The 512,807-nt window shown below is 30.0% G+C and overlaps 8 protein-coding genes and 2 non-coding genes across 17 annotated transcripts; 5 read left to right on the forward strand and 5 right to left on the reverse strand.

Moving 5' to 3' along the window:
* Window positions 1–6,888: 6,888 nt before the first annotated feature.
* smog lies at window positions 6,889–41,077 on the forward strand. 5 transcript variants are annotated; one of them, XM_065501828.1, is made up of 12 exons: window positions 6,889–8,181; window positions 21,201–21,437; window positions 22,633–22,811; window positions 22,879–22,959; window positions 23,026–23,374; window positions 25,640–25,708; window positions 25,799–26,200; window positions 26,544–26,738; window positions 34,034–34,212; window positions 34,280–34,391; window positions 34,830–34,850; window positions 40,354–41,077. In XM_065501828.1, the coding sequence occupies exons 1-12, from the start codon at window positions 7,012–7,014 to the stop codon at window positions 40,549–40,551; spliced, it is 3,192 nt and encodes a 1,063-aa protein (XP_065357900.1). In that variant the 5' UTR covers window positions 6,889–7,011; the 3' UTR covers window positions 40,552–41,077. The 5 variants fall into 5 exon arrangements, with proteins under 5 accessions (XP_065357900.1, XP_065357902.1, XP_065357901.1 ...); XM_065501830.1 differs by having other exon boundaries at window positions 34,088–34,212; XM_065501829.1 differs by lacking the exon at window positions 34,830–34,850.
* Window positions 41,078–55,373: 14,296 nt separating this feature from the next.
* Cf2 (Chorion factor 2) lies at window positions 55,374–64,157 on the reverse strand. 3 transcript variants are annotated; one of them, XM_065502506.1, is made up of 4 exons: window positions 63,971–64,157; window positions 60,177–61,398; window positions 59,819–59,913; window positions 55,374–57,687 (listed from the first exon to the last, which is right to left on the reverse strand). In XM_065502506.1, exons 2-4 carry the CDS (start codon window positions 61,280–61,282, stop codon window positions 57,512–57,514), a joined length of 1,377 nt encoding a protein of 458 aa, XP_065358578.1. In that variant the 5' UTR covers window positions 61,283–61,398; window positions 63,971–64,157; the 3' UTR covers window positions 55,374–57,511. The 3 variants fall into 3 exon arrangements, with proteins under 3 accessions (XP_065358578.1, XP_065358577.1, XP_065358576.1); XM_065502505.1 differs by having other exon boundaries at window positions 59,735–59,913; window positions 60,177–61,255; window positions 63,971–64,156; XM_065502504.1 differs by having other exon boundaries at window positions 59,735–59,913; window positions 63,971–64,156.
* Window positions 64,158–66,913: 2,756 nt separating this feature from the next.
* Window positions 66,914–68,013, forward strand: LOC135951191 (large ribosomal subunit protein eL34-like). Its single transcript, XM_065500788.1, has 3 exons — window positions 66,914–66,935; window positions 67,242–67,314; window positions 67,425–68,013. The coding sequence occupies exons 2-3, from the start codon at window positions 67,250–67,252 to the stop codon at window positions 67,813–67,815; spliced, it is 456 nt and encodes a 151-aa protein (XP_065356860.1). The 5' UTR covers window positions 66,914–66,935; window positions 67,242–67,249; the 3' UTR covers window positions 67,816–68,013.
* Window positions 68,014–74,092: 6,079 nt separating this feature from the next.
* On the forward strand, window positions 74,093–466,837 carry tkv (thickveins). Of its 2 annotated transcripts, XM_065499506.1 has the most exons (4): window positions 74,093–74,201; window positions 329,068–329,142; window positions 462,289–462,476; window positions 462,544–466,837. In XM_065499506.1, the coding sequence occupies exons 1-4, from the start codon at window positions 74,111–74,113 to the stop codon at window positions 463,846–463,848; spliced, it is 1,659 nt and encodes a 552-aa protein (XP_065355578.1). In that variant the 5' UTR covers window positions 74,093–74,110; the 3' UTR covers window positions 463,849–466,837. The 2 variants fall into 2 exon arrangements, with proteins under 2 accessions (XP_065355578.1, XP_065355579.1); XM_065499507.1 differs by lacking the exons at window positions 74,093–74,201; window positions 329,068–329,142 and adding an exon at window positions 379,842–381,563.
* Window positions 75,409–85,435, reverse strand: LOC135951635 (probable cytochrome P450 4ac1). The gene is made up of 8 exons (XM_065501318.1): window positions 85,161–85,435; window positions 84,893–85,096; window positions 84,749–84,830; window positions 77,186–77,286; window positions 76,857–77,115; window positions 76,581–76,798; window positions 76,204–76,515; window positions 75,409–75,800 (listed from the first exon to the last, which is right to left on the reverse strand). The coding sequence occupies exons 1-8, from the start codon at window positions 85,357–85,359 to the stop codon at window positions 75,637–75,639; spliced, it is 1,539 nt and encodes a 512-aa protein (XP_065357390.1). The 5' UTR covers window positions 85,360–85,435; the 3' UTR covers window positions 75,409–75,636.
* Window positions 146,459–146,529, reverse strand: TRNAG-GCC (transfer RNA glycine (anticodon GCC)). The gene has a single exon. It is a non-coding gene; the product is annotated as a tRNA-Gly (tRNA).
* On the reverse strand, window positions 149,969–150,039 carry TRNAG-GCC (transfer RNA glycine (anticodon GCC)). The gene has a single exon. It is a non-coding gene; the product is annotated as a tRNA-Gly (tRNA).
* LOC135951086 (farnesol dehydrogenase-like) lies at window positions 416,204–417,050 on the forward strand. Its single transcript, XM_065500665.1, has 2 exons — window positions 416,204–416,790; window positions 416,868–417,050. The coding sequence occupies exons 1-2, from the start codon at window positions 416,215–416,217 to the stop codon at window positions 417,042–417,044; spliced, it is 753 nt and encodes a 250-aa protein (XP_065356737.1). The 5' UTR covers window positions 416,204–416,214; the 3' UTR covers window positions 417,045–417,050.
* Window positions 466,838–484,377: 17,540 nt separating the features above from the next.
* Window positions 484,378–496,675, forward strand: LOC135952134 (ethanolaminephosphotransferase 1). Its single transcript, XM_065501938.1, has 9 exons — window positions 484,378–484,539; window positions 491,261–491,329; window positions 491,401–491,584; window positions 491,652–491,908; window positions 491,973–492,130; window positions 492,303–492,483; window positions 492,547–492,756; window positions 492,818–492,859; window positions 496,381–496,675. The coding sequence occupies exons 1-9, from the start codon at window positions 484,483–484,485 to the stop codon at window positions 496,435–496,437; spliced, it is 1,215 nt and encodes a 404-aa protein (XP_065358010.1). The 5' UTR covers window positions 484,378–484,482; the 3' UTR covers window positions 496,438–496,675.
* Window positions 496,676–501,653: 4,978 nt separating this feature from the next.
* On the reverse strand, window positions 501,654–502,500 carry TpnC25D (Troponin C at 25D). Its single transcript, XM_065500551.1, has 3 exons — window positions 502,360–502,500; window positions 501,811–502,228; window positions 501,654–501,741 (listed from the first exon to the last, which is right to left on the reverse strand). Exons 1-3 carry the CDS (start codon window positions 502,360–502,362, stop codon window positions 501,713–501,715), a joined length of 450 nt encoding a protein of 149 aa, XP_065356623.1. The 5' UTR covers window positions 502,363–502,500; the 3' UTR covers window positions 501,654–501,712.
* Between the last annotated feature and the right edge of the window lie 10,307 nt (window positions 502,501–512,807).

The raw sequence follows: 512,807 nt of genomic DNA on the forward strand, positions 1-512,807 counted from the left end.
TCTAGTTCAGATTCTAGTTCAGATTCTAGTTCAGATTCTAGTTCAGATTCTAGTTCAGATTCTAGTTCAGATCTGGTTCAGATTCTAGTTCAGATTCTAGTTCAGATTCTAGTTCAGATTCTAGTTCAGATTCTAGTTCAGTTTCTAGTTCAGATTCTAGTTCAGATTCTAGTTCAGATTCTAGTTCAGATTCTAGTTCAGTTTCTAGTTCAGATTCTAGTTCAGATTCTAGTTCATATTCTAGTTCAGATTCTAGTTCAGATTCTAGTTCAGATTCTAGTACAGATTCTAGTTCAGATTCTAGTTCAGATTCTAGTTCAGATCTGGTTCAGATTCTAGTTCAGATTCTAGTTCAGATTCTAGTTCAGATTCTAGTTCAGATTCTAGTTCAGATTCTAGTTCAGATTCTAGTTCAGATTCTAGTTCAGATTCTAGTTCAGATTCTAGTTCAGATTCTAGTTCAGATTCTAGTTCAGATTCTAGTTCAGATTCTAGTTCAGATTCTAGTTCAGATTCTAGTTCAGATTCTAGTTCAGATTCTAGTTCAGATTCTAGTTCAGATTCTAGTTCAGATTCTAGTTCAGATTCTAGTTCAGATTCTAGTTCAGATTCTAGTTCAGATTCTAGTTCAGATTCTAGTTCAGATTCTAGTTCAGATTCTAATTTAGATTCTAGTTCAGATTCTAGTTCAGATTCTAGTTCAGATTCTAGTTCAGATTCTAATTTAGATTCTAGTTCAGATTCTAGTTCTGATTCTAGTTCAGATTCTAGTTCAGATTCTAGTTCAGATTCTAGTTCAGATTCTGGTTCAGATTCTAGTTCAGATTCTAGTTCAGATTCTAGTTCAGATTCTAGTTCAGATTCTAGTTCAGTTTCTAGTTCAGATTCTAGTTCAGATTCTAGTTCAGATTCTAGTTCAGATTCTAGTTCAGATTCTAGTTCAGATTCTAGTTCAGATTCTAGTTCAGATTCTAGTTCAGATTCTAGTTCAGATTCTAGTTCAGATCTGGTTCAGATTCTAGTTCAGATTCTAGTTCAGATTCTAGTTCAGATTCTAGTTCAGATTCTAGTTCAGTTTCTAGTTCAGATTCTAGTTCAGATTCTAGTTCAGATTCTAGTTCAGATTCTAGTTCAGTTTCTAGTTCAGATTCTAGTTCAGATTCTAGTTCATATTCTAGTTCAGATTCTAGTTCAGATTCTAGTTCAGATTCTAGTTCAGATTCTAGTTCAGATTCTAGTTCAGATTCTAGTTCAGATTCTAGTTCAGATCTGGTTCAGATTCTAGTTCAGATTCTAGTTCAGATTCTAGTTCAGATTCTAGTTCAGATTCTAATTTAGATTCTAGTTCAGATTCTAGTTCAGATTCTAGTTCAGATTCTAGTTCAGATTCTAGTTCAGATTCTAGTTCAGATTCTAGTTCAGATTCTAGTTCAGATTCTAGTTCAGATTCTAGTTCAGATTCTAGTTCAGATTCTAGTTCAGATTCTAGTTCAGATTCTAGTTCAGATTCTAGTTCAGATTCTAGTTCAGATTCTAGTTCAGATTCTAGTTCAGATTCTAGTTCAGATTCTAGTTCAGATTCTAGTTCAGATTCTAGTTCAGATTCTAGTTCAGATCTGGTTCAGATTCTAGTTCAGATTCTAGTTCAGATTCTAGTTCAGATTCTAGTTCAGATTCTAATTTAGATTCTAGTTCAGATTCTAGTTCAGATTCTAGTTCAGATTCTAGTTCAGATTCTAGTTCAGATTCTAGTTCAGATTCTAGTTCAGATTCTAGTTCAGATTCTAGTTCAGATTCTAGTTCAGATTCTAGTTCAGATTCTAGTTCAGATTCTAGTTCAGATTCTAGTTCTCAGATTCGAGTTCAGGTTGTAGTTCAGGTTTTTGTTCAGGTTCTAGTTCAGGTTCTAGTTTGTTTATGTTTCCATATAAAACTTGTCTCTGGGATTTAGAAAACAATGCCCATAGTTTCGAATAAAATGGCTTTTTGAAGAAAAACTATATTTTGAGTTTTGATCTTGTCGCATGTGGCCGATATATAAAAAGGTTATAGAAGTTATTTATTTTCTAAATTTCCATTGAATATTAAAGTTATATACTTTAGACGCCAAACTTACGGTAGCTTCCTTTTTTAATTCTTTATTATTCAAGACAATCTAATAAAAAAAACTCATAAAAATCAAATATACATAAATGCTAAAACTGCCAAAGAAAACATTACATATTTTGGAAAAAGGTTTTCTTTTTGCACAAAATGAGATGAGAGGCAAAGAAATAGAAAACAATTAAATAAATGGTTTTTATGCTCTTTCTGTGCCTTGTCCATTCATTCCAATTTGTAAGAACGAACATTATAGAATATAACAAATGTTATCCTTGATATCAACATCAACCATTCCATTCAATACATAGTGTTTAATTTACACTTGAGTGCATTTTGTTGTGGTTTTATATACTCCAAGATTATACACACATAGATACGTATATACATCTTTAAATATGTATGTGGTGGTGATTTTGGTGTGTATAGGTTTGTGTGTCTACCCAGCAGGTCTGCAAGGACTACAAAGGAAGGAAGCCAATGTATCAATATAGTTTTCCCTAATTTCTAATTCCATGGCTGTGTTTATTTTAAATAATATTGATCACTACACCTAAATATTTGCCCTTTGCAATGCAGAGGTAAGTCAATACGTTACTTAATACATCCCTGGTAATCGAGCGTGTAGTCAATTGTCACTTTAGCTTCTCTAAGTAATCAGGGGTTTAGTCACTTTAAATTTGTTTTGTACAGCACTTTAAGAAATAGTTATTTTAGTCTATTGGAGAGTCAATTGTCTCTTAGTGTACTTTTTGCAATGCGGAGTTTAGTACTTGAAATTTATGTAGAGTCAATTCCTCCTAAAACTGCTGGGTACTTGCTCATAAAGTACTTAATTTATTTGAATTTATGTAAGAGAACATAAAGAAACAGATTTAGATTTGTCTTTTTTTTCTGTTCTTGTATAAATTCTAAAGACAAGACGTTGTTGTTGAAGGAAACGTTAATTTAAAAATAAGAAAATTTACTTACAAAAAAGAAGGGTTGTCCTTTTTTTATACTACTATTTCTTTATTTATGTAAATATTGACCTGAAACATTTTGTTTTCAACCTTTTTTTTTTGTCAAGTTGGGAGGTTAGAGTAAAATCTTTTTTAACACATCGTAAATTCATTGGTGAAAATCTTTATGAAAATAAATATGAAGATGGAATAAGTTTTTATGAAACTTTAAGCTGTACTTGACATATTCTATTGTCTTAAGAGTTTTAATAAAAACAAAGTGCTAATAGCTAGTAGTTGGTAGAAATAAATTAAATGAACATTTATTTTGAGTTTTCGTAAAAGTTTTTTAAATGTTCATTTCAATTGTAAAGAATTGGTGATAATCGATTGTGGTAAAAATGGTAAGTGGAAATGCATTTGAATTGTTTACAATTTCTATATTTCCAAAATGAATTTATGAATTATTTTTTAAAACAAAAATTGGAATTAAATTAATGTTAATTATTTTTCCTAATTAATATGTATGTAAGTAAAATGGTGTTTTAGAAGTAACGGTATTATCGATTATTTTGGTAATGGCATTTCCTATTTAATTTATTTTTTCAAGATCCATTATTTTAAAGAACGCAAAAAGTACTATAATAACTCGGATATTCATTACATTTACATACATACATATCATCACCTAAAATAAATAAAGATATGTGGCTTACGTTTTTTTGAATTGTTATTTTCTAAAACATAAAAACCTATCATCAATATAATTTTTTATGAAAAAATAAAAACTTAAATAAAAATATTTTTTAATTTTAAATAAAAGCAGTTTATATATACTTTTTTAATTTTATTGTTTTTTTTTTATTTTAATTACTAACGACTACTTGTTATACCCTTCACCATGAGTGGTAAGGGTATATATAAGTTTGTCATTCCGTTTGTAATTTCCACATATATATATTCTGGATCGTTATAGATAGCGGAATCGATATAGCCTTGTCCGTCTGTGTGTTGAAATCAACTTTCCGAAGCCCCCAATTAACTTACATACACGATTCATACATCAATATCTCCGAAATTCTTCCGGCTCTGTCGCTATTTAAAATCGAGAAAATCGGTCCACAAATGGCTGAGATATAAGGAAAAAACTAGGACAACCTCGATTTTTGACCTATTTTTGACCTATATCTGGATTACTAAGTCATTAATATAGACAATATGGATAGCTAATGATAGATATTTCAAAGACCTTTGCAACGACGTATATAAGACCATAGTAAGTTGGACATACAATGGGTCAAAATCGGAAAAATTATTTTTTAACCCGAATTTTTTTTTCATCAAAAATTTTTTTTTTGTCATAAATTCTTTTTACAAAAAAATTAATTAAAGAAATTTAAAAAAAACTTTTTTAAAAAAAAATTTAAAAACAATTGGAAAAAAAAATTTTTAAAAAAATTTTAAAACATTAAAAAAAAATTTTTGATTTTGTTTAAATAAAAATATTAAAAAAAAAAATATTTTTAAGTATAATTTGGTGAGGGTATATAAGCTCTCTTACTTGTTTAAACTAAAAAAGTTTCTTCATTAAATTTTCATTAAGACTGCAAAAAATATTCAATTGCAACAAATTTAGGATACTACCTAAAAAAAGTAAAAACTATTTATTAATTAATTACTTTTACGTTATTTTGTTCAAGAAAATCATATACTTGATGATACTTTAGTTTCAATTTTGGTTATAACTTGGTTATTTTTGATAGTAAAAGTTTAAAATTTTTTACACATATGTAATATGATGTAGTGAATCGTAATCAATAATAAAATCAATTTCGAATTTTTTGATGATACGTTGTTTTGCATTTTAGGTGACGATATTTGTTTCAATAATTTTATTAAAACCAATTTTTCTAATATCATAATGTGACAATATTACAAAAGCCGTCTTTCCAAATTCAATTCTAAAATAACAATATTTTTATATAAATTAGAGGTGTCACAAGTAACATTAAAATAAAGAAAAAGTATCATAAACTCCAACTTGTGAATTTCCATACACTCAAGTCCATAGAAAAAGTACCATTCGAATAAAGAAGAGGAAGCAACAGGTACCATAAAGTACCTTGAATTCTCACTCTCTTATGACCATATATGCTTTATTTCATGTTTTTAGGTCAATTATTATAGAAAATTCAAAAAGTACCATTCGAAAGAAAATGTACCACGTACTTAGAACCATATATGTTTAATTTTATGTTTCTAGGTCCATTATTATAGAAAATTTAAAAAGTACTATTAGAAGGAAAAAGTATCCTTTTTGTATTCTTACTCATTCAGGATCATATGTGTATAATTTCATTATTCCAGGTTCGTTATTGTAAATGTATTCAAAAAGTAACATTAGAATAAAAAAAGTACCATAAAATCTCCCCCATTGATTCGTATTAACTCGGAAGCACATATGCTTAATTTCATATTTCTAGGTCTATTATTAAAAAAAATATATAAAAGTACCATTAGAACAACGAAAATGTACCTATATTTCAGTTCTCACATGTTGGTACTTAAATATTATCCCCTATTCCTAACTCTAACTTCACTCAGATACATATGAGAAGCCGCAGAACAAAATTTACTTTTTCGAATTTTTTTACAAATTGATTTTTTGGTATTTTTATAATATTTGGGTTGAAATCTTCTAGAAAAAATCAATTTCCCAAAATTTTTAAATTTTCAAAAAGTACCTTTTGTTCTGCGGCTCCTCATATCAGTTAACTTTAGTGACGATAGGTTAAATAATTTAAAATATTACAAAAAGTACTATTAGGAGAAAAGTACCAATTTCCCTTTTCCTTCTTAAACACCCGTCAAGTTTGAAATTAAAAATACTCCATTTTGCCAAAAATGTCTGTGATACAGACATGTCTCAACTGATTAAAATCTGTGTTAATGTGCTCAAGAAAAATATGTTTTAAAAAAAGTACCAAACTGTTTACCCGGATTTGGCCCAATATACACCTTGGCACTGGAGTTCCAAATAACACTCTGTTAGTTGATTTTTCTATCAAAACTGGCTTAATAATTTCAAATAAAATGTATTTTTACGTTTTTTACCACTTTTTGGTACCTTTTTTTACCCCGTTGCGATGGTAAAATTTTATTCAAATAAATTTCTGTATCATGGTGGGAGCTCATAATAAAATATTCATATATTTACATCAATTTACAAAAAAGAATATTTTATGAAAAAAGTACCAAAAGTAAACACAATTTTTATCCCTTAAGGGTTAGAATTTCAAAAAAGTACCACATTTATATTTGTTGTTTTTTGATAAGTAAAGTATACGAAGTACATAGGATGCCAAAAAAGTACCAAAATACAGTTTTTACTCGTTTTATCCCCTAAAAGGTTCGAATTTCAAAAAAGTACCAAACAACTGTCTGCTTATTCTTTATATGGTAACATTCAATTTTAAGTTTTTTTTTTAGTTTTGAAGATATAAAGTTACCAAATTTACCCGTTTTTACCCTCTTAACGTTCGAATTTTCAAAAATCCCTTCTTAGTGGATCGTTAAAATTTCAAGATTCTAGCTTTAGTCGTTTGGGATATGCGATGATGAATCAGTCGTTACTGACTTTTAAGTGGTAATTTATAACACTTGGATTTGTGCACGAGTAAACTCTAGATGTCATGCTCCAATTACTTGTACTAAAATTGAAAATAAAAATTTGCAAAACTATTAATTGACCTGCTACATATTTTCTTTTTTTACCCTTTTTATGATCATCATCATAATAATTTATATTTCCGTTCCATTTTTTTTTTATTTACAGATGATCAGGACGATAAAAATTAGTACAACTAAAAAAATAGAAAAAATTTACACACAACATAGAATTTATTGAGATTTTCTACTTTTCTTTGGAGTCACAAATATACAAACAAAAAAAAAACACCAATAGAAATCTATGAACGGTGGTGATATGGGAGTGAGAAATAGATATAGCGTGGATTTAGCTTCACAGCAATTACAACAGACCCATCGAAAATGTCATCATAGACAATCGTATAGAAAAGCAAAGGCAGCAGCAACAAAAGCACAACAAACACAAACAGCGATAGCGACAACAAAAACTCTAGAACCACAAATCAAAAATGTACAATATCCACCAAAACAGCAATATTCAATAAATAATAAAAAACAGCAACGAAAACAGCAACAGCAACAACTACAACACAAACTATTTAAAATCCAAAGTGGCCAACAGCAACAACACATAGCACTAACAACAAAACATAAAAGGGAAAAGGCCAAACAAAGGAAATGCTTAAACACTACAATTACAACTGTAGCTGCAGCTGCAACCGCAAACCACAATTCAATAGAGCCATTAACACAGCAACAACAAAAACAAAAACCTACACAATCCACATCATTACAAAGTTTGAGACATTTGGCAAGTAGCAAACGTTTCAGCTTAAAACGTTTCTGGACTCTACTACTACTAAGTCTAACATGTCTTTCCACATGGAGTGGTTCAGCTGTAACAACAATACATCACCCGAATAGGTCACTTTGGTTGCCCTCCGTAGCCTCTATGGCCTCGTTAGCTTTATCACAAACATCTTTGGTTTTAGCAGCTGCAACATATGAGCCCGCCATTCAGTATCATCACAGTGACAGCGATGTGGAGGTGTCCGATGGCATGGCGGTTGAAGATATCGATGTAAATAGTAATGAGCAACAATTGTTGGCCTATTATAAGCAAGCTCAAAAGAAACATGAACAATTGAAAAGACAGCAACAGCAAGAGCAACAGCAGCAACAACAACGTCATCATCATCAAGAACGTGATATCAAAAGGAACACAGTGGTGCTGTCACAACAAATGGATTTTAATGACATTTTACCCACAGCTGATGTCATCTCTACGCTAGACTCATTGGAGGCGACATCGAAGAAAAAAAGTACTGCCACTAAACGTAGCACCACAAAACATGCTCCTCCGCCACCAACGCCTACATCTGGTCCAAAGTCGTTGGCCACAACGGCTTCAACTACTACCACAACAACTACAACTGCCAGCAGTGAGGAGAAGTGTGAGCCAAAGATTCTGGATGAAGTGCCTGCTGAACCGGTAAGTTTAACAGAATTTATTAAAAATTTTAAGTTTTTCAGAAAAAAAAAACTTTTGAAGTGGGTTCTTATACGTTTTTAAACGCTTTTAGAAAGAAGATTATTGAGCTTTCAAGAGGGTATAGAAGCAGTGGCTGCAATCTCTACTTATTACACCCTTCAACTTCGTGAGAAGGGTATATATAAGTTTGTCATTCCGTTTGTAATTTCCACAATATAATTTTCCGACCCTATAAAGTATATATATTCTGGATCCTAATAGATAGCGGAGTCGATTAAGCCATGTCCGTATGTCTGTCTGTCTGTCTTTCTGTCTGTTGAAATCAATTTTCTGGAGACCCCAGATATCTTCGGGATCCAAATCTTCAATAATTCTGTCAGACATGCTTTCGAGAAGTTTATTATTTAAAATCAGCAAAATCGGTCCACAAATGGCTGAGATATGAAGAAAAAACCAGGACAACCTCGATTTCTGACCTATATCTGGATTACTAATTCATTAATATAGACAATATGGATATCTAATGATAGAGATTTCAAAGACCTTTGCAACGACGTATATAATACCATAGTAAGTTGGACATTCAATGGGTGAAAATCAAAAAAAATATTTTTTAATCCGAATTTTTTTTTCACAAAAAAAAAATTAAAAAACCAAAAAAAAAAAATTAAAAATAAAAAATTTTATATTTAAAAAATTTTAAAATAACAATTCGAAAATTAGTTTTTTCCAAAAAATTAAAAAAACAACTTTGGAACAAAAAATTAATTTTGTTTACCTAAAAATATTTAAAATTTGTATTTTGAAGTATAATTTGGTGAAGGGTATAAAAGATTCGGCACAGCTATCTTACTTGTTTTTAGTTTCTGTTTTGTCCAAAGTCATGCACTTTTTATGGGCTCCAAAAGATTTGGGGCCTCGGGTTTATTTTTGCAAAAAAGTTATCATTTTCTCAGGCTCATATCTTGCAAACAGTTCGGAATTTTGATTTACTTTCTGAGGCAAAGTTGTAGCCCTTGTCATTGTGAACATATAAAATCAAAAAAACTTCATCTTCAAGATCAAAATCGCAAAAAACTTTAAACAATTCGAAATAAATTTAGAAATAGATTTTTTAAGCTGCCTAAAGGTATGCTTTAGTTTATAATAATTTAATAGTTTATGGCCCAACACTTAATTCCTTTAGTTTTTTTTTTACTAACTTATATTGATCTACCTAAACGTTGTTAAGAATCATTCCTAGGAAGTTCATATGTTCTAGAAAGTTGTTTATTGAGATCTTAGGTACATTTTTGTAGTTGATTGCTTCCTTGAATTTTGAACGGTTTGCTACCTATGGACCTGAACTGGGGAAAAAAGGTAAAAAAAATCGAATTTTTTAAAGTTTTTTGCGATTTTGATCTTGAAGATGAAGTTTTTTAAAAAAATAAATCAAAATTCCGAACTGTTTGCAAGATATGAGCCTAAGAAAATTATCACTTTTTTAAAAAATGACATCGAGGTTCCAAATCTTTGGGGGCCCATAAAAAAGTCCATGACTTTTGGTAAAACTGGGAGACACGAGTCTTTTTTTGGTCTTTTATCGGGGAAAAAAAATGTTAACCCGAATTTTTTTTTTCATCAACAAAATTTTTTTTGTCATAAATTCTGTTTCCAAAAATTTTTTTTTTTAAAATTAAAAAAAATTTTAAAAAAATTTAAGAAAAAGAATTGGAAACAACTTTTTAAAAAAAATTAGAAAACAATTTTCAAAAGATTTTTTTTTTTTTTAAATTTAAAAACAATTTAATTTTGTTTAAATAATATTAAAAAAAAATATTTTTAAGTATAATAAAAAATATTCGGCACAGCCGAATTAGCTCTCATACTTGTTTTATTTGCTCGTGTTCAATTTCAATAAAAATATACAAAAATAATAATTGTTTTATGTTAAATCTCCATATTGTATTCCAATACATATTTTAAATTAGTTTATTTTTAATAAATTTTTCAATTATATACCCTAAGAACGCCATATTAGGTCGGCCATTTAGAATTTGCTAATTCTGATAACGAATTCGTAATCAGCGATACCAAAAATTTCCATATCTATATCAATTTGTGGATCATTTTCTAAATTTCTCGACTTTTGGCCGCACAAAGGGGCCACACTGTGAATCCGTCAATATCGGGAAAAATATTTTATTAAACATTTTTTCACCAAAATTTGTTTTCCATAATTTTTTTAAGAAAAAATATTTTTTAGTGAAAAAAGGGGCCGCACTGTGAATCTTTCAAAATCGGGAAAAATATTTTTCAATGAAATTTTTTTTTATAAATTTTTTTTTTAGAAAAAATTAATTTTTAAATTTATAAAAGTTTTATAAAACTGAATTTCCATACAAAATTTAGATATTTCCAGTTTTTATATAAAAAATCAATTTTTGGTCAGAAATATGAGTGATCACAGACCGATGTATAAGTGGGCGTATTAGTGAACGGGGACAATTTTTATTTATGTAAAAACTTTTGCGGACTATGTATTGCGAACATTTCCGATTTTAGATAAATCGAAAAAAGTGGGTGTGGTCAATTTTTCATTCCGTAAAAACCTAAGTTGCGCTAAAATCGGTCCAGCCGTTCTCTACTGATGCAATTACCAACGAACGACTTTTGATTTTTATTTATATAGAAGAGATTTATGGATTCGAATGGGGCCAATTATTTTCATATTCTCTCTTGGCGGAGCACAGTTTTCTATGACCAATTAATGAACGAAACCAAGATTCTAATAAATCCAAAATGACTTAGAACTCCAGACCCCAACAATTTGGTAATCATCTCCTTCCTTCTGACAAACTTTTGATGCTAATTTTCCATAATTTTTTTAAGAAAAAATATTTTTTAGTGAAAAAAGGGGCCGCACTGTGAATCTTTCAAAATCGGGAAAAATATTTTTCAATGAAATTTTTTTTTACAAATTTTTTTTTAAGAAAAAATTAATTTTTAAATTTATAAAAGTTTTATAAAACTGAATTTCCATACAAAATTTGTTTTATAAACCATTGTTAAATTTAAAAATTGATTATGAATTCTTTAAATATATGTACTTTGCTGAATATGTCTCTCTTACTGTTTTATATTATTTCTGCTTATTTACTGCAATTGTAATAACATCAATTTAATACACAATTAATCAAAACAATACATCAGTATACCCACTTCATCCATAGAACCATGGCGAAATACTAACAATCCCACCACCCACATCCCTGGCATAATCGCACTACGCTTTTTCATACAATAATTTAAACCAATGACGCCTGAAGCTTAAACAATCTATACACACATAAATACTAGTAGTTGTTATTCTTGTTTTTTTTTTCATCCACTATGTCCGTTTGTTTGTGTTTTATGACAAATAAAACCTGTTATTTGTTATTACGTTTATCTGTATGATTATGACATCATATTGTTGGAATAACGGGGAAAAATACTCAAATGTATTTTTTGGTCTTCCTCATTGCTTCCTCGCTCTCTCTCTCTCTTCTGTGTTGTGTCAACCATAAATAACTGTTTAACAAATAGAACAATAATAAAATATTAGTTTGGTGTTTTTTTCTATACATATTTTCTGTATTAAATATTATTGTGTATTGGCTGGCTGGCTGTCCATTCGTAGTACATATTGTAATGTATAAACATTTACACTTTATGACACTCGTACGTATGATTAATATTTAATTAATTTTCCTGTTGTTGTGTGTATTTTTGTTATTATTATTGTTATTATTGTTACACTCATTCGCCATGTGGTTTAAATGGCAAAACTATTAAGACCCATTTTTATATTGTTGCCAGAAATTTAATGAGATAACTGAAGGGAAAACAGAGGAAGGGAAATTGTTTAAATTTAAATCGCTTAAACATAAAGGATAAATGGCTGTAATACTTGTATGTTTTAAATAGATATTTATTTAAAAGTTTAAAATAAATTAAATAGTTTGTTAAAAAAGAAAGAAATAAATGTAAAAAATATAGCAATAAATGTCCAGATATCGGTCAAACATTTTTGTTTTCTCTAAATTCTTACAAAAACCCGCAAGAGTGCCGCAAGGCATGCATTACAAAACACCAATTATCTCAAAAAGTAATTAATTTTTTTTTTAAAAAATTTAACTGTGACTTGAGTTACACATTTGTTAACTTTTCCCTAGAATGTCGAAATGCATTCTGAGTTTTAGTTTTTGTTCTGTCAGCAGTTTTGTGAGTGATGTCATAATTTAGCACGTGAAAGTTTTTCGTTTTAAATTTGTTTCGAATTTCAACCTGATAACTATATTTGTAAGAAATTTATGAGGATTTTCGGGAGTGGACCTTATATGGGAGCTATGGTTAAATATGGACCGATATTCACAAAATCCAGAAGTATGATTACTGGATACAAATTACTGATATGTGCGTAATTTCATTTTGATATCGATATGTTTAAAATATTTTTTAAGGTTAATATCTTTTTCGGAAATGGGCCTTATAGGGGAGCTATGACCAATTATCGGCCAATCTGCATAAAATTTGGTACAGTAATATCAATGTATATGTGTATTATTTTTGTCGAATTTTAGCGTGATAAAGGTATTTATAAGAGATTTATGAGTACTTAACTGATTTTCGAAAGTTGACCTTATATGGGAGCTATGGTCAAATATGGACCGATATTCACAATATCCTGTAGTATGATTTCTAAATATAAATTACGGATCTGTGTGAAATTTTGTTTTGATATTGATATTTTTTAGATATTTATGTAGGATATTGTGTTTTTCGGAAGTGGTCCTTATATGGGAGCTATAACCAATTATCGGCCGATCTTCATAGAATTAGGTACAGAGATTTTTGTATATATTAAATTCGACATAAATAATTATGTCGAATTTAAACTTAATAGCGATATTTATAAGACATTTATGCTTATTTAAGTGATTTTCGGAAGTGAACTTTATATGGGGGCTATGGTCAAATAGGGGCCGATCCACAAAAAATCATGAACCGATTCCTATAATTTTTACCGGAGTTAGTCCTTTTAACATAAAAATAACGTATGTAATATTTTATGGTAGTATCTGCAATATATTTGCAACAATACCAAAAACAATTTTAAAATTATCATGTTTTTTTTAGGTTGTCTCACATTTTGGTTGATAACTCTGGTTTCACTGAACCGATATTGCTGGTCCAAACTGCTTAGGAGAACAATAAACATTTTTCTTGCAAGTTTACCAATTTTCTTTGTCTATTTTGGACGTGAGCGTGTTTTACACAGACAGACGGACAGACAGAAAAAATCAACTTATTTGGAGTTGTTGTTGATTTGTTTTGGACAAAACAACTTAATTCGCAAAAACTGTTGAATTTATCGATAATTATTTTATTATTTATCCTTTGTATAATTCTTTGAGACAAATAATAAAGTTCTTCAAGGACAAATAATAAAATATTGATTTATAAATTCAACAGTTTTTGCGCTCTCCTGAAAAATTTGAAAATTCCACTTAAGTTGTTTTGTCAAAAGTTCACAGATATGTATGTAGCTTGCAAAAGTAACCTTTTAATTATTAGAATCTCATTTCCATTTTTTTGTATGTTTTTCTCAACAGTATAACTAATTTTTATGAAGCCGAAATATAAAAATTAAGGACATGCATTTCGAGATACATATACTTCATCAAAGGACCCTTTGAGAAATACATTAGAATAAAAAACTTACAAGGATTAATATAAGACTTAGTTTATAAAATTTCGAAATTCTGTAGAACTTTCGATCCTATTAACAAGTATAGTAATTTAATAAAAATTAGTTTGCTAACTTTAACTTAAACTTTTTTATGAAAATTTATTTTCACAATTTTTACTAAATTCCAAAATATATTAAACTATTATTTTGCAAGAGTGTTTTCCACTAACATGTTTCATAATCTCTCACCTCATTTTATTAAAACAATTTGTTGTTGTTGTTTTAATGGAAAATTGTTCACTTTTTTTGTGTTTGTTTATTCTTTGTTGCAGTAAAAACTAAAAGTGTTTTATTGTTGTTGTTGTTGTTTTCATTTTAAAAGAAAAATGTCCTTAAACAAGTTTCAAATGTGTTTATAACAACAATATGAGTAACTGTGTCACATAGTTAAATAATTTTACTCTCCTTTTTCAACACAACAAATGCACACAGAGCGGGTGACATTACAAAAAACATCCAGTCATCCATTCAATCCATTACATGCCATAAAACACCTAAAATCTTAAAAATAAAGTTCAAAAGTACTTGACATTTTTCCCCCTTGTTGTTGTTTTGTTGCAAATGCATTTAGCGTAAAATGGGGAAAAAATATATAGAATAAGAACAGCCATTTAGTTGAGCCTTTGAAAAGATAAATAAACCCACATACATCAAATATAAATAACAGGATAGACACACTTTAGTTATTAAATTACAGTGGGAACTATGGGGAAAAGAAAATGTTAATGATGCGATCAGGGGTCGGTTAATTCTCAGATTCGTAATCGAAAAAAAATTTCGAATGCTGCGGATAAAAACTTGCTCATTATCGAATGCCATAATTACAAAATACATTTTATTCGATATCGAATAAAGGAATCCCAAATAATAAACAAATTCGCTCTAATGCGAATGCCTGTTCCAGCAGAGTAGTTAGTAGAGTAAGCAAGTAGTTAATGTATCCCTTATAGACAGTAATTGTGACTAATGTCTTATCACTAGGCTGAGTCCAATATATATTTTGGGTCATTTGACACGTATGTGCTGTTTGTAGTGCAGAGAGAAGACAATTAGTTACTTTATACATCCCAAGTAATCTAGACTGTAGTCACTTTAAACGTTTTGTGAGTAATTCGTACAAACTGGTTTTATACAATTCGTGTTAATATAATACTCACCCCCATTTTCTAAATCTCTGGTTATTTTTTATCATTACGATAAACTGACAGTTCTCATACAAACAAAAATGTTAATTGGAGGTTTATCGTTACGAAAAACGATAACCTGATATTGAGAAAATGGGGGTCATACAGTTTATTTTTATTTTTGCTTAAGTAAACTGATAATCCACGTAACATAGCATGAAGTCAATAGTCACTTTAGTGTCTCTTAGTAACCTATAGTGAAGTCACTTTAAACGTTTATTTTGTACTGTACTTTAGAAAATTGTTACCAAAAGCAATCTATTAGAGAGTTGTTGGAGGAAGATTTGTTTACAAGCAAACTGTCTGTGATATGTCTTTTTAGATGACTATTTGTGGTCAATTAGCCCCCGTACATGTTAAAATAACTAGTTATGTAGCTGATCAAGTAACCAGTTAGGTAGCTAGTAAAGTAACTGACTCTATCGAACCAGTAGGTGAATACAATGCATTGACTCCTTTGGACTAGCTAACGGACAGTCTCATTGTAATCAAAAAGGGTCAACTAGTCACGTAGCTATTGAAGTAACTAGTTCCCACCCTAAATGATGGGTAAAATGACAAGTTCGGGACTGTCTCCTAGAACTGCTGGGATATTATTAGATGTTTATCTATGTGTTTGTTTTGTGACTAAAATTGGTTTAAAATAAAACAAATTTTGCAAACATGGGCCATTTTTAGCCCTTTCCCATCTTTCTGGCAACATATGAATTCCCCGCCAAAAGACATGCTCATATTTTGATGCCAAGAACGAATGAAGCCAATTTCGGATACTCTGTTCCAAAGTGAAGCGTATCCCAGAGAGCGTTCTGCATCGACCGAAACAAATAGTAGTCGAACGGGGCTAGTGTCGGGACTATAAGGCGGGAGAGGCAAAACTTCTCAACAACTTCATTCCAAATACTTTTTAACTGGTATTTCAACATGTGGCCGAGCGTTGTCATGAGGGAATATTAGGGTTTCATGTCTGGCCGCATATTCTGGGCGTTATTCGGCCAATTCTCGCTTCCAGTTGCGTTTGATACAGGTTAGCTGTGATGTTGTGGCCAAATTTCAGTAGCTCATAATGGATAGAACCCTATTGCTACCAGCAAATACAGAGCATTACATTAATGCCATGGAAATTTGGCTTTGGTGTCGATTCGGCTGGTTGGCCGGACATCACATACGATCTCTTACGCTTCGGGCAATCGTAATGAAACCATTTTTCATCGCAAGTAATGATTCAGAGCAAAAATTATTTTCTACGATCTCTTACGCTTCGGGCTATCGTAATGAAACCATTTTTCATCGCAAGTAATGATTCAGAGCAAAAATTATTTTCTTTTATAGCGTTCAAGCATAATTTCGGACATTCAAAGTCGGCTGTTAAGGTATCTCGGCTTAAATTGGTATCCAATTTACCTGTTTTTAAATGAATACAGCTGCTCGCAAACGTTTTTAAATTGAGTAGCTCCCAATGATTTTGAAAGCTCATGTTGAGTTTAACAACAATCTTATTGTAGGTTATTGTAATGGATCCATTTTTCATCGTAAATTAAGCTTTTGGATGGAATTCCCTGCTTTTGGATGAATCCTGCTTGTCGCAAACGTTTTGTAATTTCTGCTTAAGTAGTTCCCAATGAATTTGCAAGCTCTTGTTGAGTTTTACAATAATCTTCATGGAGTAATGCCTCGTAAAATATTTTAATCCTTAAATGTCCATTTTGAAATGACTTTTCTTTTGATTTTGATTTTTTCGAAAAAAGGGTCAAATTAACCCCTAAAGAGAGGAGCTAGAGGGTTAAGATCTTCCACAAAAATGATCACCATAAAAGTCCACAATATAACTCTGACAATAAGAATTCTCTAAGACATTAAGTTACAACATTTTTATCATTTAGTATAATGCTCCCTTCGATCAAAAATTTAAAACTTTGATCCACTATAAAAAGAACTCGGACCAGCTGGACTATAAGTTAATTCTACAAAAATTATCTACTCAACATGCCCTTTCAATTATAGCGTCGCTATTGCTTTCCAAAAAGTCTGTTCGACAGTGTTATTATTTTCAAAATTATTTTTCCGATTACACTGTGTGCAATTTTTTGAGTCATGGAAATATAACTGTATACGGACACATAAAAGACCAATGTCTCCCAGTTGTCTCCAAGTTATGCACTTTTTATGGGTCTCCAAAGAGATTTGGGGCGTAATTTTTGCAAAATAGAGATAATTTTTATTTACTCTCTGAGGCAAAGTTGTAGGCCCTTGTCTAAAGAACAAAAATTGTGAACATATAAAATCAAAAAAACTTCACATTCAAGATCAAAATCGCAAAAAAACTTTAAAAAATTCGAAATATGTAAATATAGAAATAAATTTGTTTAAAGCTGCCTAAAAGTATGCTTTAGTTTATAATGATTTAATAGTTTGTGGTCCACAACACTTAATTCCTTTAGTTTTTTCTTACTAACTTGTATTGACCTACCTAAACGGTGTTAAGAATCATTCCTAGAAACTTCATATGTTCTAGAAAGTTGTTTATTGATATCTTATGTACATTTTTGCAGTTGCTTGTTTCCTTGAATTTTGAACGGTTTGCTACCTATGGACCTGAACAGGAGAAAAAAGGAAAAAATCGAATTTTTAAAGTTTTTTTTTCGATTTTGATCTTGAAGATGAAAATTTGTTTAGATTTTATATGTTCACAATTTTTTGTTCTTTATGATGAACTTTGCCTCAGAGAGTAAATAACAATTCCGAACTGTTTGAGCCTGATAAAATTATCACTTTTTTGCAAAATTGACACCGAGGTACCAAATCTTTGGGGGCCATAAAAAAGTGTAGTGTTGTCCGTATATGGTTATTTTTTTTCGTATTGCACTGTGTTATTCATTAAAAACATAACCTTCTGTCTATACTAGACAAATATTTATCATGACAATTAATGACGTTTGTTGTCAAAGACAAAGTTCTCTGAGCAAAAGTACTAACAATTTGAAAAAAAATTATTAAGATACCTAACATGGGAACTTTTTATGAGCATTCAAATCCAAATAAATATCTCTTAAACTATAACAGCTAATCCACCTAGTGGATATCTTGCATAGTACGATCTTTTTAATCTGTGCCAAAAAAAGTAATTGACATGCCTCCGAAATGTAGATAAGCCCTGAAAAGCGACATTTTATTAAAATCGGATTTTTCAATTAAGAAATGGCAAATTTATCTACTTCTTTTTTTTGGCAAATTCTCCAGTGTTGTGCCTAGTTACATGCTTATCCATGCATCATGTCAAAATTGAAAGTGTGTATGAACAACAAAAGCAACAACTGTAACAGCAACATCCACAAATACAAATGAAACTCCCACAAAAACTAAAATGTATTTATAGTTTACATCAAAGTTTACCACACACATTAAAGCCCTACAAAGCAATCAGCAACGGCAACAACAAAGAAAGTACAGAACGACAACAACAACTATGAGATATATGAAAACTATTAAGAAAAAAACTACAACTAACAATAACCCAGCAAATACAAACGAAAAGTAAATTTAATAAAATTATAAAGAATTTTGAGATTTAAAAAAATTTCACATAGAATTAAAAGTGGAAAATTAAGAAAACTTTTTAGAATTTGTCTTAAATTTATAAAATTATATTTGCTGGGTTATTTTCTTTGCAAATTTAATTTAAACTTGTTAACTGGTTCGTTTTTTTTTTGGTTGCTTTTCACCAACATTCTTACTTACACCGAAACATTTCATACTCGTGTGTGCATACAGATTTACACATACTAATTCACTTTCATTTATGTATGTGAAAGTAAAACTAAAAATGAGACAAATAAAACAACAAAAATGTCAACAAAAAAAATATATAAAAAAACTAGTAAGTCTGCATGTGACGACACACTATCAAAAATCAATTTTCAACATTTGAAAATTGATAAAGATTATGTTGACACGCTAACTTTTATTTAAGTCCTTTCAAACACACACTCCCACATTCACATTCACATCACACATACTTCAATACGTCACACTTATACACACATACATACAGTTGGAACTACTACAAACAATTTGATTTTATTAAAATGTTAAATGGGAAAATGATGGCATAAAAGCATATGTTAAAGTCCAATGCAACATGTTGGCAAAATAAATTAAAAAATATATATTTTTAAATTTAGGAAATTAAATAAAGGCAGCATGTTTTAAAAGTAGTTTAAGGTTTTTTTTTCTATTTTTGTTAATTAAAGTTGTCGACAATCTAAATGTAATTTGGAATATTGTACTGCAGTTGTAACATTGCTAAGACTTTAATGAAAATTTTAACATGTTGGAAAACGATTTAGGGATTTGGAAAATATAGAAAAATTGTGCAGAAAATGTTTACATAAATTTGGTCCGTTTTCTATACATTTTTTTATTTTTTATAGAAAACTTTTACTGAAATTTGTGCAAACGATATTTACTATTGAACATTTTTGCTCAAGTTTGTGCAAACCATATTTTCTATGGAAAATTTTTGCTCAAGTATGTGCAAACTCTAATTGCTATAAAAAGTATTTGCTTACATTTGTGCAAATTTTATATTTCGTAAAACTTTATTGCACAAATTTGTGAAAATTCTTTTTTATATTGAATATTTGCACAAATTTGGGCAAACCCTATATTCTTAGAACATTTTTGCACAAATTTTGTGCAAACTCTTTTTGCTATTGAATATTTTTGCAGAAGTTTGGACAAATCATATTTTCTAGAGAACATTTTTGCACAAATTTGGACAATTCTTATTTTCCAGAAAAAAGTTTACACAAATTTGTGCAAATCCTAATTTCTGTAAAAAATATTTGCACAAATTTGGGCAAACTTTTTTTCTATAGAAAATTTTTGCACAAAATTGTATAACTCTATATTTCAAAGAAAATGTTTCCACAAATTTGTACATGCCTGACTCTCTATAGAACAGTTTTGCACAAATTTGTTCAGATCCTATTTTCTTAAATTTGTACAAACCACATTTTCTCAGTTTCTATAGAAAATTATTGCTCAAATTTGAGCCAAATCTATTTTCAATAGAACATTTTTTCAAAATTTGAGCAAACTTTATATTCAATAAAGAATAGTTTTGCATACATTTGCCCAAACTATATTTTCTTTACACATTTTGCAAACTATATTTTATTTTTAGAACATTTTTGCACAAATTTTCGCAAACTATATTTTCTTTAGAAAATTTTTGCACAAGTTTGGGCAAACTATATTTTCTTTAGAAAAGTTTTCCACAAATTTGCGCAGACTATATTTTTTTTAGAAAATTTTTGCACAAATTTGCGCAAACTATATTTTCTATATAAAATTTTTGCACAAATTTGCGCAAACTATATTTTCTTTAGACAATTTTTCCACAAATTTGCGCAAACTATATTTTCTTTAGAAAATTCTTTCACAAATTTGCGCAAACTATATTTTCTTTAGAAAATTCTTTCACAAATTTGCGCAAACTATATTTTCTATATAAAATTTTTGCACAAATTATAGAAAATGGAAATACGTGCAACCACATTTTAATTAGAATAGTTTTATTTTCAAACCTTAAGTTTGGCAAAATTCTGCAAAAAATTTATCGAAAATTTACAAAATCCAAACATTTTTCATAAATTCTATTAGAATCTACCAAACAAAGTTCAAATTTGCCAACTCTATTTTCTATAGAAAATTTTTCCACAAATTTGTGCAAACTCTTTTTTATATAAAGACGTTTTGCACAAATTTGTTCAAACTCTATTTCCAAAAACAAATTTGTGCAAACTTGATCAAATTTACACAAACTATGAAAATACTATTAAAAGTTGTTGGTAAAATCTGTGCAACTCTATTTTTTATAGAAATTTTTTGCTCTATAGGAAATTGTTAATAAAGTTTGTGCAAACTCTATTTACTATAGAACTTTTTAATACAAATTTATAGATGTTTGCACAAATTCAGTTTTTTATTGAACATTTTATCACAAACTACATACATACACATATGTACTATGTTCTAATATTGTATTTTCCATTTCCTTACAGTATTATGACTTCTCCGATGTTGCCGAGGATGCAGCTCGACAATTTACCGACTTTTTGGCCAGTAAATTCTCAACAAACCCACCTGCCGTTATATCAGATCAAATACGTGATGAGGTCAGACGTAAGGCAAATGGCATTGCAACATATGCCCTCAATGAAGATGAACATCTGTTGGCATTTGCGTTGGCAGCACCCAGTATACATACAGTAGTGGTGAAATTTCGAGAAAATGTAACGGTAAGTGCAGAAAAAAATCAACAATGTAGTTAAATAATAAATTATTTAAATAACAAAATAATACACAAACACTTAAAAAATTGCTGCTAATCAACTGAGAAAATCTAAGTTGATTGTAAACAATTTCTAGGAAAATTCCTCGTATGAGTGATTCATGATTCATGTTATTTTTTTATTACTCATACGTTAGAGGTGACAAAATCAAATTTGAGTAAAACAACTTGTAGAACATCAACACGTATGAGTAATTAACATCTCTTGAATCAATAGTATTTCTTATTACTCATACGTTTGGGGTGACTAAATGAATGAATGCATACTAGGGATGCCAAACGGGACTGGGTTTTACAAATCCCGGGATTCGGGATTTTAGAAATGTAAATCCCGGGATCCCGGGATTTTTCGGGACCCCGGGATTTTTCGGGATCCCGGGATTTTTCGGGATTTCGGGATTTTTCGGGACTTCGGGATTTTAGTTAAACGTCAAAAACATCAAATTCAACAATAAAAACTATTGATTTCATTAATATATTTAAGTAAAAATATAACAAATCAAAAACTACTAATGCATTAAATTAAAATAAATGGTCCATGATTTCCCCTAGCTCCACACAATTGTCCCCCGGAGTATTGTTTGAGCAGTCATAAATATCTTGATTATGCGGCAATCCTTATAAAATTTTGCACAAAATAAGTTGTAAGTACTCTGAAATAATACTGTAGAGTACTGCGGAAATCGGACTATATTTTCCCCTAGTCCCCTTCAGAAAATAACTTGAACATAAATTTCGTCAATGCAAGGGAGACATGCTGCTCCCTGATTCAAATGAAAAAATCTGGCTGCGTTTGGATTTGAAGTGAGATTAGTATTATACATATGCTGAAATTTAGCTTTCTAAGTATTTTGGGTGCTTCAAAAATCTTCCTAAAATATCAAAAATCTCATAATATTTCGGGATTTGTTAATCCCGAAAAATCCCGGGATTCTTTTTCACAAATCCCGGGATTCGGGAAATCCCGATCCCGAAAAATCCCGGGATTTTCGGGATCGGGATTTCGGGATTGGCATCCCTAATGCATACTTTAAGGCAAATTGAGATATTTAAGGAATTTTTGCAATAATTTAAGACTTCTAATTAATTTCTGTGAATTAAAATCAAATTTTTTATTTAATGAATATTAAATTTCCTAACAGATACCTTTGGATCAAGTTCACAATCGCGGTTTTTTGGGTTCCTATTGGCGTGAGTTGGGCTATGCTTGGAACAGCAGCGATGGCTCTCAAGAATGGGGTGCACCATTTCGAGACTGTAATCTTCTAATAGGTAGATGGTTGTGGCCATTTCGTATATCATTTGCTGAATCAAAATTTAAGTAAGTCTAATCTTTAACTAACACTAAAACATAAAAATACGTTTACTAAATTAAACTTTCAAAATAGAATTGTGGCAGCAGCGTTTATAGCAGCTGACGAAGATGTGTGCAATGATGGCTTGGAACAAATCTTTGGCCGCAAACATGGGTATGTTTTACATATAATCTTATTATTATTGAAAAAATCATTAATTTAATTAATTTTCAATTATAGTTGCGATCGCAATACAACATTTTGTCTGCTGACCGAAAATAAACCCGCTGCTACTCGTGATGTTTATACCTGTATCTGCAAAGAATCTTACTACTTGCCAAATTCCACTTTGCAGGGCTTTCGTGGTGACATTGTGGAAATGTCTGAGGGTTATGACAACTACTCCTGTATACCTTGTCCAGCTGGTTGTTCGAATTGTGATTCAACTGGCGTTTGTTTATATGGTGAACCACAAGAAACCGTGTCTCTGGAAAGTCTACTGAAAGTATCTGTGGGCTCTGTACTGGGTGCCTGTATATTGTGTTGTGTGGTATTAAGTGTTATTGTTTTCCAACAGAGGAAGTGTAAGGTAAGTTTTATGAAAATAATTTTGTATTTTTTTAAATTCTTTATTAGTATCATTAAAAATGTTTCAGTCAGTTTTGGGTGGATTTTATCTTATTATTGGGTGAAAAACTTTTTATAGAAAATGATTTCGTAAACATTTTTGTTTTTCGGTTTCCTCAAATACATTTCGAGAGAACATTTTTGGGTCATTCAATGGTATTCCCTACAATGTTTTCTTTAGAAACATTTTTGGTAAATTTACTGTGGGGAAACGTTCGTTAAGTTTTTTATTGATAATTTTCGGTCAGTATTCTATAAGTAATTTTCGAAAATTTGTCTATGGAGAATTTCCGTCAATTTTCAATGAATAATTTTAGGTCAGTTTGCAATATCAGAATTTTCGGACAGTTTTCTATGGGAAATGTTCAAAGCGTTTTCTGAAATTTCTCGTAAACATTTTTAGTGTCAGTTTTCTATGGAAAATTATACATACAATTTTCGTTTAGTTTTCTATAGAGATTTTTAGGTCAATTTTCAGTCAGTGTTGTGTGGAAAAATTTCGGTCAGTTTTCTATAGAGATATTTTGGTAAATTTTCAGTCAGTTTCGTGTTTAATATTTTCAGTTTTGAATGGAGAATTTTCGGTCAGTTTTCAATAGAAAACTATTCTTCTGTCAGTTTTTAAATTCATTCAGCTATAGAATGTTGTTCACTCAGGTTTCAATTATAAATTTTTTCTTGAACAATTTCTCTCAGTTTTCTATGAAAAATTTTCGGTTAGTTTTCCCCTGAACATTTCTCTATAGAGATTTTTAGGTCAATTTTCAGTCAGTTTTGTGTAGAAAAATGTTGGTCAGTTATGAATGTAAAATTTACGGTCAGTTTTTTAGAAAGATTTTTCTATAAATTTTCAGTCAGTTTTGTGTTGAATATTTTAAATTTTATGTGAAGAGTTTTCGGTCAGTTTTGTATTCCTCGGTCAGTTGTCTGTAGAAAGCTATTATTCGGTCAGTTTTAAAATTTTCATTCAGTTTTCACAAAAAAAAATTCTCTTGAAAAATTTCGGTCAGTTTTCTATGAAAAATGTTCAGTCAGTTTTATATGGATAAATTTCTGTAAATTTTCTTTTTTTCTATAGAAATTCGTAAATTTTCCCATAAAAAATTTCAGTTTTCTACAGAGATTTTTCAGTCAATTTTCTGTAGAAAATTTCCAGTCAGTTTTGAAAGGAGAATTTTTGGTCAGTATTCTATGAGAGATTTTCGGTGACTTTTGTATGGAAAAATTTCGGTAAATTTTCTATTGAAAATTTTCGGTCAGTTTTTCCATATAAAATTTGTCGGTCAGTGTTCTGTAGAAAATTGTTCTTTGGTTAGTTTTTCTACAGAAAATGTTTCGCTCAGTTTTCTGTAAAAAATTGTTAGGTCAGTTTTCTTTAGAAAATTGTTCCGTTAGTTTTCTATAGAACATTGTTCCGTTCAGTTTTCTCTAGAAAATTATTTCGGTAATTTTTCTATTCAAAATTAGTTTAGTCAGTTTTCTATAGAAAATTGTTTCGATCAGTTTTATGTAGATAATTGTTTCGTTCAGTTTTCTACAGATCATTTTTTCGGTCAGTTTTCCATAGAAAATTTGGTTGACAAGTTTTCTATAGAAAATTTATTTCTGTCAGTTTTCAATAGAAAATTTATTTCGGTCAGTTTTCTACAGAAAATTGTTTCGGTCAGTTTTATATAGGTAATTGTTTCGGTTAGTTTTCTACAGATAATATTTTTGGTCAGTTTTCCATAGAAAATTAGGTTTAAGAAGTTTTCTATAGAAAATTTATTTCGGTCAGTTTTCTATACAAAATTTGTTTCGGTCAGTTTCCAATAGAAAATTAGTTTTGGTCAGATTTCTTTACAAAATTTGATTCGGTCAGTATTTCATATACATTTTTTCTGGTCAGTTTTCCATGAACAATTGTTCAGGTCAATTTTTTTATAGAAAATTTGTTTGCTAATTTTTCTATAGAAAATTTGTCTGCTAATTTTTCTATAGAAAATTTGTCTGCTAATTTTTCTATAGAAAATTTAAATACAATTTTTCGGTAAATTTTCATAATTCAAATTATCGATCAGTTTTATTGAAAAATGGTTCAGTATCGGATAAATATTTTCTATGGAAAATTAAAAGATTTTTGTAAATTCTTTACTGCAGAGCATTTCGCTCAGTTTCGCCAAAATAAAAATTTTTAAATTATCTCTCAGTTCAAGAGACTTTATTAATTTGTTGCTTTCTCTTACAGGCCATAGCATCTGGTATGTGGACAGTTTTGGAAACCATATTACTGGGAATAGTTTTACTTTATTCATCGGTAAGTTTTTATTATCTAAATTTGTAAAAACAAAACAAAAACTAAAACATCTATTAATTTTTTAATTTCATGTTCTCCTTTCGCATATAGGTTGCCATCCATTTTTTCCCTGCCTCCACCGAACGTTGTCTTATCGAACCGTGGTTACGTGAACTGGGCTTTATTACTTGTTATGGTGCCATCATACTTAAATTATATCGGCATTTGGTTGATTTTCGTACACGCAAAGCTCATCGTTGGGTGTTACGTGACGTTGATTTGCTAAAATACTTGGGCACCATGGTGTTTGCCGTTGTCTGTTATATGTCTGCCTTCACCGCATCGTCCTTAGATCTATTGGAGACAGCACAGCTGGAGAGTTTGCGTGAAGTAAATACGAATACGTGCCAACCACTTAAATGGGAGTTTGTAACACAGGCCAGCGAAATACTCATACTATGTTTTGGCCTGCATTTAGCGTATGGCAGTCGCAATGCCAATACACAATTTAGGGTGAGTTACAGAAATAATTACAAAATTGGTAACCCATAATGAATGAATTGGAAACAAATGGAAAAATTATGAAAGTCCTAAGGAACAACAATTAAATTGTTTTACTAATATTGTTGTTAATTTGAGACATTAAAAAACCATGTTAATTAAACCAATTTGTTACAACAGGTTTGTGTTTGTGCAAAATAATATAAAATACGAAATTTATAGCAGTTCATGTATTTAATATGATAATGGCAAAACAAAAGTTTATTTTTATACTTATAAGATAATTTCCATTCATTTCTTTCAGGTTTTTTTTTAAATTTAATTATTTAATATAAAATTTTCTGTATTTTTTTAGGAACGACAATTCCTGGTAACCACCTTAATAATAGAGTTCATAGTCTCTTTAACATTTTATATATTACGCTATTTCTATTTGCCTGCCATGAGTCCAAGTGCCATATTTTTGGCACTATTTCTGCGTTCTCAACTCACCAACACCATTGCTTTGGGACTTATATTTGTACCCAAACTGTGGTATCAGCACAAACAGGTATGTTGAAATTTTAAAATTTTCTTTTCTTTTTTTCGTTTGAATTCGAATATTTTTCTTTGTTACGATTTCATTTAAAAAAATAGATTTGTTTGTAAGAAAAAGTAAATTTAAAGAAAAAAAGTTAAAAAAGATTCACAGTCTTATTGCATTAAGTGACGGAGTAGAAAAATCATCATTAACAGCATACTTTTAGGGGTCAGTAATTTCAGACTAGTGAAATCAAATTCATCTATATATATAAAAATGAAATGGTCCATGTATGTAATGTCATCACGTGAGAACTGCTGGAGCAATTTGGCTGATTTTTAGGAGATGGTTTGTAAAGAAAAAATTCAAAAATTCCGGGTAAAACTCGGAAATTCTTTTTTTGTGAATCCAGTCAACTGTAATAAAAAAGATCCCTAAAGTATGCGGTACAAATTTAGATATTTTATTTGCAAATAAATAAGAACAGGCAGGTATGTGTGGGTTGGAGAAACTTGAAGAACTAAAATTAGAAAATGCTACCGGGCGATCAACTAGTTTTTTATAAATGTAAATTTTATTTTTTTTTTCGATACTAAATCGAAACTTCAAAATTGAATTTATTTCCGCTATTGTAAATTTCAGTTCGAAACTGAAATAGTGATAATCTAATCTAATTGTTGCATTTCTATGCGTAACTAAACATTTTTTATTTGAAATTAAAATGTTTGACTATTCGAAATTTAACTTATTTATTCGAATTAGAAAATTAGTATTTCGAAATTGAAGTTTTGTATTTGAAAATTTCATTTTGAAAGTGAAAAGTTCTATTTCAAATTCAAAATGAAATTGAAAATATTCTTTGTATTCGAAAATTTAAAATTTGTATTCGAAGATAAAAATTTATGTTGGAAAGTATGGGAAAATAAAAATATTGAATTTTTTTATTCGAATAAGAAAAATTTTATTTTCGAAATTGAAATATTATATGTTCGCAAATTAAATTTTTATTAGAAAATCTATTTTTGAAAATAAAAATGCAAATTTCTATTCGTAAGTGAAAAATCATATTTGTAATTCTAAATCTATATTCAAAAATAAAAACGTTTTAATTGTATATTCAAAAATAAGAAAGTTTTAATTGAAATTTAAACTTTTAATTCGAATTAAAAAAATAAAATTAAAGTTTCTATATCATTTTTCATTCGAATTAGAAAATTTTAGTTTGAATGTTTTCGAAAGCATTATTTATTTCAAAATATATTTTGTAAATTAAATTAATATATTCGAAAATGAAAATTTCTATTCGATAGTGTAATTTTTTTATTCGAATGAATAAATTTTAGTTTGAACATTATCGAAAGCTTAAGTTATATGATTTCGAAAATGAAAATTTTTATTCAAAATTAAAAATTGTCTGTTTTAAATTAAATTTTTTATACGAATAAGAAAAATTTTATTTGAAAAATATTTTCGAAATTAAAATTTTATATTCGAAAGAGAATATATATTAGAAAAATTAGGTTTGAAAACGTATATTGAATTTGAAATTTAATGTTAGAAAATTAAATGTCATATTTGGATATGTATGTTAGTATCTTATTAAAAAAATATTTTTCGAAACTGAAAATCACCCTCATATTTGAAATTGAAAATATTTTTTTTTGAAACTGAATATTTCGAAGTAATTTATTTTTTCAAAATTAATTTTTATTCGAAACTCAAAATATTATTCTATTTGAAATTTAAAATTTTTATTCCAAAAATTTTTTTTTAACAAGATTTCGAAATAATTTTTTTCGAATTCATGAATTAATATATGAAATTGATAATGTTTATTTGAAAATTAAAATTTGTATTCGAATCTGAAGATTTCGAATTATATTTTTTTTGAAATTAAAAATTTCTATCGAAATTAAACATTTCTATTTGACATTGAAGTTTTCTATTCGTATTCGAAAATGCTTGTTATTACTCTAATAAATCATATTCGAATACAATATTTATACCCTACACCACCATAGTGGGGAGGGTATTATGCGTTTGTGCAGATGTTTGTAACGCCCAAAAATATTAGAATCACTTTCTGAGTCGATTAAAAGATGTCCGTCCGTCCGTCCGTCTGGTTGGCTGGCTGTCCATGTAAATCTTGTGCGCAGAGCACAGGTCGCAATTTTGAAGATATTTCGATAAAATTTGTTACATATTATTTTTTCGGCCCAAGAACCAAGCCTATTGAAAGTGGCTGAAATCGGTCCATTATTTCACCTAGCCCCCATACAAATGTCCTTCCGAAATTGGAATTTATCGGTCATAAATGTTTAATTTATATATGTATCTCCACAAATTGAGCTCCAAATAAGTTTTATATATACAAAATTTATGTCGCCAAATTTTGTTACGATCGGTCCATAATTGGTCATAGCTCCCATATAGACCCGCTTCCGAAAATCACTTTAAAGTGCATAAATCGCTTAAAAATCTTGGTATACTCACAAAATTCAACATAGTAAACTTTCATATAGACATAAATCACATGACCTAATTTGATGGTGATCGGTCCATAATTGGTCATAGCCCCCATATAAGGCCCACTTCCGAAAATCACTCAAAAATATAAATTATTGAAATTTACTTGTTTTTATTTGAAATTAAATATGTATATCTGGAATTGAAAACTTTTTTATTCGAATAAGAAATATTTTTTTTGAAAACATACACATATTCGAAATTAAAATTTTATATTCGAAAATGAAAATTTTTATTCGAGACAAAGTTTTTATTTAAATTAGAAAATTTTGGGTTGAAAATATATTTTGAATTTAAAATTTTATATTCGAATATTAAATTTTTTATTCGAGTTAGAAAATTAGTATTTGGAAAATATATTTCCGAAATTTAAATTTTTTTATTCGAAAGTTAAAACAAAATTTATTTATTTATATTCGAATTTGATAATTTCTATTAACTTTCTTTTACAAATGTAGGATTCTAAAAGTCTAATTGAATTTCTTTTCGAAATTAATACTTTATATCAGAAATATAGAATTTCTATTCGAATTTTAAATTATTCTATTAAAAACTGAAAATTTAACATTTAGATTGAAAAATTTCTAAACGAAATTGATAATTCGAAGTAAATATTTCGAAAATAGATAAGAAATCCTATTCAAACATGAGAGTTTTTATTCCAAATTCGACATAAATTTTCAAAATCGAAGAGTTTCGAACAAATGGAAAATTTTTTACTTGAAACACACATATTTTTAAAACATTAGGAATTTTGAAATTTCGATTTTGTACTTGAAATAAAGATATTTATTTTAAAAATCTAAAAATGTATATTCGAACATGAAGATTTTTCGTTAAAAAAAAACAATTAAAAGAAAAGAATTTCATATTTGAAAATTTCTATTCGAAATTATTTTTACGGTAAAAATCTCAAAATAATATTATTAAATTTTCTAATTAATTTCTATCAGTCCTTTTATAATCTTAAATATAATAATAAAATATAATTTTAGTATGAATTTTACATTAATTTAAATATGTACCATTATTAATTCCTTAAAGTATGCTTCACAAAATTTCTCTACCCAATATTACTGTGAATCTATCATCAAATGTAATAAAAAGTTTAAATTAAATTAAAATTTAAAAATTGTATCATAATATCAAATCAAATAAGGGAAACGGTTTTTGTAAAGATTTGTTTTTTATATACATATATATTTGAAATGAAAACAAAAACAAAATATGCTTTATTAGAAGTTCTTTTTTTATGTTTAAGAAAATAATAATAAAATAAACGAGAAAAGAAAAACAACAAAATTGTATATTTTTAAAACTAACCGAGCTATGAAGTTGCTGCAAGTGTTGTATTGTGTTGAGTTGAATTGTGTTATTTTGGTAATTGTATGTATGTGTTCTTCTGCGTTCTTTCTATTCAAATATGGAAAACTATAAAAAGTTTTACATTTAAAGTTATTATTTTTGTTATAGTTGCATGGCCCTTCATTAAATTATGAGTTTTTTGGGTTTGCTGCTGTTTAGTTTTTAATTAAATTTTGTTTTTGTTAATTTGTTTGTTTTCGTTCTTGTTAATTTAAGTTTAGTTCTACTTAGTTTTAGTTGTTTTCTATTTCTACAATAAAAAAAAATACAAAAAAAAAGTTTCCAGATTATTACAACTTGTTTTCAAAATTTAGTTGTGCATGTTTGTTTATAGATGGTTTATACATACACTGTCTCCGTTGGAAATTAAATTAAATATGAATTTAATTAAATTAAATGAATATTAAATGCCTGGTTAGTATTTTATAAAAACAGGCAATAGTTAATTTCGAAAATAAAAACATTTTCTAAAAAACCACTGCTTAATTCGAATTTGGATACTACTAAATATTCGAAATAGAAAATTCCTATAGCAATTAAAATTGTCTATCAAAAATAAAATAGTTTTTTATTGAAAATTATTATTTGCATTAAAAATGTTTTATTAATATTATATTAAATCGAAGATTTGTATTTGAAACTGAAAATATCAAAGTTAAATTTGTTATCAGAATTAAATATTTCACTTCGAAATTGAACATTTCAATATTAAATTGAAAATATGTTTTCGAAATAAAAATATTCAATTAAATATTTAAAATCTATAGAAGGTGTCTGTCAAAAATTAAAATTTTTATTCGAAATTTAAAACTCTCTTCAAACATTTTTTATAAAAACTGTCTTCGAAATTTAAAATTTCTATGCTTATCTTAAAACTTATATTATTCTATTTTTATCGAAAATTCAAAATCCTCTTCATATATATTTGTATTTTATTAAAAAAATTATTCGCAAATTATGAAGTCTTATTTGAAATTGAAAATATTTTTATTTTTTAATCTGAATATTTCGTAGTAATTTTTGTTCAAGACATTTTTATTTGAAACTCAAAATCCTATTCTATTCGAAATTGAAAATTTCTATTAATTTTTTTTAAACTGAAGATTCCGAAGTATTTTTTTCCAAATCATAAATTTAAAATTGAAATTTTTGAATATTTCGAAAATTGATTTTTTTCGAAACATTTGAAAGTGAAAATTTATTCGAAACTTCTATTTGAAATTAATTTAAACTGAAGATTTCGAAGTTATTTTTACGAATTCATAAATTAAAATTTATATTTTTTTAAAATTGAAAATTTCTACGGAATTCAAAATTTCTATTTCAAATTTAAAATTTCAATTTGTATTCGAAAATTTTTTTTGTTAGTCTATTAAACCTAGAAAGTATATCGAAACGGAAAATTTCGAAGATTTCAAAGTTTTTTATATTTAAATTTTCTCTTTAGTTTTCACAATATCGAATAAATAATTTCCATTTGGAATAAAAATTTAGGTTTCATATAAAAATTTCAATTTAAGATATTTGAAAACCATAAATTTAAAATTTTCCATTTCAGTATAATAACAAACATTTTCGAAAACGAATAAAAATTTTCAATTTGAAAAAAAAAAATTCTTCAAAATAATAACTTTATATTCCAGATAATCGTTTTTAAATGTTGAGTTTGAATAAAAATTTTCTTTGAAATTAAAAATTTTTATTTGAAATGTTATGTTCGTATTCGAAATTTTTTGTTATTAAATCAAAAATTTGAGATTTCAAAGAAAATTTTTATTCGAACTAAACTTTTCTAATTGAAATTGAAATTTTATTTCAAATTGAAAGTTCGTATTCGAAAATTTTTGTTATTATATCGAAACAGAAAATTTTAAATTTATGTTTTTCAAATATTTTAAATTCAAAATGTCCTTAAAAATTCCATTTCGAATATTTATATGAAACTTAATTTTTTATTCCAAATGGATATTTTTTATTATTGAAAACTAAAGATTAAAATTAAATATGTATAAAGGTTCAATTAGACGTATCATAGCCATAATCATATAAAACAGCTGTTCGAACCAAGCTTATGGGCAACACTGTATTTGATTATTGGTGACATACCATAACGCCATAGACATAACCGTAACCGTAGATATCAACTGAATTTTGGTTTTCTGCCATAACCATAAACAGCTGATTGATAAATTAACGTATTTTTTTGTATTTTTATCATTTGACTTTTATTTTTCATAGTTGCTGAATTGTTTGGTGAGTTTTAATTTATATTTTTCATTTGTTTCTTTTCATAATTCAAAATAAACAAATGAAAACATCAAAAACTGCTGTTTATGGTTATGGCACCACAAATCGAGTATTGTAAAAAATGCTTATGTTATGGCTATGTTTACGGCTATGGCGATATGGTATGGCACGACTAATTGAACATTAAAGAATCTGAAAATTTAAACATTTTTATTTGAAATTCAAATTTTGGGAGATAAAATTTTTGTTCACAACATAAATTTTTTTAAAACTGAAAATATTTATTTAAATTTTTTTGAATTTTTTGTTCAAAATTAAAACTTTCTACTTGGAATAAAAAATTTAAATTCGAAATTAATAATTTCCTTAAAATTTTTAAATTTCAAAAAAAATTTTATTCGAAGTGAAAAATGTTTCAAATTTTCAAATATAAATTAAAAGTTTTAAGAATGGAAATGAAAATTTATTTCGAAATCAAAAATGTCTATTATATGCAAATAATATTTTTTTCGAAATTAAAAATTTATTTTCGAAATTAAAAATTTATTTCTGAAACGGAAAATTTATTTAAATCCGGTTTTATGTGACGCTAGCTAGGAAACAGTGTATAAAAAAAACTGAATAGATGTTGTATTGAACTTTCTCTGTTTCCCTTTCATTTTAAAATTTATGCTGCTAAACCTTTAAATTAGACAAAAATCGGTTTCCTATATTTTAAACTTTAAAAAAGTGACACCTATTTAACTACTTACTATTACTTGAGTCCTAAATGTCATCTATTTACTATACTATTAAATAAGTTTGGTTTTTAATTTAAGTTTTTACTATAATTTTAAGTTTTTTTTATATAATTTTTATTAAACTTTATGATTTTATTTATTTTTTAGGGCACTCATCACAGACACAATCACAGTCAATAACTGAAAACAACTTAACAATCTACATTATACTAAAAAAACAAAACTTCATGCTAAATTTTAATTTTTAAAATTGACACGCCCACTTTTTCTCAACACATTCACTTTGTCATTCATATTTACACAGCATTTGTTGGATTTTGGATTTTGATTTTCTTTTTAGTTAGTTTGAGTTTTTTTGTGGTTTTTGGTTTTCTTTTGTTTTGTTTTGGTTCCTATTTCCTATTCTGTGTGGTTTGCGGTGTTTGGTTGCATCTTCATAGCTTGCAGGTCCGTTCTCTTGCCCATGATCTATCAATACGTTTACCTGTGGATGCTTTCAAGGGTTCTCATGATGTTGGCCAACGTTTGGGTGGCGGTTATGCTGGCCTCTGTCTGGGTGATCCCGATATCGGTGAACTGACAATATCCGAAATGAGTCCGGAAGATATAAGAGCTGAACTCAAAAGGTAGGTTCCATTTTTGTTAAAAAAATGCAGATAAATTTTAATTTGTTTTATTTCATTCAAATTTCAGACTGTATACCCAATTAGAGATATTGAAAAACAAAACATTACGTCAGGATAATCCACATATCAGCAAAAGACGTGGCGGACGTAAGGCGGGACACAGGCGTTTTTCACTGCAGGTAGGCTTTTAGAAACCATTTTTCATTTAGTTTTCTTTTAAAGAAAATCTGTATAAAGTTGAAATTAAAAATTAGAACTTAATGGTTATAAAAACTTAGTTAAATAATAATTAATATACTGTTAATTGTATTTAAATCATTATATAATCAATTCCCTAGTATAACAAATTAATGTACAGCCATATAATAATATTTGACAACAAAAAAAAGAAACCCATTTAGAATTTGAGGATTAATAATTTTAATTGAACTAAATCTACATATTTTTTTTCTTACGGTGTATATAAATTTTGTACTTAAAAATACTTAAATATTGTACATTTCCTATATTCTGTCATTAACATCAATCAAACAAACTGTCAAAATACTTTATACAAAAATACATCACCTGTGTTGCCATTGTTATTAAAAATCCAAAACTACGAAAAAATATTAAAGAAAAAGGGAAGCAAGGACAAGGTAAGCTAAAAATAAAAACAACTTGAAATTATAACAAAAACAAAAATATCACAACCACTACTACTGCAAAAAAAAAATAAAAAGAAAACAAACACTCTTTGTATATGTACGTGTCTCTGTGTATGTGTGACAATTTTAAGAAAAACAAAAAACTATTCTAAATTAAATGTCTGTGATGATGTTGTAAAGATTTTTTGATTTTTTTTTTGGAAAAATCCCAGAATTTGTTGTATGGCACCTTAATTTAAATGAAATACAAACAAATAGTACTAAATTTTCTTGTAGTATTTCATTTGAATTTTAACTACTCTTTTTACGAAATGTACACAAACCTTCAAAAACTTTCTTTCCCTACATAGAAAATCACTTAACTAAATGTACAGCTGTTATTTGTGTATCCTTCCTACTCTTTTCATACTACTCCCTACTACTAAGGAGTGAGATCGAAAAATTCTTAACACACGTTTTTCATTACATTTTTTAACCCAAGTATTATTTGAATTTTTTTTTGATCAAGTTACCTTTGAAAAACATGTCAGTTATTATGTGTAATGTCAATTATATTAATTTTTTTGTTAATCTGATTAAAATGAGTGACCAGAAAAAAGTGCGTACTGAAATTATTAAATATTTTCAACAAAACCCAACTTGGTCTTACAAAAAGTTGGCCAAGCATACAAAGGTCTGCCGTCAAACTGTTTCCAATGTTATTAAACAGTACCGGGAGAACTTGTCAGTTGATAGAAAACCTGGTTCAGGTAGAAGGAATGGTCCACATGATGTTTCTAAAGCCAAAAAAATAGAACGCATTTTCAAAAGAGCTCCCAACACATCCGGTAGGAAAGCAGCCCGGTTAGCTCAGTGCTCGGACTATTTGGTACGAAAAGTTAAAGCTAATGCAGGTTTAAAAACATACAAGGCTCAAAAAGTTCCTGACAGGAACGCTACTAAAAATTTAGAGGCCAAAAACAGAGCACGGAAATTGAAGTCAAGTTTTATAAAAAAAATATTCTTGCTGCATAATGGATGACGAAACGTATGTTCTGGCAGATTTTTCGCAACTTCCAGGTCAAAAATTTTATGTTGCTGATGCTCGAGGGAATGTTGAAGAAAAGTTTAGGACCCAAAAGCAGACAAAATTTCCCAGAAAGTTCTTGGTATGGCAAGCAATATGCAGTTGCGGCAAAAGAAGCCACTCATTTGTTACAACGGGCTCTATAAATACCGAAATTTACATCAAGGAATGTTTACAAAAAAGGCTGCTTCCATTCATAAGACTTCATAATGTGTCCACTTATTTTTGGCCTGACTTGGCATCCTGTCACTATGGCAAACAAGCCCTTGAGTGGTACAAGAACAATAATGTGGTATTTGTACCAAGAGAGGCAAATCCTCCAAACTGCCCGGAGCTAAGGCCAGTGGAGAGATATTGGTCTCTTGTTAAAAGAGAATTGAAGAGTACAAAAAAGGTGTCCAAAAGTGTGGTAGATTTTAAACGGAGATGGACTACATGTTCGAGCAAAGTGACAGAAAGCACTATAAAAACGTTAATGGAAGGGTTTCCGAAAAAGGTTCAAAATTTCATCACTAGTGATTAAAACTATAAAAATAATTTTTTTTGTAAATTGTAATAATAATTTCAATCAAATAAAAAAAAAATTAAAGCTGTAAGTTTAGTGGTTTCTTTTTTATAAACATATATGTATGTTAAGAATTTTTCGATCTCACTCCTTACTACGTGATGTCTTTATATCCCCTTGAAAAATTGTATAATTTTCCTCTCCTTTTATATATGCAATTACTATTAGTTTACTAGTTAGAATTTAATTTGTAAGTAGAATAATTATTACAACTCTATAATATTTTTGAGTTTTTATCTTTTAAAAAAGGTTGTTTATTCCCTTTAAATAAACCTAATTCCTTTGATTGCAAATAGAATCTGTTTAGTAGTTTCAAATTGTAACAACTCTTTATTTATTTAAATTTACACAACAGCAGTTTAAATATTCACTCTGTGTTTATATACAAATACACGTTTATAATACACAGGAATACACACACTTTTTAATGTACAAGAATACACTGGTAATGCAGTTGATGTTTATTCTAACAACTCCTATGATAAACTGACAGACTGCAACCGAAGCCACTATTTATATACAGTGCCATCAAGGTGCATTTAATAAGGTGCCATCGGCAGCACAGCTGATTATAGAAATAGCACGCACAAATGTCAAACTACATATATAAAAAATATTCGCCCGTACGCCCGTATGTCAAACTCTATATATAAAAAATAAGTGAATTCGCCTTGTTAAATACGCCTTGAGTGCCATCTTCTAAAAGTTTCATGAATTATCTTAAAGGACAAAATTAGAATGTTCTATTTTTATAGCTTTTAGCAGCTTCAATGTTAATGTTAGCAGCTTTAACATTTAATATTGCCATACTTACAAACAATATTAATAACTGCATGTTATCAACATTGTTGATAAGTAGAAGTTTCTACGGATGGAAATGTTTATAAACATGATGGATCTTGCAAGCAGTCGTTACAGACTGTTAAATTCAAATTGACAGTGCAATTTCGTAACAATATTTTAGAAAATTATGAATGTTCAAGTCATTGTATGGGAATTAGGAACAAACTTTCAGAGTACTTAGAACTAATTTGTGCAAATTCCCGCATGATCAACATATTTTTGGATGCTCAAACCGTATTCCGAGGGCTATGTGAAATCATGGATCTATATTTGTGATAAACTTCAGCCAGATAGCTGCTTTCGTTTGGTCCCTATCGTGTTTTCAAAAGACAGACGTTCGGACATAGCTAGATCCAGAATATATATGCTTTTTTGGTTCTACGACCAATATTTCGATATGTTACAAACGGAATGACAAAATCAATATACCCCCATCTTTTTTGATTGTGGGTATAAAAATAACGCAAAAAAGAAAAAAAAACTTTATTTTGAAGCAATAAGGTCTGATGATGCCACCAGCCTATAAACCGAACCAAACCGGAATCTCTTGTGGATTGGTCTCACTCCAAACAATAACATTTGAAGGTCACCACGGTCACCATTTTTGGGTCACTTTTTCGAGCATTACAATGTTGCTGGTTTATCAGCATAAACCAGTGAATTCAGGTGTCAAATCGCACGACCTTGGAGGCCAATTGACAGGACCATTTCTCGAAATCAAGTTATCGCCAAATTTTGATTTCAATAATTCGACGGTAGCGATCTCTATTGACCGTAACGCTAGCTCCGGCTTCATTTTTGAATATGGTCCATTGTTGGTAAACCGCACCAAACTTTGCATTTTTCTGAATGTAATTAATGGAGTCTTTAGGGTCTGTTTTAGATTGGTTTCACTCCATATACGGCAATTTTGTTTATTAACAAACCCGTTAAGCCAAAAATTAGCCTCTTCTCTGAACACAAATTTGCGATAAAACAGTCGTCTATAAGTTGGGCGAATCGATGATTCAAGTGCCTTTTTTTCCATAGTGGCATGATTCCAAATAGGTCCAGAAATATGAAGGCACTACACGCAGAGAAAAAATATAATTGGGCATGGTTACTGTAACCATTTAAATAGTGTTACAAGATTTTTAACAATATTATAGTCACAGTAACCATTTACATGATTGTGGTAACTATAATATGGTTAATTTACGATTCACATATATGGTTACAGTAAACAAATATATGTTTGTGACAACCATTCATATGATGAAGGACTTATCATATTATGGTGCTCTCGGCTTAAGGCTTATCATAATCTGAGAACAACATATGATAAAATTATTCATCATAAATATGGTTTCCACAAACATATATTTGTTTACTGTAACCATATATATGGTTGATACAATCATGTGAATCGTAAATTAACCATATTATGGTTACCACAATCATGTAAATGGTTACTGTGACTATAATATTGTTAAAAATCTTGTAACACTATTTAAATGGTTACTAACCATGCCCAAGTTTTAAGAAAGGTAAAAGCCGTAATAAATATTTCTGTGTTTATCGTATAAATAATTAGCTTATTTTGCCACAACTGCAATGGCTTGCCACAAATGAAAATTTTTGGGGAATTTTGTTTGTTTTTTTGTCCGGTATTGTTCTCGTCCATCAGCTACATAAAAATCTGAGAAAAGTCTTCATGATCCATCACACAACAGGTGTATTTTTTTTATAAAATTTGATATCAATTTTTTGCTTCTAAGTTCTTTACCGTATTTCGATCTGGAACTTTCTGAACTTTATACAACTTCAACTTAGCATTAGCTTTGGCTCTGCGCAGAATCAAACTTTTCGAGCTGATTTTCTAATAGAACTGTTCAGTGCTCTTCGAAAGAGTTGTTCAATTTCTTTTGCCTTATCAATATCTGTAAGAACTTTTTTTCTTCCTGATCCAGGTTTTCTTTCAATATTCAAGTCTTCCTGAAACAGTGTGACGATGAACCTTCAAATTATTTGCTATTTATTTGAAAGACCATATTGAATTTTTTTGAAAAGTTTTAAACAAATTTTTTTGAGTACTTTTTTTCAGTGTCCATTTTTACCGAAATGACAGTTGTAAATTAATGATTTAGAAAATATAATATCCGATATATTTTAAAAAGCAAACGTTTATAAAAATAATAATTTGTTGGGCCAAGGATAAGTTTTGGATGGAATAATGTGAACAAGTTTTTTTGACTCACTCTTTAACAAGGGGTGGTCAAGTTTGAAATCTTATATCTCACCTTGTATTCAAGCAGGGTGGTAACAAATGTAATTTTCTTAAATCCTATCTTCTGCTCTTCGATTCGTTTATACATTATTTTGCAATCGGACCAGTAGTTTAGACGATGCAGTTCAAATTTTACAATTTTATTGAAAAATATAAAATACAAGTAAGAGAGTTATATTCAGATGATTCGAATCTTATATACCTTTCACCTATAAGATAAATATTGAAATATTTTTGTGAAATTTTTTTTTTCCAATTTTGATTCCTTGTATATCCGAATTACTATAGCGCTATATATAGGTCTTTAGAAAGATCTTTGAAATATCTATAATTAGATATTCATATCGTCTATATTAACGACTTAGTAATCCAGATAGAGATATTGCTTCACTGCTGCATAACTAAATTTTAGCACTTTAAACCACCACATAAGTTAATTTGCACATACAAAACGTAACCGATTACTGCATTTGAAATAGCACCAACCCAATTTAATAAAAAATCTAATAAAATGTATGAACACTAAAGCAATTGCTGTCTTTCGTTTTAGAAAACTGCCACCAATTTACAAAACCCATAATCCAAAGTCCCCTTAAATATTATAGAGTTGTATAACTATTTCTCAGTTCACTTAAATTGCATGTTATTGTTAAATGTAGTACTAATAATATCTAACTACATATAGAAAACTAAAGCCTAATCTCTAATAATTTTCAACTAATTTCTTTATATTATTCCGCTTCGCCCTCTGTAGGCTTTGAGTGCCAAACATCGCAGTAATAAACATCATCAGGATATGGAAATAACAGAAGCGGAACCCTCTCGAACACCTGAGGACTCAGTATGTAGCAATGAAGGACCCACAGATACTTATGCCGAAATATCAGGTATTTCACACTCTATGCTGACGCATTCAGCCGTCTCGCATTCAATAGTCTCACACTCCAAATAATCGCAAAGAAAACTACACTTTAAATAAAAACTAATTAAAAAAAACAACCAATGTGTAAATATTTAATGCCATAAAACATACATACATATATTATTTTATTATAAATAATAAACTAAAATAAATATTAGAAATATTTGTTGAATATATAAAAAATATAAAATATAAAAACCAAAATCTATAAAAAGAAAAGAAAACCATAAGCCAGAATAAATAATTACTTTATTTTAAACCAAAATAATTAAAATAAAAAAACACACAAAATATTTATAAACCAAAAAAAAATTACATAAAATAATTTGTACAAAATTTGATATAAAACTGATATAAAAACAAACCAAAAAAAGAAAACTAAATTTTTGTATTGTAAATTTAAGCATGAATGATATTAACGGCTAAAAGAGAGAAACAAAAAAAAACAACATAAATTGACAACACTAAAAACACCTAAACAAAAAACAGTTAAAAACCCACCTTTGAATTTTGACATAATAACTGAAAATAATTACAATACCAATACGATTACATACAGCAAGTATACAATAGTATATACAGATACGTATTATTTACTATATATCTTCAATACATCAATATATTTGTGTATATACGAACGAAATATGAAAAAGTGAGTGTAAAATTCGGTTATACCGAATATTTGTATAACCTCCAACATTTTAAAGTACATATTTTGAATAGAGAAACATATTTTCTTAATACATATGTAGATTTCATTATTTGTGTCCTCTCAACTGGGACTGAATCGACGAACTGATATGCAAATTATTTCAATAATAACGCAGCTTCAAAAACGTTATTTCTCTTTTTCATTATTGTTATACTTACCCATGACAATAGAAGGAGAGGTCGGCCAAAGACCACATGGAAAAGAAGCTTGCTTAAGGACATAGAAAACAGCGGAAAAAGCTGGAATGAAGTAAAAGTACTTGCGAATGATCGAATATCCTGGAGAAATATCCTGTAGAGGCCCTATGCTCCACAGGGAGTTAAGAGGACAGAAAAAGACCCATGATGATAAAATACATAAGTTTGTCATTCCATTTGTAATTTCAACCTTATTCATTTGCGAACTTGCCGAAGACCCCAAATAACTCACAAACATGATTGATACATCATTCGCTAAACTCCCGGTTCAGTTGCTATTTAAATTCGGGGATATCCGCCCACAAATGGTTGATATATAAAGAAAAGACTACGACAAAATCGATATTTGAGCTATTTTTAATGTATATCTATCTAATAATAAACATTTTAAAGACCTTTCCAACTTTTTCACCAAAAACATTTTTTCATTAACATCTTTATCTTAAGTATACTTTGGTGAAAGGTATCCCAACATACCATATAGCAATTAAACTACAATACAACTTGAGAATAAGCTTATATAAATAGTGGGTTTTAAGCTTTTCTGAATTTCATTTATAATAATATTTATAAAATGTGAATTTACAAGCCGTTTTTAACAATGCTTTAGAAACTCTTATTATACACAACTATTTCTAAAGTATTGAAAACAAAATATTGAAAAAGGCTTGTCTTTTTCAATACATTCTGAAGTCTTGTTGAGTAAAATTGTTGAAAGTATTTTGCATGTAAATTTCATAGCGAGAGGACATGCAAAATAATTGGTAATAATATAATAAATATATAAATAATAAATAAAAAGATAATCAAAATGCCTAATAAATATAAAAAAGTGTTAGAAGACAAACTAAGGAAGTAATTGATCTTCTTTTAAATAATAAAATGTGCAAATAATAAATTATTTGTGAAGCTTATTCTACAATTATATAAAAATATTTGGACGAATAAGCTTTTCTATACAAAAGTTAATACAATATTATTTTCGTAAGCTTATTCTACAATTGCAAGGATAAGCTTATAGTAATCATGCATATATAATATTTTTACGAGTGTTCCGTTTTGATTTTTCTACAATTGTTACGATAGCCTTTTTCAATATATTCTAAAGTCTTTCTCAAGCTTAAGGCTTGTGTTGGTAAGCTTAATATAATATTTTTCTCAAGTCATTTGGTTTGTTGGAATAAGATCCGGCACAGCTCTCTGAGTTGTTGTTCATACTGTAGATACGCTGTATGCAGGGCTATCAGATTTTTCTGATTGGGGTTTATTTGTGTTAGTGTTCCAAATACTTTTATAAATGCATTGTTCAATCTTAGCGTCAACATATGCTTTTCGAGCCAAAAGAACTGCTCATTTCATCAAGAACGAATCCAGCCAATATCATATACTCTGTTCCAAAGTGAAGCGTATTCCAGAAACAGCGTTCTGCATCGATCGAAACAAATAGTAATCGGAGGGGCACGGTCTGGACTATAAAGCGGTTGAGGCAAAATTTTCCAAACACTTCATTCTAAATAGTTTTTAACAGTTATTGCATAATGAGGCCGAGCGTTGTCATAATGACAATGTGCGTTCGGCACAGATTTCCTGTGATGGTCTGGTCAGATTTCAGCAGCTCATAATAGATAGGAACCTTTTTCTCCCACCAAATACAGAGAATTACCTTAGCGCCATGGATAGTTGACTTTGATACCGATTCAGCTTGTTGGACGGGCTTCACATGCGATCACTTACTCTTCGGGTCATCGCAAGTAACGATTCGGTGCAAAAATTATTTTCTTTTATAGCGTTCAAGCAGCATTTCGTCATGCAATATCCTCTTTCAAGGTCTCTCAGCTTCAATTCGTATGATACCTAATTTCCCTGCTCTTTGATGAATCATACTGTTCGTCAACGTTTTGAAATTGTTGTTTGTTGAGTTTTACAACAATCTTCATGGAGTAATGCCTCCAATTCTTGGTCTTAAATTTCTTTTGGGTGGCCTGGGCGATCTTTGTTTTCCATATAAAAATCACCACTTCTGAACCGCACAAAACATCTCCCGCACTTTGAAACCGATGGAACACATTCACCACCATAAGCTTTGGTGAGCAATCGGTGTGCTTCAGCGGTACTTATTTTCAAATTAAAGAAGTAAAGCACAACTTCCCGCATATGATGTTTAGTTGACACAAAATTCGACATTTTCGAATTAAAAAAAAACGCGTTGAAAAGATACGGCTATTAAATCCCGCATTTTTAAGTCATACACCCAATTTATAATATACAAATTTATTTTAAAAATTTTACGTTTATTCAGATTTTATTTTTAAATCACTATATTTCAATGATAATATTGATATTTATTTGCTTTTTCCTGTTATTCTGAAAACATTTAATTGATCGATTAGAATCTTATGAATATTTCGGCTAAGCTGAGTATAATAATCGATTCTCTAGATAACATATTAGTGATGGATTAAAAATCAATGTATTCATGAATTCCTAATAGGACCTTCTTTCTATTGATGGATCCATTGATCCATGGATCAATTTTATTAGAACCTATTAAAAGTTATAAGTTGGAGGTTATATATAAAATACTACTTGAACAAATTGCTTTAATTTATTCAACTTTTAGTTCCTTTTTATGAAACAAATATTAAATAAACAAAATTAATTTTTATTTATTACATAACAACAACAATTACAAAATAATACTTTTCAAAATCATTTAAATAGACATCAGTTAGAAATTTTAAATAAACATACATATATAAACAGAAACATTTCTATAATTACTAAATATAAACAGATGGTATAAATTCAATAATGATAATTAAAAAAAAAAGTTATTCACAATTTCATTTAAGACAAGGTAACAATGGACAATTTATGTAATATTTTCCAAACAATTTTTTTATAACGTAAAACTTTATTACATTTATTTTAATTTTTTTATTTTATGAAATTATTGTAGTAAAACTGTTGGTAACTTTGGGTATTTGCAAAAATGTGTGACATCACTATTTGACGTTTCGTTTGACATAAAGCAGTGATGCCAAATAAGCTTTTCATGTATTCTGGATCGTTATAGATATCGATATATCAATGTCAGTCTGTCTGTTTAAATCATACATGATTGATATAGTATCAATATATCCGCTATTGACAAACCTAGATTTTTTTTACCAAAATTTTTTTCCCGAATTTTTTTTAACAACAATAGTTTTTATTATCTTAAAATGTACTTTGGTGGAGGGCATATACTGCATTTTTTGTTTTATTTCAAGTTTTTAATGAAATTGTGAATATACTAAATGTTGATATTATTAAAAATACACACTAAATAATTATTTAGTTTATAACAATTTTAAGCCTTAATTAATGTTTTTATAAGTTGTATAATTAGAGCTTATTAGGCAAGTACTACAAAATAACCATATAGAGAATTCTTTAAATTGTCTAAACCTCTCATTGTTAATAAACACAAATGAATTGTAGAACTTTGACAAAAAAAATAATAGAAACTGTTATTTAAAAAGATATTTGAAATGTATTACATATTACTAAATTCAATCATTTATGTTCTGTAAATCGGGAGATTTCAAAAACTTGCGATTTTGAAAATCGATTAATTCACAAATTTGAAATAATTTGTTTACTCTATCGTAAAACGAATAAATCGTGTGGATTCGATTAACAAAACACCAAAATATGTGAAAACATTTATGTACTGGGGCCCTATTTTCAGAAGAGAACATATGTATCTCTTCTGAAAAGAGGGACCTATTGTCTTATTTATCATATTATTTGTATTAAAAATCGGACCTGTTGTGTATATCGAGTAATTTCAAAAACGAGTGATTTTTACAAACGAATAATTGACAAATTTATGTTTTTGAAATCGCACGATTTTGTACATTGTAAACCATGTTTTACTCGAAAATACAACTAGTTAATACCAAAATATAGAACAGGGCGGAATACTACTAGTCATACTGAAATTTCCAGAAGTCCAGAATAGTTGAGAAACAAGGGCATATTTGTTTGCTTATTTTATGATCATAAAAGGGGTGGGTAAAATTTTAAGAGGTCGGGATTTACATCTTTAAATTTAATTTACTATTAATTAATGGTTCATTTCAAATATCTTCCAACTAAACCGTTAAAATCAATTCATATTAACTAATTTAGATAGAATTTGTATAAAATAAATCTCCCATCTACATACTATATATATTCATAAAATTGTTGTGAGAAATATTACTAAAATCATTTGAATATTCTTTAAAATTAAGCCAATTTAAAAGTGCAAATAACTGTTAACGACAAAAATAAATAAAAAAATCAACATTTTTGAAAATAAAAAAACTGCAAACAAATTTATTTTTTTTTTTGTACGAAAAACACTTAAAAAATTTAAAATAAATTTTCTGGTCTCTTCTTTTATTTGAAAATTGCTGTTGATAAACAAATACATAATTAAGAAAATAGTATCTAAAGAAACTACAAAACAATAGGCCAATTAAACTATTCAATCAAAATTAATAAAAAAAAAACCTCATCAACAACACAAGGCTGTTTTTTTCTAAAATAATGGCATCCTTGTTAATAACGGGCTCTCTTTAACTCCAATCTCTTCGTACTATGTACTGAGTACTTTTGTTGTTGTCTGACAACAGCAAAAGTACAAAGTAAACAAACACAAGATCAAAACAAATTAAAAAAAAAACAATGTCGTCCTGTTATTTAACGTTAGCAGTTATTTTGGCATATTTTTCGTTTCTATTCATTAGTGATGGTGGCATTTAAACTCGTGCGAACAAAATTAATTTTCAAAATTAAAAAAAAACATTTGAGAGTGTAAAATATATTAAACTAAAAAATAAATTAAAAACTTAAAATAAAATTTAACTGTTGAGTAAAATAAAGTACAATAATACAAACATTGTCTTTGTGAAAATGAAAAAAAGTTTAGGTTGATATTAATAATAATAATAAACACATTTTATAACAAAAGAGAATTTATGAAAAAGGTAAAAGAAAAATATTTGTCATACATAAAATTTATATATAAAATAATTCATATACAGACATAAATGCATACAATATAGCATAAATAAATAGTTATAAATTATATGAAACAAACAACAAAAACTAAAAAAATAATAAATTATTAACGATTGTTTTAATAATAAATATGTATTGTATTAAAAAAAGAAAAAATAAAAAAGATTTTATGTAAAAATAAATAATAAACAAAAATACTACTTCAACGTATTCATATTGTATGTTAAATATACACAAAATAATAAGGATACTCACAGTCTTTACTTGCTGAAATGATTTAGTTCATAACACAAATTAAAATTCCTTTTTTATATAAACAACCTGGTTCAGCCAAGGATCTGGTCCATTTACAATATAACTTTTAAACAACTTAAAATTAAATTTTTTTGATTTTTTATAATGTAGGTAATACTTTGAGTATCCTTTATCCATATTAATAAAAAAAGAAGAGAAAACCCAATTTATTAGTTAAATATATGTAGACTATGTGGAACAAATTTAAAATGATGTATAAAATAATAATTATAAACTAATAATAAACAAAAATATATAAAAAAAACACATTTAAAATGTATAAATAAGTGAAATTATAACGATATATAAAATAATAATAAAATGAAAACAAAACCACAGATTTAAACAAAAATTATAATAAACGAGTATTATTTGAAAATTAGAGTATTATTGAAGAAGGATAAAGGTATGTATGATAAGCATTTTTAAATTAATAGATTTCTAGTCTAGCATAAGTATGTTACTAGTAAATTGAAAAATGTTATAGCATCTTCCGATAGGGTGAACCATATTGGACCATCTTTTCCTAGCATAAAGTTTCATGATGTTTTACGTCTATCTTTACTGGAGACTGGTGTAAAAGAAAAAGTAACTGTAGATCTCAGACGGACACATATAAGCTTCGGAAATATTATAATTATCTTTCCATAGTTCAGATAATTAGGAACGATTAAGGTTCCTAATTTCCCGGACTTTTTCTATTCCCTGGAAATAATAAAAAAATCTGTTCATTCGTGGGAATTTATTAATACTAAATTAAGAGAAAACCCAGTACAGTTTTTCGAATAAACAGTTTTCATAGACTTTTTAATATCTTAAAGAGATTCCATGGATTCTCAATAATGACTATATTATTATTAAAATGATTAAGAGGTCCCCACTAAGTTAAATCTCGAACAAAAATGCGTAATTCGTTTCAAAAGAGAACTTATTCAAATACGAATATATCAGGCCTATCACACATTTCGAAATATTGTGAGAGGGCAGTATATCGTCACCGTTTCCCAAACTAGGATTGTTCTGTTCTCAACTGTTTTAGTTCTGATTAATACCAAACAATTGGTTATTTCATCGTACTTCTTCTATGATTTATGGATATTATCGTATCAATCGATTGACAACAAATCGCAACGTATCTGTGCTGAAATTTAAGGAGAAAACTTATTAAGTAATTTCCGAAAAAAAAAACAATTGTTAAGGGGACCATGCTGTCTCAAATTTTGGTGCATGACTTAAAAATGGGGAATTTATAATAGCGGTTTTTGTTTTTAATAAATTATATGTCATTTTGAAGGGTACATATGTATCTGCCATTATAGTGTAAACAACAAAGTTTTTTTTTTTGCTTCGAAAATGTCGAATTTTGTAGCAACAAGCGTCATATGCGGGAAGTTTTGCTTTACTTCCTTAATTTAAACAAGTAAGAGAGCTATATTCGGCTGTGCCTAATCTTATATACCCTTCACCAAATTATACTTCAAAATAAAGATTTTTTTTTTTTTGAAAAACAAAATTCGGGTTAAAAAATATTTTTTCCGATTTTGACAATTGTAGGTCTTATATAAGTCGTTGCAAAGGTCTTTGAAATATCTATCATTAGATATCCATATTGTCTATATTAATGACTTAGTAATCCAGATATAGGTCAAAAATCGAGGTTGTTCTGGTTGAATTACGGAGATATTGATGTATGAATCGTGTATGTAAGTTATTTAGGGGCTTCGAAAGTTGATTTCAACAGACAGAAATCAACTTCAGAATATAATATATTCTGAAGTATATATTATATACTTTATACGGTCAATTTTCCGACCGTTTGTATTATGGAAATTACAAACGGAATGACAAACTTATATATACCCTTCTCACGAAGGTGAAGGGTATAAAAAAGTGCCGCTGAAGCTCCGAAGCTTATGGTGAATGTGTTTCATAGGTTTCAAAGTGAAAGAGATGGTATGTGCGATTTAGAAGTGGTGATTTTGACACTGAAGACAAAGATGGTCCAGTCCAGCCAAAAAAATTTGAAGACCAAGAATTGGAGGCATTACTCCATGAAGATTGTTGTAAAACTGAATAAGAGCTAGCAAAATCATTGGGAGCTACTCAATCAGCAATTTTGAAACGTTTGCAAGTAGCAGATTTCATCCAAAAGCAAGGAAATTGGGTGATACCATACGTATTGAAGCTGAGAAACATTGAAACTCGATTTTGTATGTCTGAAATGCTGCTTTAACGCGTTATAGAATGGATTCATGTAAAATTAATCCATTTCTATAACCGGAAGCGTAAGAGATCATATTTGAAGCCCGGCCAAAAAGCAGAATCGACACCAAAGCCGCTAATGTAATGCTCTGGATACAGGGAAACTGGCAACTGGTGGGACCAAAGCTATAGCTATTATGAGCTTCTGAAATGGGGCCAGACTATCACAGGGAAACTGTACCGAACGCAACTGATTCGTTTGAAGCGAGCATTGACCGAGAAACGCCCAGAATATGAGGTCAGTCATAAAACCGTAATATTCCAACATGACAACTCTAGTCCGCATGTTACAATACCAGTTAAAAACTATTTAGAAATAAGTGGTTGGGAAGTTTTACCTCACCCGCTTTATAGTCTAGAGTCTAGACCGTGCTAGCAATGGCCAATACATTGAATAAATTTGTTCAAATGTTTCCAAATTAAAGCTAAAAAATTTAAAAAAATTCCTCATTTTGAAGTCCAACTAACTATTTTATCGAATTTTGATTTAACTTTTTTTTTATAAATTTCAGTATTACTTCTAGGACTTAAACAAGAGAGCAATAAAACAATACAATGGGCCATAAAACATTATACATCGAACTAATGATAAATAAGGACATAACAATTTTATATTCAATATTTCTAAAATTTATACCATTTAAGTATGGAATTAAATATAGTTCATATAAGAACTAAGAGCACGTTTTCAGCTAGCGATTCTATGGAGCCATATTTTCACCTGATCTACTTTAACGTTGTTGGCTTGTTGACATAAACCAAGGAGTTACTGTAATCTCATAATAAGAAAGCCAATGGCAGCAATAAAGATGATATTCAACAAAACAATTTCTCGAGATTACACGATTATTGAACAACCTCTTTAATAGATCAGTTATTGTTGAATAGTTATGAAACTGAAATGTTAGTAACGTAAATATTCATATCGCTTAAAATTTGCGTTTTCGAATTGGTTTTTTAAACCATAAGCGATTTGAAACCGCTGCGTTATCTGGAACATGGGCGAAAGTTTGTTTAATTTGCCAACTATTTTGAAAACATAACTTTTTTTTATTAAGAGAGAGAAGAGAGTACGTATTCTTATTATGATTGATCAATATTACTCATACGCCAACATGTTCCATGCGAAAAAAAACTTCAACTGTAACTGAAAATAAGTATTCGTTGAAATATATTTATCTAAATTTTTATAAAAATCTGGCACTTCATAGAATATAAATCTTGACTGAAATTTTTATATTGTCAGATCATTAAAAAAGTTACGCCTTAATTTGAACACCTTTTACAATTGATAGTTTTTGATCTAGAAAGTACATTTATTTAACAATGACTGCTCTAAATTAGTCAAATCAATTTCAAATATGATCAAAAAAGCTCTCTAACATATTTTACTTACACTTGTTGCTCCATGTTGTTCCAGCCAAAGTAAATTGATCGTCAGTTTAAAATCCGATAAATAATAATTTTTTTAATACTTTTTTTTATTTTTTTCATTATTTTGTTTTCATTGCTACTGACATTTTGTTTTTAATTTTATTTGCATTTTGTTCATTTTCTGCTTGGTAGTATTTTGTTGATTTTGTTTTATTTTTTTCTCAATTGCTAATTAAATTTTGTATTAGTTTTAATTGTTAATTTTTTGTTGTTGTGTTGTGTAGACTTAATTAATTAATTAATATATTAATTAGTAATTACAATGCAAAGTTAGTTTATTTTAGTTCTAGGCGTTTTAATTTGTTGTTGATTTCTTTCTCAAATTTTTTGTGTTTGTTTTTTAGTTCGGCATCTACTTTAGATGGAAAAAATATTTAAGTTTTCTATATTTATGTTTTTTTATTTATTTATTTATTTATTTTTATTATTAAATTTATTTATATCGTATTTATATGCAAAAAGATAAGATCCTTATTTTCAAAAAAAAAAAAAAAATGTTGCATTAAATTGCCTATAATAATTGGTGTTGTTTAAGTTTTGAAAAATATAATTATAGAAATAATTTAAAAAAAAAATAAAAATTTTAAAAGAAAAAAGCTAATAAATAGTTATTTAATGTTTAACTACAGTTGTTTTTTATAGTTATTTATTTGTTTAATACTTGCTAAATGTTCTATAGTTACACTAGATTATTTATTTATTTTGTTTTATTTTAAAAATATTTGCACATGTTTGTTTTATTTTAATAAATTGTTTTTTTGTTGTTAAAGAGAATTAGTATTAGTTAAAATAAAAATGTTTGTCCTTAAGTATTTTGTTTAAGAGTTAGTATTTTTTTGGTTTTTCTCGTTATTAAAATATTTTAAAAATATTAAAAAAGTTTACTTTTTGTTTTAAACAGCATCTATTTAATATTAATATGTATAAAAAATTGTCTTGTGCTTTTTTAAATTTTTGTTTTTGAGTTGTTTGCTTTTTTATTTTTTTTGTTCTTAATGATTTTTAGTAAGTTTTTTTTTAAAAAAAATGCTGAATGAACAAATTACGGCATTTCTTTCAAGTTTCTGATTTAATTTTCGGGTTTTTCTATTCAATTCCTAAATTTTATTAAAGTTTATAGAATATGGAAATTTTTAGGAATCAAAATAACAAATATTAAAGATTATCTTGATTATCCATCTAAAAGAATATAAAGCCTGATTCGTTCTCATATAGATAGAGACTGTCCAAAAATATATGAAGTTGTTTAAGATTTGAGAAATTTGAAATTATCTAAATAGTTAAGATGGATTAAAAGTATGAAAAATTTCGACCTAGGTCTCACATACCTCCATATACACTAATAAATGTTTAAAAATAGTTTTTATTATTGTAAAAAATAACAATTCATGGGCATAATGCAAAAAAACAAAAATATTAAAATTAAAAATATGGAATTCTTAGAATAAAATCCAAAGACTATATCGATGTATGTAATTTTCGAAATGGATTATCATTTCAACTGTGGGATTTGTCAATCTTGGTGATTTTGTTATGTACTTGTCTAACTGTAAACATTTTCATATTAACGACGCAAACTGAAATAAAAACGACGTAACTTCGAAGTCACAGAAATTTTAAAAAGACACAACCTCGAATTTGCACTAGACTTAAACGGGAAATCCCCTTTTCTGTTTTAGTTTTGTATAAACATTTTCGTATTAACGACGCAAATCGAAGCACTAACGACGCAACTTCGAAACATGCGACGCAAACTGAAACAAAAACGAAGCAACTTACAAATCACAGAAATTTTAAAAAGTCGCAACGGACGCAGAACGAAGCGACGCAAACCGGGGTATCAAAAGGTGTCATATTTTCCACAGAATTGTACCTACTCCGTCTGAAACTCTATCATAATTAAAATATATGTTATAAATACTTCCTATAATTATTCTAATCCGAGTAAGGATACTTGTACATGCCAAAACCTTCTGCCAAACCATATTATATTTTAAAAGTACTTAATCGTAAATAGTCGTATCAAATTATCTTATTATTCAAAGGGCACTGCTACACGTTGACCGCGATCCAATATCGCGATATTTATTGAACGTGTAGCATGCAGTATTGATGTATCGCGATCCAAATCTCAGAATACCCTAATTTTACATGATCCATTACAATGAATCGGGATCCAAATATCACAATATGTATTGAAAATGTAGCAGTGCCCAAAGAGAATATTATTACGTATACTTGTTATGATTTATTAATATTACTCATACGCTAACATTGTTCATGTGAAAGTTTTGCCTAAAATAAACTAGAATGAAAGGGCGCTAACCTTTAAAAATTATTTTTCTTATGGGCTTTCATCATTGTGCTTAAATAAAAGCTTATTCATAATTAATTTCTGGCCACACGGAATATTTCTTGTTTCCAAACCTGAAGAAATATCTAGCATGAAAGAGATTTGACTCCAACAATGAAATCATCTCACAAAAAAATACATATTTTGATGACCTCGACAAATCTTATTTTTTGAAAGGGGTTAAAAAAATTGGAAAAATATTGGACAAAATACATAGAGCTCAAAGGAAACTATATACAGATAAAATAATTTTTTATCTAAAAACGATTGTTTCATTCAATAATTCGGTATCTCGGGAACTATTGGTGATATTGGTATATGGTTGAAGCTGAGGTGTTTTCGAGTTGATTTTTTTTACGTTTTTTCCAAAAAATAGCCCATATATGTATTTTTTATTTGGTAGAAAAAAATTTTCTTCGGGACTATATACAAGTTTTATATAATCCGGAAAGAGAACTTAATGCAAAAGCGTATAAAGTAAAATTTGGTTCACTTAAGTGAATATAACCTATCCAAATTTGCTCAATTAAAAAAAAAATTCAAAAAGGCAAAGCACCGATCCTCGAAAAAGCTCCATATTTATATAACCTTATGTACTATATATTTCATAAATACTTACAAAGTGTTTTACTATCACACGGTAAATACCGTCAAAGTAGGCACTTTTCCCGGTTTTAGAAATTTAGGTATTTGAAAATAAAAAGTGTAAAAAATTATAATGTCATTGATTTAAGGACATTTGAGTCTATATTAGTTCCAAATTTTGTTATGATATCTTTAATATTTAAAATTCTACATTAATTTCAATTTTATATTTTTCTTCATGGAAAATCAACATACTTTTTAATACTTTTATAAAATTATTTAGTTTTACTAAAACATCAATCTTCAAGTCCTGAGGTTTTCACCAATACCAAATAAAAAGCTTATATTTACTCTTCAGGACAGTTGCAAACTTGTGAAATTTCGAAACACTCGTATAAAAACAACATGGGCGATACCACGAAAACGCTTTAGTCAATTTAGAATCGTGATCAGCATGGCCAAATTACAATGACATATTTCATAAGTCGAAGTTAGACAAAATAATTAAACTAAAAAGTAATTATTCATAAAAATAGAGGATTTTGCAATGGGGGTAAGAAAATTTCTCTAACCTTTTCAAAAATTACGAAATTATCGAAATGGTTCACACACGACAAGTTTACTTGAGCAAGTCTTCAGTTTGTAGATGATAGAGGAGAGGAGATTGGAAATATTTTTCTCTTTTTCTTCTATAAACACAAGACTTGCATTTAAGCAACTTTCATCTGATGTACTCTTCAGTTCTCTACCAGCGATTGTAAATGAAGATCTCAATACAATTTGCCCAAAAAAAGTTTCACTAATTTGCTCAAAATTAGTCTCTGATATTTCATTATTCTGAGCTTTTTAGCGGGAAAGGCAATATGTAATTGGTAAATATGGAAAAATTTAGAATATGATTTTAAAAAAATATGCAGGGGTTCTCGTATAGAATTTTATTTTTGTTTGAGTCCTTAGAGTACGGAAATACTTATAGTTTTTTTTCGATCACTTCTTGCCCCTGAATCTAATTTTAAAATTGTTTATTTTGTTTGAAAAATATGAGTTTTATTTTTGTAAAAATCGGATGGAAAATGGTTGAGTTACGGTAGTTTAAAGTCAGTATGCTACCCAACTTAAGCCAAATACTGTCAGTTATGTTTTTTTTAAGATGAAAATACCGTATGAAAATGCCGAAAAACCTGGGGCCAAATTACCGCATTCGATATCGAGTAAAATTTATCGTAATTTTCTTATTTGAGATTATGGCATTCGATATCGAGCAAGAAATTTAGTACATTTTATCATAATTTCGATATCAAAATTATTTTTCAATTCGATAGCTCATTCGATCACGAATGCGGTAATTTGGCCCCTGTTATCACAAAAGTTAGCATAGCTCATTCATTTTTTAATTGATTTTTATTTACTTACTTGTTTTCGAAAGATACTTTAATATGCATTTTCACTAAAATAAGAAAAAAATATTTTACTTGTTCACGATCAACTTAGAGCGTTGAAATATGTGCGTTTTTTGAAACTTAAGCAGCCATCATATATCTTATTAATAAAAGAAACCATTTAAAACCAATTTCAAAACAACATACTTATGATTTTTTTGAAGTTGTAAATTTAAGAATATCGATATAATTAATAGTATATAAAATAGTATAATAGTATAAAATGTACTTAACGAAGTGATCGAGAAAAAAAATAAGTATGTATTTCCGAATTCTATACACTCCAATAAAACATAATTGCTATATCAGAACCTTTGCATATTTTCAATAATTTTGCACATACTTTGTAAAAGGGATCGATCATAATTACCTTTGTCATTTATTACATGTTTAAAACATGATGATCAGGCATATTTACCAGTTTAAACGATACCATATTTTGTTCTTTCAGCATTTTTTTGGTTTTAAATATTAAATTTATATTTTGTTGTTGTTTTTTTTTGTTAATAAAAGCGAAAAAAATAGTGTGTATTTATTGTTGGTTTTGTTTTTTTTCAAATTGCGTTATAAAGCTGTTAAGTTGTTTTTTTATTTTATTGAATTAAAAAATAAGATTTTTAAAAAATAAATTATAAAACAATTACTTATAATTTAAAAAGATTTATAAAAAAATGCAATTAATTAATCAATTAATATAAATTTTCTGGTTTCAGTTTTGAGACTTAAATAAAATTTATCAACAACTTAAAAGAAAATAAAAATTAAATGTTTTTTTTTTTAAAAAAAAGGTAAATTTTAGACATGCTTTTTTAGTTAATAAATATTTAAAAAGATTTTGTTTAGATAGAAAAAGCAATATAATTTGTTTTTAGTAGTATGGTAAGATTATAAACAAAAAGAAATAATAGTAATAGAAATAAAAAATAAATAATTACAAGAACATTTTAATGATAATAATAATAATTAAAAAAAGCTTTTTTTAAACCAAGAATTATCGTTTCGTTTTTTTAATATATAAATGTAATAATAATAAAATAAGTTGTTGTTGTAAAAAACCAACCGAGATCCTGCTCTGTTGAGACTTAACACTTTTCATATATAGAATAATAAAAAATAAAGCAATTTCTTTTCTTTTTTTTCACTTTTTTTTCGAAAATATACAAAAACATTTTTAGGGTTTTTGCTATTGTTCTTTTTTTCCAAAAATCATTTTTTCGTTTCATTATTATTTTAAAAATTAAATATTTAATTAAGAGAAAAAAAAAACAAAAAAGAATTTTATAAAAATTAAAAAGAAAACAAAAATAAAATTAAAATGTATTAAAATTAAAAGTAGTAAACAACATATTTTTATAAAATAATTAATTTACAGTTACAAAAATAAAACAAAAAGTCATAATAGGTGCTTAATATCTTTAACAATTACTAAATTTAAACAAAAATTATACAAAGAAAAATAAAATAGAAAACAGAAAAAATAAATTACAAAAGAATTTATAAAATGAAAAGTTTCAATTAAAGTGAGCCTTAAACAAATTATATCTGAGAACATTGTGATCAAACAAACATGTAATATAATATCAATATATTATAAAATTTTGAACAATTAAAAACAAACTAAAATTAAATTCAACTAAATTTTTGTATAAATAATCGCAATTAATGTTTTTTCTTTCTTACTTTCATCATATCTTCATTTATAACTAAAATCTAAATAAACATTTTCAACAACTTAAACTCTAATAATCAACACTTTGTATTATTTCTCTAAATATATGATATATTTGCATCACAATGTTGCAAATAAGTGGGGGTGAGCTCAGAATTAGTTTAAGGTAATAAAATAATAAAGTACTTTACATACAATACATAATTATTAATTATAACTTTGAGTTAGAAAAAATATCATAAATTATTTTGTTGTTTTTGTTTTGTTTGTTTTTTTTTAGCTAGATCAAGAGAAAAATATATTGTAATAAACGTTTTTTGTTTGTTTGTTTTTTTCATTAAATAATGCTTATCATATACGAGTGAAGTCTAAATTATTAAGGGAGTCCCTTATTTTATATATAAAAAATTAAAAAGGAAAACCCTTATGATTGTTGTAGTTTTTTTTTGCTTTTTTCTTTTGTTTTGTTTTTCATTGATTTAGAGTTAACGAAGGGGATTTACGATCTTAATTAACTTCGACTAATTAACAAAAAAGCGATTAAAGATATTTAAAACTACTCTCTTTTTGTTTACTTTACTTTTTTTTCTTTCCTCTCAGACTGCTCCCTTCGTCACTGTCAAACTTTAAAAAATATTACACTATATCATCTGTCCAACCAAGACCGAATTCTTACTCTTATATTTTCATTTTTACAATTTGTTCCCATCTTTCTTCTCATTATTTTTTTTTTTAATTTTAGTTTTATAAAGTTGTTTGCGTTTCACTATCCATTGTCTGATTGGCCATTATTAATTGTCGTTCTTGTCGTCTATCGTCATCATTAACATCATCATCATCGTCGTCGTCATCTGCTGTCATTTGCCCACCAATTGCTGCTACTCCAATTATATTACTAACAACGCCTACCACTGACACGCCTCCTCCTACTACTCCACCACTGCCTCCACCGCCACCAGCAGCAGCTCTACGATCTGTGCCATTAGGCCTTTCCTAGAGGGGATGCAGTTTGGTGGTGTGTACGGTTAGAGCACTGCGTTGCGTAAATCGTTTTTCACAGTAGGGACATGTGTAGGGCTTTTCACCGGTGTGTGTGCGTATATGTTTGGTTAAATAATCTTTAACACTAAACGCCTTTTCGCAGTAGGTGCATTGAAAAGGTTTCTCACCTAGAAAATAAAGTGGGTGATAAGAAAAAAAAGGATTATTTTAAAAAAGTTTGTTTCACTATTTGCAGCAAACTTGTCAACCTTTTGAGATGTTGTGTTAACAAGTTTTGTTTTTATGGATGAACATGTGATAAGGATTTAAAAACTGATACAAAGCTTTGGTTTGTTTATAAAGGATATAGTTTAAAGGAACAACAACAACAAACTCTAGATCAGTGATCGTGATTCATAGCCACCAGAGACCGAACATGATCGGTTATGTAATTGGGGGTTTATTGTGTAATTCGATTCGATAGAAAACTTTTTCGAAAAAAAATGTATAAAACATACAAATTCGAATGATTTTCTTCGAAATGAGTTACAAAATAATCCAGCCCATGTAAATATTTTTTTTTAATTTTATCAAAAAAAAAAAATTGAGTAAAAAATTTTGGCTGGAAATTAATTTTTTTGTGGAAAAAGATTAATTGGTTAAAAAAAATTTTTTCAGAAAAATTTTTTTTGAAAAATATTTTTTTGTGGAAACAAATTTATTGTCGAAAAAATAGTTTAAAAATATTTTTTCAGGGGTCAAATTACCGCATTCGATATCGAATGAGCTGTCGTATCGAAAAATTATTTCAATATCGCAATTAAGACAAAATGTACTAAATTTCTTGCTCGATATCGAATGACATAATCTCAAATAAGAAAATTACGATCAATTTTACTCGATACCGAATGCGGTAATCGGCCCCAGATTTAGATCATTGGATATTAGGGTGGGTCAAATTTTGTTACGACATAGGCGCATCGCGATTCTTGTTCTATGGGTCATTCCAAGAAACTTTGCCGAAGAAACTTTAGCTCAACAATGTATTTCGAGAATCCAAAAAAGTTTGAAGAACAGGAATTGGAGGCATTACACCTTGAAGATTGTTGTTAAACTCAACAAGAGCTTACAAAATCATTGGGAGCTACTCAGAAGCCATTTTAAAATGTTTGCGAGCAGTGCGTTTATGGTATAATTCGATTCGAACAGAAAATCATTAATATTTGTATGCTTTTTATGCATGGAAATTCGAAATTTCGAATCGAATTAAACAATAACCCCCAGTTTTCAAACTGTTTAAAATGAATTTAAAAATTATTTCCATTTTCTTAACACACAAAGCTTTATACAATTTTTGTAAATCCTTTTTCCCATGCTGAAAAGATTTTAATGAATGGAATTTGTTTTATAAATTATATATAATAATATTTATATTAAAATTAGACTTGATGTGGTGGTTGTGGTGGTGATTAGGTGAGAGATGCGCATAAATATTCCTTACGTTTTCAAGATCAAAACTTTAAAATTTTGTTGGTTCAAAATACAAACAGTGAAATGTTTAAAAAAAAATTTGTTTGTCTTAGAATATTTATCACATGTTAATTGTAAAATATGAAAAAGAGAATAAGTTTGATGGATTATAGCAAACATTGTGTGTTTGCCAAAGAAACGAAAACAAATTTAGTTTGAATATTAATTAAATACAAAATTAAATACACATACAATTAAAATACATACAAACTACGCCATGAAGAAGAAATGGTAGAGTGTGTAACAGATATGATTTGAATGAATTGATTTCAACTGATAAAATTTGCATTGCCTGGAATTTTTTGTTTAATTAAAATTCGTGATCCTGAATTTGTTGATGTTAATTTGATTGAGATGAAAAAATGTAAACAATTTGCTTCAATTTATTTTCGTGGTGAAAAAAAATTAAGAAACATAATAACAAACAAGAACAATTAGCGAAAAATAATTTAATATCAAATAGTTTGTTGAAAGAAAAAATATTAATTAATTAATCAGTGCTTAGTTTGAAAAAATTGCATTTTGATGATAATTGTTTTTGAATTTTGATTTGAATTAAATTTTTTTGGTTTGTTTTTTTTATTGCATACGATTGATTTGTTGATTGACTGACTGATTTGATTGGTTGAAATTGAAACTGAGTTTGATTTGACTGACTGATTTGATTTATCTGAGTTTTCATTTGAAAAAATTATATTCTCTCACCCGTGTGAGTTGTTAAATGTTTGTTCAAGTAGTCCTTGACTGTGAACGCCCTGCCACAATAGCCACATCTAAAGGGTTTCTCACCTGTGTGTATGCGCGTGTGCTGCTTTAATGTGTTCGATTGTGTAAAAGACTTGCCGCAATATGAGCATGTGTAGGGGCGTTCTTTCGGCGTAAGGCTAGTTATTTTTTTTTTTGGTAAGAAAATAAATAAAAATACAAAAAATAAGAATAAAAAGAACAAAATAAATAAAGATTTATATAAATTGCAGATATAAATATTGCGATTGATCATGTCATCTCATTTGAATACTGGAACTTCATTATAGTTGGTGAAAAATCAATCGAAATATTTATATGTTTAGAATTTCTAAAACATCAATATTTTTTTTTTAAAAACAACAAGTAAACAACAATACTGATAATAAAAATATAACATTACTCTGCTTCTCCGGTATGCACCTTACGGTGCATAGCCAAGGTGCCGGGTGTTTTAAAGGTCTTCGGGCAATCGGGACACTTGTGACGTACTTTATTCACTCCACCCACCAATGCGGTTGTAGTGGTCGAGTTGGTATTGTTAATAACGCCACTGTTTGATAGGACGGCAGCAGCGGCATGGGCTGCACTAACAACTACGCTAGTCGCAGCAGCCGATGTTTGCTGGATGGTGTAGACGGGCACCGAGGTGGGCGAACCTTCGATGCCATCCCCATTGGTCGGTTCTGTTTTGATTATCACATGCGGGTGCATCACAGTTGCAGTACCATTCACACTTTTATTCAGTTTAACTGTTAGAGGCGGTACTTTCAATTCGACATCTTCATGTCTGTCATCCTGATGGTGGGTTTGCTGCTGATGTTGTTGCTGCTGTTGTTGTTGTTGCTGCTGCTGTTGTTGTTGCTGTTGTTGAGCCAGGGCCACCTGCTGTTGATATTGCCGCTGGATCAAGTCGTGATTTGGCAATTTCATATCTTGCGGCGCCATCGATGGCATATTATCGGGTGTTTGAGGCTCATAGCCTGGTTGACTAGCTGCTAAAGCGGAGGCTGTACACACTGAACCACAATGTAGACACTTGTATTCGTTGGCTTCCTGCAAGGCTGCAGCAGAGATGCCATAAAAGCTGCAAGCAGGACAACGGGCCAAAAAAGCTGGCGCCTGATGCACCAGTCGATGGTGATCGTCCAGATCCTGCTCCGAAGAGAATTTGTCATCACAACTGTGGCAGGGAAAATCAATTTTCATTGAATCGGACACGCTGGTAGCAACATGATGTGGCGCCAATAATATGCTACCACCACCCACACCGGCTACCACACTGAGGCCACCATGACAGAGATGCATGTGTTCAGTGGCCTGCTGTGGTCCTTCGAATTGTTGGCCACACATTGGACAGAAGTGGGAGGTGGCTACAATGGCGGGATCCATGCTCAGATTCGGCAAAAATGATGTCTTCAGTGCGTCCATGGTGGCGGGCGACTGGGCTCGACTATGCTCTGGTCGTGGTAAGCGTATTTCCTGGGCATTGGAAGGAGATTTTAGCATGTCGTCTCAACTTACACAAAATAATATTTATTTTTTTTAACTCGTGAGCTTAAACAGAAGCGTATGCTAGGCGCAGCTGTTAGTGCGTTGTTAGTATGGGCCTTGAGTATAGAACCCTTTTTTTTTTGGTTTGTTTAAATAATTCGAGAAAAATGCATGCAAAAAAATATCAAGAGAAAAATACATTTAATTGATTAATTTATGTTTTAAGTGTTAGTTGAAAGTATTTAGCAATTTTAACAAAGGGGTTGTTGAACAGTTAACAAAAGTTGAGGAATGTTAAAAAAGATTCATAGAAAATATTTATTCGTAGGTAATAATAAATCAGACCTAAAAAAAGTTTTTTTTTTTTTTTGAAAATGGCAAATGCTAAGAATTGTACCAAAATGAAAACTTCACTATTCTGCAGTAGAAAAATTGAGTTATTAATATTCCATATTGTTAGCTTAGTGCAAAAGTGCTAAGTACACTTTTTATAAAAAAATTAGATTTAAATAGGCTAGAATTGGAAAAAGTACACTGCGTTAACAAATATTACAATTATTTCGTTGTTATACTTCGTTATGCAAAAGTGCTAAGTACATTTTGTGGTATGCAAACGTGATAAGTCCATTTAAGCTGAGTTAAATGGAATTGAGTATGACTAGGTTATTAAATACATTAAATCATTAAATCATTTCAACCAAACAAAAACGTAAATCATAAATTGTTTAAGGAAATATTGGATCATTTAAAAATGTGTGATCATCAAGACAACTGATAAAAAATATTGCTACATTTTGAGAGTAATTTTAGGGACTATAGACATTGAATGAGTTAAAATGATAAAAAAAAGTCCACTAAAAAACACAAAATTAGTAATAGAAAATATGTTAAGTCCCAAAGAAGGACATATAAGTCACCAAACGACTTCTTCTAAACAAAATCATGAAAATCGGTATAGGTAGTCCGACTTAAATCTTTTTGTTTTATAAATAATACCAAATAAGTAATAAAAATGCATTGACATATTTCAAATATATCTAAAACCTAGGATTTTAGGACGTTTTTTGTCTCTCCTGTAAAATCTGTGGACTTAGCACTTTTGCACACTAAGCTAACGATATGTGAATCTTTCTGATTTAATTAAAAAATTAACACCTGGATAAATAATACTGTCTAAAGTCTATAACCAAAAATATAAATTTAGAAACAAAAAATAAATTAATAAAAAAAACTTTTTTTAAAACAAGATTTTATTTAATTGCTCTAAAAAAAAGAAAATAAATTAAATCAAACACAACATATCCAATATTCGAATTTTGGAGGCCCATATCTCGGAAACTAGGGACAAAATCAAGCTATGCCGTCATGTCACGATCTGGAGTGACGACCATAAACTAGATTTTAGCCAACTAAAATTTAAAGGCTAAAGTTATGTAACAAGAATTCTGTAAAAACATTTTTGCTAAGAATTATTCTAAAATAAAACTTTACTGTTCTGCAATAGTAAAATTTAGTTATGAACTACAACTCACAAAATATTCCATATGTAAATCTTTCTGATTCACCTTTATATTTATCCAGATGGTAGGTTATATTTGCATTTGGATAAATATCCACCAAAAAATGATTTGTTTAAAGAAATTCCCAAATTTTACTTTTTAGAAGCAGTAAAATGGGATAAAGTAAGAAAATAAAAAATGCATTCCTTCACTTTGAGATAAAACTTATAAAACAGCCCTCGCATAAGGCTGTTCTTTTACCAAATTTTAGCTAAAATATAAAACGAATAAATTCCTTGCAATCTCTGGCAAACTACAATCCACAATAATTAATATTTTGTCCAACTCCTCTAAAGAAGTACGTTTTTTTGTTTAAAGTTGCTTCATTATTACTACACACAATACAAACAAAATACTATCAGTTCGTCGTTTATCTATCCATCCATCCGTCGTCCATCTATACACCCATGCAATTCTATCTCCCCTTTAGCCACATCCATACCCACACCTGACAGATGACAATAAACGCGAGTCAACGACAATAAATAAATAATAAAAATAAAACAAAAATAAAAGAAGAAAAGTAAAAAAGAAAACGACCGTAGTAGTAGATTGTGAAGGTGGCCCCCTGCCTCCACCAATTATCATCATCACACCATCATCATCAACATCAACAACAAACAACATCATTCACAGCAGACAGACAGACGAACAGACGGACGGACGAACGAACGAACACAAACATCGATGACACTCTTCTTTCTGCACTCACACTTGGATTGACTGACTGTAACAAACACTCACACACTATCTCTCACACACAAACACACAGCTGCCTACAAACACTTGCTCACTTCTTCTGCTAACAACAACAATATACACAGTATACAATTAAAAACACATTCACGGTTTTCATTCTTTTTTTTAATTTTTTCCTTCTTATCTTCTTTATATTCCCTCTTCATTTTCTTTTTGTTTTTTTTTTAGACCAATTTCGGAATTTTCACTTTTATTTTTTTCCCCAACTTTGTATTAGAAAAAAATTTGCAGCAGCAAACAGCAGCAGTAGCAATAATAGCTGAACAAGAAATGCTTTTTTTCCATGCCCCCTTCACGAAAAAGGGTTCTTTTTACTTTTTTCGTCTTTTTTTATTTTCTTATTTTTTTTTTGGTAGAGGGCTGGCTGACTGTCTAGCTAACTTACCAAAATAATATTTGAGCTATTTACATTTAATTAAAACACTTTACTTCATGTCTTTGGCGCTATTTGGTTAAAATAATAAAAATCACAACGCAAACCAATTGGGATTTTTCACAAAATTCTTATTAAATTCACTTTTCAATAAATATGCAAATAGTACTACAATTCTATTCTATATTCAATAAAAAAATACATGGTTGCATTTGCCAACAGTGCTGCTAACTATTTTACTTTCGGAAATCGTTAAAATTGAAAAACGCTTATTATTCGTAATAAATATTTTTTGTTTTATTTAAAACATAAATAACTTATAAAATTTGTCTTAATTGCTTAATAATTATCATAAATCTAAAAATATATGTAATAATAATTTTTTTTAGTTAAGTAATGGTTCCATGAAATGATTATCATGTTTCTATATTAGCTCTAGTTTTCAAAAATGCTTGAAAAGACTTGTCGATGAATGATTAATATTAGTTATAATTATATTAATTATACGTTGGTATGATAAATGTAAATAATACTTTTTGATAACGTATTTGATAGTGTTTCTCAATGTCTTGTTATTTTTTATCGTGACGATATTCTGACAGTTTTCAAACAAAAATTATATTAATTGGAAGTATATCGTTACGTAAAACGATAACCAATCATTGAGCAATTTGGGCTTAGGGTTATAATCATAAAGAAACATAGAGCGGAAACTAAAAAAAATTACTCAAAATAATCACACATATGAGTGTTGCTTTTATTTTCATATAGTTTTTTTTAATAATATATTCTCACCACTTAGGTTTTTGACAACTGAGTTAGGTCTTTAACAGGAGTTTCCAATCTAAGTGTAATTTATCTAAATATATATTTATAATAGCTAACTTAAAGGTAAACAATTATTTTTGGGAAGTACATAAACGATTGATAAAAAAGATATTTTAAATGATATATTAGAATATTCTAGGCAATAGTAATTTATCATAAATATAAATTATTAATTTTAAGGATAATAATTAGTTTTTAATGTATTAAATTTAGTTTATGATTTAAAAGCACTAAAACAGTTATATAAGTTGATAACACTATTATAATTCTATTCTATATACACGGTTGCTTTCGTTGTTGGGATGTAATAAAAGGGTAACAAATTATGGCGTTGCCTTATCAATAACAACACACATCACAATTTTAATATTGTTGCCAGATATAAATTACTTAATATTTAATGTGGTTGGAAAACTGGCTAATTCATCGGTAATTCATTTAAATCAAGGTGGTCGAATCAACTTTTAATGTAAAATCCGACTTTATCGACTCATTATTGAAGATTGTTTTTAAATTAGATATAAATCTGTTATGTATAATAAAATCTAAATTCTGAAATTAAAAAAAAACCTAAATTTTAGCTGTGTAATTTATGGCAATAGAAAAATTTGGAATTTTGAAATAAAAGTAAGTTTTTAAAATAAAAGTATGTTTTTAAGATAAAAAAAGTTTGTCCGACATAACCCAAATGTTAAGAAATAATTATTATGCAAATCCGTCTTTTGACATACCAAAAATGTATTCAAATATATTTTGACACTAAGAAAGTTTTCGGAAAAAAATTATCTATCGTAATTGCCACTTCAAAACCTTTTAAATTATATGAAAACGTTTGAGATGTTAAATTATTTCAAAAATTTAAATTTAAAATGTTAAGTACAAGAGCAGAACAACTACCGTTACCTAAATAATTAAAAAAATAGTAACCTCTAAAATACTATTACCGTTATTGTATAAATAATTCTTAAATATGAAAATACAATTTTTTTCCGTATTGAGTTTATTGAAATCTATAGAACTTAACCATTTCTGTTAATACCATCTCTGTTAAATTATTTTTAATTTTTGTAAATTTTATGAATAATTAAAGTCAGACCAAAACAAGTTATCATTAAAGTACTGAAATAATTGAAATTAGTGTAACTGTTACATTTTTCCAATTTAGAATCGGTTTCAACGTGAGTATAAAAACACCAATTAAAACAGATTCGATTTTAGTTATAATTTCGGTGTAATCTGAATGTCTGATCATATAATCTTATAAAAAACAACGTTTTTTCAGCTCATTTTTTTTTTGTAAAAATAAAAACATTCAATTGCATATGATTGATTTATAAAAATTTAACAAATTATAATTAACATTTGTAAAAACCAAATATTTGTAAATGAATAATAAACCCAATAAGCACCAAAACCCCAAAAATTCAAGCATTTGAACATTTTGTTGGAATTTGACTTGAATGCAAATGTTATGTCCTAAACTTAAAATATTTTAAAAATTAAATATTTTTCAAACAAAAAACATATGGCTTGAATTTATGTTTCCTTTTTACTGGAGAATGCTATTGAAATAAAGTGTAATACAACTTTAATTCAAGTGCTTGACTATTATTCAAGGATTGAATTACACTTGCTTTCAACTTGAATTCCAGTAAAAATGCATATTGGGTACTAATGTGTTCTAATGACAGTCATCGTATATCTTAATATTAATTAATATTACCAACTATTTTTTATTGCAGTTTTAACAAAGATTTGTCTTTCAATAAAAGAATAAAAATTAGATGTATCTCCTTTTACAATTTATAAATGGAAAGGCAGATATTCTTTTTATTCTCTCTTGAACTAACCTAAACCTGTGTACTACACACTCTTCATCTTAAATCCCATGACAACAAACTTTGTCAGTCTGCCTTTCAAATTTCGCCTTGTAAAAAAGGAACTGATTGTTAATTTAATTTATTTTTTACAATTTCCCAAGCCCTGCTATTACCATAAAACAACTCTGTAGTTCAAATACAACACATAACACTGTATTACCAACCTTAACCGTTGGTTTGACAGTAGTGAGAGCTGTCAGCAAGCGCAGCCAACTTCAGGTCGGTGAACTGCAATACCGACAACTTCCTTTCTAGTTTATTTCTTGAAGGTATGCGTACTAAAAATTTTTTGAATGCCGAAAAAATCATGAAAAATCTAATGAATTTAAACAAAAACAATATAAAAGAAAAGTGAAATGAATTATATACATAATAAATTAAGTGAAACCAATAAACTAATGGAATTTCTTCTCTATTTTCTAACCTTTTTCGATGTTTCAAAACAAACGACAACAATCTACCTCTTTTCCCCCAAAATCTCATCATATGTGTGGACAACTAATGTTTTGATTATGTGCTCATAATGATGACTTGAACTTGGAATGTGTGTTATTGGAACATGGATGTGTAAATAGCCGACAAAATGGTTCAACGTTTGACTTTGAGAAGACGTCTGTCTTACAACACCAAATCCAACAGGAGACGTATGTAAGTAAACAAAGCATACATATTACATGTACTGTAACTCTGAACCAAATGGATTTGGAGATCAGCTAACAAGAAATTGAGACTAATCAAAGTTAATTTTTAAATTTTAGTGTCCGCACCCCTGGTGGTCGTTTGGTATACCAATACGTTAAGAAGAACAAGACTGTCCCAAAGTGCGGTCAATGTAAAGAGAAGTTGAAGGGTATCCGCCCCAGTCGCCCCTGCGAACGTAGCCGTTTGTCCAAGCGTCAAAAGACTGTCGCCCGTACCTACGGTGGTGTTCTCTGCCATGGCTGTTTGCGCGAACGTATCGTTCGTGCTTTCCTCATTGAGGAACAAAAAATCGTCAAAGCTTTGAAGAGTCAACGCGAGATGCTCGTTAAGCCCGTCAAGCCCACCAAGGTTGCCGAAAAGAAACCTACCAAGGCTGGCTCCAAGGCCACCGGCAAATCTGCTGCCAAGAAGCCCGCTCAAAAAGCCACCGGCAAATCCAAGAAGTAAATTAACATCCAAAATTTGCTGCAGTGTTTTTGAGTGTTGAGTTTTTCTTAGGATTTAAGTGAGACGTGTGTGTTTATACAACTAATAACAAACAATTTTATTATACAAAATCTGTGTATAGAATTCAACGTTGATAAAAATGAAGTGAAAACATTTTACATTAAAAAAAAATCTAAAACAAATTGTTTTTTTAAGAAATGAAGTGTTTTTATTTAACCAATGAGTTGTTTGAAAAGGATAAATTGTAAAATCAAAATGTTAGTGATGAAGTTTTCAAAGTGGACACTTGTACAGATTAATCGATTGCTAGTGGTAGCAGTATGAGTTAAAATCGAAATGTGATCAAATTAATGAGTAATTAAGTGTGCATGATAGTAAATCTAATCAGAATATATTTTCGTTTTTAATGTAGTTAGATTAATTCACAAAATGTTTATCAAAACTGATTCCTTTAAAAATATACATAGTTGTATATCGTCCCCTTAATAAAACAATAGTGTATAATTTTTTTTACATGCAAAATGTCTACTCAAAGCACTCGATCGCTATAGAAAAACAGCACATTAGTAGACATCTAGAACAAAAGTAATATTTCAATTGATCTTTTGCATCATAAATATTTCTTACAAACAAAATCTGATCCTAACTAAAATTTATAGTGTTTAGTCAGTTATGAAAAAAACAATCCCCGGGAGTTTTTTCCCTTTTCTCATTTTTCCTATTCAAATTCTATGTTAAAAAAACGAAAAGGGAAAAAACTCCCGGGGAATTTTTTTTCATAATTGGGCTGAAGATTAAATTAAAGATTAAAATAAAAATCATCACAAATATATTTTATGTAGCCGAGAATATTGTTACTAATATGGTCAACTGTTATAGTTGATACTTCCATAAATAAAATACATATTTCCATAACTATGAAATAGCAGGACAAATGCATTCTTGTGTGGAACAAATGCAAATTATTCATAAAATATTGTTTACATACCGATTGTTTATAATAAATACAACAATTTAAAGTTAAATGAAACGTGAAACGAATATTAAATACTTTCTTAGTTATTGTTGTAACAAATACAATTTTCCTGGGTAAAAAATACTTTACGTTCATACAGCTATCGCTGATGGTCCCTAGTCAAATTTGATATTAAATTAAAGTTATTTATAATACCTATCCAATCTCGATTGTGATGAACGATTTTGTTATGACAGAAACTAAAAAAATAGGAGATTGCAGCCTTTGCTTATATTATCTATAACATTATATTTCTGAAGTGTTGGGCTATTTTCCGAAATAAACAGTTAACCTTTGATGACTTACAAATTTTCTGGATTATCAGGCCTGTCACAGAATTCCATTCCGACGAAAGTGGAAAGTTATTCCACTTCCATATTTTACTTCTTCAGAAAAAGTAAAACGAGAAGTTTTTTCGAAATGAAACCACCTTCGGTTTTCAAGGTGGAATTGATATTTGTTTGTAATTATTGTTTTTTTTTTTAATTTTTAATCAATTCCTGTACCAAAAACTTTACTTTTGTTTAAACTACGGAACTGAAACTATTAGGTTACTCCCTAATTCGATTCGAAATAAAATAGTTTCGAATTACAATGTATTTAGCACACAATTTCGAACATTTTCGTTTTCGGATTGAGTTACGCAGTAACCGCCGTGTATATAGAAAGGTTACTACGAATACGGTTACTACGCCTTCGGGTAAAACTCGTTCGTTATCGAGCACAATCATAATTTTCTATACTTTTTATTCGATATCGAATCCCAAAAATAAAAACCTGCACGTCCAAATAAGTATTCGATCGTGTTCGATTGCGGTAATTAGCACCCTGATGAAAAATTCAAACTTTCGTATTTGGAATAATTAAGAGGGTTTCACTTTGCGATAATTTGTCCTGCGACTTCTTCTTCCTATAACAATCATGTATATGGATATTTAAATATGATGGATATCAGTTCCAAAATATTCTTCAAATTTAATAAAATTATCTCTTTGGCTTGAACTATGTACATTAGGGTGTGTCGATTTTTTTCACGAAAAATCGTATAGCAGAAACGCAATCTACGGAAAATTCTAAGAAAGTTTCATCAAGAAACCATAGGTCTAAAATCAAATCCTATCTTGCGCATTTCGTCTTTTATCCAATGATATTTCAGTATTAATTTTTTTAAATAGTTTTTTTATTGGATAAAAGACGAAATGCGCAAGATAGGATTTGATTTTAGACCTATGGTTTCTTGATGAAACTTTCTTAGAATTTTCCGTAGATTGCGTTTCTGCAATACGATTCTTTTCTTTTTTATCGTGCATACAATTCGACCCGGCCTAATGTAAATATAACAAAAATCGTAATTTATGGATCGATTATGCATGGCAACCGAACTTCAGTTGTGCTGTTAGAAGGCAACCACAAATTTTTGGTTATAAATTTTGCAACAGAAAATTATAGCTGTCAGTACCCATCTGTAATAACATTTTGGAAACTGGCAACTATTTCGAAAGTTTGTTTACGTTTTATATTCAAAATGTCAAATTCTTGTAAGATTTGAAGGTAAGACCCCTTTACATTAGGCAATTGTTGCGAGGCAGAGCCATAGAAAAATATACATAGAGCGGAAACTCTCCTATCAAAGACCTAACTCACTTGTCAAAAACCTAAGTGCTGAGAAAGTAGTCATAGAGAAACATAGAGCGGAAACTAGAAAAAAAATTACTCAAATTGATGAGTAAATTTTTTTTCTAGTTTCCGCTCTTGTTGTTTCTCTATAGTCAGAGGTAAGGTAGGTTGAAGGAGAACAATTTCTTCTTTTAAATTTGATTACTGAATTGCTTGTACACGGCAAGTAGGTTTGTTTTTCATTAATAATTTCTTAATATATTAAACGTATTTAATTAATGGTTTATAGAATTAACTAACTATTAAATCATTCAAGTAATTTAAATCCAAAGTTGTCTACCGATTTGAAACGGTTAACACATAACAGTAAAGCTAATTTGTATAATTCAGATAAAGGTATATCAGCGGTAACGGCAATTACAGTTATGTCGGTAACGGTATTTGCTATTATTTCTATAACGGCATTTTATGATATCAGTAATTTCAGCCTGTATTATTAAATAATTAATAAAATTTATAAAAATAAAAACAAGTTGAAAATATTTAAAATTGAGCTGAAAGGGTATTTTAGGGGTAACAGTAGCGAACTTTGTAAATTATTTAACAAGATTGCAAATTCCTTGAATAAATGAAATATTAGAAGATAAATATTCAAATATAATGGACCTGGATATATGGAGTTTAATTATAGGAATTTTTAGGTGGACGATAATAGGAAAACCTATTGTATATAAAAAAGTAGCTTAAAAGTCAATATCTATTTCCACTTATATTTCCTTACTAATATTCTGTTTATAATTAATAGCAATAAATTCATTCAAAAATAGACATCAAATGAAATCTAAAACATAAATGATCAGCAAAATGTTGAGAAATGTTTGAGATGTTTGAGAAATCCTTTTTTTTAACGAATTTAAATTTTACAGCATTCCTTGCTTATGATAATTTATAAATTTTGTTGGAATTTAGTAGTATCTAATAATTAAATTAAAATTTCATTCCGGAAAAAATAATTTTTTCCGAAGAAGAAAATTAAGGAATTAGAAGTTATGGTATTCATAAATTATTACATTCTGTAATAAAATATTCAAACTTTGTCTAAAAATATTTTTTTTTTGTTTAAAAAATTAACTAATCCCACGAGCGATATGATGGTATGGTCGTCTCACGTGGAGGTGATGTGAAGTGGCCACGAAGATCTTGACCACCTATCGATAGGGCTTTCAAATGAATAACAAATTTCAATGATATCACACATACACATTGTTTTATTTAAATTGAAGTACTACCTATAGGACCGCTTAATGATAGAAGTAGAAACTTCCTTCAAATATGGTAGAGGTAAAAAGTGGTATCAGGTCAGTCCTATATTCCGTTTGAAATTGATTCAGTTTCTTAACTTGACAACGTTTTGTGTATCAAACAATAAATCATGTTTTGGTAAAAAATAGGAAAAATGGCAATAATAAACTAAACCATACATAGATACATACCGAATAAAATTTTAGTTATAATTTTACTCAAATCTACATATATTTATGTTCATTAGCCGGGTCGAATTGTATGGACGATAAAAAAGTGAAAAATTGTATAGCAGAAACGCAATCTACGGAAAATTCTAAGGAAGGTCTAAAATGAAATCCTATCTTGTGCATTTCGACTGTTATCCAATGATATTTCAGTATACATATACATATATTATTTTTTAATCTAATATATAAAAATCTTGTGTCACAATGTTAGTGTTTGAACTCCTCCGAAACGGCTCAACCGATTTTTATGAAATTTTGTATGTATGTTTGGTAGGTATGAGAATAGTTCGTAAAGTATATTTCATACCGCTACCATTTTTTGGCCAAAAGCTTTTTTTCGCATTTTATTTATTTGGCATTAAAAAATACCTATAACCAAATTTTCATCAACTATTTTTATGAAATATTGTATATATTTTTGGTAGGTAGGAGAATATTATATATCATACCGCTAGGACATTAGGATGTCCCTATCCACCCATTTTTTAAAATATTTTCCAAAAAATTTTGTTTGTATTTCTCTTCATTTGGCATCAAAAATACCTATACCTATAAATACCTTAGAATACATTCGCTATTTTTTATTTAATAACCAACATATTCACTAGAAATAATGTGTATGGCAGAACGTTTGCCAGATCAGCTAGTAGTTTAATAGTTTTTTAGATGTATGGTTTCTTGAGGAAAATTTCTTAGAATTTTCAAAATAATTTCTTTACATACATACATATGTATATGTATGTATTATCTTTTTTCCATTTTGAATGTAACCAAGAATTCTTCCGATATTCAAATTTCAAATAGAACAAAATATATATATGTAATTGCATATTTACATCGTATTTATTAATCCACTAGAATTTTGAATTATATTTGAAAATGATAAATGGGGTTCTCAAAAGTATTTGTGAAGGCAAAAACGGTGAGAACCCCTGCATTAGAGAGTCCCGCATAACATTGTTTTTGTACTCAGGAAAAAAATGTATGTATGTAATGCCGTCCTAAATTCGTTAATAATGAAGCAATGAATAAAATTAAAAAAAATTAAAAATACCCAGCAAAAAAAAAATGGAAGTAATTCAAGTTTATATAATAGTAAATTTCTCATATAGGTATTTAGAAAATGTTCTGATCATTATGGGTATCATTGAATAGTCCTTCAAAACACCTTTTATGTGATACATATATAATATGGAACTGTTAACATTGTGAACCAAAAATTCCATTTTGAATTCATACGATAGTACTTCAGAAAATTTTAATTTTAATACTGAAAAAGTGATTTCAGCGAAGAGGTGTTCGATACACTCTACAGCAGGGGTGCCCACAAGTTCCTTATGGAAGAGTAAACACCAATACAGTTAAAGAAAAGCTACTTTTTATTCAATATCTGTTGTTGCTAAAACCAATTCATACAAAGAAAAAAGAAAAAAAAAACTCACTTTCAACACACACATTTTTAAAATATCATACGATAAACAAAAACAAAATCTACATGGATGATCGCAATCGTCAATGTTTACCAGCAAGCATACGAAAGTGTTGTTGCTTTCAACATGCGTGTATTCAGTGAAGAACGACAAAAAAAATAATAAGACAAAGTTGTTTGTGTATTTTGTATTGCTAATGCTGAGTGCTCTAGTGAGTATACAAAACACACAGCCTATAGCTAAGAGCAATTACAATAACAAAAGAGTACCAAGAGTATAGGGCTTGGGCATGACTGCTCTACAGTGTTATGAATATTTACAGAAAAGAAGTTATGAAAATATAAACTGTTACTGGGATCTAGATTTGTTCAATCGGTCACAATTTAATATAACTTCCTAAGAGTTTGGGAACAAAACCTGGGATCTTGATTTGTTCCCAATATTGTTTTATAAAAGAGATAACGTAAGAAGATAAACGAATTATCAATGAACTAAATACAACAATTAGTTAATTTTCCACTTACAAGATCCTTTCCACTTGGAACGATTCACTTTTAACACCCACACACCAAAAGGATTTAATAGCAAACGAAAATGCAACCATGTTGCCTACAAACTTTATTAGAGATGACATTCCATGAGAACAATCGCTCAATTAACATAACAATATCTCAGTGCTGCCATCACTAGTCTGTGAAAAAATGGCCGAAAAAATGTTTTGTTACCGCGACGGTCGTAAATGTTTTACGCGTTTTGTGTTAATTCTAACCATCTTTTTGCAATTAAAAACAGGTTGGTGTGTAACTAAACCTTAAAATTTCGTAATAAAAATGAAATTTGTGTAAAAATCCATGAAATTTAAGTGAAAACTTAAAATATTTTATAAGGCTTCTTTGCTGTTTTTGGTTTGTTTTTTTTTTTGATACGCGAATCTCTTTAATTGGCTGCAAAACATATGGTGTACTCTTTTACTCCAATAAGAAATTAAACAGGTGTTGTTGTTATTGTTGTTGGTGAGATTATCAAACAAAAAAAATGCAATAGTGAGAATGGTTTGGCGTTTTTGTTGTTTTTTTCTGTGAAATAATTGTTTATTTGTTTATAAATGAGTTGTTGTGAGAAGAATTTGCATATTATAAACAATAGAATTATTAATAAAAAAGTGTGTAAAGTTGGTTGTGTGTGTATGGTTTTTTTTTAGTTGTACTAATTGTTAGTGCTTTGTTTTGTTGTAATTTTCCAATTAGATTTGTTTTGAAGTTTCTACTAAACACTAGATAGCGCCAAAATGATTTAATACGTGTTGCCACTGTATATATTTTTATATGACCGTTATTTTTGGTATTTTTAAATTAATGTTCAAAACGTTATATTTTGGCATTTTTAATGCTGATTATAGTATTTTTTTGTATAAATAGAGAATTGGTGTTCATAATATATATAGTTCTGTAAAAAAAACATTTGTTTTGTCTATAAATTGTTCATTTAATGATCCAATCCATTTGAGCATCTTTATATTTTAATATATGCCTAGAGGTGTTTATCAAGTTACTAACAGTTAGCTGGCGTTAAGTAATTTACAGTTGTAAATTTTGTATCTCTTTTTAAGTTCTTTTATTTATTAGTTCGTTTTTTTCAATAATGCTGAAGAAAATATTAAAATTTACATCACGTTTAAAGTTTTTTTCATTCATTCGCTTTAAAACTTACAACACTCCAAGGTATTTTATAGAGTTTTTCTTCTTCTAACAACACAAACGTGAAAGAAATTAAAGTTTTGCTTTTAACACAATCAAGCCAATCAAATCAAAATTTTTACTTTGTTTATTTGATGCCAGCAAATTGATTTCTTGTTATAAATCACACCAAAATATTTCACATTCTGTACAGTTGAAGTAACATGGAACATGCCACTAATGGACATGTATGTGATATTTTTGCAATATTTTTCTTCTGCTTCTTCAACTACAATCAAAATGAAATGAAAAAAAAAATCACATAAAAACTAGAAAACCAACCAACGCCAAATGATTAAACATTTATTGAGTAGTTTAAATTGTAAAAAAAAATACACGACATGTATTAAAAATTATGTTCCCACAAATACTGCTACACAGAATTCAGTTTTTTTTTTTCTTTAAAATGTTGAAAAAAAAACAATATTAAATGTGTAGGATCGTTAGATCGTGTAACGGTGTATGCAATTAACTGTAAATATTATTGAATTTCATTTTTCAATTTTCTTTAATTTAACATAGACTTTTTGTTGTGTTCTCAATATGAGGCCATTGTGAAATATTAAATCTTCCAATTTTGTAATGGGTAAAATTTCAAAATTCTTTAAGATGGCAACCAAAATTGCTTTCATTTCGAGTATGGCGAATTTTTGACCTAAAAAAAGAAGAAATAAATTAAGAATTTGTTAGCAATAGTTTTAGTTTAAACAATTTAGTAGAAAAATAAGGATTTTAAATGAAAATTTTTGAAAAAATTTAAATAATTTTACAAAAAGTTTGTCATTGATTTTTTTAAATTAAGGGGTTTATGAGCCAGCTAGCTCCTTCTCTTTGGAAATCATCATGTTTTCAAGAGACAGACACACGGAAGGACATACATAGCTAGATCGCCTTAGAATCTTATAAGGTCTGCGACATATATTTGGATGTGTTACAAACGGAATGACAAAATCAATATTCCCCCTATCTTTTCGATTGATTTTTTTTCCAAATTTAGCGGTTTATGAATTTTGAAAATTGATTTACATTCAACCGGAAATCCAATTTTATATACTTACCAATACAATTCCTCGAACCGGCACTAAACGGTACAAACGCAAACGGATGTCTTCTGACCGAGACATCGGCTAAAAATCTCTCCGGCTTAAAGACATTCGGCTCGGGAAAATGTCGAGGATCACTCATAATATCATAAATATGTACATTAATTTGGGTATTTGCAGGTAAAAACAAACCATTCAAACATGTGTCCACAGTACAATTTCTGGCCACAAACGGCACTGAGGGATACATGCGCAAAGTTTCCTTTAAAACACATTCCAAATATTCCAATTTGTTGAAATCAAACACAGTTAAGGAACTAAATTCAGCTAAAATATGGAAACAATTTAAATAAAATCAAATAGGTATAAAAATTATAATTTCTAAATTATACCCAAATCAAGAATTTCTTGGCGACATTTCTGCTGCACCTCCGGATTTAAAGATAAATTAAAAACGGCAAATATCAAGCAAGTGGAAGTGGTATCATAACCTTCAAAAGTAAAAGTATTCACTTCATCACAAATACCCTGATGATCTATGAAACCTTTGGCCTCCTCGGCCAATAAAGTGTCCAGCATGGCATAACGTTTTTTTACACCAAATTCATTTCTAAATGAAATAATATTTATAAATATTTATATAATCTAGAAATCTCTCTCACTCTTACTCTTTTGGTTCGGCTTGAGTTTCCCTTTGATTTGCCAGATATTCTTGTCGTTTTTTCTTTATGATTTTACTGCTAAAATCATGGGCAATTTTAATACTCTCCGTTTGTTTTTTATAGTCCCCAAACAAATAAAATATTATGTTGTAATACATTAAAGGATTACAAAGTCTTTGAACAATTGTTGTTTCAATATCATGTATAACTTTACGATAATCTGAACTACCGCTTATATTGTCCAATTTAACGCCCATAGCAGTTTCTAGAAATTATAGGTGAAATTTTGTGTGAATTATTTTTGTATTTTAGTGTTTTTTTATTTTAAAACTTACCACATATATTGTTTAGAGTGAACTCTGTTATAATATCAGCCACATCAATTTCTTTATTTTCATAATTTTGTAATTTATTTAAAAGTTTTAAGCTTTCTTCTCTGCAAATTTAAAAAAAATATAAATGTTAAATCTATCTTCTGTATATATAACAAGTAAGAGAGCTATGTATATTCGGCTGTGCCGAATCTTATATACCCTTTGCCAAATTATACTTAAAAATATTTTTTTTTTTAAATATTTTTATTTAAACGAAATCAATATTTTTTTTTTAATGTTTTAAAATTTTTTTTTCCAAATTGTTTTTAAATTTTTTTTTAAAAAAGTTTTTTCAAAATTTTTTTTTTTTTAAATTTCTTTAATTATTTTTTTTGGAAAAAGAATTTATGACAAAAAAAAAAATTTTGATGAAAAAAAATTCGGGTTAAAAAATTTTTTTTTTCCGATTTTGACCCAACTTACTATGGTCTTATATACGTCTTTGCAAAGGTCTTTGAAATATCTATCATTAGATATCCATATTGTCTATATTAATGACTTAGTAATCCAGATATAGGTAAAAAATAGGTCAAAAATCGAGGTTGTCCTAGTTTTTTCCTTATATCTCAGCCATTTGTGGACCGATTTTCTGGATTTTAAATAGCGACCGAGCCGGAAGAATTTTGGAGATATTGATGTATGAATCGTGTATGTAAGTTATTTTAAGAGCTTCGGAAAGTTGATTTCAACACACAGACGGACATGGCTATATCGATTCCGCTATCTATAACGATCCAGAATATATATACTTTATGGGGTCGCAAATGAAAAATGTGGAAATTACAAACGGAATGACAAACTTATATATACCCTTGCCACTCATGATAAAGGGTATAAAAATGAAATGGTCCATGTATGTAATGGCATCACGTGAGAACGCCAGGAGCGATTTGGCTAATTTTTTTTTGGATAGAAATTTTCAGGATATGGTTTGTAAAGAAAAAAATTTAAAAATTGAGGGTAAAACTCGGATCTTTTTTTAGTCCTGTCAACTGTAATAAAAAAGCTCCCTAAAGTATGCAGTACAAATTTAGATAATTTATTTGCAAATAAATAAAAATAGGCAGGTGTATGTGGGTTGGAGAAACTTGAAGAACTAACATTAGTAAATGCTACCGGGCGAAGCCGGGCGGCTCAACTTGTTTATATTATAAAATATAAATCTTATATATAAAAAGAAATGTACATTTTGATGTCACCACTAACTGCGAAAACGGGTCGACCGATTTCAACCAAAATTTCAGGGTACGTTGGGGATGGTCTGTAGATGGTTTATGTGAAGTCGGCATAGTAGTTCCGGAGATATGGCATTCTTCTGTACGAGTGTTAGTAACTGAACTCCTCCGTAACGGCTGAGCCGATTTCGATGAAATTTTTTGTGTGTGTTTGAGTTTGTCCCTGGATGGTTTAGATTCACAATTGACCTATATAGGTACAATGGGCGTGGAACCTCCCATACAAAATAAAAATTTATTATTGCATATCTGGAGTACTATTATAGTGGCAGTCTTCAAACTTTGTATGAGCTATGGCAGAACAACGTTTGCCGGGACAGCTAGTGTTGTATAATTTTTAAGTTAAAAGTAGTTTTAACAAAAATCTTTCTAACACCTAATATAACGAAAGTTTAACAAATTTTATAGCGAATGTTGAGAAAAATAAAACAACGACCAATTTTTTTAAATTGAAAGTTAATAAGTCCGAAACTTTTTGAATTTATCGACTCTTAACTCTATGGGCAATACCGCTCCTGTCAACAGACATAATTTTCACGACAGCCGGAATGACCTGAGTTCACTCGGCCAAGGGTATGGTATGGCGGTATGGTAAATGGTTATCTCAACGAAATCCACAATGTCTTCACTGCACGTAACCTGCAATTATCACTAACGAAGTCATCGGCAACACTCTTCAACACCTGGACGAAGGAGATAAAACTCAACTTAGGCATCATTGTCGACGACGTACAAATTTCAACAGTGAACCACCCGAAAATCTTGGGTGTCAGTTTTGGTAGCATAGACTGCGAAGGTCCTCAAGGAACTAGCTGACAGCACTTGGGGTATGGACAAAAAACCCTTGTTTGCTACATACAAGTCGAATGGTCGGTCAGTGGTCAACTATTACTTCAATGTGGTCGCCTTCGTGGAGAAATATTCAATGCTGTCAAAATGCAGCCTTAAGGACCGTCACGGGCTGCCTTCAAATTATTTCCGAACACCACCTTCACAAGGAAACTAAGGTCAAGGAACAAGGAGGAGTCATCCAAACTTCGACATCACACAATTGGAGTCTACCCTGAGGCATGTCAGACAGGACCTAAGCAAATACGAAGAGACCAGATACTCGGTAGAAGGATATCTTATGAATGTCGTACTTGGAGGTCGCCCACCACCGATATCAGAGGCACAACTAAGATCAGGATGGAGCAATAGGCTTAATGCCTTTTGGTCCCGCATAGACCGTGCCGTCCTCAACTTATGCCCAGCACGTGGTCATGACACCCTCCACATATTCAACTGTCCAGCCAACCCTACTTCATTACATCCTGTGGATTTATGAACAACATGCAGAACCCCTGATTAAATATTGTAAAAATGTTTATGCTGCTACAACAACTGTCAGTTGACTCATGTCAAAATTTGAACAAGTTGCGTCATTTAGTTTGTGTTTGGCAGCCATTGATAGCAGACTTCCTTAAGACTTTAGGAGAAATTGGAAAAAAGTGAATTTCAGCTTCTCATTAAACATTAATTTTTGGTAAAAAAAGTCATCACTCAATTAAAGATTAAGCTTGATAAATGATATGAGAAAATACTGCACCATCAATTTCAATGGTAAAAAAAAGTGGTTTACTGAATTTCGTTGTGGCCGCACGGAAGATACCAAACGTTCTTGACACCCAGTTGAGGTTTCTACACGTGAAACAATTGAAAAAGAATCACGATTGTGGAAGCCATATGCATCTCACATGGCTTAGTGGTTTAAATTTTGAATAATCACTTCGGTATGAGAATGCTTTTCGCAAGATGTTTGCCAGGTTGCTCACAATCGACTACAAAGACAATCGTGTGATAATTTTGCAGAAGTGTTTGGCGTTGTTTAAGCGAAATATGAACGAGTTTTTTCACCGAAACATGGATCCACCACAATACACCAAAGACCATACTGCAGTCAAAATAGTGGATTCCTCGGGGTGAATCGGCACCACTTACTTATTGGGTGGGTTAAATGAGAATTGAAAATGAAACGAACGCATTTGGTCAAGTAAAAAGTTTTTTTTTTCTTCTTGGACCAGTATTCAGGGGATGACCCCTAGTCATGCAAAGCATTGTGTTTGAACTAGGAAAATAAGTTATGGGAGGGAGGAAAGAGGGAGTAGTGTTTGTGGACATTCGATTTGAACTTTCTTATATTAAAAACGACAGGAAACATTTCAGCGGGAAGTTTGATACACATACGGCTAAATAACTGGGCAATCAATCAAAGTATTCTTCATGAAAAACGTGTATTACGTAAAAATCTGCGGGTATCAGGAACAAGTTCTGTAATTTCATAAAAACACATTCCATTTCAGTACCGATAGAACAGTGAAATGTAGCCCACATTGCGACGGTGCTCCAATAGAGTTGGATACTCTACTGTCACCAATAATCACCTTTGCCCTCTCCTGAAGAAATTGCTCGGCGAAAAGAGATTTGACTTCAACGATGAAATCATCTCACAAATAAATATCTATCTTGCTGATCTCGTTAAATCTATTTTTTTTGGAAGGGATTACAAAATTGGAGAAAATTTGGACAAAATGTGTAGAGGTCAAAGGAGTATATGTTGAAAACTAATATGATTTTTATCCAAAAACTTGTGTTTCATGCAAAAAGTCACGGATTTATTGACCCGTCCTAGTATTATGAATTTTTTGCAAAAAAGGCTCTATGGTATCATCAAAAAAGATGTAACACATCAAAATATTTGTCGCATACCCAGATTAGTATACATAATCTTGGTCCTCATAATATTATAAGAAGATCCGTCCGTCTGTCTACCTGTTGAAAACATGGTACGGCCCATGTTCCAGCTGGTTGAAATTTTCCACAAATCTCTCCTTTGATAAGGTTTTTTTCGTATTGAAAATGGTAAATGTTTTCACCTAGTTACCATACAAATGTCACCCCGGAACGCTGTTTGATCGGCAATCCTGATAAAACTTTGCACAAATTAGTTAATAGAGTTACCACCTACTTTACCCCATATTACTGCAGCTGAACCACTTCTCTTTTGAGATTTCAGAGATTGACAAGGCTATTGTTGATTTAAACCAGTGATGTTCAAAAATATAAATGAAGATGTATTGGTGAGAGAGCTACCCAGCAAACATAATGTCAAACACTTAAAATAAGAACAAAATAAAGAATGTTTAGATTTAGAATTTTTGCCAGATATAACCGATTTATTAAATGAATGTAATTTAAATTTTAAGGAAATAAAAGAATACACATTATACGACCGAAATTCTCTAAAATTTTTTATTTATTTCTGACTTTGTTGTTTTGTGTTCATTTGTAATTGAAACGCGTGTGTTTGCTTTGCTTCGTCCAAAAACCAACCAACAACAATGCTTAACGAATTTCTGAAAAAATGAGACATTTGTTACGCTCTTTTAAAGAGAACAAGAATATGTGTGTTGTTACTCAGCGCGAAAGCACAATGAAATGAACATCATTGATTTAAACTACAAAAAATCACCTGGTATTGATAAAATCAGTAACAAGATGCTGCTCGAGCTACCCCAAATTGCATCCTATTTATTTTTAATGCTATATTACGCCTTGAATATTATCCACCAGAATGGAAGGTTTCTTTAGTTACAATGATACCTAAGCCGGGAAAAGATCACAGTAGAATCATATAGACCCATTAGCCTATTGTCAAATATATCAAAGCTATTCGAAAAACTGTTAATGCACAAGTTAAAGCCGATAGTGAATCATTTTGATTATATTCCAACTCATCAATTCGGATTTCGAGAAAAACATAACACCATAGAACAAACTCACAGGCTGGTAGAAATCATATGCAAGACATTTGAAGAAAGAAAATATTGTTCTGCACTCTTCATCGACGTTTCGCAAGCCCTCGACAAAGTATGGAATGAAGGGTTATCGATAAAAATAAAATAATATTTACCAGTGAATACACACAAGCTTCTAGAAAGTTATTTAAGTCATCGAAAGTTCGTTCTTAAAGAGGGATACTTCATAAGTTCACTACAGCCTATTGAAGCAGGCGTACCCCAAGGAAGTATACTATATTTGCTATATACTTGTGATATGCCTACAAACAGTCGAACCCACATATCAACTTTTGCTGATGACACAACTATACTAGCCATTCATAAAAACCCCCCAAGAATCATCTGTACTTTTAAAAGACCATATACTCGACATAGAAAGGTGGTTAAAACAATGGAGAATAAAAGTAAACGAGCAAAAATGTATACATCTTACATTCACATTGCGTAGAGAATCGTGCCCTAAAATCCTAATAAATAATCATATAATACCACAACAAACTGAAGTTAAATATCTAGGTCTGCATCTAGACCGAAGTCTTACCTGGAAAAAGCATATAGATACGAAATTGACTCAAATGAAGTTAAAATTACTACAAATTTACTGGCTAATTGGTAAAAACTCGAGATTGAGTTTAGATTGCAAACTTTTGCTGTACAGCTCAATAATAAAACCCATATGGTGCTATGGAATTCAATTATGGGGCACGGCCTCAGCTTCTAATATTGAAAAAATTCAAAGATTCCAAAATAAAATATTTCGAATGATAACAGCAGCGCCTTGGTAGGTGAAAAATTAAATAAAAAAACAAGCGGAGTCATATTTGAAATAGTTAGAGTTCACCCAAACACACTTGCACGATCATTAATGAGAAGTAATGGCTACAACCGACTAAGAAGACGGAATCCAACAGACCTGCGCTGATGATAGGATCTATAAATTAAACATAATTTTTCGTTCAACTGTGGTGGGACTAGAGTTGTCAAACCGGTTTTCGAATTATTCGAAAAACCGGGTTTTTTCTAATTTTCCGGTTTTTTAAACCGGTTTTTATAAAAGGACGGTTTTCGAGTTATTCGACAAACCGGTTTTTTTATCTCGAATTATTCGACAAAATCGAATATTTTTTAAAATTTATTTTAAGATTTTATGCGATTATTTTTAATAATTTTAATACAACAAGTAAGAGAGCTATATTCGGCTGTGCCGAATCTTATATACCCTTCACCAAATTATACTTAAAAATAGTTTTTTTATTTTTTTTTAAAAAAAGTTTTTTCCAATTTTTTTTTTTAATTTTTTATTTTTAAAAAATCTTTTTTGGTGAAAAATAATTTCTGACAAAAAAATTAAAAAAAAATATTTTTCCGATTTTGACCCCTTGTAGGGTCCAACTTACTATGGCTTTATACATACATGTCGTTGCACAGGTCTTTGACATATTTATCATTAGATATCTATTGTCTATATTAATGATTTAGTAATCAAAAATAGGTCAAAAACGAGGTTGTCCTGGTTTTTTCCTTATAACTCAGCCATTTGTGGGCCGATTTTCTCGATTTTAAATAGCAATCGAGCCGGAAGAATTCCCGATATACCACGGAAAGTTGATTTCAACATAGTGGCGGACAGACGGACATGGCAATATCGACTTCGCTATCTATTACGATCCAGAATATGTATACTTTGTGGAGTCGCAAATGAAAAATGTAGAAATTACAAGCCAATTGACAAAAAAGGCTAAAAACCGGTTATTCGAACCGATTTTTGATAGAAAAAACCAAAAACCGGTTTTTAAAAATTATGCTTTTTCGAATAATTACCAAAAATCTATAAATTAAATAAAAATTAATATTTAGATTTAAGATTTGAACAAAATATTGATAGTTCACATTATTTTGTGAAGATACAATAAATAAAATATGAAAAAAATAAGTAGTTTTAAATACTCTGAAATTATACTGTAAAGTAGGGCGCAAATCGGGCAACATTTGGCTCTAGTCCCTATAAAAGGTTCGCCTCAGAAAATGACTTGAACATAATTGTCTTATAATAGTTAATATCTTGATGAAATTGGATATAAATAAGTTTCATATGAACCTAAATCTATCTACCAACTTTTATGAGGATCGGTACATAATTGAGGATCGGTTGCTTGTTGATGGTGGCTATACGAGTTTCTGCACAGCTTGTTTTTTCTATCTTAGTTAGTAAATAGAATACTCTTTGCAATTAACTCATTTCATTTAGTTGAATTTTTGAAAATTCTTTTTAAATGACTAAACATAATAAAAGTTCAAAGAGCTCAACTCATTAGAAAAGTCATTGTCATTTTAAGGCAATAAACAAATACTAAAGAAATCTTAAAGTTCTTCTCTGAGCATTTTTCTAAAAGTAATAAAAGCAAAAATGCTTATCTCATTAAATAAAAGCAATAAAAATAAGAACTCACTTGAAGACTTCATTAAAACTTTGCAAAACATTAAAATGAAAAGCGGGTGTTAAAATCTTGCGTCTGAAATGCCATTTCTGATCTAAAATAAAAGTAATTATTTTGCAAATTAAAAACAAATTTTCAAACACAAAACCAACCAACCTGTGCTTATCAACAAACCATCGCCCAAAAATGGTTTCAACAGATCATAAATGACACTTTTTGTTATGACCGAAGTACTTTGAAAAACCTCCTCGGCATCTTCAGCATTTGTAATGCTATAAACGGTGGCAAATAAGAAATGCAATAAATAGCTTTTTCCCTTGGCATAAGCATATTTTTCCCGACAAAAAGTAAATAATTTTGCTGCAAAAAAAAATAATACAATTTTGGTTTAAAAATGAATTTATTAAATAAATTTGAAACTAACCTGGTGTCATTGCTAACAAATCAAAATTATTGCCAAATCTTGTCAAGCCCGGTATAATGACCACTTTATCTTCTAAAGGAGAGCCATCTATTGTTTTAATACGTTTGCATAAACTTAAGATGTAATAATCCTTATTTAGTTTAAGCAAATAACTAATTAACACTATTAGTAGCACAGTTAATATTAGGAAAACCCACATAGTTAGTGTTAAAGGTGTAAATATTTATTTAAAAACTAATTTTGTTGAACTTTTAAATTATAATGTTTTCCGTTTGAATTTAGGTATTGTACTAAATATGAAATATTCTTTTTTAATTATATATTTATGTCAATTATAGTTCATTTAGCAGTGAGTGTATATTATACTCGTATATAATCTGGAATTGTAATACGACAAACAAAAAATAAATGGGTTCTGTACGCTCTCTCTTGATAATATTATAGCTTTTTTTATACTTTATCATTGTTATGAAGCTGTGTTGGATTGCGTTTTTCCAACTGAATGAAATTTTTCAACAGCTGGGGTCATTCAAGTAGCATTGTCTAATAGCTAGAGGAGATAATACGATTCAGAGACCAAATTGATATTTTAGGCAGAATTTTTATACAAATATAATAAACTAGCTGACCCGGTGTGCTTCGCCACCCCAATTAGAAGAAAGAAATAGTACTATTAAGTCTAACAATTAATATTTAAAAATTATCACAAAACCGAAAAAAACGAAACCGGTTTTGAAATTCTTCGTTTTTTTGGAAACTCTAGGTCCGTTATTATAGTAAATTCAAAAAAGTACCTATGATAACAAAGAAAAAGTACCAAGCCACTTAGGACCATATACGCCTAATTTCATGTTTCTAGGTCCATTATTATAGAAAATTCAAAAAAGTACCATTGTAATATAGATAAAGTACCAAAAAGCAGCCACTTGTGGATTCCCACCCACTCGGGCCCATGTAAGCTTTATTTCATGTTTCTAAGTTCATTGGTGAATAAATTACAAAAAGTACCATTCGATTAAAGAAAAATTACCAAAAAGTCTCCCCCTAGAATTCTCACTGACATAGGACCATATATGCTTAATTTCATGTTTCTAAGTTCATTGTTATAGAAATTTCAAAAAAGTACCATTATAATAAAAAAAAGTACCATGAAGTATCCGCTTGAATTTTCACTCACATAGGACCATATACGCTTAATTTCATGTTTCAATTATTATAGAAAATTCAAAAAAGTACCATTATAATATAGAAAAAGTACCAAAAAGCAGCCACTTGTGGATTCCCACCCACTCTGGCCCATGTAAGCTTTATTTCAAGTTTCTAGGTTCATTGATGAAGAAATTACAAAAAGTACCATTCGATTAAAGAACAAGTACCAAAAAGTCTACCCCTAAAATTCACACTCACTTAGGACCATATATGCTTAATTTCATGTTTCTAAGTCCATTGTCATATAAAATTCAAAAAGTACCATTAGATGAATAAAAAAGTACCTATAGTTCAGTTCTCACATTTTGGTACCTAAATATTGTACCCTATGCCTAACACAAACTTCACTCAGATACAAGTCAGCTAACTTTAATGTCGATAAGTGAAATAATTTAAAATATTAAAAAAAGTACCATTAGGAGAAAAGTACCAGTTTCCTTTCCTTTTCCTCCTTGAACACCGCTCAAGTATGAAATTTAAAAATATTTCCATTTTGCCAAAATTGTTTATGCTACAGACATGTCTCAAACGATTAAAATCTGTGTTAATGTGCCCAAGAAAAAATATGTTTTAAAAAAAGTACCAAACTGTTTGGCCCAATATAAACCTTGGCACTCGAGTTCGAAATAACAACCTATTAGTTAATTTTTGTATGAATCCAGGAACCAATGTTAAAAAAATTATCAAAAATTGGCTTAATAATTTCAAATAAAATGTATTTTCCCGATTTTATCCCCTTTTTGGTACCTTTTTTATCCCCATTATGGTGGTAAAATTTTATTCAAATAAATTTCTGTATCGTGGTAGGAGCTCATAATAAAATATTCGTATGTCTATGTCAAATTATAGAAAAACTTATTTTATGAAAAAGTACCAAAAATAAACACAATTTTTATCCCCTAAGGGTTCGAATTTCCAAAAAGTACCAAACTTATATTTTTTATTTTTTGATAAGTAAAGAATACGATTTAAATTTTGTTTCTATGTTTATTGGTTTAAAAGATACATAGGTTGCCAAAAAAGTACCAAAATACAGTTTTTACCCGTTTTCTCCCCTAAAAGGTTCGAATATCGAAAAAGTACAAAACACCTGTCAGCTTATTTTTTAAATGGAGTAACATGCAATTTTAAGTTTGTTTATATCTTTATTAGTTTTGAAGATATAAGGTTACCGAATTTACCCGTTTTTACCCTTAGTGGATCTTTTTGGGGAGGGAGGAACCCACAGTTAAAATTTCATGATTCTAGCTTCAGTCGTTTGGGCTGTGCGATGATGAATCAGTCAGTAACGTTACTCTTTTATATATATATATAGATAAAATAGCTGCTGATAAAAGTGTGGTAGTACTTAACAATAAAATAAACCAGGATAGAAAGAAATCTTTCCTTTTATGTCAATATATTCTGGATCGTATCGGATCACAAATGGCGAAGATATGAGGGTGGTTCAAAAAGTCCGTTCCTTTTTTAATGAAACGCAGATTTTTGGATAACAAATTATTTAATTTTTCAACATGGTCTCCTCTGTGATCTATGCACTTTGTCCAACGTTTCTCCAATTTTGTCGTTCCTTCCAAAAAAAAAGTTTTGTTGGTATTTTATGCGAAATGATTTCATCGTTGTAGTCAAATCTCTTTCCGCTGAGACATTTCTTCAGGTTTGGAAATAAGAAATAGTCACTTGCTGCAAAATCCCGAGAATAGGGTGGTAGAGAGAGCATTTCGTTGCCTAATTCATGGATTTTTGCCATCGAAACTGCACATGTGTGTACCCTTTCGTCTACCAAATTGTGAGCAGCCATCTTGCGGAAAGCTCTCTCAAACTCAAGTGATCAATCAAAATTGAAACCACTGAGCCATGTGAGATATTCTGAATTTTTTCAATTGTTTCGGGTGTTGAACCGTCAACTGGGCGTCCAGAACGTTCGGCATCTTTCGTGCTTGTACGGCGACAACGAAATTCAGTAAACCACATTTTACCATTTAAATTGATGGTGCAGAGTACCCATAGTATTTATCAAGCTTTGCCTTTATTTGAGTGATGGTTTTTTCCGCAAAAAAACGAAAAATCTGCTTTTCGATGAAAGTCGGTATTAAAAATTTTATATTTTAGTGAAAAACTTTTTTTATGAAACATTTTTTTATTCTGAAGAATTGTTTATTTTAGTGGGAAGTTGAAAGTTCAATTTTTCAAATATTTTTTTCAAATATTTAGCTTTTATTTGAAAATATTTGTACAATATAAATTTATTTAGCTATGACCTTTTCCCATCTTTCTGACAACATATGGATTCCGAGCCTAAAGAACTGATCATCTTTTCTGGCCAAGAATAAATCAAGCCAATTTAGGATACTCTGTTTCAAAGTGAAGCGTATCCCGAAGAGTGCGTTCTGCTTCGATCGAAACAAATAGTAGTTGGACGGGGCAAGGTCTGGACTATAAAGCGGGTGAAGCAAAAATTCCAAATCACTTCATTCTAGATTCTTTTTAACAGGTATTGCAACATGTGGACGAGAAATGATGAAATATTACGATTTCGAGTCTGGCCGCATATGTTGGCTATTTTTCGGCAAATGTTCTCTTCAAACGAATCAGTTGTTTTCGGTACAGATTCCCTGTGGTGGTCTGGCCAGATTTCAGCAGCTAATAATATTTGGGACCCTTTTGGTCCCACCAAATACAGAGCATTACCTTAGCGCAATGAATATTTGGCTTTGGTGTCGATTCGGCTGGTCGGACGGGTTTCACAAACGATCTCTTACGCTTCGGGTTATCGTAATGGATCCATTTTTCATCGTAAGTAATGATACGGTGCAAAAATGATTTTCTTTTATAGCGTTGAAGCATCATTTCGGACATGCAAAATCATCTGTCAAGGTCTATCGACTTCAATTCGTATGGTACCCAATTTCCCTGCTTTTGGTTGAATTCTGCTGCTCTCAAACATTTTGAAATTGCTGGTTGAGTAGCACCCAATGATTTTGCAAGCTCTTGTTGAGTTTGACAACTATCTTCATGGAGTAATGCTCTTTGTCTTCAAACTGTTTTGGTTGGACTGGGCGATCTATATCTTCCGTGTCCTCTTCTGCACCTCATAAACCATCTCTCTCACGTTGAACGCGATGTTACACATTCACCATAAGCTTCGGTGAGCAATCGGTGTGTTTCACGTTGCGCCACGTTTTTCAAATTAAAGAAGTAAAGCAAAACTTCCCGCATATGACGCTTTGTTGGTACAAAATTCGACATTTTCATTTCTCGTTTGACAAATTTTCTGAATTTAAATTCAAATGTTATTTTTAAATCGTTCTCAAACCTAAATATTTATAAGTTTAAATGCATGAATAATTGCATGCTCTCAATTTGATATTAACTGTAATTGTTAACTATTTCTAAAACCCGAAGACAAGTTTGTATTCAAGAAGAATATCGATAAGAGATATTTGAAAATCAAACTCCGCGTTTGCTAAGTTCTTTAACATAACAATAATGTAATTGGTTGTTGGTGAAACAGTTCCACTTCTGTCGAGAGTTAGGTCGAGTTGAATCTCCGGAGTGAATATCAATTTGTGGTCGAAATAAATTTTATTCCACCACAATAGAAGATTTTACTCTATCAATTGGTCAATTCTTTTATCATGTCATATTGTCATAATGTCCTAATATTTCACAATGGTTTTTATTGTTTTTCAAGCAAAAAATGTCCTAAAATAATACTACTCTGTATGCTATGTTTATTGTGTTATCGTAACCAACCAGCAGAGACCTGCGCCGAATGCCTAAGAGTCGGTTAAGCCGAGTTGCGGAGTCGTGATATATTAGGACATTATGACAATATGACTGATAAGAGACCTTGTGAATTGACCAAATATGTTTCACTGCTATTAAGCTATTAACTAGCAGATAATAATGCAGACAATGTCAATTGACCACCGCCAATGATATCTTGCTTTAATATCGTGTAAAATCTCAGCTACTAAGATTTCTAATCTTTATCACGAATTTTGACATCCAAGTTAACACGATTTCCCGAAGTTCAAATTAAAAAAACAGTATTTTATTTAGACTTAGATTCAGTCGCAGTTTTATCTTCTGTTCTACATAATTCCCCTTAACTGTACATTTGATTATTGTCATATTTCATTTGTCATTTAATCGCTTTCTAATTTCATTACAAAAAAACATTTGCTTATCCATAACTAATACTAAAATATTGGTTTACTTAGAATTCAAATGCGAAACCATGTAATGCAATGTTATCGGTCAATAAATTACGTAGTTTGAAGTGATAATGACCTATCTACACCATTTACAACGTAAATGCACAACACTTTACCAAAGCTAAGGTAATTTTGTAAGAATTTAATGCAATCACCTCTATAGCGAATCAATATTTTATATGAAATATGTTTCCTTTTCCAATTTTGCGTTCATCAACATTGTTCACGTGAAAAAATTCCCCATGTTGTGAAATTTTTAGATGGAATTTTGTAAACAACGAACTAAATTAACTATTGTGAATGAAAAGTTCCTGGGTATATCACGATATCAATTTTCCCTTCGAGGGAAACATAAATTTCGTAACGTAAGTTTACGATTTATCTAGATGTATTTCCTGTATTTCGCTTATAGATTTTCCGAATCACGAAACCAGAAAATAATATTTGTTAGAGTTATTTCATGATCCTAGTTATTTTCTCGTATTGAAGGCACTATTAATAGTAGTGTTAATCAATTACATAGTAAATCATGGTTAATTCTAGGATGTTTTTTTTTCTTTTTTGGAAATGGTGTACCTACCTACACATTACGCTGTCACTTTAATTGAATTTTAACTCTTTTGTTTAGTCATAATTACTTGTATAAACTATACGCGTGCTAATATGTTATTTCAATATAATTCATAACGTTTAAATATAATGACATTACGATTTAAAAAAAACAAGTTAATAAAACATAGTAAATATGCAAATATTATTTAATATCTATTAATAACAGCTGTTCTTTTGGAAAGAAATAGAAGTTGAAACAATTTAATTTTCATTAACTAAATTTTGGTTTTAACAACTATTTAAATCATTTCTGACATATTGAACGATCGTGAACTGACGACTTGAAGACAGCCTTAGGAATATTTTCAATACGGGATCACTAGGGTATTCGTTGAAACATAATGGAAAATATAAAATTAATTAATAACGAGATATCCACATTCGTTGGATATAACTAGCTAATACAATGAACTAGTTTGCACTCTGTTGTTTAAGTATTAATTGAGTGATATTCTAAATGTTTTTCGTCAGGTAATGGATAATAGGTTACTCGGGGATTATACAGCAAGTCTGATAGGTATATTTGCTGGTCATTGCATGACTGAGAATAGTTGATTTGAAGATGGATACAGTCCCACAAATATTTTAAGATGATCTCAGCCTTTCGATGTCTACAGTCTTTCAGCGATCAACAAAGCGTCCTGCGGGAAGTTTCGCTTTACTTCTTTATTTTGAAAAAAAAGTTCCGCTGAAGCACCTAGGCTCGTTGTGCTGAGGTCAACGATTTATTTCGGCATTTTAAAAAAATGTCAATGCCATGGCGAAAATGGTCGATAACATGATTATGATGGGGATGAAAACCTTCATTTCAACAATGAAAATTTGGATTAAATTTATGAAAAAGTCCTGGTTTAATTAGAAGTGCGAAATTTTAATCAGATCCAGAGAGGAAGCATTCAGAATCTGGCATGATAACAAAAATGCCGAAACTGAATCGCTGCGCAAAAAGGCGAGATAGATCTTCGTGTGCCAAAGTGTTGAGGCCTGAAAAATCTCTACACGAGCAACGCCCCTCCGATCCAAAGTTCTTGCTGCTCCCAGGGGCAGCAAAAGCTTTTGGTCATTCGTTGAAAGAATAAAGGATAACGCTAGTTCCTCAATTCCTACTCTAAAGAATGGTCAATCATTCACAGACCCGGTAGATAAAGCTAACCTTTTGGCTGAATTATTTGCAAATAATTCGAACTTACAGGAAAGCAATCAACCACTACACGAGCTTGAAAGAGTATCAGTAACTATGCGGAATATATTCTTTCGCGCAGTTAAAAAGGTTTTCTTAATATAAAATCTCCTGGACCGGATGGTATACCAGCACTGGTCTTGAAGCACTGTTCTTCGACGCTAGCACGTCCGTTAGCAAACCTTTTCAGCATATTATACCATGGCGGTGAATTTCCTATATGTTGGAAGGTTGCTAATGTAATGCCAATAGCAATTTGTTCTGCACTTTCCAAAGTTATGGAGAGTATGATTAAACACCATCTTGTTAAATATCTAGAGTCGAACAATATACTTAGCTACCGGCAGTACGGCTTTCGTGGAGGGGTGTCGTTAAATCCACCGTTTTGGCGAAGCTAAAGTGGCGGCTCTAGATATTTTTAAGGCGTTCGATAGGTTGTTTCATGGTGTGCTCTTATCGAAACTTATTGCTTTTGGTGTCGGTAACGACTACCCTCGATATCTATCGAGCTTTCTCAGATATCGCACTATACGAGTTGTTGTAAATGGGATTTCATCAAAAGGGTTCAAGATTAATTCTGGGCTACCGCAAGACTCCGTTCTTTCTCCTACTCTATTCCTTATTTTTATAACTGACCTTAACTAAGATCTTGTGACAATCTCTGAACATGTGGGAGCGGATAAATACCCCTTATAATAGTAACTGTATACTCTTATCTACAGTAACACAGATATAGGAATCTTTGTATACATTTCTTTCCAAACCTGAACATAGTCTGTAACAGGATGGCGTAACTGAATGATCAAAGTATCGAGTTGGGCTTGCACAAAATCCCTTAGAAAACTTAAAGGGAAAATATGTCGAAAATTGTTAAAGCTTAGCTTATTTATGAATATACATAAATTTAAAGAACATTTCCTTAGAACTGATAGCATGTGTGCGAATTCAAGTTTTCTTCTATATCAGTATTTTCTTAATATAGCAACTCTATGAGCAATGACACTTGCTGTCACTCATTTACTCAATTCTTTATGAAAAAAGTAGAAACCATTTAAAATAATCATCATTCTTCATTTTGTCATTATTCCATCATAACAATTTTAAAATTCCCATCCTAAAGAAGATTATTACTTTGTTTTTTTATTTTTATTTTTATTTTTATTATTATCTTGAATTATGGCCATTTTGACAAATATAGAAGAATGAATTGCAAAAACAAGTGTGTTTTGTAGTGGCAGGCAGCAACAAACCACAAACAAACTCATTGTAATCCTAATGTTGCCATAAAATGTTAATAACTTTAATTATAAAGATTGACATAAAATCTCCTTAAATGTCAAAAAGTTTGTTATGGAAGAATATAACAATAATAAAACAAATACATACATACATATATAGAGAAAATGAAGGAATGCACATCATTTTTATAAGTAGATATAAAGAGAGAGAGAGATCCAAAAAGAAAATCAATAGATTAGAAACAACATGATATAATACCTACCAAAAACAACATCAAACTAATAATGCTCCATCATCGATCATCAAATCTAAAAGCGATGAAATAAATTATTGAGTTAAAGAAAAAAAAATCCAAGAAAAGCACCACTTGCTGCTACAGCTATCAACTCTATACATTTATGGCTGGTAGATCATTTACTGCAACTGTTTACAAACCAACTTGACTATATTTCAAGTTGTTGGCGGTAGTTAAGATAGATCGCTCGATCGATCGATCGATGGAACATTCGATTGATCGTTAATTCATTTGCTAGAGATGACGATAATGATGTTGTATGTTTCCAAATCCACAACTATTATTGATGGATGGAGGATGGCTGTTCCTGCCGCTAACATTGCTGTTAGTAAATACAAACATGAACAAATGACTGCAACTCCATAGTAGCACACATAACTGATCAACCAACCATCTTAATATGTATAACTCCAACTACATACTACTTACTACTATTCCTACTTTACTACTTACTAATAATAATAATGATGACGATCAATAGCAAAAAAAAGGAAAAAGATGTCAATCATACATACATTACATGAAGAGAAAGAGAGATGAAAACAACTACAACTGCTAATAAATGCTGCTGCAAAAGTTGGTCTACGAAACAAAAAACTAATCAATATTAAATAAAAGAAATAAAAAGCAAAAAAAAAAACTCATACTTATTTACACAACTATTTTCCCATCGATTTTAAAATGACCAAACATGTCACCAAGCTTCAATTTAATGCCAAGATGCTATGACCATCATTGGCAACCATCCATCTATAGTCTATGCAGTCATTCGGCTGAATTGTAATCATTCTATGGTTTATTTCCACTCACAGCTCAACACAAAATACCAGCATTGCACTGCACTACACTAGACTCGACTAGAGTTTTCTAAGCAATAAATGCGTATTTGGTTTCATAGTTAAAATGCGTTCACGCACTTTACGCAGAAATGAAAATAAAACAACGCAAACAATTTATTTGTACGTTTAAAAATCTATAAAATGATTAAAAAACATTTTAAGAAATGGCAACAACAAAAGCTGTAGCAGAGCGGCAATTAACCCTTAGAAGATAAATTGAAAATATCAAAGACTTTGTTCACATTAAAAGCTAATTTTATTTAGTTAAGGAAATTAAGTTAGAGAAGCTTAAAACTGAAAGGATTTGAGATGTAGAGCTACCACGAAAGTATCTACCTATGCCTTGAGAAACATTAACTCCAAAAATGCGTGATCGAATAATTTTATCTCACAGTTAGTTTTTGAGAACAGAAGTCTTTGGAGTCCAACTCCAATTAACAGATGATCTCCAATTTGATGAATAAAGTGCACAGACGGTCATTTATTTTGGAGGACTGAAAAGTCTCATTGTTTTGGTGGAGCATGATCTGTATTTGGGGGTTCTAGCAAAGAAAACTTCATGTAACAATAGCAAATAATCTCAACCTAATTGGTAAAATTTATATTTTTTGGCTCATTATGAAATACAATGGGCAATAACCAGTCTCGTCACTAATTACAATCATCCCTATCGCGAATCAATATTTCACATGAAATATGTTCCCTTTTCTCGTTCATCAACTTTGTTCACGTGAAAAAATTCTCCATGTTGTGAAATTTTTCGATGGAATAACAGTAAACAGCTATTATGAACAAAATCAACTATTGTGAATGAAAAGTTCATGGGAGTAACACGATAGCAATTTTCCCTTGAGGGAAATTGATATTTCATGGGAACATAAATATTTTCGATATGGGTGAATATTATAGGCATCTTTTGAAGCTCCAGCTTTTGATATTTTCCAAATTCCTTAAGAGCAATCAAAACGAGTCACTGTTTTAAAGACTAACAAAATAGGAGGTGCCCAACACGGATCATTTTAATCGAATGGAAGACATGCTCAAGCATGTCCTTATTTCTAGATAAGCACATGCCTATCTAGCAATATCAGTTATCCCGATCCGACTGATTTTGGTATTACACAGATTTATACCAAACAGGAACCGCTGGACTAACCAGAGTTGATGGCATGAGGTGGCTGATCACACTGAGGGAAAAACGACGTTGCAAAATCGATACTAAAAAGAGACTGTGTAGATTTATAACCTCTCATCGGACAGGATTTTAGGCTTCATTCGTGAACATTACATTCTATGGTGAACTAAATGTCTGCACAAAGGATCTATTTTTAGTGGATCCTTTCATCTTATCTATTCAATAACAATGATGTTTTCTCATATCAAACAATGGGGATTGGAAGACTACTAAATTACTTCAGGAGCAAACGTTGAATACGATTGAATTCGTAAAGAAAATTCGATGTAAGTTTATCGGCATAATCCGTTGAGAGAAAACCTGGTTCAGGTAGAAGGAATGCTCCACATGATGTTTCTTAAGCCAATAAATATAAAGCATTTCAAAAGAGCTCCCAACACATCCGATAGGAAAGCAGTCCGGTTAGCTCAGTACTCGGACCACAGATTATGAACAGATACGTCACGGTGTTAAAATGTATCAAAGTGGTGTTAAATCAAGAAAAGCTGATACTCTACTTTTGTAAATGTCAGTTTTGACAAATCTACAGTGGTGGCCAGGAATTTAAGACAAAATTTGTTTGCTAAATTCCACGTGATTATCAATTACTTTTTCAAATATTTCCACAAATATGTATGCATAAGGACTGTTTTAACACACAAGTGTGTTTTATTCGACTGTGTCAATTCATACATATTCACTACGAACTCATACAATTTTTCTACAACTTGAACAAAAAAATTTTTTTTTAAATAAACATATTTTCTCACATTTATATCATTATATTTTTATTATTATAAAATATTCGGACCAAATTTCGTATTTTTAGTTCCATTAGTTTCGCTCATATCATGTTATTAACAGCGGATGTTCGCTGAGGTGGGTCAACGTATTTCCACATATCTTTATCCATATATGTTTTACCGATTTTTCCAAACATTTTTCAGAAACTAGAAACATTAATAATAAATTTCATACCCTTAGAGGTCCTTTTATTTTGGCTCCATCGCACTTAAAATTCAGTTGATGAAAAAAATTCAAGTATTTGTCTTAAATTGGTGGCCACCACTGTATATATATCTGTGACTCGGAAAGTTAAAGCCAATGCAGGTTTAAAAACATACAAGGCTAAAAAAGTTCATACTCTGCTAAAAACTTAGAGACCAAAGACAGAGCACGAAAATTGAAGTAACATTTTATAAAAAAATATACCTGCTGGATAATGGATGACAAAAGTTTGTTCAAGAAAATTTTACGCAGCTTCGGGGTCAATATTTTTATGTTGCTAATGCTCGAGGGAATGTTGTAGAAAAGTTTATGACCCAAAAGCAGAAAACTTTCCCAAAAAGTTCTTGGTATGTCAAGCAATATGCAGTTGCGACAAGAGTGGTCAGGGAATTGCCTTAGCTCCATGGATATTTGGCTTTGGTGTAGATTCGGCTGGTTGCCGGGCTTTACATACGATGTTGAACGCTTCGGTTATTGTAATGGATCCATTTTTCATCGCAAGTAATGATTCGCTGCAAAAATGCTTTACTTTTATACCGTTCAAGCATCATTTCGGACATGCAAAATCGTTCCTCAAGGTCAGTCAGCTTCAATTCGTATGGTACCCCATTTCCCTGCTTTTGGATGAATCCTGCTGCTTGCAAACGTTTTGAAATTGCTGATGGAGTAGCTCCCAATAATTTTGCATCTTCGTGGAGATAATGCCTGTAATTCTTGTTCTTCAAACATTTTTGGCTGGCCTGGGCGATCTTTGACTTCCGTGTCAAAATCACCACTTCTGAACGGAACAAACCATCTCTCGTACGTTGAAACCGATGGAACACATTCACCTTAAGCTTTGGTGAGCAAAGCTTAAGGTGAATTTTTGAAGCAAAAAAACGTTCTTGTTTACACTATAATGTTGAATAACTAAGTGAGAATAAATGACAGATATGTACGCTTCAAAATGACATATAAGTTATTAAAAACAAAAACCGCGTTCAAAAGATACGCTATCTACGAAAATACTCAAAGTTTACAATGCTGATAACTGATTCAAATTATTTATAATGATGTTTTTGTCGCAGTTTAAAAACTATATTCCAGTGAATATCCTTGACAACAACCAATCACATAAATCCCATTTTTTATTTTATAATCGTGTGTTCCAATTCTCACCATAATAATGCATTTAGAATAATTTTATCGTCTTTTGTGGTTTAATTTTGAAATTTTAAGAATTAATTTAAACGTGCTACTAATATGGGTTTTGTGGTCAGCTACCAGTGTTGCATTTTATTTATTTTTTATTATAAAATGCAATGCTGCTGCAGCACATGACTATAATGACGATGCTCACCATACAGTTTATGGTCATAAACAGTTCTTTCCTGCAACAAAGATGATAAGAGAAACTAAACTGAACCAAAAAAAAAAAAATAAAACTCATAATTGCATTTTTCGTGCTATCTTTTATTTTATTTAACTTTATTTGTTGAGAAAAGAAAATCGTCATTACCACAATCATCATCTCATCAAAAGTTTAAATCTTGCGTTATAGCTTGAATCTGAAACGTCATCATCATTATCTACAATTTTATTATTTTTATTAGTACAAGATATTTGCTGTTGTTGTTGTTTTTGTTGCTGCTGCTTATCGTCGTCAATGTCGCTGATGTTGTTTTGGTCGCTTGTAGTCAACAGCCCAGTTTGTTGTTGTGTATCCATGTAAAGTGTATTAAAGTGCTGGGAAACAAATAAAACACAAGCTTTTTATTCGCACAATGAGGAAAACTTTAAAAGAATTATAAATAAAATCAAATGATATAAAAAACTAAATAAAAACTCACAGGCATTTGTTTGGTGTTTTTATTATTAAATGCTTGAAAGTCATTACAAAAAGGGGGGGAAGGATGACCAAACATTTAGCTGGAAATTGTTTAAATTTAGGATTTTTCCAAATGTTTAGCTTTTATTTTGAAACATTTGTACAATATAAATTTATTTAAATTATTGGCAATTGTTAAATATGACCTTCTCCCATCTTTGTGGCAACATAAGGATTCCGAACCAAAAGAACTGCTCATCTTTTGAGGCCAAGAACGAATCAAGCCAATATCGGAACTCTGTTCCAAAGAGAAACGTATGCCAGAGAGAGCGTTCTGCATCGATCGTATCAAATAGTATTCGGACGAGGCAAGGTCTGGCCGCATATTCTGCACGTTTTTCGGACAATGCTCGCTTCAAACGAATCAGTTAAGTTCGGTATAGGTTTCCTATGATGGTCTGGCCAGATTTCTGCAGCTCATAATAGATATGACCCCTTTGGTCCCACCAAATACATAGCATTTCCTTAGAGCCATCGATATTTGGCTTTGGTGTCGATACGGCTGCTTGGCCGGGCTTCACGTTCGATCTCTTACGCTTTGGGTTATTGAAATAGATCCATTTTTCATTGCAGTAATGATGATTCAGATGTATTTTTTAAAGTTGTTCTTTTTAATCTGTTATTTAAAGAAGGAGTTTTTACAGAACGGATTTTTACACAAATAGTATTAATTAATAAATATGATACACTGATAAATAACTAATCTATTTTATTTTCATTTTCTTTGCAGGTAATTTACTTTATAAATATTAGGATACACAATCCAAATAGGAGTACTCATGAATTTTTTATTTAATATTTAGCATTGCAAACAGGTAACTTTAAAATATGTTCTACATTTTTCTTTTTTTTAATTTTTATATGAAAACTTTTTGGTTTTGGGGAAGGAAATTCCTATTTCACCCCCTCTGGATCCGCGCCTGCTTTTTTCCATCTTTCTGGCATTAATGACGCATTCCTTTTCTTTTATCTCCTCCTATTTGCAAGATCGTCTTAATAGCGTGTTCATATGACCATGTTTTTCATCATACCTATCTCCTCCTTTCCATTTTCGCTTAATTGGAGCTTTGCAGTTACGCTGGATGTGACCGACTTTACCGCAGTTATAACAACTGATTCTAGCCCTGCTATGCTTATCACCTAATGCCTTCATAACTGCCTCTTTTACGGCATTCACCTTACTTCTCATTTTCTCAGCAATATCTTTAAGATCTGGCATCTCGTACCTTTGCTGTGTAGAGATTATCTTGGCTTGGTTTCTTGTGCCAATGCAAATGACACGGTTTCTGGATTCATTGAGCCACATACCGTTTGTTTTACGTCATGATCATGAATGCCCATCACAAATGCTGCAATCTTGAATTGATCCATCATCGGATGGTTTTCGCCTGGATAATACATGTGTGCCAAAGCTTCAATATTCAACGCGAATAAAGAAGTGGCCACTTAAAATCCGTACGCACTGTAGTAATCATAACAAAGCTCCCAGTTATCAAAATGGAAAAAGATTTACATATGTTTCTAACAACAAATCTACCGCTTTTCTACAATGAATTGCAAGTCATTATGTTTAGTTTTAAAAAGTGTAGACACAATGGAAAAAGAAGCTAGTGATAAAATTGTGCACAAATATCTAGAAAATGCGACTTTGTCGTGTTAAAAGAAACCCAAAATCTGATTTTTGGCAGAGATCAGGTCAGAAATTTTACATCTCGGCAGCTCGAGGTTGTGTGGATTTTAAATATGAATACGTAAAATTGAACAAAAATATTAATTTGGCATGCAATCCGCAGCTGCTGTTAGAAGAGTCAATATTTTCAGAAATGTTTTTAAAGAATTTTCAGAATTATATATAAAAAGATAGTTTGGAAAAGCGATTGTTGTCATTTATAAGACACTAGCTAAAACCCGGTGTGCTTCGCTACCCGTACCGTAAAGATTTACAATATATTTAGTCTATCTAAAATTAGTTTCTGTTCATGTGAAAAACATGGATTTTCTAGATTTAGTCCGCAAATTTGTTGTTCATTAATTGCCTTACTGTAAGTCGAGTGTCATTACAAATACGCAAACAATCATACAAACAAACACACATTGACTTTTATATATATGTATATAAGGGTTTCAAATGTATACATACAAATTTTAACATTTACTTAATATTTTTGGTAGTCCGCGCATTTCTGTACTAAATATTAATATTGATAGCTGCAATAGCTGTCCCTATATATAATTGTTCATCACATCTATGGGAGGTGCCACGCCCACTATTGCTATTTTGCCCATTTTTGGCGTAAATAAGTAGTTAATACACAATTTGAACGCTTTACATACTGCAATTATACAGATAGATATGAATTTTAGTATTTAGATTGTTTGGAAGGTGCCACGCCCACTACTTTAGTCCGCCCATTCTTGTCCTAAATATTAAAATTGATCCGTACAAAATGTATGGATTCTATCTCTTATTGTATCCCCATATATTAGATTTTTTAAATAATCGTCATATGGGAGGTGCCTCGCCCTCTGTGGCTACTACTCCCATTTTTGCCGCAAATATTTAAACAAACAGTGGAATTGCTCATGCAAAATTTGAAACTTATTTTGTTATGAGTTTTCTTTACTCGTTTTTGTTTTAATTTTTTTTTTAAATTTAAAAAATTAAAAAAAAAATTTTTCCAAAAAATTAAAACAACAACTTTCGAAAAAATAAATTTTGTTTACCTAAAAATATTTCAAATTTGTATTTTGAAGTATAATTTGGTGAAGGGTATATAAGATTCGGCACAGCTGAATATAGCTCTCTTTTTTCTTCTTTAACTTTATCAAGAAGTTTCTCGTTGTTGGCTTTAGAAATTTCTTGATCTTCAGCTTTAACTTCAGCAAGATGTTTCTAGTTGTTGGCTTTAGAAGTTTCTTGAACTTCAGCAAATTTATCGTTTGTTTCATTGAATTTTTCCATCATAGCAGCAATCATTGTGCTTAAATCCATACTGCTTGATGCTGCACGGGTACAGACTTCCATTTCTTCTTTATACTCCAATTCGTAAGTTCCGATGTCAATATCACGCCGCTTGAATTCATCAATGAGCTTCTTCTGCAGTTCTGCCTTATTACCTGCTGTTGGTAGCTCCAACTTACCAATCCCACTTCTGACACCAATTGTTAGGTTTTTACCTTTTAAAAATGATGATTTATTTCCTTTAATAAACCGTAAACTTATATTAAAGGGGAATCAGACGGCATGTATTGCTTGTGTATTGGGACATGTATTCGATACATATGGAATTCCATATGTATGTCAAAATTCACGTTATACATACGATTCATAATTTCCACGTTCAAACGTACATATGTAATTGCTTGTGACATAACCTCTATTAGTTTATATGTTTGCTGTTTTTAACAATATATTTATTTAAAATATTTTTAAATCACAATAAATATATTTAATGCAATGAAACTTATTTTGTTATGATTTTTCTTTACTCGTTTTTGTTTTGATTTTTTTTATTTTGCACTCACACAGTGTTGTATTTCAAAATAAAACACTGTTATACACACGAAAATAGAACATGCTCTAATTGCCAAAAATGTCACGAGTAATACACATGTATTTTACATACACAAAGTTTCATATGGATCACACGGTATGTATATGTTTACATGTGGAAAAATGTCCCAATACATGGCACAAAACACAAGCAGTCTGATCCCCCTTTTACACAGTTTATAATGTACATGAATATACGCTTTGTTGGCACAAATTTCGACATTTTCGAAGCAAAAAAACTTTGTTGTTTACACTAAATAACAGATATGTATCCTTCAAAATGACTTATATGTTATTAAAGACAAAAACCGCGTTCAGAAGATAAGCCATATGTTGCAGTTCAAGACCTTTTGTCCGTGGTAAGTGGTTCTCTTGGCTGGTCGGTGAGCACACAGTTCGAATTTAAATTCAAGTGATTTTACAATTTAGTCTGTTTATACATATTTAGATTGGGACTCTTCCCTTCCAAGAACATTAACATCGTGTACTTTCCTGTGCACTTGTTATTTTATTGTGCGAGGGTTTCAATAAAAGTTTATAATTCCTTAAAAAGAACGAAAGAAGTTAATGTCGGGGTATTTAAAAATTAGTAAAAATACGAATTGAAGCCTAGACGATTTTGAAACACAATTTTGCATGTCCGAAATGATGTTTGTACGCTATAAAAAGAAAATAATTTTTGCTCCAAATCATTACTTGCGATCAAAAATGGATTCATTACGATAAACCGAAGCGTAAGAGTTCGTATGTGAAGCTTGGTCAACCTCTCGAATTGACACTAAAGCCAAATATACATGGCGCTAAAGCAATTCTCTGTATTTGGTGGGAGCAAAAGTCTCCTATTTATATACTAGACCATCACAGGGAACTAGTACCGAACGCAGCTGATTTGTTTGAGGCGAGCAGTGGCCGAAAAACGGACAGAAACGTAATATTCCATCATGACAACGCTCGGCCACATGTTGCAATAACTGTTAAAAAGTATTTGGAATGAGTTGGTTGAAAAATTTCGCCTCACCCGCTTTATAGTCCTGACCGTGCCCCGTTCGATTAATATTTGTTTCGAAGGATGCACAAAGCTCTCTAGATATTGGCTAAATTTGTTTTTGGCCTCAAAAGTTGAGCAGTTCATTTGGCTGGGAAGCTCATAGCTAACAATGGCCATAATATTAGCTGTGTGTTAGAAAAATGACACGGACACTGTGACTTTTTCGCACAACCCTCGCTTTGTATGTATTATGTGGTGCTTAACTTGACCAATTGAATTGCATGTAATGTTTAGAGAAACAACAAACAACTCGTATAATCTGCACAAATACGTACTGCATTTGTGGTTTGTTGTCGTCTACAACTTCACTTCACTTAGCTTAACTTTACTGCACATCATTTGTGTTGGATGAATGTGCGTCTCTTTTTGTACTGCTGCTCGCATTATTATGACTTGCCACAAATGTTTATTGCATTAAGTATTTTTGCTGTGCACATTTGCTGGTCACATTCAAAGCGATGCAATGCAGCCTGCTGCACTCACTCTGTATGGATGGATGTGAGTGTGTGTTTCTTTTCTCTTGGCATTTTGTTGTTTTGTGTTGTGTTGGTCTTGAATGTTGCATTTTAAAAATGCAAAACACGTTATTGACCGTTTTTAGAATTACTAATTGAATCGACGCGTATGCTTGTTTTTTAAACGGTTTTTATGTTGTTGTTGTTGCTGATTTTTTTTCGTTGTTATCAGTTTAAACAATATTTTTTTGTTGTTGCTGTTGTTCGAATCGTTGTTTTCTTAGAGATTTGTTGTTTTGTTGCCATTGTCGCGCATACATTAAGTGTGTATTGTGCGTCTCTGTATGTTGTATACAATATTTGTTGCATTGTATTACAAGTAGAGGGTTGAGATTAGTTAAACTCCTGTAAACTTAAAGTTAAAGGTCTATTCATGTATTATTTTAAACTAAATGGCCGCCCCTGCTCCTCGCGGTAACCATTTCCTAATCTTAATTCTTCAAGTTTCTCCAAAAAATTTCTCTTATTAAGAAAAATTAGAAGTGAAAAGGAGGTAATATATTAAAAATGCCGAAAATTTCGAATCAAATAAAAACAACTAAGAGAGCTATATTCGGCTGTGCCGAATCTTATATACCCTTCACCAAATTATACTTCCAAATACAAATTTTAAATATTTTTAGGTAAACAAAATTACATTTTTTTCCAAAGTTGTTTTTTTAATTTTTTGGAAATTTTTTTTTTCGAATTGTTATTTTAAATTATTTTTTTTTTAAATTTTTTTTACGTAGTTGCAAAGGTCTTTGAAATATCTATCATTTGATATCCATATTGTCTATATTAATGACTTAGTAATCTAGATATAGGTCAAAAATCTAGGTTGTCCTGGTTTTTTCCTCATATCTCAGCCATTTGTGTATCGATTTTGCTGATTTTAAATAGCAAACTTCTCGAAAGCATGTCTGACAGAATTATTGAAGATTTGGATCCCGAAAATATCTGGGGTCTTCAGAAAATTGATTTCAACAGACAAACGGACAGACGGACATACGGACATGGCTTAATCGAATCCGCTATCTATAAGGATCCAGAATATATATACTTTATAGGGTCGGAAAATTATATTGTGGAAATTACAAACGGAATGACAAACTTATATATACCCTTCTCACTAAGGTGAATTGTAAAAAAATCACGTGATGCCATTATATACATGGACCATTTCTATATATAGTAAAGATAAAATATCTATGACGCCTACTTTAAAGTGGGCGTGGTTTTAAGTTTGCCTATATTGCAAAGGTTTTCGGGGGGAAATTTCCTATTTCACCCGCTCTGGATCCGCGCCTGCTATTATGAGCTGCTGAAATCTGGCCAGACCAGCACAGGGAATCTGTACCGAACGCAAATGATTCGGTTAAAGCGAACATTGGCCGAAAAACATCCAGAATATGAGGCCAGACATGAAATCGTAATAAGGACTGAAATCGCAAAATTCGTAACACAAATTTTTCATTAAAACTTTTAACCCAAGTATTAACTATTTGATTTTCGTTTTGATGTTAACTATGTTCATTTGTTGTTAATCTGATTAAAATTAGTGACGAGGAAAAACTGCATACTAAAATTATTAAATATTTTCAAAAAAACCCAATTTGGCCCTACATAAAGTTGGCCAAACAATCAAAGATCTGCCGTCAAACTGATTCCAATGTTATTAAACAGTATCGGGAGAACTTGTCCGTTGATAGTAAACCTGGTTCAGGTAAAAGGAATGGTCCACATGATGTTTCTAAAGCCAATAAATAAAAAGCATTTTCAAAAGAGTTCCCAACATATGTGGTAGGAAAGCAGTCCGGGTAGCTCATTACTTGGACTATTTGTTACGAACAGTTAAAGCCAATGCAGGTTTAAAAACATACAAGGTTCAAAAAGTTCCTGACAGGAACTCTGTTAAAAATTTAGAGGCCAAAGACAGAGCACGGAAATTAAAGTCAAATTTTATACAAAAAATATACCTGCTGCATAATGGATGACGAAACGTATGTTCTGGAAAATTTTTCTCAGCTTCCGGATCAATATTTCTATGTTGCTGATGCTCGTGAGAATGTTGTAGGAAAGCTTAGGACCCAAAAGCAGAAAAATTGTTATTTTGATATTTCGGTTGTTTAGTCCGAAAATATTTGATTTCAAAAAAATTTATACCAAATAAAAATTTTGATCATAGTTATTTTTAATGCCAACCGCCACGGTGGTTAGTAAACTAACCACTTCACTGCACAAAAAACATTGGAATGGGGTGGTTTTTTATACCCTACACCACCATAGTGGGCAGGGTATTATGCGTTTGTGCAGATGTGTGTAACGCCCAAAAATATTGGTCTAACACCACCTTAAAGTATACCGATCGACTTAGAATCACTTTCTGAGTCGATTAAACGATGTCCGTCCGTCCGTCGGGCTGGCTGGTTGGCTGTCTATGTAAACCTTGTGCGCAGAGTACAGGTCGCAATTTTGAAGATATTTCGATAAAATTTGGTACATATTATTTTTTCGGCCCAAGGACGAAGCCTATTGAAACTGGCTGAAATCGGTCCATTATTTCACCTAGCGCCCATACATATGTCCTCTCGAAATTGGACTTTATCGGTCATAAATGTTTAATTTATAAATGTATCTACACAAATTTCGCTCCAAATAAGTTTTATATATACAAAATTCATGTCACCAAATTTTGTTACGATCGGTCCATAATTAGTCATAGCTCCCATATAGACCCGTTTCCGAAAATCACTTTAACGTGATTAAATCACTTTTTTGGTATATACACAAAATTCAACATAAATAACTTTCATATAGACATAAATCACACGACCTAATTTTATGGTGATCGGTCCATAATTAGTCATAGCTCCCATATAAGGCCCACTTCCGAAAATCACTCACGAATATAAATTATTGATATTTTAAAAGAGAAATATTTTTACTCATTTACTTGGTGTAGGGTATTATATGGTCGGTCTTGACCGACCATACTTTCTTACTTGTTCATGTTTTGATTAGTTTTTTCTTACTTTTTATAATAAACTAACCCTTGATTAAAGTAAAACTGCAATTGTTTTGATTTTAAACTTATACACAAAAAAGCGTGGCTGAAAGAGTTAAAAGAGAATTGAAGAGCACAAAAAAGGTGTCCAAAAGTGTGGTAGATTTTAATTGGAGATGGACTACCTAATCGAACAAAGTGACAGAAAGCACTATAAAAATCTTTATGGAAGGGTTTTCGGAAAAGGTTCATAAATTCATCACTATTGATTAGAACTACATATAAACATAATGGCCCATAATCATAGTCAAACACTAAAGTCGGTTCTTTTTAAGAACAACTTTAAAATAAAAACCTGCTTTTTATTAATTTGCAATCAAAGTATGTTTTAAATTGAACCGACTTTAACTGGGTGCCACCGCAAATGTAGAAAATGTTTTCATACAATATACAACAAAAAACAGACAAGTGGAAACGCAGAACAGCTGACAAACAAAATTAAAAAAAACCAAAAAAACGTAAACAATAAAAGTTTCCGGTTACTTTCGGAAAGAAAGTTGTTTGTTGTGGAAAAATGGAAAAGATATTTATACGATATTTTGGTACTAATTTTATTGATAACTGTTCAATAATTTCAAAATCTCTACCAATATCTTGTAACTTAAAAATTTTTTACTTTGTGAAGAACTTTTTTACTCGGCGAAGAACAGCTGATGCTGTTGTTAAACGAGTTAAATACATCTTCAGCTAGTTTTATATTTAGAGTCGACTTCAGCGTCAGAAGTATACTTTAACTTGTCTATGATAGACCTAAAGTCCACTCTTAAGTAAAGTCGAGTTTAATTCTCTTAAAATGTACTTTATTGTTGACTATGATTATGGGCCAATATTTTTTGTTAATTGTAATACAGTGCACTCGCGATAATATGAACTAATTAAAACCAGGCCAGTTTACTTTTGCCAGATTGTTCATATTTGCGAATGTCATCTAATTCCCATCTACAGCTAGGGAAATCCCCAAATTATTATGCAGTTGAATTAGAATTTAGCCACTTCCCTGTTGATTTAGATTTCAACTCTGTGTAGATAGCTAAAACACATTAAACAACAAAAATAAGCTGTTCATATTTTAAAGCTTTGGCACACCAAGTTCATATTTTAGAGTAGCCAATGCATGTTAAATGTGTTCATATTTTGGGGTGTTCATATTATCGTGAGTGCACTGTAATAAAATCAAATTAAAATAAATAAAGACTGTAAGCTTAGTAGTTTCTTTTTTCGATTTCACTCCTTATTTTTGAGAATGTTTTTTATTGAATGGTTTAAGTTTTATTTAACTCAAGTTTTTTCTGGTTCACTCTATATATGATTTCGTAAGTTATGACCAGCTTGTCGGAAACTGAAGATTTAAGTTAAATATTTGTAAACCAGTTTGACAGATCGCTTTCCTTACCTTTAGGCCCCTTCCGTCCCTCTGTATGTCTGTTGTTGTTGTTGCTGTTAACGTATTGTTATTGTCAATAGTAATTGTAATTGTGGTTTTTTGTTGTTACAACATGTTGTTAGTTTCTATTTTTTTTCGTTGTTTAGTATTTTTGTTTGTTTAGCAGCAAATAAACATAAAAATCTTTTGATTTTTTAAACAAAAATGCCGGTATTTGTTGTTGTCGCTATTGTTGTAATCATGTTTTGTTATTGATATTTGAAACTAGACATTGTCTCCTTTAATTCCTCTTTCTCTAAATTCAATTCTCATTTCAAGACTCCCCTGCTTCTTTCCTCCTCCTTCTCACAAAACACTTAAACAATTGACATTTCTCGCTGTCACTTCATTGCGTTTCGTTTCGTTTCTTAACAATTTACATTGTTGTATTCCCTTTTTGTTAAATATTCCTTTCCTGGTTTATAGTCCATTTCCTTTGGCTGCTTATTTTGAATTCCAGTGATTTAAGAAGAAACTAAGGCCCTCTTTTGCAATTTTCAATTCCCTTTAAAGGGATTTATGTGTTTTTCTTATTTTGGGTTGCTTTAACAAAAATTCCTTGTTTTAAATCTCCAGAGTGGTTTTGATTTTCTTCTTTTTTATACCCTTCAGCTTCGTGAGAAGGGTATATATAAGTTTGTCATTCCGTTTGTAATTTCTACATTTTTCATTTCCGACCCTATAAAGTATATATATTCTGGATCCTTATAGATAGCGGAGTCGATTAAGCCATGTCCGTCTGTCTGTCTGTCTGTCTGTCTGTCTGTCTGTCTGTCTGTCTGTCTGTCTGTCTGTCTGTCTGTCTGTCTGTCTGTCTGTCTGTCTGTCTGTCTGTCTGTCTGTCTGTCTGTCTGTCTGTCTGTCTGTCTGTCTGTCTGTCTGTCTGTCTGTCTGTCTGTCTGTCTGTCTGTCTGTCTGTCTGTCTGTCTGTCTGTCTGTCTGTCTGTCTGTCTGTCTGTCTGTCTGTCTGTCTGTCTGTCTGTCTGTCTGTCTGTCTGTCTGTCTGTCTGTCTGTCTGTCTGTCTGTCTGTCTGTCTGTCTGTCTGTCTGTCTGTCTGTCTGTCTGTCTGTCTGTCTGTCTGTCTGTCTGTCTGTCTGTCTGTCTGTCTGTCTGTCTGTCTGTCTGTCTGTCTGTCTGTCTGTCTGTCTGTCTGTCTGTCTGTCTGTCTGTCTGTCTGTCTGTCTGTCTGTCTGTCTGTCTGTCTGTCTGTCTGTCTGTCTGTCTGTCTGTCTGTCTGTCTGTCTGTCTGTCTGTCTGTCTGTCTGTCTGTCTGTCTGTCTGTCTGTCTGTCTGTCTGTCTGTCTGTCTGTCTGTCTGTCTGTCTGTCTGTCTGTCTGTCTGTCTGTCTGTCTGTCTGTCTGTCTGTCTGTCTGTCTGTCTGTCTGTCTGTCTGTCTGTCTGTCTGTCTGTCTGTCTGTCTGTCTGTCTGTCTGTCTGTCTGTCTGTCTGTCTGTCTGTCTGTCTGTCTGTCTGTCTGTCTGTCTGTCTGTCTGTCTGTCTGTCTGTCTGTCTGTCTGTCTGTCTGTCTGTCTGTCTGTCTGTCTGTCCGTCTGTCTGTCTGTCTGTTGAAATCAATTTTCTGAAGGCCCCAGATATCTCCGGGATCCAAATCTTCAACAATTCTGTCAGACATACTTTCGAGAATTTTGCTATTTAAAATCAGCAAAATCCGTCCATAAATAACGGAGATATGAGCAAAAATCCGAGACAACCTCTGAAAATTTCATCAAAAAACACAATGTATTGCATGCTTTGACAAAAAAGCAACAAAACATATGGTTGATGTACAATCTTTGCGTATTTTGTTTTTTTTTTGTGTTTTATTTCTTTTGGCGTTGTTGTTGTTTTTTATACAACTAAACGTTTGTTTGGTTGTGTGTTGGTTTTTTTGACAAAAAATCAACAAATCGTATGTTTGAATGTGCATGCTTTGCGTATTTTGTTTTTCTTTTGTGTTTTGTTTCTTTTGGCGTTGTTGTTGTTTTTTATACAATTAAAATTATGTTTGGATGTGTGTTGGTTTCATTGCCTTGCGTATTTTGTTTTTTCTTTTGGTGTTCTGTTTCGTTTGGCGTTGTTGTTGTTTTTTGTGTTCTTGATAAATTTAGGATGCTGTACGCTGAAAGTGGGCAATGTACATACATATATACTAATTATAAAAAATAACAATGCATCCACAACAAAGGTGAAGGGTATATAAGATTCGGCATAGCCGAATATAGCACTCTTACTTGTTTTGTTTGATTTTAATTCAAAGTTGTTGTTGAACATGGTTTTGCAACACCTTGTTTATGTTTTACTTCTTCTTGTTGTGTTTGCCACAATATTTTTTTTCATTCGTTGTTGCTCTTGTAATATTTTTTGTTTTATTTTATTTAATTTAATTTTAAAGTACTTTTTGATGTTTTTGGCACTTGTTAACACTTGTGTGGTGTAGAATTGTTGTTTAACACATAAAAGATTTTAACATTTTTTAATGTTTTTTTAAAAAAAAATATTTGTTCTTCTTTATCGCAGCAGTTTCTGTTTTTTTTTTTTTGTTTTGAATTTGTTGAGGTTTTACATTCTAGTTTACATTTTTGAATTGATTTTTCCATTAAGCATATTCTAGTAAAGTTAATTTATTAAATGCAGGTGGGTATTTTCAGTTTCAATCAGGATATTTGCAAAATGTGTGTAGAATTTTTTATAAACATAATCCTTAATAGATCGAGGCAATCAATTTTTCATATAAAAAACGCAAAAATCTAAAATCCTTAATAACATTGTAAATAAGCGTTGAATCAAGAAAAGGAGCTCGATCGGTGATCACTCATATTTTTCACCTAAAATCGATTTTTTATATGAAGAAACTCAAAAATCTAAAATCCTTAATAACATTGTAAATAAGCGTTTAATCAACAAAAGGAGCTCGATCGGTGATCACTCATATTTTTCACCAAAAATCGATTTTTCGTATGGAAATACTGAAAAATCTAAAATCCTTAATAACATTGTAAATAAGCGTTTAATTGAGAAAAGGAGCTCGATCGGTGATCACTAATATTTTTCACCAAAAATCGATTTTTCATATGGAAAAACTCAAAAATCTAAAATCCTTAATAACTTTGTAAACAAGAGTTTAAACGAAAGAAGCTCGATCTGTGATCACTCATATTTTTCACCAAAAATCGATTTTTCATATGGAAAAACTCAAAAATCCAAAATCCTTAATAACATTGTAAATCTGTGATCACTCATATTTTTCACCAAAAATCGATTTTTCATATGAAAAAACTCAAAAATCTGAAATCCTTAATAACATTATAAATAAGCCTTTAATCAAGAAAAGGAGCTCGATCTGTGATCACTCATATTTCTGACCAAAAATTTATTTTTCATAAGGAAAATCTCAAAAATCTAAACTCCTTAATAACATTGTAAATAAGCGTTTAATCGAGAATAGGAGCTCGATCTGTGATCACTTATATTTTTCACCAAAAATCGATTTTTCATATGAAGAAACTCAAAAATCTGAAATCCTTAATAACATTGTAAATAAGCGTTTAATCAAGAAAAGGAGCTCGATCGGTGATCACTCATATTTTTCACCAAAAATCGATTTTTCATAAGGAAAATCTCAAAAATCTAAAATCCTTAATAACATTGTAAATAAGCGTTTAATCAAGAAAAGGAGCTCGATCGGTGATCACTCATATTTTTCACCAAAAATCGATTTTTCATAAGGAAAATCTCAAAAATCTAAAATCCTTAATAACATTGTAAATAAGCGTTTAATCGAGAATAGGAGCTCGATCTGTGATCACTTATATTTTTCACCAAAAATCGATTTTTCATATGGAAAAACTCAAAAATCCAAAATCCTGAATAACATTGTAAATCTGTGATCACTCATATTTTTCACCAAAAATCGATTTTTCATAAGGAAAATCTCAAAAATCTAAAATCCTTAATAACATTGTAAATAAGCGTTTAATCGAGAAAAGGAGCTCGATCACTCATATTTTTCACCAAAAAAGGATTTTTCATATGAAAAAACTCAAAAATCTAAAATCCTTAATAACTTTGTAAACAAGAGTTTAAACGAAAGAAGCTCGATCTGTGATCACTCATATTTTTCACCAAAAATCGATTTTTCATATGGAAAAACTCAAAAATCCAAAATCCTTAATAACATTGTAAATCTGTGATCACTCATATTTTTCACCAAAAATCGATTTTTCATATGAAGAAACTAAAAAATCTAAAATCCTTAATAACATTATAAATAAGCGTTTAATCAAGAAAAGGAGCTTGATCTGTGATCACTCAATTTTTTCACCAAAAATCGATTTTTCATATGGAAAAACTCAAAAATCTAAAATCCTTAATAACATTATAAATAAGCGTTTAATCAAGAAAAGGAGCTTGATCTGTGATCACTCAATTTTTTCACCAAAAATCGATTTTTCATATGGAAAAACTCAAAAATCTAAAATCCTTAATAACATTGTAAATAAGCGTTTAATCGACAAAAGGAGCTCGATCTGTGATCACTCATATTTTTCACCAAAAATCGATTTTTCATATGGAAAAACTCAAAAATCTAAAATCCTTAATAACATTGTAAATAAGCGTTTAATCGAGAAAAGGAGCTTGATCTGTGATCACTCATATTTTTCACCAAAAACCGATTTTTCATATGGAAAAACTCAAAAATCTAAAATCCTTAATAACATTGTAAATAAGCGTTTAATCAAGAAAACGAGCTCGATCGGTGATCACTCATATATCTGACCAAAAATCGATTTTTCATATGAAAAAACTCAAAAATCTAAAATCCTTAATAACATTGTAAATAAGCGTTTAATCAAGAAAAGGAGCTCGATCTGTGATCACTCATATTTCTGACCAAAAATTTATTTTTCATAGGAAAAACTCAAAAATCTAAAATCCTTAATAACATTGTAAATAAGCGTTTAATCAAGAAAAGGAGCTCGATCTGTGATCACTCATATTTTTCACCAAAAACCGATTTTTCATATGAAAAAACTAAAAAATCTAAAATCCTTAATAACATTGTAAATAAGCGTTGAATCAAGAAAAGGAGCTCGATCTGTGATCACTCATATTTTTCACCAAAAATCGATTTTTCATAAGGAAAAACTCAAAATTCTAAAATCCTTAAAAACATTGTAAATAAGCGTTTAATCAAGAAAAGGAGCTCGATCTGTGATCACTCATATTTCTGACCAAAAATTTATTTTTCATAGGAAAAACTCAAAAATCTAAAATCCTTAATAACATTGTAAATAAGCGTTTAATCGAGAAACGGAGCTCAATCTATGATCACTCATATTTTTGCACCAAAAATCGATTTTTCATAAGGAAAAACTCAAAAATCTAAAATCCTTAATAACATTGTAAATAAGCGTTTAATCAAGAAAAGGAGCTCGATCGGTGATCACTCATATTTTTAAACAAAAATCGATTTTTCATAAGGAAAAATCAAAAATCTAAAATCCTTAATAACATTGTAAATAAGCGTTTAATCAAGAAAAGGAGCTCGATCAGTGCTCACTCATACTTTTCACCAAAAATTTATTTTTCATATGAAAAAACTCAAAAATCTAAAATTCTTAATAACATTGTAAATAAGCGTTTAATCAAGAAAAGGAGCTCGATCGGTGATCACTCATATTTTTAACCAAAAATTTATTTTTCTATGGAAAAACTCAAAAATCTAAAATTCTTAATAACATTGTAAATAAGCGTTTAATCGACAAAAGGAGCTCGATCTGTGATCACTCATATTTTTCACCAAAAATCGATTTTTCATATGGAAAAACTCAAAAATCTAAAATCCTTAATAACATTGTAAATAAGCGTTTAATCAAGAAAAGGAGCTCGATCGGTGATCACTCATATTTTTCACCAAAAATCGATTTTTCATATGGAAAAACTCAAAAATCTAAAATCCTTAATAACATTGTAAATAAGCGTTGAATCAAGAAAAGGAGCTCGATCTGTGATCACTCATATTTTTCACCAAAAATCGATTTTTCATATGGAAAAACTCAAAAATCTAAAATCCTTAATAACATTGTAAATAAGCGTTGAATCAAGAAAAGGAGCTCGATCTGTGATCACTCATATTTTTCACCAAAAATCGATTTTTCATAAGGAAAAACTCAAAATTCTAAAATCCTTAAAAACATTGTAAATAAGCGTTTAATCAAGAAAAGGAGCTCGATCTGTGATCACTCATATTTCTGACCAAAAATTTATTTTTCATAGGAAAAACTCAAAAATCTAAAATCCTTAATAACATTGTAAATAAGCGTTTAATCGAGAAACGGAGCTCAATCTATGATCACTCATATTTTTGCACCAAAAATCGATTTTTCATAAGGAAAAACTCAAAAATCTAAAATCCTTAATAACATTGTAAATAAGCGTTTAATCAAGAAAACGAGCTCGATCGGTGATCACTCATATATCTGACCAAAAATCGATTTTTCATATGAAAAAACTCAAAAATCTAAAATCCTTAATAACATTGTAAATAAGCGTTTAATCAAGAAAAGGAGCTCGATCTGTGATCACTCATATTTCTGACCAAAAATTTATTTTTCATAGGAAAAACTCAAAAATCTAAAATCCTTAATAACATTGTAAATAAGCGTTTAATCAAGAAAAGGAGCTCGATCTGTGATCACTCATATTTTTCACCAAAAACCGATTTTTCATATGAAAAAACTAAAAAATCTAAAATCCTTAATAACATTGTAAATAAGCGTTGAATCAAGAAAAGGAGCTCGATCTGTGATCACTCATATTTTTCACCAAAAATCGATTTTTCATAAGGAAAAACTCAAAATTCTAAAATCCTTAAAAACATTGTAAATAAGCGTTTAATCAAGAAAAGGAGCTCGATCTGTGATCACTCATATTTCTGACCAAAAATTTATTTTTCATAGGAAAAACTCAAAAATCTAAAATCCTTAATAACATTGTAAATAAGCGTTTAATCGAGAAACGGAGCTCAATCTATGATCACTCATATTTTTGCACCAAAAATCGATTTTTCATAAGGAAAAACTCAAAAATCTAAAATCCTTAATAACATTGTAAATAAGCGTTTAATCAAGAAAAGGAGCTCGATCGGTGATCACTCATATTTTTAAACAAAAATCGATTTTTCATAAGGAAAAATCAAAAATCTAAAATCCTTAATAACATTGTAAATAAGCGTTTAATCAAGAAAAGGAGCTCGATCAGTGCTCACTCATACTTTTCACCAAAAATTTATTTTTCATATGAAAAAACTCAAAAATCTAAAATTCTTAATAACATTGTAAATAAGCGTTTAATCAAGAATAGGAGCTCGATCGGTGATCACTCATATTTTTAACCAAAAATTTATTTTTCTATGGAAAAACTCAAAAATCTAAAATTCTTAATAACATTGTAAATAAGCGTTTAATCGACAAAAGGAGCTCGATCTGTGATCACTCATATTTTTCACCAAAAATCGATTTTTCATATGGAAAAACTCAAAAATCTAAAATCCTTAATAACATTGTAAATAAGCGTTTAATCAAGAAAAGGAGCTCGATCGGTGATCACTCATATTTTTCACCAAAAATCGATTTTTCATATGGAAAAACTCAAAAATCTAAAATCCTTAATAACATTGTAAATAAGCGTTGAATCAAGAAAAGGAGCTCGATCTGTGATCACTCATATTTTTCACCAAAAATCGATTTTTCATATGGAAAAACTCAAAAATCTAAAATCCTTAATAACATTGTAAATAAGCGTTGAATCAAGAAAAGGAGCTCGATCTGTGATCACTCATATTTTTCACCAAAAATCGATTTTTCATAAGGAAAAACTCAAAATTCTAAAATCCTTAAAAACATTGTAAATAAGCGTTTAATCAAGAAAAGGAGCTCGATCTGTGATCACTCATATTTCTGACCAAAAATTTATTTTTCATAGGAAAAACTCAAAAATCTAAAATCCTTAATAACATTGTAAATAAGCGTTTAATCGAGAAACGGAGCTCAATCTATGATCACTCATATTTTTGCACCAAAAATCGATTTTTCATAAGGAAAAACTCAAAAATCTAAAATCCTTAATAACATTGTAAATAAGCGTTTAATCAAGAAAAGGAGCTCGATCGGTGATCACTCATATTTTTAAACAAAAATCGATTTTTCATAAGGAAAAATCAAAAATCTAAAATCCTTAATAACATTGTAAATAAGCGTTTAATCAAGAAAAGGAGCTCGATCAGTGCTCACTCATACTTTTCACCAAAAATTTATTTTTCATATGAAAAAACTCAAAAATCTAAAATTCTTAATAACATTGTAAATAAGCGTTTAATCAAGAAAAGGAGCTCGATCGGTGATCACTCATATTTTTAACCAAAAATTTATTTTTCTATGGAAAAACTCAAAAATCTAAAATTCTTAATAACATTGTAAATAAGCGTTTAATCGACAAAAGGAGCTCGATCTGTGATCACTCATATTTTTCACCAAAAATCGATTTTTCATATGGAAAAACTCAAAAATCTAAAATCCTTAATAACATTGTAAATAAGCGTTTAATCAAGAAAAGGAGCTCGATCGGTGATCACTCATATTTTTCACCAAAAATCGATTTTTCATATGGAAAAGCTCAAAAATCTAAAATCCTTAATAACATTGTAAATAAGCTAGCTAGAAAAGGAGCTGATCGGTGATCACTCATATTTTTGCACTAAAAATCGATTTTTTATATGAAGAAACTCAAAAATCTAAAATCCTTAATAACATTGTAGTTAAGCGTTTAATCAAGAAAAGGAGCTCGTTCTGTGATAACTCATATTTTTCACCAAAAATCGATTCTTCATAAGGAAAAACTCAAAAATCTAAAATCCTTAATAACATTGTAAATAATCGTTTAATCAGGAAAAGGAGCTCGATCGGTGATCACTCATATTTCTGACCAAAAATTGATTTTTCATATGAATAAACTCAAAAATCTAAAATCCTTAATAACATTGTAAATAAGCGTTTAATCAAGAAAAGGAGCTCGATCGGAGATCACTCATATTTTTCACCAAAAATTTATTTTTCATAGGAAAAACTCAAAAATCTAAAATCCTTAATAACATTGTAAATAAGCGTGTAATCAAGAAAAGGAGCTCGATCGGTCATCACTCATATTTTTCACCAAAAATCGATTTTGCATATGGAAAAACTCAAAAATCTAAAATCCTTAATAACATTGTAAATAAGCGTTTAATCAAGAAAAGGAGCTCGATCTGTGATCACTCATATTTTTCACCAAAAACCGATTTTTCATATCAAAAAACTCAAAAATCTAAAATCCTTAATAACATTGTAAATAAGCGTTTAATCAAGAAAAGGAGCTCGATCGGTGATCACTCATATTTTTAACCAAAAATCGATTTTTCATATGGAAAAACTCAAAACTCTAAAATCCTTAATAACATTGTAAATAAGCGTTTAATCAAGAAAAGGAGCTCGATCTGTGATCACTCATATTTCTGACCAAAAATTGATTTTTCATATGGAAAAATTCAAGAATCTAAAATCCTTAATAACATTGTAAATAAGCGTTTAATCAAGAAAAGGAGCTCGATCGGTGATCACTCATATTTCTGACCAAAAAACGATTTAAAGAGTTCAAAAACTTGATTCAATAAATTAGATACCACAAAACGGAAATACCATTTTATTATCGGAAACTTAATATTCATTGCTGCTGTTTATTTTAATTACGAAAGTATTTTTCCCATTAATGTTCACTTCCAATATTTTGTAAAACATTTAAGAAAACACCCACAACTAATGTCTTGTTTTGAAATAAATCACTAAAAAAAGATATTAAATAATTTTATTACAACACTAATGTCGGCCATAACTGAATATTTATTTGAAAATTGCTCTTTACAAATGCTAGATTTTCCTTTAAATAATTTCATTAAAGTTCACACCTCATTAAAGTGACACCTGGTCAATCATAAAAAACATTTTTATGACTTTTTCACACAAAACTACAAAATAAATTATAGATTCTCTTTCTTTTCTTTTTTTTTAAAGAAATCTTTCAATTTCTTTCTCTTTAGATTTTGTGGTTGATTGATAAATAAAAAGAAAAAAAGAGCTGAAAATGTTAAAATATATGAATATTTTTTTGTTATATAGAACCCACTTCCTTTTAGATCTGGACACTAGTATAGATATATAAGAAAAAACGAATCACCAGGTAAAGTGTACAGAAAGAAAGAGAAGCAAACGTATCACATGAATGAATAAAATATGAAGAATGATGGCACTTGAGGCGCCAAAAGTCTGCACAAATCTGTCAAAAACTCTTCATGTGAAATCAAAATACAACAACACAACATTTATAAGATACTAAAAAGTACTTCTACTCGATTTGTATGGACTTACGTTGTCAGGCACTGAGCTTTTTCAGTTGGGTTTCTTATTTTTACTTATTTTTTTGTTGATGAATTTACGTCAATAATTTATGATATTTTTCGTTTTTATATGTGAGAATCGAGCAGCAGCAGCAGCAGCAAAAGTTGAAGGTACATACAACTTTGAAGTATAATGGCTTGGACAGGATGCAGTATTATAAAAAGTACAGTGGAAGATTGTAAAAAATATCGATAAAATACAAGCAAAATTATGTTAAAGTTTGCATGTTAAGGCTGAAGTGGTTTCTCTGGGCCATATATCTTTCACTGTAGTTGGTTTATTTTTAGTAAAGCTTGTAGTCACCTTGTGAGCATCATGTCATAAAATTATTACGTTTCTTTCATGCTATACGAGGGTGGTGAGGAGTCAGAATCAAAAAAAAAATGTTCCTTTGGGAACAATCTAACGTTACTGAGTAACTGACTGATTCAACATCGCCCAGCCCAAACATTAAAGGCGATATGAAATTGGCACCACTCTCCCTATTTAGATCCACTAAGACGGGATTTTTGGAAATTCGGAGGTTTTGGGGGTAAAAACTGGTAAATTCGGTAACTTTATATCTTCTAAACTAATACAGATACCAAAAACTTTTTTTAAATTCAAACTTTAGGGGTACTTTTTTGGTACCCAACTATTTTTGGCAACCTATGTTAATAAAAACATTTGAAATGCATCTTTATCTACTTAAAACATTAGCAGACAGGTGTCTGGTACTTTTTTGAAATTCGAACTTTAGGGCAGAAAACGGGTTAAAAACTATGTTTTGGTACCCAACTATTTTTGGCAACCTATAATAATAAAAACATTTGAAATGCATCTTTATCTACTTAAAACATTAGCAGACAGGTGTCTGATACTTTTTTGAAATTCAAACTTTAGGGGAGAAAACGTTTAAAAACTATGTTTTGATACTTTTTTGGTACCCAACTATTTTTGGCAAGCTATAATAATAAAAACATTTGAAATGCATCTTTATCTACTTAAAACATTAACAGACAGGTGTCTGGTACTTTTTTGAAACTCGAACTTTAGGGGAAAAAACGGGTAAAAAACAATCTTTTGGTACTTTTTTGTACCAAAACTATTTTTGGCAACCTATAATAATAAAAACATTTGAAATGCATTTTTATCTACTTAAAACATTAACAGACAGGTTTCTGGTACTTTTTTGAAATTCGAACTTTGTGGGAGAAAACGGGTAAAAACGATGTTTTGGTACTTTTTTGGTACCCAACTATTTTTGACAACCTATAATAATAAAAACATTTAAAATGCATCTTAATCTACTTAAAACATTAGCAGACAGCTGTCTGGTACTTTTTTGAAACTCGAACTTTAGGGGAGAAAACGGGTAAAAACGATGTTTTGGTACTTTTTTGACACCCCATGTATCTTATAAACCAATAAAAATATAAATACTTTTTAAATCGTATTATTTACTTATCAAAAAATACCAAATATAAATTTGGAACTTTTGTTTTCACCATGATTTTGAAAACACATTTTTATTCAAAAATTATTAAATCAAATTTGATAAAATTGGAATCATTTATTCCTATAGTCATACAAAAATGAACTAACATGTTTTTATTTTGAATTCGAGTGGGAAGTTGTAGATTGGGGGCAAATCCGGGTAAACAGTTTGGTACTTTTTTTAAAACATTTTTTTTTCTTGAGCACATGAACCCAGATTTTAGTCGTTTTAGACATATCTTTGTCACAAAAACGTTGCCAAAATGGAGTACTTTAAATATTTTATTTTTATACCGTTCACCATGATTCTTCTGGATCGCTATAGAGAGCAGAGTCGATATAGCCATGTTCGTCTAACTGTCTGTTGAAATAAACTTTCCGAAGGCACTAAATAACTTACTAGTCCAACTTAAATTGCTAAATGGCCAACAAAACACGACTACCTCGATTTTTTCACATATTTTTCAGCCAACTTAGATTACTAATCGACAAAAAAAGCGAACGTCTCGATTTTTTCACCCAATTTTCTTTTCCCAAAAATTATTTTGAAAAATTTTGTTCACCACATTTTTTATTTCACCAAAAATTGTTTTTAATCTTTGTCTTAAAGTATAATTTGGTGAATGGTATATAAGATTCAACACAGCCGAAAATAGCAATTTAATTTGTTACTATATTAAATTTTTTAGTTCATATACTTACCTAGCTAAAACCCGGTGTGCTTCGCTACCCGTATCTTAAAGAAATAAATTCGGACAAAGTTTTAATAATCTCGTAATTATACAAGGTGGCGCAAAAGTAATCCTCCTATAAGAAAATACTATAAATTTTGCGATTGACCCCTAATGTCAGTTCTGTTTTGACATTTGTGTAGTAAACACATGCGAAATACACGTTAATAAACAATGTTACGCTACACTGCTCCAGAACGCGGAATATTGCTGACCAATTTGACCAATAATCGGAAGATAATTTTTCATCAAAAATAATCATGAGTAATGAGACCCATTTCCATCTTAGCGGGGACGTAAATAAGCAAAATTTACGCTTCTGGGGCACTGAAAATCCGCGTGTAACCCACGAAGAGCCATTACACCCGCTCAAAGTCACTGTATGGTGTGCTGTTTTCGCTGGAGGAGTCATCGGACCTTTTTTCTTCGAAGACGTCGCGGGCCAAACGGTTACTGTGAATGGTGAGCGCTACAGAGCAATGATCAACGAGTTCTTTTTGCCGCAACTTGATGAATTGGGATTGGAAAACATGTGGTTCCAACAGGACGGTGCAACGGCACACACTGCACGTGCCACAACCGATATGCTGAAGGATGCATTTCCCGGGCGCCTAATCTCCCGTTTTGGCGATTTGCACTGGCCAGCAAGATCGCCTGATTTGACCGCTCCATACTTCTTTTTGTGGGGCTTTTTGAAGTCGCGGGCTCTTGCAGCTCTTAAAGACAATATCCGTCAAGAATGTGAGGATCTATCGCCGGAAGTTTTGGCCAATGTGATGGAAAATGCCATAAAAAGGGCTCAAATGACAATCAACTGTGGCGGCGGCCATTTACATGACATCATATTCTCGACTTGATGTAAAAAAAATTAAAAGACCAAATGAAAATAATCCACAAGAAGAATCAAAGTTTTTATTTTTTTTTTAATTACAGCCAAAAAACATCGGAAGTTTACTTTTGCGCCACCTTGTAGTTCTCAAGATATTTAGAAATAACTGATTATTTTGTATGGGATTTGACTGGCCGCCTGTACCGATCCCTTCCATTTTTTGGCTAAACTTCATGCAGTGATACGATTGATTCTCACAATTATAGTCTTCGAGATAATGGAAAATTTACTTTGTATGATAGGTGCCACGCCCACTAATAAAATTCCGCCCATTTTCATAATTTGTACAAAGTTTAAATACTTTTACGATTATAGTTCTTCAGATATCCCAAGTTAAGGATTTACATTGTATGTAAGGTGCCACGCCCACTAATACATTTTCAGCTAAACTATGTACAAAAATAAGTGAAATATTCGGGCAAAATTTTAAGATTTCTACAACTATAGTTCTTCAGATATTCGAAAATAACTATTTACTTTGTATGTGACACCCCTTGTTCCGAACCTTCCCATTTTTGGTTAAACTTCATGCACTGATAAGAAATTGATTCGTATAAAGTTTGAAGACTGTCACAATTATTGTTCTGGAGATATTAGTAAATAACTATTTACTTTGTATGGGTGGTGACACGCCTATTTTCCAATTCCGCCTATTTTCAGGCAAGAAGCGTATAATGGTACCGAAGTAAATTCCGCGTTGGCTTATATTCTTCTGTGTAATGAAATAATCAATTATAGGAGACTTAATTTTAATAAGGTACCAAAAAAAGAGAACAAATGGTACTTTATCGTTCTTCAAATGGTACTTTTTTTGAATTTTCTATTATAATGAACCTAGAATCAGTAAATTAAACTGACATGATCTTGATTGAGTTAGAATGTACCATAAAGGGACTTACAGGTAGGTACTTTTTCACCTACTAATAGTACTTTTCTGAATATTTCATAAAATTAAAGAGTGTGCCAAACAAAACTTATACTTGTATTCAGTTAATTAAAACTTAAACCGTTCAATATAAAAATTCTTAAAAATATGCAAATTTATTCAAATATTTTACAAATTCATTAAATTTATTCATTATTCATAAATTTATCCACTTTTTTTCGGAAATCCTCCCATTAAAGATTTTAAAGTTGCTTCCGTTACCTTTTTGAACGAGGTGGGCTACTTATGCTTAAAATGGGATATGTCTGGGATACCTTTCCTGTGTTCTTTAATTCTTTTTTTACATGAGCCCAATTCCTTTCCACAGTCCGAAGTTCTGCACAGTTGTGTGGATTTGCCTCCAGTGGTACAAAATTTACATTATTGTTTCAGTACCACTCAAGGGCCTTTTTCCATAGCGGCATGATGCCAAATCGGGCCAGTAATAACAAGGCACTTTTGCTATTTTTTGAAAGTCCATATTGGATTTTTTTGAAAAGTTTTAATTATTTTTGAAATAACAGTAGAAAATTAATGATTCAGAAAATATATTTTTAAAAGCTAAAGTGATTAAAAAATAATAGTTTGTTGGACCAAGGATAAGTTTTGGCTGGAATAGTGTATCTACGTTTTTTCAAACCTATCTTTACAGATATGGATAAAACCTTTACAGTTTTTGTAAGCATTAATAAATACATTGCTTCCGAAATGGGAATTATATCATTTTTGTTTCACATTTTTGGGACTAATCTATTTATTATTAAAAAACAGCCAATTATTGGGAGTAATTTTATTTTAGTTTTTTTAAGTTATTTCATATTTTAAGATTAGGAATTATTTAACTATTTGTTGGAATTCATTTCATTTGGGAGTCATTTTAGTATATTTTTATAAACAATTTCCTACACATCCCTCGTTCTACTTCTTTTACTTCCTCTATTTCTTCAGCTTCATTTTCATAACTGATTTATGGCTACCGCTTTTAGCATTCATCACATCACATACATACGATTACTAAATATTTTCGTGTTCATGGACTCAAAAAAAACCCATCCATGTCCATCTTTAGTTGCTGTCTGTTGCATTTAAATGCTTAAGGGCATTTTAATAAGATTTTGAATGTTATTTTACACCTTAAAAATCCTGCTCAACAACAATTTGTAAAAATTTAATGAGTCTGCAACCTTTTATGTTTTTTTTTAACGAAAATATTCACCTCATTTTTGGCTATAATTACCAGAAAATAATTGGAGCTATTGAGCAGTAAGTAAGGTAATACTTTTTGCTTATATGTGTTGTGAGTTAGTCAGGTGAAGGTATTGTTTTAATGCAGTTTTAGTGAGTTAATTACAGGGAATTGGAAACTTTTTTTTTGGAAAGGAAAGTTAGCTACATGAATTTTTTAAGGAAAACAACAAAAATGGTAATTTTGCTCTTACACTTTATATAAGAAAGTATTGCTCGATGAATTTATATAATATTCCTTCAGATTAAAGAACAATTTTATGTGTGAATAATAACTATTAGTCTGAACTTCGATTAATCAGGGTTCAAGGAATGACTTTTTCTCAAGCCATATTATGTGTTAGGGACAGTAGCGCTAACTGTTATGCTGCAGAGTGCGAACAGATCCACTAGTCCGTGGCACCATAGAATATATGAGGCTATCAGCGCAAATGTGGTGTAACCCCAAACTATTTACTTACACCACTTTTGCTCTATTACTTTGTTATATTCTGCTCTGTGCAAAAACGTTCCTTTCCATTTGCTTCTGAATACCAGAAGGTGGCTTACTCCTCTTTATATTGATAGTTGGTAATGTACGGAATGTATGTAACACCAGAACAGCAACCAATAAAAATTGTGGGTTACACCACTTTTGCACTGATGGCCACATATAAACTCTGCCTCTTTCTAAACCATGTTCCGCTTTGTTGAAGACAGATAAAGGTTTTATTCCCAAGAATGGCAAAAGAAATTATAAGAATATGAAAACTTCCGCCCAATCTGCCTAATAATCATCTCTTCTGTTGAAAACTTTGGAAATACTCATCGACTCTTATATGTATAAGGTCTCCTACTCCACTTAGGAACCTCCAACATGCCTACCTAAAATGTAAAGTTTAAGTTTCTTCTAAGATATTATCAAACTTGATAATACTAAGCCAATTCAGAAGATTAAAAGGATCTTATGGAATGAATATTCTGGTTAAAGATTACTATAGCATCATAGGAAACGATAAGTCTGATGAATTATGCAGGTTCTTTTCTAGTTAATGTCAAACTTGATGATACTAAGCCATTACAGAACATAATAAAGGATCTTAGGAACGATCATTGAATGCACATTGCGTCGAGAAACCCCAACCGAAGAATACAGTAGGTCATTCGGAATCAAAATAGGCCAACTCTGAGAAGGTTGGCAGCTGTTTATAGCGTGTAAATTAGTTTGGGACTTTCCAACAATAAGGTTTGTAGATCAAGCAGTCATGTAGCTTAGGTTAGGTTGTAAAGGCAGCCCGTTTTACCAGCTCACTTGGGTCCATGAATTGGTCCCTTTGTGATACCCTAAAGGATCATGTTCAGATCCTCAAAAGGTCTTTCACATGTCAGAAAGGAGTTCGATGACGAACCAACCTGATGCAAGAATAAAATAGTTCTGCTAAATCGTGGATATAAGGACTGCCCATTGTCGTAGTCTGGGCAGGGCAAAGACAGAGGAGGTGTTCAACTCCTCGACTTCGTAATAACAACCTCTACAGAAGTCATTATAAGGAGTCTCCTAGCGTGCGCACCAATTAAGCAGTTTCCCTGTAAGGACGGATATCAAAATACGTTGCCAAGCCCGTGATAGCCCCGTAAGGGACATTGATCTATGATGGTCGTAAATGGGCCAGGTAAGCCTTGATACCGAGCAATAAGCGAGCGATATACAACCAAATGATCAATCTCGTCGACCTGCAGAAGTAAGCTTTCTTTGTTTAGTTCATCCGCCATACAATTTTATTAACAGGTACGATACCCCATCTGGAGCATCTAGGGGTATTGATATTCGATCTTTTTTTTAAACAAACAGAAACTGCGAAGACTTTTAGCTTGTCTGCAGATACACTCAGAGTATTTGGCGGTAATTGAACCGGCAATCACCAGATTGATAGTTCACCATCGTCTAGTCTATCTGGATACCACAGAAGGAGATCACAGTGAGCGGTTACATAGAAGATATTGATATTCGATTCTTCTTTTAAACAAAAAGAAACTGCGAAGCCTTTTAGCTTGTCTGCAGATACACCCACAGTATTTGGAGGGATTCGAACCCGCAACCCTCATATTGAAGATTGGTTAGGATTGTTTCGGTTTCGGATTGTCCTGTGTAAGGAACTGTAATAATTACGATCAAGTTTTTGGATTGATTTTCCAATGAGAATGAAGTATTTTTGTGATGAGCTAAAGGTTTATTTAAGTTTACATTACATTTGTAAGACCAAACAACATTAACGAATTACACTGTGATCTTGCCTAAACATTTGTTCAAAGGGAAGTGAACTGATCTTTTAGCTTGTTGCAAGATACACTCAGAGTTTTTGGCAGGAATCGAACCGGCAACCCCCAGATTTATAGTTCACCATAGTCTAGTCTATCGGGATATTCACACAGAAGGAGATCACAGTGAGGGGTTACATAGAAGATATTGATATTCGTTCCTTCTTTTAAACAAACAGAAATTGCGAAGCTAAAAAGATTGTCTGCATATACTCCCAGAGTCATTGGCGGGAATCGAACCGGCAACCCCTAGATTGATAGTCCTCTATCGTCTATTCTATCGGGATATCCACACAGAAGAGTAGTTTGGGTTGTTTTGGTTTTGAATTGTGCTGTGTAAGGAACTGTAATAATTTAGATCAAGTTTATGGATTGGTTTTGCAATGAGATTGAAGTATTTTTGTGATGAGCAAAAAGTTTATTTAAGTTTACCTTAAATTTGTAAGACCAAACAACATCAAAGAATTATTACACTGTGATCTTGCCTAAATATCTATTCAAGGGGAAGTGGAAGGAATATAAATTTGTTTTGTCACGTTCTTTAAAACTGTTTTTAACTAATACTCCCTATTAAATTACCGGCTATTTTCCACTGTTTATTTAAGTTCCTTTTTATTAAGTGATTGTAAAAATACATAAACTTTTTACCTTTTATGGGCCGCTATTTACTGTTACTAGTCATACATTCAGTGACTTCAGTTTAGTCAACCATGAGCGGATTTTGAATTATGTTTTAAAAACGTTTTAAAACCATTTTCCTGTTCGTATAATTCTTATATAATGTAATTTATTTATTTATTTAATTTTATGTATTTTGTTATTGTGTACTCGTACTCGTACTTGCATTGTATTTTATTGCAGCTCGTTAATCATTAACATTGTAAGTAAATGTAGAGAACCTTTAAAAATATATTTAAATAATTAACACTGAAAGAAATCGTTATAAAAGAGTAAATAAAGAAGCAAGTTAAAAATTGTTGAGGAGGGTTATTAGAAAGATGTTTTTCAAATAGGTTTTATTAAGCCTTTATAAATTGTGATAACTACTAAGCTTTATTATTTTTCCAAGAACTATAGCAGTAATTTTGAAATAAAAACAATATATTACTTTGGTTAATCGAATACAATTGATTGTCTTCTAATAAATGGCTTTTTATTTATCATTATAAAATGTCTTAATATAGTTTCGTAATAACAAGGGAACGGTTATCTGGTTAATTTTATAAATAAAAAACTAAAATTTTTAGAAATATAACACTAGTTTACAATGTTTTGTTCATGGTGTGAAACATATAAGGGCCATCTAACTTCGGGAAAAATATTGAAAAATATCCATAGTTTAAAAGATATTTAAGTTATTTACAAAAGATGGCATATCTTTTGATCTCGATTTTTGTTTTTAATAACTTATATCGCACTGGTTCCTCTAAAGAGAGTCAAATCAAAATTTAATCATTTTCAGTTGAGGCAAAAAACTGTTTTTTTTAATACTGTATTTTGTGGCAAAAGAGTAGAGAAAATAATGAACGATTTTTACAGAGGGTAGATGTGTCCACTGTACACCGATTTCTTGCAAAAAGTGAAAATTTAAAAATTTTGAGTTGACTCTCTTTAGAGGAACCAGTGCGATATGTCATTATGAAGAGTACATATCTGTCATTTAATCTCTCTTAGTTATTGAACATTATAGTGTAAACAACAACGTTTTTTTCTCTTCGAAAATATCGAATTTTGCACCAACAAAGCGTCATATGGAGGAAGTTTTGCTTTACTTCTTTAATTTGAAAAAAATGCACACCGATTTTTCACCAAAGCTTAGACCCCTTTTACAATGCAGAAATTGAAAGGCAGACCTTTTTCGTATGCTCTTTTGAACTAACCTAAACCTGTCTACTACACACTCTACCTCTTCAACCCCTCGCCAACAAACTTCGTCTGTCTGCCTTTCAATTTCCGCGTTGTAAAAGGGGACTTATGGTGAATGTGTTCTATCGGTTTTAACGTGCGAGTTATGGTTTGTGCGGTTCAGGAGTGGTGATTTTGACACGGATGGTGAATTTGTTCCATCAGTTTCAACGTGCGAGAGATGGTCTGTTCAGAAGTGGTGATTTCGACACGAAAAACAAAGATCGCCCAGACCAGCCAAGTTTAGACAAAGAATTGAAGGCACTACTCCATGAAGATTGTTGTAAAACTCAACAAGAGCTTCCAAAATCATTGGGAGCTTCTCAAACAGCAATTTCAAAACGTTTGCGAGCAGCAGGATTCATCCAAAAGCAGGGAAATTGGGTACCATACGAATTGAAGCTGATGACCTTGGAAGACGATTTTGCATGCTTGAACGCTATAAAAGAAAATGACTTTTGCACCGAATCATGACTTAAAATTAAAAATGGATCCGGCCAACCAGCCGAATCGAAAACAAAGCCAAATATCCATGGCGCTAAGGCAATTCTCTGTATTTGGTGGGAGCAAAAGGATCGTATCTATTATGAGCTGAGATCATCCCGAACGCAACGGATACGTTTAAGGCGAGCATTGGCCGAAAAACGCCCTGAACATGCGGCCAGACATGAAATCGTAATATTCCATCATGACATCGATCGGCCACATGTTACAATACCTGTTAAAAAGTATTTAGAATGAAGTGTTATAGTCCAGACCTTCCAGCCCCGTCCGAATACTATTTGTTTCGATCGATGCAGAACGATCTCTCTGGGATAAGCTTCACTTTGGAACAAAGTTTCCGATATTGGCTTGATTCGTTCTTGGCCTTCAAAGATCAGCAGTTCTTTTGGTTTGGAATCCATAAGTTGTCAGAAAGATGGAAAAAGGTCATAGCTAGCAATAGCCAATACTTTGAATAAATTTTTACTGTTTAAATGTTTCAAAATAAAAGCAAAAAATTTAAAAAATCTCGCATTTTTAAGTCGTACATCCAATAGTTATAAAAAAAGCAAAAAATAATAACTGTCAATACCTTTTATAAGCTACACTAGGCTTGATAGATAACTCACTCTTTAATGAGAAATTCAGTACGTTTTGATCTTCGTGATCACTGATATTTTTCGTGCATTTCATACAGAATTACAAAATGAAAATTCAATTATTTATTTATCCGTAAAGTATAGAGTTTAGAACGAAAATGATGACAATTTGTGATCACTGATCCTTTGCAACAAAAATTCCAAATAATTTAAATTGACTCAAATTATTTTAAATAAAATTATTGTAAATATGTGATCCATGATAGTTTCCACCACAAAATATCTAAAATAATTTAATGAAAATTATCACTGATCTCGTACAGTGAAGAGAAATTTTGTATTTTTTAAACTTTTTCGATCACTGATCTTTCTGGCATTTTTCATATGAAATAAGAAAATTAAACTTGAATTGTTTATTATTCGAAATTTTGAAATGAGTACAAAAAAATGGGTACATTTTGTAAAAAATTAAAGTGATTTCGTTGGACAAATAATTTTTTTGGTGAAAAAAATATTATTGGGTTAAAAATTAGTTTTCCCGATTTTGACGCATTGTAGGTCCGATTTATCAATAACTTAGTAAGATAGGTTAAAATCAATTGATTTTTTTTTTAGCAAATTCATAAAATCATTATTAAATTCTCAATATTTATACCCTACACCGCCATAGTTTAAACTATGTCTGTCCGTCTGGCTGGCTGGTTGGCTGGCTGTCCATGTAAACCATGTGCGCAGAGTACAGGTCGCAATTTTGAAGATATTTCGATAAAATTTGGTACATATTATTTTCTCGGCTCAAGGACCATGCCTATTGAAACTGGCTGAAATCATTACATTATTTCACCTAGCCCCCATACAAATGTCCTCTCGAAATTGGACTTTATCGGTCATAAATGTTTAATTTGTCTATGTATCTACACAAATTTCGCTCCAAATAAGTTTTATATATACAAAATTCATGTCACCAAATTTTGTTACGATCGGTCCATAATTAGTCATAGCTCCCATATAGACCCGCTTCCGAAAATCACTTTAACGTGCATAAATCTCTTAAAAATGTCGGTATATACACCAAAGTCAACATAAATAACTTTCATACTGACATAAATCACACGACCTAATTTCATGATGATCGGTCCATAATTGGTCATAGCTCCCATATAAGGCACATTTCAAAAATCACTCACGAATATAAATTATTGATATTTTAAAAGAAATTTTTTTTTTGCTTATCGGTCAAGCCCGACCATACTTTCTTACTTGTTTTAGACCATTTATATGATGATACTAAGTATATTTAAAACATTTGACACGACTTCTCGTAGAATTGCTTTCAATTCTTTCATCACTGCCTCTTTTTCACTTCTTTGGAAATTCTTTATTTATTGATTATTGAAGTTTATCCCATTATGGCATTAGATATCAATTCTTCTTGACTTAAAACAATCTGGTATCCTTAGCTTCATTCATTGCGTGTCTATCGATCATTTGCATAACTGTTTCTATTACTAATCATGCTAAAATTATCATGTCAATTGACATGATAATTAATAAATATTAATAAATATTTAATACATATTTAAATCTCATCTACACTTTTCATATTTAGCTAAATTGCAATACTACTTTATCGCTTTTAATTTTAATCTTTAGCTGTAATCATAATTTTTTGTATTCGTTTGCTATTGAATGCAAACAAACAGTTTGTTTTTTATTTTATTACATTTTACAACGTTTTTACAATCATAAATCATCTACAGATAAAGAAATAAAATAAACGTTTATAAGTAAAATCTATAATTTATAGCTAAACGATTGTAAAAGACGCGATCGATATGAAATTGTCTTTGAAAACAGTAGATCACTCTCTAAGTGTTGTAAAGGTGTGATGGTGGAAGAAATGCCAGAGTGAATGGAAGACTAGAGATCTGACATTTACTTCTGCAATATAAGCCACATCTGTCCGATCACAGCTGGACATGGAGTTAAATAATAACACTCTAAAAATTTAAAATCAATTGCAAAATAATTGAGAGGAGTTGCTCATATCCAACTAACATAATGACTAAGTGTTATTCTAATTTGATTCCAAATGTCTTTAGGCAAAATTACAAGCAATTCTTGTATCTGAACCCACCACCTTCAGGCTCTACTAACTGCGATCAACATTGTGTAAGGTGTCAATAGGAACAATGTTTAAATTTCGTTTGGATTTTTTTATATCAAATTGACCAAATACACGTATGTATTGCAAATTATTGCATGTTTATGATCAGTACTGCACATGCTACGTGTTTTTAGTGAAAAAACAACAATGTTTTTGTGTTGCACGAATAGTTATTGGTGTTTTTTAGTTTTTATACCCTACACCACCATAGTGGGGAGGGTATTATGCGTTTGTGCAGATGTTTGTAACGCCCAAAAATATTAGTCTAACACCCACCTTAAAGTATACCGATCGACTTAGAATCACTTTCTGAGTCGATTAAACGATGTCCGTCCGTCCGTCCGTCTGGTTGGCTGGCTGGCTGGCTGGCTGGCTGGCTGTCCATGTAAACCTTGTGCGCAGAGTACAGGTCGCAATTTTGAAGATATTTCGATCAAATTTGGTACATATTACTTTTTCGGCCCAAGGACCAAGCCTATTGAAACTGGCTGAAATCGGTCCATTATTTCACCTAGCCCCCATACGAATGTCCCCTCGAAATTGGACTTTATCGGTCATAAATGTTTAATTTATCTATGTATCTACACAAATTTCGCTCCAAATAAGTTTTATATATACAAAATTCATGTCACCAAATTTTGTTACGATCGGTCCATAATTAGTCATAGCTCCCATATAGACCCGCTTCCGAAAATCACTTTAAAGTGCATAAATCGCTTAAAAATGTTGGTATACATTCAACATAGTTAACTTTAATATAGACATAAATCACATGACCTAATTTTATGGTGATCGGTCCATAATTGGTCATAGCCCCCATATAAGGCCCACTTCCAAAAATTACTCAAAAATATAAATTATTGATATTTTAAAAGAAAAATATTTTTACTCATTTACTTGGTGTAGGGTATTATATGGTCGGGCTTGACCAACCATACTTTCTTACTTGTGTTTTTTTGTTATTTTATGAAATTTGCATTCGTTCAACGTGTGCAAAATGTAATGCACATAAATATTTATGCTTATGGCGGCAAACACAACATTTTATTTATTATTAATGTCCAATTTTGATTGTACTCAAACTTGTACTTGTGCGATCAGCTCAATAGTTTTTTTTTTAGTTTTTATTTTACGTCCAAATACTTATTTGTATCTAATAGATAATTTGATCAATAGCATTTTGATATTTATTACGGTATAGCTAGAATTGTTTAAAAATTATTGAAAATTTTTTTGTATTTTATTGATCATGATTGTGGAAATTAGTAGTAGGGAGATTCACAGTTTTATTTTAAAGGCAAGATCAAGAACTGCTTGCATTATTTCGTAATTATCGAAACAACTGCCAGCATTAACCTTTCCAATATGCATTTTTACTGGAATTCAAGTGTAATTCCAGCCTTAAATTATAGTCAAGCAATTGAATTACATTTGTATTAACACTTTATTTCAATAGCATTCTCCAGTAAAATGGAAACATAAATTCAAAACATATTGTTACGAAATTGTACTTGAATTCAAATATAACGATTTGAAGGGCTGATTTAAAAGTAGCATAATGCTTTCAAATAACAGTGCTGTAATAGCAAACTGTAAAATATCTGTGGGCATTATTAAATAAAAGCTTTCAGTTGACCATTGATCGTAAGTTGGCAACGCTGTTTGAATTCGAATATTCAGTTCAAAAATATTGGTCTAACACCCACCTTAAAGTATAACGATCGACTTAGAATCACTTTCTGAGTCGATTAAACGATGTCCGTCCGTCCGTCTGGCTGGCTGGTCGGCAGGCTGTCCATGTAAACCTTGTGCGCAGAGTACAGGTCGCAATTTTGAAGATATTTCGATCAAATTTGGTACATATTATTTTTTCGGCCCAAGGACTAAGCCTATTGAAACTGGCTGATATCGGTCCATTATTTCACCTAGCCCCCATACAAATGTCCTTCCGAAATAGGACTTTATTGATCATAAATGTTTAATTTATATATGTATCTACACAAATTTCGCTCCAAATAAGTTTTATATATACAAAATTCATGTCACCAAATTTTGTTACGATCGGTCCATAATTAGTCATAGCTCCCATATAGTCCCGCTTCCGAAAATCAGTTTAACGTGCTTAAATCACTTAAAAATGTTGGTATATACACAAAATTCAACATAAATAACTTTCATATAGACATAAATCACTCGACCTAATTTTATGGTGATCGGTCCATAATTGGTCATAGCTCCCATATAAGGCCCACTTCCGAAAATCACTCAAAAATATAAATTATTGAAATTTTAAAAGAAAAATGTTTTTGCTCTTTTACTTAGTGTAGGGTATTATATGGTCGGGCTTGACCAACCATACTTTCTTACTTGTGTTTTTTTTTGTATTTCTTTAGTATGTATTTGCAAAACAGCGATGACTATCAAATCATAATTATTCGTTTCTAAATATGGTCTTTTAGTCTACTACTACTTGTATTATTATATGTATTGACCTACAAATTTTTAAACATAACTTTAAAATTATTTATGATAATGTTAAATAAATACTAATAAATTTATTTTATATTTTATTTTCTTTACAGGTAAATTACTATTTAACAAATTACATACTGTCTTAAAACAAAACCATATGGAAAAATGATTGAAAATTAAGTGAGCCGTAAATATTAGATTATTTTTTATTATTAAACCATAACATTTTATAAAATACTAGCTGACCCGGTGCGCTTCGCCACCCCAATTAAAGAGTGAAGTAGTACTATAAGTCTCCATTTGTGAATCTGATTGTAAATGTCTAATTTCATATTTCTGGGTCCATTATTATAGAAAATGCAAAAGAAAGTTACCACTAAAGTCACCTTTTGTGAATTCAAATTCATTCAGAATCATGTGTGCCTAATTTTAAATTTTTTGGTTTATTATTATAAATTATTCAAAAAGTACCATTGCAATAAACAAATAGTACCATTGATTATCACTTTTGAATTCGCACTCACTAAACTATAACCCGTCAAGTTTGAATTTTAAATTTGTATAGCCTTTCCTATATTATCAACTAATTTTGTTTCTATAACAATTAATATTTAAAAATTATCACAAAAACGAAACCGCGGTTTGAAATTCTTCGGTTTTTTGGAAACTCTAGGGCCGTTATTATAGTAAATTTAAAAAAGTACCTATGAGAACAAAGAAAAAGTACAAAGAAGTATGGCCTTGAATTTACACTCACTTGGGACCATAGACGCCTAATTTCATATTTCTATGTCCATTATTGCAGAAAATTCAAAAAGTACCATTAGAATATATAAAAAGTACCAAAAAGCCCCACTTGTGGTTTCCCACTCACTCCCATATACATAAGCTTAATTTCATGGTTTTAGGTTAATTGGTGAAGAAATTACAAAAAGTCGAATAAAGAAAAAGTATCAAGAAGTCTATCTCTAGAATTCTCACTCACTTAGAACCATATATGCTAAATATCATGTTTCTAAGTTCATTGTTATAGAAAATTCAAAAAAGTACCATTAGAATAAAGAAAAAGTACCAAAAAGTCTCCCCCTAGAATTCTCACTCACTTTAGAACATATACGATTAATTTCATATTTTTATGTCCAGTATTACAGAAAATTCAAAAAAGTACCGCTACAATATATAAAAAGTACCAAAAATCAGGCATTTGTGGATTCCCACTCACTCCGGTCCATAAAAGCTTTATTTCATGTTTCTAGGTTCATTGGTGAAGAAATTACAAAAAGTACCATTCGATTAAAGAAAAAGTACCAAAAAGTCTCCCCCTAGAATTCTAACTGATATAGGACCGTGTATGCTTAATTTCATGTTTCTAAGTCCATTGTCATATAAAATTCAAAAAGTACCATTAGATGAATAAAAAAGTATCTATAGTTCAGTTCTCACATTTTGGTACCTAAATATTGTACCCTATTCCTAACACAAACTTCACTCAGATACATATCAGCTAACTTTAATGTCGATAAGTGAAATAATTTAAAATATTAAAAAAAGCACCATTAGGAGAAAAGTACCAATTTCCCATTTCTTCCTTGAACACCCCCCTCAAGTTCGAACTTTAAAAATATTCCATTTTGCCAAAATTGTTTATGCTACAGTCATGTCTCAAAATATTAAAATCTGTGTTAATGTGCCCAAGAAAAAATATGTTTTCAAAAAAGTACCAAACTGTTTACCCGGATTTGGCCCTGTTAGTTAATTTTTGTACGAATCCAGGAACCAATGTTAAAAACTTATCAAAATTGGCTTAATAATTTCAATAAAATGTATTTTCCCGATTTTATCCCCTTTTTAGTTTTTTAAATGGAGTAAAATGCTATTTTAAGTTTTTTTGTATCTTTATTAGTTTTGAAGATATAAGGTTACCGAATTTACCCGTTTTTACCATTTTTTACCCCCTAAACGTTCGAATTTGCAAAAATCCCTTCTTATCGGATCGTTTTGGGGAGGGAGGAACCCACAGTTAAAATTTCGTGATTCTAGCTTCAGCCGTTTGGGCTGTGCGATGATGAATCAGTCAGTCATTCAGTCAGTCAGTAACGTTACTCTTTTATATAGATACATATATAGATAAGCAACTCAACTTTTATTTTGTATTTTCTTATGAATAATGTCATAGAGATCAGTGATCGCGAATTGTTATTTCATATGAAAAATGACAGAAAGATACTAAATTTCTCTTCATTGTACGAGATCAGTGATAATTTTCATTAAATTATTTTACATATCTTTACAGTCTTTTCTATATGAAATACACGAGAAAGATCAGTGATCATGAAGATCAAAATGTACTCAATTTCTCAAACTTAGTGTAGCGGATAAAAGGTGTTGGTAGTTTATTCATTTAAAATATTTAAAACCAATAAATTTGTTACACATTTTCAGCTATCTATCTGCAATAATTCTTTTAATGTCAAATATATTTCTTATTGAAAATTGTCTAAAATAAAAAAAATACAACATGACATAACAATTGTCCAATTACAATTGTATCTTTATCATGTTTACATTTTCTACACAAATATTTCTACATATTTTACATTCTTTTCACTGAAAAACAAACAAAAAAAAATAAATTGAGAGAAACACGAAATAAAGACACTAAATAATTTGCCACTGTTTTACACCTGTATTTTTTTTAAGTTGGTTTTTCGCAAAATGCTGTTTGTTTTGTGTCTGCCACAGATGTACATGAATATTTACCCCAGTGCACATGTAAAAATACATGATGTTGCCGCAATAAACAAATGTTGTTTGATTTTATTGTCTCTACATGATCACATCGCTGGCCATCGTTACCGCCATCGTTGTTGTCATCATCATAAATAATTCGGTTGAAAACTGAAGAAAAGACGAGTTGAAAAGCTCTAAACTAAATACGTTGCAAACATATGCAGATAAAAAATATTTTGTTTGTTAAATAAAATGCAAGAAAAATTTAATTTCATTTATGTACAATTACAATTATACATATAAATACAGGTGTGTATGTGCAATATGTTGCATACTACATAGAGATTATATGACATTTCGATGGGCAATTAAACACAACATGATTAAACGCAAATTAGTTGCACATTACAGTGAAACGACAACAATATGACTGTTTTTTACGTTGTTGTTGTTGTTCTTGTTGCTGCTGCTGTTTGAGTGTCTCTCTTCGCTTGCGATAAACCAAAAGCAACAGCACAACATGTTGCCAACACTTTAAGTAAGAAATATACAAATTAAAAACATGCTAAAACATTGTTGCCGATAAAGGTCGACTTGTGAAGATCATACACAAAGCTATCGAGGAGAGGTGATCTTTAATTTTATTTTTATCTCTGTTGAGACAACTGAAACTGATTTTGTTTTTGGTTAGACTCAATCAAATGTATGGAACAGCAACCTTAAAGCTTCAAGCTGAATTATATCACAGAATAAAGGGCCCTAAAATTTTGAATTTTTTCCAACTGATCACTGATCGTTTTGAGTTAAAATAAACTCCATCACTTTACTATATTCTGCTCCCATTGTAGGGTATCATCTCGAACTTAATACCGTCAAACAACTCAAACGAACTTGTTGTAATATGTACCAACATAACTAACTTAAACTATGGCCAACTCTGTACGGTCTGTTTACTTCGGCTTTAAAGATAATGATTGCAGTTGCTTGCTGTTAATTTCTTTTTATGGTCCATTCAATGGAGTCATTGAGAAATGTTTTTTTTCTTATTTTTCTTAAGCAAAGCTTTACGACCAAGTCCATGCAGTCAGTCTGTGAGTTAGTTAGTCAGTGTGTATTAGTATAAATTGAGGTGTTAAGTGACCATAACTAAATTGGTATTAAACCGAATTGTTTAAAGTTATTAGCACAAACACCTTTTTGGTTTTCTTTTACATCGTATGTTTTAGTTTACATTTAATATTAATATAGACTAGTGACTGGTTTAGACACGAATGGCTTAGAGTTACTTAATTTTTTTATTTTTTTTTTGGAAAATTACTTGATTTTGACAATAATTCACCTTTAGTGGCAAAGCCACGTAATTAACCTCTGGAACTTATTTGCAACACATGAGAAAAATACTTAAATTTAAAATAAACTGGTAACAAATTGTAAATTAATTTGGTTGTGTGAGCTTTATAAACTAGATTTGAGTTAATTTGAAGCAATTGTTTTAAATAATATGGTGGAATAATTATGTATTTTATTACTATTTTTGATTTTTTAATAAAATTTTCATTAAATCAGTGGTAAGCATAAGGAGAACATGGAATATGGATTAAAGCAACATAAGACCAGCTATTTATTATTATTTGTATTTGAAAATTTGTATGAACTTTGTTTACATTCGTGTTGTTTACAAGTAAATATGTAACCGATCATGATAGGTGTCTACGATCACCGACTACTTGAGAAACTCAATAAAATAATTATAAAAATTTGCATGAGAATTTCAGCCTGTTTTGGGCTGCCAAATTCCACTTTGTTGAGAACTCTTTTATAGTTCACACTAACATTCTTACTTACCTTCCTCTTATAATTGATCACCTATTGGTCGCAATTTCGTAAAATTAGATGAATTGGTTTATTTTTGTACAAAGTTGATTTCGTTATTTCTGCAACATTTAATCGTGTCCCTTACTTGACAACTGGATAGGGCAGGTGGTGTGAGATCTTAAAATAGAGGGTCGAATCGTTGTTGAAATCTTAAATTATTCAATGGAAGATCACTGATCTTACTGAATTTTAGCTATAGTTCATAGATTTCCATTATTATACCCTTCACCTTCGTGAGAAGGGTATATATAAGTTTGTCATTCCGTTTGTAATTTCTACATTTTTCATTTCCGACCCTATAAAGTATATATATTCTGGATCCTTATAGATAGCGGAGTCGGTTAAGCCATGTCCGTCTGTCTGTCTGTTGAAATCAATTTTTTAAAGACCCCAGATATCTTCGGGATCCAAATCTTCAATAATTCTGTCAGACATGCTTCAGCAAAATCGGTCCACAAATGGCTGAGATATGAGGAAAAAACCAGGAAAACCTCGATTTTTGACCTACTTTTTATCTATATCTGGATTACTAAGACATTAAGATAGACAATATGGATATCTAATGATATATATTTGGAAGACATTTGCAACGACGTATATAAGACCATAGTAAGTTGGACCTACAATGGGTCAAAATCGGAAAAAAATTTTGAACCCGAATTTTTTTTTCACCAAAAAAAAAAAAATTGAAAAAACAAAAAAAAATTAAAATAACAATTAGAAAATTTTTTTTTCCAAAAAATTAAAAAAACAACTTTGGAAAAAAAATAAATTTTGTTTACCTAAAAATATTTAAAATTTTTATTTTGAAGTATAATTTGGTGAAGGGTATATAAGATTCGGCACAGCCGAACAGCACTCTTACTTGTTTTTATTCTTAACTTAACATTTACTAATGTTAGTTCTTCAAGTTTCTCCAATCCACATACACTTGCCTGTTCTTATTTATTTGCAAATAAGATATCTAAATTTGTACTGCATACTTTTTCTTTACAAACTGAAAATTTCGAATCGAATCCTGAAAATTTCGAATCGAATAAAAAAAAAATCAGCCAAATCAGCCGTTCTCACGTGATGACATTACATACATGGACCATTTCATTTTTATATATATAGATTCTGTAGTTTATAAGCAATTTTAGATTTTTTTTATTTTGTATGATCACCAGAGAAGGCAAAAAATCCACAAAAATCGGTGCTTTTAGTAAAAAATATAAGGAAAAGCAAAAAAGGAGCAACAAAAGAAACTATTCCAAAAAAAAATTAAAAATGCAAAGGTAAAGGTAAAAATAGCAACAATAAAATTATTTATATCTTTTCGGATGTTCACTGGTCTATCACAGTGTCAAAATTTTGATCTCCCTTTTTTGATAAATTAAAAAGAGTTCAGAGAAAATATTTTATAGGCATTTTAAACTAGAGTATGAAAACAAACAAAACATTTCGCAAACGTTTGCAAAATGTACAAAACAAATCAAAAATTTTAAATTGTATTGTACATGAGCAAAAACAAAAAAAAAACTTTTCAAGTGACAAAGAGAGAAAACGAAACGATTGGCTTTTCACTCATCTGCATTATTTAATTTACCGTTACAATCAGCGTTGCTTGCCACTCATAAAATATTTTTCCTACCAAATTTCTGATTAAAAACTACCAAATTTTGAATATTTGAGAAATGCTTTATGGATTGGTTTAAAATTAATAGTTAACGTAAAATTATAGTATTACTGCTATAAAATTACCAAGAGGAAGAAAATTATTTAATAATACTAAAATCATAAATATGTTAAACATTTTAACGATTTAACGTTGTCCATCCGTCCGTCCATCTGGATGGTTGTTCATATAAACTTGTGCACAAAGTACAGGCCATAATTTTAAAGATATTTTGACCCAATGTCGGAGCCTATTGAAACTGGTAAAAATCTGTCCATTATTTCAAGAGCCCCCTTACAAATGTTCACCCAAAATTTTACTTTATATAAAACTGAAATCTTGAAATAGCTGAAAAAATAATATTAGAAAAGAAACGTTTTGCGAGCCCTTTTGCATTTTTTTGAACTGAACACTACTAAATACTAAATATTTATCTGAATAAACTAAATTTAAGAAGTAACTTCATATTTTACCAAAAATTGTATTATTTTGGCATGACATATTTTTTTCGTTATGTTTTTTATTATTTTATTCTTAAATACTTACATATGTATTCAGAATTATCGTTGCCTACTAGGGTATTCAATCGGTTAACCGTTAATCGGTTAACCGATTAATTTTGGTCGGTTAACTGTTCGAATAATTCAAAATTGCCGATTTTCAAATAACGAATAAACCGATTAATTTGTGTCGGTTAACCGATTAACCGAAATTTCTTTTTTTGCACTTTAACATAATTTTTTTGTTTTTAATTTTCCATTTTAATTCAAATACAAATGTCAAAGTAAAATTACATATTTTTTCGAACATTCAAGAAATATGTTTAGTGAGTATTATAATAACTGATATATTTAATTTACATGTAATTGTCGGATGAGAACATAATAATAGACGAAACTGGAGACACTACTGAAATAAGTTTTTTTTCACAACTTATCGAAATTATTAAAAGTATTTAAAATCTAAATAGTCCAAAAAGGACTCCAATGGTATAATGGAGGATTTTATATGCTTAGAAAAAACTAAAAAAATAACTGACAAATTGGATATTCTTTACCTTGTCTTACTTTCGATTTCTCCAACATCTACAATCAGCGTGAGAGTTTTTTCCAGGTCGAGTTTTATTAAAACTAAAGAAAATTATTTACTGTTTGGTTGAATTGTTATGTTTTGTTTATTTTTTATGTTTTTGTTCTTTTTATTAATAAAATACTTCAATAAGTACACAAAATTCGTGATTTAGTTTCAGTTTAACATTTAAATATAATTTATTCGGTTAATCGAATAATTTAAAATTAACCGATTATTAACCGATTAAATCTAAACCCCGATTAATTATTTGCTCGATTAACCGATTAAACCAGAAACCCGATTAATTGAATACCCTATTGCCTACCAAAATCCGACAAAAATCGGAACAAACCAACCAAACTACCAAAAGTCAATTTGTTGACCAAAGCGGCAACGCTGGTTACAATCGTACATTTGAGTACAAAACAGATGGAGAAACGTATTTTTTATTGGTTTTGTTTTTTTTTTTGTACTGTGTTCTCTATTATAAAGAGTAAATCAATTACCAAACGTTTGTTAAACGTTTTTTATCAATATTGTTCTTACTCTTTTCTTTTCTAGCTGAGTACGTTTATATTAATTTACAGTGCTCACGAGAAAAAAACAAAACAAAATGGCACAATCATTCTCATTGTTTATGTTTGGTTTTAGTTTTACTCACTGAAAAGAACAAAACAAAACGATAGCAAACGTTTCGATTTGTTTATTTCCGTACTCTGTTTTAAACCACTACACAATTTTGATATATTGTGGTTTCAGTAGTACAAATAAGGTCCAAATTTTAAATTTTATGGAGAAGTTTTTTTTTTAATTTTTTTTGTAAAATTGTGAATTTTTTAGATGTTTCTCCACATAATTTATGATAACTCAAAAAGGGTTAGTCCGATATTATAAAATAAACTTGGAAAAGTTTAAATTTACACAACCTTTAATCCGTTTATATATTGTGTTTTAATCGGCTATATATTTTTTACGTGAAAATAGCTAATTTTTGTGTTTTAAAAAACTCATGAAAAATCGAAAACGGCAGAAATTGTTCAGGTTTATTGCTTTATCGCAAACCCACATATATCAGCAACAAATGAGATATCGGTCATAAAAATCGATTGATTATTTTTAAATTTATTCACAATTAAGTGAATTCGCTCATTTTCTCAAAATTTTACTTTTTTGTTTGATATACATAAAATTGAGTAGTTAATGTTCCTTTTTCGATTAATTGAATTTTGAAAAATTTTTCCCATGCTATGTACAAATTTTCCCATATATATTGTGTTTTAATCGGGTCAGTAGTTTCGGAGTTATAATAACAAATTGAAGCAAAAAATATATTTTTTATATAAAAATATCCAATTTTTTTGTTTTAAAAAAAATCATTAAAAATCGAAAACGTCTGAAATTGTTTATATTTATTGCTTTATCGCAAAGCCACATGTAATAGGAACAAAATGGTATATCGATCATAAAAATCGATGGATTATTTTCGAATTTATTCACAATTAAGTGAATTCACTCAATTTCCCAAATTTTTTTTGCTTACAAGCGTGTACTTGAGTGTAAATTGTACATGTGTTTTGTTATTGTAACAAAAATTTTAACAAAAGCAAAACATAGTATATAGGACTAACCATTTTTGAGATTCACAATTTAAAAAAAGAAATTAAAATTTTGTTGCCCTGTGTTATTAGACACTTTTCCTAGAATAATTAAAAATATATCTAGAAATTGTTTTCTTTTATTGAAATTAAATTTTTCAGTAAAAATTGAACTATTAAATTAATGTTTTAATAACGGATTAAATATGGTATTATTGAGAAAGTTCGCTGTAAAGCAATCTTGTAAATGAAATTCTTAAATTTAATTTTAAACAAAGTCATTCCAAATTGTTATCACGTACACATCCCCGCAAGTCTATATACTAATCTGTAAAGTGATGAATGGAGGAAATTCGATAGAAAATGCATGTACAATTTTTCTTTGCTTTTCACATCCGAAAGTATCGAAGAGTCCTTAGATTTTGATCAGCAACTTTCATTTCGATCTGCACATAAATCAGCATCATTATGAAACTCTTGCCTCCAGCACAAAATCCCCACCAAACCGTGACACTTTGTGGATGTATTAGTTTTTTAGTAATCACATGTGGGTTTTGGACAATTTTTCCACTTCTGTGTTCATTATACGTTTTTACCTTACGTTTTTACCTTTTAAAAACGGTGGTTTATATCCTTTCAGTAAACCGTATTATTTTAATTGCATATAAAAGCGATCAGTAGTTTAAAATTTGTAACAACTCTTTATTTATTTAAATTTACACAACAATTTAAGTAGTCACTTTTTTACACACACTTTTAATAGACACACTTATATTACACACACTGGCAATACAGTTGATGTTAAGCCTAACAGCGCTTAGAATACAATAACTCTCTGCAATTTGCTTATCAACATACACAGTTCCATCTTCTAGTAGTTTCATGAATTATCTAACGGTCAAAACTAGAATGTTTTATTGTTCTATCTAGAGCAGCTTGTTCTTTTAGCAACTTTAACAGTTAATGTTGTTATACTTATAAACAATGTTAATAACTGCGTATTATCAACATTGTTGATAACTGGAAGGTTCTACTGATGGAAATGTTTATAAACATGATGAATATTGCAAGCAGTCGTCACAGACCGTTAAATTCAAATTGATAGTGCAATTTCGTAACAATATATTTTTTCACAATCAGGATTCGAAAAGAAAATCGAAAATACACTATAGCGGTATTCACTGTTAAGTGCGAATGGTCTAGCATCATTTCAAATACAAAATTTTACCGTAATCCAATAACAAAATACACACAAAAACATTTACAATTTTGCACTTGCAATGATGCAATACCATTCGCACTTAATACTGAACTCCGCTTATAACTCTTTATGTTTTCATGGCAGATTTGAATGGATTTTTCCCCACTTTGTTCTGATTTCTACTCATCATACAAATCTTTTCGAATGCTTCTTAGTTGCCTTCATGAAAATTTCTATATGAAAAAATGTACAAATTTGTCAAAGCGGGCAAGGTTTGTGGAACTTCTGAGGAGTAAATAAAGGCTTTTTATATAAGTATTTGATACTGTTGAAAACATTATGACCTGAGGATTGATATTTTAGTAAAATTAAATAATTTTATAAAATTTTGGGACTTCATTTACCTTAAAAACTAAAAAAACTTTCATATGGTGATTTTCCACGAATAAAAATATATAATTTGATTTAATGTAAAATTTTAACGGTTAAAGATATCATAACAAAATTGGGAACTAATTTAGATCCAAATGTCCTTAAATTAATGACATTATAATTTTTGACATTTTTTATTTTCAAATACCGAAATTCCTAAAACGGGGAAAATGTGTTCCAAAAACTGAGTTTTTTTAGAAAAGTGTCTACTGTGACGCTATTTACCGTGTGATAGTAAAACAACTTTCTAAGTATTTAAACAACATATAGTGTTATACAAATACGGAACTTTTTCGAGGATCGGTGCTTTGCCTGTTTAGAATTTTTTACTGAAACCTAAATATTTTTTTTAAAATTGTCCAAGTTTGGATAGGTCTGGGGGATTCTGTGTCCGCTTAAGTGAGCCCAATTTTACTTTACATGCTTTTGCATTAAGTTTTCTTTCCGGAACATATAAAAATTGTATATAGTCCCAAAGAAAATTTGTTTCTACAAAAGAAAAAATATAGGGACTTTTTTAGGAAAAATCGTAAAAAATTATTTTACATGTTCCAACTTTGGATGCGTGTAACTTTTTACACGGACGAGATAACTGTTACCAAGTATTTTTTGTAGATCTTCTCAAGGACTATTTATATTTTAAATTTCAGCTCATTCGGATCATAAATGAATTTTTGGGGATTTTTTTAAAAATTTTGAGACCCGAGGTGACCAACTTTGAGGGGGCACTAACTGGCCCGTATTACCCCTAGGAAGCTGAACAAATGTAATTCAACTCAAAAACACCTCTGCTCTAACCATGTGAAATTTTGTAATAATATCTCCAATAGTTCCCGAGATACCGAATTATTTCCAAAAAAAAAAGTTTCTAAACCACTGTGCTTCGTTAAAAATATCTTCATTATTTTCTTTTTCTTAAGTCTCCTACAAATCTCAATATTTATGACATGCTTTCATCTGATTATTTAAGAGATTTTATTATTTTTTGTATTTCTTTGTTTTGATTAAAATTGTCATAAAAAACTAATTTTATATAATTTTTCCAAAAAATATGTGAGAGTTTATAAAGAGAGTTTTGGAGCGGAATTATACAATAACGAGGACTCTATTTGTACGGTAGTCTTTGTTGTAAATTTCAATATTAATTGACCCTAGAAAGATCGGTGTCTTGGAATATCGATCACTCTGTTTAACAGTTAAATTTGAAACCATTTGTTAATTTTCCTCGATTTTTTTCTATTTATAGTCCCACCTAATAAATACATAGACATATAAATTATAAACCATAACGTCGTTATGATATTTTTCTCTATTACAAACGTTTTTTTTTTAATTTCTTTAAAGAAAAAAAAAGGATATAAACGTGATTTTTTTCATGTAATTTTTATGTCTACGCCACACTATTCAAATATGTATCTATAGACGTTGCATGCAACAATGCGTGGTGTGGCAGCTAGCTTATATGAGTTGTACTATATTTCCTAGATCTTGTTTTTAGTCTATTAAAAATTTGTTAAATATGTTTTTTTTCCTTCACATTTACGTTATGGAAAATGATTTATTGACATAATGAAGACTAATTTGTGACCACATTTCATTTTAAAACAACCAAACAACAAATATTGCGGCATACAGCCAACCAACCAACAACTCAGGTTTATTTTAAGATTTTGTAGCACAAAACGATGGTGTAATAATTTTAATTTATGGCCAATAACAAACATCACAATCTTGTTTACAGTTCAATTAAAATAAAAGCAACATCTAACAACAACAAAAAAAATCATATTAAATTAAAAATATTAGAAAAAAGAAAAAGAAAAAAATAAATTGCATCGGCCGGGAATCGAACCCGGGCCGCCCGCGTGGCAGGCGAGCATTCTACCACTGAACCACCGATGCTTGTGTTGGTTTTCCATTTAAATACTGTGTCTTTGCTTAATGGTTGTATTTCGTTTGGTGTTTTTTAAAGAATCGTGACTACCGGCTAACTTAATAATGATATCTGTATGGCTGTGTGTCAGTTTGTCTGTATAAATGTATGGCTATTTATATATTGGATTTAAATTGTCTTTTTTTTTACTCTCAAACCCAGAATAAAATAAATCCCCCTGATAAGACATAAACATTTTAAATATCAATTGATTTAATGTTTTAAGAAAATATTGGGGCGTAGTAAACGATTTGTCTTAATGAAACAAATGTAAATAATTGAATATTGAAATTTTTAGGGGACATGTATGTTGGCAATTTCATTAATAATCATATTTCAATATTTGCAATAAAAGATAGAAATTATAAAGAAATAAATAAATGCACAAGATTTCAATGAATTTTAGGTTGTGTTTTCAAGTAGGAACGAGTGGATTGGATCTGGACAGCTGTTTGAAAGAGGTGCAGTTTTCACTGCTAGGTCCGAGATAAAATCTGGCGCAGTAGCCGTAGTTTATGTAGTTGATGTAACATGCAGGGAAATGATATAGCAGATGAACTGGCCAGACAGCGTTGGGATCTGAACATAATTAATTGGAACTGGGAGGTTAAACCTCCTATATGCCACTACTATAGGTTGTCTACGAACCAGGGCTATTTGGCCAAAGTTGGATGCAAAGGCAACCAAAATACAAATCGGGTTGGATAGGAAAAGTCTCAGGTCTTTAGTAGGAGTGTGATAACCGAACACTGCGCAATTAGGACCTTCATTGGTCGCACAGGACTGGGAGATTAAACCTCCTATATTCCGCTACTATAGGTTGATCTTCAAAAGACTCCGGGATTTTACGAACCAATCCTGGAGTAGCAAGACCGATTGCAGGGTGTCCAGGGCTATTTGGTCAAAGTTGGATGCAAAGGCAACCAGAATACTAATTGGGCTGGAGAGATTCCATGATGAACAAAGCACACTTGAGATGATCTAATTTGACACCATATATCTCACCTGGTATTTAAACAGGATAGTCAGAAGATTTTTGAATATGGTCTTACAAAAAGTTGGCCAAACAATCAATGGTCTGCCGGTAAACTGATTCCAATGTTATTAAACAGTATCAGGAGAACTTGTCCGTTGATAGAAAACCTGTTTCAGGTAGAAGGAATAGTCCACTTGATGTTTCTAAAGGGCAATAAATAGAAAACATTTTCAAAAGAGCTCCCAACACATCTGGTAGGAAAGCAGTCCGGTTAGCTCAGCACTCGGACTATTTGGTACTAAAAGTTAAAGCCTATGCAGGTTTAAAAACATACAATGCTCAAAAAGTTAATGACAGGAACTCTGCTAAAAATTTAGAGGCCAAAGACAGAGCAGGGAAATTGAAGACAAATTTTATAAAAAAAAACAAGTAAGAATGTATGGTCGGTCAAGCCCGACCATATAATACCCTACACTAAGTAAAAGAGCAAAAACATTTTTCTTTTAAAATTTCAATAAATCATATTTTTGAGTGATTTTCGGAAGTGGACCTTATATGGGGGCTATGACCAATTATGGACCGATCACCATGAAATTAGGTCGTGTGATTTGTGTCTATATGAAAGTTTACTATGCTGAATTTTGTGAGTATACCAACATTTTAAGCGGGTCTATATGGGAGCTATGACTAATTATGGACCGATCGTATCAAAATTTGGTGACATGAATTTTGTATTTATAAAACTTATTTGTAGCGGAATTTGTGGATATAAATTTATAAATTAAACATTTATGACCGATAAAGTCCAATTTCGGAAGGACATTTGTATGGAGGCTAGGTGAAATAATGGTCCGATGTCAGCCAGTTTCAATAGGCTTGGTCCTTGGGCCGAAAAAATAATATGTACCAAATTTTATCGAAATATCTTCAAAATTGCGACCTGTACTCTGCGCACAAGGTTTACATGGACAGCCAGCCTGCCAGCCGACCTGACGGACGGACATCGTTTAATCGACTCAGAAAGTGATTCTAAGTCGATCGGTATTCTTTAAGGTGGGTGTCAGACTAATATTTTTGTGCGTTACAAACATCTGCACAAACGCATTATACCCTCCCCACTATGGTGGTGTAGGGTATAAATATACCTGCTGCATAATGAGCAGCTTCCGGGTCAATATTTTTATGTTGTTGATGCTTGAGGGAATGTTGTAAAAGAGTTTAAGGCCCAAAAGCAATAAAAATCCCAAAAAGTTTTTGGTATGGCAAGCAATATGCAGTTGCGGCAAAAGAAGTCCAAACATTTGTTACAAAGAGCTCTATAAATACCGAAATTTACATCCAGGAATATTTACAAATGTGGATGCTACCATTCATAAGACTTCTTAATGTGTCCACTTACTTTTGGACTGATTTGGCATCCTGTCACTATGGTAAGCAAGGTCATGAGTGGTATAAGAACAATAATATGGTATTTGTACCAAGACATACAAATTCTCCAAACTGCGTAGATCTAAGGCCAGTGGAGAGATATTGGGCTCTTGTTAAAAGAGAATTGAAGTGCACAAAAAAGGTATTCAAAAGTGTGGTAGATTTTAAACGGAGATGGACTATGTGTTCGAACAAAGTGACAAAACACTTAATGGAAGGGCTACCGGGAAAGGTTCTATTGATTAGAACTATAAAAATAATATTTTTTGTAAGTTGTAATAACAATTTCAATCAAAACTGTATGTTTAGTGGTTTCTTTTTTATTAACATTTATGTATGTTAAGATTTTTTCGATTTCACTCCTTATGTATGTTTATAGACAACAGTTTGCTCTTCATTTTGGGCGTTTTAAAGTACCTTCGCGAATTGTCATTATTGTCTTAAAAGGGAGCTGGAATTCGTTGCTGTTGATTCACTAAAATAACTTCATTATTATTTTTTTCTTTCTTATTAATTCTTCTACAAATCTTAATATTTATGACATGCTTTCATCTGCTTATTTAAGAGATTTTATTAGTTTTTGTTTCGTATTTCTTTGTTTTGATTAAAATTGTTAATTTATTGACAGAAATTTGAAATCTACTTAAAGTCATAAATACCAAATTTTATATCATATCTACAAAAAAATATATGAGAGCTTATAATAACATAAATTTTAAAATGGTAATCGGTGTGATTAATATTTGGGGGTATTACAGGCTTTATTAAGTATAAAACAGAGGGAGTTTTGAAGCGAAATTACAAAATAATAAGGACTAGTTTTAAAGAGATGCAATAAAAAACATATATAATTAATTTCTTAAAAAGGTCCAACGGCCGTTTTCAATTACTTTTGTTTAGTTTCTTAATTAGCAAATCCACACATCTAATAAATTTTAATAAACATTAATTATTTTTAAATTTAAAAAATAAAACAAAATAAAAAAAAATAAAAAAAATTGTATTGCATCGGCCGGGAATCGAACCCGGGCCGCCCGCGTGGCAGGCGAGCATTCTACCACTGAACCACCGATGCTTGTGTTGGTTTTCCAGCTAAAATTTGTTGGTTGCTTTTGTCAATTGTGTTTCGTTGCTTATCGGGTTTTATCTCTATTAATAGCTAAACAATTAAAAACATGTATGACAGCTGTAGTATGAACTGTTTGACATCTTTTGCAGCAATCTTTCAATAGAGTTGCATGTTTTTTTTTTTTTAATTAATTCACTTGTTTAATGTGTATTTACAATATAAAATTTATTGAATTTATTAAATTTTCTATAACAAATTGTTTTAATTAAAAAGTTTAATGTTGCCCAAAATATTATAAATGGAAAATCTTAATTTTGCACATTTAACTTTGGAGTTGTTTCTTACGAAGTGGAAATATCCTAGTTAATTTCTTTCAGCAATTACTGATATTTAACTCTTCTTAAGATATTTTGATCTGCCTGGCACATGCAGGGGATGTTTCCTACTCGACATATGTATGTGTTGTCCAATTAATGCACACTATGATGATTGATATTCCACTTGTGCAATGTAAGCGGGAGTTATACGGACTTGCTCGGAAGAGATAGGACACTGAACCCATTTATGTTTCAAATACCATATTCATTTATACCACAGATGTAGATATGCCACAGATATTAAATATATTCTAGTAATAGCACCGTATTTGAAATAGGACCGATATGTTTTGTTGAATAAAAACTTAGAGAATTAAAGGGAAAACAGGATGATCTTTAGCTGCAAAGATAGATATCTTATTCAGTCTGTGGCACTTTAAGTTGCACCCTGGCTGCACATTGCAAGGTTGTAAAGAGATTTGTAAACAAAAACTGAGCGAATATAAAATTTAATTTAAATTGAAAGTCGCGCAACTTAATCGTCCATCTGGGCAAGCTTAACGGGTTTGTTAATAATCAAAATTGCCGCATAAGGAGTGAGACCAATCCACAACAGACCCTACAGACTCTATTACGTCCACAAAAATGTACCGTTTGCTGGGTTTTACACACTGGTGGCATGATCGGACCTTATTTCTTCAAAAATGAGGACGGAGCTTTACGGTCAATGTCACACCATGATCAATGATTTTTTGTTTGAAAATATAGATGACATTGATCCGGGCAAGATGGGATTTCAACAGGATGTCCATATGGCGACCTCAGCCATTGAAGTAAAAATTTGGCGATAACTTGATTTCTAGAAATGGACCTGTACATTGGTCTCCAAGGTCGTGCGATTTGACACCACTTGATTATTTCCTGTGGGGCCACCTGAAGTCTCTCTGAAATGCCTTGAAGACCGGGTTATTCGTGACATACCGCCTACAATGCTTGAAAAATTTACCCAAAATTGGACGTCCAGAATGCGCTTCGTCAAGATTAGCTGCGGTGGCCCGCAATCATTTTCAAATGTTAATGTTAATTTTTGAGATTAAAATTTACTTTTTTTGTCTTATTTTTTACAAATTAAAGTTCTATTGGGCTTAAAAAACACCTTTTATGTGCAGTTGCGGCCAAAAAAGCCGCCTGTAGTCAATTTATCCCTTATATACAGCAATTGTCATTAATGTTTGATTATTTGGCTGACTCCAATTTATATATTTTGGGTTATTTGTCCAAGATAGAATTCAATTGGTTACTTTATACATCCCAGGTAATCTAAAGTGGAGTCAATTGTCACTAAAGTGTCTCTAAGTAATCTAGAATGTAGACACTTTAAATATTGATTTTGTACTGCACTTTATTTATGAGTAATACATACAAACTGGTTTTATATTGTACAAATTGTACATTCTTATTAATCAATTGTCACTTTAGTATCTCTAAGTAACCAAGAATGTAGTCACATTAAATGTTTATTTTAGTACCATGCTTTAGAAAGTAGTTATTTTAAACACCAGAAGTTATCTATTGGAGAGTTGTTGGGGGAAGGTAATTTAATAGAGCTTACTTGCTTCTAGATGATATCAATCAATATAGGCTAATCATATCAAAAGTAATGTTTTATAACTGCAAACGATCATGGATTGTCATCCCAAATTGTCGGAAATTAAGGAACAATCCAAGCAATTTTTTGAGTTTACTTCCAGATAAAAAAAGATCAATGGAAAGTATTCTTTAGAGCTGTTGGAAAAACTACTATGTTGAAGTTTTAATTGACATGATGAGGATGACCCTTTTGTGCCTTTTCTCTCAAGGTTTAGGATCGCCACTCTAGGCACTCTAGATAGTCGTATCTGCTGACGACATTGAGTTCCTTATCACAAAAACTATTGCCGTTTAGCTGTAGGAGTTATTTTACCCACCAGAAGTTATCTATTGGAGTGTTGTCGGGTTTGTTTACAAGCAATTGGTTATTGAACTGTCTTGAGGTCAATTAGCTTCCCTATGTTACCGCTATGTGAATCCAAAGCGTTGATTAGCGTGGACTAGCTATCGGACAGTCTCATTGTAATCAAAAAGGGTCCATTAAGCCCCTGCTTAGGACATAACTTGTCTCGTAGTTAGTTGTGTAACCAGTTGTTACCCTAAATGACAGGTAAAATCAGTAGTTCGGGATAGTCTCCTAGAACTGCTGGGAAGTGTTCAAGGTACTAGTTTCCCGCAGCGGTATTAAATCTTTAGTAGGGTATACATATTTCATCTTAGCCAAGACACTTCTGGCATGAATAATCTTGCTCATCTTTGTTTTTTTTTAAATTTTGTGCATAAATAAAAAATATTTCCTTTCAAAGATTTTACTGCCTGCCATAAATATAAAAAACACCAACATACCAAATCACATGTATCTAGATTTAATTTTTAAGAGGATTAAAAAAAGATCTCTGATTCATTAAAAACTTTTCATATGTTATTTCATGTTAAATACGAATATAAGTTGAAAAATATCATCTTGTTGATAATAAATGCAATTTTTATATTCATAAGCTGATTAAGTATTATAATTTAAAGAATTATAATAAAAATATAAATATATTTTTCTAATTGGAAATAAATTAAAATAAAAATATTCAAATAAAAACTAATTTAATTTCATAACGTAGGTGGTGGCAGTTTTTAATCAATACGTTTTATTTGCTCAACTATTTTTTATTTAAATTTAATTTAAACATAAATTAACTTGAAAAGATTTATGCAGGTGTAAATGACGACAACTAAAAAAAACTATTATTACTGTTAGGTAATGTATAAAGAAGTCATGCTTCTCTTAATGAGCTATGCCATCCCTCACATGAATTTTGTGGGCTTTTGTCCAATTTGGTGGCTTTTTGAATGCGTACGTTGCTTATACTTATTCTGTTTATTTATTTGAAGTGTTAATGTTGAAAAACGTACAAGAAAAATAAATTAAAATGGTAACAAAAGTGTAAAACCGTCGTCTTATTTTTTATTCATACTTCTAGTCAACCAACCAGCCAGCCAGTCAGCCAGCCAACCAGACGTTCAGTCAGTCATTTATTCATTTATTTCGTATTCTAGCATAAATAAACCAACAAACAATAACAACATCAAACGTTAATACCGCTTGGCTGGCTGTTTACACACAACTAAACGTTGCCTTTTGCGGCCAGCTTTATTGCGGCATCTAAATGCAGCAGTGGAAACAGAGAGAGAGACAGAGCGAGAACTAAACTAACTGCATAGAACTAAATTGTATGGAATAATGTTGGTCTATAGCGATCGGCGACCATAAACCAACAGACAGACAATAAACTGAATCATTATATGAATCCGAAAATGAAAATAAAATTGTTTTTTTTGTTTAGTTTTTGTTTGTTGTATTTACAGCTCAAACAGACTGATCTACCCCGACCGAAAGACACACCAATGCAAACTTTGAAGTGAATGATTTTGTGGTCGTTAGAAGGAGGTGTATTTAAAGGAGTGTGATCGTTTTAAAGAAATGTTCTGCTCTAAGTTCGTAAACTTTATCACACTGAAATCTAAATTTTCAAACCGATCGCACATTAAGTTAAAAAGTGCTGACTGAAAATTAATGGGTCTAGACAAGAAACACTATATTGGATTCAATACAACATGACTAAGAATAAGGAATAGTTCAAGAGGTGAAAATCTCTAGGGAAATAAAATATTCCAAACATGCATTTTTGATCACAAACTGAAGAATAACTTAACTCTAAATAGGAATATTCCTAGTAGTAAGATTCTCCAAGGGAAATAAAAGCTCCTAATAAGGAATATTTGATGACAAACCATAAGGTCATTGAACAGAGCTTACTTGCTTACAGATGATATCAATCAGTATAGCCTAATCATATCAAAGTAATGTTTCATAACTGCAAACGAACTTGGATTCAACCCAACTCGTCGGAGATTAACAATCAATCCAAGCAATTTCCTCGAGTGTACTTCCAATTAAATAAATATCAATAGATAGTACTCTTTAGAGCTGTTGGAGTTTCAATTAATTTTAATGATTTCTGTTGAAGTTGACATGATAATGACTCTCTCTGGGTTTAGGACCGCAGCTCTAGGCACTCTAGATAGTCGCATATGCAGACGATACTGTTTTCCTTATAACACTGTCGGTTAGCTGCAGACAGGCAAAGTTAAACCATCGATATGGCCGTGAGAATAATTCGAGAATTTAATCTCGGGTCGTCGAAAATTGATGTCTCCGTTAACAGATATGCATGGGTCTAGTAAGGCTCTCAACTCCTACATAATAAGCTCGAAATGTGTTCTCTGCCTTTCACAATTGCATTTATTCCCAGCCCCACTTGGAAAATTCAGGGACATTCATATCGCCTTGGTTACGACATTGAATATTATTGATGAACGGACGTTAAAAGATATGGAACTCATTATTGAATAACCTAAATGCTTTGTCTCTAATTGACACGGTAAATGATAAGGACTCTGTTGGCTTTTTTGATAATAACTCGATTAGACTTCTTATTGGTATACTCACTGGGCATTGTATGTTTGGACATATGTATATCGGAACGAATGGATTGTAACTGATGTGTGAACGAAGACGAACAAGAATGAGTGCAACACCTTTCATATTAGAGACACTATCTGCAGGAGTGCAGATTAAAACTTCAATAATAGATCTAGTGACGGGGACTTATCTTGGTTGGTTAAAGTGACCACTCGAAATTATATTGTTAGGTCAAGGTATTGAGGTTACTGTCGTTAACTTTGCCCCTTTTGGGGCATGGTTGGGCATCTTGGTGAACTTTCCACACCTTGAATTTATGCTGGAGTTTCGGCGTGCACTGACACCATTTCTAGAAAGAGTTTATTTTAAACTCGCAGCTGGCCATAGTCTCTATATGGTGCAGTTTGGATCTAGTGAGCTTCAGGACTTTGTCATGTCTGGATCATAGGTGAGGTCACTTTTTGATATTTGTGCTAGAGGCAAACTTTGGGGAACCAAATGTATCTTCCTAAGTTCTGTTGCTGACTCATCAAAGCAATTAATCAATAGCAAAATGCAATTGGCTTAGTGCTTAGGAAATGTATTGGAGTGGTGGTATTCCTGACATAATGGCTGTTGGGCTTGGCTCTCGGTTGAGGTCAAGGTGAAAACCACACACTATGACATTTATCGGCTGGGAGCTTTTATAGTCAGAGACCATAATATAGGACTGGTTTACCATGCTGGTCGCTGCTGCTTTGATAATTGTCCTAGGCTTTGCTCATTGACTAGCTATGGAAGAATCCATGCAGTCAATGTTCGAAGATTCCCCGATTTGCAATTATCGGTAGGTACACACGATAATCATTGACATATCTATCGTTACCTTTGATCGTCCAAAATCTAGCAAATATAGGACATTTTCAGAAAATACGACACTCTAACTCGTCTATTCCAGGATCCTGGCAACATCTGTAATATTATTTGAAAGAGAATTTGAGTCTGCAATCAGCCTTGTATTGTATCTCTGATTACGATGTATAAGTTCTACAGAACATTTCTGGTTATCTACGGGCCACGTATATTCCTCTACAGTTATCCAATTTACATCATCTATCATCAGTTATATGCAGAGTCGCAGAGTCTGCGTTGAATAGTTTCCCAGACACTTACTGTAGATACCCAATAAACGGCCTGCGCTAGACAGTTTTCCTTAAATTAACGGACAAGAATAGAGGAAGTAGAGTCCAAGTATACCCTAGGGGAACAGGAACTAACACAAAACTTGTCACGTGACTAGTTCCAAAGTGATAGGGACCGGTTCTAGTTCAGACGCTTTATATGAAGGGGACCTGTCACTTTAACATGGCGATGTCCTAAGAGGGGGTAAATTGACACCATTTAAGCATTTTGTGATAGATCACGGAACTAACCAAAAGCATTTGTTCTGTTTTGGATATTTTAATACTGGTCATTAAAATTTATTAAAATATTTTTACCAGATTTGTTTAAAATTCATTAATGAAATAGTTGACAATTTATAAATTGTACAAGTGAAGTAAAATGTCCTATTTTTACATATCACGAGACTAGTTCGTTTAAAACAATTGACACAAATTGCCCTCAGGGTAGTGACAGAATTGCTAATATTTCCATTTTATAGAATCTTTCTCTGCCTCCACGATCTTCAGTATCTCCGCCTGAAAGATCTACTCTATTTGATTTGAAGTCATCAGAAGATCTGGAAATTTCATATTTCTTAAACGTAATTATTTAGATTCCATTCGGAAAGCTGTGAATATTGTAAATGGAGAATCTAATAGATGATTCTACTAGTTTTTGATATGTCAAGAGCAATTGAAGCAGTCGGTTGCGCAATCAGTGGAGACAAAAGTAGGATCGTTAGAGCGTATAAACAAAAGTATCTAAAATATAGACTTAAGGTGGAAATGAGAAGATCTTCCTTGATATTATTAAAGGGTTAATCTTTAATTGAAATACTACAAAACTATAATGACCAGCAAAACGTCAGAATAAGCCCAAGGAATTAGCAAACGATTACATCACGTTAACTCTTCATAATCTAAGGAGTTTTACTTAATTTTCTGAAACATTACTTATTCGCTAAAATGCCAGTAGTCAAACATAACAAAGGTTCTGAGATCTGGTACATTGGACTACTAAACGAAAATGTATTATCGTATAAGATAGAATTTAATAGAAAATATGCATTCTATGAGTGAGTTTTTTCCTTCCTTTGGAAAGCGACCATAATAATTTCTAATTTCTAATTCTAATTAAGACAAATTTCCATTGGCTATTTTGTTGTGATTCAATGGAACTCTCGGACATAGCGATTAAGTTGTAAACGAAGTACGAGGGTGGGTCAATTAGTCTGTGACTTTTTTAATTTCCCGGCTCTTAACTGAATAGCCAACACGGATTCTGTCAACAGGCATCTGTCAGTTGACTCCTGTCAAAATTTCATCAAGCTGAGTAATTTAGATTGTGTTTTATAGACATTGATAGCAGAATACCTCGTGACTAGAGATGCTAATCGGGACTGATTTCTGAAAATCCGGGGTATCGGGATTTGGTAAAGAAACCCGAAATCCCGACCAGAGGTTTCGGGATTTTCGGTAAATCTAAAATCCCGAAAATTATAAGAATGAAACGTACATAATTATGTCTTTTGAAAGTAAATTTTTTATTTAGCAATTAATTTTTATTAGACACTAAAACTATTGCATCCATGGTTTCGTCTGCCATTCTGGAACGAATTTTTTTTCCGACATATGCTGCTGCCGAAAAACAGCTTTCAAATTGGCAAAACCGTTTGCAAATACTGATAACAAATCTGCAAGTATTGTCCTCTTGTTCCTTCAGAAATAAAGTGCTCTATTTCTTTTGCAAGTTGCAAATCTACATTATAACTTGGTTTCTTTATTGTTATTTGGGTTTTTTACATTTATTAATAATATCTTTTAGCCTTTGAGCAATCGAAATATTTTCATTTTGTTCGAGCTCCTCATCTGAGATAAAATCAATTTTGTTTGAAGAGGATTTCAATTGATTTTGTTAGATAACTTACAAAAAAAGATGAAGAATTGATTTTCCTTTATTAACTATGTTGTAGCATGAGTTGCGCTTCACAACTTTGCTGAATATCACTTTGCGATATTCGGGCATGTAGAATGTCAAAATGCATGAAAAAGGCACACTAAAATGACAATTTCCCCTATTTATTTATGAAAAATGGGATTTGGAAAATCACGGGATTTAAAATTAAAAAATGTCGGGCTTCGGAATTTAAGAAATCCCGAAAACCCCGGGATTTTCAGGAACGGGATTCCCCGTTTGGCATCTCTACTCGTGACTTGAGGAGAAATTGGATTAAATGAATTTTATCTCATCATTAAGCATTCTTTTTTCCGGAAAAAAACCATCACTCACACCAAGACTAAGCTTGATAAATACTGTGGGAACTCTGGATCATCAATATCAATTGTAAAGAAGTGGTGTGCTGAATTTCGTTGAGGCTGTACAAGCACGGAAGATACCGAACATTCTGGACCACTAATGAGGAAAAAATTCACGATATGGTATTGGCCGATGGGAGATTGAAAGTGCGAGAGATTGTGGAAGCCATAGGCATTTCACATGGCTCAGTGGTTTCAATTTTGAATGAACACTTGGGTATGAGAAAGCTTTCCGCAAAATGGCTGCACAATCGGGTGCACAAAAGGATACACACATGTGCAGTTTCCATGGCAAAAAACATGAATTAGGCTACGAAATGCTCTCTCTTTCGCCCTATTCTCCGGATTTAGGTCCGAGTGGCTATTTCTTGTTTCCAAACCTGAAGCAATGTTTCGGCGGAAAGAGATTTGACTACAACAAAAAATACCTATTTTTATGACCTCGAAATATATTATTTTTTGGAAGGGATAAAAAAATTGGAGAAACGTGTTGAAAAATTAAATAATTTTTTATCCAAAAAACTGTGTTTCATTCAAAAGGGCATGGACTTTTTGACCCACCTTCGTAATTAACATATCGAGTTTCATGGATTTTATTTCTAAAGTTTTAATTCAGATCTTTCGAGTCCTTAACTTTTTCAGAACTCATTCTTTCAAAAACTGCGCTTGATATAAATACATAAATACTTACGTACCGTACACTTTAAAACCATAAATTCTCCTTTTCAGAACTCTTTGAGTTTTTTTTTTTTTCAATTTTTCAAAAAGTGTGCAAGCTGCCCACATTGCACCTTTTTGTTGTTGTAGTTTTTTTGCTTCTTGTGGCAACGTACGCGTGTTTTTTTTCCAATTTCATTTGCGCTGTTCTTGAAAAGCTGCCTACGTTGTCGCGCATCATCTCTTCAAGAGCTTTTGGTGGTTGCGCGCGCGCACATTAATTGAGTGTGACACAGAAAAAAAATTTTTGCAAACATTATGCGTTCGTTATGTTTGTGGTTAACAGGTAAAAAACAGTCAGTCAGTTGTAGAAATAAAAATAAATTCTTTAAAATTATGGTTAAATCATAAATAACATTTTGTGGAAGAAGAAAAAAAGGGTTTTTGCTTGAAAGAAGGAAATTTGTGATGAGCTATGTATGTTGGAGTCCAGAGCAAACGTGAGATTCAGTTTGGAATTGAAATTCCTTGAATAGTTTTTTATATTTTTATAAAGAAACTATTAGATGGTGGTTAGATTTGAGTCAGACTTTCAAAGGAATAATAAATTATTATGCGAGGGAGTAACTAACAAAGATTGTTAGGAGTGTTTGCATGTTTCTGAATAAATTTCTCACATGAATTATGCATCCTTATTGATAGGAAAGTTGATATAATGAGGTTTAACTGTCCGAAAGTCGGTTGAAACTAACTTTCTGAAGGTCCCAAGATATTTTTCGGAACAATACGTTCCGGAATTTTGATATTGAAAATCGGTCCGCAAATGCATGAGATATGATAAGAAAAAACACTAGGGGAAGGGTATATTAAATTCGTTAGAGCCGAATATAGCTCTCTTACATTATTTTATTAATTTGATCATTAAAATGTTACACTTTTTATTTCCCATTAATTAGGATTTTAATAACTAATAAGTGTTTAAATATTTTTAAATAAAAATATACTTAAAAAGCGAATTTACATAAAACCTTAACAATTGTTTAGATTTCTTTCTTTATTTAATAAAATATTTTCAATATTTAATAATCCCAAACACATACAAAAAAATAAACCACATTCAAGGAAATCCTACATTTTATGTTTAAAATACAAAAAAAAGTAACTACATTTTGTTAAACAGACACAAAAAAACACTTACTGTCAACTTCAAGTTAAAATTGTGATAAAAATATGAAATTTATGAAAATCGTGAATATAAAAATCGATTTTATTACATATTTTTATTACAAGCCATTCAAAAGATAACAAGATGAAAATGAAACTGAGACCAAAACAAAAAATTAAATAAATACAAGACCAAACTGAAAATATAAAAAAAATTAAGTATTTAAGATTAAAACAAAAAAAATCAGTGGCAAGTTGTGTGAATTCATCTATATAGGCCACAGATAAGATGTTGATACCAAATATCTTATAGGGTTGGTTGGTGGTTAGTTGTTTGGATGATGTCAACTTAGAACACGAGTCAATAATGAAACTGATATTCCTTCCCTGTCTGTTGCTAGAGTCTGTTTGTCTTCTTTAATTCTTGTGTGTGTGGACTGTGTACAAAGTATCAAATGTCCCTTTTTGGGGACAATGAAATCAATTTTAGTTGAAAGTTCATTATACTTGTTTAAAAATAAATAAATTTCAAATGTAAATCAATTATTTAGGTCAGATAAGAATGATGAAAGAAATAGGGAAGCAACAAAATGTTGGTAAATTTGAATTTGAAATAAACCAAATGAAATTCTTTTTATTGACTACAAAAAATAAATTATTAAAAAAAAATATTTAAAAAATTTTGCAATGTTTTCTTTAGAAAATATCTATGCGATGTTTTTCAAGAGAAAATATTTATGTGATGTTTTCTATGGAAAATATTATTCTATGCGATATTTTCTAAAGTAAATACCTATGCGATGTTTTCTATTGAAAATATCTATCCGATGTTTTTTATTAAAAATATCTGCGATGTTTTCTATAGAAAATATCTGTGCGATGTTTTCTATAGAAAATATCTGTGCGATGTTTTCTATAGAAAATATCTGTGCGATGTTTTCTATAGAAAATATCCATGCGATATTTTCTATAGAAAATATCTGTGCGATGTTTTCTATAGAAAATATCTGTGCGATGTTTTCTATAGAAAATATCTATGCGATGTTTTCTATAGAAAATATCTATGCGATGTTTTCTATAGAAAATATCTATGCGATATTTTTAATAAAAAATATCTCTGCGATGTTTTTAATTAAAAATATCTATGCGATGTTTTCTATTGAAAATATCTATGCGATGTTTTTAATTAAAAATATCTGTGCGATGTTTTCTATAGAAAATATCTGTGCGATGTTTTCTATAGATATTTTGTACAGAAAACATCGCATATATATTTTATTTGCAAACATCGCACAGATATTTTTTGTAGAAAATATCGCATACATATTTTTTATAAAAAAACATCGCATAGTTATTTTCTATAAAAGACATCGCATAGTTATTTTCTATAAAAGACATCGCATAGTTATTTTCTATAAAAGACATCGCATAGTTATTTTCTAGAGAAAACATCGCATAAATGTTTTCCATAGAAAACATCGCATAAACATTTCCTATAGAAAACATCGCATTGATATTTCCTATAGGAAACATCGCATAGACATTTCCTATAGGAAACATCGCATAGACATTTTCTATAGAAAACATCGCATGGATATTTTCTATAGAAAACATCGCACAGATATTTTCTATAGAAAACATCGCACAGATATTTTCTATAGAAAACATCGCACAGATATTTTCTATAGAAAACATCGCACAGATATTTTCTATAGAAAACATCGCACAGATATTTTCTATAGAAAACATCGCATAGATATTTTCTATAGAAAACATCGCACAGATATTTTCTAAAAGAAAACTTCGCACAGATATTTTCTATAGAAAACATCGCACAGATATTTTCTATAGAAAACATCGCACAGATATTTTCTATAGAAAACATCGCACAGATATTTTCTATAGAAAACATCGTACAGCTATTTTCTATAGAAAACATCGTACAGCTATTTTCTATAGAAAACATCGCACAGATATTTTCTATAGAAAACATCGCACAGATATTTTCTATAGAAAACATCGTACAAATATTTTCTATAGAAAACATCGTACAGATATTTTCTATAGAAAACATCGTACAGATATTTTCTATAGAAAACATCGTACAGATATTTTCTATAGAAAACATCGTACAGATATTTTCTATAGAAAACATCGTACAGATATTTTCTATAGAAAACATCGTACAGATATTTTCTATAGAAAACATCGTACAGATATTTTCTATAGAAAACATCGTACAGATATTTTCTATAGAAAACATCGTACAGATATTTTCTATAGAAAACATCGTACAGATATTTTCTATAGAAAACATCGTACAGATATTTTCTATAGAAAACATCGTACAGATATTTTCTATAGAAAACATCGTACAGATATTTTCTATAGAAAACATCGTACAGATATTTTCTATAGAAAACATCGTACAGATATTTTCTATAGAAAACATCGTACAGATATTTTCTATAGAAAACATCGTACAGATATTTTCTATAGAAAACATCGTACAGATATTTTCTATAGAAAACATCGTACAGATATTTTCTATAGAAAACATCGTACAGATATTTTCTATAGAAAACATCGCACAGATATTCTCTATAGATAACATCGCACAGATATTCTCTATAGATAACATCGCACAGATATTCTCTATAGAAAACATCGCACAGATATTTTCTATAGAAAACATCGCACAGATATTTTCTATAGAAAACATCGCACAAATATTTTCTATAGAAAACATCGTACAGATATTTTCTATAGAAAACATCGTACAGATATTTTCTATAGAAAACATCGTATACATATTTTTTATAGAAAACATCGCATAAATATTTTTCTATAGAAAACATCGTATAGATATTTTCTACAGAAAACATCGCATAGATATTTACCATAGTATACATCGCAAAGATAGATATTTTCTATAGAAAACATATCATATTTTTTATTTTTGTTCCTTTGTTTTGGCTAAAATGATCAGTTAACTAACACGTTTACATAGACAACAGGGGACCCTAATTAAATTCATGGGGAGTCATTTAAGTTATGTCATAGTTAATTTTCATAGGTATGTGTCATTAAAACTGAAGTTTTTGTTTTTTTTTCTGATTTTTAGAAGAAATATCAATTTGGGAAACCCTATTAAAAGTTCCCAGATCAAATTACCATAGTTTTTTATGGTCGCCACATTTTTTTGTCAATTCTTTTTGGGGGAAGTTTCATATTTCATTTACTGACTTACTTTTTAACTGAAGCCTGAAGGTTGTTTTGTGCACTCGTTAAGGTGTTCATGATGTTGGTGTTATTTTAGTGGTCAGTTTTATTGGAAAACACCTAGAACTTATTTTACACAGATTTTAGCGATCTTAAAAGATTTTATAAATAAAAAACTATGTTTTAAGTCTGGTATATAAAACAGAAGGTCAATTCAAGGTCATTCATTGCACGATCGGTAAACATGCAAGCGTAGTTGAACTTTCAACCTTTCAACTATTTTGTCCCAGCAGATAACCTGAAAAACTTCTGGAGAATCTCTGCTAAAGTCTTACTGTTATAATAAGGCATAGATTGTTGGACAAACATATACTGGGCGATCTATCTTATTATTATTGGGAATGCGAAAATTTGGTTCAAGCACTGATCTCTCCAATATTTCAATCTCAGTGTCTGGTCTTGGCGAAAAGGAATCATATAGTTTCTTCTTGATTACTTGCTTTCAGTGAGCGAACTACCTCATGAATCAGCCATATTTAAGCCTTTTTCATTTATAATAATATTCCCCTCGTTTGTTTAGTTCTAGGTGTCTGAATTTAACCCAACCTCACATAACCTCACATTATTAATTTTATTTACATTTACTTTGCCTGTTAATGTTGTAAATTTTATTTGTACAAGATTTTATTTAATTTTTTTTCTGTTCATTAAAAGGAACCACAAATAAATTCTCAATTTTTATGTGCCAAAAGTCACATTTTCTTGTATGAATTGTGTTGGCGGCAAAAGTTCTTTTGTAGTGTTGCTTGGTTTTTTTTATTGTTTTTCAGACTTGTTGGTGGCAACATTGTTTGTTTTTTTATATTTTTTGTTTGCGGTTTTTGCTGCAACACGTAGTCTTGGGCAAACATCATTTTGAACTTAAGAAAATAAACTTTTAGTTTTTTTTTTACATAAAAGGCATAATATTGACTGTAATTAGAATGTATTTTTTGGGGAGATATTGATTATGTTGGAAAATATGCAGCTGTTGTTAATAAAATTCATTATGTTTGTTTAAGTAAAGATCTTTGAAAGGGGAATATTGATCCTTTATAAGAAATGCTAACTCAGTTAGGGTGTAAAGTCAGCTTAATTAACTGAAGAGTTTCGAAATCCATAACTTCTTAGTGAAACGATAGCAATGCTAACTCAGCCAGGGTGTAATGTCAGCTTGCTTAACTGTAGAATTTTAACATTCAGATCTTTTCAAACAAAGCTACCTCTGTCAAGGAGTAAAGCCAGCTTCCTTAACTGAAGAGTTTCAAAATCCATAACATCTCAGTGAATCGATACATTTTTTTAGTAACGAAAAGGTAAGCAATGCTAACCCAGTCAGGGTGTAAAGCCAGCTTCCTTTACTGTAGAATTTTCAAGGTGTAAAGCCAGCTTCCTTAACAGTAGAGTTACAAAATCCATTACTTCGTTTGTTAAAAAAATAAAACTGCGAAATTGAAATTTTAATAACTGATCTTTAGGTTAAATAGAACTTTTAAAAACAAAAACGTTTAGGCTGATCTTAATAAATTTCTCTCAAATGCCAGATGTTTTAACATTTGATTGCTTGTAACCCATTAGCCAGTTCACAGTTCGTTCGTCTTCACTCTCTTTCTGTTTTGAATTTATATTAATGAAGGTGATTATTTTAATTTCATTGCCGTCAAGATTATTTAACAGCCAGACTACGAGCCCTATAATCAAAATTACATAAAAATTGTTGCATTTACTGCCACTGGTTATTAAGGTTTTTTTTTTTATTTTTAAGTATTTTAACACGGCTTAGTCTAAGCCAAAGACTGACTAACTAGTACTGAATGCTGGCTGCACTGAGAAATGAAAAAGAAAAAAAATGTGTGTGACTGACTGGCTAAATGGATGGCCGCAAGTTTAAACCACCAAAAAAAGAATGATTCAAATGATGACCAGAGAAAATAACAGTGTGCGTGCACGTATTGTAAGCGCAGCAGGCATTCCAACACTTAAAACTTTTGCTGGTCTTTACTCTTCTTTAGCTGGTTTTTAGGCTTATATTTCTCTGACATTTTTAAAGTATTGCAGTCGGTTCCTTTTATAGTTTAGCTACCATTGTGTTTGAACTCTTTATATTCTTTACTTGGTTTTCTTATAAAACTTGATTTCTTTCTTCCAGAGGTGTGAAGAAAAGTGTTGAAATAATCAAATGATTATAATCTTTTTAACCAGAAATCATCTTGAAATAAAAACGATTTCTTTTTTCAAAAATACATATATTTTCGTGTTGGAATTCTTATTCGTATTCTAAAACGAATATAAAAATATACAATAAATGATGATCTTCACCGACAATAATAAAACTGTCAATCGTTTGTTGTTTTGGAATGGTGTGAATTTCAGTTTTATATGTTTTGTCTGTTACTGACATTGTCGTAAGATGACAATAAACAAGGGTTTCTTTTTTATTTTTCTCTTCAAAAAAATTTAACATTTTTTGGCATCCTTTTTTTGGGAAGCCTTTTGTTGAAAACTTTGCTCATAAATCTTTTTCATTTGCGGTTTTGAAATGTACAAATAAATAAATAATTATTTGTTTATGGAAAAATTTCAATTTCAATAGGTATCAATTGCTTTTGAATAAAATTCCGAGAATTTAGAAAACAAAAAATAAAAATAATTTAACAAAAACTAATACATAATCATGGCAGATACAGTTTTTGCAAAATTCGAAATAAATGCATCGAATTCGAAATAAAATATCGTCCAGAAATATTCTATAGAAAACAGCATACAGACATTTTCAGTAGAAAATATCACACGGATATTTTCTATAGAAAACTTTTGCAGATATTTTCTATAGAAACATCGCACAGATATCGCACTGATATTTTCTATAGACCATGTTCTTTGGAAAACATCGCTTAGATATTTTCTATAGACATTTTTCTTTGGAAAACATAGCATAGATGTTTTCTATGGAAAACATCGCATAGATATTTTATATACAAAACATCGCATATATATTTTCTATAGAAAACAACGCATAGACAATTTCTATCAAAAACATCGCATAGACAATTTCTATCAAAAACATCGCATAGACAATTTCTATCAAAAACATCGCATAAACAATTTATATCAAAAACATAACATGAATAATTTATATCAAAAAATCGCATAGATAATTTCTATAGAAAACATCGCATAGACAATTTCTATAGAAAACATCGCAAAGACAACTTCTATAGAAAACATCGCATAGATATTTTCTATAGAAAACATCGCATTGATATTTTCAATAGAAATCATTGCATAGCTATTTTCTATAGAAAACATCGCACAGATATTTTCTATAGAAAACATCGCACAGATATTTTTTATAGAAAACATCGCACAGATATTTTTAATTAAAAACATCGCATACATATTTTCTATAGAAAACATCGCATACATATTTTCTATAGAAAACATCGCATAGACATTTTCTCTAGAAAACATCGCATAGACATTTTCTCTAGAAAACATCGCATAGATATTTTCTATAGAAAACATCGCATGGATATTTTCTATAGAAAACATCGCATAGTTATTTTCTATAGAAAACATCGCATAGATATTTTCTATAGAAAACATCGCATATATATTTTCTATAGATAACATCGCATATATATTTTCTCTAGAAAACATCGCATAGATATTTTCTCTAGAAAACATCGCATAGATATTTTCTCTAGAAAACATCGCATAGATATTTTCTCTAGAAAACATCGCATAGATATTTTCTCTAGAAAACATCGCATAGATATTTTCTCTAGAAAACATCGCATAAACATTTTCTCTAGAAAACTTCGCATAGACATTTTCTCTAGAAAACATCGCATAAACATTTTCCATAGTAAACATCGCATATATATTTTCCATACAAAACATCGCATATATATTTTCCATACAAAACATCGCATAGATATTTTCTATAGAAAACATCGCTCAAATATTTTCTTTAAAACATCTGGATGTTTTTTATAGAAAACAGCGCATCAATGTTTTTACATAGAAAACTTCGCACAGATATTTTCTATAGAAAACATCGAAAATATATTTTCGTTGGAAAATTTCCCAGAGAAAATTTTCTACAGAAAATCTGATCGCATTGATAAAGTGCTGTAGAAAATTGTATCGCATTGAGAATTTTCTCCAGGAAATCTCTTTGAAAATCTCATCTTATTTAAAATGATCTATAATTTGTTCATTTATAAATCTTTCAGTTGTCATTGATATAAATTTTTGTCCAACCCAGATGTTTAGTTAAGTAGTCTCCTGGTAATAATAAGTAAAATTGTTTTATTTAATTTCAAAGACATTTTATTCAAGTCACTCTTACAGCCAACACTTTAAATTTCACTTGTTGCCACAAAACTTTTCAACCAGTACAACCTTCAAACAGTTCGTTCGTTTGTTCGTTCGTTCATTCAAAGTCAGCAAGTGTTTCTGAAACAAAAATCCTTAAGATTTTTCAAAATCCAATTCCAAAGAAGTTCGCATAAAATGCAGATTATACATGTGAAATCTTAGTGCTTCGTAAACAATTCTTAAGAAGAATTTAATTAAATAAATGGAAAAGAATTTTCTTATAAAATCTCACATAAAAACAGAAGCTTAAAGAAATTGAAGGCAAAATAAAAAAACTGAAATAATCCTCAGAAAACAGTTAAGAAAATAATTGTTGCATTGGCAAAATCTGAAATTCTGCATTAAATACTTAAAAAATAAAGGAAGCAGAGAGAGAAAAAAAGAAGGAACGAATGCCTGGCATGACAAAAACCGATAGCATTTTAATTAAAAACACACAATTTTTAACACGGCCGGCCGTAGTTGAATGAGTGAGTGAATTGGTTTGGCTGGATGGCTGGCTGGTTGACTGACTGTGTGCGAGTGGATTTTAATTAAGAATGTCGGCCGAATGAACGTATGAACAAATTGAAGATTTGGTTTTAATTTTTGGGTAGGCAGTGTGGTGGAAGATGTAGGTTTTCATTTCTTACGTACCAGTGCAGAGAATAAGGCCAAGTTTATGGTTTATATTGCATAAGAAAATCCCCAAAAAATACAAAAAAAAAAAGAAACTCCATTGAAGAGGAAGCGAAAGCACGAATGAAGGCTGTCCAAAGGCTGTTGTTGTTAAAAATCTGCATTCAGGCGTTTATAATAAAAGGACAGACGAGTAGTACGTCTTGCCAACTATTAGGCAGACAGGTTGGGCCATAAAACGCTTGTTGCTTGGTTGTGTTTTAGGTTAAAAGCTTTTTAGAGAAAAACCTGTACGACGATCGCTTGCAAAGGGTCTGCTGTTGTTGTTATTTTAAAGCCAGCAAGAAAGAACACTTTACCGCAAGGCGTCAAAGTGGCGACACACGTCGTCTGTGTACTCACTCGTTCGTAGTATGTGTCTTGGTCAATTGCTCAGAAATTCGTTACGTTTTAAGTTTTAATGTGTGTGTGTCTGTGTGTTTGGGTATGTGCGGTACAGCATTAAGGCCCTGTTGGTTTAGAACTTGTTCTCTATATAGTAAATGCGTTTTTATGTTTTAAGAATGAAAAATTTTCCTTTACACCATCAGCTATCAAAAATAAAGTACTCGAACATTGGGTAACAAAAGTATTCGGATTGGAGTAAAATGCCTGAATTCATTTTAAATTTCTGACTGAGTGAAGGTTTATTGATTGTGTATTTTGAAGGAGGAAAGGAGGTCAATGTAAGTAACTATATTTCCCATTTTTGAACCCATAAAATGCACAAAGTTTTCAACGACTAGGAGTGTTCTTCCATAGATTCTGGTTTGACTGAGATCAGTTTTGAAAGTTTCTTCCATAGATCCTGGATTAACTGGATATCCTGAGCAGTTTTAAAAGTCCCTTTTTGAACGATAGATTGGTGGCGACATTCTCCATATATCCAGCATTCCATAAAAAGTTTTTAAGTGAAATAGTTGATGTTTGAACTTGGAAGATAGATAACTTCAAGTAGGCTGAGGTATTCTTAAAATTTTTCAAATCTCTCAAAAAGGAGAATTCTTCTAAGATCTTGGAAGTCTCCACGGGAAAACCGATTCAACGAGGAAGAGTCTACAAAAAATCTCAGTTTCCTTGGACTTCTCAAAATGTCAATGTTCTTCCATAAGCCCAGTTTTAACTGAGATCAGTTTAGAAAGTCCTTTTTTGAACGATTGGTGGCGACATTCTCCATTATTCCAGCATTTCAAAAATGCTGCATTTTATTCACTTCTTGTTTAAACTTGGCATATAACTTCAAGTTGTCTGAGATATTCATAACAACTTAACAACAATCTCTTCTTTTTAAACCAACAAAGTACATGTATTCAGCAAAAATAAGAGTTCTTTCAAGATGTTGGAAGTCTCCTCGCTAAACTCGATTTAACAAGGAATAGTTAAGAGAAATAGAATTCAGTTTCCATCGACTTCTTTTACTACTCCAAATGTCAAGAACTATACTTTCGTATTCCGTAAAAAGGAGACTTTCTATCGAAAGTTTATTCTATTGGAGTTAGAAGATATGTCACATTGTGCAAATGAGAGGTTCTTGCACCTCCAACCTCCAACTACCCAGCATTTCATAAAGAGTTTGTAAGTGTAATAGTTGATGTTTGAACTTGGCAGACATCTCCAAGTTGGCTGAGATATTCTTAAAATTGCTCAACTGTCTCTTCTTTTTTTAAACCAAAAAAAGAGCATGTCTTCAGCAAAAAGGAGAGTTCTTCCAAGATCTTGGAAGTATCCACGCTAAACCCGATTTAACGAGGAAGAGTTTCAATAAAAATGAGACTTCTTACTGAAAGTTTCTTATAAAGGAGTTGGAAGATATATCGTTTTTAGGACGCTTTCTTCATTGTACAATTGAGGGGTTATTGCAACTTCAACCTCTCTTTTGCAAAATGAAGGAAGTGTCCTAAAAACGATATAATTTCCAACTCCATTATAAGAAACATTCAATTAGAAGTCTTCCAATTCCTTTAGAATAAACTAAGTCGATGTTAACAGAGAGTTTTTATTTGTCGACTTCATATTCCTCATTCTTAATATTAGTCGGAAACGGTTAATTTCTAAGCTCTATTCTGAACACAGCAATTGGACTGGCATCTTCTTTAGCGTAAATGAAAGTTACTGTCTATTTGACTTGATAAAAGAGAATTTGAAAGTAAAAATTTAAAATCTTCTGGGAACTCAAATATGCCAAGAATACTGGTATTGCTTTTGGATACCTTTACTTATATCCAGGCTTGTGTGGAAACTCTCCTTTTCAAAGAAGAGTTTTCGTTATCGCTTCATATTCCTCATTCTTAATATAACTTGCAAACGGTTAATTTCTAAGCTCTATTCTGAATACAGCAATTGGACTGGCATCTTCTTTAGCGTAAACGAAAGTTACTGTCTATTTGACTTGATAAAAGAGAATTTGAAAGTAAAAATTTCAAATCTTCTGGAAACTATTTCATGACTCAAATATGCCAAGAATACTGGTATTGATTTTGGAAAAATTCTATTTATATCCAGGAATGTGTGGGAATCCTCTTTTTCAAAGAAGAGTTTTCGTTATCGAATTCCATGCAATCCAGGTTGTACGTATTTTCTATGACCTAAAAATGCGGGATTTTTTAAAATGTTTAGCTTTTATTTTGAAACATTTGTATAATATAAATTTATTCAAAGTATTGGCCATTGTTAGCTATGATCTTTTCCCATCATTCTGGCAACATATGGATTCCGCGACAAAAGAACTGTTCATATTTTGAGGCTAAGAACGAATCAAGCCAATACGGATACTCGGATCCAAAGTGAAGCGTATTACAGAGAAAGCGTTCTGCATCGATTGAAACAAATAGTATTCGGATGGGTGAGAGAAAACTTCCCAACCACTTCATTCTAAATAGTTTTAACAGGTATAGCAGCTTGTGGCCGAGTGTTGTCATGATTTAATATTACGTTTTAATGTGTGGCCGATCATTCTGGGCGTTTTTCGGCCAATGCTCGCTTCAAACGAACCAGTTGCGTTCGATACAGTTTCCCTGTGATTGTCTGGTTGGATTTCCCTTTTGGTCCCACCAAATACAGAGCATTTCCTTAGCGCCATGGATATTTGGCTTTGGAGTCGATTCGTCTGGTTGACCGGTCTTCACATACGATCTCTTTCTTACGCCTCGGTGTATTGGATCCATTTTTCATCCCAAGTAATAATTCGATTCAAAAATGATTTTCTTTTATCAAGGTCTCTCGGCTTCGATTTGTATGGTACCCAATTTCCCCGCTTTTTAATGAATTCTGCTGCACAAACCATCTCTTGCAAGTTGAAACCGATGGAACATATTCTCCATAAGCTTTGGTGAGCAATCGATGTTCTTCAGCTTTACCTTTTTCAAATTAAAGTAGTTAAGCAAAACTTCCCGCATATGACGCTTTGTTGGCACAAAATTCGACATTTACGAAGCAAAGAAACACTTAGTAGAATACTAGAGTTCTAGGCGTAATTGAGTCATTAGCAAATATCTAGGCAAACTAGGTATTTACAGAACATTGACTATGGTGCTCTTAGGAGAGTTTGGAAGTACAACAATTAACGCTGCCAAAGAGATTTGCAATGACTACATATTACTGCTTCATAAACTTCATGTTTTGTTAGTTTTAAGTTCAGTATGTTTTGATATTAGTAGCATTTTCCAAAGTATTTTCGAAAGTGAGGGACTTTTTTTTAGAAAAGACCTGGAACTAATTGGAGAGTAGTTTAATTAATATTTTCTCCAGTTTATGTACAAATTTGTTGGAAGTATTTAGCATAGAATCTCCATTAGGGTGTCACAAGCATTAAGACAAGAACAGGGTTGATTGGACCCCACAAATACACTACCGACTAGAGATGCTAATCGGCTGATTTTTAAAAATTCCGGGGTTCGGGATTTGGTAAAGAATCCCGAGCAGGAGTTGAGCTTAACAACTTTGCTGAACATCACTTTGCGATATAGAATGTCAAAATGAATGAAAAAAGCACACAAAAATTACAATTTCCCCTATTTATTTATGAAAAAAGGGATTTAAAATTAAAAATCCCGGGCTTCGGGATTTAGGAAATCCCGAAAACCTCGGGATACCCCGTTTGGCATCTCTACTACCGACCATATAAACAGTCTCGTTGTTATCGTCGATTAATCTGTAGAATGGCGAGCATCACTCTATATGTTCTTTATAGATTTCGAGAAGGCATGGGCAGCAGCTTACTTGGGTCCATTCAAAGCTGATCCCATTGTAATACCCATGGGGTAAACAGCAGAGTATTTATAGTACTTCTGTTCTCTCCGAGTTAAACCAACCAGATTCTCTGGTGAAGGAGTAGTTTCGTCTAAGATTCATTGTTGATAGCTCATACAAGCATGATAGGAATGGGATTCCGTAGTTGCGTTCCCTCAGATTTGTCTAGAAAGCCTTATCTCACTTATTAAGTATCTTTACCGGAACGCTAGCTCCCGCATTAAACACAGTAAAGTGCTAAATAGAACTGTAAAGGTTGAAATCAGTGCTCGGCAAGGCTGTGTCTTAACACCACTTTTGTTTAATAAATTCTATGATACAATTCTACGAAGTGCTCTCCAAAATGGCAAGGGTATTACACGGGGACTGCAGGGTCGTCTGAATGATGTTGATTACGCAGGTGACATTTGCCTTATGGCTCAGAACTTCCCAGACCTTGTATCAAATCTGCGAAACATAACAACAAAAATAGATACGTCTGGCCTTAAAATAAATACTGCTAAAACCAAAACCCTTCAAGTTAATGCGAGGTCTCAAGAGTTATTTAAAATTAGCAATACTCAAATAGAATAAATCATCCATTATTGATACCTTGGGAGCATAATTCCCAAAAACGGCGGATCGGGTGAAGACATTGACATCCGAGTACAGAAAGCGCGTCAAACTTTCGGTCGTTTAAGACCTATTTGGAATTCGTCTTCCCTTTCCCAGCTTACAAAGTTAACCATTTTTAACACGAATGCACAATCCACTCACCCCTCAAGCTATGCAAAAGATACAGGTGTTTGTGAACCCGTGTCTTCGCAGGATCTTGCACATATTCTGGCCGAGGGTGATATCCAATAGTATTCTCTGAGAACAATCCAATCAACAGCCTCATGAATAAAAAGACGTAAATGGCGATGAATTGGCCATACATTGGCCATTGGCCATGGAACGACATCACAAGAAATGCAATTGATTGGAATCCACAAGGCAGCAGAAGAAGGGGAAGCCCAGCTCATAAGAGAAGGCAAATTGACGCAGAAATATCCGGAGCGGATAAGGGCTGGAGCTAAGTCGGAGCATTAGCACAAGACAGGAATATGTTCAACCAGTGCTTCTTATAGGATCAACGGTAAAGGGTCTTTCCAAAAATACAATTTCCTTATCTAATCGTAGAGTATTTCAATATATTGTTGTGTTTTTACCTTTTAAAAACGGTGGTTTATTTCCTTTAAATAAATCGGATTCTTTGTCATTTCGAAGAAAATCGAAAACATGGAAAAGACCACCATCTCTGATGAATGAAGCCAGTTTTCATTATAACCGTTTAAGGAAGCTGCAGACAACTTTTAAATTCCATAACCCTGTTTTCATCGTTCAAAATGTTTTCAAGAATCAGTCTTAGTGTCCATTTACTTTATTAACCGCATGTATTATTAACTTTGCCAAGAGTTTCATTGTAGACGTTTTTATGTATAAGATGACAATTTGAGATGAAACAAAACAAATGTCTCTTAAAAAAAAGTGGCACATTGCCCAGGATATAAATACTCAGATTTCTGTAGGTTTTTGTTTCTTCTGTAAGTCAAAAAAAAAACAGTCTTAAGTTACTTTTGTGTCCTACACTCGGAGCGGTGTGAAATGTTGGTGTCAGTTTCTCAGGTGGCGCTTAAATATAGAAAAATAATGTTGTTTAAGCCACCACCAAACCAATACATTGTTGCAAACAGCCAGATAAAATAAGCCAATATAAAATTTAAGCAAAAAATATAACACATATCTTAAGACCAGATTAAATTGTCTAGTTTCCTGCAGTTCCTTGCTTAACATTTGTTACTTTACTTTTTAAAATTGAATAAATTCTTTTAGACAATACTATAAAGTCTATTACTATTTGTAGTCTAGTTTTTTTTAGTTTTAACTTTAGCTTCGTTTGTTTTAATTTAATTAGTTAGATAATGTCTAAAAAGCATTTTAAATGATTTAATGGCATACAACATACATAATTCTTGCCTGATTATTGTCTCAGTTTATAGAATTGTCTACATTGTTTAAGCTTTTTTTTTATTCTTAAGAATATTTCTTGTGGTTGGTTTGTTTTTTCTAATTTCAAATTGTTTACTTTTTCTTGTGTCTTTTCAGGTATGTTGGCAGTGTTTGAGGAATGAATGGATGGATGGTTGGTTGGTTGGTCTATTAAAATGATTTACAGTAATTTGGAGAGTTTTCTTTAGCTGATAATTTGTAGCTGGAAATTACAGTTTAAAATCTTTGTGAAATTGGTCAATCAGATTTTATATTTGGAATTTAGACTGAGATTTTCTTTAGCTTAAAGGAGAGTAGCTGTTTGTTAACTCGATTTCATGTAGCAGGATATAAATGAGAAGAAGTTTTGTTTCCAGGAAAGTTTTTGATGCCAAGATTTAACCCTGATTTTAACAGGAGACTTTGGAACTTCTCAAAATGTCTAATTCTATATGACGCATTCAATTTCCTCTTTCCATTTCCAACATCGTCTTCAGTAAGCTTCAAGTAAACTAGCTTAATATGTCTAGGGTTAAGTAAGATTTGGAAGCCCTTTTGGGAGATTTAGAATGTTTAATTGTCAGTGCTAAGTTAGGTTACGTGGGTTGTTCGCAAGTTAGCGAGTTCACTCGGAGGCCTTGTGTCCCTGTGGTAGAAACACTATTCCCTTATGCTGAGAATTCATACATAAAGGGAAAATAGTTTCGCTCCCTAATTTCGTAGACTATGTGATTCTTGTGTTCCCCGTGAGAACCAGCCGGTACTTTTAATAATTCTGATCATATTTACTAGTGACACATCTCTAAGACAGTCCAGATCATGCAAAAGAGCTCTACCAAGATACAGTAGTCTATGATCTTGTAAGGCTGCGCATTCACATAGAAGCTGCTGTACCGATTCCTCCTCCTCCTCAACCAAACAACTTCTACAATAGCTATAATGTGGGTAAGCCATACATTCCGACATGTGTCCAATTATACAGTGCCCAGTGATTATCCCCGTAAGAAGCCTAATTTAATTTATAGTAAGAGACAAAATAGTCCTAGTCCTATCCTCTGTCAAATTGGACCAGAACATTCTGGATATTCTACAAGTGATGATATTTGACCACCTGCCCTCATGTCCTGGAACCCATAATCTCGACGTGATGATGTATCAGTTGTGCCAGCGATTTGTGCAGGTATCGGGTGGTCGAACAGACAAAAGAAGGTCCAGTTCATCTGAGAAAATTCCCGAGCCCGTGTCTTTTTCTGTTTTTGAACCATCAGTGTAGATTGAGATCACTTCGTCAGTGCTATCAAGCAGTTCTCTGAAGATGTCATCTTCAATTCTTTCTCTCCTTTTCAAACATCGTATTCAGTAAACTGGCTCAATATATTCAGGATTGGGTTAAATAAGTATCGAAAATAACTTTGGAACTGGAATATTTCCAATCAATTCTCTAAAGATTCCCATCTCTCTGGAAATATATGGATTCCGAGCCAAAAGAACTGATCATCTTTCGAGGCCAATAACGAATCAATCCAATTTCGGATACTCTGTTACAAAGTGAAGGGTATCCCACAGAGAGCATTCTGTATCGATGGAAACAAATAGTAGTCGGACGGGGCACGGTCTGGACTATAAACCGGATGAGGCAAAACTTCCCAACCACTTCCTTTTAAATAGTTTTTAACAGGTATTGCAAGATGTGTCCTAGCGGTGTCATGTTTGAATATTACGGTTCCATGTCTGGCCGCATATTCTCAGCGTTTTGTGACCAATTCTCGCTACACACGATCAGTTGCGTTCGGTATGGGGTTCCTGTGGTGGTCAGGTTAGAATTCAGCAACTCTTGGTGGATAAGATCCTTTTGCTCTCAACAAATACAGAGAATTACCTTAGCGCTATAGATATTTGGCTTTGGTGACGATTTGGCTGGTTGGCCGGGCTTGTAATACATCCATTTTCCATCGCAAGTAATAATTCGTTACAAAAATGATTTTCTTTTTATATCATTTCGGATATGCAAAATCGTCTGTCAAGGTCTCTCGGCTTCAATTGGTATGGTACCCAATTTCCCTGCTTTTGGATGAATACTGCTGCAAATGTTTTGAAATTGGGGCCTGAGTAGACCCCATTGTTTTGCAAGCTCTTGTTGAGTTTGACAGCAATCTTCATGGAGTATTGCCTCTAATTCTTAGCCTTCAAACTTGTTTGGCTGCTCTGAGCGATCTTTGTCTTCTGAACCGCACAAACCAACTCTCACAAGTTGAAACCGATGAAACACACTCGGCAGAAGCCTTGGTTCGCTTCAGCTGCACTTTTTTTTTAAATTAAAGAAGTAAAGCAAAACTTCCCGCATATGACAAAAAAATTCAACATTTTCGAAGCAAAACAAATTGTTATTTACACTATAATATTCAATAACTGAGTGAGAATAAATGACAATTATGTACCCTTCAAAATAACATATAAGTTATTAAAAAAAACCCATTCAAAGGATTGTAAATCCTGCATTTTTAAGTCATACACCCAATAATTTCTCCAGTTTTGGAAATGTATTTATCTTAGGGTTTTTAATGGTGGATGGTCTCCTCAAAACTACCATTTCCGGAACTAATTGAAGATTAGTTAAACTCACTTTTCCCACGGTTTTAAATAAAGAACGGACAAAGCTGATGGAATTCCCATTTTTCTAATATTTAAATATACTTATAACATTTTGAAAATAGAAGCATTTAGCTATGGGTTTTCAAAGGTTAAGGCTTTTCTTGAAACAGTCTAACCCAGATCAAATCGAAGAGTAATTCAACTGATTCTGTTCTCAAGGTTTTCGAAAAGATTAGATAGAGGCATAAAGTTACTATTTTTCAAGCTAAGATATAGATAAGCTAAGGAGGAGATCTATGAAGTTTAATTTTCAATGTTTTCAAGCATTTCTCATTTTTAAACTTAAGCAAAACGTAAGCTAGCTCATTCACATTCAGGATAGAGTTAAATAAGTATCCTGAGTACCTTTAAAAGAAGAGCTATATTCAATATTTCCAACATATTCCCTAAAGATTTCAATTAGACTGACATATCTCCGATTTGACGAAGGATAGTTTAACAAAAATGATTGGGCTCGTTTAGACAAATAAATAGAAAAAAAAACATAGAACTTTTACTTTCTTAAACCGAACGAAACAAAACTGGAAATAGCAATAGAGGAGGAGTTAAGCTTTTAGCAAAACAGTTAACAAAAAATGTCAAATTAAATCATAGGAAGGCGTTACCACTTTTATATTGATGAGAGCAAAATTTTGTTTATTTTTAAAAATATTTCCATGCTATTTAAACGCTGCGCAATCGTTTAAATAAAATAAATATTTAAATATGTCTTTAATCTTTTAATTTATGTATATCTTAATAATATTATTCATAAATAAAGATTATCTTCTCCTCTTTTACGTCTCTTACTGCTTATTTTCAGTTTAATTTAATACTCATCAATTAAGCTTATTTCCTGTCAAATCTTTTAAACTTCCAACCATGGCAATGTAACGCTTTAATTTCTTGCGTTTAAACTTTGGTTCTTCGTAAATATTCACAAAAAAAGTATTAAAGTATTTTTTATATAAAGAAATCTTTCAGTGAACAATTTATAAAGAAACTAAAATGAACAATAATAAAAAACCAATCAAGCGATTTGTTGCGCATGCGCGTAAACCTTTAAAAATAAGCCCAATAATATATATTTTTTCAAAAATAATTTTTAGTTTAACTCAAGCAGAGCTAAAATTAAATCGTAGTTTTATTTAGCTTACTCTACTTATACGAGCTGAAATGTAATGTTTTGTATTTAGTGTAAGGCAGCAACTATTTGTGGCATTAAATGGTTATAGGGTGGCAAGTATTAAGGTGTCCATTGTAGATATTTGAATTACACACTCAAAGGCCTTGTCTGATTACATGTAATTAAGGAACGTTCTTGCAAGATTTCACTTAACTTTAGTTGAGAATTCGACGTAAGAACTTGACTTAACTTCTTAACCAATTAACTAAGTTGACTTGACGTAAGAACTTGACTTAACTTGAGAACTTGACTTCTAACTATCTTGACTTCTAATTAACTTGTCTTCTAACTAACTTGACTAGAGACTATACTAGAGACTAGACTAGAGACTAGACTAGAACTAGAATAGACTACAGACTAGACTAGAGACTAGAATAGACTACAGACTAGACTAGAGACTAGAATAGACTACAGACTACACTAGAGACTAGACTAGAGACTATACTTGAGACTTGACTTGACACTTGACATGAGACTTGACTTGACTTGAGACTTGACTTGAGACTTGACTTGAGACTTGACTTGAGACTTGACTTGAGACTTGACTTGTGACATGACACTTGACTTGAGACTTGACATAACACTTGACTTGAGACTTGACATGACACTTGACTTGAGACTTGACTTGAGACTTGACTGGACTGGAGACTTGACTTGAGATTTGAATTGCCCAGAGACTTGACGTGAGATTTGACTTGAGACTTGACATGAGACTTGACTTGAGACTTGACTGGACTGGAGACTTGACTTGAGATTTGAATTGCCTAGGGACTATACTTGAGACTTGACTTGAGACTTGACATGACACTTGACTTGAGACTTGACTTGAGACTTGACTTGAGACTTGACTTGAGACTTGACTTGAGACTTGACTTGAGACTTGACTTGAACTTGACTTGAGACTTGACTTGTGACATGACACTTGACTTGAGACTTGACATAACATTTGACTTGAGACTTGACATGACACTTGACTTGAGACTTGACTTGAGACTTGACTGGACTGTAGACTTGACTTGAGATTTGAATTGCCAGAGACTTGACTTGAGACTTGACTTGAGACTTGACATGAGACTTGACTTGAGACTTGACTGGACTGGAGACTTGACTTGAGATTTGAATTGCCTAGAGACTATACTTGAGACTTGACTTGAGACTTGACTTGTGACATGACACTTGACTTGAGACTTGACATAACACTTGACTTGAGACTTGACATGACACTTGATTTGAGACTTGACTTGAGACTTGACTGGACTGGAGACTTGACTTGAGATTTGAATTGCCCAGAGACTTGATTTGAGACTTGACTTGAGACTTGACATGAGACTTGACTTGAGACTTGACTGGACTGGAGACTTGACTTGAGATTTGAATTGCCTAGAGACTATACTTGAGACTATACTTGAGACTTGACTTGAGACTTGACTTGAGACTTGACTTGAGACTTGACTTGAGACTTGACTTGAGACTTGACTTGTGTCTTGACATGACACTTAACTTGAGACTTGACATGACACTTGAGATTTGAATTGCCTAGAGACTTGACTTGAGACTTGACTTGCGACTTGACTCGAGACTTGACTTGATACTTGACTTGATACTTGACATGAGACTTGACTTCAGGCTTGAATTGAGACTTGACATTTTTTAGCATTTTGCATCGAATCATTACTAGCGCTGAAAAATTGATCCATTATAATAACCTGAAGCGTTAGAGATCATATGTGAAGCCCGGCAAACCAGCCGAAACAACACCAAACCCAAATATTCATGGCGCTAAGGTAATTCTCTGTATTTGCTGGTAGCAAAAGGCAATGAGCTGCTGAAATCTGGGCAGATTATCACAGGGAACCTGTACCGAACGCAACTGATTCGTTTGAAGTGAGCATTGACGAAGAAGAATATGCGGCCAGACATGAAACCGTAACATTCCATCACGAGTATGTTTGGACATATGTTGCAATACCTGTTAAAAAGTATTTCGAATGAAGTGGTTAGGAAGTTTTGCCTTCACCCCGTGCCCCGACCGACTACTATTTCTTTCGATCGATCCAGAACGCTATCTCTGGGCTACGCTTTACTTCAGAACAGGGTGACCGATATTGGCTTGATTCGTTCTTGGCCTCAAAAGATGAGCAGTTCTTTTGGCGCGGAATCCATATTTTGCCACAATGATGTTTCAGTCATACACCCAATTACTGACTAACTTTTACCTGATTGTTACTTTAAAAATTATTGTACGAATTTTTCCATGTCACTCTGTTTATATTTAAATGATTTTACAATGCTTTTAAGCAACTGATTTTTTTCCATCATATTTTCCTTAAAAAAAACCAAAAAAATATTGAAATAACAAAAGGGCTTTTTTATATTTTTTTTTTGTTTAAAAATCAAGCTTCAAACACGTAACCAATTTGACACGCAATCACGTAGAACCAATCGTTTTAGAAAACAACCAGACTTTTTAACCAAAAAAAAAAAAAAGAACCTATACAAATCTTAACTGCTGATTTTGCTGTTATGTGGAGGCTTTATGATGTACTTGGAATTATTAGTTTTGTTTTTTTAGTTCTTCTTCCCTTTTTGTGGTCACTGTTGGTTGGGCTGGAGTCTTTTATGTAGAATTCTTGTTTTTCTTGAGGTAAACTTATAGATTCTTATGCAAAATCCGTTCGAAGTTATAGTTATAATCCTTTTTAAATATATTGGCCTTTTTAACCATTATGGCATGATTAATAGGTTTAACCATATTGTGCTTAAACATTTAAAGCTTAAAGCTTAGAGATAGATACTTTTATGTAGCTGAGACATACATAAGTTGTTCTATTCTTATAAAGATTATTTCATGGCGATAATGAAGCCGCAGGTTACTCAGTAGAAAGGTAGGCGGCAGTCAGTTAGCCAGACTAGCTGGATGTTTGCCAGAGCATAGAGAAGTTAAAGTTATGGCAAAGGAATATATTTCATATGCAATCTTTAGTTTAAAATCTTAGAGAATTTTTTTTGGGAAATATTATTTTCATTTTGGCATTTTGATATTCTTCATTCAGTTGGGTTAGCTACAAATGGTATTAAATTTAGAATTTTAAATTCTTAGAGTAGTATTCACAAAATTCGTTGTTTCCCTTACCATGTGTACTCCATTATCTTCTTTATGGTATCGATTGCTCTGCCCCGAAACTTCCTCAAAATCTCACCTGCGTTGATTCTTTAGAACTTTTTATGAGATTTCTCTTATATTTATATTTGTGTGTGCCTTTTGGTTTTTCGTTTTATTTATGACTCTGTGTCATAATTTATTTGATCACACCACAAAAAACCACCGAAAACTATACGCATTATTTTCTTAATAGGATGCCCATTTAGTTTTGTTTTCAAATTTATTACGTTCTTCAAAAGAATCACAAAATTTATGAGGGTACTCACTCATCCCCACGTAGGGGAATGGAGAATTTATGGTGAATTCATAAATACACTTAAATGGAAAAAATTCAATTCTATTATTATATTGTAAATATATTCTAATAGTTTATAGATTCTTTAGAATTTATTATTTTGGAATAGATTTGTTATTATTCAGTGGAAAAAGTATTTCAACCGGACATAGCTTTAATTTTTGTTTTTAGAGGGTTTTTGTTAACACTTCTATGTGCAGACTTTAACACGGTCTTTGAGAACAGTGGGTGATATAATTAAGGGTTTAGGTTGTTGACACTAAGCAGCGAACAATTTTATAATGAAACTTTCAAAAAGAGCTTTTATAACAAAAAATATTTTTTTTTAAAGCTTTTTTTGCACTAAAATACACTTAATTTTAGCATAAAAAGCTCTTATTTCATATCTTTTTTATATAAAAAATTCGTAAAAGCTATTTTATCACCAAAAGCTTTTTTAGAAAACAGTTTTTTCAAGTTTTTTTTTATAATAAAGCTCTTTTTATGCAACAATTTTGTTTTATAAAAATGAGTTTTGTTATAAGAAAGTTATTTAAAAAACTGTTTATGTAAAAACTTCACAAATAAAGCTCTAAATAAAAACCAAAAATATTTTTTGCTACCAAAAAAAACAAAAAAAAAAATAAAAAAAAACTAGGGTATTCATTCGACTAATGATCGTTCGATTAATCGAATAATTTCTTTCGAATAATTATTCGAACAATTTAAAAATGGCCATTTTCGAATAACGAATAATTCGAACAATTTTATGTAGAATAATCGAATAAATCGAATAAATGTTCATATATATTTAAATTTATTAAATTGCTTAAAATTTTTCATAATTTCAAATTTAAATAAGTAATAATGACTCACAAAATAACTAAAGACAAAGGGACTTTCGATCATTGTAGATGAGTGTTCCGATAGCTCCTTTTATAAATATATAAATATTACTGCAAGAAGTTACAATTCTAAAAACAAATCTATCAAAATTTTTAACTTAGGACTTGAACCAATGAAAATAAAAGGTACGGAATAAAATATTTGTTATTTAGCTGGCGAAATATTAGAAGAATCGCAATTAATAATCAAAATTTTAACTTAGATTAAAGTGGAGTTGAATGTGACAGAGAATGTGATTTTGAAACGTTCGTCGAAAGTGATATTGAGAATGACATTTATAATGATTACATTGAAATAGATGAAGGCCATGATCTTAAAATATATGCGTATAAGTGATTGATAAACACAAATATTTGCAAACTAACGTTTTGTTGCAAGAAAAGCATGGTTTGTCTTATACATGATTTTGAACATCGTTTAAGATCTTTGTCTATTATGGTAATTAACTTTTTGCGTATTTATAAATGCGTCAATCATGCACTGCCTGACTTAAAATTAGCGACGTTCACTGACATGATATAAAACTTTGGACAAATTCCCTTTATTGTGTAATTCCCCAAGACCACTTTATTAAGGAAAGATTCGGCAACGTTGATAGAGCTTGATGTATAATACAATTTATTATTAATAATTTAGAAATAGTGAATAATTAATTTACTAAAGAATTAGTTACTCAATATAAAACACGAATTATCTATATATATAAAAGAGTAACGTTACTGACTGACTGATTCATCATGCCGCTGCATGGTAATAAAATTTTTGCGTATTTGTAAATGCGTCAATCATGCACTGTCTGACTTCAAATTAGCCACGTTCACTGACAATAATATCAAACTTTGGACAGATTCCCTTTATTGTGTAATTCCCCAAGACCACATTATTAAGCAACGATTCGGACACGTTGATAGATAGAACATGATGTATAATACAATTTGTTATACATAAATAATTTAGAAATAGTGAATAATTAATTTACTAAAGAATTCGATACTCAATTTAAAACCCGAATTAATAAACGACATAAAAAAGTTCTTAATGCGTTTATATTGTGTTTGAATTCAGGATCATGTCCAACTAGCTCTAATTTTTTAAAGCATAGCTCAAAAACGGAAACTAAAGGGGGAGTTAATCTCATCAGAATATTTCTGTTGAAAATTTAATAATGGACTTTGTTTTCGAATGTTATCAGTACTTGAATTGTTAACTTAACGTTATTTTTGTTTTTCTTTAACAATAAAATATTAAAAAACCTACATCAAAACTTCATTATTTACTTTTTTAAAAAATTTAAATTATTCGAATAATTCGATTAATTTTAAACGTGTGATCGAATTATTCGAACAAGTTAAAATCTCCTATTCGAATTATTCGTTTTATTCGAACAAGAGAAAAATCGAATAATTCGAATACCCTAATAGAAACTAAACTAACGGCCATTTTCACAATGTACGATTATTTCATTTTAACCGGAAAATTAACTAACTGTCGGTTTGTTTAACGGGGACCATTTAACCAACGGTTACCGATTTACGTTTCACCATCATTTGATTACTTAACCAAAGCATTCAGTAGAAAGTATGGCAATAATGCATACATTTGTTTACGAAAAATAGTGTAATGAAAGTTGAAATATAAAAAATTGTCTAAAAGACGGCATAAAAAATAATAATTTGTGTTTTCTTAGTGGTATAATAAAAAAACGTATAAAATTCAAAAATATTAAGGTACATAACTGTAAAATTTACAGAACAAACTGAACAACAATTACTGAAAACCAACAAGGAAAAGTGCACATTTGTTGTTTGGTTTGTAAGTGCAATATCCGGGTGGTATATGGATAACCCCGTGCAAAATTTACTTTTCTTCGCTTTACACTTTTAAAAATTATAAATATTACAAAAATATAAATGTTTTTCCATGTTCTTTTATTATATTTCTTACAATTAAGATGCTAACCGGCGAAATTTATTCTGTTATATTTAACAGCAACTTTGTTGTTAAATAGTGTCAGTTAAGAATTAATCGTACATTGTGAAATTCATATTAGCCTAACTTGCGGTTAAAGTTCACGTTAACTTTTAATCGTACATTGTGAAAATGGCCGTAAGTCTATTTTAAATTAAAAATATTTTAGCAAAAAGTTCGTTTTTGCAAAAAATTTATTTTTGAAAAATAATGTTTTACTAAAAGCTCTTTTTAAAAGTACAAAAGCTCTGGTGCAAAGTTTTTTTAAAAAACTTAATTTTTTGCGAAATGTTAATTTTTTAAAAAAAAAGTTTTTTTTTTCTATAAGAAGCTCTTTTCTATGACTTCAAATTGCGGTATTTTTCAAATTTATAGCTTTTATTTTGAAACATTTGTACAATAGAAATATATTCCAAGTATTGGAATCTATATGTTGCCAGAAAGATGCCAAAAGTACTGCTCATCTTTTGAGGCCAAGAACGAATCAAGCCAATTTCGGATACTCTGATCTAAGGTGAAGCGTATCCTAGAGAGAGCGTTCTGCATCGATCGTATCCAATAATAGTAGGACGTGGCACGTTCTGGACTATAAGGAGGGTGAGGCAAAACTTCCCAACCACTTCTTTCTAAATAGCGTTGCCATGATGGAATATAACGGTTTCATATCTGGCCACATATTCTGGGAATTTTTGGGCCAATGCTCGCTTCAAACGAATCATTTGCGTTCGGTACAGGTATCCTGCGATGGTGTAGCCAGATTTCAGTAGCTCAAAATATATGATTTGGTGCAAAAATAATTTTCTTTTTTTTTTTTTTTTTTTAATTTTCCAAAAAAAAAAATACCATTTTAACATTTTACGAAAAATAATTGTAAACAAAAAACTTTTTTTCTTTTAAAAAAAATAACTTTTTTGCGAAAAGTTAATTTTTATATATTTTATTTTTTACCAAAGCTGTTTCTAAAAAAAGTTATTTTTCTACAAAAAGCGCTTTTCTATAAAAAGTTAGTTTTTCATAAAAAGCTATGTTTTAATTTTCTAATGTATAATAAAAAGCTCAATTTAACAAAAAGCAGTTTTTTCTTAAAAGTACTTTTTACAAAAAAATTTTATGTTTACGAAAAAGTTCGTGTTTACCAAAAGCTTCTGTGAAAAAGTAATTGAAAAATGCTAGTAGTTCACAAAAACTAAATTTTTTACAAAAAGCTCTTTTTTTAATAAAAAGCTCTTGTACAAAGTTCGTTTAAATGACTATTTTTTTATTAAAAAATGTTTATTTTTTACCAAAGCTTTTTCTATAAAAAGTTTTTTTCCCATAAGAAGGTTTTTTCAATAAAAAACTCATTTTAACAAAAAGCCGTAATATATAATTTTTTTACACCTAGTTTTTGTAGGAAAAAAGCTTTCTTAATAAAAAAAAAAACAAAAAGCTCTTTTTCTACACAGTTTTGTTTTTCCAAAAGCTGTTATTTCTTACAAGGGCATTTTTTACAACAAAAAAACCAATTTCCCTAAAAAATCTATTTTTAAAACTTTTTTCACAAAAGCTTTTTTTCATACAATTCAAATTTCTTAGCAAATGAACTTTTTCCCTAGAAAAGCTTCCGCAAAAAATCTCGATTTTTTTTCTTTGCTACAGTTTGAGGTCTCCTTATATTTATTATCCGTGCTAGAACAACTTGCCTCAAATGTTTCTTTTGTTTTTTTTTGTTTATGGTAATGATAATGATGGTTAGCGAATCTCGCTGCTGCCCTAACACTTCTTTCTGCTCTTCATTTAGAGTCTTTTGACTGGGGCTGACAAACTTTTTATTTCACTGCAAGCTTTCATTTATGCTCCTTTCAAACATCAAATATTATGATCTCTTTGTTGTTGTTGTGGTTGTTGTGTTTATGGTTATTTTAAAGCTTCCTTATGTATTTATTCCTTGTGGCTGTTTTTTTTTTGTTTGTGAGTTGCATCTTCCACCAGCAACATCATCATCATGATCGTCATCATCCTCATGATTTTACTGCTTCATGCTACTCCTTTAAACTCTGCTTATGATGCTGCTGCGTCGGCTGTTGTTGCTACTGACAACATTGGCGACTTTAAGTCGCGTCTTTTACCTTCATTATTATTTTTATTTCATGTGCCAGATCTTTTTAAGACTTTAATGCTGTTGCCTTTTATTCATACGATCATTTCGTGAAAAGAGAATTCTTTAAAAGATTTTTACTTTTTTCTTTTTTTTGTTTATAAAAAAGAAAAAAATAAATAAAAGTTTATTATATTTATATTTGTTAGTAAATAAAGTTTGAAAAGTCATCGTTTTGTTTTTTTTTTCGTTATAAAAATCGTGTTTGCATAAATATATGAGTTTTGTTAGAGGACCTTTTTTTCTTTCTAAGCTAAATTATTATGATTTCTTTAAACATTTTAGAGATTTTCTTGTTAGTTTTTGTTTATTTTTATTTATAAGGTAATAAAGTCTTAATAATTTTATTAATCATATTTTATTGCAACAATTTTATTCGATTATTGAATAAATATTGATTTAGGCCTTTTTCAAAAGATAAGTTTTAAATAAATATTTCTTTATTTGAACATAAAAATAAAAGAATAATAAAAAAATATTATCGCTGACAATCGATCGCTTTTTTTTCAATTTTTCTTTTTATTAAGTGAAGTGTCTATAAATATTGTTGTGGCCTTATCACAATTACTATCTTCATTGATGAGCCCCCAATTCTATTTGGAGGTTCCAATTAAATATTAGTTTGAATGTTTTCATTATATTTTCTTGAAATTAATAATGTGTTTTTGTTTTCTTTCTTTTCAGGTATGTGAAATGGTTTAAGTATATGAAGTTTAAATTTAGTTTGATAGCACCTGGGAATAAGTTAAATAATGTGAATAAAGAGTGAGCTATAAAAAACTTATATACACTATTCCAGCCAAAACTTGTCCTTCGTCCATAAAATTATTATTTTTGTTAATCAGATACATATTATCTTTTCTAAATCATTAAATTTCAACTTTTATTTCGGTGAAAAAGGACAGCGAAAAAATAGTACTTGAAAAAATAATTAAAACTATTAAAAAGATAGCAAAAGATTTGAAAAGATTGAAAGATTGACAGAAAACCTGGATGAGGAAGTAAAAAAGGTGTAACAGATATTGGTAAGGCAAAATAAGTCGGGACAACTCTTTCGAAGAACACCGAACACTTCTATCATAAAACCAGCTCGTAAAGTTAAATGCTCCGATTCGTTTGTGTGCTGAGCCAAAGCTAATGCTGGGTTGAAGTCGTATAAAGGTCAGAAAGTGGTAGATCTCAATGCGTTAAGAACTTAGAAGCAAAAAACCAGCGAAAAAATTTTTATACCCTGGATCCTTATAGATAGCGGAGTCAATTAAGCCATGTCCGTCCGTCTGTCTGTCCGTCTGTCTGTTGAAATCAATTTTCTGAAGACCCCAGATATCTTCGGGATCCAAATATTCAATAATTCTGTCAGACATGCTTTCGAGAAGTTTGCTATTTAAAATCAGCAAAATCGGTCCACAAATGGCTGAGATATGAGGAAAAAACCAGGACAACCTCGTTTTTTGACCTATTTTTTACCTATATCTGGATTACTAAGATTTTAACATAGACAATATGGATATCTAATGATAGATATTTCGAAGACATTTGCAACGACGTATATAACACCGTAGTAAGTTTGACCTACAATGGGTCAAAATCGGAAAAAAATTTTGAACCCGAATTTTTTTTTTCACCAAAAAAAAATTTAAAAAAAAAAAAATTTAAATTTAAAAAAAAATTTTAAAAAATTTAAATTAACAATTAGAATTTTTTTGTTCAAAAAAATGAAAGAAACAACTTTGGAAAAAAAATAAATTTTGTTTACCTAAAAATATTAAAAATTTTTATTTTGAAGTATAATTTGGTGAAGGGTATATAAGATTCGGCACAGCCGAATATAGCACTCTTACTTATTTTTAAATATTTTTATTTAAACAAAATAATTATTTTTTTTAAATTTTTTAAATTTTTTTTTTTTAATTTTTAAAAATTTTTTTCTTTGGAAAAAGAATTTATGACAAAAAAAAAAATTCCGGTTAAAAATTATTTTTCACGATTTTGACCCATTGTAGGTCCAACATCGTTGCAATGGACTTCAAAAATATCTATGATTGGATATCCATATTGTCTATATTAATGACTTAGTAATCCAGATATAGATAAAAATAGGGCAAAATCCTTATATGGCAAATCCACCCAACTGTCCAAAACTTCTTCCTGTGAATGTATATTGGGCTCTTGTAAAAAAATAATTAAATAACACAGGAAAAGTATCCCAGGATATGTCCGATTTTAAGGACATGTCCGATTTAATAAAGTCTTTAAAGGGCCAATACTTTAGTAGGGCTGGGCAAAGTCTGTACTATAAGGTTGTGAGGCAAAACATCCCAATCATGTCTGGTCTCATATTCTGGGCGTTTTTCGGCCAAAGCTCGCTTCAAACGAATTAGTTGCGTTCGGTACCTGTTCCCGTGATGGTCTGGCCAGATTTCAGCAGCTTGTAATAGATAGGACCGTTTTGGTCCCACCAAATACGTATATTTGGCTTTGGTGTCGCTTCGACTGGTTGGCCGGGCTTCACATACGATCTCTTAGGCTTCGGGTTATCGTAATGGATCCATTTTTCATCGCAAGTAATGATTCAGTGCAAAAATTATTTTCTTTTATAGCGTTAAAGCTTAATATAAATCGTCTTTCAAGATTTCTCGGCTTCGATTCGGATGGTACCCTATTTCCCTGCTTCTGGATGAATCCTTCTGTTTTTAAACGTTTTGAAATTGCTGATTGAATAGTTCCCAATGATTTTGCAAGCCCTTAATGAGTTTGACAACTATCTTCAGGGAGACATGCCTACAATTCTTGGTATTTTTTGGATGGCTTGTGCGATCTATGTCTTCCGTGTTAAAATCACCACTTCTGAACCTCACAAACCATCTCTCGCACATTCAAACCGATGAAACACATTCACGATAAGTTTCGGTGGGCTTCAGCGGTATTTTCTTTTTTCAAATTAAAGAATTAAAGCAAAACATCCCGCATATGACGCTTTGTTGGCACAAAATTCGACATTTTCAAGGCAAAAAAAACTTTGTTGTTTAAATCATAAAGTTCAATAACTAAGTGAGAATAAATGACAGATATGTATCTTTCAAAATGACATAAGTTATTAAAAACTAGTTGATCGGCCCGGCTTCGCCCGGTAGCATTTACTAATGTTAGTCCAGTCTGTTCTTATTTATTTGAAAATAAAATATCTAAATTTGTACTGCATACTTTAGGGAGCTTTTTTATTACAGTTGACTGGACTCACAAAAAAATGAAAAAGTTTTACCCGGAATTTTTGAGTTTTTTTTCTTTACAAACCATCTCCTAAAAATTTCGAATCGAAAAAAAAAATAATCAGCCAAATCGCTCCAGCCGTTCGCACGTGATGACATCACATACATGGACCATTTCATTTTTATATATATAGACAAAAGACATGCCATCTATTGATATGTAACTGGAGTTACTAAAATGGCTCTATCGATATGAATCAATCTCCCGAAACTACTCTCTCGTTGTTCCTCAATATGTTCACAACTTTTATTTTCTCAGATCAACAGTAAACCAGTGGTCGGCATAGAGCAGGGAAAGGCAACCTATACTATTGCATTTTACGATTGTATGAGTTATACACTCTCTCCACGAATCGGTGTTGCCAGTAAACGTTCGTCTCTTTTCCCCAATTAAAAATGTAAAATCTCATATTGTTCATCATACATTTTTAAAAGTTGGGACATTTTTTTTTACACTGGCAACGCTCATTCTTAAATTGTGCGATAAAAAAACGATACACAACCTGCTTGTTTGAGTTCTCAAGCTAGACTGATTAAAAGTTGTTTATTTCTCTACAATGCGTGTGCACACGTACGTAAGAGAAGAGTAAATGAAAAACGCGGCGCCCATGTTTTGCCTTTCTCTGGCATAGAGAGAACATGGAGATTACAACAACACTGTTATGCAGTTTATTTCTCTATTGTAATCTGACCAGCTGTTCATTGTGATTTGTGTGGACTTCGTTGACATTCGTGTTGTTTACAGCTATATAAACGATAATGTTCGGCCGCTGCAGGCTATGATTGGAGACCACTGATTTTAACGGGTATTTCTTAAGTATTTTTCAATAAAGCTGTAAAGCTTTATGCAAAAATCCTCAAATTCATAAAGTTCTTTCTTATTTCCCAAAATATGTTTTCATTATCTCATCTTTATTATCGAAATTAAACAGGTTTTTAATTAGACCTGACTGCCCCGTTTATACTGCATTCTGTTAGGTTTTATTTTCTTTCACCTCAAACCAAAAAAGAATGTACACCACTTGAAAATTATGATTTCAAGTTTTGTGTAAATAACGCATTTCCAATCCAAAACAAAAAACAAAAACAGAACACCAAAACCAACCTGGAATTGTTACAGCTGTTCCTTTCAATAATTTTATTGTTGCAGCCACATAATTATCAGTTTATTTGTTGTCTACCCCAGTGTTTTATTTGTGCTCCCAAAAAAATTTCAAAAAACTTCAAGTTTCATTTAAAAACTAACAGAACTTCTTGTTCAATACCGGCTCTGCTTCATAACAAATGTGGACAGACGGACATCATTTTGGTAGGTTATTTCAAAATGTGTGTAGTTTGTAGAGACCCTTTTTATGTTTGATGTGGTGGCTGTTACTGTTTCAATTCCTTATCAAATCAATTTAATTAAAAATTGTGTTATTTTTTAGATCGTTTTTATAAGATGACATTCTTTTTTTTCTTTTTTCTTTATTTATTCAAAAGGGGTTTCTTTTAATATTTATTTACCAACTGCCTACTAAGTTGTTAAAAATGTTATTGTTATCTTTAGTTTTTATTTTTAAAAGAGATTTTCAAAGATAAGTTTTACTAAATCGTAAATTTTAAATAAAAAATATTTAATAATGGCAAGTTTTTAAGTGGGTTATGCAGACAAGTGCAAAATTTGTGTTTTAAAAGTTTCTATATTGCCAATAATTAATTACATTGCCTTAATAAAATAGCTTACTTTGTTGATGAGAATCTTTTTTTAAATAGGGAAAGATTTTTTTAGTTAATAGCCATCCATATGAATAATCTATTGCCCTATAAATGATAATAACAGGAATAATACTTAGGTTTTGAGATTCTACAGTAGATTTAAATGTGAAGTCTGACTTTCGCTTAAGAAATTAATAACTTGTCCAATTATTCAAATTACCCAAATTAAACTTTTGTAAATTTTAGATTTAGTATGAATATTTTTGGATTTTTGGAAATTGCCGTTTTTTTACATTTTGACGCGGACTTATCTATCATTTATTCTCACTTAGTCATTGAACAGTATATTTTTGCTTCCGAAACATCGAATTTTGTGCCAAAAAAGCATCATATGCGGGAAGTTTTGCTTTAATTCTTTAACTTTAATTTAATTAAAGTTTTAAGACCAAGACTTGGAGGCATTACTCCATGAAGATTGTTATCAAACTCATCAAGAGATTGCAAAATCATTGGAAGCTCCTCAAGCAGTAATTTCAAAAAGTTTGCGAGCAGCAGCATTTATCCAAAGGCATGGGAAATTGGGTACAATACGAATTGAAGCCGAGAGACATTGAAACACGATTTTGCATGTCCCAAATGATGCTTGAACGCTATAAAAGCAAATCATTTTTGCACCGAATTAAAACTTGCGATGAAAAATGGATCCATTATGATAATCCGAAGCGTAAGACACCGTACGTGAAGCTCGGCCAACCAGCCGAATCGACACCAAAGCATGTCACTTTTGATAGCCTTTTTACCTCCTCAATACACGTCTCTGCAATCACGCATTAACTGGAGCAAGGTCCTCAAGGTACTAGCCGGCAGCACTTGGACAATCTACAAGACGATTGGCCGGTCAGTGGTTAACTATGCTGCTCCAGTGTGATCGCCTTCGTTATGTTATACTCTGTGGAGTACGACAATCACAGGCTGCTTTCAAATTACCTCCAAACACTACCTTCACGAGGAAACTAAGGTTCTACCGGTAACGGAAAACAACGTCATGTTGACGGAACAGTTCATTCTAGGATGTCACCGGAGGAGTCATTCAAACTTCAACACCGAGGCATGGCAGACAGGACCTAAGCAAATACGAGGAGAGCATGCAGATGTATGTGCAGGATCCATTTGATCGCAGCTTGTATATGACAGCTTTGAACGACATTCATAGAGACTTTATCAATTCCGCGATAGCAGGATACCGTATGAATGTCGTATTTGGAATTCGCCCACCACCGATAATAGATGTCTAGAAGATTCTGCCGCGTAACACAAGAGTTGTTCTGGCACAACTAAGATCAGGATGGAACAACATCCTTAATGCCTTCTGGTCCTGCTTAGACCGTGCCGTCCTCAACATATGCCCAGCGTGTGGTCAGGGTCCTCATAACACCCTCCACATATTCAACTGTCCTGCCAACCCTACATAACTACGTCCAGTGGATTTATGGACCCACCAAGTCAAAGTAGCACAATTCCTTGAACTTGATCTACACGCAGAACCCCCTGATTAAATACTACTACTACAAGAACCGAAAATCCATGGCGCTAAGGTAATGCTCTGTATATGGTGTGACCAAAAGCGTCCTATCTATTATGAGCTGCTGAAAACTGGGAATCTGTACCGAACGCAACTGTTTCTTTTAATTGAATTGAATTGAAATGTCTTCCAATAGGGACTTCGGAACTTTAACAGTTCCGGTCATATAGTTGATGCTACATCTATCGAATTGGCTATCATTTATTCCGTTTGTTTTGTCACCATCATTTAAACAAACACAAACTGTGAAGCGTTTTGCTTGTCTGCAGATGCATCCAGAATCTCTGGCGGGAATAGAACCCCCAAACCCTTGGATTAATAGTCCAGCAAACTATCGTCTAGTCTATCGGCGCACCCAACAACACTTGCAGATCATAAAATCCACATGAGGTCCAAGAACGTCCAATGCATCCAGAAAAAGTCTGGTGTGGATTTTGAGCTGGAGGCGTCATCTTTGAAAACGACGTTGGCCAGGCAAACACCGCCAACAGCGAGCGCTATGGGTCAATCATTACCAACATCTTTTCAACTGAATTGGATGATATGGACACCAACGTCATGTGGTTTCAACAGGTCGTCCACACAGCTCATGCCAGATTGGACATTCTGCACGGGCGATTTGAGGGCATGGTCGTCTTACATGGGGGTGGTGTAAACTGGCTACCGAGATTATGGGATTTAACCCCGTTAGAGTTTTTCCTGTGGGATTTTCTTAAGTCATAGACCTATGCAAGTAAGACACAAACCTCAGCGTCCCTAAAAGCCAACATAACACATCTTATCGGTCAAATTCAGCCTTATTGGTTTGATTTTGTTTATTGTGAATTTTTTAAAATACTAATTACATGTGAATATCCTTAATGCTAAATAGCTTATCTAATTGCTTTAACAATAATATCTTTCAACACCTCAAAAGTAATAGAACATTATCAACAAGTTTTCTTAGCTTTAAATAATTCCTATTAAGTTTATGTTTAATATTCATAAAGCCATAAAATTTATGATTACTTATATCTACAAAAAAAAAAAAGAATAGTTTGTTGCATTTTATGCTTTTTTTATTTGTGTTAAATATGTGTACATATTGTGTATGGTTATGAGTGCATCATACAGTTCAAATATTATAATTTATAACTTCCCATATCATAAAACTGTCATTTATTGAAAATTTATTATCATTTCTATTTTGTAATTTTCTTTTAAAGTATTTTGTTGAAGTGGCAAATGTATAGTTTTGAGTGCATTTAATGTCATAAAATGTTTGTGCTGTTTTCTAAGCCAATTTAATCTATGTAGGCTGTTTTTTTTGTTTGCTGTTGTGTTGCCTGCTATCATAACAGTTTGTTTTGCAAACTACAAAATGCCTCTTAAAGATTATCCCACTTTTTTTTTAGCAAACAAAAAAAACACGCCTCTTCTTTGACTATGAGCTGTTGAAAAATCAGGTTGCCTTGCTAGCTGGGAATGCTAGAGAAGAAGGTTACGGTGGATGGGGAGGAGGAAAAATTTGAGGGTTTAATTTTTTCTGGACTAGAAATGTTAGCTGGAGTCCTTAAACACTTCTGTACATGTTTGTGTTTATCTCCTCAATCTCTAGGATTATTGATGCACTCCTTTTATATCTGTTTATAAGCCAGTCATTACTGAACTACTTCTTAATAATATATTGGGTAATGGTCAAATAGATGGTGTATCATTTGAACGCGGCTTTTGTTTTTAATAACTTATACGCCATTTTTAAGGTTCCACATCTGTCATTTATTCTCACTTAGTTATTGAACATTATAGTGTAAACAACAAAGATTTTTTTTGCTTCAAAAATGTCGAATTTCATATACGGAATGTTTTTCTTTACTTCTTTAATTTGGAAAAAAAAGTGTCGCTGAAGTACAGCGATTGCTCACCAAAGATTTATGGTGAATGTGTTCCATCGGTTTCAACGTGCGAGATGGTTTGTGCGGTTCCGAAGTTCAGATTTTGACACGGAAGACAAATATTGCCCAGGACAGCCAAAAAAGTTTGAAGTCCAAGAATTGGAGGGATTACTCCATGGAGATTGTTGTCAAACTCAACAAGAGCTTGCAAAATCAATTTCAGCAATTTAAAAACATTTGCGAGCAGCAGGATTAATCCAAAAGGAGGGAAATTGTGTACCATACGAAGCCGAGAGATCCTGAAATACGATGTTGCATGTCCGAAATGATGCTTAAACGCTATAAAAGAAAATCATTTTTGCACCGAATCAATCATTGAAAATCATTTTTGCACGTAATATTCCATCATGACAACAACGCACGACCACATGTTGCAATACCTGTTAAAAAGTATTTAGAATGACGTGGTTGAGAAGTTTCACCTCACCCGTCTTATACTCCAGACCTTTCCCCGTCCGATTACTATTTGTTTCGATCGATACAGAACGCTCTCTCTTCACTTTTGGAACATAGTATCCGAAATTGGCTTGATTTGTTCTTCGAACCAAAAGATGAGCAGTTCTTTTGGATCGGAATCCTTATGTTGTCAGAAAGATAGGAAAATGTCACAGTTAACAATATCCAAGCACACCAAAGCTTATGGTGAATGTGTTCCATCGGTTTCAACGTGCAAAAGATGGTTAGTTCGGTTCAGAAGTAGTGATTTTGACACGGAAGACAAAAATCACCAAGGCCAGCAAAAAAGTTTGAAGACCAAGATTTGGAAGCATTACTCCAGGAACATTGTTGTCAAACTCAACAAGAGCTTGCAAAATCATTGGGAGATACTCAAGCTGCAATTTCAAAACGTTTGCGAAAATCTGGATTAATCCAAAAGCAGGGAATTGGGTACCATACGAATTGAAGCCGAGAGGCCTTGAAAGACGATTTTGAATATCCGAAATGATGTTTGAACGCTATAAAAGTAATGCCTCCAATTCTTGGTCTTCAAACTTTTTTGACTGTACTGGGCGATGTTTATCTTCCGTGTCAAAATCACCACTCCTGAACCATAAATAATTTTTGCACCGAATCATTCCTTGCGATGAAAAATGGATTCATTTCTATAACCCGAAGCGTAAGAGATCGTATGGGAATCCTGACCAATCAGCCGAATCAACACCAAACCCAAATATCCATGGCTTTAAGGTAACGCTCTGTATTTGGTGAGAGCAAAAGGGTTCTATCTATAAGCTGCTGAAATCTGACCAGACCATCAAAGGGAAACTGTACAGAACGCAACTGATTCGTTTGTTGAAGCTAGCATTCGCCAAAAAACAACAAGAATATGCAGCCAGACATGAAATAGTAATATTCCATCATGACAACGATCGGCCACATGTTGGAATACCTGTTTAAAACTATTTAAAAAGAAGTGGTTGGGAAGTTTTGCCTCACCCGCCTTATAGTCCAGAGCTTGCCCCGTTCGACTACTATCTGTATCGATCGAACGCTCTATCTGGGATACGCTTCACTGTGGAACAGAGTATCCGAAATTGGCTTGATTTGTTCTTGGTCTCAAACGATGAGCAGTTCTTTTTGATCGGAATCCATATGTTGTCAGAAAGATGGGAAAAGATCATAGCTAATAATGGCCAATACTTTGAATAAGTTTATATTGTGCAAATGTTTCAAAATAAAAGCTAAACATTTAAAAAAATCCCCCATTTTTAAGTCATACACCCAATATTTGGAGTCCTCGAAAATATCATGATATATTTAGGTCCATATCCTAAATCGTTTGGGTTATTGAAGCACTCCTTTTATATCCGATTATTAGGCAGTTATTACTGAACTACTTCTTAGTAATATAGATGGTATGTGGTAGTCATTACAAGGTACATTAATCAGTAATAACATTTCATTACCAAGTTTTTGCTGCTCTCCTCCCTATTATACACAGAAAATCTTTGGCAAATAGATTCCTTTTCATAGTTCTAAAACTTAACTTATTTTTATGTTTGCCCCACTGTCCCCTTACCTAGACAAATACTTCACATAGATTATGTTGTTTGTTTGGCGTACATTTATTTGAATGTTTCAATGCATTTTATGTTTTCTTTTTTTATTTATGACTTGCCACAATATTTAACAGTCAATAATTGTTATTATTACCATTTTTTTTTTGTTCAGACATTCATTTAATTTCTTCGTTTGTTGGATTTGTCTTCTCTCTCTTTCACTTTCAAATCGATTTTTGAACGCAGTGTGGTGCAGCATTTGGCTGTCTGGCTGTCGGTTTTTGGCTGCACTCATAAAATATAAAGGTGTGATCGCGCATGCATTAGATTCGAAATGTGCGATAATGTCATAAATGTGACAGCAGATAATGATCGAGAGTTTAACGTTATAGAAATATTTACAACTATACACAACAAAATAATATTGAAACAACAACGACAACAACAATTATAATAAAAAATAAATACAATTCAATTCTATTGGGGAGAGAAAGAAGTGTTAGTTATGGTGGTGGGTTGGGTGGTTTTGATTTTTTTCTTTCGTTCTCTATTTAATAAGACATTTTTATGACAATAGAAACGTTTTTCATGTCATTTTCGAAATGAGTTTATTTTACTGTTTTGAAAGTCTTATAGTTAGTAAGAATTTAGAACATTGGTCATTATTTATAGCCATCAAGGGCCAAACATGATCGGTTGTTTACCAGTGATCCACACGATTGTCAACGAAGTTCTTAAAAATTATAAAATATGAAAGTAAAATCACAATCAAATATGATCAGAATACAACAGAAAAAGAGCTATTTTCTCATTATGAAGATCAATGCTGTAAATGTAGTGGGAGAAGAGGAAAGTTATTAGCAATTGTAGTAGCTAGATCATTTTGAATAGCTGCCGATGGATTTCAATTTTGAAATCCAAATTTTTTTGCATCTTTTCTATAACTTTTATATATACTTTTTCTTAATTAATCAACAATAATATTTAAATTTAATGGATTTAAAATTAAGCATTTTAAATGCAAATTAAATAAGCGTAGCAATAATAAAAAAATACAGATAAAAAATTGTCTGCTTTATTAAAAAAAAAACCTAAAGAATCTCTATTAAGACCAAACACAACATCAAAAAGCCGCTTCAGTCAAAAAAAAAACACATTAGAAGACTAGACAGTTGTTAGATTGACAAAAAAAAGAAACAAAATTAAGACGCTTGAGATTTAGTTGTGTGACGAATCTGGCATAAAAAGCTGACAGGGTGCTGAACATGTCAAAACTTCACATTTCAAGGTATTTTAGGAGAAAACAACAAAAAAAAAACTAAAACGCAGACATATAACAATCAATTTAGATTGACAAGAAGACGAAAAATAAGAGAAACAACAAATCGAAAAAAAGTCGAAAATTTGCATACAAGAATTTTAAGTAAATTTAAGATACAATTTTAAAAGCATTCGTAATGTGTTAAAATAAATCATTTGATTTTGTATTATTGGGTGTATGCCTTAAAATTGAGGGATTTTTTTTTTTCAAATTTTTAGCTTTTATTTTGAAACATTTGTACAATATAAATTTAATCAAAGTATTGGCCATTGTTAGCTATGATGTTTTTCCATCTTTCTGGCAACATATGGATTCCGATCCAAAAGAACTGTTTATCTTTTGAAGCCAAGAACGAATGAAGTCAATAACGGGTACTCTGTTCTGAACTGATGCGTCTCCCAGAGAGAGCGTTCTGCATCGATCGTAACAAATAGTAGGAAGGGGCACGGTCTGGACTATAAAGGCTGAAGCAAAATTTCCCAACCACTTCATTCTAAATAGTTTTTAACAGGTATTGCAACATGTGGCTGAGAGTTCCCATGATGGATTATTACGGCTTCATGTCTTTCTGCATATTATGAGCGATTTTTTTTTTAAAAACAAAAACAAACTGCGAAGCCTTTTGCTTGTCTGCAGATATACCCAGTGTCACTGGCGGGAATCGAACCCGCAACCTTCAGATTAATAGTTCAGCACACTATCGACTGGTCTATCGGGGCGAGTTTCAAACGAATCAGTTGCATTCAGTACAGCTTCCCTGTGATGGTCTGGCTAGATTTAAGCTGCTCATAATATATAGGACCCTTTTGCTTCCACCAAATACAGAGAATTACCTTATCCCCATGGATATTTGGCTTTGGTGTCGATTTGACTAGTTGGGCGGAATTCACATACGATCTCTTATGCTTCGGGTTATCGTAATATATCAATTTTTCATCGCAAGTAATGATTAGGTGCAGAAATGATTTACTTTTATAGCGTTCAAGTAGTATTACAGACATGCAAAATCGTCATTCAAGGTCTCTCGGCTTCAATTCGTATGGTACCCAAATTTCCTGCTTCGGATGAATAATGCTGCTTGCAAACATTTTGAAATTGCTAATTGAGTAGCTCCCAAGGATTTTGCAAGCTCTTGTTGAGTTTTACAACAATCTTCATGAAGTAATACCTGCAATTCTTAATCTTCAACATTTTTTGGCTTTCCTGGACGATTTTTGTCTTCCTTGTCAAAATCACCACTTCTGAACCGAACAAACCATCTGTCGTACGTTGAAACCGATGAAACACATTCACCACAAGCTTTGGTGAGCAATCGATGTGCATCAGCGGCACTTTTTATACCCTACACCACCATAGTGGGGAGGGTATTATGCGTTTCTGCAGATGTTTGTAACGCCCAAAAATATTAGTCTAACACCCACCTTAAAGTATACCGATGGACTTAGAATCACTTTCTGAGTCGATTAAACGATGTCCGTCCGTCCGTCTGGTCGGCTGGCTGGCTGTCCATGTAAACCTAGTGCGCAGAGTACAGGTCGCAATTTTGAAGATATTTCGATCAAATTTGGTACATATTCTTTTTTCAACCCAAGGACCAAGCCTATTGAAACTGGCTGAAATCGGTCCATTATTTCGCCTAGCCCCCCTACAAATGTTCTTCCGAAATTGGGCTTTATCGGTCATAAATGTTCAATTTATAAATGTATCTCCACAAATTGCGCTCCAAATAAGTTTTATATATACAAAATTCATGTCACCAAATATTGTTACGATCGGTCCATAATTAGTCATAGCTCCCATATAGACCCGCTTCCGAAAATCACTTTAAAGTGCATAAATCGCTTAAAAATGTTGGTATACTCACAAAATTCAACATAGTAAACTTTCATATAGACACAAATCACACGACCTAATTTCATGGTGATCGGTCGATAATTGGTCATAGCCCCCATATAAGGTCCACTTCCGAAAATTACTCAAAAATATAAATTATTGAAATTTTAAAAGAAAAATGTTTTTGCTCTTTTACTTAGTGTAGGGTCGGCCTTGACCGACCATACTTACTTGTTTTCAAGTTAAAGAAGTTAAGCAAAACTTCCTGCATATGACGCTTTGTTGGTACAAAATTCAACATTTTCGAAGCAAAAACAACTTTGTTAGTTTCACTATAATGTTTGTCGCCTTTGATTTTCTACTGAAACTTATTGGTCGCTCATGATTTTCTATAGAAATTTGTTGTCACCAATGAATTTCTATGAAAAATAATTTGTCGCCAATTATTTACAATACAAATATTTTTTAACGTCCATGAAACTTGATTGCCGACAATGAAGTTTAATCAAAACGTATTTGTTGCCAATAATTTTCTATATAGTAATTTTGTTTTTTTATAACTTTTGTTATATTTGGTTTTTTTTTTAACATCCTTTGACACCACGACATTCTATTGGATTCGACATTGAAGCGTTTCATGCTTTTCATTATCGTTACTTATGTGTTGCCAATCGTTTATAGAAACTTTTTCGCCCATAATTTTCTACAGGTACTTGTTTGTCGACAATGATTTTCGATAGAATATTGTTGTCGCCACTGATTTCTACATAAATTGGTTTTGTGGCCAACATTTTTGTGTATAAACTTTTACATAGTCTTTGATTTTCTTTAGAAACTTTATCGCCAATGATTTTCTATCGAAATTTAATTATCGCCAATGGTTTTCTATATAAACTTGTTTGTCATCCTTGATTTTCTATTGAGACTTGTTCGTCGCCCATGATTTTTTATGGAAACTAGTTTGTCGCTCTTGATTTTCTATAGATTCTTGTTTGTCGCCAATGCTTTTTATATAAATAGTTCATCTTCATTGATTTTCATTATAAACTTATTTGTCGCCATGATTTTCTGTTGTAACTTATTAGTTGCCCATGATTTTCTTGAATTCCCAGCGAAACTTATTTGTCGCCATGGATTTTTTGTTCAAACTTGTTTGTGGCTCATGGATTTAATAGAAACTAGTTTATCGCCCTTGATTTTCAATTGAAACTTATTTTTCGCCCATGGTTTTCTAAAGATTCTTGTTTGCCGCCAATGTTTTTTATATAAATAGTTTATCTTCACTGATTTTCATTATAAACTAATTTATCGCCCAATATTTTCTGCTGTAACTTATTTGTTGCCCATGATTTTCTTTAGAAGCCAATGAATTACTATCAAAACTTATTTGTCGCCATTGATTTTATATTCAAAATTGTTTGTCGCCCATGGTTTTTTGTGGAAACTAGTTTGTCGCCCTTGATTTTCTATTGAAACTTATTTCTCGCCCAAGATTTTCCATAGATACTTGTTTTTCGCCAATGCGATAAATAGTTTATATTCACTGATTTTCATTAGAAACTTATTTGTCGTCCATAATTTTCTTTAGAAACCAATGATATGCTATCAAAACTTATTTGTCGTCATTGATTTTATATTAAAAATTGTTTGTCGCTTATGCTTTTTTATGGAATTTAGTTTGTCGCTTTTGATTTTTTATTGCAACTTGTTTATCGCCAATAATTTTTTTTATTTTCAGTTTATTTGTAAGGCCCTTCCTTTATTAAAATTTTACTAGTTTTCTATATTTTCCTGTTTGTTTCCTTAACAATTTGTCAATAACTAATCTGATTTTGTGTTTCCTGTACAATTTCTTAGATTAAATCTGTTTTTGGTTAATAATTTTCTGTGTGAATTAAAGCGATAATAAAGCTACATTTAAATACACCTATTTTTTGCTTTTGATTGACGGTGATTTTAAAAATATTTCAACCTGAGGCCATTAAGGCAACTATTTAAGCTTCTACATCATCTGTTTAGTTTCTCATCATGTTTATCATAAGAAAATCAATTTGAAATCAATTTTTTTTAGCTTAAACATTAGTGCCACTCATTGCCAGCCAGTACTATGTATAGCAGAAACTGATCTTCATTAAATTACAAAAAGGAAAGAAACAAAGTAAGATCAATGTGTAGGCTGCTACAATTTCTGTTTTTTTTTTGTGTTTTAGTTTAATACCATTTTTTTTTTTTAGATTTTTGATAAGAATTTTGAATGTATTTAATAAGTTGCTGCAGAATGTCTGATGTATGCCTCTTAAGAAGAGGTGTTTTAAATCGATCATCATTGTATCAAGAAATATATATGTAGTTTTGTACAAAATGCATCTAGATAATAATAAATATTATGCCAGAGTTATAATCATTCACTCATTTATTCATTCGTCCATTCTTTTTTGTATTATTTTTACACCTCTGGCATTTTGAACATAATTTTAAAGTATATTTTTGGTTTTTAAGATGATTTGCATTCACACAAAAAAAGGTTCACGTCAAGTTTATGAGATTCATAGTTTAGACAACAACAAAATCCATTATGTTGAAAACAATGTTGCAAAGTTGTTGGCTAAAAAATGTTGCCTAAAGGTTTATTTCTACTAATGATATTAAGGATTTTAATATGGTTACAAAAACAGAGTTTTTCAAGTTCAAAACTTTTTATAGATACTTTTTTGTCGCCTCTCATTTTCAGTAGCAACAATTTTATCGCCCATGATTTTCTATATAAACTGGTTTGCAGTCTTCGATTTTTTATAGAAATGTTTTGTCACTAATATTTTTCTAGAACTGCTTGTTTGTCGCCCACGACTTTCCATAGAAACTAGTTTGTCGCCAATAATTGTCTACAAACGTTTGCTAATCATTCATTATTATCTATAAATTCGTTGCAAAAGAAACCTATTTGTCGCTAATGTGATTTGTCGCTTATCATTTGTTCGTCGGTTATCATTTACTATATAAATTGGTTGGTCGCCAACCATGTTTATCGCCATTGATTTCTTAAGAATCATGTTTGTCGCTAATGGATTTCTATCGAAACTTATTTGTCGCCCATGATTTTTTATAAAAATTGATAAATTGATTATGTAAAAGGTTAATAAATGTAAACAACGAAGCCTTTTGGTTTGTCTGCAGAAAACATTTAGAGCCTTGGGCGGGAATCTATTTTTCCGCTCATTATTTTCTTTCGAAACTTATTTGTCGCTCATAATTTTCTGTTGAAAGTTGTATATTGAAATTTATTTTCTACTAAAGAAACTTGTCTCCAATAATTTTGTATAGAAACTGGTCTGTCGCCCATAATTTTCAATAAATACTTTGTTGTCGGATGTGGCGCACAATTTTTTTTACAGAAACTTGTTGTCGCCAGTTGTTTTCCATGCAAAATTCGTTGTGGCAAATAATTTTGTGGAGAAACATGTTTATCGCCCTCGATTTTCTATAGATATCTGATTGTCGCCTACGATTTTGTATAGAAACATGTTTGTCGCTAATGTTTTCATCTACAAATTTGATTGTCTTTAATAATTTTCTGTATAATTAGGTTTGTCGCCAAACAATTTTTCATGTAAACTCGATGGTCGCCTATAAATTTTTATATAAATATTGGTTTTATATTGACATTTGTTAATCGCCTATGATTTTGTCTAGAAACTTTTTTGTCGCCAACAAATTTCAATCGAAACTTTTCTATATACATTTCTTGTCGCTCTTGATTTTCTATGGAAACCTGTTTGTCGCCCATTATTTTCTATAGGACACTTTTCTATAGATACTTGTCGCCAATGATTTTCTATATAAACTTCTTGTCGTCCTTGATTTTCCATAGAAACCAGTTTGTTTCAATGATTTTCTATAGAAACTAGTTTGTCGCTAATGTTTTTTATCTACAAATTCATTTGTCGCTAATAATTTTCTCCGGAAAAGTTTGTTATCGCCCATGATTTTCTTAAAAATCGCCAACAAATTACAATCGTAACTTATTTGTCGTCCATGATTTTCTATTGAAATTTATTTGTCGTCCATGATTTCTATAGAAAATTGTTAATCGCCCATGATTTTCTATATATAAATTTGTTTGTCGCCCTTCATTTTCTATATAAACTTCTTCTCGCCCTTGATTTTCTATAGAAACCTGGTTGTCGGCCATTATTTTCTATAAGACACTTTTCAATAGATACTTTTCACCTATGATTTTCTATATAAACTTCTTGTCGCCCTTGAGTTTTCACATAAACCTGTTTGTCACCCATATAGAAATTTGTTTATAGCCCATGATTTTCTTAATATTATTGTTTGTCGCCAACAAATTTCAATCGAAACTTATTTGTCGCCCAAGATTTCCGTAGAAACTTGTTTATTGCCCATGGGTTTCTATATATAGACTTTTTTGTCGCCCATTATTTTCTATAAGACATTTTTCAATTGTCGCTAATGTTTTTTCTACAAATTTATTTGTCGTTAATAATTTTCTCCACTGAAACTTGTTTATCGCCCATGATTTTCTTAAGAATCTTGTTTGTCGCCAACAAATTTCAATCGAAATTTATTTGTCGCCTGTGATTTTCTATTGAAATTTATTTGTCGACCATGATTTCTATAGAAACGTGTTTGTCGCCCATGATTTTCTATATATAAATTTGTTTGTCGCCCTTAATTTTCTATATAAACTTCTTCTCGCCCTTGATTTTCGATAGAAACCTGGTTGTCTCCCATTATTTTCTATAAGACACTTTTCAATAGATACTTGTCGCCTATGATTTTCTATATGAACTTCTTGTCGCCCTTGAGTTTCCATATAAACCTGTTTGTCACCCATATAGAAACATGTTTATCGCCCATGATTTTCTTAAAATTCTTGTTTGTCGCCAACAAATTTCAATCGAAACTTATTTGTCGCCTATGATTTTCTATTGAAATTTATTTGTCGCCCCATGACTTCTATAGAAATTTGTTTGTCGCCCATGATTTTCTATATATAGATTTTTTATCGCCCTTGATTTTCTATAGAAACCTTTTTGCCGCCCATAATTTTATTTAGGACTCTTTTCTATAAATACTTGACGCTCTTGATTTTTCATAGAAACCTGTTTGTCGTCCATAATTTTCTGAAGAAACTTGTTTGTTTCAATGATTTTCTATAGAAACTTGTTTGTCGTTAATAATTTTCTCCATAGAAACTTTTTTATCGCCCACTATTTTCTTAAGAATCTTGTTTGTCGTCAACATAATTCAATCGTAACTTATTTGTTGCCTATGATTTTTTATTGAAATTTATTTGTCGCCCATGACTTCTATAGAAGTTTGTTTTTAGCTCATGATTTTCTATATAAACTTCTTGTCGCCATTGATTTTCTATATTAATTTCTCGCTCATGATTTTCTATTGAAATTTATTTGTCGCCCACGATTTGCCTTTGAAACTTATTTGTCGCACTTGGTATTCTATGGAAACTTCCTTATCGCCATTGTTTTTCTTTTATGGAAACTTTATACTGTAAACAAAGCGTCATATGCGGGAAGTTTTGCTTTACTTCTTTAATTTGAAAAAAGTGCTGCTGAAGCGCAAAGATTGTTTAACAAAGCTTATGGTGAATGTGTTCTATCGGTTTCAACGTGCGAGAGATGGCTTGTGTGTTTCAGAAGTAGTGATTTTGAGACGGAAGACAAAGATCGCCCGGGTCAGCCAAAAAAGTTTGAATACTAAGAATTGAAGGCATTTCTCCATGAAGATTGTTTTCAAACTCAACAAGAGCTCGCAAAATCACTGGGAGTTACTCAAGCAGCAATTTCAAAACGTTTGCGAGCAGCAGGATACATGCAAAAGCAGACGAATTGAAGCAGAGAGACCTTGAAAGAGGTTTTTGCATAACCGAAATGAAAGAAAATCATTTTGCACCGAATCATTACTTGCGATGAAAAATGGATCCATTACGATAACCCGAAGCGTAAGAGATCGTATGTGAAGCCCGGCCAAACAGCTGAATCGACACCAAAGCCAAATATCCATTGCGCTAAGGTTATGCTCTGTATTTGGTTGGAGCAAACAGGTCCTATCTATTATGAGCTGTTGAAATCTGACCAGACTATCACAGGGAACCTGTACCGAACGCAACTGATTAGATTGAAGCGAGAATTGATCAAAAACGTCCAGACATGAAACCGTAATATTCCGTCATGGCAATGCTTGGCCACATGTTGCAATGCCTGTTAAAAAGTATTTAGAATGAAGTGGTTGAATAGTTTTGCCTCACCCGCTTTATAGTCCAGACCATGACCCGTCCGACTACTATTTGTTTAGATCGATGCAGAACGCTCTCTCTGGGATACGCTTCACTTTGAAACAGAGTATCCGAAATTGGCTTGAATCGTTCTTGGCCTCAAAAGATGAGCAGTTATTTTGGCGCGGAATCCCTATGTTGCCAGAAAAATGGGAAAAGCTCATAGATAACATCGACCAACATTTTGAATAAATTTATTTTGAAAAAAATCCCCATTTTTAAGCCCATAATAAATAGATCTTTGTTTTGGCGAATGATTTTCTACGGAAATTTGTTTTTATCTATAGAAACATATTTGTCGCCCATAATTTTCTCTAGAAACCTGTTTATCACCCATAATTTAAGTATAAAATGTGAAGTATTGTTGTAGATTGGAAGCAATTTAAATTAGTCTTATTCGGAAAGTGATTTCAAATTCAAATCACCTTTTAACTGTTTTACATTTTGCATAATAAATCTTTCTTTTGGCAACCCTAATTTAAAACCAGCAATTTTTTACTCTTCTTTAAAGTGAAGATCAATTTGATTTACTTGTAGTACTCGTACATGTTATTGATCATAAATGCAAGATTATTATAAATTTCTTGCTGCCTCAGAAAACAAAACAGAGATCTCTCTCTCACTCACTCTCTTTCTCTATAATAAAACCTTAAAATAAAAATTAAATAAAAAATTCAGTGTGACATATCATACCTTTGACTTACGCCTTCATTTTTTTACCCTTGCAGTTATAAGATTTCGTTTCTTTTTTCCAGTTTTTTTTTTTTGTTTCTGCACAAAACGCATTTGGAATTTTTGATGAAGGTTCAAATTCCTTTGCCTTGGCTGGCTGTTTTATTTTTTGTTTTTTTTGGGGGGCTTATTTTTCGTTCGTTAATTCTCAGTTGACAATCAATTTTTATTGTTATACGCCTACCATATTTTTAAACACACGTTTATTTCAAAAATGTCTTGTCTGTTTATTCCCTGGCCATAACTGGCCAAGTGTTTGCCAAGAGTGAGTGTGATTTGTGTTGAAGTAGAAGCTGCTGCTGCTGCTGCTTCAATTCTTTTCTTTTTATTCCAGCTACCTGACCTCTTTAAAGTTTGTTGTTGCTGTGGTTTTGTTTTTGCGTTTTCCAAAACACGTCCTTATTGTTCAGTTTTATTTTATTCTCCTCATGATCGCTTTTAATGTAATTATCATTATTGTGATCATGATCATGATCGTACATTGTTGTTTTGTTTTTGCCTTAAGGCTGACTTGTTGGTGCGGCTTTTAGTTTGTATTTTTAAAGGTTTCATTTGCGTTTAAGTGAAAATATAATAAATTTTGTTGACTTTTTTTGAATCTTATAGTGTATCGACGTCTTGAATGCGGACTTACGGGTCTATCAGAACATTCCCCCTCTAACTGGTGTACTTATGTAGTCCCAGATCACTCTTGGCTGACATGAGATTAATTCAAAGAAATGCAATCTATAGAATGATTGCATTTAAATCATATAAGCGTTTGTTTATATCTTCAAAAAAAGGATGACATATCACGATCTTGTTTTAAAGCAATCTAAAACGGCCTATTATATCCTTGAAGCCTTTGAGGACATTAGAAAAAGCTAACTCCTAGTATCAAAGTATCACTCCAGCAAGATACTTTTTCAATATTAAAAACATTGATCGATTAATGATCATCACGATCTACTGCACCGATTTGGTATGCATCGATTCATCTGCGCGCACAAATGGATGTCTTGTGGAAGAGCGTTTATGAGAATGATCGGTATTGGGATAACGATTTAACAGTGCAAAGGCTCTTTCGACACTATGCAAATCTAAATTCTAAGTCCAAGAAACAACACTTTTTCATGCTGAGAATGGCAAGAGTAAAATGTATGTTAACATACAACATTGATTTTGAATTCGCTTCATCTATATTATCCTTTTGTCTACAATCGCCCGTATTCGATTAATAAGTCCAGATACTCCAAAATGTTGATCTAAATATTATTGAGTCTCACGACCCCTTTCGGAGATTGTCAAAAGATCCCGAAAGATCCTGGTTATTCATGTTTAACTTCTTGCTTCGATCTTCTATTGACTTTTGCCTGTAATTAAATGAATATAAGTGGATGGCTTTGCTGTCATCTGCAAATTAATAGATAAGTCGGAAGTTCTTCGTAAAAGTTTATTAAAAAATAGAGATGGAAGGAGCCCTATGATACCTCTGAAATAATTTTAAACTCGATTCTTTGGTCACAGTCTTCTGTATGCAAGTCATAACCAATGTTTTCGACTCATTAAATCTTACGATCCCTTTTAGAGATCATTCTTTCTCCAATTGACAACTGGCTTGGCCTGTAATTAAACGGATATGAGAGGAAGGCTTTGCTGTCATCTGCAAATGATTAGATAAGTTGGAAGTTCGTTGTAGAAAGTCATTTAGAACTAGAGATGGGAGGAAGAAGGGATACCTCTGAAATAATTTAAAACTCGTTTCATTTATATTCTTCGTTGGGCACAGTCTTCCGCATACAATTCATAATCAAAGTTTTCGACTACATCTTAATGAGTCTCACAACTCCTTTCGGAAACCATTCTTGCTTAGCTTCAAGACTCCAATTTCCAACTGGCTTGGCCTGTAATTTAAGGAATATGAGTGGTAAATGTTACAGTCATCTGAAAATGACTAGATGAGTTTGAAAGTTCATCATAAAAAGTCATTTAGAAAGATAAGAAATAGAGATGGGATTGATCTGAATTTATTTTGAACACCACTTATCTATATTCATCTTAGTTCAGAAACATCTTTGTCTGTTTCCTTGTTTTCGATCACTTTTTCTAGCATTGCTAAATTGAAATGCCTGAGATTGATCTTTCGTTTAATAATAAAGATTCCGACATTCAATTGGAGTTTGTGTTTGGTCTTCTCTTTCGCATTACGATCGTCGAAATATTCCTTGGTCATGATTTTTCACGTTTTCCCATTTAAAGTTAATCAGGCTTGAATTTGGATCTTTTCTTTGGTTACTTGATGTCAACTAACGTCTCCTGACTGAGGTGATTATATAGAGACCTATAGGATCCATTGTGATACCCTTTAGAAATACAGCTAGGTGTGAACTAGATGTGAAGAGAAGAAATGAAATTGGATAGAAAAGAAAGAAGATGAAGTATAGACTGGGTTTCTCAGAGTACTGTTACCTAAAATAGCCGGCCTATTTCCCTAGATCATATCTCGCTATATCCTCTAGCCACTTTTGCCTGAGACCCTGTAATCTGAGACAGTTACATAGACTATGTTCCACTGTCTCTAGTTCCTCAATATCCTCGCACATCCTAAAGAAGTTCGGTGCCCCCATATTCCTTTTACCAATGAAGTGTAACTTCTACATAAGACCTTGAGACTTTTCCTATCCAACTCAATTAGTATTCTGGTTGCCTTTGCATCCAAATTTTGACAGATAGCTCTGGAAATCCTGCAATTCATCCCATTACACGAGGATTGGGTCATAGAGTCCCGGATTATTTCGAAGATCTACCTATAGTAGTGGAATATCGGAGGTTTAACTTCCCAGTCCTTATTAATATAGTCCAGAACCGAACTCTGTCTGGCCAATGCATCATAACCTCCACTGGTCTGTGAGGAGATCACTGTTATGTTTGGCCAATATCGCTAGTATGGTTTCTATGTCAATATTGACCTTAAGGTCAACTCAGACCGTTTCCAGTTTAGAGTTTGGACTAAGTTGGTCAAGCTTGCCAATTGAGGCACTTAAAAATTCGAAGGAACTCTCTTATTGCCACAATTAACAACCTTGACACCCTTAGCCTAATCGGCTACTTTTGAAGGATACATACTCCGAATTGCCACTATAAACGGCGATCTCGTCTAAGAGCCTACCTTCAACCAATTACCATAGATCGGTATTGATCTGGATCGTTCCGATTGATGACAGCTGCCTGAAAAAGTCCATGGTGGCTCAAAGATTTCTTCGCCTTCTTAGTTGATGAGGACAGCTGATCATCACCAAATCTAGCTCTCTTAATGGTCTCCTTTAAGATAAGTGGAACCCCAGTCTTCACCGATGACGGAATCTTCAAGTACGTTTGATGTGGAATGCTGTACACTTCTAGCTTTGTTTCCTATAAGGTTCCTTATACGGAGTACATTTAAGGAACTAGCCTGAAACTTACACTCTTCACCCTTGTTACTTTAAATTGACTTCTTATTGGATTATGTCATAGTTCTGTCATGTAAAATGATCGAGGATTGTTTGTCTTCGTAAAAATCTTCATTCTTTAGGACTATATTCCCTATTAATACTCCTTGGACATCTTTTTCTCACGGTTTTTCATTCATAGTTATTTTGCTGTAATTTCAAAAAGAGTTATGAGTACTATAGCTTTTTCTTTGATTGCTAATGTATTCTAACTGCAAAGAGGTCAACATATAGACAAATTGAATGATGTTCGACTACATTAAGGGAACTAGAAGGAAGTTTCCCTGTAATCTTCACCCTTGCTACATTAAGACAAAGAAGTCTCCATTTAAAGGATTTGACATGAAACGAAGTCAATTTGAAATTGACTTCTTTATCTATATCGAAAACTGATGACTTTGGAGAATTAAATACCAAATTATTTTTGGTATTTATTTCAAATTTTGATTCAGAATTTTTTACAAAATCATCAGTATTTCTTTATGAGCAACATCTTCTTGGAATAAAGACTTCTTTATCTGCCTTTACTTCATTGTTGCGTAGAGTACTTGCATATGAAGAAAATCAAAAATCTAAAATCCTTAATTACTCTATAAATAAGTGTTTAATCAAGAAAATGAGCTCGATCTGCGATCACATTTTTCATCAAAACTCGATTTTCCATATGAAAAAATGAAAAAATCTAAAATCCTTAATCACCCCTATCGGCAATAACATGTGAAATTTATGTTCCCATGAAATATTCATTTCCCTCGAAGGGAAAATTGCTGTCGTGATATTCCCCCGAACTTTTCATTCACAATAGTTGATTTTGTTCGCAACAGCTGTTTATTGTTTACAAAATTCCATCTAAAAATTTCACAATATGGGGAATTTTTTCACGTGAACAAAATTTATGAACGAAAAATGGGAAAAGGGAATATATTTCATGTGAAATATTGATTCGCGATAGGGGTCAATAACTTTGTAAAAAAGCGTTTAATCGAAAAAATGATAGCGATCTGTGATCACTCATATTTCAACCCAAAATTCGATTTTTGATATGAAAAACCCAAAAATCTAAAATCCTTAATAACTTTGTAAATAAGCGTTTAATCGAGAAAAGGAGCTCTATCTGTGATCACTTATATTTCGTACCAAAAATCAGTTTTTCATATGAAAAACTTAAAAATCTAAAATCCTTAAGAACTTTGTAAACAAGCGTTTAATTAAGAAAAGGAGCTCGATCTGTGATCACTCATATTTTTGACCAAAAATGGATTTTTCATATGAAAAAACTCAAAAATCTAAAATCCTTAATAACTTTGTAAATAAGCGTTTAATCGAGAAAAGGAACTCGATCTGTGATCACTCATATTTTTCTCATATGAAACAACTCAAAAATCTAAAATCCTTAATAACATTGTAAATAAGAGTTGAATCAAGAAAAGGAGCTCGATCGGTGATCACTCATATTTTTCTCATATGAAACAACTCAAAAATCTAAAATCCTTAATAACATTGTAAATAAGAGTTGAATCGAGAAAAGGAGCTCGATATGTGATCACTCATATTTTTCACCAAAAATCTAATTTTCATATGGAATAACTCAAAAATCTAAAATCTTTAATAACTTTGTCAATAAGCGTTTAATCGAGAAAAGGAGCTCGATCGGTGATCACTCATATTTCTGACCAAAAATTGATTTTTCATATGAAAAAACTCAAAAATCTAAAATCCTTATTAATTTTGTAAATAAGCGTTTAATCGAGAAAAGGAGCTCGATCTGTGATCACTCATATTTTTCACCAAAAATCGATTTTTCATATGGAAAAAAAAAAAAATGATAAGAGTTGGCAAACCTGGTGCGTGAAAGTCAAATTTAGAACGTCTCTGCAAAAATATTTTCAAAAAAACGTATATATTTGTTTATTAAAGTATTTAAAACATATAAACTTTTTTAACTAATAAAACAAAGAGAAAAGAACGTGAAGAAATTGAAAGATGCCTGGTAAAAATCGCCGTAGCATTAAAAACAACAAAAAAGTTTGTAATCAATGTAGAATGGAGGTAAAAGAAAACGACGATTATATACAATGCGACAAGTGCGCTAAAACATTACATGCAATATGTACAAAATTAAATAAGAGCGAATTCGAACAGCTGATAGAAGATGAGAGTATGGAGTATATTTGTCATTTATGTAGTAATAATGGCAGCACAGTCAAAGAAGAGCTAAATGACATTAAAACACAATTGAAAAAACTTGATCAGCTGTCTGAGCTACAACAAACAATGATGTTTATGTCCAAACAATATGATGATATTTTACGAGGGGTGGCTGAAAACAAAAAGAAAATTGAAAATGTACAGAAAGAAAATCAAAAATTAAAAAATGAAATAACAATGTTAAAAGATTCTGTTAAACTTTTGAATAATGAAAGAGTAAAAAAGGATTGCATAGTTAGTGGAGTTGAAGTTGAAGATAATAAAACCGCGGTTGAAACACTATTAAATATTTCTTCTAATGCTGGTTTAAACATAGAAGAGAATGATGTGGAAACAGCGTATTTTTTAAATAAAAAAAGAGTGCCAAATAAGAAAAATACGATGGTAGTAAAATTCAGTTCAACTATGTCGAAGAATAAATTAATGTCAGAGAAATCCAAACTTAAAGAAAAATCTGAAACGAAGTCGATTTATGTTAATGATTTTCTGAGCAAAGAAACTTTAAACCTTTTCCGATATGCAAGAAGCCTTAAAACAGTTGGTTACCAGTCAGTATATACACTGCATGGTAAAGTTTATGCTAGAAGAAATGGAATATCTACTCCTAGATTTATTAAGACTGAAGAAGATGTTGACATTATATTAATGGAAGCAACAACTAATCCAATTTCAAGACGTAGATCTAATTTACAAGTTACTATTGAAAACTCGGATGATGATGATGATGGTGAAAATGGTGCTGCCTTTGTTTCCCCAGTTTAATAATTAAGTACAAAATATTATATTTTTTATTTATTTCTTTTATTATGAGTACTAATCAAAACTTTTCTAATATTAATAAATTTTTTAATCATTTCAATAAATTTTTTAAAACAAGTTTTCATATTATAAGTGTAAACATTAGAAGCATTTCAGCTGTAGACAAATTCAACAAATTTAAATTATTGATTTCTAAATTTCCGAAAATGCCTAGCATAATCGCTATTCAAGAAACATGGTTTAGATCAGATTTAACTCAAATTTACAACATACCTGGATATAACGTGGTTCATTCCTGCAGAGCTGATGGATTTGGTGGAACATCTATTTATATCCAAAACAATTTGCAATACAAGATAATTGAATGTGAAAGCAGTGATTTTATTGAGAATATAACAATTTCGTTAGAAAATTTTAAGATAAATGGAAAACCATTAATGATAACATCGTTTTATAGATCTCAAAAATGTCATTACACACAGTTTTTATGTTTTCTGGAGAGACTGCTTATTAATCGTGGTCGATGTCCAAATATTACTATGGGTGACTCAAATGTTGATATTTTAAATAATTTAAATTGTGATAACATTCTGAATATTTTAAGAAGTTTCAATTATAAAAATTGCCATAATTTAATCACAAGGCCTGAATCTGGTACATCAATAGATAATGTATTCTGCAACATTACTGATGAAATTTTTATTGACACAATTCGCTGTTCACTTACAGATCACAATATATTATCGTGTAAATTAAAAAGGGAAATAACTTGCGTAGAATATGTTGAAAAAACACAAACTTTTTGTAATTATGATGTTGCAAAAGAAAAGCTTTGTACTTTTTTACATTCGTTTGTAGAAACTGGAAATCCTGCCTCAGATCTTTCTCAAATTACATCGTATGTCTCTAATGCAATTGAAAATGCAACTGTGCAAAAAAGAACCAAACGAATGTTTAAAGGTGAAATGACACCCTGGTTAAATGGAAATCTACATGCATTAATTGAACTTAAACACAAACTTTTAAAACAAAGAAAAAAATATAAAACGTATGAAACTGAACAAAGGCTAAAGCGCATAAGTAAAGTTGTAAAAAATGCATGTAAACAATGTATGAATAATTATTATGCTGAAACTCTTAGCACAATACAAAGTGACCCAAAAAAATGTTGGAAATTTCTAAATGATAATTTAGGAAGAAAATCTAAGGCTAAAGCTGTTGTAACAAATTCGGATGGAGAAATAATTATAGATGATCAGATAAAATGCGATGAAATCAATCGTTACTTTTTACAAATACCTGAAATTTTAAGACTTCAAATTCAAGACTTACCTGGTGACTCATATAATGGTTTTCGAACACTAAGGCAAACTTCAACTATTTTTGACTTTAAATTTACAACAGAAACTGAAATTTTAGAAATAATTTCGAACTTAGATTTAAGCAAAAGTTGCGGTTATGATGGAATATCATCAAAAATGTTGTACAAATGTCAAGATATTATAACCCCATATCTGTTGAAAATATTTAACTCTATGATTGGACGCTCTTTGTATCCGGATGCTTTAAAAATTGCAAAAGTTATACCTATACCTAAGAATTCTTCTAGCCTGCAAATAAACTCATTTCGACCTATTGCGTTACTTCCTGTGTTTGATAAAATATTCGAAAAAATATTACATAAACAACTACTTGAGTACTTCGATGAAAATAATTTCTTGCTAAGATCACAATATGGATTTAAAAAAGGCTCTGGAACCGATGAAGCAGTTGCGAATACAATAAATAAAATTTGTGAAGGACTGGATAAAGGTTTCAGCGGTGTATGTGCTATATTTTATGATCTTTCGAAAGCATTTGATCTTATTGATCCAAAGATTTTAATGCAAAAACTTCAGAAATATGGTTTAAATCAAAGATCACTCCAATTATTAAATGAATATTTAACAAACCGAAAACAATTTGTGGCATTTGATAACTATAAAAGTTATCTAGGTGATGTTAAATATGGAGTTCCGCAAGGAAGTGTGTTGGGTCCATTACTTTTTACTATTTATATTAATGATTTTTTAAATATTCAATTATTTGGAACCACATACTTGTTTGCAGATGATATATGTGTAATTTATCCATATAAGCATGAAACAATGTTAAAAATTCAAATGGAAAGAGATTCAGCTTTAATAACTGAATATATAAGAATGAACAAATTGATTTTAAACACAGAAAAAACTAAACTAATAAGATTTCAACCGTATCCAGCTGGTAATCTAAACTTCAGTATACTTGTAGATGCAAAAAATGTTACAGAAACTAATACAACAAAATATCTTGGAGTACATCTACAAAATAATTTGTCCTGGGATATTCATATAAAATATTTAAAATCAAAAATAACTTCTGCCATAGGATTGATGTATAAATACAAAAACAAATTTAATACAAAAACAAAGCTACTTATATACTATGCCTTAATTCACAGTCACTTGAATTATTTGCCAATGATATATGGTTACAGAAAAACCTCCGAATTTAAATCCTTGCAAAGAGTACAGAATAAAGCATTGAAGTGTGTTTTTAATTTGCCCATAACATATTCAACTTCGGATTTATATAATAATATTTCAAAAACTATTTTGCCTGTCCATGGTTTATATAAAATGCAGCTTTTGCTATATGTATATAAAGCAATACATAATATTGGTCATCATACCATTATATTTAATAGAAACCAAATAGCTTTCAACACAAGAAACAGTACAAATCTACGAGTAGCAAGATGCAGATTGGAAACTACAAAACAACGAGTGGAATATATGGGTAGCATAGAATTTAATAATCTTCCACAAGATCTAAGAAATTTAGAACGAATTTCAGTTTTTAAAAGAAAATTAAAACAATTGCTACTTGAAAATATTGAAATGCTTCTTTTGTAAATATGAATATAAAAATGTAATTATGAAATAATCACTTCATATTGTAAAATTATTGCTTCTTTTATTTTTATATTATAAAATTGTATAAATTTTTGCATTGAATTATAATGCCAACTTGCCTCAACAATGTCTTCGTGGCGCAGAGGCACTAAACTTTATGGAAAATAAATAAATATGAATTATTATCACTAAAAAAAAAAAAAAAAAAAAAAAAAAAAAAAACTCAAAAATCTAAAATCCTTATTAATTTTGTAAATAAGCGTTTAATCATGAAAATGTGCTCGATCGGTGGGTGATCATTCATATTTCTAACCAAAAATCGATTTTTCATATGGAAAAACTCAAAAATCTAAAATCGTTAATAACTTTGTAAATAAGCGTTTAATCGAGAAAAGCAGCTCGATCTGTGATCACCCATATTTTTCACCAAAAATCGATTTTTCATATGAAGAAACTCAAAAATCTAAAATCCTTAATAACTTTGTAAATAAGCGTTTAATCGAGAAAAGGAGCTCGATCTGTGATCACTTATATTTCGTACCAAAAATCAGTTTTTCATATGGAAAACTTAAAAAATCTAAAATCCTTAATAACATTGTAAATAAGCGTTTAATCGAGAAAAGGAGCTCGATCGGTGATCACTCATATTTTTCTCATATGAAACAACTCAAAAATCTAAAATAACATTGTAAATAAGCGTTTAATCATGAAAAGGAGCTCGAACTGTGATCACTCATATTTTTGACCAAAAATCAATTTATCATATGAAGAAACTCAAAAATCTAAAATCCTTAATAACATTGTAAATAAGCGTTTAATCGAGAAAAGGAGCTCGATCGGTGATCACTCATATTTCTGACCAAAAATTGATTTTTCATATGAAAAAACTCAAAAATCTAAAATCCTTATTAATTTTGTAAATAAGCGTTTAATCGAGAAAAGGAGCTCGATCTGTGATCACTCATATTTTTCACCAAAAATCGATTTTTCATATGGAAAAACTCAAAAATCTAAAATCCTTAATAACATTGTAAATAAGCGTTGAATCAAGAAAAGGAGATCCATCTATGATCACTCATATTTCGTACCAAAAATCTTTATCTGCCTTTACTTCATCTTGCGTAGGGTACTTGCCAACCTCTCAATACCAGAGTTAACCAGGTCTCCGTTTGCATATTTAATGTTCAATTCATGGTTGGGTTATTAAGATAAACTTTAGAGATAGTAGGTTTTGCATAAGAAATTAGTTCTCCTCTCTCTTGCTGTCTCTGTCTGCTCATCAAACTCAGCTCTTAAGACAATGCTCTAGCAATTTGATGTGTCAAACGCAGTTTTGAGATCTTTCCTTTCCTTCGTAGCCGTGTTTCGTTTTTTTTTTGGTTCCTGTTTCAAAATAAAAAGTTTCGTTTACGTGACCACTTTTCGTTTAATAGTTAGTTTCCAGTTCATTGTTGTGTTATTATTAATTTTTTGCTTTTGTTTTTTCCCTTCTTCTACTCTTTTGATTTATTATGATTTTTATATTTTGACAGATTATGTGGTAGATAACTACGGTTCTGGATTGCAGGATTTAAGCTACTGTTTGCAGGGGTGTTTGTGTGTCGTGTCTGTGGTTGCCTGTGTCATGTGCTTCGCATGAAAAGAGGTGTGAGTTGATATTTGAAAACTACACCTACTCTATTGTCTTTAAATACTTCCATTCACTGTTTTTTTGAATGCGATTGAATGAGTTTGAGTTGGTGTTGTGGGCTGCAGGATTATGCTTCAACATTTGACAGTTCTTGTAATTGTCTTGTTTGTAGTTTCTAGAAAATAAAGATTTCAGCAAGATTATGAAAAATTTATTCATAGTTTGAGCGTAAAGTTTTAGTAGGAAATTTATGTTTAGAAAATGCCGCTGGCTTTTTGTTATATTTTAATGGATTCTTGTTAAAGCTACAATGAGTAACTTGTAAGTAACCTGAGCAAAATAATAATAATTCTGAAGATAAATTCTTCTATTAGTTTCATGAAATTGAGTCAATGCTGATTTAAGCAACAAGAATTGGTCCTTCCGTGCTGTAACAGGTCAATGTTAATAATGGCAAGATCTTCATTGAAATGTCATTAATTTTTCCAAAAGCAAATCTTTTAAGAGCGACAATATTATTAATACTTAATGTTGGCCATAACTGTAACTAAAGATCCCCCTTTTCTTAGCTATTAGATAATTTGTAACGGTAATACTGTTCTTCCTGTTTTTGAAATTACAAAATATTTCCTTAGTACAAACGATAAACGTTGTATACAGCATTTTGGCCACAGAACTAAACTGAAAATTTCCTTTAAACAAAATAGCATGTCAATCAACTCAAGCACATCAAATCAATAATTGAAAACAACATGCAGCTTCAAACTGAAAAAAAAACAGAAAAACAAAAATAACCAACCAAAGATAAAAACGAAGGAAACAAACTCCAAATTGGCTACAAATGCCAAGAATAAGTTTTACGTTTTGTGTCCATAAAAAAAAATAATGACAATGGACACATAAAATACAAAACAGAAAGAAAAAATACCCATTGAAATCTCCAGAGATCTTAGGCATGCTACTTATTGCTGCTGCTGCATGCTTCACACAAAATCTCCACTTTGTTGCATGAGGCCCCAACGATATTCTCTTTATATGGCTGCAAATTGAAGTAAAAAATCGGCATTGTTTCATTAAAAATAAACGAAATAAATTGTAAAGTTTTTTTTTTCCTCCAATGGTTCTTCTTTGTTTTTTTTTTGGACGCTCCTCGTTAACACTTCAAGTGCGATTTTAAACAGTTTGAAAGATCTTCGGTATGGTTTTTTTTTCGTTTAAATTTTGCCACTTTTTCCCAACTATTTATTGCCAGGAATGACAATGTAATAAATTACTATTTTGTATGCAAGATTTTCATCAATTTATTTCATTGTTAATGTAAATTAATTTAATATATTTTTGGCTTTTCAATTCCTTATAACGCAAAGAGCTTTGATTTGTTAAAGCTAACTAATTTGATAAGCAACTTTGAGGGAATATATTAATTTAAAGAATAATTGAATTAAATTTGTTGCATTCTAAAGTTGAAAATTTCCAGTTCTAATTGCAATGTTAAGTAATGTGTTAAAATGCTACCTATTCAGTATTTGAACATTGACTTTTATACTTATTATTAAAAACCCAACTCATTAATTGAAAAAACTGAAAAATCCAAAATCCTTAACATCTTTGTAACTATGCCTTTAATCGGAAAAAGCACCTCGATCTGTGATCACTCATATTTCTGACCAAAAAATTCATTTTTCAAATAAAAAAAACTCAAAAGTCTTAAATCCTGAATAACTTTCTTTGTAAACAAGCGTTTAATGGAGAAAAGAAGCTCGATATATGATCACTCATATTTATGACCAAAAAGCGATTTTTCATATCAAAAAAGTAAAAAATCAAAAATCCTTATCAACTCTGTAAATAAGTGTTTAACCGTGAAAAGGAACTCGATCTGTAATCACTCATATTTCTAACCAAAAATCAATTTTTTGTATGAAAAAACTCAAAAATGTAAAATCCTTAATAACTTTGTAAACAAGCGTTTAATCAAGAAAAAGAGCTCGATCTGTGATCACCCACGTTTCTGACCAAAAATTTATTTTCCATATGAAGAAGCATAAAAATGTAAAATCATTAATAACATCGGTGATCACTTATATTTCTAACCAAAAATCGATCTTTTATATTAAAATTCAAAATATATAAAATCGTAAATAACTTGTTTAATAAGATTTTAATCGAGAAAAGGATCGCGATCTGTGATCACTCATATTTCGGATAAAAGATTTATTTTTCATATAAAAAAAACTCAAAAACTTAAAATCCTTAATAACATTGTAAATAAGCGTTTAATCGAGAAAAGGAGCTCGATCTGTGATCACTCATATTTCGTACCAAAAATTGATTTTTCATATGAAAAAAATTTAAAAAAAAGTAATCTAAAATCTTAAATAACTTTGTCAATAAGCGCTTAATCGAGAAAAGGATCGCGATCTGTGATCACTCATATTTCTGAACAGAAATATATTTTTCATATGAAAAAACTCAAAAATCCTTTGTAAATAAGCGTTTAATCGGGAAGTGGATCTCGATCTGTGATCATTCATATTTTAAACCAAAAACCGTCTCTAGTCTAGTATCTAGTCTAGTATCTAGTCTAGTCTCTAGTCTAGTCTCTAGTCTAGTCTCTAGTCTAGTCTCTAGTCTAGTCTCTAGTCTAGTCTCTAGTCTAGTCTCTAGTCTAGTCTCTAGTCTAGTCTCTAGTCTAGTCTCTAGTCTAGTCTCTAGTCTAGTCTCTAGTCTAGTCTCTAGTCTAGTCTCTAGTCTAGTCTCTAGTCTAGTCTCTAGTCTAGTCTCTAGTCTAGTCTCTAGTCTAGTCTCTAGTCTAGTCTCTAGTCTAGTCTCTAGTCTAGTCTCTAGTCTAGTCTCTAGTCTAGTCTCTAGACTCTAGTCTAGTCTCTAGTCTAGTCTCTAGTCTAGTCTCTAGTCTAGTCTCTAGTCTAGTCTCTAGTCTAGTCTCTAGTCTAGTCTCTAGTCTAGTCTCTAGTCTAGTCTCTAGTCTAGTCTCTAGTCTAGTCTCTAGTCTAGTCTCTAGTCTAGTCTCTAGTCTAGTCTCTAGTCTAGTCTCTAGTCTAGTCTCTAGTCTAGTCTCTAGTCTAGTCTCTAGTCTAGTCTCTAGTCTAGTCTCTAGTCTAGTCTCTAGTCTAGTCTCTAGTCTAGTCTCTAGTCTAGTCTCTAGTCTAGTCTCTAGTCTAGTCTCTAGTCTAGTCTCTAGTCTAGTCTCTAGTCTAGTCTCGTCTCTAGTCTAGTCTCTAGTCTAGTCTCTAGTCTAGTCTCTAGTCTAGTCTCTGGTCTAGTCTCTAGTCTAGTCTCTGGTCTAGTCTAGTCTCTAGTCTAGTCTCTAGTCTCTAGTCTAGTCTCTAGTCTAGTCTGTAGTCTAGTCTCTAGTCTAGTCTCTAGTCTAGTCTCTCGTCTAGTCTCTAGTCTAGTCTCTAGTCTATAGTCTAGTCTATAGTCTAGTCTAGTCTATAGTCTAGTCTCTAGTCTAGTCTAGTCTAGTCTAGTCTAGTCTATAGTCTAGTCTCTAGTCTAGTCTATAGTCTAGTCTCTAGTCTAGTCTAGTCTATAGTCTAGTCTCTAGTCTAGTCTAGTCTATAGTCTAGTCTCTAGTCTAGTCTCTAGTCTAGTCTCTAGTCTAGTCTCTTGTCTAGTCTCTAGTCTAGTCTCTAGTCTAGTCTCTAGTCTAGTCACTAGTCTAGTCGCTAGTCTAGTCTCTAGTCTAGTCTCTAGTCTAGTCTCTAGTCTAGTCTCTAGTCTAGTCTCTAGTCTAGTCTCTAGTTTAGTGTCTAGTCTAGTCTCTAGTCTAGTCTCTAGTCTAGTCTCTAGTCTAGTCTCTAGTCTAGTTTCTAGTGCAGGATTGACTTGTAATTTTGCTTTCAATAGCTCTTTTTTTTAAATTAAGCTCATAGGATCCAGAGTTTTCCATTTTCTACAATAGTGCAGAAAATATATCGTTAAAAAATATGAGATGTAAAACCAAAGCTAAGCTTAAAATACCACATAGAGGTAATAATTCATTATTTTTAAAGCTAAAACAAAGCAGTAGCAGTCTCCAACTAAAAATTACTTACATTTATTAGCGGACCTCAACATTAAGAATGAAACGCTGCTCTGCTTGCTACCTTTAACAACATTTAACATTGTCTGGTAATTTGTCTTAACAACAATTTGAGCATTTATTTTGCTTTTAACCTTATATTCCCTTAATCAACACAATTCAGTCAGGAGGGCTTTAGTACTTCATAGGTACTAATACAACTAACGTTTTCCTTCCATTATTTTTTGGCTCATTAAATGTTGGCTTCCAATAATCAGTATCATTCAATCAGGTTCAGGCAAATACATAAATATGCTTAAAGGCGAATTGTAAGGCGTCAAAAGTCTTATTAAAGAAAATTTACCACAGTTTACATTTGCTCCAAAAAAAGGGAATGCATCCACGTACCGAACAACAGCGAAAACATTTGTACTTGTACAAAAGTACAGAATGAAATACTTAGCAAAAGAAGAAATTTGAAGGGAAGCGAAAACTGAAATCTAATTTTCAATTTATGTATACAACCAGAATTCAACAACAATGAGATTCATGTGCAAAGATTTCTTACTTTTCGTAGTTTTTATACCCTTCAGCAAGAGTGGCAAGTTGGTCATTCCGTTGGTAATTTCTACATGATTCATACTAGAGACTAGACTAGAGACTAGACTAGAGACTAGACTAGAGACTAGACTAGAGACTAGACTAGAGACTAGACTAGAGACTAGACTAGAGACTAGACTAGAGACTAGACTAGAGACTAGACTAGAGACTAGACTAGAGACTAGACTAGAGATTACACTAGAAAGTAGACTAGAGACTAGACTAGAGACTACACTAGAGACTACACTACACGCAGAGAAAAAATATAATTGGGCATGGTTACTGTAACCATTTATATAGTGTTACAAGTTTTTTAACTATATTATAGTCACAGTAACCATTTACATGATTGTGGTAACCATAATATGGTTAACTTACGATTCACATGATTGTCTCAACCATATATATGGTTACAGTAAACATATATATGTTTGTGGCAACCATATTTATGATGAATAATTTTATCATAATATGTTGTTCTCAGATTATGATAAGGCTTAAGCCGAGAGCACCATAATATGATAAGTCCTTCATCATATAAATGGTTGTCACAAACATATATATGTTTACTGTGACCATATATATGGTTGAGACAATCATGTGAATCGTAAGTTAACCATATTATGGTTACCACAATCATGTAAATGGTTACTGTGACTATAATATAGTTAAAAAACTTGTAACAATATTGAAATGGTTACAGTAACCATGCCCAACTATATTTTTTCTCTGCGTGTAGAGACTACACTAGAGATTACATTAGAGTCGAGACTAGATACTACACTAGAGGTTGCACTAAAGATCGGACTAGAGACTAGACTAAAGACAAGAGACTAGACTAAAGACAGTAGTCTAGACTAAAGACTAGAAACTAGACTAGAGACTAGACTAGAAACTAGACTAGAGACTAGACTGGAGATTTTGGTAAAGGGTATATAAGATTCCTTACAGCCGATTATAACTTTCTTACTTGTTTCCTGCTAAGATACTTCTTCGTTCATAGCAGATGGATGGTAAGATGCTTTATAAGACTTAGTTTATGTTTTGCTGCTTAAACTGACCATTATTTTTATTATTTCTGGCACAAAAAAAATACAGCCAAAGAATTGCCACAGAAAACTTTTAAATACTTGATGTCTTGCAACAATGTCCTTTTCAAGCATTCGTTGGAGTGTTTGTTTGTAGGTATTTGGGGGCCCTGCCATTATGAAACCTCTTATCGTGGCCAAGGAATCATTATTTCACACTTCATGTTAAACTATGAATCGTAAAGAATTGTAAATTCAATGCCACAAACAGCAAAATAATTCTTAATTTCAAAACAGCATGTAGCCATATTATTGTGTTTTGAAAAGGACAGAGGTGGGCTGCAAAAGGTCCCCGTAACTTAAACTTATACTTGATAAAATAAACAAATAAAATTTTAACAAAAGTATTCAAAAGTTTATCCTATTTTCTGTTTTTAAGAGTAGGAAAAGGTTGGGTTGTTCTTTTATTCTCTGAATGCATATAGATCAGCGATCGGCATAAAGGGTACATGGAATATAGTTTAAAATAAGCTGTTTAATATGATTTGAATTTCGTATTTTCTTAATTTAAAGAAACCTCGTTGAAATTCTCGTTGTTTACAGGTAAATAAACGAACTTGTTCGGCCTCTGGTGGCCGACCACTGCTATTGATATATTTGTGTTGACAAAAAACAATTAACCATGAAACCTTTATGGTTTCATACTTTAAAATACATTTGAAATATTACTTTTTAATCCGAAGATATTGCTTCATTTATAATGGATCCGTATTGCTGGTATTCCCAGTTTATATACCCCAGATTGGCCACCCCAGCCTCCGTCCGAAACCATAAACAGAAAACCCAACTCAGAACCAAAAGAGATGCAACGAATGCGATTATTTTGTTTTTTTCCTTAAAGGAAATAAATAAAAGTATAAATGGAAACGTACACATAACGAGTTATTTCTTTCTACCTTTATTTGCCAAGACTCTGTTGCCATAATGCAACAGCAACAGCAGCCGCTGCAACATTCATAACAACAAAAAAGGGCATAACAGCATAAATTGTACATTTCCGTATGAAGGCAGACAATATTTTCGTCGATGCTGTCTGCGTTAAAAGTCGTTGTCGTCGACGTCCAAAGACTTGGAAATGCGAATTCAAACCAAAATAAAAAATAACTAAAAAAATATAAACGAAATGAAATGAAGAAAAAGATCGTATCGAATTGTAGCAGGCACTATTTATTGTTGCCTTGCCAAGCGCAAAATATAATAACAACAGCAACAGCTTTTGAAAACGAGCAAGAATAAAACTTTAGCAACCAAACCAGCCCCAGCCAACTTAAGCTTTACACAGTTTTTTATCGATGCTCCAGCCTAGATAGCCAACAACCCAATACCCAGTGTAAGAGTTTTAAATACAAAAGAGTCATATTTTTAACAAAATCCCTAAAAGATGTGGTACTCTTATAAGCTGGTGGGGATTTAGTGCAGAAGACTGTGAAAGAAGCAGCAGAATAATACCTAGAAATGTTTTAACAAGAGATCATCTTAAATGGTGCAACCATTGCCGTAACAAACCAAGACGAGGCACAATTGAAAACACTCAACGACAGAAAAAAAGGTTTTCAATTAATCATTTGTCATAAATTTGCAAGTAATTGTTTACGAAAACAGCCAGTTTTTTAATTAACTTATGTGCAGCTTGCTAACTTTTTACCTTATATTTGAAAAACTATGAATTGAATTTTAGGCCATTCCTACGAGATGTGTTTGGGTTAGGTAATAGAGCACCCATATTGTACCAAGCTGACTACTTTGATCCATAATATTGGTCCCTTTGTGATACCCGAAAGAGAGGAGATTTCAAATCAGAAACTATGCATATCCTGTCTAATGTCAAGCCAACCCGACACACAAATAAATGCATCTATACTTCGAATATCCACCACCGATAGATCCATTGGATTGTAAATGAACTTTGTGCCCAGTATTGCAATACTAATATAAACAGTAAATTTCAACGAATCATCGTTTATGTTTATGACAACTTCTATAATAATCGTAACTTCGTATTCACAGTCACCAGATCCCGGAGCTGATATTGTGGGATCTGTACTATAGATGGTACAAAGAATATGAAATTATTCTAAGATGTTTGATATCGCCGTATTGTAATACATTTTTTATAATTTTTATACTGTAGTTGGCCGATTGAGAGCTAAAGGATTGTATCCAGTTGGTACCCTCATTAACTAGTTATTAGTCGACTGAGAGCGAAAGCATTGAACTCTTCGGATTGAATTTGCATACTAAGAAATAACTCGTAATGTTACGATTGAGTGACAAAGAATTTGTTTAATCAATTTGAACGTAGAAGTCCTTATTTTCAATAACTTGTTGGACCACCAATTGGACCATCATTTGAATCGATTCATGTCTTTGGATGGTCCCTGTTAGTTCTAGATTAATAATCTAAGAATTGGGTAATTTTTATTAGCTTAGAAATATAATTAAATACTCTCTGTCATAACTCAAACAGACAAGAAAGGTCTGTGGTACAAATTAATAACAAAGAAAGCATAACTTTCAAGAACCTGGAAGGAGACTAAGTCGGAAGAAAACCAAAACTGCGTCCGAGAATATTCCAGCAGCTCGTTAAGAGACATGCTGCATTTATGGATGAATATGAATATGGGGGATTTCATGTCAAGTTGGTTCGTTTGACATGAAATCCCCCATATTTATTCGGATACACACTCCCCCACACCCCCGTATATCCTGTAGTACCTCAGCCTCAGTTTACCACCCTTTGAATAGCGGAGATCTCAGTATAAATAAAGCTGCATGGAATCGATAGCTTTGATTAACAGGAGATTTCAACATCTCCAATACCTTGACCTGTACTATATTCTTGGGTGTATGACATTAAAATGTGGAATTTTTTTAAAGTTTTAGCTTTTATTTTGAAACATTTGTACAATATAAATTTATTTAAAGTATTGGCCATTGTTAGTTATGACCTTTTCCCATCTTTCTTGCAACATATTGATTTCGAGCCAAAAGAACAGCTAATATTTCGAGGCCAAGAACGATTCCAATTTCGGATACTCTGTTCTAAGGATAAGTGTATTCCAGAGAGAGCGTTCTGCATCGATCGAAACAAATAATAGTCGGGCGGTGCACGGTCTGGACTATAAAGCTTCCCAACCAATTCATTCAAAATACTTTATAACAGGTATCGACATGTGGAATATTACGGTTTCATGGTTGGTCGCATAATCTGGACATTTTTCGGCCAATGCTCGCTTCAAACAAATCAGTTGCGTTCGGTACAGGTTCCCTGTGAGGATCTGCTCTGATTTCAGCAGCTCATAACATATAGGACCCTTTTGCGCCATGCTTATTTGGCTTTGGTTGACGATTATGTAGGCTTCACATACGATCTCTGACGCTTTGGGTTATCGTAATGGATTCATTTTTCAGTAGTGCAAAAATATCGAATTTTGTACCAACAAAGCGTCATATGCGGGAAGTTTTGCTTTATTTCGAATGTCAAGCCCGGCCAAGCAGCAGAATCGACACCAAAGCCAAATTTCCATGGCGCTAAGGTAATGCTCCGTATTTGGTGGGAGCAAAAGTGTTCTATTTATTATGAACTGCTGAAATCTGTACAGACCATCACAGGAAACCTGTACCAAATGCAAACGATTCCTTCGAAGCGAGCGTAAGTAAGAAAACGCCCAGAATATACATGAAACCGTAATATTTCATCATGACAACTCTGGTCCACAATACCTGTTAACAACTATTAAGAAAGATGTGGTTGGGAAGTTTTACCTCACTCGACTTATAGTCCATACCTTGCCCTTTCCGACTACTATTTGTTTCGATCTATGCAGAACGCTCTCTCTGGGAAATGCTTCACTTCAGAACAGAGTATCCGAAATTGGCTTGATTCGTTCTTGTCCTCTAAAGATCAGCTGTTCTTTTGACTTGGAATCCATACGTTGCCAGAAAGATGCGAAAATGTCATAGCTAACAATGGCCAATATTTTGAATAACTTTATATTGTACAAATGTTTCAAAATAAAAGCTAAATAAATCACGCAATTGTCATGATTTGTGCCCATACGATTTTACCTGCCTCAAAAGAGTTTAGCATGATCTAGTCTGCCTTTTCCATAGTTCTTGGAATTGAAAGATAGCATATCCCACTCTTGATAATGTAATGAAATGGGGAGTTTCAGAGAAGGATTTCTAGATTTAAGGTTTCATTGATTTCGTGAATCCGAAAACATGTTTGGATATAATCTTGAAGATTCACCCAAGACATTATGGATTTAACGCCATTCAAATAAAAGTTCTTCAAAAACTCAAGTAAAATTTGAATTTCCCACAAATGGCGTCAATATATATTGTTGCCAAACAAAAAAAATTGTAAATTTCTGACCATTTTGATTTAACATTGCATTTTCATTGGTGAACAATATTTCAAAAACAATGAACGTTTGAACATCTTAAGCAATAAATCACATTTTCGCCTTGGTTATTTTGTTATTCGTCAAAATTGTTGCATTTGAGTTTGAGATTTTGTTTTTGGATGAAAGCCCAAAGTGACCAAAAGAGAGCTTAAGTGACAGCAATATCGTGGAGGTCAATTTGCCCAATGTGATATTCGATTCAAAACCCTATCCTATTTACTTTATGATTCAATAAACAAATAACAATCTAAGGAAACAACAGTATTGCTAATCGAATGATTCTGCCTTAGTGAGTTGTGGCTACAAAATTTTAAAAGGGGTAACAAAAGTTTGGTTGCTTCAATCAAAATTCTTGTTTATCAACGAATTTTCTGTTGATAGAACCGAAAAATTCGATGCGTACAACCGAATCATTCGATTGGCGACAAATTTGGTTGCTACTACGAATCTGTTTTCTCTGTGTAGTTATGAACGAATCACTATCTTAGAAAATAAATTTATTCCCAAAATAAATGCTCACTCCATTGTTAACCATCGTGTCAATAGAAGTCAGAAACATTTGGATCACGAGCGATTTCGAGCGGTCAAGGAAGAGAACGGAGGTGTGTGTTGCATCCATGTTCCCCCTACGAGTTCAAAGCCAACTATCGTCGATCACACGATAGGTAGACCTAGTTCACCAAATCAGACGTGTTCTAATGGAGTTCGGGATTCAAAATCACTCACGAATTTTCCTAAATTCGACATTCGCTAATGACATGGATATCGTATGTTCAAATTGGTTTTAAAACTGTATTATACAGAATTGCATTTGCAGGCAACACCTAATATTGATTGTTTGTGGATCAAGCATGAGGCAAAATTAAGCTAAGTAGGATAAATACCGAGGAATATGACAAGATCAGACAGTGGGATTAGTGTGAAATATGGATAAAATATCCTGTGCTGAGTTTTAACATAAAAAACATGAAAACAAAAGTCGGAAACTCAGATTTTTGTCACTGACTGTATACAAACATATTTTGTATGATCTTCTTACAAAGCGTTGCAAGTTGCAACGTAGCATACATTCATACATATACAAGTTAGTACATATTCCTCTCTAGTTAAGCGTGTCTGCATAACATCGATAGCAATAAATTACCGATTAGCTTAAGACTTTACCTACCAGCCAGTGTATGAGTAACCAACCAACCACCACTGTCTAAGCTAATCTTGTTGTTGTTGCTGTTGTTGATGCAGTGCAGCAGTTGTAATACATTAAGTACACTTATATACAGTACAGCCAATATAGAAAGAAATACGATGATCATACACTTTTCCAAACTCCAGACTGTAAAAACATCGTGTGGTAAGAATTGCCTTTTGACTTTTCTTAAATGCGTGTTCACATAATCTCTGATAATGCTGGCCAGAAGAATGCTGCCTCAAAAAAAAAACGGCCAGCAATCGCAAAAAAAAGAGAAGAGGTTCATTGACAATTATGTGCACAGTGCGCGAAGTGTAAGAATTATAAAATAGTATTGTTTAGCATATGTTTTCTGTCATTTTTATCATGTAAATTTGTGTAGTTTGTTGGTCATATCTGGCTTTACAAAGCTTGTACAGGACACGCAATGTTCCTGTATTATTTTAAGCTGGTGGTGGTGCTGCTCGCTCGATCAGTTGGTGAGTTATTGTAGGTATTTGTAACTGTTTATCGGTTGGTATCTATCGGTTTTTGTTTACATTTTTGGTTTGCGTGGTTTGAAATAGAACGTTAGAAATATTTCTTTTTTTTTGTGGGGAATTTGGTATAGCTGAAGGAGTATTAGCTAAGTTTTGAGGATCATGCAGAGAGATCATAGAAATTATTAATATGCTGTTGTATTTGTATCAGTTTCTTTAATTTAAATAATTGTTTGGTTGTGTTATCTGATCATGATGGCTTTTTGTGATATTATGTAATATCTAATTTATATTGTAAAATTTGTAAAAAAAAGAGATAATCTGTTAAGATTATTTTGTATCGAATTATGTAATAGGTTGAAAGCCAGGATGAATCTAGACAGAATCATATTTATTTCAAAGAATTGTTTTTTTTAACATATTACCTTTAAAAGTTATGTTAGATATTAAATTAATTCATATTCACCCTTATTCTATTTGGCGTCGTCGACATCGTCGATATCGATAATAATTGGTAACTTTTGACAGAATTTTATACTTTTATAAGTCGGGTTAAAGTACAAAATGCTGTCAAAAGTTACCAATTGTTATCGATATCGGGGTAACATATACAATTTTTTGACTCAATATTGACAACGATGTCGAAGACGACAAAAAGAATAAGGGTGATTATTCAGTATCTATTGTTATAGTTTATTAAATAAGTGAAGGAATAAACTCATTGTGTTCTTGAAAATATGGTAAAATATTTCCAAGCTCAAGGACAAAATTCCTAAAACCCGAATCGGCGAGAAATAGAGTTTGTAAGATATTGATAATGGGTCCGAAGAGGCGTCTCTGTAAAGGAGTGGAAAATACTTCCGGCAGAAAATAATCTATAGTAAGAAAATATTGTGAGTCTAGAACTTAAAAAATAAAATCGAGTTAAGCTAGTAACTTAATGATCGGTCGGACTCCGTCTATATCAAAGTTATTTGTGTTGAATTTTGTATGTATACCATCATTTTTAAGAGATATATGCTCATTAAAGTGATTTTCGGAAGAGGGCCTTATATGGGAGCTATGACTAAATTTGGACCGATCGCCATGAAATTAGACCATCTGATTTATGTCTATATTAAAGTTATTTGTGTTGAATTTTGTGTAGCTACCCTCATTTTTATGAGATTTACGCTCGTTTAAGTGATTTTCGGAAGAGGGCCTTATATGGGAGCTATGACTAATTATGGACCGATCGCTATGAAATTATGTGACATAACTTCCGTATACATAGAACTTATTTGAAAAGAAATTTTGTGCAGATACCTATATTAATAAAACATTTATGATGGATAAAGTCCAATTTCGGGAGGACATTTGTATGGGGGGCTAGATGAAATAATGGACCGATTTCAGCCAGTTTCAATAGGCTTCATCCTTGGGTCGAAAAAATTGTATGTATCTTATTTAATCGAAATATCTTCAAAATTGCGACCTGTACTTTGTTTACAAGAATGCATTTATACTATACAACATGTATGGTGGTACAGAGTATAAATACCAGACATAAGTCAGAAAAATTGATCAAGCTCAAAAAGAGCAAAAAACCGCAAAATGAAATGAAATAAAGGAGAGAGTACGTACTTTAAAATGGTACTAAGTTTTTTACGAAATATTAGGTATTCCCTAAGGTTCTATTCCATCAAACCTTAAATTTATGTAAAATTTAATACATTTTTAAAAATAATATGAAAGCGATTTCAAAAGTGGTGGAAACATATATCTATATTGAAATTATAGCTATGAAACCATTTTAGCGAAAACCGTTTATTTCATAAAAATCCCTTTTGAAAATAAAAAGTTATAAGAGATTGAATTTTCTAAATTTATTACAAAATTCTACTTTTGAGTCAGATAATAAAAAGGTGCATATTGAATCAGCCTGTTTATAGGGCAAATCTTTACATAGAGACCTGAATTTTTGGCTCCTGAGGTGCTCAGGTGTTGACTTTAATATGAGTATTTAAAACTAAAAATTGTCGACAAAATAAAAAAAAGACTTTTGGCCGCTATTTCAAAATTAGCAACACTGCACTATAGGTTAAACGACTACCAAAACTGTGCTAAAGTCCAGTTTTTCAAATGCAAATATTGCACTTTTTTAATGCCATTTTGTAACCAATACTCCAAATTAACTAAGTCAGCTTTTTGTTTTTGGTAAATATTAAATTCCGTTTGACAACATGCAGTCAAAGACATTGCATTATAATCACTTAATAAATTTTGTTGAAAAGCCTGTATTGCTTTCAAAGTTTCAATTGCTTGTTTAAATAATTTCGCGAGTTATAAAGAAGAAAGTGAAAATGGGGAACAATAATTTAAGTAAGTAAGTAAGTAAGTAAGGTTTTTTGTTAAAAATGTGATAAAAATGTTTAGCTTGCTTGAAATAAAGTCACTTTTTTTAACATAACCTTAAAAGTGCTGCGACTGCTTTTAAAATTTCGGCAAAGTTCGGCAGATTAAATGCAAACAGAAATGAATATATTGAAATGTTATAAACCGATTTTCATTTACATTCAATAGCCATTTTTAGCCGTTTTCGAATAATACTATATTTTTTAGTTTATTGTTTGAAATTTGGCTTAACGAAAATTCAAAAAAATACAAATTTTATGTCGTTTTCAAACATGTAGTGGACAAAATTGAAGTTAACATATTTTCAGATGAAGTGGAGAAGCATATAACCCAAACAATGCATTTTTTATATCCTACACCACCATAGTGGGGAGGGTATTATGCGTTTGTGCAGATGTTTGTAATGTCCAAGAATTTAGTCTAAGACCCACCTTAATATGGTACATATAATTTTTTCTGCCCAAAGACGAAGCCTATTGAAACTGGCTGAAATCGGTCCATTATTTCACCTAGCCCCCATACAAATGTCCTCCCGTAATTTTACTTTATCGGTCATAAATGTTTAATTTATATAGGTATCTACACAAATTTAGCTCCAAATAAGTTTTATATATGCGGAATTCAGGTCACCTAATTTTATGATGATCGGTCCTAAATTAGTCATAGCTCCCGCTTCCGAAAATCCATTTAACGTGCATAAATCACTTAAAATTGTTGGTATACACATAAAATTCAACTCTCATAAAGAAATTAATCACACGACCTAATTTCATGACGATCGGCCCATAATTGGTCATAACTCCCATATAACCCATTTCCAAAAATCACTCACGAATATAAATTATTGAAATTTTAAAAGAAAAATTATAAAAGCAAATGAGGCTCTTACCAAAGATCCTTTGCAATCTATTTTACTGCATATTGCTGATAAATTTTTTGAGATGCAAAAAGACGCTGTAATGGAAGCGAAGAAGACAGATTTTTTAAGCTCCGAATTAATATTAATATTAAACTGTACCTCAGATCCATTAATTTCCACATCATTTTTATATAGGCGCTTACAAAATCGGAAAAGTTCCACACTTCCACCTGAAGTAATTCACTATACCCACCAAGACGATGAAATTAATGAAAGTTAAGAAGACCTTTTTGATTTAAATTTACAAAATGAATTAGATTTAAGCAATTACTAAAAGTTTTAGTATAATTAAAATAAATTAATGTATTAAGTTTGCATTAATGATTGCAAAAGGGTTAATTTTTTGTCGTTAGTGGGTTAGATTCCATTTTTTTTAATAGAATTATTCTTACTTATGAAATTCTTTAAGGTTTTGGTTTGAATACCATGATTTTGTAGTAGTTATTAATTTTGCACAGAAAAAGTAGTCATTTAACCTATAGTGCACTGTGGAGCATAGTCCAGCAAAGAGAGGCATTAAATTTGTGAGCATGTATGGGTAAACAATATCCGCAACAACATCAAGCAACTAATTGAAATATTTGTATTTTTATTCTCTATTGTTTACATTTGGGTTGTGAACATGTAAATTGACGAAAATCTTCGAATTCTGGACAATACTAGCGAGGAACTATGGTATGGAGCGTCCAGTCTCCTAACATGTGCTCCAATTAAGCAGTGTCCAGTAAGCACGGATATCGTAGCCGTAGCCGGTGATAGTCCCGTGAGGGACATATACCTATGATGGTCAAAAACGGGCCATGTGAGCCTCGATATCGAGCAATTTGTCAAACTAGACCATCTGAGCTCAGCAGACTCAAACAATTTACGCTGTATGAGTGATTTACAGCAGATTGACCAGGCACCCGTCATTCATGCACTAATCAGAGAGGGATTTAATAGCAGGCTTACTGTCAGTACAAATTCGGATATTCACACCAAACAACCCATAGTACTTGAATTACACCACATTGATCCTAGACATACAAAATGCTTAAACGCTTGCATATTTTACCTAGTTTTTTAATATATTCTTACAGCCCTTGATTTAGCCTATACAAAACATGATTGCGTGTGTTATTTATCCTGATTCGGCTAGGTGGATGGGCTTCACATACGATCTCTTACGCTTCGGGTTATCGTAATGGATCCATTTTTCATCGCACACAGAAAAAAGTAAAAAATGGTTTTAATCACCAAAATGATTGAATCTACGAAAAAAATGTTCAATTTTGCACCTATCACCAAAATGCTTATACCAATTACTCAGAATTGTAAAAATAGCAAATTAGCGATTTTTATTCCAATTAACATGTTTTTATGTTTCAATTAAAAAAATAATTGAAAAAATAACAATTTTAAACAATATTTTAATTGAATGAATCAACGAAGTAATTGAAAAGAAACATCAATGATTTAATTGAATTAATCACTTACGTAATTGAATTCAAAAGAGAAAATCAATTATATTAATAATTGTATTGATTACAACAGTAATTGAATAATTGCTAAAATTTAATTAAATTATTAATTGAGTAAATTAAACAGAGTAATTGAAATACAATTAAAATTTAATTAAGTAGATGATTGATGATTGATTAAGTAGATGACTTGCAAGTAATGATTCGGCGCAAAAAAATATTTTCTTTAGAGCATTCAAGCAGCATTTCAGACATACAAAATCGTCTTTCAAGGTTATCAGCTTCAGTTCTTATGATACCCAATTTCCCTGCTTTTGGATGAATCCTGCTGATTGCAAACGTTTTGAAATTGTTGATTGATTCGCTTCCAATGATTTTGCAAGCTCTTGTTGAGTTTGTCAACAATCTTCATGGAGTAATGCTTCTAATTCTTGGTCATCAAATTTTTTTGGCTGGCCTGGGCGATATTGTGCTACTTCAGCGCACTTTTTTTTCCAAATTAAAGAAGTAAAACAAAACTTCCCGCATATGACGCTTTGTTGGCACAAAATTCGACATTTTCGAAGCCAAATAAAGTTTGTTGTTTACATTAATGTTCAATAACTAAGTGAGAATAAATGATAGTGTCCTTTAAATAACCTTAAAAATTTAAATATTATGTGAATTCTGGGACACACTTTAGTTTGATCAAGAAAAATTTAATGCGTTATTGTCATACTCCTAAGAAACTAGTTCAGTGTTTAGCACTCATAACTATAATTGCCGAACGGGATCGTCTACGCCGATGCCCATAACACGAACATAATCGAAACTCTTTAATATGATCAGTTATTATCATTACCATAAATTTACTAATCTGGCAAGTTCTATTTGTGCCGACCACTGATCTAGTTACATTTATGTTCCAAAAAATGTCTTGGCCAAATTCCTCTCCATTCTTTATTCGCCTAGACACATGAAACCTTGATCAATTACCAAATCCTCTGGCATGAACGAATCAATACAGACATTTTTTTCAATTTTAACAATGTTTTAGCAATTTAATTGTAAATTCTACTCGAAAAAGAATCGAAACAGAAAACACCAACCACAGACAAAGGCCGGCTTGGTGGAGCGGACCCCAACAAACGAAACAAACGAAACGAACAGAAAAAAAACAGCAACAACTAAAACAACAAAGTTTAACATGTTGTTTGACACCAGAATTTGTGTTTTTTTCCTTCAATTTCGATTTGGGATGCTGTGTGAAGTCATTGTACGAGTACCTCTACAATAATGCAATTTGAGCATTTAACTTTTAGTACTGCAAGGAGTTTTGGCTTTTAGTGAGTGGTTGGGTAGGTAACATTTTTTGAATAAAAGTTTCTTGCCAACATACGACTTCGAATAATTTTTTTTGGTTTTGTTAAGGCCTCCATATAAAGAAGTAACAAGCTAAATTCATATAAATGGTTGCTGACTTTACATTAATAGAGGAGGTTTGTTTCTTTTTTGTTTGTTTCATTTTGGGCTTTTATTTAAATGGCTGATTATACACATGGCCGGCCAGTTGCCGCTGAAAATTTCGTTTACAATTTAAAAACACACATTTAACATGTGAATGTAAACGAAACAGATACGAAATGAAGCAGGATTTTGGAGTGGATGGAGTCTTTGGGAGTATGTACTGAAAAAGAGTTACATTAAATAAAATAAAATAAACATACGTACATGGTGTGGGCAATCAATTGTTGCATGTTGAACATTTCTATATAGTAGTATAATGCAACACAATGCGACACAAAAATAATCAGTTGCAGCAGCAGTAAAAGGCTTAACAGCAGCTAACTTTTGAAGTCATACATAGGATTTGCAGTTTGAGTTTAAGTTTCATTATTTTTCATAAAAAAGTCTTGACTATCTGACTGACTGGCTGGCTGTGGATGCTGCTAAGGACGTCTTATAATAATTTGCTGGCTGGTCTCTAGAGGTTTTGTATTTCTTTAAGCTGCTAACCCTGTGTAGGATAGTGTACGTAGTATGTGTAAGTGGTTGGTTTGGCTTGGCAATTGCATGTGGCTTCGTGTCGCCAATCGTTTTTTAGGAAATCAAAAGACAAAGATTCAATTTGACTTGAAACTGCTGCTGGTGTTTTATTCACGTTCCTTGTTGCCAAACGATTCCTCCACATTTGGCCGTTAGTTAAGTGGGTAGTGGTTGGTAGCCGATAAGTTTTTGTTTTTTGTTTGTTTGGAATATGACATACATACTTTTACATGCATAAGTACCTAAGTATAAACGTGGTTGGTTACGGCAGGCAGCTGGAAAAAGTAGGAACTTATGAATTTGTATCTTATTTACTTGTCCAACTTCTATGTGTCAGAAGACCAGGATTATAAGTTTGGATGTACGCCACTTTTTTCGCAGAGTCAGAGTGATTGCGATGGGTATTGGTCTGCGATGTATTCCTACGAGAGGAATCACATCAAAACTTGCGCCAGAACACATTTCTCTTCGAGACTGCTACTTTAAGCAGCTGGGTAGAACGCCGTCTTGCGCCAGAACACATTTCTCTTCGAGACTGATACTTTAAGCAGCTCGGCAGAACGTCGTTGGTGCTGGCTAGCTGTTTGATATGGCCTTTGCAAATGCCAATTTCATTCGGCGTGGATGGAATGATTTATAACCCGCCACCTGACTTTAAGCATCGTATTGGCATATGAATATCAATTTATCATGTGAAACGGCAATAAAAGGAACTTCATAATGTCTATAATTATCCAGATTAGATTCCACCTTGAACAAACTCCATCTGAAGATTAAGCTGTAGCCGTCTAGTCGCCACATTATTAGCAGAGTCATCAATTCCTTAGCTCAAACTAATGAACACTTCTTCTCGTCGTTGTTCTTAAAGCTCTTCTTTGTGGATTTCTGCAATTAGGGAGAGCTTCTGCTGCCGTTTGGGCGGTTGAACCTGACGTTAGGGTAATGGACTCTACAGATCCAGCCTTCTTAGGTTTGTTAACGAGAATGACCGTGTCACCTGAAATAGGGTTTTCGACTAGAAAGCCATAAGGAAAGTCCTCCTTTGTAGGTTTCTTCGATTTGGGTGAGTTCCTTCTGCATTTGGGTGGTGATGGGTAGAACATATGGACCACGTTAGCATTGACAAATTAACTAACCCTATCGTCTCAAGTTTGATTACAGAATTGACCTTTACCATACTTGAGAAATAGAGATTTCAGATGGATTTTGGCCAACAAGGGCAAAATCGACTATTTAGAGTACTTGACACGATGGACAGAGGAATATTACTGCAAATATCCGTACTGTCTGTAGAATATTGAATTGTCGGAGGCTGTTTGTAATCGGTCGACGGGTTTCCCCGGTTGAGTTAATGATCTAGATTGGGTTCTCCACACCAGCTCCCGAACGTCAGAAGAACCAGAGGAGAAGGTTCTTCTGACGTTTGGGAGCTGGTAGGTAGCACAGTTGAACACAGAGCTGATCCAATTGTTTCTACTTTGGATACAGGATACCTGTAACAGGGATGGATTTTGGCCTGCAAGGGCAAAAATGCTGTTGGATTACTGTTGACAGAGGTACAGCACTGCAAAGATCCATACTATTTCCAGAAGGTTGGGTAGTCTCGGTGGTTGTTTGTAGTCGGTCAACTTGGGGTTTCTCCGTTGATCTTTAGCTGGGTCAATTAATGATTTGGAATGGGTTCTGCTTAGGACTTTTAGCCTTCCTCTAATAATTAAGCTATAGAAGTTGTTTCTCCCCTGAGTGTTGCTGTTTTTGCGCCACAGTAGCAGCAGGATCATTCTCTTCCGTTTTTATGGAGTGATAGCAGCTATCCAGTTAAGCTAAGCTTGTAAATCTCGAAACATTTACCATGTTGGGGGGTATGTCGATAATTCTTAAACACTTTTGTGGGTTTCTTCGAATTGGTGGTGCTTCTTCTGACGCGGGTAGTACAATAGAACCCGAGGTTAAGGTTGAACATGCAAATGATCCATTTGTCTGAAGATTGGGAACTGCAGCACCGAAAACAGAGATTTCGGACAGGGTTAAAGCAGTTGTTTGAGTACTTAGCACGATATATAGAGGTACATCACGGTAAATATCCGAACCATCACTGGAAAGTTGGAGAGTTGGTGGTTGTTTGCAATCGACCATCTTGGGTTTTCAAGGTTGACCTTTCGCTGGGTTTTTTTTGGTCAATTTGTGATCTGTTATTATTAGTGCTTATATTATTTCCAGGAGTAGGGACGTGAAGGGATAGACGATCCTTACAGAGTCGGCATTCTGGCCTATGCCATGGCGTCGAATCGGGTGTTACAAGAATAGAGAGAAAGGGCGGGATGCAAAAAAGTAATGGGTAATGGTAAATGTTACATATAATAGGGATCTCTTTACGGATTTTGCATAGAAAAGGAGAAGGAGGAAAATAGAAAAAATTATATTTCAATTCAAACATTTATCCCATATTGAACTGGTTTCAATTATTTCATAATTAAATCAAGTATTCAAGTGCTCAAAAACAAAATTTCTTGATATTTTCTATTGAATTTTGAGTTTTGAATTTGATAATTTTGACAATTGAATATAAAATTTTCGTTATTGGATGAAATTTAAATACAAAAATTATTGAATAGATAATTTTCGTAATTGAAAACACATTTTTGTTATTTTTTGTGTTTCAATTACGAAAATTATCTATCAATAATTTTTGTATTTGAAATTCAACCAATAACGAAAATTGTATATTCAATTGTCAAAATAATCAAATTCAAAACTCAAAATTCAATAGAAAATATCAAGAAATTTAGTTTTTGAGCAAATGAATACTTGATTTAATTATGAAATAATTGAAACCAGTTCAATATGGGATAAATGTTTGAATTGAAATATAATTTTGTCTGTGCAACATAGCTAAATATCTAGAACTATTCTGGATAATAAACTAATGAAACTTTTTGGATATTGGACGAGGGTATCCACATATTTACTGATAACTAGATCCCTAAAGAAAGTGCATATCGAACATTTTCCAAGAATAATGGGTATCTCAGCAGTAGTAAGCGAGGCATACATTATTATTGAAAGGAAAACAGCAACTTATCAAACTGCCCTCCTATTATAAAATTGCTTAAGTTTATTTTGCAGTTTTTTCCATTTGTATTTAATACCATTTTGAATGAATATCTGGCTGGCTGGCTGGAAGACTTGGTTTGTGTGACGTTGGCTGGCATGTGCGAAGGTGATATTCCCTAATCTGATGTGTCAATTCTTGTGGCTTCTGTGACTCTTAAGTTTTTTTATATTTTGTTCTTTAACAAAAGTTTGCGAATTCATTAAACCACTAAAACAGCTTGTTAGCAAGACCCAAAATCCCAAAACAACTTTTCAGAGTTCATTTTTGGCATAATGTCACATAAAATTCAATTTGTGAGTGACCTGCTAAATGTATGAACTGCAGCATTTAATTAGCAACAATATATAATATGGCTGCTGATGTTGGCTAAATATCAGACACAAACTCTGCTAAACTTTAAGACGTACAACAATTTTAAATGTTTCTTAAAACGAAAAACACAAACTATGAATGAATTTTATATTCGTTACTCCTTTTTGACTCATTTCATTTCAACTTTTTGAAATTGCGTGCTAATGATTGTTGCAAAAATAAATTGAATGAAAAAAAAAATAAATAAAACAAAATCAGTTTTTAAATCATGAAAATTGTCACATTAGCACGTACATGACGACAGGCCTTGTCAGTGGCAGTTAAACATTTTATTTTTGCTGGTCTTTTTGCTGATTTTTTCTTACTCACACACATATTGCTCAGCTCAGCTGAGATCAGTATTTTAATTTAACGCTTGTTGTTTTTGGGAAAGCACTGGGGAAATACTGGCTGGCTGGCTGTTTATTACAAATATGCATGTGCTGAGCAAGCAGTAGCAGTTTGAGTACAAGTACAAGTAGAACTGTAGTTAACATTTCAATTAGCGTTTTATATTGATCGTTAAGTAATTTTATGTTGCCATTAAACTAAATATTATAGTTTTTCTTACTTATATGTATATTAGAGTGCTCCAAAAAAATTAAATTGCGAATTTTGACCGTCCCCCCCTCTAGAATTGTTCTATGTATTGTAGAAACACATTGTGTAAAATATTAGGATGATAGGATAACGTTAACTGGTGGCGCAACGACGCTGAAGTTGTGTGGTGCATTTACAAGGGGAAAATATGCAATTTTTTCAGTTTTTGTAAAAATTTTGCCATTAAGTAATGACTTTTACAATTTAATTTAAAAGAATCGAAATGTGTACGTAATTGTCGTTATAATAAGATATAAAAGACAAAAATTGGTGAAAAAATGTTAAAGTTATTAAAAAATCGCCAGGCCATTAACGTGTCTCAGGCCACTAGAACAAGAAATTTATGAACAAAATTAACATATTTTGAGAAATATTAAAATAAAAGCTTATTTTTACTTAAAATATATCCATATTTACTTGTATATGAGTTTTTGTCCTCGTAGGATACCGTTAACCTATTCGCAGGTATGACCAAAAAAATTTAATTTTTTTAACGGCAGTTTCAAAACTCCAATTTCAAATTTTTAAAAATTTTGTTAAACAAATTTCAGAATTTTTTGATCATCACATGGGGATTTATTGACAACATAATAGGGAATAAAAATGTGAAAAAAGTATCTCAATACCTCCTATAGTTTTTCCGTACCTGCGATATAAATTTTGCGATTTACGAGAAAAACTAATTTTTTGGCCATATTTTGGGGAATGACCAGAATTTCATTACTGTAATGATTTTTGAGTAAAAGCTATTCAGAATAATATAGTCCAGGTAATTTTAAATATAGTCTGAAAGTTTTACTAAAATCGGAAAACTTTAACCCTTAAATCGTGAAGGTCAAAGGTCAATTTTTTCAATATTTGGAATATCTCATGGAAAGATAGCGAAATATTATATATTTTTGTGCCGATTTTGATGAAACTTAAGAAAAATATAAAATGAAGTCTAGTATTCACAATAACAGTACAAAAATGGAAATTAACCCTTAATAGCACTTGGGGTCCAAATGACCCTCAACTTTTAAAATCACGAAAAACACATTAATTTTGACCCCAAGTACTCTTAAGGGTTAATTTCCATTTTTGCACTGTTATTGTGAATACTAGGCTTCATTTTATATTTTTCTTAAGTTTCATCGAAATTGGCACAAAAATATATAATATTTCGCTATCTTTCCATGAGATATTCCAAATATTGAAAAAAATGACCTTTGACCTTCACGATTTAAGGGTTAAAGTTTTCCGATTTTAGTAAAACTTTCAGACTATATTTAAAATTACCTGGACTATATTATTCTGAATAGCTTTTACTCAAAAATCATTACAGTAATGAAATTCTGGTCATTCCCCAAAATATGGCCAAAAAATTAGTTTTTCTCGAAAATCGCAAAATTTATATCGCAGGTACGGAAAAACTATAGGAGGTATTGACATACTTTTTTCACATTTTTATTCCCTATTATGTTGTCAATAAATCCCCATGTGATGATCAAAAAATTCTGAAATTTGTTTAACAAAATTTTTAAAAATTTGAAATTGGAGTTTTGAAACTGCCGTTAAAAAAATTAAATTTTTTTGGTCATACTTGCGAATAGGTTAACGGTATCCTACGAGGACAAAAACTCATATACAAGTAAATATGGATATATTTTAAGTAAAAATAAGCTTTTATTTTAATATTTCTCAAAATATGTTAATTTTGTTCATAAATTTCTTGTTCTAGTGGCCTGAGACACGTTAATGGCCTGGCGATTTTTTAATAACTTTAACATTTTTTCACCAATTTTTGTCTTTTATATCTTATTATAACGACAATTACGTACACATTTCGATTCTTTTAAATTAAATTGTAAAAGTCATTATTTAATGGCAAAATTTTTACAAAAACTGAAAAAATTGCATATTTTCCCCTTGTAAATGCACCTCAAAACTTCAGCGTCGTTGCGCCACCAGTCAACGTTATCCTATCATCCTAATATTTTACACAATGTGTTTCTACAATACATAGAACAATTCTAGAGGGGGGGACGGCCTGTACCTAGAAAGTTTTTTTCGTCCATATAATCTTGGAGCACTCTAATGTATATGTATGTAGTACAACAAATGATCGATAAATATGTGCTTTTTTGTGGATTATTCATAAAATGAATAATAATATTTATGGGACGTGTTGTAGTACTAGCAGTTGCTAGAAAGAGTTATTTGAAAAAAGATAAATAGTGAGTCAATAAAAACTTGGATATATTTCTGTATTCTTTCAAAACCAGTCCATATCTGCAGTATGTATGTGGAAAATGTCTGTATCAACTCCAACTTATATATATGTATCAAAAATGTGAACTTGTTTTTTTTGCTACTTGAAATAGCAGGGCGAATTTCTTTTGGACCTGTTACTTGCGACAAGACTTTATGTTGCCTATCAGTTGTATTTCTATGCTATTGGGACTTAAATTGCATTCCTTGATTATTGACTGATATATTGGTACTACCTTTAATTATGAATCTTTCTGAATTTTGTACAAAATTTCACAAAAAAAATCCTTCACGAAGTCACATATTCTTATCTTTTAAGTTCTGCAACCCAACTACCAATGGGGGGTTTTGTCTTTCCTTTTGTAATACATCGAAATATTCATCATAGACCCTCATAATCAGCGACCTTATACAATTTTAAGGCGATCTAGCTATTTCCGTCCTTCTGTTGAAGGCACGGTAGCGCCTACATGGAAGAACATGAAATTTTCCTCAGATCAATAAAATCATTTCATAAACCACGATTTATTTTTATAATTTTTTACAGGGGTTTTAGAAAATAAATATTTTTAATAAAGAAATCGATTCATTACCAAACAAAGGTTTTTTCGCAATTGATTTATCCCTAAAATAGAATTTTGTTATTAAAGGAGCTGGAGAACAAAACTAGACATGTCCCGTTAACTGTTTTTAACAGGACAGGCAAATAACTGAACTACCGAGATAGAGACTTGTTCGAAAAGCCAGTTTTCGTTATTATACCCTTCACCACGAGTGACAAAGGTATATGTATATATGTTTGTCATTCGGTTTGTAATTGCTACATTTTTCATTTGCGATCCCTCAAAGTATATCGCACTGGTTCCTCTAAAGAGAGTCAACTCAAAATTTATTTTCACTTTATGCAAGAAATCGATGTACAGTGGTCATATCTACCCACTGTAAAAATCTTACATCATTTTCTCTACTCTTTTGCTAAAAAATACAGTTGTATCCGTCTTCAAGTTGGAAAATTTGGAAATTTTGAGTTGACTCTTTTTAGAGCAGTAGTATGCAAATAGAGGCATTTAATTTGTGTGTTTGTATGGATAAAAAATAAAATATCTGCAACAATATCGAGCAACTCAATTAAATATTTGTATTTTTACCCTCTATTGTTTACATTCGGGTTGTGTACGTGTAAATTGACGAAAATCTTCGTAACCTGAACAATATGAACGCGCACCACTGCTTTAGAGGAACCAGTGCTATATATATTCTGGATCCTTATAGATAGCGGAGTCGATTAAGCCATATCCGTCTGTCTGTCCGCATGTCTGTGGAAATCAACTATCCGAAGCCCCCAAATAACTTACATTCACGATTCATACATCAATATCTCCGGAATTCTTCTGGCTCGGTTGCTATTAAAATCGGGAAAATCGGTTCACAAATGGCTGAGATATAAGGAAAAAACCAGGACAACCTCGATTTTTGATCTATATGAGGATTACGAAGTCATTAATATAGACAATATGGATATCTAATGATAGATATTTCAAAGAACTTTGCAACGACGTATATAAGACTATAGTAAGTTGGACCTACAATGGGTCAAAATCTTAAAAAATATTTTTTAACCCGATTTTTTTTTACCAAACGTTATTTTTTCGCTAAATATTAAAAAAAAAATTGAAAAAAAACAAAAAAATTTAAAATTAAAAAAAAAAAATTTAATTTAAAAAACAAATTTGGAGAAAAAAAAATTGTTGTTTATCTAAAAATATTTAAAAATTTTATTTTAAAGTATAATTTGGTGAAGGGTATATGAGATTCGGCCAAGCCGAATATAGATCTCTTGTTTTTACTAAAAACCGTTTTTGAACTGAAATCCCGGTTTTATATTGTTTCACGCTAAAAATCCGTGTTTATACTGAAAACCCATTTTTGAACTGAAAAAGCAATTTTGAATTATTGTGTGTATGACTTAGAAATGCGGGATTTTTTAAAATTTTTGGATTTTATTGTGAAACATTTGTACAATATAAATTTATTCAAAGTATTAGCCACTGTTAGATATGACCTTTTCCATCTTTTTGGCAGGATATGGATTCCGAGCCAAAATAATTGCTCATCTTTTGGTCCCATTAATGAAGCCAATTTCGGATACTCTGTTCCAAATAGTTTTTAACAGGTATTGTAAAATGTGGCTGAGTGTTGTCATGATGGAATATACAGATAATTACCTTAGCTCATGGGTATTTGGCCTTGGTGTCGATTCGGCTGGTTAGGTGGGCATAACATTCGATCTTTTACGCTTCGGGTTATCCTTATGGATCCATTTTTCATTCTGTACAAAAATGATTTGCTTTATAGCATTCAAGCAGCATTTCAGAAATACAAAATCGGTACCCAATTTCCCTGCTTTTGGATGAATCCTGATGCTCTCAAACGTTTTGAAATAGGCCAATAATTTTGCGAGCTCTTGTTGAGTTTGTCAACAATCTTCATGGAGTAATGCCTCCAATTCTTGGTCTTCAAACTTTTTTGGATGGACTGGGCGATAGTTTTCTTTCGTGTCAAAATCTCCACTTCTGCACCACAGTGGTGTAGAAACGTTTTGTTTTTGGAAATATTTCGATATCTCGGGATGCGTGGCCCCTTAAAGTCACCTCGAGTCTAAAATTTAAAAAAAAAAAATTGCCAAAAATCCATTTATCATCCGAATGAGCTGAAATTTAAAATATTAATAGTCCTTGAGAATTTTTTTTATTTCAAATTTTGTTTACCTAAAAATATTTAAAATTTTTAAGTAAAATTTGGTGAAGGGTATATAAGATTCGGCACAGCCCAATATAGCACTCTTACTTGGTTTTTTAATTTTGCTCCATTTTTCTACATTTATTTTTAAAATATCAGCTATATTGGCTGATATAGGGACAGTTATCTAGTCCCTATAAAAAGTTACACGCTTCCAAAGTTGGAACATGTAAAACGCCCATATATTTGTTTTTGGTATAAAAAAAATTCCTTCGGGTCTATATAGAATTTTTATATGATCCGGAAAGAGAACTCAATGCAAAAGCGGATTAAGTAAAACTTGGCTCACTTAAGCGGACACAAGACCCTCCCACACCTATCCAAGCTTGGATTAATTTAAAAAAAATTTAGGTTTCAGTAAAAAATGTTAAAAAGACAGCGCCGATCCTCGATAAAGCTCCATATTTGTATAACCCTATATGTTTTTTCACTACTTACAAAGTTTTTTACTATCACACGTTAAATAACGTCACAGCAGGCACTTTTCTAAAAAAAACTCAGTTTTTTTGAACACATTTTCCCCGTTTTAGGAATTTCGGTATTTGAAGTTTTCATGTTGAATTAGACGATCAGGTTTCTCGTATGTGAGAAAGCAGGTGTTTTATATTGGACCCGAAATTAAAAGGTTTATGATGGTCTTCAACTTTACAAAAGGTTTATAGGTCAAAGAATTTGAATTATTTGAATTATACCAAATTGTTGCAAATCCTTCGGAGAATTACCGCTGAATGGTTGAAATCGGGAGCGTTTCGTGATCACATAAGCTTTCGTATCAAAAAATAATTCCGATGGCGAGATTATATTAAAATGTACTAGATTTCTTGTTCAATTACGTAAATTACGATCAATTTTACTTCATCACGAATACGGTAATAAGAACAGTATCCTCGTCCTTCTTGCTTGTCGAAGATCTACAAGGAATCAAGAAACTTTTCAATGGTTATTTGTAATATGGTATTTAAACGTGATATGGATCGAAAACATTTACAAATAACGTATTTTTACAACTAAAGTCATGTTTTGCCTAGAATATTTAGAAACATGACTCATTAATTTATCTAGGAAACCTGCTGCTTCAGCAGCTAAAATCCAAAACCCTGTATTGTTGTGATTATGCTGATTCAAACTCTTCATTTCTTATTAACATCACAACACCTTTAGCCACATTGGTTTACACAAATTGAGCTAACAACTAAATTTAAAATGAAACTCTAATGATCACATCCTCTCGGTTTGTATGTAAAACCCATCTTGCGCTCCCCCTAGTAGACCAGCAATGCTTAGTGAATGCTGTTGTTAAAATGTTAATTTGTCGATTTACAATTAAACTCCATTATAACATACAACTAACGAAAGAAAGGAACGAAGGAACGAACGAATGGACAGGAATACAACTACAACGTAATTCAAATTCTGATGACCACCCAAATGTATGTAATTCCAACCGACAAAATTCACACCAACAATAAATACTTCAACACCGATGTAATGAACATGATTTTCCACTTTGCCAACCAACAAAATAGAAAAAAAAAACGAAATAAAAATCAGAAACTTCTTCAGGTAATTACAAAGAGTTAAACGAACAATTCCAAAAAAAAAGAATAAGCAAAAAAAAACACGAAAACAAGGAGAAGACGCAAATTTATTTATGTCTAGAGAATTTAAAGCCATTGAAGCGGTAGCTACTGTATAAGAGTAAATTCTGCTAAACCAGCAAGATGCTAAATTACAACTAAGATCAGCCCAAGAACATGGCAAAACACTAACAATATCATCATTATCAAATTGAACAGGGGAATCCAAGCAGCAAGAATATCAACTCAACAGCCAAGTATTCAACGTTGTTGGTAGGTAACCACCACCAATTCTTTGTGGCAACTTAACTGGGTAAATAATTTGAAAACAACATTAAACACGTGTTCATAGTTTGAATTTCCAAAACGGAAAGACTTATAGACAGTTGAATGGATGGACGGACAGACGGACTGAGGGACGGACTTATAGAAGGCCTTATGCATTACAGGCAAAGGGAGTGGTGTTGTTTGAATCTAAATTTTTGCTATTACATGCGAAAGGTTTTAGTTTTCTATTTAAATGTAGAGTGGTAGAGCAGCATACATAAGTCACGATTGTTGTCTTGAAAATAGAAACTGAAATCAAGCAAAATGTGTTTGTGAAACAGGGTTTATAAGCTAAAGGTGTAACTTTTATAACCCAAATTCCAACAAGAAATCCTTTTAATTCAAACCTTAATTCCACACCTTTTTCTTAAACCCCCTTTTCTTGTGTTTTTTTGTTTCTATAAATTTATAAATCGTTTGTTTAAATCCAGATTTTGTTTTCGTTTTTAAAATTGCCTAAACTTTGACTTTATCAGTTGAGTTTGGCTTGACTTCCCTCCCGTTGTGAGGGTGATTTTATTTTGTTGCTTTTTTTCAAAATCTAGTTATTTTGAGTTGTTGTTTCCGCGCTTGTTTCTTTTGTTTGGCATTAGAGATGGAAGTGCTGAAAGTTTTAGATACGCCCTTGATACATTTCATTTCATAGGAAAAAATACGCCATAAAATTATGATGGTTGCTAGTTTTTTTTAGGCTGTTTTGTTTGTTGCTTGACAGTTAAGCTGAAGTTTTAAGCTTTAGTTGCTTATGTTTTTTAGTTTTTTTTTTATGCAAATTTAAACAAATTTTTAAAAAGCTACGTTTTCTGTTTAAATTGTTGTCTAGGAAATGTTAGAGCTTAAGAGTATTTGCAGTTTTTGTTGGTTTTGCTTTTAAAGATCAGTTGTAAGAGATAATTTTTTGTGGTAAATGGAGGTATTTGTGTGTTGTTGGGGTGACCATGATTATTTTGGGATTCAAAAAAAGAGAGATAATGATTTGAAAGTCTGTCAGTGCTTAAAAATCTTAATATTTCTATTAGTATCCCAATGTACCAGTCTCAAAACACTATATTTTTTAACCGATCATACAACTTGGTATAAAATTTCGTTCTAATATTCGATTTGGTATTAGAGTTGGGTTTCGGTCTGTTGAGGTGAGAAGCTGGGTGAAGGGGGAAAGGCTGGATAATTGGAAGAGATGTTCAAACTCTCTGAGCCGAAACAAAATCGTTTAGATTTTGTACTCAGAATAATTTAAAAAACAATATGAAACGAAAAGGAAGGAATAAAACAAATGAATTAGGAATTTTCTAATTATTTATTAAATTATTTGAAAGGTGGATTCTTACCTTAAGGAACAATAGGATTAGGATAGCGATGTACATAGTTCAGAGTTAGATTTGTATCTCTCCCAAAAAGAAGTATTTATTTATTATTGATTTAGAACTAAATGACAATTGGAAGTATACTGCAACACATAGCATTCTGCATTTATATATATTAAGGAAAATTGGGATTGCAGGGAAATGAGGAAAATCGCTAAGTGTTGTTTTTGGCGTAAACACGGTCTTTATTCGGTATTCGGATAAGAATTGTTTTGGAAGTTGCTAGAACATAGATTCGATTTGTTTAGGTTTGGGTGATTAGGTTCGACCGGCTTTTCTCTTTTGAAAAATTGTGGTTAAATATTCAATATTATTGAAAGTCTAGTGCTGCCTGTATTTGACCAAAGATATTGAAAATCTATTTTTCCCGATCTTGACCCATTGTAGGTCCGAATTACTATGGCATTATAAACATCGTTGGTAAGTTCTTTGAAATAACTATCATTAGATATCCATATTGTCTATATTAATGACTTGTAATCCAGAATTAAGAAGTAAAGCCAGGATTTTTTATGGAAGAAGGCATAAAAACAGTATAACCAAGTAAGAGAGCTATATTCGGCTGTGCCGAATCTTAAATACCCTTCATCAAATTATACTTCAAAATACAAATTTTAAATATTTTTAGGTAAACAAAATTTATTTTTTTTCCCAAAGTTGTTTTTTTCCATTTTTTGGAAAAATATTTTTTCTTTAAATTTAAATTTTTTTTTTAAAATTTAAATTTTTTTTTAAAAATTTAAATTTTTTTTTTTAAATTTTAACATTTTTTTTTAGTTTTTTCATTTTTTTTAATATTTAGCAAAAAAAAACTTTTCGTGAAAAAAAAATTCGGGTTAAAAATTTTTTTTTCCAATTTTGACCTATTGTAGGTCCAACTTATATACGTCGTTGCAGAGGTCTTTGAAATATATATCATTAGATATCCATATTGTCTATATTAATGGCTTAGTAATCCAGATATACATAGGTCAAAAATAGGCTAAAAATCGAGGTTGTCCTGGTTTTTTCCTCATATCTCAACCATTTGTGGATTGATTTTGCTGATTTTAAATAGGAAACTTCTCGAAAGCATGTCTGACAGAATTATTGAAGATTTGGATCCCGAAGATATCTTGATTTCAACATACAGATAGAAGAACATGGCTTAATCGACTCCGCGATCTATAAGGATCCAGAATATATATACTTTATAGGGTCGGAAATGAAAAATGTAGAAATTACAAACGGAATGATAAACTTATATATACCCTCCTTACGAAGGTAAAGGGTTTAAAGATAGAATTGGATGATCAGAGAATGACTTGTTCTACGATGTGACCAAATACTTACTTATCACCTAATTTGGACAGAATGAACTCTGTTATCATGTCGCCATATCGATCAACAGAAACAGTCACTGCTTCGCCAGTCTAATTTTCGAAGAAGAGTGATACAATGATACCTCCGTGAAGATTCCCGTGTCTGGCCTGATTAGCCAATTGCTTTTGCTGATAAAGGCATTGATGCACTCCAGCTTCATGTCCAAAAGCTCAGCCATACTATTTAAGGATCGATGTCCCAGAAACCTTAAGCGTAGATTGCCTAATGCCGGACAATGCCAAATGGTCACGTTATAGGGCAAGTCAAGTTTCCTCTCATGGTTGGTAAATGTGCAGTGTGCGGTTATCACCGCCTCTACATTACTGAATTGTAAGCGTGTTATTCCATATCATTAGACCATGTGGGTTCACAGCCCAATCTTGTATGAGCGACTTCAATCCCACATATGAAGTCTATGTCTCCGTCAGGCAACATGGTGCCTTTTTTTCGCCAAAGCATCAACAGTTTCCCGTAATATCGAATGTATTTGAATGTATTTAACTCCCAAGTATTTAGTGCTCTCCGATAGTGTTAGTTCAACACTATTTAATCAGGGAAGCGAGAGATGAGGAATATTGTACTTCCTTGTGATTAGTACAAGCTCGGTTTTGCTTGGATTTACACTCGGTCCACTGTCAGTACTCCACCGACTTAGTGTATTGAGTACATTTTCCAACTGTTGTGATATCGTGCCCAAGTGGATCCTAGAGACTGCCACTGCAACATCAACCGCGTAGGTGACACTTTTATAACCCATGAGATCCAATTTCCGTAGAAGATTCATGTGAAACATTAAAGTTGATTGGAACAGACCAAGATCTTGTAGGGCTGAACCTATGGTTGCAGATTCTACATTTTTGAAAGCTCCTTCTATATCCAGAAAAACCACTAATGTGAAATTACCAAATTCAAGGAATTTCTCAATGTAATCCACTAAGGAGTGAATTGCTGTCTCAACAGATTTAACCATCATGAAGGCGTGTTGAGAAGAAAATAGTGATCCTTGTTTCAAAGACTCTCGTATATGGATTTCGATGATTCTCTCAAGGGTTTTGGTATGTGACGTTTTTCCTCCTTTCGCAATGAATATCACAGTGCATTGGGTCCACCGATTTGGTATGTACGAACATGTAAGACAGGCATGATAAATAGCTATCAACCAAGAAGTGAGTAGATCTATATTATTTTGTAGATCAACAGGTATTATGCCATCTAGGCCCGGAGACTTATAATAGTCGAAGCTGCGTATGGCCCATTTTACTATATGCTCGTCGATTATAATTTACGGAGTTGTCCGGTTGGGATCCACCAGCCATATCTAGTGGCAGGTTCCCCGGAAAATAAGTTTCCATTAGCACTTCTAGTGCCTCACGTCCATCAGTGGTCAACCTACCATCCTGTTTCTGAATATAACTTTGAACAGTTGGTGTTTTCGACAGGATCTACGGTTGGTATCGGAGGAACTTTCGACGCCGCTACAGAAATTCCTCCAAGATTTACGTTTCGCGCTTCTAATTTGTTCAACATAGACTTATACGGTGACCAGTTACCTTATCTTTTCGCCTCGTTAAAAAGTTTACAACAACTACGCTTAGAGTTCGCTATATCTAAAGACCACCATGGAGGAAAGGTAACACGTTCGCGTTGTGGCGTCACTAAGAGATTCTAATTCTATTTAGAATGTCAGATACCTATGATCTGAGAGACAGCAATCATGTGAAACCTTCCAGTTCCTAATAAGTTGCGAATGACTTGCACTAACAAGCGTAATGTCCAGAACCTCCTGCCTATTTACAACCACGAAAGTAGGTTCTGAACCTCTATTGACAACTACCCGATTAAAGTCTAATATGAAGTCTAGTATGTAACTCATCACGTTTGTTGACATCTGAGCTGCCGCAGATTATTTGGTGAGTATTTGCGTCGGCTTCGATAATAACTGCAGTTCTGGTCAGGTTTGATACCAGGACGTTTGGTGGAGGTTCAGCCTAGTCGTGCGCCATATAGCTTGATAGCAGCCACATCTTACCTGCATCTGACAAGCAGCAGCTATCGTGTCTTTATCGCTATAGTCAAGATGAATGGAGATATTTACCCTTATCGTGAAAAACATGTGAAATGTATGTTCCCATGAAATATCCATTTCCCTCGAAGGGAAAATTGCTATCGTGATATTCACCTAAACTTTTCATTCACAATAGTTGATTTTGTTTGTAACATCTGTTTATTGTTTACAAAATTCCATCTACAAATTTCACAACATGGGCAATTTTTTCACGTGAACAATGTTTATGAACGAAAAATGGGAAAATGTGAAATATTGATTCGCGATAGGTGTGATTAAGTTGGTTCTTTCCAAAATGCAAGATCTTATTTTACTTGTGCGTTTGATGCACAAGAGCTTGTACTCTTTGGCGTTGAGTCCACGAATTTCACTATTGTAAATCCACGGCTCCAAGACAATCTCCTTCCCATGCTCAGCAATGTGGAGGAGCAAGTAGACAACGTCACCTTTCTATTCCCAAGGAACCAGAGGAAATGGAGAAATTGTGAGAGAGTCTCATCTCGATGAGAGATCTGTCACCTTCCTATTCCCAAGGAATCAGTCACAGGACTAGTTTTATGTTAGTTTGCTGAAACATGAGACGAACATTAGAGTTTCGGGTGCGAAGTTAGTTTGTTTTCAAAGAGAGAAATTCTAAGATCATCTCATCTGGTCACCTTATATCTCTGCCGTTGTATGTCTAACTCTTTGCATTTTAAAATATGGCTTGTTAACAAAAGGCGTAAAGTTCAGTTTATGATCTTTATTCCTTTTTTTCCCTATTAAAGTACGTGCCTTAACTATGATTTTATTTTTCATTTTTAACATAAATGCACTTTTTATGTTATTCGAATTTAAACACAATTTTCGCTTTAAAGTAAAGAAAAAAAAGCATGCGTAAAATCAGTTAAAATCAAATCTTCTTAACATTTTATTAATGCCTTAATAATTGTAAAATGGTTTATTTTTATGACTTTTAAAAAAATATTTATCGGTTTTTTTTTCTAAATTCTTAATAAAAAGTTGAATGAACTCGTTGTATTTATAGAGATTCTTATTTAGTCTTCTTTTAGTTTAAGTTTAATTTTTTTGTTATTTCTAAAACGTCTGCCAAAATTTATTGATTTTATTCTTGCACATTTCAAATAAAAAAAAAAAAAAATATGAAAATATTTATCTAGATTGTTTGATCTAAGAAAATAGGTTTCTTGCTGGGTTTTTATGGCCAAAATAAATAATGTACAGATAGTAAAGGGCAAATGAATAGCACAAGGAGGTTGGAGAACAACAAATTTTTTTGAATGAATTTTATAATGAATTAATTATGAATTTATATCAGCTTATATAACAGCCATTACTAAACTAATTCTAAGTAATGTAGACGGTATGAGGTGGTCATTGAAAAGTATGTTGTTTAGTAAATAGTGGCAAGTCATTAACAAGTTTTAGCTGGGTTTATTTAAACTCAGTTTTTCAACAACAATTTTATTAGAATTGGCAAGAACTAAAGCTTGAACTAAAGCTTAAAGTATCCTGCTTTAAATCACTGTACTGACACTGGTTTCACCACTGCACAGTGGGCAGAATCAAAATTTTTTGGAAATAAATCTGCCATTTCTAAATTTGAAATGGGCGTAGCCAAGGAGTATTCGAGTTTAAGTTATTAAAATGGTCCCTACAAATGCTACATGCTCGGCGTTATGGGGGCCCAAAGTAGGGTACCTTCGACATGTAAAACACGTGCCATTTTTTTGTTTCCCATCCGATACTTGCGTGTTTTATTTATCTCTTCTAATTTTCAAGTTATAGGCATTTAAAAATTGAAATTAAAAAATTTTGCCATACCTTGGTCCGCTTTTTTAAAAATATGGGTTGTACTTTTGCATCGAATGGACTCGATTTTTTTTTATTAGTTAGACAACTAAATTACAAATAACATACAAAAGATTTCAGAGCAATATCAATTATGGATCCAAAATTAAACAATTTTCAATTTAAATATTCAAAAAAATAGTTGATTTTTGCTGTTTTTTTGGGGAAAAGGTGACTTAACTCTTTTTTTTATTTAAAAAAAACTTTCCTTAAGAACATATAACAATTTTCTGTTTTTCTGTAATGTATCTTTACGGAGAACATTTTGGTATAGAAAACATGTCAATTTTTTCAAACATGTCGCCCCTTCGCCCCACAGAGGGATGGATGGCTTCATACAATTTTATTCAAAAATTATAAGGAGTGGTAGTAGAGCGCTGAAATTTGGCACCGATAATTATATTTACCAAACTAAGAAAAATATTAAATTTTATCAAAATCGACCACGCCCAACGCCCACTGCCCATACAATCCAAATTGATTTTTTCGCATAAAATTGCTTATATCCAAGCAAAAGTCCAGAAATTTGGTATATACATTTATTGAAACAAAAAAGGAACGCATGCCGAGTTTCAATTAAATCGGTCACGCCCACCGCCCACGAAACCCCATAGATAAGAATTTTTTTGATATTTCGTTTATTATTCGACAAAAAATGTTAAGTTTTCATCCTGTTTCGAAAACTATTTTTTCTTTTAATTAAAACAAGACAATGCCACCTTTCATTTTATTAAAAAAACAGCTTGGGGGAAAGTGGGGCAACATTTTTTTTTCTCCATGGAAAATCAAAAATAAAATAATTTTTAGAGGCTTATAAATATGGCCATATCTTCTTAACGGTTTATGATATCCCCATAATTTTTTTTTTTTTGGTATTTATGGAGAAATGCTATATTTTTTCGAATAAGTTAATGTTAAATGGTATTATTAGGAAAATTATACATAAATAAACCACTGAATTGCGTGAAAATATAAGTAAATTTTTGCTTAACACCCTTGCATGGACTTTACTTCAATTTTTTAAAAAAAAATAAAATTTTTCTTAAAGCTATCAGTGTACATTTCATCTTTAAACATTTTTGCTACAAAACTGCATCATTTGATTTTTGAAATTAAGTGTTTGAAAAATTGACTTTTTGACACCAAAATCCCTCTGCGCGCCCTTTGGCATTTGACCTATTTTTTTTATCAAAATTTCAACTTTGGACCACACTTTCTAAAATCCCAAAGCTGGGATCAGAAAACAAAAAGCAGCTTTGGAAACCTTGATGTGTTCCCTATTTATCTCCAAAGCAGTTTCCCAGACCCGAAGGAAATGTGGACCCCATGGGCAAAATTGTAAAATATATAATTTTTGGCATTTTCGCTTCAATTTTTAGGAATTGCGGGATTCCCTTTGACCTTTTGACAAGTTGTTTTACACTTTATTATTTAGAATGACAATTTTAACAAGTAAGAGTGCTATATTCGGCTGTGCCGAATCTTATATACCCTTCACCAAATTATACTTCAAAATTTTAAATATTTTTAGGTAAACAAAATTTAATTTTTTTTCCAGTTGCTTTTTGAATTTTTTGGAAAAAAAAAAATGTCGATTGTTATTTTACATTTTTTTTTTAAATTTTAAAATTTTTTTTTTTTAAAATTTAAAATTTTTTCAATTTTTCTAAAAAAAAAATTCGGGTTCAAAATTTTTTTCCCGATTTTGACCCATTGTAGGTCCAACTTACTATGGTCTTATATACGTCGTTGCAAATGTCTTTGAAATATCTATCATTAGATATCCATATTGTCTATATTAATGTCTTAGTAATCCAGATATAGGTAAAAAAATAGGTCAAAAATTGAGGTTGTCTTGGTTTTTTCCTCATATCCCAGCCATTTGTGGACCGATTTTGCTGATTTTAAATAGCAAAATTCTCGAAAGCATGTCTGACAGAATTATTGAAGATTTGGATCCCGAAGATATCTGGGGTCTTCAGAAAACTGATTTCAACAGACAGACAGACAGACAGACATGGCTTAATCGACTCCGCTATCTATAAGGATCCAGAATATATATACTTTATAGGGTCGGAAATGAAAAATGTAGAAATTAGAAACGGAATGACAAACTTATATATACCCTTCTCACGAAGGTGAAGGGTATAAAAAACGTTGAAAATTTCATTGAGTTTTGTTAATAAATAAAGATTTTATTACATATTACATATTTATTGAGATTCTAAAACTAAAATTTGTATCAAAATTTGAATATGATTGCAAATATTAGGAACAATTTGATCAAAATTTATTTTTTTTTATTTAGATAAGTTAATTTTTGGTATAACAAAAAAATTTCAAGTCAATATCTCTATTAGATTTAAAAATATGCCACTTTAAAACTCTGTCCTTCAAAAATATTGCACTTTTTCATTTATTTCCACTGTTTACTGTCTCGGAACTCGTATGATAGTCTGACATATTTCCTCCTTTGCTATTTATTTCTCCTTCACTATTTGTTTATACTTAGATTTTTGACCGCTTAAGAAAAATATTTTTCTTTCTTCCGCTCATATTTTTTGAAATATAAAAAATAATATGAAACTATCTATAACTGCATTGCACTGCTGCAACACAAAGTGAAAAAACAGATATTGCGACATCCCGCAGCTTTTTGAACTAAAAGTCAAAATATTCTTATTTGTTTAAAAGTGTTTGGCTGCACACAAACAAATCATAAATCAACGGTCATAATAGAGAAAAACAACTGAAAACTGGAAAAGAATATTCCAACAAATCTTGCACAAAAATCTAAAATCTTGACCACATGTTTTCTTTTTTTATTTATTTTTTTGGTTTTTAGCAAAATGCGCCTGTTATGACGTCAAAATAATTTATTGTAAAGTCTTAAGAAAAAGAAAATCTCTGGCTGTTGAGTTTGTTATTTGCTTGGAGTAGTCTTAAGAGTTTCTTTTGAATAGTTTTGCGATATATGAAATTGTGTGGAAACTTTTAAAATATACGATTTTTTTTAACTTTTGAATTTAGTTTTGATTTGTCTGTTTTTTTCTTATCTTTTCAGGTGAGTCACGGGAAATGATACAAAATGGATATGGTCTAAATGTTGGAAGCTTTATGGTGCTTTTATGTATATTAAAATGTTAAGGAGTGAGACTAGAGGAACCTATTTAATACACTTTAATTGTTTTAGATCTCTCCATGATTCCAGCATGATAAGTGTAAATCAGTGGTCGGCATTTAACTGTAAACAACACGAATGTCATTATGAAATGACAATCAAAAATCACAATAAATATTCATATTACAACAGAGAAATAAATGGGTGATTCAAACGGTCCACAGTGGTATGAGAATAAAAAAAAGATGGAAATAAATCTGTAACTTCTAAACCCTTACGCCGATTTGAATGAAGTTTTACATGCGCAAAGATGAAGTGTAGTCGAGTTTAAGTTTTGAATTCGGACCTCATGAGCACCAGGAGTGGGATCAGGGGTTCCCAAAGTAGGACACCTCGGGTATGTTCAATTTTTTAGGTCGTATTGTCATAAAATATTTTTTTAGTTTAAATAAATTTTTGTTGGGTTTAAAACAAAAAAGTTATAAACTAATAAGACTTTTAGAACTATGTTTATTGGTTTGTCATAAAATAACCCTTTTTTTGTTTGCAGCACAACAAGAATTTGTTTAAACTAAAAAAATATTTTACGACATTATGACAATACGACCTAATAGCAGACCGTTTGAATCCCCCAAAAGTGACTAACATGTTATAATAATCCATGTTCTCTTTAAGGTGACCACTGCTCTTGGGGTAGAATCTAAATATTTTAATCTCAGTTTTGTTAAGCTCTATTAAAACTCTATTTTAACTTCACCAAATCCACTGGTTATATCAAATATCACTTTCTATATATTGTTATTTACATGACATTTTTATCTCTTAAAAATAATTGTTAAAAACCCCATATCTCATTATTAAATTATTTCAAACCCTTTGCTTCATTATTAAATTATGAAACACACTTTTCAGAGTCTGAAATTCAGACACATTCATTTATTCGGCTGTCTACACAATGAAACTCGTTGATAGTTTTATTTAAAGATCATTCATGTCTTCTTTAGAGCACTGTAGCCCCTTAAAAATTAAATGAAAATTATGAGGACGATTATGGTCATTATGATTTTAGTTTATTAAATAAAAAATCTTGAAATACAAATAAAGAAATCTTTATTGTTTTTATTCAAAAGACGAAATTAAATAATTTCCAACATCCAACATTATTATGCTGTCACTCGAGTGTTTGAAATGTGAATGCTGATGATGATGAAGCTGACGCTGATGATTTCAAACGAAATCTTTTCTTTTTTTTTTTTGCACACAAAAAGCTGAAAATATATAAATTCATGAAACCAGCATAATTTGTGAATGTCGTCTGTGTTAAAAATGGAAATAAATACTCTGGTACAGAAGGGGTATTTATGCTGCTTTTTAGTTGGATGTTGAATAACAAAATTAAAGAGTCAAAGCCATGACACTTTTTGGTTGGTTATATATTGTGTTTAGTTGAAAATTTGATGTTGAAGAGTGACACAAATTAAAGGAAACAAATATTGGAAGATTATAATACAGTGAACGGAGCACTTTATTTCTCTGTTGTAATCTGGCAAGCTATGTGGCAAGAAAAAGACTCAATACTATCTTGACTCTTGGTAGGGATTTGATCAGGCTTCTTGTTCTAGTTCAGTTCTAGTTCAGTTCTAGTTCAGTTCTAGTTCAGTTCTAGTTCAGTTCTAGTTCAGTTCTAGTTCAGTTCTAGTTCAGTTCTAGTTCAGTTCTAGTTCAGTTCTAGTTCAGTTCTAGTTCAGTTCTAGTTCAGTTCTAGTTCAGTTCTAGTTCAGTTCTAGTTCAGTTCTAGTTCAGTTCTAGTTCAGTTCTAGTTCAGTTCTAGTTCAGTTCTAGTTCAGTTCTAGTTCAGTTCTAGTTCAGTTCTAGTTCAGTTCTAGTTCAGTTCTAGTTCAGTTCTAGTTCAGTTCTAGTTCAGTTCTAGTTCAGTTCTAGTTCAGTTCTAGTTCAGTTCTAGTTCAGTTCTAGTTCAGTTCTAGTTCAGTTCTAGTTCTAGTTCAGTTCTAGTTCAGTTCTAGTTCAGTTCTAGTTCAGTTCTAGTTCAGTTCTAGTTCAGTTCTAGTTCAGTTCTAGTTCAGTTCTAGTTCAGTTCTAGTTCAGTTCTAGTTCAGTTCTAGTTCAGTTCTAGTTCAGTTCTAGTTCTAGTTCTAGTTCAGTTCTAGTTCAGTTCTAGTTCAGTTCTAGTTCAGTTCTAGTTCAGTTCTAGTTCAGTTCTAGTTCAGTTCTAGTTCAGTTCTAGTTCAGTTCTAGTTCAGTTCTAGTTCAGTTCTAGTTCTAGTTCAGTTCTAGTTCTAGTTCTAGTTCAGTTCTAGTTCAGTTCTAGTTCAGTTCTAGTTCAGTTCTAGTTCAGTTCTAGTTCAGTTCTAGTTCAGTTCTAGTTCAGTTCTAGTTCAGTTCTAGTTCAGTTCTAGTTCAGTTCTAGTTCAGGTTCTAGTTCAGTTCTAGTTCAGTTCTAGTTCAGTTCTAGTTCAGTTCTAGTTCAGTTCTAGTTCAGTTCTAGTTCAGTTCTAGTTCAGTTCTAGTTCAGTTCTAGTTCAGTTCTAGTTCAGTTCTAGTTCAGTTCTAGTTCAGTTCTAGTTCTAGTTCTAGTTCTAGTTCTAGTTCAGTTCTAGTTCAGTTCTAGTTCAGTTCTAGTTCAGTTCTAGTTCAGTTCTAGTTCAGTTCTAGTTCAGTTCTAGTTCAGTTCTAGTTCAGTTCTAGTTCAGTTCTAGTTCAGTTCTAGTTCAGTTCTAGTTCAGTTCTAGTTCAGTTCTAGTTCAGTTCTAGTTCAGTTCTAGTTCAGTTCTAGTTCAGTTCTAGTTCAGTTCTAGTTCAGTTCTAGTTCAGTTCTAGTTCAGTTCTAGTTCAGTTCTAGTTCAGTTCTAGTTCAGTTCTAGTTCAGTTCTAGTTCAGTTCTAGTTCAGTTCTAGTTCAGTTCTAGTTCAGTTCTAGTTCAGTTCTAGTTCAGTTCTAGTTCAGTTCTAGTTCAGTTCTAGTTCAGTTCTAGTTCAGTTCTAGTTCAGTTCTAGTTCAGTTCTAGTTCAGTTCTAGTTCAGTTCTAGTTCAGTTCTAGTTCAGTTCTAGTTCAGTTCTAGTTCAGTTCTAGTTCAGTTCTAGTTCAGTTCTAGTTCAGTTCTAGTTCAGTTCTAGTTCAGTTCTAGTTCAGTTCTAGTTCAGTTCTAGTTCAGTTCTAGTTCAGTTCTAGTTCAGTTCTAGTTCAGTTCTAGTTCAGTTCTAGTTCAGTTCTAGTTCAGTTCTAGTTCAGTTCTAGTTCAGTTCTAGTTCAGTTCTAGTTCAGTTCTAGTTCAGTTCTAGTTCAGTTCTAGTTCAGTTCTAGTTCAGTTCTAGTTCAGTTCTAGTTCAGTTCTAGTTCAGTTCTAGTTCAGTTCTAGTTCAGTTCTAGTTCAGTTCTAGTTCAGTTCTAGTTCAGTTCTAGTTCAGTTCTAGTTCAGTTCTAGTTCAGTTCTAGTTCAGTTCTAGTTCAGTTCTAGTTCAGTTCTAGTTCAGTTCTAGTTCAGTTCTAGTTCAGTTCTAGTTCAGTTCTAGTTCAGTTCTAGTTCAGTTCTAGTTCAGTTCTAGTTCAGTTCTAGTTCAGTTCTAGTTCAGTTCTAGTTCAGTTCTAGTTCAGTTCTAGTTCAGTTCTAGTTCAGTTCTAGTTCAGTTCTAGTTCAGTTCTAGTTCAGTTCTAGTTCAGTTCTAGTTCAGTTCTAGTTCAGGTTCTAGTTCAGTTCTAGTTCAGGTTCTAGTTCAGGTTCTAGTTCAGTTCTAGTTCAGGTTCTAAGGAGTGAGATCGAAAAATTCTTAACACACGTTTTTCATTACATTTTTTAACCCAAGTATTATTTGAATTTTTTTTTGATCAAGTTACCTTTGAAAAACATGTCAGTTATTATGTGTAATGTCAATTATATTAATTTTTTTGTTAATCTGATTAAAATGAGTGACCAGAAAAAAGTGCGTACTGAAATTATTAAATATTTTCAACAAAACCCAACTTGGTCTTACAAAAAGTTGGCCAAGCATACAAAGGTCTGCCGTCAAACTGTTTCCAATGTTATTAAACAGTACCGGGAGAACTTGTCAGTTGATAGAAAACCTGGTTCAGGTAGAAGGAATGGTCCACATGATGTTTCTAAAGCCAAAAAAATAGAACGCATTTTCAAAAGAGCTCCCAACACATCCGGTAGGAAAGCAGCCCGGTTAGCTCAGTGCTCGGACTATTTGGTACGAAAAGTTAAAGCTAATGCAGGTTTAAAAACATACAAGGCTCAAAAAGTTCCTGACAGGAACGCTACTAAAAATTTAGAGGCCAAAAACAGAGCACGGAAATTGAAGTCAAGTTTTATAAAAAAATATTCTTGCTGCATAATGGATGACGAAACGTATGTTCTGGCAGATTTTTCGCAACTTCCAGGTCAAAAATTTTATGTTGCTGATGCTCGAGGGAATGTTGAAGAAAAGTTTAGGAACCAAAAGCAGACAAAATTTCCCAGAAAGTTCTTGGTATGGCAAGCAATATGCAGTTGCGGCAAAAGAAGCCACTCATTTGTTACAACGGGCTCTATAAATACCGAAATTTACATCAAGGAATGTTTACAAAAAAGGCTGCTTCCATTCATAAGACTTCATAATGTGTCCACTTATTTTTGGCCTGACTTGGCATCCTGTCACTATGGCAAACAAGCCCTTGAGTGGTACAAGAACAATAATGTGGTATTTGTACCAAGAGAGGCAAATCCTCCAAACTGCCCGGAGCTAAGGCCAGTGGAGAGATATTGGGCTCTTGTTAAAAGAGAATTGAAGAGTACAAAAAAGGTGTCCAAAAGTGTGGTAGATTTTAAACGGAGATGGACTACATGTTCGAGCAAAGTGACAGAAAGCACTATAAAAACGTTAATGGAAGGGTTTCCGAAAAAGGTTCAAAATTTCATCACTAGTGATTAAAACTATAAAAATAATTTTTTTTGTAAATTGTAATAATAATTTCAATCAAAAAAAAAGAAAAATTAAAGCTGTAAGTTTAGTGGTTTCTTTTTTATAAACATATATGTATGTTAAGAATTTTTCGATCTCACTCCTTAGTTCAGTTCTAGTTCAGTTCTAGTTCAGGTTCTAGTTCAGGTTCTAGTTCAGTTCTAGTTCAGTTCTAGTTCAGTTCTAGTTCAGTTCTAGTTCTAGTTCTAGTTCTAGTTCAGTTCTAGTTCAGTTCTAGTTCAGTTCTAGTTCAGTTCTAGTTCAGTTCTAGTTCAGTTCTAGTTCAGTTCTAGTTCAGTTCTAGTTCAGTTCTAGTTCAGTTCTAGTTCAGTTCTAGTTCAGTTCTAGTTCAGTTCTAGTTCAGGTTCTAGTTCAGGTTTTAGTTCAGGTTCTAGTTCAGGTTTTAGTTCAGGTTCTAGTTCAGGTTCTAGTTCAGGTTCTAGTTCAGGTTCTAGTTCAGTTCAGTTCTAGTTCAGTTCTAGTTCAGGTTCTAGTTCTAGTTCAGGTTCTAGTTCAGGTTCTAGTTCAGGTTCCAGTTCAGTTCTAGTTCAGTTCTAGTTCAGGATCTTGTTCAGGTTTTAGTTCAGGTTCTAGTTCAGGTTCTAGATCAGGTTCTAGTTCAGTTCTAGTTCTAGTTCAGGTTCTAGTTCAGTTCAGGTTCCAGTTCAGTTCTAGTTCAGTTCTAGTTCAGTTCTAGTTCAGTTCTAGTTCAGTTCTAGTTCAGGTTCTAGTTCAGTTTTTAGTTCAGGTTCTAGTTCTAGTTCAGGTTCTAGTTCCGTTCTAGTTCAGGTTCTAGTTCAGTTCAGTTCAGTTCAAGTTCAGGTTCTAGTTGAGGTTCTAGTTCAGGTTCTAGTTCAGGTTCTAGTTCTAGTTCAGGTTCTAATTCAGGTTCTAGTTCAGGTTAAGGTTCTAGTTAAGGTTCTAGTTCAGGCTCTAGTTCTGGTTCTAATTCAGGTTCTAGTTCAGGTTCTAGCTAAGGTTCTAGTTCAGGTTCTAGTTCAGGTTCTAATTCAGGTTCTAGTTCAGGTTCTAGTTCAGGTTCTATTTCAGGTTCTAGTTCAGATTCTAGTTCTAGTTCAGGTTCTAGTTCAGGTTCTAGTTCAGGTTCTAATTCAGGTTCTAGTTCAGGTTCTAGTTCAGGCTCTAGTTCTGGTTCTAATTCAGGTTCTAGTTCAGGTTCTAGCTATGGTTCTAGTTCAGGTTCTGGTTCAGGTTCTAGTTCAGTTCCAGTTCAGGTTCTAGTTCATGTTCTAGTTCAGGTTCTAATTCAGGTTCTAGTTCAGGTTCTAGTTCAGTTCTAGTTCAGGTTCTAGTTCAAGTTCTAGTTCAGGTTCAGGTTCTAGAACTCAAATCTCTTACATTTACTTGATCGTGTCATCAACTACTCGTTACCCTGTCCCCACAATGTTAGCTTCTCTCCTTTCGTTTTATGTTTTTAATTGAATTTTATTTTTATTCTTTAGTTTTTTTTTTCATCCAAAATTTCATTTCACATCTTTTTCATTTTAACACTTAGATTTAAGTGTGTTTTGTTGTGTATTCAACCATACAAATATTATATCATTATCAGCATCAGCATCATCGTCATTATCATGATCCTCACATCTTGATTGTCAGCAACAGCAGCATCATCATCATCAGATCATATTACCAGGGGTACATAAACGTTTGCTACAACAATATTTGTGTACAATTGCTTATCTGCCTGTCTATTTGTATCTTTTAAGATCTTGAAATAATTCTTTAATTTTTCTTTTTTTTTTTTTTGAATTTCAAATGTATTTTTTTTTTTTTTGAACACAAAGTGTTGGAGAGTGCTTTTCAATGAAAATTTATTTGTGAGGACGCTAAAATCTGTGCATAGTGTTAGTCTTTTATATCGGTATTTTGGGGAATATATTAAAAATGCGGGATTCCGCATTTCATCACATACGATCTGTTACGCTTTGGGTTATCGTAATAGATCTATTTACTAGAACTAGATCTTTCGTTTACAAAAGATAATTACGAATTTCTTATTTGGGAGTGGAGAAATTTATTTTCTGCTGACTCAAATACATGCATGAATATGACAAATGTCTTATTTTCTCTCAAAACATTAATAGCAACCTTCGTAACTAAATACTATTATTGCAGCTTCAAGTCTAGTAAATTTAAAAATTCTTTCTCCTCAAGTTAAAATTTCATAAATTGTCGTTCGTCATTATTCAATTAAAGTTTAATATGATCATAATAATACTGAAGATGTTGATGCAGCAACAAAAAAACGAAGCTATTATCTAATATTTTATTTGATAGTTGGCAGATGTTTAAATATAACAAATCATAAATGTCTGGGATCATGATCAGGGGATCATTGATCTTAAATCATCAAAGAATTCACTATTGTGCCGTATATTTTGAGGCACAATAGTTCCTTAATTATAGTAATTTAAGTTGATAATATAGCCTCTCAAGTCATTTGAAAATGCGATTCAAAAAGTCAAAGGTTTAGATTTCTAAACATTCTCAATTTGAGATCAATAATAGATAGATTTTATGCTGAGAGATAATAAGTCATAATCAAGGACATTACGCTATTTTTGTTTACAAAAAGTGAGCCGTTTAAGCCTAACTTTAATTTTGTGTAAATCTTATCCAATTTGGAGTAATTTGATTTTTTTCAAATTTAGATTTTTTTTTAAATAAAGATTCTATTCCTTTATTTCACTGGCCCCTCCCATTTCGCCTAATGCTAAAGTATCCATATAAATACATATTTATTAAACTGTAGTACTTTATTTAGTATGAAATTCTATTCTATTCTTAATATCCATCTACAGGAAATCTTCAATTTTCTCTTGTGCCACATTCTGTGTCCCATCACGAAATGCAACAGCAGCAGAGTGAGTGAGTGAGAGTGAGTGATAGGGTGATTTAAGTAGAAAATTGAAGTTATTATTTAATAAATCATCTTTATTATTACACTAATGCCAACAAATTATCACACATACACGCACATACAGAATTCAAAGAATTGTCATTGTAATTTGAGATCCATTCTAAAATGCTGGGTATTTTATTTTTATTTTTTTTTTTAAAGAAAAAGTATATTAAATAATTAAGGAAAATAAAGTGATTATTGTAATGGGAAGCTTAAGTGTTCAGTTGGGGATAAATATGTTTAGTTAACAGAGATAATTTTAGTTTGTATTTCATGAAAGTTTCCAAGTAAACTATAAAGAATAATTTTGAAATTGTGAAGAATGAATGAAGTTTCTTATCAAGGAATATAGGGAAGAAGTAAAATCATCTATACTTGGGATTTTAAGGTCAAAAGTTCACAAAAATAGTTGTTATCTCTCTCAATATCATAAAACCCAAAGAAGCGGGCCCCATTCTCATTGCGAGGTAATAAAAGGTATCTGATCAATTTTATTAAATTTGATAGGCCGAATATCTGGGTATTATTTTGGGTAGTAAGTTAAGCTTCCAACTGAATGTCATGCAGCACTGTTTGTCCAATTCTTCTATGTGAATTAATCATTTGGTATTCATATGGATTGTTATTTACTCTTCAAAGAGAACGGCATAGAAGAGACGAAGAAGGCAATAATAATTCTTTACTCTTCCAGTTTGAAAAACAATAGGAATTACTCTCAAATATAGTTCTCTAGGTCTATACTACAGTTATTTATCCGCTACTCCTTCTTCTGTACTTTGTTTGATTGTCATGTTTAGTGGAAAGCAACTATCTGGGAGTGCTTCCTCAGATGTGCTAGATGAACTCCTAAACATACTGGATGACAAAAAAGGAGATTCCATGCCATTACTTCGCAATGGAAAGTTTATTCGATTCTTCTGTATGAAGTTATACAGAGTATACTTTTCTAAAGGATTCTTCAAACTTTATGCTAAGATACTTCGGAAACCGGATGTGATGGAAAAATTCTGAGGCCAGATTCGGATTCAGCGCAACTCAAACCAATAAAAAGTCGGCCTCTGTAATTAATAATGGTTCATACTCCTGCTGAACGTCTCTAGACGAAGCTAAAACCAGAGAGTGATGCTGGTCGAAATGAAATTCCTGGTATAAAGAGGGCGTTAAATTTAATTATGTATTATGGGGTTTACTACGGAGATATCAATCTTTACATAGCTAAAGCTCCTTGATCTTTTTCGGACTGGGATATATTGTCGTCTCTGCAATTACCGTGAACATCTCTTCCGACAGTCAAACCTTCGATGCGGTCCTGAAATTCTTGTTCCTGAAGACGAGGATATCCTTTGACTGTGGCTTATCCCTTCAGGAAATACCTGAGCAGTTTAACATAAGAATCATCTAATGGGTTGTATCAAATATAGAAATCTTAAGTATATGATTGAAAAGAGAACGAATTTGAGATTCGTCAACAGGAATGCTATACGATTGTGGACACTTTGTAATATAGGGCGTATTATCTCAATACTTTCAACAACTAGGAGACAGTTATACCTGCTGCTGTCTGTGATAACTGAACACTGGCGCAGTGAATATTTGTTGAATATAATGTTGAGATTATAAGAAGGAAGAGAACTTCTTAATGCCAATGTCCAGCTTATGCGAAGAAACGAATAATCTTCATTGAAATTGGCTGTCTTCGATGATCTGAATTATCAGCCGGACATTACAGATGTTAATTATTTATATTACAGATGTTAATTATTAGATGTGTTCTGTTTATGAGAGAGTAACTAATAGAGCAATTCTAAAGAATTATGTGAGAACAGCAGCTTAATGACCAGCTAAACTTAATGCGCTTAGTAGTTTCAACTGGTCCTCCCCAAAACGAATGTTCTCTTTTCTGTGTGACTTCTTCAGGACAAACATATAAAAGGTGACGAAATGCAGCCTTAAAAAAGGCCTTTTGAAAATAGTTATCTATGATTACTTTACAACATTTAAATGCCAAGGAAATGGAACGAGTGAATTCATTGTTGTATTCAGAGAAAATGCGAGCTTTGGAGAATCCAGACCTATTTTTCTACTTCCAACAATCTCAATCCAAAGTGAGAGAAACTCAAAAGCTCACTGTGAAATACCCACAAATATTGGTTTTAAATTACACATGCCACATGCAATTATGAACAAATTGCGGTAGGGATAAACTAATCCTGGTTAACTACAATACTACTATTTGGTGAACGATCAGTTATGAATATCCATTATGATCCCCTTCTCAGAGTGACAGCCCTAAGAACCGTCACAAATTAGATCGAAACACCAACTGCCTGAGGAAATGAAGATTATATCGCATTAAGGAACAGTAATAAATAGCTACAGTACCAAAACCAATTCTTGTTAAGAAACTTCACGGCATCAGCAAAGCAAGAATATTAAAATCATTTATTTCTAAGTACTGTAACAACAGATTCCTGAATAATATATTGGGTTGATTCAGTTTGGAAAAATGTGAAAAGCAGAGAATCCTTAACAGACTCGAAGACTCTCGAAGAGATTAATTATAGTAAAGTGTAGTCCCCTCCTCCGAGTAACAGATTCTAGAGAAAGCTGTTGAAATTTAAGTATTAGAAGTGTAACAAATTACATCCAAGTATCATCTATATAAAAAATATAGGTCCTATTGGTCAAGAAACATAATGTAAGGAGACCCATCAGCTCATAACTATTATGAGAAGAGGAGCGGGACATTTGTACCACCAAATAACAGAGCTAAATTCAGTATTTATTGTTATGTTGGAAATAATCTCCTTATACCCGAGGAGATAAGATATTCCAACCACCATATCGCAAAGTCATCTACATGGATGTCCTCTAGTGACTGCTACCGCCAAGTCAAGCAAAGCTATTTAAAAACCAGTAAGAATAGAACAGCCTTCACCCATGTATACTTTAAGATAAATATTAAAATTTTTCGAGCATTTTTCGGCCAATGCTCGCTTCAAACGAATCAGTTGCGTTCAGTGCATGTTCCCTGTGATGGTCTGGCCAGATTTCAGCAGCTCATAATAGTTTGGACCCTTTTGCTCCCACCTAATACAGATCATTTCCTTAGCGCCATGAAAATTTGGCTTTGGTGTCAATTCGGCTGGTTGACCGGGCTTCACATACAATATTTCACGCACGGGTTATCGCAAGTAACGATTCGGTGAAAAAATGATTTTTTTATAGCGTTCAAGCATCATTTCAGTTTCAATTTCCCTGCTTTTGGATGAAGTCTGCTGTCTGCAAACGTTTTGAAATTGCTGATTGAGTAGCTCCCAATGATTTTGCAAGCTCTTGTTGAGTTTGACAACAATCTTCATGGAGTAATGCCTCCAATTCTTGGTCTTCAAACTTTTTTGGCTGGCATGGTCGTCTTTCGTGACAAAATCACTATTTATGAACCATCTCTCTCACGTTGTGACCAATCGGTGTACTTAAGCGGCACTTTTTTTTTCCAATTAAAGAAGTAAAGTAAAACTTTCTGCTAATGGCACAAAATTCGACATTTTCGTAGCGAAAAAACTTTGGCCCATAATCATAGTCAAACACTAAAGTCGGTTCTTTTTAAAAACAACTTTAAAATAAAAACCTGCTTTTTATTAATTTGCAACCATAGTCAAAATTAAAGTATGTTTTAAATTGAACCGACTTTAACTGGGTGCCACCGCAAATGTAGAAAATCTTTTCATACAATCAGGCCTGTCACAGAATCACATTCCGATCGAAAGTGAATTAATTCCGTATTTAGCTTCTTTAGAAAAAGTAAAGCGAAAATTTCTTTCGGAATGAAACCACTTTCAGTTTTCAAAGTTGAATTGATATTTCTTTGTAATTATTGGTTTTTATAACATGTTTAATCAATTTCTGTACCAAAAACTTCACTGCTGTTTTAATATAAAAAATTATGTCAAATTAAAATCAGAAACACAGAATTATGAAATATATTTGGAATTAATAAATTACACGAAATCTGAAGAACCTAAAACGAAATCGATCGGAATGAAAGCTACGGAATTTATACCATTCCGAACAAAATGTGTGACAGGCCTGAATATACAACAAAAAACAACACTGAACAACTGACATACAAAATTAAAAAAAAAATCAAAAAAATGTAAACAATAAAAGTAACCGGGACATCTAAAGAAAGAAAGTTGTTTGTTGTGGAAAAATGGAAAAGATAAGATTAATATCATAATTACGATATTTTGGTACTAATTTTATTGATAACTGTTCAATAATTGCAAATTCTCTTGTAACTTAAACATTTTTTACTTTGTGACGAACTTTTTTACTCGGCGAAGAACAGCTGATGCTGTTGTTAAACGAGTTAAAAACAACTTTAGCTAGTTTTATATTTAGAGTCGACTTCAGCGTAAGAAGTATACTTTAACTTGTCCATGATATACCTAAAGTCCACTCTTAAGTAAAATCGAGTTTAATTCTCTTAAAATGTACTTTATTTTTGACTATGATTATGGACCTTTGTTTTTAAACTGTAATGTTTAATAACTAATTGAGAATCAATGACAGATATGTACCCTTCAAAGTAACATATAAGTTATTAAAAACAAAAATCACGTTCAAAAGATACGTCAGCTATTGTAAATCCCGCATTTTTAAGTCATCCTCCCAATAATTTAAGATCGAATTCAACAGTCATTCTGGCAGAAAATGTTGTCTTTATTTCTGCATAGATCACCAATAGTACTATTAAAGAAAAATTATGAAATAGTCAGGGAAAGAGGAAAAGAACTTACAGCGGAACTCAGTAGTTATTCTGGAACAAATTTGATATAAAGAAACCGCCAATTAAAGAGGATGAGATAAATTAGTAAAGATAAATATTTTAATGAGAAAAACTCTTAAATGATCTTTCGACTTAAACAACGAACAAATTCAGCAGATAAGTTATTTTTCACCAGTTCTCTTATGAATTACAAATGCGTAATTTATTTCCGTTTCTTGTTTTTAACACTTTCTTGAATTTCTTATTACTTTATCCGACATAAATTGTAAATAATATCCAAAACAAATGATCCAAATTAATGATACAAAATTACAGCAACAATTGATGGAAAGATTTATGTATTATTTTTTATGGCATGATTGACTACAACTGATGAAACAGGCGATACAAATAAAATATACACAAAATATTGATAATGATTAAAGAAAAAACAAAAAATTTAACAAAAAAGTAAAAAAAGCTTCGTGATGAAAACACAAAGAATAAAATGAAATCTAAAAAGAAGAATCAACCCTACAGACATTGACTACAAATCCATCTATATAATTTTATGCCAGACAGACAGACAAACGGATGGATGGATAAATGCAGGGATTAATGATGTGGTTGTTGTTTATTTTGAAAAAAAAAATGTTAATTTCAAGAATAATAATCTTAATGAGGTGATAAATGAAATACAAATTAAATGAAAAATTATTGTTATTGTTAAGATAACAATTCATCTTCCTTAGCTGTGAGAATGCATCATATAAAAAATGTATTTATAGGAATATTTAACAAGATACAAAAGCTAGATTGATATTTTTTGTGATCTTTATGATCTATAAACAGCTTTTGTATTCAACTTCTTTTTTTATTTTTTAAAAAAAAAATATTGATGAAGATTAATTTTGTTTTTGGCAAAGTGAATGTTGTTTTTTCTTTAGATTAAGATTTAAGATATTTAATAAGATTCTAGTTTCGCCTTCTTTAAAAAGAATTAAAAACGTTAGTTTAAAAAAACAACATCTACCGGAAATTAGTTTGTTTTATTATTTATTTATTTAATTTATTTTATTTCTTTCTGCTTTGTGTGAATCTCATAAATGATTTATATTTTTTTTGTTATTTTAAATGCAAACTAACCCCCCCTTCATTTATCTCGCATCTGTGGTTTCGCAAACAAAGCCCACCTGATAACTCTGACACCTACAGAGTTTATTATTTGCATGATCTGCACTCTTTGCCATTACCTCGTCTCATACATGTGTAACAATTCCGTAACGTTGAACTGGCGGGAAAAAAAACCTAAAAACCTCCTGCCCACTTAACATCCATCTCACTTGTAACAACAATTACTTACCTTTTATGATTCTATTTTTTTTTTTTACAAAATCATCGTCATTTGCAAACGATTGTATGATTGTGGAGTTGTTGGTTTGGGTAAAAGCTGAAAATCATTATAATTGTTTTGACTTGACTTCTTATTTGTAAAGTGTTTGTTGTTAACAAACTAAAACGTAAGTTTTAGTCTAAACCCACCCACGCGCCTTAAATATCCAATATATTGGTGGAGGTTCGTAGTAAAGGGGGAACAAGGCCTTAGGCACAAGATCTAATCGAGTGACAATTAAATGTGCTTTCGAATCCCTCTATGCCAACAGCTCAAACAAATGACGATCTCAAATTTCTAACATCAAGATTCACAACTTTGTACTACTGTTCGGCTTCATTTCAACCCAAACAGAAAATCGAAGCTTTATTGGGAAACTTCAAGACATTTCACTCTCAGAGAATATTTTCTGAAGAAGCCACCAGCAACATAATAATTTCAAAAGCTATTAGTTCTGAATACGAAATAAAAAATACTAAAATTTTGTAAAAATGAGCGAATTCACTTAATTGTCAATAAATTCGAAAATAATCCATCGATTTTTATGATCGATATCTCATTTTATTCCTATTACATGTGGCTTTGCGATAAACCAATAAATCTGAACAATTTCGGAAGTTTTCGATTTTTCATGATTTTTTAAAAACAAAAAAATTAGCCATTTTCACATAAAAATATATTTTTTGCTTCAAATTGTTATTATATCTCCGAAACTACTGAGCCAATTGAAATGCAATATATATGTGAAAATTTAAACATAACATGGGGAAAATGTTTTTAAAATTCAATCAATCGAAAGAGGAACATTAACTACGCAATTTTATGTATATCAAAAAAAAAAAACTAAAATTTTGTGAAAATGAGCGAATTCACTTGATTGTGAATAAATTCGAAAAGAATCCATCGATTTTTATGATCGATATCTCATTTTGTTCCTATTACAGATGGTTTTGTGATAAAGCTATAAATCTGAACAATTTCTATCATCTTTTATTTTTCATGATTTTTTTAAAATAAAAAAAAAAAATATATTTTCACGTTAATTTTTTTTTTGCTTGCATTTGTAATTATAACTCCTAAACTACTGAGCCGATTGAAATGCAATATATATGTGAAAATGTGTACATAGCATGGGGAAAATGTTTTCAAAGTTCAATCAAACGAAAAAAGAACATTAACTACTCAATTTTATGAATATCAAACAAAAAACTTAAATTTTTGTGAAAATGAGCGAACTCACTTAATTGTTCATAAATTCGAAAAGAATCCATCGATTTTTATGACCGATATCTCATTTTGTTGCTATTGTATGTGGCTTTGCGATAAAGCAGTAAATCTGAACAATTTCTGAAGTTTTCGATTTTTCGTGATTTTTTTAAAACGAAAAACTTTAAAAATATATTTTTTGCTTCAAATTGTTATTATATCTCCAAAACTACTGAGCCAATTGAAATGCAATATATATGTGAAAATTTGTATATAGTATGAGGAAAATGATTTCAAACTTTAATCAATCGAAAGAAGAACATTAACTACTCAAATTTATGTAAATCAAACACAAAACTAAAATTTTGTGAAAATGAGCCAATTAACTTAATTGTTAATAAATTCGAAAAGAATCCATCGATTTTTATGATCGATATCTCATTTTGTAGCTATTACATGTGGCTTTGCGATAAAGCAATAAATCTGAATAATTTCTGAAGTTTTCGATTTTTCATGATTTTTTTAAAATAAAAAAAAAAATATATTTTCACGTAAATTTTTTTTTTTTTGCTTGCATTTGTTATTATAACTCCGAAATTACTGAGCCGATTGAAATGCAATATATATGTGAAAATTTGTACATAGCATGGGGAAAATGTTTTCAAAATTCAATCATTCAACAGAAGAAGATTAACTACTCAAATTTATGTAAATCAAACAAAAAACTATAATTTTGTGAAAATGAGCCAATTAACGTAATTGTTCATAAATTCGAAAAGAATCCATCGATTTTTATGATCGATATCTCATTTTGTTGCTATTGTATGTGGCTTTGCATTAAATCTGAACAATTTCAGACGTTTTCTATTTTTCATGATTTTTTTTAAACTAAAAAATTTGCTATTTTCACTTTAAAAATATATTTTTTGTTTCAATTTGTTAATATAACTCCAAAACTACTGAGCCGATTGAAATGCAATATATAAATGGATTAAAGGTTATGTAAATTTAAATGTCTCTAAGTTTATTTTAATAATATCGGACTAACCGTTTTTGAGTTATGATCAATTATGTGAAGAAACTTTTAAACAAACAATTTTAAAAAAATCTCTCCATAGAATAGAAAAACTTGACCATTTTTGTACTTAGGTAGCCATGATGCATCAAATCTATATAGTGGTTATTCAAGCCTTTTTTTGCTGTTGACCTGTGTTATTAATGCAAACATATACTGACTTAAAAGAAATATTAAAATGTGTTATCATTTTGCATGCAATATCTGAAAAAAAAATTAAAATTTTTCAAAGTGGTCAAGGTTTGTGGACCTTCTGAAGACTACATATAAGCTTTTTATATAAGTATTTGGTATTATTGAAAACCTTAGGACTTGAAGTTTGATATTTTAGTGAAATTAAATAATTTTATGAATTTGTCGAATGTCATTTACCTTAGAAACTAAAAAATATAAAATATAATGATTTTCCATGAAGAAAAGTATAAAATTTAAATTAAAGTAAAATTTTAACGGTTAAAGATATCACAACAAAATTTGGAGTTAATATAGATTCAAATGTCCATAAAGCAATGGCGTTATAATTTTTGCCAAATTTTATTTTCAAATACCGAATTTTCTAAAATAGGGAAAATGTGTTCCAAAATCTGAGTTTTTTTATAAAAGTGCCCACTGTGACTTTATTTACCATGTGATAGTTAAAAAACTTTGCATGTAATTCAATTATGCAAATATAGAACTTTTTCGAGGATCACAGCTTTGTGTTTTTAGAATTTTTACTCAAACCAAATTTTCTTTTTTTCAAAATTGTCCAAGTTTGGATAGAGCTTAGGGATAGGGCATATGTCCGCTTAAATGAGCCAAATTTAATTTCACACGCTTATGCATTTATTTCTTTTTCCAAATCTTATAAAAACTGTATATAGTCCCGAAGAAAATTTTTTTCTATAAAATAAAAAATATAGGGACTTTTTTGAGAACAAACTTCAAAAATACGGTCTTTTTCATATTCCTACTTTGGATGCGTGTAACTTTTTATATGGACGAGATAACTTTGAGCAAGTTTTTCTTATTTTATTCAGAATTTTATTGCGGACATTTTCAAATAAAAAAAATCGACTCTCTGTAGGCCCGCCATATCAAAAAACCAAAAAAATATCGAGCAAAATTAAAAAAATAAATAAATAAACCTAAATATCTCTTCATCTAAAAGAAATGACCTACACATGTAGGCATATTTTTTGTAGAACTTCTCAAGGACTATTTATATTTTAAATACCAGCATATTCGGATCATTTGGCGATTTTTTAAAAAAAATTTGAGACCCGAGGTTATCAACTTTGAGGGGCCACGTACTGGCCCCCATAACACCATAAATCAATTCGAAAACACTTCAGCTCCAACCATGTGAAATTTCGTAATAATATCTTCAATATTTCCCGAGATACTGAATTATTTCCAAAAAAAAAAAAAATGTTTCTAAACCACTGTGCACTGTAAGACAGTTATGTTATCTGCTTCAAATTAGACTGACTGGTTGATGTTGTCACGATAACCATATATACACTGCATTACCATCCAGATGTTTCCAGTTACATCCATCGATGCTGCTTGAAAATTCTATTTCTACAATGCACTATAGCTAATTTTACACATTTTTGAGGCAAAAAAGTCATTTATTGAACTTTCATAAATGCAGTTTTTGTTGTTGGTATTTGATAAAGAAAACATTAAAGCAAACAGCTGGAAGTTTTGTTTTTGTAAGAAAATAACGGCGACTGCTTAGCTAGTGGACAAAGAGCAAAGGTTTTGAAATCAGTATATGAAGTACAATTTGTTCGAATTTTTAAGTTTATTTAAATAGTTAAAAAACAAACATAAATTTAAATTACATATGGAAAACAAAAGTGATTTTAAGAAAAATATTTTGTAAAAAAAAATGTTTTTGGCGAAAAAATTCATACTTCAGACATAACCCTTAATTTTATAATATTTTCTGAATAATAAACTTTGAATAAACTTTGAATGGCCGAATTTACCATTGTTTAAACAATCAGAAACATGTTAAATGTGGAATTCTGAGTTTAATTTGTCAATTTCATGTTGCACTTTTTGAGAAATATAATTTTTCGTAGGCAGCCTCCGCTTGCAAAATAACGAACTTGCGGAAGTTTGGTTGGATGAACAAAAGAAAGAGGAGAAGAATGCTGCTGTTTACAATTTTGTTGTTGCTAAAGTTGAATGCGGCAATATTTTGAATAAAGAATAGGCTTAAGTCAATTTTTTTTTTTTTTGATATTTTGGAAATAAAAATGGATTCGCCATTTTGAATTTGGAAAATTTTACCTCAGATTCGAAATCAGCAATCGTGAATAACCCCGTATATCGATTTTCATGTAAATCAGAAGTCATTTTAAAATTTACGCCGCCATATTGGATCCGCCATTTTGAATTTCAAAAAATTTACCTCAGATTCGAAATCAGCAATCGTGAATACCCCCGTACACCGATTTTCATGTAAATCAGAATATACTTTAAAATTTTAGCCGCCATATTGGATCCGACATTTTGAATTTGAAAAAATTTACCTCAGATTCGAAGTTAGGAATCTTGAATACTCCCGTAAACCGATTTTCATGTAAATCAGAAGTCATTTTAAAATTTACGCCGCCATATTGGATCCGCCATTTTGAATTTGAAAAAATTTACCTCAGATTCGAAATCAGCAATCGTGAATACCCCCGTATACCGATTTTCATGTAAATCAGAAGACATTTTAAAATTTACGCCGCCATATTGGATCCGCCATTTTGAACTTGAAAAATTTTACCTCAGATTCGAAATCAGCAATCGTGAATACCATCGTATACCAAATTTACATGTAAATCAGAAGACATTTTAAAATTTAAGCCGCCATATTGGATCCGCCATTTTGAATTTGAAAAAATTTACCTCAGATTCGAAATCAGCAATCGTGAATACTCCCGTATACCAAATTTACATGTAAATCAGAAGACATTTTAAAATTTAAGCCGCCATATTGGATCCGCCATTTTGAATTTGAAAAATTCTACCTCAGATTCGAAGTTAGCAATCTTGAATACTCCCGTATACCAAATTTACATGTAAATAACAAGACATTTTGGATCCGTCATTTTGAATTTGAAAAATTTTACCTCAGATTCGAAATCAGAAACCTTGAAAAACCCCGTATACCGATTTTCATCTTGTTCAGTGTTTCTTTATAGTTTTGGCCACAGTGCAATGATCAACTCATAGCTATGTTAATAATGTCCACAGTTATGTTTACTGCTGTTAATCGGCCGGTAGACAACATAATCAGCCCACAAGTCTCCAGAAATAGAATGAAAGAAATAGAACATGATGTACCTTGAAACCAGCCGTTGGAAACCGTTATATTTGAATTCAAATACAATTTTGTAGCAATATTAAAACCTAAAGGCCTTTTTTTCTTTAACGCCTCAATTAATTTAAAAATCTACCCCCTATTGTATAGTAAAACTTTCAAATATTTGTAACCTTTTTGAGTTTATTTCATTATTTTGTGTTTTTTTTTAAACAAAAATATTTTTACTCACATCATTTGCCTTAAATTTATTACAAACAATTTGTGGTTTATATATTTAGAAGAAGAGAGAGAGAGAGAAATCAATGGTTTTGACCCTAAAGGCTTTGTATTTTACTCTATAACTATTTTGCTGTGGTGTTTTTTGATTAGTTCATTAAATAAGCCATGAATCTTCTTAGTTTATGGTTTTTTAAGTTTGAATATTTTTTTTTTCGTTTTTATATTCATAAATTGTGTTTTCTTCGCTTAATAAATCTTTTTGTGGGTTTTGCTAAAATGCAATTTTCGCTGGCTGTTTTGCGGTATTTTCGGTTTATGAAATATCGCCCCCTCTTTAACATAAATTCAAAAAGTTTATTTCAACAATTATTTATGATGTGGTTTAAGCTTTTTTAGCTTTTTATGCAGAAAATGTTTTAAATATTGTGAATGATTATTAATCATCACAATTCTGTTTATGGAATTGCATAATTGCATTTACGGCTTTTAGGTCATATAAGAGGTTTAATGGTTTTAATTGAGCGACAAAGTGGTAGACGACACGAAATGTTCATAAATTATGGAAGTTTTAATAATAAAATAAAGCTGATATTGTTTAAAATTTTACGATTCAGAATTAGTGAACCGAGTATAAAGGGTTTCCAAATTGATCATTCTTCATGCACGAGCATGAATAATTCTTTGAAATCTCTTTGTATTAATTCCTCTATTTGCCTAAAATTTACTACATATATTTTCTAATACCAGACAATTCCTAATAAACCTTCCTTTTAACCATAAATATTTAAATTAATGCTTAACAATTATTTTGTTGTTAACATTACCTCAACTCTTTAAGTATTTGTCTTGGCTTTGCATTTACTATGACTATTGTCATGTCTTCTTTCTTTAGCTAAGCAAATATTGACTCGTTTTAACACCTGAGTTAAACAGAATTTCCACTTCACACTGATGAACGAAAAAAGAAGGGGTATTATGTTTTTTTTTGTTTTCCTACAAACAGTTAAAATCAATATTTGCCACAACTTTATGGTTGAATGGAATTGAAGAACTAAACAATTAACCACAAATCAATACTTGAAAACCACCAAAACCCAACATAGATGTAGATGATGATGAGGAAAACTGAGATGTTGATGAGCAAATAAATGTAAAATCAACAAGAAACAAAACAAAACAGAACATAATGAATAAATAAAAGATGCTAATTAAAGCGTAGTAGAGTAGATGATGAAGTTGAAGAAGAGTTAAATAAATATTTAATAAATTGTATACAGCATGTATAAATTAGTATTGAATTACCAGAAGTGTTAAAATCTCGTTAAAGCATAAGAAAACCCAGCAAACCATTTGCGCAGAGCTAGAAATTATTGTTGCACCCCTAAAAATCCTTAATTTTTAATAAGTCTTCCTTATTCGTGATCATTATTGACGATTTGATCTTAGAAATTCTCAAAAGTCACTTATTTGTGGCGAAATTTAAAAAGATCTTTTAATCGTTGTAATTTGATCATTCTAATGCAAATAAGTCACTTGTTTCAGGCAAGTTTTGAAAAGATCTACATTTTCATGATCATTTATAATGATTTGATCTTTGAAATGCTAAAAAAACTCATTTATTTGAGGCGACTTTTGAAAATAATTCCTTACTTACGTTCATTCCTGATGATTTGATCTTTGAAATGTTTAAAAAGTCACTTGTATAAGCCAACTTTTGAAAAGATCAGAAATTTTTAATATATCCTACAAAATTGTATTTAAAAATTTAAATATTTATAAAAATGTTAAAATTATTGAAAATTTTGTTAAAATAAAAATTTCCTTTAGAAGTAAATTTTTTTACGAGGGGAAATTTTTGAAAATTTGACATATTTATATTTAACGAATTAAATATTTATAAAAAACGATAAAAGTTTTAAAAATATTGTTAAAACCAAAATTTCCTAATGAGGGAAATTTTTTTTACAAAGGGAAATTTTTGAAAATTTTACGAATTTGTATTTAAAAATTAAAATATTTATAAAAATCTTTAAAAGTTTTGAAAATTTTGTTAAAACAAAAATTTCCTTTTGAGGGAAATTTTTTTTACAAAGGGAAATTTTGGAAAATTATACAAATTTTTATTTAACATTTAAAATATTTATAAAAATCTTTAAAAGTTTTGAAAATTTTATTAAAACAAAAATTTCTTTTTAAGGGAAATTTTTTTTACAAAGGGAAATTTTAGAAAATTTTTCGAATTTGTATTTAGCAATTTAAATATTTATAAAAATCGTTAAAAATTTTGAAAATTTTGTTAAAATAAAAATTTCCTATTGAAGGAAATTTTATATAAGAAGGGAAATTTTTGAAATTTTTATGAACTTGTATTTAACAATTAAAATTTTTATAAAAATCGTTAAAAATTTTGAAAATTTTGTTAAAACCAAATAAGGGAAATTTTTTTTTATAAAGGGAAATTTTTGAAAATTTTACAAATTTGTATTTAACAATTAAGATATTTATAAAAATCGTTAAAAATGTTGAAAATTTTATTAAAACAAAAATTTCCTAATGAGGAAAATTTTTTTTTAAAGGAAAATTTTTTTAATTATAAAAATTTTTAAAAGTTTTGAAAATTTTGTTAAAACAAAAATTTCCTTTTGAGGGAAATTTTTTTTACGAAGGGAAATTTTGGAAAATTATACAAATTTGTATTAACATTTAAAATATTTATAAAAATCTTTAAAAGTTTTGAAAATTTTGTTAAAACAAAAATTTCCTTTTGAGGAAATTTTTTTTACAAAGAGAAATTTTCGAAAATTTTGCGAATTTGTATTGAGCAATTTAAATATTTATAAAAATCGTAAAAAATTTTGAAAATTTTGTTAAAATAAAAATTTCCTATTGAAGGAAATTTTATTTAAGAAGGGAAATTTTTGAAATTTTTACGAATTTGTATTTAACAATTGAAATATTTATAAAAATCTTTAAAAGTTTTGAAAATTTTGTTAAAACAAAAATTTCCTAATGAAGGAATTGTTTTTACAAAGGGAAATTTTTGAAAATTTTACAAATTTGTATTTAACAATTAAAATATTTATAAAAATCGTTAAAAATTCTGAAAATTTTGTTAAAACACAAAGTTCCTAATGAGGGAAATTTTTTTTACAAAGGGAAATTTTGGAAAATTATACAAATTTGTATTTAACAATTAAAATATTTATAAAAATCGTTAAAAAATTTAAAAATTTGTTAAAAAAAAATTTCCTATTGAGGGAAATTTTATTTAAGAAGGGAAATTTTTGAAATTTTTACGAATTTGTATTTATCAATTAAAATATTTATAAAAATCGTTAAAAATTTTGAAAATTTCGTTAAAACAAAAATTTCCTTTCGAGGGAAATTCTTTTTACCAGGGGAAATTTTTGAAAATTTTCAAATTTGTATTTAACAATTAAAATATTTATAAAAATTGCTAAAAATTCCAAAAATTTTGTTAAAACAAATATTTCCTATTGAGGGAAATTTTATTTACCAAGGGTAATTTTTGAAAATTTTACGAATTTGTATTTAACAATTAAAATTTTTATAAAAATTGCTAAAAGTTTAGAAAATGTTGTTAAAACAAAAATTTCCTAATGAGGGAAATTTTATTTACGAAGGGAAATTTTTGAAAATTTTACAAATTTATATTTAACAATTAAAATATTTATAAAAATCTTTAAAAGTTTTGAAAATTTTGTTAAAACAAAAATTTCCTAATGAGGGAAATTTTTTTTACAAAGGGAAATTTTTAAAAATTGTATAAATTTGTGATATTAGTGATCATTTATGATGATTTGATCTTATAAATGCTCAAAAAGGCGTTTGTTTGATGTGACTTTTGGAAAAACCTCAATTTTTAATATGGGTGCCTTATTCGTGATCATTTATGATGATTTGATCTTACAAATCTTCATATTTGAAGCGACTTTTGAAAATACTTCCTTATTTGAGATCATTTATGATGGTTTGATCTTGAAATGCTCAAATAATCACTTATTTGAGGAGACTTTTGAAAACATCTAAATTTTTAATATGGCTGCCTTATTCTTCGTGATCAGGGCTCAAAAAGTCACTGGTTTGGGGCGACTTGTGAAAATACTTCCTTATTTGTGATCATTTATGATGGTTAGATCTTTCAAATCCTCAAAAAGTCACATGCTAGAGGCGACTTTTGAAAATATTTCCATATTTGTGATAATTTATGATGCTTTGATATTTAAATTTCTTTAAAAGTCACATGTTTGAGATAACTTTAGAAAATATCTCAATTTTTAATATGGCTGACTTATTTATGATCATTTGTGCTGATTTGATCTTTCATATCCTTAAAAAGTCACTTGTTTGAAGCGACTTGTGAAAATACTTCTTATTTCTGATCATTCATTATGTTTTGCTCAAAAAGTCGTTTGTTTGAAATGACTTTGGGAAAGACCTCAATTTTTAATATACATATGAGTCTTATTCATGATCATTTATGATGATTTGAAATCACAGATCGCATAGGCCAGCTAATAATTTTTGAAGACCAAGAATTGAAGGCAGTACTCCATGAAAATTGTTGTCAAACTCAACAACAGCTTGCAAAATCGTTTGGAGCTACTCAAAAAGATATTTCAAAAAGTTTACGAAAAGCTTAATTCATGGGAAATTGTACCATACGCATTGGAGCAGAGAGACGTTGAAAGACGATTTTGAATGTCGGAATTGATGCTTGAACGCTATAAAACAAAATCATTTTTGCAACGTGTCATTACTTGCGATGAAAAGTGGAGCCATTACAATAACCCGACACGTGAGAGATCGTATGTGATCTCTCACGTTTCGGGTAAGGAATCTCAGACATGCTGATGATTTTACAATTCTACACAATTTAATTGAAAATTGTCACTGGGCTTAAATTGTAATCAATATTTTTCTGCTAAAAGCAATGCAAAACAAACTCAATATTCACTACAATTTTAAATATAAATGTGAATATACAAAACAAATAAATGTTCATTATTACAATGTATGATTTGATTAAAACCACAAATCATCATCCGTCAGTTTATTTCATTTGATTTAATAAAGTTTTTTTTTTCTTAACGATTTATTTCTTGTTTTAATTCACATACAAAAGACGGAACCAACAATCGACCACCCTGATGCTGAGGCTATCAAAATTTCATCAATATTTAAATCAACAAATGATTTCTAGCGAAAATATTTATATGTTTCGTGCAGAAATATGTTTGTGTTGTATGAAAACAAATAAATATTTGGAAATTGAAATCTTAGAAACACATATTTTGTGAAATACATAAAGTTTGTTTTTTCATTCATCTTCTTAAATCCACACACAAATCAAATGTCAGTCAAAATGTTGGGCGGTATTTTTTTTTAATGCACTGTGGGAAAATGAAGGCCTAATGATACTTTAACTTCTTATTTTTCAACATGAATAGTTTGTAATTTCTACATTTTTCATTTGCTATCTCATAAAGTATATACATATAATATTCTGGATCGTTATAGATAGTGGAAACGATCTATAAGGACATTTCCGAAGGCCCCAAAATTAATTACATACATGATTGATACATCAATATATCCGCTCGGATGCTATTTAAATTCGATATAGCGAAGTCAATATAGCCAACTGTCCAAGCCCCCAAATAACTTACAAACATCATTGATCCTCGATTTTTGGCTTATTTTTTATCTATATCTGTGGCCTATTTCACTAAGCTACAAGTTCACAATTACAAGTGTTTTTTCCTGTAAAATTGTGAACTTGTGAATAATTGCGTTTCATCAAAATACAATTACAAGTTTGTAGCTACAAGTGAATTTTACAAGTCACAAGTCTACAAGTCATACTTCTACAAGTGGTTTTGTTTCACTAAACTAAATTTGCACTTGTAAACTTGTAGAATTGTAGAAAAAAAGCTTAAGGTCTACGGAGACCCTCAGAAAATTTTTTACAAGTTACAAGTGAATGATAAATTGAAATAAAATTTATTAATTTTTTAATAAAAATTAGTTAAAATAAACACAAAATCCAAAATTTTTAATATTAATTAACATTTGGTTACCTTTATATAGAAAGGCCCTAACTCGTGTTTTTTTAAGTCGAATTTGTTTTGCTAAATATGATATATGATTGGACCATTTATCGAAATAATCGAAAATCTGGGCTTATAAAAAACACGAGTTAGGGCCTTTCTATATTAAAGTATCGATTTATTTATTTTGTTTATTTTTTTTTTGGGAAAAGCCACTTTGGAAATCTAAACGTATATAGACAATTCTAAATTAGTACCCAAAATTGCAAAAGTATTTATTTTTATCAGTCCCCGCACATTTTCCGATAGATTGGGTATAAACAAGTAAGAGAGCTATATTCGGCTATGCCGAATCTTATATACTCTTCAACAAATTATACTTCAAAATACAAATTTTTTTAGGTAAACAAAATTAATTTTTTTTTCCAAAGTTGTTTTTTTAATTTTTTGGAAAAAAATATTTTTTCGAATTGTTATTTTAATTTTTTTTTAAAAAATTTAAAATTTTTTTTTTTTAAAATTTAAAAAAAAAATTTTTTTAAGTTTAAAAATTTTTTTTTTGGTTTTTTAATTTTTTTTTGATGAAAAAATTAATATCACAATATATACATATGTACAAGAACTTGTAATAGTAGAAATTGTAGTTTACAAGTGCAAAAAGCTACAAGTGTTGTGAAAATTTTAATGAAACACAATTCATCAGCACTTGTAAGAATTAGACTTGTGATTGTAACTTGTAAACTTGTAGAATTGTAGTTTAGTGAAATAGGCCCCTGGATTACTAAGTCATTAATATCTGTGGAGTTTGGACAAAACATCTGAAGTCGAGATAAGAAAATATCATATATTTTTTTAAAATAAAATTAGCTTTTCAAAACGCTCTGTTTACACTAATCTTTTTCTTACGAATATTAGTTTCTTAGATATCATAAAAAAAAAATCAACTTATTTGGAGTTGTTGTTGATTTGTTTTTGACAAAACAACTTAATTCGCAAAAAATGTTGAATTTATCGATAATTATTTTATTATTTATCCTTTGTATAATTCTTTGATACAAATAATAAAGTTTTTCAAGGACAAATAATAAAATATTGATCGATAAATTCAACAGTTTTTGCGCTCTCCTGAAAAATTTGAAAATTCCACCTAAGTTGTTTTGTCAAAAGTTCACAGATATAGACAATATAGATGTCTAATGACAGATATTACAAAGTCCATTGCAACGATGTACATATATAAGACTATATATAGTAAGTTGGACCTACAATAGGTCAAAATCGGGAAAAATATTATTTAACGCGAATTTTTGTTTCACCAAAAAAATTTGTTTGCAATAATTTTTTAAAAAATTTTGAAAAAAAAAATTCATTTTATTTACCTATAAAAGTATAAAAGATTCGGCACAGCCGAATATAGCTCTCTTAGTTGTTTTAATTCCAAATAGCTTTGCTGATTAATTAAATAATTTGGAAAATATGTTCGACCTATATATTGCTCTTTGTAGATTTATTTTTCAGATATTGTTTTATATAATTATCTAATTTATATTACTTTATTTTTCTCATTCTAGGTAAGTCTGAATATCAGGATGACTGTATTAACAATATTGTTACTCAACAAGATCCGTTGCGATCTCTAGCGGAATTAAATTTATATTAGGTCCATATTTTGAAATGTTAACGAATCCGATGGTTGTATATTGTCAAATAGCATCTAAAATATTTGTACTGGTACTACTTACTTGCTATAATGCAGAAACATTCTAGTCTCTCAAACTATCTGATTTTACTTGCGATTGGAGCTTGATTTTCAACATTTTATTTTAGAGATAACCAAGAAATGAAAAACAAACAAGTAACGCAGTATTGTTAGAAATTGTTTTTAGAAATACATCAAATTTGTTAAAGGTTGTCTCACATTTTGGATCATTACATTTTTTCTACTGAACTGACGCTGGAGATTTTCAATACCAAACTGCTTAGGACAATGCTAAACATGTTTGTGTGAATCGTATAAATTTACATAGTTCATTTAAGGCAAGAGAGTGTTTTACACACACATACGGCATGACTTAAAAATGGAGCATTTTTTCAAATGTTTAGCTTTTATTTTGCAACATTTGTACAATATAAATTTATTCAAAGTATTCTTTTTGGCAACATATGGTTTCCGCGCCAAAACAACTGCTTATCTTTTGAGGAAAATAATGAATCAAGCCAATATCGGATACTCTGTATAAAAATGAAGCGTATCTCTGGGAGAGAGAGAGTTCTGTATTGATCGAAACAAATAGTAGTCGGACGCAAAACTTCTCAACCACTTCATTCTAAATAGTTTTTAACAGGTATTCCAACAAGTGGCCGAGCGTTGTCATGATGTAATATATCTGGCTGCATACTCTGGGGGTTTTTCGGCCAATGCTCGCTTCAAACGAATCAGTTGCGTTGGGTACAGGTTCCTTGTGATGATCTGGCCAGAATTCAGCAGCACATTATATGTAGGACCCTTTTGCTACCACCCAATAGAGAGAATTACCTTAGGGCCATGGATATTTGGCTTAGGTGTCTATTGGTCTGGTTGGCCGTGCTTCAGATTCGATCTCTTACGCTTCGGGTTATTGTAATAAATCCATTTTTCATCGCAAGTAATGATTCGGTGCAAAAATTATTTTCTTTTATAGCGTTCAAGCATCATTTCGGACATGCAGAAATGTCTTTCAAGGTCTCTCGGCTTCAATTCGTATAGTACCCAAATTCTCTTTTTTTGGATGAATGCTTCTGCTTGCAAACGTTTTTAAATTGCAGCTTGAGTAGCTCTCCAGATGATTTTGCAAGCTATTGTTGAGTTTGACTACAATCTTCATGGAGTATTGCCTCCAATTTTTTGGCTGTTCTGGGAAATTTCCTTATTTTTGATGAGTCCTGCTACTCGCAAATATTTTGAAATTGCTGCTTGAGTAGCACCCAATGAGTTTGCTAGTTTTTGTTAAGTTTTACAATAATCTTCATGGATTAATACCTCCAATTCTTAGTCTACAGACATTTTGAGCTGGCGATCTTTATCTTCCGTGTAAAAATCAGAAGTTCTGAACCGCACAAACCATCTCTCACACGTTGAAAACGATGAAACACATTCACCACAAGCTTTGGTGAGCAATCGGTGTGCTTCATTCACTTTTTCTCAAATTAAAGAAGTAAAGGAAAACTTCCCGTATTTGACGCTTTGTTGGTGCAAAATTTTAAATTTTCGAAGCAAAAAAAACTTTGTTGTTTACAGTATAATGTTCAATAATTAAGTGAGAGTAAATGACAAATATTTACCCTTTAAAATGACATACAAGTTATTAAAAACAAAAACCGCGTTCAAAAGATACGCCATTTATTGTAAATCTCGCATTTTTACCCAATACATAAAATTTTCTTCGAGGTTGTCTCACATTTTCTATCATTACTTTTTTTCTACCAAACTGATCCTTGTGATTTTCAATAACAAACTGCCTAGGACAGTGCTAAACATATTTGTAGGAATTGAATTAATTTATATTGCGGATTTAGGACATGCGAATGATTTACACACACTTACTTCCTCCGTATAGCTAAATCGACTAAGAATCAATATTAAAAAAGCTTTGTGAAGTCTTCAAAGTTTAAACCTTATTTCTCTGAGCTATATTTGGGCCTGCAATTATAAGCTTTAAATAGAATGACTCATTGAATCCCCAAAAATTTATTTTAAATAAATTTTATTAAAAACTTATCATCCATCACGTTTCAGTTTACATTTCACACCATATTTTTGTGTGTGTGTTTAAAATATTGATTAATTTTTCGGTTGCCAACATGAATTATGATGTTTTTTGTTGAGCATTTTGCAAATTTTTTTTTTAATAAACAATTTGCTAGATAAATCTTCAAATAAATCAGAAAATAAATGTTTTGCTAAAAACCGCAAAAAAACAAAATAAACTAATAAATTTTCAACACAACACAGATGTCAAACGCACCTTATTTGTTTGTTTGCCAATGTTTGTATTTTATTTATTTATTATTTTAGCCATAAAACAAGCAGTTGAAATAAACAAACATGTTTGCAACAAAAATATAAATCTGGCAGCTCTAGCATTTTTAGCAAGTTTGACATGAAGATGTGTTGATGCAACAGCATGATCTCAGCATCCAACCAACCAGCGAAACATTTATTCATTCATGAATTTTCTTTAATTTTAGCAGTAGCTGCTAAAATAATAGAAAAATAATAACAATAAACAATTGTTTTGATCTGTGATTTGTTGTATTAATAAAATGTTTTATTTGGTTAAATTCAACAATTTTGCTAAGGCACGTTTGCTTTTAAATAAGTTATTTTGCCATTTAGTTTTTTGGATTTTATTTTCAATTTATTTTGTTATTTTTGGTATTGTGCGTTAAATATAGAGTTGGAAATACGGGATATTTGATATTTATTTTATTGAAACTAACACTGGCCATTTGTTTCGTTTGCTTTGCAGCAATTGTTGTCTTCTTGAAGAGATCATCTAATAAATATTGAAATATTAATTCAATTTATAGTTTTTTTTTCTTTTTATAATAAAGATTTCTAATAAATGATTTCTTGGTCTATTAAACGTAACCATATGTTATGCTCTTATCGCGATGACATTTAGATTGTAATATTTGTGTTGCCTGCATCGTTAGTTGATCATTAAAATTGCAACAAATTTATGATAAATTGCTAATCGTAGATAGAAAAAATATAAAAATAGCTATTAATTGATAGAGATCCGTAAATTTAATGTGATACATAATGGTTTTAAAATGGAAATCAAGGCTGCTTTTATATCAAAATGTATTTTATACTCAGCACCAAAGAGATGGGGGATAAATTATTATAAGATTCTAAGCTAAATCGATCTAGCTATGACCCTCCAGCTGACAGACTGTCTGTTGAAGGGCCTACTTAGGAGGATGAAATTTTCCTCAAATATTCTTTGTTGTTCAGAAATGTTTCCTATTGAAAATGGGCCAATTAGTTTAAGTAGAGCCAAAGTTCTGCTATGAAATGTGAGACAACGTGATATTTTTCAAAAATTTGTTTTCTATTTTTGTATTTAATACATTGCGGTTATTATGATTTTTTATATCCTTCACCTTCGTGAGAAGGGTATATATAAGTTTGTCATTCCGTTTGTAATTTCCACAATATAATTTTCCGACCCTATAAAGTATATATATTCTAGATCCTTATAGATAGCGGAGTCGATTAAGCCATGGCCATCTGTCCGTCTGTCTGTTGAAATCAATTTTCTGAACACCCCAGATGTCTTCGGGATCCAAATCTTCAATAATTCTAACAGACAGGCTTTCGAGAAGTTTACTATTTAAAATCAATAAAATCGGTCCACAAATGGTTGAGATATGAGGAAAAAACCAGGACAACCTCGATTTTTTACCTATTTTTGACCTATATCTGGATTACTAAGTCATTAATATAGACAATATGGATATCTAATGATAGATATTTCAAAGACCTTTGCAACGACGTATATAAGACCATAGTAAGTTGGACCTAAAATGGGTCATAATCGGAAAATATATTTTATAACCCGAATTTTTTTTCACCAAAAAAAAATTTATAAAACAAAATTTTTTTTTAAAATTTAAAAAAAAAAACTTTGGAAAAAAATAAATTTTGTTTACTTAAAAATATTTAAAATTTGTATTTTGAAGTATAATTTGGTGAAGGGTATATATGATTCGGCACAGCCGAATATAGCTCTCTTACTTGTTATACCCTGCACCACCATAGTGGGGAGGGTATAACGCGTTTGTGCAGATGTTTGTAACGCCAAAAAATATTAGTCTAACACCTACCTTAAAGTATACCGATCGACTTAGAATCACTTTCTGAGTCGATTAAACGATGTCCATGCGTCCGTCTGGCTGGCTGGCTCTCCATGTAAACCTTGTGCGCAGAGTACAGGTCGCAATTTTAAAGATATTTCGATCAAATTTGGTACATATTACTTTTTCGGCCCAAGGACCAAGTCTATTGAAACTGGCTGAAATCGGTCCATTATTTCACCTAGCCCCCATACAAATGTCCTCCCGAAATTGGACTTTATCGGTCATAAATGTTTAATTTATATATGTATCTCCACAAATTCCCCTCCAAATAAGTTTTATATACACAAAATTCATGTCGCCAAATTTTGTCACGATCGGTCCATAATTAGTCATAGCTCCCATATAGACCCGCTTCCGAAAATCACTTTAACGTGCATAAATCGCTTAAAAATGTTGGTATACACCTAAAATTCAACATAGTAAACTTTCATATAGACACAAATCACACGACCTAATTTCATACTCATCGGTCCATAATTGGTCATAGCCCCCATATAAGGCCCACTTCCGAAAATCACTCAAAAATATAAATTATTGAAATTTTAAAAGAAAAATGTTTTTGCTCTTTTACTTAGTGTAGGGTATTATATGGTCGGGCTTGACCGACCATACTTTCTTACTTGTTTTAATTGGCGAGTTGTTTTCTTTGAAAAAATGCCATTCTGTAAATGAAGACCTTTTTCTGCTTCGCACATTCTTGCTCTTTTTAACATATTTTCCATAATTTTTTCCAAATGTTCGGGTGTTATGGCCATGATTTTTATTACGTATGTTGGTTTTTAGTTTGGGGAATTGATCTTGCTTTGTTAAAATACACTCTTTCTTTCAAATATCCCCAAAGAAAACTGCCATGTTGATTTCAGTGAAAGTAGAGGCCAGTTCGGCCGATACACTGCACCAAATAGTACACTTAAGTGGGTGTAATAAACTGCTCTTGGATTCTTCGTAATAGGAAATGGTCACGCGGGGCTAAATCCGGAGAATAGGACAGCTAAGGGCGCAATTCGTGGCCTAATTCATGGATTGTTTCCATGTAAACTGCACATGTGTGCATCCTTGCAATGACCTGGTGAAAAAAAACTTTTTTCTTGGTTCAAAAAGTTGGCATAATGTTCGCCATTGATTGTTTTACCCTTTTGAAAGTACTCAATGTGGACTATATCGTGTGTATCCCAAAAAACGGTCACCAACACCTTTATTGGCTGACAAACCCACTGCGATCTTCTTTGACGCCGGTTCATCCTAAGAAACCCACTGGTTTGACTGCAGTTTAGTCTCTGGTGTGTTGTGGTGGATCCACGTTTCGTCAACGATTACGAAATGGTGCAAAAACTCGTCCATATTGCGGTTGAAGAACGCCAAAGACTCCTGCGAAGTTGTCACACTATTGCGTTTGTGGTCGATTGTGTGCAAACGCGACACCCATCTTTCAAAAAGCTTTCTCATACCCAAGAGATCAATTGAAATTGAAACCACTGAGCCATGTGAGATGCCTATGGCTTCCAAAATCTCTCGAACCTTCCATTTCCGATCGGCCAATACCTTATCGTGAATTGTTTCGGTCTTAGAGACCTCAACTAGGCGTCGAGAATGTTCGGTATCTTTCGTGCTTGTACGCTCACAATGAAATTCAGTAAACCACTATTTACCATTGAAATTGATGGTGCAGAATTCCCATAGTATTTATCAAGCTTGGCCTTTATTTAGGTGATGGTTTTTTTGCTCAATCAGCACCTGAAATTCACTTTGTTCCATTTTCTCCACAAGTCACGCGATAGTCTTCTATCAATGGTTGTCAAACACAAACTAAATGACGCAGCTTGTTCATATTTTGACAGGAGTAAACTGACAGACTGACTGTTGATAGGAGCAGTGTTGCCCTTTCAGTTAAGAGCCGGGATATTCAAAAGGTCACGGACTTATTAACCCGTCCTAGTATGTACTTTCTTTCTCTGTTGTAAGCTTATTATTGAGATCAGAGATTTCGTTGACATTGTGTGGTCTTCAAGTAAATATCCGATCCTGGTCGGGCCCTGTTGGCTATGAATGTCGATCACTGATCTACTTTATAAAAAATATAAAACAAAAATCACTATCAAGAGCTGATCAATAGTTTACAATAAAGAAAGAATGTGCATATTATGTCATTATGATCCATATTCCATATTATCTTTGTGGCGATCATTGGCCTATTGATTGAAAATCAAATTGATCAGAGATTAATCTCGAAATTATGGAGGATGTGCAATTAATTTAACCTATTTTGAGCTCCAATTAAAATGTAATGATTAACTTCCTAAACAAATACATAAAAAACTAATAATATACTTCCTCTTAAATTTAAAATAAAAACAAACAGAAATCCTCTTTGCTAATAACATAATAAAAGAAAACTTGCAGCTAAAAAGTAACAGACACCTCAAACGCCTAGAACTTTTAGACAAATTGCTTGCAGATACAAAGAAGACAGATAGACAAACCCCTTGAGATTCACTCGTACTTCTTCACTTTTCAAAACCAAAACAAATAGCAGCAGCAGTGTCTAAAAAACTAAAAATTTTGTAACACGTAAAAACGCAAGCCACCAACCAACCAACCCATAAATATTTTTAAAAGCCATCCACTTGTTTAAGAAACTATTGGAAAACTGGACAGACCGAATTGCAATGAAATGACTTGGCCAAGACTGACGGTTAAAACAGTAGTTGAAGTAGAAGCATTTTGCTGTATTTTTAAAACCATTAAACTGTTTTTTTGTTTGTTTGTTTGGTTTACGATTGACTGTAATAAACATTATTTTATTGCAGATGTTATTTAGTGAGAAAGAAGCGTTGCGTGTGTTTTGTTGCATCGTTTTTGGCGGCATGCAAATTGCTACTCTTTAATGATCAGTTCCAGCCAGGAAAATTAATAGTTAAAAAAGTGATTAGATAAGAAAAAAGGCAACAGTTATTTAGCTGTAAAGAGGAAACTATACATGAAAGTAAGAGTGTTAATATAAGAGGAAATTAGAATGATTTGAAATGTAGTAAACTTTAAAGGATTATGGTTTCTTGGAAGCTTAGGCGGCAGAAATTGTATACAGAAACCTGTTTACAAGTGGAAACTCATCATACAAAACTCATATCTTCTGTAATTTTAGCGCTTACCCTCTAAAGCGCTAAAATAAATTTACGGAAGCTGGTTAACAATTCACCATCCATATATCAGATATACCTTCGAGAATTTTGGTATTAAAAACCAGCAAAATCGGTAGATAAATAGCTGAGAAATGATTAAAAAAACCATAACAGCATCGATTATTTTAAAATATTTTTGGATACCCGGGGCGGACAAATAAGTCCGTAGCTTTTTAAATTTCCCGTCTCTTAACTGAAAGGGCTACACTGCTCTTGCCAACAGGCATCTATCAGTTGACTCCTGTCAAAATTTAATTAAGCTGTATCATTTAGTTTGTGTTTCATTGATAGTAGACTACTGCGTGACTTGAGGAGAAAATGGAAAAAAGTGAATTTCGTCTGCATTATTTTTTCCGGAAAAAAATCATCCCTCAAACCAAGGCTAAGGTTGATAAATACTATGGGAACTCTAAACCATCATTTTAAATGGTAAACGAGTGGTTTACTGAATTTCATTGTGGCCGTACAAGCACAGAAGATGCCGAACGTTATGGAACTTCAGTCTCTACACCCGAAACAATTGAAAAAATTCAGGATATGGTGTTGGCGATCGGACATTGAAAGTGAAGTGCGAGAGATTGTGGAAGCCATAGGAATTTCACATGACTCAGTGAATTATATTTGATCACTTGGGTATCGGAAAGCTTTCCACAAGATGCATAACGCATTTGCTCACAATCGACTACAAGCACAATCGTGTGAGAACATCGTAGGAGTGTTTGGAGTTGTTCAACCGCAATATGGACGAATTTTTGAGCCGTTTCGTAACCGTGGACGAAACGTGGATCCACCACAACACACCAGAGACTAAACAGCAATCAAAACATTGGGATTATCGGGGTGAATCGACGCCAAAGAAGGCTAATGTGGGTTGGTCATCTAAAAAAAGTCATGGCGACCATTTTTTGGGATGCACGCGGTATAATTCCCATTGACTACCTTCAGAGATGAAAACAATCAATCATTGAAATGGCGAATATAAAACCAACTCATTGGGTCGATTGTAATGGGGATTTGAAAAAAAAACGAACGCATTTGGCAAAGACAAAATTTCTATTTCACCAGGACACTGAAAGGGTGCACACAAGTTCATTTTCCATGGCAAAAATTCATGACTTAGGCTACGAATTGCACCCTCATCCGCCCTATTCTCCGGATTTAGCCCCGAGTGACTGTTTCTTGTTTCCAAACCAGAAGAAATGGCTCGGAGGAAAGAAATTTGACTCCAACGATAATATCATCTCACAAAAAAATACATATTTCGATGACCTCGACAAATCTTATTTTTGGGAAGGGATAAAACAATTGGAGAATCGTTGAACAAAGTGTATAGAGCTCAAAGAGAGACTAAGTTGAAAATAAAATGATTTTTTATCCAGAAACCTGTATTACCTTCAATAGTCAAGGACGGACGAGAAAAAAAGTGCGTACTAAAATTTAAAAACCCAACTTGATCCTACAAAAAGTCGGTCAAACAATCAAAGATCTGCCATCAAAATGATTCCAATGTTATTAAACAGTATCGGGAGAACTTGTCCGTTGATAGAAAATCTGGTTCAGGTAGAAGGAATGGTCCACATAATGTCTCTAAAGCCAATAAATAGAAAGCATTTTCAAAAGAGCTCTCAACACATCCGGTAGGACAGCAGTCCGGTTAGCTCAGTACTCGGTCTATTTGGTACGAAAAGTTAAAGCCAATGCAGGTTTAAAAACATACAAGGCTCACTGCTGCATAATGGATGAGGAAATTTTTCGCAGCTTCCGGGTCAATATTTTTGTGGTGCTGATGCTCGAGGTAATGTTGGAGAAAAGTTTAGGACCCAAAAGAAGAAAATTTTCCCAAAATGTTTTTGGCATAGAAAACAATATGCAGTTGCGGCAAAAGAATCCAAACATTTGTTAAAAAGGGCTCTGTAAATACCGAAATTTACATCAAGGAATGTTTACAAAAGAGGCTGCTTCCATTCATAAGACTTCTTAATGTGTCCACTTATTTTTGGCCTGATTTGGCATCCTGTCTCTGTGGTAAGGAAGGTCTTGAGAGGCAAATCCTCGGTGATGGACTACGTGTTCGAATAAAGTGACCTTCCCTTAATGGGAGGGTTTCCGGAAAAGTTTCATAAATTCATCACTACTGATTAGAACTATAAAACTATAAAGTATTGGCCATTATTAGTTATGACCTTTTCCCCATCTTTCTGGCTACATATGGATTCCGAGACAAAGGAACTGCTCATCTTTTGATGCCAATAACGAATCAAGACAATTTCGGATATTCTGTTCTGTAACGAAGCGTATCCCAGAGAGAACGTTTTGGGGCAAAGCCTTTGGCTGTCTCATAAAAAATAAATTATAATAACTAAATATCATTTTAGTTTTAAATATTATTCAAGAACAATTCCACCTGTCTTTAGACACGTGATTCTTATATCATTAACTCTCCAAAAAAAATACAGTTTTAAAAACTTAATTAACTTTTTTTCCAACTTCCAAAACAATAAATCATTATTCGCTTAATTTGTTTTCAAAATAAAGATCATTTATTTAGTCACCATTAGGCAACACGTGCTTTTAAATACATTTAGTCGTGAGTTGTTTGAAAAATACCCAATTTTATGAAATGTTTTGTTAAATACTAAAACTAAACACAATGGAAAAACCAAAAGGGGGAGTAGTATTTAACAGACTAACTGAAATTTAAAAATAAGATTACAGAAATAAATAAAAAACAAAAACAATTAAATTAAATTAATGATGATGTCTGTTGAAGATAAATCTTAGTGTTCTAACTAACGATTTATAGACAAAAAAAAAACTTATTTTTACATAAACATTCACTATTAAAGTAGTTTTTTAAAAAGAGCACCTCAATCCATTCATATAGTCAGTCAGTCATTCACTCACTCAACCTTCCATTCATTTGCCTGTTTACAGTAATTCTGTCCCTCAAACTACTTCACCTTTCTTGGTGGATTTATTACAGTGTTCGTCATAAAGAGAACATTGATTACACAGGCCAACAGCAAAAAAAGGCTTGAATAACCACTATATAGATATGATACATCATGGCTACCTAAGTACAAAAATGGTACAATTTTTCAATTCTATGGAGATTTTTTAAAAACAAATTTAAGTAAAAAAATTATAAATTTTGTTAAACGTTTCTCCACATAATTAATAATAACTCAAAAATATTATTATTAAAATAAACTTCGAAAAATTCAAATTTAAATTATCTTTAATCTATTTATATATTGCCTTTCAATCGGCTCAGTAGTTTCGGAGTTATAATAACAAATATATTTTTTACGTGAAAATAGCAAATTTTTTTGTTTTAAAAAACTCATGACTAATCGAAAAAGGTAGAAATTGTTCAGATTTATTGCTTTATCGCAAGCCACATATAAAAGCAACCAAATGAGATATCGATCATAAACATCGATGGATTCTTTTCGAATTTATTCACAATTAAGTGAATTCGCTCATTTCTACAAAATTTTAGTTTTTTGTTTGATATACATAAAATTGAGTAGTTATTGTTCTTCATTCGATGGATTGAATTTTGAAAACATTTTCCTCATACTATGTACAATTTTTCACATATATATCGTGTTTCAATCGGCTCAATAGTTTCGAAGTTATAATAACAAATTGAAGCAAAAAATATATTTTTTACGTGAAAATAGCAAATTTTTTTGTTTTAAAAAAATGATGAAAAATCGAAAACGTCGACAATTTGTAAAATTTATTGCTTTATCGCAAAGCCACATATAATTGCAACAAAATGAGATATCGATCATAAAAATTTATTGATTTTTTTTTGAATTTATTCACAATTAAGTGAATTCGCTCATTTTCACAAAATTTTTGTTTTTTATTTGATATACATAAATTTGAGTAGTTAATGTTCTTCTTTCGATTGATTGAATTTTGAAAACATTTTCCCCAAGATATGTACAATTTGTCACATATATATTGCGTTTCAATTGGTTCAGTAGTTTCGGAGTTATAATAACAAATTGATGCAAAAAAATATATTTTTTACGTGAAAATAGAAATTTTTTGTTTTAAAAATATAATGAAAAATCGAAAACGATAGAAATTGTTCAGATTTATTACTTTATCACAAAGCCACATGTAATAGCAAAAAAATGAGATATCGATCATAGAAATCGATGGATTGTTTTCGAATTTATTCACAATAAAGTGAATTCGCTCATTTTCACAAAATTTTAGATTTTTGTTTGATATACATAAATTTGAGTAGTTAATGTTCTTCTTTCGATTGATTGAATTTTGAAAACATTTTCCCCATGCTATGAACAAATTTTCACATATATATTGCGTTTAAATCGGCTCAATAGTTTCGAAGTTATAATAACAAATTGAAGCAAAAAATATATTTTTTAAGTGAAAATAGCAAGTTTTTTTTTAAAAAAATCATAAAAAATCGAAAATGGCGGAAATTATTCAGAGTTATTGCTTTATCGCAAAGCCATATGTAAAAAGAAGATAATGAGGTATTGGTCATAAAAATTGATGGATTCTTTTCGAATTTATTCACAATTAAGTGAATTCGCTCATTTTCACAAAATTTTAGTTTTTGTTTGCTATACATAAAATAAAGTTGTTAATGTTCTTTTTCGACTGATTGAATTTTGAAAAATTTTTCCCATACTGTGTACAAATTTTCACATATGTATTGCGTTTCAATCGGGTCAGTAGTTTCGGAGTTATAATAACAAATTGAAGAAAAAAAATTATGAAAAATCGAAAACGGCTGAAATTGTTCAGATTTATTAATTTATCACAAAGCTACATGTAATGGGAACAAAATGAGATATCGATCATAAAAATCGATGGATTGTTTTCGAATTTATTCACAATTAAGTGAATTCGCTCATTTTCACAAAATTTTAGTTTTTTGTTTGACAAACATAAAATTGAGTAGTTAATGTTCTTCTTTCGATTGATTGAATTTTGAAAACATTTTCCCCACACTATATACAAATTTTCACATATATATTGCGTTTCTATCGGCTCAGTAGTTTCGGAGTTTTAATAACAAATTGATGCAAAAAAATATATTTTTTACGTGAAAATAGCTAATTTTTTTTGTTTTAAAAAAATCATGAAAAATCGAAATCGCAATAATGTTTCAGATTTATTGCTTTATCGCAAAGCCGCATATAATAGCAACAAAATGAGATATTGACCATAAAAATCAATGGATTCTTTTCATATTTATTCACAATTAAGTGAATTCGCTTATTTTCACAAAATTTTAGTTTATTGTTTGATATTCATAAAATTGAGTTGTTAATGTTCTTTTTTCGATTAATTGAATTTTGAAAACATTTTCCCCATGCTACGTACAAATTTTCACATATATATCGCATTTCAATTGGCTCAGTAGTTTCGGAGTTATAATAACAAATTGAAGCAAAAAATATATTTTTTACATGAAAATAGCCAATTTTTTGTTTTAAAAAAATCATGAAAAATCGAAAACGCCTGAAATTGTTCAGATTTATTGCTTTATCACAAAGCCACATGTATTAGGAACAAAATGAGATATCGATCATTAAAATCGATTGATTATTTTCAAATATGTTCGCAATTAAGTGAATTCGCTCATTTTCACAAAATTTTGAGTGGCGACTGATTTAATATAATTATCTAGTCTATGGTTTCGTAGGGCCACTTTTTTATAGAGTGTTATGAAGGGAATTTGGTATTTCCTTATTTTACAGAATAAAAAAATAAAAAAAATTATATTTCGCCAAATGTCCGAGATTTTATTAGATCCTTTTGTTTTATTCGGATGGCGGATTTTCAAATAACACTGCTTATTAAATTTCCCTATTCCAAGATATTATTCTGTGTTCCGTTTAGTTTAAATTAAATTTTCCATAATGATTAGATCATTTATAGGTTTGACGATCGTTTGTCAGCATCAATACAAATGAGTTTATCTTAAGATTTAGTTTATTTAAGTATTTTTTTCTTATTTTTCTACATTAAAAAAGCAGCAACAAAAACATGAAACCAAATTTATAAATTAAAGTCTATTTAAATGGTTTAACAAGGCTCCCAAAGAAACACATTCGTGCCTATAATTTAAAATACAAATTTATTCAAATATATTGTTTTTCTTATTTAAATCTTTATACTACAAAAAACTAAATTTATTATGCATGTGAGTAAAATTTTGAAGTTGAAGTAGAGTTGCACAGTACCAGTACAGCGGAGTAGATTTGTGTTGCATCCATTATTACAGATCTCTGATCATTAATCTTTTTCTTTTTTGTTTAAAACATTTGTTGTTTAAATCATAATGACGAGATTTAAATCATTTAACAAACAGTTTAATGATTGTTTGTGTTTTTTCATTGTTTGGAGTTTAATGAGATTTTTTTTTTAATGGAGAGAAGAAAGAGGTGGATTTGTTTATATGAAGAGGTATGTAAAAGTATTAACATGAGTAAAATTTACAGTAATAAATAAAGTTCCCTTAGATCTGTCTGTAATATATGGGGCATTTCATGTCAAGTGAACCAACTTTTGAAATCGATGTCTTCCGATCGGGATGAAATTTGCACCAAGGTTAGCTCTATTGGATAGTAACTCAGACACAATTTTTCAACAACATCGGTCGAGAACTCTCTGAGTTATAGGGGGTAAAATTTTGACAATTTGGTCAAACAGGGGTTTTTTCTTATCCATGTAACTTATTACCTATTGTTCTTAGCAAAATGTGTTCCAAATAGTATAGATAGCTATTTCTTCGATCTTTCGAAAAAAAATATTTAAAAAAAAAAATAAAAAAATTTTAATATTTTTTTTCCGAAATCAAAAACTTTTTTGACTTTTTTTTAAAATACGTCATTTTTTTTATTTTTTTTTTTTTTCTTAAAATAAAGTTTAGATATTTTCCTTGAACACCTACTTGGTCGCTTAGTGGGATGCGAGTGGGATATCTATCAAAATAAATATTTTGTAACTCAAAACATAAAATTTTTGACTTTTTTTGCAAAATCAAAAACTTTGTTGACTTTTTTTTTTCAAAATGGACCCTTTTTTAATCTTTTTTTTTAGGTCAAACAAAAGCTTAGATATTATCCTTGAAGACCCTTTTGGTCGCTTAGTGGGATGCGAGTGGGATATCTATCAAAATAAATATTTTTTAACTCAAGACTTACAATTTTTGACTTTTTTTTTTGCAAATACGATTTTTTTTCCAAATGGGCCCTTTTTTTAAAATTTTTTTTGTAGTCAAAAGAAAGCTTAGGTCCATTCCTTTAAGATATTTTTAGTCCCTTAGTGGGATGCGAGTGGGATATCTATCAAAATAAATATTTTGTAACGCAAGACATACAATTTTTTAATTTTTTTTTGCAAAATCAAAATTTTTTTCCAATATGGGCCTTTTTTTAATTTTTTTTTTTGCTCAAAAGAAAGCCTAGGTTCATTCCTTTAAGATATTTTTAGTCCCTTAGTGGGATGCGAGTGGGATATCTATCAAAATAAATGTTTTAACACAAAAATTGTATGTCTTGAGTTACAAAACATTTATTTTGATATATATCCCACTCGCATCCCACTAAGCGATCAAAACCATCTTAAAGGAATAGGCCTAAGCTTTCTTTATAGCAAAAAAAAAAAATTACAAAAAGGGCCCATTTTAAAAAAAAGTCAAAAAAGTTTTTGATTTTGCCAAAAAATCAAAAATTGTATATCTTGAGTTACAAAATATTTATTTTGATAGATATCCCACTCGTATCCCACTAAGGGACCTAAAATATCTTAAAGGAATGGACCTAAGCTTTCTTTTGACTAAAAAAAAAATTTTAAAAAAGGGCCCATTTTGAAAAAAAATTCGAATTTGCAAAAAAAAAGTCAATAATTGAATGTCTTGAGTTACAACATTTTTATTTTAATAGATATCCTACTCACATCTTCCTAAGTGACAAAATAGGTCTTAAAGGAAAAGACCTAAGCTTTCTTTTGAGCAAAAAAAAATTTTTAAAAAAGGGCCCATATTGGAAAAAAATTTTGATTTTGCAAAAAAAAAGTCAATAATTGAATGTCTTGAGTTACAACATTTTTATTTTAATAGATATCCCACTCGCATCCCACTAAGGGACTAAAAATATCTTAAAGGAATGGACCTAGGCTTTCTTTTGAGCAAAAAAAAAATTTAAAAAGGGCCCATATTGGAAAAAAATTTTGATTTTGCAAAAAAAAATTAAAAAATTGTATGTCTTGCGTTACAAAATATTTATTTTGATAGATATCCCACTCGCATCCCGCTAAGCGACCAAGTAGGTGTTCAAGGAAAATATCTAAACTTTATTTTAAGAAAAAAAAAAAAAAAAAAATAAAAGGACGCATTTTAAAAAAAGTTTTTGATTTCGGAAAAAAAATATTAAAAATTTTTTATTTTTTTTTTTAAATATTTTTTTTCGAAAGATCGAAGAAATAGCTATCTATACTATTTGGGACACATTTTGCTAAGAACAATAGGTAATAAGTTACATGGATAAGAAAAAACCCCTGTTTGACCAAATTGTCAAAATTTTACCCCCTATAACTCAGAGAGTTCTCGACCGATGTTGTTGAAAAATTGTGTCTGAGTTACTATCCAATAGAACTAACCTTGGTGCAAATTTCATCCCGATCGGAAGACATCGATTTCAAAAGTTGGTTCACTTGACATGAAATGCCCCATATATAAAACCCATTTCAATATCTAAAACTGGTAAGTAGATATTGAAGTTTATTTAGGTTCTTAATATTTATATTGCAACTGATCATATTGTGCAACTAAATATGTACAACTAAACAAACCTGTCATAGTAACTACTAGAACAATTTGTTTTACTTTTTGCACATTTCTATTTCAACAAAACAAAAATCTTAAACATCTGTAATTTAGCAAAAATTTAAAATACAAATGTTTCCAATTAAAACCAAAAAAAAGAAAACAACAAATTTTGGCAGACACAAGTAATAAAGTGAAAGTAAATAAAATTTTGTACAACAAAACTAGGTCAGACACCTTGGCGTTTCTCAAAAAAAAAAAAAAAAACTAGAAAAATTCTAATAAAATTAAATTTTCAAAACAAAAGAACATGTTTCTAAAATTATAATTAATTTAAACAAATTTATTTAAACAAAAAAAGTCAATGATCTTTTAACAAAGATCCATTAAATTCTTCCTACACTACAGAAATATGAAATATCACTTGTAAATTTCATTTACACCACAAAACAAAATGAAAATAAAACAAAAAAAATTCTACAGATTTTTTTTCATATGATACTTTAAATGTAAACAATGTTGTATTTCTTTCAACACACTTAAATTAATTAAAACTAGAAACCACAGTGCGCAAAACCCTGCAAGAAAAGATCGCTGATCGCACTGCACTCATAACATAAAAATACACAATTTAAGAGCAACCTGATCACTTAAGAAAATGTTAAAGCAGATGATGATGATGATGAAGAGAAAAAAAAACATTATTTGAAATCCCTGTGGTGTCACTGGGAGTGTAAACAAATGAGCAGTTCTTCATATGTGGACTTGCAGCAAAACTCAGCATGATTTCATGGGCTTGAGCATTAAAAAAAATACAAATTGTTACAGAAATGTTTAATTCAGTTTAAATAAACAGAAAGTAAAAGTGTAGTTTAGGGTGTTTTTTGAGTTTGTGGTTTCCAAACAATATATAATATATTTTGTTTTCATTCAATTATGGAAATTCTCAAAGTCAATAATTTTAAAATGTACTCTAATATTTGAATATTTATGTCTGTTCAAAACAGTATTCCAGAGGATATTTTTATGGGGGCTAGGTGAAATCATAGACGCTTTTTTCCCCATTTTCAATACCAAACAAACCTTATTAAAATAGAGATGTGGTCCTTACGTTTGGATAAGGAGTGAGATCGAAAAATTCTTAACATACATATATGTTTATAAAAAAGAAACCACTAAACTTACAGCTTTAATTTTTTTTTTATTTGATTGAAATTATTATTACAATTTACAAAAAAAATTATTTTTATAGTTTTAATCACTAGTGATGAAATTTTGAACCTTTTTCGGAAACCCTTCCATTAACGTTTTTATAGTGCTTTCTGTCACTTTGCTCGAACATGTAGTCCATCTCCGTTTAAAATCTACCACACTTTTGGACACCTTTTTTGTACTCTTCAATTCTCTTTTAACAAGAGCCCAATATCTCTCCACTGGCCTTAGCTCCGGGCAGTTTGGAGGATTTGCCTCTCTTGGTACAAATACCACATTATTGTTCTTGTACCACTCAAGGGCTTGTTTGCCATAGTGACAGGATGCCAAGTCAGGCCAAAAATAAGTGGACACATTATGAAGTCTTATGAATGGAAGCAGCCTTTTTTGTAAACATTCCTTGATGTAAATTTCGGTATTTATAGAGCCCGTTGTAACAAATGAGTGGCTTCTTTTGCCGCAACTGCATATTGCTTGCCATACCAAGAACTTTCTGGGAAATTTTGTCTGCTTTTGGGTCCTAAACTTTTCTTCAACATTCCCTCGAGCATCAGCAACATAAAATTTTTGACCTGGAAGTTGCGAAAAATCTGCCAGAACATACGTTTCGTCATCCATTATGCAGCAAGAATATTTTTTTATAAAACTTGACTTCAATTTCCGTGCTCTGTTTTTGGCCTCTAAATTTTTAGTAGCGTTCCTGTCAGGAACTTTTTGAGCCTTGTATGTTTTTAAACCTGCATTAGCTTTAACTTTTCGTACCAAATAGTCCGAGCACTGAGCTAACCGGGCTGCTTTCCTACCGGATGTGTTGGGAGCTCTTTTGAAAATGCGTTCTATTTTTTTGGCTTTAGAAACATCATGTGGACCATTCCTTCTACCTGAACCAGGTTTTCTATCAACTGACAAGTTCTCCCGGTACTGTTTAATAACATTGGAAACAGTTTGACGGCAGACCTTTGTATGCTTGGCCAACTTTTTGTAAGACCAAGTTGGGTTTTGTTGAAAATATTTAATAATTTCAGTACGCACTTTTTTCTGGTCACTCATTTTAATCAGATTAACAAAAAAATTAATATAATTGACATTACACATAATAACTGACATGTTTTTCAAAGGTAACTTGATCAAAAAAAAATTCAAATAATACTTGGGTTAAAAAATGTAATGAAAAACGTGTGTTAAGAATTTTTCGATCTCACTCCTTATACAATTTTTTGAAAATGAGCGAATTCACTTAATTGAGAATAAGTTAGAAAAGAAATCCATCGATTTTTATGATCAATATCGCATTTTGTTCCTATTACATGTGGCTTTGCGATAAAGTAGTAAATCTGAACAATTTCTGCCGTTTTCGATTTTTCATAATTTTTTTAAAACAAAAAAATTTCTATTTTCACGTACAAAATATATTTTTTGCTTCAAATTGGTTATTATAACTCCGAATTTACTGAGCCGATTGAAACGCAATATATATGCTTAAAATTGTATATAGTATGGGGAAATGTTTTCGAAATTCAATCTTTCGAAAGAAGAACATTAACAACTCAATTTTAAGTAAATCAAACAAAAAACTAAAATTTTGTGAAAATGAGCGAATTCACTTAATTGTGAATAAATTCGAAAAAAATCAATCGATTAGTATGATCGATATCTCATTTTGTTTCTATTGCATGTGGCTTTGTGATAAGGTAATCAACATGAACAATTTCTGCCATTTTAGATTTTTCATGATTTTTTTAAAACAACAAAATTGCTATTTTCACGAAAAAAATATATTTTTTGCTTCAATTTGTTATTATAACTCTGAAACTACTGAGCCGATTGAAACGCAATATATATGTGAAAAATTGTATATAGTTTGGGGAAAATGTTTTCAAAATTCAATCAATCGAAATAAGAACATTAACTACTCAATTTTATGTATATCAAACAAAAAACTAAAATTTTGTGAAATTGAGCGAATTCACTTAATTGTGATTAAGTTCGAAAAAAAATTCATTGATTGTTATGGTCGATATCTCATTTTGTTCGTAATACATGTGACTTTGCGATAAAGTAATAAATCTGAACAATTTCAGGCGTTTTCGATTTTTCATGATTTTTTTAAAACCAACAAAATTTATATTTTCACATAAAAAATATATTTTTTGCTTGAATTTGTTATTATAACTCCGAAACTACTGAGCCGATTGAAACGCAATATATAAACGGATTAAGGGTTATGTAAATTAAAATTTTTCTAAGTTTATTTCAATAACATCGGACTAAACCTTTTTGAGTTATTATTAATTATGTGTAAAAACATCTGCTGCTGACCTGTGTAGGAAATTTAGAGAATAGCTGAGAAAATATAGACATATACATATGAGCAGAAACATTATTTTATCTAGTTTTTAGAAATGAAAAAAAAAATAATTTTAATGTATTTGAAAAACACAAATGAATTTTCACAAAAAAATCACGCCTTTTTAACAGCTTACTTAAAAGTCATTTCAATTTAGCATGTGGGAAAGAAAAGGAGGACATATTATATATCATTTTTGTTTATAAAATTGTTAAAATAGTACATTTAATTGGCCATGATTCATTTGTAAGCCAATTAAAATTTAGTTTAGCAGCAGTATTCATGTGGTCTTTACCAGGTGACAACTACCCAAAAACACACACCTCCAAAAACATGTTAGCAGGTTATTTAGTTACAATTTTACGGCTTAAATTGTGACTTAGGTTGTTTTATTTTAAAATTTTCAAATGTCATATCCAGGATATAAACTCTCATAGTGGGGCACAATGGTTGAGCATTTACACTATTAAGTGTTTTAAATGCTTGAGGAAAATCTAAGGTGGCCACAATAAATAATCTTGCAATCACCATCAATATTTCAAACTCTGTTTAAGTTCGTGGAAAACCAAAAGCAATAAATGTTTTTTTTTATGTTTTTTCGTTTCATTTTAAAGACATAAAGAATTAAACAAACTTAACTATTAGAGTTGGGAAAATAGTAATAATAAACAAACAGACTAACAAACAAACAACATAAATGAAATTTAATATTCTCAACTTGTTTGTGATTTTATTTCTTCATAAAATGTTAAATGTCTTGTAGCAAACAGTGAATACTAAAACTGTGAACTGAAATATAAAAAAAAAAATAAATGAGAAAATCAAACTACAAGTTAATTTAAATAGCTACAATACTTAGATATTTAATAGTTGGAAAAGTATACAAAACTCACTTGTAAGTAGTTGATTTTAAATCAAATGTTGAATATTTTTTTTTTTTATTTATGGCTGCCGTTGTCATAGTTTGTAAGTTGTTGCAGTTGCTGGTTGTTAGTTGGCGATTTTTAACAATTGGAGAATATTTTTATTGTTGCTTGATCGCTAGATCGTGTTTAGTTGATTGTTAGTTGTATTATGGTTGTTTGTAGAATTAAACAAATGTAATCATTAACATCGACAACAACTACAATTCTTGTTGAAAATTTAAATAATAAATGAATATTAACAATATTTAACAAAAAAATTAAAAAAAAACTAAGAACTTCGTTCATTCATTGTTTGTTATTGACAAAACACCAGCGTAATTGCTCTAGCAATTCGTACAACAGGTTGTTTAATTTAAAACAGAGTTGTAAAAGACTACTTTCATTATTTTTACTTTTGAAAAGTAGACACGATTTCGTTTCGTTACCTTTTCTTCCCTAGAGATATTGGGTATGACTTGAAAATCCGGGACTTTTCAAATTTTAAGCTTTTTCCATATTTCTGGCAACATATGCACCTCTATCGGGAATCAATATTTCACATGAAATATTTTCCTTTTTTCGTTCATCAACTTTGTTCACGTGAAAAAATTCCCCTTGTTTCTGAGAATAAACAAGTACGAGAACAATATTTGGCTTTGCCGAATCTTAAATAGCCTTCACCAAATTGTACTTTAAGATACAAACTTTAAATATTTTTAAGTAAACAAAATGTAAGAACATTTTTTTTCAGACAAATTTCAACATTTTAAAAAAAAAATTTTTAATTTTTTCCAATTTTTTGTTTAAATTTACTAGTGAAAAAAAATGTAAAAAAAAACAAGTAAGAGAGCTATATTCGGCTGTGTCGAATCTTATACACCCTTCACCAAATTATACTTTAAAATTGTTTTTCAAATATTTTTTTTCGAAATTAATTTTTAATTTTTTAAAAAAAGTTTTTCGAAATTTTTTTTAATTTAAAATTTTTTTTTTTTATTTTTTTGGAAAAGAATTTATGACATTTTTTTATGAAATTTTTAAAAAAAAAGTTTTAATTTTTTTCCAATTTTCTATTGAAAAAAAATGTATGACAAAACAAGTAAGAGAGCTATATTCGGCTGTGTCGAATCTTATATACCCTTCACAAAATTATACTTTAAAATTGTTTTTCAAAATTTTTTTTTTCGAAATTATGTAATTTTAATTTTTTTTAAAAATTATCGAAATTTTTTTAATTTATTTTTTTGGAAAAACAATTTATGACATTTTTTATGAAAAAAAATTCGGGATAAAAAATATTTTTCCTTTGAAAATTTTTAAAAAAATTTTAATATTTAAAAAAAAAAATTTATTTTTTTCCAATTTTTTTTTAAACAAGTAATAGGACTATATTGGACTGTGTCGAGTCTTATACTTTAAAATTGTTTTTCAAATATTTTTTTTTTTCGAAATCATATAATTTTAATTTTTTTTTAAAAAAAGGTTTTTCAATTTTTTTTTTATTTAAATTTTTTTTTGGGAAAAAGATTTCATGACATTTTTTTATGAAAAAAATAAATTCGGGTTAAAAAATATTTTTTCTTTGAAAATTTTTAAAAAAATTTCAAAATTTAAAAAAAAATTTTTTAATTTTTTTCAAATCTTATATACTCTTCACCAAATTATACTTCAAATATTTTTTTTCGAAATTAATTAAACATTTTTTTTAAAAAAGTTTTTTCGAAATTTTTTTTTATTAAATTTTTTGGAAAATGAATTTATGACATTTTTTTATGAAAAAAAATAAATTCTGGTTAAAAAATATTTTTCCTTTGAAAATTTTTAAAAAAATTTCAAATTTTAAAAAATTTTTTTCCAATTTTTTTTTTTTAATTTACTAGTGAAAAAAAATGTATGAGAAAACAAATAAGAGATCTAGCTATATTCGGCTGTGTCAAATCTTATATACTCTTCACCAAATTATACTTCAAAATTGTTTTTCAAATATTTTTTTTTTCGAAATTAATTTAACATTTTTTTTAAAAAAGTTTTTTCGAAATTTTTTTTTTATTTTAAAATTTTTTATTTTTTTGGTAAAGAATTTATGACACTTTTATTTTATGAAAAAAAATTCGGGTTAAAAAATATTCCTTTAAAATTGTTTTTTTCGAAATTAATTTTTAATTTTTTTTAAAAAAGTTTTATCGACATTTTTTTTCTAATTTAAATTTTTTTTGGAAAAAGATTTTATGAAAAAAAATTCGGGTTAAAAAATATTATTCCTTTGAAAATGTTTAAAAAAATTTCAAAATTTGAAAAAAAAAAAAGTTTTTAATTGTTTTTTTTTAAATTATTCCTTTAAAATTGTTTTTTTCGAAATTAATTTTTAATTTTTTTTAAAAAAGTTTTATCGACATTTTTTTTCTAATTTAATTTTTTTTGGAAAAAGATTTTATGAAAAAAAATTCGGGTTAAAAAATATTTTTCCTTTGAAAATGTTTAAAAAAATTTCAAAATTTGAAAAAAAAAAAAAGTTTTTAATTGTTTTTTTTTTAAATTTACTAGTAAAAAAAATGTATAGCAAAACAAGTAAGAGAGCTATATTCGGCAGTGACGAATCTTATATACCCTTCACTAAATTATACTTTAAAAGTGTTTTTCAAATATTTTTTTTTCCAAATTAATTTCCAATTCTTTTTAAAAAAGTTTTTTAATTTTTTTTTTTTTTGGAAAAAGAATTTATTACATATTTTTTTAAGAAAAAAAAATTCGGGTTAAAAAACAATTTTCCTTTGAAAATTTTAAAAAAATTTCAAAATATTTTTTTTAAATTTACTAGTGAAAAAATGTATGACAAAACAAATAAGAGAGTTATATTCGAATGTGTCGAATCTTATACACCGTTCACCAAATTATACTTTAAAATTGTTTTTCGAAATTTATTTTTAATTTTTTTTATAAAAGTTTTTTCGAAATTTTTTTAATTTATGACATTTTTTACTTACTTACTACATAGCCTTATATACAACGATGCAATGGACTTTGAAATATCTATCATTAGATATCCATATTGTCTATATTAATGACTTAGTAATCCAGATATAGATAAAAAAATAGGCCAAAAATCGAGGTTGTCCCGGTTTTTTCCTCAGTCATTTGTGGGCCGATTTTGTGGATTTTAAATAGCAACCGAGCCGGACGAATTCTCGATATATTGATGTATGAATCATGTATGTTAGTTATTTGGAGGCTATGGAAAGTTGAAAACATACAGACGGATAAATGGCTACATCGACTTCGCTATCTATAACGATCCAGAATATACATATATACTTACGACCCCACGCAAATGAAAAATGTAGAAATTACAAACGGAATGACAAACTTATATATACCTTGCCACTCATGGTGAAGGGTGTAACAAAAATCGCGAACATAAATACGTTTCTTTTATTATTAAAAAATATAGAGAATCTTATTACTAAACTACTTCCAAGTATTGCATTCGGTATGTAAAGGGCACTACAAATTAAGTTAATTTTAAAAGGTTTTGTTATAATAAATTTTTAAAGCAAGATTTCACACCTTTCAATGTCTGCTTTCACATTCATGCTTGTATGTTTTCTTGTCATTTATGGCAAATATATTTGAATTATTACTACATATTGAATTGAATTGTTGTTATAGTTGCTATTGAAATAGCAATAACAACAACAATAATAATATTAATATAAAATAATAAATATTTAATAATAAAATACTCGTACATAGATATAATTTGCACGTGCTCTAATTTGTCCCAAGTGTGGTTGGTTGTTTGGTTAAAAAGTACTTTGCATGTGAGTGTCACTCAATTCATTTTCAGTCGTCTGTCCAAATAAAAACTTTCAATGCATTTCAAGTATCCAGTTACAAACATACAATTGTAATGAAACGAACAAATAATAAAATTAATATTAAATAACAAACATTTAAACTCAAATTAATTATAAATTCTAATGGCTGGCAATAGTTTAAAGCACCCACCAGTGAAAGAAACTTCGAAACGAATGAAAACTTCAATTTAAATGCTTAAGTTCTTAAGTCAGTTATTTCCCTAACAAGGTTTATTTTACATTTTCAGGCATAACAAATTTATTCCAAACACATTTTGTTTTTCAATTTCATAGCTTTTTTTCTTGCTTTCTGTTTTTCGTTAATAAAATTTTCCTGGAATTGTTTATCAGGGCCCGTCAATAATCAATTTGATTTTCTATAAATTGTAGTAGTGATTTTCAAATTTATTTCTTTAATATTTTGGTTTTTTTATAGTTCATTTTAGATGTTACTAGTTGTTTGAGTTTGAGTTCAATATCTATCGTTATCTTTAAGTGTAAAACGTTTTGCAGCACCTAAATTTTGAATTGTAATTTTTCTAGGAAATTATAATTGAATAATATTAGATTTTATTTTTAAAGTGTCACTTATTTAATGTGAGTTCTTAGGAAATTTGTAAGTTTTTGTTGTTATTTCTAGATTCTTTCTGTCATAAAATTAAATTTCTCTAGTTCTTGAGAATTATTACACAGTAGGTGTTAAATAGGAAGCCACATTTTGTCATTGAACTATATTTAAATATTGAAGTTTTTGGAAAGTTAAAGTAAACTAATTGGTAAAATCAAGCACCTGAATATAACCAAACTTTCATTTGACAAAGACATTGACGATTTATTATTTTTTGAGTTTTTTGAATTTTTTTCATATAAAATATCGATTTTGATCGGAAGTATATCAAAGTTTTTACAAAGTTTTTCAAGATTTAAGATATTTTTTAACAGTTTTAAAGCCACAAAATGGTTGTTATTTTACCGATTATTCGTTTTAGTTACTCGAATAATATTTTTTTCGCTACAAAAATTTTATATTTTAATTTTTCATAATGATATTGAATTGTATTAAGTTTTGTAATTCATAAGCCAAAATTTTAACGATTATTCTTTTTGAGTTATTCGAGTAATTTTTTATTCGTTGCAAAAATAAATTTTATGAAAAAATTTTCTTATTTAACACTTTGCTTATAGTTTTTGTAATAAACCATTCTAATTTTTACGATTATTCGTTTATAATTATTCGAATAATTTTTTATTCGGTACAAAAATTTGGTTTTATTAAAATTGTTCATAACTTTTGTGATTTTAAATAGATTTTCTAGTTTTAAAACAACAAATCTAACGATTATTCGTTGTAAATTGCTCGAGTAATATTTATTCGTGTTAGTTATTCGAATAGTATTTTTTTCGTTACAAATAATTTATATTATTTTAATTTTGTTCATAATGATATTGAATTGGATTAAGTTATGTGATTCTTAAGACAAAATTTTAACGATTATTCGATTATTTTTTTTTTAATCGTTGTAAAAATCAATTTTATGAAAAAATGTTCTTATTTAACTCTTTGCTAATAGTTTTTGTAATAAAGCTAAAATTTTAGCAATTATTCGTTTGTAATTATACGAATAATTTTTTATTCGGTACAAAAATTTGATTTTAAATAGATTATCTAGTTTTAAAGCAACAATTCTAACGATTATTGGTTGTAAATTGTTCGAGTAATTTTTTATTCCTTTTAGTTATTCGAATAATATGTTATTCGCTATAAACTTTTTATATTATTTTTTTTTTCATAATAATATTGAATTGAAATAAGTTGTGTGATTCTTAAGCCAACACTTTAACGATTATTCTTTTAGAGATATTCGAGTAATTTTTTTATTCGTTGGAAAAATCACATTTTATGAAGAAATGTTCTTATTTAACTCTTTACTAATAGTTTTTGTTATAAAGCTAAAATTTTAGCGATTATTCGAATAACATTTTATAACAGTTATTCGATTAATTTTTTTATTCGTTGGAAAAATCACATTTTATGACAAAATTTTCTTATTTAACTCTTTGCAAAAAGTTTTTGTAATAAAGCATTCTAATTTTAGCGATTATTTATTTACAATTATTCGAATAATTTTTTTATTCGGTACAAAAATTTGGTTTCATTAACAGTTTTCGTAATTGTTGTGATTTTAAATAGATTTTATAGTTTTAAAGCAACAATTCTAACGATTATTCATTGTCAATTATTCGAGTAATTTTTTATTCGTTTTAGTTATTCGAATAATGTTTTCTTCGGTATAAACATTTTATGTTATTTCATTTGTTCTTAAGTCAAATTTCTAGCGATTATTCGTTTGCACTCATTCGATTATTTTTTTTTAATGATTATTCTTTTTGAGTTATTCGATTGATTTTTTTTTGGTTGCAAAAATCAATTTTATGAACAAATTTTCTCATTTAACTCTTTGCTAATAGTGTTTGTAATAAAGCTAAAATTTTATCGATTATTCGAATAACATTTTATAAAAGTTATTCGATTAATTTTTTTATTCGTTGGAAAAATCACTTTTTATGACAAAATTTTCTTATTTAACTCTTTGCAAAAAGTTTGTGTAATAAAGCATTATAATTTTAGCGGTTATTCGTTTACAGTTATTCGAATAACATTTTATTCGCTACACAAATTTGGATTCATTACAATTTTTTGTAATTGTTTTGATTTTAAATAGATTTTTCAGTTTTAAAGTAACAATTCTAACGATTATTCATTGTCAATTATTCGAGTAATTTTTTATTCGTTTTAGTTATTCGAATAATATTTTATTCGCTTCAAAGATTTTATATATTTTTTAATTTTCTCATATTAATATTGAATTCAAATAGGTTGTGTGATTCTTAATGAAAAATTTTAATGATTATTATTTTTGAGTTATTCGATTGATTTTTTTCTTCGTTGCAAAAATCTATTTTATGAAAAAATTTTCTTATTTAACTCTTTGCTAATAGTTTTTGTTATAAAGCTAAAATTTTAGCGATTATTCGAATAAAATTTTATAACAGTTATTCGATTAATTTTTTTATTCGTTGGAAAAATCACATTTTATGACAAAATTTTCTTATTTAACTCTTAACAAATAGTTTTTGTAATAATGCATTCTCATTTTAACGATTATTCGTTTAAAGTTATTCGAATAATATTTTATTCGCTATAAAAATATGGTTTCATTAAAATTTTTTGTAATTGTTGTATTTTTTAGTAACAATTCTAACGATTATTCATTGTCAATTATTCGAGTAATTTTTTATTCGTTATATTTATTCGAATAATATTTTATTCGCTTCAAACATTTTATATATTTTTAATTTTTTCATAAAAATATTGAATTGGATTAAGTTATGTGATTCTTAAGCCAAAATTTTAGCGATTTTTTTTCAGTTATTCGAGTAATATTTTTATTCGTTGGAAAAATCATATTTTGTGACAAAATTTTCTTATTTAACTCTTTACAAATAGTTTTTGTAATGAATTATTCTCATTTCAGCGATTATTCGTTTATAATTATTCGAATAATTTTTTATTCGGTACAAAAATTTGGTTTCATTAAAATTATTCGTAATTTTTTTGATGTTAAATAGATTTTCTAGTTTTAAAGCAACAATTCTTACGATTATTCGTTGTCGATTATTCGAATAAACGTTTATTTATTAAATTAAAATTAATTTTTGATCAGAAATGTGAGTGATCACAGATCTATTTGCTGACAGATCGATTCTTGATTAATATTAATATCGTTCCATTAATAAAGAGACTTTTAAGAAGACAGGAATAAATAATAATAAATTGCATTTAAAAAATGCATGGAAGTCTCGTGACATAATAAATGATTAAAATGTTTATGAGATTCTTACTTCAAACATTTTTTATTTTACAATTTTTAATGACTCACCCCTCAACTCGTTTGACTTTAAGCAGTATTTTAACGATTGCCATTCTATTTTGCATTTCATAAATAAATCATTTATTTAACTGCAACCTACTACATTCATACAATTTATAAATTATTGCAATAATTCGATATTAAAGTGTTATTATTTCCACTTTACTGCAAAAACTATAACATTTAATAACCATAATCAGGCAGAGGAAACTTCTCTGTAACATCATCATTGTCATATGTGTATCGACTACATGGTTGGAATACGAAATGATGGCTGTAACGCCCAGTTTCCTTATTATTAAAGATGTTTTACAACATGTAATTTATATATTTATCATTATTACAAACCAAGCAACAGGCAATTAAAGTTAAAGATGCTTGAAGGTGAAACCCAGCAAAATTTGTTATACAAGTTCAACTAACATTTTAATACGGTGATCAGATGGCAGATCACGATCACTAAAATTAAATGTACATATACAAACATATGTACAATATAATAAATCAGCCATTACTAAACTACTTCCAGGTAATGTAATTGTCATTATAAAATACCATTGCCAATTGTTGGCTAAGTAGTTACTCTTTAAAACATTAACTTGGTTAATCCATTAATAACTATAGAAGATCTACTACGATACTACTCGAAAAGTCATTAAATATTTAAAGCAAAAACTAAAAAAGATTTAAAACAAAACATCATTTTGCTAATTAAACCTTAAAATGACTTCTTTTTTTTGTATGCTTTAATACTCTTTTATCATTGGCAATTTAATAAATTGTTGCATTTATACTGATAAAATGCTACATTGTATTGCCTAGTTCCTCTCCTTAGAGTCGCAATGAATGAATTTAAAATTGAATGAAAATTTATGAATGCTTTCGGAAAAAGGGTGAAATGATGGAGCCATGTAAAACGTAGACTTGAGCAGAGAGGCGTTAAATAGCCACATAATAAATTATTTACAAAAATTTTAATGCAAAAAAGTAACAAGGGGAGCCTTCAGTTAAGCATTTTGAAACGTTGGTGATGAAGTATTTTGCAATAAACACACTTTTTTGAAAATAATGGCAAAAAGGTACATTTTGATGAAATGTTTGAAAAAAGCGTAACCAATATGTACCGAAAAAAGTTTTAAAAAATATGCTCTTAAAAAAAAAATTTTTGCATAATTTTTAACCAAAAAAAATTTACTTAAATTTTCAAATAAAAATCGTTGTCTATTGGATCTGAAAACATTTTTAAACATAGAAAATGTTCTTTCGACATCAACTGATGTTACAGGAGCAAATTTAAAAGACAATATTTTTTTAACACTTAGAACGGTTAAGTTTGAATTAGAACTAAAATTTGATATATAGATGGAGCTATTATTAAAATAGTGCTTATTTTATATTAAAACAAGTAAGAGAGCTATATTCGGCTGTGCCGAATCTTATATACCCTTCACCTAATTATACTTCAAAATAAAAAATTTAAATATTTTTAGGTGAACAACATTTTTTTCAGTTTTTTCATTTTTTGGATAAAAAAATTTTTCGAATTGTTATTTTAAATTTAAAAAAAAAAATTTTTTGTTTTTTAAATTTTTTTTTTTTTGGTGAAAAGCCATCTATTTTTCAATTTTGAATTTTAAACAAAGGAAGTAAAAACCTGTAACACAACAGCGAAACATAAGTAAGACAAAATTTGTTTTTGATAAACTCAAAATATGCTATTAAACAGTAAAATATGCTCTAAAAACGCAAAATATGACATAAATATGCTCTTAAAACAAATATATGCAAAAATATGTATTTAAGGGTAAAATATGCAAAAATATGCACTAACAAATCGATGCCAAAATACTTAAATAGTTCTGAAACGTGTAAATATCTTATCCATGTGCTCATTAGACTCACCAGAAAAAGCATGCATTTGCATATTTTGGTTTTCCAGGTGATCACTAAATGAGCTCATTTTCTTAATTAAACTCTTATTTACAAAGTTATTGACAATTTAATATTTTTTTTAATTTCTCATGTAAAAGATCGATTTTCGGTGAGAAATATTACAAAGATTTTGAAGATTTAAGATTTTTGAGTTTTTCATGTTAAATATCAATATTTTGTCGGAAATTTAGTGATCGCAGATCAATATTATTTTCTCGATTAAACGCCATTTTACAAAGTTATTGACGCTTAAAAGTTATAAGAAATGTTAGGAGTTTTCATATAAAATATAGATTTTTGATCGGAAATATAAATGATCACAAATCGAGGCCATTGATTTTTGATTGAAGATTTGAAAAGTTATTGACGATGCGAGATTTCCATAAAAAAACGAATTTTGGTCAGATATAAAAGATATCACATTTCGAGCTGCCTTTCTTGTTTAAACACTTATTTATAAAGTTATTGATGCCTTAAGATTTTTTGTATTTTTCGTCGAGATAACAGATCGATAAAATTTTCTCGATAAAACGCTTTTTTACAAAGTTTTTCGAGATTAAAGGTACTTTGAACAGGATATATAATATAATAACAGTCGTTATTTTACCGATTATTTGTTTTAGTTATTCGAATAATATTTTATTAGCTACAAACATTTTATATTATTATAATTTGGATTAAGTTGTGTGATTCTTAAGCCAAAATTTTAACGATTATTCTTTTTGAGTTATTCGATTCATTTTTTTATTCCTTGCTAAAATCTATTTTATGCCAAATTTTTCTTATTTAACTCTTTACAAATAGTTTTTGTAATAAATCATTATAAGTTTTTCGATATTTCTTTTATATTTATTCGAATAACATTTTATTCGGTACAAAAATTTGGTTTTATTAAAATTTTTCGTAATTGTTGTGATTTTAAACAGGTTTTATAGTATTAAAGGAACAAATCTAACGATTATTCATTGTAAATTATTCGAATAATATTTTATTCGCTACAAACATTTTATATAATAATTTTTTCATAATGATATTGAATTGGATTAAGTTGTGTGATTATTGCCAAAATTTTAACAATTATTCTTTTTGAATTTCTATTAACTTTTTTATTCGTTTGAAAAAATCAATTTTATGACAAAATTTTCTTATTTAACTCTCTACAAATAGTTTTTGTTATAAAGCATTCTAATTTTAGCAATTATTCGTTTATAGTTATTCGAATAACATTTTATTCGGTACACAAATTTTGTTTTCTTAAAATTGTTCGTAACTGTTGTGATTTTAAATAGATTTTCTAGTTTTATAGCAACAATTCCAACCATTATTCGTTGTCAATTATTCCAGTGATTTTTTATTCGTTTTAGTTATTCGAATAATATTTTATTCGTTATAAATATTTTATGTTATTTCATTTGTTCTTAAGCCAAATTTTTAACGATTATTCGTTTTCACTCATTCGATTATTTTTTATTGTTATTCGAATAATATTTTATTCGGTAGAAAAATTTGGTTTCATTAAAATTTGTCGTAATTGTTGTGATTTTGAACAGGTTTTATAGTTTTAAAGCAACAATTCTAACGATTATTCGTTGTAAATTATTAGAATAATATTTTATTCGTTACAAACATTTTATATTATGATGATCTTTTCATAATGATATTGAATTAGATTAAGTTGTGCGATCATTAAGGCAAAATTTTAACGATTATTCTTTTTGAGTTATTCGATTAATATTTTATTCGTTTGAAAAAATCAATTTTATAACAAAATTTTTTTATTTATCTCTCTACAAATATTTTTTGTAATAAAGCATTCTAATTTTAGCAATTATTCGTTTATAGTTATTCGAATAACATTTTATTCGGTACAAAAATTTGGTTTTATTAAAATTGTTCGCAATTGTTGTGATTTTAAATAGATTTTCTAGTTTTAAAGCAACAATTCTAACCATTATTCGTTGTCAATTATTCCAGTGATTTTTTATTCGTTTTAGTTATTTGAATAATATTTTATTCGTTATAAATATTTTATGTTATTTCATTTGTTCTTAAGCCAAATTTTTAACGATTATTCGTTTTCACTCATTCGATTATTTTTTATTGTTATTCGAATAATATTTTATTCGGTACAAAAATTTGGTTTCATTAAAATTTTTCGTAATTGTTGTGATTTTGAACAGGTTTTATAGTTTTAAAGCAACAATTCTAACGATTATTCTTTGTAAATTATTCGAATAATATTTTATTAAATGCAAACATTTTATATTATTATAATTTTTTCATAATGATAATGATATTGAATTGGATTAAGTTGTGTGATTCTTAAGCCAAAATTTTAACGATTATTCTTTTTGGGTTATTCGAGTAATTTTTTTATTCGTTGCAAAAATCAATTTTATGACAAAATTTTCTTATTTAACTCTTTACAAATAGTTTTTGTAATAAATCATTTTAATTTTTGGGATATTTCTTTTATATTTATTCGAATAACATTTTATTCGGTACAAAAATTTGGTTTTATTAAAATTGTTCGTAATTGTTGTGATTTTAAATAGATTTTGTAGTTTTAAATCAACAATTCTAACGATTATTCGAGTAATTTTTTATTCGAATAATATTTTATTCGTTATAAATATTTGTTTTGGTTATTTCATTTGTTTCAATATGATTCTGATTTGGATAAAGTTATGTGATTCTTAAGCCAAAATTTTAACGATTAATCGTTCTCCCTCATTCGACTATTTTTATAGTTATTCGAATATCATTTTATTCTGTACAAAATTTATTAAAATTGTTCGTAATTGTTGTGATTTTAAACAGGTTTTATAGTATTAAAGGAACAAATCTAACGATTATTCGTTGTAAATTATTCGAATATTATTTTATTCGCCATAAACATTTTATATTATTATAATATTTTCATAATGATATTGAATTGGATTAAGTTGTGTGATTCTGAAGCCAAAATTTTAACGATTATTCTTTTTGAGTTATTCGAGTAATTTTTTTATTCGTTGAAAAAATCAATTTTATGACAAAATTTTCTTATTTAACACTCTATAAATAATTTTTGTAATATATGATTCTAATTTTAGCGATTATTCGTTTATATTTATTCGAATAATATTACAAATTTGATTTCATTAAAATTGTTCGTAATAATTGTGATTTAAAATAGATTTTCTAGTTTTAAAGTAACAAATCTAACGATTATTCGTTGTAAATTATTCGAGTAATTTTTTTTATCGTTGTAAAAATAAATTTGTTATGTTTTGTCTACTAAATGATCTAAATATATTGCATGACAGTTTGAAATTTGTTTCTGTTTCAGTCAGGAATATGAGTGATCGAGCTCTTTTGAGCGTTTAAACGACTTTTTTACAAAGACTTTCATATTCTTTAATCTGGTTATTTAGTTTTAAGTTGTTATTTTGCCGATTATAATAATATTTTATTCACTACAAATTATTCGGATAATTTTTTTTTATTCGTCACAAATTCACATTTTAACTTCACAAATAGCTTTTGTAAGAAAGCATTTTATTTTTTTTAGCGATTATTCGTTTATAATTATTCGAATAAATTTTTATTCGGTAGAAAAAATTTGGTTTTATTAAAATTTGTCATAATTTTATGTAATTTTACACAGTTTTGGTTTGCAATATTAGTGATAACAGTGATCTGCTCTTTTTGATTAATCGCAAATTTAAAAGGATTTTTGTATTTTTCGTTTAAAACTGATTTTCAACCAGACATATGAGTGATCGCAGATCGAGTTACTTTTCTCCATTAAACACTTATTTACAAAGTTATTGATGATTAAAATTTTGTTTGTATTTTACATAAAAATAAAGATTTTAGGTTCAATTAAACGTCTATTAACAAAGTTATTGACGATTTTTATGATTTTTCGAGTTTTTATATTTAAATTTTTTTTTATTTCCCCTTATATTTCCACATCTGTTTACTTTACTGCCCACAACATCTGTTAAATCTTATTCGAATGTTGCCAAAATTCTGAAATATTTTCAACATTTTCAAATTCTTTTTCATATTTGCAGCATCAAAAATTGTCCCAATTTTTTTGAAACATTTTTAGACACACTTCCGCAAACATAAAAAAAACATCCACCAAAAGTGAAATTAATTTGAAAAAGTCTTAACTTGACTGCTCAAAGAACAATTTGCAGCACACATGTTTAATTTTCAAATAAATTCTTCTTTTTCTTCATTTCGTTCATACTCAAATAAGACAAGACACGTTCTTGTTCAGCAATTTTTTGCATTAAATAATGCACTTGTAGCATTATTATTTGTTTTTCTTTTTTTTTTTGTTAAACTGTCTGCTGTCTTAAGTGTAAAAAATAAATCATTTTCAAAATTGAATTTAAATGCAATTTTTCTTATTTAATCTGCGAGACAATTTTCTGTTCTTTTGGTTGCTGCTACTGCTGTTGTTTTTAATCATTTGTAACATTAAACATTCAAAAACACACACACCCTTCCTGAAGGCGATTTAATATCGAGTTTGTATACGAATAAGAAAAGACTTAAATCAATAAAATTTATATTGAAACAAGTGTTAATTGTTGTTGCTGTTGCCTGCTGAGTTTTATTTAACCGAAAAACTGCAATTATTAACAAAATGAGTAAATCATTAATATCAATATTAATTGTGTGTGCTGTCCATAAAGGGAGAGTAGAAAATGAACTGCAATACATTTTCATGTAAAGTCTGTATTTAAAGTTTTTGTATAAATTTCATTAATAAAAACATCCAAGATAATAAAAGTGAACTAACTCCATCGTCAGCTTCATTCGACATTGACTTCTTATCCATTATTATTATTGATATAATCATGGTTGTATGTCCATGAGTCTTGTGTTGCATTTTAAACTCCCTGAGTACTTTCACAGTACCCCTATTTTGCGCTGCTGATATATGAGAGAATGTATGAGAAAGTATTTTAAGTTGAAGCAAATTAGATGTGTATAGTTTTAAGATCCTGAAGTTAAGGAAAATAGGGACTCAATGAGTTAATTTTATTCCGCTTTTCCTCTGCCTGAGATCCTGGGCTGACAGATCGCGGTGATCAATATTCCAGCTTTCGCTTCTATATAATTCAGCCTAATTCGCATAGCTGGTAAATATCGATGGTTCATTTTCCATGATAATGATGCCAAATAATGTCTAGCAATCGTTTGTGTTAGTCACGAGGTATCAATGACCTTACCCAGCGGGAAAAAATTATAGGACTTCAGTTTGTAGGCTTTCAAAAAGGCATACTTGCACATTCTAAAAGATCCGATACTCATTTCACACTGCCTGCTCTTAGAAGGTGTTCAAGAAGGCCTATGAATCCCCTTCTAATAACAAGTGGTTAAATAAAAATAGTCTACATCAAAATATAAAATACTCTGCATCTCTTTGATTAACTCTCTTTACAAAATTTACAACAATAAATTGCTTAATGTGGCTTCTTATATATTTTTGTTGTTTTTTAAGTATGTAATCAGAAATTATCATGTTTTAAAAAAAATTAAACAAACAAAATAGGTCTTCCATGGTAGACGTACTATAAAACTTGAAAGTGCACGACTTTTCATAGGCTGTCCTTTGATGCCTTATTCTAATGCCTTTTTTCTCTTTTAGCCACTTTATTAGGCCTTCTCATGTAGCCCTTCCATAAGACTTTGCAGGCTTTGCAGTAGTCCTACCTTTCTAGGCATTCCATATGACATTCCTCTACAGGCCTTTCATTATATCAGTAATAACAGGTTTTTGTACAGGCATAAGACCATATAGCAGCCCTGCGAATAGCCCTTCCAAAGTAGACCTTCTAATAGCTCTTCCCAATTAGGCCTTCTAGAAGCCCTTGCAAAGTAGGCCTTCTAGTAGCCCTTCCTAAGTAGGCTTTCTCTCAGCCCTCTAACAGCAGAGAGTGCGCAAGGCCTTGGCTCGCAATGACACACCGTGTAAAATTGAAATGATTTTGCAATGCGGCTAGAAGTCCTTGTGTCTGCAAAAGAAGGCCTTTAGGAAGGCCTCTTTACTGCATCTTTTTCCCGCTGGGTATCGATCGATTGAAGAGATCGTTGGGTTCAATTTATCACATCCTATTTCCAAACACCAGTTGTTGGAATTATGCTGCTTAGGTAGGATAAAGTGAGGATAGTTTCCAGATCTTATTGTTATTGGATGAATAGTAGAGTTTTCTGTCATTACTCTGGCCGGAGTCCAACTCCGTTATGTGGAATTTGGGTTGGTTCCTCATGAGGTTGGTATTTTGAGGACATTTTGAGCAGACCGTAACAGTCCTGAGGTGAGGATTTTTGGAAGCCTGACAAGTTTCTCCACTGGGTTTCACCACTGACCAATCGTTAAATATGTAGCCAAAAGTGTATCTTTATCCATAACCTAAGTGGTGCTGGCAAGTGCTTTAAGTACATTCTTTCTACTTCGCAATTTATAAGAGATTGCAGTGGTATGTGCGAAAGCAGTGAAGATCGACATCATCTACGGATGATCAGCTGTCTATGAACTAGACGATCGACTCAAGTAATCCACCATCCATCAGTTCAGATTGTTTTGAAGAGAGTATCATGATTTACGGTATCGAAGGCATTGGATGGATCCAGTGTCACCAGGACCGTTCTTTCACGCGGTTAATGCTGTTTCAGACCTTGCGAAACTTGAGATGATATAAGGGTTAATGCTGTGGTGGTGGTGCTGTGCATTTTTCGAAATCCATGCTGGTGATGAGTCACTGTAAGGTCTTGTATTAGTGTGTGAAAAAGAGTCTCGAGTATCTTCGTGACTGAAGATCATATAGAGATCGGCTTGTACGATATTGAAGCATTGTCAATGGGATATAAGTCGTTATTTGTAAGGAGTTTGTTTGAATAAATCTTGAAGTAGAGATCACTACTGCTGTTCGTCTTGGAGATTAATTAGCGATGTCATCCACCCATCAGTTGTTCATGGCTTTCATAGAGCTGTGTTTGACAGGTTTAAGGTTAGCTTTGCAAAACCTTATTTGCAATATTAGGCTATGGCTTAATATGGATCAGCCCAAGATGTGGTATGGTCCTAAGGCATTGATGTAGGAAGTCCGTTGTGTCCAGTTTTCAAATCTTTCCTGTGCAACTTTTAATCTATAATCCTATAAGAAGCATATGGCCTCAACTAACACGTTCCAATGTGATTTATCATGGGTAAGTAATTTGAGTGCTCCCCAACTTTTGTTCATGGCAGCAGCTTCGATATCAATTTGTCACCTCCATGTGTATGCTGCTCTTCCAATTCTAAGTCGATGTAGTTTCTGGTTATGTCGTTAGCTGGTCTACGTAGAATGTAGCTGATTCAGTTCATTTCTGTTGCAAGTGGCAGTTAATTAGTTTCGCTCCACAATCTGATATTCGTGATTACATGAGGCAATGGTTCGCAAACACTTGCAGCATTTAGATATCTCGCTTTCCATATTTCACAGCCATATAGTAGGATTGACTTCACGTTTGTGTTGAATATTTTAAGCTTCACTCGGCGAAAGAGAGTGCGATAGCTCCAGACGAATTTCAGCTTTTGTGACGCTAATTTCAATGTCCTACTTGGTTCCACCAGTTATAATGCTAGCTAAAGATCTCAACATCGAGTTCAAGGTTTTTAATGCAGAATTTTCCATGCCTTGTTTCATTAACACGTAATGTTTTTGTTTTGCTCATATTTATCCTCAAACTTACTTCTTCTGCAATATTTGCTAGATTTGCAGCTTGACTGTTATATCGTTTGCTGATAGTTAATGTGGTCTATTTGGTTTTGTTATCCAGGTGATCTTGTACTTACAATGACGATGTTGGTGGCTATAAAAATTTCCGCAAACAGTTCCCTGTTTTCGGTTATTTTTAGGAAAACATGTTGACCCAAATGCTCTTCATGTTAGTGTTTTCAGGAGGCAATTTTTACAAGGTTGTTATAAAAATTTTCCTTAAATGCAGGTTCTCATGTATCCTTGCATAAAATTGGACACAAGTAGGGTTTCTAGCCCTTGTGCGAAATCTGGATGTTATGATTCGGTCGTAGGGAGATTTTCAGACAATAAGAGCGTCTCAAGCTTCCTTGGATAGATGAAAGCTGATGCCCCTTGGTCGGGATGGTTTAATGGTTTATCCGAGTATATGAAGTTGTTAAAATCTGTCTTTTTGAATTTTCCTTCAAAAGCTGGATCAGATTGTCTTGCTTCAATAGCGATCGTGTATTCCAGAATCCAAATCGAGACCCTTGGTTAAAGATAAAAAGTTGTCATTATTGTCATTTCGGTAATAAATAATTTTAAGATGCTGATCAGTCATCTGCATTATATCCAGAATATATTGTTGCCAGATCGTCTCCAAGAGGGCAGTTCTAGGTGAACCTATTATTTGCTTCAGGAAGAAGGTTATACAGTCCATTGTCGGTCGGCAGAGCTTCATCGGTTATAGGTAGGATTAGCTTTTTTGTAGTATTAACGGTATAAATGTAGTGTATCACTATTCAATTAGTACTCTTGGATATATATATTTCCTCGTATATATTCCTCCTTCGTTTATAAATTACAAATTTCAAAAAGCCAAACTTCCCAGCAAAAAACTGACTGAGAAACAAATTTACATTTCTTTATTAACTCTGACAGTTTTATTAGCAATTTTTGCTCATTTTTCTCGCAATAATTTTATAAGAAATGGAGGCTTCCAAAGGCAACAACACCAGCAACATTTATATTAAAACAGACACACATGGCCACAATATAAGCAAAAGCAAAGAGCAGGTAAAGAAATAAAGATACTTAGTCTGTATAGTCAGTTTCCTAACTCATATTTGGGATTATCCCTAATGGAATTTATGTTTTTGTCCAAAAGAGTATGTGTGACAGAGTTGTGCTATTTCCTGTACTAATTCAATTGCCACTGCTGTTTTGTTGCATCTTAAATATGCAAAATATTCCCTGTTGATCGTTTGAAAATTTTGTAAATGCGCAAAAATTATTTAATTGCACTCAGGTGTGAAACTTAAATTTATGCTGCAGTAGAGAAGACAGAAGAAATGAGAAATATTTTATGATTATTATGAGATGTCAAAGTTTTTGTCTGTCTTTGAATGTAAAAGATGATTTTGTAGTTTTTATTTTCTACATTAAAATGAAAAATTATGTTTTAGCATAAAGTTTACACATTACAAAAATAGTTGTGAAAAATTAATTTTTAAAAATTCTGCTATTAATTTGAATAATTATTGTCTGCAGGCATATTGTGCAAAGGCAATTAGCTGTTATAAAAAATATGATAAATAAGAAGCAGGTGGGACTGCAGAGCTCTAAAGTTAATAAGATTATTGTTAAGCTTTACAATTGCCCAATTCACAATTGATGTCGTAGTGTTGTAGCGTTGTATGTCATAAATATTTTTCCAAAAAATTTTTCGAAACAAAAGCAAAATATTAATAAAAATAATTACGACATACAACGATACAACGCTACAACACCAATAGTGAATTGGACAAATATGTGAGTTCTTAAATAGTGTAATGGTTAACCAATGAAAATTAATCAAGGGTCTCGATTTGGATTATGAAATGCACGTTCGCTATTGAAGCAAGTCAATCTGACCCAACATTTGAAGGAAAATTCAAAAAGTTAGATTGTTTCAGCTTCATATAGTCGGGTAAACCATTAAACCATCCCAATCAAGAGGCATCGGCTTTCTTCTATCCAAAGAAGCTGTAGACGCTCTCATTGTCTTAAAATCTCTTTACGACCTAGTAGTAACAACCAGATTTCGCACTTAAAAATAAGAACCTGCATTTATGCCAAAGTTACCTCCAACATAAACCGTAGTTCATGCCTATTTATGACCTGAAAACACTAACATGAAGAGCTTTATGGGTCAACATGCTCTAGAAAGAATAGCAGAATACGGGGAACTGTTTATGGAAATTTGTATGGCCAACAACCTCGTCACTTCACTGTACGTACAGATATCACCTGGATAAAAAAACCAAATAGACCACATTAACTATCAGCAAACTAACAAATATGACAGAAGAAGCTGGGTTGAGGAAAAATATTAACAAAACAAAACCATTACGTGTTAATGAAACAAGGCTTGGAAAATTCTGCTTTAAAAACCTTGAACTGGACAATGTTGACTCCTTCAGCTAGCATTATAACAAATACTGGAGGCTCTAAGGAGGAAATTGAAAACCGCGTCACAAAAGCCAGACAATCCTTTGGTATGCTGAAATCCATCTGGAGCTCTCGAACTCTTTCTCGTCGAGTGAAGCTTAAAATATTTAACACAAATGTGAAGTCAATCCTACTTTATGGCTGTGAAATTTCCAAAAGCTGCAAGTATTTGTGAACCATTGCTTCACGAATATCAGATTGTGGAGCGAAACTAATCAGTTGCCTCATGCAACTGAAATATAGAAACGCAAGTGAAACTGGATAGGCTACATTCGTAGACCAGCTAACGATCACCAGAATTCTCAGGGTAACCATGAATTTGGAAGACCAGCAACCGGGCAACAAATTGACATCGAAGCTGTTGTCATGAACAAAAGTTGGAACGTGTTTGTTGGAACCCAATAATTCTTATAGGAACAACGGGAGCGTTGAGAAACTGTGTGCAAAATGTCCGAATAGGCGATCGGCATACTGTTATAGTGATCATTACTAGATTGTTACGGCACTTTTAAGATTAAAAGTAGAACGGAAAAGATTTGAAAACAGGACACAAACGAGTTCCTATATCGGGATTTCTTAGGACCATCCTAGATTCGATAAAAGCGAAAAATGCTGCCAGTTGTGGTTCTGCGACGAATCCGAGAAGGGTTTGGGAAGTTAACCGTAAACCTGTCAAAGACAACACAGGAACAACCAATGGGCGGATGGGATTGCTAAACCATGCAGCAAGAAATTTTATTCAAATAAACTCCTTAGAAGTAATGACTTAGAAAATCGCTTCAACTCAAAATATCACACTCTCATCTCAACTGGAATTGCATATAATCTGTATCCCGAATATATTGAAGTGGACAGACTGGTTGTCGGAAGGTAGAAGAACAAACCCAAAGCAAAATTAAACGCTCAGCTCACCTAACAGCATGATCATTAATATGCTAATGAAGGGAAATTTGACGGAATACAAGAACTGGAGAGACACTGCTCCATTATCGTACAGGCCGTGAATGTTCAAATACTCAATAATTTATGAATTTTACTTTCACTGTAAAGCTGGATAACTCTTTGGTTACATCAAATAATGAACAGAAATACTGCCTGAATATTTTTTATATTCAGAATGTTTTGGAGCAGTGGTCGGCATAAAGAGAACATGGACTATATCAGGCTTTTGTTTGTTTGTTGTAATTTGTACAGCTATTTTGAATGAACTTCGTTGACATTCGCGTTGTTTACAGGAAAATAACCGATTATGCGCGGCCCTTGTTAGCTATGATTGCCGATCACTGTTTTAAAACAGTTTAATGTTAAAAATATAAAAAAATCTTAGCAGTCAGACGCATGTGTTTTATGATAAAATAAACTATGTATTTGTCTATTAAAATTATAATTTTCTTACTTTTGTTTAGCTAAATGAAAAAAAAAATCTGTTATTCAAGTCACTCATTCACTCACCACCCAAAATAAATAATAAAAAAATGTTTATGAAACTTTTACTTAATTGGCCATTATTTTAATTAAAACTACAAACAAATTTTGTATGTTTAAAGTACTTGTGTCAACTTAAATTCAAACAATTTGCTTGGCGCCATCATAATTACGCGTCCTGCAATTGAAATGATCAATACAAAAACAAAAGAAAAAGATCTCAAATTACTCTCATTTCTTTAACACTTACTTACTTGCTCATTCATAAATTCGTTGACATTTCTTGGTGCTCTCAGTTCTCTTTGTCTCTCTCTCTGTTAGGGAAAACGTTGTAAAAATATAAAATTTATTGTGGTTCAAATGGTTGGTTGCTCATTTGTTCATATGATCGTTTATTTCATCTATTAAAAACCACTTAAGTTCCGCTTTAAATAATATTTACAATAACAATATTGTTTATTTATTTGATGTAGTTATTTTATGTTTTTTGTCTTGTAGTTTTTATTGGTTTGTGTAATAAACAAATAATAATAAATAATTTAACACATTTCAATGATTTTCAGCACAACAATTGAATTGAATGATCACCATCAGAAAATGTCAATTGATTTTTATTAGGTTTTTTTTTTCTATCAGTGGGAAATTCCTGGGAGAATATGTCATATTAACTTGACATAACATAACATGGTATTTCAAGTTTATGTATGATATTGAGTCTAGTTTCAGGCCAAGAGGTAGAGATTTACTTAGAATAGCGATCAGTAGCAGAGCGCTGATCGCGATTTTGGATATAAATCTGCCTTTTCTAAACTGCTGATCCGATTGACATAAATTTTCACATAAGCATAGCAAAAGAGTATTCGAAAATAAGTTTTGAAGGTGAACCCCACATTCCCCCTAGAAATGGCGTTATGATGTCTCAAAATAGGAATTCGAAAAGTTTTTTAAAATTTTTCATTGTTCTAGCAATTTGTTTTTATTTAAATACATTTATTCATTTCGTTCTCAAAAAAAATTCATATTTAAACATTTGAATAAAAATATTATTTAATACATATTTTGTGATTTGTGATTAGTTTGACCCATTTGCATTTGAAATCGTGGTATTTTGTAGAAATATTTTTTCTTAGAAAAATAAAATCACAAGTGGCGCCAACATAATTTTCAATATTGTTTATTTGTATGAAACAAATAACCAAAAAAAAAACACAACATCTTGTGGTTATTATTTTTTTTTTTTTTAATTTTTCAATTTATTATTTCGATATTGTTGTGTTTATATTTACATAAAACTATTTTAAATGGTTTTTATCTTAAATTTTTTTCTTGTTTTAGGTGATTTTCATACTTTGGCTGACATCGCACCAGATATTGACGAAACAATGATTGTGACAGAAAAAATTGTTAATGGTAAGTTTAACTAGTAAGAAATATATAATATATTTCTGTATAAAAATATAAATACAAATGGTTTTGCATAAATATTAGAGGAATATTTTAAGGGGTGGCTGGGAATTGTTAACTTGTTGTAAGCAAAAAAAAAATAATTTATTGCAAGTGTTTTAACAAAACCAAGTACTTGGCAAAAAATTGTAAATGACATGTCATTACTGACAAACAGACATATTTCCTGGTAATATACAGCTCAATTGATAGTTTTATGAAAGTTGTGTCAAAGTTCACGCAAGATTTCAACTGCCGCCATTTATGCAATGAAGTGTTACCAACCGAAAATAAAAACAATTTGAAACCTGGTGCTAATAAATAAATCACAAGATTTTGGTATACATACATATTTGTTAGCTATCGCTAAAAAGAAAATTTTCTTTATATTACAAATCGTCACCTAAAATGCAAAACAACGTATCATCAAACAATTTGAAGTTGAGTTTTTTTATTGATTACGATTTACAGTGGGACCTCGATTATCCGTATTTGTCGGGAACGGAAGCATTCTGTTTAATCAATTTTCCCGGTTAATTGAGTACCAATTTTGAGTAGTTTTTTAATACATATTGTTGTAATTACATAATTATATCAGTAATAATAAAATTATTTAAGAATTTAATTAAATTTCGGACATATGCCTTCATTTTCTGAACAGAGTAAGTTATTCTACGATTTTCTCAAAACTGCAAAAGTAATAGCGTTGCAAGCATTATTAATTGAGAATAGTGCTTTCTTGAATTCTTCTCTGTTGATTGACGTAACTAGTTTTTACACTAGAGTTCTTCTATAATGACATTTAAAGCTGCATATTGCACCCTGACCCATCGGATAGATCAAAGACATCACATTTGGTGGGAAAAATTTCACAATAATGTTTTCACTGTTGAGTTTTTCCATTGATATGAATTCATTTAATTTTTCCACAAAAATTGTGGCAGCTATATAATCATTTTTCTCCTGCAGCATTAAGGTTGTGAATTCCATATCGTTTTTTTGTTTAATTTTGAGTGGAATATTTTAGCCTTTTCATTCACTATTAATCCAGAAATTGGAGTTCGTTCTTTCAGGAAACATCGAAAGCCAATAACAGAATCACTTTCTATACAAATCTTTAAAAGTCGAGGGAATTCCCCTTTTCGATTTATTCACATCAAAAATAATCGAAAATAATTTTGCTTATAATCCCGGATAATAGAGTTAATTACGGTTAATCAATGCAAAAAAGTTGAAATCGATCCAAAAATATTTTCTTTTTCTTTCACGGATAATTGATGTTGCCGGTTAATCGAATCACGGATAATCGAGGCCTCACTGTACTACATCATATTACATGTGTGTTCAAAATTTTAAACTTCTGCTATCAGAAATAATTAAGTTATAGCCAAATTTCAAAATAACGTATCATCAAGTGCATGATTTTCTTAAAGAAAATAACGTATCATCAATCATGTTTAATGTTATCGCAGTTTCAGTGGAAATTGTGATCAAACTGAAATTATTATTCTGTAATAACTGAAAAGAAAAACATAAAAGTGTTTACAGGAAAAGCCAAAAACGATATGAAATTAAAGTACTTGAAATTTTCAAATCTGGATTAACATGAAACTAGAAATATATTTTAGATAAAATAGTCAGTTATTTAAAGTAAATTGTATACTATGTGTTTTACGTTATTAAACAAGAATGTTTTTTTTTTTGATTCGAAAATGTCGAATTTTGTACCAACAAAGCGTTATATACGGAAAGTTTGCTTAACTTCATTAATTTGAAAAAAGTACCGCTGAAGCACACCGATTGTTCAGCAAAGCTTATGGTGAATGTTTTACATCTGTTTCAACGTTCAAGACCAAGAATTGGAGGCATTACTCCCTGAAGATTATTGTAAAACTCAACAAGGGCTTGCAAAATCATTTGAAGCTACTAAAGCAGCAACTTCAAAACCTTTACGAGCAGCAGGATTCATCCAAAAGCAGGGAAATTGCGTACCATACGAATTGATGCCGAGAGACTTTGAAATACCATTTATCATGTTAAAATACAAATTTTAAATATTTTTAGGTAAACAAAATTTAAAAAAAATGATTACCAATTTTTTTGAATTTTTTTAAAATTTATTTTTTTTTTAATTTTTTAGTGAAAAAATAATTTTTTGGTAAAAAAAATTCGGGTTAAAAAATATTTTTTTCGATTTTGACCCATTGTAGCTCCAAATTACTATAGCCTTATATCGTTGCAATGGACTTTGAAATATCAGTCATTAGATATCCATATTGCCTATATTAATGACTTCGTAATCCAGATATACATACAGTGACGGACATTACAATAGAATCACTACCAATATTTCATTTAAAACCAGGAGCAATCATAAGGATTGGTGTGGGCCAGAAAATATAAAAAAGTGGCAAAATGTGTTGTGGACGGACGAAACGACCATTAATTTAATTGGTAGTGATGATAAGACATGGGTTAGACGTCCAAAAAATTGCAAAAACCAAAAACGTTTAAACATGGTTGGGGAAATATTATTATATGGGGATGCTTTTCTTGGTATTGCGTTGGTCCAATTTATTGGATTAAAGAAAATATGGATAAGCACTTGTATGTATATATTTTGGAGAATGTTATAAAGCCACATGCAGAATGGAATATGGCCTTAAAATGGCACGCGTCAGGTCTTGCCAAAAAATGGTTTTTATATAACAAAATTCATGTTATGGAATGACCGTCTCAATAACCAGACTTAAATCCTATGGAAAATAGTAAAAGACAAACTCGGACCTGAAAAATTTAAAAACAAGGAAGAACTTTGGCAGAAAATTCTGGAAATATGGTATGCAATTTCCCGATCTACATGCGAAAGTTTGTTAAATTCAATCCCCAAAAGATTTGATGCTGTTATTAGAAATAATTGATATGCAACAAAATATTAAGAAAACAACGAATTCTTATGATGATTTTTTATTTTTAATAATTTTAAGACTGATTGATTCTATTTGAATGTCGCATATTTTATTTAGTCTTTTAGATTTGACATCGTTTTTAACATAAGAATGTGTTATTTTTTTATTTTATTTTTTTCTATTTATTGTTAACGTTATGAGCATTAATATATAATGAACAAATTTTAAATTTTGAAATCAAATTGTGTAGTTTTACCGCTTTAATCGAATTCATATGTAGTGATTCTATTGTATTGTCCGTCACTGTATGTAGTTCAAAAAATAATCCAAAAAGTCAAGGTTGTCCCGGTTTTTTCGTTATATCTCAGCCATTTGTTGGCCGAATTTCTCGATTTTAAACCGAGTCGGAAGAATTCCCGATATATTGATGTATTGTTAATTGGGGCTACGGAAAGTTGATTTCAACATACAGACGGACATGGCTATATCGGCTTCGCTATCTATAACTATCCAGAATATATATACTTTGTGGGGTCGCTAATGAAAAATGTAGAAATTACAAACGGAATGACAAACTTATATATACCCTTGCCACTTATGGTGAAGGGTATAATAAGCATCATTTCCATCTAACTGCTGTTAGCGGATACAATAATGTAGTGTAGATGATATAATTCCTGTTTTTAATTTCCGCCAGTCTTCTCTATATAGCTGCTCCCAAATAAATCGTCGGTGGGTTTTAGTTTTTAAATATTCTTTCAAAATATTTATTCAAATCCAATGTACCTATACGAAATGGTTAAAAGGTGACTAATGATAATTTTGGTAATAAAATTTGTAAAATTTGCCTTTATGATAGTAATAGTTAACTTTTAGTAAGAGTTAACTTTTACTATTACGAACATAAAGGCAAGTTGTAATAATGGCCCTAGGGGTGCTAAGTGGCTAGACTATAGCGGATATCAATCATGTATGAAAGTTAGTTGGGGGCTTCGTTTAAATTTGGTGAAAATATGTGAAAAAAAGTCGCTGTCGATTTTAAATAGCAATCTAAGTTGGACTATAGCGGATATATTGATGTATCAATCATGTATGAAAGTGATTTCGAGGCTTCGGAAAGTGGATTTCAACAGATAAGAGACATGGCTATATCGACTCCGCTATCTATAGCGATCCAGAACATATATTGAACGTTATATTAAAGGTAACGGTATTTTCGATTATTTCGGTAACGGTATTTTTGCGGTAGCATAGTCGAGCTGAAAGGGCATTTTTAATTAAGTCTTTCACAATGAAATATTTGTCGATTATAAGTTTACTGAGCTGATTCTTTATACATTATTTTCCACGTAGTTTTATGTGGATTGAAAATATGTAGAGTCCGACAGAATATTCGGTTTCTGATTTGGTCAATATTCGACCCAATATCGAAACTGCAACTTTTATAGAGAAAAACCTAGATTATGGAGTTTTAAAGGGGAAATAAGTTTTGAATAAAATAAATGTAATCCAAGAATTTACATTTTATTGTAAAATGTCTAAGCATTCAGTCAAATTTTTTCCATTAAAAAAAAAAAATCAATTCAAGATGAAAAACAGGATTAATGAAGTCCACAATGTAAAGTGGGTGCAAAAACTGAGTTAAACCCTGTTCTAAAACTAAAACAATTAATTATTTGTCAGAAATTAGTACATAGTACTCGTACATTGAAAAGTTTTAGTTTGTTTTGGATTATGCCAAATAATGATTTTTTGGCTGAATATTAGGTTCAGTTCGGTTTCGGCCTGAAAAACGTGGTTACGGTTAGTCTCTAGAATATTTAATTTAATTTGAAACCACTGCTATTATGTTGATAAACTTTTTTCTAGCTGTTTTTCTTTAAATTTTATTTTATTATCATTGATGTGTACCAATATTTTTATTTCAATGAATTCATTAATTTACATCAAAAATGTTTAGATTCGTTTGAAAAAAACAAACATAAATGATTGATTTTATTAAGAAAATTTAATAAAAAATCATTTTACTATGATTTACACAAAACAATTTTAACAGCTTGTCATATTCGTATAATTTGAGTCATTATTGCACAGTATGTATTTTTTTTTGTTTCAAATGCAACAGTCAATCATAATTTTCTCTAAATAAGGCCGAGACTTTAAACTTAAATCTAGTGTAAAATAAAAAATATAAAAAAACGACATTAATTACATTATTTACATTAATTACACTGTATGATGTTCTACAACAACAACAAAACGTAAAATAAACATTTGTTTTTGCAAACGAACTACTCATACTTCGTATGCAGTTGTTTTTGTTATGTTTTTTTTAGTTCGTATTTGTTATTGTTGTTTTTGTTAATAATTGCCTGCAATCAAAATCAATACATTGTTATTGTTTTTGTCTTTTTGTTTTGTTATTCATGTAACAGTAATTATTTGTTTGTGTATAGAAGAATTGTTTTGTTAATTTAATGTTGTTGCTGTTGTACATACATACGTTTCATGTAGAGAGTGAGAGAAAAAAATGTGGTTCAAAACTGCAACAAAATGAAGGTCACCTTGATACTTGATCATTTGATAAATTAGAAAAATATTGACACATACTTTCACACAAACACTCACACACAAGAAAATAAATCACACATGAATCGAATGGAATTGAATTGAACCAGAACCGAACCGAATAGAAGAACATCTGTATGTAAACTCTACAGCAACGACTAAAAAACGTTTACAAATGAATGAAAATTGTTAGAAATATTGTTGTTTTCAAATAAAAACATGAATGCAAATAAAAAACAACTACAAAAACATTCACTGAAAAAATGTCATTTAGCTGAAAGGTAGAAATTAACACAACAATTATTTATTACATAAAAAAACAAATAGAATGAGAGAGAAAGAGAGAGTAAATTGTAATTAAACGGTACTAGGAAATTCCTCTAATCATTCAAAATGTCACATGCAAAACAACGCATACAATGTTTTCATTTACGAGTGTTTTATGCAAAAATTTTTATTTAAAACAAGTGGTATTTTATAATTAAGTATGTAAAATACTAAGAGTACTACCTATGTTTTGAGAATAAACAATTGAAAGTATGTATGTTTATACATAAGGAGTGAGATTGAGAAAACCTTAACATCATTTTCCTTAAAACTTTTAACTCAAGTATTATTTGATTCTTTTTGATCAAGTTACCTTTGAAAAGTATGTAAGTTATAATGTTTAATGTCAATTATGTTCATTTGTTGTTAATCCGATTAAAATGAGTGCAGAGATAAATTGCATACTAAAATTATTTAATATTTTTAACAAAACCCAACTTGGTCCTACAAAAAGTTGGCCAAACAATAAAAGTTCTGCCGTCAAACTGTTTCTAATGTTTTTACAACCAATAAATAGAAAGCAATTTCAAAAGAGCTCCCAACACATCCGGTAGGAAAGCAGTCCAGTTAGCTCAGTACTTGGAATATTGGGTACAAAAAGTTCCTGATAGGAACTCTGCTGAAAATTTGAAATAAATCTGTAACTTCTAAATAGTTAGATTGGTTTGAATGAAATTTCACATGCGCAAAGAAGAAGTGCTGTTGAGTTTAAGTTTTGAATGTGGACCTCATGGGCCTACCAGGGTTGCGACCAAGGGTCCTCAAAGTAGGACACCTCGGGTATGTTACATTTTTAAAACGATCCTATTTCTTCGTTTGTGTTCCAATTTCAAAAAAATTACACATATAAAATCTTTTCATCGAGCGCTACAAAAGACCTAGTCATAGCTATCAATTACCTCTTATAGCTTAGGAGATATTCGCATTTGAAAATTTAATTTTTTTTACCCAGCCTGCTCCAGTTTTTTGATAACAGCGTATACAAATATTTTCCGATTTTCTCCAGTTTTCCTTCATTAGACTAACAACATATGTATGTGTCAAATAGAAAAAGAAGTGTTTTAAAATAATGCCTAAGTCCAAAGTTATATGCATTTTAATTTAAACAATTTTAAAAAGCCGATTTTTCGATATTTTTTGGGAAAAAAGAACTTTTTTTCTTTTTAAGTCATCGCAAAAAAATTCTAAGAGGATGTATAAGGAATTTATACTTTCTAAAAGCTAAGTTTTCATAAAATATTTTATTCATAAAATAAAAAAATTAAAAAATTTTCTTACCGAGGGGACCAGGTCCATTCAAAAAACATCTATTTTTTATGTAAAATTAAAATTTAGGCCAAATATGGCCCAATATGCTTTTAATTATTTTGTAAAGGGTTCCGATAACTCAGGCCCTGGTATGGATATTATAGCTAAAAAAACTAAAAATTTCCATTTTTGGGATTTATCAACAATTTTTTGCGAATTGCGGAATTGCTGATAATAAATTTCAAAATTCGTTTTTATTTTTCCATTTTAAATAGAAAATTTTACATAACTGTGAAATTTCATTAAAACCTATTCAGAAATAACAATTTTATTTCAATTCGAAAAATTTGTATCTATGCAAAAATTCAATAAAAAACATTTTTTGTCATATTTTTCAATAAAGTATTCCATGAATTTTCAATTGCCAAAAGTTATAAATATTTTTGAAAAATAGACAAATAGTTTGAACGAAATTATATTATATCGCATCATAACATTTTTAATTCTATGCATAAATTTCAAAATAATCGAAAAAATCTTCTCCTGTAAAATTTGTGTTTTGTCGCTTACGATAATTTGGCGCTAAGGGCTCGATATAATACCCTACACTAAGTAAATGAGCATTATCGTCTTTCTTTTAAAATTTCAATAATTTATTTTCGTGAATGATTTTCGGAAGAGTGCATTTATATGGAAGCTATGATTAATTATTGACCGATCGCCATGAATCTAGGTCCTTTTATTTATGTCTATATGAAAGTTAGTCTTGTTGAATTGTATGTGTATACCAAAAGTTTTAAGAGATTTTTGCTCGTCAAAGTGATTTTCGGAAGCGTGCCTTATATAGGAGCTATCACTAATTATGGCTCATTAAAGTGATTTTCGGAAGAGGGCCTTATATGGGAGCTATGGACCGATCATCATAAAAAATTTGGTGACATGATTTCCGTATATTTAAAACTTATCTGGAGCGAAATTTGTGAAGATAACTATATGAATTAAACATTTATCACGAATAAAGTGCAATTTCGGGACGGCTATATGAAATATTGAACCGATTTCAGCCATTTTTGTATGTACCATCGCAAAATTGCGATCTGTACTTTGCGCATAAGGTTTACATGGACAGCCAGCCAGCCAACCAGACGGACGGGCATCGTTTAATCGACTCAGAAAGTGATTCTAAGTCGATCGGTATACTTTAAGGTGGGTGTTAGACTAATATTTTTTAAAAACCTTATTGGAAGGGTTTCCGAAAAAGATTCAAAATTGCATCACTAGTGATTAGAACTATAAAAAATATATATATTTTTTTTTTAAATTGTAATAATAATTTCAATCAAATAAAAATAAATCAAAACTGAATCTTTTCCCATCTTTCTGGCAACATATGCCCAAAACGAATCACCAATGCTCCTAAGTGAAACGTATCGCGGAGAGAGCATTCTGCATCGATCGAAACAAATAGTATTCGAACGGGGCACGGTCTGGACTATAAGGCGGGTGATGGAAAAATTTCCAACTGCTTCATTCTAGCAGGTATTGCAACATGTGGCCGAGCTTTGTCAAGATGGAAAATTACTGTTTCATGTCTGGCCTCATATTCTGGGCGTTTTTCTTCCAATACTCGCATCAAACGCATCAGTTTCGTTCGGTACAGGTTACCTGTGATTATCTGGAGAGATTTAAGCATCTTATAATAGATAGGAACCTTTTATCCCACCAATTACAGATAATTTGGCTTTGATGTTGCTTCGGCTGGTTGACCGGGCTTCACATTCGTTCTCTTGCACTTTGGGTTATTGTAATGGATCCATTTTTCATCGCAAGTAATGATTTTATGGCGTTCAAACATCATTTCGGACATGCAAAATCGGCTTTCAAGGTGTTTTGGCTTCAATTCGTATGGTACCTAATTTTTCTGGTTTTAAATGAATCCTACTACTCGCCAACGTTTTGAAATTGCTGATTGAGTAGCTCCCAATGATTTTGCAAACTCTTGTTGAGTTTGACAACAATCTTCATGGAGTAATGCCTCCAATTCTTGGTGTTCAAACTTGTTTGGCTGGCATGGACGGTCTTTGTCGTCTGTGTCAAAATCAAATAACAGAAGTAAAGCAAAACTTTCCGCATAAAACGCTTTGTTGGCACAAAATTCAACATTTTCGAAGCAAAAAAAAACTTTGATACGCCATCTATTGTAAATCCCTCATTTTTAAGTCATACACAATAATATTTAATTAAAATAATTCTTAAGGTATAAAATGTTTGACATTGTCTTATTTTACCTCAGTTTCAGTTGTTAGTCAACTTGCTATTTATTTCTCAAGTCCCTGAGCTGACATCTGCCACAATGATAATAATTATTTGACTTGTTTTGTACAAGAAATTGAAATATTACAATAGATTTAATTCAAAAAGATTTTCCAAAATCTCTTAAATTCTTAAGCCTTTGTTTACCCTAGTAAAACCCAACACACCCAAGTAAATTTCCAACTTTCTAACGATTTACTATTTTACCATACAAATAATGTCAAATAAACAATTGCTATTCAAAATTTACCAAATTAGACAAAAACCATCCCAAAAATGTTTTTAAAAACCCATAAAAACAAAAAAGAACAACTTGAATTAAAAAAAAAATACATCAAAAGGATAAAACAGCAACTGCAGCAACAATAAATTCTTTCTTTGCATTTCCAATTGTCACGATGACATTGATTTAACACACTAGCAAGTGACACTTTAAGATGAAATTGTATTTAAATTCAAAACAATACGAAAAATAAAAGCAGGTAAAAATAAGTTGAGCAAGGAAAATTTGGAAAATTTACACACAATCTTTTTGTGCAAGAAAGAAAGGTAAAACATCTGTTGATGATGCAACTTGTTTTCTCTTCAGAGTTTAATGAGGGATTGAAAAGGTTGTTTTTCTCATTCTTACTTGATTGTGATGATGCTACAATGAAAATTAAACATTGTGCTGCCGGTAATAATTAAAAGTAACCTGCTCATTTGAGTTGAACATTGTCATTTTAGATACAAGAGATTTTGGGTTTAAATTTTTTCTTTTGGTTGTCTGTTACAATAGGAAAATCTGTCTGTTTAAAATTTACTATAATTTCTTTATGATTTTGTGTTTTTGTTTAATTTGAAGGGATTTTGTTATCTTTTAAGGGAAGTATTTCCAGGGCGATATATATAATATTTGTAATAGAAAGCTAAATTGAAAAGAAACTGCATTCAGGATAATTTTTTAAGAGTCATTACTAACAATCAATGGTTCAATTCAGTACCTATCATTCTTAAGACATCAAAATAATGACTTACTTTCATATTTTAAGCTACAGCAAATTTATGAAATATTTAAAATTCTTTTATTTCGCAATAAAGTTGAAAAATCGTATCAAAAATGAGCGAAATCACGTAATTGTGAATAAATTCGAAAAGAATCCATCGATTTTTATGATCGATATCTCATTTTGTTCCTATTACATTTGGGTTTACGATAAAGTAATTAATCTGAACAATTTCTGCGTTTTAGATTTTTCATGATTTTTTAAAACAAAAAAATTTTCTCGTAAAAAATATATTTTTTGCTTCAATTTGTTATTATAACACCGAAGCTACTGAGCCAATTGAAACGCAATATATATGTGAAAATTTGTAAATAGCATGGGGAAAATGTTTTCAAACTTTAATCAATCGACAGAAGAACATTAACTTCTCAATCTTATGTATATCAAACAAAAAAATAAAATTTTGTGAAAATGAGCCAATTAACTTAATTGTACATAAATTCGAAAATAATCCATAGATTTTTATGATCGATATTTCGTTTTGTTCCTATTACATGTGGCTTTGCGATAAAGTAATTAATCTGAACAATTTCTGCGTTTTAGATTTTTCATGATTTTTTAAAACAAAAAATTTTTCTATTTTCTCGTAAAAAATATATTTTTTGCTTCAATTTGTTATTATAACTCCGAAGCTACTGAGTCGATTGAAACACAATATATATGTGAAAATTTGTACATAGCATAGGGAAAATGTTTTGAAAATTCAATCAATCGAAAGAAGATTGATTTTAACTAGATTGAACTTTAACTACTCAATTTTATGTAAATCAAACAAAAAACTAAAATTTTGTGAAAATGAGCGAATTCACTTAATTGTGAATAAATTTGAAAAGAATCGATCGATTTTTGTGATCGATATCTCATTTTGTGCCTATTACCTGTGGCTTTGCGATAAAGTAATAAATCTAACAATTTCAGCCATTTTCGATTTTTTATGATTTTTTTAAAATAAAAAAATTTTGTATTTTCACTTAAAAAATTTATTTGTTGCTTCTATTTGTGATTATAACTCCGAAACTAGTCAGCCAATTGAAACGCAATATATATGTGAAAATTTGTAAATAGTGTGGGAAAAATGTTTTCAAACTTCAATCAATCGAAAGAAGAACATTGACTACTCAATTTTATGTATATCAAACAAAAAAGTAAAATTTTGTAAAAATGGGCGAATTCACTTAATTGTGAATAAATTTGAAAAGAATACATAGATTTTTATGATCCATATCTCACTTTGTTCCTATTACATGTGGCTTTACGATAAAGCAACAAATCTGAACAATTTCTGCCGTTTTCGATTTTTCATGATTTTTTTAAAACAAAAAAATAGCTATTTTCACATAAAAAATATATTTTTTGCTTCAAATTTGTTATTACAACTCCGAAACTACTGAGCCGATTGAAATGCAATATATATATGAAAATGTGTAAATAGAATGGGGAAAATGTTTTCAAAATTCAATCAATCGAAAGAAGAACTTTAACTACTCAATTTTATGTATATCAAACAAAAAAGTAAAATTTTGTGAAAATGAGCGAAATCACTTAATTGTGAATAAATTCGAAAACAATCAATGGATTTCTATGGTCGATATCTCATTATTTTCGTAATACATGTGGCTTTACGATTAAGCAATAATCCTGAACAATTTCTACTGTTTTCGATTTTTCATGATTTTTTTAAAACAAAAAAATTGCTATTTTCACATAAAAAATCAGTTTTGTGCTTCAATTTGTCATTACAACTCCGAAACTAATGAGCCGATCAAATCGCAATATATATGTGAAAATTTGTACATAGCATGGGGAAAATGTTTTCAAACTTCAATCAATCGAAAAAAGAACTTTAACTACTCAATTTTATGTATATGAAACAAAAAACTAAAATTTTGTGAAAATGAGCGAAATCACTTAATTGTGAATAAATACGAAAATAATCCATAAATTTTTAAAATCGATATCTCATTTTGAGCCTATTACATGTGGCTTTGCGATATAGCCATGAATCTGAACAATTTCTGCCGTTTTCGATTTTTCATGATTTTTTTAAAACAAAAAAATTTGCTATTTTCACGTCAAAAATATATTTTTTGCTTCAATTTGTTATTATAACTCCGAAACTACTGAGCCGATTAAAATGCAATATATAAACTGATTAAAGGTTATGTAAATTACAACTTTTCTAAGTTTATTTTAATAACATCGGACTAACCCTTTTTGAGTTATCATTAATTATGTGGAGAAGCGTCTAATAAATTTTATAATTTTTCATAAAATTTTTTAAAAAAACTATCCATATAATTGGAAATTTTTACCATTTTTGAACATAATTTGCCTTTAGGGTTACCTTCCCCTGCTTTAAAGCCACTATTTAATTTTATTTTTTCTTTTTTTCTTTCTTTTCATTATCACTTGTAAGAGTATTTGATTTTTAATCTAATCTTTTAAGAACCATGTTTAGATGACTTTGTATAATTTAACCAACATTTTTCTTAACCAAATCTTCTATTGTATGTTTCTCTATTATAAAAATAAATCTATTCAAACATGTCTCTTGTTTTTTTTTTTCTGAACATAAACCAACCATCCCCGCAACATAGTTGCACTCATAGTCTAATGATCTTCTTTTTATTTTAACATTTTGTGCCACAATGTCTGGCATTTCTAAACGCTTGACTGATCCTCTTAAGTTGTTGTTGTTTTTAGTTGTTGCTTTTGGTTTGAAAGAATTTCTATATAAACATTAAACGAATGATGAAAAATTCTTAAGAAAATTGCTTTTTTTTAGGTTTAATGATCTTTCGTTGAGATAATTAAACGTAAAAATCGACAATAACCAAAAAGAAAAACTCATTTTCTATTTTGAAATTGTCTAAACATTGGATACTCGTTCGTTTTGGCCCAAGGGAAAGAGGGAATAAAAATTTATAATCTATTCTTGTCAGCATAGGGACAGACAGACAGACATGTAATCCATCCATCCATCCATCTGTAAACATAAATAAATACTTTAAATAAATGTCTCTTTTTTGTTTTTTATTTTTGTTCTTTTTTTGATTTCAAAATGGCGTGAAATGCACTCAAGTGTCAGTTTTGTAATAAGTATTCCTCTCGTGTACTCGTTTTTAAGCAATATTATTTATATAGCAATGTTTGTAAAAGATTTAGTTGGAAGAAAATTTTATGATTTTTTTTTTTATTTTCGAAATTTTATTTTTTTTCTTTAGTGCCACAATTTTGTTTAAATGTTTAATATCGTAAAGACAATTTGAATGCCTAAATAAGTGTTTTATGGTATTTATAATAAAATAATATTTGTTTGAATAATATATGATTTGTTTGAAATATGATTTGTTTGAAAATTTTATAGCAGCTTGGGGGGTTTGTCACAACAATTTCCCTTGACAGGCAAAATATTTAGCAGAGGCACCAGCTAATTATGCCCTTCATAACGAGGCAATATATAACGTAGTGATTTCGTTTATAATTTCCACATTTTCCATTTTGAACCCCATAAAATATAAAATTTAGATCTTTATAAATACCGGAGTCGATATAGTCATGTCTGTCTGAATTTTGAAATCAACTTTCTGCAGACTCCCAATAACTTACAAACATGATTGATACATCAATATATCGGGTCTAGTGCTGGTTCGGTTGCTATTCAAAATAGAGAAAATCAGACCACAAATGACGGATATATAATCAAAAACCGACGACCTAAGGAGAGAGATCGAAAAAACCTTAACATACGTTATTCCTTAAAACTTTTAATCCAAATATTATTTAATTTTTTTTTTTATCAAGTTACCTTTGAAAAGTATGTCAGTTATTAAGTTTAATATCAATTATGTTAATTTTATTAAATATTTTTTAACAAAACCCAACTTGGTCCCACAAAAATTTGGGCAAACAATCAATGGTCTGCCGTCAAACTGATTCCAATGTTATTAAACAGTAGCAGGAGAACTTGTCCGTTGATAGAAAATCTAGTTCAGGTAGAAGGAATGATCAACATGATGTTTCTAAAGCCAATAAGTAGAAAGCATTTTCAAAAAAGCTTCCAACACATCCGGTAGGAAAGTAGTCCAGTTAGGTCAGTACTCGTACTATTTGGTACGAAAAGTTAAAGCCAATTCAGGTTTAAAAACATACAAGGCTCAAAAAGTTCCTGAACTCTGCTAAAAATTTAGAAGCCAAAGACAGAGCACGGAAATTGAAGCCAAATTTTACAAAAAATACCTGCTGGTCAATATTTTTATGTTGCAGATGGTAGAGGGAATGTAGAAAAATTTTCCAAAAAGTTCTTGGTATGGCAAGCAATATGCAGTTGCGGCAAAAGAAGCCAGACATTTGTTACAAAAGGGCTCTATAAATACCGAAATTTACATCAAGGAATGTTTACAAAAGAGGCTGCTTCCATTCATAAGACGTCTTAATGTGTCCAATTATTTTTGGCCTGATTCGGCATCCCGTCACTGTGGTAAGCAAGGTCTTGAATGGTACATGGACAATAATGTGGTATTTGTACTAAGAGAGGCAAATCCTCTAAACTGCCTGAAGCTAAGTCCAGTAGAGAGATATCGGGCTCTTGTTAAAATATAATTGAAGAGCACAAAAAAGGTGTACAAAAGTATTCCAACAAAGTGACAGATGTTTTCAATTTCTATTCCTTCAAGTGTCCGCGAATTAGCTTTTATTTTTAAACATTTGTGCAATATAAATTTGTTCAGGGTATTTCTGGCAACATATGGATTCCGAGCCAAAGAACTGATCATCTTTTGAGGCCAAGAACGAATCAAGCCAATATCTGATACTCTGTTCCTTAGTGAAGCGTACCCCAGAGAGAGCGTTCTGCAGCGATCGAAACAAATGTAGAGGGCTATAACCACTTCATTCTAAATACATTTTAACAGGTATTACAACGTGTGGCCGAGCGTTCTCGTTACGGTTTCATAACTGGCCGCATATTCTGGGCTTTTTTTTGGCCACTGCTCGCTTCCACTGAATCAGTTCTGTCCGGTACAGGTTGCCTGTGGTTTCAGCAGCTCATATTAGATAGGACCCCTTTGGTAATACACAGCATAACCTTAGCGCCATGGATATTTGGCTTTGGTGTGGATTCGGCTGGTTGGGCGGGCTTCACAAACGATATCTTACGGTTCGGGTTATCGTAATGGATCAATTTTTCATCGCAAGTAATGATTCGGTGCAAAAAAGATTTTCTTTTATAGTGTTCTAGCAGCATTTCAATGTATATCGGCTTCAATTCGTATGGTACCCAATTTCCCTTCAGTTGTGCCTATAAAATTTTGGAAGGGGTAACAAAAGTTTAGTTGATTCAACCGAAATTCTTCTTCATCAACTGACTTTCTGTTGATAGAACCTATAAATTCTATGTGTGCAACCGAATCATTCAATTGCTATTACGAATCTGTTTTCTCTGTGTACTTTTGAATAAATCCTGCTGCTCATTTTGAAATTACTGCTTGAGTAGATCCCAATGATCTTGCAAACTCTTGTTGAGTTTGAAAACAATATTCTTGGAGTATTGCCTCCAATTCTTGGTCCTCAGACTTTTTTGGTTGGCCTGGGCGATCTTTTTCATCGTGTCAAAATCACAACTTCTGAATCGCACAAACCATCTCTCGCACGTTAGCGTAGGCTCCATGGGCAGCCACTCATCAAGCAGCTCACTTGGGTCAATTTAAAACTGATCCCATTGTGATAGCCAAGAAGTAAACAGCAGAATATTTATAATACGTCCGTTGTTTACAAGTTTAACCAACCAGATTCTCTGATGAAGAAATGGATGCGCTATTGGATGGGGTTCCAAGGATACGTTCCCTGAAGTTTTCAGACCGGGCATTGGCAGAATAGGTGGGACATAGTCTCCTCCTCTTCTTAGTTTCGACAGCTTCCACAGTAATCGTAATAATAAAGGAAACAATTAGCCTTATTCGCTCACGACCGAATTCCATAAGTAGATTTGTAGATTTGCTAAATCGATCTCGCGATAACACAGGCAGTGCAGTTTCATATAGTATCTGCTGTACAGCTATTTGACATTTTGCAAGGCAAATACCAGAAAAGGGATCGATCACCACCGCATCCATCATCGCACCCCTTTTTCCCAATTCGTCTGCTATACATTTACTCTGATTTCCATCGTGTCCAGGGACTCAAATAAGAGTTATCCTAGAATCTCATCCTAGCTATGTATTTAGGGGCCCCGACACTCCTCGGCTATTCAGATATTCGATAATACAGTGAGCCTCAAAAGTGAGTAAACACCAAAAATTATTTGATTTTTTTAAGATAATGAAAATCCTAAAATCTATCCATCGATTCAAATTTTAATGTTTCGGTTTGGTGGAGATTGGGTTGAATAATAGATTCGGTTGTGAAAAAAAAGATTTAAGTCGGTCTATAATGATTTTCATGATCCTAAAAAAATCAAAAAATTCGCGGGTGTTTACTCACTTTTGAGGCTGTGTGTACCTCAGTGCATTTACGTTATATTTTCTTTTAGATAAATATTTTTTAACCTAAATATCTCTTGAATTAATTTAAGAGTAAGCGTATTGTAAATTCGGATAATATTCGGATACTAAGAGTAACTTTGGGGCCGCCCACTGGCCGCCCTTCCAACTCATCAGTTCTGCCTGTGTAAAATTTCATTAAGAAATCTCCGTGCTACCAAAAATAAAATGTTTCTTTTCCCTCCTACAAGGCCCTATGATCCTTGTAGGAGTTAAAAGGAACAAATATAAGTGTCAGCTATTAAACCGCAGATAATTTGTTCAAATGTTCAAAACTTGTTCAATTAGGTTCAATTAGATACTAAAAACTAAAATTAAATAAATTAATTAATTTATTAGAAGTTACCTTGATTGGAGTAGGATCAATCATTAAAATAGAAAATAAAGCGATTTGAATTATGAGCTCATCATTAAGATCTCTTCTACAAAATGAAGGACTTTTCAAAAAATAAAGCGATTTGAATTGTGAGCTCATCATTAAGATCTCTTCTACAAAATGAAGGACTTTTCAGTCCTACCAAAACAAAAGTTGTCCCTTCCTATTCTTTCCATTAGCATACCTTTTCGTTTTTCTTTTATACCATATTATTTAAGTGAATTCACATATTTCTTATGTTTTTGAAAAACCTTAACAAGACAGCTGCTTAAACTTTAACTAAACTTATCAGCTAAACTACAAACATAACACAACACTAACTAGTGGTTACTTGTCTTTAGTTTAAGTGTTAAAAAGATAAAAAACTGAATGGTAAAGGTGTTACATTATATTCAAAATATTATTAAACAAGTAAGAAACAAAAAAACAAAACATAACAATTTTCTTCCCCTTTTTTCGCTTTATGAAAAATTTTAACACATTTAGACAGCGGCAGCAATAGTGGAAAGACAGTGGAAAGAAATAAAATACGAAATAAAACCAGAAGATAATTGTTTAAGTGGAATCATAATTTCATATCATGATTGATTGATATCTAAAGTGTTAAAAAAGAGAATTATAATGATGTAGCATGGCACAGCAGCTACAGGTCATGGAATATGGAAATGGAATACTTAAACTTATATATGAATAAAATGCCAACATAATAAAGTTGGGAACAAAAAAATAAGTTTCAAATGAATTTAATAGTGTTGGAAGTTAATATAAAGTGTAGGGAAAAAACAACTAGAGCATGTAGGGATAATTTAGAAGTAAGTAGAGTGTTGGAAATTAACTCTTGCTGCTATTTTGAAAAAAAAATTTGTAAATAAAATTTTGAAGTTCCAAACTGTTTTCATTGCGTGGGAACTACTTCTTTAGTCTAAAATCAATATTCACTTCCTATGAACTTTATTATTTGGCTACTTGAATATAAGTGAAGAGAATTTCGAATTTTCTAAAACATATTTTGCCTAACTACAAAAGAATAAATAAAATGAATAAAATTTTGCTAAAAATGGTTATTTTTTAATAATAAAACAAAATTATAAATTCCTTTTGAAGTTTGTTTCATATTACGAAATTTAAAATTTTAATCGACTTTTAGGCTTTTGTAGTTAGGCTTATGTACTGCCTTTCTAATGTAATTTACTCTTTATGGGTTAACTGAGATTATTTTTCATAATAATACTTAATAATTATCTGTGAAAATAACGTCATAACTTAATTACAATGTTGCAAAGAACAACATGCAAGTGATGTGATACATAAATTATACAACTTTTTGTTTAAATCTATGTTCAAATAACTATAACATTTTGTTTAAGGTTTTATGAGCAGGGCAACCAAACATTTTCAATATCATTTCTTTGCTGTGATTTGTTTGTGGCCATAGTTTTATATATTTTTAGAGCATATTTTTGCATATTTTTACTTTATTTCCTACTTTAGCTAAAAAGTAATGCAAATATTATTTTCCAGCATTAATCGCTATCCCAGCACTATTACCTTGTCTGGATTCTAGAACAACTTCTAAGCGATATGACACCCTTCATGTAAATCGATCTGAAAATTGGTTTCGAACCTCAGCTTAGTAACATTTGACGAATCGATGTAGACAAAAATCAAATATTAAAGATAGAGAGTTATAAATTTATAAACTATTAGCGTATGACCTTAATTTTGTTAATATAAAAAGTGGGTGGGTCTGAATATTTGCCACGCCCCTTTTTTTAAACATAAAACTTCAGGTTTAGAACCATTTTTTATGATATTTACCAGATTTTTCATACAAAAATGGGCAGGATATTATTATACCCTTCACCATAAGTTGCAAGGATAAATATAAGTTTGTCATTCCGTTTGTGATTTCTACATTTTTCATTAGCGACCCCATAAAGTCTATATATTCTGGATCGTTATAGATAGCGAAGTCGATATAGCCATGTCCATCTGTATGTTGAAGCCTCCAAATAACTTACATACATGATTCTTACATCAATACATCGGGAATTCTTCCGGCTCGGTTGCTATTTAAAATCGATCCATAAATGGCTGAGATATAAGGAAAAAACCGGGATAACCTCGATTTTTGGTCTATTTTTGATCTATATCTGGATTACTAAGTCATTAATATAGACAATGTGGATATCCAATAGGGTATTCAATCGATTAACCGTTAATCGGTTAACCGATTAATTTTGGACGGTTAACTGTTCGAATAATTTAAAATTGCCGATTTTCAAATAACAAATAAACCGATTTTTTTGTGTCGATTAACCGATTAACCCGAAATTCCTTTTTTTGCACTTACTTACACTTTAACATATTTTTTTGTATTTATTTTTCCGTTTCAATTCAAATAGGTACAAATTTCAAATTAAAATTACATATTTTTTCGAACATCCAAGAACCATGTTTAGTGAGTATAACAACTGATATATTTAATTTACATGTATTTGAAACTTTGTATTTACATGTATAGATGAAACTTTTTTGAAACGATCGAGTCTGTGATCAGAACTTAACGAAACTATTGAAAGTATTCAAAATCTAAAACAGTCCAAAAAGTACTCCAATGGTATACGAAAAATTGTATATGCTTCGAAAAAACTAAAAAAAGAGCTGATATATTGGATATTCTTCATCATGCGATTCGATTTCTTCAACATCTTCAATCAGCGAAAGTGTTTTTTCCAAGTCAAGTTTTATTAAATCTAAAGAAAAAATCATTTAAAAGGAAAATTTAAATTATATTCTTTTTTAAAAGACTATATTAGAAGATCTCACTAAAATCCTATAAAAACTCACATGCGTATATGAAAAGGATCTCAAATAACATATTTGCTATTATTTTTTGGGTGAATTGTAATGTTTTGTTTGTTTTTTATGTTTTTGTACACAAAATTCGTGGTTGTATTTTCAATTTAAAATTAAAAGAGAAATTATTCGGTTAATCGAATAAATTTAAATTAACCGATTATTAACCGAATAAATCTACACCCCGATGAATTATTTGCTCGATTAACCGATTAAACCAGAAACCCGATTAATTGAATACCCTAATATCCAATGATAGATATTTAATTTTTGTCAAAATATTTTTTAACCCGAATTTTTTTTTCATCAAACTATTTTTTTTGTCATAAATATTTTTTTCAAAAAATTTAAAAATTAAAAAAAAAAATTAAAAATTTTAAATAAATTTCGAAAAAAAAATTTAAAAACTATTTTTTAAAAAAAAAATTAAATTTTGTTTACCTAAAAATATTTAAAAATTATATCCCAGAGAGCGTTGTGCATCGATCGAAATAAATAGTAGTCGGACGGGGTAAGGTCTAGACTATAAGGAAAAAAACATTACATCAAAATATTACGTTGCGTTAAAATTCGTGTTTTTACGTGAATAAGAGTGTATAACTTTAACAGCTAATATTTTTTTTAACAAACAATACTTTCTAACAAGAGTGCTATATTCGGCTGTACCGAATCTTATATACCCTTCACCAAATTATACTTAAAAATACCAAATTTTTTTTTTTCAAAATATTAATTTTTTTTTTCGAAATTGATTTTTTTTTTCAAAATTAGTTTTTTTTTTAATTTGAAAAAATTAAATTTTTTTTATTTGTTATGAAAAAAATGTATGAGAAAAAAAAAATTTTTGGTAAAAAAGAAAATTGGGTTAAAAAATATTTTTTCCGATTTTGACCCATTGTGGTTGACAAAACAATGGAAACTTTTTTAAATAATTTTAAAATTTTTGTAGTATTTTATTTGTATACTTTTATTAACTTAATTTAACAAAAACCAAAGGACATAATTAATTAAATTCTAAAAATGAGAAAACAAAATTAAAAGATTTCTTTATTACAGCATTGACAACACAATGGAAACTTATGTATTATTTTAACAAATATGGTCTAAACTTTGCAATAACTAAATATTTTGTCGACTGCTACACATCGACAATGCATTCAACCAATTAAAGAGTCAGAAATTGAATTAAAGAGTTTGAAATATTTTGCCATTCCCTTATAACCGCCTCCGATAAATCTTCCTTCCTGGTGTAATTTTGGGTCCTTATTTTACGATTTACAATTTCCCATAGATTTTCTATGGGATTGAGATCTGGCGATTGGGCAGGCCAGAGGTGTTTTTCGGGTCGTTGTCGTGTTGGAATCTCCAAACTAGGGGCATATTTTCCTCAGCGTATGGATACATAACATCGTTTAATATGGTTCTGTATCCTATACCAGTCATGGTATACTTTATAATATGAATTGGGCCCATACCTTACCCTTAAAAATATACCCATACCATAATATTGTCACCGCCAAACTTTACAGTCTTATTTGTGTACTTTGGATCTAATCTTTTTCCCTTTGGTCGTCTTAGAAATGTTCTCCCATCACTGCCTCTTTGTATTTGTATTCGTCGGAAAAGAGGACAGTATTCCATTTCTGTATCGACCAGTTTAAATGATCCCTGGCAAATTGTAGACGAGCAGAACGATTCTTTTTAGAAATGAGTGGTTTTTTCACAGGACGATAGCAACCAAGACCAGCCTCATTTGCCCTGCGACTAACTGTTCGGGTACTTATTTCGAATTTTAGGCTATTAATAACTTCTCGAGGAGATATTTTTGGGAATTTCTTGAACTCTCTCGCTATTAAATTATCTTGTCTAGGAGTAGTCTTACGAGGTCTTCCACCTAAATGTTGAGTTTTTTACAGAACCAGTCTCACGAAATTTCTTTATAATTTTTGAAACTGCTGATTTATTTATTGAATAATTGTCACTGATACTTTTTTATTTTAAACCAGCTTTAAAATCGTTAATTATTTTATTTTTTAAGTCTTCACAAATCTTAACTTTAGCCATTTTCGTTAACTTTCAAAAAAAGCAATTATGCGAATAACTTAGAAAAAGAAATTGTGAAAAATTACCAGAATTTAAAAATAAAATAACTGTAAACAGTATGCTTTTTAAGTGGTTCTTTTAAATATTATTTTCGTTTTACACTTCTTTCTTGCAGAAATTTAAAAGTTTGCATTGTTTTGTCAGTATCGAAATAGTGAATATTTTTAATTTTGTTCCCTTTTTTCAGAATATAATTAATTATGTTGTTTGTTTTTCAGTTAATTTATATAAATAAAACTATACAAGTAAAATACTAAAAAAAAAAAATTTTTATTTTAAAAAAATATTTTAAATTTTGTTTTGTCAACCACTGTAGGTCCAAATTACTTATATATATCGTTGCAATGGACGTAGATATCCAAATTGTATATATTAATGACTTAGCAATCCAGATATAGATCAAAAATAGGTCAAAAATCGAGATTGTCCTGGTTTTTTCCTTATATCTCAGCCATTTGTGGGCCGATTTTCTCGATTTTAAACAGCAATCGAACCGGGAGAACTTTCGATATATTGATGTATCAATCATGTTTGTAAGATATTTGGGGGCTACGAAAAGTTGATTTCAACATACATACAGACGGACATGGCTATATCGACTTCGTTATCTGAAAAATGTTGCCACTCATGGTGAAGTGTATAACAAGTAATATGTGACAATAAACTATTTTTCTGATATATGGGGTATATGGGAGGTAGGGTCAAGATCCTATAAAACTTGTGTATGTTCAATTCCATCACAATATTAATTATTAGAAGACAATTATGAATGTTCAAGTAATTTTTTGAGGGGGACCTTGTATGGGGACTAGGGACAAATGTTTCCCGATTTTCGCCATACTTAACAGTATTATTTTAGAGTACTTAGAACTAATTGTTGAAAAATTTATCTGGTTTGACGCATAATCAACATATTTATGACTGCTCAAACAGTATTCCGGGGGCACATTTGTATGGGGGCTAGATGAAATCATGTATCGATATTACTCATTTTCTATACCAAACCAACCTTATCAACAGAAAGTATTTGTGGAAAATTTCAGCCAGTTGTTTGGACCTTATCGAGTCATATCTAGATTATCTTAGAATCTTATGAGTAGCCAGAATATATCGTCACCTAAAATGCAAAATAACGTAACAACACTTTTCATAAGTTTATAGGAGAAGCCAAAAACGATGTAAAATGAAAACTACTTGAGATATTGAAATAAAATTTTCAAATCTGACTTACAATGAAACTAGAGATATATTTTATATAAAAAAAATAACTTTTTTTAAAGCACACTTTAAGCTATGTGTCTTACGTTTTTTTGAATTGTTGTTGACTAAAACCAAAATAACGTATCATCAATGTAATACATAGTGAATCGTAATCAATAATAAAATCAATTTCGAATTTTTTGCTAAGAATAGTTCTACGTGTTACAAACGGAATGACAAAATAAATTTACCCATATAATTTTTAATGATGGGTATAAAAATGGTGGTCTATCATTCGGAATTTATCGTATGATCGTGGGAAATGTCCTTTTCCTCTCTTTTCTGCAAAACAGGTGATCATTTGCTTGGATATGATTCGTGGGTGATTGATATTTGTTAAGTTTGCTCTGTTTTGATAAACCCAGTATGTGATTCATATTTATAGATCGATCCATGATCCTGTTGTGATCTTGAGCACATTTTTCGAAGCAACGCGGTAGAAACACACTTTCTGAGCATGGTCGATTAGACCTGCCTTCAATTTAAAAATAAATCAAATGACCATCATGCATTGTACGTCCATTTACAGTAATAAGGTTTTCCGCTGGAAAACAATTCATTTTGGACGATCTTCACGAAAAGTATTTTGTAACGAATAACAGTTGCGATGGAATTAGAATGCTAATGCAACTCGATGGTGTGAGATGGAGTTTCATCAATCAGCAGCTAATCGAGTTGATCGGCCATGTCAATAATCAGTAAATATCAAGGATTTAGTTAAATTTTTTAGACGATTCAAGACCCTTTACTAGGCAAAACTAGTATGACAAAACATTCTCAGCATTAAAAAAAGTCAAACTTTGTAATCTGCCACATCTCATATGTAGTAACTATCTATCTAAAGCGAATCCCTACTGGTTTCAAATGGCTTATAACTTATTCAAAACACCGCTTTCTACAAATAAAAAGAGAGCAAAAAAGAACAAATTGGGAGAGAAACTGAAAACCAGAAGTGCCTAGCAGTTAAAACAGATAAACATAAATTGATAACACTGAAATACACCAAAAATCATACAGTGCAGCAAGAGAATTGTATGCAACAGAACTTTCAAAAAGAAGTACAAAAACTATAAATGAATTTCTGCTAAATTTTTCATTTCTTTCTTTAAAATTTTTCTTTGACTGTCGAACAGTCTGTCTTATTGTCAGCTATGCTGTTGTGTCTGGCTTTTCAGTTTTTCTGATTTTATTTTCGTAACATAAAAGGAATACAGACACACAGATACTACACACTAAGACACATGCTTGACATTGTTTTGTAGCCTGTGTTGCAAGGTTAATGCGGCCTTTTATTCCAACGGATTTCTGCTGTGTTTCCAAATATGTTTTTACGAACGAACGAAAACGAGTGAGTTTGTGTATGCAGCATGTGTATCTGTGTTCCTGCCGGTCTTGAACTTGCGTTCTCTCTGCACGACTCCTACACTTGCATTCTAACACCTCGAACTACAGAGACCCATCATTTGTAAGACATTTTATTAAAACAGAAACCAACCAACAACCAACTTTGAAGATTGACTGCTTGCTCTGTTTTTTTCTTCTTTCTTGCAGTTGTTTTCTGTGTCTCATCTTCTTTATTATTGTTTTGTTGTTGGCTTTTTCGCTGTCTTCTTTATTATGCTTTCTTACTGCTACTCAATTGTGTGGTTGTATGGAAAAACACATCATTGTTCCTTAATCAGTGGGATTTTTTGTTTGTTTGTTGTGTGGATTTCTTTGCGCAAATTTGAAGATGTTGTCCATATGGAAAGGATTTGTTGTTTGTAGCGAAATAGCGAGACTAATGCGAATTTATGCTTTGGGAAACTAAGGCGAAATTTTGAAATGCGTTTTAAATGTAATGAATGTAGGAGTGAATGTTTCCAGATGATATGGATTATTCTCAATTAGGATATTGGAAAATAAACATTTCCGTCGAATTCAGAAAAATAGTACCTTTTAAATGGAATGTTTATAGCAATTTGAGATAATTGCTTTTCAAAATATTTCCCCTAAAATCAATACAAATGTGTTTGCATTTAAATCTATGTTACTAATAATGTTTTCGCTCCATAAGAGTTATCCCAAAAATGTCTTTTAAATACTGTAACGGCATCTTCGTGTATTGAAAGAGGTTGATGTAGCAATTTGTTTTCATGAGAATGGCAAAGAGAAAGCATTTGTTGCAAAAAGGGATCTGCTGTAAATTTGATGCTGTGGTCGGCACTTAAAGCCACCAGGTGCCCAACATGATCGGTCAATTACCTGTAAACAATAGGAAAGTTAACGAAGTTTATAAATACTGTAGAAGTATAAATAAAAATCACAATAATTGACTGTCCAGATAATAAATGAGATAGAGTTACATGTTATTATAATCAAGGTTCTAAGTTATCTTTATATGCGACTCGAATTCACTTCCCTTCTTATTGAGATTTATACGTTTTTGTTTTTAATGTGAGGAAATAAAGATAAGTCCATGTGGTCCAAATCAGTGGCATATTCTCGAGCTATCAAAGTGATCAAAAAGTGAAGTAACCGACCTCTGAGATTTTGTATTGCAGTGGTAGGGAATAATATGGCATTTGTTGCACTTGAAATTCCTTTCAATTCACCTACTGTTTAATTTAGGGCTATATCTATATACAAGGTGGCGCAAAAGTAATCCTCCTATCAGAAAATGCTATAAATTTTGCAATTGGCCCCTAATGTCAGTTCTGTTTTGACATTTGTGTAGTAAACACATGCGAAATACACGTTAATAAACAATGTTACGCTACACTGCTCCAGAACGCGGAATATTGCTGACTATTTATTTGAACAATAATCGGTCGGTGACTTTGGCACAACGTGAATTTCGTCGCAGATGAGTGACGAGGCTTATTTCCATCTTAGCGGGTATGTAAATAAGCAATAGTTACGCTTCTTCCGCGTGTAACCCACGAAGAGCCATTACACCCGCTCAAAGTCACTGTATGGTGTGCTGTTTTCGCTGGAGGAGTCATCGGACCTTTTTTCTTCGAAGACATCGCGGGCCAAACGGTTACTGTGAATGGTGAGCGCTACAGAGCAATGATCAACGAGTTCTTTTTGTCTCAACTTGATGTATTGGGATTGAAAAACATGTGGTTCCAACAGGACGGTGCAACCGCACACACTGCACGTGCCAGAACCGATATGCTGAATGATGCATTTCCCGGGCGCCTAATCTCCCGTTTTGGCGATTTGCACTGGCCAGCAAGATCGCCTGATTTGACCGCTCCAGACTTCTTTTTGAGGGGCTTTTTGAAGTCGCGGGTTTATGTCAACAAGCCTCAGACTCTTGCAGCTCTTAAAGACAATATCCGTCAAGAATGTGAGGACCTATCGCCGGAAGTTTTGGCCAAAGTGATGGAAAATGCCATAAAAAGGGCTCAAATGACAATCAACTGTGGCGGCGGCCATTTACATGACATCAAAATTAAAAGACCAAATAAAAATAATCCACAAGAAGAATCAAAGTTTTTAATTTTTTTTTAATTACAGCCAAAAAACATCGGAAGTTTACTTTTGCGCCACCTTGTAGATTAACAATTCGTACCCTCAATTAACGATTCCACGACAATTTTATCTACACTCCAGAACGATCTATGCTCCGGAACGATCTACGATCCGGAAGAGATTTATCAGCCAAATAAAGATCATGGATCTGTAACACAATTTTGTACAGTTGTGATAAAATTTTCTGGAGCATTTCGCCGACTTTTCTATGAGTATTAAAAGAATGATACGAATGACAAATCGATCAACCTTCCAGTCATGGAAATACTAATGTTTTAATATCTACTGAAGCTAAATACCTGCCAGATATTCTAAACCTGTGAGAAATTTAAAGAGTTAAAGAGATTCATACAACTTGATTTACTTACTGTCACGAAGACACTAAAGGCTTTTCTTCAATCATGGATATTCCACAATAGTCATGCCAACTGAAGTAGCGAATGTTTGTTTTCTTGATGAAAATCCCAATCACCCGATTGAGGTGATCTGTAATGAGGATTAGACATCTAGACGTTGCGGAAGACAAACGTTTATTAGTGCGAAATAGTGCAGCTGGTTGATCTCGAAAAATAAGATACTGTTATCAGTAGCGATGTCAGCAATTAATTACCAGCAAGAATTTCCTGAAATTCACTTAGCTGTTGGGTCTAACAGAGACCATGTCAAAAGACAGTCCTCGTTGAGCTTGACCTGTCGAAGTCCTTCAAGACTTTCAACCATAATTCTGCTACTTCTAGGACTTTCTTCAGTTCACAATGACTGACCGCCAGAAGTAGAATAAGACGAAATTTTAGAAATGTAAATCCCGGATCCCGGGATTTACATTTCTTCGAAATCGAGTATCCGATATTGGCTTGATTCTTTCTTGGCCTCAAAAGATGAGCATTTCTTTTGTCACTTTTTTTTAAATTTCCCTCGCTGTGCATTGTAGGGAAGAACTGTCCCGGCTAGGAAGTCTATCTGACATCGCTCTTGTGTGAACCAGAAAACGCTTTGCTTTAAATGCATCAGATTTAGTATTAAAGCGAAATCTTTAGACTTTCAGAATATTTCGGAAGCATTCAATTAGAAATACATTTTAACACTTTTGGATAGGAACAGCAAGAATATTTCAAGGCTTACAACAGTCTTAACGGGTAAAGGAGACTTGGACTTTCCATCAACAGTTATTGCCACTGCTGCCAGGAGCGCGAATTTTCGGGTAAGCGAATGCAACTGTATGGATATTAATCTGATTTACTGATCTTATTGAGTGGTGTGATCTTGTCAAAATGGAATCATATCTATTCCACTTGATGGCTTGTGTACAAAGAGCTATCTTTTTAATCCAACCAAACTGCCAACAGTCAACCTCCTGGTATTTAGCTGATCAAGGTATAAGGAATTTAATTTTCCTGCTATTCTATTCCACAACTATTGACAAACTGCTGATTTTGTCCTGGTAACATTTTAAAAATAATATATCATAAATTCCGGAGCTAACAACCGTTTTTATATGAAAACACATACACAAGTCTGCCTGGAATTCAGAAATTGTCTATAAATTACCAGCAAAATTAAAGTTTTGTCTGTTTATGGCTTTTCAGAGCAAAGATCCTACAAATTCCCAATTTTTTTAAAAAAAAAAAATTTAAATCTGTCTCCAATTATAGCAGCAGAAATAGCTGAAAAGAATCAAAAATACAAGAGATTTTATGTACTTTGAGATAAAAGTACAAAAATCAGCCAAAAGAACTCAAAAACCAACCAACAACTATAATAAGCCACAAAAGAATACGAACAGACACAGCCTGACAGACAGACGGACGGACGGACAGACGTTTTCAACAAATTGGATGAAAGGAATTTTGAAATTGTTCAAAAACAAAACTTTAACACTTTTTTCGTTAAAGAATTTCAAGGAGACAAATAAATAAAAGTTGACAAAATAAAACAGCAACAAAAAAAGTTTTAACAACCTACAAAAATAAATAAATAAAAAATTATAATGCAGACAATTTATTTACAAACATGGATAAAACAACTTTGTTGCCAAACGAAATTAAATAAATTGCATAAAAATTTATGTGAAAAGAAGAATGTAACAAAGAAATAAGAAAAACTTTTAAATAAATTGAATATTTTTTTTTTTATTTTTAGAAAAAACCAAAATGAAAAATTATTTTAAATTTTTGAAACAAAAACATGTTTGATGGTTTAAAAAATGAGGGAATTTAAACAATTCATTATGTAGTCTCGTATAGCAAAAAGGTGTTAATGATAAATAGTGGTAATGGAAATTTGAAAATTTTTGGTTGAATGCAACAGACACAAGGAAACATAAACAATACAACATCTAAGACGCATCATCATTATTTAAACGCGCAAGTGATGATTTATTAGCGTTCAGGCATTAAAGTGCGAATGCAACAAACACAACTCAAATGATGCTGCTGCTGTTGCTTCCAATGATGATCATCATCAGCCAACATTAAAGTTATTTGATGCTGCAGCAGCTAATGATCGATGTCTTGGCCATATTGTTATGAGTCTCAACATCTCAGTACATACGTTAATTTCAGTAATGACATGAGAGTATGACGAAATCCGTGAAGGAAAAAACTTTTAAACAGTAGAGTTGTTTTTTTTTTGTTTCTTTGTAAAGAACTTTATTTTTAACACCTCTAATGTTCATTTGTATATAGATGGATGCCTTCAAAGGTGAAAATATGCCTCTAATTACCCGTTGTTTCTTCATTTTATAATTTACAACTGCAGCAGCTCACGGCTTAATGCGAAATGCAGGTTAATGTTCGCCTGTTCTTGCTGTTGTTGGTGTCAAAAATGTTTAAGACAAATTAAATTTTTAAAAAAAAGTGTATACAAAATCTTTACAGTCTAACTAATTGAATGAAGGAAAAGGTATCACATTTGTGGTGATACAATCTATATGGTTAGTTCTAGAAGTCTTTACAGAATCATCCTTGAAGTGGGAATAAAGTTTGATTGGATTTCTTTGATTTGAAAGCATTGAAACTTCAACTGTTTAAAATTTGTCAATTCGACGCCTCCATTCTATAACATTCTATGTCAAAAAAGTGAGTTTTGAGTTACGAGCTCTCAAAGTTTTCACGAGATATCTCGTAAACTATATAAGATACGCCATTTGTTCTTTCACTGTTTTTAGTAGAATTTGAGTAGAATTTTTATAGTATTTTCTGAATTTATAAATTTGAATTGGATCATAGCTAAAAATTATATAGAATGTTTTAGCACGAAGAAAATATTGGCTATTGGTCATCTAAGTTTACTTAGCATGTTTTTGATAGGTCTATTGTTTTTAACTTAATCACCTAAGTATACATATGAACATACCAAATACACATAAAAAACACAACGTTAAGAAATATCCCTTTCATAACATACTAAGTCAACTTAGTTTTCAAGTCAATTTAAAATAGTCCAAGCAAAAGTATTCTAAGTGTACTTACTACATTTTAGAATGGAAAATTCTTACGACTATATGTGTAGTCTAAGTAGATTTATGCTTATAACTTCGGAACAGATCGGCCCATCATCCAAATTTTGACAGTTTTTAAATTAGAGAACGTAGGATTAAAAAATTCAAGAAGATTAAAAACGTTCTAGGTACACTTAGAACGTTATAGAATGGAGGCGTCGAATTAAACTTTCAGAATATTGCTTGCAGAAATGTCAAAATAGAAGATGCAGTTTTTTATCGTCACGCAGCACACAAGCACACTAGTGCTTCTTATTTTCATGGGTGCTCAAGCATAATTTGAAAGCTTATAGGGTAGAGTATTTTTGAGATTTTTTTTCAGATTTTTCGGAAGTGGTTTAGAGGTCGCTCAAGACGAGTTTTTGCCAAAAATCGGGTTTGCCGGCCTTTTTTGAGTTTTATTCATAACTTTATCAAGACCCACGATTTTCATTATTTTTGAGGACACAGGTTAAAAGAAAAATGTCCATGCTTTATTTTTGTGTGCAAACATTTCATTACAAATTTTCGAAATTTTTCCATACATTTTGTAAATAAGGCTTTATAACTTTTAAAATTTTTATGAAAATTAAAAAAACTAACAATGCTCAATTAATTCTTAATAATTTAGAGACAACGACACCCTATAGCACACCCACAGAAAAAACATGATTCGGCATGGTTGCAACAACTTTACTGTGTTCTTTGTAAGAATTTGAGTGTCTATATTTCTCATTCGCACTATAGTATTATTTTCAAATGTTTAGCTTTTATTATGAAACATTTGTACAATATAAATTTATTCTAAGTATTGGCCATTGTTAGCTATGACCTTTTCTCATCTTTCTGGCAACATATGGATTCCGCGCCAAAAATAAACTGCTCTTTTTTAAGGCCAAGACGAATCAAGACAATTTCCAAAGTCAATAGTATCCCAGAGAGAACGTTCTGCAACGATCAAACAAATATTAGTCGGACGGAGTAAGATTTGGGAAGGCAAAACTTCCCAACCACTTCATTTTAAATACTTTTTAATAGGTATTGCCAAATGTGCTCCCACCAAATACCGGCAGATTGGGCGGGCTTCACATACGATCTCTTAGGCTTCGGATCCATTTTCAGACATGTCAAATCGTCGTTCAAGGTCTCTCGGCATCAATTTGTATGGTACCCTATTTTCCTCCTTTTGGATGAATCCTGCTGCTCGCAAACATTTTGAAATTGAAAGCTCTTGTTATTCCCTTCACCATTAGTGGCATTTCGTCATTTCGTTTGTAATTTCTACATTTTTCATTTGCTACCCCTCAAAGTTTATATATTCTGGATCGAAGATAGCGAAGTCGATAAAGCCATGTCCGTCTGTATGTTGAAATCAACTTTCCGTAACCCCCAAATAACTTACAAACTTGATTGATAACATCAAAATATAATCGAGAAAATCCGAATTTTTTTTTAACAAACATTTTTTTGTCATAAATTTTTTTTCACTAACAATAAAAAAAACAAAAAAAACATTTTTTTAACTAAAAATATTAAAAATTTGTATTTTAAAGTATAATTTGGTGAAAGGTATATTTAGGTCTCTTACTTGTTGAGTTTTATAACAATATTCATAAAGTAATTCCCCCAATTCTTGTTCTTCTAACTTTTTTGGCTGGTCTGGGCGATCTTTGTCTACCGTGTCAAAATCACCACTTCTGAACCGCACAAACCATCTCTCGCTCGTTGAAACCGATGTCACACATTCGCCATAAGCTTCGGCGAGCAATCGGTGTACTTCAGCGGCACTTTTTTTTATCGAATTAAAGATGTAAAGCTAAACTTCCCGCATGCTTTGTTGATACAAAATTCAACAGTTTCGAAGAAAAAAAAAGTATTTTTCAATTTTAAAACGTTTGGAAAATACTGACTTTTTAAGTGGTTTTAAAAATTAAAGATACATTTTAATTAACCATATCATTCACTTGGTGTCCAAATTAGCTCAAATTTGTTTTTGGTCCCTAGTGAACAAAATAATTAATTTCCATAGTTCTCGGCTTTAATCTCGGTACAAAATCTTGTGCAATAATTTTCTAAAGTTTCATAAAAATCACCCAATACATAACATGAATTTTCCAATTTCCCAATACATAACATGAATTTTTCCAACATTTCCTCAGTCAACACTTTCGCCAACGTGATGTTCGATTTTTGACTTTTATATCTATTCAGAAAGAAAATTCTGTAAAGATTATAGTTCCGTTATAAGTAAATGGGAAATTTAATATTTAATAAAAATGTTTAACTAAAACAAAACAACTTTTCCCCTTGTAAACAACGCATTACCAAACTTCAGAGCCGATGCGTAAAAGTTGGACTACATCAATTAAATGACTTTAAAATCACTTATTTATTTTATTTAAAATTCATTTTTAAAATATTTAAAGCAAACAACTTCTGCTTCATGCTTTAAACTGCTATTTAACTTAAGTGAAGGGGATTTCATTAATGGCTGGCTCAACAACAGGTAACAACAGTTTTTTTTATATATAATAATAATTTAAATTTAATAGTATTGTATAGAACACAATTGCGGATTTTTCCACTTTTGTATTGATTTTATTAACATTAACCCAGCAATAAAGCAATTTACTTGAAACAGTCAGAGATTTGCGGTTTATTACCAGTAGTAAGTAAGTAGTAACACTCAAACACCAGCCTCAACATTCAACCACCACAGACAGAGTATTTAGGAAATTTATTAACAATATCAATAATGTGTAATCTTTAGACAAGATTAACTAAGTAGCTGTATTAGCAGTGGTGAGCCAATCAGGCAGCTAGTCACAGCCAGCCTAGCAGGCAGTCAGTTAGTATTTTCGTGCAATAAGCGGTAATTGCAACAAGTTGCTGCAGCACTAGTACGTAGCAGCAGCTTTAAATTATCATTTTCAAAATGAGGGAATTTATCACTTAATTATGTTGATGTTTATTTGTTCGTCAAGTCGTCGTGGTTTATGATCAATTGAAATTTATTTAAAATGATCATTTTATGAACAACAAATTATGGGTTCTGTGTGTATCACACAGTAATTATAGCTAGAATTATGTCAATTATAAATTAAATGAGAACACAGATATTGAAGGAAATTTAATGAAATTTTCAAATGGGGACAACAAATGAACTGGGGTTTTATCTTGGAATACATATATAAACCTAATACAAATGAACGTTTTTCGTACCTGCTCCCATTTGCTGAGTATAGGATGATTTTTAAGCCCAATAAAAAGAATTAACTATCATACTGCGCTCACTTTTTGACATTTATGATCTGGCAAATCATTTTGAATAGATTGACTCTTAAGAAATGCTACCAAATTATTTATATTTACTTTGACAATCAGTCATCGATTCACGTAACTTATAGAAGACAGTTATATCGAACAATTGTCATCAGCGATGAGGCAAATTTTTGGATTAACGGTAGGGTTCTTATTCGGGAAAATTTTCCCGGAATTCCCGGGAATATTTTTTTTTAGAAATTTCATTGTGATTAGTTGAAAAACGAATGCTTCGATTATATTCATAGATTTTTTTTAGTTGTGGTAACCGAATTTATTGATTTTCTGTTTCTTGTATCGAAAAAATCTATCATTCGATTGGCAACAAATCAAAATGAATCTGTGCTGAAATAATACAGAAATACAGGTTTGTTATTAAACAAAATTGCGGCATATGGAACGAGATCAATCCACCAGGAAAATGCACCGTTTGGTCGGTTTACATGCTGGTGGCATCATCGGACCTTATTTCTTCCAAAATGAAGCTGGAGCTCGCAATACAGTCAATGGAGATCGTTACAGCACCATGATCAATGATCTCTTATTTAAAAAATATGGATGATATTGATCCGGACGACATGTGATTTCAACTGCCATACGACAGCAACCATGGATTTATTGAAATCAAAATTTGACAATAACTTGGTTTCGAGAAATGAACCTGTCAAGGTCGAGCAATTTCACACCTCTCGTTTATTTCCTGTGGGGTCACGTAAAGTCACTGGTTTATGCTGATAATCTTGAAACAATTGACGTCTTGGAGGCCAACATTGTTCGTGATATACGGCCAGCTATGCTCGAAAAATTTGCCCAAAATTGGACATCCAGTATATGCTTCGTCAGGAATGAATCGAAATCATTTTCAAATGTATTGATCTTTCGAATATTTTTTTACAATTTCAAGTTCTATTGGGCTTAAAAAAACCTTTAGTTTCACAAATAGTTCCAGAAAGCCTGTAAATAGCCAGTACTCGTTCTAGTTTGCGGTTGCGACCAATGATTTTAGTTTGAAATTATCACATACGGAAGCGTTACAAAGCCAGTACCATTACCCTGGAACGGTTCTGGAAACAGTTCTCTAATCGATGATTTTTTGTGGAATTACCTTAGCGCCATGGATTTTGGCTTTGGTATCGAATCGGCTGGTTGACTGGGCTTCACATACGATATTTTACTCTTCGGGTTATCGCAATGGATACGTTTTCTTAAACCAAGTAATTAATCGGTGCAAAAATGATGTTCTTTTATAGCGTTCAAGCATCATGTCGGACATGCAAAATCGTTTTTCAATGTCTCTCTGCTTCAATTCGTTGGATGAATCCTGCTTCTCGCAAATTTGAAATTGCTGCTGGAGTAGCTCCCAATGATTTTGAAAAGCTCTTGTTGAGTTTTACGACAATCTTCATAGATTATTGTATCCAATTCATTGTCTTCATCGTTTTTGGCTGGTCTGGGCGATCTTTGTCTTCCGTGTCAAAATCACCACTTCTGAACCGCACCTACCATCTCTCGTACGTTGAAACCGATGGAGCACATTCACCATAAGCTTTGGTGAATAATAGGACCATCATACACCCAAATAAATTTATTAGAATTTTTCCTATTGGGTCCGAGACTCATAAAAGGCAAACAATAAATGGTTTTACTTCATTCACCTTTTATTTTTAGTAATGCACTCTTTAATATTCTTAGTTTATTTTATATTTTAATGCATGTTTTTCTATCCCTGAATTGTTTAATCAAACCCACTGTGAAACACAATATTGCTCAAAAACCGGTAGTTTGTCGATTGTTCGATGTTTAAAGCCATAATGCCAACAAAGTGTCGAAGGGGTCAGCTACAATTACATCAACAATACCCACAGCGTTGAAGTAACAAAAAAAACGCTTAAAAAGTGTGACAAAGCAACAACATTCAGCTACTAAAACTTATTGCAGCACTTGCTCAAATAGAATATGAATATATGTATAAAAGCCTTATAATTAACGCTATTTAAAACAGCAAAAACAAACAACTTCTCTAACTTAATTTAAATGACATGATCCATGTTTGTTAGCAGCAGTTTGTTGATCAACCGACCATAAAACCAGATACCCAAAATGAACAGCGACCTAACCCACCAACCAACCAACAAACGAACAAACCAAACGTCCGTCAATTCGAGTGGTTGAACAATAATTAGCAACAGTAACATAAATTATTACAATTCATGACGGTGGCATTTAACAATTAGATTTAAACATTTTTAGCTACAATTTTGCTTAAAATGAGGGTTGGTTTTCATTTTAAATTTTTGAAAAAAAACACGCGCCAAACAATTAATTATTTTGTTGAAATTTATTCACAAAAAATTTACTTGAACAATTAAATTTAAATGGCAGCAAATTAATTTTAATTAAAATGAAAAAAGAAATCATTAGACATTTTGTCATTTTAACACGTTCAGTCGAGTGGTAGCAAGCAGTAAACCAGTCGGAAATGTATAGTTGCATTGATACTAGAACTTTTTACTTTAAATGTGAACAGAGGCAGGGTTTTATGTTGTGGCATGTTGCTTTCCATAATTAATGTAAACAGCTTTTACCGCAGTTTTATATTAATGTAATTTGAATATTTAATTGTTATTAAATTAAATTTCAAACTTATCTGTATCTATATTTAAAATGAGATGTGTTAGTGATATAGTGGTAATAATGAGGGATTTTAAGCGTTATATCTCGATGTCACACTTGATATAATACCCAAACGCTGAATATTAACCCTAGATAAATAAATATAGATCGGAAACTCTCCTGTCAAAGACCTAACTCAGTTGTCAAAAACCTATGTGGTGAGAATGTGTTAGTAGTTAGAGTTAAATTAACTTGACTTAGCAGTATTACAAAGATTATGGTGAAATATGTCGCGTGACAAATCATACTAAAGGTTGTAAAACAAATGCAAAGATTTCAACAAGACAACTCTCAATTTATAGCTATATTATTTAATTTTAATTTTAGAAAAAAATCTTTAATAAATTATGTTCCATTCCGATGATTTTCCCATTTTTCTAGAGGCTGAAAAAACGAGTGTCTCGTTCGGGATACCATCTTTGTCGCTAATATATTTGAAACAACTAATCGACAAAACCTATATTTTGCACAAAATATAGGGCTACCAATATATGTTATCGAAAAATGTAAAAAGAAGAAAAAACATGTTCAGATTTCATTATTTTTTCACTTGGGGTACGAATGTCGCGTTCAGGAAGTGGAAATGAAAATCAAATCAAGATTGTTTTAATATATATCCGCACAATTTGAAGCAGCATTGGACACAGAGTACTGTTGATGTCGAAAGAATCATTCGAAAACAAAAAACTAAAATTTTGTGAAAATGAGCAAATTCACTTAATTGTGAAAAAATTCGAAAAGAAGCGCAATATATATGTGAAAATTTGTACATAGCATGGGGAAAATGTTTTCAAAATTCAATTAATCGAAAGAAGAACACTAACTACTCAATTTTATGTATATCAAACAAAAAACTTAAATTTTGTGAAAATGAGCGAATTTACTTAATTGTGAATAAATTTTAAAATAATCCATCCATATTTATGAACGATATCTTATTTTATTCCTATTACATGTGGCTTTGCGATAAACTAATAAATAAATAATTTCAGGCGTTTTCGATTTTTCATGATTTTTTTAAAACAAAAAAATTTGATATTTTCACTTAAAAAATATATTTTTTGCTTCAATTTGTTATTATAACTCTGAAACTACTGAGCCGATTGAAACGCAATATATAAATGAAAATGTGTAAATAGGATGTGGAAAATGTTTTCAAACTTCGATCAATCGAAAGAAGAACAGTAACTACTCAATTTTTGTATATCATACAAAAAAATTGGGAAAATGAGCGAATTAACTTAATTGTGAATAAATTCGAAAAGAAACCATAGATATTTATGAGCGATATCTCATTTTGTTCCTACTACCTGTGGCTTTGCAATAAAGCAATAAATCTGAACAATTTCTGCCGTTTTCGATTTTTCATGAATTTTTTAAAACAAAAAAAATTGCTATTTTCAATTAAAAAATATATTTTTTGCTTCAATTTGTTATTATAACTCCGAAACTATTAAGCCGATTGAAACGCAATATATACATGAAAATTTGTTCACAGCATGGGGAAATTGTTTTCAAACTTCAATCAATCGAAAGAAGTACATTAACTACGCAATTTTATGTAAATAAAACAAAAAACTAATATTTTGTGAAAATGAGCGAATTAACTTAATTGTGAATAAATTCGAAAAGAAACCATAGATATGAGCGATATCTCATTTTGTTCCTATTACATGTGGCTTTGGGATAAAGTAATAAATCTTAACAATTTGTGCCGTCTTCTATTTTTCATGATTTTTTTAAAACAAAAAAATTTGCTATTTTCACATAAAAAATTACTGCTTCTATTTGTTATTTTAACTCCGAAACTACTGAGCCAATTAAAACGCAATATATAAATGAATTAAAGGTTATGTAATTTTAAATTTTTCTAAGTTTATTTTAACAATATCGGACTAACTGTTTTTGAGTTATCATTAATTATGTGGAGAAACTTCTAACAAAACTTATAATTTTACTTACAATTTTTTTAAAAAAAATCCCTCCATAGAATTAAAAAATTTTACCATTTTTGTACATATGTAGGTAGCCAAGATGGTTCAAACCTTTTTTTTACAATTTTTTTTTTTTTTGTTAAAAAACTATTTTTTATTCCAATTTATTTATTTTTAATTTTTTGTTTAATAAATATATATATTAGAGTCAAGGGCCAAATATAGCCCTTCAACATGTTAAAAAAACAATTTATATCTATACTTTTACTATCAGTTTGTCCGTAATGTCCATTCGTAAGATCATCTTGCTCTGTTACCATTCATTTTTCAATTGTTCTGATAATGAACCTAAGTAACCTCTGCTTCTGGGCGACATTTATCCTAGTGCATATAATAACTAAATACTAGAATTATCAATGTTTAGTTTTCATTGATTGAATTTGCAAATTATATTTCTACTGCTGCTATTACTACGACTACACTTAACCCCTGAAATGCAAATTCTATACTTCGAATCCAACTAGCACTTGCAGCAGCAGCAAAAAAAGAAACAAAAGAACACACTAAAAACGGAAACTGTTAACAAATCACGTCCTTGCCTAATTACCCTCTACGTAAGCAATTTTGAGTTAACGTGTTGCTGTTAATAATACATTGCAAACACAATATAAATTGATGAGCCTGTGATGCTACGAACAACGGCAACAACAGCGACAAGAGCGGCAGCAATAACAATAATCACGAAAACAACTGAACAAATTATTTCAGTTTTTTTTTTTGTTTTGTTTGTCTTCAGCTGAAAACGCAAAGACAAAACATAGGAGGCAGTCACAAAAACAACTAACTCTCTGAGCAAAAAAAAAAAAAACAATCTGTGAAAACGTTTACCAACACTGTTTATACAAACAGCATCCAAGAAATACAATTTCCATAGATACAAAACAACTTAGATGCGAATGTATGAGTAAAATTAAATAAAAAACAGCGCTCACACTTCAACACACATACAAACAGACATTGAAAATCAAATGTCTTCAAACAATCAGATTTAATAATGAGATACGCCACTCAAAATGTTCCCTGAGTAGTTTTGCCGTGGTAATAAAATGTAAACGAAATGGCCCATGTTTGAACAAAAAAGGGGGATACGAAAGCAGAACCACGAACTAAAAAAGAACACGAAAAGAAAGAGGAATAAGAATATTAATTTTATATTACGAGTTCACTCGCTCTATACAAAAACATAAACACACACAAACCCATACAAAAAGTCCAACAAAAAGGCCATAAACCTTTATTATGGTTAAAAAGAAGCAGACATTTAAAAGATATAGAATAGACACACATTACTTACATACATTTTAAGAATATCTGGGTAAAAACAAAACAGGGAAATAATACAACAACAATAACAAGAACTACTGCTACACCACAATCACACATTTGAAAACAAAAACATATTGGTGAGATTTTTATCATCCAGAGAATAAGAGTTTTATTTTTGGGGGGAGCACAATTTGAAGGGTCAGAAAGAGAGAGCGCAATTTGGGGAGACTCTTGTTTTGTGCTCAGTAAACCTGTTTTGTTGTGATAAGCTGGGCTGCCAGATGGTGTTTTAAGGAAAATCGTTAATTTTTCTTTATAATTGCAGTTATATTCTTAATAAATTGGGAATCAATTAATTGGAGAGGATTCGTATCACTCAGATCACAAATTCAGAAATATTTGTATTGTAGAATCTCCCGAAGTGGATCATAAATGGTTAGGATATGAGCAATAAATGGTTTTATTTATGTTCCACCAAAAATCGGAAAAATTTTACCGAATACCGAAACTTTTATTAAGAAAAACATGGAAAAATAAAATCGAAGGACTTATACTTTATTGATTAAGTAGCCAGTAACCAAAAAACCTATTATCTGAAAAAACAATTATTTGGGGATATTTATTTGGGGTATTTATTGAACTTCTTTTGTTTATTCCGAATAATGATTGTTTGGCAGAATATTAGCATCGGTTCGCTCTACTGATTTTTCATTAAAAATAATCGTCTTCATCACAAAACCGATATTTTACCAAAAAACTGACCACAAGCGTACTGTTCCATGATGCTTAATGAAATATTTCACATCGCTAATGATTGTTCCATCAGGAAAACTAAATATGTGTTAGTTACTGACAAAGGAGTCCTTCATATTTTTCACGCCTCGTTCCCTTTTCTTTTGAAGTGTAATTTTTTCTTAAATTTTAAGAAATAAAAGTTTGGTTAAATATAAATATTAAGTGATCCTATTGTGTAACAATCCAACATATCTCTATTAGCAGTCGCTAAGACAAGCAACTCGCTTCTCCTACCCATTTTAACTCCATAAAAAAGTTGACATCATTCCAGGGTATTTCTTGCGATGTCGTATATTGGTCTTCGGAATATGTGGCCAATCCAAGTCCATTTGCGTCTAAGTATCTTCATAGTAACAGGAGACATGTTCGAGATCGCTTGTAACTGATCGTTTATTGTCACCCAATTGGGCCAGAATATTCCGTTTATTTGACGGAGGCAACGATTAATGAATATTTGTAGTGTGGCTATTTGATGTTGTGTTGTACACCAGGTAGTGCAGCCGTATAGAAGAATTGATATGACGATGCAGTGGAATATGCGTATTTTTGTCTTTCTAGATATATGGCAAGAACGCCATACCTTGTATAAGCTATTGAATGCTACTCTCGCCTTATTTATCCTGTTGTTTATATCGTCTTCAGAACCCCCATCTTTGCTTAGAATACTTCCGAGGTAACAAAATGTTTTGACGTCCTCGATTGTCACATTATACAATGTGAGGGGAGATGAGTTCGTTGAACATTATTTTGGTCATTATCTTGGTCTTCCCGATATTAATTTTCAAGCCCACTTCTGTTGCGTTGGCTGCCAGTTTCTTCAGTTTGTCTTCGATATCGGAGAAACGATGGGCTGAGGTATTCATTTAAATTCCAGCGAATACCACGGGGAGAGTCTATATTAGTTTGTTCCATAATAGAATCAAGTATGCTGAAGTATACTCCTTAAGAAATAATTCGTCAGTTATTTTGAGGTAATATGAATTACGACCCAGGCTTTCGTTCGCCGTCCTGCGCCAACTGGTCATACAATAAAGCTGATCTTCCTAAAGAGACTGGTACAATATATGAAGAGCGCCAGAAGTCTTAGTTGTGCTCGTTCCAATGTTTGTGTATCGCGAACGGTGTTTCGTCTCTTCAGCAGATTTTGGTGAAATACATTCCATTATAAAGTGCAGAAATTCCTTCTGCAAACCATGAATTGCGTCTAAATTACCTGCAGCATTCCAAATTTAATGCGAAAGATTTTCGGCCCAATTCATTATAAGTGAATCGAAAAAGGAATACATAAACAATCACTAAGAATCCACGTACATCAAGACTCGAAGTGACTTCATGGTGCTCAGTTTACGCCGGAGGTGCCTTCAAGTCCTATTTTATCGATGTATTTGTAAGATGGTATTTAGGACTGGAGGTTACGATGCATGTGCAAATACCTCTCGCTTGACAATGGGCATTTTGAGTAATACGTTTCCGGGTCGCCTAATACCTCGCTTTGGCAGTTCTCAGATGACAGCAGGATCTTTCGATAAGACCATTCCAGAACTTTCACGAAATCACGTGGACATTATACATACCCTGGAAATATCCGACGAAAATTCGGGAAATTTTCACTATTAGAGTAGACTATTTCAGCGATATTATCTTCAATATGTAATGGAAAATCCTTAAAGGTCCAGAAAACCAAAATGAGGAAGAAACTGAATAAAATATTCAGTCAAATCTGGAACAATCCAAAACTCTTTAAATGTATTTAAATTTTAGAATACTTTTTAGCAGATTTTTCTGGTGTGCTACGTCACTTGGAGGAATTTAATTCAATTCATTATTATATCTTCAACAAAAAACCAGGAGAATAATTTTATATACTCGTATCTAACGATTTGTTTAGATCATTGGTAAGCAAATAGAGGCATTTAATTTGTGTTCTTTTTTGGGTAAAAGATAAAATATCCACAACAACATCAAGCAACTGAATGAAATGTGTGTATTTTTGCGCTCTTTTGTTCACATTCGGGTTGTTTGACGAAAATCATCGTAACCTGAACAATATGAACGCCTACCATGGGTTTAGATATTTTTAAAGTTGTTGGGTTTTGCATTATACATAATATTCTATAAAAATGCGTGGTGATTTTGGAGGCATTACACTATGGAGATTGTTGTAAAACTCAACAAGAGCTTGCAAAATCATTGGGTGCTACTCAAGCAGCAATTTCAAAACGTTTACGAGCAGCAAGATTTATCGAAAAGCAGATAAAATGAAAGACGATTTTGCATTACCGAATTACTTTGCAGTGAAAAATGGATCCATTACAATAACCGGAAGGTATGTGAAGCCCGTCCAACTAGCCGTATGGACACCAAAGCCAAATATCCATGGCGCTAAGGTAATGCTTTGTATTTAGTGGGAGCAAAAGGGTCCTATCTGTTATGAGCTGCTGAAATCTGGCCAGACCATCACAACTAATTCATTTGAAGCGATCATTGTCCAAAACACATGTTGCAATACCTGTTAGAAAGTATTTAGAATGCAATGGTTGGGATGTTTTGCCTCACCCGCCTTATAGTACAGAACGTGCCACGTCCGACTACTATTTGTTTCGATCGATGCAGAACACTATGTGGGATACGCTTCACTTTGGAACTGAGTATTCGTTATTGGCTTTATTCGTTGTTGGTCTCAAAAGATGAAAGAAAATCCCACCCAATACATCGGCCTAAAGATCAGGGATTCCTGAAAACATTATTCCCTTTGCTAAGCCTCTATTGAATAATGTCCTTGATACTTTTGGCTGCGGTGTTGCTCTTATTTCCAATTTGGAAATTCCAAATATAAATTATTAAAAATTCTAAAAGACACTTACAAATGTACTTTACCATTTTAAATTACATTTTTTTCTACATTCATTGAAATAATCCTCAAAATTCCAATAAATATTAATAAATCTGGCAGCCACAACAAAAAAATTTGTATTGATTTAAAAATTCCCCATCTAGAGAGCGCAAACTCTTGTCTCTCTATGTGTTTACAAAGAGCTAGAAAGAGTGCTAAGAGAGCAGCATAGAGTGTGAGATAAACCTTTATCATTCAATTTATTTTCCACACAAAACTAAATTTTACTATACAATATTTTCAAATCGGCCTGTTGCATTTAGTACCTGATGTGTTGTACGTAAATAATGGCGTAGTAACGCATCTTGCAAAAAAAAAATTTCCAATTTTCGTTTAAAGAATAAAGTTTTTAAAAACACAACAATTATTAAATATATTTTTTATGAAAGTTTAAGACAAAAAAATAAATAACGTGAAAAATTATTTAAAAGTAAAATTGATTTAAATATTTAAAACGGTTCGTGTAAAATATTGTTTTATAACTCAAAAAAAAAGAATTCCAATTTAAATATTCTTAAAACGTTTTGTATGCGTTAAAACCAAATGTATCTATCAGATACTAGATACATGTGTTTTTGTGTATAGATTATATTATAGAAAAAATATAAAAAAACAACAACAACAAAATATAAAAAAAATAACAAAACGTAAATACTTTTAGACAGCAACCATCAACAATTTAAATTAAAGTTTTTTTTTTGTTGTATTTTCATGTGTATATGAGTGTGTTTGTGTATGTTATTATTATTATTTTGTTTAAATAAAATGTTATGTACGTGTCGTGTAGCTAAAAATACTCAAAAACCAAAAACAAAAAAAAAATCCAACAAGCGAGTTTACACTCTCATTATAAACAAAAAAAATATTCAAGAGACGTGCTTCCAAAATCCTCCAAATTTACAAATTAACAACAACAAAATGTAATAAGAATTTAAGAAAATCAAGAAAAATCAATTCATTACAATAAGAAAAATATTTGAAAAATTTGAAAAAAATTATGAATTTTGTTCAAAATTACCAAAGTATTTTAAAGATATTTGTTTAAAATATAAAGAAAATAACATGAAATGTTATAAAAATTGTATAGAGTTGTGTGTCAAGAATATTATTATGAGAAAACAGTGACAATTTTCAAATGTATTTTAAAGATATTTAAGGAATTTGCTTAAAAAATTTACAGAAATGTTTCATATCATGGATTTATTTTACAAATGTGAAACTATAGAAGTTTGTATAAAAATTTAAAATAAAATTAGAATTAGAAAACCTTTAAAAACAATAAATTACAGAAATACGTTAAAAATGATTATAGTTATATGAAAAGATACAAATGTGTTTCAAAGATATTTAGTGTATGTTGCTTAAAATTTAAAAAAACGGATTAAAAATTTGTTTATTTGATTTTTATAAGTGTCAAAATATAAATTTTATTTAAATTCTTATCAAAACTGCTAAAAGATACAAAAGTATCTTAAAGATATTTTCACGCAATTTAAGTAAAAATGCTTAAAAAACTTTGGAAAACCTAAAACAATTTGTTTATATTTGAAATAAATTAAAAATTGTCTTGAAAGTTTATGATTTTATTTAGAAGATACAAATTGTAGCTGAAATAAATTTCGTGGATTTTACCTTAAATGTTGTTTAAAATGACTAAAAATTATTTATTTTCTTTTAAATTACTATGAAAAGTGTGAAGAGATATAAATCTATCTTAAGGATTGTTTATGGTTTAAGCTACAATGCTTAGAATTTTTGGAAAACTAAATTAAAATGTTTATAGAAATTTTTTAAGTTTCAGCAAAAAGAGCTCTAAGATATTTTATGGATTTTGATGTTAATGTTGTTTAAAATGTTATAAAATCATTGATTTTGTTTTTATCACTATAAAGATCGAGATTTTATTCAAAGTGTTTTGAAAATATTTAAAAGATACAAATATGTATATCTTAAAGATATTTTCACGGATTTAAGCTGAAAATGTTTCAAAAATCCAATATATGAGTTAAAAGATACAAATAAAGCTCTAAGATATTTTATGGATTTTGATGTAAATGTTGTTTAAAATGTTAAAAAATCATTAATTTAGTTTTAGTCAATATAAATATCGAGATTTTATTCAAATTGTTTTGAAAATTGATGAAAGATACAAATGTATCTTTAAGACATTTGCACGGATTTAAGCTCAAATAGTTAAAAATTTAGCAAAACATTAAAATATGTATGTAAATTTTAATGAAATGAAAACTTTCTTCAAAAATTCAATATTTGAGTTAAAAGATACAAATGTATCTTAAAGATATTATGAGAATTTTGTTTCTAAATGTGTTAAAAAAAGTATAAATCAATGATTTTGTTTTAATATGTGAACAATTTAATTTGTATAAAACAAATTGTTGCAAAAAGTATTAAAAGATACAAATGTATCTTAAGGATATTTTTACTTAATTGTGCTAAAATACTTAAACCAATTTTATAACATTCCCAATATGCATTTTTACTGGAATTCAAGTTGAAAGCAAGTGTAATTCAAGCCTTGAATTATAGTCAAGCAATTGAATTATGGTTGTATTACACTTTATAACAATGGCATTCTCCAGCAAAAAGGAATCATAAATTCAAGCCATATATTTTTTAATTGAAAAATATTTAATTTTTCAAGTATTTTTCAAGTTTTAAACATCAATTTCAATTTGAACAGTTTTCAAGTAGTTGCTTTTTTTGGGGTTTTGGTGCTTATTGGATTAAACTTTTTATTAAATAAAATGTGTAATCTTGGCCTAACAAGAACTGTTTAAAATATACAATAGGATTTCAAAGATTTTTCAAAATTTCAATGATAAAATCAAAAAGATACAATTGTATCTTAAAGATTTAATTACAATAATAATACTTAAAAATTCAGGAAAAGATTCCCAATAAAGCTACGTTTCCGCATACAACGTAATCGGCACCGAAAACGAAATTCCATACATTTGCACCGAAAAAAAGTTCGTTTCAGAAATCGGCAACGAAAATTGAGAACGAAACGGCACCGATTAGTAACGAAAAACCTGTCACTTGGGGCTGGAAAGAAAACAACTTTAAGTAGGTTGATTTCGGTGCTGTAGGAATGAAATTATTTTTTATTTCAAATTGAAAGAAAATCAAAATGAATAAAAAATAAATGTTCTTTATTGGAAGATGAAAAAATAATAGATTTTGTCAAAAATAATGAAATTCTATTTAATTTCAAAATGACAATTTAAAAACTGAAACGAAAACAATTCAGAAACGAGACGGTGACGAACACCAACGTTTTTCAGTTTCAGTTTTCGTTATTGGCGCCGATTACGGTGTATGCGGAAACCCAGCTTAAGCTCCAAAGCCCCAAAAATTCAAGCACTTGAACATTTTGTTGGAATTTGACTTGAATGCAAATATAATTATGTTTTAAACTTGAAAAATATTTGAAAAAATTAAATATTTCTCAAATAAAAAACATAGGCTTTTTACTGGAGAATGCTGTTGATGTAATACAACTATAATTCAATTGCTTGACTATAACTCAAGGCTTGAATTGCACTTGCTTTCAACTTGAATTCCACTAAAAATGCTTATTGGGGTTTAACATTTAATTAAAAGATAATGAGATAATAATAATACAAAAAAAATCTACCAATGTATCTCAAAGATTTAAATGGAAATTTATTTTAAAAATCACAACATTTTTAGAGAACATAGAATGCTTAACAATTTAAAAATCATTAAATAATCTATGAAAACAGAAAAAAACAAAAATTTTAACTAATACTTTTAAATATTAAAATAATAGTGAAAAGATTTAAATGCATCTAAAAGTTGTTAACTAAATACTAAAAATTTTTTTGGAAATTTAAATTTTTTTGTTTAAATGAGCATAAAAATATAGATTTTTGGAAAATTTTGTGAAGTTTGCTAAAAGATATAAATGTTTATTTGCTACATTTTTTTTCTTTAAATTTAATTTTTTTCTTTAAAATAAATTTTTTGTAAATCGGTGCGAAATATGCTGTGAAATAATACAAATTTTATTGCTAAATATTCAAAATATATTTTATATGAATACCTATATAAAATAAATTTTATAAATTCATATTTAAACAGGCAAATTTAAAATATTTATTATTATTACAAACAATTCATATGAAACTACAAGTTTTTTCTAGTTAATACTAATTATTTGTGTAAATACAATATCATTAGTACAATCGTTAAGTGTTTAGCCAAATATTTGGCAGACATAAAATCTTGCTCATGCAAAAAAAAAAAATTATATAAATATTTGCCAAACGAATTAAATACTTAAATTAAAACTGAAGAGTTTAAAACTAGAGACGCAGAAAACATATTGATTTTAAAAATAACAAATAAATAATAAAAACTTTAGGATGCTAAACAATTCATGATTTTCAGACAAATCTGAATTAATAATATTATTATTATTAATTCAAAGTTTTATATATATAAAAAATTACATGTGTTTAGATTTTTATTTAGAATTTTCTAAAAATATTTTTTAGCTATATTTTTAGGAATTCTAAAAGAATTTATATTGTTTTGTTTAGTTTACAGTTTGAAAATTTTAAATAATTTTATTTACACCCCAAATATCTTTGAGTTTTTGTATCTTTCAGCTACCTTTTTATGTTTAAAAAATGTTAAGCAGTTTAATTATTATGCAAAATATTACAAATTTACAACAATAGTTTATGTTGTTAACCACAACACGTTTTCTAAAACTATTTTTATTTACGATACCTAAGAATCTGAGAAAAGTAAACTTAATTTAAAAAAAAATATGTAGAAATAAACGTTTAATAAGAACAAGTTGAAATGTTACATTTATTTATAGAGAGATGTTAATATTTAAAGTATTTTTTGGCTACTAAAGTATCTGTCATATATTGAATAAAGTATCTTTGAGATTTAAAGTCCTTTTGCTATAATTAATTATCATCTTTAAGATGCTAAAGTACCATAATTGAGGAACTGAAATATCCTTGAAGTTTTAAAGTATTTGTGAAATAATTAATGAAGAAACTATTAGATAGTAAAGTATCTCTGAGATACTAAAAGTATCTTTGAGTATCTTGTAAGTACTAGAGTTTCTTGGAGATACTAGAGTATCTTGGAGATAAAAGAGTAACTTGGAGATACTAAAGTATTTTAGCGATACTAGAGTATCTTGGAAATAGAAGAGTATCTTGGAGATAGAAGAATATCTTGTAGATACTAAAGTATCTTGGATATAATAATGTATCGTGAAGATATTAAAGTATCTTGGAGATGCTAGAGTATCTTGGAGATACTAGATTATCTTGGAGATACTAGAGTATCTTGGAGATACTAGAGTATCTTGGAGATACTAGAGTATCTTGGAAATACTAGAGTATCTTGGAGATATTAAAGTATCTTGGAGATACCAAAGTATCTTGGAGATACTAGAGTATCTTGGAGATACTAGAGTATCTTGGAGATACTAGAGTATCTTGGAGATACTAGAGTATCTTGGAGATACTAGAGTATCTTGGAGATACTAGAGTATCTTGGAGATACTAGAGTATCTTGGAGATACTAGAGTATCTTGTAGATACTAGAGTATCTTGTAGATACTAGAGTATCTTGTAGATACTAGAGTATCTTGTAGATACTAGAGTATCTTGTAGATACTAGAGTATCTTGTAGATACTAGAGTATCTTGTAGATACTAGAGTATCTTGGAGATACTAGAGTATCTTGTAGATACTAGAGTATTTTATAGATACTAGAGTATCTTGTAGATACTAGAGTATCTTGGAGAAACTAGAGTATCTTGTAGATACTAGAGTATCTTGTAGATACTAGAGTATCTTGTAGATACTAGAGTATCTTGTAGATACTAGAGTATCTTGGAGATACTAGAGTATCTTGGAGAAACTAGAGTATCTTGTAGATACTAGAGTATCTTGTAGATACTAGAGTATCTTGTAGATACTAGAGTATCTTGGAGATACTAGAGTATCTTGGAGATACTAGAGTATCTTGGAGATACTAGAGTATCTTGGAGATACTAGAGTATCTTGGAGATACTAGAGTATCTTGGAGATACTAGAGTATCTTGGAGATACTAGAGTATCTTGGAGATACTAGAGTATCTTGGAGATACTAGAGTATCTTGGAGATACTAGAGTATCTTGGAGATACTAGAGTAATTTGGAGATACTAGAGTATCTTGAAGATACTAGAGTATCTTGGAGATACTAGAGTATCTTGGAGATACTTGAGTATCTTGGAGATACTAGAGTATCTTGGAGATACTAGAGTATCTTGGAGATACTAGAGTATCTTGGAGATACTAGAGTATCTTGGAGATATTAGAGTATCTTGGAGATACTAGAGTATCTTGGAGATACTAAAGTATCTTGGAGATACTAGAATATCTTGGAGATACTAGAATAACTTGGAGATACTGGAGTATCTTGGAGATACTAGAGTATCTTGGAGATACTAGAGTATCTTGGAGATACTAGAGTATCTTGGAGATACTAGAATATCTTGGAGATACTAGAGTAACTTGGAGATACTGGAGTATCTTGGAGATACTGGAGTATCTTGGAGATACTAGAGTATCTTGGAGATACTAAAGTATCTTGGAGATACTAAAGTATCTTGTAGATAATAAAGTATCGTGAAGATACAAAAATATCTAGGAGATACTAAAGTATCTTGGAGATACTAAAATATCTATGAGATATTAAAGCATCTTTGAGATACAAAATTATTCCTTAGATTTGTGAAAAAAATTAGGATTACTCCATAATCTTATGAATTAGGTACGAAAACTTGGACAAATATCTTTAAGATACAATAATTTTTAAAGTTAAAATATATTTTTAACATTAAATGCAACTTTATACCATCAAACACAAACAATTATTATAAAATACCTTCAAACTACAAAAAATATGGAAAATTAGAGATCAAATCTGGATCAAGAACTGCACAAACACACTCAAACACACAGAAAACATACAAAAGTATCTTAAATATACAAAGAAATATAAGATACAAAAGTATCTAAAAGTATTTACGTTGAAAATACAAAACTATCCTAAAGACTCCAAGAAGTGAAATTAAAAACAAATTTTTCATAATTTATTATTAAAATTACAGATAAAAAAATCAATCATTAAAATAACAAATTGAAATATTTAAGAAAAATCTATTAAAATAGCAAGAAATTGAAAAAAAACGCAACATTTTAAAAAAAAGTGCAATTACATGATCAATAAACCTGTAATTATCAGTAATACAAGCAGTGTTGAAAATAAATCATTTTTGAATAAATAGTGTTTTACATGCTAAATTACAACAACAACAACTACCACTAACTACAAAAAAACAACATCATCAAAAAGACACACACTTCAGACTTAATTTTTGTCTGAAGCAACAACAAGAAAAAACAAAACAACCAAAGTGTTGGTCAACTATTTATTTGTTCTCAGTTGGTTAATGTTCCCCATGGATTAAATTTCACCTGATTTTTTAAATCTACTGTCGTACGTTTTTTCTTATTTTTTTTTGTTCGTTTGTCTCGTTCGTACGTATTTTTTTTTACGTATCGCCACCTTTCGTCTATAATTATACTCAAACGTGATCACGAGCCTCACACCAAAAAATATTAAACTACAGCAGCAGCAACAACTACAACAACGACAAGTTTGCCAAAGTAACAACAATCACATCACTTCCATCTTAACAGCAACAACAACGAAAACAACAACAAAAAAGCTGTGAACTTAAAATTTCAGCATAAATCCAGCATAAAGAAGAAAAAAAGAAGCAAAGAACTTTTTGAAATAAAATCAAAAAATCCAAGAAGAAGCGCATAAAGTAAAACAATAACAAAAACAACATAATAACGAGCTTTAGTGCAACAAAAATAAAACAAACGAAAGAAGAAAGGATCGTATCGTATCGTTTTAATACCAGAAACCCTTCTTTATACAACAGCTAGTTCTTGTTGTTATTATTGTGAACTTGGAAGGGAGCTTCAGTACAAAAACAACACAACACAAAAAATTATATGAACAACAACATTGACGCCATTGAGACCGATCATCATCATCGTCTACGTCGTCTACACTTCGTCGTCGTTGTCGTTCAGTTGCAGTTATATCACGTTTGTGCATGTGTTCGTTAAATTTACCTTTAACAAAAAAAAAAAAACAATAACAACAACAAAAAGTACAACATCATTATCTTGCTCATCATCATCATCCTTTTTTTCACGAAAACAAAACAAAAATCCAGTTTTTTGTTTTCTTTGAGGCCTTTTTTTTGTGTCGTGTCGTCGTCTTCTGGTTTCGTTTCACAAGTCTTCCCTTCGTGTGTAACACAACAACAAGAAGCAGAAGAAGAAGAAGAGTGAAGTTAGCAAGTGAGTGCCTGCATATACGAGAGATAAAGAGAATCGTGCAATAATTTATTTTTATTCATATTTGTTGCATTTCTACTACATTCTTCTTGTTGTTGGCTGGCTTCTTTTGGTAACCGTTTCACAACATTGGCAACAACCATCCAACACAACAATAAGAAAAAATTCTATACAAATCAAACGTCATTGGATTTTATGGTCAATTGTTATTTGTTGTATCTCAAACACACAAACCTTAACATAAGCTATAGCAATGCTATAAACCTGGTCTCGAAACCAACTTAAACAGAAATCTATAAATCTCATCATTGATTTGGGATTTTCCTTACTCTCTCTCTGTACATCTCTCTCTGTTTAATTTTGAGAGTTTCTTAAGGAATAATAAGAACATTTTCAACAACAACTTACAGACAAAAACTACGTAGACATGGCGCCGAAATCCAGAAAGAAGAAGGCAAATGGTAAATATATTTATATTTCTTTTTTTGTGTTATTTCCTTTTTTCTTTTAGTTTTCTTTTATTTATTTTTTTTTGTATGTTCTGTGTTTAATATTAATAATTTATTTTTAAGCTTGTTCTCTGGTTGTTCAATAAAGGTACAATGCTTAAGCCAAGAGATTAAAAATGTACAATACTAGAGATTAAGTTAAAGACTAGATTTAGATTTAGGCAAAAATGCTTAGACAAGATTTGTTTGCCATTATAAGCAAGGAATACAAAAAGAAAATCATTAGATTGTAATTTATGTGTAAAAAGTAAAGACAGTGCATTTTATATTTTTTTTTGTACTAGAGCCATTCAAAGTGTTATCATTAAAATCTTGGCAAATATAGAAAGGATTCTAAGGTAGTTTGGCTAAGTTAAAAATAATTGAAGGAATTATAGATTTCTAGGTTGAGATAAAAATTTGTTAATTTAAATATAAGCCCCTTCTAGCTCTTTCCGGTCATGTTCTTTCATATTCCCTTAACTTTTCGTACATAATCTCAGTATTTGAGCCACAGATTTTTCCAGCCTGTCATTATTAAATAAATTATATATTAAAGATCTCTTTAATACCAATTGAATCGTTTATTTCAAAAACCAGTCAAGCAACAAAAAATCCAAAATTGAGTTATTGGTTGATTACTGTTTTGTAAAGGTAAATGCACCGTTTAATGCAAAAAAAAAATACTGTCCCCTATTATGTTGCAGTAAAGCTGAGAAATCTGTGTTTAGTGCAGAAAGAAGTCAAGTGACAGCGCTTTATATTTTTCAAATGGATAACTTTCATTGGAAAAAATATCAATTTTGTAAAAGTAATTTTTAGGTTGTTAAGAAGTTCTTCTTGAATTACTTCAAATCAATAATTAGTTGCTTGATTCAATTGAAGATAAACATTTGTGATATTAAATATAATCCTTTTCTTGCTCTACACAATGTTTCCACTCATACTGTTTGAACTATAGTAGTCATGCTTCCTAAAATACTCAACGCTTTCGGACAGATTCTTAGTATTTCATCAAAACATTTTTCTGCCCGGCATTTCTTGTATTTGGAAAGTTGTATATAAAAGCTTATCTTAAGATTTCTTCGAAATGTTAGGTAAAATATCTATGTGGTAGTAATTTATAGTCCAAATAAAGCACTTGCAATGAAACTATTCAGCCCAATTAGGAATTAAAAATCCGTGGAAGTCTTCTCCCTTTCCCCATTTTCAACACTGAATTTGAATAGGAAAAAGGAAAAATACTCCCTCGGATTTTTTATTCATAATTGGGCTGATTGTGAGTTTCAGAATACATTTATTTGTATACTTTTGCCTGATAAAATTCAATAATTTGACTGAATTTGTTTCTAATACATCTCTAATCTCTGCTGACACTGCTTTATATTTTCTCACATTTCCTAGTCTTTTCAAATGCACCCTCCTTTTACTAAAAGCGTTCTCAGCAGATACCCAATCGATCGTATCGATCAGCATATATCTAGATCTCTTGTTTATTGCTTATTCCCATTATGATATCCAACTTAAATTGTAATTTTTATTTATTACTAAAGTTTTTTAATCCTTCCAAATAAAACCATTCAGTAATTTGTCAAAAACATCTTAGCAATGCTTTCTTTTAATGGATGGATAAGTTTCTTTTCTTCAATTTCCTTCCTTGATCATTTTGCCAACCATCATGAATAAATCCTGAGACTTATCTGCATTTTCTCCCATTTCCATATAGTTTTTGCAAACGTTCACTCACTTCTTTTAATAAAAATATTCTCATTACCAAATTTTGATTCGTTCAATAGCTATAATTACTGTTTCAGCAGCTTCCTATACCGATCAGTATATAGATATTTTGTGATCGTTGCAAATCTATGACACCCAACCCAAATACTTTGTTGTTTTAACATTTTACTAGAGTTTGTTTCGCCCTTCCAAATTGATTCTTGATTCCTTGATTCGTCAAAAACATGATCCTTTTTAAAGATGCTCTTTTTTTATGGAAATATACCTTCTTTTTCTTTCAATACGATCCAATATGTTGGAATGAAATTCTTCTTTGATTATTTTGGCTAAAAGTCTCAACAAAATCTATCGCCATCGATATTGTCACCGATCTGCATGTTTCGACTGTTGTTTTGTCTTTAACGCATTGGATATGGAGGTTTTAACCTCCATATCCAAAAGATTATACTTCCATGATTGTTGTAGATAGCGGAGTCGATATAGCCATGTCCGTCAGTATGTTGAAATCAACTTTCCGTAGCCTACAAATAACTTACAAATATGATTCATAAATCAATATAACCGCTATAGACCCGGTTTGGCTGCTATTTAAAATCGAGAAAATCGGCCCACAAATGGCTGAGAAATAAAGAAAAAACCAGACGCATGTAACGCAATAGTAAGTCGGGCATTAAAGGGTCAAAATCGGGAAAAATATTTTTTAACCGGATTTTTTTTAACCAAAAAAAAATTTTTTATTATAAAATTTTTTTAATTAAAAAAATTTGAAAAATTTAAAAAAAAATTTTTTGTATAAAATTTTTTCAATTGAAAATTAATTTTTTTCACCAAAAAAATTTGTTTATCATAAAATTAGTTTCAATAATAAATTTGTAAAAAAATTTTGAAAAATTTAAAAAAAAAAATTTCCATAAAATTTTTTTCACTTGAAAATTAAAAAAATTAAATAAAAATTGTAAATTCTGTGGTACCTAAAAATATTTAAAATTTTTATTTTAAAGAATAATTTGGTGAAGGTTATATAAAATTCGGCACCGCCGAATATAGCTCCCTTACTTATTTTAACATATTGTTGCCTAGGAGGTGGTAAAATGACGGATTTGAGACACTCTATAAGAGATCAGGAAACACAACATAGTCACGGAACTGGTACGCAATTGACACTCAGGAATATCAAAAAAAGTAATGCAGATATCAGATTTGATTGGTCAACAGCGATGTTAGTTAGTTGTGTAGTAATCAATTAACTCTTCATCCAAAATGATCTTTTTGACTTGTAGCTTAGAAGGCTTACTTTCAGTTATAAAAATCCTTATGCAAACCCTCATTTCGAGTATTTGAAATCGTTGTAGCAACAGTTGAAGGACCACATATCTATATTTCGTTTGGCTACTTATTTTATTTAAAGAAACTTAAAGATCTTCCAACTTTTATAAGTTACCTTTTAGATAATCTTAATTTAATATATGTGATCTTGAAGATCTTTAATTAAAATACTCCTTTAAGATTTATGTGGTTTAATTCAACTTGACATTTCTCTTTAAATTAAAAAAAAACAATGATCATAAACATATTTTCGTAACACTTTTAAATCCAACAGTCGTGTTTCAAATAAATCTTAACTTAAGCAATTCTTGGAATTTAAATTAAATAACAAAAACAGCAATTTGTTTAAAAATCAATCTTCGTTTTTTTGTTTTGGTTTAAAGAAAACATTTCTGCAACATTTTATGCTTAAAATTGATTACGTCAGTTAAAAACCATTTCCAGAAACACCTTTGTTTATGGAAACAATTGCTTTATAGAAATTTGACCAGGTTTCTTAAACATTTTTGAAATTATTTTTAGGATTAATGTGGAACACAGTGAAACCAGTTTGCAACTATCAGATTTGTTTTCTTATTTTTTTAATTTTTTTTCCAAAAAAGTGTTTCTAATTTTGAATTATTAGCCTAATAAAACAATAACACCAGCAACCAAGAGAGTGAATTAAGGTTTTTAGCCAAAAGGTGTTTAAATTTTTGTAACCTTTATATGAAGTCCAACACCGAATTGAGGTGATTTTGTTTAGAGCGTTTTTTTTTGGTGCTGTGACCGTTTATTGTTTTCAAAGACTGCCTGTGGCGATTTTTGTTTGCCAGTTCTTCTTTGTGTTTTAAATTCTTTAGAGTTTTTTTTTTGGTGTTTTTGTGTCTTATTGTAGCAAAACACACCTTTTCATTTGAAATTGTTGGAATAATTTGAGATTTGGAACGATAGAATTTGAAATTTTTATTAGAAATGTTTGAAGGCTTAAAAGTGAGACAGACGCGTTCACACTATATAGAGAATAAAAAAAAAACATTTAAGTCTCCAAGATTTGAATTAGAAATATTTTTGAACATTTAATTTATTTCTTAGACAATTTTAACTATTAAAAAGTCTTAATTCATTTGAATTACATAGTTTTTCGAAATTTCCTTTAACACAAAATTCCCACCTAACCATCAAAGCGGTTTTTACCTGTCTTTCACTAAAAAGAAATGTCAACAATTTTTATTAAAATGACAACTGGGTTTTTCTTATTTCCAAACAACACACAGCCCATTTTCAAACACATGTCTGACATGAGAAACATGTTTCCAAAATCAAACGAAAAAAAAAAAATTCATGCTACAAAATTTTAACAAAAAAAGAAATTCCCAATAGCTGGAATGAATACAAACGCACAGGATATAAAACATTATTTTTAAAATGACAGCTCCAAGTACTTGAAACAATACACAACTTGGTACTCTTTCTTACATATTTTTAAACATTCAAACAGAGACCCACAGACGGACTTAAATATCCCATACATTTATTACTACGTATTGCTATAGTAAAGTATCTCTGTAACTACATTCACTTACAACAATTCCTATATATTTTCTTGTTTTTATTTTTTCAACTTTTACATGGTACTTTTGTTGTAACCTGAGCTGCATACAAATCACTTTGTGTTTTAAGAGAAGAGAAAAAAAATCTTTACAAAATCATCATTAATGCATTTTTAATAAATCTTTTAGAAAAAACATTTCTTTCCACTGAAAATGGATTTAAAATAGTTGTAATAATAATAATAATTTTTTTAATTAATGGATTGTTTTTTGAGCATAGGGAAACATATTAATTGCATTAAAGTGGAAACTGTCTTTAAGTACGAGTTTGTATTGACACATTTTCAAGTAGTTGAAGAGGTTTTTGGAGAAAATTAAGGAAATTTATGGGAAATTAATGGAGAGTTTTTAAAGTATGTTTAAAGATTAAAGAAAGGATAGAGTTCTAAAGGATTCAAATATTTAAACTCGGAATAATAAGGATCTGTTTTGAAACAAATGATCGCCTGCCTGTTTCTAACCAATGATCGCCTGCTTCATGGAAACTGACGTCCAATTTGCCAAAGTTTTATTGGAACAACGTTAAATTTTAGTTATTGCCTTTGACAGCCTGCAATCACGCACATATTGAGAAGTAGAAACAATGATCTCGAGTACTGATTTGAGTAATACCCAGAGAAAATATGATGGAAACAGTGTCACAGCCAGCCAGCCAGCAAATTGTCCGATCACGGAACACGTATCTTTTTCTTCTGGAATGTCATCTGAGAAGTGATCCTAACTATGGAGTCAACCCAGAGCCATATCCGTAGAGATCTTTATATGAGCGAAATTCCGTTCACAGAGATATCATCCATTCCGCGGTCACATAAATTTTAGTTATGGCCTTAGTGAGCCTGCAATCCAGCACAAATTAAGAAGTAGAAGCCATGTTCTCGAGTACTCGGTTCATGGTTTGTCAGTGGTTAATTAAGCTGCATGATCACCTTCTTTGAGTGATACTTAGAGATAATATGATCGAAACAATGTCACCGGCTGCCTAAAAATTGTCAAATCGTCCGATCACGGAACACAATGTCAAATTGACGTATCTGATTCTTATCTAATGTTATCTGAGAAGTCATCCTAACGATGACATCATACAGTTGGAGTCACCCTAAACACCTGTCCGTAAAGATCTTTATATGAGCGAGATGAAGTTCACAGAGATATCATCTATTCCGCGATTACAGGATTCCGCATAAATATAGCTGACAAATAGATGAAACTTCAAAGGAGTAGTGAAGTTCCGATACATTTGAGCTGATGTAGGGATGGTTTAGTACCCACTGTTACCGCACAGATCGAGTCGTGTCCAATTTTTAACCAGATGGTCTTCAGAGACTTGACATGATATCCCCCACATATTCTAATACTGTCTTTATACCAAAAGGGGTTGAAGCATCACACACTAAACCAATGGACTACAGATTATCAGTCTTGAATCCTTTCTACCAAAGACCTTGGAAGTGATCATTGGTATTCATTTGAGAATGACTTTACCACATGATCTCATTTCTAAATCACATCACTACTTTAATAAGGTCAGATCTGTGGTAACAGCTCTTCATGGAGGAGTATTATTTCCACTTTCGTGGAACAACATCCTATTGGTTGAGTTGGAAAACAGGATTAAAACTGTCGCATATACGAACGATGAAGCAGTATTGATATTCAATTGCTGAATACAATAGCTTGAAGTGGATGGATTGTTTCTTGTGGACTTGGTGTAAATCACTTGAAAACTCAGGTGATACTTTTCACAAGGAGTTATAAGATTGAAAACATTCCATTCAGTTTCGAGGAAATAAAATGATCAACTCTTTACCTATTATTCAGGACACGAAACTTTCCTGGTTTCACAATATCTAAACTGGCTGCCGGTGGATTTTATGGCAATACAATTGTCAGTGATGAGGCTAAACGCTGGAAGCTTGTGGTCTGGTAAAGACTCTGTGCACTCTAGGATCATGGAACTATGAGGCTACACATAGAAATATCGACTACTGTAAACCGAGAGTTTTCACTCATCACGAATAGCGATATGTGGTGTAGATAACTCTAGCTCGCTGCAGGTTTTACTTAGATAAAAAACACCCCATTCCAAGGTTTTTATGGTATGGGGTGGTTAGTTTATTAACCACCATGGCGGTTGGCAATAAAAATAATTATGATACAAATTTTCGTAGCGTATAAATAGTAGAGTAACACTGAATTCGATGAACAATAAACACTCTGTGCTTTTTTTATTGAATGCGGTGAAGTCTCTTAGAAAAACTGCAATTTAAAATATCTTTAAATTTGCAAAAAAAATACATAAACGATGTATTTTAAAGACTATAGAATAGGTGGTTAGAAAAGTGACCACTAAACCGCAAAGTATTAAACAATTTTAGATCTACATGTTGTAACAAAAACAAAATTAGAAAATTAAATTTTTGTTTACCGTGAATTCTCGTAGAAATAATAAGTAACAACAAAATAAGCACCAATCATGAAGGCTCAGAGAAGTAACATTTTAAGAGAAATATGGAACAGCCCTGATATTCTTTTTATTTTCGAACTTAACAAATTATGAAGTTTAAACAACTTTGATGCGTTTATGTTTCTTTGTTTTATATACGAAATGTTTCTTGAAGATATATTCAAATATATCCAAGAACTTCACGGTAATAAGTCATCCACATCACCAGATTTTATTTCACAACATAATTGAAGTTCTCACAAGTTGGCTCAAAGAAGCAACACTCGAAATATTTATTTTCGAACATCAAATATTATTTTTTTTTCATGTTTCAGAATCAGTTACATAGATTTTTAAATAATACAAGCATTTCAAAGTTCTATGTTTCAAACTTATTCTTTTATCTCTCCCCTTCCAAACACTCTATGACATCACAGCATCACATTAAAAAGTTCATGGTTTAATAAGATTTAAATTTTCTTACTTATGTCTGTCTTTCATTTCATTTCTAACAATAGGTGTAGCCAATTTAATCGATTTTTAAGCATATCATTTGATAAAACAACAAAACACCGAAGAAAACAAATCATACAATCGAGTTTTTTGTTTAAGATTTGTTTCTTTTATTTTTATTCATTATTATTTTTCTCTTCATGCTTCAGATTGAGATTTGAGTGTTTCAAATCGATTTTATGCAATATACAAAACAAAACTAAATTTATTTTTTTCATTAAAACGATTATGATTTGAAAGATTTTTAGTAGTTGATAATGAAAAATATAAAGAATAAAAAAGATAGAATAAAAATATTAAATTTAATCATATTTTGTATGGTCATGGTTGGCACAATAAGTGTTTTTTTTTTCATTTATAAAAAAATAATGAATTTCAAGATCACGATATATGAAGATAAAAAAATATTAAAGGGGATAATGATGGAAAAGAATAAAATTATTTTCAAACATAAAATCTTAGATTTATTCCTCCTTAAAGATAATGTTTATTGAAGGTTTGTTTGCTTAAGTTTCCTATGAGTACTCTTTTGATTTGAATGTTAAAAGATCAGTTTAGACAGTGTCACCTAAACTTAACAGGTTTATGTTGTCCACATAAACTTAACTAGTAACAATATGTGACACCTGTCACTTTCTGAATATCACAAAAGTAACTCATTCTAGTAAATATTTTTTTAATTTTCCTACAAATATCAAACAATTGTCACCAATAAAATTGAAATAAAATTGCGACATTTTTGTTCTTTTGAAAATTGTTAAGCTGTTGCTGTTGTCACTTTTATTTTAAAACACAAATTTGATTAAAAAACAAAAATCATAACAAAACCATAAAAAAATTCTAGTATAAAAATACATTTTTATCAATCATATAATTCCACGAAATAAACAAAAACCAAAATATGGTGTATTTATTTATAAAAAAGAACAACAACTAAAATATATATTGATAACGAAACAAAACGCATATGCCTGTCAGTTAGTACCTCAAACCGCCTGTTTTGTCCCATTCAGCCAGCCAATCATCCCAGCTGTCTGTCGTCTGTTACACTTAAAACTGAATGTATATAGAGCGCAGTTGGGTTGTTGTGTGCCAATGTAATCTTATCAATTTGTCAATAAAATTATTATTTTTCGTTTTTATTTCATTTCTCTATGGTGTTTGTAATCAAACACAACAAAATAAAATCAATATTTTTTGATATCAAAATTTTTCAGAAATTCAAGAGTTTCCAAATTATTGCTTGAAATTTGCTCAAAATTACTAGATTCTAAAGCTAAAAGCTTTGTTTAATTTTTTTTCTAAAGTTTAAAGTATTTTTAAAACATGTTTAAGCTTGTTTTATTTAAAAGTTTTTATAAACAGAAATCTATAGTTTTTTTTTCCAAGTTTTGTCTAAAGTTTAGAGTCTATTTTAAACATGTTTGAAAGCTTGTTTCATTTCAAAGCTTTTATATTGAACTATTTAAGCATTATTAAATTTTAATTAATGATTTTATTGCATAGACTTCCCTTTCCAGCAACAACTAACTAACTGGTAATGCATTTCTTTCTCTGTTCCACTATGTGTCATTATTTTTTTCTTTTTTACTTCATTCCTGCAGCCATTTCAATTTGTTAAGTCTTTGGACACGTTTTAATCATTAATTTAAAACATGTGTATATATGATATTTTTATTATTTTCTCTTTTTTTCAATTTTTTTTACACAGAAGTAAAAAAATATGTTTTTCATTTTATCAAACAAAATTTCTTTTGATCTTGATAAATTACGCTTTTAAAAAATAGTTTCTTTTTTATTATTATCATCATCATGTTTTATTTTTTTAGTTGCTCTTGTGTTGAAACGTAATAAATTTAAATAAAATTTTAATTTATCATTTTCGCCAAAAATTACCAAACACACCAACAAAAATTGGGGAAACAAATGTTTAAAAAAAAACAAAAATTTTGCTTAATTAATTGCAGTTGTATATAAAGACACACAAAAATATTGTTTGGGGTTGGTTGCTTAATTCGCAATTTTATTTGTATGTTTTGCTTAGGGGGTTCGTTATAAATTTTTAATAAATTCAAATGAATATTTCGTTTAATTTAAAATAATTAGCTAGAATGAATAAAATTGCATTTTTGGCTGGCTTGATTAAATAAGATTTCATTAAGGTTCTATAATGTTAAATGAATTTTTTATAATCTTTAGTATAATAAATTTATTAGCCCTACCGAATATTATACTGAAAACTGGACATTTCAGGAATTAGTAATCGATCAATTCCTTTTCATTCATTTTGGTTCTTGTACTTACAGATATATTTTGTATTTAAGACTTATGAAAGAAATTTTTTTATTTTATTTATATTAAATTTTTTTAATTAAATTTTATTTTTCTCTCTTTTTAGGTAAGTCGTTTTTTACTTCTTGTATTATACACAAAACAACTATTAAAGTAAGTTTAATTTATAATTTTGAATGCAATTAAAGTTCATTAATAACATTTCACATAAATTTATAACAGAAACAATCTATATTTTAAAGAATGTATGCCGGTAACTTATCGTTTCGCGGTTTTTATTTACCAAACTATCGTGATGTTAAGTATGATGCGTATTTGGAGGAGATATTACTAATTAGGAACATTCAAATCATGAAACTAAATGATACTAATATCATTTATAAGAATTTATAGAATTATTTGAACCCAACTTCCCCGCCAATTTTGTTTTTTTCAAACTTATAAAATCGATAACTTCTCTTCTAAATAATTTTTTTTAAATATTCTATCTGATTATGAATATTATAAATCACTACTTTAATTTGAGAAAAGAAAAATTTTAATTTTTAAATTTTTTAAAATTTCGACTTCCCCACCAATTTTGGTTTTTTGAAAACTTTGAAAATCCATATCTTTGGTTGTACGCAAAATTTTTAAAATTTTATTTTTGATTATCACTGTTATGTATTACTACTATAATTTCAAAATGAAGAAAATTCGAATTTTTAAATTTTTATTTTCAACTTCCCAACCAATTTTGGTTTTTTTGAAAACTTAGAAAATCCATATATTGGATTGTATAGAAATTTGTTCAAATTTTATTTTTGATTATCACTATTATAAATTATTACTATAATTTTAAGACGAAGAAAAGTATAATTTTCTAATTTTTAAAATTTTCATTTTCAAAATTTGAAAATCCATATCTTGGGTTGTTAATAAAATATTTAAAATTTTATTTTTGATTATCACTATTATGAATTAGTGCTATAATTTTAAGAAGAAAAAAAGTAGAATTTTTTACATTTTTATTTTCAACTTCCCCGCCAATTTTGGTTTTTTGAAAACTTAGAAAATCCATATCTTGTTGTAAACAAAATTCTTATTATTATTTTTTTTGATTATCACTATTATGAATTACTACTATAATTTTAAGATGAAGAAAAGTCGAATTTTTAAATATTTAAAATTTTAATTTTCAACTTCCCCACCAATTTTGTTTTTTTTCAAACTTTAAACTTATAACCTTGGCTTTAAACAAAATAGTTTAAATTTAAATTAATACCATAAAGAATCCTTAATTTTGTTTAAAATTTTAAAATTTCTGTTTTGTAAATTGAAAAATTTTTAAAATTTACTAAAATAATGTAAATTTTAGCGCTATAAAGAACAAAATTTATTCAATTAAGTAGACAATTTCAATAAAACATTTTTTAAATTTCAATTATTTAAATAATTTTTGTCATTTTCCTTTTTCGTACAAACATTTTTTTTTACTACTTTAAGTAATTGATATTTGTGTTTAGTTTTTCTTGTTGCTGTTTTAATAATAAAAATATCATCATACTTCAAGATTTTTTCATAAACACTATTAAGAAAAAAAAAATAATGGCTGATGTTTACATTAAAAATCATTACATAAATTGAAAAGTGTGCCACAAAACAACAGCATAGCAAAAACAAAACTATTTGTAGCTATAAATATGGACAAAAAATAAAACTATAAGATAGCAAGTCTTATAAGAGTTGGTAAAGTGTATAGATTTTTATGAGTTTGTTGTCTTTGCTATTTTATGGTTATTATTACCATATTTATGCTACTTTACTTACTTTTTGTTTTGTTTTTGCATTTATTATTTTAAAGCTGAACAAAAAAAAACACAAAAATAGTCAAATGTTTAGTTTTTTTGTGCCAAGCAATTAAAATAAACTATACATAAGCAGCACACAAATAGTTAGGCATTGGGACAGACTGTTAGAAAAGTCTGTTATAGAGCGCCTTATTTATATAAAGACAGATATTATTATTATGATCCCGCAATTGAAACTTAAATTTATACAATAATTGTGCAGAAATTTTTATTCAAACATTTGAAAAATCATAAGTACTTGGGTATCTTTTAGTCTCTAACAGACTGCTATAACCGTGAGTGTGTGTTGTTTTGTTTGAAATTTTTGTTGAATGTCTGTCTGTCCGTCAGTTTAGCTATAGCTATCTGTGAGGTTTTTTAAGCTTGTATGTAAGTATTTTGTTGATTTTTTATTTATTTATTATTCGCATATCATCATCGTCATCATCATCATCAGTATTATTATTATTGTTTTCGAGATGATCATGATCTTAGCAAAATAAACATTTATTATTTGTATTTATAGCAGGGGTATGCACTTCATAGCATAAAACAAAATGACTTAATTCTCTATAGTTTTACATAACAATATTTCAGTAACAGTTCAGTGCTAAGCTAGATCTTACAATAAGTGAATACCCCTTATATTTATACACCCAATTGTATGTTAAAACGTTTATAAATTTATTTGTACTGTGTGTATATATCATAGGGAATCAGCTTAAAGATTGACAGCAATATATCAGAATACAAGCTGTTGTTGATGCTGCTTCGAACTCTTCTACTGACAAAACGACAGTTTAAATTTCAATTGTCGTCGTTGTCGTTACGCTATACAGAGTATAAAATAGAGATCTATGATCAGAAAATGATAATTGTTTTTGATTGGGTTTTGTTTTTTTTTGTTGTTTTTTTTTACAATTCAGTAGGTACAACAACGACTACGTGCAGTAAATTGTATCGTAAAATAATATACGTTAAGTTGTATGTATAGGATACGATAAATAAATGTACATACGTAATTATTTATTGTAATAACAAATAATCACAATGACGCCAAATAAAAATTCACGATCTTGTTTTTTTTTTCATTCTTGTTGTCTCTAGTAGGTTTTTAAATAATATTTAACAAATTTAACAATTATAGGGAGATGTTGCTTATAAAATTTATATTTAACATAAATTAAATGAAAATTTTGTTTAATTTCTTTAAATAAATTTTATGTTTGCTTTTGAAACAAACAGAAAATATTATGTGATTTACATTAACAGCTGCAAAATTTGTGTCCCCTTCTTTTCTTTCCAAATATTTCTTAATTTAATTTGACTTGTAAACCATTTTGCAGCAGACCAAATTGTTCAACAGCAAATGAAAGAATTCTTGTTAAAATCTACCCAAAAAAATCCGCCATAAATAAAACGTAAGTTGAAACAATGTATGAAGATGATGGCGCAATACAACTTCCATACCGCAGCCAGCATCTTCTTTAACACAAACACCAGCAACCTTGTCATTTTTTAAAGATTTTAATTTTTTTGTTTTGTAGAAAAATTTGTCCTTAAATCAGACATGAGCAGCAGCATTCATTTAACAAAAGTTGACAGACAAAAAAGTGTTGTCGCGCCAGTCGTGTGGCTTTCCTGCTGCTTTTTTTCCCCATTTGTTTCTTTCTTTATTTCATTTAGCTAACATTGTCTGCTAAATCTTAAAGAGTCCAAAAATGTTTTTATTTGAAATAACATTCATTTAATTATTAATAAAATAAAATTATGCGGGTTTGTTTGTCTGAAAATGTATAATCAGAAATGTGTTTATGTTTGAAAGTGAAAAACAATTTTTTGCCTTGAATACTTTTAAATTTCTCCTATTATTACACTGTGAAAAAACACAGAAAAATAAATATGTTTCTTAAATTTTTTTTTAACCTTATATAATCATATTTTCGGTTGTTAACAGAATTGTTAAAATTTTCTTTTTGATTATGACTATTATCAAATACTATTTTATAATTTTTAAAATTTTGATTTTCAACTTCCCCGCCAATTTTGGTTATTTCAAACTTTAAAAAATCTATATCTTGCGTTGTTAACAAAATTGTTAAAATTTGATTCTTGTTTATAACTACTATAAACTACTACTGTAATTTTAAATAGAAAAAACTCGAAATTTTAAATATTTGGAAATTTTGGTTCAATTTTGGTTTTCGAAACTTAAAAAAATTTATATCTTGAGTTGTTAACAAAATTATTAAAATTTGATTTTTGATTACAACTATTACGAACTATTACTATAATTTTATATAGAAAAAACTAGAAATTTTAAATAATCCGAAATTTTGTTATTCAACTTCCCCGCCAATTTTGGTATTTTCAACATTCAAAAATCCATATCTTGGCTTGTTAACAAAAATGTTATTTTTGATATTAAAGATCATCTTTATTTGCATTAGGTGTATGCATGTTCTGATGAAGATTTTATAGAACATTTCCATAAACTTTGAAAACTCTTAAACCTTATTAAAAGATCTTTAGCTAAAGATAATTATGTCTTGAAACATTATTATATTTCTGTGGAAAAGCTACAACTGCATTTAAAAGACAACCAGCATGCAGCTACACATAAACACCCAGATCAGGCAAAATGCAAAAAAGGTGACCAACTTTAGCCCACATTTGATTACAATAAACTTTGTTGTTGTTGCTGTTGTTTTTGCTCTTAAAATAACAACCATAAAAATATTGACAAAAAATATATTTTGTATATAAATAAAACGTGCCATAGATTTGATCTGATTTATATGTTTGAGCCCAAGACAACAGAATAAATTGACTGGCAAAAACAAAAAAAAAAATAAAGAAAAAACAAGCAGAGAAAAATATATAAATAAATAAATATCAGCAATCACTTAAAAAAATGTCACCTTTGAATTAAAACAGTTTAAAAGAAATAATGATAAGTGCCCTACAGCAGGTATATATGTATATGGTTTTAAAATAACAGCAAAATTTGGTAATAGTTCATAATAGTCATAATCAATAATTAAAATTTCCAAAATTTTGTTAACAACACAAGATATGGATTTTTAAATTGGAGGGGATGTGGAAAATCAGAATTTTTTAAAAATTCAAAAATTATATTTTTTTCTTTGTAAAATTTTAGTAATAGTTTATAGTAATCATAATCAAAACTTAATTTCCCACCATATTGTTAACAACCCAAGATATTGATTTTTAAATATTGAAAATAACCAAAATTGGAGGGGAAGTTAAAAATCAAAATTTTTAAAAATTCAAAAATTATATTTTTTTATTTTTAAAATTATAGTAAAAGTTCATAATAGTCATAATCAAAACTTAAATTTCAATAATTTTGTTAACAACCCAAGATATGGATTTTTAAAGTTTGAAAAAACCTAAATTGGCGGGGAAGTTGTAAAATAAAATTTTTAAAAATTAAAAAATTATATGTTTTTCTACGCAAAATTACAGTAACAGTTCATATCAGACATAATCAAACATAAAATTTTAACAATTTTGTTAACAACCCAAAATATGGATTTTTAAATTTTGAAAAAACCAAAATTTTTAAAAATTTAAAAAAGTATATTTTTTTCATCGTAAAATTATAGTGGTAGTTCATAATCATCATAATTAAAACTTAAATTGCTAACATATTAATAACAACCAAAGATATGGATTTTTTAAGTTTTGAAAAAACTAAAATTGGCGGGGAAGTTGAAAAACTAAATTTTTAAAAATTCAATAATTATATTTCTTTCTTTGCAAAATTGCAGTAATAGTTCATAACAATCATTAAATACATTTAAAAAGAAACAAGGAGGTCATAAAAAGCCACTAATAGTGCTTTCAAATTAATGAGTTAATGCTTGCAAAGTAGTTAGTAGTACTTACCAAGTCGTCTACTATTTAACTCTATTTCCTCTAATATTACCTTCTACTTTTCATTACCTTTTTCAAATTTAGTAATAGAGGCGTAAATATTGGTTCAACTACACCAATACAGAGGCAAAAAAAATAAAAAGAAACAACTGCATTTATTATTTACAGTCATGCTGCATTAGGCGTACATAAAATAAAACTGACTGTTTTTCGTCTAGGCAGTTTAAAACTGCCACAGTTTTGTCGATTTTTTTTATTATTTTGCTGCTAAAGATCTCAATAGCGAATTTTAAGGCAACCGACTGTAGTTTGCTATAAAATAATAATAATAAAACACGTTTGATCTGTAATGTTTGGTTTATGAGTTCATTGCTTGTTCGTGACAAATAAGTTTTGCTGTATTTGTTTTTCCTCTTCTTGTTGCTGCTGCAACAGCGGTTGTTGGTTGGTGCTGTTTAAAAGCTTATAATTTGCTTTTAAAGCCCATAAATAAACAAATATACAAATAAATAAATGTATTTACAGGCCACAGCTACTACTGGTTAGTGTTTGAGTTTGCAACATTTTATTTTTATTTTTTGCATACGACAATTGCATACAAAATGTCACATATGTTGGCAAAAAACTCATCAGCTAAAATGTAAAAAGAATTAAGTCTATTTTTTTTAATTTGAAAGAAGTATTAAATTATAAGGAAAAATATGAAATATATAATTGTTATTGAATTTATGAAAAAAACATTGATGAAATTTTATTTTTTATATAATTTTTGAAATGTTAGTTAAAGCTTTTTGCTTCTTAGTTGTGTTATAGATGCTGTGGTTTTATTCCTCTGTAGTGGCTGTTTGGTTGGCTGACTGCTGCTGCTTATTTGTAGTTGAGCTGTTAAATGTAGTGCACATCCTGTAAAGATTAATTGATGTTTTTATGGATTTTCTAAATAAGGAAAACACATGTTTTGGATAAAGAAAATGTCATAGCAATGCTAAAACTTTGTTACCATTTCTTTTTATTTTTATTTTTTACACTGGGTTAAAGTAAGTTTTGCTTTAGAGGAAAACAAGTTCTTTAGATGTTGACAGCTTTTAAGGATTTATGGTTTAATGATCAAAGGTTTCAGTGCTAAAGTGAAGCGTAATTTATTAGGATAAATAAAAAAAGCCCTATTGAAGAAAATATAGTAACATTAACTACAAATTACGAGGATTAACTATAAATTAAGAAAATTTCATAGTTCTCACAAAATTTTAATATTTAAATGTGTGTGAAGAAAAGTCATAAAATATCAAGACATTTTTGGAAGAAAGCTTATGAATTTAGCCACATTTATGTTTCAACTATTTCTTTCTATCTTCTTAACTAAATATGTATCAAAGCGAGTTTGACAAATAATACAGAAATCTATTTTGAAAATAAATACCAACCTCCCCAAAAATCTATAATTTTCTTTAACTTTACCCTATATTTTTTGTTCCTTTAAAAATATATTCACAATATTTCTTTTTAAATTTCAACAAAATTTATTATCAATATAAATAATTCTTTTAAATTTTCATTTGCCTTTCAAAATTACATCAAAAATAAAAATATATTTAGAAAAAATCCGCCAAATAACTTGGCACACATAAGCGATAATATTTTAAAACACAAAATTTATTTTAAAAATATTTTTCCTTCATAAAATTAAATAATTGTCTATATAGTCTATTGTATGTATTTATAAAACTTAATGTCTGTTTGTCTGGCCTTAAATGGTTTTTTTTTTTTTTGAGAGATTTATAGACAAACAACTGATTCATCATTTATAAATCGTATAAGGAGATCCTCCTATTCATATTTTAGCGCTACACTCACACTCACTCTCTATTAGTAAAAATCTAGTCAAAATAATACAAAAAAAATATGTAGTTGTAGTCAGACTGTCTGTGGGTTTTTAACGAAATTGCAACAACAACTAAAACATTAATTAAAATTAAATGAAAAAAAAAACAATAATGAACAATTTTAATAATGTGAAAAAAAACAAACAGCTAAATTATAATAAATTCAGTTCACTTTAGAGGCAAAATGTAAGAGTGAAAGGTTAGGAGGGGGAGAGGGTGATGTGAAATTTGTGTGAACAAATTTTGAGTCTTTAGAACAATGAGTAAAATTATGAAATTTTTTTTTTTGCAATGTTAGGGCTTTGTATTTTGTAATATTCTTTAAATAAATATGATGATTTTAAAAATTGTAGTCATAATTGAGAACAGGTGAAATGTCTGAGGCAAAAATACAATGTTTGCAAAATACAAAGTATGTATTAGAGAAATGTCTTTACATAGAGAAAATCGTTAGATTGTGTATGAAAATGTGACGTTGTTTCTATGTTTCATTTTAACTCATTACTTGGTAATGAAGTTTTTTGCAATTTTTGATGGGATTTTACACTGTCATAGAGTTATGCTTTCCCTGATGTATGATATTATTGACTGATATCAGTTTGAAAATAACTCAAAAAAATTCAAAAAGAAACACTACTCGGCCCAACCTGTAGTAGGATTCTATAAATTAATTTTCAATGAAAAAAGTCAAAACTAATTGTCGAACAATCGACTATGTTTTCTCAAAAAATCTACTCCGACCATCCTGAATTAGTGTTCTATAAAACGACTTTGAACAACCTAACTCTCTGTTGGAAAATGTCGAAAAGTCAAAATCGACTTTTTGATGGGAAAAAAGTCATACCATCGATTACGTTGTCGCAAAAATATCGAAAAGTACACTAACAGAAAAAAATCTTGAAAATACTTTTACTATGGACAGCCTAGCGCCTCTATTAGAGATCTATAAATCGACTTTCGAACAAATGACTTTTTGGTCGGAAAAATCAAAATTTACTTTTTAGTCAGAAAAAAGTCGAGCAATCGACAACTTGAAGACGTTAACTCGAAAAATATCAAATATGCCATCAACAAAATTAAATAAAAAGTCGACTTTCATAAATTAGCAAAAGTCGTAAAGTCGACTATTACAAAATTAATAAAAGTCGATAAGTCGACTTTTTGTTTCAACTATGTAATTTGAAGTCTTGATACGTTTTATTTTTATTGCAAAAATTTAAATAAATCTGGTATAAGTATCAACAGTCTATCAGAAATACTCGAAAAGACGACTTTTCATAAATTAGCAAAAGTCGAAAAGTTGACTTTTTGTAAGTAAGTTTAATTACTTTTCTAAAAAGTTGACCATTTGAGTTTTTATAAGTTAGCACAAGTCCACTGACTACTCAAACATTTATAAAAATGGAAAATTCGACTTTTTGTTTCAACTATAGAGCCCTAGAATGATTTTTCATTTAACGGTAATTCTTATCAATAAATCTGGCAGCAATGTATTTTTTACCTTAAAATAGAATAAAAAGCTTTTTTAAAGACGTAAAAAGGTTGGCTTTTTATAATATAGAAAAAGTCGAAAAGTCGACTATTGAAAAATCGAAGTCGATAAATCTGGCTAAAGGATAAAAAATCGATCAAAAATACTCGAAAATACGACTTTTCATAAATTAGCAAAAGTCGAAAAGTCAACTTTTTGATTCAACTGTAGAATACTACCATGTCGGTTCATTATACGGTAATTCTTATCAATAAAATTACTCTTTAAAAAGTCAAATGGTCGACTTTTTATAAGTTTGAAAAAGTCGAAAGGCCGACTATTCCAAAATCGAAGTCGATTTTACATATATGTATAAGTAGACTATTAAAAACTTTATAAAAGTTGACTATTAAAAAATCTGTAACAGTCGACTTTTTAAAAATTGTAGAAAGTCCGTTTTTGCCTTCTTAGCTACGTCTCAGAATCATTATCTGAATTTAAATAAAAATATCCTAAATGGTCCAAAAACGAAAGAGGTAAAAATCTAAACATAGCCGAAAGGCTAAATAATGACTATATAGTGGTATGTACTTGATGTTCATTACTTTAATATGATTCAACAATTTAATTCTTAGTTAATTAAAAATTTAAAAAAAGCCTTTTAATTACATTTATCTCAAAAACTATGCAATACTATCTCCCCTAAATATCTTGAAATAAACTAAAATAGAAACCCTATTTGATAAAATTAGCTTGTCAATCACAAATTGCGTGCTTTAGCAACTTCCTCAACTCGTTTGTTAAAATTTGTAATTAAACCTGTAAGAAAATTAAATAATTTTCCTTACAACTTACAACAAACAAACGCCAAACTGTCTGACAATTTTCAAACGCCATTACGCAGCCCATTAGAGGAGAGAGAGAGACATGGAAAAACAATACATGCTAACAATTTATTCACATTTTTATGGTTCACATCTCTCCATATACAATTCACTCGCTAACCTAACCCAGCTAGTAACTCCATTTAGTAAAACAGTAGTGAACCATAAACTGCAAAACAAATTACCCACCAACCACAAACACTTTTAGCCATCATTTGTTTTGTAAATTAATTGTTTTAACTTAAGTTTTCAACTACTACTACTACTGATGCTTTAACATTTTCATGTTATGTTTTAATTTTCTTTTTTTTTTCTTTTCATTTTGTTCATTCTGTGGTTCACATTATGTTGGTTTTAATTGATCATAAAAATCCATAGAAACGGATGTGGTGTTTGGCTTTAGAAAGCTCTGAGTGAGTGGTTAAGCGTAGCAACATTCAAAACTATTTAGTTTAACAATTTTTTTTTTTGTTGATTGTTTAAAATGGTTATTTTGTTGTTAACAATTAATTTTAAATGACAATATGTTTTGTTGTGTTGTCACTGTCAAAATGGGAAATTACTCGTAATGGCTTAATTTGTTGAAACAGATTTTGCTGTAAGCTGGAAATTCTTAGAAATATTGTTATATTCTATATTTATTTAAATTTCTAAGAATTTTTTAATGTTCTTTATAAAATTAATAAATTAATGATACATGTTATATTCAATTATTAAGTATAAATTTTAGTTCAATGATTTTCAGAGAAATCACGTAGTCAGGTTTGACGTAGTTGATTTGATCATGATCAATTAATATTTTAATATTAAGATTTTAGTGTCCGCACTTGCTACTGGCAATAAATTACATTGTTAAATAATAGACTTTATTAGAGGTAAACATTTTAATGAGATAGGACTAAAAAATTCGTCAAATTTGGAATTGTGCTAGATCTAGTTCTAATAGGGTGGAAAGCCATCACTTCAGAGATTTCAGAACTGTTTAGCTTATATTTAGAATTTATTGCAGATCCGAGTTATATGATTTTGAAAATAGTGAAATTTTACACTTTGTTAACAGGGGAACATATAAAAAAAGGGAAAATTTGGAATTCAGCTAGAGCCAGTCCTAATAGTGTCGAACGCTATGACTTAAGGGATTTCAGAACTGTTCAGTTTATATTCAGTTTATATTTCTGAGTGCAGCTATATGATTTTGAAATAGTGAAATTTTACATTTGGCGCACAAGTAAATTAGGAAAAAGTTCCTCATATTTAGAATTGAGCTAGATCTTGGCCTAATAGAGTGGAAAGCCATCACTTCAGATATTTCAGAACTGTTTAGCTTATATTCATAATTTATTTCAGATCGGAGTTATATGATTTCGAAAATAGTAAAATTTCACATTTGGTTAAAAGGTGCACAATTAAATTTTGGAAAAAATGGGTAAAATTTGGAATTGTGCTAGATCTAGTCCTAATAGGATGGAAAGCCATCACTTCAGAGATTTCAGAACTGTTTAGCTTATATTCAGAATTTATTTCAGATCGGAGTTATACGATTTGGAAAATAGTAAAATTTCACATTTGGTTAAAAGGGGCACAATAAAATTTTGGAAAAAATAGGTAAAATTTAAGAGCTGTTTAGATTATATTCAGAGTTTATTTCAGATCCGAGTTATATAATTTTGAAATTAGTCAAATTTCACATTTGGTTAAAAGGAACACAATTAAATTTTGGAAAAAAATTGGTAAAATTTGGAATTGTGTTAGATCTTGGCCTAATAGGGTGGATATCCATTACTTCAGTGATTTCAGAACTGTTTAGCTTATATTCAGAATTTATTTCAGATCGGAGTTATATGATTTTGAAAATAATAAAATTTCACACAGCTCTATTAACTTAACAGTCTTTGAGTAGGAGGTATGTTAGTTTACACATTAACATAGGTAATGTAAAAAAACGGAGTTCACACACATTATTTATCCAATTTATTGCCGATTATAGCTAAAAAAAAAGCTGCTAAAAATTTACAGGATTTGTGGAAAAAGCTGAAATTTCATTACATTGTGATCCTTTGATAAATTTACATTTACAGCAATTTTAGCTAAAAACAGCAACGTATTAGCTTTAAGAATATCCCTACTTTTCCCGAAAACTATTGATTTTACTAAAGCTTAGAGATAATTCATTAATTTATCTTAAAATTCAACCCCCATAGTCTGTACCACTTTTATTTTCTTCTTATTAAACAAAATTTTGCCAACGTTATTCTTATTTTATTCATAGCTAAAGCAGTAACTTGCATCTAAATGACGTCATGTTGACTTATTTATGCTACAGATTTGTTTCCCTTAAATTGCTTCTTAAATAGTCTGTACAACTTTCATTTTCTTAACAAAATTTTCAAACTTAATTCATATTTGTTCATAGTTAAAGCAGTAACTTGCATCTAAATGACATCATTTTGACTTATTCATGCTACAGATTTTTCCCCTTAAATTGCTGCTTAAACAGTTCTAAAGATTGACTAAAAAGAAATCAAGTTATCAACGGGGATGATGAAGAACCACCACTTTTGTATTAACGATTTAAGAGTTATGAGGTCATTTATTATTAGCAGCGGGAGTTTACTAGTAGTTTCCTTGAGAATAATGTTGCAACCCCATAATCTACAGTTGTAATGAAAATAACAATAGAAATTAAAAAAGATATTGATTTTTTAAAGCATACTGTGCAAAAGTATCAATAATTTTAAAAGCAATAGCATCAGAAGTATTATTAAAAACAGTGTTAATCGTTTTAGTAGAAATATTATTAAAATGCCTAGTATTAGCAGCTAAGCTTTAGCGGCATAAAAACTACAAGCAATAGTATTAAACAAGTAAGAGAGCTATATTCGGCTGTGTCGAATCTTATATACACTTCACCAAATTATACTTCAAAATAAAAATTTTAAATATTTATAGGTAAACAAAATTTATTTTCTTTGCAGTTCTTTTTTAATTTTGTGTAAAAAAAAAAAAATTAGATTTTTTTTTTGTTTTTCATTTTTTTTAGCGAAATAAAAACTTTTGTTGAAAAAAAAATCGGGTTAAAAAATATTTTTCCGATTTTGACCCATTTTTTTGTTTTTATATACGTCATTGCAAAGGTCTTTGAAATATCTATCATTAGATATCCATATTGTCTATATAATGACTTAGTAATCCAGATATAGGTCTAAAATTGAGGTTGTCCTTGTTTTTTCCTCATATCTTAGCCATTTGTGGACCGATTTTGCTGATTTTAAATAGCAAACTTCTCGAAAGCATGTCTGACAGAATTATTGAAGATTTGGATCCCGAAGATATCTGGGGTCTTTAGAAAAGTGATTTCAACAGACAGACGGACTGACAGACGGACGTGGCTTAATCGACTCCGCTATCCTTCTTACGAAGGTGAAGGGTATAAAAATAGTAATAATAGCAAAATATACACAAACACAAACTGCGAAGCTTTTTGCTTGTCTGCAGATACACCCAGAGTCTCTGGCGGTAATCGAACCCGCAACCCTCTATCGTCTATTGGGACACTCTAAACTTTTTGTTTTATAAATAATTCGATAGCTCGTGAACTCGTAGAGAGACTTCACATAATCAATGCTGAGGTATTTTATGAGTTCATTTGTAATTTGAAATGTTGCTCACCAGTAGAGAAAATCTAGCAGGTTCCAATTATATTGTTGCTGTTACAATTGTTAATAAAACTATAGTTTCTAGCTGCAATTATATTACTGCTGTTGGAATTAGTAATAAAACTACATATATGGATATGTAGTCAAAATATTGTTCAGCAGACAATATTTTGACTACAAATACTGATAATATGCCAGCTATCATATTAGAAGCAATGATAACCACTTGAACTAGTATTAGCATGAATAGTAATTGTAATAATAGTACAATAATTTTAACATTAAGCTTCATTTACAGCTCAATTTGAGTCACCAGATATTAGTATTAATAACAAACAAGTAATAATATTTCAAGCAATAGCATTTAATGGCAATATTATTAGCACCAAAGGTTTAGTGACGGAAACAAAACGTTTAAATTTGATAAAGGCACTACACACAGCTAAATAACTACATATTATTTCTGTCTTTATGCTTTCAAAATTTATTACATAATATTTTAATTCAAACATCTATCAAGCTACAATTGTAACCTCAAAACTTGTGCTAAATATGCTACAACTTTTAATATTTATGACATTCTATGAGATGTTTTAACATTTTATAGACAAATTTTAAATTTTTATTGAGAAAAAATACAAAACATTAAAACTTAATTTTTTCCAAAAAGCCATAAATTTTGTAAAAAAAAAAAAAAACTAACAAACATATGGAATGACCACCTGCCGTGTGTCATAAATCACACGATCATGCAAAATGTCATATATCATCGTCAAAAGACAAGAAAAACAAACAAACAAACAAATAAAACAAGCGATTGGAATTAACAAGAAATTTAACATTAAACAACAGAAAGAGAGAAAAAAACTAAACTTAAAACTAAATTTGCATAAAAGACTTCATCAAACATAAAAACTCAGGAACTGAAGAGTCAAGATAGACAGACACCTACTCCTAAACATACCCTGGAGTTTACATTTAAATAACAGCAGCAGCTAAAATACACTTGCAAGTAAATTAAATAATATTTATGAATTGACTAATTTCTTGTGTTTTTATACCCTTCAGCTTCGTGAGAAGGGTATATATAAGTTTGTCATTCCGTTTGTAATTTCTACATTTTTCATTTCCGACCCTATAAAGTATATATATTCTGGATCCTTATAGATAGCGGAGTCGATTAAGCCATGTCCGTCTGTCTGTCTGTCTGTCTGTCTGTCTGTCTGTCTGTCTGTCTGTCTGTCTGTCTGTCTGTCTGTCTGTCTGTCCGTCTGTCTGTCTGTCTGTCTGTCTGTTGAAATCAGTTTTCTGAAGACCCCAGATATCTTCGGGATCCAAATCTTCAATAATTCTGTCAGACATGCTTTCGAGAATTTTGCTATTTAAAATCAGCAAAATCGGTCCACAAATGGCTGAGATATGAGGAAAAAACCAAGACAACCTCGATTTTTGACCTATTTTTTTTACCTATATCTGGATTACTAAGACATTATATAGACAATATGGATATCTAATGATAGATATTTCAAAGACATTTGACACGACGTATATAAGACCATAGTAAGTTGGACCTACAATGGGTAAAAATCGTGAAAAAAATTTTGAACCCGAATTTTTTTTTTTTTTTAAAAATTGAAAAAACAAAAAAAAAAATTTTAAAATTTTAAAATTTTAAAAAAAAAAAATTTTAAAATTTTAAAATTTAAAAAAAAAAAAAATTTTTTAAATTTAAAAAAAAAAATTTTAAATAACAATCGAAAAATTTTTTTTTCCAAAAAATTCAAAAAACAACTGGAAAAAAAATTAAATTTTGTTTACCTAAAAATATTTAAAATTTTGAAGTATAATTTGGTGAAGGGTATATAAGATTCGGCACAGCCGAATATAGCACTCTTACTTGTTTTTTAACAAATTGAAAAGGAAGGAAATTCGTCATCATCATCATTATTATTAGTATTAAGAAAACATTATTATTAGTAAAAGCAACACACTCATCATATTCATATATTTTAAACGAAAATGCAGTCATAATGAATGAATGTTTGCTTTATGTAGAAACACCTTTGCATATTGTGCTGCTTTAAGCTGCTGCATGCAGCAAAATTAAAAAAATTGTATGTGGGACACATTTAGTCAATGTTTATTGTGATGTGCTATAAATTTATTTGTTTGTACTTGGTTTTTTTTTCTTCTTTTCATCTTTATTTTTTTTTTACAAAAGCGTGCTGTGTGCAACATGTTTTCAAATGATTGTCTTTGCTGATGCATCCATCGTCCCTCTACATATCTGACTGTCTGTCTGTCTGTCAGTATGTCCGTCTTTATGCCTGTCTTATGCTTACATATGACTCTAACGGATGTCATCTTTCATTTGTCAATATTTGTCGCTAAAAGCACACAAGAACTACACAAAACAACCAAACATCACAACATCATTTGAACAAAATCCACCAATGAAGAGAAACAAAGAACGAACAAGAAAAAAAATGCATATAGCTAAATTTAAAAGTGTTTTTATGCTGTTTAACATTTGTCATATTTTTTCCGCTGTAAGCAACACCCTATAGTTGAAGAATTTGTTTTGATGTAGGTTTTGACAAATATGCTCAAAAAATCAATATTTATTGACTTAAAAATGCGGGATTTTTTTTTTAACTTTTAGCTCTTATTTTGAAACATTTGTACATAGAAATTTATTCAAAGTATTGGCCATTGTCAGCTATGACCTCTTCCCATCCTTCTGGCAACATATGGATTATCGGATACTCTGTTATAAAGTGAAGCGTATCCCAGAGAGAGCTTTCTGCATCAATTGAAACAAATAGTAGTCGGACGGATCATGGTCTGGACTATAAGGCGGGTGAGGTAAAACTTTCCAACCACTTTTTTCTAAATAGTTTTACAGGTATTGCAACATCGTTATCATGATGGAATATTACGGTTTCATGTATGGCCATGCGGGAGTTTTTTGGCCAAAAGTTATCGATAACTTTTCTATAGAAAAATAAAGTTATCGCTTTATTTTTCTATATCTATAGAAAAGTAAAGTTATCGATAACTTTATTTTTCTATAGAAAAGTAAAGTTATCGATAACTTTATTTTTCTATAGAAAAGTAAAGTTATCGATAACTTTATTTTTCTATAGAAAAGTAAAGTTATCGATAACTTTATTTTTCTATAGAAAAGTAAAGTTATCGATAACTTTTCTATAGAAAAGTAAAGTTATCGATAACTTTTCTATAGAAAAGTAAAGTTATCGATAACTTTTCTATAGAAAAGTAAAGTTATCGATAACTTTTCTATAGAAAAGTAAAGTTATCGATAACTTTTCTATAGAAAAGTAAAGTTATCGATAACTTTTCTATAGAAAAGTAAAGTTATCGATAACTTTTCTATAGAAAAGTAAAGTTATCGATAACTTTTCTATAGAAAAGTAAAGTTATCGATAACTTTTCTATAGAAAAGTAAAGTTATCGATAACTTTTCTATAGAAAAGTAAAGTTATCGATAACTTTTCTATAGAAAAGTAAAGTTATCGATAACTTTTCTATAGAAAAGTAAAGTTATCGATAACTTTTCTATAGAAAAGTAAAGTTATCGATAACTTTTCTATAGAAAAGTAAAGTTATCTATAACTTTTCTATAGAAAAGTAAAGTTATCTATAACTTTTCTATAGAAAAGTAAAGTTATCTATAACTTTTCTATAGAAAAGTAAAATTATCGATAACTTTTCTATAGAAAAGTAAAATTATCGATAACTTTTCTATAGAAAAGTAAAGTTATCGATAACTTTTCTGTAGAAAAGTAAAGTTATCGATAACTTTTCTATAGAAAAGTAAAGTTATCGATAACTTTTCTATAGAAAAGTAAAGTTATCGATAACTTTTCTATAGAAAAGTAAAGTTATCGATAACTTTTCTATAGAAAAGTAAAGTTATCGATAACTTTTCTATAGAAAAGTAAAGTTATCGATAACTTTTCTATAGAAAAGTAAAGTTATCGATAACTTTTCTATAGAAAAGTAAAGTTATCGATAACTTTTCTATAGAAAAGTAAAGTTATCGATAACTTTTCTATAGAAAAGTAAAGTTATCGATAACTTTTCTATAGAAAAGTAAAGTTATCGATAACTTTTCTATAGAAAAGTAAAGTTATCGATAACTTTTCTATAGAAAAGTAAAGTTATCGATAACTTTTCTATAGAAAAGTAAAGTTATCGATAACTTTTCTATAGAAAAGTAAAGTTATCGATAACTTTTCTATAGAAAAGTAAAGTTATCGATAACTTTTCTATAGAAAAGTAAAGTTATCGATAACTTTTCTATAGAAAAGTAAAGTTATCGATAACTTTTCTATAGAAAAGTAAAGTTATCGATAACATTTCTATAGAAAAGTAAAGTTATCGATAACATTTCTATAGAAAAGTAAAGTTATCGATAACTTTTCTATAGAAAAGTAAAGTTATCGATAACTTTTCTATAGAAAAGTAAAGTTATCGATAACTTTTCTATAGAAAAGTAAAGTTATCGATAACTTTTCTATAGAAAAGTAAAGTTATCGATAACTTTTCTATAGAAAAGTAAAGTTATCGATAACTTTTCTATAGAAAAGTAAAGTTATCGATAACTTTTCTATAGAAAAGTAAAGTTATCGATAACTTTTCTATAGAAAAGTAAAGTTATCGATAACTTTTCTATAGAAAAGTAAAGTTATCGATAACTTTTCTATAGAAAAGTAAAGTTATCGATAACTTTTCTATAGAAAAGTAAAGTTATCGATAACTTTTCTATAGAAAAGTAAAGTTATCGATAACTTTTCTATAGAAAAGTAAAGTTATCGATAACTTTTCTATAGAAAAGTAAAGTTATCGATAACTTTTCTATAGAAAAGTAAAGTTATCGATAACTTTTCTATAGAAAAGTAAAGTTATCGATAACTTTTCTATAGAAAAGTAAAGTTATCGATAACTTTTCTATAGAAAAGTAAAGTTATCGATAACTTTTCTATAGAAAAGTAAAGTTATCGATAACTTTTCTATAGAAAAGTAAAGTTATCGATAACTTTTCTATAGAAAAGTAAAGTTATCGATAACTTTTCTATAGAAAAGTAAAGTTATCGATAACTTTTCTATAGAAAAGTAACGTTATCGATAACTTTTCTATGGAAAAGTAAAGTTATCGATAACTTTTCTATGAAAAAGTAAAGTTATCGATAACTTTTCTATGGAAAAGTAACGTTATCGATAACTTTTCTATGGAAAAGTAAAGTTATCGATAACTTTTCTATGGAAAAGTAAAGTTATCGATAACTTTTCTATGGAAAAGTAAAGTTATCGATAACTTTTCTATGGAAAAGTAAAGTTATCGATAACTTTTCTATGGAAAAGTAAAGTTATCGATAACTTTTCTATGGAAAAGTAAAGTTATCGATAACTTTTCTATAGAAAAGTAAAGTTATCGATAACTTTTCTATAGAAAAGTAAAGTTATCGATAACTTTTCTATAGAAAAGTAAAGTTATCGATAACTTTTCTATAGAAAAGTAAAGTTATCGATAACTTTTCTATAGAAAAGTAAAGTTATCGATAACTTTTCTATAGAAAAGTAAAGTTATCGATAACTTTTCTATAGAAAAGTAAAGTTATCGATAACTTTTGAGCCGGAAGCTGCGAAAAATTTTCAAAGCATACTTTTCGTCATCCATTATGCAGCAGGTTTATTTTTTTTAAAGTTTATGCTCTGTCTTTGACCTCTAAATTTTTAGCAGAGTTCCTATCAGGAACTATTTGAGCCTTGTAGGCTTTTAAACCTTTATTGGCTTTAACTTTTCGTACTAAATAGTCCGAGTACTTTGCTAACCAGACTCCTTTCCTACCGGATGTGTTGGGAGCTCTTTTGAAAATACTTTCTATTTATTGACTTAAAAACATCATGTGGAATATTCCTTCTACCTGAACCAGTTTACTATCAACGGACAAGTTCTCCCGATACTGTTTAATAACATTGGAATCAGTTTGACGGAATCAGTTTGATTGTTTGGCCAACTTTTTGTAGGACTAAGTTGGTTTTGATTGCACTCCTTAAATGTACCCAATGATAGGAAATGCTCCAATAATTTAACTTATTTAGAAGCCTTTAATTTCCTACTAAAGACATGCCAATTCACCAATTAATCTTAAAAAACCTTTAAAGATGTCTTTTCAAAAAATTCCTCACAATCCTTAAACATCTCTTTACCATCTACATACTTAAATTTTTTAAGTTTTTTTCCCCCAAGTAAACACTTATGTCTTTATGTTGTAATGCCAAAACCAAAAACTACATTTATGCAACACTACAGTGCAACGTCGCCTATGCCAAGTAGTTGCATTCAATTTCATTGAATAAACATCTACAAACGTGGGTGGTAATGTCATGTTGTATTTTAGCTTTTTTCTATTACTATTTGTTTTTTCTTGGCTGTTGAATAAATAATTTTTTTACGCTTTTCTTTTCTACATACAATATAAATAAAGTATTTTTTTAAAGTAAATTATTATTATTATTGAATTAAATTTATACGAAATTGTCAATTGAATTTTAAATGCGACTGCGCAACACAAACTCACACAAGCATACATAAATTACTTATTGAAATGCCAATTTAATGTTGGAATACGACGAAGATGTTGATTGGTGTTGCCTCGTTTGCTGGTGGTAGGTTGTTGTATTGTCAGGGAAAGGCTACCAGCTTGTTTGACAGACATTTGTGGGTTGCAAAGTGTGGCGAACAACACAAAAATAGTTATTACTTTATTTGGTAGTAAAAGTTTTGAACTGAAAAAAAACACAAATATTAACTAACTAAATTGCTAATTAGTTTCAAGGAAAAATGTTTTTAACTAATGTGTAAAGGAGTTATTAAAAATACAATTAAGTAATAATATGACTAATACTACTTGCAAGTACTATTATTGCTATTTTAACTGCTATTGCAAATGTAATTTCAAATATTACTCACTTATTCTTTAATATTGAAATTAATATAAAAGTCGCAATTGCTGTTATTTCAAATATTACTCATTTACTCATAATTGAAATTTAATTATTTTTATTAAAAACAGCAGCTTTTACTAGCATTACAATTACTATTGCTGATATTTTGTCTGATATTTAAAATATTACTCATTTAATTTCTTAAAAAAAAACAATAATAATTCTTCAATTATTACTAGCTAGTAATTGTAATTACTATTGCTAGCAGTATAATTACTATTTTCTGCTATTTCAAATATTACTCATTTACTCATAATTGAAATGAAATTGTTTTTACTAAAAATAGCAGCTATACTAGCATTACAATTACTATTGCTGATATTTTGACTGATATTTAAAATATTACTCATTTAATTTATTTAAAACAATCATACTATTTCTAGAATTATTGAATTATTACTATTGCTGCTATTTCCAATATTACTAGTTTCTTCAGTATAATTGAAATGTAAATAGTTTTATTAAAAACAGCATAACAATTACTATTGGTCATATTTATCAAATATTACTTGTAATTATTGTAATAGAAATATAATTATATTTGTATTAAATAGCAATACTATTTATTACTAGCATTACCATTACTATTGCTGCTATTTCGTTTTCTCTTAATCACATAATAACTAAAATTTTCTTTACTATGTAACCATTTATTTTATTTTTCATGCTATTTATTTTTGTTATATTTGTTATAATTATCTTTAATTTTTACTACTCTCTCAAACAAAAAAATAAACATTTCTTCACACCCTGTTTATTTTCTTAAGAATTTCAACAATTTCCCTTTACACAAAACGAAAACAACATTCTAGTCTTTGGTCTACAAAATAAAATTTTCAATTTTATTTCTAGACATCTCAAAAAAAAAAAAAATGTAAGAGAGCTATATTCGGCTGTGAAGAATCTTATATACTCTGTTTGAAATTAAAATTACATAAAAACAAAATGAAAAAAAAAATTGTTTAAACATCTTTACAAATTTTTTTCAATTTCCTAGTGAACAGTTGATAACAGTTTTTTCTATTGGAAAATTTGTGTATAACAGTTTTTTTCTATTGGAAAATTTGTGTATAACAGTTTTTTCTATTGGAAAATTTGTGTATAACAGTTTTTTCTATTGGAAAATTTGTGTATAACAGTTAGATCTATTGGAAAATTTGTGTATAACAGTTTTTTCTATTGGAAAATTTGTGTATAACAGTTTTTTCTATCGGAAAATTTGTGTATACAGTTTTTTCTATTGGAAAATTTGTGTATAACAGTTTTTTCTATTGGAAAATTTGTGTATAAGAGTTTTTTCTATAAAAAAATTTGTGTATAACAGTTTTTTCCATAGAAAAATTTGTGTATAACATTTTTTTCTTTAGAAAAAATTGTGTATAACAGTTTTTTCTATAGAAAAATTTGTGCATAACAGTTTTTTCTATAGAAAAATTTGTGTATAACAGTTTTTTCTATAGAAAAATTTGTGTATAACAGTTTTTTCTATAGAAAAATTTGTGTATAACAGTTTTTTCTATAGAAAAATTTCTGTATAACAGTTTTTTCTATAGAAAAATTTCTGTATAACAGTTTTTTCTATAGAAAAATTTCTGTATAACAGTTTTTTCTATAGAAAATCTGTATAACAGTTTTTTCTATAGAAAATCTGTATAACAGTTTTTTCTATAGAAAATCTGTATAACAGTTTTTTCTATAGAAAAATTTCTGTATAACAGTTTTTTCTATAGAAAAATTTCTGTGTAACAGTTTTTTCTATAGAAAAATTTCTGTATAACAGTTTTTTCTATAGAAAAATTTCTGTATAACAGTTTTTTCTATAGAAAAATTTCTGTATAACAGTTTTTTCTATAGAAAAATTTCTGTATAACAGTTTTTTCTATAGAAAAATTTCTGTATGACAGGTTTTTTATAGAAAAATTTCTGTATAACAGTTTTTTCTATAGAAAAATTTGTGTATAACAGTTTTTTCTATAGAAAAATTTGTGTATAACAGTTTTTTCTATAGAAAAATTTGTGTATAACAGTTTTTTCTATAGAAAAATTTGTGTATAACAGTTTTTTCTATAGAAAAATTTGTGTATAACAGTTTTTTCTATAGAAAAATTTGTGTATAACAGTTTTTTCTATAGAAAAATTTGAGTATAACAGATTTTTCTATAGAAAAATTTGTGTATAACAGTTTTTTCTATAGAAAAATTTGTGTATAACAGTTTTTTCTATAGAAAAATTTGTGTATAACAGTGTTTTCTATAGAAAAATTTGTGTATAACAGTGTTTTCTATAGAAAAATTTGTGTATAACAGTGTTTTCTATAGAAAGTTAATACCAAGTCACAAATGTAAGTAAAATTGATTTATAACATTTATTTTTAAGTAATTTTATTAGTTGTAATTGAAAATAAAGATAATTTTGTGGATGAGTTATTTGTTATATCAGCTTAAAACATTTCACCCACCGGTGAAATGCCAATAATCATTTCATGAATTTGCACATGAGGTGGCGTTGAAATGGCATACGAAACACCCGCAGCAATTTACTCAGCTTTTAGAATAGTACCTTCCAGTGCAGTTTTAATATTTGTATTTAAAATTTCTGTATCCACAGCGCTAGAATTAATACTCTATAAAGAAAAAATCAAGTACAATTTCAATGCACCAAGATCTCCTCACATCAAATATGTAAATTATACAACTTACAGTTACTTTTATCTTTGTACCCAAGCCATTGAAATCCTGTCTTCAAATTTCTGTCATTGCTGTATGGCAAATTTACAAATTTTTAAATTTTTTTTAGAATTTATTTGAAAAAAAATTACGACAAACTAATTTTTTTAGATGAAAAAAAAAATTCGGGTTAAAAAATATTTTTCCCGATTTTAACCCATTTTAGGTCCGACTTGCTATATAGTACGTCGATGCCACGGCCTTTGCAATATCTATCATTAGATATCCATATTGGCTATATTAATGACTAAGTAATCCAGATATATGTATATCAAAAATAGGCTTAAAATCTAGGTTGTCCTGGTTTTTTCCTTATATCTCAGCCATTTGTGAACGGATTTTCTCGATTTTAAATAGCAACCGAACCGTGTCTATAGCGGATATATTGATGTATGAATCATGTATGTAAGTTATTTAAGGACTAAGGAAAGTTGATTTCAACATACAGGCGGACATGGCTATATCCACTCTGCAATCTATAACGATGAAGAATACATATTCTTTGTGGGGTTGCAACTAAAAAATTTAGAAATTACAAATGGAATGACAAACTTATACTCTATACCCTTGCCATTCATGGTGAAGGGTATAAAAAGTGTCATTAAACTTAAAGCCAAACGTTAGGAAAATCTCGATTTTATTTTCGCAAAATCATATAGCTAGAGAAATTTGCAAAACAAACAAAAAAAAAGATGAAAATTAAAAGCAAATTTCTTTTGCCAGCAGTTTAAAAAAAGTCGTATAAATGAAATCTTTCTCTGGTAATTGCCAAGAAATCAAAAAATCATTAAAAAAAATTCTAAGGAAAACTAATTTTCTTCTGCTGTAGTATAAAAATAAACTTTTTCGTATTTTTTTCTTGGTAAATGGCAGACAATTTGCCTTTTTTTTGTTATTGAATAACAACGGCAAATGCATTTATACTTGTCAGAATAAAAAAAACTAAAAGTTTTCGTGGAATACACTGCAGCAGGATCTAATGTGATGGGTGAAATTTTGGCCATACTTTTTAAAACGGGAGCTAAAGTAAGGAGTGCAACCAAGAAAAGTGTAACACACATAATAAAACAATATAAAAATTAATATTAAATTAAAACCACAAAGATCTGTAAAGGAGAACAATGTAGTCTAATAATTAAATAAATACTAGGTATTATTCGAATCTCTATTCTATAATTTAAATTTCAAACAAAGAAAAACTAAAACAAATAATTAAAAACAAATTGATTTGCTAACAGTGCGATTAAAACCATTAAATAATACCAACGTGCAAGTAAAATATTACAATTTTAAGTTTTTTTCAAAAAAAAAAAACAAAGAAAAAAGGAAGAATTAATATGGAACGTTGGTTAAATAAAATTGCAGTGGTAACAGGTGCCAGTTCTGGCATTGGGGCAGCCATTGTTAAGGATCTTGTTAAAAATGGCGTGCAAGTCGTTGGTTTAGCCAGACGTGTTGAACGTGTTGAGGATATTAAAAAGGAATTGCCCAAAAACTTGCAAACAAAACTGACAGCTTTGAAATGTGATGTTGGAAATCTGAAATCGGTAAATGAGACATTCGACCGAGTAGAGGGCGATTTTGGTGGCATAGATATTCTAGTCAATAATGCTGGATGCCTCAAACTAGGACAATTAACCACCATGAGTGTAACTGATGTAGAACAAACACTGCAAACAAATGTCATGGGTGTCGTCTATTGTACTCAACGTGCTTTTCAGTCAATGAAAAAACGTAATTTCAATGGTCATGTTGTGCTCATCAATAGTGTAGCTGGCCATAATATTATAGGCAGTGTTGTTGGTAGTGCACCCGACTTTAATATTTATCCGGCTAGTAAATTTGCCATAACAGCAATGACAGAAATCTACAGGCAGGAGTTCAATGGATTGGGTACAAAGATAAAAGTAACTGTAAGTTGTACAATTTATATATTAGTTGTAACGAGATCTTGGTGCAATGAAATTGTACTTGATTTTATTCTTTATAGAGCATTAGTCCTGGAGCTGTGGATACAGAAATTTTAAATACTAATATTAAAACTGCACTGGAAGGTACTATTCTAAAAGCTGAGGACATTGCTTCGGGTGTTTTGTATGCCATTTCAACGCCACCTCATGTGCAAATTCATGAAATGATTATTAAGCCGGTTGGGGAAATGTTTTAAGCAGATATCACATCCACTCCTCCACAAAATTCTAGAGTTAAAAATAATCAATTATTTTCAATTATAACAAATAAAATTACTTGAAAATAACTGTTATAAATCAATTTTATTTACATTTGTGGCTTGGAATTAACTTTCTATAGAAAAAGAACGGCTACATACAAATTATTCTATAGAAAAAACTGTTACACACAAATATTTCTCTACAGAAAACAGTGTTATACTGAAATTTTTTAATAGTAAAGTAAACATTTTTTATAGGAAAACTGTTATACTGAATTTTTTCTGCGGAAAAAACTGTTATACACGAATTTTTCTATAGAAAAAACTGTTACACACATTTTTTATAAAGCAAACAATTCTAAACAAATTTTTTTATAGAAAAAACTGTTCACACAAACTGTTATACACAAATTTGTCTATATAAAAACCTGTTATACACAAATCTTTCTATAAAAAAAACTGTCTTACACAAATTTTTCTATTGAAAAAACTGTTATACACAAATTTTTCTATAGTAAAAACTGTACACAAATATATATATATAGAAAAAACTGTTCACACAAATTTTTTTATAAAAAAAACTGTTATACACAATTTTTTCTATTGGAAAAACTGTTATACACAATTTTTCTGTATAAAAAACTGTTGTACACACATTTTTCTATAGAAAAAACTGTTCCACATAAATTTTTTTATAGAAAAAACTGTTGTACACAAATGTTTCTATGAAAAAAATGTTATATACATGTTTTATAGAAAAAACTGTCATACGTAAATTTTTCTATAGAAGAGTTTGTTATACACGAATGTGTATAAAAAAACTGTTAATACATAAATTTTTCAATAGAAAAAACTGTCATGCACAAATTTTTTTTATAGATAAAACTGTTATACACAAATTTTCTATAGAAATAAGTGTTATATACAAATTTGTTTATAAAGAAAAACTATTATACAAAAAATTTTTCTATAGAAAAAACTGTTATACACAAATTATTTTATGGAAAAAACTGTAATACATAAATTTTTCTGTAGAAAAAACTGTTATACATACATTTTTCTGTAGAAAAAACTGTTATATACAAATTTTTCTATAGAAAAAACTGTTATACATAATTCTTTCAATATAAAAAGCTTCATAAAGAAATTTTTCTACATATAAGAAACTGTTATACAGAAGTTTTTCTATAGAAAAAACTGTTATACAGAAATTTTTTTATAGAAAAAACATTTATAAATAAATTTGTTTATAGAAAAAACTTTTATACCCAAATTTTTCTATAGAAAAAACTGTTATACAGAAATCGTTCTATAGAGCTAACTGAAATGTTTCTATAAAAAAGTGTTACAGAATTTGTCTATAGTAAAATCTGTTATAATCAAATTTTTCTATAAAAAAAACTGTTCTACACAAAATTTTTCTGCATAAAAAACTGTTATACAGAAATCGTTCTGTACAAAAACTGAATTTTTTCTTTAAAAAATATGTTATATTCAAATTTGTCTATAGAAAAAAATTTTATACAAATTTGCCCAAATCCTTAAATTTCAAATACATTTAAGACAAAATTGTGAGAGATATTGATTTAATTATTTTTGTTTTGTATTCTCATGTATATATTAAATAAAATATTAATGAGCTAAAGACGATAGATATCTAATATATTGATACAATATTAAGTTTCGTAAGTAAAATGGGGGATTTAGGAAACAAGATTTAAACTAATAAACGGACATCGTTATATCCACTTTCCTATCCAAGGATAAGGTCCAGAATATATAAACCGTTAAACACAAATTTTTCTTTGGAAAAAACTGTTATACACAAATTTTTCTATAAAAAAAATATTGTATGAGTCTATAAAAATGTTTTTGTTACTTAAAAGACTAAAAATTTTTGGAGAATATTTAATAACGATGCCTTAATATAAAAAGGCCCTAACTCGTGTTTTTTAAAGTCGAGATTTTTTTTCGCTAATTATGATATATGATCGGACCAATTATCGAAATAAACGAAAATCTGGACTTACAAAAAAAAAACACTAGTTAGGACATTTTTATATTAAGCCATCGATAAGTATGTTTAATTTCAAGCATTTCTCTTTTTGGTTGATTTAGCTTAGAGGCTAATAAAAATACTAACAGTATTAGCAATAACATTATCATTATGAATAGAGCTATTAAAATTATGCCTTTAGCCTTGGAACTAAATCTTTTGCTAATAATATTTCCTAAAGCAATATTATTACTAAAAGTAGATGTACATTCTTTTAAGTCTCAATCCTTTATCCAGTTTTTAGGGCAATATATTCATCAGCTTAAAACGTGTGTTTTGATGACAATAACATAATTTGAATAATATTTTAAAAAGTTCCAAAACAAAACCATAAAAAAACTTAAGACAAGAGAAACTCATTAAAACCACAAAATTCAAATTGTTTTGAAGCTACTGGTTTTTGAATTTTTGATTAAATATGGTTTAAAAACAGCAATTAAAATATATCTAGCAAAGGTCTTTTTATATATAAAATAACAGCTAATTTGCAGAAATTAAAAAGTATTTAACAAACAAAAAATATAAAAAATAAAATACTTTTCAATCAACAAAAAAAAAATTATAGCTGCTACTGTATTATTATGATTTTTATTATTGTTTTGATGACTACGAAACCGAAATAATAATGGGGTGTCAAATTACCTGAGAGCAAAAGAATACAAAAGCTTTATGGCTTATAATAATAAATATATATAAAATAATAATAATAATAATGAACTTTAACTTTCAACAAAAATTATGAATTTTCATATTTAATATTTCAATAATTTATTAAAATTTTCTCTTTCTTTTTTGTGTCTTTTTAGGTAAGTTTTTCAATGGCATTATGATATTTGATATCATGGATGAATCTTTTAATTTACGTAAGTTTTAGTTAAAGTTTTCATACCTACAATTTATGATTTCAACATAGTTATACTTACACACCCTTGTATATTTACTATTTTACACTTTTTAGCTTTAAATTTATTGAAAATTAAACAAAATTTGTAATATTATGCTTTGGATTTTTTTCTTTATTATTTATGGCCTATAAAATTCTTAATGGGTGGTCTGTGGTGGTCAATTGTGGCCAGCCAAATAGGCACCCTGCTGTATATGAAAACTAATAATAATAAACAAACTCATACAGAGTTGCTTTCATAATGGCCAGGGGTGTATTTTAAAGGAATAAAAAATGGCCACAAAATATGAAATTATGTTTATTAATAGTTTAAAAAGTAATTAAATTTTTGAGTTGATTTATTAGGTTTTATTTAAAATAAATATTAGCTTTTTACTATTATTATAATGAAAAAAGTTGACAGAGCCTTTAAAGTAAAATGTCAATTATTTTCATTATAAATAATAGTCTTCAAATACAACTTTATTTAGCTAAAGTTGATTTTCATTTAATTTGTCTTTATTTCAAAGCCTTAAAAAGCGTGAAATCAACAACTAAATTAAATTTTTAAAAATAACATTGCATTTATTTCTAATGCCTTAAACAGATTTATATTCTATAATTATTTTACTAGAAACTATTTATAAATTGTTTGGTTATGTTTGTAAACTCAATACACTGAAAAGAAAATAAATTCTTTGAGAATTTTTCTAAAATAATAATTGATACAGAGAAAATATACACAGAGAAAATCTGCATAAACTATTTTGTCCTTTCCGATGCAAGAAAATAACTTACATACATGATTGATACATCAATATATCCACTATAAAGCAGCATATATTACTATTTAAAATCATGAAAATCGGTCCCCAAATGGCTGAGATATAAGCAAAAAACTGCTACTACCTCAATTTGTTCAAAATTACATAAAAATCAAAAACAGCCGTGTTCTATGGTTCATATCTCCGACATTTATTGACCGATTAGGCTGATTTTCAATACCAAAATTCTCGAATATATTTCTGATATATTGATACAACAGTTGGTCCTGTACGATAAATGGGATCTTCGGAAATTTGATTTACACTAACATACAGGCATTATTATATCAACTTCGCTGTCTAAAATAGTTCCTTATAGAATCTGTTTAATTTATTTATTTATCAAATATTTTTGGGTTTAAGACATAATAATCTCTATGTGTTAGTGAGCATCAAATTTATATTTAAAATCGTTCCACAATTGTCTGAGATATAAGCTAAAAACCGTAAAAGCAAAAATAGTCGTGTTCTATGGTTCATATCTCAGACATTTATTGAACGATTAGGCTGGTTTTCAATACCAAAATTCTCGAAAGTATTTCTCACATATTGATACCACATTTGAGACTATAAGATAAATGGGGTATTCGGAAATTTGATTTAAAAATTACGTAAAAGCAAAAATAGTCGTGTTCTATGGTTCATATCTCAGGCATTTATTGAACGATTAGGCTGGTTTTCAATACCAAAATTCTCGAAAGTATTTCTCATATATTGATACCACATTTGAGACTATAAGATAAATGGGGTATTCGGAAATTTGATTTACACTAACATACAGGCATCATTATATCAACTTGGCTGTATAAAATAGTTCCTCATAGAATCTGTTTTATTTATTTATCAAATATTTTTGGGTCTAAGACATAATAATCTCTATGAGTTAGTGAGCATAAAATTTCTATTTAAAATCGTGAAAATCGGTCCACAAATGTCGGAGATATAAGCAAAAAACCGCTACTACCTCAATTTGTTCAAAATTACGTAAAAATCAAAAACAGTCGTGTTCTTTGGTTCATATCTCAGACATTTATTGACCAATTAGGCTGGTTTTCAATACCAAAATTCTCGAATGTATTACTAATATATTGGTACCACATGTGGACCTGTAAGATAAATGGGCTCTTCGGAAATTTGATTTACACTAACATACAGACATCATTATATCAACTTCGCTGTCTAAAAGGTTCTCATAGAATCTGTTTAATTTATTTATTTACAACAAAATTCTTGGATTTAAGAAATAATTTTTCCTTGTGTATTATTGAGTATATTTTAAAATTCTCCAAAAAGAACTCAAATCATAAGATTTGTCGGTAAATCAACACAATCAGTTTTATGTACATGTCAAATAATTACATGTTGGAAAAATTTTTATTTTTTGGTATTTTAAACCAACAAACATTTTCATACTGTTTTTCGCTCACCATATGAGTAAATTTTTTTTAAAAAAAATTAAATTATTCAACATGGAAACATTTAACAAGGTGAACTAGTTTTAATACCACAAAACTTTACTATAAAAATAAATGAATTTTTTTTTGTGATTTTTTATTATGGCAAAAATTAACAACTTTTAAACATAAAAACCACAGCAATTTTAAACAAACTCGTTCTATAAGAAAGAAAAATGATACAGTTTCTGAAATTATGAATGAAACCGAGAGCTATTTAAACTAAATTAGAAAAAAAAAACAAATTAACAATACCAGTTGGCTTAATATAAGCCAATAAATTTTTAACCAAAAAAAAAAAAATCTTAAAAAGGTGTAAATTTTATTTATCATGTTTAAAAGTTTAATTATAATCTTAAAAAAAAAACTGGTAACTGTTCACAAAATATTAAAACAAAAAACTGAATACACAAAATTTAAAGTTGTTTTAACTAAATAAGGAAATTATTGTAAATTATACTTATATTAGAAAAATCATACTCTTAAAACAAATCATACGTGATTTTTCAATTTAATTGAACAAATTGTGTAGAGATTTAATGATTTAGAAACAATTTGATAAAAATAATATTGAAAAAAAAACACACACACAAATCACATTGAATGGTGTCAATGATTTTTATATAAAAAAAATAAATATGAGTCATTTTTGTATTTCTAATTTTTCTTATTTTGAAAAAAATATTAGTTTTAATGATTTACACGTGTTTTAGCATGAATTTATTAAGTTTATTATTTTTTGTTTTTTTTAAGAACTAAAAATCATTAACTCAAATTAATGTTTTGAAGTGAACATACACTCCTTAAGACATTTAACAGAATTCGAATTTCATATAGAAATATCTGTTATTTGAATGGATACATAAAAGTTATTGAACTTTCATAGAGCTTTGTCAACAATAATCCTTGGAAATTGTTGAGTTTAGAGAATTTATAACTAGTTTTGAAATTAGCTATATAACTTGTTATTTAAAAATAAGCGTGTCATAGATGATTGATTGTCTCTTTATTGATTATTTTGGGTTACAAAAGGATACTTAGTGGCCACTTCTAGTTACATGTATTAAATAGACTACAATCTAGATTACTTAGCGACAATAAATAATAAATAACTTTACATATTTTCATGTGTAAAATAACTACTTTTTCTAGTAAAATTAAAAAAATTAAAATTAAACAGACTACACTCTAGATTACTTAGGGACGCAAAAGTGGGAACTGACTCTACACTAGATTAAATACTTCGGATGTGAAAGTAATACTGTCTAAAGTGATACATTGCCACTGCAGGAATGGCCCAGTTGCAATAAAGATAAAAGTACTTTTTACTATAAAAGTACTTTTTACTATAAAGGTTCTTTTTACTATAAAGGTACTTTTTACTATAAAAGTACTTTTTACAATAAAATTACTTTTTACTATAAAAGTACATTTTACTATAAAAGTACTTATTACTGTAAAAGTACTTTTTACTGTAAAAATACTTTTTACTGTAAAAATACTTTTTACTGTAAAAATACTTTTTACTGTAAAAGTACTTTTTACTGTAAAAGTACTTTTTACTATAAAAGTACTTTCTACTATAAAAGTACTTTCTACTATAAAAGTACTTTTTACTATAAAAGTACTTTTTACTATAAAAGTACTTTTTACTATAAAAGTACTTTTGACTATAAAAGTACTTTTTACTGTAAAAGTACTTTTTACAATATAATACTTTTTACAATAAGAGTACTTTTTACAACAAAAATACTTTTTACAAATAAATGTACTTTCCACATTAAAGGTACTTTATATTACGAAGGTACTTTATATTACAAAGTATCTTTATATATAAAGCACATTTATATATAAAGTACCTTTATAATACTTTACCTTTGTAGTACCTTCAAAATGGAAAGTACCTTCATAGAATAAAGTACTTTTATAGTATAAAGTACTTATGTGAAAAGTACTTTTATAGTATTGTATAAATTAAATTTTATGCTGATAGGCCTAAATATACGTAAAATTATAATTATTTACAAATTTTACAATTTTTTTTTTAATTCCCTTCAAAAATTCCAAATCTTACTGAAACAACAAATCAATTTCCTGTGCCTCTGTCATGACTAGGGGGCGGATTTTCATGCATTTATTATTGGAAAATATGCTTCAAAAATATCAAAATATGACCTAAAAATATAAAAAATATGCACTTATATTTTAGTGCAGAAACATAAAATAATTAACTGTGGTCGCTCAATATCCAAAAAAAATACTCAACAGTGTTCCCAGCTGTAAGGATTCTTTAAATTAACTAACAATTAAATTATAAATGTTCATCTGAGAAAATTCTAGTATCTTTGGATTATATTTTTTAATGCCATGCGACTTGCCTTATAAAATTATTAAAATATTGATCGTGCTGCAAAGTTACATCCAACTTAATTTTCAGCTCGTAATAAAAAACTTATGAAGTGCGATAGACAGTGAAGTTACAAAATCTTTCGGTAACTAAATCTCTTATAAATCCAAATTACAATGAAAACAAATATGAATGTTTTTATTACACTTAGGCCGGGTAACTTATTAAGTTTTAATCAAAGATAAAATTTATTTAATGTGTATGGAAAAATTATATTTAAATATTGATTAAGCCTTAACTATGTTTAAAATTTTAATAAGTTACCCGGCCTTAATGAATTTTTGATACTTAGAAAAACTCCAAAAATTTTTGAAGAACAATTTTGAAATTATAATATTGATAGAGAAATGAAATGAATTTTTTTACTGCCATATTCTCGATGTCGAAAGAAGATAGTCGACAACATGATATTTATATAAAAAATTCGAAAAAATCTTTTTGTTGAGACAATATATAGCTGATTGACGATAAAAGTTATATTTTTGTTAAAAATTGGGATAATATGCATAAAAAATTGGGATAATATGTATTTTAAAGTAAAATATAACAAAATATGCATTATAAATAGAATATGCAAAAATATGCCCTAACAAATCGATGCCATTTTACAGCAAAATCTGTGATTCGGATAGATAATTAGTTCTCATTGCATTTGGACGTTCGAGAAAATACATGCATTTGCATATAAATCCGCCCCCTAGTCATGACCTTATTTTCTTGTTCGCACAAAAATTGAAATTGATTTAAAATGTATATGAATTTTAAATGAAACCACACACACACTCTATGTTTTAATTACAAAACTATTTTAATGATTTTTAATTAAAATTGTAAATCTTCCATCATCAGCATCGTTGCAATGCACAACGCCGCACAGTGTGTTGCAATTTAAATTTAATTAGAAATAAGAAACGGACAAAAAAATAATGAAACATTTTTCTAAAATGATCTCATAAGGAAATGTGCTGCTGTTTTGTTGTTGTATTATTGATATATTATTGATAATATTGAATTTTTAATTTTTCAATTTAGCCAAGTTTTAAGTTTTAGGTATGCAAAAGGCAAAATGGTCATTTAAATAAAACAAGTGAATAAGTGTTTAATTTATGGCTGTATTTATTATAACAAAATAATCAATATAAATTCAATTAATTAATTATTTATTTTGTAAATAATTTAAATGATTGATGAAATTGAAAATTTTCCCTTGCTACTGATTTTGTCAGCTATATATTAGCAAAACTGATTTCATCATTTATTAAAGGTTTCATTTTAGACTCTGAAAAATTACCATCTTGATTATTTATGACAATTTATAAATAAATCTTACTGTTTTATTAATTTCTTTTGAGGAATTTCTTTATATTACCTCAACTGCCAATTAAAACAGTTTTATTTTCATTTTAATACAAATTTATTTGTTTACGCCTTTTTTTCTTTGCCCAATTTAATACTTTTTAATACAAATTTATGAAGACAGTTTTTTTCGACTTTAAATCCATATAAATTATTATGTTTTTGCGTGTTTTATTTTATATATGTTTAATAATTTATTTATAAACGATTAGTCTGGCAATTAAAATCAGATACTTTAATGTTGCTTTTTGCTTTATTAGCATATAAACAAAAAGTTTGAAAAACAAAATATTGAAAATAAATTTTAAAAAAATCATAAATTGTTTGTGAAATGTTTTCAAAGTCATGTTGGCAAGAAACTTTGATTGTTTTCAGCTATTCAAATTTATGCTATTCGAAATCTAGACAGACATTTGGAAATTTTATTAAAGATTTTTTTATTTTTTATATTAAAAAAATATATTTTTATAATCATAAATACAGGCAACATTTTTTAATTAGAATATGAAAACAATAAAAAAATTAAAAAAAAAGAAAATATATTTGAAACAACAGAAAGTTAGTGAACAAAATTTTATGAATTATGTTGATTTCATTGTAAAAAGTACTTTTATTGTAAAATTTACTTTCATTGTAAAAAACACTTTTCTACTATAAAGGTACTTTATACTATAAAGGTTCTTCTAATCATCATTGAAAGTACTTTTTATAATAAAACAATAATAGTATGTACTTTGAAGAATGAATGTTATTTTTTTTAGTAAAATAACTCGTTCAAATTTAATTTTATAATAAAAGTACTTTTTATAATAAAAGTACTTTTTTCAATAAAATTCTTTTTACAATAAAAGTACTTTTTTTAATAAAATTACTTTTTTCAATAAAAGTACTTTTTACAATAAAAGTACTTTTTGCAATTAAAGTACTTTTTATAATAAAAGTACTTTTTTCAATAAATTACTTTTTACAATAAAAGTACTTTTTTCAATAAAAGTACTTTTTTCAATAAAATTCTTTTTACAATAAAATACTTTTTACAATAAAAGTACTTTTTTTAATAAAATTACTTTTTTCAATACTCAATACTTTTTAAAATAAAAGTACTTTTTTCAATAAAAGTACTTTTTTCAATAAAAGTACTTTTTTCAATAAAAGTACATTTTTCAATAAAAGTACTTTTTACAATAAAATACTTTTTACAATAAAAGTACTTTTTTACAATAAAAGTACTTTTTTTAATAAAATTTCTTTTTTCAATAAAAGTACTTTTTTCAATAAAATACTTTTTACAATAAAAGTACTTTTTTCAATAAAAGTACTTTTTTCCAATAAAAGTACTTTTTACAATAAAAGTACTTTTTACAATAAAAGTACTTTTAGCAAATAAAGTACTTTTTATAATAAAAGTACTTTTATCAATAAAATACTTTTTACAATAAAAGTACTTTTTTTAATAAAATTACTTTTTTCAATAAAAGTACTTTTTACAATAAAAGTACTTTTATCAATAAAATACTTTTTACAATAAAAGTACTTTTTTTAATAAAATTACTTTTTTCAATAAAAGTACTTTTTGCAATTAAAGTACTTTTTGCAATTAAAGTACTTTTTATAATAAAAGTACTTTTTTCAATAAAATACTTTTTATAATAAAAATACTTTTTTCAATAAAATACTTTTTACAATCAAAGTACTTTTTTCAATAAAAGTACTTTTTGCAATTAATGTAATTTTTATAATAAAAGTACTTTTTTCAATAAAATACTTTTTACAATAAAAGTACTTTTTTCAATAAAAGTACTTATTACAATAAAATTGAAAATATTTTTTTTGTAATAAAAGTACATTTTAAAATAAAAGTACTTTTTAAAATAAAAGTGTTTTTTAAGTACTTTTTTCAAAGAAAGTACTTTTTTTAAATATGTACTTTTAAAAGTACTTTTAACCTGAATTCATCAAAAAAAATAGTTTTTTCTAGCTTTTCATATTTTACAGTAAACATTTCTGGTGAATCCCTTCAAAATTTTATCCAAAATCATTGTAATATTGTCGTAATTGAAAGCTGCTTTCTCTAGTGTAATGACAACTTCCTGATATTATTCTGCTGACATTTGACCAAATATAAACAAAAGTCATGGGGTGTCAAAATTTGAATATAAAAGCAGCTGAAAAGACAGCAAAGTCGTGAAAATTCCCACTATTTAATAACTTATTATCTAGCAGATAGAAATAATACAATTGTTTTGAAAAACCTGAATTGTTTTTAATTGAAAATTGTATTCAATAAATTTCTCACAAAAACTAGCTGTATTTCCAAAAAAAATACAAACGCACCCTGTCTGCTTTTTTTTCTATAATTTTCCCAAAAAAGGTGCGTTTTATTTACTTTTTCCAATAGATAATTAAACAAATATAAATAAATACTCTTTTACATATAGCCCCCACTATCTATAAATGAACATAAATGTGTGTGTATGTATATAGAAAATGCATTAAAATGCAGTTTTATTATTATTATTTTTATAATTTTGTTTAGTTTATAAACGACCTATAAAACAAAGTTTTCAATATTTTCTTTTATGTTTTCAAATCCAAGCGATACGAGGGTTTTCTGGTTGTTTGTATGTGTGTCTTTCTATTTTAGATATGAGCTCAGTCTGCCAATGAGTCTGAAAACCAACAATAACAACATCAAGTCTTATCAACTAAATTATGACAGGCCCGTATGTTCAGTCTAATTTTTATTATTTCATTTATTTATGTTTTTTATATATAAAAAGCCATATTTAGATATTGTAACACTAAAATAATATTTATGTAAAAAGCAAAAACTGTAAAAAAGAGTAGTCTTTCTTAACAGTCTATAAAAATTATTTATGAAGTGTAAAGGTGTTTCTTTTTTTTAATACAAAATTCAAGTACCTTTAAAGCTGACAACAGCACAGCGGAAAAAGTTTTTTTTTTTTTGAAATAATAAAATGCGTAGGTTTCATTTAATTTGTTTTATAATCATTTTTTTCCAGCATTTTTTGCTTCACTATTTTGATTTCTTTGTTAAAAAAGTTGAAAAAATGGAAAATTCATATTTAATTTATAAACAAAATCGTGTTATTTTTTTCGATTTTTGTAAATCCAACAAACTTGTGTTTAAACATTTAAATTTATTCAAGAAAAAATTATGTAAAAACCAGGTAATAATATAAATAAAGTCATAATAGTTTACACAAATAAAAATGAAAACAAGTTTCTAAGCTGAGATTACATATGGATTAACAGAGTTAAAAAACAAACCCAAACAAAAATTCTAATCAACTATCATTTTGATAGTTTGGATAAAATTGAAAACAAAGACCTTTAAATTTAAATTGAATTTTAATCCAAAATAACAAGAACTTTGAACCCGGATTTGTAACAAACGAAATTTGAAATATTAAGCAGAATTACAAAAAAAAAATAGGATTCTATAAAGAAACTAACATTGAAGTTAAATTAGGACTGTATAAAGATCCCTGATGGAAACTAGGACTTTCTCTGTTTTCTTCGTTGATATTCGTGACGTTTACAGGTTAATAACCGATCATGTTCGCGCCCTAACGGCTATAAAAGCCAATCACTGATGTAAACTCATAATTTTAAACAAGAGAGCAAAAAGAGATCATAGTTGTAGTGTTAGCTGATTGATTAGCCGTTGAGTTTTGATTTCTTAAGCGAACTTAAAGCGTTAACAGTCAAATGTGTAAGTTAATAAAACTTTAGCACTTAGCCACAATATTAAACATTAAACAAAAGTGGCCATAAAAAAAAATAAACCCACGCTTTCAAAAGCTTTTTTATCTTGGAAGACACTCACACACGCTCTTAGACTGTAAAGCTCATTATAAAAACAATATAATACAATAATAATAATGTTATGAAACTCTAGATTACACCAAGTGGTTTAACGTTTTGCCCAAGTTTGTTGAAGTTAAAAGGTTTTTTGTTACCAAACGTAGTAGGTGTTATGAAGACACTACAACCAAACAACGCTACTTGAAAGAATTTACATTTTAAATTAGTTTTTTTGGGTTATTTTTTCAGTTCTTCTACTTCGGCTGTCTAACAACAATTTCCTGTTAATTTGTTTTTATTTATTTAAACGTTATTTTGTTTTTTTTGTTTTTTTTAAAATTATTACTTTGGGAAAATCCCAGTTAAATTATTTAAAAAATATACAATATTAAATTTAAAATGGAGTCTTTTTTTAAATTAAACATAAATTGCATCCGGTTTTAGTTCAAAATTCATTAAAAAATACAGTTTAAACTTTATTAAACAAATTAATATGATAATTTATTTTCGCTTTAAAGAAATTCATTCATTCATTAATTTTATATTATATTTTAAGGCGAAAAATATCACATTAAAATATCTACTATATAGAGTTTATTAAGATGGCTATTGTTGTTTTTTTGATCATCATATTTCAATCTTATTGGTGGTTTGCTAAACATGTTAGTGTTTTTTTCAAAACTCAAAAAACCAAAAAATTGTTCAAGTTTTTAATTTTTGTTTTGTTATGCAAATTTAATTTAATTGTTAACAAAATGCTGGCTTATTATTCGTTAAGAAGTTTTAAGTGTTTTGTTTTCAGCTGTTTTTTTTTTTCAAAAAAAGCATTCAATTTGCCTGGTTTTTGCATTAATTTGCATATAAAACTGTGTTTTATTACAGGTTTTTGAAATTTTGTTTTCAAATGGGGGCGTTTCTTTAGAAAACTTAGTTTAAGCTTTAAATGAACTAAAATTTATTAGATTTTTATTGAAATGATAAGGTATTTATTAAAGTCTTTTGATGTTTTTCCACCAATTAATAAATGTTTTTTTTTTTGAAAAGAGAACTAAGTCGTTTTTAAAGCTTTTCAGCTAAATTAACAAATAAGATGTTTAGAAAATATTGATAATAATCTCTTAATTAATAGCTATCAAGAGCAGATTTAAAAAAAAAAGATTTATTAGTTATTAATAAGTTATTGGAAATGGTAGACAATGTAAAGTTTGAAATAACCAAAATTTAAGGCATTTTATTATTTGCTTTTGTTACGTTCGTTTAATATTTCAGATAAAATTCAGTGGTTGAAATGATCGGTTATTTACCTGTAAGCCACACGAATGTCAACGAAGAAAGAAAAATCTCAATAAATAGTTGGTCAGGATACAACAGAGAAAGTCATAGCCTCTATCGGGGATATTTATATAGTACAAATTTACATTAAATTTAAGTTTGTTTATATACTCCCAATTTAGCTTTAATAGTAGATCTTTCTACAGACCTAGTTTAGCTTCAATCGTAGATTTTTATTATACAGTTCTAATTCCGACCCTATAAAGTATATATATTCTGGATCCTTATAGATAGCGGAGTCGATTAAACCATGCCCGTCTGTCTGTCTGTTGAAATCAACTTTCCGAAGCCCTCAAATAACTTACATACACGATTCATACATCAATATCTCCGGAATTCTTTCGACTCGGTTGCTATTTAAAATCGAGAAAATCGGTCCACAAATGGCTGAGATATAAGGAAAAAACCAGGACAACCTAGATTTTTTACCTATTTTTGACCTATATCTGGATTACTAAGTCAATAATATAGACAATGGGTAAAAATCAAACAATATTTTTTAACCCGAATTTTTTTTTAACCAAAAGTTTTTTTTCGCTAAATATTCCAAAAAATTAAAAAACAAAAAAAATATTTTTTTTATTTAAAAAAAAACGAAAAAAAAATTTTCCAAAAAATGGAAAAAAAAACAATTTTGGGAAAAAAAATTTTTTGTTTACCTAAAAATATTTAAAAATTTTATTTAGAAGTATAATTTGCTGAAGGATATATAATATTCAGCACAACCGAATATAGCTCTCTTACTTGTTTTGTTTCATACAGTCTTAATTTAGCTACAATCGACGATATTTTTACAGTCATAATTTAACTTCAATATCAGGTCTTTCTACAGTCCTAATTTAGCTTCTTTAATCGTAGATATTTGTACATTCCTAATTTAGCTACAATCAGCGATCATTAAGTTCAATCTCAGGTCTTTATACAGTCCTAATTTAGCTTTTTTAATCGTAAATATTTTTACAGTCCTAATTTAGCTACAATCATAATTTAATTTTAATTTCAGGACTTTATACAGTCCAAATTTAGCTACAAACATAATTTATCTTCAATCTCAGGTCTTTATACAGTCCTAATTTAGCTTTTTTAATAGTAAATATTTTTACAGTCCTCATTTAGCTACAATCATAATTTAATTTCAATCTCAGGTCTTTATACAGTCCAAATTTAGCAACAATCATAATTTATCTTCAATTTCAGTGGTTTCTACAGTCCTAATTTAGCTTTTTTAATCGTAAATATTTTTACAGTCCTCATTTAGCTACAATCATAATTTAATTGCAATCTCAGGTCTTTGTACAGTCCAAATTTAGCTACAATCATAATTTCACTTCAATCTCAGGTTTTTATACAGTCCTAATTTAACTTCATTATACTGTCCTAATTTAGCTTCTTTAATCGTAGATATTTGTACAGTCCTAATTCAGCTGTAATCATAATTTAACTTCAATCTCAGGTCTTTATACAGTCCTAATTTTGCTTCTTTAATCGTAAATTCAATTGAAATAAATTAAAATAATTTAGCTACCACCATAAATAAACTTCATTATTCATTTCGTTATACAATCCTAATTTGACTTCGTTATACAGTCCTAATTTATTAATTTGGTCAATCTAAGGGTTTATACAGTCCTAATTTAGCGTCTATAATCTTAGATATCTGTACAAACCTAATTAAGCTACAATCTGCGATCTCTATACAGTCATAATTTAACTTCAATCTCAGTTCTTTATACAGTCCTAATTAAGCTTCAATAATGGAGGTTTATACAGTCCTAATTTGGCTTTAATCGTATATATTTTTACAGTCATAACTTCAATATCAGTTCTTTATACAGTCCTAATTTTGATACAGTTCTAACACTCTATTATAACACAGGTCCCATAGTCTCTCACGCATAATTTGAATTTGCCGTCATTTTTGTAGCAAAATGTTGCCAACCAAAAATAAAACAGTTTGACAGCTGACAGTTTAGCGTTAATAAAAACATTGCAAGTGATAATACTGCCAAACTAATGAAAGTACCAAAATATTTTGTTTTTTTTAATTAAAATTTAATATTTATGAACATAACTAATCAAATTTTTATTTTTCTTCTCTTTTTAGGTAAGTTGATCAAACGTCTTACAAAAAGCGATATGAAATATTTACGTAAGTTAATTGTTTACAAATGTCTGCAAGACAAATTGCTCCAGATGCCAATAGTTTTACTGTTGAAAGGTTTTAGCACGAAAATCAAAACGATTTTTCAATACTGACTGGCAACCTGGGTATAAATCTGGAGGTTATAGACAGAGTACTATATGAGAGCAGATAAAATCTTAGCTTGTTTTCAAAAAACCTAAATTAGAGATTTGTTTGTATCCAGAAATTTGCTTTTTTCAATAAAAATATTGGTTTAAATTAAAACATTATTTAGAAATATATGTTCTTGGAATTCAATATTGTTTACAAAACTTGTCTTCTTGGAAACCTAATACATCTTTATAACTATAGTTCCGAACTTAAACTATTAGATTTCTATATAAATTTGTTTCCCATAAATGTTTATATTTCTCAAACAATTTTCCATTTACTTTAACCCACAATTAGTTATGTAAATTTTGTTTTTTTAAATTAAATTAACTAAAAATTAACATTTCAAAACGTATACATACTAAACAACAACATGTCTTAGTCAAATAATGACATAAATATATTGCTACTGGCTGTAATAAACTTATGACAGCCGGTTGATTAAATGTTTGCATTAAAGAAATTATCGCAGGTTTTATTGCAATTACGCTCAAACTAAAAGCCAAACATTTATCTCATGAGAAAACCATATTTTGATTAGAAACATTTGCAAACAACTTCAAAAAAAAAACCTTCTTTTTGCAAATGTATATTTCAACACTGCACGGTTGTGTTGAAAAATAGCTGACTGACTGACAGACAGCTGACTGTTGAACACATGTTGTAGCTTGAACTAAAGTTAACAACGCCTACATAAAATTTACATCCTTTAATATGTTTTAGTTGCTTAAAAATATCTGAAAATTAACCAGTTTTTTTAAAAGCACAAGTGTTTTGTTTATAACTAAAATGTATTTTTATTTTCAGTTTTTTGTAGATTTTTAACACGTATTTTAATAATTTGTTTAGTTTGTTAAACAAGCATCTTATCTACACTTTTAAAACATTAAAAATGTCAAGATTTTATTTAGTTGGTTTCTTGGGTTTTTTTATTTATAAAGGCTTTTAATTAAATTTTTTTCGTATTTTTTGTAAAAAAAATAATATTAATAAAACAGATAAGTTTTATTTAAAATCCAACTAAAGTTTTATTAAGAAAATCCTACACATTATATTTGTTTTTATTATATAAGGCTGTTTTTGAAAAGTAAATATTTTTCTTATTAAATTTACATTTACATTTTGATTTGAATATAACTTTTTAACAACTGATGAGTTGGTTGTAGTACAAGGTTTAATATAAACAGTTGGGTTTAAAATAATTCCTACAGCATATGTTCTACTATTCAAAAATATATTATTTTAGTATTTTTCACAAAAATACAATTTAAATTACTTCAAAAAACTACTATTTTAGGCATTTTAGATACTTTAAAAAAGTACTATTTTAAGTACATTTTAGAAATACTTTTTTCAAAGTACTTCAAATGTACTATGGTTCTTCTTAAAGGACTTAAATTAGTACCATTTTAATTCATTAAAATAGTAATAATTGAAGTACTTTAAAAAAGTACATACTATTTTAAATACTTTAAAAAAGTACTATTTTAAATACTTTAAAAAAGGTAATTTTTTAAACTTCAAAAAAGTACTATTTTAAATACTTCAAAAAAGTACTATTTTAAGTACTTTAAAAAAGTACTATTTTAAATACTTCAAAAAATTACTATTTTAAGCACTTTAAAAAGGTACTATTTTAAGCACTTTAAAAAGGTACTATTTTAAGTACTTTAAAAAAGTACTATTTTAAATACTTTAAAAAAGTACTATTTTAAATACTTCAAAAAAGTACTATTTTAAATACTTTAAAAAAGTACTATTTTAAATACTTTAAAAAAGTACTATTTTAAATACTTTAAAAAAGTACTATTTTAAATACTTTAAAAAAGTACTATTTTAAATACTTTAAAAAGTTCTTACTTAAATTAGTACTATTTTAATTCATTAAAAGAGTAATAATTGAAGTACTTTAAAAAAGTACTATTTAAATACTTTAAAAAAGTACTATTTTAAATACTTCAAAAAGTATTATTTTAAGTACATTTTAGAAAGGATGTACTTAAGATGTACATACTATTTTCAAATGTACTATTTTCTTTGTACTATGGTTCTTTCTTAAAGGACTTAAATTAGTACTATTTTAATTCATTAAAAGAGTAATAATTGAAGTTGTTTAAAAAAGTACTAATTTAAATACTTCAAAAAAGTACTATTTTAAATATTTAAAAACTATTTTAATTTGCGAATACTGATGTCAGGCATAATCTGAGACCATATATTCGGCCGGTTTCTACAAATTACAGTGCTGTTTCAATGTTTTCATACACTAAGTTTCAATTAAAACCACTTTTCAATTTAAATTAAATGCTGATGAAATTTTTGATTAATGTTTATTTTAAATTAAACACATTTACAATTCATTAATGTTAAGTTTAATAAAGCCGCCTTTAAATATTTATAAAAGATTTTTTTTTTAAACCAATATGCAAATTTCCATAATTTTTCCAACTACATGCAAATACAAATATTTTTTTTATACAATAATTTAAATAACGCTGCTAGCATTCAACTCAATTAAATTGTGGTGGTTTAAATAATTTAAACATTGGCTTGTTTTATGAACTTGTTTGCTAGGGAGTTCAATTTGAATTATTAAGATTTGTTTTCCAAAAAACCAAAAAAAATTCTTAAATATTTCTTAAGTAATAAAGAAACATTTTGCACATATGTTTGTATTTAAAGCAATTTAACATGTGTCTATCATATTTAATTTATTTCCTTTCCATTTAATTTAATGTTTATTATTTATTTTTTCTTACTTCTTTTCTTAGTTAAACATGCTTTATTCTGGGATTTTATTTTTATATATATATTCTGCACTGCTATTAACTGTTGAAAAAAATGTTAGTGGGCGCTTTTGAACAGACAGCTTGTCTGGTAGTAAAACTTGTGTTAAGATTTTTTTCTTTATTCATTTTATTTCATTCATTTTATATGAAAAAACAAGACTTAAAAGAGCTGGTTTTTATGTGTGCTGTTTTATTTTTTTTTATTCCTTTCTTACTTACTTTTGCCGTCGATACATGAATAGGAATGTAAATTATTTTTTGTTAAATGAAAAATATTCACAGATAACAAAAATTGTATGGTAATGTTATTGTAAACAGTTGTTTTAAAAATGTTTAAAATGTATGAAAGCAAATGTTGCAAAAACTATGAAAAAAAGAAAAATGTCACATGAAATGAAAGCAAATGTTGCTGCAACATTCAAGCTATGAAAAATTACACATTTGTTTATGAAATAAGACTAAAAATATAAGCTTTAAATTGAAAATCCCTACATTTGAGCGTGTGAATAGTTTAGCAACATGTTGCAGCAACAAAATTGTTAAATTTGTATTATTAAAAGCTTATAAAGATAACAAATATAAGCTTTAAATTCAAAATGTCTACTTTTGAGGGTTTGAATAGTTTATCAACATGTTGCAGCAACATGCTGCTCAATAAAATTGTTACTTTTGTTTATGAAAAGTTTATAAAGAATAAAACTTTGAGATTCAACTAAAAAATGCCTTATTTGTACATAGGAATGACTTAGCAACATGTTGCAGCAACATGAAATATAAGAAAAATGTCACATTTATTATGAAAAGCTTATAAAGGACAAAACTATAAGCTTCAAGTAGAAAATATTTTCATTTGTACATAGGAATGGCTTAGAAACATGTTGCAGCAACATGAAACTAAAAAAATTTCCAAATTAATTTATGTAAAGCTTATAAAGGGTAAAAATATAAGTTTTAAATTCAAAATTTCTACATTTGAGAGTATAAATGGTTTAGAAACATTATGAAAATTAAGTAACACGACACATTTATTTATATAAAGCTTATAAAGAACAAAAATATACGCTTTAGATTCAAAATTGATACATTTGAGGGTGAAAATGGTTTAGCAACATGTTGCCGCAACATGAAAGTTAAGAAAATCGACACATTTGAAAGTATAAGTTTTAAATTCAAAATATCGACATATAAGAGAGTAATTGCTTTAGCAACATGTTGCAGTAAGATACAAAATAAGAAAAACTACACATTTATTTATGAAAAACTCATAAAAACAAAAATATAAGTTTTAAATTCAAAATGTCTACATTAACAGAGAAATTGGTTTAGCAACATGTTGCAGAAACATAAAAATAAAGAAAACCGTGTAATTTGCTCATAATGCCTTCATTTGAGAATAATATTAGCTTAGAAACATGTTGTCAAGAAAAAATTTAATGTAGTCTTTTAGCAACATGTTGCAGAAACATTCAAATTAAGAAAACCGTCTTATTTGCTTATACAAATAAACTTTAAATTAAAAATGCCTTCATTTGATATTAAGAGTTTTTTAGCAACATATTGCAACATCACATTAATGTTGCTGCAACATGTATGACATTTTTTTTACAAATTGTATTGAAAAATTTTGTATTTGTTTATCAAACTAATGTATTAATGTTTGCAACTTGTTTAGGAACATGTTGCTGAGTAATATATTCTATTTTTTTATTAAATCTTATTGAAATTAACATTTTCCTTAAACACCTGCAAACTAATAGCATACTCACGTTTTTAAACACATTATTTGTCAAAAAATAAAAATAAATAAAACATTGCAATACGGTTTCAGCCCATAAATGTTTTAAGACATTTTACAGCTACCATTAGGAATTTTGTTAAGAATTGATTTAACAATATGCAATATTACCATATGAATGTATGTCTGTAATAATAACAGTAACACCTTTTATTTGTTAAGTTAAGCGTAATTTATATTTTTGCCATACAGTTTCTAATTATTTTAAATTTCTATATACAAACCGACAAAAAAAAAACACAAAACCAAAGCAAAAATAACAAACGCCCACAAAAAGATTAAAAAATTATTAAAATTCTTTTATGAAAAAAAAAAAAATAAGAAAAATAACAACATTTGCTATTTAAAACAATTTATAGTTTATCATGTCAAATATTTTAGGAAAAACTATAATTTTGAAATTTTTTACTTTTAATATTTTCCAAAAACAACAATTTTATTAAAGGAAATAAATCTTAAAATGAAAAGCCAACAGGCCATAATTTTGTTAAAATTTATGTTAAACATAAAAAATATGAAAATTATTACTTTTTTCAGCATTTAAAAAGTATTTGGACAAAATATCACAGTGATAAAATATCCGCATTTAAAGTGTTTACCAACAAAAGTGCGTGTTTTTACACCCACTTTAAAAGTTCAACATATTAAAGCCAGCAGCACCCACATGTAATTATTTATATTTCTTTCTTTAAAAACAGAAATACTAATTTAAATCACTAGAAAAAATCAAAACATTTTCTTTTAAGACGTCATTTAAATGAAGTCATGTGCTCGTTCATTGTCTGCTTTTCTGGCCTAACAATTGAAATATCTAATTTTCTTTTTGTTCCAGACGTCATGCTTGCTACTACAATATATATTTATTTGTTTAAATTCTTGTATCTAATATCTGACTGTTTTATCTATTTGGTTTCATCCTACACTCTTTTTAGAAATTGGCCAAATTTGTTTAATGAATCAAATGTACGTACGTACGCGTACAAGATCAAGACAAAATTCACTTTTTTGTATATAAATTTAACATTTATTGTGTATTTTTAAAATGTATTTTTGTTGTGGTTTTTTTGTTGATAAACAAAGCGATAAAAATAATAATTATTTGGTCAAGACGTTTTGTGTTGTTGGTAGACAATTTGTAAGAATAGTTAATGAATCATGTTTATGAAAGCAGCAAAACAGTGGGCATATTTAGAGTTAGAATGTAAATGTATAAAAAATTCTTAACAAAATTCTTTAATACAAATGAAATCTTTACAAATTCTCAAGAATGTAAACATAGCATGGTAAATTAGACTTAAACGGAAATTGTCTTAGCAACATGTTGCTTAAACATTTGACAGACATTTTGTAGAAACATTCAAAACAAATTAAATAAAATTTCGTTTAAATTAAAAGAAGCAAAGTATCCACAAGTATCTTTACAAAAACCCTCCCCCATTTAAAGAAATTGTCTAGCAACATGTTGCTTAAACATTTTATGAAGAGTTTAAAGAATAAATTCCACAAAAGTTTAATTGAATCTATTTCATATAAAATCTAACAGACATCTAATTTTTTTATGAAATTGTCTTAGCAACATGTTGCTTAAACATTTTAAAGGAATTTTGTAGAAACATTCAAAACAAATTAAATAAAAATGCCATCAAATTAAAAGAAGTTATAAAATCATTAAAAATTCGAAATTATCTTAATACAACTATACAAAACCCCTCCTGCATTTAGCGCTTTAAAGAAATTGTCTTAGCAACATATTGCTTTAACAATTTACGATTACTTTTGAAAACGATTTGTTGAAACATTTTACATAAATTTTGTAGAAACATTAAAAAGCAAATTAAATAAAATTTCCTTCAAATTAAAAGAAGCAAATCATTAAAAATCCCCAAGTATCTTAATATAACTGTACAAAAACCCTCCTTCGTTTAGTGCATAGAATAAACACATAGAACGGAAGGAGAGAGTAATATATATGGAAAAATTACTCTCTTTTCACACATACGGGTGATACAATAACAAAATACATGCAATACATTCTCATGAATTAGGTTTTTGACAACAGACTTAGGTTTTTGGCTCTCAGTTTCCTATCTAGTTGTTGTCTATGGTTTAGTGCTTTAAAGAAATTGTCTTAGCAACATGTTGCTTTAACAATTAACGATTATACTTTTTAACTATACACCACAATTTCTTCATTGATTGTTTTCAATATGAATTTTGACACAAATTTCTTGACCTTTAGCTCTTTTAAAAAATTGTCTTAGCAACATGTTGTTTAAACATTTTACACAGATTTTGTTATAAAAACGTCCAAAACAAATGAAGTAAAATAGTGTGATGTTTAAAGCCTAAAGGCAAACGGCTTTCTTAGTTGAGCAACATGTTGCTAAGACTCAAGAATTTTTGCTGAACAATTTTTAATCATCGAATTTTGTGTTAAGTTGAGAATAAATGTTTACTTATACGTAACAATATTTAATTCCAATAAATTTTCCAACTCACCTAACTACAAAGTCTTTGTTGTCGTGCAATTTTTTTTTTTTCAAATTAATTATTTATTATGATAGCTAAGACACTTCCAAAGTAATTTTTTTAATAATTTATAATTTTTCAACAAAGTTCAACAAGTCAGAAACAATTTTGTCGGCTATTTTATTAAAACATTTATAAAAAATAATAATTAATTATTACCTTCTACCAAACACGATTTCTATGACATTAGACACATAAAAATATTTGCACTTTAATTGCAATTAATTGTTTAATAATTACTGTATAACATCAAGTATTCGAGAGAAATAAAAAGCAGGCCCTCAATTTTCTAACATATCATTTACTTAAAGGTATTTTTTGTGTGGGGATTTAACAAAATTCCTTTTTTTATAATGTAAATTCTAAGAATTTTTTGTTTAAAAGTACATATAAAAATTCTTGTAAATTTGTGTGCAAAAATAAATAAAAAAAAAATGTGATAAATTTAGCTGCACCTTAAAACGGAAGTGTAGTATGATGTTAAATAGAATAGAAAGACTGAATGTATGTATGAATGCTTAGAGAACAAAACTATTCAAATGGTGTCATATATATAAACATAAAAACTTTGCAAAATTTTTGCTATTAAAAACAATTGGCTTTTGTGCAAGGAATTCATAAAAATAGATTTTTTTTCTTATGAAAAAATTTTAAAAAAATATTTCAAATTCTATTGGAGCTACAGTGCTGTGTTAGGAATAAAATGTAAGAATTGTAATATTCAGTTTAGGCAACATGTTGCTAACAGGTTTAAGGTTTAACTACATTAATCGTTTATTTCATTTATGTTGCTGCAACATGTTGGTACCCTTTTAATTAATTTGTTAACATTTTAGTCCTACTAAAATATTTTGTGAAAGTTGCTTTCTTTATTACATAAAGTTTAATAACAAAGCAGGATTTATGAAATTATTCAACATGTTGCTGGCAACATTTTCTCGGAAAATTATTATTTCAAATTCTATTGTAGATACAGTGCTGTAATAGGAATTAAATGTAGGAATTGTAATATTCAGTCTATGAAACATGTTGCTAACAGCTTTTATTTCATATATGTTGCTTGAACATGTTGCTAGCCTTTTAAGCAATTTGTTAACATTTTTAATCCATCTCAATATATTTCTTGTAAGTTGCATTGTTTCTTAAATAATTTTTAATAACAAAGCAGGATTTATGAAATTTTTCAACATGTTGCTGGCAACATTTTCTCGGAAAATTTATATTTCGAATTCTATTGTTGATACATTGCTGTGATAGGAATTAAATGGAGGAATTGTAATATTTAGTGTATGCAACATGTTGCTAACAGGTTTTATGCAGCAAAATGTTGCTAGACTTTTAAGTACTTTGTTAATATTTTTAGTCCTAAAATATTTTGCTTTCTTTATTATATAATTTTTAATAAAAAAGCAGGATTTATGAAATTTTTCAACATGTTGCTGGCAACATTTTCTCGGAAAATTTATATTTCGAATTATGTTGATATATTGCTGTGATAGGAATTAAATGGAGCAATTGTAGTATTTAGTGTATGCAAAATGTTGCTAGACTTTTAAGTACTTTGTTAATATTTTTAGTCCTACTAAAATATTTTTTAAAAGTTGTATTCTTTCTTAAATAATTTTTAACAACAAAGCTGGATTTATGAAATTATTCAACATGTTGCTGGCAACATTTTCTTATAAATTTATATTTCGAATTCTATTGTTGATACTGAGCTGTGATAGGAATTAAATGGAGGAATTGTAATATTCAGTCTATGCAACATGTTGCTAACAGCTTTTATTTCATATATGTTGCTTGAACATGTTGCTAGCCTTTTAAGCAATTTGTTAACATTTTTAATCCATCTCAATATATTTCTTGTAAGTTGCATTGTTTCTTAAATAATTTTTAATAACAAAGCAGGATTTATGAAATTTTTCAACATGTTGCTGGCAACATTTTCTCGGAAAATTTATATTTCGAATTCTGTTGTTGATACATTGCTGTGATAGGAATTAAATGGAGGAATTGTAATATTTAGTGAACGCAACATGTTGCTAACAGGTTTTATTCAGCAAAATGTTGCTAAACTTTTAAGTACTTTGTTAATATTTTTAGTCTTACTAAAATATTCTTTGAAAGTTGCATTCTTTCTAAATAATTTTTAACAACAAAGCTGGATTTATGAAATTATTCAACATGTTGCTGGCAACATTTTCTTGGTAAAGTTATATTTCGAATTATATTGTTGATACTCAGCTGTGATAGGAATTAAATGGAGAAATTGTAATATTCTGTTTATGCAACATGTTGCTAACATTAAAAAATGGTTAAAATTATTAAAGATTTGTTTTTTAAATATAAATTGCAACATGTTGCCAATTGTATTTTAAAAATTTTGCAATGTGTTGCTAGCAACATAATATGTCAGCAACATTCTTATAAAAGCATTGATTTCACTTATATAATCCTCGTATTATTATTTTTTTTGTTATTTTCAATTATGAATATTAACAACATGTTGCCAGCACCATTAACTTAATTTTTCCAGCTTACTTGTAGCTCAGACAGCCACTGTACTTAATTTTTTTACTTAAATATAAAACCATTTGCAAAAAAAAAAAAATAAACTAAAATCTGAGCAGTGAAAGAGACAAAAGATAAAATACTGCTACAGCCCACACATTCTAAGTGACGTTTTTATTAAGTAGAAATATGACAGTCTTGCATATAAAACATAAATCTGCTTACAAAAATCTTTTCTTTTTTGTTTTGTCTTTAAATAATGTGTATCTCCTCTCAAAGACCACAAAATGTGTCTTAACTGCACCCAAAAGATACACACAGCCAAACGAAATCTAAATAAGAAAGCCTAAAAAAAATGTTTATAAGAAAAAATCGTTATATACATTTCTATAAACATATTTATAGTACTTAAAACAAGCAGGAAAATAAAATATAAAAAAAATGATGATGCATGTATTACACCACAGCAAATGATGCTACGTTTACATCTTAAGGTGGCTGTTGGCATGAATGAAAATGTTGAAAAAGAAAGAAAAAAGAAAAAAATTATACGTAAAATAAGGAATGAATGAACTGACAAGCCAGCAATACATATGTTGGCTATACAAAAAACCATAAAGGAGTCATGTATAAACATTCACCACCACATCATCATCATAATCTTCATCATCAACCTCCTCAGCCAGCATTTCATCTCATCGCCTTAAACATCATGATGTTTGTATGGAACAAAACACAACAGAAAAAATAGAAGAATATATAGAAAAGAAGTGTATAAATCCTCAATTAAGACTTCCGTTGGAAAGTTAAGCACCTCTATGCTTCATATACCATAGCTATTGACTATAAACAAGAAAATTTATAAAAAAAAAAATTGTTTTATATTGTATTTTTTCCTACATTAATTTTTCTATGCTAAAAAGTGACTGCCTTCGAAGACTTGTGTTTAAAAAAGAGCGAAACTAATTTAAAATACGTCAATATTAGATTGATTTCTATATTAACAAACAATTTGTCGTTGGTAGATTAACCCCTTTAAGGCAACATTTTTTTTTTAACAATAAAGAATAAAAATAGATTGTTTGGCTAAAAGCAAAATAATAAATAATCTGTCTATACTTGGATTTTTTGTAAATCAGCAACATGTTGCTAAATATTTTTATTACCGTTTAATCAAATTTAAGTTCAAAATGTTCCAAAAAGTTGAAGTTTTGTTTACATAGATAAGACCAGAACAAGCAACATGTTGCTAAACATTTTTTTATTTTTTTAAAATTAAAATTGGTATATATTTCAATAATTTAAGATTTTATCTTAAATGTTTATAAAACAGCAACATGTTGCTAAATATTTTTCACAACTGTTAATCAAATTCAAAGTGTTCCTACAAGTGCAAAGCCGTTTTACTTTCACATTAAAAACTCCTGTTGGGGTACTATAAGATAAGAACCGTCAACATGTTGCCAAACATTTTTGTGAAAATGTTCAAAAAAGTTGAAGTTTTGTTAACATTAATATTACATGTTGAGAAACTTAGATAAGTCCAGATCAAGCAACATGTTGCTAAACATTTTTTTTATTTATTTTAATTAAAATTTTTATATATTTCAATAGTTTAAGATTTTACCTTAAACTTTTCTAAAGCAGCAACATGTTGCTATACATTTTTCACGACTATTAATCAAATTAAAAATGTTCCCAAAAATTTTAACCTTTTTATCTTTTACATTCAAACCTCTGTTGGAGTACTATAAGACAAGAACAAGCAACATGTTGCCAAACATTTTTGTGAAAATGTTCAAAATAGTTAAAGTTTTGTTAACATTTACTTTACATGTTGGGTAAACTTAGATTAACAAGCAACTTTAGGAATACTTAGATAAGACCAGAACAAGTAACATGTTGCTAAACATTTTTTTATTTTAATTAAAATTTGTATATACGTGTTTCAATAGTTTAAGATTTTATCTTAAATTTTTATAAAGCAGCAACATGTTGCTAAACATTTTTCACGACTATTAATCAAATTTAAAAAGTTCCTTAAAATTCAAAGCTTTTTAACTTTGGGGGTACTATAATACAAGAACCGGCAACATGTTGCCAAATATTTTTATTTCTTTTAATCAAATAAAACTAAAATTAATAATGATTCTGATGTCGTTTGACTTTTGTAACTCAGCAACATGTTGCCAGGCTTGTGTATATATACTAAGTCAAAAGTATTTTAGTATTAGTAAACAATTTGTCATAAACCATTTAAGGCAACATTTTATTTAAGTAAGATTAAAAATATATTGTTTATATAAAGCTACATTTTTAAATAATAAATTTTCTGACAAAATTTCTTTACAATGTTATGGTTTAGAGGCTATTTTATGTTTAGCTTCATGTTGCTAAACATGTTTCCCTGATACAAATAAACATCGGCTCCCAAAGGCTTAATTCTGTGACAATATCAAGCGTTAATTAAAAATAATATCAAGTAAAAACCATCCCATAACAGGATGTTAACAACCATTATTAAACCAAAAAATATATACTAGTAAATATATGTGTAAATTATTTTTTTACGAGTTAATAAATCTAAATACATATTTCTAATTGCTAAGGCAAAAAAGAAAAGAAACATTTAAATTTCTTTACCAAACAAAACATTTTAACACCTTTTGACCAAAAGCAAAAATATTCCCTATACAAGGCTTTTAATAATAATATTATTTTTTAATTAATAATAAAAAATCTATATAAAATATAAGCAATAAATATGTTTTTTGCTTTTACACATTTATTGCAGTAATAAACCACATGAAGTAGAAACACAATAATAAAATATAAAAAATTAATAAACAATCAGCCACCTACTTAAAATTAAAACAGTCGTAAACTGGGCAAAAAATGGCAAAACGAAAACAATAGCCGAAATTAATAACAATAAAAAATTAATAATATTTATTTGGTTTGTTTTTTTGGAGAAAAACTATAAAATTAGTGAAAATTTGTTAATAAACATTTTATGACAAAATGGGGAGAAAAAAATACGGATTTTAGCTCATTAATAATGTATATGTTGACGTCAATTTATTAGTTAAACGTGTTTAATATGTTTGCATTTTTTCTTTTAATAATTTTGTATAAAAGTTAATAAATATTTGTGGCATTGCAATATAAGGATTTGTCTTTTCAAATGTATAATTGTTGTTAAAACTTAATTTTTGTTGCATGGTTATTTAAATATATGTTGCTAGCCTTATAATATAACAGTTTACCTTGGCAACATGTTGCTCAACAAATTGTTAATATTACATTTTGCTACATAGTTAAATCATAAAGCAATACTTTTATTAAGCCTTGTATGTTTCAGCAACATGTTCCTAGCCTTATATTTAAAAATAACAAGCTATTGTGATCCATGTAATCAACTGGAAACCTTTAAGTAATGCTTTAAAATTAAGATATTCTTGCATAATTTTTTACATATTCTTTTTTTTAGAACAAAATTTGTTTTAATAACATGTTGCCAGCTATATAATCAAACAATATTTAACAGCAGTATCAAAATTGAACACTTCTATTAAAATGTTAAATTCTAAAACAAAGTTGAAGAATTTTTATTCCATGGTTATTTAAACATGTTGCTAGCCTTCTAATTTTATGGATTTTTTTGACAGCTTGTTGCTGAGACATGTTTTTGGAAGAATGTTTGTTCCATCGCTATTTAAACATGTTGCTAGGCTTATAATATTATGGATATGTTTTTCAACTTGTTGCTGAAATAAGTTTTTTAAAGAATTTCTGTTCCATTGTTATTGAAGCATTTTGCTAGCCTTATATAATTATGGATTTGCTTGGAAATTTGTTGCTGTAACATGTTTTTGAAGTATTTTTGTTCCATGGTTTTTTAAACATGTTGCAAGCCTTGTAATATCATGAACTTGCTTGGCAACTTGTTGCTGAATCATGTATTTGAAGAAATTTTGTTTCATGGTTATTTAAACATGTTGCTAGTCTTGTAATATTAAGGATTTGCTTGGCAACTTCTTGCTGAAACATTTTTTTTAAGAATTTTTGTTCCATGGTTATTTAAACACGTTTCTAGCCTTATAATACCATGGATTTGCTTGGCAACTTATTGCTGAAACATGTTTTTTGAAGAATTTTTGTTCCATGGTTATTTAAACATGTTGCTAGCCTTGGTATATAAAGGATTTGTTTGGAAACTTGTTGCTGAAACATGTTTTTTGAATATTTTTAATTCCATGGTTATTTAAACATGTTGCTATCCTTGTAATATTAAGGATCTGTTTGGCAACTTGTTGCTGAAACATATTTTTTATATAAACATTTTTAAACTGTCGTTTAACATAGTTTTCAATGTAGTTTCTTTGTTATATGTATCTTTAATAAAATGTTGCCAGTCACTTTGTTTAGCAACATTTTTAAAATAATCTTAAATTTAAAGAAAACTTTTTATTTTGCTTTATGGTTATTTATACATGTTGCTAGCTTTATAATATGAGGAATTTGATTGGCAACTTGTTGCTCATACATGTTGCTATTTCAATGTTGTATTGAAATTCTTACTTAGTTTAAATAAAATTCTTGATCTTTTGAATATAAATGAATTTTATATACAACTTCCCCCAACTTATACGCTCTCTTCCCTAATCTTCTATCTATTTTGTTTTTATTTTTTTCTGTTTCATTTTGCAATAATTAATCTTCAATTATAATTTACAAACCAATACAATTTAATGATAATAATGCGTTGTGTCGTTCCTACAAATTGGCGGAAGTGAATTTCAAAAGCCACTAACTTGGAAATTAATTTAATGTAATTTACTTAGTTTTTTTTAAATTTATTTTTTTTTTGTTCGTTTGCCTTTGGGAGTGTGCTGGCTCACATCATTGTACATGATTGTGGAAACATACAAAACGTAGTCATTTACATGATGGCAGTGGTCAGAGCCCAGTTGAAAATGAAAAATAGAAAGAAAAAAAAAACGCAATGAACAGCAAAATACTTTAAAAAAATATTCAATGTTTTGTTTCTATTTCTATTTAATGAAAAAAATAAAAAAATTTGTTTGTGATTGTAATGAAATGCTTGATTAAAGATAAGAATTAAAAAAATAAAAACTTAACAAAAAAAACATACAACGTACGAACATCATTACATGTTTATTTACGAGTTTATGGAAGAAATAATTTTCTATAGTTTTTTTTTTTTTTTTTCTACAAAATTGTTATTGATGTCTCACTCTATTACTCTGAGAATTTAATGAAAATAATATGAAATTGTATGTAGTTTTTTTTTTTTTGAAATAGATGTAGGGAGAGAGAAATAGAAAAAAGTGGTAATAATATTTGTAATACTAATACGAAACACGTTGCACATTTCAAATTTATTAAAGACGTACATGTCATGCATTGGCGACAACATATTTCAAATATTGACGGCGTCAATTACTTTTTATAAAACAAAATACTACTTACTATACACTTTCATATAAAAAATTATATATTTAAAAAAACACAATAATAAATAATAAACAAAAAACAAAAAACCACCAAGCAACCTTATCATTATCACAAAATAATCGTATGTATTGTATATAAAATGAAAAACTGCAATCACCAACTTCTTCGTGAGTGGTCTTTTTGTGGAATGAGAAGCACCAGAATTTAAATTTTTGAAATGTAAAGAAAATTTAACATGCCTTTCAATACTTTTTATCTTTCAATTTAGCAACGTACTTAAATTTTAAAAAAAATATCGTAAATAAACCATTTTATTAAACCTTAATGTTTCAGCAACATGTTGCCAGCCTTGTATTTGAAAAGGACATGCAAATGATCAATATAATGAACTAGAATCCTTGATTGTTAAACAATAATTTAAAATTAAGATTTTGTATTCTTAATCTTTATTCAGCAACATGTTGCTAGCTACATTCTCAAGCAATATTTAACCATGTTAAGCAACAATTGATCACTTCTTTTAAAGATTTTAATTCTATTTCAAAAATACATATTTTAGATATAAAATTAATTCAGCAACATGTTGCTAGCTACATTCTCAAGCAATATTTAACCATGTTAAGCAACAATTGATCAGTTTTTTTTTTAATATTTTAATTCTATTTCAAAAATTCAATCTAGCAGCATGTTGCTTATATATAATTGTCTTAGTTTTTTTATATTACTTTATTTAAAAAAGAAAATTTAAAATTTTTGTAAACATAATATAAAATCTAGGTAAAAAATGTTTCAGCAACATGTTGCTAAGGCCAAAATTGTTTCATACGCACATTAATTAGTAAAATTTTATATTATTTTTAAAAATTATATTGAAATTATGGCAATTAAATAGAGAATTTGTTTCAGCAACTTGTTGCTAAGGTTAGTCAGAATTATTATTAAAAAAAATGTTCTTATATTTTATAGTTTATAAATATTTCTTAAATTTTCTGATCAAAACTAATCTTATTTTTTATTTTTCTTTTCTTTTTAGGTAAGTTTATCAAACGCCTTGCGAAAAGCGATATGAATTCTTTACGTAAGTTGATTTTAATAAATTCGCATTTAAAATATCCAAATTTTCCAAGACCCTGGCGCATAAATCAGTCTGAATTTGACTTTGTGGCTTATTCGAATAAACCTGCGACTTAAGAAAATCCTACAATAAAATGTCTAAATGGATAAAATCGCACGATATCGGTGGCCAGTTCACATGACCTCCACATGATATGACCATGCCCCCAAATCGATATGTGTGTCGTCCTGTTGTAACCACAAGTCGTTAGTGTTCATACCATCCCATTTAGGCCAAAATAAAATGACCGCTATCAACTGTCAACGTTCAGAAGTGCCTATTGAAAGACTCTTTATATGAGGTCATCTAGTTTTAGATTTTCATTCAAAGCTAGATCTTTTTGGAAATCCAAAAATGTTTGCCTAAATTTTGGTACAACCTTAAAGCAACATGTTGATAAACTTTATTATTTAAAACTTTAGCAACATGTTGCTAAAATCATGTTTTACTTTTTTTCCATTATTTTATTAAAACAAAAAAAGTAGTACTAATAAAATAAGTTCTTTTGCCGTTAATTAAACTTTAAACTAAAAAACCAAAAGCAAGTCAAGCCACGCCACAGCATAGCAAATAATAATGATGGCCATAATTAAAATCAGTGAAGCTTAAAACTTCAAATTTACCGTTAATTCAATAACCAAGTTTAGCACTAAACTGCAAGCCATTCAATAGTATTATGCATTGTTTTTGCTTTGTAACTCCTCTATAACCGCTTGTCCAGTGGTCCATAATTATTACGTTTAATTGCTGATTATCTCAACTCATTACAGTAATACACAATTAAATAGAAAATAATTTTTTATTCTATGAAATTAACTGTATATTAATTTTCTTCTTTTTTTAATTGAAATTTAGAAAAAATAATAAAAATGTTGCCGCTTTATATATTATATCGTTACTATTTTTCAGTTCAAGTATCGTAAAAATTAAATTCCATATAAATGGGAGGTGTTGGCCACACGCTTCTAAAACAAGTAGTGCAGCAAGTTACTGTTTTATGTGCTCTTTTTACCATTTGTTTTTTTGTATCCCTCTCCACCTAGTCTTTGTCTTTTTTTTTAGATTTTAAAGCCAGCCAACATAATTTATACCTTTTTAACGTAAAAATTTTTCTTTTTTTTTTACTTAAGTTTGGTCTGGTTTAAATAATCATGGCATATTTAAAACTAATAATTTGTGTTAATTTCTAGTTATACGCACGCGTGCATTTTTCTATCAGTTTTTTACTTATTTATTGTAGTTTTTTTGGTTTTTATTCACTTACGTTATTAAAGTTTTGTTGCTGTAATTAGAAATATACAAATTGTTTATGGCCTTTAACAGGAAGTGTGTATTTTGTTATATTTAATTGGGATTTAAATTTATTGTAGCTGTTTGTTGGTGGATTTGCTTGCAATCCACATAAATTAAAGTTTAAACATTGGACTTAACGTCGCTTTTTTTCTAATAATTATGTAAAACGTTAGCAAGTTTACACATATATCTTAACTCTTTTGTATCAGTTAACTTATATAGCTTTCAAAAGTTAGATTTATTTAAGAGGGACAGGAATTTGATGCATGACTGCTGTAAAATTTACATTTTGTCAAAATTATGTTCCATAAACGTAACTGAATTCAGTTGCTACATAGATCTTTGAAATTTAATCGTGTTAAATCACACGATCTGATTACCAAAACGCGAGATGACAGGTTTTGAATTGTTTCATTGACAAAGTCTTGTTCGAGGCGAATTTATATACCAGGTGGTGGCAGTGGCAAATTCAGACAAATACGAATTCATTAATTTGTTAATTATAACAAACAGCTGGTGTCAGTGGCGAATTCAGGCAAATCCGAGCGAATTCATTAATTTTTATATCTGGAGTTTGTTATTCTCAACAATGAGGCAATTGTTTCGAATGTCAAACTCCAGATATATAAATTAATGAATTCATATTCGCATGACTCTCTCATTGTTGAGAATATCAAACTCCAGATATAAAAATTAATGAATTCGCTCGTATTCGCATTAATAAGTTCACATCAAAATCGTCCAATTTAGGCAAAGAGAACTTGCGATATCGAAAATCTGTAACAGTCAACTACTTTGACTTAGATTTACATGTATTTTGTTGTTGCAAGACTTAGGTTTTTGACAACAGACTTTTTATCTCAGTAGTACAAAGTAATACATATTATTTATCGGCATAACCCACTTTCGATTGGGCGTGGCTTTAAATTTACTCAAAAAAATTAAGGAATTTATGACCAGTTTAAGTCAATATACTCGAGAGTACCACAGAGTACATATTCTCTTAAAAAATCGTTCTTTATACATTAAAAGACAAATATGTACTTAATCTAAATCTTAATCTTAAGTCAGGCGAATTTATACAAGGAGGTTGGTTGCAGTGGCGAATTCAGTCAAATTAGCAACAACTTTATCGTATATAAAAAATTTATGAATTCGCCCCAATTTGCCTGAATTCGCCACCGTCACCACCGTGTATAAATTCGCCTTGATCTTGAGAATGTCAAAATTCATTAAAAAAAATAGTGAATTCGCCCGCATCTGCCTAAATTCGCCACTGCGTTCACTTTGCATAAATTCGCCTTGATTCAATTGTTATACATACACAGAGAAAATAGATTCGTGATAGCAACCGAATTTGCTGCCAATCGAATGATTCTGACCGAATTTTACAATTGTGGCTACAACATTTTAGAAGGGGTAACAAATGTTTGGTAGCTTTAACCGAAGTACATCTTTATCAACTGTCTTCCTGGTAATAGAACCGAAATATTCTATGTGTGCAACCGAATACTTAATTCGATTAGCAACAAATTCGGTTGCTATTACGAATATTTTTTTTCTGTGTATATTGACAGATTTGCAGTTTATTTAGAATAGTTGTTCAATATAAAATTTGCACTGTTCTAGAAATAGGACACACTAGGAAATCTCAGAATTTGGACGTATTTAAAAACTAAAAGAGTCTTGCGTCATCGGTCCACATTTCTTTGAGAACCACTATAGGTCGATGATTATCTTCTTTTGGCCTGTATTGGATGATATGGATACCTACACACAGCTCAAGCCACATTGAATTTTCTGCACAAGCGATTTGTGGGCAAGGTCATCTTACTTGGAGGTGATATGAACTGTCCACCGATAGGGTGCGATTTGACCTCGTTAGTCTTTTCCTTGTGAGGTTTTCTTAAGTAGCAGGTCTATGCAAAATAAGCCACAAACCATATCGGCCCTCAAGGCCAACGTAACCCATGCCATCGATCAAATTCAGCCTGATTTATGCGACAGAGTTAAGGAAAATTTAACATTTCATATGCGCATTAACGGCATTGATAGGCCTTTCAAATGAATACAAAATTTCAATAATATCTCACACATTTATTTTATTTAAATTTAATAATAGGAATCTGTTAATGAAATACCCCTTATTAACATTTGTGTAATATCATCTCGTTACTTTACCAATCACTAGCTTTTAATAAAAATCCATATAAATATCAGATTTTTATACAGACTTTTATTAACCATAAATTTTCCCATTACACCACAACATTTTATTTTTATTGTTTCCCTTGAAAAAAAAAAAACACCTGCAAATTCGAGATCATCACAACAATTTAAAGTGAATTTTATACTTTAAATTTCAATTTAATGCATGTGTGTTTTCTATCTATCACATGATGCCGTTTAAACATGTTTTAAAAATTGGTTACATTTTTAAGACTTTTAGAAAATCGATAAAAATCTTTTTTAAACAGAAAAAAATTAAATATTCACAATCTTCAAGTTTTACATAAAATTGCATTAGGAAGCCAATACTAGCTGCAACAAAATTATTTCTAGCAATTAAAAGATTTTATAAAAGATAACAACTAATTTAAATAATTCAAAATTTGTTGTGAATATTGTTAAATAAAAAATATGTTTATAAACATGTTGTTAATAATATTTGTTTTTTTTGCAATTTAAAACATCATTGTTTGTCACTTTTATTTACTAGAGGAAATTCCATTTGAATTGTTTTAAATGCAATACAAAAAAATTTCAATTCATTTAAACAATTAAAACAAAAAAACATGAGGTACTACATCACCCAGTGAATCAGTTTAAGTTGGAGCAACAATACAATGAGTATTAGACAGCATCCGGTGATTATATTCAACAGTACAATATTACTGTTCAGCTCACATTATGAAGAAAAACTTTAAAAGGGAAGGTTGCCTAAACACACACAATTAAAATATATTTCAAAAATTAAAAAAAGGTTTTTTTATTAAGAACAAATTTCATCAGTGGTCGGATCAGTCTCAATCAATAGTTGGTCAGTTTAGGACAGAGAAAGAAAGAGCTTAACATGGATTTATAATCCAAGTTGCATGATCTCCCTATGCCGATCGCTGCCTTAAATTATATTGAAATGTATGTTAAATGTCTATAAGCCTACCTTCCCCTCTCTTTAAACAATTTATTAGCTATCTTTTTGCAAAAAAAAACAATTTACAATTATTGTAAATTGTGTTGGCATATTTTTCAATGAATGAATAAATATGTAAACATGAATGAATGAGATTTTTCTTTTTTTTGTTAATATTTTGTACAAACAATTATTATTTTAGTTGTTTTTAATTACGAAATAAATTGTTTTTGTGTAAATTGAAAAAAAAAAACCAAACAACAACAGTTTTATGTTGCACGCAATATAAATTAAATAAATCTAATATTTTCAAACAAAATTTTCATTTATTATTTACAAAGTAAAAAACATTTTGAGGTAATAAACGAGTGGGTGTGTTTTGCCTTAAAAAAAAAAGAAAAATATTACAAGAATTCTTAAAAACAACTAAATATTGTTAATTTTTTTGTTTAAATAAATGTTTTGTGATTTTCAGCAACATGTTGATAACAACAAGTGTCTCCATAAATGTTTGCGTGTCGTTTTTCGTATAGCAAAATAAATCATTTATTTATTATTTTTATTTTAATAATTCTAAAGAAAAATATCATTAATTTTGTATTATAGCGAAAAAGTTTAGATTCCCACGCTTAGTATGTGAAATACTTTTAAATGAAATAATAATTTATCAATAAAATTTGATCTTTAAACATGTTTACAATTGGAAGATAAATAAATACACAAAACTTTAAATAAAACCTAATTAATTAAAAACAAATATTAAAAGATAATCATCATTATAATAAAATTTAAACAAATTTTGAGTTCAACACAAATGCAATTGGCTCAAATTTTCTCAAAAATTCATTATTCTTTAATTGAAATTTGTTTCAACTTTATTTTTAGTTTCTTACATTTTTATAGATTTTTAATAACTCGCCATTAAAACGAAAATGTTGTAAAATTAAATGGGTATGAATTGTTGCCCATTTTCAATTTGTTGCTTTTTACACAAAATTTTTTTACGATACACTAAAATTTGTTAAAAAAAATAAAGAAATTATTACCAATTAAAGTCAATGCACTCGAGAGCTTACTTTAGTTTAAAAGTTGAAGCAGCTTTCAAGCACTGTATAGGACCCACTCTCAAATAAACCCAGACTCTTCTCTAAAACCTTTCTCTATTCTTTACAAGGCGATCTTATACGAGGTTTCTTTTAAACAAACAAAAATTGCGAAGTGTTTCGCTTGTCTGCCGATATACCCACACAGAGAAAAGAGATTCGTGATAACAACCGAATTTTTTGACAATCGAATGATTCAGATGCACACAACAGATTCGGTTCTATCAACAGAAAGTCAGTTGACAAAGAAGAATTTCGGATAAAGCAACCAAACTTTCGTTACCCCTTTTATGTTGTAGCCACATTTGGTCACTAAGGTAGAATAATTATATTGGCAACAAATTCGGTTGTTTTCTCTGTGCAGAGTCTCTGGCGGGAATCGAACCCGCAACCTCCAGCTTGATAGTCCAGCACACTATCGGTGCATTCTGGTAGAAGCAGTTGCAAATTCATGAAAATTCGAGCGAATTCATTAAGTTTTTATATGTATGCAACACTCTTGAGAATGTCAAACTCCTTGAATAATAAATCGCTCGAATCTGCCTTAACTCTACAATACATTCAATAAATCGTCTTGATTCATTTGTTATATTTTGATAGCTTTTGTGATGAAATGATTATATCTAAAATTTATTCAGAAAAGTTATTGAAGACAAACTTTCAAATTGCTGTCTAAATAGTAAAAGGGGAGAAAGGTTATTCTAGGAAATAGGCTTATATAGAAAATCTATTATTTTTAGCCTGTTTAAACAAGATTTGTTGAAAAATATGGAACCAAAACAACACTGTAAAACCTGGCTCTACTTTAATTGAGTCCCTCAAGATCACAATGAAGCAATAGTTCTCAATGAATTTGACTTGACTGTGACGAATCACCTTTTGTGCCTGCTGTAGGGTATTATTTTATAACTAGAAATCAGCCAAAAATAATATTGCTGCTAAATAAAATGTTGCAGCAAGGAATTTTCAAAACAGATGTTTTAAAATTGTATGTTTTTGATGTTGGTTTTTCTTTTTAATTTTTTTGCAAAATGCAAAAGTATGCCAGCAATTTTTGAGCGCTGAAATTAAAAATACAATGTTGTTTTGTAAATGGCACGAAACAACAAACAAACAAATAAAAATATTTTTAATAAAAATAGATTTATGGCAAATAATTTCAACAAAATTATTAGGGAATTTTCTTAATAAAACATAGCGATGAAACAATAAATTATTGAAACAATTTTAGCAAAATTAAACAAATTAATTAAAATGAAAAAAAAATTTTAAACAAATTATACATTAACTAAAAATGTTGCTTAAAAAAATCATCAGTTATCGATAATACAAAAGATAAGAAACAGGTTTCTTAAAGAAAATCTTCTATACAAAACTTTAGCTTAAAGAAAATTTTCAGTTCAACAATTCGTTGATACAAAAATTTTGGATAAAAAAAATATATTAATAAGAATGTTCTTTAAGAACAACATTTAACAGAACATTTTTAAGAAAACCCGTTAGTTATCGATAACACAAAAATTATTCTTAAACAACAATCTTCAGTTATCGATAACTCCAAAAATTCTTTAAAGTAATTTTCACTTATCGCCACCATAAACAATTTTCTTTAAACAAATCTTTAGTTATCGATAACTCTATTTTTTTTAAAGAAAATCAATCTATAACTTAAGAAATTTTCTTTATTTATCGATAACTCGAAAAATATTCTTGCGGAAAATCATTAATTATCGATAACTGGAAAATTTTCTAAAAGAAAAACAGATTTTATCGATAACTTGAAAAATTTTATTAAAGAAAATAATTTGTTATCCATAACTGGAACAATTTTCTTAAAGGAAATCCTTAGTTATCGATAACTGAAAAATTGTTAATGAGAATCATTAGTTATCGATAACTTAAAATATTTGTTTAATAATAAATCATCTGTAATCGATAATTCGGAAATGTTTGATTAAGAAAATTCGTAGTTAACGATAAGACGGTAATAAATAAATTCTAAACAAAAATTTACAGCAACATTTTCTTAAAGAAATTATCAAGTTATCGACAACTGCAAACATTTTCCTAAAGAAAATCCTTAGTTATCGATAACTGGAGAAATTTTCTTAAGGAAATTTCTTAGATATCGATAACTACAACAAAATTCTTTAAAAAAAATTTTATTTACCGTTTACTCTCAAAATTTGTTTAAAAGAAATTCTGAAATTATCTGAAAAAATGTCTTAAAGAAAGAAAGTCTTTAAAGTTATCGATAACAAAAATTATTAGAAGCATTTTCTTAACAAAAATATTTAGTTGGCGATAACTCGAAAAATGTTTCAAATAAAATCTTCAGTTATCGATTTAAAGAAATCTACAGCTCTTTAAACATATTTTTTTTTTAAATTAATTTTTAATTTTAATCAAAACTGAATTTTAAATCTCGTTTTAATTCTTTCATTTATTAATAAATACCTTTATAAATACATATCTATATATTTATTCTCTTTAAGTTGAAAGAAATATCACTTAAATGCGTCTGACAAAATGTCTGTCTAAATAAATTTTTATTTAATCTTTGTAAATGAGGCCTGACAAATTTTCGTTTCATTTTATTTTTTTTTTTCAAACATAAAAACATCAAATAAATCAGACAAAATGTTGTTCTATTGAAATGAAAAAAAAGATATTTATAAAAAAATTATTTAATAAACGAAAAAAAACAGACAAAACAAAATATGCTTAATAAATTATAAAAATATGAAAACATGAAAATATTTTCTTAATTTTTTTATATAAAAAAAATGGTCAGCAGAAAAACTTTAAAATAAAAACTGTGTCGTACTCACACACAAGTGCATTTATTTTAAAAGTCGGCAAAATACCAAAAACAAAAACACAAATACACGTACATTTATGATCATGTCCGTCTGTATGGATGGACTATTTAAAGTATGCAATGGCAGGCGGCGCCAATTTGGAGCCTCTTTTACAAAAACAAAATGAATAAAAACTCAAACATTTCAAAATCAAATAATTTTTAACCAAACTAACACTCACACTAGTTGCATATTTTATGTGCACTGCAGCACTACCAAAAAAGTCTTTCGTTGTCTCTTTGTTCTATCCAAAACAGAAAAACTGGCCATAATGTTCTTCGTTATATATTTTTATGTGTTCGGTGCGTGCTTTTTCTTTGAAATTCCATTTTAATGATTTGGGGCTCCCTCATTTATTGTTATTGTTGTATTTGTTGCTTTTCCCCCCTTTATTTTTAAGCCAAGCCAGACAGCATAACACCAATACAAAACAATAACAAATGCCATTTTGTAAATACTTATGGGATAAACAATTTGGTTCTTTGATGCATTTATAATAGAATGCTGAAATGGTACTTTTTTGTGTAAAGTCCCAAAACCGAATAATAAACTTTTCTGAATAAAGTCTCCTATATTGTCTCAGAAGTAAAACTGAAAATGTGAAAAGCACTTTTGTTTAGTTATCGATTAATCGTTTAAAGAAAATCTACAGTAATCGATAACTCGAAATAAATTCTGAAAGAAAATTTTCTTAAAGAAAATCTCAAGTTATCGAAAATTAAAAAAAAAAATTCAAGTTATCGATAACACGAACAACTTTCTTAAAGAAAATCTCAAGTTATCGATAACTTGAAATTTTTTTTAAGAAAATCTAAAGTTATCGATATCTCGAAAATTTGTATTAATGAAAATCTCAAGCTATCGATAATTCGAAAAAATTCTTAAAGAAAATCTAGGAATATTTTCTTAAAAAAATCTCAAGTTATCGATAACTCTAAAAATGTTCTGAAACAAAATCTCAAGTAATCGATAACTTAGAGAAATTTCGTAAAGAAAATTCAAGTTATCGATAACTCAAAAAAAATTGTTTAAAGAAAATCTCAAGTTATCGATAACTTTCTTAAAGAAAATCTAAAGTTATCGATAACTCGAAAATGTTAATTAAAGAAAATCTCAAGCTATCGATAATTCGAAAAAAATTCTTAAAGAAAATCTCGAAACATTTTCTTAAACAAAATCTCAAGTTATCGATAACTTGGACAAATTTCCTAAAAAATCTTTAGTTGTCGATAACTCGAAAAAATTGTTTAAAAAAATCTCATGTTATCGATAACAGGAACAATTTTTTAATGAATATCTGAAGTTATCGATAACACGAATAATTTTCTTAACGATAACTATCGATAACTCGACAATTTTTATTAAAAAACCCAAGTTTATCGATAACTTGGACAAATTTAATAAAAAGCTCAAGTTATCGATAACAATTTTCTAAAAGAATTTCTCAAGTTATCGATAACACGAATAATTTTCTTAACGAAAACCACATGTTATCGAAACAACAACAATAATCTTAAAGAATTTCTCAAGTTATCGAAATTGTTTTAAAGAAAATATAAATCTATCGATAACTCGACAATTTTTAATAAAGAAAATCTCATGTTATCGATAAATCGGAAATTTTTCTTAAAAAAAGTTACCGAAAAAATTCTCTTAAACAAAATATTCTGTTTTCTTAAGAAAATTTTTATCGATAACTACCTTTGCACAATTTGTTATTTCAATTTATAAAACAATAAAAACTACTTTGATTGAAAAAGTACTTTTTTCAAATTTGTTGGTACTTTATTTTAAAGTTTTATTTATCATCTCTGTTGGGTTTGTATTGCAATGTGAGTTTGTGTGAGCCTACATAATTATGCTATAGTTTATTTGCTACTTAATTGTTGGTGTTTTTTTTTTGTTCTTATTTTAATTAATAAAATTCATAATTTTATGGTCAGTCAGACAAAAGAAATTTAAGGTTTTTAATATTCGCCGCTTTGACTACGGAAAGAATATTTTACAATCTTCCCTATAGGGTTTTAGAAAGTATTTTAAGTTTATTCTTACGTTAGAAGCTGTCCAGAAATAAATTTAAATGTCTCTCTTCACCAAACATTTTTGAAATGGAATTTCATTTGATATACAAATTGTATATACATATAAAATATAAAATGTCTTCAGAACTTTGAAAGTTGATATCGGCTACATCTGTCGAGTTGACTGTCATTGATTCACCGTCAACGGCTACCGCTATAGGTCGATGAATACCATCTTCTGGTATTGAGGGCATGGTCATCTCACGTGAAAGTGAACTGGCCACCGAGATCGTGAGATTTGACTCAATTATAATTTTTCTTGTAGGTTTTTTTAAGTGGTTTTGAATTATAGAAATCTTGAAATTGAGTTAAGAACTAATTCTTTCAAATCTTTGCTCTCCTAATAAAGGGTCTAATAAAACAGTAGCCATGTTACTCTTTAATTTTAAACATCATGTTTGACTTCTCATTCACCATTTCTGGTTCTAATTTTAAACCTCTATAGAGGATGTTATATCAATGATAATTATGGTTAAACGTTTTATTAAAAATTATGTGTTTAACAGGTACCCTCAATAATAATTCCACTTAAACAACAACTAATTAAAAAACACACTCTTTTGTATACTTTACAACTCTTCTTTGCAACCATGGAGGATGTGGTGGGATGTTTGGACAATTATCAAGTTTGAAATAATGAAATGATTTTTATTAGATCTTTGCCACAGATGATCATCATCATTATAATCAAACAAGTTGTTTTTTTTGCTGGCGGTTACACATGAAATGGTGTTTAAGGAAATACTCTTTTAAATGTGTAATGAGTTCTCATCTTAAGCAATAATATCAACAATTTACGATATTAACTATAATTTCTTAAGTTAATGATAAGAATCATGTTTTTTGTAGGCATTTGATGTTTTGAAGTTTTCCTAAAAATTATAATTCATTTTCTAAATGAGTTCAATTTAAGTCTGTAGTAATCATTAGAGAAAAACTCATTTGAATTAGTAGCTGATTTCTTAAACATTAATTAAAAGTTAAGTATCTTTAATTTGGCTAATAATCAATATCTTAAATGAAAATTTATTTACTACAGAATACATTTTGCAAGTTTATACATTAGTTATAGATTTTAGGAGATTTTTATTTGCATGGAAGAGTATAAAACGAAAAGATAAATTTATGTTATTAGCTATAGATTTACATTTTTAATATACTTTGCAAAGAAACTTGTAAATGTATAATTAGGCAGAATTTCCTGATATAAATCCATTTGGAAATACATAACACTTTTTTGCTAATATTTTGCTGCTAAGCTCATAAAAACCCCGGACAACCCCAGACTTTTTGAAACTCTTCTTGATTCATAAATATATCGTCCCCTTAATAAAACAGTGGTGTATAAGCATATACATTGCATAATAAGAATCTACATAACTGATTCTATATGTGGTCAAAATTTGGTGGAATTCTACTTCCACAAAGTGGTTCAAAAGATCAATTGAAATATTACTTTTGTTCTAGATGTCTACTAACACAAAAATTTTGAACTCAATTATTTCGAAATGGCAAAAAAACTATACACTATTGTTTTATTAAAGAGACGATATAGTCCTGGTTCGGTTGCTTTTTAAATTCGGGAAAATCGGCGAAAAAGGACTGATATATACCTCGAGTTTTTACCTAGTTGTGGTCTATATCAGGATTACTAAGTCATTGATATAGACAATATGGATATCTAATGATATACATTTCAAATACCTTTCCAACGACTATATAACGTCAAATAAATTTGGACCAACAATGGGTAAAAATCGGGGAAAATATTTTTTAATCCAAATTTTTTTTTCCAAAAAATTTATTTTTCATCAAAAATGTTAAAAAAAAAGATTGAAATAAATTTTAGGTGAAAAAAAAATTTTAGAAAAATTTCTGAATAAAAACAAAAAATTTGGTGAAAAACATTTTCGCGATTTTAACCCATTTTTGGTCCAAATTTATTTCCAAATTCGGCCTTTTACTTGTTTTTGTTTGTTTAATGTGCCATATTATTAAAATCTGCTGATTCATATCTGTATTTATCTGTGCTCTTCTACTTTTAATCCTTTTTTAAATACTTCTTATTTCTATATCAAAATTTATATTAATTATTTCTTCTCTCTCTCTTTCTCTTTGTAGCTCGCACTTTGACCTGTTATTGTGATGGCAGCTGTCCCAATAATGTTAATAATGGCACATGTGAGACCCGGCCCGGAGGCTCTTGCTTTAGTGCAGTTGAAGAAGTATATGATGAAACTACTGGCACCTATGAAGAGGAACGATCATTTGGTTGTATGCCACCCGAAGAAAATGGCGGTTTCTTAATGGTAAGTTTAAAAACCCAATAAAAATCTTAAGAAATTTATTAATAATTGTTATTCATTTCTATTGCAGTGCAAAGTTTCCACGGTACCCCACCTGCATGGCAAAAATATCGACTGTTGTGATACGGGTAACTATTGTAATCGTGATTTACATCCTGCCTTTACACCAAAACTCACCACACCTGCCCCCGAATTGCCAGTTAGCTCACAATCTGTCCATTATTTGGCCATGATTGCCTCCATGATTATATGCCTCACAGCCTTCATTGTCATAGTGGTGATTGTCTGCATGACCTATAGGCGAAGGGAGAAACTGAGAAAACAACCGCGTTTGATTAGCAGCATGTGTAATAGCCAACTCTCGCCCTTGTCACAAATGGTGGAACAAAGTTCTGGTTCGGGCTCGGGTTTACCTTTGCTGGTGCAAAGAACCATAGCCAAACAAATACAAATGGTTAAATTGGTGGGTAAGGGCCGTTATGGTGAGGTGTGGTTGGCCAAGTGGCGTGATGAAAAGGTGGCCGTTAAGACTTTCTTTACCACTGAAGAGGCTTCGTGGTTCCGTGAGACAGAAATCTATCAGACCGTTTTAATGAGACATGAAAATATTTTGGGTTTCATAGCGGCCGATATAAAGGGTAATGGCAGCTGGACTCAAATGTTATTGATCACTGACTATCATGAGAATGGTAGTCTACATGATTATCTTTCCACCTCGGTTATTAATCCCCAAAAACTGCAGTTATTGGCTTATTCTTTGGCCTCCGGATTGGCTCATTTGCATGATGAGATTTTCGGAACACCCGGCAAGCCGGCCATAGCCCATCGCGATATTAAAAGCAAAAATATATTGGTAAAACGTAATGGCCAGTGTGCCATAGCAGACTTTGGTTTGGCCGTCAAATACATTTCGGAATTGGATGAAATACATATTGCTCAAAATACTCGAGTAGGCACCAGACGTTATATGGCCCCAGAGGTTTTAAATCAAACCCTTAATCCCCAACAATTTGAGGAATTCAAAAGGGCTGATATGTATTCGGTGGGTTTGGTGTTGTGGGAAATGGCCAGACGCTGTTATACCCCCATACCCAGCTCAAAGGCCACCACTTGTGAAGACTATGCCTTGCCTTACCACGATGTAGTGCCCTCAGATCCCACATTCGATGACATGCATGCTGTGGTGTGTGTCAAGGGCTTCCGACCGCCCATACCAGCTCGCTGGCAAGAGGATGATGTTTTGGCTACGGTGGCCAAGATCATGCAAGAATGCTGGCACCCCAATCCTACAGTGCGTCTAACAGCGCTGAGAGTTAAAAAGACTTTAGGTCGTTTGGAAGCGGATTATGTGGACTGTCCTATGAAAATTGTATAATTAGTTTATTTTAACTTATTTTTAAGTTTAATTTAGTTAAACTTTTAATTTAAGTATTTTTTTTTTATTTTTTTCAATTTATTTTCATTTAATACGTTTATAGTTTTGTAGTTTGTATTTGGAAAAAAAAAGAAACATATGTTTTTGTTTGAAAATGTTGTTTTAAAAGGAACTTTTTTTATTATTTTGAAAAAGTTTCTTGTAAAAAATTTTTGTTTGTTTATTTTTTTCTATTTCATTTAGAAATTTAGTTTTAAATTAATTTAATTATTTAGATATGAATTACTTTGTACTATATATATATTTAGCGTTTAAAACACACACACATGACATTATTTTAATATCATTTCACCAATTTTGGGGGGAGGAAAATAGACAAAAAAATTAGGATTTTTATTGGGATTCAAGTAGTAATCAAGTAAAATGCAAGCCTTAATTCCAGTGTCTAGCAATTGAATTAAAAATGTTATTATATTTGGATTAAAGTTTAAAGATTGGAACTGTTCTAATACAATTTTAAATAATGCTAATTCGTAGTCTGAAGAGTGCCTTACTTTATAACTTTAGATTTTCTAACAGAAGATTCGACTCTAAAAAGTGCCTTACAAAGTTCTTTTAAGGATTTTGTAGATTTTTGAGTCCCTAACTTACCATCAAATAAATATATAAAAGGGTTTGAAATTACAGTTTTGCAAATCAAAATCAAACCTTTAGAAAGTCTTTAAGAAAGCTCCTATACAGTTCTAAATAATGCTAATTTGTAGTCTGAAAAGTGCCTTAGAAAGTTCTTTAAAAGTTTTTTTCAGATTTTTCTTTAGAATTTCTAACAGAACTGCAAAAAGATTTGACTCTAAAAAGTGCCTTACAAAGATCTTTCAAATATTTTGTAAATTTTTGAGTCCCTAACTTACCATCAAATAAATATATAAAATCAAAATCAAACCTTTAGAAAGTCTATAAGAAAGCTCCTATAGTCTGCTTTTACACACAGCAAGTTTACTTGAAGCAAGTCTCTTCGATTTCCTTTTAAACTTGCTCGACCGTTTACACACAGCAAGTCTGTGTTCAATTTTGTATGTCAAAACCTAATAGACGCCATAGTGAAAATGAGAAAACAAAAGAGAATTGAAGAGACTTACCAGTACAACCAAGTGTGTACCCCTCTTCTTTCTTCTTGCCTCTCTCTCCTATAAACTCTAGACTTGCGCAAGAAAACTTGCCCTGTGTAAAAGCAGACATACAGTTCTAAATAATGCTAATTCATAGTCTGAAGAGTGCCTTAGAAAGTTCTTTAAAAGTTTTTTCAGATTATTGTGTCAATAACTTTAGAATTTCTAACAGAACATCAAAAAGATTTGACTCTAAAAAGTGCCTTACAAAGTTCTTTTAAAAATTTTGTACAATAGATTTTTGAGTCCCTAACTTACCATCAAATAAATCTATAAAAGTGTTTGAAATTATAGTTTTGCAAAACAAAATCAAACCTTAAGAAAGTCTTTAAGAACAGTTCTAAATAATGTAAATTTGTTGTCTGGAAAGTGACTTAGAAAGTTTTTTCAGATTTTTGTGTCTATAACTTTAGATTTTCAAACAGAACAGCAAATAGTTTCGACTCTAGAAAGTGCCTTACAAAGATCTTTCAAAGATTTTGTAAATTTTTGAGTCCCTAATTTATCATCAAATAAATATATAAAAGAGTTTGAAATTACAGTTTTACAAATCAAAATCAAACCTTAAGGAAGTCTTTAAGAAAGCAGCTATACTGAAAAGTGCCTCACAAAGTTTTGTTAAAGAATTTTAATGATTTCTAAATAATATTTAGAAAAATTGATTTTAAAGTTTTGTAAATCAAAATTTAATATTTAGAAAGTTCTTTAAAATTATGTTATATTAAAGGTTTAGAAAGTCTTTTATCTTTTTTAATAAGAATTTTAAATCAAAGTCCATTTTTAAGAAGAATTTTTTTAAAGAAATTTCGATATGTTTCATTAAATTTTAGTTTGAAACTATAAACTTTAGCAGTACCTAGAAAAGACTCTAAAAAACATTATATTAAAAAAATACAGCCACATAACTGCAATGATATGTTGCAAAAGTTCTTTGCTAAGACTTACTCGTAAATTTTGAGCTTCTAAAGATACAAATTCATAAAAACTGTTAAGCAAAAGATCTTAAATCTTTTGAAACCATAAAGATTTCAATTTCAAAACCCCAAATCTAATCTTAATTATTTTGTATATTTTCAAACCAGCTATTTTTAAACATAATTTGAATTTAGAAAATCATCATTATTTCAAATAATGTTTAAAAATCGTTAGCCCCCTTAAAATCTATAACATTTTCATATATTTTTTACATATTTGTACAAAGTCATTATTTGTTGCTTTCTATATTAAACTAATAAATATTTAATTTAAATACTAATCTTTAAGTTAACAATATAAATATAAAGAAATATTTTGTTTTAAAATATAAACAAAAAAAAAATAAAAATTTAAAAATAAAAGAAAAACAAAAAAAATATGCAACTACGTTTATTAAACGTTTTATATATAAATAAATAGAATTTAAAAAGTTTAATTTAAACTAAGAGACATATATTACTTAAGCATTAATCATTAATTACTTATAAAAATGACAAAATTTATAAATAATTTAAAAACAAAACAAAAAAAAAACTATAATAAGCAAATGAATTACTTTAAACAAAAGGCTTTAACATATAAAATCAAATTTTCTTTTACTGATATTAATTTAACTATTTACATACATAATAATAAACCATAAAAAAATCTTGTTATTCCTAAAAATTATAAAACAAATTTTAAAACTTTTTCTATTAGAAAAAAAGTAAAGTTATAAATTTTGTAATATTTTTATGTTTATTTACTAAATTATTTATAAATATTTATAAAAAAAAAATACATAAATAAATTGCCTTATATTTCTTAAAAATTAAACTTTAACTTAAAAAAACAAAACAAAAAAAGTGCCAGTTATTTTTAAAAAGATTTTGCAAAAGTGAAAAGGAAACGCAAAAATAAATTGCCTTATTTAGGAAACAGGTTTATATTTAGTATTATATTCGGCCAATGACGAATTTTAATATTGTAAAACTAAAGGTTAGCAAAACTCAGCCGCTGAGACTACAATAAAACACTTTATTAACTAAAACAAAACAATTTTGAAATTGTATACGAAAATTTAAGTCATTACTGCATCTAGTTTTGCCTGTCATCAATTCTAAACTAGTTTTTAAAGTTAAACCGAATATTCGAATTAATAGGCATTAAAATATAATAAAATCAAAGAAATTAAACTGAAATTATACCCTCTGTCCAAAATTCCATTCCGATCGCAAGTTGAATCATTTCCGTATTTAGCTTCATCAAAAAAAGGAAAACGAACATTTAATTTGAATGAAATCACTTTCAGTTTATAACTTAAATTTATATTTGTTTGTAAATAGTAAATATTTTTCTCAATTTCTCTACAAGAATCTTGTCTTTTCTTTGATATACCTACATTAAGGTGGAGATATAATGTATGAATTTTTGTTTTCAATGGAGTAGCGATATAAAGTTGCCGTTTAATGAGTAAGTTAAACGTACGAAAGATTACTTATGTATTTTGATGTTTTAAAGTGCCCCAACACAATTATAAATAAAAAAATTGCATATTTTTTTCATATGGTCATTATACAACCTTATACTTTGTAAACTTTAGTTTATGTTGAATATAAATATTTCTATGTATTGTTAGGTCAATATAATTATATCCAATAATTAAAAAAAAACATATTTTTACTTGAAAAACTAAATTCATATTTCACGTTTTACAACCCACATATGCAGAAGTGGATATTTTTATACCCAATCCATAAAATCGTACTTGTAGCTTAGGAAAGTAGGCCTAATCACTTGGTTATTTTTTTACTGATAGAGGACATCCAAGGCTACTAGGTAAAAGGAAGGCATTGGGGACTTCCACTCCGCCGTTTTCTAGAGCCATTTATTTTTGTATTATTATAATGATGATGATTTGGTGGATCGTATATATAGAGGTGCCCCCTCTATATATACGATCCACCAAATGAATTTTTTTGTGTATATTTAGGAGTTAAAAAATCAACTTTTAACAGGTATTCCAAAGCGATTACGAAAAAAAAATAAAAATCGCTCCACCCTAACCTACATACATTATGATCAAAAAACTGAATGAATAAATATTGTTATGTTTTTACCTTTTAAAAACGGTGGTTTACCCCATGTCACAGAATTCCATTCCGATCGAAAGTGTAATTAATTCCGCATTTTGCTTCTTTAGAAAAAGAAAAACAGACATTTCTTTGGAATGAAAAAACTTTCAGTTTTCTATGTGGAATCGATATTATTTTGTAATTATTTGTTTTTCTCGTATTTTTTTAATAATTTTGTTTATCAAAAACTTGTTTTAATATACAAAACATAGCCAAATTAAATTTGGAAATTCAGAATTAGTTTATAATTTTGGCCTGTTATTTCCTTTAAAAAAAATAAATCCGATTCTTTTAAATGTAAATAAATGCGATCAGTAGTTTACAAATTGTAACAACTCTTTATTTATGGAAATGGATGGAAATGTTTATTAACATGATGAATGTTGCAAGCAATCGTTACAGACCGTTAAATTCAAATTGATAATGCAATTTTGTCACAATATTTTGGGAATTAACAATATCAAATGAAATCTGAAGATGCTAAAACTAACTCGATCACAATAACATCTACGCAATTTAAACTATTCCGAACGAAAGCTGTATGGTAATTGTGTTGATTTTTTCTATCGAAAAGCAAAAATTTAAAATAATCAGAACTCAGTAAATTTTGTGTGAAATTGATTCATGATCCAACCATTTCGAAAATATATAAATAGAGTTCTATCGATTATTCGGTTTCAGGTTAATACAAAATCTGGTTTCAGACAAAATTCGGCCGAATACCCAAACTTTTATACAGACGAAACACAGATTAAGAATTTTAAAAAAAGAAACCTGATTGGAATATCATAACTAAATCCCGAAGATTCATATGGTATTAGAAAATGTCTTATGGGACTATTATGACAACTGGCAGCTATAATCTGAAAAAAAACACTCGTAATAGTTCAAAAAGTTTAAAAAAATATTAAAAATTGTAATATTATTGGAAAAATATCTACATATTTATATTAATAGAATCGTAAAAGTATTCGTATCGTTTAAAAATTTAAAATCGGTTATATAATGACTGAGTTAAGAAGGTTTAAATTTGCGGGTCCCAAAAAAAATATACTCTTGTCTATATCTCGGAAATTTGAGGATGTATTGGAACTTTTAAAACTAGCTTTGTAATACACTCAGCTGGATCTACAACCTGAACTGGGTCATTCGCCAAGTTATTGGAAAACATTTTTTTTTTGTACCACAGTGTTATTAAAGCATGCGATATTTCAACTCGCAAAAGGAGTCCCGATTATAATAATGTGAGGCTCGCTGCGGAAACTATTATGAGATTGTGGTTCGAAATCGGTTGATGTACCAGAAAATATGTTTGATACTGAGCTACAACTGATAATGCAAGATCATGTCATGTGACTAGAAAATATTCCCAAAAATTTTGACAATTTCTTTAGCAGTTTTCTGCATATAGAAAACAGATTTGTTGTAAAGACCAAAATTGTTACCAATCAAATGATTCAAGTATATGCATAGATTTATCGATTCTAACCACAGAGAATCAGTTTATAAAGAAGATTTATGATTCAAATAACTGAATATTGTTATCCAAACTCTCTGTTTGATAAAAACCGAAAAATGTTAATAAAAAATTGGAAAATTTAGGGCGGGTCAATAAGTCCGTGACTTTTTGAGTGAAACACAGGTTTTTGGATAAAAATTATTTTATTTTTCAACAGAGTCTCCTCAAGTCACGCGGTAATTGGCCCTCGTACAAATTTAAATTTTATTTTCTTGCAGAATTATTAAGGAGCTTAACATTATAACTTCTAAGGATATTCATATTAAGAGAAAATAATGACAATAATAGTGTTTCAAACAAATTTATAAATTCCGATTTGAAAAAGTTTTTATGAAAGGAATTACACAGTTTTTCCAGATTATAACCAGATCTTATTGAATTTATACCGATTATAAAACGATGGACTAACAAAAATATCGTATACCTCTTTTAAAACGCAGGGAATAGCTTATGAAGACCACAAAGAATAAAAATCACTCAGTTTTCAAATAATTTTTGAGAATTTTTTTATACAAATACATATTGGAAAATTGTTTTCCAACCGTGTTTCTGAATCAGGCCCTAAGAATTAATTGAAAACCAATAAAAGTTGTTCACTCATGAAAATCATCGCCTTCGTTGTTCTTCCTAAAATCCAAGCATGTCACCAATTTGAAATTTTTTTTTACAGGACTTCGTTAGCCATATGAGGAAATCCAAATACAATAATTTTCTAGTAGATTTATTAACTTCAAATTATTTTAATGACAACGTTTACCATATTCTTACAAAATTGATAAGTGGGTTTAAAAGTAAAGTATTGGGGTTACCTCTTTAAAAGACAAATGTATGCGAATCCTGTTAAATTTTTTTGTGTTTCACTGGGAGTTCCTTTGGTTTTAGTTTGAAATGGAATTTAAGTCTATTCTGTATGTGTCCAAAATAAATAAGTGATAAGACGGAGGGTATAAATGTTACTAAGACTATTAGAATATACATATATTTTACGTAATTCAAATCAAAAGATAAAATTAATTTTTTTTCTAATCGAACTTGCGAATATCTCCCAAATTTAATCAAATTCAAAACTATTGTACATCGATGAAGAATTAACAATATACTGATTTACATTTGTATTTTACAAAAATATTAGGTTAAAAGAAAAAGCTTTTAATAATGTTGTAACGAATAAAAACTTTTCTGTTAAAAACTTATCCAGTGTATTGATATAAAGATTTACTGAAAACTTAAATTTTTCTAAAAATAAATTTTGCAAACTGCCTTCTTTTTATAAAAACAAAAATAACACAGGGAGTTACTTAGTAAATCCATTCGACAAGAAATACTTTCGAATTACAATTGCCCAATTCACAATCGGTGTCGTACCGTTTGTCATAAATATTTTTCAAGCAAAATTTTTTGAAACAAAACATTAATAAACAAATTACGGCATACAACGCTACGACACCAATTCTGAATTGGGCAAATGTATTTAGCATAAAGTTTTCACTTACGAATCGAGTTACGTAGGAACCCCCCAGATTACACAAACTTTACTAAACTTGTACATAGTTTTACCGTTAAATTTACAAACTATTATGTTGGTCAACAAAGGTTTAGACCTATTTAGGCTTATGAATTAAGCTATTACAGTCTATATTTATTATTTAAATGATCAGTCTTATCGTATAATCCTCCATCGACAGTTTCGTACTAGATTAAAGATAAACTGCAACCTGTTTCATTATTCTAGTACGAAACTTTCGATGGCGTAAAACATGATAAAACTGAATAAATAAAAACTATAATTTGTATTTATATAATTCAATTATGCCTCTAATTATTGTTAAACATATTTCCGTTGATATATATTAATGTAAATATTTTCAAATTGTTTATTTATATCTATAAATATTTAATAATAAAAAAACAATGCAAAAAATGGTAATAATACTTTAACAAAATTATGAAATAAGTTTAAACGTTTTGTGAAGTAACATAAAGTTTCGAACTATGTAGTAACAGAAATACCTATATTAATTAATTAATAATTTTGATTAAATATAAACATAAATTAATAGAAATATATTAAACACCACACCTTTACTATAAACATATATTTAGTTTTGAATTTAAGTTAGAACTTTAATTATAAAACAACAATAATTATTTTACTTTATTTAAAAAGTATAAAAATAAATTAAAACCAATAAAAATTTAACCAATAAAACAAAATTTACAAAAAATATTTTTATTTAATGTTGTAAACATCTTTATAAGAATATGTTAAAACGAAAGTGTAAACGAATGTCCTAAAAGCACCACTGCACATTATTTGATAACATCTTGGGAACCAGTTATGTAACCACCAATCAGTAAGTGTTGCCAACCAAAAAAACAGTTTAGCTTTAGTAAAAATGTCGCTTTTTTGTTTTTAATATGTTTATGTCATTTTCAAGGGTACATATCTGTCATTTATTCTCACTTAGTTATTGAACATTATAAGCAACAAAGTTTTTTTGGTTCAAAAATGTCGAATTTTGTGCCAACAAAGCGTCATATGCGGGAAGTTTTGCTTTACTTCTTTTATTTGAAACAAGTAAGAGAGCTATATTCGGCTGTGCCGAATCTTATATGCTCTTCACCAAATTATACTTCAAAATTAAAAATTTAAATATTTTTAGGTGAACAAAAATTTTTTTTCCAGTTTTTTAATTTTTTGGAAAAAATTAAATTGTTTTTTTTAAATTTTTTTTTTTTAGTTTTAAATTTTTTTTTATATTTAAAAAAAAATTTTGTTTTTTAAATTTTTTTTTTGTTGAAAAAAAGAAATTCGAGTTAAAAAATATTTTTTTCCGATTTTGACCCATTGTAAGTCCAACTTACTATGGTCTTATATACGTCGTTGCAAATGTCTTTGAAATATCTATCATTAGATATCCATATTGTCTATATTAATGACTTAGTAATCCAGATATAAGTAAAAAATAGGTCAAAAGTCGAGGTTGTCCTGGTTTTTTCCTCATATCTCAGCCATTTGTGGACCGATTTTGCTGATTTTAAATAGCAAACTTCTCGAAAGCATGTCTGAAAGAATTATTGAAGATTTGGATCCCGAAGATATCAGGGGTCTTCAGAAAATTGATTTCAACAGACAGACGGACATGGATTAATCGACTCCGCTATCTATAAGGATCCAGAATATATATACTTCATAGGGTCGGAAATGAAAAATGTAGAAATTACAAACGGAATGACAAACTTATATATACCCTTCTCACGAAGGTGAAGGGTATAAAAAGACTGCCGCTGAAGCACACCGATCGCTCACTAAAGCTTATGGAGAATGTTTTCGATCGGTATCAACGTGCGAGAGATGGTTTGTGCGATTCAGAAGTGGTGTCTCGACACGGATTACTCCATGAAGATTGTTGTAAAACTCAACAAGAGCTTGAAAAATCATTGGGAGCAGCAATTTCAAAACGTTTGCGAGCAGCAGGATTCATCCAAAAGCAAGGAAATTGGGTACCATACGAATTGAAACCGAGATACCTTGAACGACGATTTTGCATGTCCGAAATGATGCATGAACGGTATAAAAGGGAATAATTTTTGTACAGAATCATTACTTGTGATGCAAAATGGATCCATTACGATAACCCCAAGCATAAGAGATCGTATGTGAAGCTCGGCCAACCAGCCGAACCGACACTAAAGCCACATATCCATGGCTCTAGGGGTCTATTATGAGCTGCTGAAATCTGGTCAGACCATCACAGGGAACCTGTACCGAACACAAATGATTCGTCTGAAGCGAGCATTGGCTGAAAAACGCCCAGAATATGTGGCCAAACATTAAACTGTAATATTTCATCATGACAACACTCGGCCACATGTTACAATACCTGTTAAAAAGTACATATTTAGAATGAAGTGGTTGGGAAGTTTTGCTTCACTCGCTTTATAGTCCAGACCTTGACCCGTCCCACTACTATTTGTTTCAATCGATGCAGAATGCTCTCCCTGGGATACACTTCACTTCAGAACAGAGTATCCGAAATAGGGTTGACACTTTTTTGTCCGCAAAATATGAGCAGTTCATTGGGCTCCAGAAAAATTGGGAAAAGTTAATCAGATCAATTATGAATAAAAAATTCCCCGGGAGTTTTTTCCCATTGAATTTGAATAGGAAAAATGGGAAAAGGGAAAAAATTCCCGGGCAATTTTTATTCATAATTGGGCTGCATAACTAACAATGGCCAATACATTGAATAAATTTATATTGCACAAATGTTTCAAAATAAAAGCTAAAAATTTTAAAAAATCCCGTATTATTAAGTCATACACCCAATAGCAAAATTGTATTGATGTGCACGAGAAATTTCCTGGTCGTGTACTTTTCGTTTCGGTGATCCGAATTGGCCTCCTAGATCGTGTCATTTAACAACATTGAATTTCTTTATATGGGATTATTAGAAATCCAAGTTCTATGCCAATAAGCAACAAGTATTGAAGGACGAAATTTATTGACAAAATGTTCGTGAATAATTTCAATAAAAGAGAACGTATGTGCCAGCAAAATCGTATTTTTCGGATTTTTCTAACACCGTTTTTTTAATTCATAATTGGGCTGTATGATTCACTAAAAAGCTGAGAATTAAATTAAATTTTGGGATTCACTTCCCTGTGTTCTAAATATTTTTCGAAACTTAATATGCAGTTTTAATAGAGACTAATTCAATTAATTTCCTTGAATAAGAACTGATACCAGAACAGTTCCAATGAAAGGGTGTTTCCTTCTGATCAATTCGTAAAAACTTGTTCCGATGCTGACAAGTTTAGTCAAAAATCATAGAAAAACCAAATTGGAATCAGTACTGTATATATGCATGCGTTCAAGAACTAGTTGAGGAACTTACACGTGGTTTCCTATGTAATTATGTAAAATAATAAATAAAAACCTGTATCGAAAACACTCGACATGACGATTTTGATCCAAATCTAGCTGCCTTGCGACGAAGTTTCCATGAATTGATTTAATGTTTGCTCAAGAGAAAAATTTTCACAATCGTAATTGAAATAAATTTCAAATGCTTATTAGCATTCGAGTAAAAACTCGATCGCTATCGAGCACAATCGTTTTAAATTTCTATACATTTTATTCGATATCGAAAAAGAGAATCCCAAGTATAAAAAAACTCGCACGTTTGAATAAGTATTTGCTCGAGAATAACACCCTGCTCAGATTACAACAGATAAAGAAAGAGAAAAAGATGTTAATATAATCCATATTCTCTTTATGCTGACTTCATAACGATGGTTTAATATGCAAATTTATAAGCTTTAATGTTTTTAAGTTTATTTTGACTATTAATATTACAGAGAATAATAAATTTACGATTTGTTTAAAGTTATATCTTATGATATACATAAATAATTGTGTTCTTAAGCCAACCTACATTTATTTATATACAAAATGAGTTCAGTAACAGTAGCTGGCCATATAATGCAGAATTAAAGCAACAATTTCAAGTTTGAATCCCAATGATAACAATTTAAATTTAACTACGCTTATGGCATCATTACGCACATTTGGAAATTTGACCTCTTAAATACAATTCCCAGAATTCGCTTGTACAAACATAAGGGTAGTTAGTTTAAAAAGTTGATGAGTCTGGTTATTACGTGAGTATGCTGAACACTACACAATTAATAGATGGTATTGTCATTTTAATATTTCATTTGTAAATTTCTGACAAGCAAACAAAAAAAAACACACACAATCCAGCTTCCAAGAGGGAACTAAGCATGCAAAAAGTAAGCTTAATGGTTGGGTCAAATAGCCAAGCATGAACCGATTCATACAATATTATCTTTATAGCAACATTACTTACTTACATGCTTACAAGCATATATATATATGACAAGAGCTACGATCATCATGAAATTTGATAGTGCGATTTCAGCTTATATAAAACATATTTTCGACTATTTTAAAGACATTCAAACCGATATACCAGACATTTGTGCCAATTCCTATCGGAAGAGCAATAATACTAATATCCTAAACTGTCTCCCGTACTTTGAAGACAAATAGAGAGGATCCTTTATTGTGATCCTCTTTAATATAGTTCTCTTGTTAAAAGATACAAAGTTTAACAATGCTCAATTTAACCAGTGTCTGTTATTAGTTTTTGATGTATGTATATGTCGAATGTATATTTTTAACAGATTCACTAACTTATAAAAACTAAATGCAAATTTCTCTAAAATCAAATTTATGTTGAATATTTTTAACTTTTGCAACGTGTTTAAAATTTAACCCTTAAATTTTCTCGCCTTTACAAACAATGTAAACTTAGGTGGTTTGGCTTTGAAAACTTTTTGACAATACAAAACTTACAAGAGAGTACGTATGTTATTGACACATGTCCACATTGAAATAAAGAATTTAAATTTAACCATTTTACAACTGCATCGACAAGCGATGAAGAGATGGGGGATCTCTTCGAGCCATCAAGATTTTTTATTTTTCTAAATGATCTTCGATTTTTAAAGGTACATTCACATATGGCAAATATTTGACTTAATAAAAGATTTTTTAAATCTTTTATTTACTTGAAAAACACATTTTACTTAGAGTAGATCATAGTTTTATTTAATTTTGTTTCTTCTTACAAAACCCTTGTAAGTGTAAACAATAATAAATAATAGCTGCCCCAAAATGCATGCAGGATTTGAATTTGCCACCTCTTGTATAGTGAGGTGTTGCCAACTAAAAAAAATAGTTTGACAGCTGAGAGTTTAGAATTTCATTGTTGCACAATATGTTAAAAAATATTAATTTTGGTGGATCAATATTTCCGCATTTGGAAGTTCAGAAAAGCCACACGTGATCCACAAATTGTCATTGTTTGGTGCGGATTTTGAACTGGAGGCTGTTCAATTAGTGACTGGTGCTCGATATCGCTACATAATAACTTACTGCATGATACATTTCCTGATCGTGTGCTCTCTCGTTGTCGATAAACAAATGTGTCAAGAACGTGTTTAGTGTGTATTTTGGTCTGAAGGTTTCATAATTCTTAGAAAATGAGGTGCATCAAACAGTAACTGTTACTGACATGACAAAATAGTTTTTTCTCCCTTTTTCTGATTCTTATTTTAATGTGGTTTCAACAAGAATACAGCCGTGACATACAGCCCGTGAAGCTATTTAATTAATACATGAAACATTTCCTGATCGTAAGCTATCTCTTTGGACCGCTTAGCATATTAAAAATGGAGCATTACATCAGAGAACAACCTATGAAAGTTTGGTGGCCACAGCGATGGAGAACATGTTCACCTTGATGGCTTTGTTAATCGTCAAATCAAAATCCACATCGTGCCTTTATTTTCAGGCTGAGGTCCAAATGTGACTGGTAAAGCAGTAACTGTTACTGGTGTTCGATCTAGCGACATATTAACAGAGTTCTGCAACTCTAAATTGCATGATATTGATGTGGATGGGATTAATTTTAATAGGGTTATTTGAATTTAAATGTCTACGCCCATAACCCTGCAATGACTCGTTCATTGAAGGCTAAAATTCAACGATGCATCAATGAAATTCAGCCAAATTTATGCAAAATGGTCATGGAAAATTTCGACAGAGTTTGTGATAGAAAATAACTGTAAAATCTTTCATTAATTTTGGGACACAATAAAAAACATACCATGATTTGCATAAATTTTTCTCAAATGGTTTTAATGGAATTTCCAATAAAATTGCGAAATGAGAGATTTTATTTCACAACTGATATTGTTCATTAATTTAATGAATGAATCATTCAGACAGTTTTGAATTTATCAACGAAGGCGTTTCGTTTACTGAATGAATTTTCATTTAGTGTAGCTCCATAATTTCGAATACCGATAAAAAGTAAGGGAAAAATAAACATTCTTTGAACACTTTCAGTCCTTGATATAAATTAAAACTTAAACCATTTAAATAAAACAATAAATAATGAAAATTCCATCAAAATGGAGAATAAGTGATTTCATTTCACAAATTGTACGTTATATTAATGAATAATTCATACAGTGATGAGTTATGAAGTTACAAAACCGTGAAGATCATTTGCCCGATTTGATATTCCATACATAACCCAATCAAGTGTAATTTCTGATTAAAATATAAATATTTAATTAAAAATCGAAATAAAAAAACTGTAAAATCGTTCATTAATTTTGGGACACAATAAAAAACATACCATGATTTGCATAAATTTTTCTCAAATGGATTTAATGGAATTTCCAACAAAAATGCGAAATTATTTCACAACTGAAATTGTTCATTAAATTAATGAATGAATCATTCAGACATTTTTGAATTATCAACGAAGGTGTTTCCTTTACTGAATGAATTTTCTTTTAGTGTAGCTCCATAATTTTTATAAAATAAAGGAAAACGAAATATTCTATGAATATTTTCAGTACTTGATATAAATTGAAACTTTCGTTTTTTGATTTGTTTTAAATTTCGCCAGTTTTTTTTTTAAATAAAACAATGAATAATGGAACTTCCGAAAAAATAGAGAATAAGTGATTCCATTTCACAAATTGTTCGTTATATTAATGAATTATTCATACAGTAATGAATTATGAAATTACATTATTTTTGATATCTACTATATATATCAAGAAATATTAAAAATCCTTCCACGAACATTTCAAACCCTTACACAAATTACAATTTTCGCTTGTCGCCAATCGCTCGCATTATAACGGACGCTGGTACTTGTTGTATTTGCGGAAATACAATACATTCATACAAGTTTCATTAATATCAGTAAGTGCTTCACTGTATGTGTGAGCGTACATAAATAACAGTACTTTTATTTTTATTTATTTTTTTTTTGTTTAAATGCAAAAGCTTATAATTCATACGACTTCTACTTGTTTGTAAATTTAAACTTAGTCAAGTCTCTTAAATCGGCCGGTAAACACGTACGTATTTCAAATACCGGCAATAATTCTTGTACTGTAGCATTCATACGGGGTTTTTTTGTGTTTTGTTTTGGGGTGGAATTAAATTTAAATTGACGTACAATACAAAGTTGATTCCTCATTGCAACTCGCTGTGTGATGTTTATGCGTATTTATAGAATTTAAAATAAAAATAGTAATCATAAATTTGCCACTAGACAGACAGACAGCCAGTACGATCTAATGATAATAATATAATAATAACAATAAAAATAACTAATTCAGAAATGTAAAATAGGATAAAGTGAATTCTAACTGCTTAAATAGTTTTAAAAAACTGTTAATTTCTTGTAGAATATCTGTTGATTGTCCTTTTAAAACACTCTTGGAGACTAAGACAATTTGAAATCGTTTAAAAATATATTTATATATGTGTTTATTTGATGAGTTAATTTTTACTAAATTAAATTAGGGGTGGATTTTGAATAATTCAAAAATATTTTTTACAAATTTATTAGATTTAAGCTTCACGTTTCTCTTTAAATGTGACTTTTAAAGATTATTCAAAATTTCTTTTTAAAATAATTATGTGCTTTTTGTATTTTTCAAAACGTGTGATTGTAACAAAATATACATCGTTATCACTATAGAATTTAGCAAATATTCACAATTTATGTTACGTTGATCAAACAAAAAATAAATCAAATTAACAGTGAAACAATAATAAAATAAAAAATTTATTAATCTGTTTGTATTCTACTATAATTTTGAAGATAGTGTCTCTACTATTTTTCGGTTCAAAGATCAAGTTCAACATAATAATTATGTAGTCGTTTTTATTTTAATAACACTTTTAATGAATGAAAAAAAACTTAATTATATTTAAAATGGTGATATTCGTTTCATTACATCCTCATTCATAGTTGTTAGCAGGCATGGAAAATTTAGATTTTGAAATGGTACTGGACTCTAATAAATAAAAGTACTATTTTTAGATTAATAGCAAATGTGCTAAATTTCCGAATTTGGATGATAGATGGAACTATAAATAGAAAAAAACTGTTTTTTCGAGTCCGGTTTCGGATTAAGTAAAAACAGGGACTAATACCAGTATTCGATTAAAATTTGCTCAAATACTGAAAAATTTATAAAGGAAAAACAAGAAACATTTGGGGGATTCAAATGGTCTCCTATTAGATCGTATTGTCATAATGTCCTAAACTATTTTTTTAGTTTAAACAAATTTTTGTTAGGTTTCAAACAAAAAAGTTATAACCAGGGATACCAAAATATGCAAATGCATGTTTTTTCTGGTGAGTCTAATGAGCACATGGATAAGATATTTACACGTTTCAGAACTATTTAAGAATTTTGGCATCGATTTGCATATTTTTGCATATTTTACCCTTAAATGCATATTTTTGCATATATTTGTTTTAAGTGCATATTTATGTCATATTTTTGGGTTTTTAGAGCATATTTTACTGTTTAATAGCATATTTTGACTTTATCAAAAACAAATTTTGTCTTACTGATTTTTCGCTGTTGTGTTACAGGTTTTTAGTTCTAATTCAAACTTAACCATTCTAAGTGTTAAAGAAATATTGTCTTTTAAATTTGCTCCTATTACATCAGTTGATGTCGAAAGAACATTTTCTATGTATAAAAATGTTTTCAGATCCAATAGACAAAGATTTTTATTTGAAAATTTAAGTCAACGTTTTGTATTTTATTGCAATAATAACCTTAATTGAAGAAGTGACTTTATATTTATATAAAATGTCATCAAAAATACCTCTCGAGGCCTTTACATAGCTTAAGTTCCTATTGTTTTTATGTTGTATTTATTTTTATGTTATACTTATTTTAGTTTATGTAAAAGTTTGTTTTTTTAAGAGCAAAATTTTTAAATTTTAAGAGCATATTTTAAAGTTTTTACTGCATATTTAAAACGCTTAAAACGCTTTTTTAGAGCATATTTCCGGTTTCCCTGGTTATAACTAATAAGACTTTTTCAACTATGTTTATTGGTTTGTCATAAAATATCACTTTTTATGTTTGCAGCACAACAAGAATTTGTTTAAACTAACAAAAAAATATTTTAGGACATTATGACAATACGATCTAATAGGAGACCATTTGTATCCCCCAATTATGTAATTTTAAAGTAGAAACATGTTTTGAATATAATTAATAGAATACAAAAACTTATTTTTCATTTTAAAATGTCAAATCATCGTAGAAAAACTGTTCCCTCAAAAAAACGTTTCAGTTCAAGATGAAAAAACAAGATTAATGGGCTACACAATCTAAAGTGGTTGCTGTTGGGAATCTACAAATGAGTTGAAACATGTTCTGAAATAAAATAAAAAATATTTTTGTAATTAATATGCCGAATATTAGGTTCGGTTTAGTTTCGGCCTGAAAAAAGTGGTTTCGGTCGGACTCTACTAATTTTAAACATTCATCAGCTAGCCTTGTATGGGTTCCTAGTCATTGTGACATTGAGGGACACTGAAGATCTGACGCACTAACGAATACTGTGACCACCCTAAATATGAACGAATTCAGTCGTCATGTTGGCATTCCTCTCTGAGGAATTTGCCAAAGAAAAATGGAAAACAGAACCCACTTGCAAGGAGATCAGACAAATCTGGCCCCTAGTATAGATAAGCAGATAACACGACTTGCTATACATCTACTTAAAATATATTTAATGAATCTTATAATGGTCACAGGCCCCTAGTCCCTAAACCCTTCTATCTGAGGCCGGCGCGGATCCAGGTACAACCTTTTTCTTTTGGGGGGGGTAATTAAAATTTGTTCTACATTTTTCTTTGTTTCCCTTTTTTATATAAAAACTTTTCGGTTTTGGGGGGATTCCTATTTCACCCCCTCTGAATCCGCGCGGATGGCTGGAGAACGGAATGCGGAATCTTAAGATAAATGTTGCGATAGACACACGGTATCACAATAGTACCTACGCTTGGACCCATGTGGGCTAAGAATCAGGTTACAGCCAATTTAACCTAACCTAAGAGGTTAAAGAACTTATTTTACAACTACAAAAATACCTCGGTGAAAGTCATGTACAAATAATCATCTTAGATTTTCAGAAAAAAAAATTACAATTGTACTGAATTTTCCATATCTGATTGTCAGTAATAATTGGATTATTATTATTTGTACCCTACAGCAGAGCTTCTGAATCAAGATAATATTGAGAATATGTATCATCCAATTATAGCCAACAAATGTTCACAATAATAGATGAGTAGTAGGTTTTGGGTTACACTCCGCTATTTATGGACCGATTTTTCCATTCAAGCCGATTCAAGAATAAGGAAAGAACCTTTAGATTCCAAAGTTAGATTTCTAAAGCTTAGAAAGAGAAAAGGTATCTTAAGCAGCATATGCTCTGATCTTTAGGTACATCATTTATTTTGAAAATATCGTTAGTAAGCAAATGTTTGCGATGTGTCAAAATGTTTTTTTTTTTCAAGTTTTGAAAAACTATGCCCATAGAGAATTATCCATAGAGACGAGACAATCCGATTTGTCAAACAAAAATACAACAAATCATATGTCTGATACAACAACAAAATACATTGACTAGCATATATTTTGTTGTTGCAAGAGTTAGGTTTTTGACAATTACGTCTCGTCTCTATGTTACCCTATGACTATGCCTTTAAAAAACACATCTATTGTGAATGTATGTATTTTTTTACATTTCAAAAGTTAAATCAATGGTATCCATGACATTCGTATTACAATGAAATTAAACAAATTTATAAATTCTGCACTAAATATGTATATTATATGACTCAAATACCCCGCAAATTTATTTTATGACTATGAGGCTGATAAAATTAAACTTCTTAAGGAAAATAATTCTTTTAGTCAGAAATAACTCTGTTATCATGTCAAATACTGAGCACAGCTTTACCAGTGCAATTTTCGAAGAATTGTGGTCAAATAATGACTCCGGTCTAAAATCCGCTCCAAACTGTGAGACATTGGGAAGCATTTTTCGACAATCTCATGTACGTTCACTGCCACATCCTCTCAACCATGAGTGGCAAGGGTCTATAGAAGTTTGTCATTACGTTTGAAATTTCCACATTTTTCATTTTTCATATATTCTGGATAGTTCTAGAGAGCGAAGTCGATATAGCCATGTCTGTCTGTCCGTATGATGAAATCAACTTTCCGTAGCCTCTAAATAACTTATATACATGATTCATACATTAATTTATCGGGAAAATCGGCCCACAAATGGCTAAGATATAAGGAAACAACCTAGATTTTTGGTCTATTTTTTATCTATATCTGGATTACTGAAGCATTAATATGAACAATATGGATATCTAATAATAGATATTTCAAAGTCCATTGCAACGATGAACAGTGGTATGAGAAAAAAAAGAGGGAAATAAATCTGTAACTTCTAAACCCTTACTTCGAATGAAATTTCACATGCTCAAAGGGGAAGTGTTGTCGAGTTTAAGTTTTGAATCTGGGCCTCATAAGCCCACCAGGAGCTGGGCCAAGGGTCCCCAAAGTAGGACACCTCGGGTATGGTCAATTTTAAAAATGATACTATTTCTTCGTTTGTGTTCCGATTTCAAAAAAATTACATATATAGAATCTTCTTATTGAGTACAACATAAAACCTCATCGTAGCTATCAATTATCTTTTATAGCTTAGGAGATATCCGCGTTTGAAAATTAAATTTTCAACATTTTTACCCACCCTACTCCAGTTTTCTTTTATAGGATTAACAACAGATGTATATATCAATTATTACCGTAAAACATTTATTGTTTGAAGGACATGGTGCGCCTTCCTGCTTAAACCAAAGAACGTCTAGTTTCATATCTTCACAAAAGCACACAGAAAGTTGACTAAATTGTCAATTCAAGCATTTACCGAACAGGGTATAACATTGTCGAGGTTGATCAACAATGATTTTCATTATTATTATAGCATAGAAAATTACAAGCATTACTTTGCCGTTAAAGGAAGTACATAATTTATGTTTGTATTCATGTTTCCAAGACTATATTTAGTGAGTAGTAGAATAATATTTAATCAGTGATTTTTGCCCATTTAAAATCTGGCGATAACCAAAATAGACGAAATCAAATAACTGATTAAAACTAAAATTCAATTGATAATAAAACAAGTAAAGTGGTTTTAAAGCAATGATTTGAACAAATATTTGAAATATTTAAAAGTTTAAATTATTTCAGTACTATAGCAAAACCATTAAAACCAGTAGGGTCCATTAAATGCAGTAATTAATAAATAATTGTAATGTTTTTTTTAATAATTATTTAAAAATAACTGACTATAATCTGAATGAAATGTTTATTATTATTAACTCATGGCAAGTGATGAATAAAGACAAGGGGGAAACGAGAAGTGTAAATCGAGTAATCATATACTTTTAATATACAACACTGTTAATAAAATTATAGAAATATATAAAATCTCTCATTCTAATGATAAGATCATTACAGTGGGTTCATAAAATTATTAAAAATATAAATTTAAAAAATGAAAATAAATATACAAAACAAACTAATTAAACTATAAATAAATTTAAATTCTAAGTAAATAACCCTATCAAACCACTGTGCAAGATGTATTTTTGCGTGTACAACTAATTTAGTTTGTGTTTAGCAGTTGTATCAGTCGTCAGACAGTGTGTAAAGTACACAGTCATAAAACTAATAGAATAAACTAAGAAAAAAATAAACGTACTCGTACAATAATTGAATAATTATTTAACAATTACAGAACTCAAAAAAAAATATATACGAAAACAAAAAACCGGCGGACAGTGAGTGTTACATTTCAAATTAGAACAACAATAACAACAGCAGCAACAACAACAACAAAATGTTGGGCATCAAATATTTAACAGAAGCCCATTTGAAGGGCTTTGAAAAGTACAAGGTAAGTCAATAATAAATTTGCAAAAGAAACTAACAAAACTTAGTTTGTATTTTCTAATTTAATTACAATATATGGTAGCAACAATTAGTTTACGATGGGGTAATTAAATTGGAAAGTAAACAAATAAGACAAGAAATCAATATTGTAAAACAATTTGATTATGAACATTAATTTCTGGCAAATTTCTTTTAGTTATCAGGGTACGACAGAACAAAAGCAGCAGGTTTGCAATAGATGTAAGATATTTCAGTAATATTGACTTATATATCAACAGATGTAAGATACATTTTATCTTGGATTAGGATTTTAAACTAGCTTTAATCGTGGCTTTCTCTATAGTCTTGGATTAGCTGTAATAGTGGAGCTTTATATAGTTTTAAATTATCTATTTGGTATATGACTTTTTTCAAAATTGTAGCTTTTATTTTATAGAATACTAGCTGTCCCGGCAAACGTTGTTCTGCCATAGCTCATACAAAGTTTGAAGACTGCCACTATAATAGTTCTTCAGATATGCAATAATAAATTTTTATTTTGTATGGGAGGTGCCACGCCCATTGTACCTATATAGGTCAATTGTGAATCTAAACCATCCAGGGACAAACTCAAACACACACAAAAAATTTCATCGAAATCGGCTCAGCCGTTACGGAGGAGTTCAGTTACTAACACTCGTACAGAAGAATGCCATATCTCCGGAACTACGATGCCGATTTCGTGAAAACTTCACATAAACCATCTACAGACCATCCCCAACGTACCCTGAAATTTTGGTTGAAATCGGTCGACCCGTTTTCGCAGTTTGTGGTGACATCAAAATGTACATTTCTTTTTATATATAAGATTAATTTATTAAAAGTATTGGTCATTGTTAGCTATGACCTTTTCCCATATTTCTGGCAACATATGGATTCCGATCCAAAAGAACTGCTCATCTTTTGAGGCCAAGAACAAATAAAACCAATTTGGGATACTCTGTTCTGAAGTGAAGCGTATCCCAGACAAAGCGTTCTGGATCGATCAAAACAAGTAGTAGTCGGATGGGGCAAGGTCTGGACTATAAGGCGGGTGAAGCGAAACTTCCCTACCACTTCATTCTAAATAGTTTCTAACAGATATTGCCACATGTGGTCGAGTGTTATCATGATGGAATATTACGCTTTCATGTCATATTCTGAGCATTTTTTTGGCAAATTCTTGCTTCAAACGAATCAGTTACGTTCGGTACAATTTCCATGCGATGGTTGGTCAGATTTCAGCCGCTCAGAATAGACACTTTTGCTCTCACCAAATAAAGAGCATTAGATATTTGGCTTTGCTGTGGATATTTGGCTTTGGTGTGGATTCAGCTGATTTTCAGGGCTTCACGTATGATCTCTCACGCTTCGGGCTATCGTAATTCATTAATTTTTCATCGCAAGTAATGCTTCAGTGCTAAATTTATTTTCTTTTATAGCGTTCAAACATAAATGCTTCTTTGCAAAATCATCTTTCAAGGTCTCTCGGCTTCAGTTTGTATGGTACCCAATTTCCCCGGTTTTGGTTGAATCCTGCTGATTGAAAATATTTTGAAGTTGCTGCTTTAATAGCTTCCAATGATTTTGCAAGCTCTTGTTGATTTTGACAACAATCTTCATGGAGTTAGCTTTAATCGTGGCTCTTTATATAGTATTCGCATAGCTTTAATCGTGGCTCTTTATAGTCTTCGATTAGCCTTAACCGCGACTCTTTATATAGTCTTCGCTTAGCTTTATAGTGGCTCTTTATGTAATCTTCGAATAGCTTTAATTGTGGCTCTTTATAGTCTAGGATTAGCATTATTCATGGCTCTTTTTATAGTCTTGGATTAACTTTATTTATGGTTCTTTTTATAGTTTTCGATTAGCATTAATCGTGGCTTTTTATATCATCTTGGATTAGCTTTATTCATGGATCTTTTTATAGTCTGGGATTAGCTTCAATCGTAGCTCTTTGTATAGTCTTCGATTAGCTTTAATCGTGGCACTTTATATAGTCTACGATTAGCTTCAATCGTGGCTCTTTATATTGTCTTCGATTAGCTTCAATCGTGGCTCATTATATGGTCTTCTGTTAGCTTTAATCGTGGCTCTTTATATAGTCTAAAATAGCTTTAATCGTGGCTCTTTATATAGCCTTCGATTAGCTTTAATCGTGGCTCTTTATATAGTCTAAAATAGCTTTAATCGTGGCTCTTTATATAGCCTTCGATTAGCTTTAATCGTGGCTCTTTATATGGTCTTCGATTGGCTTTAATCGTGGCTCTTCATATAGTCTTAAAATAGCTTTAATTGTGGCTCTTTATTTAGTCCTCGATTAGCTTCAATCGTTCCTCTTTATTCAGTCTTCGATTAGCTTCAATCGTTCCTCTTCATATAGTCTTAAAATAGCTTTAATCGTGGCTCTTTATTTAGTCTTCGATTAGCTTCAATCGTTCCTCTTTATTCAGTCTTCGATTAGCTTCAATCGTTCCTCTTTATATAGTCTTCGATTAGCTTGAACAGTAGCTCTTTATACAGTATTCGATTAGCTTTAATCGTGGCTCTTTATATGGTCTTCGATTGGCTTTAATTGTGGCTCTTTATAGTCTTGGATTAGCTTTATTCATGGATTTTTTATAGTTTTGGATTAGCATTAATCGTTGCTCTTTATATCATTTTTGATTAGCTTTATTCATGGCTCTTTTTATAGTCTTCTATTCGCTTTAACCGTGGCTCTTTATATAGCCTAAGATTAGCTTCAATCGTGGCTCTTTATTTAGTCTTCGATTAGATTTAATCGATTAACTTTTTCGATTTATCTTTAATCGTGACACGATATATAGTCATAGGTTTTTCTCTTTATACAGACTTTTCCTTTTCAAATAATAACAAATTTCTTTAACCCGCTCTTATTGGAAATTCCTTTATGTATTACGGTCCTTGCCACGTGGAAGAGAAATTATAGACATAGAAAAGGGGTGTAGTTGCAAATGTGAATTATTCAACTGTTTAAAGTTTTTAGTGGTCACATTTATTTTACCGAATATTTCGACAACTTTGATCTATATTTATTAAAGATAAGATTAGCGCTAAAATAAAATATTTAGATATTTATGATTGTGCAAATTGTTGCATATCAATTTTTAGTTTAGCTATCAAAAATATATTCAAATTGCATTTTTGGCCTTTCACTCTTGCTATTATATTTGACAAATTAAATTGAAATGATAATGATGATGCTTATTTGTACTTTTTAAAAAAACCCCAACAACTTTTTATATATTCAAAGATCCGCTGAGCAAAAGCTCAAACCCATTTTTTTTATTAGCTGGTTACCCGATAACAGCTTGAATCATTCACAAAGTTTTAGATTAAAGATTATTTGAAAAAAAAAAAGTTGTTTTTGTTTTATTATTGTTGTCGCTCTTAAGAATCATTTCCCCCTCCTCCCAATTTAAATATTTACGAAATAAAAAAAATAAATATACAAAACAAGTGTCATTGACCACGTGAAATGCTGATATAATTTCTTCTTGGTCTTATTTTTCGCGCAACCAACCAACATCTTTCTCAATGAAGATTTCAATTATTTGATTCAGTTCTTTCTGTTTTTATTAAATAAATTAATAAAACTGATGATACTATATGTAATCGTATATAAATAAGTATGTGCGAACATTAAATTTATTTAAATATTTATATTACGAGTACACGATTAGTGCGTGCAAAGTGAGAATGATAAGGCGTAGGCTTAGTGGGTTTCATCGTTATCACAGTTTGTGCTAAATACAAACAAATCCAAATTGTGTGAATAGAAATTAACCCTTTAAGGCTAAGGCCACTTTGTATAGTATTGTAAATTTGCTATTTTCTTATACATATTTAAACAAACAATTTAATTAGTTTTTGAATGACAATCAGGGGGTTTAATCGCAAAATTTATATATTTTGTAATATAAAATGAACTTACTAAACATTTAAAGGCAAACTTTACTTGAGTGGCGGCAAAGACAAATGAAAGAAAACTGTAAGAAGAGTTTGAGAAAACCTAAGTTTTAGTTCAGTCAAATCGGTTCCGATTTGTAGATATTATTGGCTGTATAACCTAAAAATGTGGGATTCACAGCAGATGGCGCATCTTTTAACTGCGCTTTTTGTCTTTAATTACTGTCATTGTGAAGGGTACATATTTGTCATTCATTCTCACTTAGTTATACAACAACGTTTTTTTTCGAAAATGTAAAATTTGTTGCCAACAAAGCGTCATATGCGGGAAGATTTGCTTTATTTCTTTAATTTAAAAAAAGTTTCGCTCACCGAAACTTATGGTGATTTGTTCCATCGGTTTCAACGTACGATAGATGGTTTGTGTGGTAGACAAAGATCGACCAACCAACAAATTTTGAAGGCCATGAATTAGAGGCATAACTCCATGATGATTGTTTTCAAACTCTACAGATGCTTGTAAAATCATTTGGAGCTACTCAAGACGCAATTCCAATCGAGGTAGTTTGTCTCAGTCATTTGAGGTCCGATATTCGAGATTTTCAATAGCAATATCAGTTGGACTATAGCGGATATATTGATGTATCAAGAATTACTATTTGGGGTCTTCGGAAAGTTGATTTCAACATACAGACAGGCGGACTCCACTATCTATAACGATCCGGAATATATACATATTATGGGGTCGCAAATGAAAAATGCGGAAATTACAAACGGTATAACAAACTTATACCTATTGTATCCTTGTACCCTTACCACTTTTGGTAAAATATTTCAAAATGGCGGTTGATATGATGAAATAGTTTCTTGCCTCTTGCCCTCATCATTTATTATTAATTTACTGAATTTAACTTCCACTTACCAATCAATCTCGAAATAAATTAATTTTATTAATCAAATTTATGATGAATTTTTGTTTAAATTATTCAAAACACTTGTTTTCACTAGTTTTATTTATTCAAAAATTATTTCACGTTTATTATTATGATAATAATATCCTTTCACTATTTATGTTTTTTATAAATTATGTACATTAATACCACTTTTAAATAATATTTATTAGTTAAACACATGATTAATCACTAATTAATAATTTTAATAAAACGAATTAAAGAATTCGCGACTTATTTTTGTTATTTTTCTTTCCTTTTACAATTTCCTTCGTTCGTAAACAAACAATATCAGAGTCGAACGGTCAGGTGAAGCGGCGTTAAATAACAGAGGCGTCGCGACGGCTGGTTGTATTGTCTTGTTTTCGGCGACTAAAACGTTAATCAAATGTTAAAAGCAAGTTTGGCTACCGATTGGGAACTGTTAACGCTAATTTGGTTTATTTTGGTAACTGCAATTTGGCTTTTTTAGGTAACGGTATTTTTATGATAACTGTAATTTCAATCTGACTTAAGTTTATAACAAAATTTACAAACATTTTTAAACCGTTCAATATAAAAATTCTCAAAAATACGTAAATTTATTCAAATATTCTTTGTCCTACTCTATTTCTTATCTGTCTAAAACACCTTCTACGTCAAACTTCCAACCCTATCTGTTCTTTGGCAGATGACAGCAACATTTGCCATTCATATTCATTCAGTTCTAGACCAAGCTTGTTGGACATTGGGACAATGAGGAAAACATGAATGGGATCTTCTGACAATCTCTAAATGAGGTCATGCGAATAGGGACGCTAGACTCAGTGTTGCATGTTGACATATAAACGAACGACAGACCATGTCGCTTCATCTGTATTTAAGGCTGGTGTAAATATTGTAAATATTCTGGGCTTGAGAATACAATGTGATGTCCGCTGATATAAACATATTTTTCAAGTGTCGAAAGAAACATCCAACTGTCTCGTATTTTTGAAACGGCGTAGGAATTACTTCACTCCATCTGATCTCCTCACTATTTACACCACTTATATCCGTCCGAAAATGGAATACAACTTCGTTCTTTAGCCGTACAGTACGTATGTGGAACAAACTTTCCGCTGAAGTGTTTCCTGTCATTTTCAATGTTCAAATCGAATTTCCACAAACACTACTCCCTCTTTCCTCCCTCCCATAACCTATTTTCCTAGTTCCAACATAATGCTTTGCATGAGTAGGGGTCATCCCCAGAATGCTGGTCCAAGAAGAAAAAAAATAAGCCAGTACATAAGTTTATTTTAATACTTTACCACAATTTGTTCGCTCTTCTTTTGCTTCTAAGTTCTGTACCGCATTGCGATCTGGATCATTCTGAACTTTATACGACTTCAACCTAGCAATAGCTTTATCTCTTTGCACAAAATAGTCAGAGCATTTAACTTTACGAGCTGCTTTTCTAATAGAAGTGCTCGGCGCTTTTCGAAGTTGTGTTCGATTTCTTTTGTCTTACAAATATCTGTTTTCTAACTGATCAATGTTTCCTTTTAATTTTCAAGTCTTCCTTATACTGTTTAATGGCTTTGGAAACAATGTGACGATGAACCTTCAGATCTTTTGCTATGTTTTTGAAAGTCCATATTGCATTTTCTTTCGGTGACCATTTTCATCGAAATAACAGTTAAAAATTAATGATTTAAAAAAGTTGATACCTGACATATTATTAAGTTTTGGCTTTAATAGTGCGTATATATTATTTTTGACTCACTCTTTAAACAATTATTAAAAATCTAGTTTCCTCCTTTATAAGTACTAATATATATTTATTTGTTTTATTTTATTTCATTTCAGTACAGCAGCATAGACACTAGTTACCTCAGTGTGTATGTTATGCATCCATTTTGGAATAAATGTGTAGAGGCAAGTATTAATATTCCCCCACATTAATAAGAGAAATTAAATTTTAACCCGAAATTAACCCCTCATTACAGTACCTTCCCCGATGGTTAGCACCCAATATACTGACATTTGTTGGTTTCCTTATGACAGTTATAAACTTTTTATTATTAGCGTATTTTGATTGGAATTTTGAAGCGGCAAATCAAACAGTAAATCCCGTGCCTGGTTGGGTGTGGTCAGTGGCGGCCTTAAATATATTACTGTATTATAATTTAGGTAAATTACAATATTATAATATTTCTATCATGAATATAATTTAACAAGTTTTTATTAAATTAATTAGATGGCATGGATGGCAAGCAGGCCAGACGTACGGGCACTAGTGGTCCTTTGGGTGAACTTTTCGATCATGGTTTAGATTCATATTCTGCCGTTTTGATACCTATTTATATGTTTTCCTTGTTCGGTACAGAGGATTTACCACCTTTGCGCATGTTTTTCGTGATATGGAATGTGTTTTTGAATTTCTATTTGACGCATGTGGAGAAGTATAATACGGGTGTCATGTTTTTACCCTGGGGTTATGATTTCACCATGTGGGTAAGTTTTTTTGTTAATCTTATATAATTCGGAATAAACTTAATTTGTATCTTCCTTTTTCTAGGGCGTTAGTTTGACGTTGTTTTTAACAACTTTAGTGGGACCTGGCATTTGGAGATATCGCACATTTTTCAACTTATCTATGGCCAATTTGTTTGAATTCACTTTAATTGGTTCGGGTATTTTTACCAGTCATCCTATTATAATTAAAAATATCTACATGTAAGTAAAACGACGATTCAAACTTATCACAGATAAAATACCATAATGAGAGATATCATTTAAAGAGAGATTCGAATCTATTTCTGATTATTTTTTTTATATTTTTAATCAAATTTAATGATAATAAAGCAAAAGAATCTAATTTTTCATTTGTTAATTCAATTTCCTTCAGGTCCTATAAAAATAAAACGGGTAAAATGCGACCTTTCCTAGATGCTGTTCGCCCCATGTTTGCCTTCCTTTGGCTGTTTCTATTCACCACCATTTGGGTATTATTCTCACGTAATCACATTTTAGAATTAGAAGCCAGAACTATGTTCATATTATTCGGCACATTATTCTCAAATATAGCGGTAAATATACACAATATTAGTTTTACCACAATTTTTAAAATATAACAATTTTGAACCCTTTAGTGCCGTTTAATTGTGGCTCAAATGTCCGATACCCGCTGTGATGGTTTCAATATATTAATGTGGCCTCTGGTGGCCACAGTTTTAGTTAGTTGTTTCCCCTGGTATGAACAGCTATTGGGTGGAGAAATCGAAGCCGATTATGAAAGATGGGTTATGCAGGCTCTAACGATATTTGTGACAATAGCCCATTTGCACTATGGCCAGGGAGTGGTGAGTTCAATGAACATATATAATTTAACTTTCAAAAGACTAATTTGTTTTCAAATTTCAGGTCCGTGAAATGTGTTGTCATTTTAAAATACGCTGCTTTAAAGTAAGAGATCTCAAACGGGAAAATTAACAGGGTTTCAAAGCATGTTTAAAGTTCGTTATGGGAATTTTTAACTACTAACCTTTAAATTATAAACAAAACTATGTCCTTGTCTCCTTTTTATGTTTAAATATTTAACTTGTATTACAGGGTGTCTTTCCAGAAAAAAAATTAGCCAGTATTTTAAATACCTTGATGATATTAATGTCACACCCTTTTAATGTTTTGTGAGATTATTGTTTATGTGATCTATGCCAGCAAACACTTTGATTTGATCTCAAATTGCTCCACAATTAAGGAAACTCTTTTCCTTATCAATTTAAAGATTCTAAGTTAAGTTTGAGTTTATAATTGATTGGTGTTTGCTGGTTTGATTGTTAGTTTTAAGTCTATACAACGAAGCCAAATGTTTTTTGTACTAAATTTAATTTTAAGTCGTAAAGTTAACAATGTAAAACAAACATTAACCCTAGTCAAAACAAAATATTCCATTTTACATTGTAATTGTTGAATGCTGTGATAAGTATAAATTTAAGTTTGGATTCTAAATCACGACAAAAAATGCTTGAAAATCTTTTTTACTTATATTGGCGAATTTTGTGAGCATGTGCCAAGCTGATCATGTCCGCCCTCCGATCGTCAGGGCGTGGCGTAACGACGGGCGCAGAACAATGCAATATCCTCAACAAGGCAAATTTATACAATATGATTTTCTCAACAGTGAGAAAATGATTTTGAATTTCAAACTCCACACAAAAGAATAAATAAATTGGGAATCGGAGGCGAAGTCATTAATTCGATCATTGGAACTGTTGGAACTAGGAAAATAGGTTATGGAAGAGAGGAAAGAGGGAGTAGAGTTTGTGGCCTTCTCGATTTGACCTTGCCTACATTGAAAATGACGGACTAAAGACCGACCAAGAACCGATGTGTTCTTGATGAAAAACGTGTATTACGTAAAAATCTGAGGGTATCAGGAACAAGTTCCCTAATTTCATCAGAACACATTCCATTGTGAAACGCAGCCCACTCCTGAATGCTCCGAAATAGACTTTGAGGCCCATACATGGGAGTTGTATTCAATTTTCGGGCGGACATATAAATGTAAATAGTGAGGAGATCAGATGGATTGAAGAAATTCCCACACCGTTTCAGAAAACCGATACACTTCAATGCTTCTTTCGACACTTGAAAAATGTATTTAAACCAGCGGCCATCACATTGTATTCTCATGCTCAGAAAATCAAGAGCGTCTGATTACACAATATTTACACCAGCCCTAAATACAGATGAAGCGACATGGTCTGTCGTTCGTTTTTGTATCAACATGCAGCACTGAACGTCTTATGAGCGTTGAAAACGACCCTATTCGCTTGACTCCATTCAGAGATTGTCACGAGGTCCCGATTAAGGGAATCATTCATGTTTTGCCTCAATACTTCAATATCCGACAGGCTTGTTCTATAACTGAATGAATATAAATGGCAAATGTTGCTGTCATCTACCAATGAACAGATTGGGTTGGAAGTTTGACATAAAAAGCTTTTTTCTTAGCCAAATGCTTTAATTTTTTTAAAAAAATTGGTTTGTGGATCCTCGTTTTGTCATCGGTTATGAAACAGCGCAAAAACTCGTCCATATTGTGGTTGAAAAACGCCAAACACTCCTGCGAAGTAATTATACGATTGCGCTTGCGGAAAGCTTTCTCATATACTAGAGAAACCACTGAGCCATGTGAGGCTTTGTTTCGGTTATAAAGAACTCTACTGGTTGTCCAGAACGTTCGGCACCTTCCGTGCTTTTACGGCCACAACATACTTCAGTAAACCACTTTTTTACCATTAAATTGATAAATGACGCAGCTTGTTCAAATTTTGACAGGAGTCAACTGAGATGCCTGTTAACAGGAGCGGGGAGCAGTGTTGCCCTTTCAGGCAAGAGGTCCTCGTAGTTTAACCGAAAACAATATTTAGCATATTTTCGGTCTTTATTTTCTCGTGTTTTCTTCAAAATAGAGGCCAAAATCATTAAAAATATTAACATTTCGGCTGTTATCGCTCATGTTGTCATCAATAGAGAACGATCTTTTCCAACCATCTAGAACATTGGTAGGCGTTCATATTGTTGAGATTACGAACATTTTCGTGAATTTACACGTACACAACCCGACAGTAAACAAAACAGACAGCAAGAGCGTAAAAAAATACAAATAACTCATTTAGTTGCAAACAATAGATCGTAAAAATACAAATATTTCATTCTGTTGCTTGATGTTGTTGCGGATTTTTTATTTTTAACCCATACATGCACACAAACTACAATTTCTCTTTTGCGCTTCCCTGATCTAGAACAGTGATGTTCACGCCATACAACAATTGTTTGAAAAATTTACACACATTTGTTATGCTCTTTTAAAAACTTTTGTTCAATCATCGCTGAGAATGCGAAGAAAACACATGTGACGGACTATCGTATTTTTTTTCAGAAATTTATTAAGCATTGTTGTTGGTTGTTTTTGTTTGAAGCATAGCAAACACACGCGTGTCAATTACAATTGAACACAATAAAACAAAGTCAAAAATAAATACAAAATTTAAGAGAATTTCGGACTTACAATGTATATTTTTTCATTTCCTTAAAATTTAAATTACATTCATTTAATAAATTGGTTTTATTTGACAAAAATTCTAAATCTAAACTTTCTTCACTTTGTTATTATTTTAAGTGTTTGACATTATGTTTGCTGGGTAGCTCTCTCACCAATACATCTTCATTTTTATTTTTGAACATCACTGATCTAGAAGCCAAAAACGTTACAAAAAAACTTTGTCACTCAATTTTTCTCCTAAAGAGGAAACGCGTTAACCGAGTTTGAGAGGAACTTGAGACCTCAGTTTGTTATAAGAGAGTGGTCCAAATACAATATTTAAGATTTTCTCGCACATCTTTATTTGAAATAGTTTTTTAAATATTGAACAAATTATTGCCAAAAATTTTACTCAAGCCTCTAATATTTTGTACTATTTGCCGGATAGAAATAGCTTACTCTCCTTTTACTCGGAAATACAGAATCCAACTTGAATTTGTATAAGAAATCCAAGAACTTTCAAAGCATGACTAGAATTAATTGCATATAGCTGATATTTATTGAATTACTAACTGTTTTTATAAAATTCAAAATGAATTCGTTTCAATGCTAATTTATTTTAAGTTTAATAAAAACAATATATTAATATAAACTAGTTTTAGAAAACAATTAATTATAAAAGTATTGTATAAATAAATTTAAGAAATATGATTATAATTTAATTAAAGCATTTGAGTTACTAAAATTCTAAATATAAATATATAAACAATTACTATAATAAATTGAACGGGTCATTAATTTTCATAATTGGATTTTTAATTATAAATTAAAAAAAAAATTATTTCTCTGTCCATCATATTATAGCATGTTTAATGGGTTTATTATTCGAGTTTTCATCCAATATTAACTAATTTCAATATAATCTTCTTGAAAATAGATCAAACCTCAAACACCTGCGGATCAGGAACTGCAATTGCCTAATGGAACTGTTTAATGAAATTAATGCCAACTAAAACCTTTTGGAACAAATTTATTTTAATTTAACAATTTAGTTGTAAGATTTTAAATTAAAACCATCAACCAAATAATAGTTTTTAAGCAAAATAACTTCTATTAAATAGAAAAATAAGGAATTGTTATCATATTTCTTTTGGAAAAGAAACTTTTTGTTTTTAAATATAAAAAGTGATCTTGACAGATTAATTGAATAAATATTTTGAAAATAAATTAAATTGTTTGGAAGTATCAATCATAGATAAATACACATATATCGGGAACTCTCCTGTCAAAGACCTAACTCAGTTGTCAGAAACCTAAGTGGTGAGAATGTATTAGTAAAAAAAACTATGTGAAAACAAAAACAACACTTGTGTGAATATTTTATGTAAATTTTTTGTTTGAGTTTTTTTCTAGTTTCTCTATGGTATCAATATTTTGGCATCTATTGGTTATTCAACATGACATGGAAGAATCTGAAGTATCACCAAGGAAGAGGAGAACCAAGAATTGGAATCATTACTCCATGAAGATTGTTGCCAAACTCAACAAGAGCTTGCAAAATCATTGGGAGCTACTCAATCAAAACGTTTGCAAGCAGCAGAATTCATCCAAAAACAGGGAAATTGGGTAAATTGGGTAGCTATAAAAAAAACCCATTTTTGTACTAAATCATTACTTGCGATGAAAAATGGATCCATTACGATAACCCGAAGCGTATGAGATCGTATGTGAAGCTCGGCAACCAGCCGAATGACACCAAAGTCTAATATTTGGTGGGAGCAAAAGGCAAAATTTCAGCGCTCATATCTATTATGAGCTGCTGAAATTTACGCGGACCTTCACATGAAACCGAACGTAACAGATTCGTTTGAAGCGCATTGGCCGAAAAACGACCTGAATATGCGGCCAGACTTGAAAATGTAATATTCCATCATGACAATAGTCGAAATAATTCAAAACCTTTATATAGAACTTGCCCCGACTGGATACTATTTGTATCGATCGATGCAGAATGCTCTCACTCAGATACGCTTTGGACATCACTTTGGAACAGATTATCCAATATTGGCTTTTGATTGATCTTGGCCTCAAAAGATGAGCAGTTATTGTAACTCGGAATTATAATTTTTCTTTTCCCGGGAAATCGGGATTGATTTTGAAATTTCCCGGGATCCCGGGATCCCAGGTATTCCCGCCTAGAACAAATTATTCAATTTTAAGAATGTAGACTTAGTTAAAAATCCAATAAAATTCAAACAAATAAAAAAATCCATTAAAACATAAAGATATAATCTGACACGATTTCTAATTTTGGTTATATACAAACCTGTCACCATTTGTCATTTGAATAGCTTTAATTTACATTCGATATTCTTCTACCTTCATTAGATTCCAATTAATTCTGTTAATTCGCAAAAAATAAATATTTAAATTTTTTTTTAATTTTGAATTGGAAATGTTTTGCTTATTAAATCAAAAATTAAGTAAAGATGTTAATTAAAATTTGAAGAAAACTCAATAATATGTATTAAACAAAATTCAATTCCAAACATATTTGTTGTACTGGAATTGAACTCTGTGACAGGCGTGAACATTTGAAATTTTGGAATATTTTGAATAATGAACTTGTTATTGGTCTATCTGGGTTAAATCTTTGTTATTGTATGAAACTTCTTCATCAAAAACATCAAATAAAACTAAGGAAAATAATTCCCGGGAATTCTCGCACAATTTCCCGGGATTTCAGGATTGAAAATTTTGCGGAATTCCCGTGAAAAACTCTAGTTGGAATCCATATATTGTCAGAAAGAAGGGAAAAAGTCATACTTTGAAAAAAATCCCGCATTTTTAAGTCATACACCCAATATATAAATTGAAAGGTATTACAAGGCCTAACTACATCTTAGAATTTTGGGTCGATAGTTGGCCAAATTCGGGAAAAATATTTTTCAATTTAATTTTTTATTTTTTTTCAAAAAATTTGATTCACTGAAAAAATTCGTTTAATCATTAAAATTGTTTTTAAAATAAAAATGTTGGTTCCAAAATTGTCCAAAGCCATTATTCCTTAATTTTTTCACCAACTTTCGAGAGTGTTGTGCTTTCGATAGATTTTAATAAACGACAGCATTTAGGACCTTCTATAGCAGAAGACAACTTTCAAGATTTTGTCTGTCATCTGGTCGTAAACATACCTTATTGCCAATAGATTAAAACTTTTTCGTCAACATTGTCTGAAAGTAGACAACTATCATGAGAGAATATAGTTTAATAGAAGGCAATATTTAAGCTATTTTCACCCATATAGAAATCAAAAGCGATAAAAAAAATATTCATTTTCAGAATTGACTGCTCATATTGACTACATTTTCGATATCTTCACCCATCTAGAGGCCAAAAGAATTAAAAATGTAAACATTTAGGTGTTTTCTCACTGAAAAAATTTGTTTAATCAATAAAAATTTTGGTTCCGAAATTTGTCAGAGCCCTTATTTCGAAATTTTTTATTCAAAAAAATTCGTTCCACTAAAAAAATTTGTTGAATAATGTCATTGAATGTCATTCCTTTTGTAATTTTTACATTTTTCATTTGTGACATACAGTTGTTGAAAAAACAATGGAAACTTTTCCAAATATTTCATTAGTGGCCTAAAATCTGAAATAATTTTTTAAAAAATTTTAACATTTTTGTAGTATTTTATTTGTATACTTTTATTAACTTAATTTAACAAAAAACAAAGGACATAATTAAATTCTAAAAATTAGAAAACAAAATTAAAAGATTTCTTTATTACGGCATTGACAAAACAATGGAAACTTAGGTATTATTTTAACAAATATGGTCTAAACTTTGCAATAACTCAACATTTTGTTGGATATCCCTTATTTTTTATAACTTCTATATATCGACGATGCATTGAACCAATTAAAGAGTCAATGGTCTCCTTTGAAATATTTTGCCATTCCCTTATAACCGCCTCCGATAAATCTTCCTTCCTGGTGTAATTTTGAGTCCTTATTTTACGATCTACAATTTCCCATATATTTTCTATGGGATTGAGATCTGGCGATTGGGCAGGCCACTTCAAAACACGTACCTCGTTGGATTGTAACCACTCGGTTACAACCCTAGAGGTGTGTTTCGGGTCGTTGTCGTGTTGGAATCTCCAAACTAGGGGCATATTTTCCTCAGCGTATGGATACATAACATCGTTTAATATGGTTCTGTATCCTATACCTGTCATGGTATCTTTTATAATATGAATTGGGCCCATACCTTACCCTGAAAAATATCCCCATACCATAATATTGTCACCGCCAAACTTTACAGTCTTATTTGTGTACTTTGGATCTAATCTTTTTCCCTTTGGTCGTCTTACAAATGTTCTCCCCTCTTAAATTGTATTTGGATTCGTCGGAAAAGAGGACAGTATTCCATTTCTGTATCGACCAGTTTAAATGATCCCTGGCAAATTGTAGACGAGCAGAACGGTTCTTTTTAGAAATGAGTGGTTTTTCACAGGACGATAGCAACCAAGACCAGCCTCATTTGCCTTGCGACTAATTGTTCGGGTACTTATTTCTAATTTTAGGCTATTAACAACCTCTCAAGGAGTTATTTTTGGGAATTTGTTGAACTCTAGGAGTAGTCTTAGGAGGTCTTCCACCTAAATATTGAGTTTCTACAGAACCGGTCTCACGAAATTTCTTTATAATTTTTGAAACTGCTGATTTATTTATTGAATATTTGTCACAGATACTTTTTTGTTTAAAACCAGCTTTAAAATCGTTAATTATTTTATTTTTTAAGTCGTCACAAATCTTAACTTTAGCCATTTTCGTTAACTTTGAAAAAAAGCAATTATGCGAAAAACTTAGAAAAAGAAATTGTGAAAAATTACCAGAATTTAAAAATAAAATAACTGTAAAGGATGCTTTTTACATCGTTCTTTTAAATATTATTTTCGTTTTACACTTCTTTCTTGCAGAAGTTTAAAGTTTCCATTGTTTTGTCAGTAGCGAAATAGTGAATATTTTTAATTTTGTTCCCTTTTTTCAGAACATATGCTACATATGAAATATTTGGAAAAGTTTCCATTGTTTTGTAAACCACTGTATATATATTCTGGATCGTTATAGATAGCGAAATCGATATGTCGAAATCAATTTTCGTAGCCCCCTAATAACTTACATACATGATTCAAACATCAATATATCGGTAATTCTTCCGGCTCGGTTGCTTTTTAAAATCGACAAAATCGGCCTATAAATGGCTGAGATATAAGGAAAAAACCTTGACAACCTCGATTTTTGCCCTATTAATATAGACGATATGGATATCTAATGATAGATATTTCAAAGTCCATTGCAACGATGTATATAAGGTTATAGTAAGTTGGACATACAATGGGTCAAAATCGGGAAAATTATTTTTTAACCCTAATTTTTTTTCACCAACAAAATTATTTTTTCTCATAAATTCTTTTTCCAAATTTTTTTTTATTTTTTTTTATAATAAATTAAATAAAATGGAAAAAACTTTTTTAAAAAAAATTAAAAACAAATTGGAAAAAAAAATTAAAAAAAAAATATTCATAATATTTATAATTTGGTGACGGGTATATAAGATTCTGCACAGCCGAATATAGCTCTCTTAATTGTTTTAAATAAAAATATTGGATTCGAAATTGGTTAGAACTGCTGTGTAAGTGCTCCTCCCGAAAATCACTTTAAACAATATGTTATCGATATAAAATTCCTTAGAAATAATTTAAATATAAATCGCAACAATTCTACTGAATTCCATTAAATAGCAAATTCCCTTATGTAATAATTTTATAAAATTTTCATAAAATTCTCAAACCGACCCACCTACTTGTTTATACATTTGTATGAGAGTATTTCAACATATTTGTGAGTAAATTTATATCTATAGATTATTTACTGTGAAATCATTATAAAATTCATAAATTACTTAATTCTTAGGGGGTAAATTTAGACAAAAAAATTAGCCAAAATCTTAATGATTTAAAACAAAAACATCACATTTTTGTGTTTGAAAACGTAAATTAATTGTTGTTATTCTTTTTTTTCTGTTTTTAGATCCACAAAATAAATTATGTATTGTTTATTTAACAATTAAAATAATTTATTTGTACATAAATTAGCATATAACTTAAAAAAGAAACAAATAAAAACTTGTTAATGAAATTTGGTTTTCAATGAAAATTTATTTGTTTTCTTTTCGAAAATGTTTTTTTTTTAAAAAATTAATCGCCAGTCATCATTTCCATAAATTCTATAAAAGAAACATTTAAAATAAATATATTAAAATAACAATGAATTTTTCAAATATTTCAAAAACTACCATCAAAATCCACAGTGCCCGAACCGTCCGTATCAATTTCCGCAATAATACCATCCAAATCACTTGACGACAGTTTATCGTCTAAGGCAGCTAAAATTTCTTTGAGTGTAGAGGTTGTAATATAACCATTGCCCTCACGATCGTACAGGCGAAAGGCCTCTTTCAATTCCTTTTGTATGGCCTCGGCATCTTCCTCCTCCAGGAAATGGGCAGCTATATTACAGAAGCCATCGAAATTTACCTTGCCCGTATCCTCGGGATCATTTTCATCGATGAGTTCTTGCAGCTCGCTTTCTTCGAACATTTGACCCATGCTGTTGAGTATGGTCTTGAGGCGCAGGCATTCAATAAAACCTGATTTTTGGGTGTCGAACATTTGGAATGCTTTGCGCATTATATCCATTTTCTCATCATCCTCCTAATATTCAAATATTTAGCAAACACTTTTTATTGAAATTTGTTATATAATTCTATTAAATCATTTTAAATATTCTTTTTTTTAAATCATTAAAATTTATATACATAAATTTATTTATTTGATTATTTTACCATTTTTTTTTTGTTTTTTAAATTAAAAACTTTTTTTTTCAACTGGAAATTTTAAACCCGTTTAACTTCACCACTTTTCACCACAATTTTTTTGTTTTAGTTTTTTTTGGGCTTTTTTTAACACCACTTCCACTGCGGTTGAGTTTCATTAATAAACTAAAACATAAAATTTGAATATTTATAATATTACATTTTGGTTTCTGTTAATTGTGTTTCGTTTCAAGTAGTGGAATTTCTCGTTGATTGCAATTTACCTACCGACCTCTCTAAAACACATTCATTCCTTTAGTATCTCATCATCATCATAAGCAACATCGATTCACATACAATCACACAACTGGCACATCCACCCACCCCTTGCATTAGCAATTTTTTCCATTATTCGCCATCATCGTGAATCGTTTTTATTATTAACACATACTATATAGTACATTTTGGTGGTACTTAGAAGTGATCACATTGGAATTCTTATTTTTTTTTTCCTAAATTTATTTGTGTGTTTTTAAAGCAAAAAAAGTTCTAACTGTTCTTCATCATAGAATCAACATCATCAGCGGCATCAAAGATCAAATATTGCAACAACAAACAAATGTAGATGTTCATTTTGCTTAATTCTCGAGCTGGTAGTATTCCGAGATTTGTTGTTGTTGCGTTTTTGTTGTTGTTGTAGACAACAATTCATAAAGAAATTATTAATGCAGGAGTAAATATACCGTCAAGGGAAGGTAAAATATAATTGGAGCAACAATAAATAATTTTTATACCCTTCACCTTCGTGAGAAGGGTATATATAAGTTTGTCATTCCGTTTGTAATTTCCACAATATAATTTTCCGATCCTATAAAGTATATATATTCTGGATCCTTATAGATAGCGGAGTCGATTAAGCCAAGTCCGCCTGTCTGTCCGTCTGTTTAAATCAATTTTCTGAAGACACCTGATATCTTCGGAATCCAAATATTCAATAATTCTGTCAGACATGCTTTCGAGAAGTTTCCTATTTAAAATCAGCAAAAATAGGTCCACAAATGGCTGACATATGAGGAAAAAACCAGGGCAACCTCGATGTTTGACCTATATCTGGATTACTAAGTCATTAATATAGACAATATGGATATCTATAGATATTTCAAAGATCTTTGCAACGACGTATATAAGACCATAGTAAGTTGGACCTACAATGGGTCAAAATCGTAAGCAATATTATTTAACCCGAATTTTTTTTCACCAACAAAAAAATTTTTAAATTTAAAAAAAAATTAACAATTCGAACAATTTTTTTTCCAAAAAATGAAAAAGCAACTTTGGAAAAAAAATTAAATTTTGTTTACCTAAAAATATTTAAAATTTATATTTTGAAGTATAAGTTGGTGAAGGGTATATAAGATTCGGCACAGCCGAATATAACTGTCTTAATTGTTTCTACCTAAAATTACCCTTCTCATAAGTCCACAATTGTAACTTCCGCAAATTTTTCGAATTTATAGAGTTATTTTTAAACTCCTTTATATATTTTACTGATCCTAAGACACTAGGCAATTTAGCTGTACAAGTATCTTGCACGACAACAAAACAGCATGTAAAATGTTCTTCTCCTTAACCCGAAATTACTTCTTGTCTCCTATTTAAAATGAAACTAATATATTTTCACTAGCCTAAGTTTCGAATACCTTGGAGGATCTTCCTCCATTGTTATTTCCCACGTTATTAGTTTTAGAACACTGAGACGATCTCTTCTTTACACTACGTCCAAACTATCCATTGTCACGTCACACAATGGGGCTGATCAAAAAATAAAAATAAAATGGTAATAAATCTATATCTTCCAAACTACTGGTGCGATTGTAAAATTATGTATGAACAAATCGTTGAGATGGACATAAACCATAGATGACAACTAGTTAGGTAACTGAGAGACAAAAACCTAATCCATGAGAATGTATTGCCATGTATTTTGTTATTGTATTGTATTTGAATAAAACTTCTAAATCTTGTCCTATCTTGGATAAGATGTCTAAGTTATTCTCATGAGAACCCCTTGTTTTTAAACTTTTCTTCCATCGATTTTCCCCAGGTTATTCTTGGACGACCACGATGCCTATGTCCCTGGGAATTGCCACTATGGAGCAGATATTGGTTGAAGAATATTTTTAGGATCCGCCTTAAACATTTGTTCACAAATACTTGTAGTCTCTTGGAGATTGAGTTTGTAACCTTCCAGGTTTTACTTCCAAAACTGATTTTACGCTTGTATTAATATAAGGAGTTTGTGTTTTTAGGTTGCCAAACTCTGCAAAGAGAAGCGTATATAAGGCCAGCTTTATTGATTCAGCTTTTATCATTTGCATCCGCACCTCCATCAGTGCTTATCACGCTAGATAACATTTGATTGGAAAAAAATTCGCGAATCAGTTTTCTCTGTGTAGTCAAAGTCATGTAGGCGTTGATTAAAATTCCATTGGATGTCATCGGATGCTTCGGTGTTTGTCAGCGACATTACTATACTCAGTACTATTAAAAATAGTATTACACAATAGTACACAACCTTGTCTTACTCCACAGTTAATATAGAAACTATCACTATCCACACTTTTGCAACGGGCTTTGCATTTAACGTCGCAGTATAGCATCCATATAATAGAAATTATCTTGTCTGGAATGCCCGCATGACGAAGACATTTCCAGATAGCTAATCTGTTTATTGCCTTTAATGCACGCTGAAAATACAGTGCTGAGTCCCATTCGAATGACTATTCCACGATTATTCTCAAAGAGTTGATGTGGTCTATAAAAAATCGGTTGTGTATAAATCCAGCTTGTTCCTTACTTACGCAAGCTTCAACAACACGCGATATCCGAAATATCACGGGGGAGTGTTATACCCCGCCAATTGTTTCTTCACTAAGGTTACCTCTCTTTGGAATGATAACGATCCGTATCAGTCATATCGCACACTAAAAACAATAACGTCACAACTAAATATTCTCTAATTTTCAGGAGAGACAAAAGTAAAGAGAGTAATTTCCCAGATGTTAGGTTGGTGGCCTATGTATGCCTAATAGACACTGACTCCAATTTATTATTTTGAGTTATTTGACACGAATATGCTTAGTTTGTACAACCCATGTAATCTAGTGTTAAGCCAATTGTCACTTTAGTATCTCTAAGTAATCTAGAGTGTAGTCAAGCGTTGATTTTGTAATTGGTTAATAAGTAAACTGATTTTGTTGACTTGACTTTCAATGAAATGCCTTTTTAACTGACTATTTGGGATGGGATCACACCGACATCCTGGAAAATGCTAAATACTTCCCTAAGTTTAAAAATTAACTAAAGGAATTGACAATAAATGAGCATTTCAGAAACTGGGAGAACTCTACAGTCGGCAGAACGACCGACATCCTATGGGGAAACTCGTACCTAAAGAGAACAAAGAACATTATTAACTTCGTTTGTTCTCAAAAGACTAGTTAATGTGTTAACTGGACTTACAGAGTTGAAGGCTAATCTGACACGTTATGGTCTATCCAACAATACGATCTGCAGATTGTGTGTGAAAGATGACGAGACACTGAAACATTAGCAGTGAAAATGACGCATTTAGTCGAATTAGACAGCATGCTAAACTTGGAATGTTGTAGGAATTCTGGCACTAAAGGACTATGTTCTCTACCTAGCCAACTTTGGTTTTAAAAAAGGTATTATTTTACTGGTTTAGCAAGAAATTTTAAAACATTGTGAGCTACCTCCATGTTTTATAATAATATATTGCAAATAACATAGAATATATGATTATGCTTCCACAAAATATTCAGTCCTCTTTACGGTATACTTAAAACTCGTTAATACTAAGTTTATTTCCTTGAGATTAAATACAAACAAAAAAAAAAAAAGAAACAAAATAGAAAAATCTCTCTAAAGAAAACACCTCCACCACCTTTAACCAAAACATTCACACACAAAAAAGTAAATAATTGCATGATCATTTTTTTTCTTTTTCTTAAAATTTGATCATGAGGTACTTTTACGCGAACTAAACGAAACATATACATTCATATTCACACTAAACACATTTAGAGAAAACACATCAACGTCATTCATTTTTCCAATTACCGTACGAAACTATGAAATAATTTATGTTTGTGTGTGTCGGTGGATTTTTCTGAGTGCGATCGTCCATGTGTGTGAGGGATTTGTGGAGGTAAACATGTACAGAGATTCTCAAGGGATGTGAATGGAATGATTAGAAATAGTACCAATGGAACTGAAAATATGGTACTTTTTCCAGGCAATCAGCTTTAAAGGTGAGTGATATACATATGTTGATGATTACTAACTTCTGTTGGCCTGAATTGGATGATATAAACACCAACGACAAGTGGTTTCAACAGGAAGGCACTACGTGCCACACAGCTCATGCCACATTAGACATTCTACACGAGCGATTTGAGGGCATGGTAATCTCACGTGGAGGCGATATGAACTGACCATCGATATCGTAGGTTTTCTTAAGTCGCAAGCCTATGCAAATAAGCCACCAATCACAGCCACCCTCAATCGAACCCATGACATCGTTCAAATTCAGCCTCATTTATACGCCAGAGTAATGAAAAATTGGACATTTTGGATTCGCGCCACTTAGCGAAGCCTCAAGGGCATTTGTAAGATATTATATTCCAAACATAATGGCATCGATAGGCCTTTCAAACGAATAAAAAATTTCGATGATATCTCACATAGTCTTGGTTTTATTTAAATTTAAAGATAAGAAGCGCTTAATAAAAGAACCTTTATATACCCGAAATGGGTATGGGTCGCAAAAATGCCCCTCTACTCAACCTTACCAAACTTTCAATTTATAATTAACTCTCTAAGTCATCTGTAAGAACTAATTTGTAAAATTAATTATTCAGTTATAGTTTTAAAACAGTGACCAAAACTTTGGTGTTGCGTTCTAAAGAAAACTCTAGCCTTAAGTACTAAAGACTTGGGAAAGAATATAGTTCTAAACAATTCTCTAAATCTAGGTACCAATTTTATACAAATAGTACCAAATATAGAGACAAACAGGCCAACACTTTCATCTCCGACTGAGATTAGTATAAGAATATGATTGAATATGCGATCGTGTATGTAGTACATTCGTCTCGGCAATATTCATATGAATATTACTTTTTAGCCACTTTAAACACAACACCCCCGAAATTTGGACGAGATCGACAATAACAACAAGAACAAAAACAACAACTACAGAAAAAAAAGAGATTTGCAACGTTAATTATGCTTCAAGTCAAAGACAAACAAACAGATGAATAGAAAGAAGCAACAACAACAACAACAAAAAAATAGAAACATTTTTGTTGAAATTCAAAATGATGGATATAAATTTGTGAAATAACAAAAAACCAACAACAGCAACAACAAAAATAAAAGAAAATTAGTTGTTATTTTAACTAAAAATAAACTGTAAAAACTTTTTCTATTTTTCTAAAATCCAAAAAAAAAAAATTAAAAATTTTCAAATTGAATTTAGTCTATCTGGTTTTGAATATTTTGTTTTTTTTTTTTTTTTTTTTGTTTTGTATATTTTTCTCTTGGTATTTATTCAATTTATTGCGTTTAAGTAGTTAAAGGAATTTTGTTGTTGTCTGTAATAAATTAAAAAATACGCTCGATCGAGCGTTCGGTATGATGCACCAAATGTACACAACAAAATGTTCATTAAGTACTTTTTAATGTCTTTTCGTTTCATAAAAATCTAGACAGTGAAAAGCACTTTGCCTTTATCCTCCATTGCTATCTATAATATTCCAATTAATGCAAGCACATTGGGTCGTAATTCAGAATTCCAATTCAGAATATATAATACATCTGTACATTATATTAAAAATCGGATTTAAAACTGCAAAAGTTGACTAATACAATGAGTATTCAATAAGGTGAAGTTACCAAAGCAGATATACTACTTTGATAGTTGAAAAAACTGTCAAGCGGGGCACCCAGAGGTTTAATCAAATCCGAGTACGCTGAATCCAGATGTGCTAACCATTTTGGGTTATCTCGCGTTTTCGAGATATAACGTTATTTCGAAAATGGAGGAAGTCATGAAAAATTGGAAAATACAGCTATGCTTTTTTTAATCTGTCCACAACTTTTGATTTTATTCACAAAAGATTAAACAAATATCCCCTAATATTTTAACAAAATACATAACTCGCAGTAATTACCTACATCTAGCAGTATTCTCATATGTTTAGTACTGCAATAGTTGGTAATGCAGTGTACAAAAATATATTACAAAACGGCAAGGTTCTATAAATTTTTAGTTTGTTGTTGATTCTGAATCCATAAAACTATATATCAACATCAACCTAAAAAACGGTTACTTCAGCGTACTCAAATTAGTTTAACCCGCCGGGTTACAGAAAAAAATTTCAATTTCTTATTATTTGTTTGTTTATGTTGTGATCGCTATTGTCAAAATTTCTTTATATTTGTTTTTGTCCAAAAATAATTATTTTTAGTTAAAACTAATGAAAAACGGAAAATTTGGTAAATTTATTTTTGAACTAATTTTGAAATTAAATTCCATTAAATATATAAAACTGTATATTGAATAAAATCAGATGAGTATTTGAGTAATGCCCGTAACTTCAACAAGTAGATATCTACGATGTAAAATACCCAGCAGATAAATTTACCTAAAAGGTAAGTAGACATTAATTTTAAATCAATATCTTCGGGTAAAAATGACCAAATATTTTTACTCCATACATCACTAAGCACTGATAGATATCTAGTTGTTGAAATTACGTGCATAAAACAAATAATTTTTTTTGTTTGTTTCCATGATACAACAACATAAGGTATACCCAGTAGAAAATAAATTCTCAATTATACAATTCTTGTAACGTCAAACAAAAGAAAATACAAAAAAATATGAAAAAATCAAAATCAAAGTTTGACGTTACAAGGTTAAATATTGAAAACTCTCCCTAGTGATTCTACCTTCTACAATTATTGTATCATGGTTTGTTTCATTTGAATTAACTGATTTTGAGATTGCAAATCATTTGACAACTAATAAATGAGGAGCCGCAGAATAGAAGGTACTTTTTCGCATCATATCAAAAATGGGTTTTTTGGTACTTTTATAATATTTTGGTTGAAATATTCTAGAAACAATCACGTCAGCAAAATTTTTTAATTTTTTTTCTAATAAATGGGTTCTAAAAAAATTTGTGCTTAACAAAACGTACAACACTAGTATAAAACGAAAAAAAAATTAATTTCAAAGTGTAATTTGTTTATATATTAAATCAGGATTAAAAACATTTATTTAAAATATTATCGTTAAAAAAACGCATAAAAAACATACTTTTTAATTTTGTTTTTAACAAAACGTACTTTTTTTCTTTATTTTTTAACAAAAGGTTCTTTTTCCGATATCAAAATGGTTTTATATCAAACATCCTTAACATTTAATGTGGTGACTTATGTCAGTTAGATGTATCTATTGATAAGTAAGAAACTTGTTACCATTTCCAGATTCATCCAGTTTTTTAAGGGGGCGAAATAAATAAAAATCATTTTCCAAAAAATTTTAAATGTGTGAAAAAGTACCTTTTGTTTTGCGACTCCTAAAATATTGTATTTGTTGTCGAAACGCTTTGGACTATAATATTTTAAATTTCGTACCAAAGTATAACAAATAGTCCGACTCTTTGACAGCAGTACCTAACTCTATATATGTATATGTGATAATAAAAAAGTACCTACCCTGCAGAAAATGCCCATAGTGAAACTGTACTGACTTACTATTGACACAGTCACCAGTACTAGTGATTTATTATACCCCAGACAATGCTGTAGTCATTTAATATGTGCGTGTAATTGGAAGTCTACTACTAACGATAGTATTGTTACTAATTTGCACTAGCGATTTGAATTTAACGGTCTGTAGCAACTGCCAGCAACATTCATCGTATTTATAAACATTTCCATCATTAGAAGCTTCTACTTATCAACAATGTTGATAGCATGCGGTTGTTAGCATTGTTTGAAAGTATGGCAACACTAAATGTTTAAGCTGCGAACATTAACTTCGAAAGCCCTAGAAATTGAATGTAGTAGTTGTCCGATGATCGTAGAAAGTTCACGAAAGATGGCGTGTGTATAAATAGTGGCAGAGGTTGCAGTCGTCAATGAATCTAATTTGAATCATCGTTAAGTAAAGACAACACTGCATTACCAGTGTAACTTGTACATTATAAAGTGTGTGTATTTCTGCAAATTTATAAACGTGTATAAAAACACTGAGTGACTTTTCAAATTGCTGTTGTACATTTTAAATAAATGAAGAGTTGTTATAATTTTAAACTACCAAACTGCTTTTTATTTGCAATCAAAAGTATCCAGTTTATTTAAAGGATATAAACCCCCATTTTTAAAAGGTAAAAAAGAAACAGTATTATCTTATTTGGAACCATATCTACACATTGGAACCAGAGACTCACTAGTACATTTTAATAATTCTAGTCTACACTTTTGGTACTTTTCTAAAGTAGATGTCGCTAATGAAACAACCAAAAGGTACGAATTCATATAGTAATAGATATTTCAAAGTCCATTGCATCGATGTATATAAGGCTATAGTATGTTGGACTTACAATGGGTCAAAATCGGGAAAAATATTTTTTAACACGAATTTTTTATTTACCAAAAAAATTTTTTTCATAAATTTGTTTTCACTAATAAATTTAAAAAAAAATTGGAAAAAATTAAAAAAATTTCAAAATATTTTTTTTTTAAAAAAAATTTCAAAAATAATTTTGAAAAAAAAAATTTAAACTCTGTTTGCATAAAAATATTTAAAATTTATATTTTAAAGTATAATTTGGTGAAGGGTAAACATTTCAGAGTTAAAATTTCAATTTGTTTGAATTGTTTTTACTGAACTTAAGTAGAATTGTTTTACTTATTCATTTGATTTAGCAAAAATATAACTAAAGCAAACCAATTTCTGTTGCCTCAATAAAACATCTTAAAAACCAAACAATTTATCTCCATTAGTCCCCTTGTGCAGCCATAATATTTATTAGTTTTACCCAAATTTCACATGATCATAAAAAAATTTTGCAAAATGATTTTCAACAAAAAAATAAACGTATTTTAATAATTATTCATCAAATCAAAAATGAGTTCTTGGGCAGCCAGCAGCAGACACAATGACTATAAATTTATAGCATTTTGTGGTTTAAAGCTATTTTAGATACATATACATACAATAGTTTTATGTTGATTTTGTTGCTATTTAAATGATTGATTTCGAAAATTATTTTAAAAGAAAAGTGAGTAACGAAAAAGAAAAAATACAATTGTTTGTGATTTTTTACATATAGAATTTCCATATCTATATGTTTACTTTAAATGCTCGGCTATGAGAATTTTGAATATATAAATAATAATATTGAAAATGATATTTGTCATACATTTTATTTTTGTTTTTTTTCTTTCTGAGAACATGTTTTAGCAAATAATGTTGACAAGCGTGTGAATTTTCAGCAATAAAAATAAGTAATTTTTTAAATATTTTCATGTTTAGCTTGTTCGTTAAATATATTAAATCATAAAGACAAATTTATTGCCTTCCAATGGGTTAATTTAGCTGTTTAGCAAATAAATTGATATATTTTTGTATTTAATGGACGATAATTCAATTTAATCTTCATTGCATTAAATAATCCAATTAATCATTTCCTTAAATATTTTTCTTATTCACATTTTAATTTATTATAGAATAAACAAAACAAATGAATAATATACATACATACATAATTAAAGAATGATTTGAAAAAGAAAATGCCAGGAAAATTGCTATAAATTATAAAGTATGCCAAAGTTATGAAGCTATTGTAAATATATATGTACGCAAAAACAATTGTTCTCGAAATGATTTAGGACATAGACCAGATTTAAATATAATTATTGTGACAGTATCAATTTTTCAGTTCATTATTGCTGTACAAAATCACAAAAGTTATATTCGATTCAATCGATAAAAGTATTGTTACTTGTTTGTTAGAATGGCTTAAAAAACTAATTTTCAAATTAATAGCCCCAGTTCTCCGATAATATCCCAAGAGGATCTTGCCTTTCATCATGAAAATGTTCTTTCTATGTAAATCTTTAACAGCGCGTTTATGAAGATCTTTGGAAGTTTTTAATATTTGTCCAGACCGTGAATTATTTAAAGAATTTGGGCGCCATAATTTTTAGCATTTCCTCATTCGTGCGGAAGTTCAAAAAAAAGTATTCACTCTTTTATACAGAACTTTGGAATTGAATATTTCTTAATTGGATTGTAGCAAAAGTTTCGAAAAAAATTTATTTTTGAATTAAATTTTTAAATTTCAAAATCAAATTAAATTTTATATCATAGGGTAACA

Source organism: Calliphora vicina, chromosome 2 (assembly GCF_958450345.1).
Source record: "Calliphora vicina chromosome 2, idCalVici1.1, whole genome shotgun sequence".
Lineage (NCBI taxonomy): Eukaryota > Metazoa > Arthropoda > Insecta > Diptera > Calliphoridae > Calliphora > Calliphora vicina.

What these genes read in the sequence shown, in the direction of transcription:
- LOC135952134 (XM_065501938.1), top strand. Translation starts at nt 484,483, where the DNA reads ATGTTGGGCATCAAATATTTAACAGAAGCCCATTTGAAGGGCTTTGAA. An exon ending in TTTGGAATAAATGTGTAGAG is followed by an intron (nt 491,330 to 491,400) that starts GCAAGTATTAAT and finishes CCCTCATTACAG; the next exon opens with TACCTTCCCCGATGGTTAGC. An exon ending in TGCACTATGGCCAGGGAGTG is followed by an intron (nt 492,757 to 492,817) that starts GTGAGTTCAATG and finishes TTCAAATTTCAG; the next exon opens with GTCCGTGAAATGTGTTGTCA.
- tkv (XM_065499506.1), top strand. Translation starts at nt 74,111, where the DNA reads ATGGCCGAAAAAATGTTTTGTTACCGCGACGGTCGTAAATGTTTTACG. An exon ending in CTTTTTGCAATTAAAAACAG is followed by an intron (nt 74,202 to 329,067) that starts GTTGGTGTGTAA and finishes TTCTTGTTTTAG; the next exon opens with GTGATTTTCATACTTTGGCT. An exon ending in GACAGAAAAAATTGTTAATG is followed by an intron (nt 329,143 to 462,288) that starts GTAAGTTTAACT and finishes TTCTCTTTGTAG; the next exon opens with CTCGCACTTTGACCTGTTAT.
- smog (XM_065501828.1), top strand. Translation starts at nt 7,012, where the DNA reads ATGAACGGTGGTGATATGGGAGTGAGAAATAGATATAGCGTGGATTTA. An exon ending in TTTGCTGAATCAAAATTTAA is followed by an intron (nt 22,812 to 22,878) that starts GTAAGTCTAATC and finishes CTTTCAAAATAG; the next exon opens with AATTGTGGCAGCAGCGTTTA. An exon ending in TCCAACAGAGGAAGTGTAAG is followed by an intron (nt 23,375 to 25,639) that starts GTAAGTTTTATG and finishes TTTCTCTTACAG; the next exon opens with GCCATAGCATCTGGTATGTG.
- LOC135951086 (XM_065500665.1), top strand. Translation starts at nt 416,215, where the DNA reads ATGGAACGTTGGTTAAATAAAATTGCAGTGGTAACAGGTGCCAGTTCT. An exon ending in GTACAAAGATAAAAGTAACT is followed by an intron (nt 416,791 to 416,867) that starts GTAAGTTGTACA and finishes TATTCTTTATAG; the next exon opens with AGCATTAGTCCTGGAGCTGT.
- LOC135951635 (XM_065501318.1), bottom strand. Translation starts at nt 85,359, where the DNA reads ATGTGGGTTTTCCTAATATTAACTGTGCTACTAATAGTGTTAATTAGT. An exon ending in TGGTTTGTTGATAAGCACAG is followed by an intron (nt 84,831 to 84,892) that starts GTTGGTTGGTTT and finishes CTTTTATTTTAG; the next exon opens with ATCAGAAATGGCATTTCAGA. An exon ending in CCAAGAAATTCTTGATTTGG is followed by an intron (nt 76,516 to 76,580) that starts GTATAATTTAGA and finishes TCCATATTTTAG; the next exon opens with CTGAATTTAGTTCCTTAACT.
- TpnC25D (XM_065500551.1), bottom strand. An exon ending in GGGCACTGTGGATTTTGATG is followed by an intron (nt 501,742 to 501,810) that starts GTAGTTTTTGAA and finishes TTTCTTTTATAG; the next exon opens with AATTTATGGAAATGATGACT.
- Cf2 (XM_065502504.1), bottom strand. Translation starts at nt 61,282, where the DNA reads ATGCTAAAATCTCCTTCCAATGCCCAGGAAATACGCTTACCACGACCA. An exon ending in GTGCATACCGGAGAAGCAGA is followed by an intron (nt 59,914 to 60,176) that starts GTAATGTTATAT and finishes AAAAATAACTAG; the next exon opens with CCTTACGCCGAAAGAACGCC. An exon ending in ACATTTAACAACTCACACGG is followed by an intron (nt 57,688 to 59,734) that starts GTGAGAGAATAT and finishes TTTATTTTCTAG; the next exon opens with GTGAGAAACCTTTTCAATGC.
- LOC135951191 (XM_065500788.1), top strand. Translation starts at nt 67,250, where the DNA reads ATGGTTCAACGTTTGACTTTGAGAAGACGTCTGTCTTACAACACCAAA. An exon ending in AAATCCAACAGGAGACGTAT is followed by an intron (nt 67,315 to 67,424) that starts GTAAGTAAACAA and finishes TTTAAATTTTAG; the next exon opens with TGTCCGCACCCCTGGTGGTC.